Consider the following 403842-nt stretch of genomic DNA (forward strand, 5'->3'; position numbering starts at 1 on the left):
TCCCTCACGCTGCTGTGGGATACCTAAAATCACCTTTATTCACAATCACAGTTATCCAATTGTCACAGAATGAATTTTTCTGCTAGAACACAAACTATTGTAAAATAAAACAAGGAAACGGAGCTGACACCAGCACACATTGGAACCGACACCAATTCAACAGAAATTAAAGTTTTTTGTTTTGTTACTACTTCTGCTCGGAGCAAGCCCAACTCTGCTGCTCCCTGGGCCGGATCCTGCTTCAACTGTGCCATTAGCCAAACTCCAGGCGGAAGAGGAGCAGCCCCTGATGGCATGTCTGCTCAGCCCACCAAAGCCCCAGGCCGTGTGACTGTGTTTCCAAGCCTGTGGTTCAGCACTCACACTGCAGCAGTAAGCTGAGTTTACATGTACTAGCCCCAGGTCTCACAGCCATGGACAGACCACCTGACTTGACAAAGTGACAGGGTTTGGCCCAGGTCATAGCAGTACTGAGGCACTGACCTGCTCTCCTAGCAGAGAGCTGGGTGCTCCCTAGGGGGACCAGGTCTCTCGTTTTCAACCAGCACACCCAGTCGAAAAGGGACCCTGGCAGCTCCAGTCAGCACCAACCATCCGTTAAAAGCCCAGTCTGCGGCACAAAGGCAGACTAGTTCATACCAGTCCTGACTGGCACTGCGCTGTGCCCTGGAAGTATCCAGTAGGACGAGTCTGGCACCTGGGCGGGGGCACAAGGCGACTCTGCAGGCTGCCCCTGCCTCAAACACTGGTGGTGGTGGTGGTGGTGGAGGTCGGTGCCTGTGGGTGAGCGTGGCACGTGGAGTCGCCTGCTTCCAGGGCATGCAGCGGCCGGTGCCAGGACAGGCATGCAGCCTGCATTAGCATGCCCTCTCCCCACGACCAGGAGCTGCCTGAGGTAAGCCCATGCCCCTGCCCTTGGCCCCTGCAAAACCCTCACCCCCTTCTGCACCCCCAACTCACAGCCCCCACCTGCATGCCAAATCTCTCAGCCCCATCCTGGAGCCCGCACACTCAGTTAAAGCCCCCACCCCAGCCCACTGAGGTTGGAGGACAGCAAGGGTAGTGGGAGAGCGGGGACTGGGATGTTCAGTTTTGTGCGTCTAGGAAGTTGGCAATCCTAGTGCTTCCTGAGCTGAGTCGGACTGATTTGTGTGGGAGCAGAAGGGCCCTTGAGCTCACACCCGAGTCTGCATCCAGGCTCCGTGTAGCCCTCTCCTAACTCCCCAGCCTACTTGACGAAGCTCCTGCTAATGCCTGGTGTTCGATCCACCATAAAACACACACATTTTACTACATTTAAACACACACAATTCAATCAGGGCTGCGGGTGCCCTGTGACCACTCCTCCCCATTTGTACCGTCTTTAAAAGTCACGATGTAGCCATGAACCAGCCCAGGCGGGGCAGACTGACTGGAGATGATGCTGACTGCATTGGCTTTATATATATATATATATATATATATATATATATATATATATATATATATATATGTGCTCATTTCCCTCCCATGCCCGCTTCCTTACGCTCTTAGCTCTGCCCTGCAATGCCGTAACAAGAGCAAGGCGAGCGAGGCACTTGCCTCAGGCGCGCAAAGTGGAGGGGCACAGCTCTACCGCGATCAGCGGTGGAAGAATGAATGAATGAAGTGGCACCCACAATCCGGCGGTGGATCCGTCTCTCCGAGATGGACGCAGGGACCCGCTGCCCAAGGGCCTGGAGCCAACCCTTGCCTCGGGTGCAAAAATTCCTTGTTAGGGCTCTGCTGCACTGGTCCGGGGCCTGCAAGGTTAGGGACAACTGCTGGTATACGCGCTGGAGCTGTCTCTCTGCTCTTGGTGTTTGGGCAGGTCAGTGATTATTGTCATCGAAAGCCACCAAGTGTTTGCACGTAGTCAGATGGGGAAAGCCCATATTGTAGCTGAGATGAGTTTGGTGTCCACTCGTGCAATGCTCACGCAGGGGCAGGGCCTGTCTGACCCAAAGGGCTGGTTCGCGTGCGTACAGTGGGAGAGCCTTGCCCCTGTCATTTACTGCTGCAGCACTGGGGGCATTTCAGGTGCTGTAAGAGTTAAAATGTAGGAACCACATCCGCTGTATGTCAAAGGTGGGGCTCTGCTGGGATTCCCACAAGTGGGGTTAGGCACGACACCATCCCTGTTAAATGTGATGCTTAAAAATACATTCGCCAGCTAAACCAATCTCTGGGGAGACAGGGGCTTTCCACGCACAGTAGCAGCAACCCGCTAACTTTTATTAAGAAAATCCGCATAGCTCTGCCTCTACACTGAGTTGCTCCTTTCCGCAGCCGGCTGTCGGTGAGGATGCTGCAGTAGTGGCAGGGGAATTAACTCCAGTGCCATAATTCTACTTATATATTAAAATCTACAATATAGAAACAAATACAGTATTTGTGGCTATTGGCCAAAATCTACTGGCACAAGAGGATTGTTTGCTGCACACCAGGAGAGCGGCTGATACACCTGCATCAGCTGAGTATGTGTGTGTGGGGAGCTATCCAGCTGGGGGCGGGGGCGGGGGAGGTGATGCTTACATTGCTACAGTACTTCATTGTGAAAATAATTAGGTATTAATTTCATGATGCTTCTGCTAGGAGTTTTTTTTTTTCCCTTCTCCATGCACATCCCAGCTTCCCCACCAGCCAGCTGGTGATATATTACAAAGAAAAGTAATGTTGAAAAGCGAAAACCAACCCAGTTTTACGTAACACCCCCTCCCCAGCTCATCACCAACATGTCTCCCCATTTGCTCCTGACAGGTGTCTGAGCCTGTGGTTGCCTTTGCCCAGTTCCCGGGAGCAGGTGAGTTTTGCCCACGTTAGGCATGCAGGAGTGGGCATGCTGTCTCCTGTGAAGAACGTGCCTGCTTTGTAATGCAACAGAGGCCACAGAGAGCTCTCATGCCTCGCTGTAAGGATCATGTCTTGGACCAGCGCTCAGCCAGTAATAGGCAGTTTAGCAAGAGTGGAGGAGCTGGGCCCTGGTACTTAGGGCAGACAGATGCTATTTGTTCAGCTGCTACACTTTCAGTTACTTACAAATGTGAGGGCCCTTTTGTAGTCTGGCTCTACCTCAGCCACAGGCTTCCTCCTGTGAGCAGAGCTGAAAAGTATGTTGCACTCATGAAAAGGAGGCCATGTGGGCAGTCACGCTATTGGAGCAGCAGCACTTTGATCATGTTTTGTAGCAAATCTGCATCATGTGTTACTGAGCAGAGCTACTTCCCTGTGTATAACAAAGCCTCTCCATTTCAGTGCTTCTTGGGGAGGGAAACGGACCATGCCCTGAAATGCACATGGGGCCTGATGTGCCAATAATTTAACTCCTCTTGCTCCCAGGGTTCCCAGGTCACAGTGTCTACTAGAACTGTCGGTGAGTTTGCTTTGAGAGGCCAGCACCTAAAGCAAAAGGCCTGGGCCTGCACTGGCCACGCTCTCATTGCAGTCAAGGGGCAGCGCAGAGGTACATGAGCTACAGCCGTGGTCCAAGGTGACTGAGCCCATGATCTGTCAATGCTAGACTAGGGCTAAGATGTGTGTTCGGGGGCCATTAACACTAGAGAAGAGTATAAATGAGCCACATCTTGCTTGTCTTCTCTGCTGTGCAGCCCTCTGGAAAGCAGCAGGCCTGCTCCTTCGAATACTTCCCACCAGGCTGAGGCCTTGCTTGATCTCCCATTGAAGTCAATGGGCGCTAGCTGAGGTCAAGCCCCTCATCCAAGGTTTTCATTAGTGCTGCATTCAAGTTTGTTCAGAGGAGCCTGGTTGCCTGATGGGGCTTGTCGTGTTCTGAAAACGAGGCCGCTTTACGGTGTCCCCAGTTAGACACAAAATCACTAGGCCTTGAGTTTGCCAGTAGGCTGAGCCTCGTGAACTCAATGGGCACCCAGGCGGGGCTGCTCGGCCCCAGAGGGATGGGGCGTGCCTTGCTCGTGTTACAGCTGTGGACCAGGGAGGACTGACAGATCTAAACTGAGATGATTGCAGCCTGAGTGAGCCCAGCAGCCGCCCAGTACTACGCTGTCCTAGAATGAGTGCTCAGAAGGACTCACAGATAGACACATACAACGGGTGGGATGCAGAGAATCTGGCCACTGATGGGGCAGCAGCAGGAGCAGCAGCAAACCAATTCTCTCCCTTCCCCCCCGGCCACCTCCGGCCCTTGAGTGAGCAGAAGCTCCTTCGTTAAAACAAAGAAACAAAATCCATTTTAAGCCACTTTCTTCCTTTTTTGCTTGTTGATGACTAAGTGCGTTGACCGCCCTGTCACATCAGTGTGGCCAAGAGCGTGTAATCACCAACCAAGTTTCCTTCCTTTAAAGCAGAGAGAGACATTTAACACTCTACCATAAAAACAGAGCTGGGGGGGCGGGGGTGTTGTTTGTAGACATTCTTCCTCAGTGTTTTTTGCAAGTGCTGACTGAGGGCTCGGGGGAGAGGCCTTTGGCTTGTGACAGGAAGGGCAGGGAGAACTCAGGAGCAAGCATCGGTGCAGTGAGGTTATAGTCATGCAGTGCCACAATGAGCCAGGCTGCTGGGGCACTGCTGCTGAAAACGTAACCCTGTCACCTAGCTGGATGGCAACACGCAGAGCCGTGCCCACACCAGAGTCTTTCACAGGAACCACATGCTGCACACTCATCCACTGCCCCCAATGCATTTCTGCACTACCAAAAATTCATAGGCCCACTCCCCCAACCCCACCAAGCACTCAGCACATCGATTTCCAGCCACCGCTCATAGGAGAGCATCGAGCAAGCAGGGCTCCTGGGTGTTGTTCTGCTACTAACAAAAGGGTTTGGCTTTATAATTTATCTCCTGCCAAACTCGCCCTTTCACACCCTTTGCTGTCAGCACTCCTGCTGGACACTCAGCACTTCTGAACGGTCCATGCAGCCCTGCCCTTTTAAGAGGCTTTTGTGAAATGGCGTCAGTTGCCCCCAAACAACCGCCTTTCTTCTCTCTATTACTGCCACTCACCAGCTGCCTACTGTCGCTGTCCACTGGGCAGAAGGTGTGCCTCACTGCACCTTTCCTGCTGGCCGAGCGGCGGGGACATCCCTGGGCATGGTGTGGAACAGGAAGAATGGCTCCAGCTATTTTCTTGAGATTAAAATGTAAAACCCGTTGGAAAGCGTGGTTCAGCTTGACTTCCCTGATGTGCTGGAGTTCAGACCTCGTTGGGGGCAGGGGAAGTGGAAGAGCCGTCACCAGCAGAACCCTCCCCTCCCTGCCTCCAGCCTCCTTGGGGTGGTTCAGATGTTGAATTTCACAAATGATGAGTGAAGACAGAGACCCCCTTGCTCCTCTCACGTCTGCCCCCCCCTTGCAGTCCCCCCCAACCCATGCTGCTGTTCTAAGTGCTGCGATAAGTTTTGATGATATCCTTGATGGCCCGTCTGCAAATCGGGCAGCAGGCGTTGGCCATCTTCTTGAGTTTCAGCCCACACGGGTAGCAGAGACACATGTGTCCGCAGGAGTAAATGACGGTATCTACCATGTTCTCGTAGCAGATGGTGCACTCATCCCCCCAGACCCCTGAGCCAGATGGGGAGATGGGTGACTCCGGCATGCTGACCGGGGAGTTTGGTGCTGTGCCTGAAATGCAAGGAACATGGTCGCTCTTTACTCTGTCATGAGTGTCTCAGGGTTAGGGAGAGAGGAGTGACGCGGTCAGAGCAGACTCCTGGTGCACCTAGTACTGCAGGGAGCACCCTGCACAGGCAGGGAGTAGAATGGGTGATTTAACAGGTCTCCTTCAATAGCTTTTGCAGCTAACCATGTCCAATAGCTGAGGCCTCAGCAGAAGGTGAGAAAAGGCCATAATGCACCTGACTCAGTGCACAATGCTGCACCACTGGGGAAGGGAGAATTCCTCTGGACTCTGCCCTAGCACATGAAAAATCCCACACTCCGGATTGGCATCTTTCTGCCAACAAATCTGCAGTGCAGCTACAGAAATGCTGACAGAAGAGGGCTTTGGGCAGTATAGCTAATGGCATGTGGGAAGGTGGCATTCATATGCTGGCAGAAAACCACTTTTATTGGCGTATGTTGCGTCCACACGAGGTGGTTATGCCACCATAGATGCTGTAGTGTAGACACAGCCTAAGAAATCTGTTTCTTCTAATAACAGGTCACAGAGTCTCCATGATGGGACGGAGGGTGGTCATGTGTTAAGGACACAAGCCTAAGAGGCAGGAGTCTTGTGTTTTATTCTCGGTTCTGCCACTGATGCACGGCACGGCCTTGGGCAAGTCACTCCCCCTCTTTGCACCTTCTTTTCCTCATCCGGCAAATGGGCACCATAACTCTAAACCTAGCTCACCTGAGCTGTGGTGAGAGGCCCAATCTATGTTTGGAAAGGGGGCAGAGCTCCTGGCAAGGAAGGGGCTATAGAGATTCTGAGGGGGAGTAACACTGCTTTTGTCATGGGATTGGTAGTAGAGCTGTGCAGTTTGCCTAGAGTTTAGGCCAATACACTGCAACGAAACAGCTGCTCAGTGCACCGAGGGCCAACAGGGGAAACGGGCTGTCTGATCACACGGCCAGCTGGCCCACAGAGGGAGCACTGCAGTGTCCGAACACTGTACAAACATTCACAACGGAGGGCACATTGGGTTGGCTGCTGTTTAACGGTTGGAAGGGAGGGAGGGCAGAGCTATGGTGGCAGCAGCTCTGAGATTGGTGCATTGTTTGGTGACATGAGCAGGGGACTGAGGCCTTGGGCAAGTAACAGATTGTGAGTTCTCTGGGCAGGGATGTGCCTCGATGGCATGGGGCACTACCCTCCTACAAACTGCAACCTCTCGGTCCAACAGGAATTCTGCTTCCCTCCCTCACTGAGAGAGTGTGAGGCTGGATGGAAACTTCTGACCTCCTCTGGGATTCATGGTAACAAGGCTTGGTGCAGAATAGCAATGTAAACAGCCTCCAGGAATCTCCCCCAGGGCAGCTGCATTTCACAGGCGAGTGTACACAGTCTAGAAAGGTGGTTGTCCTCCTTTGAGATTTTTGATGATGAAAGAGGCTACAAAATTATTGCTGTCCAGTATCAAGGCATCTGGGCAGCTTCCATGTAAAAACATTCCCCTAGGGACTTCACACATCTCTGGCTCTTCTCCCTTACTCACTTCGGGAGCTGATAGATGCATAGATGGATGCCGCTCCATGCATTTAGCGCACCAATGGGCATTGAACGGGGGACCTGGAAGGGTGGCAGTGCAGAACATGCCAGGGAACCGTGACTGTGGGCGGGGCAAACTCACCGCTGATGGAGCTGCAGAGCAGACCAGAGCCACACGTACTCAGGATTGGATCAGAAACCCCGCTGCAGAGAACCGTGGGGGAATTTGGGGCTGAAATGGGAGAGCTCGGTGTAGATGGGCCCAGTCGCTCGGCCAATATAGTGGAACCTGGACAATAAAACAAGCACACACATGGTTTTTAAAAAAGCTTGTCCCCATGTGATTATTCCAGACACTAGGCCCTGCCCCGCACAGGGCTACCTGCCCGGGGCTGGGCATGCGTTGCTCTGTCTGAGCCATGTTAAGTGCCATCACAGTGACAGCTGGGGGTGGAATCCTGGCCTTACTGAAGTCAATGGGTGTTTTGCCATTGATGTCAGTGGGACCAGACCTTAACCCTTAGTTTCCATTCCTAACAAACCCATCCTAAGCCAGGCACAAGACATCGCCTCGCCCCCTTCCCCCCCCCGATGCTATCAGCTGGCCTAAAAGAGGTCTGAACACACCCCCCCCACACACAGACACACACACATAAGCTGGAGCCCTTTGAGCCAATGTAAAAGGTTCTGCAGTTTTAAATGTCGCTTTTCATTAAATGTCACCCACAGCATCACCCTCCCATGCCCCAGCAGCGTCACATCCAGGGATGAGGCTGGGGCCAGCAGGAGAGGCTGCACTTGGCCGGCCAGGCTGGAGTGGAGCCCAAGAAGCGATCCCCTTGGTAATGAGTGCTGTACACCCCCAGAGCTTGGCACCACCAAGCTCACACCACGGCACTCGAGATCTGCCTTCCCAAGGGCCTGGCAGGCAGAAAAGCGCAAGTTCTGATCCCTGTCCTGCGCCATGTGCTGTGTGGCCTGAGCTGAATCATATCACCATCCTTATCTATAAAAAAGGCAACTCCTTTGCAGCTGTTTGGAAGCCTCTGTTGGTCTCAGGTAAGCCCCTGCCTGGACCTGGCCAGCTGGTGCTCAAAGGCAACAGACAGCAAATTAACGCAGGCACTCAAACTGGGAAATGAGAAAACAGGACAGGAAAGATTTGTACTAATTGGTCCTGCCTGGGCAGCTGACCCCTAAGAAACCCTGTAGATAGGAGCCTGCCAAGCAGCCAAAGGGGAAACCTGCTTGGGGCAAAGCGACCCAGACACTAGGTGCTGCAATAAGCAGATGCAACTCCCCTGACTGCGTGACAGGCCTGAGTGTGAGCCCTTCTTATGTTTGGGACGCGCTCGTCACAGGGCCCTGTCTGTGGAATCCTCTCTTAGTACATACCTACACGCCTGCTCCCAGCCACCCGAGGCAGAAGGAACTTGGCCCACAGTTTCCAGCTGCTTGCTGGGGAAGCAGCCAGCTCTGCGGGGAGCCCCAGAGACAGCATTACAAACATGCCGGCTCAGCCTGCTTCTTGTCCTGTTGCTATGATAATAATCAGCTGAAATGTCTCCCCAGAGGCAAATACAGACAATCACAGATGGTGACAAGGGTTCCCCCCGCCCCTTCCCCTCCCCTGGGGAAGGTGGATGGGGTCTGCTGGGGAACCATACTACCAATGGCTGAGGGAGGATGGCTAACGGGGATCAGAGCAGCCACAAAGGAGCAACTGGTTTGTCTGGCATTCCAAGGTGTTCAGTCTCTTGTGGAAGAGACACCAGGGATAGTTCCCGACCTGAATTTAAATACCCACAGACGCTTAGCTTCCTTCCCGTTACCATATATGGAGCTGAGACAGCAGGGTCTACAGCACAGTTCAATGAGTTGGTGGCTGCTTTCAAGTGAAAAAGCACCAGGAGGCCTGTGGGCAGCATCTTGCTTCAATTTCCTTGAGGGGGGCCGGGTGAGGCTACCTGCACTTGGTAGTCAAAGCAGGCTAGAAACACTTCCTAGAGTCCAGCAGGTTGAGCCACCCAAAAGCCTCCTGTAGACAACTGACATTTAATCAAATGTCGGCCCTCAGCCAGGTATCTGACCCATATTTAATGTATCCAAGGTGCACTGCATGAGAAGGGCATTGGATGGGAGGCACAGAAAGTAAACTAGCCTGTTCTGCCTCTGTTTCCCTATCGACACCACCAAAGAGCACGTGAAATGAAGGCCTGGCCCACCTGGCTAACTGCGTGTGGCATTACTTGTCTCACCTCTACCGCTGTTAAATGCCTTTCCTACTTGTTACATTCCTGCTCTGGCAGAGTGCACGTGCCGCTGGTAAACAGCCAGCTAGGCACTACACCCAGCACACAGCACTGGGTCGCTGACGAACAGGGACAGTAAATTCTGTTCCTGCGCTGACACAGACTTGCTATGTGACCTCAGACAAGTCACCTAGGGAGGCTTAGGCCCAGAGGCGATATGCGAAATGGAGATAAGAGAGGCAGTATATGCCTTAATTCATCAGTGTGGTTAAAATGCACAGAGTTCCTCAGAGGGCAGCTACCATGCGAGGGCAGCTACTAAGCTGTCTTTGGAAAAGTCAGGCACCTTCTTCTACACCGAAGTGAGCAGTGCCAGAATTCCTCTTCCGCTGTCAGCTGAACGGCTCCTGAAATACGCTAGGACACCATGGTACAGCCCTCTTTCCCAGTCACTTTACTGTGCACAGCAAGTCTTTGCGACAGATCATAAAAAGCAAGGGCCTCTCTCCTCTGCATGGATGCTGAAGATCTCATGGCCATGGCCCTTTTCATAAGAGAAGGCCTTCCCCTCTTTCGGCAGTGTGCTGTACACCAGATGGCTGTGGGCCCCACTTTCAGAGGTGGTTGCATGTCAGTAATGCTGTTTGGATGCAGTCTTGGTGGTGACCAGCAGTAAGAACAGCACAACGCTTTAAGCTGCGTAAGTACTGAAAGTCTGTCTCTCCTTTACACAACTGCCTCCTCGCTTGGAGATGTTACTGAGGCTAAACCTCTGCACATACACCCCCTATCGTAACGCAGCATTTCATACTGCCAAAAAGGTGTGTTTAATACATCCTAACAAGCTACCCGGTGTCATAACGTTTTATTAGCTGTATTGCTGTGTGCTGTTAAACAGCTGCTGCGTTGCGCCCCACAAGTAGCTGTGTTTCAGCAATCCCTATGTATTTTATTATATGAATGATATTACTTAGCACGTATCGTGTACATCACATCTTCAAAGCTCTGGAGAAATTTTAACTGAATTCTTCTCAGAGCATGGTGAGGTCGGCAGATCCGGCTGGGATATTCAAAGGGATTTGGGTGCCTAACTCTGTTAGGTTCCTTTGAAAATTCCTGCTGCTATCCTGTGAGTGTCTCAGTTTCCTTGGAGACAAGTGACTTTCTGACTTGAGTGAGCTTTATCACTGGGAGCTAGATTTGGGTCTCTGGCCAGGACGGAGCCTGTCAAGTCATCGCTGGCCATGAGGGCTGGGCATGTCCTATTACATCAAGCTGTCATAAACAGATAGCTAAGGGTTAATGTCTCTTTCACCTGAAAAAAAGTAACCTGAAACACCTGATCAGAGGACCAATCAGGAAACCAGACTTCTTCAGGTCTGGGTGGAGGGAAGTTTGTGTCTGAGTTCTTTGTCTTCTGCCTGTACTCCCTCTCGGCTATGGGAAGGATTTCTCTATTTCCTGCTTTCTAATCTTCTGTTTCCAAGTTGTAAGTACAAATATAGTAAGGCAGTAAGGTTTCTATTGTTTTTCTTTTGTATTTACATGGGTGTGGTGGCTGAAGTGTTTTGAATTTTATTCTTTTTGAATAAGGCTGTTTATTCATATTTCTTTTAAGCAATGGACCCTGTATTTGTCACCTTAATACAGAGAGACCATTTTTTATGTATTTTTCTTTCTTTTTACATAAAGCTTTCTTTTTAAGACCTGTTGGAGTTTTTCTTTAGTGGGGAACTCCAGGGAATTGAGTCTGTGCTCACCAGGGAATTGGTGGGAGGAAGAAGTCAGGGGGAAATCTGTGTGTGTTAGATTTACTAGCCTGACTTTGCATTCCCTCTGGGTGAGGGGGGAAGAGAGATTAGCTCTTGGTACTTCTGTTTTCCAAGGCTGGAAACTGGGAGGGTGGAATCCCTCTGTTTAGATTCACGGAGCTTGCTTCTGTGTGTCTCTCCAGGAACACCTGGAGGGGGGAAGGGAAATGGTTTATTTCCCTTTGTTGTGAGACTCAAGGGATTTGGGTCTTGGGGTCCCCAGGGAAGGTTTGGGGGGACCAGAGTGCCCCAAAACACTCTAATTTTTTGGGTGGTGGCAGCTTTACCAGGTCCAAGCTGGTAACTAAGCTTGGAGGTTTTCATGCTAACCCCCATATTTTGGACGCTAAGGTCCAAATCTGGGACTAGGTTATGACACAAGCATTCTATGCTGCCTGTAAGAGAATTTTCATCATCTTGCTCCAAACCATACGGGGCCACCATGTAGATTATAAAACTCAACATCTGTGTGTTTTTATTTTACATTGGGATGGTTAACACAGGCAGCCGACGGCTCTTGGGACTATTACCTGGCACGGTTCACTGCTCTTCTCAGAGTGCACAACAAAACCAGCAGGGGACTTGTTCCTTATGCCCCTGGCATTTTGCCCTTATGGTATCAGAGAACACCAACCCATGCCCTCGGTCCAGCACTGTCACATAGCTACTGCTGAGGCAGGGCGTGGGAGCCTACAGTAACCTAATATTGCCAGTCTCAGCCTGCATGTGACCAAATGTTTCTATCGATAATTGCTGCCTTCTCCTGGAACATTCTCTGTGCCCTGGTGTGCGCGGGGGGGGGGGGGGGATGCTTCACACATATTTCATTACCTTTTGGGAACATTTCGGCTCCTTCATGTTGATTCTGCAATGTGCCAAGGCAGGACTGTCAGGGAGCTGACACTATTATGAGAAATGCTGAAGGACCCAAAAGGTCCCTTTCTGGGAACAACGCAGCTCCCGGACTGCAGACTGTCAGCTTAGATGCTCCCATGTTCCAGACCTGCTGTGATTCCCAGCCCTGTCATTCAGCTCTGCAACCAACCTTCCTCCCTTTATCCTGTTTTCATCTGCCACAGACAGCACAGTTGGGTGACTCTTCCTCCCATCTGATAGGAGGAGGCACATAGAAAAGCCACCTCAGAAGCTGCAGTTCTAACCGGCTCAGTCAGCGTCTGCACAGTGTTCTCTGTGCTGCTTCACAGAACTGACAAGGCTGCTAGGTCTGCAGGGACCTAGGGCATCAGCCTTGTTCTGAAGTGCACATGACATGGGTACGTTGGTGTAGATCATGGCCTCCCTCCACTCTGTCTGCTCCCTTCTCGGAAATATACAAGAATGCCAGCCTGGTGCTGAGAGATGCTCAGCACCCACATCTTCCATTTAAGTCAGTGGGAGTGGCAGGTGTTCAGTATTTCTCAGCCCCCTGGAGAACCTATTCCTCAGGCTTGGAAAGAATGAATCATCTGTGTGTGTCCATGACACAAACTTAACACTCTGGAGTCGCTGGAAGTATCAGGTTGTCACCAGCATAGCTGGCATTATGCCGCCCTTGCCGAGGCGGGGGGGGGGGTGATCAGATTATTCTGTTCACGGTGGGTGGGAGGTGCAGGGAGGAAGGGGGGCAAGTGCTGATCTGTGGGCCAGCTGGCAGGCAGGAGGCACTGGGGAGGTGGAGAGGAACTGATGGGGGGGCTGATGGTGGGTGCTTAGCACCCACCATTTTTTCCCCATGGGTGCTCCAGCCACGGGGCACCCACGGAGTTGGCGCCTATGCTCAGATGAAAGGCAGAACTGGAGCCTGGAGGGCTGGCTACTCAAGGATGTGAAGGAGCTGCATAGAGCCTATGTTCACAGACGCCAGCAATGGACCGTCTCCAGTCTGATGGATGATCTAGCAGTAAACGGAGCTAATGGATAACACATACTGTAAACAAGCCCAGCGGGGCATAGATCAGTCACTATACACACAACAAAGGGGAACATTCACTAGCCAGAGACGTTTACAAAACAAAACACTGCTTCTCATCCAATCAACCTGGATGACGTTCCCATCATCAGGCTCAGGTCAGGTTTTGTTCCTAACAACAGCTGACAGCTCACCTCATTAAACTGAAAACAAACACAGGCAGCTGAATGCTCTTTTCCTGGGCTGGTCAGAGGTGCCTCTAATGTTACAGACCATGTATGAAATGAAGAAGATCCTGGTCGACAGCCATTGGCACATTAGAACTCTCCACAATCAGACTAAAGCTAGTCTCTGCTGGAGACAAAGCAATGAACACCCAGGGAACTAAGGGCCACCCCCCCACACCCGTATCTCACCACCTTCTGTTCCAAATGCAAGGCTCTTTGCTTTGACCTTGCCTTCTCCAACATAAATATATAGCAACCGGTCTATTAAAATAGCCCTACCAAAACAAGCCACTCCATTGTGCCTGTTTCTGCCCCCGTGGGAGAAGAAGCCACACATGACAGCTGCTAGTCACGTTGATTAACACACTGCTGGAAGGCGCTCAGATATGCCAGTGTCGAGTGTGGTATAAGAACCACTACAGGACACAATAGAATTACAGTAACTGGCTCTGATTAATTCTAAACACACACGTATATTCAAGCCCAAACCCTGCCATCATGTGTGTGAACATGGAACTCTACAGGACCAGCTGTGTACATCTGAGGGCAGGATCTAGGCCTTTAAAATATCAACAACTCTAAATATTGGAACATTCTTCTCCTCCTGAGATGACTAACATGATGGCTTGCAGGGCCTCATCCGATATACACTGAACTCGCTGAAAAGATGCCCATTGACTTCAGTGGGCTTTGGATCAGGCCCATATACCAGTAGGTTTATTCAGGGCCACTCAGAGGGAGTTGGGGGACAAGTGGGGCAATTTGCCCCAGGCCCAGGGGCCTGCAGAGGCCCCCACGAGAATTTTTCGGGGCCCCTGGAGCGGAGTCCTACACTCGCTCTGGGGGCCCCGGAAAACTGTCACGGGGCCTGGGCCCCCAGAGCTTCTTCTGCTCCCGGTCTTCGCCGGCGGGGGTCCTTCCGCTCCGTGGTGGAAGGACCCCCTGCCACCGAATTACCGCTGAAGTGGGCCCCACCGCCAAAGTGCAGCTGGGTCTTTGGCGGTAATTCGGCGGTGGGGGGACCTTCAATTCCGGGACCCGCTGCTGAAGTGCCTCGAAGACCCGTAGCGGGAGCCCCCTGCCGCTGAATTACCGCAGAAGACCCGGCTGCACTTCGGTGGCGGGGGGCCCCCGCTTCGGTGGTAATTCAGCGGCAGGGGGCCACCGCCGCGGGTCTTTGGGGCACTTCCTCGGCAGGTCCCGGAGCGGAAGGATCCCCCGCCACCAACTTACTGCCAAAGCAGGGGCCCCCCACCACCGAAGACCCCAGGCCCCAGAATCCTCTGAGCGGCTCTGGGTTTATTGGCACCATTTTCAAACCACTAGTATCAGATAAAGGCCAGTGCTGATTGAACAACAGGTAATAACTATCCTCTGCATTTCTGCAATATCTCCATGAGAGGCTCACAAAGCTCTTAACTTTTAAATGAATGAATCCTCCCAGCACCCCTGAGAAGGAAGAGAGTCTAACTGTTAACTGCATTACTAAACCCATTTTGCAGAGAATACTTAAGCTTGACCAAGATGCACCAGCTGTGGGCAACACGGATGCTTTGGCTTTTGATCCAAGTGACAAGGCGTTCATCAAAGGGAACCCCAAGTGCTGAGTTCACTCTCAGCAGAGATCAGTCACAGCCTCTGTTTTTCCCAGTATTAAGCAGCCTTTTCTTTGCTCAGACTCTCTTTCGACTGCAGCTGTCGAAGGGGGTCTCCAAGCTCCTTTAGGGAAGGTGCACTGTTTGAGGAGAGGACGGCTCCTAAATTGGGAAACAGTGTAGCAAAGACAATACAATATGTACAGACTCTCAGGGCTGGAAGGGACCTCAGGAGGTCATCTAGTCCAGCTCCCAGCAGGACCTATCCCCAGACAGATTTGCCCCAGATCCCTAAATGGCCCCCTCAAAGACTGAACTCACAACCCTGGGTTTAGCAGGCCAATGCTCAAACCACTGAGCTATCTAACAGTACCCAGATCCTATGGTGATGGACTCCTAGAAATGTGGGCAATAACATTGCATGGGAAGTCTAGTCTTGAACACATCAAATTCCTATATTCACTGGTTTTGCAATGTGAATCACTCAGATGTCCTAGCAATGGCATTGGCCAAGTAATTAAATGGTAATGAATGCTCAAGGCAAGATTACAAAAGTGATTCATTTAAAACTCCCCCCCCCCAGCCCTTGCCCCCTGGCACCTTGCCAAAAGATTCTCCTTTAGGACTAAAATTTGCTGGACTGGATCTCAGCTGAACGATGGGGCAATTTTGAAAGTTTAAGGGAGATCCCTTGTGAGATTGAGGGGGGAAAAATACACTTGCCCCATTGTAAAGAAATAATTATTTCTATGCTTGCTTTCCACAGTTAACTCAAAAATGGGCAAACACTGAGATTTGCTGTTGTGTTTATCGCTGACCATGCCCCTGAGAAGGACTGAGAAAAAACAGCTGGATACCAATAGTGATGTGTCATGCAAACATTTCTTTCAAAGCTGTTCAGTGGGTGCTTAATCAGATGTGAGTAGAGATGCTATGGGATGGTTGTGGGTTAGCCCAGGGGGCGGTGGAGTAACTGCCATGAATCTAGAGCCTTTATAATACACTTCTCACCATGGTACCTAACCCTGGAATGGCTGACACAGAGGGCCATGGCCATTTCCCAGCCCAAGGCCAGGATGATGGCAACAGAGTGAGCTCTAGGGTGGCTTGATCAAAAGCCCTTCAGACTCAATGGACAGATACCCAGTCACCGCATGGGATTGGGACCAGGCCTGTGATGCCTAACATGCTACCACTGTGTAGGAGGATGGTTTTAGTGTATGTGCAATGTGCCTCAGGCAGCACGGGACCAGGATTCATCACCAAATTTGATCCGCTGGTTGGATCATTGGCTTCCCCGGTTTGGGCTGGGTACCGACAGGGAGTGCCATATAGGGTGACCAGATTTCCTGATTTTATAGGGACAGTCCCAATACTGGGGGCTTTGTCTTACATAGGTGCCAATTACCCCCCATCCTGATTTTTCACCCTTGCTATCTGGTCACCCTAGTGCCATGTGAATGGTGATCCATGGACAGTGAGGGAAGATTACTCAGCACTTGTACAGGGAAAGGGATGTAAATCATTACTGACTCACTATCTCCTTTCCCTGATCACTAGCTACAGCATTATACACCCTTGTGTACCTTCAAGGCCTAACCTACAAGCCTCAAATGCACAAGACTCCCTCCATGTCAGCGGGGTCTGCTCACAGAAACGGACTCCACATGCTTAGAACTAACACGGCTTTGAAGAGAAAATAAGTTGGAAAGAAACATTTATGTCGTAGGCTGGTGCTTTCCCTTTTAAATAGGAACAACCCCCCGCCCGCCCGCTTTGCTGAAAGACGAATAGTAGTGAACATGGGCCCATCCGTGCTTTGTGGCAGGATCGAACGCTGTAAATGCTTTGAGGCAGCACACAACGCCCCTGGCAAACACTAGCTCGGGTGGTTGATTGGGTTTCAGTTGTTTGCATTACCTGCCAATGCTTTTATGAGTGTTAGTCAAGCATCATAAATATAACATGCACCCAAACGGTACAACCTGCAGGGCTGTATTTATCAGGGATGTTCCTAGTCTGCAAACTCAAACTTAGCTCTTCTTTCTCCGTATATTAGCAGCAAACCACCATCTCAATTCAGCCTTATGCTGTCATTATTTATGGGTTGTTTTTTTTTAATGGGCTCATACTACCAGGGACTGGACTGGCCTGTTAAGTTTAGACCTTCCCCAAACAATGTAGTCAATGAATATTCCACCCTGGGTGCCACTTTCTCATCATCTGTGGTAGAAGTAGAAGCGCATGAAGGAACCGCAACCTTATATGACCTATAGCTATGTCTCCACTGTGCATGTCATTGGCACTTTGACTGCCCTTCCCCCACATGTGTAACACTTTGGCTGCGTAAAGAGACTATCCAGTAAAGACTGGTTAACTACCTTATCGTAACTGGTTCTTCTAGAGGTGCCTACAGTGGGGGACTACACACCACAAATAGGAGCCAGAGCCAGAAAAACTCAAAGGAGAACTGATGCTTGACTACAATTTTAAACTAGGATTTTCAAAGGTGCATAAAAGAGTTTGTTGCCTAACCTGCATCGTAGTCCAATGGAAGTTGGGCACCTAACTAGCTTAGAGAACTTTAGAAATCCCACCCTTCACTTTCACTTGTTAGGAGCCAGATTTTTCTAAAAAAAGCTCAGCAGCTCCCCTAAAAATACATACACACACATACACTCTCTCTCTCTCTCTCTCTCTCGAAAACTTGGCCATTTATTTTAGTGCCTAAATAAGAGCTGAGTTCTTTTACAAATCTGGTCCCAGTTGTAGGTGTTTTCTGGAAAAATCTGTTCCTAGGAAGGGTTTGTCCCAGCATATGTGGGTATCTGCACCATTTCAGGGTTATGCCATTCATGATGCTAAAAGCGAAGCCCCACAAACCTATGCACGTGCTTAATCATACATATAGCAAGTAGTTCCGTTGGAGGCCTTGGGGGATCTCCTTGTTCTGCATGGTAAAGCCCAGTTGATACCAGACATCACACCCCCGGAGGCAGCCCTGCAACAGACTTGGGAGGACCAATGGCCTGTACAATGGGCAACCACAGAGTGGAGGCTGAGCACACTTGCGAATGGCCCAGAGCGCTAGTCATCTCCAGACTAAGAAGAGAACCCTCTCAGGAGCTAATTGCAGGCGGGGGGGACCCAGAGCACAGGCACACAGGGAGAGAGACAGGGAGGTGTTGATGGAGAAAGCAAGGGCAAGGTTCCCCGCCAAAAGAACAATATAAATCTGTAACATTTTGGGGCTGGGGGGCAGGAATCAGTTCAGCTCTCTCCTTACTGATCTCCACTGTCTTCCATGGCACAGGTGGACATAGGGCTTCAGCAAAGCTAATCATCTATGGGCCACGTCATAATGGACCTGCAGTGACTTCACCCCCGCGACCCCCCACCATGCTTCCGATGGAGGAAGATTATAGCCACAGCTTAAAGCGATACCAGGTGAATACTGGGTTACGAAGGGGAACACAACAGAAAGTTCACCTCCTATGGAAGAATTCAGAGCCAAAAAACCTGAGCTTCCAAGAGTTGGGGTTTTGGGATTGTCTTGCTTGAAAACCCTGAAAATCATGTGTCTTGCTCTGTTATGACAATGACTATTAACTTCAGAGCTCTCAAGACTAATCTTATATTAAATACCACCTTTCTGTGGCAGTGTTGGGTCTAAACTTTTGGTGAACTTTGGGGAGCCAAAACACACCCAGACTGGCCGTCTCTGCATAATCCTTTCTGAACCCTTTATCGAACAAAGCACTGACCTGCAAACTACTCATGACACCCCCTTTATTAAGTAGCCATTAGCCTTTATCTCTATGCATTTACTTGTTAAACTTGCTTTTCCTGTAAAATATTGATTGATTATGCATGACCATTATCTTTTGTTAATCACTTTGTTTACTTCTGTGTATAAATATTGATGCTCACCCCTAATAAAGGGGCCACACTTAATCTAAAGCTTTGAGAGCTAAGGATAGTGCGAGCCCGTTGATCAACGCATTGGTGTCTGGTCTCTGACAGAATTGTGTGCCCCATACCAACTCCGCACGAACTCGGGTGCTGGAGAGGTGAGTGAGGACTTGCTTTATTACCTAACAATTTGGGGGCTCGTCCGGGATTACTTCTGGTGCGGTACCTCTGTCCAGTGGTCAGACCACTCATATATGAATTGGCAAGGCGCCACAGGAGATTTCTCCCAGCCAATTCAATATTGAGGGGTCGTGTACTGGACAGCAGGGTAAACGCCAGTTGGAGGGCTCCTGTCAGACACCATGGGTCAAGGGACTAGCGTGCCTCTTGAGAGTCCGTTGGGGATTGTAAATAAGTTATGGAACGAAGGGAAACTCCCAGTACAGACAGGAATGTCTAGGAAGAAGTTGTACACACTATGTGTAAGGAATTGGACTGGGTATACCGCGGTATTGGCCGACCCAGAGATGAGGTGGCCTTCGTATGGCTCTTTCGAACAGGCTGCCTTAAGAGGAGTAAAGAGCCAGATCGAAAAAGACCATCCGGGACAGTTATGTTACTGGTTTTGTTGGGACACAGCAGCAGAGCTGTGGAAATCTTTAAAAATTATGGCAGTCAGGTACTCTCCCGAGAGTGAACCCCCTCCAGGTTATTTCGATGAAGGGTGTAGACCACGGCGTGTTTTGACTCGTCAGCTGGTCCCCTCTGCACCTGCCCCTATTCCTCCGCAGGGGAACTCTCTCCTTGTAGCAGAGGGGAATCTGCAGGATACCAGATTGGAATTTCTGCAGAAGGATGAGGAGGAAATGGAGGGGCAAACCTCGGGAGGAGTGGTTACTAGGCTAATGTCCAAGCAGGTACGGCAGGGTGCATGCCCCCCCCCCCCCCGAGGATAGCCCAGAGGATGTCCCCGTCAAATCTCTTGCGAGTAATAAAAGTATAGTTAGAGAGATGCCTTTACAGGTGCACGATCAACCTTATATGGGCAATGATGGACGGTTACAACATGCTAATATTGTGGAATATAAAGGATGGCTAGAATGGGACTTGAAAGAGTGGGGACAGTTGTCAGGGTCTTTTGGGGAAAATCCCCGAAAGATCATAGAACTTCTAGAAAGATTGTTTTTAAGTTATAATCCTACTTATACGGATGTGGATCAGTTGTTAAGTAGAGTTTTGACCGGAGAGGAACGTAGTAGATTGTGGATGGCAGAAAGGACATGGGGAGATAGCAATGCAGCTAATCATACTTGGATGGATAGGCGGGATCTGGCCGCTGGCTGGAATCCCCTAGACTGGACTCAGCCAAGGCTGACTCAGCTGCGAACAGATCGAGAGCGATTGTTAGAGAGACTCAAGGAAATGGCTCGCCGCTCGCCTAATCAGGCTAAGTTCATGCAGATTCGGCAGGAATCTGATGAGCCGCCCAGAAAGTTCTGGTCGAGGCTATTGGAGGGGGCCCGAATGTTCACTCAGATGGATCCTGAGAGAGAAGCAGACCACCCTACTCTTATTTCATTTTTTGTGAATCAGTCGGTGCCCCCTGTAAGGGATTACTTCTTAAAGTTTCGCCCTGGTTGGGGAGGTGAGTCAGTCACTTCAGTGTTGGACGTAGCTGATTTTGCCTGGGAGAAAGAAAGGGAAAGTAGTAAAAAGAAAGAGAAAAAGGAAGAATATAAGCTGATGGCTTTAGCTTTTCACGGCGGTGTTCAAGGCAAAGGCCGTGGCCGTGGCAGGGGATTCCAGGGTGCTCGGGGAAGAGGGTCCTGGCGACCCCAGCCATCAGGAAATTGTTTTCAGTGCGGACAGCCCGGTCACTTTAAACGTGAATGCCCCTGGGGACGCCCAGAGGGTCTGGTTGCATCCGCAGATGCTTACACAAGTGAGGAATACACCCCTGCACCACCAGCTCAGCCCATTCCCCAGGCCTGGATCAACTACGGGAAACAGCAGCAGCCGCAGCAAACTCAGCCTCCTCAATGACGGTACCCCGGGGGCGAAGGCAAACAATGTGATGGTCTTATTTCCTTAATGTCTTTAGCCGGCTCCTTTCTCACTTTCTCCCCTCCCAGCAAAGAGCCTCGTTTAACCCTTTCAGTCCAGGGACTGCCTGTCTCTTTCCTCATTGATACTGGGGCTACTTTCTCTCTTTTAAATCATGCCCCCTCTCCCTGGCTATCCTCTGAGGTTAAAACTGCGACTGGGGTGGAGGGCAACCCACAGTCTCTGGAACTCACTTTGCCTTTGAATGTTGTTTATGCTGATAAATGTTTTCCTCACCGTTTTCTTTTTTCCCCAGCTTGTCCGATCCCTTTGATGGGCCGGGATTTACTCTGTAAGCTTGAGGCTACTTTAACCTGCACTCCTGAAGGGGTAGGATTATTGATGACAGTGTTAGGAGATTCGGCCCCTACTCAGGGTAATTGGGAAACACCCCCCTCTCTCTCCCCTGACCTCACTGACTTGCCTTCAACCCTCTGGGGAATTTCTGACACTGATGTTGGCCTGCTCCTTTCAGCAGAGCCCGTAAGGATTCAGGTGAAGCCTTCCTTAACCCCCCCGTCAGTCCCTCAATACCCCCTGTCGCTGGAAGCCCGGGAGGGCATCCGCCCCATTATCGAGGGATTCATTGCACAAAAGCTAGTCCGCCCTCAGCGCACTCCCTGTAACACCCCTATACTGCCTGTCAAAAAGCCTCCTAAAAAGGACGGAGACCCTGTTCGTTGGCGCTTTGTACAGGATCTACGAGTTGTTAATCAGTATGTGGTCCCTCTTCATGCAGTAGTTCCTGACCCAGCTACTATCATCAGCCAAATCCCCTGGGATGCTGAGTGGTTCACTGTTATTGACTTAAAATCAGCTTTTTTCAGCATTCCTGTGCACCCAGACTCTCAGTATCTCTTTGGTTTCACCTGGGAGGGACAAAGTTATGTCTGGCAACGACTTCCTCAAGGCTACAGAGACAGCCCCACGATTTTCAGCCAGTGCCTCCGCCACGACTTGGAAGGTTTCACCAGTCCGCAGGGATCCACACTGGTCCTATACGTAGATGACATCCTATTAGGTAATCGCGAAGAAGCTGCCCTCCGCATCGATGGTAAGGCACTTTTATTATACCTACACACCAGAGGCCACAAGGTAGACCCTAAAAAGATTCAGTGGGTCTCACAGAAGGTCCGATATCTGGGCTTCATGTTAACCCCAGAGGGAAGACAGATGGACCCAGCCCGCATAAAGACTATTCAAAACTGCCCTCTACCGAACACCAAGAAACAACTTCGAGGTTTCTTAGGATTAATTGGCTTCTGTCGCCCCTGGTTGCCGTCCTGCGGGGAGTTAAGCAAACCGCTCCACCGACTCACTGCTAACCTTGCTCCTGACCCTTTGCAGTGGTCCCCGGACACTATTCAAGCCTTTCAGTTACTGAAGGACAGTGTGGCCTCCTCCATGTCTCTCCGCCCCCCCAATTACAGCAAACCCTTTCACCTTTTTGTCCACGAGAGGGGCGGAATTGCTAGTGGTGTCCTTACCCAGCTGAGCGGGCCCCACCATTTCCCGCTTGCTTTTTACTCTCAGCAAATCGACCCTGTCGCTCAGGGAACCCCATCCTGCACCCGGACTCTGGCAGCAGCTGCCCTGCTGATCACAAAGGCAAAGAGCCTAACCCTGGGTCATTTTACCACGGTTTGGACCTCTCATGCCTTGTCAGCCCTTCTGCGTAGGGGCACAACCCAAGTCTTTTCGGCCCATCGTCAGCAACAGCTAGAGGCCGAACTCTTAGAAGACACTAACCTAATTTTTGAAAGGTGTGGACCCCTTAATCCAGCTACCTTGCTTCCTGACCTGCCAGTCCTCCAGGATCAGCACGACTGTGTGGAAATAGTTTACAGCATCTTACAGATAAGAGACAACCTGTTTGACGTGCCACTGGACAACCCCGATTGCATCCTCTTCTCGGACGGAAGCTCCTTCTATGTTGATGGCAAGCGTTTCACTGGTTATGCTGTCACCTCTGAATGGGACATTCAAGAGGCCGCCTCACTGCCAGGCAACTGGGGAGCCCAAGCCGCTGAACTCTATGCCCTGGCCCGAGCTTGCCAGTTGGCCGCTGGTAAGACCGTTACCATTTTTACTGATAGCAAATATGCTTTTGGAGTTGTGCATTGTCATATCCACCTCTGGAAGTTTCGAGGTTTCCAGACAGCTGCCGGTAAACCCATTCAGCACCTCCCCCTCATCCACAAGCTTTTGGACGCCCTCCAAAAACCCTCTGTCCTGGCTGTAGTTCACTGCCGGGCCCATACTAAAGATAGTAGCCCCGTTACCCGTGGGAATGCCCTGGCTGACGCCTCCGCCAAGAAGGCTGCCACCTTACCTTTAGCCATGCCCACATTGGCTATTGCAACCTCCTCCTTTACTCCACCGCACCCCGTACCAGTACCCGCTGCTGAACTACAATCGTGGGAAAGCCTCGGGGCCACTCTGGTCAAAGGGACCTGGCTTATGCCAGATGGCCGAGCCTGCCTCCCTCGCTCCACATACCCCGTGGCAGTTCGCTGGCACCATGATAAAGGGGGTCACTACGGCACGCACGCCCTCGTGGACACTATCGCTCGCTTTTGGTATGCTCCAGGCATTCAACCCTATTGCCTATCAATAGTGAAAGCATGCAGCACATGTCAGCGTAATGGACCTGCTCCGCCTCTTAACAAAATTAAGGGTGGAAGACCTCCGCCTGCTGCTCCATTTCAACATCTTCAAATTGACTTTGCAGATATGCCAAAGGCTTTTGGGAAAAAGCACCTCCTTGTTTTGGTTTGCCCTCTGACTTCCTGGGTCGAAGCTTTTCCTACTGCTAATTGTACTGCTGCCACAGTGGCGAAGATTCTCCTTAGAGATATTGTACCCCGTTTTGGCATCCCTCTTGTGCTCGACTCAGATCGCGGACCTCACTTTACTGGTCATGTCCTTGGCCGGTTAGAACAAGGACTGGGCATTTCACACTCCTTTCATACACCCTACCACCCCCAGTCTAGCGGGAAAGTTGAGCGTATGAATAGGGAACTTAAGTTTACATTGGCTAAATACTGTCAGGAAACAGGATTAAAGTGGCCTCAGGTACTTCCCTTGGTCCTGTTTCACCTTCGTACTCGCCCAACCCGCGCATTGGGATTATCCCCCTTTGAACTGCTCTATGGACACCCCCCTTTCAAAGGCGGGGCGCTACCACGTGCTGATGTTTCACTATTGGGAGGGGATCATATGACCGCGTGTCAGTTTCTCTCCCTACAGGCTCGCCTTCGTACCCTTTGGAAAGCCTCGCAGTTTTCCCAGACCGTGCCGCTGGAGGAACAAATCCACCCGTTCCAACCAGGGGACTTCGTCTGGGCCAAAAAGTTCGTTCGTGACGACACCCTCCAGCCAAGGTTTACTGGACCCCACCAGGTTCTTTTGACAACCCAGACTGCAGTGTTCCTGGAAGGACGCAAATCTTGGATCCACCACTCCCACGTCAAGCCAGCCGTAGTGGACCACAGTGACGGACCAGCAGCTCTTGTCACCACTGAGGACACTGCCTTCGACCAGTGGACCAGCTTACCTCTCTCAGACATTAGACTTAAATTGACTCGAAAAAAATGAGAGGACCCTTTATTCTGACAACTGTATGGTTTTTTTTATGCTTTTTTAGTTTATTTTCTGCTTATGAAGATAATGCTTTTATTAGATATTCCCACGAGGTTAAAACTCGTATTTTAGGAAATAGAAGTGATTGCTGGGTATGTACTCAATTTCCAGTAAATGCAGCACAAGGACTCCCCTTCACACCCATTCCCCTAACCACTGCTAATATGACTTGGATGCCACCGACTAGAATAAAAGATCCAGTCCAACCCAATCTTACATGGGACAAAACAGGAGTGCCAATTAACAAATATCTCAGGGTAACCAATCAAACAGGATCACTGTGTTTTGTTAAAGAAAAAGGGTCAACTTTTGTGGGAACAAGTAAATGCAACATATATTTTAATGGCACCGCCTTTAGTAAAAATCTTGGCTTCAAGCCTTGCGCATCCCACTTATCCCATATGTGGATCCCTCACCCCGATCCAACCTTTTCAACTTTTTCATGGAGGGGCAGGTTTTCAGAGTCAGTTTTTAAAAAGCCCTGCTCAGATCTCGAGGGTGTCCAACTAATTGTTAAAGGATACACAATTGCCTTCTACAACTGCTCAAGCAGTACTACACTGCCCTTTGAAGACAACACTACCAAATTGTGCCTCTGCAGTTCACACAACGACCCCTCTGCGTTACCAGGGGAACAGTGGTACAACGGGTGGTGGGTTACCTCCTACTTTGAGAAATGGAATACCCAAAACGCATTATATGGAACATACTGGGTGTGCGGGCCCAAGGCTTATTATTTTCTCTCCCCTGATTGGGCAGGGTCATGTTATTTGGCATGGCTAGCACCGCCTTCTCGCATCTCCCTCACTCCCCCTCATTTTCCCCACGTTCGTAACATCCGTGAAACTGACAGAGATATTAATCTCCGTGATGGTTTGTCCTGGCAGCGGTGGGCTGGTCACACTAGCTTGAAGGGTGCTATCATCCGCCTACAGGGACTATTAGAATCTTTGACAAATGAAACTGCAACCCTATTTGAAAATCAGGCCGGGGAAATGTCCCAGCTGCGCCAGTTAGCTTTGCAAAACAGAATGGCTTTAGATATGATGTTAGCAGCCCAGGGAGGAACTTGCGCCCTCATAAATGAAGAATGCTGTGTTTTTGTAAATGACACCTACTCTGACACTTTTCAACGTACCAAACACCTAAGGGAAATGGCTAAAAACTACTCCTCTGGCCAGCCACCTTATGATTGGTGGGGAGCCTTATGGAATTGGCTGCCCGGACTTGGGTGGGTTAAAAACCTCTTGGTGGGTGTTGTTGGGGCCATAGTAGTCCTTATAATACTGTGTTGCTGTATTCAGTGTGTCCCCTCCCTCATAAACTCATGTAAGTCAGTTTATTCTTTTCCCACTTCAGCTAAAAGCCTTACTCTCTTCGAATTGGCCCAGGCTGAAATTGCCAAGCGGCCCTTGAGATCTTGAAATAGGGTGTAGCTTTTTGATTAATAGTTATCTCAAAGCTACAAATGGAGGAATGTTGGGTCTAAACTTTTGGTGAACTTTGGGGAGCCAAAACACACCCAGACTGGCCGTCTCTGCATAATCCTTTCTGAACCCTTTATCGAACAAAGCACTGACCTGCAAACTACTCATGACACCCCCTTTATTAAGTAGCCATTAGCCTTTATCTCTATGCATTTACTTGTTAAACTTGCTTTTCCTGTAAAATATTGATTGATTATGCATGACCATTATCTTTTGTTAATCACTTTGTTTACTTCTGTGTATAAATATTGATGCTCACCCCTAATAAAGGGGCCACACTTAATCTAAAGCTTTGAGAGCTAAGGATAGTGTGAGCCCGTTGATCAATGCATTGGTGTCTGGTCTCTGACAGAATTGTGTGCCCCATACCAACTCCGCACGAACTCGGGTGCTGGAGAGGTGAGTGAGGACTTGCTTTATTACCTAACAGCAGAAAGTCCAGCCCTATCCTCATTGCCGTAGGAGTGTCATATAAAGGCCGTTTGGCTCAAACACGCCAGTATTGTGAAGGTGGATGCTCTTTTCTGAACAAGAAAGAAACAGCCATCAGGTCCAATGCTTGAAAGTTCAGCACTCATCCAGCAGAGATTGCCGGTACTGAGATGGCAGCTGGGGGTGGGGAAAGAACCATCTAATTGCACTGAAAACTTTCCCCTCTTCCTCACCGCTCCTCTGAGTTTCTATCGCGTATTTCGTTGGGAGAAAAGAAAAACTGGGTGTTATCAGGCGTTTAGTCTATTCTGTCACTCTTGCAAGTAGCCAGAATCATTAACTCATGCCAGTGCTAGTCCAAGATTTATGCAGACTTGATCTTTCATGACAGATGAGCTATAATTCCAAGAGGATGGTAAATTATCCCATATGCAGTTTATTCAATGCAGACAAGCAAAGGCGTGGTGAGATAAGGGAGATCCATATATCACTGATTATGAACAGCTCATTGAATCCAGGGATATTTTATTATCCTGATGGTGATAAAGACTTAATTGCCATTGTCATGGAGGAATGAGTGCAAGGGGGAAGCATTTACAGCGTTATATGATTTCTGCGCAGGCTGAGTCCCACAGCTGTCACTCGAAGTTCTGTTTGTTTTACTCAGTTGTAATCTATGGGAAGTAGATATGCTCCAAATAACACTCATCTAAACTCTCATCCTGAGAGGTGCTGAGTGCCTATAATTCCCACCAGCTTCAGTGACAGCTGCAGAAGGGTCAACAACACACAGGATCTGGCTGTGAACAAAGGGGAGTACGACAGAGTGGAACCCCAGCTCCAAAACTTCACGTAACTTGCTACAGCAGATCGTGCCAAGTCCTTGTCCTGTGTTTAACCCACACAGCCAAATTCCACACACCAGGAAACGCGCTCATTTTATTTGGCTCCTGGAAATAGACATCATGCCACCATGAGCTGTAGGCAGATCAGAACTCAGTCATCCATGCCAGCCAGGAGTGTGTCTGCAGTTCGCCCAGGGGGGATCTGAGAGGCAGGACTCCTCTGTTCTTTCCACTGACATGGCAACTCAATTATACTCTACATGTGTCAGCTGAGGGTCTCAGACAGAGGCCTCTCATTATGCCCACTAGCTTTTTAAAAGTAAATGGGGAAACTGAGGCACAGAGCAGTGACGTGAGTTATCTAAGATCACACAGGCAGTCTGAGGCAGAGGCAAAGAGAGAAGCTAACTCCAAAATCCCTTCCACATCTAAAGCCTTCCTATAGCTCAGCTCCTTCCTCTGTATAAAGGACATGAATTGATAATGCAGCTATGCCTCCAAGGCCGTTGGGTGGGTTAATTAGAGTTTGTAAAGAGTCTGGAGATCTTTGGCTGAAAGGTGCTGTGGATGTGTACAGAGACATGGTGTTCCCTGGCACATCACCAGCACTGATGCGAGAGAAAGAAAATGATGAGGCAAGCCCCACGCTGTAGCGCTAAGGTTCTGCTCCAAAGCATGTTTGCTAAAAAGCCGACTACCCAGTTTTGTATGATCTGTGTGAGGACAGCTTCTCATTATGTTAATTTCACTTTTAAATAAAGGGAAAATGGAAAGTACACAGAAGATGCAATATTATTGAGAATCTCTTACAAATTAGCATTAGTAATGCCTGCCTAATTCGCTGAGAAAAATAAAACCCAGCCTGACGGAAGGGTTTAGCCAACCTGGGCATTTGACACACATTAATTTCTTTCCAAGACGTGTTGACCATTTTAAAAATTTTAGACATATACCAGAAACCCCCCAAAATGCTTCCAAATGGATTCTGCTAAAGCAATAAAGTGCCGTTTGCCCTGCGGTTCACCAGAACTTCAGGCAGTTAATGCCATAGAATGCAGGGCTGTTAAATCCGTATCTCTTTAATGAGGCCATTTTCCATAGACAAAATCAAAAACATGGGCCATAAAACTCTGGGGCACTCCCTAAGTGAATGCTTGTTAAAGGAAGAGGCCCATTATATGCATTTTGTGCAATAATGTTATGCATTTAGCAGTAGGGTATTTTGTAGTATATTTATTTTAACCCATTGATTACTGGCAGTTTCCAAATGGCCAGAGTGATACAAGACTCCCATGGTTCAGATTCCAAAGGTAGAGCCCAGGGTAACGTACTGGCTGTGTCTATGATCATGTTGCCCTCTGGTGGCTAGATCACAGGACCTACTGCCTCACAGATCTCCTTTATCTCACACGTCAGAGACTCGTTTGTTTGGTGCTGAAGATACAGGATTCTAGTCCTAGTTCCCCACCTAGATGTGTGATTTATCCAGCAACTGTACACACTATATGCAGCACAGAGACGCATAGGCAACTAATGCACACACAAATCCTCGTTTAGACACAACTGAGCTGTGTGTAAGCTGCAGCAAATACAGGTGAATTAAACAGACGCTTGCGCACATATTAGCGGATATTTGGGGAGATGTTTTCTTGAACAAGTGCTGTGTTGTGAGTTGTTTCTGGGGTCCAAGATGAGGAAAGACAGTGGCGGCAGCAGACCAGCAGCAGTGATACAAGGACCATTTGCTCAGAAAGGCTGGCTAACCATAGCAGGACTGTAGGGGATACTGGCTCAGCTTTGCAGCCCCCTGCAGAGGCAGAGGGGCATCAGGTCAGCCAGCTGCCCTGAAGACCCCAGGAAAGGGAGGGGACAACCTCCCTCTGCCAGAAACTTTGGGAGGGTAGATGCAGAAGATGCATCAAGAAAACAGTGGATATGGAGGTCCTGGTGAGGAAAGGAGGAGTCTCAGCTAGGGAGTGAGTTCAGTCTCCATAAACCCAGCTGTGCCTTGTGGACCACTACCGGTCTATGAAAAGCTGCTCGGTCACATGGTGCTGGCTTGTCCACCTTGTTTCCAGCTGAAACAGAACCAAAGTGACAGAAAACTAAACGAAAAGCAAAACGGGACAGTGCACGTAGCTTTATAAACCAGCACAAGGCAATTGCCATGTGTAAGCAACTGCCACAGCTACCTGCGAGATCTTACTTGATTTCACTTGGGAGATGGATGTGGCTGCATGGAACACACTCTCGATTAAGATGTGGACCACATGCAGATAAGCTTAGGGACCCCAAGCCATGACTTATTCAGTCTCTGGCTTCTCTTCTGACACTGCCGATAAGGGTCCCAGTTAGTGCCAATCATGATTACATTTGTGCGATGGAATACAACCAGCCAACTAATAACTGGCCTGAATCTCCCTTCCTACTGAGCATTCGTCAGAAGGTAACAATCCTTAGCCACTAATGGTCTACATCAGATTTAAATTAATGACCTAAAGACTCTGTATGCCATTATTCCTGTCATTCAGTGCCTCACACTGCCTCTTTTACCCATATATTAATGAAGTGCCTGCTTGTTTGTTTTTTAATTACCTACAAGGCAACTTTGATCTCTGTGCAAAGTTCACTTCTCCAGGGAAGCTCAAAAACAATTCGTTGCATGGAAGCAATTCATTCTGAGATACAGCAAAGTTAAAAAAAATAATGTACCACCACTTGGCTTCCCAATGAGTTTCTACAGAGACTTACTGCAGCTTATGCTCCTCCAGACATGAGTCATAACTTCCAAAACCTTCTGAGGTCAATCAATTTTACTTTCTAAAATTAATTACAGTGTAAAAGGCAGCCCAGTATATTCAGTCCGGTTCACTTCAGGCTTTCAGGGCTCTCAATAAACCTTTGCCTGATCCAAGACACTTACTAGCAAAAGCTGGGAACAGTAAATCACTGTTGTGATATGCTGGTCGTGTCCACTTTACAAGAACATTAAACCTGAAACAATGAAGTTGCTAAGTTCCAGTTGTTTTGGTTGCACCATGGGCTGCTTCTTCCTCTTTTAATGTTCTCTCACAATTGAAGCACAGTGTCCTTTCTCTGTTATGAATCTTTCCTGGGTTGGGGTGAGGGTAGAAAGGGGAACATACAACATTAGGTTCCATATATGGTATGCAAAGCCTGTGTTTCATTTCTACTTGGCTACTCAGTCTCCTAGAGATCAGTAACATTCTAGTCCTCTGTTTTGTGAACGACTTCCTTATACACGACAGAGTCACAGAATTTAAGGTCACACTGGACTATTGTGATAGGCTAGTTTAGCTGCCTGCACAACATAATCCAGAGAATTTCATCCAGAAAATTCATGCACCAAGAGCAGTAATTTGTGGTTGAACTGGAGCAAATCTTGGAGGAAGAATCCACCACACCCCTGAAAATCTGCTCCAATGGCTAATTACCCTCACTGTAATTACCCTTATTTCAAGTCTGAATTTGTCTAGCTTCAGTTTCCAGGCACTGGGTTGTCTTATGACTTTGTCTACTACTTTAGAGAGCTTGTACTGCCAGATATCACTTCCCCATGTGGGTACTTTTACATTGTGATCCAGTTGCCTTCTACAGCTTTGCTTTGAACTCTGAGCTCCTTACCTCTTTCATTGCACACGTCTGCAGCCTCTCACCCAACTGCGATGGTGCTTGGAGTTTTATTTATTTTCTCCTTGGCTGAAAGATTAATTAATCTTAATTTCCTGGTTTATTACTTCCCTTAGGATGAATTTAGTTCTAGTGAATTGTACTGGATTGATAAAGACTGAAGACAACACCCCTGTTTATTGTACCAGTCTCAGGCCTTGATCTTATAATGAGCTCTGTGCAGGTGCAGTGGTTTCCTCATGTGGAATTGTTTCTATGATACTACAGCACTTCTCAATCCTTAGCCCAGGAAATAACTCTGGTATCTCGGATACTGGTGGGACAGCTGCTGTTGGTAAATGTTGACTTTGTGATGGCAATTACAGTCATCAGATGACAATGACTTTCATTTGTCATCATCCTGAGTCACAGCCAAATGGCTGATCTAGAGGTGGAAAGGTCAGTATCTAATAATCAGTCTCCTGAGCCATCCAATCCTCTAATTCACCTTTCTTAATTCTTCTAATTGTGCAGTGGCGCTGCCAGTGGCCAGGAATAATTTTATCTGTATTGCAGAAAAAGCAGAAAGGCTGGAGAGGAGAATGAAACACTCTGACTTTAAATTCCCGGCTTTTGGAGTTAATGTCACAGCTCTTTGTTCCTTTAATTCAGTGTGGTGGTGCTTTACTTATTTTAATAAGGGCTTGAGTGATACCCCTAGGAAGAGATTTACGTCTGCTTTATAATATTTGCTGCACTAGAATAAGCAACCATAATGGTGCTTTTTGCACTATTTGTGCCTTCATTTCTTGTTGTCGTAATAGAGTTTTTGCATGTTTCCCATTGACTGCCAGAGAAGATGGATATAAATGACATTTCTTACACTTCAGATTCACTATGGCATCATAGAAGCTAGAGACAGGAATACTCTATTAGCTCACTAGCTCATCCTCCGGCCTGGACATGATCGATTCATATGACTGATCCTGTAACTAGAGCATCATGAAGTGACTAGTATTGGTGAGAGTCTGATAACTGCTCTGTATAAACAGCCCAACTGCGTTAAAAACACTGACATTTTACAACAATCCAACCTAAGGCTGCAAAGTTACATTTATGGTTTAGGCATGTCTTATAATGTAGGCAGTGCAAATGTCATAACATTGTACTGGATGATGCTAGTTACCGTCTAGCCAGCATTACAATAGATGTACCAGCAGAGGGATCCTTATCCTTCCTTTGGGGACATTAGATTAATGCCAACACTTACACTCCCATTTAAAAAAATTCTAGCTTGTCCTCTTATAACCGCGTTCAGGAGACAGTTACCGTGTGTGCTCATGATACTGCCAGCAAAATGGGTGGTCTGGTATCAAAGTAAACTGTGGTATGGTGGAAGCCTGATGGTTCTAGTCTTCCCTGTCCCTACCAGGCCAGATGGGACCTTCCTTCTCAAGTATAGCATCATTTAATCCTCTTTATTCCCCACCCAGGTCTCTTTGGCTTGATCTACCATTATAAGAATGATGTGCTAGCTAGGAAAAAAAAAAAAGCTAGCCAGGGTCTTTGTACAGCACGCACAGGAACTGTAATCAGATTGTATCCCAGTGGCTATTAGAAGATGAATAGTGGTTAAGGCAATAAACAGTAGTGTCACATTTGTTATGCTTGAGCATTTTAATTACAGCAGGATGTTAGTAATAAAAACTTATGCCTAGGATTCATAAGTCAAATAGATCACTTAAGGTATTTCTTCTCCTATTGCTAATAAGTCACTATAATCAAACCATATCATGAAAGAAAGTCTTGAAGACAAGAAGGCAAGTTCACCCCAAATCATGGTTAAAGGGGATTATGTCCATTCCCTAAGAGGAGAGTTTAGCCACTAGCTCTTCCAAAAATAATTTGTTTTTTCTGTTTGATGGAGGGATTGTTTTTGTAGTGGGCCTTTAAAAAAGCAAGGGCCATATTTTCAAATTAAGTAATTTTCATAGAATCATAGAATATTAGGGTTGGAAGAGACCTCACGAGGCCATCTAGTCCAACGCCCTGCTCAAAGCAGAACCAACACCAACTAAATCATCTAAATTACACTGACGAATTCCATTAATTAGCTATATGCATGTGCAGTCCGGTCACTGTATATCCAAAGTAGGCATCTAATTGCAAGCCTAACTTTTTAAAAAATATCTGTTCCTAAAAGTGAAGTAATGCACTGCAGAAAGATTAGATTTCTTATTCTGAAAACTATCGTGCTGATACTAGGACTCAGATACCCCAGCGAGGAGCACATTCTAAATGCATGATTCACTTGAGATGCAGATATAAACTTGCAAGATCACCGCTATCTAGTCAACCTATCCTAGATTATGATAATCATATTTTCCCTTAAAATACACCTTGAAAGAGTGAAGAGAGATGCAACTTCCCATAGGGACTTAAAGGCACATTGCAGGTCTGCAGTCTGCCAGGGTGCCTAAATTCATATCTGAGCAGGAGGCCTGACAGGAGATTGGAGTGGAAGAGAATGGACAGGAAAAGAAAGTAGGAGACGGTCGGACTGGCTCTGAGGTTTGGTCTATACTACAGAGTTAAGTTGATGTAAGGCAGCTTACGTCGACCTAATTATGTCATTATACACACTGCTGCCTTGCTCCCACCAATGTAAGTGCCCCACTACACTGACATAACAACTCCACCTCCACGAGAGGTGTAGGGCTTGTGTCGGTGTAGGTCGGATGAGGCAGTGTCCGTGTAGACTTTGCACATACTTACATCGACTGTTGGATTTCCTGTCAATTTCACAGCTCTGTGCTGGAGCCCGGGAATGTTATGAACTAGTCATGGTAGTGAACCAGTAGCCAGGCTACCCAGGCTGCAAGTAGCGCACAGCGGGAGTAGCATCTTTCAACCATTCAGCTTCAAATGGGGATGTGAAAAATTCTTTGGCTGACATCATATACCAGAAGTTTGGAAGAAATTCATCCAAATGACTTTTCAAAACCAAATGCCTGCACAGCCTTAAACTGCTGCTTCTCCCTCCATAGCAAAAGTGGCATAATTAGAGGATTTTAATTAACACCTATTTGTAAATCCTTTACGGAGCATTTAAATATTCAGCGTATTGCCATTGTTTTTGTCTAAACTTCTAACCTATGGCTCCAGCACTAAAAGATAGCCTCCCTTTAGCTAAGGCTGAGACTCGAGTGTTTTCCTAGGTTATGTCTACACTTTAAATGCTGCAGCTGTGACACTGTCGCACTTCACCGTAGACGATCCCTACAGTGATGGGAGGGGTTAATCCACCTCCCTGACAGGCAGTAGAATTCTTCTGTCAACGTAGCACTGTCTACACAGCAGGTTAGGTTAGCATAGCTCTATCTCTTAAGGTGTGGATTTTTCAGACCTCTGAGAGTGTAGCTACGCTGATGTACGTTTTCATTGTAGACTAGCCCCTAACTAAATATCTTGAATGTACTGTTAGCAAATGAACCCCTTGTTGTTTACATACAGGATATAAACTACCATGGCCACCCGGGGGGGGGGAGGGGAGGCAAGTGGGGCAATTTGCCCCGGGCCCCACAGGGGCCCCCACAAGAGTTTTTCGGGGGCCCTGAAGCGGAGTCCTTCACTCACTCTGGGTCTTCGTCAGCAATTTGGTGGCCAGGGCCCCCTGCCACCAAAGACCCCAGGCCCTCTGAATCCTCTGGGCAGCCCTGTAAACTACAAAGGAACTACTCTCTGAGGGCCAAATCTTCCTCCCACAGACCTCACTGCAAGTTTTGTCACTGACATCAGGAGTACCAGGACTTGGTCCACATTCAAGGCTAAGATAAAGAAGACAACTTGCAGCAGCAAAAATGCTTGTGCTGGCACACAGCAGATATCTGCACACACAAATGTAAGTGTGTACAAACAAAGGTGATTTTTTGCATGCAGACTTCCACTTCTATGCTTTCAAAATATTTCCTTCAGGGTTTGTTCTACACTTTCTGCCTAGAAACATTCCAGTTAAAGGTATCAGAGGGCTACCATGTTAGTCTGGATCTGTGAAAAGTGACAAAGAGTCCTGTGGCACCTTATAGACTAACAGAAGTACTGGAGCATAAGCTTTCATGGGTGAATATGAGGATTCATTTGTTTGTATTTGCAAAGAGCTTGGAGATCTTTATGTGAAAGGTGCTATATAAATGCAAAGTACAGTATTCTAACTCAATATTCTTAGGTGTAGGTTCACAATACTACAGAGCCCTTTGGGGGGTTTTTGGAGGGAAAGGGGGTTTGCTATAAAACTTTGTGTGCATGTGGCCTAAAGTAAGCTGATGGCCTTCTAATCTTTAAATTCAATTCCCCTCCCCCACAAATCAGACCTCCTCAATATTTTTCACGTGAAATTTTAAAATAGACAAACATACCCAATACTCGAATTTGCATAACTGCTCCATGTAAACCAAAGAACATCCAGAGGGGCTGGGAACAGTCCACGCAGACCTGCATGCCGGCGCTGGCACCATTATGACTCAAATGCAGTTCACCTTCCGAATTCACCATAAACCCCAAGATATCTCCACTCTGGAGGGGCACCAAGACTCTACAGACTGCCCAGAATTCCTTCCTGTCAACCAATGACTCTGGGTTATAAGGAAGGTCACTGGGCCTCAGAGTACTAGGGTCACAAGAGGTCACTCCATATGACAGTGTGCCGGAGCGGGAGGCATTGGATTTGTTAATTTTGACAAAAATTGTTTCATTGATTCTAAGGGGTCTGCTGGTAAAAACCAAAGTCCTCTCTTCCCGGGCATGTTCCAGCCGGGCCACAGTTTGGTCGTCCAGGATTTTGATATGGGCTCCCCTGAGCTGGTGGAAGCGGAGGTCACTTTCGAGCTGGGATGGGAAGAGATGGGAATGCTGAGAATTAAGGGAGTTCTGAGGGATGGGACACATGGTGGCCAGCACATGAAAGTTCTCTTCCTGGAGGTTGAGGTCGCAGAGGCTCACGGAGAGCCGGGTGTCCTCTGTCTCCCTGCGCAGTGAGGGCCGGCGAATTGCAGTGAAAGATCTCGGACGCAGGCAGTCGGGAGGAATAATTTCACTGTCTGTGAAACCAAATGAGAGAGAGAAGGATCACTCAAGAAATTATACAAATATCCAGGATTTTAGGACTCACTGTTGGTTTGATTGATAAGTTGAAGGGAGAAGCAGAGAGCTTTCTGCCTCCAATAAATTTTCCTTAAAAAAAAACAAAAAACAGAGGAGCATAAAATAAAATATTTTTGCAGTTGTATGCTAGTCCTGTGCTTTCCCCATAGCACCGGCCACCGTAATCACTATATAACTCAACGCAGATAGACTCAATCATCAGAAAAAACTGACAGAGGGGAACTCCTTGGGGAGGGGAAGCAGAGATATATCATGAATTTATTGATCGATAGCTATAAAGGATGAGCTTTTATGCCTTGTCCATGTCTATAATCACTTCTCACAAGGGCCACGAAATGAGTAACTAAGTAGATATTTGGATTTTAAACAAAATGCTAGTCTTGTAAATTTCAGTCCTATTTGTTATTTGTTACCACTTAAAATTTAATTAATATTTCTAGCGATAATTAATCGCCAGCCTACCCATGTTTGCAGAAAGACAGCACAGACGCAAATAATATCACAGCTTAGGAATTTTCTATAAATACAGCACAATCGCTCATTATCTCCACAACAAATAATTAAAAATCAAACCAGCAGATAAATAACAAAGACAGAAGATGCATACGCCATTCAAATGCAACAGAGAAAAAATAATTACACATTATCCTGTCCGTTATGTCTCACTTGATGCTTCTAAAGCTGATCATCAATTTAATTCCTCTGCTAAACAATGTAACCAGTTGGTTTTAATACTTAAATTACTTCTATTTGGCACAATCTGAGCCATGTTGCTACCTGTCAATGGTAAAGAACAATAAATGGAGGGAAAATGTTGAATCAACATAGTTTACAAACCTAAACCCTGCTCCTGCCACCCAGGCTTAACTTTAGGAACTATGAGTAACTCCTTTCAGGAACTATTCAGTGTGTGTAAAGTTAAGCATGTGTCTAAATCTGTGCAGGATTGAGGCCTTATTATACCAGTTGTGGGCCATACCTGGGAACCCTTCTCCACTTCAATTGGAGCTTTGCCTGATTGTGGCTATAAACCAAGGTCCAAATTATGTGGGCTCAGGATGGTCCACTCTGCGAGAAAAGCTGCTGAAGGATTTTTTATTGACTCAGCCAGAATTCCTCCTTGGGCTCTGCAGGAGCACACACAGGGAGCAGCTCCACCATCATTTGAAAGGGTGCAGCATGAACATCTCCATTCCCCATGCATAGCCACGGCCCTCTCATCACAACCCCTTCTAGAAGGCTATCATCACCAGCGGCATTAGCTTGGAATAGCGGCTGCGCTCCTCAGTCCAACAGGGACAACGCACTGTGCCAGGTAGCAGGTGGGAGGCAAAGGAAGACTCCATGTACCCATCCTCCAACACTGCATACCCACACATTGCTTCTGGCCCCAAGCAAGGGCCTCAAGATTTAGCCCCAAAATAGCCCAGCACTGACATGCAAGGATGAAACAGAGCAACTGCAAAGCAGAATGCAACAACCGCAGACTCTTAATTTAGGACAGGAAGCAAACCTGGTACTACGTGAAGTCAGAGAAAGAACGTAGGTGAGGAGACAGCAATGAACATTTGATTAGTCAGCATCTCAGAGTTAACATTCTCTTAAGAACATAAGAACGGCCATACTGGGTCAGACCAAAGGTCCATCTAGCCCAGTATCCTGTTTTCTGACCGTGACCAATGCCAGGTGCCCCAGATGGAATGAACAGAACAGGCAATCATCAAGTGATCCATCCTGTCACCCATTCCCAGTTTCTGGCAAACAGAGGCTAAGGACACCATCCCTGCCCATCCTGGCTAATAGTCATTGATGGGCCTATCCTCCATGAATTTATCTAGTTCTTTTTTGAACCCTGTTATAGTCTTGGCCTTCACAACATCCTCTAGCAAAGAGTTCCACAGATTGACTGTGCTTACAAAATTTTTCCCTCAGATTATTTATTTTATGACAGCACGTGGCCATGGCCTTGAGTCCTCTGGAAAATGGTACCCCTGTTAGGATGGCACCCCCTAGCACCTCTCCAGAATACTGGTTCAGTACTCTCACCAAGGAGAAACGTCATCTCTATTGAATCACTGAGAGCACATCTTGCAACACAGGGGTTCTCACCAGTGGTCTCTTATACCATTTCAACTCCGCTTATTTTGGGAGAGCTAAGAAGATCACTCCCACAGTTTGCTGGGGTGCAGTGTAACCCCTTTGGTTTGCTTAAGCTGAATTGCTCCAGTCTCCTCTTTAATAATCTGCAATTTCCAGAGAATGTTGGAATATTCAAAATTAAAAACAGACTATCTGTTTGTATCACATAATTGATCCTCCTCGTCCTAGGAACAACTCCGAACCCCATCAGTTAATGCAGGAAAAGGAGAAGAACAGGAACTGGTGTTACCCTGGATAATTTAGATAGCAATTGCACTAATGCTTTCTATTATATTGGCTAGTGTTTATGTCATCACTGCCCCTGCTGGATAGAATCAGACTTCTGTCCCTCTTCCAGGCTGGAAACCCACAAAGGAAAAAAAATGAATACTGGCAGCTGACGCAGATTCTTCTGTGTAGGTGAACTGGTGGAGACCTTTGTGCATAGAAACAGAAGGTCCTTTAAATTTCATTCCCCTTAACCACACATGTGCAGCGTAGCTGACAACTCTGATGTGTGGGTAGCTTGCAGTCAAGGTTTCAAAAAGCTTATTTTCCACAAGGATGCTTCACATTTCCCTTCAGCTGCTGGACAAAAAAATTGAATAGAGGTTTAGGGAGAAAGACTGTCTTGTGGCTGAGACACTGGACAGAGCGAGCAGACTTACATTCTATTCTGAACTGTTACTAACTTGTTTTTTGGCAAGGAATTCAACCTCGCAGTGGGTGGTTTTCCCCACATAATGTGGCTCATCCATATAATGGCAATAATATTTCTCAACCCCACAGGGTGACCTGTGAGGCTTAATTGTAAAGATTGTTGGACGAAAGGTTTATAGGAGAACAGAGTATTATTAATGCATAGAAGGGATTTGTGAACATCTAGGAGGGGGATCTTTTAGGGTTGCCAGCCTGATCCCACTGATCTGATTTTTGATCAATCGAAAATGATGCAGCAGAATTTTAAAATCCCTCATAAAGAAAGTAAAATATTGAGATTCATCCTGCATGAATGTACGCAGTGTGTTGACATGAAGCATGGAACACCACTTATGCAGAAGAATATGTGAGCAGTGGAGTTATGAACAAATAATTCCATCTGATCATTATAGTGAAATCTCAAACAAAAGAGAGGACATTGGGTGGTCGGTCGTCAGCAGAATCCCACACTGGCATTGTTTTCATGCCTTGCTCAGAGAGGAATAGCTCAGTGGTTTGAGATTTGGCCTGCTAAACCCAGGGTTATAAGTTCAATTCTCAAGTGGGGCCACTTAGGGATCTGGAGCAAAAATCAGTACTTTGTCTTGCTAGCAAAGACAGGGGGCTGCATGCAATTACCCCCCTCAGGGTCCCTTCCAGCTCTATGAGATAGGTATATCTCCATATATTATTGGGGTGGGGGGAGAGATAGCTCAGTGGTTTGAACATTAGCCTCCTAAACCCAGGGTTGTGAGTTCAGTCCTTGAGAGGGCCATTACAGGGATCTGGGGCAAAAATCTGTCTGGAGATGGGCCCTGTTTTGAGGAAGGGATTGGACTAGATGACCTCCTGAGGTCCTTTCTAACCCAGATGTTCTAGTCCAGCTCCATTTCTCACTTTGGTAGTATAGAACAAGCTGCTAATAAGACACTGGTCCATGATCCAGCCTTGTTTCTCTGCTACAGCCAATCTCCAGCATGAATGTTAAGAATATTTAAGACAGACCATGTATTAGTTTCAAATGTATTGTGTGTGTGTCTGTGTACATGCAGTGTGTGTCAGAATAAAATTGCACAATTAGCCCACATGGTGAAATTCTGGAATGTGAGATAGAGACACCGCTAGTTTTCACCTCAGTATATTGCCCCAATCAGTATGAAATTTCTCATTTCTGACAATGTCTTATTCTCACCCCACATATCAGGGTGGTAGCCATGTTAGTCTGTATCCACAACAACAAGAAGTCCAGTGGCACCTTGAAGATTAATAGATTTATTTGGGCATAAGCTTTCATGGGTAAAAAGCTCACTTCTTCAGATCCTCAAAAGACCCCAAAGAGTTTGGCCAACTGTGCAACTTTATTTAGGGATCCTTGGGTTTTACTATGTTATTGATGTCAGTGTAAGTTTTGCCTGAGCAAGGATTGAGGTGACAAAATGAGCAAGGAATTCAGGGTTTGACCCCTACACTGAATTACGATGATGGATTTCTCAGTTACATATCTAACAGATATCACTGTTGTTGCTATAGTAATAAGTGACTGCAGTGTTCTACATGGAAAGGATTTTCCACCATGCACTCTTTTTTTCTGGGAGAGAATCTGGGGCACTCTAGGTGTTTTGGGTGGTTTTTTTCAAAATCTGTGGGCCATACAAATCCCTTTTTCTCTTTTTTTAGAGGATAAGGGTAAATTATCTGACTGATAAGGGAGCAGAGGATATGAGAGAGAAAAAGTTTTTAGATTGCTTTCACTTCTCTGCTGCAAGTTTTTCCCTTTAGGGGTTTCAGAGACTACAGCCTCACATAAAACACCAACTGTTTAGCATGTGATAGCCTCCCTAGGCAAGGGGCTTCAAAGGATTCCTGCATCCAATGCAGATGGTTTGGAAGAAAAATCCCCCAGGTTCTCGGTAGCCCCTAGCTTAATTTAATAAAGCTTTAAACCAAGGAGTTGGCTGGGGGAAGTGGAGGGGTTATCAGAATCCTCATCCGAGGCTCTGCACTGCCTACATCTCTGCCTTGGTTTCCGTCTGTATCTCCTCCTCCTCCTCCATGCTCTGCCAGCTCCTGATTTTTCATGCTGTCTGCTGTGGCCTGAAAGAGGCTCCCTGGTCAACCATGATCCCCCCAATGACACTCCTCCACCAAGTCCCCCCTAAGAATGGTTTTCTTTGAGCCAGCTTCCCACCACTACTCATCCCTTCATCTACCACCAAACATCCCTCCTCAAAGCGATTGGGGGAATGTGGTATCTCAGCTACCTCTGCATGCTGACTGCTGGCAAATGTTGACTTCTTAAGGACACCTCCTATATATGCATATACAGGCGGAGGCACATACAACCATGGAGAAAATTATAATCTACAGCACTAACTAATAACCCGACAGGTACAAGACCAAAAAGGCACATATTATTGTCATCATTTATAACATAATGACTTTGTTATATCCATTCACTCTCTCCATTGTTGATACGTTGTCTATTGTCTACCAAAGAGGTTGATCCTCCAAAGTGAGGGGCACCTGCAGCTGCCACTGACTTCCTGCAGCACCCAGGAACCAATTCACAACTCACGGCATCAAGTGCTTCAGGGATCTTCTCCTTTTGACTTATCTGCAAAGCAGTGTGTGCACGTATGGTGCTAGAAATAATACATAATACCAATAAATGACCTGCCAATGTGTATTACATGATGTGTATATACTGCAAGAATGATCTAAAGAGGGTCTAATATGAACAAAGGAAATTCAAGTATTAGGACTGGAACAAAATGGTCTCTAAGACATTGGGAATCAAACTCAAGACCTTTGATAAAAGAATACATTGCATCATAAAATGAAACTGCTTAATAGGAAACAGGAGTGTAGAGATTGCAAGGCAACAAGGAGAAATTTCATTGTATCTGGACACCACTCCTGGTTTTCTGTTGATTAAGTAAAAGGATCAACTCTGAACTTACTTGAATCAGAGTGATTCACAGAAAAGAAGTTAAAAAAAAAAAGGAGGGTGTCAAAATTCCCTCTTGCACGTCTCTTCGTTCTTTCTGTTCTTCTTGCTCTCCCTTCTCCCACCAACTTCATTTCTTCTCCTCTTCTCCCTCCCCCTCACCCGCATTCATTTGGTAATTCTGTCCTACTAATATTTTCACTGAACATTATATCTCCTTGTGGAGTTTTTGCAGCTAAAACCCTGAGAACTGCAGAACCCCCAAAATGCTCACTGACGTCAACGGGAATTGCAAGTCCTGAGTCTGACACCTATTGATTGAAATGTCATATACCTTTTTAAAATCAGCCTCCACAAAAGGGGTTTTACAATTCTACTTGTGCCTTTATGTGGGGACTCCACTCACAGTCAAGAAAACGGACCAGAGCTCCTTCTCAAACTCTCAGGCAGTAGCCCTTGGGGAAGATGGGCATGATTCCAACACTAACAATGGGGCACTCCTTCCTCCAAGGTCTTTAACAGGAGTTGTGTGGCTAAGAGGCCGTTTGGCACCGCTTTGAAAATTTAGGGGGAAGTGTCTGAAATACAAAGCAGATGTGCCAGGCTGTAAAACAACATGGCTGTTAGAGATGAGCCTAAGTGGTTTGGCAAAAAGCAACCCATCTTTTGGATGAGAAGTAAAACTGTGTAACAGGCCACTTTGCAGTCAATCAAGATCCAACATCCTCATAAGAGTAGGATAGCAAGCCCAGCTTTCTCACTAAAAGTCCCAACTCAGATCTCTGCCTTTGCTAAACTCTCCTTGCAGTTGTTCAGTGATATTCTTTGCTTCCCATCCTAAATTAGTTGTGTAGTTGCATAGTGCACAGTATTATACAGTTGCCCCTTTTCAGCCCAGCGGTGGCTGCATTTCAGTGGTAGGTGGAATGATTGCTGTGCATAGTATATAACTCAATTTGTAAAGTACTTTGATGGGACCGAGGATGGAAGATGCTGTATATATGCACATTCATTATATCTAGAGCTGGGCAAAATTTTTCAGATGAAACTTTTGTTTTGCCAAAAGATGCAGAGTTGGGTTGACCAAAACATTTTGCAGATTCGTGTTCAATTTGCCAAATTGTTTCAGCCAAAAAAAAAAAATGGAAAAAGTCTAAAATTTCTATTTTAATGTTTTCTAAATTAAGTGTTTTGATTTTATTTTAAATTATTTTTGTTTTGAGTTTTACTTTCTTTTTAAAGGTAAATACCATTGAAAAAGAAATGTTTTTGTTTGACCTGAAACAAAATATTTTGTCGGCATTGTCATTTGCCCATTGTATCCCCAAAGTTAGAATCTACGTTCAGATTTTTCCAGAGTTACAGGATGTTTGGTTCAGGCCCATATCTGGTTTTGTGATATGTTTCTTAGAACTTTTTATTCTACTTGGGAAAACCAAGAAAATGGAAAAACAAACTCACTCTTATTGAAAATAAACCCAAGTGGAAAATTCAAGAGGCAAACAAGAGAGAAATGAAAGGAAGGGAAGACGGAGACATTGCTTGCAGTGGTTAAGAGACAAAGCCAAGCTCACAAAGAATGGTAGGAGTGCTTTTACTTTTTGGCAATGTACCAAAATAGACACATTTTCTAAAAAAAATAAACTTATTTGCTGTCAGAAAACTTGTATTCTCCATGTGAGGTCTGAGGAGCAGACAACTGCCTTTCTGTGCTATCACCGTAACCCTGTGGAAACCTAGAGTCACAAAATGCACATGATCAGACTGTGATGCTTTGCCTAGTTTTGTTTTATTTTTTCTGTTACCTTTAAATCTTGAAGTTATAAGTCCTGGGGGCACTCCACTCTGTTTACTTCTCATAAACACTCAGGCGCCGGAATGCATCTTCTCAATTCATACAAAGAAGCCACTTTGGGAGCCTTATTGTAGATGTGGGAGGCAATTAGATAAAATCCCACACAGGAATGACTCATACTTAAAACTTTCTCTGCTATATACAGAGAAACTCAACTCATCTCAATATATTTCCCCCTAAGATCTGGCTGAAATGTCAAACTACCTAACTAACTTCTGACCCACTACCCTTCCTACTGCACCAGACAAAAGAGACAAAAAACCCAAAGTCTGTAATTAAATAAAGATCTAGTTAGAGTCACATTGTTTATGACTTTATTTTAAAAGTCTTAATTTGCCATTTTAAATAAAGCATGCTCGTTCTATCTTCCCTGCGGGAATACACAACAGATTACAGTCAATGGACAAATTCCTTCCTGATGTAGCTCCATCAGCTTGAAACGTAAGATAATTTTCCTTGTCTTCAAGAGCAGGTAGAATTTAGCTCCTGCCTCAACAGTAGCAGAGCTCAGGGGCTCAGTGGTAGGGACTATGCACTCATCCCTTCCCCAAATGGCCTACCACCTAAATAGCAAGGACTAATAGAGGTGAGAGAAAGGAAGCATGACTATTACAGGCTCAGACATGCCAACTCTCACAAACTGATTGTGAGAGTCACGATTTCTAAGCCTCACTCAGAAATTGTGTCAGCCAGCCAGGGCGCAGCAGGGGCTCCTGCTGCCAGCAACCCTGGGGCAGTCGGGCCAGGCTCCAACTGTCCATCCTGGGGTGGCTGGACTCCCGCTAGGGTGACCAGATGTCCTGATTTTATAGGGACAGTCCCGATTTTTGGGTCTTTTTCTTATATAGGCTCCTATTACCCCCCATCCCCTGTCCTGATTTTTCACACTTGCTGTCTGGTCACCTTAACTCCCGCAGTCAGCCGCAAGTGCCGGCCAGGCTCTCTCTGTCAGCCTGGGAAGTGGGAGAGAGGACCCCACTGTAGCCCCTCCCAGGCCTGGGAAGGATGAAGAACCCTAAAGAGCAGAGGTGAGGTTGTAGGGGGTGCTAAGCATCTATTCATTTTTTCCATGGGTGCTTAGAATGAAAAACTGCAAACTAACATCACGAACACAGCACATGCCTCACTTCACCACTCAGCACCCTGCTTCTGCTGCTCCTCTACCCACATCTAAGTGTTGCCTCTTTAGAACACAAGCTTTTCCCGGTGGGAGCCCTTCCTCATTTAGTTCTGAGCGTGTTCTCATTTTGGTCTGCACGCCAGCTCACATACTTGTGGCAATATATAAATGAATAGCAGGAATAATTAACAATGACATCAGCCTGATAAGTCACCCAGCAGGTTAAGACTGTCACCAAACAGACTATTCTGTGGGTTCTGATTTGCATTTGATCTTTGGAGAGATGTGGTTTCTGGGCACCCATTGTCACCTTGCAGTGCGTCATGTTATGCCCTTTAGGGGGCTCCAAAGGCCAAAAGCCTGAGCAATTCTTCGTACTCATAAATCATGGTGACACCAAGTTGACATCATTGTGTACTTAGTGGAGGGTAAACACATTTGCAAAGTGCTTTTATGGGGTTCATGCACAAGTTACTAGTTACATTTGGATTTTATATCCTATTCATTTCAATCTGGAAGCCAAACGAACTCCTGGGAGGCTGTTTCATGCTATGAGGAACTGTTACAGACACACCATTGGCTGGCCCTGAATTAGCAGATAGGACGTAGGATCTGGACGTTTCAGACATACAGTAGAACCTCAGAGTTACAAACACCTCTGAAATGTTCTGCACAAAACATTATGGTGGTTCTTTCCAAAGTTTCCAACTGAACATTGACTTAATACAGCTTTGAAACTTTACTATGCAGATTAAAAATGCGGTTTTTAACCACCTTAATTTAAATGAAACAAGCACAGAAACAGTTTCCTTGCCATATCACAGTTTTTTAAAACTTTCCCTTTATTTCTTTAGTAGTTTATGTTTAACACAGTACTGTACTGTATTTGCCTTTTTTTTTTTTTTTTTTTTTTGTCTCTGCTGCTGCCTGATTGCATACTTCCAGTTCCAAATGAGATCTGTGGTCAGGGGTGAAAGTAAGATAAATTACTTACTTGTATGGGGCCCCCAGATGGGGCGGTGCTTTGGGTCAGCCTCCCCGAGCCAGCCCTTCCACTTTGCCTGGCTCGTGCCGCCTGGAGCTCTGGTGGCAATTTAAAGGGCCCAGGGCTCCAGCTGCTGCTGCGGTAGCTGTGGCAATGGCTGGAAGCCCCAGGTCCTTTTAAATCACCAGGCCCCGGGGCAGCTGCAAAAGTGGGGAGGTAAAAAGGGGCAGCGACAGCAGCGCTTTAACATCGGCTGCGTACGGGCCGGTACTGTTGGCCACTTCTTACTGGTACGCTGTGCTGACCCACTTTCACCTCTGTCTGTGGTTGACCGGTCAGTTTGTAAATCTGGTATTCGTAACTCTTAGGTTCTACAGTATTTCAAAGAAGACTGTGAGTTCTGTAAGTAGCGTCCCAGGCAGGTGTCTGCTTTGTCGCCAATTACACATATTTCATGACAGATAGTCGTATTCGTCAAGCAAACAACAGATGTGTGAATCAAATGACTGAATCAGTTCCCCTTCTGACCAACAAGATCCAAATTAGCATTTTAGAGAGACTCACTGTGTCTCTCCAATACTGACTCAAGTATCAAAGAGAACTTCTACTGTAACTGAGCATGTCAGAAGCCAAAGTTCAAGCCAAGAGTTGGAGAGAGAGCACAAAGTAAGAAGAGACGCAGTTTCACTGCAGGCGATGCGGCTGGATTGTCAGAAAGAATCATTTAGATTGTGACAAATCTACACAAGATATTAAAACTAGGTTGCAAAAGAACCAATGCCAAAGTATTCTGGGGCCGAATTTTGTGAGGGGTCGAGCATCCTCAGCTCCCACTGAAGTCAGTCTGAGCAGGGGTGCCGGAACAGGGGGAGACCAGGGGGCCCTGGCCCCATCACTTTTAAAGGTGGGAGGGCTATGGGTGAGCGATGTGGGGGAGACAGGAGAGAAGCAAGCAGGGGGCGGGTCTTGGAGGGAAGAGGCAGTGCAGGAGCGGGGCCTCAGGGGGAATGGGTGGCATGGGGGTGGGGTTTCGGGGAAAGGGGCGATGCCAGGGTGGAGCCTTAGGGAGCAGGGGCAGTGCAAGGGGCGGGCCCATGGTTGGAGCACTGGCGGCCCCCCAACACTTTTAGGGAGCTTCCACCACCCCTGAGTCAGACTAAACAGTGCTCAGTACAGTGAGGGTTTGGGGTCTTTCTGTTATACATTTAAACTAGGTATGTGTAAATTGGTATGGATAAAATTAATTTCTTTGGCCTAATTTCAAACCATCCAACATATCACAGAATTGAAAGTTAGACTCAGACTCAAAAATTATTGGGCTGGCATGTTCCAGTTTGAACAGATGGCGGCAAAAGGAAAGAAGGGGCAGAGAGCTATTAGCTATTCTCAGCAGGTAGCTGTTCAGAAAGCACTGTGTTTAATTTATTGTTCAACTGTGGTGGATTTTTCTGCCACTCTAGCACCAAATTTTGCCCCTTCCACAAGAGCTGTGGACTTCCCCGTACACAATTTTGCTTAGACACAAAGTGTTTGTTTTCCTGCCAGGTGAGTGTGAATAGGCACTCCTTTGGGTTTTATTCAGAACAAATACACTTCTATGCATATTAATATGTTTCACTTCCTTTGAATGCTCTGCAGAATGCAGATTTCCCATCAGGAGGTTGTGAATGCTCTATCAATACTACAGATAAAAATGCTACACAGCAAAGCAGAAAAATCAGAAAACAGGAACCAGATCCTAAAAGAGGGGACAGAAACCAGACTCATCTACTGCCAGAATCTGAGATGAAGCATCCAGAAAGAAGAAATGCAGAACAGTGAAGATAATAGAATTACAGACATTGTTAGTCAGACCCAGCTCAATTAGAAATTCCTATCTAGCTTGGTAATTGGATTGATCAACTGCATAATTTTTTTTCAAGAGTCTAAATAGTGAAAGGAAACACATTCATGCTTAAATAAGAAAGGAATCCAAAGCACAGAGGGTGAGTGTTTACTGATTAATAGTAGTTTCTGGGACAAATATTGTGTAATGAAGTGCCCTGAGCCATCTTGTTCATCACACACACACACAGACGGACACAGGGACACACATAAATTGGAAAAATTGGAAAGAGTCCAGCAGAGGGCAACAAAAATAATTAGGGGGCTGGAGCACATGATTTATGAGGAGAGGCTGAGGGAACTGGGATTGTTTAGTCTGCAGAAGAGAAGAATGAGGGGGGATTTGATAGCTGCTTTCAACTACCTGAAAGGGGGTTCCAAAGAGGATGGATCTAGACTGTTCTCGGTGGTACCAGATGACAGAACAAGGAGTAATGGTCTCAAGTTGCAGTGGGGGAGGTTTAGGTTGGATATTAGGAAACACTGTTTCACTAGCAGAATGGTGAAGCACTGCAATGGGTTATCTAGGGAGGTGGTGGAATCTCCTTCCTTAGAGGTTTTTAAGGCCCAGCTTGACGAAGCCCTGGCTGGGATGATTTAGTTGGGAATTGGTCCTGCTTTGAGCAGGGGGTTGGACTAGATGACCTCCTGAGGTCCCTTCCAACCCTGATATTCTATGATTCTATGAAAAAGCATTCTGTACATCATCTGTAAGCATTTCAACTTGATCTGCCAGTACAAAATGGCACAAAACACAGTTAGTAAACAGGAATACTTTGGGGAACATGCCAGTAAGTTTGAACAAGACACTCAAAGCTTCCATGCTAATTTTCTAATTTGGAATTTGTTTATTTTGCAACCAAAGCCAATGCTCAGAGCAACTCGTGAGTTTTCATGCTTTCTCGGTAGCACAAACACACTTTGGCCCCTAGGCAGGAAGGCATCCCCATTTAAAAATGCTACTTAAGCATCTACGTCAGTTCCACTGAAGTCAACGGGACTCAAATCTGTGCTTAAAGTTAAGTGTATGCTTAACTACTGTCCTGAACAAGGATGAACGTTAGCATGTTCTTAACTGCTTTTCTGAACTGTAGCCCTTAATAGCCCATTTGACTCTTTTCAAATGCTCAGAGATCAGAGGGAATATGGCCTGATGCCTAATATTCAGAGGTGGAGGTCAAATGACTCGGGCCCTATTCCTGAAACTGGAACTGATTGCTTGAGGAGATCAACTCAATTTCTGTGGCCTTGGCTACACTGGCGCTTTACAGCGCTGCAACATTCGCGCTCAGGGGTGTGAAAAAACACCCCCCTGAGCGCTGCAAGATACAGCGCTGTAAAGCGCCAGTGTAAACAGTGCCACAGCGCTGGGAGCACGTCTCCCAGCGCTGCAAGCTACACCCGTAGAGGATGTGGTTTACGTGCAGCGCTGGGAGAGCTCTGTCCCAGCGCTGGCGCTCCGACCACACTCACACTTCAAAGCGCTGCCGCGGTAGCGCTTTGAAATTTCAAGTGTAGCCATACCCTAAGTGTCTCACTTTCCTCATCTGGATAATAATACCCACTCCATGGGTGAGCTTGTGGTGAAGGTTAATTAATTAAATGTTTAGCAAGTGTTTTAAAATCTCTGCATGAAAGACACTATATTGTTCATAGGCACCGACTCCATGGGGGCTCCAGGGCTGGAGGGGAGCCTCCCCCTCCCTCCCAGTGCCTCCCACCCGCCACAATCAGCTGTTCAGCAGTGTTCAGGAGATGTGGCAGAAAGGGAAGAGCAGGGGCAGGGAGCAGAACAGGGTGGAGCGGGAAGAGGCAGGGTGCAGGTTTAGGGGAAGGGGGTGGATTGAGGGTGAAGCCTGGGGCAAAGCGAAGATTGAGCACCCTCTGGGAACCGGGGAAGTGGGTACCTCTGATATTGTTTACATAATTCCAGAAGTGTCTCAGTGCTTTACAGACAAGTAAAAAGAAAAGGGGCAAAATGTTGGTTTGTTACATCCATGTAAATCCAGAAGAACTCGATTGAAGTTAATGTAGTCGCTCTAGATTTGCACTTGTGTAAATCAGGAGTTCTCAAGCTTTTTCTTTCTGAGGCTCCTTCAACATGCTATAAAAACTCCAGGGCCCAGCAGGGGTGGGGCTCCAGGCCAGGGGGTGGGACCCTTGGGCATAGGTGTTGTGATAAATGAAGGGAGGGGTAGTTCCCTTTTATAGATCCAGCCAACCAGTTAGCTATAAAATCTCTCTTAGTAGCTGTCCTCTACTTGCTTTACCTGTAAAGGGTTAAAAGTCACTGCTATGCATAAGTAAAATGAAGTGATTGGGCACCTGGCCAAAAGAGCCAATGGGAAGGCTAGAACTTTTAAAAATTGAAACAAGACGCCTCTTTTGTCTGTCTGTGGTTGTTCTCGGAGAGAGGCAGACAGGGCTGGAACTATGCTGTAAGAACCATGGAGCCAGGTATGAAAAAATATCGGTATCATACCTAGAAACTATTCATTTGAAACCCTAGATATGTAAGTAGCTCAGGAAAACAGAATCCGGTTTATCTCCTTTTATCTCCTGGACATCTCCCAACCATCTCCCCCAAATTCCTAGTTTAAAGCTCTCTTAATCAGGCTCACCGAACTGATTAAGAGAGCTTTAAACTAGGAATTTCGGGGAGATGGTTGGGAGATGTCCAGGAGATCTCCACGCCGGAATTTAACCTTGAGAGGGAAGTAAACAAAGTAAGAGGGGATACAGTCGTGGACAGAAGAATTGGCATAAGGAGGAAGGGTAGTGTAGATAGCAGACTAACAGGTGATGCTGGTGGCAGAATGTCTGTGCCTAACAGGGTAAAGAATGTCAGTGAAGCCAAACGGCAAAAATTAAGATGTCTGTACACTAATGCGAGGAGCCTAGGGAACAAAATGGAGGAACTAGAGCTACTGGTGCAGGAAGTGAAACCGGATATTATAGGGATAACAGAAACATGGTGGAATAGTAGTCATGACTGGAGTACAGGTATTGAAGGCTATGTGCTGTTTAGGAAAGACAGAAATAAAGGCAAAGGTGGTGGAGTAGCATTGTACATCAATGAGGAGGTTAACTGTAAAGAAATAAGAAGTGATGGAATGGACAAGACAGAGTCTGTCTGGGCAAAAATCACACTGGGAAAGAAAGCTACTAGCTCCTCCCCTGAGATAGTGCTTGGGGTGTGCTACAGACCGCCGGGATCTGATTTGGATATGGATAGAGACCTCTTTAATGTTTTTAAGGAAGTAAACACTAATGGGAAATGTGTGATCATGGGAGACTTTAACTTCCCAGATATAGACTGGAAGATAAGTGCTAGCAAGAATAATAGGGCTCAGATTTTTCTGGATGTGATAGCAGATGGATTTCTTCACCAAGTAACTGAAGAACCAACAAGAGGGGATGCCATTTTAGATTTGGTTTTGGTGAGTAGTGAGGACCTCATAGAAGAAATGGTTGTAGGGAACAACCTTGGTTCGAGTGATCATGAGCTAATTCAGTTCAAACTAGATGGAAGGATAAACAAAAATAGATCTGGGACTAGGGTTTTTGACTTCTCGAGGGCTAACTTTAAAGAATTAAGGAAATTAGTTAGAGAAGTGGATTGGACTGAAGAACTTGTGGATCTAAATGCGGAGGAGGCCTGGAATTACTTTAAGTCGCAGCTGCAGAAACTATCGGAAGCCTGCATCCCAAGAAAGGGGAAAAAAACCACAGGCAGGAGTTGTAGACCAAGCTGGATGAGCAAGCATCTCAGAGAGGTGATTAAGAAGAAGCAGAAAGCCTACAAGGAGTGGAAGAAGGGTGGGATTAGCAAGGAAAGCTACCTTAGTGAGGTCAGAACATGTAGGGATAAAGTGAGAAAGGCTAAAAGCCAAGTAGAGTTGGACCTTGCAAAGGGAATTAAAACCAACAGTAAAAGGTTCTATAGCCATATAAATAAGAAGAAAACAAAGAAAGAAGAAGTGGGACCACTAAACACTGAGGATGGAAAGGAGATTAAGGATAACCTAGGCATGGCCCAATATCTAAATAAGTACTTTGCCTCAGTCTTTAATAAGGCTAATGAGGAGCTTAGGGATAATGGAAAGATGACAAACGGGAATGAGGATATGGAGGTGGATATTACCACATCTGAGGTAGAAGCCAAACTTGAACAGCTTAATGGGACAAAATCGGAGGGCCCAGACAATCTTCATCCGAGAATATTAAAGGAACTGGAGCATGAAATTGCAAGCCCGTTAGCGAGAATTTTTAATGAATCGGTAAACTCAGGGGCTGTACCATACGACTGGAGAATTGCTAACATAGTTCCTATCTTTAAGAAAGGGAGAAAGAGTGATCCGAGTAACTATAGGCCTGTTAGTTTGACATCTTTAGTATGTAAGGTCTTGGAAAAAATTTTGAAGGAGAAAGTGGTTAAGGACATTGAGGTCAATGGTAACTGGGACAAATTACAACATGGTTTTACTAAAGGTAGATCGTGCCAAACTAACCTGATCTCCTTCTTTGAGAAGGTGACAGATTATTTAGACAAAGGAAATGCAGTAGACCTAATTTACCTCGATTTCAGTAAGGCATTTGACATGGTTCCACATGGGGAATTATTAGTCAAATTGGAAAAGATGGGGATCAATATGAAAATTGAAAGGTGGATAAGGAACTGGTTAAAGGGGAGACTACAACGGGTCGTACTGAAGGGTGAACTGTCAGGCTGGAAGGAGGTTACTAGTGGAGTTCCTCAAGGATCGGTTTTAGGACCAATCTTATTTAACCTTTTTATTACTGATCTTGGCACAAAAAGCGGGAATGTGCTAATAAAGTTTGCGGATGACACGAAGCTGGGGGGTATTGCTAACACGGAGAATGACCGGGATATCATACAGGAAGATCTGGATGACCTTGCAAACTGGAGTAATAGTAATAGGATGAAATTTAATAGTGAACAGTGCAAGGTCATGCACTTAGGGATTAATAATAAGAATTTTAGATATACATTGGGGACACATCAGTTGGAAGCAACAGAGGAGGAGAATGACCTTGGAGTATTGGTTGATCACAGGATGACTATTAGCCGCCAATGTGATATGGCCATTAAAAAAGCTAATGCAGTTTTAGGATGCATTAGGCGAGGTATTTCCAGCGAAGATAAGGAGGTGTTAGTACCGTTATACAAGGCGCTGGTGAGACCTCACCTGGAATACTGTGTGCAGTTCTAGTCTCCCATGTTTAAGAAGGATGAATTCAAACTGGAACAGGTTCAGAGACGGGCTACTAGGATGATCCAAGGAATGGAAAACTTGTTACATGAAAGGAGACTCAGAGAGCTTGGCTTGTTTAGTCTAGCCAAAAGAAGGCTGAGGGGGGATATGCTTGTTCTTTATAAATATATCAGAGGGATTAATATTAGGGAGGGAGAGGAATTATTTAAGCTTAGTATCAATGTAGACACAAGAACGAATGGGTATAAACTGGACAATAGGAAGTTTAGACTTGAAATTAGACGAAGGTTTCTAACCATTAGAGGAGTGAAGTTCTGGAACAGCCTTCCAAGGGGAGTAGTGGGGGCAGAAGACATATCTGGCTTTAAGACTAAGCTTGATAAGTTTATGGAAGGGATGGTATGATGGGATAGCTTAATTTTGGCAATTGAACTTTGATTACCATCAGATAAGTATGCCCAGTGGTCAGTGATGGCATGTGGGATGGGATGGGATCTGAGTTACTGCAGAGAATTCTTTCCTGAGTGCTGGCTGGTGAGTCTTGCCCACATGCTCAGGGTTTAGCTGATCGCCATATTTGGGGTCGGGAAGGAATTTTCCTCTGGGGCAGATTGGCAGAGGCCCTGGAGGTTTTTCGCCTTCTTCTGCAGCGTGGGGCATGGGTCACTTGCTGGTGGATTCTCTGCAGCTTGAGGTCTTCAAACCACAATTTGAAGACTTCAATAACTCGGACATAGGTTAGGGGTTTGTTATAGAAGTGGACGGGTAGGGTTCTGTGGCCTGCTTTGTGCAGGAGGTCAGACTAGATGATCACATTGGTCCCTTCTGACCCTAAAGTCTATGAGTCTATTTCTTTATGGCTTGTGGACTCCTATGTGCTAACCCGAAATGCTTTTGTTTTGCTTGTAACCTTTAAGCTGGACCTTAAGAAAGCTATTTTGGTGCTTAATCCTTGTATTTGCTCTTTTAAAATCTAGCAGTAGCCTGAGTTTCCAAATGTATTTTCTTCCTTTTTTTTAAAAAATAAAATTTACCTTTCTTAAGAACAGGATTGAAGTTCTGTGTCCTAAGAGGCTTGTGCACATGTGGTTTAATTAGCTGCTGGAAACAGCTGATTTCCTTTGTTTTCTTTCTCAGCTCTTCCCGGGGTGGGGTGGGGGGGAAGAGGTGAAAGGACTTGAGGGTACCCCACAGGAAGGAATTCCCAAGTGCGCCTTTCTGGGCTCTCAAAGGGGTTTTGCACTTGGGTGGTAGCAGCAACTACCCATCCAAGGTCAGAGAGAAGCTGTAACCTTGGGAGTTTAATACAAGCCTGGAGTGGCCAGTATTAATATTTAGAATCTTTGCAGGCCCCCACCTTCTGCATTCAAAGTGCCAGAGTGGGGAATCAACCACGACAGGTGTAATTTGACCTCTATTATGGGGGGGGGAGAGGACAAAGGCCAGCGGGGCTCAGGACAGCTCCGCACAGTGGGGTCGAGGGAGGGAGCAACACCTCAGCAGGCCACCCACATGTCTGGGGCTGTGTGCCGGTGGCTGGTCCGCGAGGGCTCTGCTGGCCCTGGCGCCGGGTCCCTGCCCTGGCAGCTCTGACCGGCTACGTGAGCAGTCAAAGGGGGCAACCCCGGGCATCAGCAGCAGATGGGAGAATGCCACGGCTGCCCACTCCATGGCACCACCAGCCAGAGGAGCAGCTGCCCTGCACTGCCTGGCTCCAGCTTCCCGCCTAGGACCTGGCCAGACAGTGGAGCCTGAGAGAGGAGTGGGAGAGAGGAGGAGATGGAGGTGGAGTTGCCCCCAGGACTGCCCCAATTTGGGTAAGGCACTGCAGTTGGGAGGGGCAACACCCTCGTGCCCCCTCAACTCTGCCTATGGGCTCAGGGCTTCTTCCTGTGTCGGGACTTCAGGCTCATGCCGCTCCCGGTTTCAGCCTGGGGGGAACTTGGGGCTTCAGCCCTGCGATGCTCCTTGCTTCAGCCCTGTCAGGGAGCACCGGGGCTTGGGGCTTCAGCCCAGCGGGGTGGTGTGCCAGGGCTCAGGGCGCTGGGTTTCAGTGGCAGAGCCCCACGGCCCCCCTGAAAGGGATCCTGGAACCTCAGTTGAGAACCATAGGTGTAAATGATACCAGAATCGGGCCCATGGATGCTGCCCTTATGACCTTACACTGTAAGATTTTGTCTGTAGTAAGGAAAAAGAGGTACGTTCCTACCTCACGTTAGTTAAACTAGTGAAGACAAAGGAGTTATAACATTAACACGAGTTAACACGTCAATGTAAACCCTAGGTCTTTACCTTGGCCAACTAACATGTGAGAAAAATACATCTACAGTCTCACAGGTTTCTAGTTTGTTTTGCACTCATTTAAAAGAATGGTTCAACTATTTTATGTATTACATACAGTAGGTTTATACTCTGGAGTAACCTGAATCTGCAAGAAGCATTCACACAATGATGTGATAAACCCAGTAATAAATCTAGTTCTCTTTTGCTGGCCCTTCATAGCTTGTTTTTAAATAGCACAAGTATGGCTTTAGGTCACAGTTCAGGAAAGAAGCTGACCATGTGCTTCAGTCTACTCCTTTCAGGATAGCACTACAGCACACATACATCTACTTGTAAGTGCTTACACCCCACTGAAGTCAATGGGACATAAGCATAGGTTTACATGCTGTCTTGAATCAGGATGTGTTCCTGAATCAGGGCCACAAAGAGGAAGGAAAATGGGCTGTTGTGAAGACGTAAAACTGGATTCCACAGCTAAAAGGAGCTTTGATGTCAACATGTGCTTTTCAGTTCTCTCCTCCATATCTTCGCGGTGAAGTGAACAGCTGCAAAGAAGATCTCCTAAAATAGTAGCTCAAAATTGTATGCTGTGTAGTTGTAGCCATGTTGGTCCCAGGATATTAGAGACGCAAGTTGGGTGAGGTAATATCTTTTATTGGACCAACTTCGGTTGTTGAGAGAGACTTGTCTCTCTAGCTCTAAACTGGTAATTTTAGCTGTCATGGCTGGATGAAATTGGAAGGGAACCAAAGGAGAAGTCTATGATCATTTCAATCGCACACCTTGTCATAAAAAATTCATCTATTCAATGAATTCCTTATACATTCTGTGATAAATGTCTGCAAAGTTCTGTTGGGGTCTAGCTAAGAACTTCTCTTCTGCATGATATTTTGAACTAAGGAGACTAAGGTAAACTCTAGCAGTAAGATTTATTGGCTTGATAGCTTAGAAGCAAACAAATTCTGCTCCCAGTTACACCAGGGTAAGCCTGGAGTAATTCCACTGACTTCTATGGAGTTATTCCAGATTTACACTAGTACAGGAGCTGGCTGGCCTAAAGAGATGAAGACAGAAAGCCAGCAGGGCAGGCATTTCTAAGGTTGTATACCATATATGTATGTATGTATGTATATCATATATATACACATACACACATTTACACACACACATATAAGGCAGGGGCCTATGAAGGACACTAGGTCACATTCTGCTTTCAGTTATTTTGGTATAACCTTGCTGAAGTTCACGGGTAGGACCCTAGCAAATTCACAGTCCGGTTTGGTCACTTTCACAGTAATAAGATTTTTAAAATAATAATTTTCATGATTTCAGCTATTTAAATCTGAAATTTCAAGGTATTGTAATTGTAGGGGTCTTGAACCTAAAAGGAGTGGGGGGGGGGTGTCCACCAGGTTATTATGGGGGGGTTGCGGAAATGCTGCCCTTACTTCTGTGCTGCTGCTGGCGGCGGTGCTGCCTTCAGAGCTGAGTAGCTGGAGAGCGGCAGCTGCTGGCTGGTAGCCCAGCTCTGAAGGCCGAGCCGCTGCCAGCAGCAGCACAGAAGTAAGGATGACCCGGTATGGTATTGCCACCCTTACTTCTGCACTGCTGCCTGCAGAGCTGGGCCCTCAGTCAGCAGCCACCACTCTCGGGCTGCCCAGTTCTGAAGGCAGAAGTAAGGATGGCAATACAGCAACCCCCCTAAAATAACCTTGTGACCTCACCCCCCCCCGCAACTCCCTTTTGGGTCTGGACACCCAATATGAGAAACACTGGTCTCCCCCATGAAATCTGTATAGCACAGAGTAAAAGCTAGGGTTGCCAACTGTGACTGAAGCTATTCCAGGAGATTCCCCCTTCCCCCCCAACATGACGTAATGTCATTTTCTGAAAATATCCTATTAAAATCTCCCAGATTGCTTTCCCCCCTGCCCCTCAAGAGTCACCAGGAGACTCGAGGCCAGTCCTGGAGGGTTGGCAACCCTAGTAAAACCACACAAAAGACCAGACTTCTCAGGAGGGAGACCAGATTTCATGGTCCATTACGTGTTTTTTATGGCTGTGTGTGTGTTAGCTGATGCTAACTGCAAATGTTCCTGTAACAGACACAAGATTCTCCATTGCACTCAGCTATCCCCGGACAATATGTCCATAAGGGAAGACAGGACAAACAGGGCTGGATAAAAACAGAACTTACCCAAACTGCACTAAGCCTTTTCTGAGCTAACCCTCAGAAGTGTCTGACAATAAGCTCCACTGCCGCAGAGATACCTGTCCTGCCTGCGCTTTCTGCTGCTGCTGTTCAGAAGCAGATCCATAAAGATGTCAGGTGCACATGGGCAGAAAAGCCACTAGCCAGTTATGAAGCCCTCAAGAGGGGGAGGAATAGCTCAGTGGTTTGAGCATTGGCCCCCTAAACCCAAGGTTGTGAATCCAATCCTTGAGGGGGCCACTTAGGGTTCTGAGACAAAATCAGTACTTGGCCCTGCTAGTGAAGGCAGGGGGCTGGACTCAATGACCTTTCAAGATCCCTTCCAGCTCTATGAGATAGGTATATCTCCATATATTATACTTTGATGTCCCTTTGATCCAGGGCTCAAAAGGTGCTACCAAGTCTGCCCATACCTGGAACCCCTCTTTCCCACACCCCACACTAAATCTTTCAGTCCTACAGTTCCAGACTCTGTCAAATGTTCTAAGTTAGATCTACAGAGAAGTTCAAAGAGAAATCTGCTCTCCCAGGTTCTAGCCAGCTCTGCTTTTCTTCCCTTCTCTTCCTCTTTCAGCTGCATCTGATGTTTTAAATATAGTCTTCACAGGAGCTGGGTCAATGTACATTGTTTTTTTTTTTAATAGTTTTGCTGTAGTGGTCTAAAGATTTGTCAATTTCAGCCATGCCACTATGATTAATGAAGCATGAGAATCAAGTCTGGCCAGTAGGGTACTGTGCAGGGGAGCAGCTGCTGCCTTTGATGGAGCATGCAGCGTTGCCAGGCACTACTGTATATTATGTCAATGTTTGTTATACCAGGCTGAGGCACTCTGAAGAATCCACCTGCCAAGCCACCTCAGACTACTGCAGCACAATTACCATGCCACCATGCGCTATCTTAAAATGGTCAGTTACACAATTCTTCCTGTCGTGGAAGGAGCTAGGCGAGACATCTGACACGGACACTGAGGGTATGTCCACCGCTGTTGGAACAATTTGTATAGCAGGGGTGCGGAAAGCACCTGAACCAGACTGTAAACTCTGTATATGATGGAAACCACTTCAAGTCAGGGGTGCTACCACACCTCGATAACCCCTAATTCCAGCACCTCTTAGTATGTTTACACTGCAGATGGGAACATGCTTGAGCAGACAGACATGCACTGTCACTGCTCCAGCTAGCGCACTAAAAACAGCATCATGGGTGCTCTGGCATGGACCCAGGGCATCAGGCAGTTTGTACTCAAGTGGTTAGCCTGTCTGCTGCCTGTGCTGCAACGTTCACACTGCTATTTTTAGTGCACTAGCTGGAGCGGAGCTAGCACATGTCTGACTACCCAGGCTGGGAGGCACTCTCCCACAGGCAGGGTAGATATAGCCTGACTAATATGCTGTTACAGAGATAGACTGGGTGACGTAATGTCTTTTATTGAACCAGTTTCTGTGGGTAGAAGCATCCAAGCTTACTCAGAGCAGTTATTAATTCTGTGGGCATCTGAGAGGGGGATCTGCAAGTGAGATGCAGTCATATTAAAAGGCATTCAACACAGTTATTTCTCGTTGCTCATCGCTACCTTCTCTCTGTGATTGATTTGTTTTTCTATAGGCCTTTCTGAGCTTTTAAAAAGCTAAGTGAAGCACTTCAGGCAGAAGTGACAAAACATACACACCTTAGCGGACACTTTACTCCCCCAATTTACATTGTAGGGAGGCCCTTCCACGGCTACTCTACCCATGAAGATTTCTATGCTGTGCTCAATGGCTAAAGGCTAATGATAGGCTGAACCAAAAATCCAGATCAGAATATTTCCAGACTGTGGGATATTTAAAATCTGGATCTGAAGCAGTTTGAGCCCATCTCTCCTGAAGACAGACACTGACATCCTGTACTAGCTTGGATCCCAACCTTGCTGCTTGAAGGCTGACTCCAGTGCCCCCAGGGAACCCCAGTTACTGCACAGAGGTCCAACTGTCCAGAATCCATTACAGGATCAGGGCTTTTGTCTTTGCTTGATATTGTTTCCACATTTGTCCATATGTTTTTATCACCCGAGTCCCTTCGCTCTCACTTCCATTTTCAGCAGGACTCGTTTTCTTTCCCTTTCTTCATTGCTCTCTCCCCACAGGCTCTTGTTAAATTTCAGTGCTCTGAATCCCCATCAATTTTTCCTTCTCATCAGCATCCTTCCCTCAGGTAATACCATGCTCTGCCTTTAATACATTTTCACTATGACTTAACCTTTCCGTTTACTTCCTCCCTTTCCTTCTTTTTGACTCAAGCTCTGAATTTCCTGCTCGCCTTCCGAGTCCAATAATAACTCTGTAACCTGTTTTCTCGGTTACTCTCCAACTAGAAACAAGTATAAATGGTCATGTTCTTCTTTAGCTGGATGCTGCCCCGGCTCCTCTATACAATATTCTATTGGATTCCTACAATGCTTGTTTATCCCTTTCCTCCCTCTATTTCTGTTGCTTTGGTCACTACTCTGATCTGATTGGGGAGGAGAGAGCAGATCACTCCCCTGCTTTTTGGGGCTTGTAAAGGGGGCAGAGATGGGGATTCAACTCAGAATGTTGTGAACGATCTTGTTCTTGGAGAACAGGAGGCTGGTGGGATGCCAGCAGAATTGAATACTGCCAATAACATAACACCAGGTGCAGCAACTCACCAGCCTAACTCTTGTAAGAGCTGGAAGAAAGAGAGCTGGGCTTGAACAGAACAGCTGCAAAAACATCACAATTGGTCCTGTATAAAAACAACAAATCCTCTTCCACAAAGTGACAATCAGGTCCCACTTTGACACAGAACTTCCCCTTGTTTCACAGCACATAGCGTCACTGCCCGACGGCCTCCAGCTGCAATTGTAGCCTCCATATAACCAACCCAGCCTTTTGAACATTCATTCACATTTCCATTCATTCTCACCACGCACAGGACTGGGCCAGGAGGTAAAGTGGATGATAAACAGGTGGCTCCAATGCAGATGAAAGCTGGGTTGGAGGTAAAAGCAGATGCTATGCACAAAGTCTGTCATTACTCTCCTGTATTAACATCTAACCAAGAAACAAACAGAAGGATGCAACTGAATGCATTTCCGTTTTGCAGCCCCTGAGAACACTCACAACAGCAGCTTCCCATTCATTTCATATCAGTGGAAAAAAAACCAGGAACCCAGATGACTTATTATCAGGAGAGGAAAAGCTTGTAGATGACCACAGAGAAGAACATCCACGTCACACACATTCTGTTCCAATTCCAGTTGGAGCTGCATTACCAGCTCTTCGTGTGCTCTGTCTTTCTTATCGACAAATAGCACAGACAGCTGTTGCCATAGCTACGTACTTATGTCCTGGCATCAATCCCTGTGCACAGAATTATTATTTATGAAGTGCCTAAGCTGAGCCTTGCGCTTGACAGTTAAAAATGACAGGTCCCAGCCCAGAGGAGCTTACAGTCTAAATTAGACATAACATAGCAAGAGGTTACAGTAAACAAAGGATAGGGTAAGGAGGGTAAGCAGTGAGCAATCATGAGATGTTACATGTGGATCTTGTTTTTACTTTTTCTGTGTAACAAATCTGCAGCCGTATTACAGCTGTCACTACACCGAACACCCTAGCTATTTGGTATGTCATGGCACTGATGGAGATGGAACCCGCGTCCTCCTGCATCAAAAGCACAGTCCTCTGCCACTTGATCTAAATAATAATCTCCACTAACTATTAGGACTATAAGGCCTATGAACAGTAGTTGACAGGCTCTGATTTTATCCACGAGGTGGCAGTGGTTTGCATATATACCAGTCTGTTCTTTGTACTATGGAATAAAGGCGGCCGGGGTGGGGTGGAAGGGGCTAACTATTGTTTCATCATACAGTCTGATCTACTACCTCTGGTAGGTGCTTAAAACATTCAGTTCTGGGTTTTAAGTGAGTGAGAGATTAGGCGTATTGACAAGGCCAGCTGCCAGAGTGAACCAGGAGCAAACCTGTCAGAACATCAGCAATATTTACTGTAAAGAGAGCACCAAGGGATTAAGGCTACAGTGAAATTTACAGTCAACCTGTCTTCCCTGTCCTATGTCCAAACCATTAAAACCAGCTTGCTCAGTATCGAAGGTGCCAGTTTGACAGCACAGGAAACTGACGTTCTGTATAGCCACGAGAGGTAGACAGTGGGCAAAGACAGAGCAGACTTGACCACTGCCACCATGCCTCATGCTGAGCTGGAGGCATTCCACCTCTGAGAGTCAGGGTATGGCTACATTTGGAATTTCAGAGCGCTGCCGCGGCAGCGCTTTGAAGTGTGAGTGTAGTCGGAGCGGCAGCGCTGGGAGAGAGCTCTCCCAGTGCTGCATGTAAACCACGACCTTTACGGGTGTAGCGTGCAGCGCTGGGAGCCGCGCTCCCAGCGCTGCCGCCCTGATTACACTGAGGCTTTACAGCGCTGTATCTTGCAGCGCTCAGGGGGGTGTTTTTTCACACCCCTGAGCGCGAAAGTTGCAGCGCTGTAAAGTGTGAGTGTAGCCATGGCGTAAGAGGAATGGGTTTATCTCCATAGTCTGTTCAGTCTGTAGCTTCTCTGTTGCAGCTGCAATCAAGCATGCCAGTTAGGCGTTCGCATCATAAAAACTCACCTGGCTGCTCAGAAATGAGCAGAAATCTCCAACTCTGAAACCTAAAGATCAATAATGTAAACATCAACATTGTTGACTGCTGCATTTCACTGATCATTCCAGCCGAGGAAGAATCCTGCTAATATGCTACATGCATTCTTACCTCCCCACACCTTCCCAAGTGCTTAAGAGCCACTTGTCTCCTCCACAGTTGCTGAAGTTTCCAGCTTCCCCAATGCAATGATGCATTTTTTGCAGAAAAGTCTGCAGCTCTTTGAAAGTTCAAATGTAAGGACAAGGTAAAATCTGACTTTAACATCAACTCAAATAACAGAACGGCTGCTGTACTGGCTGTACTTGTTTTCACATCTACTTAATTAAAAAACACCGTCTTTCATTTCACACACACACACACACAGAGTTCATCTGGAGCTCCTAGAGAATCTCCAGTCCATTGCACCAGAGTGATGCAAAATCCAGAAGCCCTAATGCAGACTTGAGTTCTAGGTGGCTGCAGAGTACATGGCATCTAACCATATGAAATATCACAGACATCTAAAGTGGAACTTGAGTCAAATAAAATAAAACAGCTCGTGCTCCTACCTCCATGCTGCCACAGAATCATAGAACCACAGGGTTAGAAGGGACTACAAGGGTCATCTAGTCTAACCCCTGCCAAGATGCAGGATTTGTTGTGTCTAAACCATCCATGACAGATGGCTCCAGCCTTCTTTTGAAAACCTCCAGTGAAGGAGCTTCCACAACCTCCCGAGACAGCCTGTTCCATTGTCCTACTGTTCTTACAGTTAGGAAGTGTCTGTTCACATGTTAACACTGAGAGAGGACACCAAAGACTGTTGATAAGATACTTGAGCCTTGAAGTCTACACTTAGCAGGACATGGTGATCATCAAACACCACCCCCTTTCTTCTGAAAGTTCTTCACTCCCCAAGCACCTAGTGTCATGAGGTGAGGAGTAGCCACTAGAAGCAAGAAGTCTGACTTGACCCTACTCAGAGACCCATGGTCTTACAATACTCTCCACAGTGCATTTGAAATTAGCCATCAAAAGTAACTTCAGAATCTATTTCTTCCCATTTCCAAGCCCTCAGGGAAACCTTCCCCTCCCCAGAAATCTGACATTTCTTAATCCGAACTCATTTTCCAGGTCAGTGATCTCATTTCTCAGCACTTTCTGGTCTTTTCACATTGGCATTTCAAATGCTAGCTCTATCTGCCTCTCCCAGTCAGTCCTGCCAATCCCTTCTATATTACAAACAATTGTAGCCAGAATCAGACACATGCATGCACAGTATGTGGTGTCATAACCATATGAAACTTCACAGACATCTAAAGTGGAACCTGAGTCAAAGAGGATAAAACAGCTTGTTCCCCCAACTCGAGTGAGAGGCCTAGAAGGGACTGCAAGAGTCATCGGTCCTATATTGTCTCACGGAAACCAAGTTCTTCTAGTATTGTACCCGTCAATATGGTGCCAAAGCATCTGCTAATGGGCATATCTCCTGGTCACGGAAATCTAGGGGAAGAAAATGATTATTTAGCAGACAGACACAAAAGAGTGAGTGGTGACTACTGGCTGGGCTGAGTCCCTAGCAGTGGTCCTGCAGGCTTGTGACTGGAGACTTAGGCTCCTTCTCCTGACCTCAACAACAAGCTTGATGTGTGCCTGCTGCTGCTTATTTCCTATTCATCTGGACCAGATCTGACCTGCAATGGAACTTGCAGAGCTAGATTTGAAACAGACCAAGCTCTAGTTTAACTTGAAGAATATTTCTGCTCATTGCAGTTTAGTATCAGCCTCAGATTTCTGAAGTGCACATGGAGTACATTCTGTGGGGCTTTCCATTGAAAATGGAGAGCCTGGCACAGGAATGGGAAATGACTAAAAATGCACTACTGCACATGCCTAAGCAGCCCACAGCTTCTGCTGATATTTGCAGGCTCTTCTGTCCCCTCCTCCCCCAATGCTGAAAATAGATCAAAAGCCGAATGAAGCATCTATAATATTCTGTTTCTCCTCCCGCTGCCTGAAGGCACTGCAACCTTTTCCAAAATCATAGAAAGCATCTTGCATTTACTTAAATGGCACTAATTTCCATATGGGCAAACGCCTTGTAAATCAAGAGCCGGGTAGCTTCAGCACCCTACATTTTAATGGTGAGGGGAATCCAGGAGAAGCAATGCTACTGTCCGATTCTGCTGTCCAATGCAGGGTTCCCCCTGCCCACCTGCTCCATTGCATTTACACAACACAGATACTGCTCAGTACAAATACTTCACTAACCCTGGCATGGAGAAAGCTTCTTGGGCTAGTCCATCTCACAGAGGGATGAATCTTGAGCACCCTCATCTTTCATTTAAAGTGCTATCTGGGGTCACGCAGCAGCTGGAGGTGCTTGGTAATTGTAGAATTACTCCCAGAGCTATGTCAAGTGCAGTGGTGACACAGCTGTTTCTTTAAACCCAGCATTTATACCCTCCATGCTGTATGGTCTTGATCTAGCAAGGTGCTGAGTGCTTTCACTTCCCACTGATTTGAATGGGAGTCAACTGTTCTCTACACCTGGCCAAAGTGACCCAGATAGGAACCTGCAACACCCGCAAGTTGCTAATCTCATTGTTAAAAGAGCTGAAATACTGTTTGTTTTCTTTCTCGTGTTCTGGAGGAGTCAATAAATCCTCAGCCACAGCATAAACACGCAGCCATCCGCCCTTGATTTCTAAAAATGTAGTATTTGTATTACACTAAGAAATTATGTACAGTCTCCATAAACATCCTCCCAGCATAGCCCATCTGGCAGCTGAGAGAGGGACTTGGAATTCACTCATTTACTTACACTGTAAACCACTTTGTAATAAATAAATAAGCTCTTAATATCGTACCCACAAAAAGAGGCCTGGCCTGCAGAGTACCATATTTAGGGCTGCTTTCGGAACTGCCTGGAGCTACAGTTCTGAAAAACTTGAGAATTTTTATTGTGGTCAAATAAATCTTTAGCTGAAAGTCCTTATTTTGGAATCATCTTCACATTTTTTAACCTTTCTGTATATCTGAAATTTTGTTCTGCCTGATTTTGGGGTAAGTCAGATGAAGCCAACTGGATTACACATGATTTTACACTGAAGTAACAATAAAATGTGAGGGGCTGAGCAATGGGAATCCTGAATAATCAGCGCTACACAGATTCAGGCCTTTAAGGATAAAGTGACAAATTGAGCCCCTGGACAGGAGAGACTTTGATGTAGCCCCAGAAGTAGTACAACACAGACAACAACAGCACAACCTGCCCTTACCAGGCTTCCTGGCAAAAGACCTAACCGCTGACCTCTATGCAATGAGACAGCACTCGGTCTCTGGGCCTATCTGATCCTTAATGTGCATGTGTGTGCAGTCTCCCCCGAAGAGTGACAATTAAGGCTGGTGAGTTTGGGCCAGGTGGCAATTTGTCTACAAAGAACTACAGACACGCATAGGTCTCAAGGAGTGTCTACACGGCGACACTCAGGAAAGGTGAATCAGTTAAAGGTGTGAACTCAATGTGGTTAAATTAAACCACGTTAACCTTCCCAGGGTGCGGCCTTTGATGTGCTGTAACTTAACCCTCCTCCAAGGTGTATTAAGTTACAGTGATTTAAGACCATTTTACTCCGGAATGGGAGCTCCCATACTGGGAGATTTAACATGGTTGAACTCCTGTGCATTGACTTCACACCTTTAGGCTACGCTACCAGCAGGGGTGAGATTCTCCTGCTTGCATACACACACGCTAGCTCTCGTCAAGTTAGCATGAGCACGAGTAGCAGTGTAGCTGTAGTAGCATGGTAGCAGCAGTGGAAGCACAGCTGAGCTGTGCCGATTACACACATATCGGTTTGGGTCAGGTTTGTTCTCCGCACAGCGTTGCCGCTTCCAGTGCTACCGTGGCGACACTGCTCTTTATATTCGCTCTAGCGTGACAAGAGCTAATGTGAATCCGTGTATACGGGCAGGGGAATCACACTGCAGCTCACGGCATAGACGGAGTCTCATTGAAGTTGCCTTAACTTTCCCGAGTGTCCCCATGGAGACATGCCCTTAGTGTGAAAGAGGCTCAAAGCAGCCCAGAACATCACAGTGTGAAGACCAGGAGTAAGAGCTGAATCAAACATTCGGAATTGTTTAGGTTATGTTATTAATTGTCTGGCAGATTAAGGAACTGATCCTTCTTCCACAGAAGCTGATGGGATTTTTTCTATTGACTAATGAGAGCAGCTGTAATATCCAGACCTTAATTAGGGCAGGGTTTTTTACTGGAACCCATTGGTTTGACCGGAAAAAGCCTCATTATTGCCCTAGATGTAAGCAGATGCAACTTTGTTGAGGACAATGGAGTTACACCAGTTCATCCCAGTGGTGAATTTCATTCATAAGAATGTTACTATTCAGACAGCATCTCCAAGGGGACCTGCACTGGGGAAAGGAAATGCATCAGGATGAGAAGGGGGTGATGATAGAGAGCTGTCACTCTGTGCATCATGTTCCAAATAAACCAGTCACCTTAGTCTAAATTAATGCTGCCCCCTAATGCATTAACATATGTTCTGCCCATGCACTCTGCTCAGATGGGGGATTATTGCAATGGAAGTAGACTCAGGGAAGGAGAGGTTGAGGAGGTCAGGCAGCACAGCAAAGAGCAGGCCACTCTGCTGTGCTCGTGCTGCCTTCCAAGTGTTACTGAAGAATGTCTGGCCTCTACTTTGCTCTCATGACCCAGCTACCACCTGCCATGTCATGTGCACAATGAAAGAATGATTGGCCAGACAGCTTCTAAAGCAAGCACTCCACACGCTCCATCTGCTTCTGTGGAAGGATGACCCAGATTATTCATGTACTGGATACTGAGGATATTTAAGCTGATGCAGACATGATTTTAAATGTCGGTAAAATCCATGATAGCATCTCTCAGGGAAATCATGAAGAATGGCGGATCTGAGGCAATCTTCTGTAAGGTCAGGTCAAATTTGGTCTCAAATTTGTTTTGTAAATAATAATAAATCACCACCACCATCACCATCCTTTACAAGACCTAAGGCAAAATGGAAAAGCTTGAATGGACATTCAAAAATACCCACAATGGATTTTTTTTTAAAGAAGTGATAACATTTCCTTGCAACATTAGCACACAAGAACCCGAGAGTGAGGCTGACTAACAGACAGGACTAATCTATTTTCACTGTCCAAGCCGAGAAAAATAAAATAAGGCTCTTCCTCATTATACTTTGACCTGCAAAAATTCATCAAAAAAATCAGAGACAAAACGAAAAAAACCAACCACCCAGGTAATTATTTATGGAAAGATAAAACACCAAAAATAACTATTAGGCACAATCAATCTCTCCCCCAGCTCCATCCTGTGCAGAGCAAGCATCCTGCTTGTTCGACTGATGACTGACCCTTTCTGAAACTGAAGAATGGCAAAAGCGAAGTTTCACTTAACATGTAAATTATTCAGGGCAGGGACTCTTCTTGTTATATATTTGTACAGCACCTAGCACAATGGGACCTTGACTGGGAGCATCTGGGCACAACAGCAAGACAAACAGTCTCTCATCAGTCTTTCTTATTCTGCACCTAAGTGTAATTATTGCAATACTTGAGGATACACAGATTGTGCTTCCTGTTAATGGTTTAGGAAATCAAAGAGTGTGTTTTGGGTTTTTTTAATTAAACATGTAGCCAGTTGCTTTTAAGAACAATGGGCTAAATTCATCAATGCTGTAACACCAGTGATTTTAATGCATTTAAACCAAGGATGAACTTTAGCCCTACAGTTTTAAATGCCACATGCATGGATGGCATGAACAAATGTTACCCGTTAAAAGGGAATCGCTCCGCTACTCACACTGCATATTCAGAATTGTGTTACTCAAAATCAGGCCTTGGGAAATGTGAAAGGTTACAGAAATCCATCTCTGCTGTCACCGGAAAGTGAGGTTTCTATCTGAAAAACTGAATGTCCTCTCAGAGCAGGGGTGGGAAAACTACGGCCCGGGGGCTGCATCCGGCCCTTCAAACATTTTAATCCGGCCCTTGAGCTCCTGCCGGGGAAGGGTCAGGGCCTTGCTCCACGCAGCTCCTGGAAGCAGTGGCATGTCCCGGCTCCGGCTCCTATGCATAGGGGCAGCATGCAGAGCCGGTTGGCTGTGCCTCCGAGCAGGAGCCAGAGGGGAGACATGCCACAGCTTCTGGGAGTTTCTTAAGGTAAGCGCCGCCTGGAGCCTGCACCCCTGACCCCCTTCTGCACCCCAACCCCTTGCCTCAGCCCTGATCCCCCTCCCACTTCCAAACCCCTCAGTCCCACTCTCATGCCACCCCAGAGCCTGCACCCCCAGCCAGAGCCCTCATCCCCCCCACCTACACCTCAACCCCCTGCCCCAGCCCAGAGCCCCCTCCCACATCCTGAACTCATTTCTGGCCCCAGCCCAGAGCCTGCACCTCCAGCCGGAGCCCTCATCCCCTCCCGTACCCCAACCCCCAGTTTCATGAATATTCATGGCCCACCATACAATTTCCATACCCAGATGTGGCCCTTGGGCCAAAAAGTTTGCCCACCCCTGCATTAGAGTTTTGTAAGGCACTTAGGTTCTGGGATTACAAAGTTCTATTGTCAAAATACTTCAGGATAACATGTAAGTAGGAAGGAAAAAACATGGCCATCGCAGCATTATGGGACAAGGAGGTGCTGTAGGAATCCTGGGTGGGATGGACACCTCCGCCAGGAAATGGGTTGTCAGGTTTGCTAAAACAGAATCAATTCACACAGCAGATTAGAAAATATTAATGACCACAAGTGCTGATAAACAACAGGACTTAGTGCAGAAATGTAACTTGTTTTGATTGGCCGGCATATATATGATGAATTATTTATACAGACTTTCTAACGTGAGCCCGGTGATCATTTTGTGAGCTAACTGCTTTCAACGGGATCACCGCTGCCGTTGTTCCCCAACTGGAGCAATGGAAAACAAAGTGCCACCTAAGAAACCAACAATAGTTAAATGAACCAGACTAGAAGAGGTGCAGAGAAGGGCTAGTATGATGATCAGAGGAATAGAGAGCCTACCTTAAGAGGGGGGACTTAAAACAATAAGGAGCTTTGCTTGTTTTAACAAAAAAAAGGGCTGAGGGGAGATATGATTGATTTCTATAAATACATCAGAGGGATAAACACCGGGAAGGGAGAGAAGTTAAGGCTCTGTGGGGAAGGCACATGTCCAGTCCAGTTTCAGATAGGAACTATGAGAAGACAGATCATGCCCGGCCTACATGGAATTGTCAAAAAATGTTTCAGCCAAACCAATAAGTCTCTACTAAGCATACAAGAACTGAGATTTATCAGAGGCTTAGACCATGTCCCTCGTTGGAAAAATTCTCAGTTGGATGGCAAAAGGCAAATCACTGACACTTCAGTGCAGTTAATTGTGAGGTGCTTTTGAGACAACTGTGGGACCTCACAGGGCTATAAGGAAATGTTGTAAAGTGCTTCTGCTAAATACTTCTGAAGGAATCCCGGGGGGGGGGGTTGTACTGGGCGACTGCTCTTCCTCCCGACGGGGCTCTCCGCTTGAAGTCCTACGATGCTCGAACTCATCACTCACTTGTTCAACAGTTATGTGAGACTGCTTGACAGATCATGAAGCTTAATGGGCTTCAGAGACTCAGCATGCTGACAACATGCAGATTTAAGCCTCTTTTTATCAGAAACAGATGGAGCTGTCCCCTTGCTCTCCCAAAGCCTGTCAGAGATACTGCTGGGAGCTTGGTGAAAGCCATTGGCTTAAGCTCAATCCACTTAAAATAAAGGTGATGCTGATTGGCAGGAGGAGCCATTTTTTAGAACCTGGCATTATCTGTAACTGCTCCCTTAATGGACCACATCACCCCATCTATAATAGCGTAGAAGTGATTCACAATGTAGACCCACTGCTTCTCCCAGACAACATCAATGGTCAGAAATGCCCTTCTGCTTTGATCAGCCAAGACACTGCATCTTTCTCCTCAGATGCAGACCTTGCTCCATGCTGTGTGCGTAGATGATGCAACACGCTGTATCTGGCAGTTTCTGCATTCACATCAGTTCTCAGCAGCTGCTTGTACTCTGAACAGGGAAACCAGCAAGGCCATATTATTACTGAATTGTACATTGGCTGCCAAGCAACCTCCTGGTGGAATGTAAAGGTGCTATTACTAGCTTCAAAGCCCTAGGTTGCCCAAGTTCTAGATATCTCTGAGACTGCTGCTTCTTCCTGTTCTACCACACCACTTGTATTCAGCTGAAGTGCTTCAGCAAATGTCTTAAGGGGAAGTCTCGAGGGAGCCAGAGGTGGCACAGGGCATTCTCAGCAACAGGCCTTCCATCTCTGGAATTTGCTCCTACTGCAACTACATCCAAGTCTGCATTTGTGCACGCCTAGGACATGCTGAAAGATTCAGCTCTTTGTCTAGGTTAACCAAAGGCTCTGCTACGCTGGCTAGGCTTTTCCCCATCTAGGTCTCCATGTTGGCACATGCAATGAAGCAAGTGGCACAGTGCGTTTGCCTCCTCTGCCAATACAAGTGTGTGTGGGGGGGTAGGCTGGGGTCGTGAAGGGAGAGCCACAGGAGGCCCTGTGTCCTGGTGTGCACAGAGCCCCAGATTACTTTAATCCAACCATCACAGAGCTTTAGTTATCTTGGTGTTAGGCTGTGCAGTCTTGCAACCTTACTACCACAAGTCATAACGAGCCAGGAAATAAGCTGCTGAGCTATTCAACACTCTACCTCGGGGGTGAGCAAACTTTTTGGCATGAGGGCCACATCTGGGTGGGGAAATTGCTTGCAGGGCCATGAATGTAGAGCTGGGGCAGCGGGTTGGGGTGCGGGGAATGGGAGAGAGTGCGGTGTGCAAGAAAGGACTCAGGGCAAGGGGTTGGGGCAGAGGAGGGGTGCGGGGTATACGAGGAGGCTCAGGGAAGGGGATTGGGATGCAGGAGAGGGTGCACAGTGCAGAAGGGGCTCAGGACAGTGGTGCAAAGAAGGGTGCGGAGTGCGGGAGGGGCTCAGGGCAGGAGGTTAGGGTGCAGGAGCGGTTCAGGGTGGCAGGGGGCTTAGGACAGGGAGTCAGGGTGCAGGAGGGGTTCAGGATCTGGCCTGGAGCAGCTCTGGGATGACAGCGGCGCACACCGGGGCCAGGGCAGGCTCCCTGCCTGCCTGCCCTGGCCCCGGCCCCATACCGCTCTGGCAAGCAGCCAGTGCCACGTCCCTGTAACCCAGGGGAGGGGAGGCAGAAAGCTCCGTGTGCTGCCCTTGCCTGTGGGTACCTCCCCCGAAGCTCCCATTGGCCAGGAAAAGGGAACCACGGCCAATGGGAACTTTGGGGGAGGTACCCACAGGAAAGGGCATTGCACGGAGCCCTCTGCCTGCCCCCCAGAGGCCGCAGGGACGTGGTGCCGGCTGCTTCTTGGAGTGACGCAGGGCCCACGGCGCCACGGGGGTGGCAATCCCGCGGGTTGGATCCAAAGCCCGGAGGGGCCGGATCTGGCTCACGGGCCGTAGTTTGCCAACCCCTGCTCTACCTACACTACACTCCTCAGTTTCCCTCATTAACCACAACTGCTTCCTTTCCAGCACCACCGACTTCTAAGTATCTCTACCTCCACTCCGAACAACCAATGCAGCAATGCACTTACAACTGGAACCAACTGCGTGCTGCCTGGGACAAGGGCTGTGCCTCTGTTTTGTAAGGAGCCACGTATATTTATGACACTATAGAAATAATCAATGGGAATGAAAAGAACATTTTCAGCCAACCCAACTATTTTTAGCCCATTTCAGTGAGAAATGTCATCACACTCTTACTAAAAAGATCACACTTCTCTACGACAAAACAATTTTATAGTCATTCAAGGCACTGTCTACTCTTTCACCTAGTAAGCTCCAAGGGGCTAGGACCTTATTTCTCTTGGATTGTGTACAATGCTGCTCACTCTGTTCAGGCTTAAACAATCCAGGGCAATTTTTCACAGACATTTTACTTGCCAGGACCCCACTTTAACCTGTAAAATAATCTGGTGGTGAAGTTGCCCTGTGCAGCTGTCTCACGCTTTAATAAAAAACCCGTGACTGAGGAAATCCAAGCCAGTTGCTCTTGTAATACCCTCCCACGATGTAGGAACAAAAAGGAAGAAGCACTTTCACACCCTTCATAGTCTGACATCTTATCTGCATAAGGAGTTCTTCCAGAATAGCTGTTCCTGATTAATTATTCCTGATTAACTCCAAGTGTAGATCTTAATCCACTTAATGGATTAGGCTAATTTGGAAGAAGGCACTTTTATTCCATAAAAAGGGCATCCACACATAGAGTTAATCAGAAATAATTAATCTGCTTTAAATTCACACCCTATCTTATTCCGGATTAGCCTTCACATGTAGATAAGCCCTAATATGCAACATACTGGGTGTTGAAACCCTGCTGAAATGTTGTCGCTTATCCCAAACCTTGCTGCATACACTAATCTGTCAGTATGTCACTTACCATGCTGGAGACTGAACCCATCCCATAGAATTAGCCTTCCCGGTCATTTCTGTAGTAATTGACAATACAAACTGTACCTACAAAGTAGCTTTGTTTTCTGTAATTCTGGGTGCTTAAATGACAGCCGAAAAATTAGAAGGTATTTCATTTTTTTAATTATTTGCCAAATTTTTCCCTACCTCCTTGAACACAGTAAACATTACACTTTGTATCTGTTGTACAATACAAGGGAAAACACAAGAAGGCCAAGAGGACATTTCTATGACAGGCAAAGATTTCTAACTTTTCCCTGTTTTAGGCTCACAAAGAATTGACTTGCTCATTATAAAGTTCCAAATCAGAGAGAAGGATTTCCCCTTGGAGGTGCAGTCCAATTAAGGTCTGCCTAAACTTCTGTTTTGTCTAAGAGCGTTCACTAGATTAATGATGGATGAGAACATCAATAATATTTGCTGTAGATGCAATATGCTGTCATAAGATCAAAGTCTAAGCTAATTTTTTCTTTGTTCCCCGGCTGGATCTGTCTGTGAAAAATGGCTGGGATCAATTTCAGCTTCAGGTGCCCTTTCTAAATTTCCAAGATGGAGGGAGACAGATTGCTTTTCACATGCATTGGCACATAAACCCCTTAGGTTGAAAACAGTGAGGGAGGAAATGATTTAAAACCCATCTCCACCTCATGATGTCAGCTCTCCTCTAGACACGTGTGTTATTCCAATTTACAGCTGTTTGAAAAATCATTACAAACATTTTAATGAAACTTTTTTTCTCCTGTTTTTTCAGGCAAATTTCAAAATTTTGGAAGCTTCCAATCACTCCACAGCCTTTGCTGGTAATAGGAGCTGCACCTATTCACATGGAGAACTTTCTACAGGATGCTGTTATTTTCACTTAGAAAGACAGGGGAGTGGCTTCCAGTCCTATACCACCATTGAGATTTCCTAAGAGGTTCAGTAAGAGGCAGATTACTCAGTGACTAAAATGGCAATTATGATTTTCCCAGAAAAAAAGCCAGTACTGTACCATGCAACCCCTCTGAAACAATCAGCACGTGGAAGAACCACTCCACCCACCCTACTGAACTTCCCACAGACCTCAAACCAAACCTGAACTGAACATTTTCTGAGGGTTGAAAAGATAAAATTACAAAACATCTTAGATTAAAATGATTTTTCCTCCATCATTCTCCACAATCAGCCTAGAAGGACCAAAATATGGAGACAAAGCCTACTCTTGTGATATTTCCAGCCCATATTCACAGACCCACGAGGTTAGGCACAAGTTACAGTAGTTCATCCACACCCCAGACAAGCAACCACATTGCTAATCCAACCTTCTGAGGTGCAGCAGTCAATTGCCTGAATTCTACCAAGGAAACTTCTAAGCACCTCACAAGAAGATCTTCCAGTTACATGTGCCTGCATAATGAAAGGCAAATCAATAGGCAGAAAGTGAGAGTGATTTGAACCTATCTATTAGACCGTTATTGTGTGTATAAAACAGAAAACTATGTGGCTTCAGTGATCAAAGCTGTTTCTTCAACTGGCATATGAAGAAAGAAATCAGAAAATACAAAGAAAAAATGCAAGTGCATGGCCAAGCACAGAGAACATTAGCCAGCTCGGCTCCTCCATCCCACAGTGAAACTTGGCTTTATGCTGTTCTGGAATTATTCTTAGTTCAGCACTAATCATTTTACAAACATATTTAAGGTGCAACTAAACTAGTTTTCCCTTAATGTTTTGCAGCAGAGGTGCCCATACTTAGCCCACAAATATATAATGAATTAACTTTCATATCCGTCATCCCTACTCTTCTGGTGCTTTTGAAAAGTTTGTATGTATGCCTCAGAGAAAATGCTTTGATGGTAATATGAGGTTTGTTAAGCAATGGGTAGAATCTCAGCTGGTTCTATTTGGTTAAGCACTCAAAAGTGTGAATGCTTATCTTACCTATACAAGCCCTGAGCTATAAAAACTGGGCTAGATACTCCAGAAATGGAGGCCGCCTCATGAGATTTCTGCTATTCCCCCTTCCCAGCTAATCCAGAAACACTTGGGGGGGTGGGGAGGGAGAGAAATCGATCTAAGTTACGCAACTTCAGCTACATGAATAACGTAGCTGAAGTCAACATACTTAGATCTACTTACTGCGGTGTCTTCACTACGGTGAGTTGACTGCTGCCGCTCCCCCGTTGACTCTGCCTTCATCTTTCACTGAGTTGGAGTAACAGGAGTCGACGGGAGAGCGCTCAGGGATCAATTTATTACGCCTATCCTGGACACGATAAATCGATCCCTGCTGGATCGATCGCTGCCGACTGATCCGGCTGGTAGTGAAGACATACCCTCACAGCATTTTGTCTGTTCTGCTGCTGGACTTGGCCAATTCCAAAAAGGGCAAAGTGTCAGTGAAAGTGACTGAGTTATTTACGTTAACAGAAATTTTTCATCTCCTTGGAAGTTTCAATTCAGGCTTGGTTTGAGAACTGGACAAAGATTGTGGCTGGCTCTTATTTTATCCAAAATAGTTCCTCCCCTACGAATCCTGATGATTCAGTCACTATTTTGTAGACAGCAACTGATTAACTGTTAAAAATTTCAAAACCTCTGGGCACCTAAGTGGAAACGTACTTGAAGTCTGAGCTAGCACTTACGATGCGATTAAGTCATTAGAAATGGGCCCAAACCAAAATACTAGCTCTGAAAACCCTGTAAACTTTGGGGAAGTTTAGATTCAGTTCTGGATCTGAGCTTTGTAGCTTTAGCTGATCACTATAGGTAATAATTTACCTCCAACTACTTATAAGTGAAATGAATGGATGCTCTTTAAAGGCACTGTATATACCTTCTCAGCGTCTGGCCAGACTACCTATTATTCATATTAAACAGCGTCTTTTCTGACAGCAGTGCTTCTTGTTTAACATTATACTGTTTCCCTGTCAGTGTGTCATGTCACGCACTGTGCCATAATACAGGAGGAAATCATGTCCCTGGGCATCGCTTGATGTGCGCCTTAGATATTCTCTACATCCTGGATCGTATAAGGTCTACCCATTCAGGCGGCAAATATCCAAACAAACCGAATGTGACAAATGGCGTGAAGGCAACTCAGATAACTGCATGTTATTTCTGCTGCCTGCACACCAAAAGCCACCAACCACTGTCAGATACAGATATGCAAAATGTCATATTTCCCCATGTAATATGTGCCTCATTAAACTGTTTCACACCCCTTTGCACCAGCAGGCAGATATATAACAGAGAGGTCAAAGAACATTCAGTGTAGTTGGTATTTCATCACAGTGTGCTCTGGACAGTCTGGCATTGCTGGCACTAGAAAATAGGCAATGAGCTTTGGACTGCTGGGAGGACAATGATAAAATGAATGGCTTGGTGGTAGCAATTATACATGGGCCTGCACGGGGGTGATGGGGAGTTGCAGTGTTCCAAGATGGATGGAAGATGGGAAAGCTGCAGCATCAGCATTGCTTGGATGGTGAAGGATGCTCCCCGTTTCAACATCTAGCCAACTCTGAAAATTGGTACATAGAGAGGACAGGTCCCTGCCGGGAAAGCCTGATGACCATGAAGGATGAGAGGATTAGGGGAGAGAAAGTGCCCATATCAATAATAGCATGGCACAGATGCAAGGCTCTCTGACTAAGATTTTGCTGGAAGAGACTCACACTGGATTTCAGCACTGAAGGTAATGCTTGGCAGGAGAGCCTGCTCAAACAAGTAGAATGGACATGCACGGCACGTGGCCACACATGCTGTAATTCAGAAACACTGAAGCCAGAAACTACAATTGTTTTACATCTGAGCACGTGAATCATTACTGAGGAAGAAAAATAAAATCTGGGTATTTCAGCAACACACCAGGGAAGGATATTAGAGCAGAAATTCTGTTCTGTGCAATTAATATGCATTGAGGGGGCAAGGCTGTGGGGAATAAAATCCTCCTTTTCCCTGCATTGTGGGGCTGCCTGGATCATTCCTGTGAGCAGGCAGGGTATTAAATTGTAAAACCCTCCCTCTGAGCCGCTCAGCAGACAGAGAGTTTTGTTTAAATAAAAAAATAATAAAACACTATGAAAGAAGAAATCATATTCTGAGCACAACAAAAGTTATTCACACTTCATTGGACACCACTGCATCCGACATCAGCTCTGGGTGCTAATTTTATTTGTACAGAGAATAAATGTTATAATTGGCTAAACAAGGCCTCCTCAGAGGCAGCAGACCAGGGCAGTATCAATACAGCAGGCACGGCTGGCTGCAGAGAGATCATGCAGGGGGACACCACAGAAGATATGTTACAGCTCAATGGGCTTGATGCAGGAATGACTGGGTGAATTTCTATGGACTGTGTTAGTCACAGATTTTAAGGACAGAAAGGACCATTATGATAGTCCAGTCTGACCTCCTACATATCAGACCATAGAACCTCACAGAGGAATTTCAAATGCAGACTAGATGGCTACAGTGGTCCCCTCTGGTTTAAAAACAAATAGTCTATGAATCCATGAACCTGCATGTGGCGGGCAAGAGGAGGAAATGGACATGACCAATGATAGTGTGGCTTCTCTGCCCTAAACATGTGCTTACTGGCTGCACAGCATGATCCCAGCCCAGTATCTCCAGAAGGTACTCCATGCCCTGACCTTGGCCTGGGTGAGGGGAAGAATTCTCTCCCTGTATGGGTTCCAGGAACAAAGCATATTTACTCAAGCTTTACACATGGGACCAGGACTTGTTCCATAAGACCCATGGCAATAAATAAGAGTAACAGTGCTTTGCATCCAGGGGTCTCAAGGGCCTTTACAAATGTCAATTAATTAATGACCACCCACTTTTGTTTCTATATTCTGGTGACAGGACCTAGAAATAGCCGAATACAGACAATATATCAAAATCCCTAGGAGCTGAACTTTTAGGTTTCTAACGGGAACATTCTCTATTTTGTTACGTGCCTGGATTGTGCCCAATCTTTTGCAAGCAAATTAATGGTATGGTCTTGTTGGATACAAGCAGCAGATTACTGGTGCAACAAACTACCAGTAATGCTTAGCACTCTAAATCTCTGCATCTAATCTCAGCCTTCCCAGGATGGGATATTATGCAATTATATGCCTTAAATAAAGGAACAACCCATGCATAGAGCTCTTGTGTGATTATTTCTGGGGTACAGTATATTACAAATGGCTTTTTTCTGGAGAACTGTGTTCTGGATAGCAGTGAACTTTTATCCTTCACTTTGGGGTTGGGTTTTTTGTATGTATCTGATGAACTGACATTCCTCATTTGTCACCTCTGTGCTTAGATTGTTTAATTCCGCAACTAAAAATGAGAAATTGAAAAACATATTAGATTGACAGTATTGCAGATGATGTGAACACACTGCCTCTCCAAGCCATTCTAAACTCAACATTATTATACACCAAACAGGCCCTTTGAGTCTGGTAAGTATACAGTGTTGAACCTACTCAACTGGGATACGTTTGTATTTATATGCTGTAGATTTGTGGTGCATATTTTAAACATCTGAAAGTTATTACTCTAGTCAGGTTCTTAACAGAGACTTGCAGTTGTGTAGCCCCCTTGATTCCTGGCTGACAAGGGGATAAATGGTTGAATTTATTGTTAAACATAGGCCGTTTTAAGTGGATGGCTTTCAACAATCATGGTGAACATGAGAGTACATTGCAAAAAGCCAGATTTCCAAATCATGCAAACTTGTCAGAGGGTCATTGCTGTAAACCTGACAGCATCTGAACTTTTCTGGAAGGGACCTTGAGAGGTCATCTCATCCAAACCCTTGCACTCATGGCAGGACTAGATATTGTCTTAGACCATCCCTGATAGGTGTTTGTCTCTTAAAAATCTCCAATGATGGAGACTCCACAACCTTCCTAGGCAATTTATTCCAGTGCTTAACCACCCTGACAGTTGGGAAGTTTTTCCTAATGTCCAACCTAAACCACCCTTGCCGCAATTTAAGCCCATTGCTTCATATCCTATACTCAGAAGTTAACGAGAACAATTTTCTCTTTCCTCCTTGTAATAACTTTTTATGTACTTGAAAACTGTTATCATGCCCTCTCTCAGTCTTCTATTCTCCAGACTAAACCTACCCAATTTTTTCAGTCTTCCCTCAGAGGTCATGTTTTCTAGACCTTTATTCATTTTTGTTGCTCTTCTCCGGACTTTGTCCACATCTTTCCTGAAATGTGGTGCACAGAACTGGATACATTATGCCAGTTGAGGCCTAATCAGCGCAGAGTAGAATGGAAGAATTACTTCTCGTGTCTTACTTACAACTCTCCTGCTAATACATCCCAGAATGATGTTTGCTTTTTTTTTGGCAATAGTGTTACACTATTCACTCATATTTAGCCTGTGGTCCACTATGACTCCCAGATCCCTTTCCACAGTACTCTTTCCTAGGCAGTCATTCCCCATTTCGTATGTGTGCTACTGATTGTTCCTTCCTAAGTAGAGTACTTTGCATTTGTCCTTATTGAATTTCATCCTATTTACTTCAGACCATTTCTCCAGTTTGTCCAGACCATTTTGAATTTTAACCCTATCCTCCAAAGCACTTGCAACCCCTCCCAGCTTGGTATTGTCCATAAACTTTATAAGTTTACTCTCTATGCCATTATCTAAGGGCTAGTCTACACTGGTAATGTTAAACATGGATTGTATAGTTGTGGCACAGCGCTTCTCTCCCAGTGCTCTAAAACACCCACCTCCACGAGGAGCATAGCTCCCAGCGCGGTCTACACTGGCGCTTTACAACGCTGTAACTTGCTGCGCTCAGGGGGTATGTTTTTTTCACATCCCTGAGTGAGAAAGTTGCAGAACTATAACGTGCCAGTGTAGACAAACCCTTAAATCATTGATGAAGATATTGAAAAGAACCAGACCCAGAACTGATCCCTGCAGGACCCCATCCGATATGCCCTTCCAACATCAAGTTTCACATTTCTGATTTAAAAAATGACACCTGTGCCATTCATTGAAAGATGCTACCATAAAAAAAAAACTCTGTATCTCTAGCACTTCCATCTAACTGCAATCATTTAAATTAAGAGAAACAAATTTATAAGAAAAAAAATGTAGCAATTTTTATCTACTCACTGAACTCAGCGGTGAACCTTAATCAGTTTTTTAAAATGCTTTTGAATTGCAAGTGATTTATGTGTACCTAAATTGAATTAGGTTATGGATATTGTTATTTTAGATCTGTTTTTAATGAAGAGTTTGCTGATTTGTTCTGAATTATAAATACTTTTAAAGATGATTATATTGTAACATATCAAATCAGAGCATTACATTTGTTTCATCTGCAAAGGATTTGTTTTCCATCATTTTAATACATTATGGATGTCTTACTGCTTGACTACATTCAGCCCATGCTTACACTTTCCACTGCAGACAAATCTGACAGATTCTGGGACCAGAGAGAGGTCTTTTTGCTCCCACAATATTTTACTTCTCAACCTGCCAAAGATCAAATGTGACACGTATTGAGTCCAAATTCTGCAGTCCTTATTCAGGCAAAAGTCCCAGTAGGTATAAAGCTGACTGGATCTCTCCCATGCGCAGGAGGAAGGGGAAGGAAGACAGACTTTACCTAGTTTCCAGTGAGAAGGGTTTTTCTTCCCTGCACCATATGATAGGCTCACAGTTAATATCCTCAGTCTTCAGAGATCTCATTTCCCATGTGTATAAATTCCTATATCAAAAGTGAGAGAACCTCAAATCTGGTTGGGGCACAGAACTCAAACTGGGGCTAGAATGAATGACTGTTTCACATAAATGAAGGATTGGGGAAGTGGGATTGTTGATGGGTGAACCACATAAAGTCTGGACGTTCAATTCAGATAAACCCCCAGATGTCTGTATGTTTACCCAAGGATGATTCAAACTATCCTAATCTCTAATGTCCATCAAGTTCTGTTAGAAATTTCATCAGAACTGGGTTCTCTTATTGGATTTTTAGTCACTCCTGCTGCCAGCTGGGCAGGAGATACCACCAGAAGAACTTTTGGCATTAACGACAGTCACATATGTAACACTGTATACCGAAACAGTACTTTATAAAACAGACTGTTGCCTGCCTCCTGGAGCTCACAATCTGAGTCAAATCAGACAAAGACAAGACACTACACCTCAGCTGATAACTTCCCCCTACTCACGGTAATAGCAGAGCAGTTCACAATCATTAGTAGATTTTATCTTCAGAACATCCTGGAGTGTTTGAACATGAGTGTCCCCATTTGACAGGTGGGGGGTAGATTAAGTGACTTGCCCCAGGTACAGAGGGAGTCTGACTAAGATAGGAACTGAACCAATGTCTTGAGTTCCAGTTCAGTGCCTGGTCCACTACTCTATTTGGCTATAGGTGCGTGGTGCTCCATTATCTCTATCTACTTCATAAGGGATACGGCGGGATAGGATAGAAAATAATTATTAAAATTTATATTATTAGTACTTACATTCTCAGATCAGTGGCTTCGGACGGGGTCCCAAATGACAAACGTGCAGAGATCTGTATGACACTTTCTATTCAACTTCTTAATGGTAACTGCTGGTGGGGCAGGATCTTCATATGCGAAGGTGTGGGGTAAGCACGTGCTCACACGTCTCATGCAAAACATGCTGTAGCGCTATGGCATAATTATCAATATTATAATATGTGCTTCTGAAAACATTATTTAATATTGTCGACTTTTATTGACTGATAATTATTCTTGGTGGAATTCCAGTGCAATTTTTAAATTATACTATTATTTCTCTCTTTCTTTCCTGGAAACTCGCCATGCACTGGCAGCCAATGGCTCGTGGACCGGCACCGGCCCATGGACCACCACTGAGTAGCACTGCCCTAGATTATGGCAACTTCCTTCCCTTTGGGCTGTGCCCAATCCTTCTATTTGGTGCAGGCTTACAGGAACTATGTGCTCAGGCTGTTCCCCAGTCATGAGCTCAGACAGCCTGCAAGTTGCTTTATTTTTCCGTGCCTCGGTTTCCCCATCAGTAAAACGGGGATAAATATACTAACCTCCTTTGTAAGATGCTTTACTATCTACTGATAGAAAGTGCTATATAAGAACTAGGATTCATAACTGTGTTCTTGCAGCAGCAACAAACGCCTCTCCACTGATCTGTGAAGAAGGAGGTGTGGGGGAACAGGCTGAAAAACCCATTTTCTCTAAAAGCTAGGTTGCCACAAGGGAGTGCCCTGTGTCTGGTGTGTACTGCTGTATGGTTTCATTAGAAATATTCTCTTCACTTCTTTGCTCTGTTTTTCATTTTGAAACTTCAACAACTTTTTTTGTGGAATTTATTATAATGGGCAGTAAGGGTAATGGTCTCCCTTCTGCAGGAAAATGCCAAACTATTTATCCTAAATTTACGCTGAAGCAAATTATGGGGCATGAAACTGGGACCAATCCTGCCAGCCTTGCATATGCAAATCTCTCAAAGTCAACAGGACTATTAGATGCACCACGAATGGAATAGGACTGTTGCAGGCTCTCTCCCATTGAGCAACCAATGTGATCACTGGCTTCAGGGCATGATATTTTAGCCTCTATATTTATTTAAGATAGTTTGTACAAGGAGCATCCCATATGCAACATATTTTCCTATGCGTTTTTCAGTCTAGTTTTAGATAAATCAAGAGATGGGCGAATGACATGAGAGATGAAACTCTAGGGAGATCTGCTTATTTGAAAGCATCATGCCAGAAAGCCTTACAATGAGCAGAGACAGCATATTTTGCCAGACATGATCAATATGATGCAACAGGTTTGGAAATCCATTAATATTACGTTCTCAAATCTCAACATTAAAACTCATTAAAACCATTACGTTCCTTTCCCATCTGCAACCCAAGATTGCTTAATATCCACAGAATTAACTCCTGCCAGCTCTTGCTTTTGGATTCATCTCAGTGCTACGTTGCTGGCTGGGACTCAGCTGCAGATTCATGGGGGACTGGATTTTTATATATTTTAAAGATATTCCTGTGTGAAACCCCCATTTTCATCTGAACCACTGGCTGTTAAAAAAGACAGCCATCTCAAACAAAAATCACAGCAACCTGTATTGCTTGACTCTTTTCCTCATCAGAGATTCAGAGAAGGGATATTAAATCTGTGGGCAACAATGCAATCCAGCTTCCTGAGAAAACAACCACTCAGGGAAGTCTGACTCATGCTTATTTGTAATCAAGGACTCTGACTGAGATTACCTTCCGCCCCCCAGGGAATCAAATCAGTTTTTCATGGATGTGTCAAGCTGAATTCATTCTCATCATAAAACGGGAAAAGATTTAACATCTCAACATCAGAGCAGCATTTTTAAAATGGCAGCAGGACACGGAGGCTGCATGAAGGGAGCAAACATGATTATGGGGCTGGAAAGACTGACAACAGTCAAGGAAGATTAAAAAACTAAATATACCATAAAAATAACAGCATGGTTAAATAGCTGCCAATGGGGATGAGCTGTGGAGACATCAACAATTAGGGGCTTTTGGAACCTGAAGTGGTGGGGGAGAGAATTAGGGATTGTGGAACAAATACTAGATGGAAGTCTGTATGCTAAAATGACCAATGAAATATGCAGTGTTGCAGCCAAGACAAGGTGGATGAGGTGATATCTGTTATTGGCTCAATTTCTGTTGGTGAGAGAGAGAAGATTTTAAGCTCATACAATACTGACATTTAAATTATCATGTTTAGAAACAGAGTTCAGATTTAGCAGCCCACTGAAACTTGGAGACAGTCTGGAAAGTTAATCGTGATTCACTAACGGTGTGAATTTAATCATAGAATCATAGGGACCTTGAGAAGTCACCTAGTCCATCCCCTGAACTCATGGCAGGACTACGTATTATTTAGACCATCCGTGACAGGTGTTTGTCCAACCTGCTCTTAAAAATCTGCAACGATGGGAATTCCACAACCTCCCAAAACAAATTAGTTCACTGCATTAATCCCATGTGGGAACACTTATTCAGAACCAAAGGGATCTTGATTTGGTTTATCACTTGGTGTAACTGAATTAATTTTTAAACTAAACCAAATGAAGACCACTTTGACTCTGAATAAGAATGTCCACACAGCATTTAACTAAAGCACTTTAAATTTACTATTTTAGTTAATTCCAATTAATTTACTTTGAGTGTTCTTGTGTGGACAACTCCTCAGGAAGACAGCACTGCACTGCTTTGCACTCAGTTCACGTTTTCAAGGTTTGTTCTGCAGCCAAGAGCACTAGAAAGAGATTTTTTTAAATGAAAACTTGTGATCTAGAGTACAAACAATTCTGCAACAACCAGTATATTTGCAGCAAATTCCATAATCACAGAGTTGTGGAGTACATGGGGGCCCCCCCAATACAACTGTTAAATCTGCCCTTTCCTTTCATCAAGTCTTTTAATCCTGTTTATGTTCCTGATCTAAAATGCTCCGTTTGATATTATTCAGCCTTAGCATTAGCAATAAACCTCTAGAAGAAATTAGCTGCATGATAAAAGGAACCTTTGAATGATGCATGTTTAAGACAAACAAGTGTTATTTCATTTACGACAGACACCAACTTTACTTTCAGTTTAGGAAGCATATTGGACTCAAACATTTCCTGCTGTCAGTTTTCTCCTGTTTTTCTGTGATCTCTTGGCTAGTCATGGAGTCAGGATGATGTACCTGACTTGCTAAAATAGCCTGCTTATGCACAGGAGTTACGTCAAATATCTGAGGGTACCAATTCAACAGGTCTTACCTCTTGAGTGGATTGCTTCTGAGTGCAAATGGAACAGTGCTGCTGCTCCAGGGAGAAGGGATATGCGTCCAAAACTAGGCAGGGACCATCTCAAATTACAAACCTAATCTGAACTCAGCAAACTATCTGGGCAATAAATACATTGTTCAATGGATTGTCCATACTGTTCAATGGATTGTTTTATCTCCTCGCTCCTGGTTCCTCCTCCACTCCTCAGGGACTGAGGGCTGGTCTACTTTACAAAGTTAGGTCAGCTTAACTACAGCTCTCAAGGCTGTGAAAAATGTCATGCTCCGCGCCGTGTAATTAAGACCACCTAACCCCCAGTCTAGACCATGGTTAGATTGATGGAAGATTTATTCCACTAACCTAGTTACCACCTCTTGGAGAGGTTGATTTACCACAGTGACGGAAATAACATTTCTATTGCTGTAGTAAGTACCTATACTCCAGCAGTCCAGCTTCAGTGTGCCACTGTAGTGTTTTTAGTGTAGACGTACCCTGAGTCACTGCCATTGTTTTCTCTGTTTCTGTCAGCAGGTCTTGGACACCGAAACTTACAGCTCCCACCTGCTCTTCTGTATTTGTGGCTTCCTTCTCAAGCCTTCCCCATCAAACAGTCTCACCATCTGTTGCCAAGAGAAAATGTACACCAGTGGAAGGACAACTTCTTCTCCTTCTCACAAGGCTCCTCCAGCTCCACTCTAGGGCTCCCTCACGTCTAGCCAACATGCTGAAACACACAACCCTCTAAGCATCTGCAATGAGTTCCAGTCTCCCTCCATATCGATTTTCCACTCAGTTTCCTCCTCCTCTCCTTCAAGCATTTACACAGCTTTAGACCTGTCTACTTGTGTCTTCTAATAGCCCACTACTAGCCTGTTCATGCCGTATACTGCTAATTCTGCTGGTCTTGGGGCTTCCTTGGTCTCATCCCACAAAAAATTCTTCACAATTTCTCATGCCAGCCTAAGTCTGGAACATCCTCCTTGATAGTCTATGCACTATACAACCTCACCCTCCTTCAAATTTACTTCTAAAGAGCCATTGTTTTTAAAGCCAGAAAGGACAATTATGCTTATCTAATCTGACCCTCTGCATAACACAGGTCATTGAATCTGTCCCAGTGATTCTGCATTGAGCTCAATAGCCAGTAGCTGAACTAGACATTGATTTGACAAGGTAATTAAGCACGTATCCCTCTTTAAGCATGCAAGTCAATGGGACTATCCAAGCAAATAGCTAACGTTAGCATACGGGTAGTCCCATAATTTCACAGGCATAAAGACAGGTATATGCTTAAGCACTGAAACGAGGCCCTACAGGATACCTTTTAGAAAGACATCTCATCTTGTTTTAGCATTTTTCAAGTGATGGAGAATTTACTACATCCCTGGGTAACCTGTTCCAGTTGCCAATTACCCTCACTTGAAAACATGCATCTTTCTTCCATTTTGAATATTTCTGACTTCATCTTCCAGCCACTGGATTTTGTTATGCACCTATCTGCTAAATTAAAGAGTTCGTTACTGTCAGCTTTCTTCTCCTTGTGTAGGTTAGTTAAATTGTAAGCTCTTTGGGGGCAGGGACTGTGTGTGTTCTGTATTTGTACAATGCCTAGCATAACTGGGCTCTGATCTGTAATGGAGTTCCCATACTCACTACCATAATACAAATAATAAATAATATAACAACACTACGACTACTTATGGATTGATCAAGTCACCTCTTAACCTTCTCTTTAATAAGCTAAATGGATTGAGTTGATGAGTGTCTCCCTGTAATGCATGTTTTCCGGGACTTGACTCATTCTTGTAGCTCCTCCATGACCACTCTCCAATTCTTCAGCATTCTTCCTCACTGCTTCCTACCACCGCACTGAACTCTGCCCCCATATTAGGGTCATTTCCTTCTGTCAGAGCTGTGCTAGTACTGAGTCAAGATCTAGCGCTCATATAATGTCAATAACAACAACAAGATTTCTCATAAGGAAGGCAACATCAAGGCCAGCCACATGCACAGACATATACTCAAGTTAATGGAGATATTTGGCTAGATGCAGCCAGAACAGAACAGGTGTGGAATCAGGAACAGAAAGAGACAGGGATTTTTTACTTGCAAACATGTTTTCACTGCAAACATTCTGGGTTAACAAAACCAGTTCACCTGACATATGTGAACAGACCTTGCAGGATGCCTGCCTGCCTGCCTGCAGCTGCAGCTGCTGCTAATGGGTGACAGAAAAAGTGTGTGAAATGAGAAGGAAAATATAACTCCATCAGATAGGGGTCGAAACCTAATTAGCTCTGGAAATGCATTTATCATACCATCCTTCTCCTGGTTCCGATAAGCACTGTAGGCATATCCCACAAGGTGCTGGGTGCTCTTAGCTTCCCCAGACTGCCAAGAAGTTGAAAGTGCACAGTTGTAAAATGAACCTGAAGGATTCAGGCAAGGCCTTGTATTACAAGTACTACAGTCTGTGTTGACATAATGCAGACATGAGGGAAGGATTATTTTATTCCAAAGGCTCTTCTATTAAAGGAAAGTAGGACATTTAATAATTTATTTTTTGAAGATACTTAACTGTTCTTAAAGGGAAGGGACCATTAGGTGCATAATATGAGGTCTTCACCTTCTTCTGAAACTTCAGGTGCTGGCCATTGTCAAGAGGTAGGATATTGGATTTCATGGGCCAACAATCTGTTCTGATCTGCCAAATCCTATATTCTTAGTTACAGCCTCAAAATTTACTAGCTTTTTATTTTCCCTCCTCTTTTTTTAAACAAACCCTGTCAAGAATAGAAATGCCTCATTTTTAAATGTATCTGAGACCCAAATAAAAACCGGAATTATGATGGTACATGAGAAGCAGAAATTGAAAATGACTATAAGCAAAAATTAAACAAACCAGTTTAGGTTCACTGCTCAAGATGGAGTGAAATGCAAAATAAATAAAATACAATACAAAATGAAGAGCATGAAGATAAAATGTAAACCTGATATTCTTCTTGTTTTAATAATCTGGAGATGTTATTAGTAACGAAACCATCTCCGAGGAAATGTGTTTTAAACTGAGAGTTATGTTAATAATGTCCTTTTAATAATTTCCATAACTATGCGCAGCACCACTTACAAAGTACATGTTGATACTCAGCATATTATTTTTATTGTATGTCACAAAATAAATGGGGAAAATGTAAGCTCGGCAGAAGAGCACATTAGGAACAAAATGGAAGAGTTTGGGCCTGAATCTCCCAATCATCACTGGGAGTTGGAGGCTCTCAGAACCTCACAGGAGGAGCTCAGCACCCACCAGCATCAGTTGGGATGTACTCTAGGTTAAACAAACAGTTGATCTGAAAAGACCTTGGAGAACAATGATTGTTGGTGCTGATAGGTGTTAGAGAAGATGGGAAATGAGCAGGAAAAACACCAACTTTTTTGGAGCAGAAACTATAGGCCTAGATCTGGGATTGGTCCTGCTTTGAGCAGGGGGTTGGACTAGATGACCTCCTGAGGTCCCTTCCAACCCTGATATTCTATATTCTATTATATTCTGATCTCACTGAGATCAGCGTAAATCAGGAATTAGCGGGGTTATATTGGTGTGAAACTAGTGCAATCAACAGTAGGATCATCAGGCCCCAGGTCTTATTTGTGAAGTGATATGCACACCTATCCTGCTATATAAGAACACAAGAATGGCCATACTGGGCCAGACCAATGGTTCTTCTAGCCCAGTATGTCTTTTGACAGTGGACAATGCCAGGTGCCCCAGAGGGAATGAACAGAACAGAGCAATTACCAAGAGATCCGTCTCCCCCATCATCCAGCCTCAGCTTCTGGCAGACAGGTTTAGAGACACCCAGAGCATGGAGCTGCACCCCGGATCATCTTGGCTAATAGCCATTGATGGACTTACCCTCCATGAAGTCATTTAATTCTTTCTTGAACTCATTTATACTTTTGGCCTTCACAACATCCCCTGGCAATAAGTTCCACAGGTCAACTGTGCGTTCGTGTGAAGAAAGACTTCCTTATGTTTGTTGTAAACCTGCTGCCTATTAATTTCATCAGGTGAGCCCATATTCTTGTGTTATGTGAAGGGGTAAAAAAACCTCTTCTCATTCACTTTCTCCACACCATTCATGATTTTATAGACCTCTATGATATCCCCCCCTTAGTCATGTCTTTTCTAAGCTTAACATTCCATCTTTTTAAATCTTTCCCCATGTGGTAGCTGTTCCATACCCCTACATTTCTGTTGTTCTTCTCTGTACCTTTTCCAATTCTAATATATGTTTGAGATGGGGTGACCAAAATACGATGGGGAACTATAGAAAACTGGCAAAATATCATGACTCAAAGTAATCAGTGAATTGGAGATGGATGGGAAGAAAAAGAGAATCTTGATGATGCCATCTGAAAGTTTCTAATATACCTGGAGGCAGGACTTGAAATTTTATGTCCGTAAAAGCTAGGTCTTGCTTTCAAAGTCAATGGCAAAATTTCTATTGAATTCAATGGGGGCACAATTAGGTCCAAAGACAGAATATAGTAAGTGAAGGCCCTGATAAAGGCCCAGTATGAGGCCTGAGGCCTGAATTAAAGTAATGGTCAAGACTTTGCTAACATAAAGCAAAGTGAAGCTGTGAGCCAGAGGCAGGCCCTGCTCACAGAAGCTGGCAAGGAAAGGGCTGATGCTGCAAGAAGATACATACCTAAAAGGTACTGGACACTAGAGATCAGAACATTCACATACTTGCACATTCCACACAGATAACAAGGAACAGGCCGACCCATCCCAATGACGGGCAAAAGGGTAAAATGATGGATAGAGTTGTTTTGATCGAACCAACATGTACAAGGTGAGAGGCGGCACCTTACTACATAGAGGGGTTGTACCTTGCTACGTAGAAGGGTTGTACCTCAATACGTCAGGAGTGATGTGTAACTTGTTTGTACCTGTGTATAAGAATGCATCCTTGGGGTGATGTCTTTGTCCGGCCTCGAGGGCAGTGGAAAGTCCCGCCACTAACTGAGCCGAGTCCATTGACCGTGGGTACATATTTGTAGTATGCTCGGTAGACTAAGTAATCTGCGGAGAACTACTACTGTATCCAATGCAGCAATAAACCTGGCTGACGTGCCTTCGTACCTTACTAGACTCTGTGGTCATTGGGGGTTCTCTTCGGGTCTGCTGTGTCAGCTATCTGTGCAGAGCTGGGGCAGCACATAGAGGGAACACACACACGCAGCCGAGTGATGCCAACAAGGAGAGAGCAGAGCACCACACCGGTAACATCTGACAACACACTTCTGACAACACAGGAGACATCAAACTAAGGCCTGGTCTACACACCAGGTTGCACCTGTTCAGTTTTTCAACTATCTAGACGAGTCCTAAGTCTCACAATAGTGTTTACACAGAAACCCAGAATAGAATGAGCTGTACTTCTCAGAAATCACAAAGGAGCCACTTATGAGTGATGGACAGAGTGAATATTTTGGGTTGTAAAATCCAAACTGATTCATTCATTTAGAGTAAGCAAAGAAAAAAGTAATTCTAGCCTATGCTTTGGTTTAAGGCCTCGTCACAGCACAGTTTGAAATACTAGGTTTGCCATCCTCATTACAATACTGTAGTAGGATTCAAGCACTATTTTCCCTGAGTGATGCAGACAAGAATTTTTTTTTCTTCTGAAAAACATGCCATAACCTGGCAACTACTGTATTGTTAGCATGGTTTCAACGCAGCTGGATAGGACTTCAGTATCTCAGAAAGCAGCACAACATACTAAGTGCAGAGTCCAGGCAGGATGCCACCACATTCCTCTCACTTTATAGAGACTGAAAATGTTTGTTTTCAACTCAAACCTGTTTCCACTGAAGTCAAGGGGAGTTTTGCCACGGACATTAGTATGTGCAGGTCCTTAACGAAATGTTTTTGGTCTTCAGCTGACAGAGAGCAGTGCAAGCTGCACTTTCATCCCCTCGTAACCAGTTGTGGCCCTGCATGCATTGCACACTCCTGGGAAGTGGCTTCTCTTCTCACTCACAAGGTTAACATATCATTGATATATGGGAGGGAAACGTGCCTTGGTGGTTCCTTGAACCACAACTGGCTCAGCGTGTTTGAATAGCCTTTTTAGGCTAGGCCAAGAGGAAGTCAGTGGGAGTTGCAGGTGCTCAGAATCGAGCCAAACAGCAGCGTTGACTGAATACAAACTCAGGGTCAGATTCTGCTCTCATTTGTACCACTGTAAATCCAAAGTGATTCGACTGAAGTCAGAAAGTCACCCTGAATTTACATTGGTATATTTGAAAGCAGACCCAGACCTCGGAACCAGGCCTCGAGTAAAGGTTTCCAGACTTGGTCAAATGACAATGGATTAGCTTGTAAAGTTTGGAGGAACAAAATGGATGCAGTTTGAGACAGCGCCTCCTTTTTCAATGTTATGGCTGGTGTAGTAGAAAAAGCCAACATTCATGTTTTCAGTAGGTATAAAGAATTTTACAGTACAAATACACAGAGGTGATAAACACATTTACTTTGTACTAATATAAAAAGTATACTCAGCAGCTGTAATACCAATTAGGTGCTGAAATGACGACATACCGTCTAAGGTCAGCAGACATATACTGTATAAAGTGCCTGTTTAGTTTTTTTGGAACCTGCCTTGTTTAGCTGTCATCTGTCATACAGGCTTAGGGAACCAGAACCTCCACAACTGGGGCAGCTGGAATTGCAGGATTAAAACAATACATATTTATGCTTGCCCTCGTATTTCTCTCACTCTGTAGCCAAAACTCATCTCACTTTTAATTGTATATATTGTGGTAATTTTTCTTTGGGATCTTTTGGTTTGTTTTTGGCAAGCTTCATTTTGAACTGAACAGGAGTAAATTCTTGGCTTTGGACAAGTTACAATCATAGAAGTGTAGGGCTGGAACGGACCTCAAGAGGTCATCCAGTCAATGCCCCTGAGCTGAAGCAGGATTAAGTACATTTAGGACAGTGGTCCCCAAACTTTTTACCTCACCTCCCCTTACCCCTGCCCATGCCCCCCGAGACAGGACCGAGAGCAGGGCCATGGTTCCAGGATAGGGGAATGCAGACAGGGACAAAAGGGCCGAATCTGGAGCCATCGCTGGGGACATGGGTGGGGCCCAGGGGCCACAGTCAGGTCACCCGGCACAGGGCTCATGGACGAATCCCTGGGCACGGAGCCCCAGGAGTGGAGCCTGCAGCCATGGCCGTAAGCGGAGCCCCGGGCACAAGGCCAGCAACCTCCATAAGAGGCAGAAGCTACGTCGGCAGGAGAGCATCTCCCACCACCACAGCACAGTGTGGTCACCACTTTAAGTCGATGTATCTTATTTCACCCAGGGGGTGTCATTTTCACACTACTGAGTGACGTAAGTTACATAGACTTAAGTGGTAGTGTAAACCAGCCCTTAGGTCAGTGGTCCCCAACCTTTTTCGTCTGGCAGGCGCCAGATGAAGGACTGTGGCGGCAGTTGATCACCCGCCAAAATGCCGCCAAAATTTGGCGGTGCCACCTCTGGATGATGTCTCTTGAATGACGCGGGCACATTTAGATGTCCCCATGGGTGCCATGGCATCCGTGGGCACTGTGTTGGGGACCCCTGCCTTAGATCATCCCTGACAGGCATGTGTATAATATGCTCTTAAAAACTTCCAAGGATGGAGATTCCACAAGATGGGTTTAATTATCCTAATATCTAACTTAAATCTCCCTTGCTGCAGAGGTTAAACTTCTTTGCTAAATAGTGCGTGGCCTATTAAGGTAGATAGCAAACATTAATTCCTATACAGGAATATTCACTTTCAACCCTTTTATACAGACTTCCACATTGTATGTGGAATTACAATAGGAATCATGTAGTCCAAAAGGAAATAGACTAAATTGTACATTACATAATTCTCAGTTAGGAAGATGCATATTTCTCCTTAACAGTGGTAGAAATCTTATCCTAATATCCAGCATCACTCTTGTGGTTCAATTCAAAACACCAAGTTCTCGGCTAAAGAAAGTAACTCTTGGTAATCTCTCTTTAGTAGCCAGTATTTGCTAGATACATGTCCCCTTCCAGCATCATATTCCAGCTCTTGTTTTCTAAGTCTTATCTACACCAGAAATGTGTTCTTCTTTAACTACACCAATATAGTTAAAGCAGTATAACCGCCCCAAATGGACACAGTTATTCCAGTATAAAAAGGTGCATACTAGTATAATATTTCCTTGTACTTTGAGACAAAGTTAAAAATCTTATTTAAAAAAGACAACATTATTTCTCATGTAAGACATAACTCCTCAGATTTTCTGAGCTGAGAGAGTTTTAAAACGTTGAATTTATTTTTCCATCAGTCACGCTGCTTGGTTAATTTCTGCATTTCTCTCAATTCCGACAGGTAAAACGGACCAGTCAGTTTCACTTTTATCCACAGTCAGCTTCTCTTTCAGGTTCCCAGATATCACCACCACGCAATATTTGTGTTGAACGCATTACAGGGGAATGCTCATTTACTAAAAACTCTGTCTACAATTCATTATGTGCCAGATCCTGTCACACTTTCTCACATTTAACACCACCTTAGCTTACCCCAGCAGTAGTTCCATTGAAAGCAATGGGAATATTTGCTAAGTGAAAAGGGCAGAATATGGCCCTAAATAAAGACAATCTCTGTAATCTCTACACCACTCAGTCATTCAGCACCTTACCCTACATCCATTAAAGTCAGTAGTGTTGGTCCATTGGAGACCTCAGTGTATTCTGCATCTGAAATATTCTAACGTATCCAACTGAATGGCAAACCTTAGAATCTCTCAATAGCAGAGCTCCAATGCGAGCAGTACACACAGAAGACATGCAGGATCAGGCACTTGGATTGTCAACTCCTTGGAGCAGAGACCAGAGTTATCGTTCTTTAAGTATTGCACAGTGCTAGGCTGACAAGTCATCATCCTGCTCTCATCTTTTTTCTAGCCACATACCACTCAGAGAATATCTTCTGGTCAAACACTCGGTGCAATTTATTTACTGTGTTCTTCCTACCACCCTTACAAACCTGTGCAGCTCTGTGTTTCCACTAGCATGGACTCCTTAGATCTCCCCTGGCTCCAACTCTCAAAAGCTCACCAGCCTGTCTCTTCCCCCTTAAGCACTTCCTTCTTGTGCCTTTTCTACTTTCTGGGCTAATGGGTTAATCAGCCTCGTAGCTCTCTCCCACCCATCCCCAATCTATCAATTTGGCATGTGATCAGAGTGCTGGTACAGTGGCTGATGCCCAGCACTCTGTCACACAGCCACAAAGATGGTCCTCAGTAAAAATGGCTGCATTCAAAACTAATGGAAACAAACTCCAGGCATTCACAGAGCCAGTAAAAAGCAGCAGCACAAGCGGGCTCTGGCCTGTTTGAAGCAACAGCCTCCAGGGGTCATATATCATATGCAGACAGAGAGAGAGCAGATAAGTTTTAGGATACTGAAGGCACTGGCCCTCAGGTGAAATTCTGGACACCGATCACAGACAAATGAACATCCCTCCAGAGGCCTTCATGCAAAGTGGGTTTGATTAAAACAGGAACAGATGAGTTTTTATTAAACTGGGGTCACATTTTAAACCATGTTAGAGAACTTCCTGGAGCTGTCATAGAGACAACTGCATACAGACAATAAAACTTTATGAGCAATTTAAATTCTCCATCTCCTTAGCAGATACAGAACAATACTGACAATTGATTGTTTGCAGGTGGCGTATATTTTCCTTTCATTAGCTAGGACTCTAGTTAAACACATATTATTCTTTTATATGAGATTGCCACAATCTTCAGGGAAGTTAAATTATTCCTGGCTCTTTTTTTAACATAATACGCTATAAAAATATACTGCATCTATGTTCGATTAGCCAAAAAGCTCGTTTATTGTGAGCTAACATAGGAAGAGCAACGATTTGCCTATGTTAGGATATTAACAGAAACGGATTCCTGGGGGTGCTGAAGAAAGAAAATGTGTTTTACATACACTCACACCGCCTGTATATGTTAGTGATACCCATGTGATAAAATTGCAGACCCATGTAATGAATTTCATTTATCATGCAACTTTAACCATGTCACCTGCATTCCACCCATTAATCCATCTCACTCAGGATTTATTCTAACATCCCAAATCCTGGAGCAATTTGCTACAACTGGAATTAATTTGTTTAAAAGTTAGCCTGCAATTGAAAAAAAATTTTTTTCTTCTTCTCTTACAAAATGACTAATTCCCCTCCATAAATTTACACCGGCCTGATGCCCACAATGGGCAACTTTCCATCACAGACCAGTTCAAAACCTTGTGAACATACAGAAGTAGAAAGTGCAAAATAGGATTGTAAGCAGGTTCCTCCTCCAGCCCCAGGCATTTTGGCTGGTAAACCCTCCTGGTAATTAAACACCACACATGCACTATCAGCCACCTTCACAAGCATCTTCATTAATTTTATTTCTTGCTTCCACTCATACAATGTAGCAGCAGATAGACAGGGCCTTCTCCCCGCTCCCTGGCTCAGACTTTTATACTGCTTGCATTCTTCTCCTAGCCAGCTGGTGAGCTAATTACCTCATTAACTCCTCAAATTCCCTACAGGTGCAGCTGATTCCCACTAACTCTTCAAATCCAATCAGACTGCCTCACTCCTGCCTACTCTCACTATACCGAGTGCCCTGTGTTATTGAAGTGACCAGGGTGCTAATGCCCCTCTGTTTATAGCTGCTAACAAAACCTTGTTACAAGGATCGTTTCTCCTTTCTAGTGCTGTGATTCCCAAATAATGGGACACACAGCACTTGCTGCTAGCTATAGATAATGCTAGAAGAATACATATACAATCACACTTTTATATAAGTGCATATGTCAGTACACATATCTAAATAGAGTAATATAAAGAAAATGGGTTTGAAGCAGTTAGGATTGCTACAGACATAACATACCTGACTCAAACGCACAAGACCAAGGAAACGAAAAGTTAAGTGACCTTTTCTCTTTCATCCACAGACACACACTTTACCATGACCCTAGCTACCATATACTGCAGCCTTAATGCTGTCTGCCTCAGTACTCTCTGTACCACACACCTTTACCAAACTACCATCTCCTAGCAGTGTTAGTTGTAGATGTTTGTCGTGGTGTGATGTGCTTGGAGAGGACATTCTGGTAGAGGGAATGATGGGAGGCTGGCAGCCCTAGAGGGACACAGTTGGTAGTAATGCCTGCTCTACAAACCTGTTGTGTGAGCTCCAGCAAGTCATTTCACCTCTCTGTGCTTCCGTTAACCTGCCACCTCTCAGCTGTCTTGTCTATTTAGATGTGTGACCCTTTCGAGCAGGGACTGTCTCACTGCGTGTGTGTACAGGGCCTAACATGCTGGAGACCCAATTTTGGCTGGGCCACTACTGTAATATAAATAAATAACAACATTACACAATATTACTATGGGTCATCTTAATTATCACTTCAAAAAAGATTTTTTCTCCTGCTGACGTTAGCTCATCTCAACTGATTAGACTCTTCCTGTTGGTATGCATACTTCCACCTTTTCATGTTCTCTGTATGTATAATTATCTCCTGTCTGCGTGTTCCATTCTGTGCATCTGAAGAAGTGAGCTGTAGCTCACGAAAGCTCATGCTGAAATAAATTTGTTAGTCTCTAAGGTGCCACAAGTACTTCTGTTCTTTTTGCCGATACAGACTAACACGGCTGCTACTCTGAAACAACATTACATTGTAACTCTCTGGGAGTGGAAGCAAATGTTGTGTTTTCCACTGCAAAGCTGGGACCTTGCACTGATGCAGGACTGATTTGTTCCTAACCAGAGCATTGGGCAAGTGCAATTTTGCAGGTTAAATTCCATCCTGGGGGGGTGGGGGAAGCAATATTTATCTGGCAAATTGATGATAAATAAAAAGGCATCTGACTGAAAATGAAAGTCAGTCAGTCATTCAGATATGGTGGTGGTGGCACGATGTGAAAACAGACCAGTGCTGCTCAGATGTTAAAAGCTAGTCTTGGCAAAGTTAGATTATCCCTGGGAAAGGTGCTCTCAAGTACATCCTGGTTTGGCTGGGCTGGAAACACTGTTGGTCAAATCCTTTCCCCTGTACAGGGAATTCTGCCATGCCTGGGGTGGAATGGAATCCTCTTTCTCAGGCCACATAGCAACAGAACAGCAGTTATTGCACTCCCAGGGCTATGCTTCTGGTCGTTTACCTGCATCATCTGTAATTCTATTGCAGTTCTAGAACAGTCAGCTGTTATTTAGTAGCAACTTAGCTTTATGCCCATGTGCAAAACCAAAATGTATTACAATAAAACAGAAAACGAAATCCAAAATTATAAAATGTTAAAATACATATAAAGAAGGATTAAAAAGAATATAAACTATTAAACATATATCACCACTGCACCACTGGCTTTTCCTTATATTACTGGCTGGCCACGCAAATAGGGCAACTGCTCAGCTCACAGATACGTTGTCAGTTCCCAACAAATATTCTGTTTTTTGAGAGGTCGTAGAAAAAGGCATCTGGGATGAAAATATGTAGAGCCATATTGACCTTAACTGGCAATATAAATTCCAACATAACAAATTATGGGGTAGGTCTTCCATCTGCCCTGAGGCAAACTGACAAAGGCATTCCACAGAAAATATTATTTTTGCAAAAAAGTAATGGATTTGGGATCAGGAAGGAATTTCCTCCAGGTCAGATTGGCAGATACCCTGAGGGGTTTTCACCTTCCTCTGAAGCATGAGGCATGGGTCACTTGCAGGTTTAAACTAGTGTAAATGGTGAACTCTCTGTAAGTCTTGTAGTGTAAATGGTGAACTCTTGAAGTCTTTAAACCATGGTTTGAGGACTTCAGTAATTCAGCCAGAGGTTAGGGGTCTGTTACAGGAGTGGGTGGGTGAGACTCTGTTGCCTGCAATGTGCAGGAGGTCAGACTAGATGATCATGATGGTCCCTTCTGACCTTAAAGTCTACAAGTATCTTACAGGCCAATTTCTTCCCTTTAATGTACATACCTGGCTTCCACTAACTCCAGTGGGACCTCTGTGAGACACTGGCAGCGGGATTTGCCCTTCTATTTGTGGCTAGGTCATATTAAAGATAGACCTGAGTCTCAAAATCAAAAGCTCCATATCTCAGTTCCCTTGAACTTTGGAGAAGTTTGGCCTGTAGTATGTGTTTAGATGCCTGTATTAAAATAAGCATGTAAGATCTGCAGTGGGTATACAGAGACGGTAGTTGTAAGACTTTAGGTGCTGCATGCGTTCTTGTGCTGCACAGTGGGGAATCAAGACTCAGACGCTTCAGCACAGTTGTTGGGATTAAAGCCCGCTGAAGTCTGCTGCAGCATGCTATAAATATATTTGAGCACTGAGCCAACTGTATAAACTCGGAAGCAGCCTGTTTCATTTGAAGGGTTTGTGTCAGCAAAAGCCTGAATTAGAATCTTGGAGGCACATGCACAGCAAAGCTGGCCCCACCAGGGATGGATCACTGGTTGGCAAAGGCAAGGCCCATCTTCAGTTGAATGTTGCTGCCACTTAGCTTTCAGTACTGAGGGCATTCAAAAGCAAAAAGAGACAGTGAAAAGGGTAAGGCAGAATACAGGGGAAACACAGAATGCGAGATCATCATTCTGGGTATTTTGAAAACAGATGTCTAGCTTGGAGTGAGGGATGTGGCTGACCTTAGCAAGCATCCACTCCGGGATGGCATCTTGGGGGACAAAATCTTAAGTGAATAGCTTGTGAGATTTTGGTGCCACTTCTAAACTATCTTGTATCAGAACCCTCAGCCCCAAAACTAAAGCTGACAACTTTATGCATCTCCAGATCCAATCACCGCTTTCTTGGCCCAACTTCAGTTCATATGACTCAGGTACACAAGCAGATTCACAAATGATAAATCCTTCTACTCTTGAGGCAAAGTGAAGTGCTGCCTAGAGATTCCTTAGTGCATCCTGCTTGTGCAGTCTGAGGGTTTGGGAGGGGGGGTTTATTTGTAAGGAGATGGTGCACATAGTTTGATCCTAGAGCTATGAGTTTCTTTAGGTTTGTCTACATGGTGGGATAATGCGGGTGTAGACAATTCAAGTCCACTTGGGAACTTTTAGTGCACACCAACAGGGTCTACTACACAGACCAATCAAGGTGTAACACATTAGCGCACTTTAGCAATCCCCATAAAGCGCACTACCCCACTGTGTAAACAAGCCCTTTGCATCTTGAATTCAGTATTAGCTTCCATACTGTAGTACATCACTACAGCCAGTATTGCCACCCTGATTTAGTAACAACAAGTAATGCAGGAAGCAGGCAGAGCTGTCAGAAACAGGGCTAACTAAACACTGTGAGGGTGTCTTCACTAGCAGCAAGGGCATGTTCTTACCACATATTAGCGAACACAAGGTAACTAACACAAGGTAAAATCCCAGTGGAGGCAGTTTGTAGTTTTCCACAAGTTAGCAGGGCAAACCCTAGGCTTCTTCATAGGCTTCTCAACCTGCTAACTTGTGTTAAAACTACAAACGCCCTGTCTTCGTTCGAATTTTACCTCATGTTAGTTACCACAGGTTAGTTAACACAGATAAAGAACACAACGCTTTTCCTAAAGAAAACAAAGCCTAAGCAGCCAGTGTTATATGCTGAGGCGCTAGCGTCTGTTTCTCTGCTAAGCCCTTTGGCCTTCATTGCTGAGTCTTTGGTTCCTCACTAATCTAGCTCCCTCTGGAAACAAAACCCTTGGAGGTATTTCCATTCTGTTCAGAAAAGACCCTCAAAGCTGGGATGTCCAGAGCTCTTCGGTCTGCAAACTTGGAGCCTGATCACCTCCTGTGAGGGGGCCAAACTTCCACAATTCCCACCAGATTCATTCAGAGATGAGGTTGCTCGGCACCTCTCATACCACACCCCAACCATGTTTCCAATCTTTTGGGTCCAGAGGATGGATCCAGTTCCTTTGAGCTAATATTTTGAAAACGATGTTTTCCACTACATAACAGCTGCTTATCCCAGAATATGTGGCTGGAGCATAAGCTATAAGTCTCCCACTTAACCCACCCAGAGAATCATGGTAATGCCATCAGAGAAGGAATTACACAGTAGCAATAAAATGCATTTTCCCATCCCACCACTGGGAAAGCAAATAAGATAGAGGATGTTTTATAAGGTACATTCCACACTGCAGCACGTGCACCGATGCAGTTTCATTCGTGCAAGTTCTCTTGGCAGAAATTCCTTTATTTACTGACAGTTGCTAGTGATTTATTGTTTCCCACCTTCCCACTCCTATAATAAATGTTTGCTTAGCTTTAAACACACTAATTATTATGGGTTTAGATTGTAAGATGTACCCTGATGGAATTTACCAACCTTTTACTTTCTCAGCAGCAGACTTGGTACAGTGAGTGGGATTTTTTTTTAATCTACTGGACAGACAGTACCTGGCTAATTTATCATTGGGATTTGTCCAGCCTCATTTTTTAGCTGTAGAACATAGGTACATAGACTCTAAGCACTCAAGTCAAGAAATAGCACTTTCAGAAAGGCACCTACCTAATAGCTGCACCCCACGGGTGAGTCCATACACGTCAATCAAAGCCCACAGGGGTTCCGTGATCCTCACCCCACTGAAGAACAACATCGCAGCAGAGTCATTGACCCGATAAAACACCCGGCCCTTTTTGTCCACCCAGAATGCTATGATGTTTCCTTCATTTGCAAACTCTTCTGGCAGGGCCTTGGCCCAGAATCCACTCTGGGAAACCAAATCCGGGCAAGCGTACTTTGGCAATGTGTCAGGATTAATCCGGGAGGGATCTTTGGAAGTAAATCCGAGTCGGAGAGCCCCACTCCAGCAACACTGCTTCTTTGTTATCTGCAAAGATAACAGCAATAAGAACATTTTGTATTCCAAAAGCACTTTACAGGCTACACGCTCCATGCTGTGCCATGCTGAAAGTCTCCTGCATGGTTCTGAGCGCGCTCAGCTCCCACTGGATTGGGTCCTATATGTTCTAGAATAATTTCATCCACCACTAAAAATGTTGCCACCTCTGGGGTAGGACATGGCATCTGCATAACAGCACACAGCAACACTGCAGAAGAGGTTGACATAACGTAAAACAGACTGTATCAAGTTAAAACTAAAGAGGGAATATAATTAGCCCTGGTGCGCAAACTAAATTCCATTTCTGGGGTAATTACATTCTGCTTAGCAAACCTACTCTTGGCAGAAGTACCAAAAAAATCTTTTCTGGAGAGAGGATTTTACATCTCATATGAAAGATGGTACCTCCAGCAGCCCGTAGCACTGTGCCAGGGCACTGGTTCTTTCTTGACTCAGGGTGCCAAGTGCTGCCTACTGAAAAACCATCACTACTTCCGACCGCACTTTAAGGCTTTCCTAAGAGGTCGCCCAGCTATGTAAAAAACGATCTGGCACCTGCTTTGCTTCTCAGATGGGATGACATCACCACTCTATGGTAGCTGATTTGGATGCAGTAAAATGCAATAAAGCATATTTAATCACATTAAATATGTAAAATGGAAATGACAGAAGTCCATTCGTCACTGAAAAACTGGGATTATTTATTGTAGCAATTTCACTGCAAATCCTAAATCCTCCTGGGACCTAGATAAATATGGCCTCATTGTACAACTTGCTCTGCAGTCTCTTGCCAATATTTTATAATAATCACATGCTCCACAAGTAAATACTCATATGGCGATATGGGAAGTATGTCCCCTTGTATTCATCAGCCCCTACAAACAAATAGTTGCCAATACAGGCGGACTATAGGTAGTATCAGGATTAAAATCTAGTGTAAACCCTGCCAAACATTTGCATAGCTGGACACCCAAACACACTAATTTTTGCTTTAAAAAAACTGCAATGATTAATGATGGGCCAAATCCTCTTCTCAGCAAACACTCCTATTTGACAGGCTGGGAAGGTCCACAGGACGTGGGATGGGGAGGGAACAGGCATCTGCCATGCCTAAACTGTAAAGCAGTAGCTAAGTTGCTCCATGACTGCTACTGCAGTCTGGGGCTGCTGCTTCCTACATCCCACCTCCACAGATCCACTGACTCTGGCCCCAGCCACACTCATTGCCTGGGATTCCACCTCCAAGAAGCTCCATCAGAACACAGATCCACATCACACTGGACATCTCCACTTGCCGGCACTCTGGCCAGCTGAACAACTCTGGATTCATTGCCTAGTGGGCTCCTTAGAAGACTTAGAGGAGCAGAGAAGGGTGTAGGATTGATTCTGAAATGACATCTGGCAAACAGGGTAAAATCCCACAGTCCCTCACTCAGTCCTGTAGTGGGAGTTTTGCCTGAACATGAGCTGTGGGATTGGATGCATAGAAAAGAAGGTAGTGAGAATCTGACATAGAAAACACAAAAGCTTAGAGATGACTGTTTGGTAAAAGAAAGGAAAAAAAGACTGCTGAAAATGGACTCAGCAGAAAACAGACACAGAAAGGCAAAGGCATTCTTCAGATTTATGTCAATCCCCAAGGCACTTTTTCTGCTTATGCTTGTTGATTATTCATGTGCAAAATTCCCATTAGTTTCAGTGGAAGCTCTGCTCGTAAATTCCTAGTGCACAGATGAAAGTCCTGCCCGCCAATGTTTCATGTGTGTTATGGAAGATAAAACCCTAATACACATGGTCAAATACAAACACCGAGCTTCCTCAGTAGGGACAGGAGAACTGCTTCAGAACATAGAAATAACCCATAATCTTGGCCTAAAATGCAAACCTTTGGTGAGGTTTTTCAAAAACAAAATAGTTAACTCTCATCTCCCATCCCAACCATCTCATAATTCGTCAGGGTCACTTGTCTCTGCATTTCCCAGCTTCCGGCCAAAAATGCCATGTAACTAGATCAGTCCTGCTGCATTTCAAACCTGCATGGAAGCAGGAAGAAGCAAACAGAAAATGAATAGAAGCCTGTGTGAGGGATTTTTCCACTCAAGGGCCTGAGCCAGAGAGGTTTTGAGTGCTCTCATTACCTATTGAATTCAATGGGAGTGACTGTGAACAATCAATTGAGATAACCCACTACCTTCAGACCAGCCGAGGAAGCTTGGCACCTCTCAGGAAGCACTCAGCTCCAAGTTCAGGCTCCACATTTGCAGACCCAAAAGCTTTGCATATTTCAGAGATAGACTCAGACTTTTAAGGTCTATCTGAACTGAAAGGAAGAACCTCCGAGCCTTTGGCTGTGCCCTAAAGGTGGTTCAGCCCCTAAAGAGCCATAGCTAAACCCCTTCAGCTCTCAATACAAGGCAGAGCATGTGATCTACAAGTCAGGCTGCATGTGGTTTGTCTGAAGGCTTTGGTGCAAAGGGATGTCTGGCCAGGAGAAGTGGTGCCCTCCAGGAGAAGCCCTTAGCAGCAATCTGTGCCACCTTTCAGTGCACATGCCACCAAGGAGATTAATCAGTCTGATCCCAGTGAGGAAGTGGGATTTCTGGAACCTCATCTTCTCTGATCTTGACAGATGCAGTCTTGTCCTGCTCATGTCCCCATTGCTGCAAAGATCATTCTCCTGGCCCATCACTCTGACCATGTGACCCTTCTCTTTGCATCCCTGTCGTGGCTCCCCTTTCTGTATCACATCAAACACAAGCTGCTTGTCTTCACTTTCCAGGCCCTTCATGACCTATCCCCATCCTACTTATCTCTCATGAGCCACTGAGATGTCCACTCCTGCCTCTGACCAGCCCATGGTGCCAGTCTCCATTGCCTACTAGTTACATTTTCAAGCAAGCATCTTTGTGCTTTCTCATATGCTGCTCCTCAGTGCTGGGAGGAGCTCCCTGAAAACATTGGCAAAGCGACCATATTCCCCTCTGTGAAATCCCTCCTTAAAACTCTCCTTTGCTGTGATGCCTACAAAAAAATAAACCTAGACTAGGGCTAGGCTGCTTGTACGCTGACCGGCATTATCTCATTATTTCCTTGTATTGCTCCGTCTAGCTATATCTTTGGGTTCTTTGGGGCAGGGACTGCCTTTTTGTTCTGTATCTGTACAGCACCTAGCAAAGTAGGGTCCTGGTCTGTGACTAGGGTTCCTAGACACAATGATAATACAAATAATTCATAATAATACCAATAAAGCACCAGGATGGCACAGGCACAAGGTCTGTCAGACCAAGAGCCTACGACTCTGTGTTCCAGGAAAGGGATGGAAAACACAGGAACAAAAGAACGGTTATAGTGGGTCAGACCAAAGATCCATCTAGCCCAGTATCTTGTCTTCCAACAGGGGCCAATGCCAGGTGCCCCAGAAGGAATGAACAAAACAGGGACTCATCGAGTAATCCATCCTCTGTCGTCCATTCCCAGCTTCTGGCAAACAGAGGCTAGGGATGCCATCCTCGCCCATCCTGGCTAATAGCTATTGATGGACCTATCCTTCATGAACTTATCTAGTTCTTTTTTGAACCTTGTTATAATCTTCACAACATCCTGTGGCAAAGAGTTTCACAGGTTTACTGTGCATTGTGTGAAGAGGTCTGGTACTAGAACTAAGATGCCCCAATGGGCAAACTATCTCAGTATCGATATACATCCACTACAATGAGCCATACTTCCCTCCCATCTACGCTTCTCTGGGAACTATTTTATATACAGGTTCTGCTCTAACTCACTAATATTTTACAGCTAGTCTTTCCTGCTAGCACTTGAGGCTGTTACAATGGCAACGAGGGAGGAGTCATTTACTCACCTTTAACCTGACCTGCTCGTAGATCACGATAGGCCTGTTGCTGAAGGTAATGGCGTTGCAGAAGCTGGCCTGCCGCTTCACTGCCTTCTGTGCCGTGTCCATGATGATCTGAGACCCCTTGGTGTGGGGATGGAAAAGCAGCGGGCTGATCGACAAAGCTCCACACTGCGTGATGGGCAAACAATGCTTCTGCTTGTGGTGGCATCGGTGAGAAGAAGCCGGAAAGGGTCCACCTAGAGAGTCTGAGACAGCATTTAAAAAAAGTGACATTTTAAATCTGATCTGAGAAATAATGGGAATCTCTCAGAGACAAATCACAAGGCTACGTTAGAGGGAACTGCAGTGTGAGATAAGAGCTAATCTAAATACCTACACTGTAAATCACTAAAAAGTCTTTCTACAGAGTCTTGAACATAATAAAAGTCTATAACCATACAGACGGCTGCCCTCTAGACAGTCTGATGATGCAGAGCATGACACGGGGAAGGCAGCGCAGCACTGGAGTGCATGGAAACTTTCAGGGACACATTTTCAGAAACAGAGGTCAAAACTCAGTTCCAAAAATGTACCTGCAAATGTGAACATGCAACTGCAAGCCATTCAGGTGAATCCATGCACAGATGGCTGGTAGTCCCCACTTCCTGACTGCTTCCCTGCCCAGCCACCATCAAGATGCACCTAAACCTGACCTGTCCCACCACCCCGAACTTCCAACTGCAGCCCCACCAGTCCCTCCCCGCCATTTGCTCCCAAGATGCTGTTGTATCCAGCCTCCTCCTGCACCTTGCTCGCTGTCTCTCTCCCCACTCACACGCTGCAATGCCATGTTCCAGCAACCTCCTACTGCCAACCCAGCTGGTCTCCTGCACCAACCAACATCCTTCCTCCCTCCTCTTCCTCCCCAATGCTTCACCAGCTGCAACCTTAGGTGAGATCCCATTTTTACACTGTCATTCAGGAATGAGGAGCTAATGGTTATGGTGGAGCACGGAAGCTAAGAGGTGCATGAAGCAGGATAGGGATTATGTGCATATCTAGCCAAGGATCCAAACAGACAGTTTATAAATTAATTGGCCCGGTCACTGCAATAGCTTTATTGGTTCATGAATGGATTCATCTTTGTTTCTTCATAACATACAAAGCATGCAGCAGTTTGAACACAAAACAATTATTATATCAAGAACAAGTCATCGGCTTCCTTCTCCACATGCACGATACTGTGTATATGTACACTGATTGAAGGGTCCATAGAAATAAGATACAGAATGTCAACCAAAATAAATTGATTATTTGACGGTACATGAGAATCACAACCAAAGCACTGTTAACTCGTGTGTTAACAATGCCATCCTGCTGTGTCAGTTTGTTTCATAAATTACACACAACTAAATACCAATAGTAAATTCTGTAACCTTCAGACTGTATGGGCTACATGGAAGTAAGCATCAAATATGAAATGAAACTCCTTGGGTAGTTTAATTGGTCACAATGGTGTCTTTTAGAAGTACCACAGAGTCATAAAAAGTACTGTTGGCAAAACTATACTTCTGCATCATCTCTAGACAGTAACAGATCATCAGAACTGGACCCCGCTCTTTCCAGACATTGTGGTAGTTCAAATCTGTGTCCAGACTTGGTTTCTTACATCTGTTATTGTACTGAGTCTGAACCAAATCCCCAAACTTTGAAAAGTTTCGATTCTAATCAGAACTGTAACTCAGTCCCTTTGCTAATCTAGATGCGGATCCAAATTGCTCTTAATTCACCCTTTCATCATTTTCTCACTACTACCTATAGATGTGGCAGAAATGCCAACATCTAGGCAGGCCCTCTCAGAGGTCCAGAGAGGCCCGGGCCACTTCTAGCTTTTGAGTCCCCAAGTCATAACAAAAAAAAAATGATGACACATTGTCTAATCTTGCGCCATCAGAACCGATATATTTTTATTAATATTTATGAACATTTGTAACTCTTGAATATGACAAAATCTATATCAGCTAACAAAAAAAATTATGTCTTTTACCAAATCACATCTCTTACTTGCTTAAATTTGCAGCTCTGAGCTGAGAGAGTGTGTCACATTTTGGTCCGATAGGGATGTGCATAAAAACAAGTTGCAAAACTTATCAAATGCAAAAAAATTAACAAGTGTCTAAATCTGAGGCCCCCTTTGAGCTTGAAGCCCAGGCCAAATGGCCTTCTTGGTCCCTCCTCTGATTGGTCTTGCATCTAGGACTTGTAAAACTAGACCAGACATATACAGGAGAAGAAAATGACTGTAGGTAATAATCCTGCTTTAGCAGGGAGAGGGACTGGGGGACGTACAACACACACAGCACTTTCAACACAAAACACTCATTATACTGAGAGTAAGTCATCTGCCTCTTTTTTCCTCACACAGCCTGGCGTGTGGGCATGGGGGTGGGGCAAGGCTGTTCACAGAAATCCGATAAAGAATATCACTAGAAAATACTTGATTATTTGATCCAATGGATTGGGAGCAGGTGGCTTGCAGAAGCAACAGTTTGCGTGCGGAGTGTGTGGGAAATGGCAGCTGGAAAAGTATGGGGAAAGCACAAGGTGGAGCAGCCAACGAGAGAGAGAGAGAGAGAGAGAGAGATTTGTATTTTCTGTAGGAAGACTGGTCAGTTACAACATGACTGATGGAGCGCATGTAGTCCAGTACGCTGCTCTGACACTGCCAGGTGATTCAGAGGAAGGTGCAGAAAACCCTGCAGTAGGCAGTATATGGAATAAGCTGTGGAGGTTTCTTCCTAAACCCATATGTAGTTAAAGGCCCTGAAGCATGAGGATTTACACCGCTTCCAAAACTCTTAGATTTAAAAAAAATAACTCTGGTTATATTTATCCATATAAATGTCCAATCTTTTTTTTTAATTCTACTACATTCTTGGCCTCAAAGATATCTTGTGGCAATGAGTTCCTAAGGCTTAAATGTGTATTCTGTGAAAAAATATTTCCTTTTATCAGTTTTAAATCTGCTTTCTTTCAATCTCATTGAACACCGCCCTTGTTCTTGTATTATGTATTGTCATGCTGAAAGGGCATAATGAGTGGGGTCCCACAGGGATCGGTTCTGGGTCCAGTTCTGTTCAATATCTTCATCAGTGATTTAAATAATAGCAGAAAGTATGCTTATAAAGTTTGCGGACAATACCAAGCTAGGAGGGGTTGCAAGTGCTTTGGAGGATAGGATTAAAATTCAAAATGATCCGGACAAACTGGAGAAACAGTCTGAAGTAAATAGGATGAAATTCAATAAGGACAAATGCAAAGTACTCCACTTAGGAAGGAACAATCAGCTGCACACATACAAAATGGGGAATGACTGCCTAGGAAAGAGTACTGCGAAAGGGATCTGGGATCACAGTGGACCACAAGCTAAATATGAGCGAACAGTGTAACACTGTTGCAAAAAAAAAGCACACATAATTCTGGGATGTATTAGCAGGAGTGTTGTAAGCAAGACACAAGAAGTAATTCTTCTGCTCTACTCTGCACTTATTAGCCTCAACTGGAGTATTGTGTCCAGTTCTGGGCACCACATTTCAGGAAGGATGTGGACAAATTGAAGAAAGTCCAGAGAAGAGCAACAAAAATGATTAAAGGTCTAGAAAACATGACCTATGAGGGAAGATTGAAAAAACTGGGTTTATTTAGTCTGGAGAAGAGAAGACTGAGAGGGGACATGATAACAGTTTTCAAGTACATAAAAGGTTGTTACAAGGAGGAGGATGAGAAATTGTTCTTCTTAACCTCTGAGGATAGGATAAGAAGCAATGGGCTTAAATTGCAGCAAGGGAGATTTAGGTTGGATATTAGGAAAAACTTCCTAACTGTCAGGATGTGTAAGCACTGGAATAAATTGCCTAGGGAGGTTGTGGAATCTCCATCATTGGGGATTTTTAACAGCAGGTTGGACAAACACCTGTCAGGGATAGTCTAGATAATACTTAGTCCTGCTTTAAGTGCAGGGGGCTGGAACAGATGACCTCTCAAGGTCCCTTCCAGTTTTATGATTCTATGAGATAAGGTAAATTGGGTACATCAGTTCACCCTATCTATACTATTCAGTATTCTATATACCTTTATTGTGTCTGCTCATTGTCCTCCTTTCTAAAGTAAACAACCCCAGTCATTTCAATCTCCCTTCAGATGGAAGTTTTTCCAGGCCTTTTTCTCATTGTTCATCCCTTAGTTGTCTTTCTATTTCTGCTATATCCTCCTTAACAACAGAGGCCCAGATCCCATGGATGGGAGTTAGGCACCTAAATATTTTTGAGGGTCTGGGCCAGGGTGACTAGAACTGAACACAGTATTCCAGGTGAGGAATTCCATCTCTGACTTCTATGACTCCTCTAGAAGATGCATAGTCTTTTTGCCATTTGTGCAATGAGCCATGTGTTCCTGGTTCTTTTGAGAGAATATAGTAGATTACTTGGTTTCTGGCTAATTTAAAGTCAATTAAGTTAACTTTATTGGTAAAATTACAGATTCCTAAAAGCTAGACTCATCTTGGGGAAAGCTGCATTGACAAAGCTGCATCAAACTGAAATTTTTCCCCACAGAAGTTCACATGAACATTTTTGCTACTCCATTCTGAGACATATCAAATTTCTGTTTCATTTGCTGTAAAATTTCTAAATTAAAAACAGCAAATATCAGATGTTTACCAGATGAACTGATGTTTGCCTTAAAGAAATACCGAATGGTTGTTATTTTGCTCAGGAGTGAGAATTTCCCCATTTTTACCCAAAGTTCCTGGTTTTGGTGGAAAACCCTACAAAATGTCAATTGCTTTTTCCACAAAAATAGATCATTTTTGAGAATTTACAGTAAGACATGAAAACATCTGGTTTTGACCATTTCTAGTTTTGTCTGGAATTTTCACACACCTCTGTGTGTTGGTTTCCAAAAGATACATGTGTGTGAAAGAGAAGAGAGTGACAGGAAATAATGTCTTCAATTCAAGCTGCCTTTTCTGGCTGGCTGAAGTGATCCCACCTAACTTCACTGTGTGACCCTGAAATAAATCATTAGTAGTTGATTACACTCAAAGGTCTCATTGGCTTCAGACAGTATGGTAAAAGGCAGAGTATAAGAACCTAAATAAAACATCAGGATCTGTCTCGTAAAAGTCAAGGACAAGACAAAGAAGGAGTGATAGGGAGAGCTGTGTGTACCGTAGAAAAGAGTGAGGGCTGACGTGATCACAGGCTATAAATACCTTCAAGAGTAATATACAATAATGAAAGGGAATTATTCACCACCTTGGAAGATGGCAGGAAAGGAGCAATGGCAGAAAGCTAGGGAAGGAAGTGTTTAGGTTAGCTGTTAAGAAATAATTCTAGACAATGCGAGGAATTTCGCAGTGGAACAGATTTCCAGGAGTGAAGTCATTTTCACTGTTGTGATTCAAACAGAAGAGAGGATAAGATAGCGAGAACGAGGCAATGCATAATCCTGATAAATGAAAGGAGGTCAGGTTAGGTGAACCAAGTATTCTTTTCTGGCCCTACAGACCAGCATGATTCGTTATGATCCAGCCATAATTGCCAACAAGTTTAACAGTCAAACACAAGGACATAAAAAGGATTTGGAAACATTTTACTAGACTTGCCTTGCAAAGCCAAAAGCTTTAACCTTATTGCCATGATTATAAGAACGGCTGTAGCTCTGCAGGACATCATGCCCTTTTAAAACATGGAAATGGAATGACCAAAACTGCTCACAGTTTTCTAAACAGGTTCCAATAACAATGCTGCATATGTCCAATGCATCTGTTGTAGGAGCATTACACAGCCCTAGGGAGCTGTGCGATTCTGCAGGAACAATATTAGAAAAACGTTTATTTACAGTGACAACTTGGCACTGCAGAGAGCAAACAAGAACGAAGCCGTCTTAGAACAATGCCTGAAAGGCTCATAATGTGACCTTTGCATTTCAAACAGACACTCAGTGCAACCCACAAGATCACAAACCTCAGGAATAGGGAAAATTGACTTGGTAGTAGAATCCACGCGCAACAGGTTATCAATACAAATAGAGAAGACGATTCCCTTCTCCCATACCTTATTTAAGAACAAAATCTTTGGGTCCTTACTCAGGGAAGACTCCAATTCAGTGGAAGTTTGCTTAAGTAAGGACCTCAGGAAATGGTCCTTAATAAAAAAAGCGCGCCCAGCTATTAATATAGTTAGTGCCTTGCAGTAATGATAGTGACGGGCCAGATACTAAGGTCCTTCCTCAGTTCTTCCCAGGGCAAAACTTCCATTCCAAAACTGAGTTAGTGCAACAGGCACCGTCTTGGCCAAGACCACAGACCTTCAGAGCTATAACCATGAGTATCTACAGCTTGACCTAACGGAGGTGGCCTCTGTAATTGGAGGCTGCAGCAAACACATCCCTCTACGGATCGGGCACAGAGGAGGACGTGCAGCACACACCATCAAGGGGGCTATACTAGCATGTCAGGATTTGGCCGAATACACTAAATAGAAACCCTTTGTTAAATGCACTGATAACACTGAGACCTGTCCACAGTCTGAACGTCTCCATATTCCCAGATTAAAAATCACTATCATATTCTGCATGCTGATTGCAAACGCTACTGCTCACATGATGTAGAATACAGTAACTTTAGATCCCCGCCCCCCCGGTTCAACTGTGTGATGTGGAATTAAGTTAAATTTGTAAGGCCAGATTCTCAGCTGACCCAAACAGGCATAGCTCTGTTGACAACAGTGGAGTCACACCATCTGAGAATATGGCTCATTGAGCTCTGCTCCCACAAGTGATATGTTATCTAAGGAAGACGGGAACAGTTGCTCAGAAACAAACTTTGCAACAAAAGGTAGATTTGAGAGAAGGTGTAAATTTGAGAGCTTGCTCAAGGACAATGCAAGGTTCTTACTGCACAGTGTGATTTGTAAACCAGCAAGGTTTTTTTTTTACTCCCAAGTGACAAGATGGTGTTATGATGACACATTATAATTATAAAAACAGCCTGTATCCCCCAGGTCCTCCACAAATGTCACAAGTCAACAGGTCCTGTGAGTCACACAAAAACAAAATCACAACTGTACTAAGACACCACACCAGGCATTTGTATCTGCTAAATTGCTACAAATACAGCAAAATGTCATTAACTTGAGCAGGTTTCCTCCAGGTTTACAACAGGGTTGCTGAGAACAGCATCTGCCTCACTGTGATGGATAAAAATCAGGACAGACCAAAATTGTTGCATCACACCTGACAGAGGCTGCTGAATGCAGTGCTGTTATAGCCATGTTGGTCCCAGGATATTAGAGAGACATGGTGGGTGAGGTCATATCTTTTATTGGACCAACTTGTGAGAGAGACAGCTTTCAAGCTACACAGAGTCATTTCAGAAGTTAACACAGAAACCGATTGTTCAGTTTTGTAGGAACATCCAAGGGAGGAAACCTTTGGGAGGTGGGCCTCTTGCAGACTTCTCCACACTTGTGTGTTGGAGGATGGAGTCACAGGCCACAAACCCACAGATTCTCTGGAACCTGCATTAATTCCAGGTGAAAACAAGGAGGTTTGGTCCATTTGTAAGCCCAGAACCTATGCCTGCCCTTCCTCTTGCCCACTCTCTTTGGCAACATGTCTCCAGTGGAGCCAGCAGTTCTCCCACTGTGAAAACACGCTAGAGCTATACCACGTTTCTGCCATGATCTCTGCAACACCAGTAGGGAGACAGTGAGCTGACCCCCACATCCCTACCCCCATGGATTCCCAGACCTGCAGAGGGGCCTTCATCGACTCCCGATGAACTGGCAGAGGGGGACACTGCTGCAGAAGTGGTTGACTTCCCCTTCTACTTGTGACAGATGACCCTCCGATCATGGACTTCAGAGGCACAATCAGGCCTACCATGACTTATAATTCAGATACATCTGAGCTCTTGATTTTCTCAGCTTAATAAAATGCTCTCACAAAGCTTGTTTGCATTCTTCCCCAGCAGCACCAGTGCTCTGTGAAAATTTGGCTACGAAAAAAGGGGTTGTTTATCAAAAAGGTTGCTTAAGGGTTGGTTTGTTTTTTTAAGAACATTTTTCCTATTGAAATTGTTTTGACTGACACTGTTTGTGTGATACTGTGTAGAGAACAAAAAAAAGTTATTTCAGATAGCATCCCACCGACAAGGCATTCAAGAAGAGCTTTGCAGAGATTTAGAATCAAGAGACAATTAGAGATAATGCTCCTGGGTATTAAACCTGAAAAGACATGATTGCAAGAACATCACAGTGACTACCATGCAAGAAGGAACTGGAGAAAACAATTCCGTGTCCAGCTGCAGAGGAAGAGAAAAGAGCTGAGTAACAAAGGTGAAGGTACCAAGTATCATAGGGGCAGCCACTTTAGTCTGTATCCACAAAAACAATGAGGAGTCCGGTAGCACCTTGAAGACTAACAGATTTATTTGGGCATAAGGTGAAGGTAATTTTCCTTGCAGACTAGTTACAGTGAGAAGGAACAGACCCATGCAGAAACAGAGAGGTATGAGCGTTATCTTCTCATCTGAAGAAGGCTAAAGTGTGATTTGTAATCTAGCAGGCTGCACCATGACATATACAACAGAGACAGGAAGGGAAGAAAGAGAACATGTGTAAAAAAACATGAGGGATAGGGTTGCATGAGAGAATGTCTCGCCCTGGGAGTGTGTTTATGCTGCAGAAAGAAGAGATCCCGGCCCTGGAAGAGCAAGCGTGCTGCAATCAGAAACAAGTAGCCGACGGGTGGGGGAATAGGGAGACGTAATTTCAACGGTAGAGAATCAAGATTAGTGAGATGAAGCCTCAAAGGGATCAATGAACTGCATTTCTGCTCTTTGAGATGTTACCCACATATGAACACCAAGGTACCAAAAGGATCAACGTGATTGTTAGTAAGAGCCTGGCAAGAAACTATGATCATTTCTTGTTCTAGGGCAGGGGTGGCCAACCTGAGCCTGAGAAGGAGCCAGAATTTACCAATGTACATTGCCAAAGAGCCACAGTAATATGTCAGCAGCCCCCCATCCACTCCTGGCCCCAGCACCTCCCACCCGCCAGCAGCTCCACCAATCAGCACCTCCCCCTCCCTCCCCGCACCTCCCAATCAGCTGTTTGAGGCATGCAGGAGGCTCTGGGAGGGAGAGGGAGGACCAAGAGCATGGCAGACTTAGGGGAGGGAGCACAAAGGCATGGAGAGGGGGCAGAGCCTGTGGCAGAGCCAGGGGTTGAGCAGTGAGCACCCCCCTGGCACAGTGGAAAGTTGGCACTTGTAGCTTCGGCCCCAGAGTCGATGCCTATACAAGGAGCCACATATTAACTTCTGAAGAGCCGCATGTGGCTCCGGAGCCACAGGTTGGCCACCCCTATTCTAGAGCTTCAGACAGACTTTGCCTTCAAGAATTCATGGCAAACTCCAAGATAGACACATTGCTAAACATGAACAGTAGCTCACATGCAAGGGAAACTCAAAACAGGTCTCAAACCAATTTTCCCATGTATAAACTGCCTCAGGAAAGAGACGTAGGGGAACTGTAAAAATACTACAGAGGACGACCAGGTTTTCCTACTTTGCCACTGCCAACATGTTTGTTCTTCTTGAAGGAACAAGAAACTGAGTATCTCCAATGTGAGTCTAAGTCTCCCTGTGCCTACTACACCAAGGAAAGTGTTTAAGAACAACTCTACCTCCCTTAAAGATTTACTACTCTTTTGACACTGACAGGTCATTGTCACCAGGGGTTACCACTGACCATATAATTACCAAGACAAAAACTACACATTTCATGAAGGAAAAGAACATAGTTTGGTATGTGTCAGATGGGGTCTAAATTAGCTGTTGGGGTCTAAATGAGCTGTTGCCACTCAAGAAAGAGATCTTGGAGTCATTGTGGATAGTTCTCTGAAAACACCCACTCAATGTGCAGCAGCAGTCACAAAAGCAAACAATGTTGGGAATCATTAAGAAAGGGATAGATAATAAGACAGAAAATATCATATTGCCTCTATATAAATCCATGATATACCCACATCTTGAATATTGAACGCAGATGTGGTCAGCGCATCTCATAAAAGATATATTGGAATTGGAAAAGGTTCAGAAAAGAGCAACAAAAATTATTAGGGTTATGGAATGGCTGCCATATGAGAGAGATTAATAAGACTGGAACTTTTCAATTTGGAAAAAAGACAACTAAGGGGGAATATAATAGAGGTCTATAAAGTCATGACTGGTGTGGAGAAAGTAAATAAGGATGTGTTATTTACTCCTTCTCATAACACAAGAACTAGGGGTCACCAAATGAAATTAATAGGCAGCAGGTTTAAAACAAACAAAAGGAAGTATTTTTTCATGCAACACAGTCAACCTGTGGAACTCCTTGCCAGAGGATGTTTTGAAGGCCAAAACTATAATAGGGTTAAAAAAAGAACTAGATACATTCATAGAGGATAGGCCCATCAATGGCTATTAGCCAGGATGGGCAGGGATGGTGTCCCTTGCCTCTGTTTGCCAGAAGTTGGGAATGAGCGAAAGGGGAGGGATCACTCGATCATTACCTGTTCTGTTCATTCCCTCTGGGGCACGTGGCATTGGCCACTGTCGAAAGACAGGATACTGAGCTAGATGGAATTTTGGTCTGACCCAGTATGGCCGTACGTATGTTCTTAATGCAAAATAGGCAAAGGCCAACATAGATGGGTTCAAACTGAAACACCAGATCCGAATCACCTTCAATATTAGGCTAGTTGGGGTTTTAACTTTGTGGGCTAGATCTGAACCTCCACTCAAAACGCTGAAACAGTTCAGCTCCACATTTCAATGTCACAGCTCATGTCCATTTCTAGTCAAAAGCACCGCTATACCAAACAGCGGTTCGGAATGCAAAGGGTCTCCATGGAAATGGAGGTGTCATCTCACCCAATATGTTGTGGGTGTATTTAAAGATTCAGGAACCTCTGAACATGGAATCATCCTTACCCAGAAGTTTGGGGCTAAGGAATACAGTGTGGGCCAGTGGACAGGGCATGCACAAGACTTGCATTTTACTTTACATTTGAGCAAGTCTTTTCCCCTTGCTCTGCCACCTCTTCCCCTACCATCCTTTGGCAGAGTGCTCTGTTTAGGTGGTAAGCTCTTCAAGGCAGGAACTGTTCCCCACTAAGTGTCCGTATGGAGCTCAGCACCTTGGGGCCTGATTATGGCTGGAACCTTGAGATACTATCATCATACAAATAAAAAAATATCAATTCAAAAATGACTTCCCAATAAGCAGGTTGCCAGGGTGAATTTTTCATAGGTTCAGCTGCTTTTCAATTTATCCCTGATTTTCTCTGCACCTTCCTGGAGCTTTAAAATCCCACTTCTTCCCGCCACCAACCCACAGAGGCATATTCTGCCCTGCAGGGTGAATTCCACTGAATATTATTGAGTTCCTCTATAAAAGAGGCTCTCTTCCTGCAGGGAAGGTGGAATTTCCATGCTCTGGAGGCAGTAATGGAACCCTAGTTATTCTAGTGGATATACTACTGGACTTGGATTAAGGAGGTCTGTGGAATATTCCAGCTGTGCCATTGACCTGCTGTGTGATGGCACGCACGCACGTCCAGCCCCATCTATGAGGCTGCTCCAGGTACGCTGGAACAGACTGGGCTGCCAGGGAAGAGGTATGTGTCCCCTGGCAGATTATTTTTTGCCTTTTTCTCCACAGGGGGCACAAAAAACGTGGGCCATATGACTTCTGTATCGGCGCAGAATCCCCCCAGGAACATATTTTGGTGAGTCATTTCATCTCTGTTTCTCCTCCAACCTCTTGTTTATTGTATGCTCTTTGGGTCAGGGACTGTCTTTTATTATGTGGCTGTACAGTGCCTGACACAATGAGAATCTGACCTCAGCTGGCACCTCTAGATGTTACCATAATACAAATAATAGTGACTGCAGCCAAAAGTAATAGATATTGCATGCTCTGCCACATCACGCTCTGCGGCACCAATGAATACGCAATACTGGCAAATGAGATAGTTGATCAAACTTTAAAAGCCCACACCTACTATTTTTCAATATAGTTGTTGGAGTATACTATGACGAGGCCAATAGTGGGACTGTGGTTTAAAGACTCATCTCAAAAGTTACCCTCCTCAATAACATATGTGCCCACCAGTGACTCCAGAGGGGATGTGAGTCCAAGTCCTGCAGTCCCCTGCTTGTCTAAAGGAGACCAACCTACTAACAAAGCTGCATGATCTCAAGTAGCATCTATCGTATTATGCTAGGCAAGACAGGTACACCCAAAAGAGTGGCCATGTTCTTGTGAAAGGACATGTTAACCAGATAGACTGGCAGCCACTTCTCGCTCTCCACCCGCAGCCTGAAAAATCTGAAAGCTTTAGCTAAACAAAAAGATTAAAGACTTCCCTTGTTAGCTAAGGGATCGTACTTTTCAACAGACAGCTGTTTGTTGTATAGAACAAAACGCAAATCCAGTTGCTTAAAAGAAAAAACCCTTCCCTTTATAAATGTGAAACTAATGTGTTAACTTGGCATTTTCAACAGCTGCACTGTTTGATTTTTAAGTGTCTAACTCCTATTCTTTATTTAGTGTTTATTCAGTGTCTCTTGCAGTCATTCACAGCAATTTAGTCATTAAAATGGCACAGTATTATGAAAGGAGTGATAGTCCCGCTTTCAGTTCAGCACAGTGCCCAGACTGGGGGAAACTGGGCACAAAGAAGAATATTAAAGGTACTTTTAAAACCTTTCACTGGTGAGATCTTAGAGTAATAATCCCTACAGGATCAACTGGCCTCCTTTTCTCATTCACTTAGTCCAGTTAGCATTTATTTTTTGAGTAGGGCAAGCTTATTTCCAAACCTATTAAACAGACATTCCCCTTGGGATTATACCAATTTTTGTTAACATAACATTGTTCTTTTCAGCAGTGGTTAGCTATTGTGACTAGCTGGTGAGCCAATCAATAAATTAAACCCCGATCTGAAGCTGCCATCTAGGGTGCGAAGATAGTTCAGTTTCCATTATCATTTTTGTCCCCTCTATTGAGACAGCCAACAAAGATAGCAAGTAGTACGGCAAATACTACCCTGAAACTGCTGCCCCATTCAAACATGCCACAGAACAGCCGCTACATGGCACTTTAAATTAAATGCACAAAATTACCCCGATACACATTCAGATGCCTCCACCTGTAACATCAACTACATAGTATTGATTGTGACAGACACATGTAAGAAATGATTAAACCAAACATTCTTGTAAAGATTTTGTTAAGGTAAGCAGTTCCACATAATTGCCGTGATCTATTACAATATGGCCACTCAGGTACAAGGGGTGGAAACATGGCCTTAAAAGCAACTTTAGTCATTTACATCAATGGGGCCAGGATTTCATCCACAGCGTTTGCAGTCTGAGCTTTATGTTTAAAAGTTTTCAGGGTGAAAGGAAGAAGCAACTGCAGCTGCGATGGACTTTGACTGTAATAATTTATGAATACGGTGTGTTGACTTGGTTATTAGGATGTATACTGTATCAATATATTGGTTTAGTGTAACAGCAGGCTGGAAGGAAAAAGAAGAGACTGAGATAAGCTAGCCCTTATGTGACGAACTGGTAATGTTCTTAATGTTTTCTCTGAATACTGTGTTGGTGCCTCAGTGCCCCCTATGCAGTTCTTAAGTATCTAGGTGGTGGAATAAAGGTGTGTGATTGCTGCAAAGCAAAGGGCCAGTGCACCTAAATGCCTGGCACTCTGTCTCCTAGCAACTGATGGCTTGGGCCCCTCCCCTGCAAAGGTGCCAGCTGAAGATGTTGGAGACAAAGGGATCAGGTGACCTGCTGGCCCGGGAAAGGAGCTGAGCAGAGGAGGAGGGGCTGGAGGGGGTTGTTAGTCTGGAGCTGGCTGGGGAAGAGGAGTGAAGTGCAGACGTGGGGGTCTGGCTCACTGCCCCCCAGAATGGACCCGGCTGAGGGGTCCCGTTCGCTGTACCTACAAGCTCTGTTTTAGACCGTGTTCCTGTCATCGAATAAACCTCTGTTTTACTGGTTGGCTGAGAGTCACATCTGACTGCAAAGTGGGAGTGCAGGACTCAGTGGCTTCCCCAGGACCCCGCTGGGGCAGGCTCGCTGTGGGAAGCGCACGGAGGGGCAGAGGATGCCGAATGCTCCAAGGAGAGCCCAGGAGGTGAAGCCGTGTGAGCTTCTTGCCCTGAACAAGTCTGCTCCAAGGGAGAGGAGGCTTCCCAAAGTCCTGACTGGCTTTGTGGGGAGCAGTTCCAGAGCATCGCCCGGTGACTCCGTGACACCTTAACAAACACTTGAGGGTTGTTACAGGACAATGGTAGAGTCATTGGCTCTGATGAGCCTGGCTCAACACTCTGTTGACTCAACTGGAGTGGTTTTGTCCAGAAAGCCCAGGAACTGACTAGAACATATGGACTTGGCGTGGATTAAAATGGAAACTTGCCCTCTCAGGAGGAGAAATAGCTGTTAGGGAGCTGGTCAGAGAAACCAGACTGACACAAGAACAATGCTGACAGACCCCAGTTGTTGCCAGCTGGGATCAAACCTGGGACCTTTGGAGCGTAATGCATGAGCCTCTACTGGATGAACTAAACAACACCTGTCTCTTTGGCAAGGCTGTAGCAGGCTCATCAATCTCTAGTTGGTGTAGCCACCACTAGCAGGGGACAGAGTGCCACATCAAGCAGGCATAGGTTACACAAGCGTCCACTGGAGTGTCTGAAGAAGCTAGGCCTGCCTAAGCCATGCTTTAGGTAAGGTAGACATGCATGCAGTCACAGGTGGCCATCCAAGTCAGACCTGTCGGGAAAGCACAGATGATACATTGGGTACTGCAAGTCGGGGCCTGGACTAACAGTGAAATTCCACTGCTGGAGAGATAAAGCCGTGAGGGGGTGCACTCAAGAAAGACTGGAAAAAGGAGCAGTTAGCCCTGCAACCATGATAGCATCATTTCCATGTAAATATATACAGTAACTCCTCACTTAATGTTGTAGTTATGTTCCTGAAAAATGCGACTTTAAGCAAAACGATGTTAAGCGAATCCAATTTCCCTGCAAGAATTAATGTAAATGAAGGGATTAGGTTCCAGGAAAAATTTTTTCACCAGACAAAAGACTATACACACACACACACACACATATACACTATAAGTTTTAAACAAACAATTTAATACTGGTACACAGTGATGATGATTGTGAAGCTTGGTTGAGGTGGAAGAGTCAGAGGGTGGGATATTTCCCAGGGGATGCCTTACTGCTAAATTATGAACTAGCAATTAGCTAAGCCCTCAGGGGGTTAACTCTCACACTCTACAAGGCAGCAGGGAGGGGAGACAGCATCGCAGACAGAGACACACGCTTTGTATATGAAAGAGAGATGTGCATTGCCCCTTTAAGTACACTGCCTTGTTAGTTAGACCAGCTTGCTGAGATCGCAGCTGCTGCCAGCAAGTTCCCTTCGTCCTGAGTGTCCCCTGCTCTATGGAAGATGGGGGAAGCAGGAGAGAGGGGGATACCCTGACATTAGCTCCCCCTCTTCTATCCCTCTCCCCTGCACAACAAGCAGGAGTCTCAGAGAGCAGCTCCATGGCAGAGGGCAGGAGCAACACATGCTAGCCTGCTGGGCAGCTGCTGCACAGGGAACTTAGGGAAGCTGACAGTCCACCCTGGTTCCAAGCCCCCACCCCACCAGCTTGCTTCAACAGGCTGCTCTATCTGCAAGTGGACAAAGCAGGCGGCTGCCAAACAACATTAGAAGGGAGCATTGCACAACTTTAAACAAGTATGTTCCCTAATAGCAATGTAACAACATGACTTTCATAGAACATCAAGGTTAGAAGGGACCTCAGGAGGTCATCTAGTCCAAACCCCTGCTCAATCCACAGACAGATTTTTACCCCAGTTCCCTAAACAGTCCCCCTCAAGGATTGAACTCACAACTCTGGGTTTAGCAGGCCAATGCTCAAACCACTGCACTATCCCTCCCCTTCAAGTGAGGGATTTACATGAGGAGTTACTGTACAAGACCTGGTTCTGCTTTCACTTACTCCTGATCCACACCAGTGTAATTACAGTAGTGTAAAACCAGTGTATAATCAGAATCAGGGCTGTCCTTAGGCATATGCGTTGCATAGAGCACCAGAAAATTTGAGGCACCACAGGGTCTTAGTGTCCACCCTTCGACCTCTTCCTATCCCTGTTCTAATCTGACCTTTCCTGCAGGCTCCCACCACAGCTGGCTGGGTGAGTTTTCTCCTGGAGGGGATCTAGTAGTTAAAAGTGAAAAAGCCTCCAGCCTGCCAGATCTATTAGCACAACATTGAAACTGTTAAAGAGTCATTCAAGTGGTAATGAAGCCATTTAACAGGCATTTGCCAACCCCCAGGTATATACTGTCAGTTTCTGAATTTACTGACAAAAACAGTCGTGCATGACTGTAATATTTACTCAGAACATGTCAGTCTACAGGACCTTAGTTTAAAATTTGCTTTAAAAAATATTTCATTAGTGTTGTTAGGATATAGATATTCAGGCCTGTCTGCAAAGGCCTATACATTAAGAATTTAGGTGTATTCTTATCACTCAGGCTACGTCTAGACTACCCGCCGTATAGGCGGGTTAAAATCGATTGCTCGGGGATCGATATATCATGTCTCATCTAGACACGATATATCGATCCCCGAGTGCACTTATATCGATTCCGGAACTCCACCAACCCCAACGGAGTTGCGGAATCAACAGGGGGAGCCGCGGACATCGATCCCGCGCGGTGAGGACGGGTGAGTAATCCGATCTTAGATATTCGACTTCAGCTACGTTATTCATGTAGCTGAAGTTGCATATCTCAGATAGATTTCTCCCCGTAGTGTAGACCAGCCCTTAGCTAGTTATAGAGGTATAAAAGAAAGAATCAAAATCACTGTCTGTGTAATGGCCTTCTTTTAGTGTGACGGGCTAAGGCCTTCAGCTAAGATGTAGTTAGGCAGCCATAAGCAGGGAAGTGTATGGTCACATCCTCATATTCCAAACTAGTCACATTGAAATAAAGTGCTATTGGGCTATTGGGAATACAATCCTGTCCTGATATTCCTATCACCTCCAGAGAAAGGGAAGAGCCTAGAAAATGTAAAAAGAAACTTAGTTTGATAGCATCCTGTCTGGCAAGAACTCACTTATCAATAGACACAGCTGGAAAACCCTTATGTCTGTACAGATGTAGTTGTGAAATCCTCATTTCTGTATTGTTTTGTATGTTTATTTGCATGGTCTCTGTCTGGTTCTGTAATTGTTTCTGTCTGCTGTATAATTAATTTTGTTGGGTGTAAACCAATTAAGGTGATGGGGTATAATTGGTTAAATAACCATGTTACAATATGTTAGGATTGGTTAGTTAAATTTCAGTAAAATGATTGGTTAAGGAATAGCTAAGCAAAACTCAGGTTTTGCTATATAGTCTGAAGTCAATCAGGAAGTGGGGGGGGAATGGGAACAGGGACTGGGGATGGGGGAATTGGGATCATGTTTTGCTAAAGGGGGAAATGGGAACAGGGGATGGGAACAGGAACAGAGACACAGGCAAGGCTCTGTGGTGTCAGAGCTGGGAAGGGGGACACTAAGGAAGGAAACTGGAATCGTGCTTGCTGGAAGTTCACCCCAATAAACATCAAATTGTTTGCGCCTTCGGACTTCGGGTATTGTTGCTCTCTGTTCATGCGAGAAGGACCAGGGAAGTGAGAGGATGAAGGAATAAGCCCCCTAACAAGTGTGTTGCTGAAGATTATAAAATCACATCTTTAAAAAATCGTTGCATCGATTTTTGGATGTACAATCTGAGTATCTATCTTTAGCCTTAAATGCTTGGGTCGTCAGACATATAGTGTTTTAAATAAATCCTTCAAAAGACCCCCCTTACCTAAAATACACATGCGAGCCCGGGCTGCTGTTGGGCATAGGGGCACCAGTTTAATAATACTGCATAGGGCCCCATAAATCCTAAGGACGGCCCTGATCAGAATCAGGCCTACTGGATTAGACAAAGACAGCAACTGTCACCCAGAATTGTGCAGTAGATGAGAGTTCTCCAAGGAATGATACCAGTTGAATATACAACAGGTGAGCAACTTCTCATTATTTAAAAAGCTTTTTACCCTTCATATTATGAAAGGAGGCATGGAAAATGATTGGTCACATAAAAGAAGAATATGGTCTCACTCAGTGTGAAATTAGTGTCCTGTAAACTCAGAACAAAAGGAGACATTACTGCAGACAGTATGTAGCAGCGTATGGATTTCATTACCACCGGAGGCCAGAGAAGCAAGGAGTTTATTTTACGAAGTTTAAATAATCTTGTGGCTAATAACATCTCTAGTTATGCACAATAAGATAAGGATAATCAAATCTCAGGCTTCAGGGTAGCTTAACATAGGGACAGAAAAGATTTTTTCTCCTTCTCTCCCCATGTACAGCACTAAAAAATTAGATACATTGTAGAGAGACAAGGCGGGTGAGAAAATATCTTTGATTGGAGGTAAAAGATATTACCTCACCTATCTTGTCTCTCTAATATCCAGGGACGAACATGGCTACAGTAACACTCCATACATATATAATGTGAGTTATTCTGCCTTCTTTTGAGCATCAAGTACTGGCAGAGGTAAAATACCTGACTTGACAGACCAATAGTCTCATACAGCATAAAACTGCTACAATATTCCTGAGAGAAAGGGATGCAGAACAGAAAAATACCTAGATCAAGCTGAACTGAAGCTACGCTTATTTTTCAGTTTGAAAAGGTTTAGACAAGTTTCCTTAGCTCTCATTTACCTTGACACACAACTGATTTCTGACCATTACTGAAATTCATCTACAAAGTCTCAGCTCCTGTCTTCAAAGTCCTATGGCAGGCTGAGAGAACATACTGGCAGAACAGCTGATCAAAGCGAGAAGAGACCCCAAGTGTGTTACACTTACACTAATCAGGATTAAACAAAGACTGTGAATGGCTAGCCAACTACAAAAGCAGTTTCTCCTCCCTTGGTGTTAGAAGAGGGTCTCTTCCTCCCTGATTGAACTAACCTTGTTATCTCTAGCCTGATTCTTGCCTGCATATTTATACCTGCCTATGGAAATTTCCACTACATGCATCTGACGAAGTGGGTATTCACCCATGAAAGCTCATGCTCCAATACGTCTGTTAGTCTATAAGGTGCCACAGGACTCTTCGCTGCTTTTACACTTGAAACTTCTCACTATGATATCAACAAAGGGAGAGTGGATCCTGCTGAATAGTGAAAAGCTAAGTTCAGGGCCAGGAAAAGGGAGATGAGGGGTCAGTGTCAGATCATGAAGAAACTGGAGAGCCATGGGAATGGAAGAATTGAGTCAGGGAAGAGAGAAGGAAGGATCTGCATGGGTTGGAGGATCAGGAGAGAAGGATATCCACTTCTTTAGGTGCAGGGAGGTGGGGGGAAAAAGAGGGAAAAGAGAAAAAGAAGAAACTTCTGATGATTCAGTTAGTGTTAGAAACTTCAGCCAAGTGTCTAGACTTTTCAGGGTTTATCCTAAATGTACCTCCAAATATTCCGATGTTGACATATCACTAATATCCTCATAGCACCAGAGACACTGTACACGTTCCCCAAGTCTCATTTCACAGCATGCGCGTGTATGTGCACGTCTCCAAAGAGACTTTTCCGAGTACAAACACTTCACCAATTTTTGCCCATTACTCATATTCAGAAGGCTGTTATTTCCCCTGTGGTTTTAATTGCACCGAGTATTCTTATCACTTCCTGTCCTAAAGTGTTGTGTAGCGTTCCTGTGAACTGTTAAACAGCTTCCATCCTTCACCCCAAAGGTAGCTGCATTCAGCACAGCACCCACTCTCAGAGGGTTAAGCACAGTTCAGGCTTCAAAAGTCAGTTGCATAAAAGCCAGAACCCCACTGCAAATATTTTATGGCCACGTGGTATTTCCATGGACTACAAATCAATGTAAAAGATGTTTTCCTTTCTTCAGGAGGCCTCATATAGCCTGTGTTTAAAAAATATGCATTCCCTCTGCTAAATATAAATCAGTAGGGTTTTTTTCCTTCCAAAAGATTAACTAGTCTCAGTATTTAGGGAACTAATTCTGGAATACTTGTAAATGTGCCAGTGTTCTCTTCCAGTTTAAATATAATTTAATGGAAAGTCTATCCTGGGCATAACTTCTATATACAGTGCAATAAATTGGACATAATATTAAATTTCATGGAAAACCAGAGAAAGAATAAGTATGGATCTGTTGGGGACAAACCCTTTGTAGTTGTCAGGAAGAAAAGGAAGGTGGAAGCAGCAACGGAGAAAACAAAACAGGACCATGGAACAGTCATGAAAACGAACATGTAGGACCAAATGCAGAGAGAACGTGAGTTATATGTTGGGAAGTGGGTAAGAGTCAAAGTCTAAAACGGGATGACTTACATATCGAACAGGGTCTGAAAGCAGGTGTATGTTACAGAAGCAGAGACTCTGGTCCAATTCTGATCTCAGCTCCTCCTCTAATCTCTATTTACATCTCTGTGAGATCAGAATCAGACCTCTAGACTCAACTCTGAATTGGACTCACAGTCTCTCATTTAAAAAGGTTTGTTTTGGTTTCTTTGCGGGTAAAGCTGTCCTGGTCTGAGACAAATCACTTTCCTCTGGTGCAGATAAGCCCTTGTCCACAGACACTACCTCCCTAACCTGGCTATCTTTTACACTCCTGCCCGTTTCGCTTCTCCCTACCAGTGAAACTGTAACAGTAGCCATTGGTATCAGTGGATATTGACCCCTGTTGTGGGACAGGAGTGTAATGACAATGCCACAATTCCACAGACACAGAATTTACAACTCAGTTCACCTTCTGCTGCAAAACTGTGCTCCAGATTCTCAGCTTTCTTTTTAAGATTATACCTGTAGCTCTTGTGCAGAGATACTCACAACCAGAATGAAACAATAGCTCGAAAAGGTTAGAACTGTCCCATTCATCTCAATCAGAGCCCTGTAGATTCTGCACCTGCAGAATTTGGCATCTTTCCCCCAAAGTGATTATTATTTAACAATTAGATTGCAGTAGTGCCTAACAGCCTCAACCAGGTTGGGCTTCAACCTGTTAGATGCTGTGTAAATCATAGTCGAAGACAGTCCCTGCCCCACAGAGCTTACAGACTAAAAAATGCCACGGAATTTAGTATTTTCACGGAATTTAGTATTTTCACCACATCCTTTGCCATTTTGTTGCAACAGGTGCCTAACATCTTGTTTTCTGCCTGCCTGCAGTTGCCTTTTGCGCTCCAGTAGTCTTGTGCAATAGCCCGTCATTAAGATTCAATCTTTCCCATTTAATTCAAATACATCTGTGCCAATTTTCAACCAACTGTCAGAAACCTCGTATGATTTCAGCGGTTCTTTTGCATTCCATATCCTGTATTTATTGCAGATTTTACACTGAGATACTTTATCTTCAATGGCAGCATTCAGGCCTGGCCAGAATAGAACATCTCAGGCTCTGTTCTTTGTGTAAGAACGTCTCCCTATCCAGATTAACACCATGGATTATTCTTATTATTTCAGACTTCATGCTGTGCAGTATTATGACAATCCCCTTTGTAAAGAATCCCAAGCAGCAATTTCATTTGCAGAGTCCCAGAAAGTTTTTAGGCTTGGAATTTTCCTGGTTTTTGTTTTGTTGTTTTTCCTCCCGATAATCATTCATCTAAAATTACTTTCTCAAGGTGTTGGATCATTCTGCATTTGCTAGTGTTGTTTAAAAATGCAGTACTTGAGTCAAATTTACTTCAAACATTTCTTCCTACAGCTCCTTGCTTTTGCTATTTACAGGATCTCTTGAGAGCAAGCCAGCTCTAAGCAGCTCCTTATCAGACCAGTATTTAACACTAACAGTACTTTTGCAATGTTATGATTATTTCCCAAAGTCTAAGCCATGCTCTGCACAGAGATTTCTGTAACATGGCCTCCACTGGTTAATGGGCGACTTCCTCCTCAGCAGATTTCTGCCCATAAACTTCACAACCAAATACAAGTGCCAGAATCCTTTTCAATCTCAGCTTAGCTCTGTTATGTTTTAGCCACTGCTTTGAAAACTGGATGAAACTGACAGAAGGAAATCCCCCAGCTCACATGAGCTTGCAATGACTGAGATCTTAGAATCTTTGTAAGTATTAAAATATTTCAGTAAAGGTGTGGCTGTAATATCTTTTTCACAATTCCCTTTCTCTTGCCTATCACATCTCAGTGCTGTCTTGTATTGTTCCCCAGCAGAATTCTCGGCAGAGCAGTTAAGTGACAATTTAAAGATGAATTTGTTAACATGTCTGTGACTCTCTGCAAAGGCCTCCCTTTGGTGTTTTACCATTTGTATAATTGCCTTCACTCTTCTAATGTTCAGTCAAACTCCTCTATCACCCAGCATATATCCAACACAACTATTTATTCAGCAAATTCTCTTTCCCAGGCTTCAGATTGCTACACAGGTCTCCCCATTGTAGTGTTGGTCACTTTTGCCCCAAATTAGCATATCATCAAGATTCAACAACAATTTCTGCCCAAACCAGATCCTCAGATATCCTCAGAGATCCAGGAGACATTGCTTTGGTATGCAGAAGGTGCTGAGGTAACCCTCAATGGAAGTCCCTTAAAACTGTATCTACAAAAGGGGAGTAGAAAGTGAAGAGTTTTTAACTTTCTCTATTGAGTGGGACTTCTTGCACTTTAAATTTCAGACACCATCTCCTCAGTTGTTCTCATAGTGTGGTGCTCTCAATGACTTTTTTCAAATATTCTGGATCTACAATCCTTAATTTGCTTGGTTTTATTACGTGATCAATTAAGTTGGTATCTGAAGTTGCTCAATAATATCTATTTTTACTATCTAGTCAATTCCAGCATTTACTTAAATTTCTCTGGTTTAATGGAACTTATAAAGTGCTTATATTTTTGGTTACAAGTGCTAATTAATCTTTATAACACCCCTGCAACAGTAGATTCTGCAGGGGTGAACTGAGGATCAGGGAGGTGACGTGATTTGCCCCAGGTTAGATGTCACCTTTAATATAGCCTGTGTCAACTGCAAACCTTGCCTCCTGCTCCCATGATCTAACCACTAAATTTTCATTTTGTCAGTCAGTGGCAGAGGTGGAAACAGAAACCAGAAATAAGGCTGCCAATACGTTATCAGGCCACAAGCCTTCCAGTCCAGCAGCATCCTGCCCACTCACTCAAACAGGCCTACCAAAGAAACTCCTGCCTGAACAGGGACAGCCTTCACTAGGGTGTTAGCAAGCACAGCTCATTACAATAAAGTCATTTCCCAAGCAACTGATTTAAGATCTTCCAAGTCTAAGTCAGGCTAATGAGTGACATTTCTCCCTTCAGTCAAAAACCTGGCTTAGCAATTGCATTTGCCTCACATTTAATTCCACCCCCCCCCCCCAGTAATTAGTTTCCTAATCAGTTCATTAATATGCAGAATCTTCTTTTGTCCATCAGTCACTGGGCCAAATTCAGAGTTGCTGTAACTTTCACCTTCTTCAGGCCCCTCAGCACCTAAGTTACACAATTTAGAAACCCACTGCTGATAATTTACTCCCCAACTCGAACACATCACTTCTGAATATGGTCAACCGAGTAAAAATATGAAACCACACTGCAGAAAGCAGCAAAATAGTTAAATCAATAGACCCCATTCTGGATGGCTAGTTAGCTAGGTGAACGAGCAGCTTTAGCAGCCAGTAGATGTTAGCAGTTTAAATGTAGTGTGGGGGGGAGGTTCCCTTGGTACTGCCTAACACAAAATCCAAATGGCACAAACCAATCACAGAAGAAAGATGAGCAGAAAAGTAACAGCATCCCCCAGTGGTTATACCAACAAGTGAAGTGTGAATATTATTTCCAATTTGCTGCATGAATGACTCCCACACCAGCCTGGTGGTGATATTAGTTAATGTTTTACTATAAATAGCTGCTGGAGTAGTCTATATAAGAATTTGTTTTCTCTGGCATCTGTTGCACCGGGGCTTTAAACAAGTGATCAAGGGCATTGTAATCTTATTGCCTGAAAACAAATAGCAACCGCATGACTGGAAATGGCACATTCATTTTAAGGATTTCATCAGCTTAGTAAATCCAATATTTACCTTTTGGGGGTGGGTAGGTGGAACAAATGTTCACAAAAGAAAAGAAATTTTTTTCTCAATTTCAGTGTCTCTTTTTTAATGTCAGCAGTATAGTGCTTATGACACATACAGTAGTTCTGACACCATCCAGTAAAGGGCAGCAGTGTGTATATCTGCATGCATGTGTGCGCATGCATATATAACTAGTTCATTTGAGTATCATGACATCTCATGAAACTACCATTAGTTCTCCGATTTGCATAAGAAAAATACAACTAAAACCATGAGAACTGGCAATTCTCTCACTGACTACCTCACACAGGATGACCTGTTTCTTAAGCCCTGTCAGAGAACAAAATGGCACCAAAATATTCTCATTCTGGAGGCAGCTACCCCCCAAACAAACCGTTTTCAGGAGGGATATCTAGATAGAAAACTATTAGTTTTAGTCATCATCCACTCACTAAGTTCCACCACCTGTAGACTCATACTTCTATTAATGTCATTGTGAATTGCCCGGGTGTATTTAGAGGAGAATGGATCCTAACACCTCCATGCTTTGTGACTAATGCTTTATTCATCTCATAGCCAAAGATCTGATTCAGCCAAACCCGTACCCACAAGAGAGTGTTCCATACACAAATGAGCAGTACCATTCACGTCAATTGGCTTACTTGCAGAGAGGATGAGTTATGAACAAAAGCATAAAGAGAAGAGAAAGATGGGATTTCTGATTCGCTGGGCTAGCAGGGACACACTGAAGGAATAGGTACCCTGACTGTTAGACATACCCAGGAACAGGAACAAAAACAGCTAGTTAAACTCATGCAAAAGAGCCTATTTAACATACTGGGGGCATGGTGGGCGGGGGAAGAGGAAAAAATGAAAAGTGTCATAAGGTTCAGAGCTCTGCCATAAATGCAGCTATTTATGGAGCATGGAAAGAAGCATGGTGGCGAGTGAGGGAGGAGGAGGCTTGATTTTTTATTTTTTGCCCAATGGGAGGCGATGATCTTATAGCACTGCAGGATTGTGGGGAGCTGCTGAATTGGGATGTGAGACAGCAGGAAATTTCCCTTCCCTTTGTAACATTACAAACTGGGAAATCCTGCAATCCTTATTCAGGCAAAATCACACGGTAGTCAGGGGAAGTTCTGTCTGATTACAAACTGAAGAATGACTCCAGGATTTGGTCTCATGTGCTTGTTTTTATAACGCCAGACCTACATTGGGATGCATTGGGATGGAGCACTGCATCCATGCGGTGGTATCCCTTAGACGTTGTAGCACAGCTGCTGAATCAGGATCTGCTGACATGAACCCTCATGCCCATGTAGCATTTCACTGCTTAGACCCCTCTATTCATCAGCAGATCTCAATGCAGGATGCAAGCCATGAGCTGTAATTATGATGGCTGCAGTAAAAAAAACTGGCATGTTTGACACCAAACAAGTTGTATGAATGCAAAATTATTCTGCATCTCTATTTTTCCACACTATGAACCAAATTCTCATCTCAGTTGTACTGTGCAACCCCCAGTGAAGTTAGCTAGGTTGCTTGGGCATAACTTAGAGCAGAACTCTGTCCTATACAGGGCTTCATCAGTGCGTCCTCTGAGTTTCATGGCCTTCCTTGTGTTTGACATTGTGTCCATAAAAAGTTAAGACAGTCTTGAATGTTGTCAATTAATTTCTGCTGTTCAGATTGGCATCCCAGAAAATCAAGATTAATCTCAATGGGTGCCCTGTTGGTGAGATATCCCAGGCAATTCCACAGCACTATGATGCAATATTTCAATAAAGTTGTAATAATGTGGGTTTCTCTACTCCAGTTAAATGGAAAACAGACTAGGTTGCTAATTCAACCCAGGGTTTCTTTCCTTGTTGCCAGGTTTAGTATGGTACACTAACAAGCTGAGTCAACATCATGAGGGGAAAATAAAACCAGCACTGACTACATGCTTGTAATGTTCCCCTCCAGAGTTGTGAAATCAAACAGCAGCTCTGAGCTAGTTTAGAGTAACTAGAAAATGAAAGTGCTCAAATTAGTTTCCCTTTCCAAGCTGAATGAAATACAAGGGAACTATATCAATGGTGCATTTGCAAGTGGAATTAGATTTTTTAAATGTTGTCACATTTCAATCCTGTGAAGTCTTGTCAGTAACAAAGGTACGGCGTTTTTACTAAATGTAAAGGATCCAAAGTCCCCTCTCAGATGAGTCGCTTCCATGGTGTTTGGTGGCAGTTGCATTCATGTACCCGATAGGGATGTAAATACCATGTAAAAAGTTAACCATTTAAATTATAAAAAATATTTTGTTTAAATGATTAACTGAGGAAGTGGCTGGGGCTGATCCCGCCCACCGGTGCAGCTTGAGATGGGGCCGCTCCAGCCAACCTGAGCTGCTGGGATTGGTCAGCCGGCTGGTATGGGACTGCTGGGGCCTGCGTGCCATTTTACATCCCTAGTACCAGAAGGAAGAATTTGGCTCATGATTTATGTCTTTTATTTCCCTTTAAAAAGTCACGTTTCATAAGATTGGACACTGTGCATGGTGGACTTGACACTTTTGTTCTTGTTCATTTCCTTCCAAATTAAAAACTTTACATTCATCAAAAGACCCACTGAAGGTTATACATTATGATCAAAAAGCTGCAAGCCTTCAAACTTAAAGACAGGCATCTACACACATATTCAGGCAGCTAAACAAAAGAGGCCTGATCTTCAGAGATGCTGAGCACCTACAGATTCCACTGGAGTTTGTGTGCAGAGACGGAAGCCATTTTGTTTTCAGTTGCTACAGGATGTTACTGAGGGGAAACACTGGGTTCTCTTTTGTTATATTCTTGGGGCAACAGTTTTAGGAAGAAATCATTAGAGACACAGAGAGCTGTAAACCTTGGAGCAGCCATTTATTGCTACACATAGAACTAACCAACAGCCAACCAAACAGGCTGGGCTATCCCCTAATAATCTAACTCAGTTGCCATAGCAACCCAAGATTCTATTACCATGACAACCAAATACACAACATATTCCTCCCCCCTTCATAACAATGTCCCCAAAATAAAACAAACACTAACTAGAGAAGGAGGGTAGACTGCCTCCATTTCTGGCTAAACCTCTCGGATTATTTTGCCCCGTAACTATGGGTTCACCCTAGCTAAAGATCCAGCCGACAAGGAGGCCTTCTGTCTCTAGGTGGATTACGGCGGACTTCTGATGTTGTTGCACCCGAAAGTGTCTTGGGCACGGACCTGACAATGGGCTCAGGGTTCATAGGGCAAATGGGTGAGGATGGGATATCAGCTTGTGCTGGGCAGAGGAGTATCTCTGCCGCTGGCAGTAATGGAGGGGAAAAGTCAGGAACAGGTGACTCTTGATTCGATGTCTCGCTGGAGGTGGTGAAGTCAGGCAACTCAACTGAAGATGTGTTCTTTTGTTTACAGGCACACTCAATGTGTCCCTTTTTGCCATAGTGTCGACACAACAGGTCCTTACACCAGCATTCTGATGCAGGGTGACCCAGCGTACCACAGCAGTAACATTCCTGACTCCCCGTTTTGTGGGTAGGTTCCTGTGACACCTTATGCACCGTAGGGGATGCACCGATGGATTGTGCCTCCTTTGTAGCCAGTTCCATGGAGACAGCAATATCAATAGCCTTCTGTAAGGTACGCTGAGCCTCTGTCAATAGGCGCTTCCGTATAGCTTCACTGTGCAGGCCACACACTAACCTGTCACGTAGGGCATCATTTAACATCTCCTTAAATTCACAGTATTCTGCAAGCTTTCTCAATGTTGCTACAAATTGTACAACTGTTTCATCTTCTTTTTGGTCTCTGTTGTGGAACCTGTATCTTGCAGCAATTACCAGTGGTTTTGGAGAAAAATTGGACCCCAGGATTTTCACAATGTCCCTGAGGAGGTCTTAGCCCCTACAACACTTAAGAATATTGGCACCTTCTTCGCTTCTATAATGTCATTTGCAATAACAAAAAGCTCAAAATGCTCAGTATCTACAGATCATTGCACTATAGTCTCCTCAAAAGGTTCCAGTGGCCCTGTAAGTGTAGCCATGATTTTAATTTCAGTTTCACAGTCAGAGCAAACAAGCCAGTTCTCACCCCCTTCCAGCAGCAAATAAGGTTTGTTTGGTTGGGTTTTTTTGTACCTTAACTTTTACTTCCTTCTGTTGCTGGGGCAACACAGGCATCTCATCCTCGTGGCCACATTGTTATATGCTTGGGGGCAACAGTTTTAGGAAGAAATCACTGGAGACACAGAGAGCTGTAAACCTTGGAGCAGCCATTTATTGCTACACACAGAACTAACCAACAGCCAACCAAACAGGCTGGGTTATCCCCGAATAATCTAACTCAGTTGCCATAGCAACCCAAGATTCTACTACCACGACAACCAAATACACAACATCTTTGACGGAGACTAATTTTGTTTCTTCTTGTGACTTTTCCAGATCTAATTCATTTTGTAAGAAGCCTTTGAAAATACCAGTTGTAAACAATCTTTATGTGTCTGACCATCAATCTGTGTGACTTCAGATAGAAAGTAGTAGAGAAGAGTAAGGTATTATTTGTTATTATCATTGCATTCACTTCCTACTGAAGATGGGTAGCTCACAGAAGAAGTTTGGGGTTTCAAAAAAAAGCCAAAACTCTAACTTGTCTTCTTCCTTATGCACATTTTATTTAAAGTTATTTCACTCCACAGGCTGCATCACTGATGCCTGTGCAGCCAAGCCAACATTTGGACACATGTCTACCATCCAGCCTTTACAAAGGAAAAACGCAAAAACCCTAGAAAAGTTGCCAATGAACAAAAGAGCTTTGCAGTCAGTCAGTCTTGTTAATTTTTTCAGAACTTTCATCAAGCCACAGGACATTATGCATTTACTCCAGGGTCATGTCTAAAGCCTGGTGAGCCACAGTATACAGTATATTAACTGCTTGCATTTTAAAGGAATATTGTCAAGTACTTTAAATAGTTTCGGTGGGGAGGGGTTCTGCTCCTAGAAAGGTATGGCATTTTTCCTTTTTACACTTAGGGTACGTCTACACTACGGGATTATTCTGATTTTACATAAACCGGTTTTGTAAAACAAATTGTATAAAGTCAAGTGCACACAGCCACGCTAAGCACATTAATTCGGCCGTGTGCGTCCATGTGCCGAGGCTAGTGTCAATTTCCTGAATGTTGCACTGCGGGTAGCTATCCCAAAGCTATCCTATAGTTCCCGCAGTCTCCCCCGCCCCTTGGAATTCTGGGTTGAGATCCCAGTGCCTGATGGGGCAAAAAACATTGTCGCGGGTGGCTCTGGGTACAGCCTCACCCCTCCCTCCATGAAAGCAGCAGACAACCGTTTCGCGCCTTTCTTCCTGGGTGAACTGTGCAAATGCCATAGCACAGCAAGCATGGACCCTGCTCAGCTCAAGGCAGCAATCATGGACATTGTAAACACCTCGCACATTATCTATGCTGAACCAGGACCTGCAAAACCAGGCGAGGAGGTGGCGGCTACGGCAGCGCAGCAACGAGAGTGATGAGGGCATGGACACAGAATTCTCTCAAACCGTGGGCCCCTGCGCTTTGGAGATCCTGCTGGTAATGGGGCAGGTTGTAGCCACTGAACGCTGATTTTGGGCCTGGGAAACAAGCACAGACTGGTGGGACTGCATAGTATTGCCGGTATGGGACGATTCCCAGTGGCTGCGAAACGTTCGCATGCGCAAGGGCACTTTCATGGAACTTTGTGACTTGTTTTCCCCTGCGCTGAAACGCCAGAATATCAAGATGAGAGCAGCCCTCACAGTTGAGAAGCGAGTGGCAATAGCCCTCTGGAAGCTTGCAATGCCAGACAGCTACTGGTCAGTCAGGAATCAATTTGGAGTGGGAAAATCTACTGTGGGGGCTGCTGTGATGCAAGTAGCCAAAGCAATCATTAAGCTGCTGCTATGAAAGGTAGTGACTTTGGGAAATGTGCAGGTCATAGTGGATGGCTTTGCTGCAATGGGATTCCCTAACTGTGGTGGGGCCATAGATGGAACCCATATCACTATCTTGGCACCGGAGCACCAGGGCACCAGTACATAAACTGCAAGGGGTACTTTTCAATGGTGCTGCAAGCACTGGTGGATCACAAGGGACATTTCATCAACATCCACGTGGGATCGCCAGGAAGGGTTCATGACGCTCGCGTCTTCAGGAACACTACTCTGTCTAAACAGCTCCAGCAAGGGAATTACTTCCCAGACCAGAAAATAACAGTTGGGGATGTTGAAATGCCTGTAGTTATCCTGGGTGACCCAGCCTACCCCTTGATGCCATGGCTCATGAAGCCATACACAGGCAGCCTGGACAGTCGTCAGGAGCTGTTCAACGACAGGCTGAGCAAGTGCAGGATGGTGGTAGAATGTGCATTTGGCCGTTTAAAGGCGCGCTGGTGCACATTACTGACTCGCTTAGACCTCAGCCAAACCAATGTCCCCTTTGTTATTGCTGCTTGTGGTGTGCTCCACAATCTCCGTGAGAGTAAGGGGGAGACCTTTATGGCGGGGTGGGAGGCTGAGGCAAATCACCTGGCTGCTGATTACGTACAGCCAGACACCAGGGCGATTAGAAGAGCACACCAGGAAGCGATGCGCATCAGAGAAGCTTTGAAAACGAGTTTCATCACAGGCCAGGGTACAGCCTGACTGCTGTGTTTGTTTCCCCTTGATGAACCCCTCCCCTTGATTGACTCATTCCCTGTAAGCAACCCACCCTCCCCCTTTGATTACAGCTTGCTTAAGGAAATACAGTCACTATCGTTTAAAAATCATGTATTCTTTATTGATTCATTATAAAAAGAGGGAGAGAACTGACAAGGTAGCCCGGATGTGGTTTGGGAGGAGGATAGGAAGGAAGGAAGGAAAAGGCCACTAAAAAAATTTCAAAGTAATGACAGCCTTTTGGTTGGGCTGTCCATGGGGGTGGAGTGGGAGGGTGCACGAAGCCTTCCCCCATGCGTTCTTACATGTCTGGGTGAGGAGGATATGGAACAGGGTGAGGGGTGAGGGTGGTTACACGTCCTTCCACTCATTCAGATGAGCTCCTTCATTGCGGGTCACTTCCATGATTTCCGAGAACATTTCATCTCGCGTCTTTTTTTCCGCAGCCTTATCTGAGATAGCCTTTGGGATGGAGTAGGGAGGCTTGAAAAATTTGCAGCTGCATGAGGGAGGGAAAAAAGGGAGAGAAGTATTTAAAAAGATACATTTTACAGAACAATGCTTATACTCTTTCATGGTGAACACCACTATTCACCTTACATAGCACATGTGATTCCACTACAAGGTCGCATTTTGCATCTTAATATTGAGTGCCTGGGGCTCTGGTGTTAGAGATCTCACAGACGCAGGTCCAGGCAGCAGAATTCAGCTTGCATGCGTCCATGGTAAGCCATTGTCTTTCGGCTTCTGCAGCCTTCATATACACAGTGCCCTCCTTTCCCAAATACCAAGCCAAGCCCGTTCAGTGCTCCTTCGTTCCTTTTAAGATGCAGCAGCAGAAACCACCCTCTCATCCAATTCTCTGGGATGATCGCATAACCCCTCCCCCCACCGCGTGGCTGGTATCATGGAAGATCACTGCTAAACACCCCCCTCTCCACCCCCACCATGTGGCTGGTAGCAGGGAAGATCCCTGCTAGCCAAATGCGAAAAAGTTCAGTGCCAATCACCTCCCATCCCCCTGCTTGGCTACCTGCAAGGAAAGATTTCTTTTAAGCAACAGGCAAAGAGCCCAGTAGGAATGGCCATCTCTGTCCCCTTAATTAAATTCCTGAATTTCAACTAGGTTACCGTGAACGATATCACTCTCCTGAGGATAACACAGCGAGATAAAGAACGGATGTTGCTTGAATGCCAACAAACACCGGGACCATATGCAGCTAGGCTTTGTCATGCAATGATACCAGATTACTTACTACATGCATGGCGTGGACAAGTGTCCTACCATGGAGGACGGAATAAGGCTGCCTTGCCCAGAAACCTTCTGCAAAGGCTTTTGGAGTACCTCCAGGAGAGCGTCATGGAGATGTTCCTGGAGGATTTCCACTCCATCCCCAGACATGTTAACAGACTTTTCCAATAACTGTACTGGCCGCGAATGCATCCCAAGTCCTCAGGGCAAATTAATCATTAAAAAATGCTTGCTTTTAAACCATGTTTTATATTTACAAAGGTACACTCACCAGAGGTCGCTTCCATGGCTTCATTGTCTGGGATAGTGGCTTGGGAGGGCTGGGAGGGTAATTCCGTCTGGGTGAGAAAAAGCTCCTGGCTGTTGGGGAGAATGGAGTGCTGTGTGCTCTCTGCAAGCTCATCCTCCTCTTCCTCCTCCTCATCTTCCCCATCCGCAGAATCCTCAGCCATGGCTGAGATTACCATCTCCACCTCGGAAACCACGGACAGGGGTGGGGTAGTGGTGGTGGACCCCCCTAGAATTGCATGCAGCTCAGCGTAGAAGCAGCATGTTTTCAGACCTGACCCAGACTTTCCGTTTGCTGCTTTGGTTTTCTGGTAGGCTTATCTGAGCTCCTTAACTTTCACTCTACACTGCACTGAGTCCCTGGTGTGGCCATTTTCCATCATAGCCTTGGACATTTTTTCAAATATTTTTTCATTTCGTCTTTTGGAACGGAGTTCTGTTAGCACGGAATCCTCTCCCCATACAGCGATCAGATCCAGTACCTCCCGTGCGGTCCACGCTGGAGCTCTTTTTCGCTTCTCAGGAGACTGCATTGTTACCTGTGCTGATGAGCTCTGTGTGGTCACCTGTGCTGGTGAGCTCTCCGCACTGGCCAAACAGGAAATGAAATTCAGAAGTTCGCAGGGCTTTTCCTGTCTACCTGGCCAGTGCATCCGAGTTCAGATGGCTTTCCAGAGCGGTCACAATGGTGCACTGTGGGATATCGCCCAGAGGCCAATACCGTCGATTTGCAGCCACACTAACCCTAATCCGACATGGCAATACCAATTTCAGTGCTGCTCCTCTCGTCGGGGAGGAGTACAGAAACCGGTTTAAAGAGCCCTTTATATCAATATAAAGGGCCTCGTTGTGTGGACGGGTGCAGGATTAAATCGGCTTAACACTGCTAAATTTGGTTTAAACGCGTAGTGTAGACCAGGCCTTAGTAAAAGAGCTTTGTTAGTTTGCTGCCTGAGGAGCAGTCCAAGAGCAATCAAATATTTTATATTTCTTAATGGAGCACAAGGTCTTTTTTACTACAATAAAGGTATATTCAGAATATGGAAAATGTTCCCTATAAAATTAAGTAGACTAAGGCTGAACAAAACAAAAAATCCTGGCATCTAAACAATTTACTCCTACTTATCAAGGAGAGAAATTTTAACAACTTGTAAGGCACTCAGATAAGATGGAAAAGGAAAATACTTTCATAGACAAGGTGTCTGGAAAAGCTCGTGGATCAAATATATCCCTGATATAATTCCACAGAAGTTAGGGGAGTTACACCTGGGAAAAAGTGTCCTTCTAGATTCTGGGAACGTCATGGACCATTTCAGAGCTTCATCTCTTAAAGCAAGCTCACTCTGCCACCCAACCCCCACTCCATATCTTTTCCCTACTCTATGCTTCTCTCCCATTTGGTTCTTCCAAATGTGATAAAACCTTAAAACAATCCATAAATGCCAGCATACTAAACCCCATGACAATCTGAGCATGGGTACTAGTACCATGGGTCTAATATCTAGTGATGGGTTCAGCCCTCACTGATCACAGTGCTAGGTGAGAATACTTTTCACCTATATGGTGTCTCTCATCTGAAATGTGAAGGTGCTTTACAAAGGAGAGTAAGCACAATTATCCCCATTTTTGACATGGGAAACCCAAGGCACAGAGAAGTTAAGCAATTTGCCCACGATCAAGCGAGTGAATGCCAGGTCGCCTGACTCCCAGGGAAGCACCTAGTCTGCAGACCATGCTGCTTCTGATGAGTTTTGAAGCGCTAACGACGAAAGGAAAGGAATGACATCCTCTATCATTTCCCCAAAAGTGCAGACTAGCACCAAATAATCCAAAACCAATTTATGTTACCAAAACTAATGCCAAGAAGCATCTATTTTGAATGGATTCTTGAGCGTGGTCAGCAGTTGTCGCAGACAGACCAAGGACTTCATCCACAGCGAAACAAGGAGCAGCATTTTTAGGAACTATCTTCGCAGATGTGCTTATGCTGCTCCTGCACTGTTGGCTTTGCTGGCTCAATACCTCTGGTTAGGGTTCTGTACCCTTTGAGTCACAATAATATCAGGCTGAAGTGTTGCAGAAGGGCAGGTATTCCACTCCCTATGGTGCAACTTCAGAAACAGGTAGCTACACATCAGTCCATCCACAGATTCATCTGACCAGCACTCATCATTCTGGTATTGGAGTGTCCCAGAGCACAGCCATGATAGGAGCACAAAATCACTGGATCCACAGGTTGTGGACCTGTACACAATAAATGCCGCCCGCCCTTCCACCCCAGACCTCACCAGACCTACCCAGAGCAAATTCTTGGCACTGGTGGGGCTGATCAGCAAGTTCAGAAAATGGACATCTCGACAAAGCACAAGCGATAGTCCTTAGCATAGTGCCCTACAGAATAGAATTTCCAGGCTTGGGTCACATCCCATCTCTCGAAACCCAGCCTCCACGCTCCACCGATCCTCATGTAATAACAATACGTTAGTACCAAGAAAGATCTTGTGTAAAATGGGACAAGTTACACTGGTGTAACTTGGCCTAAAAATGTTTTCCAAATCACCTCTGTGTCAATTTCCCCCCACTGATGGAAGGGTGGGGGGAAATGGTGTGCCCTGCACCCTAGAAAGGACTTGGCTTCAGGAGAGGGAGGACTGTGTTTGCAGTGCCCTGCCCTGGAGCTTCCGCCTGGAGAAACAATTTTAACTTGTGGCCAGAGTGCCATAAGAGCCCTGCTGGCCCAGCCTATCAGGACAACCCTTGTTCTTGGATGATGAGAAAAGTCAGATAAGAGCACCTGATTTACTTCCTCTATGCCAGTCATTATTTTCTATCCTTCTCTCACATTTCCTCTCTTATTTAGACATTCCCAGTCCTTGGGGGAAGTTTTCTATGCCTCTCATCATTTTCGGTTCTTCTTTCTGACCCTGTCCATTTCATTGGGCTGTCAAATGCACAAGGTAAACTAACAAATATAAATGAGAATTCCTGCTCCTCGACCTCTAAGATTCCTATAACTGACAGAGGATAGCATCCCTTTAAGAGGTACAGGGTCAAGGGAGGAAGAGTCAGTGAGGCAGAAACAGGAAGTAAGACTGCTCAAGACAGGAAGTGCTGCGGAGGAGAAGGCTCAGGCACCAGAAGGCTCTGGCTCATCCTAGGTCAGCTTCATGCAGATGAATGTGCTTTAAAAAAGAAACTGATGTTGACTGGAGGAGGATAGGAGATGAATGACAAATAGACAACAGCACTAAAGCAGATCAGCCTTAACATGAAGCACATTCACACAGGATTCTAGCCTCTGCTGGCATCTGCTTTGATCACAGCCATTTGGATAATGAGGCTTGTGTCCAGAAGGCACCCTGTGCATTTACACTACATAGGTGAGGAACGCTTTGAGACAAAAGGTCCTTCTCTGTAGCTCTACATGCTGCTGTGCAACCAATAATCTAAGATGGTTCTCTGGACCAGCAAGCCAAGGTCAATTCTCTACTTTGCCTTCACCTTTCAGGAAATACATCTTTCTTTTTTGCCTAATCTAGTTAAATTATCTATTTTTAGACGAATAGATTTCTCCCAATTCCACCTCTCAGCATATCTGGACACTCTGTAACAACACACTATTAAAAGGAAACCAGACACTCTAAATTAGGCAGCACACCAGCAGAGATCTTTTCCCCTCAGCTCCTGCCAGAGATTAGCACTGCAAATAAAGTTTGTTTAGTAAATTTGACTTTGTGCAACACATTCTCAACCAGGTGATTCGTTTGTCTCAGGGAGTACTATGTTGTGCTTAAGAATGTGGATGGCTGCCTAGAATGTCTTAGAGAATCTAGACGCTCTCCTGACAGTGCACAAACAGTTTAATCATTAAATGAATGATGGTTAAATATATCATCTGTCATTCTGAACTCCTTGTATGTTAAGTGACAGGTGCGAAATGTTAGAGGCATGAAAAGACTTCCATCTCTCCTCCGTATGGAGAAGGGTAGGACTACTTAAAGAGAGCATGCGATATAGTTATATAAAATAACGAATGGTCTCTAGAGAATGTACCATTCACTATTAAATGTCTAGACCATTCATTATTATATATACTTATATCACATCCTCTCATTTGTCTCTACTTCAGGCGTGCTATCCTCTTCAATGTCTCTGCCATATGGTAGTCTCTCCATGCCTCTAAACATCAGGTTACTGCATACAGTATTCAGAGGAGAGACTTGGTCACTTGAGAGGCTAGCTATGCCCCAAAGAAGTACTACAGTTACCACTTAACAGTATTATGTGAGAACAGCAAGAGAGAAAATAATGAAGGAGAAAGATTCTATTATCAGAGGCAACACCACCAATTTCCAACCACAGATAGAGGATGCTAGCAACAAAATTGCTATGAGAGGATAGGCTGGACAACTCTGGAGGAAGGGTCTTTAGGTTTCACCACAGAGGAACTCTTCAGATACCTTGTAGGCTGATGATAATCAGGTGGGCACAGAAAACCTCAAGAAGAAGAAGAATGCCCATCAGAAAGTAAAGAACAGAACTGGAATATGGCACATTCTTCTCTTGTCATTTTGGTATGAAGAGACTTCCTCTATAGTGCCTAGCAATGTTATAGAAATCACTTGCTCCCCAAAATGGGTGTAATTTTCAAAAGTAAATTTGAATGTCCATGAAACCCCTATAGGTAGAAGCACTGAGCACTTTATGCCATGAGATTTCCCAGCAATCACTGCAATTCTACCATCATCACCTTGGGACACCTGAATGTGACAAGTCAAAGGTTTCTGGCATGAACTGAAGTAATCTCTGGTAGCTCCATTTTTAGTAAATGTTAACATGGCATTGGCACTCTGCTCAGGGTCTTCTGCACTAGTTAGTCCAGCTCTGATCTGGATTAAATTTTTTTAAAAAGATACAACTTTTAGACCTCTGTAAGGGTCTTACTGAATGCAGGGAGAGTTTGGCAACAGCCTCCCCATGCATTGTTTCTCAGTGAGCAAGGCCTATAGAACATGGAAAATAAACTAGGCACCTTAGCAAGGCTGATCTTACTGTCAATCACTCCAAGTCTGGAAGCCATATCAGTTGTCCCATAAGCTTGGTGAGGATTTAGAGTCCATGAAAAAAATTAACTAACATAACTTTTATCTGCAGAGAGACCTCGCTGACAGGCTCTAGTGTTGTCAAGACTTAATGCTTCATTCTAATGAGACAGCATATTACACTGCGGTTGTTCTCTTTTTCTTTCAGGGTGTTTGCAAGTTAAATTAGTTATAAGTAATTGGAAAGCATAATACCTGAAGGTGGATACACTGTGTCTGATCAACTGTGAACTTGGGATAAACTGCTGATAATAATTACCAGGGGAAAATTCAGTCAACCTGTGTTAGAAAAGGTTATCAAGCTTTCGTGTTATATACAGTCAGTATACAGTATGGGGAAACAAAGCTGATGGGCCTGATTTCTGCTCTCACACTCATGTAACCCCACTGACCTCCCTGGAGTTAATCCTAATTCACACCAGCGTGAAAGCAGAATTAGTTACTACGTATAGATACAGCATCTACTCTGTGATCAGTAGTTATGAGAGTGCAAAAAGTAAAGGGCTATTCTGCAAAGCTAGAGTAAGTAAGGTTGCATAGGGGGAGCCATTTTAGAGTTAGGGAAATAGCACTCGTCCCCTTGTTAGTTGCTGAAAGACACAACATCAACACAGCTGCTTTAGCAGTGGCTGTTGTCCCATCCCCTACATGGAACAGCGAGTATCCACTGCCTTGCTTCTTGCATAGCCATTTACACTTGTTTTAAGTGAATATGAAATGCGACCACATCAGAATGCCCGTGTTTTGCACCATTTTGCACAGGTATAAATGATCACAAAAAGGAGCAGGGCAGAAGAGAAACAGACCCAGAGGCTTTGCTAAGCAGGTCCACTTTGCCAGGTATCCATTCACTATGCTGCAAAGACCTCTCCACATTGACATGTAGTGACCATGGAACACTGGTGCAGAGGGTGTCCCTATGCAACCTCTGTGCATCCTGCTCCACCTTCCTCCCACTATGGTTCCACTGCACTTGGGGCCTTACCCAGAGGTGAAAGTAAGCTGGTACGGTCTGGTACAGCGTACCAGCAAGAGCCAGTATGCTGTGCCGGACTGCATCGGCTTCTGCGGTGGAGCTTTAAAGGGCTTGGGTCGGGGAGACCCAAGCCCTTTAAACCGCGGGCAGCAGCACCGGTGGCCAGGCTGGGGCTGGCATTTAAAGAGCTCCTCCGAGCTTACCGCTGCAGCGGAAAGCCCGGAGCAGCCCTTTAAATGCCAGCCCTGGCCCACTGCCCGAACTCGGAGGAGCCCTTTAAATCCCAGCCCCAGCCCCTGCCCGCAGCTCTGGTGCCTGGGCTGGGTCCGGGATTTAAAGGGATTTAAATCCTGCCCGCAGCTCCAGCGGCCGGGCTGGGGCTGGCATTTAAAGGGCTCCTCCAAGCTCCCCACTGTGGCAGGAATCCCGGAGACCTTTAAATCCCGCCCACTGGGACCAGCATTTAAAGGGCCCAGAGCTCCACGGTGGCTGGAGCCTCAGGCCCTTTAGTTCGCCTCAGGGCCTACCAGCCACCTCTGCAGCTGGGAGCCCCCTGGGTGATTTAAAGGCCCTGGGACTCCCAGCCACAGCTGGTGCCCCGGGGCCTTTAAATCTTGAGGCCCCGCCTCTTCCGGTTGAGGCCACACACACACGCACACACACATACACCAGGACTCTGGCTTATCGGTAAGTCCTGTGAGTCACTTTCACCCCTGGCCTTATCACATCCATGGAAGAGAAAAAATTGAGACATGTACACCCACATCCACACAAATAGACACTATTTACATCGGTGAGGTACACAGCACTTTCTCCTGAAAGGAATTTACAATTTACACACCAATATATTGTTTGAACTTTGCTGCTTTCCAAGCCAACAATCAAATCGTGTGGCTCTCTGTTCTCAGTAGCCATTCCCCACCACCATCACCACCCTAATTACAATGATGCTGATTACATCTTGGGGCTTGTCTACACTGGCACTTTACAGCACTGTAACTTACTCGCTCATTCATGAGTGTGAAAAAACACTCCCCTGAGCGCAGCAAGTTTCAGTGCTGTAAAGTGCCAGTGTAGACAGTGCACCAGGGCTGGTAGTTACTCCTCTCGTGGAGATGGGTTTTTTACAGCGCTGGCTGGCCGCGACTACATAGCCACGTTAGTTGTTAGTGAAGACATGCCCTGGGGAAATGGCACACTTTATACTTCTTTTTCTTTGCTGCTGTTAAGAATTATTCTGTAACATGATTATGTGAAATGCTAGTGACATATGGGTAATTAAAAATAAAATTAAACCCCAGGAATGAGAGCATTACTGGTGATCAAAATTTATATTGGGTGAGGTTAGCTAAGCAGAACGCATATGTGCACACATGCACACACACACACATGTAACCCCATGCATCTGAATTAACCCCCTGTGTTTATCCTGAGTAGCAGAAAGCCCCCTGAAGAGATCTGTACGTTAGTCTGAAATCTCTACATGTATACGAAAAGTGACTGTCTGTCTCAGCACAGTAGCTTCCCTTGCTAAGGAAGCCCTTTTAGTCATCTTTACACTGAGAAAGAAAGACAGACTGAAATCAAAACTTCTGGGCCCCAATCCTGCAGTCTCTCTCAGGTAAAACCCCAAGGATTTGGCCCTATTGAATTAGGTCTTCAACAAACGAGCTACAGTAGCGTCCTGAATGATCAATAATATGAAACAACCATTTTTACTTCTTTCCAGAAAAGAGCATTGCAAAGGAATACAGCAGGCAATAGAGAGTCCAACCCCCAGTGTACTGCAGGGGATACGCTTACTACTATATATGTATATATGCAAAAAGAACAGGAGTACTTGTGGCACCTTAGAGACTAAGAAATTTATTTCAGCATGAGCTTTCATGAGTTACAGCTCACTTCGTCGGATGCACAGAATGGAACACGCAGACAGGAGATATTTATACATACAGAGAACTCGAAAAGGTGGAAGTATGCATACCAACAGGAAGAGTCTACTCAACTGAGATGAGCTATCATCAGCAGGAGAAAAAAAACTTTTGAAGTGATAATTAAGATGACCCATAGGAGGTGTGAGGAGAACTTAACATAGGGAAATAGATCCAATTAGTGTAATGACCCAGCCATTCCCAGTCTCTGTTTAAGCCTGAGTTAATTGTATCTAATTTGCATATTAATTCGAGTTCAGCAGTCTCTCTTTGGAGTCTGTTTTTGAAGTTTTTTTGTTGCAAAATTGCCACCTTCAAGTCTGTCACTGAGTGGTTAGAGAAGTTGAAGTGTTCTCCCACTGGTTTTTGAATGTTATGATTCCTGATGTCATATTTGTGTCCATTTATTCTTTTGCATAGAGACTGAAGCAAATACTCACCAGCAACCGCACACCATACAACATAAACACTAACCCAGGAACCTATCCTTGCAACAAAGCCCGATGCCAGCTCTGTCTACTTATCTATTCAAGTGACACCATCATAGGACCTAATCACATCAGCCAGGCCATCAGGGGCTCGTTCACCTGCACATCTACCAATGTGATATATGCCATCATGTGCCAGCAATGCCCCTCTGCAATGTACATCGGCCAAACCGGACAGTCTCTACGCAAAAGAATAAATGGACACAAATGGACTCCACTGAGAGATGACACAGGACTCCACTGAGAACCCATCAACCCCACTGTTAGGACAATCTGCAAGCACTGCTGACCTTCCACACTCTCGCTGAAGTCAGCGGAAACAGGAGTGCACTGGAACTGCATACAATGGTCATTTCAAATAAAATCACCACTCCCCCACCACAAAGGACTCCAAACATAAGCTTACCTATAGCCAGGGCCGGTGCAAGGATGTTTCGCGCCCAAGGCGAAACTTCCACTTTGTGCCTTCCCCCCCCTGCACCCCCACCCTGAGGCATCTCCCCCACCCCTGCGGCAGTTCCCCCCCTCTGCCCTGAGGCGCCCCCCTTGTGGCAGCCCCCTAAATGCCTTGAGGCGCCCCCTAAATGCCAGCGGCGACTGGGGCAGCTGAAGATCCGGCCGCTGCGGTTGCTGCCAAAGAAAATGATGCCCTTCAAATTCTAGCGCCCTAGGCGACCGCCTAGGTCACCTAAATGGTTGCACTGGCCCTGCCTATAGCTTTTAGAATAATTTAAGCAGACATAATATTTACAGATAATATTAGCGGGGAGGAGAGATGGTCTTGTGATTGCAGTACAGAGCTGGGAGGCAAGGCTGCTGGGCTCTACTCCTAGCTCTGACACAAACTGACTGCCCTGGGGCAAGTCACTTTACCTCTCCATTCCTCAGTGTCTGTCTGCAAAATGGGATAATGACAATATTCATCCACTCAGGGATATGATGAGGCTTAATTCATTGTTTGTAAAGGGACCTGAGATTATTGAATGGAGGATGCTATGCTAGTTACAGTGACAGAATGTATACATAAGTTTTCCTTTCCATTGAAAGCCCCCGCATGCAGCATCAGTGCAGCCAAAACCTTCCATAGCAAATGACCCGCCATCATCCTGTTTTTACCACTTAACAGGCTACCTAAATCACAGATGGTATCAAAAGACTTTCCTCTCTAAGTCACTCATTCAAATCCAGCCAGGGTCAGTAACAACCCAGATGAATTACTTATTGCTACCTGGCATCTGTTAAATGGCCTCTGGGACAGGAGTTTGTAGTTTCAGCCTGCTTTCCAGTGGACATGTGTTCACATCACATTAAATTAGCCCCACCATCAATAGCTCCAACCAATATCCTTGGAGGCAGTTTCAGAACAGGCACCAAGGATTTAATGGACTCTAGTCAGCTCAATCCACTACAGCTGGCTTCCAATGAGACTTAGGATGCATCTACACTGGAGCTGGAAGCTGTGATTTCCAGCTCGAGGAGACATATCCACACTAGCTCTGACTGAGCTAGTGGTGCCTAAAAATAGAAGGCAGCACCATTGACAAGAGCAGCTAACAGCCCCGAGTGCAATCCTATTCAAGACCCTAGGTATGTACCCAGGGCAGCTTGCCCCTCTCACTACCATGGCTACACTTCTATTTTTAGCATGCTAGCTCCATCAGAGCTAGAACGGGTATGTCTGCTTCAGCTGGAAATTATACCCACCAGCTCCAGTAGGCGATGTCTACTCTGTAATCAGGACATCCAATCGGAACACATGCAGGAATTTCTGAGCAACCTTGCTAAAAACAGCAGTGTAGACATGATGGCATGGGCAGCAGTATTGGCTAATCGCCCAAATATATACCAGGGTTTCTGGGCAGGACTGTACCCATGAGGGTAGCCTACACTGCTGTGGCTACATTGCTATTTTTAAAAGCTACCTCAGGTATGCCTATGCATGCTGCAATAGGGCCTCGTGACTGCAATGTAGACATACCCTGAGTCTCCTATGTCACTTAGGTGCTTTTGAAAATTTCACCTGAGTCCTCCAGCTTAGGCTCAAGGGATACTGGCAAGTGTCAGTTTGGTGGGAATGCTTCTGCCTCTGGCTCTGCTGCACCTGTTCTCTTGATCAACAAAAGATTCCAGTCCCACGGGCTGTCAATCCAGCTGTTTTCACTAGCATTACCTTATTCATTCTTAATTATCATTTTAATAAAGTAAACATTTCCAGGAACTTTTGAAATTAAAAAAACTGTAGTCAATAGAAATATGAAACTTAAGGTACGGTAGCCATAGGCAGATAAACCACAACTGCAGTTGCTCTCAAATTTCCAATTTAAAAGTGTTTTACTACATATGCTTTTTTTTAAAAAAAAATCCTTTATTGACATCACTTTTCAAATAATTTCTGGTCTCAGCTAACAGCTGTTCATCTCTTTTATCATATAGTTTGCAGCTTTTATTCTTTATTTAAAGAGACCAAATCAAGTTAATTACCCACATCTCCTAATTTTGTTTTTGTCCCCCGACAAAAGTGAAACTTTAAGAACCGGGTTCAGTATCACTGAAAGGCAGAAGTTGTGTGATCACCACAATGGTTGCGGCAAGTCAGCAGGGGAACCCAACACCTAGATGCAATCATGCAAATAATGTTTCTATCCAGGTTTCTCCAGTTCATTTAGAAAAGAATAGATTAAAGAAAAAGATGAAGTGACAAAAAATCCAGCACTGATGACAAAGCAACTATCCAGGGACTTCCTTCTTTTTATTTCTGATGACATAACAGTTATGTTATTTTGCAACTAGCATGTGGATTGTAGGGATAGCAAAGAAAGACACAAAATGGTCTGACCGAAGATTAAAAGGCAGAATGTAACTCATGAACAAATGGTAATATCTATTGAGACATCCTTACTATATATGAGAAAAAGGAATCAGTACACATTTGTTGAATATATTTACTTGTTAATTATATTGTTGTTTGACAATGGTGAGAAAAAGAAAAATTGGGATTGGAGCAGACAAATATTTATGAATGTATTCATAATACATCTCACCTCAAACTAAGAAATATTTACATTTGAGAATATGAGAATGAGAATAATGTATCTGTGTTTGTAAATATATATTTATAGAACATGTTATATTCATATTTATTACTGTATTATCATCCACATCCAAATATTCATTCAGGTAGACTCCAGACTCAGTCCAATGTCCAGAAATTAAAGAAAACATTTCAAAGCAACGAGCAAGCTCAATATTAATTGAGTACAGTATTTCTCACAAGCCAATTCTGGTGTGTGACACACACACACACACACAGAGAGTATACCATATTAACAGTCCTAAAGTTTGCTTCAGCACCGTCCTATTCAATATTCTCTAATTCCCCACCCCATTATCCTGCAAACACATACAGTATAGTGTACTTAATGGATTTAGCTTAGTTATCTAAGCTCAGTCAGTTCAAGCCAGCATCTTTGTTTTAAACCATGTCAAATTTAAAATTTAAAAATAAAATAGACCAGAAACACATAATCTCTGATTAAAAGAAAATCCCAATGATAAAGATGAACATTCTGATTCTGAAACCCTGATACCTTCTCTTAAATTAAAACCTACATTGATGCTTATTTGCCATTTTTCCCGGTCAAGGTTATCAGGGTATATACACCTACTTTCTTTTTGTCCATGTTATCTGTCAGCGCAGTAGTCAACATTATATAGACAAATATTTGTCTCGCATTCAAAGCAATAAAACAAGAGACATATGGAATTAGATAAGATAAACACTCACCCTACCCAAGGCTTCTGCTTTAAATATGATCAGCTCTCAAACAAGATTTTTAAGAAAAATAGGGGAAAAAATTGCAGAGAGAACAGTCCCAGCGTTGCACCTAGCTTACCTTTCAGAGCCATGTTCTCTCTGCTGCGGAAGGGTCAAGCAGAGGGCTAAGAATTTACATACATAATTTGCTGTATAAACACCAGTGGTGGTTAGCACCTTACCGTATAGAGTGTTTCTTGTTATCTGTCCCCCCATAGTACTGCGCAAGGTGGCTGGCTACCTTGCAGTCCCTTTCTCACTGAGCAGTGATGTAGAAGTCTGCACATTCAGTCATTATCAGCATGCACAGGCACAGACACACCGGTACTGGCTTACTGACTCCCAATAAATGCATACATAACATCCGTACACCACAGAATGCTGCTCACCCTTTCAAGCAGCCTCCACCCACTCTCAGATCCTCCCTGCCTCAGCACAAGCAGTAGGATCTGTCATGTTTATTTACATAAGGAGGAGGAGACTTGGAGTCTTCCTGAAATAGCCAGGGAGCTCAAAGCATTTTCTATAGATACAACATCACTCCCCACCCCTTCACCTCACTGCAACCTGAAGAAACACAATTACAATTAAAGCCACACTGTACAAACACTTGGGGGGGGGGCTGTTTTTCATTTTTAAACACTCCAGCCATGGATCTTGTTTCAGATAAATCTTTTAGGAAGAATGCAGAATGCTACAGTAGGTTTCTGCTGATGGAGGTGGCTGCTTGCCTACATATAAACCCAGCGGTACCCTGCTTCTAAGCAACCTCCAGAACAAAGCACTAGAGACTTTGCCAACTTAATTGCAAATATCAAAACAGATTTATTTATAAATCAAAAAAAGTTTGACCATCACAAACTCTCTTTCCCTCTCCTAATATGTGTTTTACTGTCTTCCAGCACGTAGTCCTAGCATAGATTTGTATGATAAAAAAAAAAGTTATTACCAGACATCACCACACCAGGCTCTTTGAATGGCCTCTCCTGGTTAATTATTAGTTATTTAATAGCAAGGTAGAAGTGCTTGAAATGCAGAACGGCTCACCACAGACTATAACTGTAAAAACATTACCCCCCGTAAACTCCTTTGATAGGATTGCACGCTCAGCTCAGATACAATGCTTCCTGCTCTCCAGGCCATTACCTCTGCTGATTGATTACAGCAAGCATTATTAAAAGCCCTGGGACACAGAGATCGGTTTATGGAGGTGTTCAGAGACTGGGGGTGGGGAGTGCTCTGGCCTCCTCTGGCCTCCTCTCTCCCCCTCACTGTTGACGCAAGAGCCTTCTCCTTTGTTGCTCCTCTGCAAAACACTCCCCCTGAATCTCTCCAACCCACCAATTCTCTATCTCACTGCATGGGAAAGGGAGACAGGGACCCCCTCTCCCTTCTAATCCTGGCTTTGTTTCCAGGCAGCTCCCGTAATCTTGCTGCCTCCATTCACATCTGTACAATGGGAATTAATATTCCCATTGCCACAGGGCTGTAAGGGTTATTGCTTGGCCCTTTTGAAAAATCAAGCAGTGTGTAAGACAATTCTTGCGGTGCCTTGTTAACCCCTGCCTCCAGCGTGAGAGAGTCTTGCCTGTGCCTAGCTGGGCCCCAAACACCACCAGCCTTTCAGCCACTCAAACACTCTCCTCTGGGCTATGCCAGCCCTGTCTTCACTGTGCATATTCTAATAGGCACATCCCCGTTCCCGAGTCCCTTTGAAGCATTCGCCTGTGATATCCAGCCACTGACTCTGCCTACTCACAGAAAGCCCAGATCCTCTGCTCCCAAAGGAGCAGTGTACCCCACTTTACTGATTTCACCTTAAATCACACAATACAACAAACAAAAGTTCATTTAAGAAAGGGAAGAGATTATGCTAGAAACAACAAGGAGTGATGGAAACAAATAGTTGCAATAACAAAATCGTAAAACACGAACCTGGATCTACACTTATTAACGGTAACCTTTCCTATTTAATTAAGTAAATTCCCTCCCCCCACCCAAAGTGTTACCTGTTGCAGAGCTGACTGCCTTCCCCACAGCCAGGATCCAATCTTTCATGAGAACATTCCCGCTCCCCAAGATAGCATCCCAGTGAAAGGAGACAGAGTACCTTTCCTCACCCTCTGTTATACTGAAACAGTCTTTTGTCTTTGTTCATAGACAGGGTGTCTCTCTGTCTGTTGTAATGTTCCCTTTATTTTAACTTCCAAGTGGTTTTGATTGCTTGTAATGGTCTCTGATGTTTTTCCATTGATAGTCTTGAGATAGAGCAATGCTGGACAACTGAACCTTGCATTGCATCACCGGCTAACCAGAGCAGGGTAACAACTCCCTCCTGCCTGAATGGGCAATCACTGAGACATATCTGCTGGACACTAACTTTCACTCCAAGTCCATAGAGAAGACTTTCAGTATACAGGTCTGTTGCATCTTACGCTGGGGTTATGTTCCGCAGTCAGCACATAAAGAGAAAATCACGTATAGTCAAAATTACATTGAGCGTAATGGCGGGTGGAATCGCCTGCACTACAGGCACAGTATTAAAATTGTTATTTCTCTCTCTCTTTTTTTTTTTTTTTTACCAACCGCATAAAGCTGAAATCACGCATGTTAAATGTGTGTAAGATGTGACAGACCTGTAAATCATAGAATAATAGATTATTAGGGTTGGAAGGGACCTCAGGAGATCATCTAGTCCAACTCCCTGCTCAAAGCAGGACCATCCCCAAATGGCCCCCTCAAGGATTGAACTCACAACCCTGGGTTTAGCAGGCCAATGCTCAAACCATTTTTCTCTTTTTTTTTTTTTTTTTTTGCCAACCGCATAAAGATGAAATCACACATGTTAAATGCACGTAAGATGCAACAGACCTGTAAATACATTATTCCTTAAATATTACCCATGCATTCATTGCTCAGTGATTATGAATCTTGACAAGTTACGAGCTTTCTGTAGATACCTGCATGATACATGTGGTGTCTTGAGTTTGTCTGAGATGAGAGTTGTTTGCAAAGAACTGGGGACCCTTTGGCAAGGAGCCTCTGTGTCACAACGTGTTTGTAGAATTGCTCTGTAAATGAAACATGCAGTGTGCTAATATTTCAGGCTTGCCAGAACGACTGGCACCTCACACAGCTGCTAACCAGTGGCCCGGCTGTTATCGATTAGCAAAGCTCCAACTAGTGACTGAACTCACTCTGCCCAACATCAGAGCTGAGACTCCAACTTGGACCCTTATACAGTAGTCCATGGGCAGGGGCTCGTCCCTGGGAACCAAAAGGGAGCTTTACCCTGGATGAGCCAGCAGAGTCTGTGCTACCCTCCTCCCTGCTGGAAATCACCGGCTGCAGAGCTTACAACAGCTTCTTGGCAGTAGAGTGGCCTGTGGTGCATGAGAAGCTTTTCTGTTAATTGTATTTATTTCTCCAGATGATGCTTCGTTTATAGCAGTAACAAAAGAACAGACCCACAGTAGCACTGTCTGCTGTGCTAGATGAAGTCTTTAGCTTTGGGAGCATCATAGCGTCACAGGAGTTAGAAATGGAAAATACCTCTTAGCTTTACCGAGTCCATCTCCCTGGCTATGTTCCCTCTAGCACACATCTCTCTGCCTTGTCTCAAGCAATGGGGTTTCCACCACCTCCACTGGGGTGTATGGGCTCATTATTCTGCTCCCAGAGACATTTGTAGCAGATAGGATCAGACTTTTATTCTGCAGCTTCATACATCTCAGTCTCAGGAAGGAAGGTTTTCCTGACATACAGACTAAATTTTTCCCTTTTTTAATTGTGTCATATTACTGTTAGTTATACCTGCCCCCCTTGTAACTATTATAGGGCCTGATCCTGATAGATGATGAGCATCTGTCAGGAGCATACATGCTAAGTAATTCTCCACTAGCCATTGCTAAGGCCAATTATCAATATTTAACCCTTAACCCAACCTCAATCAATCAATTCCTTCACCTCCAGGGTGCTCTCCCTGAATTCACCACAATTTGTCATATGTTTCTGGTTATGTCCTTTGCAGACATGGGTATACTACTCCAGGTGGGGTCAAACCAGACCCCTGGAGAGAGGGAGTATTACCTATCCGCCCCTTGGCCATGATGCCTCTGCACTGGAAGTTCAAAATAGCATTGACCTTTCTGTTGCAGGCATATCACATTGCAACTTATTTCTGATTTCTGGTTCACTATCACCCATGTGCCTCTTTCAGACATTGCTAATTCCTGAGTGTCTTCTTCCTACTTATTATCCGTGTTTTGCATTATTTTTCTGCAGCTGTATTAACCACATGCTTCCAAGCCAAGTCCCCATTTTGTAATTTCCTAACTTTCTAATCTTTGGGCCCCTCCTGTTATTTCTCTGTCCTTACTGATATTTGCAACTCCTCCCATTTTAGCATCATCTGCAAATATCAATAACATGCTATTTACTTCCTCTTCTAAATTACCAAAGAAGGAATTAAGACTCAATGCAGCAGAGATTACTTAAGTACTGAAGAGAACTCACCTCCTAAATCAATACTATACCATTTGTTAATAGCAGCTAGTTAATTTTCAGTTCAAGTGACAGTGATGTTATCCACGCAGATTTGAATCTATTTTGAGTGTAACATATTGAGAGACACTACTGATGCTTTACTAAAATTCAAACGTTATTTCATCTACCACTTGCCCTTCATCCATTTATGTATAATTCTCTCTCTCTCTCTAAAAAAATAAAATAAAAAAAAACAAAAAAATGCAATACAGTCTAGCAAAGTCTCTTTTTTTAATGATTCCTTGTTCTGATGGGAGCATTCACCTCACATTAGCCCTGGAGGGGTCAATATTGGCAAGAAAGGCTAATTAATCATAGGCAGCACCCAGCAGGGAGCTAGGACACAATGAGGCTTAATTGGGGGTGAAGCTCACCTGGCCAGAAATAGGTGGAGGTTTCTATCAAGCCAGAGAGCTGGTAACAGAGAAGGTGGGCTGCAGTGAGGAACCCTGCAGTCACAGAATCATAGAATATCAAGGTTGGAAGGGACCGCTGAGGGTCATCTAGTCAACCCCTTGCTCAAAGCAAGACCAATCTCCAGACAGATTTTTGCCCTGGATCCCTAAATGGCCCCCTCAAAAATTGAACTTATAACCCTAGGTTTAGCAGGCCACTGCTCAAACCACTAAGCTACCCTCCCCCCATACTCCCTGATACAAGAGGGGAGAATAGGAGCGTTTAATAGGCAGCTCTGGATGAACTCCCTTGGTGGTTGTTAGTGCCTATGTTAGTGCTGCAGCTTTAAGCAGCTTTTGCCCTGGCCTCCATGTTCAGGAAACGAGCAAGCACGCACTCTCAAGCGAGAAACATTTCCGAAAGTTACCGTTGGGGCTAGGCAAATTTTGTGGTCAGCCATTTCCAGGAAACCCCCCCCTCCCTGAGGGTGGTAACGAGGCACCTGTAAATCTCCTAATTAGGAGAAACCTGGCCAAAAAATTGGACACGTCATTACCCTTATAAATTGCCCACCATCCAAAAGTGGGCAGGGAGAGACGCAGAAAGCTGTACCTGAAACCGAGCCTGATCAACTCGAGGACTCCCTCGGCTGCGTGTTCTAAGAAGCCTACCCGTCTGCCGGTGATGATGAAACTTTTGTGGTTTGTGTGTGTGAGTAGGCTTAACTGCTGATTTTGTTACTTCTGCTATTTTTGCTAGCTAACTGAGTCTGTAATCGTGTTGTAAGCCGGAGTCTCACGGCAAGCTTTAGTTGTCTTATTGCATTTTGTTTTATTTAGACGAGTAATTGCATTTATGCTTAATAATAGCACCAATAGCACCCTTACTAACCCTTGGAAGGACCTAAAGAACTACTGGGACCTAGAGCGGTACCAGGGTCAGCTTTTGTTTGTAATTGCAGTATTTTTATTATTTGTTCTGGTATTATATTGTAAGCCCAAGTTGTAACTAGTATGAAGTTGTTCCTCATCCTCACCTGTAACCCATTCAATAAACCCTCAATTTTAACCCCACGACTCATTGTTTGCGTTATCCCCATTGCTACCTTCAGGGCACTTGTCACCCCTCCCGAGGACATCCAGTGATCGAGCCTCCGCCCTATCCCAACGCTCATTACCCGGTAGATAACGGGCACCTTGTGACCATATTGGTGGAGCGAGGGGCGAGAGTAATCAGTAATCAACAGTGGTCAGTTGTAGTGATTTCCCTACATGCCCCCTAAGGGGGGTGTACACCCCTCCTGAATTTCCCCAACACCTGCCCCCCAGTTTTGTGAACTAGTTACATGCCAAACCTGGTGGCTGAACTTTGCAACTTTGTCTTCACCCACAACTATTTCACATTTGTGGACAATATATACCTTCAAGTCAGTGGCACTGCTATGGGTACCTGCATGGCCCCATAGTATGCCAACATATTTTTGGCTGATTTAGAACAACGCTTCCTTAGCTATCGTCCCCTTACGCCCCTACTCTACTTGCGCTACATTGATGACATCTTCATCATCTGGACCCATGGAAAAGAAGCCCTTGAGGAATTCCACCATGATTTCAACAATTTCCATCTCACAATCAACCTCAGCCTGGACCAGTCCACACAAGTAGTCCATTTCCTTGACACTACTGTGCTCATAAGTGATGGTCACATAAACACCACCCTATATTGGAAACCTACTGACTGATATACTTATCTACATGCCTCCAGCATCCAGGACACACCACACGATCCATTCTCCACAGTCAAGTTCTAAGATACAACCACATTTGCTCCAATCCTCAGACAGAGACAAACACCTACAAGATCTCTATGAAGCATTCTTAAAACTACAATACCCACCTGCTGAAGTGAAAAAACGGATTGACAGAGCCAGACGAGTACCCAGAAGTCACCTACTACAAGACAGGCCCAACTTAGAAAATAACAGAATGCCACTAGCCGTTACCTTCATCCCCCAACTAAAACCTCTCCAGCGCATCCTCAAAGATCTACAACCTATCCTGAAAGATGATCCCTCACTCTCCCAGATCTTGGGAGACAGGCCAGTCCTCGCTTACAGACAGCCCCCCAACCTGAAGCAAATACTCACCAGCAACCACATACCACACAACAAAAACACTAACCCAGGAACCTACCCTTGCAACAAAGCCTGATGCCAACTCTGTCCACATACCTATTCAAGTGACACCATCATAGGACCTAATCACATCAGCCACACCATCAGGGGCTCGTTCACCTGCACATCTACCAATGTGATATATGCCATCATGTGCCAGCAATGCCCCTCTGCCATGTACATTGGCCAAACCGGACAGTCTCCATGCAGAAGAATAAATGGACACAAATCTGACATCAGGAATCATAACATTAAAACACCAGTAGGAGAACACTTCAACCTCTCTGGCCATCAGTAACAGATTTAAAGGTGGCAATTTTGCAACAGAAAAGCTTCAAAAACAGACTCCGACCGAGAAATTGCTGAACTTGAATTAATATGCAAACTAGATACAATCAATTTAGGCTTAAATAGAGACTGGGAATGGCTGAGCCATTACACACATTGAATCTATTTCCCTATGTTAAGTATCCTCACACCTTCTTGTTAAACTGCCTTAAATGGGCTATCTTGATTATCACTACAAAAGTTTTTTTTTTCTTCTGCTGACAATAGCACATCTTAATTAATTAGCCTCTTAGAGTTGGTTGGGCAACTCCCACCTTTTCGTGTTCTCTGTATGTATATATATCTCCTCACTATGAGTTCCATTCTATGTATCCAATGAAGTCCACAAAAGCTTATGTCAAATACATTTGTTAGTCTCTAAGGTGCCACAAGTCCTCCTTGTGCCTTTTGCGGATACAGACTAACAGGCTGCTACTCTGAAACATGCCAATTTGTGACTGTTTGGAAATTTGAATTGAAATTGAAACATTAATACACACTTTAAAAACATGAACAGTGTATGATAAAATACGTGTATCTGAAAGAATAATAGATTTGAAAAGTATGAACATAAACTAGCTTCCTTATACAGCTGTTGTTTTTATTACATCAGTGCATTCATTTCAGCGATGTTGGCCAACCCAATAATTTCAAATGATGATTTGTAAGCAAAGTCTAAATGAGCTCTCCCTGACATCTAATGATGAGCTGGGGGCTGGGGCAAATGGCTTCAGGACCAGATTGTATTTACATTCACACCTAATCTACCTAGGTATCCAGCAAACAGAGCTGTATTGCCCAAGTGACAGATATTGGCTGGGGTTGGGTTACAAATCACTTGAATGCGGGTGAGGGTAGGGTTGGGAATTGAATGTTGTCAAGTATCAGACGGGTAGTCGTGTTAGTCTGGATCTGTAAAAAGCAACAGAGACCTGTGGCACCTTATAGACTAGCAGACGTATTGGAGCACGTGCTTTCGTGGGTGAATACCCACTTCATCGGATGCATGTTGTTCTTATTGTATGACGAAAGGGCAGCAGAACTGTACTTAGCCTGTGCTGATTGAGGGCATCAAAAGAGAGGGTGGGGACCTGTCCCTCTCCACTGTTTAAAGACAGAGCTGATTAGGCTCCATAGATAGTCTTCTGTTCTGTTAAGTGACCACTGCAGCTGAAATCACTGATAATCAGGTCCAAATTGCTTAGTCCTGCTGTGGGGACAGTGTTCCTGTGGGGACAGTGTTTCTGTGGAAGACACAGCCCAGACTGCACTAGCAGCAAGGTTCCCCCACTGAGAGCTCAGCTGAAATCACTGAGAGCTGGGGGAAACCTCAAGAGACCAACTCGCAGAGGTCACAGTGGCAGGTGGCAGCAGAAGGTGACTGCGCAGGGTCATTGGCAACAGAGTGGTGACGTGAACAGTGGCACAACAAACAGCCGTGGCCAGAGCGAACAGTGAGCAGCTGAAGGAACAAGCAAGGTGCCTTCTTGCCCCCCACCTGGGAGGTGAACTCATGTGAAAGCACCTCCGATGCTTAAATAAGAGGCACATTAAATAAACATTTGTTTGTTGGACTATATTTTAGTGACTTTGCTCCAGAATGCTAGATTTGTGACCGGGAATGGAAACATATATATATATGTTTCCTAGTAGGCCAAGATTTTTAAAATGCAATATTTGCCAAGGTTGTTATCTCACACTGTTGCTATCTTGAGAGGTCATTATGTTGGGGAGTTTCTGGACTAAACATTTTTATTATTATAATTAATTTTTACATAAGAATGGTCATATTGGGTCAGACCAATGGTCCATATAGCCCAGTATCCTGTCTTCTGACAGTGGTCAAAGCCAGGTGCTTCAGAGGGAATGAACAGAACAGGGAATCATCAAGTGAGCCATCCCCTGTTGCCCATTCCCAGCTTCTGGCAAACAGGCTAGGACACTCAGAGCATGGTGTTGCATCCCTCTCCATCCAGGCTAATAGCCACTGATGGACCTATTCTCCAGGAATTTATCTAGTTCTTTTTTTAATCGTGTTATAGTTTTGGTCTTCACAGCATCCCCTGGCAAAGAGTTCCTGACTGGGTTGACTTTATATTGTGTGAAGAAGTATTTCCTTTTGTTTTTTTAAAACCGGCTGCCTATTAATTTCATTGGGTGACTGCTAGTTCTTGTGTTATGTGAAGGATTAAATAACATTTCCTTATTCACTTTCTTCACACCAGTCAAGATTTTATAGACCTCTATCATATCCCCCCTTAGTCGTCTCTTTTCTAAGCTGAAAATTCCCAGTCATTTTAATTTCTCCTCCTGTTTCATACCCCTAATCATTTTAGTTGTCCATCTCTGTACCTTTTCCATTTCCAATATATCTTTTTTGGGATGGGGTGACCAGATCTCCTCACAGTATTCAAGGTGTACACGTACCATGGATTTATATACAGGCAATATGATAGTTTCTGTCTTATTATCTATCCCTTTCTTAAAAAAGAAAATGTTTCAGAGTAGCAGCCATGTTAGACTGTATCCGCAAAAAGAACAGGAGTACTTGTAGCACCTTAGAGACTAACAAATTTATTTGAGCATAAGCTTTCATGGACTACATCCGATGAAGTGGGCTGGAGCCCACAAAAACTTATGCTCAAATAAATTTGTTAGTCTCTAAGGTGCCAAAAGTACTCCTGTTCTTTTTAAAAAAGCAAACAGAATGTTGGGAATCGTTGACTGCCGCTGCACATTGAGTGGATGTTTTCAGAGAACTATCCATAATGACTCCAAGATCTCTCTCTCGAGTGTTAACAGCTAATTCAGACTCCTTCATTTTGTATGTATAGTTGAGATTGTTTTCCAATGTGCATTACTTTGGATTTATCAACATTGAATTTCATCTATCATTTTTGTTGCCCAGTCACCCAGTTTTGTGAGATCCCTTTGTAACTCTTTGCAGTCTGCCTGGGACTTAACTATCTTGAATAGTTTTGTATCATCTGCAAATTTTGCCACCTCATTGTTTACCCATTTTTCCAGATCATTTATGAGTATGTTGAACAGTAATGGTCCCAGTACCGACCCCTCAGGGATATCACTCTTTATGTCTCTCCATTCTGAAAACTGATAATTTATTTCTACTCTTTGTTTCCCATCTTTTCACCAGTTACTGATCCATGAGAGGACTTCCCTCTTATCCCATGATGGCTTACTTTTCAAAAGTCAATTTAAATTAAATACATTTTAAAAAAATTATATGTTTTTAGAAATCTAGACTTGTTATGTTTTGGTGTAATTTGCATTATCCTTAGGTTAAATTTGCATTATCCTAACAAAACATTTATTTTATTCATATCTCTTTTAGATATCTCATTAGTCCTGACACCCCCCCTGTAAATTCGAACACCCTGCCTACTTTCAATTCCTGGGGAAACCACTGGTCAGTTGCCAGGCTGCTGTATTAGACCCAAACCTTGGATCCCACATGCTTTTAAGCCTCCTGAGTCCAAACAGAGACAGTGTCTGGATGCTAAGTTTGGCCTTGCAAGCACATTCCCAGTGTACAGACTACCATGCTGGTATCCCATTGTTGGGATGTGGGACCCTGTGGTCTAGTTGTCTGAGGCCCCAAGATCTGTGCTGACTATCCCCAAGTCCCCCCAGCAGCATAAGCACACCCTTTCTCTGAAACGCCACCTGCATAGGCACTCTGGTTTAGAGTTCAATCCCTTGGGGACTTTGTAACAGTTAAATTAAATAGCACAGATTTTGCAAAGGCGCTTCTGAACCACACACACTCTGCTTAGCCAAAGCACAAGAGATATACAGATCTATGGAAAAAAGAAAACATCTGCTCACAAGACCCTCCCTAATTTTCCTCACAACTCCTGAGATCCCTTTGGGGGCATAGTGTCCATCAGGGAGTTGAAGATTCTTCTGCATCTCATCTTCTTCCCAGCCTTCTCCTCTTGTTTTTTCTTGTTAGAAGGAGTCTCATTTTAACAGATTCTAAACTTTGTCTCTTCCGGTCCTTTCCCATTCTCCAACCCTCTGTGTGTGTTACCGTGGATAAGAGTTATTAGCCAGTCCAAGTCTTTGGCAGGTAGTCTCCATTGTCCTGCCTGTTGGGTCTTGGCTCTGTCCTAAGTTGGGGCTGGTTGTGTCCCCTTGGAATAGGGACAAAATAAAACAGGACTTGTATGGGTTGTTATGATTGAATCAAGTATAGGGGGTAGCCATGTTAGTCTGTATCCACAAAAACAACAAGAAGTCCAGTGGCACCTTAAAGACTAACAGATTTATTTGGGCATAAGGTTTCATGGATAAAAAACACCTCACTTCTTCAGATGCACCTGAAGAAGTGGGGATTTTTACCCATGAAAGCTTATGCCCAAATAAATCTGTTAGTTTTTAAGGTCACACCAGACTCCTCATTGTTTTTATGATTGAACTATCTACAACTAATGTCTGCCTTCCTGAAGATGTATAGAAAAAAACACCCTGGAGGTCAGTTAATTCTTTGCACCTATGTAGCAGACAGCATAATAGGAATCAAATGGACAGAGGCATACATCACACTCATAAAAAGTAATACAGTTGAGATCTCCCACATTCTTCACAGAGTGTCATCAAAGGGTAGGACAAAATTCCAAACCATATTTTATACGGTATATATAAAGCCCAGTCTTAAGCCAGGGAATACCAACTTCCATAGACACTGAGAGGGAAACTGGCCTTGAGCTGGTCATATAATCTTTAAATCATCACCCAGCACAGAGTATAATCATGATTCTTCCAAGCCTACCTGACAGTTGGATTCTTGGGGGTGACATCAAGGGAGGCAGAAAACAGTAAGCAAGTCGGGGTTTGGCACATACTCAGCCATGGGGAGCCTTGAAAAGATGGCATGGCCTGAAGAAGGATCTCCTGGCACTATACTTCTTGGCAATGAATACATAGCTGGCTGGATACTGTCCAGTAGCATCTCATTGTTTCCTTGTGCTCCCCTATCTGTGTATTGCATCCAGTTCTTGTTTTTCATCTTATACAGAGGTTGTATGCTCTTTATGGAAGGCATTATTGTAATGCAAATAATAAATAGCAATAATACTCCTCAGATAACAACCTGAGGCTCCCCAATAGTTTCCTAGAACATTGCTACCAATTACCTGGTGGCAACAGATGTAGATCAGACCCATATCTAGTATTGCAGGAATCCTGGTTTATACCTATAGCCCAAAGGCTTTTGAGTACAACAGGACCTGGATTTTGTTTGTTCAGCAGTTGATGGGTGAATTTGGCCATTACAGACATAAACCAGCAGAATTACCCTCAATGAACAAGGATATAAAAAATGCAAATGTTGAGAGAATCCTCTGTGCATTGGAGGTGGCGTGGATCCTCTGAGCATCTGTGCAAAGGGAGGGGGTAACTGGATTGAAGGTAACCTCTTGATCCCTGCTGAACAAGTAGATCCCCTGGATTCCCTCACACACCTACTTTTCTCAGAGAGGTGCCATCACTGTCACTAGAACAATCTGTACTTTAGCATATGGTCAGGAAGGTGACTAATGGCGTATCTACATGGGGGGATTAAACCAGTTTGATTTGATGTGCATTACTTAACTAGCAATACATAACCTGCAGTAATAGCGTGCACATGGGACAGCTGTGCCTTCTTTCAATTCGTATCCTGTACACACGGCAGCATCTTGCTGTGTTCTAAGCATGTGACATTCTTGGGGGTATCCCATGGTACTTTGCTTCGATGCTGAGCTGCGTGCATTCTGGGATTTCTCTTGCTGTGCATTGTGGGACACGTAGCAGGGGCCAGGTGGATTAAAAATTCTAAAAATCCCAGGTTTCCGCTGTCTCTGCTCCATTCTTCCTCGCTGCACAGGCTAGCACCATTTTCAAATTGGACCCAACAATGCTGACAACTGAGGATCATTCTGGATTCTTACGCTTAATTTGATGACTAATTGCTATGGCCTTGCCCAAGGCCCTTAACCTTTGTGCCTCAGTTTCCCCATATGTAATATAGGGATAACAATAGTGACCAGACAAAGGTGTTATGGAAATTGGTAATGTTTGTACAACAGTTTGGCGATATAAAGAGCTAGTAAATACTAGCTATTATTGCCACGTCCCATTTCTGGCTCCACACAATTTAAAAGTCCAAAACCAAGGAAATTCAGATTTCAGGCTGGAGCTCTTCAATAAAGTGTAACCATTCATGCCTAGGAACTTCAGCACTATAATTGCTACTCAGCTGTAGTGGTACCTACTTGTATTCACAACAGAGTGTGTTAAGAATGGGAAACCTTTACTCTAAATATCCTGTTGCCAGTTGCACTTGGTATAAGTCAGTTTCATTGGTTTGTGTGATAGAAATGGGTTGTGTCACAGCTGCAAACATTTGTCTCTCAATAGAACAGTGGAGACAATAATAGGGTTTTTTATTTTAATAAAAATAGATCGGTTGGGGAAAAGGATGCTGCCCTGCAGAAAAAAACAGGCTTTTACACAGTACATGTTCAAAACCACCAGGGAAGTCTGACAGTACGATAATATATATACTGCATTTAGAAAACTCTCCTACTTCTTTTCTAAAGCCATCAAATGCATCTTTGACACAACACCTTCAGCTAGTGGCAAATGTGCCCACAGACACACATCTGTGTGAGCACATGGCACCTGTGCTGTGCAATGGCTCCCAGCTCACTTCTGGGTGATGTTCAGATTGCTGGTAAATTAGCCCTACGTGGCCTGGGATAGGTCCATCTGTGAGTCTGCCTGTCTCCCTATGCCCCACGGTGACAGCTATGAGCAGCTAGAATAATCCTGCTCCATGTCCTCAGGGCTGAACTCTGATGCAGTGCAATCAATCTGGACTTTTCAGCAGCAAGGGATTTAGCATCGGTGGGTGGTGGCTGCTTTTAAACAGAGAGGGATTTAGGGCTCAGTCCTGCCAGGTGCTGAGTGCCCTCAAGGTAAGGTGAGTTGAGAGCACTTAGGTCTTTCTGACTATGTAGGTATTTGCACCCTGCTCAGCACCATGGCATCCTGGAGGCTCATGCGCTTAATGTCAGTGAGTGAGCAAATAAGAGGAGGAGTTATTGTTTCTGTGGACATTGTCTGGTCTTGATGGAATATAACAGTGGTCCCCAACCTTTTTCATCTGGCGGGCACCAGACGACGAGCCACAGAGGACTGTGGCGGCACATGGGCATCCGCCAAAATTCCGCCAAGAAGCAGCAAAATCAATAAGCATTGCTGCCGAAATGCCGCCGACAAGCAGTGTCATCCAGAGGCGTCGCTGCCGAAATACCGCTGAAAATCAAAAACTGGCGGCATTTCGGTGGTGACGCCTCTGGATGATGCAACTTGTCAGCAGCATTTCGGCAGATGCTCGTCCACCGGCCAGTACGTGGGCGTACTTAGACGCCATGGCGCCCATGGGCACTGTGTTGGGGACCCCTGGAATATAACATAAGCAAGTGAGGCACAGACTACTGCTGGAAGCCAATTTAACTTTAACACAGCCAGTGGTATATCATTTCCACCCATATCCTTACCGCTGTCACAACTGCTAGGTCAACAGAACTTACACCCCTCATGAGCAGCAATTGCTAGGCACAGTGGGGTACGCTCTGAACAGCAGACCAAATCTACTGTCAGTTACATCCGTGCAATCCCTGCTTATAGGCAGTTGTAATGAACAAGTGTGTAACAGCGCAGAAGATGAGCCAGAGTTTTAGGCGTCATTCTGAAGTTTTAGCAGTGCTTTATCATATCTTTCAGCATGCGATTGTCTACAGTGTTGGAGAAAGGGCAAAACAGAGTGGTAGTAAAAAAAAGAAGGCATAGAGATAAGCAGGTAAAAGGACTTGCTAGGCAAGAAGTGGATTTAACCCCAGTCTGAGGTACACAAGCTTAGGTCCATCAGAATGCAGCAGCTATTAAGTTTCCCCACTAGATACATTTTTTATTTTTTTTTAAAGACTGATATTCAAGGTCATCCAGCATGTGCAGTGATCAGGAAAGGAAATTAATGTTGTAAAAGCACAAAGAGGCCCTTACTCCTGGAATATCATTGCATTATCTAAGTCCAATATGCTTCACAAAACCCTGTGGGTACAACACAAGATAGCAAATTCCAAAGAGATGAAAAAAATTGGCATCAGATGTACATTTGTAATGCAGCATTATTCTGGGCTAAGCAAAGTTTCTGGAATAGAAGTTTTTAGTCATTATGAGAGACCTGGGCAGAATATGGGTGCATATTACACTGCTTTTGCAGAAAGTCCCCATTCTGGAGCTAATTTGTCCCAAGGAAAAACCAAGTGTTTCCACTTCTGCTGTTTACACACCACATTTATTCCAGTACAGCAAACTTTGCTGGTCTTCTCTGCCATCTCAGAATGTGCTTTTTCAAACACCACATTAAAAAAAAAAAAAGACACTTGAGAGCTAAGTGTAATAAAAAGTAGTGTTGGAGGGACCTGAAAATAAACTGATTTCTATCAAATCTTCTAATGAAATTCACTTCTTAGCTGATAATATGCATAAGAAATTTCACTTCAAATGGGACTTTCCAGAAAGTCATAAGGGCCACAAGACAAAACTGTCTAACTTCCACAATGAAATGAGATCATCGTAGCTTTGAGGAGTTTGCTTACTGTCAGTAGAATTGGCCCCCAAAATAAAACATTGCATACACTACGATACAGCATTGCATGATATATCTTTAATTATATGATCGCATACTATTTTTTCTCTCACAGGACCCCTGCTTCATTCAATGAATGGCTAATACTGAACACAAAACTATTAACTTACTCCTAGGCATTTCTATGGTGCTCTCATCATAGTATCCACGTGCTTCACAAACATTATCTTCACAACACTCCTGTAAGATGAGGTGGTATTATAACCCCATTTTACAAATGAGGACTGGAGGAACAGGTACTAACTTCTCCAGCAAATGAAACAGGGGTCAAACAGGGCAACCCCTACCACCAATTCTCAGAGCCTGAGGCAACGGACTCAGACTCATGGGATTCAGACTGTAGGGCTAAAAATAGCTGTGTAGACATTTGGGCTTGGGCAACTGACCCAGGCTTTGAGCCTTTTATTGCAACACAGACATACCCACAGACAACAACCTAATTCACTACACGACCCTGCTTCATTCTGAGCACCATCCATCCAGTGCACTGAATGAGACAGGGTCCTCTGGAAACAAGTAGTAGGTGATCATATAATCAAATGTACATGCACAAAGGGGTGAATTAAAGTTACACTGGCAACCTTAATTTTTTTCCCTAACTTTTGAGTGCTTGACTTTGCAGCCTTAATAATGTCCTTTTTAACAATATATGTGTAACTTAACTTTTGTAAATGAGCTGACAGATACTGACTGAAAAGGGAAGGTCTGTATGCTTTACTTTCTTTGTGCTAAATGGGTCCCACCTACATGCACAAATGTTTGTAACCAAACAAAAGCACCACCGGTTTGTGATGTAAATATTCACAGAAGGAAAGAATCTCTTTTATACACCCTGACCATGTCCTTACCCTATTGCGAGTCCTTCAGAGAGAGGGAAAGGACAGACAGTTCCAAAAGAAAGTGCTTGTAAGCTGAGGAAATGGGTCAGCTGGCCAAGAAACAAAAACAGGTCTTTCACAAGCATGCTTTCCTCCCCAAAGCTTTCTCTTTGCACTCTAAGATGTGCAGGTGACTACAAAAGAGAAAACTTTATTATAAACAGAAAGAAGGCTAGGTTGAAGGCTGGGCTCTAACAACTTGGTGCTGAGATCTTCCTGCTTCAGAATCTTCTATCAGGATGCTGCCTTTTAAGAACCCGCTGCCTTCCTCCAAAAGCCTGACTGATTCTTTGGTGTTCAGCCCAGCTTTATTACCTCACTCTGAACCCCCTTTGGAACCCGGAGCAGGGAGTTATCCCTGTGTCAGCTGCATCTCAGGTAGGGACTGTGCACCATGTCACACAGCCCACTGTCACAAACACACAGAACTCCCATCGCCACTTAGCCCTGGAAATGAAATTTTATTTTCAAAGCTTAGCATTACTGTGCTGCTTGTGCAAGCTTCCTTAGAGGAGGTTCAGTGGATTTCTACATGTGCATAAAATTACCCAGGTACATAAGTGTTTACATGATTGGGGACTACACGCATTTTTAGTGCACCCATCACTACAGTACCTAGATACCAGGCATAGCATCGAGGTACCTTCTTCTGACCTGCCACATCAAACTCAAACTTCTCACACTCACCTTCATGAGCCTGGACAACACTGCCCCGGCCGTCATCCTTCATTCCACTGCCTCCCATTCCTCCCACCTAAAGGCCTGTTTCACATCTCTCCCTCCATTCTTTGCCCCTGCAACCTATTCTGTGCTGTCCCCCACACTTGGAGAGAAGAAAGCAGATAAAACTGAAGACACTGTGATGAAGAATCAGTGGCTCTTTCGGCTAGAATACCCATGTGTATTTTAACTTGGGCAAAAACACTGAAGTCCCCTTCATTAAGCACCATGTGGAAATGTGAAATCTCCTAGGACTTCACTGCATCCTAGAAAATCAATCCAAACAGAGAGGATGGGGGGAAAAATAACTGGCATTCCCCCAAACATGCAGTTGAACTGAAATGTTTTTATTTTGTACTGTGCTTATATTGTAGTACTAAGTACTTGATTATTTTTTTAAAGGACGACTCAGAATAAATTATTTTGCCTCAGGCTTGCAAATATATACTAGAGGGTTATTGGTGCCTATGTGGCTCAGCTATTCGGGCTACATGCATACCAAATAAATAGGCCAATTTCTTCATCAGATGAAATGCACAAAGCTTCAGGAATACAGAAGAGGATTCAGACGGATACACGTTATCAAAATGCCAGAGATCTCTGCACAGATAAATTGGCGTTTATAACAAATGCACATTAAGACCTCAATCCTTCAATCTAAGTATTATGTGCAGCAACTCACTTCCACGTGAAACTCCACTAACTTCTGTGGGGCTCAGTGCAGGCACAAGATGGAAACGATTGCAGGACTGGGACCTATGCTGCCCCTTTTCCCCCCTCCTACCATGCTTTATTTTATATTTTATCACTTCTTCCTTTGTCCTTATTGCTTCCCTCCCAAGCCAACATTTGTTACTGGTGGGAACCAGGGCAATGTATCTGTTATTTAAGGGATGCTCAAGATTAAACCAAATCACAGTTGAGACAAAAATTCATTTCCAGTGTTACCATCTCTATGCTGAATTATTAAAACAAAGGATATTTTAAAATCTAATTTTCTTTCATTTGTGCTGTTTGTTTACTTTTTTGTCTCAACTGGACGTTTAGCTAGGCAGTCAGTTTCATACTTATGGAGAAGTGTTATGACTGCTAAAACCCCGTTGGTTTCATCTAAAAATGTAAGAGGGTTCTATAGGAAAAAACGTATAGAATTCCATAGGAAAATGTATCTTTTCTATAGTTTTTATATTATTTTATAGCAGAAATATAACTATTAAATTATTTGAGTTTTTTTGTTGAAAATACATATTCCTAACCATCACAATATGTCCACTTCCCCCTCTTCCCCTACCCCAAAAATTAAAAGGTAAAATTATGCCCACCCTCTGTACTCAAAAATTAATGTTCGTTATTTCTACACACAATCAGACTTTAAAAAGTTGAAGTTCTATGAAGTTATACATGAACAGTGAAAAGGAGTACAGGATAAATTCAAAGACTTGATAGAAGGATTATTTTCCTATCAAATTCTACAGGATTTTTCCATTGGGTACTCTAGGACAGATCCTCAGTTGGTGTCATTTAGCATGGACTTCAATGAATCTACAAGTGACCCAAGCCGAAAAACCTGCATTCTGTATCTAGTCACTTTAACTACCTGATTCTAGAGATGGAAACGACCGCTTAAGCTAACATTACTCCAAGTTGGTGACTCTGCCTGCCATAGTGAAGGAGAATATTTGTCAAGGTCTCTTTAAGAATGGATATCAGTGCTATTTGCCACTATTTCCACTCCCGTTAGAAGCAAAAGCAGAAGCTAGTTCACTTCTCCTTTTGCCTCTTAATATTTCAGGGCCAGTACAATAGCTTTGTTAGTAGCACTGCACCACTTCCCATGGGAGATCTGCATGTTTATCTGATAAGACCTCACCCAGCCTTCACTTGCAAAAGAAAAATTCTATGCTATTGCCAGCCCAGGCTCACTTCCCCATGTCTCAGTAAGACCAGAGTCTACCTACACCACTCACACACAAGGGAGTTCTACTGATATTCCGTAGACCACCCTGGGCCTGAAGAGGATCTCACCCACACTAGTGAGAGGCCAGAGCATTTCCACTGAAGTCTATGGAGTTAGGTTGGTGTAAAAAAGATGAGAGTAAGGCTCTTTGTTTCTTAATAAGGGACCGCTTGGCAGTATAAATCTCCTTCACTCTTCTAAATTAACCTGGGAACATTAATGGCCATGAAAAGATTACTATTACTGCATGTTTAATGCTAACAGAACATGCCTGTAAATTATGTGGACATAGTATTATTGCACATGATGTACCTTTAAACAATTGGGATTCTATTTAAAGACAAGGAGTACTTGTGGCACCTTAGAGACTAACAAATTTATTTGAGCATAAGCTTTCGTGGGCTACAGCCCACTTCTTTGGATGCATAGAACGGAACATATAATGAGGAGATATAGATACACATACAGAGAGCATGAAAAGGTGGGAGTTGTCTTACCAACTCTGAGAGGCCAATTAAGTAAGAGAAAAAAAACTTTTGAAGTGATAATCAAGTATTCTCACACTTCTTATCAAACTGTCTGTACTGGGCTAGCTTGATTATCACTTCAAAAGTTTTTTTTCTCTTACTTAATTGGCCTCTCAGAGTTGGTAAGACAACTCCCACCTTTTCATGCTCTCTGTATGTGTATCTATATCTCCTCAATATATGTTCCGTTCTATGCATCCAAAGAAGTGGGCTGTAGCCCACGAAAGCTTATGCTCAAATAAATTTGTTAGTCTCTAAGGTGCCACAAGTACTCCTGTTCTTTTTGCGGATACAGACTAACATGGCTATAACTCTGAAACCTATTCAAAGACACACAATCTATAACTTATCTGTCTTCACAGAAATCTGAATTGGCACAGGAGATCTTCACGTACGTAATCATAGAATAACAGGGCTGGGAGAGACCCCAGAAGGTCATCTAGTCCAACCCCCTGGTCAAAGCAGGACCAGCACCAACTAAATCATCCCAGCCAGGGCTTCGTCAAGCTGGTCCTTAAAAACATCTAGGGATGGTGTGATAAATGAAAGGGGGGGTGGGAATCTCCTTTATATGGACACGCAGCCAGTCAGTTCTCGATAAATCCCTCTTGGTGGTTGTTCTCTACTTGCTTTACCTGTAAAGGGTTAAAAAGTCTCCCTGCATAGGTAAAAGGAAGGGAGTCGGCACCTGACCAAAAGGGCCAATGGGAAGGCTAGAACTTTTTAAAACTGGAGGGGTGGGACTTCCCCTTCGTCTGTCTGTGTTGTTCTCCGTGAGCGCAGAGACAGGGCTGGAACTATGCTGTAAAAAGCTTTGGGTCAGGTATGAAAAATCATCAGATCACACCTAGAAACTACTCATTTGAAACCCCAGATATGTAAGTAGATCAGGAAATGTCTAGGAAGATGCAATTAGGTCTCTCTCTTATTTCCTTATGGCTTGTGGACTCCTTTGTGCTAACCCCAGGTGCTCTTGATTTGCTTGTAATCTTTAAGATGGACCTCAAGAGAGCTATCTTGATGCTTAATCTTTGTAATTTTTTTTTTAATCTAGCAAAAAGCCTAAATTCCAAACGTATTTTCTTTCTTTTTGTTTTTTATAAAATGTACCTTTTTTTAAGAACAGGATTGGATTTGTGTGTCCTAAGAGGTTTGTGCACGTTGTTTAATTAGCTGGTGGCAATAGCTGATTTCCTTTGTTTTCTTTCTCAGCTTCCCAGGGGTGGGGAGGGGGAAGGTGAAAGGACTTGAGGGTATCCCACAGGAAGGAATTTCCAAGTGCGCCTTCCTGGGCTCTCAAAGGGGTTTTTTACTTGAGTGGTGGCAGCATCTACCCATCCAAGGTCAGAGAAAAGCTGTAACCTTGGGAGTTTAATACAAGCCTGGAGTGGCCAGTATTAACATTTAGAATCTTTGCAGGCCCCCATCTTCTGCACTCAAAGTGCCAGAGTGGGGAATCAGCCTTGACAGAAGGTGATTCCACCACCTCCCTAGGTAACCCATTCCAGTGCTTCACCACCCTCCTAGTGAAATAGTTTTTCCTAATATCCAACCTAAACCACCCCCACTGCAACTTGAGACCATTGCTCCTTGTTCTGTCATCTGCCACCACTGAGAATAGCAGAGCTCCATTGTCTTTGGAACCCCCCTTCAGGTAGTTGAAGGCTGCTATCAAATCCTCCCTCACTCTTCTCTTCTGCAGACCAAATAAACCCAGTTCCTTCAAACTGTCCTCATAATGCACTAGACCTCCATGAGAGAGCAGCAAAGAATCCTGTGGCACCTTATAGACTAACAGACATTTTGGAGCATGAGCTTTCATGGGTGAATACCCACTTCGTCGGATGCATATAGTGGAAATTTCCAGGAGCAGGTATATATATGCAAGCAAGCTAGAGATAACGAGGTTAGTTCAATCAGGGAGGATGAGGCCCTGTTCTAGCAGTTGAGGTGTGAAAAACAAGGGAGGAGAAACTGGTTTTGTAGCTGGAAAGCCATTCACAGCCTTTGTTTAATCCTGAGCTGATGGTGTCAAATTTGCAGATGAACTGAAGCTCAGCAGTTTCTCGTTGAAGTCTGGTCCTGAAGTTTTTTTGCTGCAGGATGGCCACCTTAAGCTCTGCTATAGTGTGGCCAGGGAGGTTGAAGTGTTCTCCTACAGGTTTGGTACATGAATTTAAATTTGTCTGTGTGGGTTACGTAAAGTGTGATGGGAAGTACAAAAGTGGGGGAGGGGGTTATAAGACAGGGAAAGGGAAACTGTGTGTCCATGAGCCAGCATAGCAATACAGGGCCCAACCCTACCGTCACTGAAGTCAGTGAGAGTTTTGCCACTGAAATAAAATGGGAGCAAGATCAGTCATTCTATCAGACCTGCGCAAACAGATATAGGTCTAACATATGCACCGGGAACATCATGTACACAAGGTGCTGGATTATTTTAAATTCCCACTGTTACAGCGTGTCATTGCTAATATTTTTTTCTTGCAGCTTGTAAAGGCCACCATATGCTGGGTCACCTCTGAGAACAAATTTTGCAATCACAATGGGCTGCTATTTGGCTAGAGTCAGACTCATTCTACAAAGTCACTGAATAAGAAAAATACAAAGAGAAAAAATAAAGATGCAAGGCAGCAACTAGGCTATTCAGTCAGGAGTAGGGAAGACCTTTGGTCAACTTTTGACATATATTATTTATAATACAAGTATCCATCAATAAACCAAAGCTTTTGCTCTTAGAATTAGATATAAAATATCCCTGTGACAGATTAGTTAATGTGTCCATAAGTCATATGTGATACAGAGTAGTATTAATGTTAGGAATGAATTATATAAACCCTGCAGGGCAGAATCTTAGCCAGTATAAATCAGTGTGATTTCACCTAAGGCAATGGAATAATGCTGATTTACACATGCTGACGATCTGACCATTTATCTCTAAAAAAGGTGAATGAGCTTGAAAAGCACGGCATTTAGAGACAGCCCTCCAGGTGGGAGGAGGCATAACTGGGGTAATAAGGCAAAAATCAGGAATTGCGACCGTTCAATCCAAAGCAATGGATATTCCTCTACTGGATTTGGCATGCAGCCAATGGTCATAGCCAGAGAAACAAAGAGGAAGGACAGCTATGATATGACAACAAGATACAAAGAAACCTGTATAACAGGGCATAGAATCGGGTAAGAAGGGGAATGACAAAAGACATTAGGGGCCAGGATTTGAAAAGTACTTTGCTCCTACCTACTCATCAAAATAATGGCTGGATTTTCAAAAGAGCTCAGCATCTTGAGTGACTTGATCTTTTATCAAAAATAATAAATTAAATAAAGACTGGGAGTGGATGGGTCATTACACAAATTAAAAGCTATTTCCCCGTGTTATTTTCCCCCTACTGTTACTCACACCTTCTTGTCAACTGTTTGAAATAGGCCATTCTGATTATCACTACAAAAGTTTTTTTCTCCTGCTAATAATAGCCCACCTTAACTGATTAGTCTCGTTAGAGTTGGTACAGCAAAACCCATTTTTTCATGTTCTCTGTGTATATATATATTTTCCTGCTGTATCCTCCACTCCATGCATCCGATGAAGTGGGTTTTATCCCACGAAAGCTCATGCTCAAATAAATTTGTTAGTCTCTAAGGTGCCACAAGTACTCTTTATTTTTTCTGCTGATACAGACTAACATAGCTACCACTCTGAAACTTGATCTTTTATAAAACTTTACAGAGAATGTGAACAGTACAAAGTCTTATTATAGCAAAATAACACACCATGCCTCTAAGGCATGCAGGAACCATCCAGAAAAATCAGTATACGTTTTCACTCCTCAGCCATGAGGCCGAGAAGCGATGAATTAATATCTCAGAACCTTGGCAAGGATTAGGAGATCCATCTAAGTAGCCTCACTCCCTACAAGGGCTGGCTAGGGGAGGGAATTCACAGTAGACAGTTCTTCACTGGCAATTAGTGCAACACTTAATGGGAAACTTCAAGATCACTTCCCCCAGCTAGTTAGGTAAATATTGGGGACTGGGCTTGAAAAGAAGAGAATTAAATAAATCCCATATAATAAAGAACTAATTCTAAAGGGATTGGATGAACCAGGGGAATAGGAAATGGGTATGAGGATGCAGAATAACTGGGATAAAAACAAATTTCTATTCTTTTGGGTTTTGTAACTGACTTGTTGGTATGTTTTCACCTCAAAGTCACTGGTCCAAGTTGGGAACAACCAAAAGATGTTCTCAGCTAATAGCAGTTTTGTGGTCCACGTGGAATAAGATATGGTGAACTTGGTGGAGACCCTGGTCAAAAAGTGTCCACATGGCAAACAAGCACCATCGCAATTAGCACTAATTGGCTCTCTTATTGAAATCTCAGCAGAGAGGCCAAAGACAGAATGGGCCATGGACACTGAACTACCTGATTGCCCCTACAGGTTATCCCTCCAGGATGGAATTCAGACACACCTCCACATCAGCATGAGAAATCTTGAATTGCTGCCTCTACTTCTGTGCCTATTGTGTTGATAAACTGTTTCCCAAGAGCTCGAGTGGATACTCCTTCATGAGTCAAAAACGACAACTTATCTTTGAGTAAAATATAAAGAGATGGAATCAAGCCATAACATTTGGATCCAGATCTGAAATTTCAGGGTATTCAACCTGGGATCTGGGCTCAGGCCCCATTTTTGGAAGTGTGTTATAGAGAAACCCCGCAATTTACAGTCCTAAGGCTCACAAAAATTTATTCCTTTATTAAATTAAATTTATTAATTTTTTTTTGCGTGCATTGTCCCTCAAACCTCAGCCATCAGCTCCATACCAACAAGTCAGTTACAAAACCCAAAAGAATAGAAATTTGTTTTTATCCCAGTTATTCTGCATCCTCTTATTTTTCTGCTTGGGAGTCTGATATAAAGCATTCTATTAAAAGAGACAAAAAGTCTATTCATGCAGTAATTAGAATGATTTCCCCCCAGCCATGTGTGAAAAATTACACAGTAATACTATAACAGCAGTGTAAACAGGCTGCATATACAATAGAAATTGAAACAATATGGATTTATGTGTGTCTTTGACTTTTAAACAAACACAAAGAGCTATGGAAAGGCACCAGCGAGAGCTAGAAAGCACCAACCTCTGACAAAAAGAACCTCAGGAGAGATCAATGGCACTGAGTGAAATATGGAGAACGAGGCTAGAAAAAGCTTAGATCATGCAAAGATGCATCTGAAGCAAAAGCCTGATCCAAAGTCCATTGAAGTAAATGGAAAAGTTCCCACATGGGTTTTGGATTAGGCCCAAAACAAGGTATTGGGTATCAGGGCAAGAGGCATAAATCCAGGGACCAGAGTGCTATGTTAAGCAACTGGGAACTCCTCGCTCTACAGAACATCTGAATGCTGCACTGACAAGAAATACAAAAGCAAATCACAGTTTAATGGACTATTTCTGGTGACAGTCTGATCCTGCCATTGGCCAAGTTACCATTCTTTATTCCTTGCCCCAGAGGGTATGCCTGCTGTGTTTTGGAGCCCGCAGGAACGTGCCTCCTAGCCTGAACTGACAGACTCAGGCTAGCAGGGCTTGTGCTAGTGCTCTTAAATTAACTTCATAGACAGCACTTGGGCCTGGTCTACACTAATGCTGTAAATTGATCTAAGTTACGCTAGTTAAGTTATGTAAGTAACGTAACTTCAATCGACGTATCTTGGATGGACTTACAGCGGTGTCCATGCTACTCTATGTTGACAGGAGACGCACTCCTGCAAACTTAGCTTCCGTCTCACGGGGAGGTGGAGTACAGACATCGATCAGGGAGCACTCTCCCATCGACTAAGCACATCTTTGCCGCTAAATCAATGCTGCTGCATCAATCACAGCAGTGCCAATGTAGCCGCATAGTGAGAACATAAAAACGGCCACAGTGGATCAGACCAAAGGTACTAGCCCAGTATCCTGCCTTCCAACAGTGGATAATGCCAGGTGCCTCAGAGGGAATGAACAGAACAGGGAATCAACAAGTGAGCCATCCCCTGTCGCTCATTCCCAGCTTCTGGCAAACAGAGGTTAGGGACATCATCCCTGTCCACCCTGGTTAACAGCCATTGATGGGCCTATCCTCCATGAACTTATCTAGTTCTTTTTTGAACCCTATTATAGTCTTGGCCTTCACAACATCCTCTGGCAAGGAGATCCACAGGTTGACTGTGCATTGTGGGAAAAAATATTTCCTTTCGTTTGTTTTAAACCTGCTGCCTATTCATTTGATTTGGTGACCCCTAGTTCCTGTGTTATAAGAAGGGGTAAATAACACTTCCTGATTTAGTGTAGCTATGGCCTTTGAAGCTGTGGCTCAGGCTCCAAAATGCTGTGTAGACGTATCCTCAAAGGGCACGCTAGGAAATCTTACATGCTTTAGCTCATCATATGTTTTTCACACTGTTTGCTTAGAGTATATTTCTCCACTGGAATGAATTTCCTAGGGCAATTTCTAATTATGTAAACAGGATTTATAGCATCTTTTGACTTTCTTTATTTTAAACAAACTGGATTATAGGGTTTCTTAAAGCTAGGAATAGAGGTTGAAGTCCTCTCGTTAGCCACAATACCAAAAGGACCTGGGCAAACACTTTTTCAGTATCCTCAAATATTCATGCAAACACTATCAGAGAATTCAATCCAGCAATACGGATACCCTTTTATTCACCACTGATGAATAATTTGGAAGGGCCAGGCTATACTAATAGGAATGTCTGAAGAAAGCACAAGTTCGACTTGAGAAACTTAAAAAATTTCTGCTTCCTGCTAGGATGATTGTAAGAATACCATGGGACTTTAATGACCTGTCACATAGCTTGGAGAGAGCAAATAGTGAGGGAGGGAGTGAAGGGTCATACCTAACAGTTCAGGAGCAACTCATTGTCCATCTGGAGTGTTCACTAAACAATTGTGCATAGTGAACACACGTGCATAAAAATCAGCATTTTCATAGAAAAAAATTGAATTCATTGTTTAGAGAAAACAGTTCAACCAACTACAGCTTCAGTCACGCTCTCTTGTGGTTAACCGCCAGTCCATCCTCTATGTGACAGCCAGTCATTGGCTTTTCGGCTGAGACTCCCAGGAGGAATGGGAATTGTGAGGGTGCTTTTTCCCTTCTGTGATGTGAAAATGGAATTTGACTGAAAACAAAAACTCATTTCCCAGACATCACCAAAACAGCTGTTTTAACACAACACATCAGCAAGTCTTGTCCTTCGTGTCCTAAAGAGACTCTGGAGGAGGAAAATGACTAACTGTCAATTCAATAATAACCATTATAAAATGCAAATTAACCACTGATGAGTATATATTACAGAGGATACAGGTCTGTTACATGTTTTAGATGTAGTACAGGACTGGATTCTTTGGATTTACAACAGTGTAAAACTGATGCAACTCCATTGGCTTCTGTGGCTGTTTTTTTAGTACTAAATGTCCTGTTTGAAACCCCATGAGGCAGAGATATACCACACACCGCCAATTTCCAAATCCACATTTCTAAGGTTTTGGGTCTTTTTTTTCCCTCCATCAAGCAAGTAGAGAACTTAGTGATACTATTAACAAGTAGATTTGCCCTGGTCTCATGGAAATACTTATTCCCAGCATAGCCTACAGAAGTCTCCTCCTGGGTACCCTTCTTTCTACTGCCACAGAGAAGGTGGGCATGTCACCAGCAGCTAGTATATGAAGGCAGAAACCTCTGTGACAGAAGAAATGGCAAGGCCAGGAGCTACTGGTGAGGGTTAGGGCTCCTGTACTCTCAGGGTATGTCTACACTACGGGATTATTCCGATTTTACATAAACTGGTTTTGTAAAACAGATTGTATAAAGTCAAGTGCATGCGACCACACTAAGCACATTAATTCGACGGTGTGCGTCTATGTACGGAGGCTAGCCTCGATTTCCAGAGCGTTGCACTGTGGGTAGCTATCCCGTAGCTATCCCATAGTTCCCGCAATCTCCCCCACCCATTGGAATTCTGGGTTGAGATCCCAGTGCATGATGGTGCAAAAACAGTGTCACGGGTGATTCTGGGTAAATATCGTCACTCAATCCTTCCCCTGTGAAAGCAATGGCAGACAATCATTTTGCGCCCTTTTTCCCTGGATTGCCCTGACAGACGCCATAGCATGGCAACCATGGAGCCCATTTTGCCTTTTGTCACTGTCACCGTATGTGTACTGGATGCTGCTGACAGAGGCGGTATTGCAGTGCTACACAGCAGCATTCATTTGCCTTTGCAAGGTAGCAGAGATGGTTACCATCCCTATTCCACTGTCTGCCATGTCATTGTAAATTGGCGATGAGATGACGGTTATCAGTCATTCTGTACCATTTGCTGCTGTCATGGGTGCTCCTGGCTGGTCTCGCTGAGGTTGGCCGGGGGCGCAAAGACATAAATGGGAATGACTCCCTGGGTCATTCCCTCCTTTATGTTTTGTCTAAAAATAGAGTCAGTCCTGCCTAGAATATGGGGCAAGTCTACTAGAGAACCAGAGAGCACAGCCACTCCGTGTCAGAGCCCCAGAGATCCCGCAGAAATGATGAGCTGCATGCCATTCTAGGGGGTGTCCCTGCAACAATCCCACCCGTTGCTTCCCTCCTCCCTCAACCCTCCTGGGCTACCGTGGCAGTGTCCCCCCATTTGTGTGACAAAGTAATAAAGAATGCAGGAATAAGAAACACTGACTTTTTAGTGAGATAAAATGAGGGGGAGGAAGCCTCCAGCTGCTATGATAGTCCAGGCAGGACATTAAATGGCGTGGGGGAGAGGAGCCCAGCCTCCCGCTGCTATGATAGTCCAGGCAGTACAGAATCTTTTCTTTAGACATGAAAGGGGGGCAGGGGCTGATGGAGCTCAGCCTCCAGTTGCTATGATGAAGACGGTTACCAGCCATTCTGTACCATCTGCCGGGAATGAATGGGAGTCATTCCCATTTTTACCCAGGCGCCCCCGGCCGACCTCACTGAGGCCAGCCAGGAGCACTCATGGGCTGCTGCTGCTGATGGATAGCAGTCATATTGTACCATCTGCCATCGGGAAGAGGATGCTGGTATTCAGCGCTGCAGCACCCCGTCTACCAGCAGCACGCAGTAGACATAGGGTAACATTGAAAAAAGGCGAGAAACTTTTTTTTTCCCTTTTCTTTCGGGGGCAGGGGGAAAGGGTGTAAATTGATGACATATACCCTGATTTTGACCCTTCAGGCATTGGGAGCTCAGGCAAGAATGCAAATGCTTTTCGGAGACTGCGGGGACTGTGGGATAGCTGGAGTCCTCAGTACCCCCTCCCTCCCTCCATGAGCGACTATTTGATTCTCTGGCTTTCCGTTACGCTTGTCACACAACACTGTGCTGTGGCCTCTGTCTATCAAAACCTGGAGATTTTTTCAAATGCTTTCTCATTTTGTCTTCTGTAACGGCGCCCTGATAGAACAGATTTGTCTCCCCATACAGCGATCAGATCCAGTATCTCCTGTACAGTCCATGTTGGAGCTCTTTTTGGATTTGGGACTGCATCGCCACCCGTGCTGATCAGAGCTCCACACTGGGCAAACAGGAAATGAAATTCAAAAGTTCGCGGGGCTTTTCCTGTCTACCTGGCCAGTGCATCCGAGTTCAGATTGCTTTCCAAAGCGGTCACAATGGTGCACTGCGGGATACCGTGCAGAGGCCAATACCGTCGATTTGTGGCCACACTAACCCTAATCCGACATGGCAATACCGATTTCAGTGCTACTCCTTTCATCGAGGAGGGGTACAGAAATCGGTTTAAAGAGCCCTTTATATTGATATAAAAGGCCTTGTTGTGTGGACGGGTGCAGGGTTAAATCGGTTTAACGCTGCTAAATTTGGTTTAAATGCGTAGTGTAGACCAGGCCTCAAGAAGGCAGCCTCTTCTTGTACACTGAAGCACTTTGGTGCTGCATACAATATGAAGTTTGTAATCTAGCCCTTATCACTCATACCACTGCAAGTATTGGCTACTGGGAGATGGAAGGTTTGGGATCATTATTGTAAAATCTTTGGGTTTGTTTTTACAGTAAATAAGATTAGTGACGGATCTGAATGAGATCGCTTTCTGTACTGTACCAGCATACACTGATAAACCAAATAGCCCCAGCACCTCCATCCTAGCATCCTAATGGGGGGAAGGAGCAATGAGGATTGGTGGGAATGGAACTAGGACATAATGAGAGACCTACCCTAAATCTTTGCCCCGTTTTTGAACCAAACTGGAAATAGAAACTTTTTTAAATTCTGAAGTCTTCAGATCGGAGTACTCAGCCCTGTCTTCACATACTTTGCACAGGTGGGGCCAGATGTGCACGTGCCATAAGTACAAGAATGTCTGGTGTGGCTCATTAGATGTGAAAGGTCCACAACACTGTATGACTTAGACCTGGTCTATACTAAAGGTCAACGTAGCAACGGTGCTCAGGGACGTGAAAAATTCAAATGTCTGGGAGCCAGAGCCATGCCAACCTAACTCCTGGTGTAGATGTGGCTAGGTTGACAGAAAAATTATTATTTTGACATGGCTACAGGGACTCGGAGAGGATTACTTACAGAAATGGAAAAGCCACTTCCATCGCTGCAGGAAGCTTACATTATGGCGCTACGGCACCATAGCTGTTTTGCTATAATGCCCGTAGCATAGGCATGGCCTTAGAGACCACAGTGATCAGCACCTCAGAAATGAACACACAGCTACAAGCTAAAGGTAATAAAGGACAGAAATGCTGAGTTATAATACTTTGCATGCATCTCTTTTCAGTTTTACCCCAAATCTTGGTCCCTTCTTCAACTTTAGAAAACAACCCAGTCTCCCCTTGAAGGCTAGAGACCAAATTTATCCCTGAGGCCTCAATGAATATATCCACCTACTCCAGAGCTGAATTTGATCCCATGAATGAGAGAAGATCTTGCTTTTCCTCATCGCCTTGAGAGCCTCATCAAGTATTTTTAAAGTTAGGCATATGACCTTTTGCAATTCTTTATGATCAATAAGGAAGGCCTCAATGGTCTTGATTTTGAAAAAGTTTTGTTTGAGATTTTTTTTCCTGCTTGCTTTAAACCTCCAAAATATCAATATTACTTCTGGTCTTCCTTGCTGGATGTTCCGCAGCATGCATTATGAGCTTTCATGCCTTAACTGAAAGATCTGAAGTGTTGAACTTTTAACAAAAACACCCTTTCTTCAAAATACCAGTTAGTCATTGGTGTTTATATAGGTATGAACAAAAAAGTTTTAACCGAGCTGTTCAAACATCCCATCCCCTCTCAAGTCACTCAGCTTTCACTCTCCTAACTCTTATGAGATTCTAAACTACCTTCCTTCTCCAGATACCATACAGCCTTCCATGGTACATAAGAACTGAATGTGAAGTGATCGGAGCTCTGAGACAGTACAGAAAATCCTCTGTCTAGAGGCCTGCATTGTGTGCCTTGGTCACATGCTCTGGGTCTAACTGATCTCCAGATTTGGGGTCAGGAAGGAATTTTCCCTCCATTCAGATTGGCAGGGACCTTGGGGATATTTTGTCTTCTCTAGAAGCATAGGACATGGATCAGCTCCAAGGATCATCAGGGCATGTCTCACCTAATCAATTCCCTGCCATCGCAAGGGCCTCGGACACTGGTGGCTCCTCAGTCTCTCTTGTTCTGCGCCTGTGGCATGCAACAGTTTAGCCTCCTGAGGACTAAAATGCTGTAATGAAGCTATTGGGCTCCATATAGAGGTATTTGCATGGAATTTAATGAGCTATGATATGCAGGACGTCAGACTATGTGATCTAATGGTTCTTTCTGGTCTTAAACTCTATGTGACTATATAAAAGTAGAAATAAAAAAACTAAAAATAAAACCTTTCAGATCTTTATCCATCATAAAGCAGTAAAAATAAAAGAGCAGAAACCAATATTTTTTTTTTTTTTGCAGGTCACCTTTAACACAACGTACAGGGACCTCTTGGAGGAAAAAAAATATTAAAAAAACCACAAAAAAACCCCAACATGGTTTACACCTAGACAATAAAGTTCCTGAAAGGTATGTTACAATCTAGTTTCAATAACAGGCTACACAGATGGTCTTCAACTAACCATTCCAGTGGACATACAGTTGGCTTCTTAATTTCAGAGGTAGACAAAAAGATATTCATGCTGCTGTCACATACACAGAAAGGTGGCGAGAAAGATTTGCTTTCAAAAGTCCAGTCATTCGTAGCCTGACTGGTTGGATCATTCCTCCAGTGTCTGTATGTGTCAAAGATCTTAACTGTCTAGTTGTGAGAATGTTATAAAGCACACTTTTACTTTGGTGCCATACCATAAAAACAAGAATTCCACATCTAATCAGACTGCTGTCCCTCTACGTCTAGTGATGAATCACTAATATTTTAACTAGGGGAGCCCTAAAAAAAATGCTCCCCTAAGCCTATTATAGACTGTATCTACCAGGATTGCATGGAGGGGGAGGAGGGACCAAAGAGACTATTTCTTTCTGCCAGCTACATCAAGATCCTTCCCAACAACCATCCCCAAAGCAGGATGCAACACCAATGGGAAAACAAACATAATTATGTCAACACACTGGAAATATATATACTCATTTCCTAAAGAACATATTAAAGGTACTGGTAGGATAGAAAGTAGGAGCAGGAAGGGGTCAGATTCCACTTTCAGTTTCACCAGCACAATTCCAGAGTCAGACTACAGATGTCGGTGGGCTCTGCTTCTGTCAATGACCTGATGATCTTGCACAAGTCTCTGTGTTTAGTTGCCCTATCTGCAAGATGGAGATGAAGACACTCCCCTATTTTGGAAACATGTTAGAGCTCTTCACATGAAAGGTGCCATCAAGAGAATAGATGGTTCTGTCAGAGTACTGAATAGATGACCTATAAGACTGCAGAGCAATAGTTAGAATCAGAACTGTTCAATTATGTGTCATAGGCCCTACACTGCTGGCAGCTAAAGAGGATTTCTCCTTTAGATGAAATCAAAGGGGCCTGTGCTTTTAGAGACCGTTCATAGCTCTACCACAGCTGTTTCCATGAAGTTTGGAAAGCCTGAGCTGTGCAGCATAATTCAAAAGCAGAGTTTCTTGGAGAGCACTGATTGATTACAATATTATCGACCTCTTGGGCTAAAGTGTCCTATTATTTTCCCCGCTATCTTAAAATTAAGACATCAACCAGGTTGCCAGAGAATTCTGTTTTTAACCAGATCCTTGTAGCATTCTCGGAAACATGATCTAACTGCAGTGTCTAAAACAAAATGAAATCCTCATTTCTGCCATAAGTAAAAGTGTTCTGCAAACTGAAATTGGACACAAGCCTTTAACTACAGGCAAAATATCACAAGGGTTACAAAAAGGGCCCCATGAATGTGAAACAGAGATAGTGAACAAATACTGGAAAAAGCTTTTAAAAAGAAAAAGAAATCCATGCCAAATGGAAACACACTGAGTATAATTTATAATGAACAACACGTAAAAAGCCATCCAACTCACAGGGCTCTTCGTGAAGCGTTCCAACTCACAGGGCTCTCAAATGAGAATAAACAGTCATCTTCCAGTAGGGACGTGCACAGATAAGCTAAGTATCTGCTAATAGAATGAACTTCCAGTGACCTTTCCTGAATGAGCTGGTGACACCCGAAATGTCACCACTATGTTAGCACACCACACTGAAAGGGCCAGCAATGAAATATTGCAAGGTTCAATATGGCTAATTCAATACACATTATCATCATGCAAGTAACATTGCAGCCCTCTATCGAGAAATTATTGTTAGTGTTTAATACTTGAAAACAAATTTTAAAACCCACAGCAACGTTAACCACATTGCCACCCGCGACCGCTGACGATGCAGTGAGGTCATTGATTTGGCTGTCAAAAATGGAAAAACGCCATCAGCCATTTAAAAGTTGTTTTTTTAAAAAGAATATTTGGGGCTGGATTCTGCCCTCAGAGGCACTCATGCAATCCCATCCACTCCAGTGGGTTGTACAGGTGCCACTGAGAGGCCAATGGGACCCTTTTAAAACATGAAAATATATTGTAAATATAACAGCCCTGTGGAGGGACTAATCAGACTTGCAAAAGTGAAACTATGCATATATTGGACATTTTCACACAGGCACAAAGGGCCCTTTACAAACAACTCTGCCATTGACTCCAACGGGAGTAAAATCAAGTGCAGACACCAGCTCAGATACCATGGTGATAGGCCGAATACAATAATCTAGAATAGCCATGGAATATTTTATCAGTTTCCTATATCTCAGGCACAGAATAGGTAGGTTTAGCCCATGTAGTGCAGTGATTACCCCGCTCTTGCCATGAAGGGCTTAAAACAGCCCTGGGAGAGGGCTGTGGCAGAGAAAGCAGCTAATAGGCTGACTGGGGAAGCAGCCGCAGCTGGGTCATGCTCCAATCAGGCCTCAGCTGGCCCTATAAGAGGCTGGGTGCCAGGGGCTCAGTAGACTCCCTCTAGCTTCTGAGAGGGAGGGACCTGAGCAGAGTACCTGAGTGAAGCAGGGCTGGGGAAAGGCAGGGGAGCTCCAGCCTGGAAAGCCTCAGGCTGCTGCCTAGCAGAAGGCCAATGGGTACTGGGGGTTGCAGAGGGCAGCGTGGGGTAGGGAAAGGCAGCAGGTCCAAACCCAACCTTGCTGGTGATGAGTAGGCTGATACTGCAGTCTGCCCCAGGGTATGGGGGTGAGACAATGACTGGCAGTAGCCATATGGTGAGGTGGGGAGAGTGGGTGGAGGTTCCCTCAGGAGGGGAGACCCTGAGACTGAGGGGTGTATGGCCAGGGGGCAGCACCCCAGATAATGGGGCACTGGGTCTAGGAGGGACATGAGAGCAAGTGGCCAGCAGGACACTGGCCTGCAGAGGGTGTTCTGGAGGCTGGGTGAGCTAATTCCCAGAGACAACCAGCAGGAGGCGCCGCAGGGGTGAGTCCCGCATTGCTACAGCCCAGCATACAGTTTTTACTGCTTAACCAGGTAGCCTGCTGAAAACAACAGTTAAATTTATTACATTATTTCAACACTGGGTCATCTTTTTGACAACATAAAGCTTTTGGGTTAGGAATTCTAATGTGGCACGTTATAATTTTGGAGAGCTGAGCCAAACATTAATGAGCCTGAACAAGAACCCTGTGTGGTGGGTATTATCTCTGTTACACAAATGAGGAACCAGAAACTGATCCTGTGTGGTGCTCAGCCCAATCAACTTCCATTGAAGTCAGTGGGAATTGATAGCACTCAGAACTTTACAAAACGTGACCCTAAATCAGGGGTGGGCAAATTATGGCCCGTGGGCTGGATCCGGCCCACCAGCCATTTTAGGGTTTGCCCTGCTCTGGCACTCTAGCTGGGGGGCAGGGTCGGGGGCTGCTCCACAAGGCTCCCGCAGGAGCAGCATAGCCCCCCCCCCATACCGGCTCCTACGCATAGGGGCAGCCAGAGGGTTCCACTCCGCACACTTGCCCCATCCCAAGCACAGCCCCTGCAGCTCCCATTAGCCTGTGGATGGGGCAGCACACTGTCGAGCCACCTGGCTGTGCCTCCATGTAGGAGCCAGTCAGGAGACAAGTTGCTGCTTCTGGGGGCTACTTGAGGTAAGCACCATCCAGAGCCTGCACCCCTGAGCCTCCCCCTGCACCCCAATCCCCAGCCCTGATCCCCCTCTTGGCCTCCAAACCCCTCAATCCCAGCCTGAAGCACCCTCCTGCATCCCAAACCTCTCATCTCCAACCCCACCCGAGCCTGAACCCCCAGCCAGAGCCCTCACCCCCTCCTGCACTCGAGCCCCAATTTTGTGAGCATTCATGGCCCACCATACAATTTCTACACCCAGATGTGGCCCTCCGGCCAAAAAGTTTGCCCACCCCTGCCCTGGCAGAGCCAGAATTAGAACCAAGTGACTCCGAGCACCTAGTCCTTAGCTCAATCCATTAGTACATGGTACCTCTCCAGAGGCAAATCCTGATGGGCAAAAAAAAATTGAGCAAGGGCATCTGCCCATCACTATCAGTAAGCACAGCAGTGAAACTTGGCCACCTCAGCTGGTGTCTGGAGCTTCTCTTGCCAGGTACTCAAACTTAGACTTTCTGCATTTTCATCCAAAAATGTTGCCTTTTTAAACAAATTGGCTGGGTTATTGTGGAGATGTTAACAGAATGTCAAACTGCTAAATGTCAAAAGGACTTTCCATACACTAGGAAGAAAAATGGTTAGGAACCACAACTATGTAATTAACAAATCTTAAAATCTGCATGTCTGGATAACGAGCATGATTTAGCATCAGATGCCAAATAGGCAACTATAGGGTCAGATTCCCGTCTAGTTTACACTAGTGTAAATCCACAGCATCTCCACTGCAGCCAATGGAGTTACTCTGGATCTGCACCACTAACTTAGTTCAAGATCTGTCCCTTACAGGTTAAATCAATTGAAAAGGTAAATATATTTTTTTCTTGTCTCTGTAATGTAAAATAAGCTAAATGTAAAATCCATAACACACAGAAAGCACTTTAAAAACCTGTCTTTGTGCTGTCATTCAGGGTCTGTTTCTGACCTCACTCCCCGGTCGATGCTGTTTTAAAGCCAGACAGTCCTAGTTGTGCAGAGTACTGTTCCTGTCCTGGAGGGAGCAAGCATCAGATGTGGGTTCATCCAGTGAGAAAGAGGAGGTGGACATGGACACAAGAGGACACTGATGAGGGCGGTGCTTCTGTGTGGAGTGACGCAGGTAGGGATGGGCTGACAAGGGTGTGCCAACTCTGGGGTGGCTGGACCATGCAGACATGCCAGTTCAGGCAGAGGTGGGGTCATACAGGCAGGGGTGAAGGATGTCCTGTATTCTGGGGATGTGCCAATGAGCACCATACCATCAGCCCTTGCACACACTTACTGGGTGCTTCTGAGGATTGAGCCCATAGACTTCAGTGGTGTTATTCCTGATTGAGAGCCCGATTCTAATGTCAAGCTGCTGTAAGAATTCAGACTTTCCTAGGGATTTAGAGCCTGATTGCCTAGGCTGCCTAAATGGTAGCACCGGCCCTGTATACAATAAAGATATCGAAGAAACTACAAGTAGCTAGGGAAGCGGAGGACAGCTAAGCCACGCTCCACTGTTCCAACGACCGACACAGGCGGTAAGAAGGAACTGAGGAGTGGTTGGGTTGGCAGGGGTATATATCCCACGCCATGGTGGCGCCACTCCAGGGGGCAACCCAGCCGACCCACCGAGTGTTGCTAGGGTAAAAAAATCTTCCGACAAACGTGCACGCAGCGTGCGCACACCTAACTGGAATGGATATGAGCAAGCACTCGAAGAAGAACCTCTGTTTTTGAACGTGCTTTAAGGTTCCAAAGAATTCCAGTTAATCACAGAATTAATCTTTGCAGTGCCCACAAAAAGCACAGGGCCTTGCAGCTGATCCTGGGTCCAAGCTGCTGCAGTGGTCATGTGACTTTGGCTAAGGGCAAAAATCGTTCTGGAGGGCAAAAGTCCCACTCAGGTCTTTCAGATCATCCAAAGACTGCAGGATTAAAGTCCATTCAAAAGCAGTAGAAATGGGTGTGGACATTTTCATTCCCCCAGTGTAACTGTGTGTCCAGAGATGGACAGTACTTGCTTTAATGGTTTCCTATTTTTCCCCTCTCTTTCCTCCATCCAGCATATCTGTTTGGGAAGAGCCTTCCCTCAGGAAGGAAGGGACAACTTCTATTCCCTTTTCCCCTGGCAGAAGCAGCCTTTGATGGTCAGGGATCCCACTAGTTACAACCCTTGGGGAGAAGGGGTAGTGGGGATTTTTACTGTTTTGGAGATGAAGTGTTGGGGCCCATCTAAGCAACAGCAACCTTGTGGACTGTGGGAGAGGAACGCTTCAGGAGGGACACTTTTCCCACCCCTCTTCAAACCAGAGTGAAGGTTAAGATTCACTTCACTGAATGCCTAGAAGACCAGCAGCATTTGGTCTTCTGATAGTTGTCAGCTACTGAGCTGCTGTTGCTGAATATATATGTACAGTGTGTAAAATTCAAAACATGACAAATCACAAATGAATTTCCAGGTTTGGCCAGCAGTTTGCTTACTCTCCTGGGAGTTTAAAGGGATCCATACAGCCTTCTTAAGTGAGTCAGAACAGCATGTAAAAAACTCCAGCCTCTGCCATGAAAGCTTAGTCCAGTTTACTTGATGTTGAATAACTCGAGCAGAAAAACTGTCCTTGAAGGCATTTTATGCAGTTCAGGCTTTCATTGTGGAAGCTGCCATTTAAAGAAAATGTACAAAAGAAAGCTCAGACCCAAGAATTCCTATCCAAGTGCTGGGAGTGAGGTGTGACTGGCCCAAGCTGTTAGAATTCAGATCCGGGGCTGAACTTCCCCTGTGTTTTGAGGGTTTTTTAATTTTATTTGGTCTGGATATTTGGTTTCTGCCCATCTGTAGAAAGGAGCCCGTTTACTACAAATAAAAACAAATGTGGTGTGGTTTTAGAGTGTCTTCCTTGTAAGGTGCTGAATGCATGTTGCAAAAGGTAATGAACTAAGCTCCCAATGCTCCTGTGAAGCAGTACTGACATGCTAGAATCTCAGTTCGAGCAGCACTTGTTAAGTGAACTTCTCGATGTTTCCCATAGTCCTGGGTTATGCGGTGAATGTTTTTGACATGGGTCTAGTTTTGATGCTGGCTCCTGCTCTGACAACCAAACACATTTTGGAGCTTAATAAATGAAGCATAATGCTAATAGTACAATAATTGTGTGGAGAATTGTCTGCCATCTCATCTTAGAAATAGTTCCTTCTGGTCAGGATTAAAGTATCCCTGCTTGCACAGCCATCCATCCATCGATGGCATGGATAAGCAGAGGATGGTGTCAACCTCAATAGCTCTGACTTAAAGGCAAAACTTGGAAAACCACCCCAAACACACAACAAAGAGTTGTAGCAGGCCAGAGACACAAGATCAGATTTACCATATGAGCTCATCTAAACACAAAGTTGAATGTAATGGATCAATCCCAAAAGTCCTTACTCTGTTTTTATCACCTCGAAACTCCTATTGAAACCAATGGGAATTTTGCCTGAATAAGGACAAATGAGGCAGGGCTTCAGCATTTGGTCTAGTGGGAGTCAGCTCTTCTCTGGAATTAGCTCAAAGAAAATTATTCCCTTTGAACAGCACTGACACCCACTTAAACCTGCCCAGGAGTAAGGCATCAAACATCAGCTGTGGGAAACTGGCAGGCAACAGGTTTTTAAAAATACAGCCAAGTTCAAACTTTTTCAGAAAAGGTGTCTTTGAAGATTTGTTTTTCTCAAGATTCTCTCATTCCTATTTCCAGCATTTACGCCTCATTTCTTTGTTCCAGCACCTCGCAGCTTAGAATGATGTCACTGTATGTGATGCACTGGCATAAACGTTTGAATAGAGAACTTGATTTTCCCATCCAGCAATGCATTGCTCTTAACATGATTCCTTGCACCACAGATAAGGAGAACAAATCCTTCCCTTTGACAGAGTTTCTCAGGGCTGCTGCTACCTGTTCTTTCTTGTCACCAAAAGAGAAGCCCTCTTGGACTGGATGAAGCCTAGATCTGACGGACAAAGATTCATAGGAAGCTAAGAATTGCTTTGCTGGGTTACGCCAGGGACCATCTAAATGAGTATCCTGGCTCCCAGAGGGATTCAAGGACAGAAGCAAGGCAGGCACCTGCCCTTACTCAGGGTTTCAGTTGGGCGTGGGTAACTTTACTTTCAACTAGAAGCGGCAGAGGAGTCTCACTGGCAGGGGCAGCTCCAGGCACCAACACGCCAAGCGCGTGCTTGGGGCAGCAAGCCATGGGGGGCGCTCTGCCAGTCGCCATGAGGGCGGCAGGCAGGCTGCCTTCGGCACCGAGCCTGCGGAGTGTCTGCTGGTCCCGCGGCTTTGGCGGACCTCTCGCAGGCATGCCACCGAATCCGTGGGACCAGGGACCTCCTGCAGGCAAGCCGCCAAAGGCAGCCTGCCTGCCGTGCTTGGGGCGGCAAAATACCTAGAGCCGCCCCTGCTCACTGGCAGATGCTGCTCCAAGGATATACTGAATCAGTTTACTTCTTGGCTGCACTGGCCACATATCCTCACTGGACAACACCACCCATTCTGGGGCCATTGGGGCAGGATCAGCCTGTCACCCTGGCAAATGTTTAACCTCAGGTGCCCTGTGGCTCGGTTTACCATGGCAAAAGCCTGAGGGAACGACTCTGGTTCAGTGTAGATGTAAGCAGAGTCAGGATGAGCTCTACCCTGACATCTGGTGGTGAATTATGGGGAGTGTGGAAAGAATTTCAAGGAGTGTGGAAAGGAATTTCAGGTATTTGCATTGGCACACCCACCTCACCTAGCATAGCCCACGGCAGCCTGGGATGGTTCTTTTGACAGCTATGGGACCCCCAATTTCTTTGTTATTGGGGCAGGAACAATAAAGTGTTGTCACCCTGATTATGTGAATGAGGAACGATGAGACTGCTTTATGACAGAGATGACTCAACCTCACTTAAGTAGTACTTGCTAGACAAGGGACATGGGTTCCAAAACCCAGTGAATTGAGAGAGGCTGGGGACTGGTGTGTGTACCTGATGGTATGGGCCTGGAACACCAATTGCACATCCTCCTCTCTCCACTGTTAAAGAGTAAAGCTAATTTTGATTCCATTAGGAGTCCATCCAGAGGCTGGTGATCTGAATTCACATTGGGCCAATGGTGCACCAGCACTGGGGCTCCCCTGCTACAAGCTGAAAATCACTAAAAGAGCTGAGCTGACATCACTGAGTGCTGTGTTAGCTAGTGGGGGAGCCTGAAGATCTATCACTAAGCGGCTGGCAGAGCGGAGCAGTTTGCAGCATGTTGGAGCAGCCCATGGAACAGTGAGCGGTGTGGAGCGGTTTGCAGGGATGGCTGGAGTGGCTCATGGGTTGGCTGGAGGAACGGTACAGCTGGTGTAGTGGAGCTGGTCGTGGTGAAGGCTGAAGCAGAACTCCACGGAGAGGCGGAGCAGTTGGCCCTGGCCCACGTAAGGTGCCCTGTAACACCCTGTGTGGGGTCCCCCCATTTCCACCCAGGCTGGGGGGGTAAAACTCTGCTGATAAACTTTTGAACTCTGGGGTGGCACTGACCAGAGACTTTCGGGTTGTTGGACTTTGGGGTGATTGGACTTAAGACCCTAAGGTGGAAAGGACACTGCCAAACGTATTTGGAGGTGAGTTTTTTGCTTATGGTTTGTGTTACAATCTTGTTTGTGGTGTTTCTCCAATGTGATGCCGCATTGTTTCCCTCCTTTATTAAAAGGATTGTGCTACACTCAGACTCCGTGCTTGCGAGATGGGAAGTATTGCCTCCTAGAGGATCCCGGGGGGTGTGGTATGTAAGTGTCCCAGGTCACTGGGTGGGGGCTCGAGCCAGTTATGCATTGTGTTATTGAAACGGAGCCCCTGGATACTGAACCCGGCCCCTGTTGCTGCCAACTCAGAGGGGCAGAAGGGTTACATACAGAAGTACCTCTGAGGTGTGTGAGCTCCGATACCCACGTTCTCCAAGCTGTTTTGTGGCTGAGGACGACAATGCCCTTTCACTTTGTCCTCTTTGGACTACTTTGCTCACATAGGGCAAGAAGGGAAAATTACAGTGAATGTACAAAGGCAGGAAATTAAGAGGGGCAGTCAAAGTGATTTAAGTGTTTGCTCTGTAACTGTAAATCATCAGACAGGAGAAAAGCATTAATGAGTGTGAAATACAATAGAACCCCGTTTAGCCAACTTTCCGTTATCCAGCTCTCTGTATTAACCAAACAACCAGCGCACACAAGTCCAGAAGCAGGAGATCTCTCCTGCGGCCGCTAGACAGCGCTGCCGCCTCACATGTTCCCATTCTCCAGATTATCCAAATTTTTGATTGTACAATCTGCCCTCGGTCCCAATTAGATCGGATAAACTGGGTTCTGCTGTACTAGTTTTCAAAAGGTGGCGGTATCACCTGCCCAACAAAAGAAGGCCCATCAACACCAGATGAACCACTGTGGAATATGAGAGGACAAAAGAATTATGTTGGTTGCAAATTCCTCCCAAGAGCTGACTTTGAAGCAGAGCGGAGGAAGGAACAAAAAGCCCTAATAAGGAGGAACTTTTGCGCTACTTGGACTGTGCTCCTCCTGCATCCTCCGGCCCCACGTTCACCACCACCCATACCTCCCACCTGCTCTCCTGAGGCTGCAGGTGAGCTTCTCTCCCTGCTTTCCTGCCCCCCATGCCTTCTGCTCCTGCAATCTCCCCCCACAGAGCAGGTTGCCCAAGTGCCTGACCCTGGGGCCCCCTGTTGTTGGTAGGCCCCGTGCCAGGGAACGGTATGTTTCGCAGTAAATCTGTCCCTGTGGTTTTAAGAACATTTTCACAGCAGATTTGACAAAACACAATGAAAGTAATAATGTGAGTTTTCTAAGGACAGATACAGCGCTCGACCCAAGGTTTAAGAATCTGAAATGCCTTTCAAAATCTGAGAGGGACAAGGTGTGGAGCATGCTTTCAGAAGTCTTAAAAGAACAACACTCCGATGCAGAAACTACAGAACTCGAACAGCTAAAAAGAAAATCAACCTTCTGCTGGTGGCGTCTGACTCAGATGATGAAAATGAACATGCGTCAGTCTGCACTGCTTTGGATTGTTATCGAGCAGAACCCATCATCAGCATGGACACGTCTTCTGGAAAGGTGATTGAAGCATGAAGAGACATATGAATATTTAGTGCATCTGGCACATAAATATCTTGCGATGCCAGCTACAACAGTGCCATGAGAACACCTGTTCTCACTTTCAGGTGACTTTGTAAACAAACGTGGGCAGCATTATCTCCTGCAAATCGTATCAAACTTGCTTGTCTAAGAGATTAGGCTGAAGTAGGACTGAGTGGACTTGTAGGTTCTACAGTTTTACATTGTTTTATTTCTGAATGCAGTTATTTTTTGTACATAATGCTACATTTTTAAGTTCAGCTTTCATTATAAAGAGATTGCACTACAGTACTTGTATAAGATTAATTGAAATATACTATTTCTTTTGTTTTTACAGCACAAATATTTGTAATAAAAAATATAAAGTGAGCACTGCACACTTTGTATTCTGTGTTGTAACTGAAATCAATATATTTGAAAATGTAGAAAACATCCAAAAATATTTAAATAATGATATTCTATTAATGTTTTTAATCGCACGATTAATCACGATTAATTTTTTTGTAACTGCTTGACAGCCCTACTTATTTCTTTTTCATAATTAATAAATCTTTAGATAGTTTATTATAAGTTTGGCTTTGGTATGAGATCTAAGGTGCAACTGACCTGGGGTAAATGACTGGTCCTTTAGGACTGGGAGAAACCTGAATATTGTGATTTTGGTGTAAGGGACCATCCAGCACAAAGGCAAGCTTGCCTAGCTGACAAGATCGATCAGAGTACCCGATGATTGTCTGACTCCATGGCTAGGCTGTTATAGTGCCTGAAGGGTTTACACTTGATACATGGTTGGTGAAATCTAAGTACAGAACTCACCATCAATTTGGGGTTTGTGCCCTGCTTCTTAACAGTCAGCCCTGAGGTTGGTACTCACGCTTTTGAGCCACTGCAGGAGAGCTCGACACTAATAATTTGAATATTTGAGGGAAATTCCAGGATGAAAGGCAGAATATAAATTAAAGTTATAATAATTATTACTACTACTATAAATGCTTCAAAGTTACTCTGATGTGAAAGGAAGCATTGTCCTCTGTAGTTTTATGGCTACCTGGATTTGGTTAGTAGTCTTCATGCCTAAATGGCAAGATTCACTGACAATTTTTTATCTAATGCAGACAATATAAGCTCAGTGTGCCGGCACTTTGTGTGTGCAGTCAGGCTACATAAATAAATGTCTGAAGATATCAGCTTTGAAGATCATTTGGGAGCTTAGGGGGAGAAAGCCTTCTTGCAGTAGAGACCCTAAAGACGGAAAACTGCTTCTTAGAAATAATGCTAGTGTTGCAAATGTCTATTTTTGAAACTGGAAAATTTCAACTGTATCTGAGCTGGCAGTTTCTCAACAAGACAATATTAAAAGCACAATAGCAAATTATCCTGATGCAAAGGAAAGATAGGAGGAAGAAGACACCAATAATGGCTCCATCAGGAGCTCTTTATTTACTGGAAAATCAAAAAGGAATCCTACAAAAAGTGGAAGCATGAACAAGGTGCTCAGGATGAACACAAAGAATAGCTCAGGCACGTAGCGACAAAATCATAAAGTCTGAGGCACAAAAGGCAACAAGAAGAGGTTCTATATATATATCCAGAGCAAGAGAAATATGAAGGAAATGGTAGGTCCACTACTTAGTGGGGGAGGAGCGCTAATAATGGATAACATCAAGAAGGCTGAGGTGTTTCAGCTGGAGTATTGTGTCCAGTTTTGAGTACCACACTAAGAAAGACGGACAAATTGGAGAGAGTCTGGAGGAGAGAAACAAAAATGATCAAAGATTTAGAAAAATTGACCTGTGAAAAAAGGTTAAAAAACTAGGTATGTTTAGTCTTGAGAAAAGATGACTGAGGAGCCCTAATAACAGTTTTCAAATAGTTAAGGGCTGTTATAAAGAGAACTGTGATCAATTATTCTCCATGTCCACTGAAGGTAGCACAAGAAATAATGGGCTTAATCTGCAGCAAGGGATATTTAGGTTAGATATTAGGAAAACCTTTCCAACTATGAGGGAAGTTAAGTATTAGAATAGCCTACGTTTTAAGAGCAGGTTAGACAAATACCTGTCAGGGAGGGTCTAGGTATAATAGGTCCTGCCTCGGCACAGGGAGCTGGACTAGATGACCTCTCAAGATCCCTTCCAGCCTTACATTTCTAGGATTCTACATTCTGCCTGCCTAGAGCTCTCTCTACAGACTCTCCCTAACCCACCACTGAAATGCTACCTTCTCTGTGGTGAACCATGACAGTCATTCTGTTTCAGCCACCTCTCAAGTATTTAGGACAGAAAAGCAAGGATAAAACCTTCAATTGAAACTACAGGAGGAATTTTAGTTATCTAGTAGCAGCTGAGTTGGAAAATAACCAGGGCACCAAAACTAACAGTCCTACTCTTGTGGAAAATGTCATGGAGTTTTCAGTGATAAAAGCATTACAGCCAACATGGAGAAATTCTATATTAGACTTGACCTTTACAGATAAAGAAGAATTCATCTTAGAACTAAAAATCAGTGGTTGCTTAAGCGCAAGTGACCATGACTTGATTACATTTGTTGTTACATGCAGACAGAATAAAGGAGCCAATACTTTAAAGGAACCAATTTCCCATAGCTGAACACAATAAGTCAAATCGGCTGGGAGAAAGACTTTAAACACAAAGCTGTGAATAATAATTGAGAACAGTTTAAGACAGTTGTCTCCAACGTTTTTACTCACGAGATCACTTTTTGAATTTAAGTCCAACCCAGGATCTACCCTGCCTCTTCCCCGAGGCCCCACCCCGCTCACTCCATCCCCCCTCCCTCCGTTGCTCGCTCTCCCCCACCCTCACTCACTTTCACCAGGCTGGGGCAGGGGGTTGGGGTGCGGGAGGGGGTGAGGGGTGCAAGCTCTGGGAGGGAGTTTGGGTGCAGGAGGGAGCTCAGGGCTGGAGGAGGGTTGGGGTGCAGGCTCCTGCCAGGCAGCACTTACCTCAGGTGCTCCCAGTCGGTGGCGCAGTGGACTAAGGCAGGCTCCCTGCCTGTCCTGGCCTCACAAAGCTCCCGGAAGCAGCCAGCAAGTTCCTGCGACCCCTGGGGGGGGCATGTGGTTCTGCGTGCTGCCTCTCCCTGTAGGCACCGCCCCTGCAGTTCCCACTGGCCGCAGTTCCCAGTTCCATGGGAGTTGCGGGGGCAGTGCCTGCAAGTAAGAGCAGCAAGTGATGAACCCCTGCTGCCCCTGCCCAGGGGTTGCAGGGATGTGCTGGCCACTTCCGGGAGCTACACAGAGCCGGGGCAGGCAAGGAGCCTGCCTTAGCCCTGCTGTGCCGCTGGACTTTTAGCAGCTGGAGATCGCGATCGACTGTTAGAGGCTCCAGGATCAACCAGCTGATTGCGATTTACCAGTTGGAGACCACTGGTTTGAAAACATTTTAGTAGATGTTGTAATAACCTTAGTCCCAGATTTGGACCTTAGCGTCCAAAATATGGGGGTTAGCATGAAAACCTCCAAGCTTAGTTACCAGCTTGGACCTGGTACCTGCTGCCACCACCCAAAAAATTAGAGTGTTTTGGGGCACTCTGGTCCCTCTGAAAAACCTTCCCTGGGGACCCCAAGACCCAAATCCCTTGAGTCTCACAACCAAGGGAAATAATCCTTTTTCCCTTCCCCCCTCCAGGTGCTCCTGGAGAGATACACAGACACAAGCTCTGTGAACCCAAACAGAGTGAATCTCCCTCTCTGTTCCCAATCCTGGAAACAAAAAGTACTTTCCTATTCCCCCAGAGGGAATTTAAAAATCAGGCTAGCAATCCAACACACAGGTCTCCCCGATTCCTTCCTCCCACCAATTCCCTGGTGAGTACAGACTCAATTTCCCTGAAGTAAAGAAAAACTCCAACAGGTCTTAAAAGAAAGCTTTATATAAAAAGAAAGAAAAATAAGTACAAATGTTCTCTCTGTATTAGATGATACAACACAGGGTCAATTGCTTAAAAGAATATTGAATAAACAGCCTTATTCAAAAAGAATACAAATCAAAGCACTCCAGCACTTATATTCATGCAAATACCAAAGAAAAGAAAACCATAGAACTTACTATCTGATCTCTTTGTCCGTACACTTAGAAACAGAAGACTAGAAAGTAGAGCTACTTCTCCAAAGCTCAGAGAAAGCAGGCAGGCAGAAAACAAAGACTCAGACACACAATTCCCTCCACCCAAAGTTGAAAAAATCCGGTTTCCTGATTGGTCCTCTGGTCAGGTGCTTCAGGTGAAAGAGACATTAACCCTTAGCTATCTGTTTATGACACGCCCCCCAAATTGCAGACAGTGGGGAAGCTCACTGGCGGCGATTTCCTTCTAGAACTTGAAAATAAACAGATTAATACAACACATACACCTTTACCTATACTCCTAAGTATATAACTAATAAATACTGAGAATGAAAGCTACACTGGTCAAAAAACTAACTTGGCTTAGAGGGAAAGTCAAGTGGTATGAATAAAGCAATCTACAGCAAATGGAGAAAAGGGGAAGATGATAGCAACAAATATAAATTAGAAGCTAAGAACTGTAAAAAAAATGGTAAGGGAAACAAAAGGACAAGGAGAACACTATAGGCAGCAGAACTAAGGACTGTTAGAAAGAGTTTCTTATATATTAGGAGCTAGAGCTGACTGAAACTCAGGCGGATTGATTTGCAAGAAACTTCTGCAATTTGCTTTAGTTCTGAATTGGAATGAAAGCATTACCAACATTTCTCACAAATCGAAGATCCTCTGAAAATTTTGTTTTGGAAATACTGAAATACGGTTGCTCCCAGAAAGAAATATGTCAAACTATCATTCTTACCAGTTTCACCACTGCTATTTACTGAAGAACAGTTTTAAAATCAACAGATCAAAATATCTTGTATCCAAGAGTATTAAAAGAGACGTCCCAGGAGCAATCTGGACCACTAATGCTGATTTTCAATAAGTCTTGGAGTACTGGGGAAGTTCCAGAGGTCTGGAAGAAAGCTAATGTTGTGCCAATATTTAAAGGAATAAATAGGATGACCCAGGTAATTAGATCTGCCAGCCCAACATCAATCCCAGGCAAAATAATGGAGCACTGATACAGGACTCGATTAATAAAAAACTAAAAGCAGGTAATATAATCAGTGCCAATCAGCACAGGTTTATAGAACGTTGATCTTGTCAAACTACTTTGATGTCTTTTGATGAGATTATAACTTTGGTTGATAAAGATAATAGTATTTATGTAACATAGTTAAACATTTATAAGTCATTTGACTTGGTACCACACAATGGTTTGATTAAAAAACTAGAACAAAGCAAAAATCAACATGGCACATATTTAAAATGGATTAAAACTGGCTAACTGATAGGTATCAAAATGCAATTGTAAATGGGGACTCATCACTGAGGGACAGTGACCCTAGCCTCTGTTTGCCAGAAGCTGGGAATGAGCGACAGGGAATGGATCACTTGATGTTTACCTATTCGGTTCATTCCTTCGGGGGAGGCGGGGAGAGGGTGAGGAGGGGCACCTGGTACTGGCCACGGTCGGAAGACAGGATACTGAGCTAGATGGACTTTTGGTTTGACCTACTATGGCTGTTCTTATGAGTGGGTGTGTTTCTAGTTGGGCCTGACCGGAATCAGTTTTTAGGCCTCATGCTATTTAACATTTTTATCAATTACCTGGAAGAAAATATAAAATCATCACTGATAACATTTTCAGGGCCATGAACAAAAAGGGGAAAAAAAAAGTGTTTTAAACTTTGGCAAGTTGACATTCTACCAGTAAGATTGTCAGAAGTAAAAAAAGCCAAAAAGATAACAAAGAAAGAGCCAGCAGCTGTGAAAGTAAAGTCGTGGAAGGCTTATATGAAGGAGACTGAGAAAGAAATAAACAAACTGGCAAAGACCCATGATAAGAGTACTAAAGACATTGATAAGAACAAAATCATTAAAGATGAAAAGGGGAAATATGGTAATCAATGGGAAGAGTGGAGGAATTACTTTGAAAGGCTCATGGAAAAAGAGAATCCAAGAGAGCCATGCTGTAGGATAAAACCAAGCCTGGGTCTGGTGGCACCAGTCCTAGAAGAAGTAATTGCAAAAGCACTGAGCAACATGAAAAATAAAAAAGCTCTCGGCTGCAATGACATACCAGCAGATGTATGGAAGTGCCTGGGGCAGCTAGCATGAACATACAGACAGAACTGTTTAATTTCATCATGGAGAAAAATACTGGTACTAATGTGCTCTAAGAGACACTCAACACTGCGGTAACTACTGCTGCATTAAACTCATGAGCCACATGATGGAGATCTGAGAAAAAGTGTTTGATAAGAGACCACAAAGAGATGCAAAGGTCAGCGATGATCCCTTTGGATTCATGCCAGGCAAGTTAACAATGGATGCTATCTCTGCATTAAGATTGCTTGTGGAAAAATATAGCGAAAAGAAAAACCCTGAACACAGTATTAATTGATCTGGAGAAAGCTCATGACCATGTTCTGAGAGACATCATCTGGTGGTGTATGAGACTGAAACAGACTCCTTTAGACTATGTCAGGCTTGTCCAGGACATGTATAAGGATGTCGTTACCACAGTCAAAAGGCCACGTACAGAAACTGAACAGTTTCTGATAAGAGGCAGAGTACACCAAGGCTCAGCACTAAGCCCCTTTTTGCTCACACTGGTGCTCAATGAACTTACAGAAACCAACTAGAGTGGTCCCCTGGATGGCATGCTTTTTGCAGAGGACATAGTGCTCATGAGGGAGAGCAAAGAGGAAATGGGAAAACATTTGGAAGGATATAAGTGCATTCTTGAACGAAATGGCATGAAAGTCAGCAGAAATAAAACAGAGTATGTGGTCTGTAGAGTTGATGATACTTCACAGGAAGACAATGAGATTAAGTCTGGAGGGTGGGGGAGGGGCAACAGTACAGAAAAATCAAGTACCTGGATTTGATAGTACAGGATACTGGTGAACTCAATGGCAAATTTATAAGCTGAACAGGAAAGGCCTGGACTAAATGGAGAGGAGTGAGTGGAGTGATCTGTGATAGGAGAATGCCTAACAAACTGAAAAATAAGATCTACAAAACAATAATTAGACCTCTACTTTTGTATGGATCCGAATGAGGAAGAGACAGGAAATGGAAATGTTAAGATGAATGCTTGGAGTTACAAGGCTATTCAAAACAAATGAATTAGCAGAAGTGTGAAGGTGGTATCAATTACAGAAAAGCGGAGGGAATCCAGGCTTAGGTTGTTTGGGCATGTGCAAATAAGGTGTTAAACTTACAAGAAATGGAGCTTAAAAGACAAGCTGGAAGACCCAAAACTAGATGGATGGATATCATAGAAAAGGATATGATTAGTTAGAGTTCCTAAGGAACTGCTTCAAGACAGACTGGAATGGAGAAGAACTCAAAGAGACAAACTCACATAGATGGCCATTTGTGGTGAGAACAACAGTCATCTAGCACAGCATCCTGTCTTCCAACAGTGGCTGGTGCCAGATGCTTCAGATGGAATGAACAGAACCGGGGAATTATCATGTGATCCATCCTCTGTCACCCAACTCCCAGTTTTTGGCAATCAGAGCCAGTTTAGGGACACCTACAGCATGGGGTTGCGCTGGTGACCACCTTAGCTAATAGCTATTGATGGCTTTATCCTACATGAATTTACCTAATTTTTTTTAACCCAGTTATACTTTAGACCTTCACAACATGCACTGGCAATTGTGTGAAGGTGTATTTCCTTATGGTTTTTTTAAAGCTGTTGATCTTGTCTCATCTCCTCTTTAAAATTTGATTTAGTGAATGTAGTGCTGACAAGATGTGCCATGTTAACAGAGTAACAACTACACCTCTACCCCAATATAACGCTGTCCTCGGGAGCCAAAAAATCTTACCGCATTATAGGTGAAACCACATTATATCGAACTTGCTTTCCTGCCCCCCCAGAGCACTGCTTTAATGTGTTATATCCAAATTTGTGTTATATCAGGGTAGAGGTGTACTGTTAACAAAGATGTTCAGAGTACAGGTAATATCTAAGGCTACGTCTACACTAACACTTATGTCGGCAAAAAACTTTTGTTGCTCAGGAGTGGCGGGCGGGTGGGAAATCCTGAGCGACATAAATTTTGCCAGCGTAAGTGCTTGTGTGTGCAGTGCTATGTCGGCAGAAGATGCTCTCCTGTTGACATAGCTACAGCCGCTCATTGAGTTGGTTTTATTATGTTGACAAGAGAGCTCTTTCCCATTGGCATAACACAGCTACACGAGTGATCTTACAGTGACACAGATGTATTCCTACAGCTGTGCCGCTGTAAGCTTGCTGATACAGACATGGCCTAAACAACACCTATCACCAGGGTATCGAAAGACAGTACAACCTTCTCTAAAGGCACCCAGCCAACATGCCCTAACCCTGAACTAGAGACCCCACTTCTGGGATGAAAGTTAGATAAGCTTCTATGCTTTTTCAAATTATTGTCCATGGCACTAAGTCTAAGACACCTGTACAAGTTAGCGTTAGGGATTCTTGGGATGAGGACACGTGCACTAGGAACTGGGCTGAGAAACACAAACCTCATTTCATATAGATCATCAGAACTCCATACCTCATGACAACAAAGTCTGGTTTAACACAACTGGCTATACCTTAGCTTCTTCAGTTTATTCTGGGAAAAGGTCAGCAATGAGAACAAGTGGCTTCTTGTGTCAGATTTGCCATGAAAACATTCATGTCTGCACGTTAGCCCCAAAGGACAACAACATCCAGAATAAGAAAACCAACAGCAGTGTGTAAAGTCATTGCCTGCTGAAGCAGTAAGAATCACAAAACTGGGAAAGGGGAGAAGAGCAGAATGTAAAACTACAAAAGATCAGTGACTGCCAATGGAAGAGAGAAAACTGCAGTAGAAGATCTGGATTAAGAATAAGGTTGTGAAAATCAATATAAGTATTTCAACCATCTGCAGCCCACTATTGTAAGTAAGCAAATGTTAAGAGGATTAAATTAACAATTCATGATACTTAGAAGGTGTTATCCCTCACTAATTTATGGCCCAAATCTGCAATAGCTACTCAGGTGAGAAAGCAAATAGCACACACCTACAATGTCCAAAAGTCCCTTCTGATCATAAATAAGGATTAGTACCTATTTTAACTGCAATATACTAGAATATAAAAATAAAACTTTTTGACAGAAAATAGTGGGGTTTACTAGTTCATCCATGCAGAGGATTTAAAGCAGTCACTATGTTTCTGGATAGGTTAAAAGAACAATCACCACGACCCAGAAATCTAGTTGCTTTTAAAAATAAAATAATAAATAATAATAATAATTAAAAAAATGAGTAAGGCAGTTTCAGGTGCTACACCAGTGGTGGGCAAACTTTTTGGTCCAAGGGCCACATTGGGGTTGTGAAACTGTATGGAGGGCTGGGTAGGGAAGGCTGTATCCCCGCAAACAGCCTGGCCCCTGCCCTCTATCCTCTCCCTCCTGCTTCCTGCCCCCTGACTGCCCCCCTCAGAACCCCCAACCCATCCAACCTCCCCTGCTACCTGTCCCCTGACTACCCTGACCCCTATCCACACCCCCACTCCCTGACAGCCCCCCGGGATTCCCACGCCTATCCAACCGCCCCCTACTCCCTATCCCCTGACCATCCCCCTCCACCAGAACCTCCGCTCCATCCAACCACCTCCTGCTCCCTGTCCCCTGACTGCCCCCTAGTACCCTCTGCCCCTTATCCAACCTCCCCACTCCCTCCCCTTACCATGCTGCTCAGCACAGCAGGAGCTCGCAGCCCCACCGGAGCCAGTCATGCACTGCCCAGCGGAGCGGTGGGCCAGAGTGCTGGCAGCGCGGCGCACTGAGGCTGCAGGGGAGGGGCCAGGGGCTAGCCTCCCTGGCTGGGAGCTCGGGGGCCAGGCAGGACAGTCCCACAGGCTGGATGTGGCTCGTGGGCCATCGTTTGTCCACCTCTATGCTACCCCTAACCTTGTAAAACCAAAAAATAGACTAGAGACCTCTATCGCATTTTGCTATTTTCAAGATGTCTCTTTCTCTCTCCTGTTACTGTGTGAAAGAACCATAAATAGGTCTTCATGGTTCCCATATGCAAATGGACATTTAGACACCTAACTGACCTTCTGCATGCAAATACTTGATTTGTGCATGCAGTCCCAGTAATTGCACACATTAGCTCCACAATTATACAAGACTTTCTGTTCTGTTTACTGTAGTTTGAAAAGGAAAAAGGAGAATATGATTCAAATTCAGCTTTGATTTAAATGGTGATATAAAAAGGTACACTTTGGGCATAAGTTGATCAGTAGGCAGGGAAGACAAATGCAATTTAGAATTCACTGGTATTTTGTGGGGCCCCGAGTCAGACCTGGTATAAACATCTACAGCTCCCACTGACGTTAATGGGAACTGGATTTGCTTACATAATAGCTAAATTTGACACACACCCCCAAAGATGGTGCTGGCATGTTAAAGTTTTGGGGGGAGCTGTTTAGTCCAACACCCTCCTGGTAATGATTTTTCCTGTACACCATCTCTTTCCATGACCTTGGTGTGTAAGTTACACTCACGTTACACGGCCACTGAATGTCGAGTTGGTGTCAGTTATTGGATACTGCATAACCACTTACACTTTATATGTCACAATTCTCCAGCTGCTGTAGACAGGCAGCTTCGACTTCAGTCCATGGAAGTTACTTGTACGCAGATGCTGGAGAATGAAGTCCCCATTATGAGACTTACACCACCGTTTATGTTACCCCGACTTTGGCCTAGAGATGTTATGGGAGATGCAACTTCTCAGTCCGGGCTGCATTTGCTGACAAACAGTAATTCACTGAGTTCCATTTGATGGGGAAAGGATTTCCAAAGGCAATTCCTGGTCTAACTGATATCAGTGACAGGACTCCCACTCAGAGCTGGCTCCAGGCACCAGCCGAGCAAGCTCGTGCTTGGGGCAGCATTCCGCCCGACCCTAGGGTGGCACGGATGCCCCTTTTTTTTCGGTTTGTTGCTCTGGCCACCCTGTAGGGGGCAGTGGTGCAGAGGACGGGAGCACCCTGTTGGGAGCGGGCTGCGCACTCTGTCTGCCCCAGCCAGTGCCAGGTCTGCAGCAAGCCCAGTAACTCGCGTCCTTCCCTCCCTGCTGACCTTCAGTTCACCTGCAGGCGGGAGCGGCGTGGAGCCCTCCCAGCAGGCGGTGCAGTGGGAGGGGCCGAGTGGCTAGCGCCCCGGCTGAAGGAAGCCCTGACCACCCCCATTTTCTCTCTCCCCCCTGCTCCTTCCTCCTCCCCCTGCTACCCGGGGCACGTCTGCAGCGCAGGGAGTCCTGCTAGCCAGTGCAGCCGGGGGAGTGGCACCAAAAGTTTGCACCCTGGCTCCAGCCGCCCTGCACAGTTTTTTGGTTTTGTTTTTGCTTCGCAGATCCAGCCGCTCCGCATGCTTTTTTTGTTTTGTTCTGCTTGGGACGTCAAAAAAGCCAGAGCTGGCCCTGCTCCCACTGACTTCTATGGGATCAGGATTGGGCCCTTACCATATCGCTGGCCTAAAGCACTGTGCAGGAGCCTGACCAGAACAGTGAACAAGAAGCTGTTTTTAAAGGTAAATGCAATTAAAAGGTCTTGGAAAAGCTCCTCGGTATAAGTGTATCATCAGAGTGATTGGAGTTCTCCAAGGGACGGTGGGCTGTGGTAATTCTTCAGCAATACGACAGCTATTGGACTTGGCACTGCTGTAACCAGGCAGGAGAACTGCATGTCACAGAGTTGTGGAAATGCTTACCAAAGGCTTTCCCTGGAAAGTGCCAATAGCTAACTGCGGCAATGGGGGGTTGGCCGGGGAGAGACATCTAAGAAGCCAGTAGGGATTGAGAAAGGAGAGAAACCAGTAAGGGCAGCCAGAAGGGACTAGGGCAGAGGTGGGCAAACTATGGTCCGCGAGACCATCCTGCCCAGCTCTTGAGCTCCTGACCAGGGAGGCTAGCCCCCAGCCCCTCCCCCACAGCCTCAGTGCCCCCATGCTGCCAGCGCTCTGGCCCACCGCCCCTGCCAGGCAGTGCGTGGCTGGCTCTGCAGCGCTGTGAGCTCCTGCTACTCTGAGCAGCATGGTAAGGGGGCAGGGAGTGGTTGGATAAGGAGCAGAGGGTCCTAGCGGGCAGTCAGAGGACAGGGGGCGTTGGATGGGCCAGAGGTTCGCGGGAGGTAGTCAGGGGACAGAGAGTAGGAGGTGGTTGGATAGTCGTGGGAGTCCCGGGGGGGGGAGCTGTCAGGGAGCGGGGGTGTGGATAGGGGTCAGGGCAGTCAGGGGACGGGGGGGTGGACAGAGGGTGGAGTCCTGGGGGGGGTGGTTAGGAGTGGATGGGTCAGGAGTTCTGAGGGGGGCAGTCAGGAGCCAGGAGGGACAGGGGCCATGCTGTTTGGGGGGCTCTGAGTTCCCTACCCGGCCCTCCATATAGTTTCACAACCCCGATGTGGCCCTCGGGCCAAAAAGTTTGCCCACGCCTGGACTAGGGAAAGAGGATGGCCAAGAGGGGCTGGGGACAGAAGAGCCAGAAACAGTAGCCAGCTGGGACTGGGAGAGGCAGGGGGACAGTAAGAACAGCCAGCAGGGATTTGGAAAAGAGCAGAGCCAGCCGGGAATTGGAAGCCAACAAGAGTGGCCAGAAAAAACAGCCAGTCGCTAGGGAAGGAGGGCAGCCAGCCTACTAACATGGGCTTTTCTGTGAGCACAACTCCATTTTTATTTTTCACAACTTCTCAACCCAGCTGCCACCAGGCTGCTTGTCTTTGATATTCATTAATCTCCCCAGAGCAGGCACTGAGCTTTCCTGCTACCCTCTCAAGGGTATAGCGTTTGATTGCCGTTCTGAACTGGCAGTGGCTTTTGTCAGCGTAGATGGCCAATGAAACACTTATGTGCAGCAGACTCCAGCACTACCCAGTGGATTGTTTGAGCTAGTCAGATACTTGTGTAAGGGACAGATGGCCCAGTGGCTGTTCCTTGTGTAGGAAGCAGAGCCCCCAGAGTCAGATCCATGTGACAGATGGAGCGGCTGTGTTCGGCTTAACTACAAAATACTGAAAAACAAATTCCTAATCCTCTCCCTCACAAGCCCACTGTTCTGCTTTTGCAGATTAACTCCCCATCAGAGGTGTACTGTGCACAACCTGGGAACCCGGAGGAACTGTACCTTTGCTTCACTTGCAATTCCCAGGTACACACTGGACACTCCAGCTCCATCATATGCTGTTTTTTTCACATGAAGGCAACAATTATCCAGTTGTCAATAGGAACACCTCCCGCCCAAATGCACAGCACATGTCCTTATTGATCCTCTCTTGGGTTACACAAGGGCTTTAGAAAACAACTTAGCACAGCAGCTGTATTAACCTATGTTAATACCCTCCATACAGAGTTCTCCCCTGACAGTGTTGCTAATTGCTATACACCACGCTGCTTCCCAAATATATATAAAATTCACATAAGGTTTTCCCTCCTGGCTCAAGATTTCCAAAAAGTTCACACACAATTGCAGCAAGTTTGATTACTATTTAATTATTCACAGTGCGCCTGTCATTATGTTATCAGGGCATCTGACAATAAAACAAACAACTGGTGTCAACAACTAGCACAAATGAAACCCACCCAAGCCATGGAACAAATATCCTCTGGCTACAGGTCACTGACTATCTTTAGGAACCTAAAATTCATGTAGCCCTATTTTCAAATGTGCTGAACACCTGCAGCTGCCATTTACTTCAAGGGGAGTTGTATGTAATCAGAATGCTTGAAAACCAGGGCATTTTGATTTAGGTGTCTAAATATGGCATTGTCTGCAACGCTTTAGGTGTCTACATTTGAAAATTTTAGCCAGAGTGAATGAACATATCTCACACTATATCCAAAAATCTCTGGACTTCAATGGGCCCTGAGTCTGATCTCACTTACTCAGGTATCGATGAGGAGTAACTCCAATGAAATCAATGGCATTGCAAGTGAGATCAGAAACAGGAACACAGGAAGGAGTGAATTTCAGAGCAGAGAACTCTCCAGTGAGAACATCCCTCTGCCTGCACCCTGCAGCTCCACCTGAGAATAGACAGTAGGTGCTCAGAGACAACGGTGAGGAGGGTAATGATATAAAAGCCTATATAGACTTGAAAAATAAAAACCATACCAACCCGATGAAGTTAACATTTTAGAGCATGGTGAGATGGGAAAATATGAAATTGCAAAATCCCAGGAAGGGCTCAAGTGTCCTGTGTACTGAGCACCTCCTGCAAGGTGCTTATTTCAACGACAGGTAGCAAGAGGTTCTCGGTGCCTTACTAGAACAAAGATAAGTGGACTGGGAGTTACTGCCAGCCTGCCCCACCTAGCATCCAGCTCACAACTTCTGCTGCTTCAACTCTCGCACTTCCTCTACTCCAAGTTCTCAAATGTTGAGTTACAGGGTTCTTGTCACAATCAATTTATTGTTAAAAATAACAATTGTGGTTTTCCCCAATTGAAATATAAGAGTAGAGAAAGCGCCAGGCTGACTATTCCCCACTGTAGGTTGAATTTTCATGTTGATGTCTCCGTCCGTGCCCTGTGCTGAAAGGCAATTACACATGAAAAAATGCCTTTGTGGGCATAAAACAGGTAATTCCAGGCACAAATAGGCAACTTGTCAGCACAAATAAGTATTGAGGCATACAAATGCAAATTTTGAGAATGCAAAAGCCTCTTTACATACAAGCTCTCCCCTGCCCTGCTCACACCGCTTATTTATCTAACAGGAAGTAGCAGCTATTCAGCAGAGATACAAAAATGAGTATTGTTTCTCTACATCAGTAGCCGGAAGCCAGGCAGCGGGGGACCTGAAGAACGTTCTAGGCTGAAGCCCTACAGTGGAGAAGAGAAACAGTAGTTTTATGGATTATACTAAAAGCTCCTTTTTCAGTATTAGAAGTGACACTTTCTATGATTCTTTACCAGCATCACATGACATTGTGTTATATCACTGTGCTGCTAGAAGCATTTATTTACCCAAGAGGAGGTGTAAAACCAAGATATTTGAGCACCTCTGGTCATTAAAAGCAGCAAAGAATCCTGTGGCACCTTATAGACTAACAGACGTTTTGGAGCATGAGCTTTCGTGGGGGAAAAACCCATAAAAGCCACTCTTGACCAGTAGAATTAAAACTTGCACCACCTGTATTAGGATTTCTTCCAACTGCAACTACCAGAGAAGGATCATAGACACAAGCTGGCCTTTTAGTCCATACAGCAAAAGGTGTCTGTATTTACCATTACTGGGGGCGAAACACACAAAGCAATGGATCCGCGCTCAAACAAGTGACTTCAAAGCATGCTGGAAGTCGGCCTCAGAGCCCAAAGCCTGCATTAGAACCAAAAGGACAAAGTGATAGAGAGCAATTTGGATTTTATTGCTACCGCCAGTTGGGGGCAGTTGAATCTAATGGTTCTGGCTACAGTGCATGGATATAAAAAAAAAAGTGACCAACTGACAAGAAGTTTATCCTAACAATCTGAATAACCATGTAAATGAGAAGAGGCTGGCCACTTCGGAAAGGTGAGAGCGTGTGTAATTAAAGCACGGATGAGAGGCTTTAAAAAGCAGCTTCCTTATAGTTGCCCAGACAGTTCTGAGAACTCTTGACTTTAGCCCAGCCTTCTTCCATCATGAACCCAAATGGTTAAAAGAACTCCGTCTGCTGAAGAACTCACAGAGTTTGGCAGACTCCAAGGAAGACGCCCGTGGAGAATTCAGGCTTCTACAAATCCCACTGTAAACCCTTCAAGAAGAAATCCTGGAGCAAAGACAGCCTGAACCCTAGTGAGGGCAGGAGTATTGAGAGGTGGCTGTCTAGTTGTTAGATCAGTGGACAGGGTGTTATTTCTTCTGAGTTCTCATCCTGGTTCTGCCAATGACTCTCTGTGCAAATTGGGGTAAGTCCCTTTGAAGTCAATGAGACTTAACCATAGGCTTAAAGTTAAATATTTGCTTAAATGCTTTGTTGAAAAGGGATGGAGTGCTGAATCGGGACCAATGTTTGTAAAGTTCCCTCAGCAGAAGTTCAAGTTCTAAAAAAGGCTATATGCAAACGAAAGCATTTGTTCAGTGGCAATCCACCTCTCTACTGCCTTAGAATCATCGTTCATACTTAAAAGCAGCCTGTGAAAAATTCTATAGGGCATAGAAGCAAGTAATTTAGATGATGCTTAAACTTCTGCTTATGGAAATATAGTAAGATGACCCTGTGAAATGATAAACACCTGCCAACAGGAGCAAATATAAGTGTCAGGATTATAAACAAAGTTAGTAAAAACAGCTGCACTAAATACAAAGTCTGGGGATACTACAGGAGCTCTTGGGAGGATTGCAAAATGCTAGGCTGGGCTCTCAACTTGTCAGTGTTTTATTTCCATACAAATGGAAATTATAGATTTCTTCAATGCACAAGGGTTTTTAAACTGGCTGCCTGAGAATAATCAGACAAACACAATTCTAACAGCATTTAGCATCTTTCATGCAAACCACTAGAGTGAAATACAGTTAATAATAAAACAAACAAAAAATAGGAAGGAGATATTTAAAGGCATGTAGGGGGTGCAAGAGAGTTCGAGTCATACAGGAAAGACTGTTCCATGCAGCAGGAACTGCAGAGGAGAAGGCTCTCATGCCAACAGCGGAGAGATTTTGTGAAGGTGAGGAGGCTGGTGCTAGATGAGCAAAGCAGTGTGAAAAGAATTCACCCTTAGGGACCCTAAACTTATAAAACACCTTTAGAAAAGAAATACACATATTTAAAACTTTGTTGCACTGTGGTCAAAGAGAAATAGTAGCAGACCCCCAGGAAAAAGGAATCTGCCACAGTTCCAGGGCCACCCGGGGGGAGGGGGCAAGTGGGGCAATTTGCCCCAAGCCCTGGGCCCTCAGAGGCCCCGTGAGCCCTGGCCTGGCGGCAGTCTGGGTCCTCGGTGGTGTTTCAGCAGCGGGGGGGGCCTTCAGTGTTGCTGAAGACGCGGAGCGACTGAAGGGCCCCCTGCCGCCAAAATGCTGCCAAAGAGCCAGACTGCCGCCAGGTGAGTACAAGCGCTGCAGCTTCCTCACTTTGCCTGAGGCCCCCTGAATCCTCTGGGCAGCGCTGCACAGTTCAAACCAAAGCCAACTCATCAAAACCTAACTCCCTGCACATTACTGCAGATGTTCTGTGAACCCACATCACCCTCCCTCTCTGGAGTGGAATGAAGTCATTTCATCCTGGATAAAACTGCAAACACTAAAAGTTTACAAGTTCACACTCATCCGTAAATTACTGACAATTTCCAAAGGTTGGTAATGGATAAAGATGGTATATCAAGGACTAATCAAAGTACAAAAACCTCAAAAGGAGACACAGACTTGAACATTGTGAACTTTTAGAAACACGGTTGCAAAATCTAAACACAACTCACCAATTTCTCACTGCAACCTCATAACCTAATAAAACTATAACACAGTAATGCAACACTTCATCAGAAAGAACGATGTAGTTAAATCCTCTTTCGATGAAGTCTGCAAGCCAAATTCTGCTGTCACTTACATCCTCTCTGTTACCTCACTGGGCCGCTCTATAATTGGGGGTGCCCCTCACTAACAAGACATTGTCAGTAAGGGTGTTGCACAGTTGTAATGAACAGAATTTCTTTCCTTACACTTTTTAAAAAAAATTTAAACAAGTACATTATAGATAAAATTTTCCAACCCACACACTTGATCTGAATTGTCCAATAGCACTCATCTCTCTCCACGTGAGTATTTTGGGGCAATTCCTGTTCCCTATTCTACAGGTTCGAGAGCCCCATAGGCCAGGGGTGGCCAAACTTACTGACCCTCCGAGCCGCATACGACAATCTTCAGAAGTTTGAGAGCTAGGGTGCACCTGCTGGGACTCAGGGCTTCAACCCGCTCCTGCTGAAGCCCCGACCCCCTGTAGGTCTGCCATGTGGGGCTGAAGCCCCAAGCCCCCCACCCTCACCCCCACCCACACACTGGACAGAAGCCCTGAGACACCCTGCCCTGACTAGGCAGAAGCCCCTATGTCACCACCTTGCTGCAAGGCAGAGATCCTGAGCTCCCCCACAGCAGTCTGATAGGTGGAGAATGGGGGACAACGTGCAGGGCTCCGAGAGCAGCACTTTAATGGTAGAAGAGCTGCATGTGGCTCACGAGCCATAGTTTGGCCACCCCTGCAATAGGCCATGGAAACTGTGCAGTTCCATTGTATGGGGTGGAGGCACCCCTGTGGGGCATCGATCCCAGTTCTGTATCAGTACCCTAAAGCAACTGGAGAGATGCAGAGCGTGGCAGGGCTCAGGACAAGCTATGGGTGGGACGGGACGGGTGGATCCACTACTTTCCAGACTCTATGAACAGGGGCACAGTCAAGACAGGATCTACTGCGGACTTCACTGAGACAGCATATGACCCTACGTGCCTATAAAAGAGTACTGCGCTGGTGGTGACACTGGTGAAGAGAAACTCATCCTGTAAGGGCCAGGTTTTCCCCTTTAGAAGGAGAGCCAAACGTCGCCATGTTTGGAATTTTGCCCTGTACACAGAGATTTGTCAGAAGCAGAAATGCAACACAAGCACCAGGATACATCAAAACACCACAAGACCTTCATTTTGACTGGACACAAAATACCAGCTCAAAAACTTCCTTGAGCAAAGTGGAAATTTGGATCCGGGGCCACATACATATTTTGTGATTCCCGTATAAGCAGAGTTCGGCTCCACACAACTTCACATTTCACTTGCATTTCTTCTTTCTGAACCACGTTCTGATCTCAATTACTCTGACACAACCACAGGCATAACAGAGGACTGAATTTGATCCAATTTATTTCCAAAAATTTAACCATCACCACCCCACTTAATTTGATACTTATTTCATGGATCAACCCTGCTTTATATCTCATGAACAATAAGATCCGCTGAGCCTTACTCAGTCTAACACGCGTTCCATGGTATCTACATTAAAACAGTGACTGTTATTCCAAATAAGGGAACTTGTTGCAAACTTCTCTGAAGCTGCCTTGTTCTGGCTGGTTTATGTTAGGGAGACAAGACTAAACAGACCTTCACATTTTCAGTATTAACCACTAAAAATGAAAAATTGGTTGTTTGTTTCCAGAGTGCAGATGTAGGAAAATTCTATACAGTCAGCGGCCCCTTTTGGAACCCAAAGTACAACGCACCCAACATTAGTTATCTACTTCTTAAGAGTCACTGGGTCAGATTCAGCTGGGAATAAACAAGTACATCTCCCATGGAAGGACCCCAATGGAGTTCCTCCTGAATTACACCACAGTTTTACATTACATTCTAGCTGCTTTTCTTGCTATCCCCGCCCACCCCACACACACACCCCTCCCATTTCCATTGGTGCATTAGTCACATTAGTTAGACTGGCCCATGGAATATCACATCAGGACAAGTTTTGCTACTTTGCCAATCAATTGACATCCCATGCCCACTGCTGCAACCACTGAAGTCAGATTTCAATATGAGCAAGACCAGCTCACACCCCCGTGTACAACTTAAGCTGTTGTTTATGTCACCTCTGACTTTGGCCCACTGTTTACCCTTGTGCTCCTACAGGAGCTTTTCTTAAATGCCACCCCCTCCTATTTCTGAGAGTCCCTCAATTAATCCTTAATTTGTTACCACCCCTTCTAAACACCCAGATGCTGTTGGCTCAACCCTGACTGACAGCATCACCATGTTTGTCTCTGTGGCAATGCAATATGAAAAACAGATGCAAATACTGTCTGGGATGCATCACTGGAACCCCCTTTGTTTTCAATTGACAGCAGAATTTTCATACTGTACCTGTGGTTTCAAAGGATCTACAGATAGTTCAAGCAGTTCAGTGAACAAACTCATCCATATGCGGACCCCTACGCTCTCAGTTCACAGGAGTTACTCTTATACCAGTGTAAGTTAATCAATTGTGTTCCACAAGAATCAGATCTCTACATTCAGAATCAAATTTAGGTAAAACGTATTTTAAAATCTCACCCTTCTCAGTGCCAACCCCCTTCATAACACAGCATCGTTGGCAGTCTGCTCAGGAGAGGCACGAAGATTGAAATAGAAGTGCAGTGGTACTGCATTTTAGGATGTGCATCCGCTACTCTGTATGGCCCCAATAACTAGACAAACATGGAGTGTTTCAGAGCAGGACTGGAAATACATTGGCAGAGCTGTGTGGGGAAAATTGGATCGAGTCTGTCCTGCATAGCCATACTAAAATTCACCAGCTTGGCAAAGAAAAATTAAAAATGGACTGGGTCCAATCCTGTGTACACAGCGTGCACCCCAGCACACAGAGTGTTTAGAGTGCCAATAGAGCCCAACTGGTTATTGTATTGTTCTGTGTATTCAAAGTCAAAACTTTTCAAAGAAGTGCACAATTGTGCCTAACTTCTGTCTGTATCTACCACAACAGCACATGTGAATAGGTTATTTGCAAACACAAATGGCCAGTTAGATGCATTAACTTGCCATTTTTACATGCAAATACCTCATTCATACATGCAGTTATGGTAATTAGGGTTAGGGTTAGGCACTGGCAAATTAGGGGTGCAATCACTTGCACATTTTGAAAACCAGGTCCTTAAACATTCAAATTAAAAACAGAAATGCAGACAACATAGATGTATCTTTCCTGATACCCACATAAACCCCAGCAAAGTAAAAGAATGGTGTTCCAAATTGTCCAGTCAGGGGATACAAAAGGAGAAGCTGAGTTTAAACAGCAGCTGACTTCTTCTCATAAGACTTTCCATGCAGTTTCTAGCTCGGTGCATTCACATGTTCCTGCAAATTTTTCCATATTTAATCACTGCTCCTAATTTGGTTAGGAAGTGTGCAGGCTATTTTTGAAAGAAAAATATATTTGCTCTAGCTAGCATTTTGTTTGATGAAAACCTTGACTGCCATGAAAACACAGGTCACCGTTAAAAAAAAGAGGTGAGACACAATGAGAAGTGCATAAACATAAAGGCACAGTGCTTAAGGCAGGGGTAGTCTAATTTTTGTCAAGGTCCACATTTCTTGAGCAAGGCCTAACCCACGTCCAGATTCCAGAGAAAACAATAAAAAATATGATAATAAAAACTAAATAAAAAGATATCAGGGTCTGTTCAAAAGCATCTGGTGGACTGGATTTGGCCCATAGTCCACTTGTTGACTACTCCTGGCTTAAGATATGGTGGCTGAGCGTTTCAGGCAGTTGACTACAATCCTGAAGGTTGTGGATTTAAGTCTTGCTCAGTCTCACACATGAAAGCCATCTCTAGTTCAACCAGCTGCAAAACAGGTACCTGATCCATCAGGTTAGGGCAGTCAATGGTGATTGCATGTAATGTTGACCACATCATTCCCTTGTGTACCAGTAGCTGTGAAACAGGTGCCTTAACTGCATCAGTCCACTGAGTCATTGGCTTGCGGGAACTCTGACTTTGATAAACATCAAAAGATAGGAGAAATGAGATTATTTATCCATGTCTTTCATGAATACTTAATTTCCATTTTGAATTATATTTTTTCTCAGCAAGATCTAATCTAAAATGGTGAAAGTTCTAACTAGATTTTTCCTTTTACCAGAATTAAACATGACAGGTCAAATTCTACTCTAAATGATGCCAGTGTAAATCCAGAGTAGCAGCAAAGATTTAATGGTATTATCACCAATTTACACGAGCACTGCTGAAAGCAGGATCTGGTCCAGTAAGTAAGGGGACACCAGTGGTCCTTCAAAATGATGTCCAGAATCAGATCACACTTAAAATGTTCTTATGCTGTAGCATGATATCCATAAAGTAAATGAAGAATTAATCCAAATAATATCAGGTTGACCCAATCTAGTCAAGGATCATATACTAGGATAATTTGACTCAACCAAAATATGCTTACACTATAGATGTATGTTCCCTAAAACATGAAATTAATATGTCATGTGAATTTCATGCTCCTCTAACCTTAGGTTGATTATCACAAATTAAATTTTGTGCTCCTCAGTCAAGGCAGTTAAAAATATATTAAAGGTATCATATTCTAACTTGTTATTAACAGCTTTACAGAGGCCTTCACTCAGAAGAAGCAGGAGCTCTCTCACCTCCAATGCATTTCCCACAGGATAGGCAGAGTCCCAGCACTTTGTCATTTACAGTCAAAACTGGGTCTTACTGTTTCACCTAAACCAGGAAAAAATATGCAAAGTATGATATGGAAGTTTAAAGCAAATTGTGTTGAGGGGGAGATAGAAAAAAGACTGGAAGCGTATTGTTAGTAGGAAAGTATAATAGATCCTGCTGTGTAGCCATTTATCATGGAATCAGAGAAATGTAGAGCTAGAAGAAAGTTCAAGAGATCATCTAGTCCACCTCCCTGCAGTGAGGCAGGATTAACTATACTGAGACAATCCCTGACAGACAGATATTTGTCTCGCCTGGTCTTAAAACCTCCAATAATGGGGATTCTGCACTTTCCCCAAGTAAACAGTTCCAGGTCTTAACTATCCTTATAGTTAGAAAGTTTTCCCTAACAGCCAACCTAAATCTCCCTTGCTGCAAACTAAGGGCTTGCCTACATGACGAGACGCAGACTGTCACTGCGTCCACGTGGTGAGTTACTGTATGGCCATAATCTTTACTGAATGCCATCTTATTGATTTCAGACAAATTCTCCGGTGTATCAAGATAATTTTGAATTCTAATCCTGTCTTCCAAAGTGCTTACAATCATTTTGTGGTCACCCACAGAATTTATAAGAACTCTCTCCACACCATCATCCAAGTCATTAATGAAAATATTGACTAGTACTGGCAGGGCCATCCCTAGCCATTTTGGTGCCCTACCCAGCCCCCTCATGGGGGGGAGCTATATGGGGCTCCAGGCCTCTGCGGGGGAAGAGGGGGAGCGCTGGCTCCAGGTCTCCACAGGGGGGAAGGGGACTTGGGGGAAACTGCCCCCCGGCCCCAGCCCGCTCCGCTCCCCGAGCTCCCAGCCTTGGGAGGCAGAGGGGGAACCACCCCCCAGCAGTCATCAATGGCACGGCTGGGAGCCAGGGCAGCAGAGCAGGCTGGGGCCAGGTGGCTCCACTTACTACATGGTGAGTGCAGGCCAGAGCCCTGCAGCAGTCCTCAGGGGAGTGGGGGCGGGGCTGGGGCTGAGCAGTGGTGGGAAGAGGAGGGGTGGGAGCGGAGCAGGGGCTTTGGTGGGGGCAGTGCTCAGGTGAAGCAGGGGTGGGAAGAGGCAGAGTGGGGGTGGGGGCCATGGGGAAGAGGTGGATCAGGGGCTGGAGCAGCACGCAGCTGAGCAGGGCACCAGGAAATGTGGTGCCCCAAATTTCCTAGTGCCCTACGCAGCTGCGTACTTTGCATATGGGTAGGGATGGCCCTGAGTACTGGACCCAGAACGGACCCCTGTGGGACCCCTCTTCATACACCCTCCCAGCCTGACGGCAAACATTGATATCTACTCTTTGAGAAGTTCTTCAGCCAATGATACACCCACCTTATAGTAATTTCATCTAAACCACATTTCCTTAGTTTGCTTATGTGATGAGAGACTGCAAAAAGCTTTATTAAAGTCCAGCTATATCACATCTACTGCTTCCCCTCTACCCACTTGGCTGGTTACCCTGTCAAAGAAGGAAATTAGATTGATCTGACGTAATTTTTTCTTGACTTACCTTATTATCCTCTAGTCTAGATACTTAAAAATTAATTATTTAATAATTTGTTCCAGTATACTTCCAAGTATCATGTTAGACTGACCAGTTTAGAATTCATCTAGTTCTAATATTCCATTCCCCCAATTCAGATCTGCCCTACGGAATTACGGGCTCTTTTCTGCTTTCACTCCCCACCCTCAATCCATAGGAACAGAGCCAGGAGTGTCAGATCTATAGGGTTAGAGCCGGGGTGTCAAACATATGGCTTGGATCTGGCCTGCGCAACAGTTACATCTGGCTTACAGACTTCCCATGAATCTCTGGGCTTGTCTGTGCGACCCCAGAGTCCACACGAAGGAGCACACGGTGTGTTGCACTCCAACTCCCCCATGTAGACCCTGCTAGTGTGCACTAATATAGTCCTATTTCACAAATGACTATATCAACACACCATTTAGTGCTCACCAGCAGGATCCACATGGGGGAGTTGGAGCATAACACACTGATGTGCTCCAACACACTGGTGCACTGGCAGGAACAGTGTCTGTTTGATGGGGTACTCTGCCCCTTAAGGACAGTGGAGCCTAATGGTCAGCCCTTCCCAGCATGTGGCACCTACATGGCCCCTTAGGAGTTTGAAATGTCCAGTTATATACACACTAGTACCTGGGAGATACTGGGAGAGAGGAAGCAGTTCCGAGAGTAAGACGTGTTTGGAAGGAAATACCATTACTCTTTCTTAAAAGGCCAGGAGCCTTGGGAGAGAGGATGGCCCAAGCTCCCCTCTTGTCCAACCAACTGGGGAGGAGCTGGGAGAAGGGGACCTGCCTCCTTCCTCACAGCACAGCACATACCAGGAGACATCAGCAGGGCAAGGTTGGCCTGCTGAACACCCCAAAGCCTGAGGGATAACTAAAGAAAAGGGGCCAGCCGAGGGAAAAGCTGGCCAAGGCCAAGGCCTGATGCAGAGAGGAGAGCGGCAGGTCTCCTGCTCAAGAAGGGCCAGAGAATCTGGTTAACAGAACCCAACTCCAGAGAGGGGAACCGGGGAGAGTCCTGTTTAAGGAGAGAGCAAGGTACTAACTCCAAACAGAACAGCTGAGGGCTTCGGCTTGAGGAAGGCCAGAAAGGAGTAGCCCAGAGAGGGAACTAGGAAGGATTCTCCTGGTTACAGACACAGGATAGAGGAGTCTCTTGAAGGAAAGAGACAGAAGTTTCTAGTGGGATTGAGCCTGAGATGACACATGTCCCTGTGTATATCAGAGTTATTAATAAAAGGGGTGCTCTTTGTTAAAAAGGTCTGTCTGGTCTTCCATATAACCCGGGTGATGGGAAGAAAGGCAGGGCCCACCTGCAGTGCCACACCTGGCCAAAAGGTGGCACACCAGAGAGGCCTCTATGCTATTGTACCCACATACCTCCTGGGTGTGGTGTTCTGTCCTATCTAGTGGCACCAAGACAACTTAGAGAGAGAGATTAATAAGTCTGCTCTACAGCCTTAGCTAACAGCCAGTTAGCTTTTAGCTCATGCGATAGAGGCTCATACACTAAGCTCCAGAGGCCCCAGGTTCGATCTTGCGCACCAATGACCACAGTCTGTGTGTTTTTACAGTGCCTGTCACAATGGACCCCATGGAACAGCTGGTACTACTGCAAGGTATGGTTACTGGATATTTAAAGGACCACCTGTTGCCATTCAAAGCCAGATAAAATGCATTAGCATCTGGATTTTTGTGTAGCAACAGTGACAGTTAGTGGTCACAGTGGGAACATATGCTTTGAGTCGTCCTATGGGACCCACACCATCCATTTCTTCTATTTAATAGTTAATTGATATAAAAAGCATAGAACTGATGGATCACATCCCTATCATCACTCTACTTGTATATTGCACCCCATACCCCACAAACACCACCTACATTTGAACACCAAAGGATTTAAGCACATAAGAGTTCCTCATTCCACCCCCATCTCATCAACGTGTCCCTACGCTACTCTGAAAAGACCATTTATAGCGTACTGCAAATGCACAGAGCACTTCTGCATACAGAGAGGAGTATGAGGCACACTCATTCATACTGACACATTCCAGTATATTCAGAAACCTGTTTTTCTGAGAGAAAAATCATTGTTTGAAATGGTCCATTATTCTTCCCCTTGTATCAGAGAGGAAACAGGCTGCACATTTTACCTCTGATTCACAAAATAAATTCTTCCCAGTCCCCTTTTAGTGACTCATGGAAGTGACTCACTCATACGCCTCCAGGTAGTTTTATTCCTTCACCATTAAAGATAATATGTCCCTGGAAAAATACCCTCTTCCTCTATTCAGGTAAAACAGCGACATGTGCATGTTACCCAGAGAATGAAGCAGTGTTCCTCAGAGACCCTGGCCCAGGTTCACACCTGGCACAACTCCCCTGTAGTCCGCTAAGTTGCATGAAGGCCGGAATTGAACCACAGCTCTAAATTTCACTCTTTTCCCCACTAGAGGTTGCTAAAATAAAAGCCAAATAAGAACTCCGCTCCATTCCCTGTGCAGTCCTGGAGCTCACCTTCAGAAAGACAGGACTGTGGAGATGTAATCCAGAGGGTGAGGAAGGAGGAAATTCACCAGGACATTGTGATTGCTCTGAAGGCTGTTTAAAGGGAAGAGCTAAAAAGGGTTTGTGATGATTCGGATTAAATGGGGAGTGGGCAGGAGAGATCAGCTGATTCCTGCCCCCACAACCATGGACAATAGAGGAGGTGGAATTTAGCTGGCTTGCATCTTCATAATCATGTGGGGAGGAAAGGAGGAAAAGAGCAGCTAATGCCCATCCCCAGGACCATATGAAGTGAACTGAAGCAAAAGAGCCTCTGGAATCTGCCTCTGAATGCCCAAATAAATGTGTTAGTCTCTAAGGCCTGGCCTACACTACGCATTTAAACCGAATTTAGCAGCGTTAAACCAATTTAACTCTGCACCCGTCCACACAACGCGGCCCTTTATATCTGTAAGCAGAGTCAGGATAAGCTCTACCTTGACATCTGGTGGAAAGAATTTCAGAGAGTGTATTTGCATAGGCACGCCTACCCTATCCCAGACTGCTGAGCGGTGGGACTGCTTGGTGACAAATGACTCACCCTCAGTTGGGTGGTACTTGCTAGACAAGGGACATGGGTTCCAAAACCCAGTGAACTGAGAGAGGCTGGGGACAGGTATCTGTGCCTGGTGGTGCAGTCTCCTTGTGGAGCCAGAAGCACTAGTTGCACCCCCTCCTCTCTCCACTGTGGAATGTCAGAGTTGAATTTTTTATTCCCTCAAGAATCTAAATACAGGTTACTGAGCTGAACGCACTTTGGGCTAATGGTGCACTAGCACTGGGGCTCCCCCATGAAGACCTGAGATCTCTAAGAGTTAAAATCACTAAAGAGCTAAAATTACTGAGTTGAGAGCACTGAGTACTGTGCTAACTAGTGGGGTAGCCTGAGCTGGTGGAGTGGAGCAGTTGCGGGGACAGCTGGAGCAGATCACGGGACAGCTGGTGGCAGCAGAGTGGCTGGCAGAGCGGAGTAGCTGTGGGACGGGTGGAGCGGCCCACAGAGTGAGCGGAGCCAAGCAGTTTGCAGAAAGAACTGGAGCAGCTCATGGAGCAGAGCAGCTGGTGGAGCGGAGCAGTTTCTGAGGACGGCTGGAGGAGCAGAGTGGAGCAGCTGGTAAAGCGGAGCAGTTCGTGGAGAAGGCGGAAGCAGAACCCACGGAGAGGCAGGGCAGTTGGCCCCGGACCACGTAAGGTGCCCCTTTCTACCCAGGCTGGGGGGAGGGACCTCTACAGATAAACTCTCGAACTCTGGGGTGGCATTGACCAGAGACTTTTGGGTTGTTGGACTTTGGGGTGATTGGACTTAAAACCCTAAGGGGAAAAAAGACAGTGCCAAACGTACTTGGAGGTGGGTTTTTGTTTATGGTTTGTGTTATAACCCTGTTTGTGGTGTTTCTCCAATGGGATGCCGCATTGATTCCTTCCTTTATTAAAAAAGATTTTGCTACACTCAGACTCCGTGCTTGTGAGAGGGGAAGTATTGCCTCCTAGAGGCGCCCGGGGGGTGTGGTATGTGAGTGTCCCAGGTCACTGGGTGGGGGCTCGAGCCGGTTATGCATTGTGTTACTGAAACGGAACCCCTGGATACTGAACCCGGCCCTTGTTGCTGCCAACTCAGAGGGGCAGAAGGGTTACATATCAATATAAAGGGCTCTTTAAACCGGTTTCTGTACTCCTCCCCGATGAGAAGAGTAGCGCTGAAATCGGTATTGCCATGTCGGATTAGGGTTAGTGTGGTCGCAAATCAACGGTATTGGCCTCCGGGTGGTATCCCACAGTGCACCATTGTGACTGCTCTGGAAAGCCATCTGAACTCGGATGCACTGGCCAAGTAGACAGGGAAAGCCCTGCAAACTTTTGAATTTCATTTCCTGTTTGGCCAGTGTGGAGAGCTCACCAGCACAGTTAACAATGCAGTCTCCTGAGAATCCAAAAAGAGCTCCAGCGTGGACTGCACGGGAAGAACTGGATCTGATCCCTGTATGGGGAGAGGATTCCGTGCTAACAGAACTCCGTTCCAAAAGACAAAATGAAAAAACATTTGAAAAAATTTCCAAGGCCATGATGCAGAGAGGCCACATCAGGGACGCAGTACAGTGCTGTGTAAAAGTTAAGGAGCTCAGACAAGCCTACCAGAAAACCAAAGAAGCAAATGGAAGGTCCGGGGCAGGGCCGAAAACATGCCCCACCCCTGTCCGTGGATTCCAAGGTGGGGGTGGTAATCTCAGCCATGGCTGAGGATTCTGCAGACGGGGAAGAGGAGGAGAAGGAGGAAGAGGAGGACGAGCTTGCAGAGAGCACACAGCACTCCGTTCTCCCCAACAGCCAGGAGCTTTTTCTCACCCTGACGGAATTACCCTTCAAGCCCTCCCAAGCCACTAGCCCAGACAATGAAGCCATGGAAGGGACCTCTGGTGAGTGTACCTTTGTAAATATAAAACATGGTTTAAAAGCAAGCATTTTTTAATGATTAATTTGCCCTGAGGACTTGGGATGCATTCGCAGCCAGTACAGTTATTGGAAAAGTCTGTTAACATGTCTGGGGATGGAGCGGAAATCCTCCAGGGACATCTCCATGAAACTCTCCTGAAGGTACTCCAAAAGCCCTTGCAGAAGGTTTCTGGGCAGGACAGCCTTATCCCGTCCTCCATGGTAGGACACTTGACCACGCCGTGCATGTAGCAAGTAATCTGGTATCATTGCATGACAAAGCCTAGCTGCGTATGGTCCCGGTGTTTGCTGGCATTCAAGCAACATCCGTTCTTTATCTCGCTGTGTTATCCTCAGGAGAATATCATCGTTCATGGTAACCTGGCTGAAATTCAGGAATTTAATTAAGGGGACAGAGATGGCCATTCCTACTGGGCTGTTTGCCTGTTCCTTAAAAGAAATCCTTCCTTGCAGGTAGCCAAGCAGGGGCAGAGGGGGTGTGATTGGTGCTGAGCTTTTTCGTGTTTGGCTAGCAGGGGTCTTTCCTGTTACCAGCCACGCGGTGGGAGGGGAAGGGGGGTGTTTAGCAGTGATCTTCTATGATACCAGCCATGCGGGGGGTGGGGGGGAGGAGTAAAGCGATCATCCCAGAGAATTGGATGGGGGGGTGGTTTCTGATATATGAAGGCTGCAGAAGCCGAAAGACAATGGCTTACCATGGATGCATGCAAGCTGAATTCTGCTGCCCCGACCTGCATCTGTGAGATCTCTAACACTAGAGCCACAAGAACTCAATATTAAGATGCAAAATGCGACCTTGTAGCGATATCACATGTGCTATGTAAGGTGAATAGTGTTGTTCACCATGAAAAAGTATAAGCATTGTTCTGTAAAATGTATCTTTTTAAATACTTCTCTTCCTTTTTTTCCTCCCTCATGCAGCTGCAAATTTTTCAAGCCTCCTTACTCCATCCCGAAGGCTATCTCAGATAAGGCGGCGGAAAAAAAAAGACGCGAGACGAAATGTTCTCAGAAATCATGGAAGTGACCCGCAATGAAAGAGCTCATCTGAATGAGTGGAAGGACGTGGTAGCAAATTACAGGAAAGATGCCAGTGAACGTGAGGACAGGAGGGACGCTCGAGATGAGAGGTGGCGGCAGGAAGATCAGAGGAGGCATGACGCAACGCTGGAGCTGCTGCGTGATCAAACTGACACGCTCCAGTGTCTGGTGGAGCTTCAGGAACAGCCGCAGGATCACAGAGTGCCGCTGCAGCCCCTGTATAACCACCCTCACCATGTTCCATATCCTACTCACCCAGACGTGTAAGAACGCGTGGGGGGAGGCTCCGTGCACCCGCCCACTTCACCCCCATGGACAGCCCAACCAAAAGGTTGTCATTACTTTGAAATATTTTTAGTGGCCTTTTCCTTCTCTCCTATCCTCCTCCGAAAACACACCTGTGCTACCTTGTCAGTTCTCTCCCTCTTTTTATAATGAATCAATAAAGAATACATGATTTTTGAACGATAGTGACTTTATTTCCTTAAGCAAGCTGTCAGGGCCGTAGCAACAAAGAACGTGGCCCCCTCCGAACATATGTCCAGGGCCCCTTACAATGCAGAAACTGGAATGCGGTATTTATTTTATACAATATACAGGGTTCATATTATGTATACATAGGCCTACAGTGTACATGTATTCCGTATTTACGCAAAGCTCTTCTTTCGAGCCTTGTTCTCCACAAATTGGTTAATCAATGCGTCATATCCAGAGATCTGGCAATCTTGTTTTCGATTGAGATAACTGCAAGCGCAGAAAGCCTGTCATCTGTCATGGTTGAGCGCAGGATATTCTTGATCAGTTTCATTCTGCTGAAGCTCCTTTCAGCACCAGCGACAGTAACTGGTGTGGTCAGAAGAATTCTGATGCAAATGCAAAGATTTGGTTATATCTCCTGAAGGCTGTTCTTGTATATGTACGTTAAAAAATTGTTTGCCGTGACAAGTCCTCTCTCTTTCTCGATGACATAGATAAAATGATTCAATTCCATTATGAGTTCGTTGGCATCAATGTCTCCCATTTTTCTTTCAAAATTTTTGCTGTGATTCTCCAGTTCATTTTCTCTGTGACACTGCTTCAGGCTGTTAGCGTTGTACAGAAATCCAAACAACTTATACCACTCCATGAGTTGGTCAAATCGCGACGAAACAGAAGATATGGCCTGATCAGTGAGAACAAGAAAGAACTGCGATTTGAACTTTTCTTCGGCAGAAAGACGACTCGAATCATCAGCACATTCGTAATCAAACATTCTCTTCTTACGTCGCACCCTGGTTTCTGGAAACACCTGCTCAATACCTATATGCTCTGCTATTTCACATGCATTTGTGACCACAGAGTTATATCCTGTATTTCGATAGTCTTCCAAAAACTTCATTGTAGCACCGACTTCTGCCTGCAGTACGTCAATTGACACATCGGGTGACTGAATTAATTTGCTGGTTTTATTGACGTGAAATAGTATATGGTACCACGTGTACACAGTCAGAACAAAAGGCCACGTAGTAACATGGTCTAAAAGCGCACCGGCTTCTGTTGCTGTATTGCCATCTTTCTTTTCGAGCGCATATTCTTGCAAAGATGACAAAGCATTGCACAATTCTTCAAGGTGATAACGCAATGGCTTCACAGCATCAATTCTCGACTCCCAACGAGTGTCCGATAACCCCTTAACAGATATTGGCATAGGTTCTTGAAGTATATCCCAACGTGAAGGTGAAGAAGAAAAGATAACATATATTCTGTTAATCAGACCGAAAAAGTCAACGGCATATTTCGATGACTGTGCCGCGTCTGAGATCACAAGATTCCAAGTGTGAGCTCCACATGGTACATACAAGGCACGGTCATTTATTTCCAGCATGCGGGCTTGAACTCCTTTATTCTTTCCTCTCATATTTGCGCCGTTATCATAAGCTTGGCCTCTCATGTCAGCAACGTCTATTCCTAAGTTGTTTGCCTTTTCAAGAAAAGCTTCCAATAAGCCCTCACCAGTTGTATCATGAACATTAAGAAAACCAACAGACGCTTCACGAATATTGACACCATCTTCACCGTTGCATTCAACAAAGCGTAACACCACAGACATCTGTTCTTCATGTGACACATCGGGAGTACAGTTCAAAATAACTGAATAATATTTTGCTTTTTTAAGCTGCGCTATGTTGGCCTCTTGAATGTTACTGGCAACAAGTTGAAACAGCTCGTTTTGGATCTGTGGCCTGAGGTACTGAATATGTGTCTCTGCCTCCTTAATCCTCTGTAAAAGTTCGCTGAGGACAGTATCATACTTTGCAAGCAATTCAAACAGTCCCAAAAATTTGCCATTCGAAGGATTGCCGAGCTTTTCATTACTTCCTCGAAATGCTAAATTTCTTTCGGACAAGAAAATAACGACATCAACCATGCATTTGACAACATTTCTCCAGAAATCTCTTTCTTTCAGAAAAGCCTGCAATTCGAGTTGGTCAATAGATATACGGTTTACTATGCCTGACCGAAGGTCAAACCATTTCACCATACAGTCTTGATGACCTTTGCCTATTTCATGCTGCTGAAGTCTTTTTGACAGTGCTTTCCAAGCAGATGTTCCACGACGTAGCGATATGTCGCCAGTGCCAAATAATTTACAACAAAAACAAAAAATGGCATCTTTCTGAACTGAGTACATTAACCATGAACATCTTATTTTCTGGCCATTTGCCATGGTTCGATAGAAATGAGTACTTGTGACCCTCCGTCTTTCCTCGTTAAATGGAAATTCGTAACTTTCATTCTGCTGCGGTGGGCCACGTGTAACAATGTCACACACTTGCCTGTCCAATATTATAGATGGCCAATCTTCTGGATCATCAGTCAGTGGTTCAGATTCAGATACTTCTTTCCCGGCAGCAGGTGGAATATCTGTCACAGTTTGTTTGGTAGAACAACTGGCTTCACCTTTGACCTCATTTGAAGCACTTCTGGATACTTCTGGATACAATTCGTCGCTGCTAGCGCTGTCTGTTTCATGTGCCTGTACCTGTACATTGGATTGCAGTGCAAAATAAGTTGACAATTTGGAATTTTCTCAAGTTCCTTCTTGGCATCTTTTGCTGCCTTTCATTTACTAGCTCCACTCTTATACATTCTCTTAGACATCACAAAGCATGCTTCTGCATTGGAAACGATAAAAAACTAAACAACTAAATTAATAACATTTATCCGCCGACCGCCATTATGAACGCAAATACACATTCTTTGAATGGGTCCAACTAAAATTCGAAACTGACCGACAGACAACTGATGTAGCCAATAGCATTATGATGTATCATAATGACTTCACGGTTTTGTCAGTAAAACCGACATGGATTGTGCAATAGCGTCAATAAATGTCACTTACCTAGTTATACCTTACATTTTTTTTGCCACTTTTAGGGGCCCCCTTCCTTGCGGGGCCCCCTCCGGTCGGAGGGTACGGAGGGCGCTCGCTATGCCTCTGCAAGCTGTAATCGAAGGGGGAGGGTGGGTTGCTTTCAGGGAATGAGTCAATCAAGGGCGGGTGGTCATCAAGCGGAAACAAACACAGCAGTCACAACGTACCCAGGCCTGTGATGAAACTCGTTTTCAAAGCTTCTCTGATGTGCACCGCTTCCTGGTGTGTTCTTCTAATCGCCCTGGTGTCTGGCTGTACGTAATCAGCGGACAGGTGATTTGCCTCAGCCTCCCACCTCGCCATAAAGGTCTCCCCTTTACTCTCACAGAGATTGTGGAGCACGCAGCAAGCAGCAATAACAAAGGGGACATTGGTTTGGCTGAGGTCTGAGCGAGTCAGTAATGTGCGCCAGCGTGCCTTTAAACAGCCAAATGCACATTCTACCACCATTCTGCACTTGCTCAGCCTGTAGTTGAACAACTCCTGACGACTGTCCAGGCTGCCTGTGTATGGCTTCATGAGCCATGGCATCAAGGGGTAGGCTGGATCACCCAGGATAACTACAGGCATTTCAACATCCCCAAGTGTTATTTTCTGGTCTGGGAAGTAATTCCCTTGCTGGAGCCGTTTAAACAGAGTAGTGTCCCTGAAGACGCGAGCATCATGAACCCTTCCCAGCCATCCCACGTGGATGTTGGTGAAACGTCCCTTGTGATCCACCAGTGCTTGCAGCACCATTGAAAAGTACCCCTTGCGGTTTATGTGCTGGGTGCCCTGGTGCCAAGATAGGGATATGGGTTCCATCTATCGCCCCACCACAGTTAGGGAATCCCATTGCAGCAAAACCATCCACTATGACCTGCACATTTCCCAGAGTCACTAACTTTTGTGGCAGCAGCTTAATGATTGCTTTGGCTACTTGCATCACAGCAGCCCCCACAGTAGATTTTCCCACTCCAAATTGATTCCCAACTGACCGGTAGCTGTCTGGCGTTGCAAGCTTCCAGAGGGCTATTGCTACTCGCTTCTCAACTGTGAGCGTTGCTCTCATCTTGGTATGCTGGCGTTTCAGGGCAGGGGAAAGCAAGTCACAAAGTTCCGTGAAAGTGCCCTTACGCATGCAAAAGTTTCGCAGCCACTGGGAATCGTCCCAAACCTGCAAAACTATGCGGTCCCACCAGTCTGTGCTTGTTTCCCAGGCCCAAAATCGGCGTTCAATGGCTACAACCTGCCCCATTACCATCAGGAACTTCAAAGCGCAGGGGCCCACGGTTTGAGAGAATTCTGTGTCTATGTCCTCATCACTCTCATTGCCGCGCTGCCGTAGCCTCCGCCTCCTCGCCTGGCTTTGCAGGTTCTGGTTCAGCATAAGCTGCACAATAATACATGAGGTGTTTACAACGTCCATGATTGCTGTCTTGAGCTGAGCAGGGTCCATGCTTGCTGTGCTATGGCGTTTGCACAGTTCACCCAGGAAAAAAGGCGCGAAACGGTTGTCTGCTGCTTTCACGGAGGGAGGGGTGAGGCTGTACCCAGAACCACCAGCGACAATGTTTTTTGCCCCATCAGGCACTGGGATCTCAACCCAGAATTCCAAGGGGCAGGGGAGACTGCGGGAACTGTGGGATAGCTATGAGATAACTACTCACAGTGCAACGCTCCGAAAATCGACACTAGCCTCGGTACATGGACACACACGGCCGAATTAATGTGCTTAGTGTGGCCGCGTGCACTTGACTTTATACAATCTGTTTTAAAAAACCAGTTTCTGTAAAATCGGAATAATCTCATAGTGTAGACATACCCTAAGATGCCACAAGGACTCCTTGTTGTTTTTGCTGATACAGACTAACACGGCTACCCCTCATAAACCTGCCTCTAACACGGCTACCCCTCTGAAACCTGCCTCTAGCACGGCTACCCCTCTGAAACATGCCGCTGAATATTAGCAAATAAGAGTTTCCCAAGGTCCATCCAATACGGGGGGCCTAGGTTGTGAGATGGATTAGAGGGAGGACTGAGGAAAGAAAGGAAGTATTGCAGGGAGGGAGCAGGTGGGGAACTTGGGGAAGGGGGTGACTGTATAAAAAGATTTCAGAACAATACAGGAGGGGCAAAATCAGAGTGTGCGTAGGTTTTTTTTTTTTGTCTTTTAATTAAAACTATAAAGACATGAGAGATTGACAGCAGGCATCACACTAGCATCCAGTTGATATTTGTGACTGGGGGGATGGCAAGCTCAGAAGGCTGATGTTTTCAGCAGAACGGCAGCAGATCACGGAATAATCTCAGAAACATGGAGATGCCAACTACTTTCCAGAGGGTTCAGAAACCAGCTGGCAAAAATACCACAAATCCAATTGGTGATGACAATACATTGCTGCTTTTCAGCAGCCTGTCTGAAATAAGTTGGTGTACTCAGCATGGTTCACAGTGGACCAGCCTGGGACTGAACACCTCTACAGATGGTCTTTTCAGATCAGCGTAGGGGCACACTGCTGGAATCCTGTGGAGTGAAGAAGTCTGCACTGTTACTCTATTCATTCTGCTGAAAAAAATGGATTCCAGTCCTCATGGCTACACTCCCAAGTTTAACCTTCGGTGAGGATTAAGGGAAGTCAGAGATGGATAAAACCTACCAGATCACTTAGTCCTTGTATCTGTCAGTGCCAATCTAGTTTTAAAAAGTTGTACAATCTGGAGCTTCTGCCACTTTCTTAGGGAGGCTATTCTCCAGCCTAATGCATGTGGCAGAAAGTTTTCCTGATAATCTAATTTTTTCCTCTTAATTTCACCCCATTAAGCATAGTTTGCTGAAATATAACTAGGAGAAATCATTCCTCTTTTCTATATCTATGCACATCAAATCTGCCTAATCTTACATGCCCACTGGCCAAGTTATCCATATTTAGCTCTTTTAACCTTTATTCCTCAAATTGCTCTGATAATTGCATATTGCTCTTCTCTGAACCCCTTCCGTCTTATCAATATCTTTCCACAGATGACGTGCCCAGAATTGAATGCAATAGTCTGGGAGCAATCAATTACACAAATACAGTAAATCATTTTACAGAGAAATGAAAGGTGAGGTCAAGCTAATGGGAGAAGTTCATTTAATTTCAATGGTGTTTGCAGCCATGTGTTTCAGGCCCCTGAAGTTTCTAGCCATTATGTAATGATTGCAGATGAAATGTAAGAGAACAGGGTGTAAATAGTACAGTTAGCATAAAGATAAAACTTTTGACATCAGCACATGCATCCAGGCTTTATATCCCCTTCTCCATAATTTCACACAGAACTCCCATTAACATTAATCCTTCGTGAAGAGAGAGGAGAGGATCTACCTCTTGCTGTACAGCATGCCCTCAAGGGATGTTTCTATTTAACATTTATCATCCTTAGTTAAGGAAAGGGGGAAACCCAAACATCAATTATGCTGCCATTAACAGAGACATGCTGAGCAGAGGAGCTGGAGCACTCAGTTCCCATGGGAGAGGAGAGAGGCGCATGACAATCAGAATTACACTCGCTAGCTTAACAGTAGCTACACCAATTCTGAACATACTCAGTCATGCAATTTGTTGGGCTATGTGATGTGGAGCAGCTCTGCTGTGATCTTGTGTTTATATAACAGTGACAGATCCTAGTCGTTGGTGGGCAGGATCAAACCGGGACCTCTGAAGCTAAATGCATGAGCCTCAAGCCACGTGGCTCTTACCTAAGGCTGTAGCAGACTCATTAATCTCTAAGTGGTCTCAGTGCCACTAGAGGGGGACAGCACGACACCCAGGAGGTGCGTGGGTTACACTGACACACCGGAATAATTAGAAACGGGCCTGAGTCACAACACTAGACGCTTCTGTCATCTTTCGTCCAAGGATCTCAAAGCACTTAATAAACATCAACTGAAAAAACACCTAATACCCCTGTGAGGTAGGCATGAGTTATAATCATTTCCAGAGAGACCAACTGAACAACAGAAAGATTAAATGATTTGCCCAAGTTCACAGAAGTTAGTGTCACAGTCAGGAGTGGAATCCAGGAGTCCACACACACAGGTCCCAGTTCCCAGCTGTAAATCACACTTGCTCTTATTATACAACAAATCCCTTTTGTACTGTAGGGCTATTCCTGAGTCAGTCATTAAAATGCGTAATAGACAACCTATCAACAGTGCCGAAGAGTTAGTGAATGTAATGCTAGAATGAGTGAGTATTTACCAAATAATATTACTAGCGGGCACACAGATCCAGATAACGCAAGAGCCTACGTATAGCATCTCCAGCACCACACACTGGTTCAGTATTGACCCAGAAAAGAAGAGCACTCCCTACTTAATCATTACCTGAGTTTTCTTTGGGAATTCCTATTGATCAGGCCCATCCTACATGGCTTATCAACAGAGACAGGCCCAAACCAGAACTCAAATCCAATCACCTCTGGGACTTTATGAAAATTCAGACCTAGAGCCAAACTTTGCACCTCAGGCCCATCTATACACTGAGCCTGGATGAGATTCCAGCACAAGAGGCAGTATATAGCAGCAGGCATCAAGAAACAAGCCCAAAACAATCTTGTAACAGAGAACAAGCTTATTTAGAGACTTAGTGAGGTATACCCACTATCGGCATAAAAAAACATCAGCCCAGTTACAGAACTTGGTAAAGAGTGGGGTGAATAAGTAAACCTGAAATGTTATTGAAGTTGAACGCGAATAGCTTCCCTCTTCCGCAGTAGCTCTGAATAGTAAGGCTGAGATTTGTATGAGTTAAGATTTAATGAAGGAGAAAAACATGAAAGTCTGTGATGCTGGTTTCATTATTAGCATTGAAATTCCAAATTCCAAAGGGGCTGCCAGACAGTATTATTCTTAATATACTTAAACACAGATTCAAAGGAAGCTGCCAAATATGGTTACGTTTTGTGCTCCCTTGTTTCTACTACTTTCTAAGAAAGCTGGAAATAACATTCCATTCCCTGCCCAATTGGTTATTTTTATGTATTTAATTTTGCCTTTAAAAAAAGAAAAATCACAGGGACCCTGAAGTTCTGGGCATCTGGTACTGCTACTCAGATACAGGAGAGAGAGACAGAAAGGTTGACAGGCAAATAACGCAGATCTACAGAAGAGCCACAAGTGGGTCTTAACCACGATGGCAGTTTCTTCAGGGCAGGCACCGCATCCTCCTACAGGACCCTGATCCTGAATGGTTACTGCAATACAAACTACAACAATACTGGTTATTGCTGTTTAAGGGCCTGATTTCACTCTCATTCAAGTAACTGAGGGCTTGTCTACACTTACAACACTTAGTGAAGACACTAACTACGTTGATGGGAGAGCGTCTCCCAGTGGCGTGCCTGCTCCACCTCCCCAAGAGGTAGTAGCTACGTTAACAGGAGAAACCCTCCCATCAACACAGTGCCTTCTATGCTGGGAATTCAGTCACTATAACTGCACCACACAGGGGCATGGATTTTCTACACCCTCAAGTGATGTAGTTAAACCAACATACCTTTGTAGGGTTGAGCCAGGGCTCAGAGTATTGCCTTTGATTATAACATGAGCTGGTTTACATCCTAAATTGTCCTCCTCATAGACTCATAGACTTTAAGGGCAGAAGGGACCATTATGATCATCTAGAGGAGATGGAGGGGGGAAAGTCAGCTGATCTGAAAACTAGGAGACCCACATTTGGGACTAAAACTACTCTCCAGATTACTGTCATGGCACCTGACAAAGAGAAGGAAGGATGCTAGGTAGCTGCTGCATTCTTCTTCTCTCAGTCCCTTCACAATGAAACACGCATGTCCATCTCAGCAGCTACCTTGGCTGCAGCCAGTATAGGAGATCAGAACCAACATTGCAAAAATCTCCTTGTCAATGGAGGGTAATTTGTTCTACAGCTTACAGCACATCTTACAGGAGCCCAGCTTCCATAGCTTCTGTTCCCAGCTTTACCACAGTGTTGTTATCACAAGGTATGCTCACCACTCACAGTGCCTGCTATTGGCCATTCTGGGAATTTGCTCTGACAGCTGGCACTCTCCCTCTGGTGACATCTTCCCCGTCTTGTCTCAGCCTGCAGCCCAGCTCTTCGTGGGTTGGCCCTCTGACCAGGTCACTAAGGTCCTCCCTTTCTAGGGAATTCACAAACTTTCCAGACCTGCTGCCTGGCTGTTGTCTGCCATGTCCTGGCTGCCCCCCTAGTGGCTGGCAGGAGAAACCAAGCCTGTCCTCTACACTAGGTTTCAGTCCAGGAACCCTCAGCTCAGCAGTCCTGGGCTTTCCTCTCCTAGCCCTCACTGCTCCTTCCCTGGACTGCTTCCTACCACTGGTTCCCCTTCTCTCTCTGGGTCTACCAGTTCCAAAACCCTGCTCCCTCTTCCCACGATGTGACTGCAGCCAACACACTCTGCAGTCTCACCTTCCCAGGGAGTGACTGCCCTGTCCCAGCAGCAGCACAGATGATCCAGTTCTTAATCAACCAGTTCCCAGTGCCTAGGGAGTTAATTGGCCAGTCTGGTCGCCTTAATCCCTTCCAGTCCCGTGTGGGGTGGGCACCCCATCACAGTTGTCATGTGACTTTCAGCAAGCCACTTGACTTCTCTGTGCCTCATAGTGCGCATGTTTTGAGAGCTAGGGAGGAAAGGTGCAAAGTGCCATGATGACTAATTTTGATCAGAACAACTGAGTCAGTTGGCCCATGCCTATTAACGCTACCCTACAATAAAATAATTCAATTCTTTTACTGTTGTGCGGTATGCCAGGAAGAGAAGAGAAAGACAGAACACTGAAGCTTCTGTTCAGGTGGGAGATGACGGCAAGCCCTTTCATGCAATGCACAATGCTTAGCAAGTTTACCATATATCCCTGACTTCCTTCAGTCATCGACAAAGAACACATACAAGCCCTGCTGCTGTCCAAGGTGGTGGATGTCTCTGAATATTAACCAACCCCATTAACATCAGTAAGGCAGAAGCTGACTTTTCTTGTTCACCATTCCCTGATAACTGCAGAGAAACAATTATTAAACTAAAAGTGTGGAGAAGAGCCAGTTCCTTTCCACACACTGAGAGAAATTCACCCCAGTGGAGAGGTCCAGCATGAGGACTAGCCGCTACTTAAGAGGGCTTAAATAGTACCTAGGCTGGTCCCTTGCACAGATGAATATAACCCAGCGAAACCATTTTACAAGCCCAGCAAAAGCCAGAGACAAACTTTCCATGTTGACACACTTTTATTTTCAATACTGATATTATCATTACATTAGTCAAACGAGAGCTGAACTGTCAGGTCTGGGTGGGGTTTTTTTTTATTTATGATTATTTACAGCAAGGTTTATCTTCCAGATTTGTAATATTAAATTCCTGTCTGTATCAGAGAATTGCTTTACTACCTGGGACGTGCAGTATTAAAAAAAGAGGAGTCATTCTGCTGCTTGCCTTTGCTTATCACTGTTCAGAAGGCTCATTACGTGCCTCCAGCATTCCCACTGCTGGTACAAAGTGTAGAATTCATACTTAGTCCTTGGGGGCCAATCCTGAAAATTTCCGAGTATTCTCAACTCGCAATGAAGTCTACCGGAGCTAAGGGCACTGAGCCCATGGCTGGATCAGGCCCTATAATTTTAAAATAAGCCATTCTTTTGAATCTAAATGATCAAGTACCTTTAACATCAGGCATAAAACAACAAAAATGCTTCATTTTTCCTGCAGACATTTTATTTTATGCAACAGCTCACACACTAGTCCTTTGAAATGATTCAGAAGAGAACACTTCAGTTTTCTTTGCAGAATACTAATTTGGTCTATATAAGTTCCTTGACTGAAACTTACAGAGGCAGCACAATCAAGCCAGTGTAGTGGGACTCACTGATGATGATGAACCCAATGTACTGTATCTTGCAAGTGGGCCTTTCTTCCATGAAATAAATTGTATGCCATGGCCTCTGTGTAAGGCAGGACATCATTTCCTGGGGTGGAAATAAACTGATGGAAGCAGTGCAACAAGGCTGCCTTTTTGATTTTTATCTGCTAGATTCAGGTTATATAATCAGGATCTCAGTTCACAGCTGCATGGCTATCGCAATACAGGGAAATTACAGAGTTCTGAAAACTCCAAGGCTCATATTCTGATCTCAGTGACACCAATTCAAATCTGGGCTAACTCCATGGATTTACATGAATTGTTCCACATTTATACTGGTGCAGTTGAGACCAGAATGTGGCCCCAAATGCACCAGAATGAAATGAATCAAACCAACAGACTGTTGAATCATAGTCTGATTTCTATAATATGTCAAATGCAGCTTCAGTCTTTAAAATGAGTACCTCAATGAAATTTAATTTTATCAAAATCAAGATTAGCGACTAAATTTTTCTGTTACATTAGTATAAATCTGGAGTAAATCCAGTTGCCCCAGTGTAAGGACTTGTCTATACTTAAAACACTGCAGCTGCACCACTGTAACACTTCAATAAAGATGCGTAAGTACTCCACCTCCCTGAGAGGCAGTAGCCAGGTCACCAGGAGAATGCTCCCGCCAGCGTAGCACTGTCTACACAAGGGATTAGGTTGGTTTACCTGCATTGCTCAGGGGTGTGGATTGTTCACATCCCTGAGCAACATAGTTATACCAACCTAATTTCCTTGTGTATACCAAGGCTACGCAGGGTGACCAGACGGCAAGTATGAAAAATCGGGATGGGGGTGGGGGGTAATAGGCATCTATAAAACACTAAGCCCCAAATATCGGAGCTGTCCCTATAAAATCAGGACATCTGGTCACCCTAGACCTACGTCAGCAATTTGAATCCAGATGAGAGCAGCAGCAATCTAGAACCGGCATCCATCCAATAACTAGTTGGTGGCCTCTGCACTAATTGAGTGGATGGTCTCAGCCTAACTGCAATTTGAGATCACAGAAAAAAATCCCCACTGTATATGGCTGGTTTGTCAGCAGTCTCAGCAAGATAGGCCATGGAGAGTGAAAAACCATCTCATCCCTGGAGGAGAACCCACCCATCCACAGGTCAGGAGTCAGAAATATTGAGCCAGGTTCTATTATCGCTGTATCTCTGTAAATCCAGACTGACCTCACTGACTTCAAATGAGTTACTCTGGATTCACACTGGGATAAGATTACAAATTAGACGCTGGGGTTCTCCATGATTCCCTGCTGTCTTGGGCCCTCTCAGAGTACCACACCTAGATACCAAGGATCCTGCCCTGAACCCCTTCAGAAGAGATACAGAGGAATCTTCTTTCTTGGCCAGTCTAGCAATAGTTATTGTATCAGTTCATTTTTGTGCCCAAGCACCAGGAATCCCGATGTTAGATGCTAGTTAATCAATTTCTAGGGCAGTCAATTCAGCACCTTCTCACCCCCTTCATCCCAAAAAGGCTTAAACTCTCTTAAAAGAGCAACATTTACCAACATAAATATGGCCAACACTTTAGACCTCCCTTACTAGTATTTCCAGTACTTTTTTCCCCCAAGAAAGAGATCTTGGAGTCATTGTGGTATTCTCTGAAAATATCCACACAATGTGCAGCAGCAGTCAAAAAAGTGAACAGAACGTTAGGAACCATTAGGAAAGAGATAGATAACACTGGTCTACAATTTTTGAGAAGTCGTCTGCTTCAGAGATAAAATGTGATATTTATTATGTATTTTGATGTGCTGAATTCAAATATGACAAAACAACTGATTGGCTACTGTTTCTAAGATATTTAAGTTTTTACATTTTATGTCTATGTATATTGTGTAGACAGTAGAGTTTTAATCATAAATTGCAAACCTAGGTCTTTTCATGTATTTATGGTTGCTTTACATGATAATATTTCACCTGTCCTGTTTATGTAACACTTTAAAAATCAGCAAAAGGGTCATATAAATAAAATTTATTATGAAACAAAAGGCAAAAAACTATTATGTACATAGTTTAGTCCTATTCAGTGTCTACTCGGCGCTTCTTGGCTTGTCTCTTGTGTTCATTAAATGGAGCATCTCTTGTCACTGTTCAGCAACAGTCTGCAAGCATTGATGGGCTCCATTTGCCCTGATAGCCTGCCAGGAGATTCCAATGCTGTAGTCTGGAGCCCAACAGCTCTGCCTTACTCTTGGGTAGTTCCAAATCCCTGACAAGGTCATTCAGTTCACCTTGTGTTATGAGGTGTGTTTCAGAGGAGGAGGATGGGAGAAAATGTGGGTCCTGTGACATTGATGGTTCAGGACCAGAAGTTTCATCCTCTTCCTCTTCCTCGTCTGACTCAAGTGAGAATGATTCTGGCGCATCAGGAACCGGCAGTCCTCCTCCGTGGGGTACTGGACGTATAGCTGATGGAATGTTTGGATAATGCACAGTCCACTTTTTCTTCTTTGACACACCTTTCCCAACTGGAGGCACCATGCAGAAGTAACAATTGCTGGTATGATCTGTTGGCTCTCTCCAAATCATTGGCACTGCAAAAGGCATAGATTTCCTTTTCCTGTTCAATCACTGGTGAAGATTTGTTGCACAAGTGTTGCAGCACATGTGTGGGGCCCACCTCTTGTCCTGATCTCCAATTTTGCAGCCAAAATAAAGGTGATAGGCTTTCTTAACCATAGTGGTTATACTGTGCTTTTGTGATGCAAAAGTCACTTCACCACAAACATAGCAGAAGTTATCTGCACTGTTCACACAAGTACGAGGCATCTCTGCTCACTTTGGCTAAACAGAAATGTGTCCTTTTGCAAAATCAAACACTGACAAATAAGAGAGCACAACTCTGTATGATTTCTAGAGCTGATATAGGGCAATTTGTTCAGCAGAGTGATGTAAGCTTCCTTATGATTGCATCATCCATGACTTCTAGGAATAACATGATGCAATTCATATCATGTATGATGCAATACCAGCTTCAGATTGCATCATTCATTGTCGTGCCTAAAAAGCAAGTACTGTCCAAACCGAGTCATAGATTTATTCATAGATCCAGTCAAAGATGTATTTTAGTCATTTCTGGTTTAAACTGAGATCCCTTCCCTTTATAACTCACTTATCCTCTGCCATTCCCAAGTCAAGGGTCGTATATACTGACCCAATACCATATCTTGAAAACTAGAGCCAATCAACAATTTTAAGCATTATTTTCATTCTCAGTGACCCAGAATTAGTAAAGTTGGACTACATTTATTTCAGAAGCATTTTGGCTGTAGAGCAGTGTAATAAGACAGCAAATAACATATGCCACTATATAAATCCCTGGTATGCCCACACCTTGAATAACTCATGCAGCTCTGGTCTCCCCATCCCAAAAAAGACATATTAGAATTGGAAAAGGTAGAGAGAAGGGCAACAAAAATGATTGAGGAATGGAACAGCTTCCACACAAGGAGAAATTAAAAAGACTGGAACTTTTTAGCTTGGAAAAGAGACAACTAAGGGGAGATATGACAGAGGTCTATATAATGAACAGTGCGGAGAAAGTGAATAGGGAAGCGTAATTTACTCCTTGACAGAACCCAAGAACCTGGAATCACCTAACAAAATTAATAGGCAGGGGGTCAACCTGTGGAACTCATTGCCAGGAGATGTTGTGAAGGCCAAAAGTATAACAGGGTTAAAAAAAATAAGATACATTCATGGAGGCTACAATAGCTATTAGCAACTGTATTTTGGGATCCCATGACTCTAGCTTCTCTCGGGGTATAGAACAGTACAGGGAGGGGCACCAGTCTTTATATTTTAATCTAATGAAACCCCAGAAAGTGCTTCCATAAACCCACTTCAGAAAGAGCTTTGGTTTTATGCCCACATCCTTAGAATAGGGGAGAAGCAGGATTTCAGTCCTTGCCTGTTGTAGGCCTCTTATGTCATGCACAAAGAACACAGACCCACTGCCTTTCCCCAGGAAGCTGAAGGCCCAAGGGCCCTGATCTCTCACACACACATTTTATTGTGACTCCCCCAAACAGCCATAAATATATGGAGAGCCAAAGATCCAAATGAATTAGTGCTGACATGAAGCACGTAGGCCACGAGATAGAAGTGACATAAAGGTGGATGCATTCCAAGAGGATTATTTTCTGCTGAGATTGCCTTGAAAAGAGACTCTATTGGCATTTGCCTGAACTCTGCACAAACAAAGCAGGAAAGAGTTGCAATGACTGGGACTATATTTTGTCATTCACTTAAAATCCAGGACATTATGTGCTGTACATACCACAAGTGCGTCAACTTGCCAGGATAAAATTAGGGAGATGGGCCCAAGCCATTAAATATGCATCTGGATCTTAAACACCCCAGAGTTCAGGGGCATTTGGATCAAGGATTCTGGTTCAGCCCATTATAAAGTCAGGGGTGTTGGAAAAAATCCTGACCCAACTTCGGATTTTGAACCCCTCCAAAGTTGTCTCAGATATGGGTACAAGTCAGACTCTTCATCAGATAAGTGCGCCTCACTTCCTAACTTTTGCAAGTCAATCTATTTTGATGACCCTCGGGCCTGGTTTCCTCCCACTCCTCTTTTGCTCTGTCCCCTCTATAGAATTGCCAACATCAGGCATTCAAAAATTGTGAGTCAGGCCCCAAAATCACGAGATTACTTTAAAATAATGTATTTGGGTTTCTTTATATTTGCCTTCTGGTTTCTTCACTTTGAGACTATACTCATCGTATTTTCAAGCTTTTCTTTGCAACCAGGAAGTCAAGAAGCTTACTTTAAAAAAAAATAAATAAAGCTGAGATTCTCATGGAATCTCTTAATTCTAACAGCTGGGACTTTCAGAAAAACACCAATTATCACAATGGCAACATTGCAAACTCCACACTTTGATTTACAGCATCTCTATGCCTAGAACAGCCTTCCTGTCACCGAGCACCAAGCAACCCCTTTTCCCACCTTCAAACCCTTCCTTGAAATCCATTTCTTTCAGCTTCATCTCCCACAATGATGCACCATAGCCACAGGACCTTCACAATGCACAGCAGTGGCTCATCAAGTGGGGAGACCACAGTATATCATTAGAGGCACAGTCCCGCTTGGGGAGCCCAGCCACAGAGGAGAATGGGGGCGAGAGGAGCTACAGCTCCCATAATAAGACACTGAGGTAGAATTTCTGAATCAAAATTTTCCATTTTTGGCCAATGTTTTTTGGGTTTTGGCCAAAAAGTTTGGATTTTCAGTTTTGTTTTTTTTACTGAAAAAGTTGAAATTTTCCGTGGGGAGAATAAAAACCATTTTCTGGTCAGTTTTTCTGATGCTGCAGTGTCTCCAGTCCAGAAGCAAGCACTGGAAATCTCCTGAGAAAGCCTGTTCTTGTAAGGATCGCAGCCCAATGTGACAGACCGACAAGATTTAGGTGAGCATCCAAACTGAACTTCAGAACCTCTTGAGCTTCAGCCATCAATAAGGGAAACTGTGCTCCTGAAGTCTCAACTTCCCTCTCTTTATGATCTGATTGATATGCAGAAACAAGCCTGATCCTGCTAACTACCAAAAAGAAAATCTACAGTAAACCATTGTAGATAAAGTATTAAGACTCATAACAGACCCTAGAGCATCATACCCAGCAGAGATGTTTTGGATAGCCATTGGAATTAATCTGCTCTCCAGTGGGCCATATATGCTGCTATAGCGTCTGTTAAGGAAATTGTTGCTGCTCACTTCGAATCCTGCCTCAATATCCTATGCCCAGACCCAAATCTACTTGAGAGATGCTCCACTAGCAATTTACAGAACAGAAATGGCTTAACAGGGAAGGGGACAAATTCTGCTCTTAAATACACCTGGGAAAATTCATTGAATTCTCCTTTAGTGGCTATAACTGCCACGCCTCCAGCCTTTACTCCTTCCTCACTCCTTAACATACACTGACCTCTTCCATAAGGCCTATAATAAACACAACACAGACTAAATCCAACCATCTGTCATTTGCTGTTGCTCCCTGCCCCCATACTTAGTTTACAGACCATAAGCTTTGGGGGCATGGACACTGTCTTTATACAGAATCATAGAAGTTTAGGGTTGGAAGAGACCTCAGGAGATCATCTAGTCCAACACCCTGCTCAAAGCAGGACCAACACCAACTAAATCATCCCAGCCAGGGCTTTGTCAAGCCAGGCCTTAAAAACCTCTAAGGATGGAGATTCTACCACCTCTCTAGGTAACCCATTCCAGTGCTTCACCACCCTCCTAGTGAAATAGTGATTCCTAATATCCTAGCTAGATCTCCCCCACTGCAACTTGAGACCATTTCTCCTTGTTTGGTCATCTGCCACCACTGAGAACAGCCTAGCTCCATTCTCTTTGTAACCTCCCCTTCAGGTAGTTGAAAGCAGCTATCAAATCCCCCCACATTCTTCTCTTCTGCAGACTAAAGAACCCCAGTTCCCTCAGCCTCTCCTCGTAAGTCATGTGCCCTAGCCACCTAATCATTTTTGTTGCCCTCCGCTGGTCTCTCTCCAATTTGTCCACATCCCTTCTGTAGTGGGGGGACCAAAACTGGATGCAATACTCCAGGTGTGGCCTCACCAGTGCTGAATAGAGGGGAATAATCACCTCCCTCGATCTGCTGGCAATGCTCCTACTAATACAGCCCAATATGCCATTGGCCTTCTTGGCAACAAGGACACACTGCTGACTCATATCCAGCTTCTTGTCCACTGTAATCCCCAGGTCCTTTTCTACAGAACTGCCGGTTAGCCAGTTGGTCCTCAGCCTGTAGCAGAGCATTGGGATTCTTCCTTCCTAAGTGCAGGACTCTGCACTTGTCCTTGTTGAACCTCATCAGACTTCTTTTGGCCCAATCCTCCAATTTGTCTAGGTCACTCTGGACCCTACCCCTACCCTCCAGTGAATCTACCTCTCCCCACATCTTAGCATCATCTGAGAACCTGCTGAGGGTGCAATTAATTCCAGTTCCTTAATAAAGATGTTGAACAAAACCGGCCCCAGGACTGACCCCGGGGCACTCCATTTGACACCAGCTACCAACTAGACATTGAGCCGTTGATCACTACCCATTGAGCCCGACAATCTAGCCAGCTTTCTATCCACCTTATAGTCCCTTCATCCAATCCATACTTTAACTTTCTGGCAAGAACACTGTGGGAGACAGTATCAAAAGCTTCATATCACATCCACCGCTTTCCTCATATCCACAGAGCCAGTTATCTCATCATAGAAGGCAATCAGGTTGGTCAGACATGACTTGCCCTTGGTGAATCCATATTGACTGTTCCTGATGACCTTCCTCTCCTCCAGGTGCTTCAAAATGGATTTGTTGAGGACCTGCACCATGCTTTTGTGGGGTCTGAAGTGAGGCTGACCACTCTGTAGTTCCCCAGGCTCTCCTTCTTCCCTTTTTTAAAATATGGGCACTATATTTGCTTTTTTCCAATTGTTTGGGACTTCCCTGATTGCCATGAATTTTCAGAGATAATGGCCAACAGCTCTACAATCACATCAGCCAACTCCCTCAGCACCCTCGGCTGCATTAGATCTGGCCCCATGGACTTGTGCATGTTCAGCTTTTCTAAACAGTCCTTAACCTGTTCTCTTACCACTGAGGGCTGCTCACCTCCTCCTCTTACTGTGTTGCCCAATGCGGCAGTCTGGGAACTGGCCTAGTCTGCGAAGGCCGAGGCAGGGCTTCCCGGGGGGGAGGGGGGACGAGTGGGGCAATTTGCCCCAGGACCCGAGCCCTGCAGGGGCCCCCACGAGAATATAGTATTCTATAGTATTGCAACTTTTTTTTTTATGGAAGGGCCCCCTGAAATTGCTTTGCCCGAGGTCCCCTGAATCCTCTGGGCAGCCCTGTGCCAAGGCAAAAATAGCATTGAGTACTTCAGCTTCTTCCACATCATCTGTCACTATGTTGTCTCCCCCTCTCAGTAAGGGTCCCACACTTTCCCTGACCTCCTCCTTGCTGCTAACATACTTGTAGAAAGCCTTCCTGTTACCCTTCACATCCCTTGCTAGCTGCAACTCCAATTGTTCAATTGTGATATATATTATCAGAGAGAGCCTACCACTCTGCATCCTCCCTGCAGGGAGTTTTGGTTATGCCCATCTCTGGGATGCACCAGCTCTGAGGCTGTATTTAAACCATCTCTGTATTTAAACCATCCAAGAAAGAGCACCTCAGAGCCACAGCTCAGACTCCATTTGGGATTTTTAAAACAAAAAAAGGACTACAAGAATGAGAGGAACGAAGGTTTTTCAAAACATCTTTCCTGTCTCCTTTGGCCATCCTGCTAATTATGATGTCTGGGGCTATAAAAAGATACTGTACAGGAGTCTGGCTCTCATTATGATCTCCTTTCATGTTTATTACCATCGCTAATCTAATGGCACTTAGGAAGTGTAACCAAGGAAACTATTTGCATCCCGCATCATGTTGCTAAAGCAACACAGATAAATTAGATGCAGAGCTCTCGGCCTTTACGTACCATATTTGCATTGTTATAAAAATGAAACTGTCACAGCCTTGCACTATATTAGGACTGTTCATTCATCCAAACACCTGAAAATAGCCTAAGAACAATAGTCATGGCTTTTCCACCATTATATCTAGCATATCTATACTATAGATATATATATTTCTAACACACCCATCACTGTGGCATATGATATAGGAATACTATAATTGATATATATGATATCGTTAGTTTATAAGACAGCTTTTGCCAATTGGTTTGATATATTTGTATACTTCTTCATGTTTTAACTATTTATAATTATGATAGGATTTAATTGTGCAGCATAATCAAAGGCAATTTATAAATAATAATTACTACTGTTAATATTTGATGACACAGGGACATTGGTGATGGGATAGAGAGTCTTTCACCTCTAGCTCAACAGTTCAAATTCATCTCAGGTCTTCTCATAGCTAAAAGTAATTATTCAATGGTTTCTCTTGGTGCCCGGGAATTTTAAAAAAAATATGAAATTATGTCTCGCCTGGGTAAATCATGACTAAACAGGGGATGATGAAGCACTCTGCAAAAATTTAAAAACATATAAAACACAAGAGGGTTTGTATAAAATGATAAGTGGAGTAATAGAATAAATTAAACAAAGATCATTCAAACAGAGCATCAGGGGAAAAAAACCCATTCTCACCAAGATATATATTAGGCATGGTTTCCCAAGGGAAGTAACAGCATTCCCAATGGTTGGAACACTTAGCTCTAGACTGCAAAATACTAAAAATTAATATGCAAATCAGTTTCTCATACAAAAATGAAAATATTTCAGACATTTCAGTGTAAAAACTGCCCTTTCACAACAGCAGTCACAAAGCGACTTTTGGGGCACACTAAATGGGCTGGAATGAAACTGAAAATGTATTTTTGTGAAATCTGAGAAAAATTTAAGTTGCTCTTTTTGCATAGCCCTAGGTCAATAGATTTACACCAGCTGAGGATCTGGGCTCTAGCATGTTGCCACAGATCAGCTCAGATAAAGTGCGTTCTCAATGATACTGAGAATCAATCCCCAAAACCGCCATTATCTACACAAGAGTTACCCTGGATTTATACAAGTGTAACGGAGATAACATATTGCCCCCTACTGCATTAAACATGACCATGCAAACCTTAACTCTTCCATCATTCAGCAATACCCCACTACACACCACTAACACACACACCCCTCTTTACTCTGCCTACTCCACAGTTGCTGAAATGTACAGGCTCTTTACTCTCTTCCACAACTCACTGCAGCCCCCCTTCCCATTCGAAAAGATGTCTACCTCTTCTTTCTTCCCCCCCCCCACCCCCCTAATTGGCTGCCAGCTGGCTGGAGAACCACACCAGAGAGCTAATTAACAGGTTCTGAGAGTATCACCAGGAGCACGACTTTAGCAGGAGCTCTATGAATATACACTTGTGTAAGAAAATCTTTTCTTCCACTCCTGGAAGGTGATGTTTGAAAATTTTTCATGGACTAAGAGTTCAAGATGATTTTCAAATTTCTAGGTAAAGAGAACTTTCTTGGTCCTCCAGAGAGCTTAGTAAACCATTCCATTCAGTCACCAGTTCCCCCGAATATCTCCTTTGCATATGGCAATGAGATCCCATCATTTCCCTGGAAAATTATTTTTTTTCCCCATTCTGTTTTTTCTAAAATATCAATGTCTGTGTGGGCTTCCCCTGCCTGATACAAAGTCAAAGCCTGTACTGGTAAACATCCCCAAGCCATGACTTCAGCCCACCCTCCATCAAATCAGATTCAGCATCTTATTATTTACCATATTGAGAGAGAGAGAGAGAGAGAGAGACTTCTAATTGTAGACGTGAGAGTGATTGTCCATGTGAATTCATGAAGGAGTGACATAAGCATTCCAAAATGTTGCAAATCCTGGCCTGATGTACAGACAGAATCCCCCCCACTTTGCTCACTCTCTTTTTTCCCCTCCAGTGGCAAATCAATTAATATACTGTCTATTTCACTCCATTGGCAGGCACTTCCAGATCTGCTTGGCCAAGCCTCCCGTCTAGGACACTGGGTGCTACAACTGGCCACCAGCTAGGGTGACCAGATAGCAAGGGTGAAAAATAGGGACAGAGGTGGGGGGGGGGTGCTTACATAAGAGAAAGCCCCAAATATCAGGACTGTCCCTATAAATTCAGGATATCTGGTCACCCTATCAGCAGCAGGTCAGGAAGACTGTGAAGGAGCTTCTGGAGTAGTGGCAAGGAGGATTGAACAGCATGTTGCTTTCAAGAGAGCCACAGAGGAGAGGGACATGGTCCATGAGGAGAGACTGCTCCAGAGGTTTCTGGATGAACAGAGGAAGAACAGGAAGCAGGGCGGGTTACCTAAGTTCCCTCTAAGCTGCGCAGCCACGCAGTAGCCTACAAAGGGCCATGCAAGTGCGCGGCCACAGGGTCCTGGAGAGGAGAAAGTTGGAGCACCTCTCCCCCAGAGCTGCTGCCGACAGGGAGCAGCACAAGCTGCAACTGGCACGTTTCCCCGCCAGTTGCAGTTATCGCCACGTTAGGATGGTCTTCTTTGCTTACCCAGCGGAATTTGGTACCCCAATGGTCCAAGTGTAGCCAATTCTGAGGAAGGGGGGTTCCAAAGCCGCTGTCGGCAGGGAGAGCTGCAGTAAGATATGGCTGGCGGGAGTTCTCTCTCCCTGCCTCAGCCTGCACCCCAAACCCCTCATCCCCAGCTTCACCCCAGAGCCCGTATCCCCAGCCAGAGCCCTCACCCCCCTGCACCTCAAGTCCACACTCTGCCCTAGCCCTGAGCCCCCTCTCACATCCCAAGCCCCTCTTCTCCAGCCCCACCCCCAGCCAGAACCCTCACCCCCTCCCACACAAACACACCCCAACCCTGAGCCCCCTACCACAGTCCTAACCCCTTGGCCCCACCCCCACCAGACATCACCTCCATATTGGCACACAACAAAATTCATTCCCCACATGAATATAAAAAATTAGCATGAACGTGGCTGGTTACTCATAGAGAGAATGATGGATACGTGGGCCAGCAGGTTAGTTCATCCAGCTCCACAACCATGGCACAGCTCCAGTACCAATGCATGTGCCAATTGTAATGGATGTAGCTGCTCAGATCTGTGCAGACATTACAGTGGAATGGTGTTCCTGGTTGTTTTTCTGCATAGTGGGAGGGTGGCGTGTGTGTCTGGGCTGACAGGAGAAGTTGCAGACAGGGTTTCTGTTCCAAAATATTGATGGTTGTATATGTTAGAGAGAGAGATCCTCTGAGCTCTGTCCAGGAGATGGATCCCATCTCCAAGAAGCAGTGAGATGTCAGAGCTTGTAAAGTGTCTGTGTCATACAGTACACATTTTTCATTCAGCCATGAACCCCCAACTTCCCAACTAATGTTCTTCCAATGTTTATTAATAGCTTTCATAGTGTTCCTGTAGCAGTTATTCAGACACAGCCAAGTCAGAGAAAACGATCTCAGCTCCTGGACACAAATCTCTGATGCAGTCCAAATCTGCTTTCATGCATTGTATGAAGTACATACCAGGAATAAGGCCCAGAGCATTTCCACTTTAGCGAATCACCACAACGTCCGGTAGATCACAAACATCTTGTCAGTGCTTAGATGCTGCCGAGTAGGCAAACATGATGTCAGCGCAGACCCCCACCTCTGCCCCAATCAGCCCAAAGTCAGAGATGCCCATATCATGCCTGTCTCCTTGCTCTCCTGCAAACTTCTGCATGGAGTAGATGGAGAAATGACCTAGTTGCTGGCCATTCTAGCAGTGCACGTTTCTTTTCTCACATTGGTCAAGGTACCTGCACTGTTAATCCTAAACCTCTATGCTCTGTGTCTTTGGAAACATCACTTCAATCTGCAACAAAAACAGGAAGTAGCCACTATCTCCCCCCACTTCAACTCCTCCAGAGGGAAATACTGATTCTCAAACAACCAATCCAAGACCTGCCTACCTACTATCCATCCTCATTTCCTGCACCCTCTATGGCTGCAAGCCCTGTCCCTGTTGTCCTGGTATAACAATAGATCAGACTGCTGACTGTTCTGCTGTATTCACAGTAAACCTCTTCATAAAATAAAGACACGTTGTATTATAACAGAGACAACTAGTAGCAAGCAACATGAGTTATTCAGTCTTTATTGCACAGGTGTACAAAGATCAGACTAGAAACATCAATGGCAGGGTACTGATCGAGGCAATGGCGCTGGCATAGTCCCTCCAGCTACCCTGGCAAGCATGAAGTGGCTACAAATCTGTTTTTTCCTTTATTGGAGCATGCACACTGTAACCTTTCCAGACTGAACATCTCTGCAAGCAAAGATGTGAACATTTTCTTCAATGTCATTCAAAATTTTGGGTCCCTCAAAGGTAGTGAGAGTGGCATGTACCACCTTGGGTACAGATTGACAGGCTGAAGCCATTTTGACCTGCATCACAGCTGTAGTATGATCTCCAGCTCTGTGCAACAAAAAACATCTAGAAGCTTTTTGGAAAATGGCTATTTTTATCCAGGGTTCTATATCTGGAACCCCTAATTACCCCAATTTTGAGTCATTAACCCAACTCTGCACTCATATGAGGCACAGCAAACTTCAAGAAAATCCGTGAACGCATGCAAATTTTAGAGCACTTAGGGCAGGTCTAGACTACATCCTCATTTCGGCATAATCACGGTGCTTAGGAGGGTAAAAAAATCCAGAGCACTTGCTCCGGCATTATCTGGTTTTCAGCCACTAACTGTGTAGCCTGTGCAACGGCAACAGACCCTGGTGGTCAGTGGGCGGGATTGAACTTGAAACCTCTGGAGCTTAGCGCATGACCCTCTACACAGCATGAGCTAAAAGAGTATCACTCTTCCGCTCTCTCTAAGTGCTCTCAGTGCCACTAGATGGGACAGAACACCACACCCAGAAGGTGTGTGGGTTACACCTGCTCCATCTGGTTGTTTGCCTGAAGGCAGCCACCTGTTCATGTGATGCCAGCCCCCATGAGGCAGGAGGAGCTCCATCGGATCCAGGCCTGGCAGAGCCTCTCTTTCCCTATGCATCCAAAGAAGTGAGCTGTAGCTCACGAAAGCTCATGCTGAAATAAATGTGTTAGTCTCTAAGGTGCCACGAGTACTCCTGTTCTCTTTCCCAAGGGTTAGTGGTCCGAGGAAGCTGTCAGGACTGGGACGTGGGCAGTGTGACCTACTGGGTGGAGCTGGGGCGGTCATGGCTAGTGGTAAGAGACAGAGTCCAAGCCAGGGGTCAGAGCCAGAAAACAGGGATCAACAAGAGTCAGATGCAGGGCAGCAGCCAGTCAGGATGTGTCTGAGTAACTCAAGACAATTTCCTGGGCCTTCTTCTGGCTTAAATAGTTTGGTCCAGCCAATCAGTGGGGCTGGTCATCATCCCACAGTCAGGATCCTAGGAGGACTCAGTTGTGCTAGACCATCACTTCCAGGAGTCCTGATCAGGCAGTGAGGGCTGCCTAGGAACCTTAGGGCCCAGGCTCAAGACCCGTGGGTCATTTCAGGCTTGTTTCTCTAGAACCCCTGGCCCAAAGAACACCCAGTTTGGGTCACTGTCCCTAATCTGTACCCTCCTGAGGCACACAAAATTTCAAAGGAATCCAACTAAGCACCTTGATTTTATAAGACTTAGAAAGGTCAGCCTTTACACAGAAGTCGTGACACTACCTTAACTACAGTGATGCTGCCACACCGCTTTAATACTATCTCGCCAGCACTAACAGCTAGCTAGAGTTCTACATCACAATTTAATATGTGTACTCCAAAGAGAACTTAAATTAGAATGTGTTACAAGCATATTAGACAACCTCACGCAAGGACACGAAAATACTGGCACCCTTTAATGAACTCAGTCAACCAGCAGAACCACATGAAAGCATCCTCTGCCAGAGATGTTTCAGCAAACAGTCTGTAATGCAGCTTGGGTGCTTTTTATGAACAGATTTTATTTCAACTTAGCAATGCTCCTGCAGGGCATTCCTTGGAGCACTGCAAACAGTATCAAGGCCCTAACCTAACCAGAGCTCCACCACTGCAACAGAGCCCAATCTTTGTTGCCAAGCACCAGTCAAAAGAACATGGTAACTTTCATTGCTGGTGGGGAATGGCTTTGAAAGAGTTCACCATTGCAAAAGGATTGCAACCGCTAGCCCTGCCGATGGTCTCGTTTGTGCGTCTCAGAAACAGCCACAGGAGGGACTGCTGCAAAATGGGGCATAGTGGGCCCCACCGCACTCCCCCAGCAGTCCCCTTGACCCAGAACTGTGCAAGGGTGGTTCCCCCCTACCTGACACACACACACACTGTGGTGCCTCCCCACCCCCATGTGGCCCTGAAGGAGAACAGCAAAGAGGGGCCAACCAGAGGCTCCATCCTGTGGGGGCAGAAGCAGCCAAAGCTGAGACCTCTGAACCCCCTGACATTCAGAGAACTCTGAGCTGTGCTGATCAGCTTCACTCCACACCTGCCCCTCCTACCCTCTTCTCCCCTGTCCTTCCCCATCACCTCCTTCCCTTCCCCTTCCATTCAGTTGATCCCTTCCTAGCCCCCCCCAAAAAATAATCATGGTACTGACATGCTGCTTGCCTCCAACACATTGTTCACTCTACCTGTGTATTATATGCCCCTTCCCCCATCCCGTGTCTGTCTTGGCTGCTTAGGTTCTAAGCATTTTGGGGCAGGGACCATCTGCTATTCTGTGCTTGTACAGCACCTAGCACAGTGGGGCCACACTCTGGGCAGGCCTTAGACACTAGCCTAATAAATATGATTAATAATAATAAATCAGAATCTGAGAAGAAAAGTAGCTTCTGCTAATCTCATGCTCCAGTTCAGGAAAGCACTTTTAAGCATGTGCTTACCTTTCAGCATATTATTAAGCGTCACTGACTTCAACAGGATTTAAGCATATGCTTAAGGGACCGAATTCTGCATGGTGCTGGGCACCACCAACTCCCACTTAAGTCAGTGGATCATGAGTGGGCTTCGAACCACACAGAATCAGGCTCTAGGTGCTTTGCTGAATAAGGATAGCATGACAGTTAAAACACTTGCTTAGCGCTCTGCTGAACTTGGCCCACAAAGGCAAAAGAATGTGGACTAGAGGGTGCAGGAGGGCACAGAGACACAAGCCTGGATTCTGGACCTGGTTTTCCAAATTGGTGAAATCTATAGAATTACACTGGCGTAACACAATGCACAGTTAACCTGTGGAACTCATTGCTATAGGATGTTGTAAAAGTCAAAAGCATAACTGGATTCAAAAAAGAATTAGATAAGTTCATGGAAGATAGGCCCAATGCCTATTAACCAAGATGGTCAGGAATGCAACTCTGTGTTCAGAGTGACCCTAAAGCTCTGACTGCCAAAAGCCAGGAATGGAACATGGGGGTGATCACACCAAAACTGCCCTGTCTTGTACATGATCTCTGAAGCTCTGGGACTGATCACTTTCAGAGACAGGATATTAGACTAGATGGACCATTAGTCTGATCCAGTAGGTTCTTAAAACTATATGATGGACCGGAGAATCAGATCTTTTATTCCCAGTTCTACCATTGAGTCACTGTGAAACCGAGGGGAAAAAAATCACTTAAACTCACTACATCTCAGTCTCACCTCGCACCATTAAAATTGGGGGACAATATAACTTCCCTCTTAGGGAAAGTTTATTAATTTTTGTAAAGTCCTTTTAGATTTTCATGAAGGAGCTATAGGAATGAAAACATTTTAGTCTATTATAAAGAACTGGCAAGTGTTTTTGTGCATCACTGCCCTCTGCTAGACAAAATCAGAACTGCCCAATTGTGTTTCATTGGCCCTGTACTACTAACACCAGTCATAGATCCTCCTTTAGCTCAACTGCTTTTGGAGCAGGAGAGTCTGAGGACATCCTAGGAATGTCAGTGAAACTCCAGTTTGTCATGGCATCAGCAAAGTGAGAATCACTGACATCCTAGGTGGCCACAGTTTTCTTACAGTAGGCATACTTCTGGGGGCACAGCAAGGCTTAACTAATAAAAAGATTCACAAAGTGCTTCGAAAGTCTCAGATGACAGGTGCTATTGCTGTGTATGCCCCCCCCCCCCCCCACACACACAAAAAGTGGTGAGGTCATTTTCTATTTGCCTCTACACAAGGAAAACTTGTCCTAGAGTTTGATCCCCTTGCTAATTCCCAGTGCTCCTTTAGACTGGAAGGGGAAGGAATGATAGAGGCAGGTCTACACTACAAATTTACATTGGTGCAGCCAGGGCTGGCTCTAGGCACCAGCAAACCAAGAACGTGCTTGGGGCAGCACATTTCCAGGGGTGACATTCCGGCCATCCCCTTCCCAGGAGTTGAGGCTTTTGGGTGTTGCAAGGAAAAGAGCACCATCCCGTGGGCTAACTCAAGATTCACAGGGTTTACTGTACAATTGTCCACTAGCAAAGAGAAGCTGGGCACATGGAAAGCTAGGAGGAGTTCAGGTGCTGGGAACAGAGTCCGGGGTTGGACCAGACAAACTTCTGCATGATCTAGTTCTCTTTAAGATCTTGCCATCCTTACTAATGGGAGTGACCCCACTGGCTCCAGAGGAACAATTTGTGGGATAAATAAATAAATAAATAAATTCAGGCTAAGAAGGATTTTGCAGGGCCACACTCAAAATCCCAATGGAGCTGAAATCAAGAACCTCTCCAAGCGGAGACCTCACTGTTTCCAATCAGGTTTGCCTCTCTGGGCTTGAATCCATGCAGGGTTTAGATGGAAATCGGTACAGTTTCCAAGCTAACCAGTTTGCATCAAACTCAGAAGCCCTCAATCCTGAATTTCAGGGGTGTGCAAGGAGCCAGCACATCTGGAAAGAGGAGAGCACGTAGGGGCTAACACAGACGTGTCAGCCAATGCAGGGTCCCTTCACTGGGATGTCTTGTAACTGCAATGGTTTATAATGTAAGAACGCAGTAAGGCACCTGAGGGAAGAGATCAAATAGCTAGTTTATGGATCTCCAGAGTGAAGTTCAGCCTGACAGCTAGATCCCACGTGCATCGCCGCTGTCCTCTAAGCGAATATGGCCTGGACCTTGGCAAGGCTAACACAGAGTTCAGGATATTTCACACTCGTGTGTCTGACTGGAGAGAGAGATTCCAGACTGGGCGCTCCTAGGGAAACCTAGGGGGACCTGTCTGTACAAATAGGTAGCGTACACAGGGGGGTCAGGCTGATGCAGCCAGCCCCATTTCTGCCCCACCATCACCGCTGGAGCCCAATTCCCCCAATCGCTCTGTACGGCTGCAGCAGGCTGCCCTAGCCAAAGGCACCTGATCTGACAGAGCAGTGTCAAAAGAAGACATGACTAAAGAAACAATGAATGGTCAGAGGGATGGGGCATAAGGACACTTTTCCAGGAGAGGCAATCTCTCTCTGTCTCTGTATTTCTGCAGCACCCCATTGCTTTCACCCAGGTGGCTTTGGGAGAAACAATGACTCATTTGAACGTAACTGTCAGACTCAAACACACTCCTAACGAAGGCAACATCAGACCGCCATCCCAGGCTAATTCCATGCTACTCTGGAAACGAGGAGGCAAGTCAATGCCAGGCTAACTCCTCCCATGTGTTCTTTCTTCCCAGTGTTTGCTTGTCTGAGAACCAAGTGCTTTCCCAAACTGCTGTCCGTGACGCTGGCTTGCAACCACGGACTCACACGTGCTCCCACCTGAACACAGCCCCTCTGCCAAGCAGCAGCCCGGAGAGACAGGCAGGTGCTACCCTTGTCACAGGAATGACGTGTGGCACTGGACTGCCTGACAATTGGCGTCTCTCCCTCTCCTGTGCAGGCCCAGCCACACGGATACAAGAACTGCCAGGGCCATGTGCTTTGCAGGGCTGCATGTAAAGGCACAGGGCTGGAGCCTACCCCCGCAGGGAACTCAATGGGAGTTTTGCCCCCAGAACAGTTGGGGAGTGAGGACTCCACCATCCTATTTCCAGCCTTGCTCCTTCCCAGAGCTCACGACGGACAGTGAGACCCCGCACAACACAAGCCCCAGGAGAGCTCCCCCGTGTCAGGGTGTAGCTGACTGTGGGGCGGCACAACAGATGTATAGATCCTGTCCAAACATTCTTATAAACTTCTGGGGAAGGAATCGACAGCAGATTAGCGGGGATCCGGATCCGGATCAGTTCAGTACCAGGGAAGAGTCCTTGCTGACAATGTTCCTCCAGAGCTGGCACCTTTCTGCTCATGGAGGGGATCTAAGCTCAGAAATGGGCCTGTGGTTTCGCTCAGTGCATCAGTGTCCACTAGGCTGTTGCACTTCGCAGCCACATCTTCATTGCGGGTGCTAGATCAGGGGAGAGAGAGGAAACCGACCCCGCTAATACAGGGCTTTGTCCTCCCCTGTGCATCCAGCAGGGCAGAGTCTAGGGAAGGCAGGTTGTGTGATTAGATGTGGTCTATGGGGGTTTTAAGAGCGGGTAACTTGGTCCTGCAAACAATCGCCCTGTTCACTGCTACAGAAGTGGTGTGCAAAGCAACCGCAGCTCACCAAGCGGGGATTTCACTGTGTGAAAGAGCTCATTGGATGTCAAAGGAGAGAAAACTCAGTCTCAGTCTGGGGCAGGCTGCTGTTTATGCCTGTTGGGACTCCCTTGGTCAGCCAGTTGTGCTCAGGAATCCAGTCTGACAGTGTCATGCAGGGATCAACAAGGATCTGTGCTGACTTCTCCCTCATGAGAGCAGGATCGGGGCCTCGGGTGGTGGAGATATTCCCGGACCCCTGTCACTCTTTCTAGGTGTAGTTAAGAAATACATTTGGGGGCAGCTCCTCAGATGGTGGGAACGGTCAGAGCTGAAGTCAGTGTCAATTCACACCATCTGAGGACCAGCTGCTGCTTTCTTTTGGTCTTTTTGCACAGTGATCAGAGCCGCAAAGGAGGAGGGGGTTCCCAAACCCAAGCGCCTTTAAGTGCAGCCCTGCTAGCAAAAGAGCATCCAGTAACTCGTACGGATTATTGTCTGGTTGCAGTAAAACAACAAACAAAAAAACATCCCCAGCGTTAAGTGTAATTCACAGCTGCTTGGATGCAAACCCCGCTAGCGCTGGGGAAGAGGAGAGAGATTTAGGAGCTGAACTGTCCAGGTGAGGTTTTTTCATGGCTCTGGGACAGACTGAGTGGCACCCCCAGACCCCATTGTCCTAATCCCCCCACCCCCGCTTCCCTAGACATGTGAGGCATTTGCTACAGGAGCAGGTCACTGGAAGGAGGGTGGTGATGGGAAAGCAGGGACTGGGGGGTCAGGGGACATTCTTTTCCATTAAGGTGAAAGGGAAAGACACCAGGAGTCTTTTACTGAAATGGGAGAGAAGCAGGGAAAAGAAACACTCCTGGTTTTTAGAGTTTAAGGAGTGAAACTCTCTGATCTCGCTTCAAGTCTGGGTGGGAAGTGAAGCTGGAGGGGCATGCACTGAAAGAAGAGCAAATGCAAAAAAGAGATTTTCCTTTAATAAGACAAGTTGCCCACAATAAACCAAGTAATGAATACAAGCCCCATCTTTCTTTTGAATCTAAGCCCATGTCCAGACTAACCCGCGGCATCGGCGGGTTAAAATCGATTGCTCGGGGATCGATATATCGCGTCTAATCTGGACGCGATGTATCGATCCCCGAGCGCGCTTACATCGATTCCGGAACTCCATCAACCCGAACGGAGTTCCGGAATCGACACGGAGAGCCGCGGACATCGATGCCGTGCGTCCAGACAGGTGAGTACCTCGATTTTAGAAATTCGACTTCAGCTATGTTATTCACGTAGCTGAAGTTGCATATCTAAAATCGATTTTAATACCCTAGTCTGGACGTGGCCTAAGATATGCCCTTGGAATGAGGTTAAAGAGCCATCATCAGCCATTGCTGAGCAGAGTGGAAAACAACATAAATCAGGTGCTGTGCAAACATGTGTAAAAGCCAAAAAATGGGGGGAGGTGGCAAAAAACCTAGAGCCGGCCCTGGGTGCAGCTGCGCCACTACAGTGCATCTGGTTTGAGACACCAAAAGAAGTTATAAAAACAGCAAAGCTGGCTGCATGGCAATATAACAAAGCACATGAATAAAATGTGAAACTAAATTGGATATTAAAAGAAACGTGGAAGCTAAATTCTTTATCAATGGTTTGTTAGCTTCACCTTAATTAGGTTCTATTTAATTACTTTAAAATTAAATAACTAAAACAAAACCCAAACAATACATTAAATGAATGTAAAAAATAATTGTGCATATACTTATTTTGGAATCTGAATATTTTGATTTTCTGTAAATGTAATATGAGCAATAACCTACAAACCAAATAATTTGTACTTTAAAGTGTTTCTCAGATGGATGATCACTATGACAAGGTGACATGAAAACATATTGATAAACAGTTTTTTGTTAAGATTTTTATAAACAGGACAGGAGAAATACTAAAAACCAGACGTTAACAAATCGGGTCCTCAGGGATCTCCAACCATCCAGATTTTTGTTTTATCCAGCAAATAGTTGTTTTTATTAAAATCCACTGTTTTGCATTGCACATAGAATTCTCACGTGCCCTAGATTTTAGTATGAATCAGGACATTTAAGTGTTTCATATGTAATATTAAGTAGTGTACATTTCAAAAAATAAACTATTAAGTGCTGGTTGGATTAAAAATGTGGACTATTGGATGTCACCAAGGAGGAAAGATGAGTCCCTGTCTTAAGGAACAACCTAACACCACCTGGAAAGTCTCACTCTCTGGCCTTGAATCTCACTGTTTGGAGCTGTAAATCTCACTCTTAAAGACAGACAACCCTTGGCATCTCTGGTTCCATTGTTGGAGCTGATCATGGTATCCAGGAAGTTGATACATTGTATACAACTAAGGAAGAGGTGTCAGACAAGTTACCATGGTGCAATTACCTCATCTGCTAGGCAGGAGAGGAGAGCTATGATGTTTAGTCACCAGCCACCCCCTTCTTTTCCCAAGGGAAACAAGATCAAAGGTTTAAAAAAAATAATAAAAAAAGTTTTCAAGCCAGCATTGCAGAGACAATTGCCAGTGATGTCACCCTGACTCCCAACTAACAGAGAACAGAATTCATCAGTTCCATTCACCTGCCCTACTGCTTTAATCATTCACACTCAGTTCTGATTCCCCTGGCAGCATATTTTTAGATATTCTCTAAAACAAGTCCTGTGTCCAGGAGCCTATGTGGAGATCAGGGAGCCTTCATAGACAGGGTTTTAGAAAAACAAATGTAAGCAATGACAGCACTGCAGCTGCCGAGGGATGATCGACACAGGAGGAGAGGACGCCGAACAGGTTATGGGGCTACAAAGAGACATCTCCATGTAACTGACAGTGAACATACACCCAAAGACCACCCTCTAACCTGTTTATTAATAGACAGTCCTGTGCAATAATCCTGGCATTCACCTATGTTTTGTTCATGCCACTGATGAGTCAGCAAGAGAATAAAAACTGCCATTGGGCAGCCAGTTTGGGGGTACACTGAGGTACAGCACCACTGAAGGTCTTAATCAGAGATTTAATTCTATCCCCTGGAAGGGTTCTCATTACATAACATCTCTGATTTTCCAGGTCATACCCTGGTGCACGCTCCTGAAGAGTTAAAGTTCAGAGTCTCTCATCCTTCATGCTGTTCAGTGCAGATCTCTGGAGGCTGGGACCTCGGAGTTCAGAAACAACTTGTCCCTCTCTGGGAGCCAGGGCCTCTCAGGCAGAGCAAACCAATCCTCTGAAAATCCTACCTCCTTAACAAGGCCCAGCTGTCGGCACCTCTCCCTGCAGGATTCTCAGCTGTACATCCCTTTTGGGGGAAGGGAGGAAAGCTCCCCACCATACAAGGAAGTTTATTAAACCCTTCCATTTCTTGAAAGGGCAGGTTTCTGCACCTAGGCCTGGAAAAGCAGCTAAGTAACATACTTCCCGATTTGCTACCATTTAGGCCAAACCAAAGTGAATAAAGGCAAAGGAATACATGCTTTTGTTGGATGATGCCAAGATTAGTAACGAAAGAAGGATCCCTTCCCCTCTATGTTGGAATGAATCCAGCCAACACTGGTAGCGACTGGAAATCAATGATTAGCAGATGTCTGTTAGGTGCCTTACATGAAAGTGACCCGTTGCCAGTGGATAGGTGTCTAAATACCATAAAAACATCCCCACCAGCATGACTTTAAGTCACCTAATAAGACTGTGTAGTTATAGCTCTGCTGGATCTACAAATGGAACCACCAAATCCAACTCACTGTTTTTCAGTTTCTAGAAACTGTATATTTAATTTTATTAAATGTTTGCATTCTGGGTTATTTCCTTACTCCCAAACCAGAGCATGTGGTGGAAGGAGGAATAAATACATGCTTATACATTTAGTAAGTTATAAATGCCTAGACAGATACAATTAGATTAGACTCAAGGATTACACACGTTACATATGTGATGGCTGGAGCATCTGTTAACACCCACTGGAGTCAATGGGAATTTGGGTGATAGAGGCCCTCCACTGGATCAGCAATGCATACAGAAGGCCAAATTCTGCTCTGACAATACTTAAAGTCAGTGGAGTTGCACAGTGGTTAGAGGTCTGATCCGAAGCCCAGTGGAACCACTGGGAATCTTTCCATTAACTTCAGTGAGTTTGGATCAGGTTCTAGATGGGTGCAGACCTGGCCCATCTGTTATTTCTCAGGAAATTGGTTCTCTCCACAGTCAAGTATTTAAAGTATTTAGTTAACATAACCCTTGCTCTGTATGTGGTAATATATACGTGGCATACTGAAGTTCTTGCCACAAGCAGAAAAATGCTGTTAGACTACAAATTAGCATTAAGTTCCTCATCCTCTTTCCCACATGGCCCTAAGCTGTATCATAAATCTTCTGTGTTTTATCTGAACTCTCCTCCACTGACATTCTCTATTTTTGAACAACACTAGCTCCATATGAATTACAAGCGGCACAGCAATAATGCTTTAGTGCAGGCTAGAAAAGCAGTGGGAAAAATAGCTAAAAGCTACATTGAATTGTTTTCCTACTTGTGATCTTCTGTCATATTCTCGGTTGGAAGATTAGATAACGAGCCTATTTTAAACAGCATTACTGGGTATGTATCATGAACCCTTTATCATTAGATGCTAGTGAATATGAAATTTTAATTCTGTATGCCACTTTCTTGTGTCACAGCAGCATTTGCCATGCAGCTTTTTCTCTTAGCACATTTATTAATAATGGATTAGGTATTAGCATTTCCAAATCTCGAGCCTACCTTTAATCCCTTTTGCCATCCTGTATTTTTAATTTCTTCTAGGGGGTTTCATGCTGATAAAAGGTGCTGGGCTGCCAACTGGAGACTGACATCCTCTGCTCACCTATTTTGCTGTAAGGTCAGTCTCATCGATTCATAGATTATAAGACCAGGAGGGACCATTGTAACTATCTGGCCTAATCTCCTGTATAACAAAGGCCATAGGGCTTCCCTGAATTAACTGTCCAATCAATGGTCCAGTTGATCCTTCGCCTCCGTTGAGACTGCCAATGAGTGCTAGAAGTGACCTGGGATAACTGTCCAATAGAGAATGGAGTAAAAGCACTAACTCATTTTATATAGACCATTGGACATCTGACAGTAACAACATCCCACACCAACTAATGCTGGCCAGATTGGAACCAGAAGTATAAGGTTCTTCTCATCTCATCCCCCACCTACAATAGGATTTTATAATAGAAGCTGTTGCAGCCTTGAATATGGAGAGCTTTCGACTGCTTTATAATTCAACCTTACCACTGCTGAGTATTATTAAACAGCTACATTCAATGAGGCATAGAGAGGGGACAGGAATGTAGGAATTGCCATCCAAGGTGAGCCCAGCAGTCCATCAAGTCCACTATCCCGTCTCTGGCTCTGGCCAGTACCAGATGCTTCAAAGGAAGGTTTATGAATTGACAGTTACAGAAAACTTCTCTTATGGGTAGGTTATTCTTCCCAACCCTATTGGTTAGAAGTTACCTTATGCCCTCAACCACGAGGGCTTATATCCCTTCCAAACTTGAGGAGAGATGTCTTTTGTTAAATCCTACTGCTTGTAACTGTAGATTATCAATAGGCACTTAAATGTCCAATTAAGTTCTGAATCCAGCTAAGCACTTGGCCTCAATATCTGTGGCAAGGAATTCCATAAGTGGACTATGCCGGGGTAGTCTATTTTTTTGTCGAAGTCCAAATTTCTTAGCCAAGGTACAGTCAAGGTCCAGACTCCAGAGAAATTAAACAAATAAGTAAATAAAAGATTTCAGGATCTGTTCAAAAGTGTCTGGTGATCTGGATTTGGCCTGCATCCACCTATTGACTACCCCTGGACTATGCATTCCATAGAAAAAACATTTCCACTTATGGTTTTAATTTATCTGCCTTTCAAATTCACTGACTTGTCTCTCATCCTTATATTCTGAAAAAGGGTGAATAGAAGCACCCAAATCACCTTCTCTGCCCCATTCATTATTATGTATACTTGCATCATGTCCTGTCTTATTCAGCACCTTTTTTAAAGGGACAGTCCCAATCTTTCAGCCTCTTTTCCTATATGGAATTCTCCTCATGAGTATAATTTTCATCGCCTGTCTCAGATCTATTTCTACTATATCCACTTTAGATCAGGTGATTATAATGGCATCATGATATTTCCATATTAATTTACCATACTACACTTTAAATAGCCTGTGACACAACTGATCACAAAAGGCATTAAGAAAATGTGGTGCTATCAGCCAGTTCTTCCTTATCCACTACTTTGCTGACACATTCAAAGAGTTCTAATAGCCTATCAGTCCAAGTGACTTGTCTAAGGTAACACAAATCAGGGAACAGAACCCAGTTGTTCTGACTCCCAAGGCTCTGCTATAACCACTAATCAACACCCCTTCCCCAAACTTCTGCATCCTTAAACTTAAATTTAATATTCTTAAAGTCAAAAGCCCTCTTCGTGGAAGAGGGGGGAAAAAAACAAAGTGACATTGTAGAATACATACAAAAAAAAATGGCACCAGCTGCTCAAATAACAGAAATCCAGATTAATACAAATACAATTAATGATAAGTTAAACAGATATGATTTAAGGAGATTGGAATTGATCTTCTGAGGAACAGCATTGGAATCTGGATTGTAAATAGACTCTGGTTCTACAGTTGCTTGGCTTAAGTGGCAAAAGTTAAGACTCTAATACTAATCTTTATATTACAGGGTATGGGTGAGCATCAGAGCATGCAAAACAAGCACATCTCCACTTGAGTAGCAATTAAAGGGAAATCAAGCAGAGCTTATGCCTAGCACAGGATAAAAGATGATCAGTGAGGTTTTTTAATTGTATGTTGACATATGGGAACTCAGTGTAAATTAGAAAGGGTCAAGCATAATATGATTAGGTTTCTTCTGACAAGGTCAGAATATGAGTTACAGCTTTAAAGCGAGGGTGTTGTGAAGAAAATATATTATTTTCAGGATATTTGTAGAGAGGAAAAGCAGGATGGTATCTTGAGAGCTTGTGACTGGGAAAATCTGAGTCCTATCCCTGATTTGTACCACAGACCTGCTCTGCGACCTCAGGCAAGTCACTTAACCTCTCTCTGCCTGTTCCTCCACCTATAAAATGGAGATATACCTATCTTTACAAAGTGCATTGAGAACCTTGGATGAAATGCAGTATAGGCCAATTTTTGAAAAAAAGCTCAGCACCCACAATTGGGGCTAGATTTCCAGATGAACTCTCTTTCCTTATAGGAATCTAGAAAAGAGCCAAATTTGCAGGTGCTCAGCGTCCAGCAGCTCCCACTATCATGCTTCCAGTTTTGCAAAGCCACTCAGCACCCAACATGCATTGCTTTTTAAAATAACTGGCTGCTTAATTTCATGCCTAAATAGGAGCTAAACTCTGACAATCTAGCCCTGACTGTTGGTGTTGAACACTTAAAATTCTAGCCTTGTAGCGCAAAATATTCACTTGCCTGACACCTATGAGTGAGCACTTAACCTTAAAAAAAAAAATTTGTCCATCATATTTATAGGTGCTAGTTACACACAAGTTCAGCAGCTATAGGAAAATATACCGATGAGAACACTTTGTATTTGGGTTGCAACCTGCCATTGAAGAAAGTTAGTGAATTTAGTCTCCCAAGCCATCTGTGACAGAGCAACTACTATCCCCATTCCACAGACAGAGGTGAAGCAACTTGCCAAAGGGCAACCCACAGCAATGTGAGAAATAGAACCCAGGTCTCCTGACTTATAGCCCTGTGCTTTAACCACTAGACCAACTGTCCTCCCTTAATAATACTCACCCCACAGGACATTACTTATGCTTGTGACACACTTTGACAACATAAAGCACTATATAAGTGCCAAGAATGATTAATGCCCAGACTATTGTATTTATTTTGGGGCAGAAGTGGTTATATCTTCTGGCAATACAGAGTTGGTTAGGTCTCTTTATTGGAATGCATACAGTGGCTAATAACCTTAAAGCAGGGGAGAGCAGAAGTGATTGAAATCAGCAAGAAATTCATTTGTGATCCATATTATTAGAGAAAACCAAAATAGGTTCACACCTGGGAAGATTACTGCACCAAACATGGGAGTGACCTTGAAGTCTTTACTTTGCTCATTCTGAGCCATGTCACTCAGGAAAGCATGACTGTAAGAATTGTTCCAGACCTGCTTAGCACAGGATTCTATTTCAAGCTAGTAACTACAAGATTAATTAACTCACAATATAGACACATGGGCTAAATTAGAGTCCATGGGTTGCTGGGTTTCTGTTGGTTAGAAACACTTGGGCACAGCCAAAAGGTGATGCTTTATAATAACTGTTACATCTTGCAGCGGTGGGATTTAATTCAACATAGTAAGACTATATCTAGAAAACACACCAGGCTAACAGCTGTCTAAAACATGGTTGGACTGCTGCAGAGATTTAAGAGCCTACCTCTTGTTGAAAACATTATTAGGTGCCTAAACACCTTTGAGGATCTGGGCCTAAGTTCTTTAGAACTTCTACCTGTCAAAGAAAATTTCAACTTTTGCTAAGGAAATCCCAGAAGGTGCTATGGGTTTCTTCAGTTTACAGCACAGAGCTGAATACCTAGACAATGTTGGGGTAAAATTAATCTTAGAACCACCATGTGTGGAAAGCCACTATGTCATGGGAGCCTCCACTCACCACTAGGGAGTGCCTCCTTCTGGCTGCTCTGGGGATTAGCTCTTCTGGCCCAACACCCTCTTCTTACAGTGTCTCAGTCCATTGTCTCACTCTGCAGCCTTGCTTTTGCTCCTCAGGAGCAGGCCTCAGGTCCCACAGGGGCCCCCATGAGAATATAGTATTGCAACTTTTTTTTTAAATGGAAGGGGCCCCCAAAATTGCTTTGCCCTAGGCCCCCTGAATCCTCTCGGCAGCCCTGCTCAGGAGCCACCATGCAGCATCTTCATGGTTTAGCCCTCCAGTCAACTCACAAGAGTTCTCTCCTTCCAGGGTGCTCTCATAGTCTTCTGCACATTCCAGACAGTCTTTAATTCCGCTGCCCTGGTGAGGCCACTCCCTCAGTGGCTAGAGCAAACAGACTGACAGTCTTCAAGGTGACTACCCAGATTATGCCACTCACTCAGTGATTGGCAGGGGAACCCAGGTCTGCCCTCTACACTCGGTTCCAGTCCAAGGGCCCTACCTCCAGCAGCCAATGTCTGTGCTAGCACAGTCCTTCCTACCTTGCCTATCCCAGGCTCACACTTATCACCCTTCTAGCTAAACCCCTGTCTCCTGGGTCTGCTAGACAAACCCTTCCTCTTGGGTTCAAATCCCTTTCTTGCCCTTATTCCAGAGAGTACCTGTAGCCTCCTTTCTGCTACTAGGTCCTTGATTTTATAGAAACCCTGCCTATTCCTTCACAGATGAGCTTCCCTTAATTAAGGCTCTCTTCTCAGCCTAAATATCCCCCAGCTTGCACCTAATAGGTTAATTGGCCCATCTGGCCTACATTAACCTCTTCAGGTGTGTGTGGAGCACACCCTATCAAGGGACAGGTATTCTGGGCCCTTCCCTCTTCCAGCTAGCTCAGAAATAGATTTAGTATTTCAGGGATACCTGTAATCATATGTGGGTACCCAGTTTAGCCTGTCTCAAAGTTACAGGGATCTCAGCAAACACTATGAAGTGATGCATTCTAAATGAAACTATGCACTATTAAAAACAACCTCGCAGCACTGTACAGTTTGTGCTCATTACACTCTAACAGTAGCAGGTAAGAGCACCACCTGCCAGATTTAAAAGCTTCCAGGCTTCTGAATGTGAAACCTCCCCAGATGTGGAGCCATCAGCATAAGCTTTCCAAGATGAGCAGTAATCTAGGAAGCAAAATATTGGGACAAACCTTTGACCATCTAGGTATTTCACGGTTGCCCACTGTGGTCACCCAGGTCACGCAGTGAAGACAGAACTCACATTGCCCTCTCCAAAAGCACACTTAAGCTAAAGATCACTCCCCTCTGGCTGTTAGGACTATAAGGCCCAGGAACCATGGTGAAGTAGTTCTGATTCCAAGAAGTAAGAACATGTTGGACATTCGCATTATGAAGTTCATCACAATCTAGATTGCTTCCCAAGTAAACTTGGTGGTTTTTACAGACCTAGAACATTCTAGATGTAACCTCAAGTGTTGACATGATAACTCACCTTCTTCTATATAACTGGGTGGAGACATTCTAAAGAGGGAACTGATAGGTTCCCACTGACAGAGTTCTGCTGGAGAGTGGATGTCATCAGGTTAGGTTCTATCATCACACCCATCACTATGGTATCTGGGTTTCCTGTTGCCACTGGCTTGGAGAGGATTTGAATGGTGATCTCAGAGATGCCTTAACCTGCACCAAAGTCCAAACTGGCCCCCTAGCAGCTCCCAGGATTAGGAAGGAGCATTGCCTACCCCTGTGGTCTCAGACAATGACTCTGGGCCTAGGATGAGCATTTATGTCCTTCTGTGAGTAAATGAGACTCGGTTTTGGTGGCTCTAGAGAGAGGAAGAGAAGAATGCCACCCTCTCACTATCTCCCTCTCCCAGGTTCAATACATTCCAGTGAGAGGATAAAGGGACTGCAAGCTGCTAGACAAAAACATTAAAAATGCCAAGAACACTGAGATCCATGCAAGAGCATTGCAAAGGAAATAAATATTTCCTTTATCGGAAGGAAGCCAGCTGCCAGGCAGAGAGAATTGAGCATAATGTTATATACCTACCTAGCAGGGCTAAGCCAAGTGATTTTGGAAAAGTGTAACACTAATTAGGGGCAAAATTATCTGTGTTATAACTGACCCAGGGTAGGTGATTGAAGCCTGGTAACAAAGGCCAGTTGTTCTTTACAAGCACTCCTGTGACATCATTCAATCCCCTCTGACGCGCTCTGTGGGGTTGGGGCTCTGTGAGAATTTGGAGTTGGGAGCAGTGCCAGCAGCGGTCTCTCTCTCTGCTGCACCTTCCTCCACTGGGCCCTTGGACTTCCATACCAAACTTCTTCTGGAGTTAATTCTACTTAAAGCAGCATCGGTTCCTGCTGGCCCCTCTGCATTTGCTACTGTGCAGACATGGGAGGGCTAGTCCAAGGTGCTGCCATTACGAGAGGCTCCAACTGTCCATGCAGACACATTTGCCAGTGTGGACTGAGGCTTCCCTTACTCAGTTATTGCCAACACGTGCTGGGAGGCCACCCCAAGTCCTTCGTCACCTTCCCCGGCCTCTCCCTCCTTGAGGGGACAATCCCTTGGGAACTCCAATAGGACTACCTGTAATAATGTAGAAAGTGAGAGTGTGTCTGTGTGCATGCATTATCACCCTCTAGCAATGGGACATACAGGAGGCTAAAAATACCAACTAAATGAGTTTTCCTGTGATAGCAAGCTGTGTTTTGGAAACTAAAGAGCCTGAGTTCTAATCCAGGCTCCCCAAATCTGAGTGATTTACTAATTATCTTTACTGTAGAACCATGTGACATCTTCATCAATCTCACGGTTTTCTGGCCTCATGCCATGTGTGCGTTTGGGACAGTCGAGCCTTTTGCTGTCTCCGATCAAAGTGACTTTCAAAAGCAGCCATTCTTGCTCCTGTGTGGTAACAGCATCACCTGATGTTAAGGCCGCATGTGACTTTCTGAAAAAACTTGGACAAGCTGAACCTATACCAATTTCATTGTCGGGCTTAAAAAGGGAAATGTCAGCAAAGTGGTGTAATTAGAGAGCTGGATAATTACAGGCAGTTTAGGGGCTGGAAGTTAGAACTCAAGAGCTTAGGAAAAATCTAATGCCTGGGGGAAGGTCATACAAACCTAATGACATTTTTTAAAAATACCCACGACTCAAGAAGAATGACTGGAGAGAGAAAAACCAATGTCCAAGGGCAGAAATAGAGGGACAAGTGAACCATCAAAGCTGCAGGTCAAGGAGGCTAGCTACTGAATGGAAAGGTCATGTGACACATTCACCTCCATTCTGGTGCTGGTTCCAATTTGTTGACTCCATGTGGCTCGAAGAAGCGTTATCCAGAAGAGGGTCTGATCCTGACAGCAATGGGAGTGGAAGGCTCTCAGTGCCTTGCAAGATCAAGCCCCTAAATCCTGCCCTGTGCTGTCCCAGGTGTGCTAAGAGGTGGAGAAGGAGTCACAAAAATCTCTGTTCCTTTCCCACATCACAGCATCCTAACATAGATACAGCAGGATGCACCTTTCCTAAACATTCTTTGGAGCTCTAAAAGTGGCACCAGTCATGGCCTCTCCCCACAGCATGCTCTGGGTATCTGGTCACTTCCTACAGCCCTAGTCCTAACTTCCACCAGCCACTAACAGCCTGTGTTTTCCATTTAGTTTTATCTAGAGATCCCACAACATGGAGCTGACAGCAGGATATTCATTTCTGTCAACGGCCTACAATTACCGAGACACTTACACTGGCCAGATTATTATCTTTATTCTTCTCTTCTTCTGAGACCCATACAAATATCTGTGAGGGATAGGAAAGTTTCTACACCATAGATACATGTCAATGGATATATACTGGTCTGGCTTGCAATAGCCTCTGTAGTTATGTAAGCTAGGATAAAATAACTAGTGCTAGCGAGCTTCACACTTCAGGAGAAGGAATAAATCTACTCCTTCCTTAGTACAGTGTTGCACAATTAGTTGTGTTCTAAGGGTTTTAAAAGGCAGCGTTCTCCAGTGGCTAGAAGCCAGGGTTTGGAATTCCTGAGTTATAATCACAAGCTCGTTACTTATTCTCTGTGTGACCTTTGGCAAGTCACTGCACTTCTCTGTTTCAATATCCCCTTGTGTAAAATGTGAGTAAGAACAACACCTGCATTACAAGGGTGCCATGAAGGTGAAATAATGTTTCATACAGTGCTCTGTAGAGGTAAAGCAATATCATTTTATAAACTCTGAGTAGTCCCACTAAAGCAACTGGACCTCCTCACGTGAGTAAGGACGACCTGTAGGAGTTAGAATCTTAGGCCTTGTCTGCACCTACAGTGCTGCAGGAACACAGCTGCACCAGTGCAGCTGCGCTGCTCCAGAGCATTTAGTGAAGACGCTCTAAGCCAACAGCAGACAGCTCTCCCATCAGCATAATAAAACCACCTCCACACACGGCGGTAGCTATTACTCCTGAGGGCATTCTGCGCCAAAAAATTAAAAACTCTGCACAATGTTTTAAAATTCTGCAATTTTATTTGTTAAATAAATGTGGAGGCTCCAGCATGGCACTGGGGAGCACAGATCACTGGCTGCACAGAGGTGGGAGATCACCGTCCAGCGTCCCCCTGTTCCCCAGGACACAGACTCAGGGGTTTTGCTGCACCCAACCCTGACATAACGCAAGGACTGAGCTGGACCCAGAAACGCCCCAGGGCCCTGCCCTTCTGTACCAGGTGCACCAGGTGTGGACAGGCAGGTTCAGCAAGAGAGGATCCAAGTGTGGAGGAGGTTAGTATGGGGGGATCCAGGTGTGCGTTGGGAAGGTTCTGTGTGAGGCAATCTGGGCGCAGGCAGCTCAGTGGGGGATCTGGGTGCAAGGGGGATCTGATTGCACAGGGGGTTCTGGGTGCAATGGCAATGGGACTCTGCAGGGGGGTCCAGGTGGAGGTGGTTGGAGCTCAGCCGGAAGGGTCGGAGGAGGACAGAGCTCAGCAGGGGACTCTGGGTGTGGCACGGGGGGGGGGGGCAGCTGCTAAGGGAGTGGGGCTCAGTGAGGTGGGGATCGGGATACAGGTGGCTCGTTGGGCTGGTCTAGGTGCAGAGGGAGTGGGGCTCATCGGGGGGATTCTGCGTGCAGAGGGGTGACACTCGGTGGGAGGGTCTGGGAATGCGGGAGTCCGGATGAATGGGGATTGGACGGATAGGGGAGCAACTTCCTATACAGGGATCCCTCCCCCTGCAGATGAGGAGCAATGGGTGCAGAAAGTGGCGGGAAGGGAGTATGCAGAGCTTCCTGCAGCCAGGGGAAATCTGAGGGTGGGTCTGACCTGGCCCCATATGCCAAGCAGGGGAAGAGGAAGTCCTGTCCTCCCTAGCAGCTGAGTCCGGAACAGGGTAGAAGCCACCAGCTGGGTCTTTCCCAGTCCTGCCCCCTGCCCCATAGTGATTTACCACTCTGTCGGCTGCCCAAGGCACCCAAAACATACTACTGGAGAGGACCGCATGACCACTCTTGTGGCTTTCCTTTGCTTCCCCGTCAGAAAGTCATTTTCTGTGGGGAAGCAAAGAAATCTGACGGGACCTAAATTCTGTGCATGCGCAGTGGCACAGAATTCCCCCAGGAGTATAGCTATGTTGGCGGGAGAAGCTCTCCCGCCAACATGGAGCTGTCCACACCAGCGCTTATGTTGGTGTAACTTGTGTCACTCAGGGGGGTGGTTTATTAACCCCTCTGAGCAACATAAATTCTGCTGACATAAGCTGTAGTGTAGACATAGCCTAAATATCAACCTTAAACTCTTCAGGGCAGGGAACATCTTTAATACTTTGTGTATGTACAGAACCTAGCACACTAGGGCTCCGATACTGCTTGGTGCCTCTGGATGCTGCTGCAATATAAATAATAATCATCTGGAATTAGACACTGCTGGAAACAGTAAACTGAACTACCAGGATGACTGGTATGTCCCAATAAGACTCAGTGGCTGGAAGAACAGATTTATGATGAGGTACAGGAATGCTACTTTGTATTTATAGAGTGCTATTGATCTGTAGATCTCAAAGCTCTCCACAAAGGTTGCTTAGCACTAGAAGCCTCATTTTACAAATGGGCATAGTGTGATAAAGTGACTTGCCTGTGGTCGCTCAAGGAGCCTATGGCAGAGGTGGGAATAAAACCCAGGTCCCTTGATTCATAGTCCAGTGCCCTAACTGCTGGCCAAGGCTGTCCCACAAAAAGGATTTAATGCCATCTTGGATTTAGGCACTAAACAGTAGCTCTAACCAACAGGATGCACAGCCTGCAAATGAGAGGAGGAAGAGTTCAATATGTCTAGCCTGGCTAAGCAACAAAGGGGACATGATAACTGTCTACAGATATTTGAAAAGTACAAACAGCAAGGAGGGTGACCAATGAGGGTGATGACTAGGAATAAGGGCATGAAATTAAGAGAAAACTGAATACGTATATCAGACAAAACTTCCAGCCAATGAGATATATTAGACTATAGAATAAATGCCTCCAAGAAGTAGTGGAGGCCCATCTTTCGGCATATTGCAAGCTAATCTGGCCCTAGTACTAATAAACATACATTAGGCACAAGAATGGATCGGCTGTCTAAGAGGTCAGTTCCATCTGCGGAATCTATGAGAGTAGATGCAGCTGGAGTTTCTCCTCTCGGCTTTCTTTCAAACAGCCACACAAACCTGGTTGGTAGTTAACAGGAACCATATGAGAGACGAGCAGAGAATGACTCTCATGGACAGTAATAGCTTCTTGTTGTCCATCTGGCTGTGTCAAGTGCAAACTGTCACCAGATGAGCATAATCCGTTGTCCTCCACTAGGGAAGTACAATGGCTATATTATCTCTTATAAATCCTTGGAGTATGGACCATTCCTGGGTTACAAGTGGAGAGCATGCTGGAATGCTGTAGTTGAGCCCACTTCTAGTTTTCCACCACCCCATCCATGTCCAGAGGAAAATGGTCCTCCTATTGCTGTCTGTGGTTTTAGGATCTCATCATCCAAGGCAAGGTGATCTGGTCAGGTCCTGGATGCCCTCATCTTCCACTGACTTCAAAGGAAGTGCTCAGTACCTTGCAGGTTCACATCATTATCCACGGGGAAGGGAAGGGAAAAAGAAAAGTGGCTCAAGCATAGAGGTAGGAGCACATTTTAGGATCTATGGCTGATCTAATACAATTCCTTGAGCTTCTAAAGCATCTTCCACCTGATGCTCTCCAACGCTTTGATGAACAGAAATGAACTAAGCCACATAATATCCCCATGCGGCAGGCATTATTATCCCTATTTTACAGATGGCGGAAGCAGACCAAACATATCACAGAGAGATGAAGTGACTTGCTCAATGTCACTCAGGCAGGCAGTGGCAGAGATGGGAACAGAATGCAAGTTTCCTGACCCCAGGCCTGTGCTTTAACCACTAGATCACATCTCCCACATTGAAAGCTTCTATGAACATGCCTGCTCACTGCTCCCAACTATTTTAGGAGTGACATCATCAGTGCAGAAGAGGGCACTAGTTAAGCTCTTCGGGTTGGGGACCATCATGTTTTTGCATGTGTATTCATTCAGTGCCTGATATAATGGGGCGCTGAGCTTGCTGAGGTCTCTAGGCAATACTGTGATATAAATGTTAATCAATAATAATAAAATATACTCCTGGTGTGATGCACAGTCCTGGCATCCATAATTCCAAAGCAGAGGCACTTGCAGAGTGGTTTCCATATAATAACAATCAGCTCATGCAGGGCGGCAGGGAGGGAGCAAGACAGGTGTGATTTTAAAGTGTGGTTCTGCTCTGAAAGGTGACCAGGCTGCAGGTGCAGCCTGACAAACACGCACCTCAAATGCACTCAGTTTACAAGCAAAAGGATGATTATTCTAGCTGCCCTGGACTGTAAATTAAACCTGACATCTGAGACTCAAGCTGAGTTTTTTCCTCATAGTGCACCATCACCAGTAGCAAAGGTTCTGCAGGCCAAATCAGGCCTCAGGGACACCAGTGCAGCCCTCAATGACAACTGTAGAACCTCACGGTCTTCAACAGGTTTGCTCAGGACAAACTGTCTGGAAATTTAGCAAACCATTCTATGGGTGATCCACAAAAAGTAATAGACTCTTGCTCATTCTCTCATAGCCATGTTTGATTTGGCGAGCTAATAGGAATAAAAAGTAGTCAAAACTGACTTTTGTCTCTGAAGTCAGTAGATCTGACTCTGAGCACATGCAGAGAGCAGATCCGTTGAGTGTCGAGGTGCCATCTTTACAGAGCACAACAGCACTTTTAAGGTCCAAAACTCTTAACTTGAGATCCCTGAACCACCAGGCACAGCTCCATACAGTCATATAGTTGTCTCTCCTTTGGCAAGAGTAAGCCAAACTTTATCACTGGCAACAGGGTAACGGGAGGTCACCTGCATAAAAGAGCAGGAGGCTCTATGTCGTTTCCAAAGCATTTAGCTCTTTCTGTCCCTCACAAACTCAAATGTTCAGTCCAAGGTGGGGGGAGTGGGAGAGGGGGAAGAAGTGTACCTTCAATTAAAATACATTTCCCAAAGCGTTAAATGGCAGAGATGTAACAAAACAGTGTGACATTCATACTTTTTGCTGCTATGCCTCCAAACCATTTTACAGCAACCTGTCAGATCTGATCAGACTTGTTTATTCTGCATGTAAATGTAGGACCTGAGGCCGTCTTGTTTCAGAAGACAGAAAAAAAGCACATATTGTCCCTGGCAGTTGCTTGGTTTTTATAACAACGGCAATGCCTTGTTAACTCTTTATTCAAATCAAAGTGATTTTTACTGCTCTGTTACATTACAAAGTGTGAACAATTTTGCTTGTTGCATTGGCATGGATGGCAGCTCAATTAAAATGGAAAATAAATAAAACAAACAAAACATGCTGTGAAAGAAACAAATCAAGTGATTTATAAATAGCATCTTGGAAATCTCACATAAGCTAATGATAACGGATTAGAAGGCAGTGTCCCTTCTGGCTACAGTTTACAAATTCTTATCTGCTTAAGGTTGCTCTAGAAAGATTTCCAGCTGACCACATTACTCTTAAAGATAAACCCTTCCTGGCAGTTTACAATTGCATACCAACTATTACAGCATTGTGGGTGCTTTCACGTTTGCCTTGATAGGGGATGATTGGTCATTCTTTAGAGTTCAATGGCCCCTGCTTGCCAGTCTAATTTTAAATACAGCAATTGTCTGCACTGAATTTCTGATCAATTCATCAGTCCATGATAGGACTGTAAACATTCTTGGACATCTTCTAGCAAACCCATTCAAAAAGCCTTGACAATAGCTCTCAGTTCATGCAACAATTGTTCCAAATTATCCACTGGGGGGGGTTGGGGGAGAGAGGAGGGGAAGAATCCTAAGTTCTCAGAGGTATCAGAAAATTCTCCTATTTAATAAATATAAGTATCATCATTATTAATCCATAGCACCTTTCAACTGTGGAGGTCAAACTCAGTAGAAAGGTGGGTAAACACTAGTTTCCCCATTTTACAGACTGAAAGCAAATTCTTTAGCACATTGCCTGAGGGGAAGAAGCAACAAGTTTTAATGATTGAGAGAATGGCTATGGAAATTGCATCTTTCTTCCAGCATCCATTCTGTATGAGTGAGTCTCTGACATATTCCTTTGACTTCATTCAGTGCCTTGGGATGTGAAAATATGGACACTCAGGGGCCAATTCATGATTCTGCCCTAACTTATGCCCTCTTGGGGGTAGCATGAGGGGAAAGACAGTGAAGAATTAATGCTACTGACCCCAAATCCTGACCACCTTACTCCTGCAAGTCATCCCATTGGATGTGGCCCTGGAAGCGCACCGATGTAGCTCAGAAATGGAATTTTAACATGATGAGTAGGGCGAGGAAGAATAATAATCCTGGCTCAAACCAGAATAGAAGCCCCAGGTATCCTGTTGTTCTCCAAAATGGGGTGATGGTCCATCCCCCCAAGAATGACATTTCTGGGGTAACTAGAAAGACAGCATGTGTCTCAAATATGCTGCCCCTTGCTTTCTTTAAGCCATCCCTCATGCATTATTCCCACTGCAGAGAATTAAAAAGACATAGACAAGGCCATCCCTGTCTGAATGAAGGGAAGGTGTGGAGAGGCATGGTGATATAAATGGCAAATTGGGCTGAATTGTTCGAGTATCAATCCTATGCCTTTAGTCACTGAGGTGAGAAAGCTGATTGCCTTGAGTGTCTAACCTTCTGTGAAGTTCATTGGCACCCAGATGGTCTCAGCTACACGTGTCCCTCCCCTCCCCACCCAGCTTGAGCTTCCTGGACCTAAGCCCTAGGGGAGAGTTTGTCAAATAGGTGCATACTAAGACAGGCATGTCAGGGGAGCGATCCTACCTCCTGAGCCTCTTTAGGACATAACGTGAGATTCACTAAAATAGGAGGAAATGGGTTTAAAGACAGTAGCTCAGAAACTAACAATCCATGCCACCTCTTGCTCCACAGCCAGCCCCAACCCACCAGGCTAGCACCCTCCCTAGGCGCAGTCACACAGGATGGGGTACCCCTACCTTTGAGGTGCTGGTGGTGGACCCTGTGGAATCTGCTCTGGTTGCCTCTGGGCAGTGCAGGGATGCTGGAGAAGCTGTTACCCATGGCATCAAAGGCAGAAGAGAGCAAGCCAACAGCTGGAAGGCCTGTGTGTGGTGGGGTCTCCCTTCCTGGGGCCCTGCTGCCGGGTGGGTGCCTTGGGGAACCTGCAGCTCCGCTCTGCCTGAGCTTTTCTCTCCCTCTGCTGCGGCTTCTCCTTTCCCTTGCTGTCACTTCAGAGCTGAAATCCCCGTTTGTCTTCTCCTCCTCCTCATCGATGGGGATTACTTGGTTCCCGGGCTGCGGGGAGGGGGTGCCGGAGGAGGGAGCGGCTGCCGGCTTGGCTCCAATGGGGGTGGGGGGGCTCTGATCTTCCTTAGGAGACTCAGGTTCTAATCCCCCTCCCTACGGCTCAGCCTCCGAGTCCTCCCCTGCTTCTCTCTTTGTGTCTCTGCTTCTCTCCCCCGCCCCCGCTTCGCCCCACGGATCGCACCTGGCCGCTGCAGTCCCGCCTCCCGCTCCCCTCCCGCCCCCCAGCCGCAGCCCCAGCCCCAGCCTCTCCTCCTCCGCCCCTAGCGAGCCGCTGCCGGGGCATCTTCCCCGAGCCCCTGCATGCTCCCCGCGGCCTGCGGGGGCGGCGGGCTGGGCGGGGGCGCCAGTCTCCCTCTCAGCCCCCCACCCCCAGCCGGTTGTTATGGTGACAGCTGTCTGTTCATACATGTCGCTAAGGGACCAGGGTCACGTGGGCCGGCCAGATGTGCCACCTCTGGAGCGGCGCGAGCTAGACAGCTGGGGCGCTCCCGGCCGCGCTTAGGCTGCTGCCCCCCTCCCCCGCCCAGCGGCGCTTCCCCGGGGCCGCCCGGCAGGTGTAGCCCCATTGCCAACAGGTGCCGGGGCGGGGCTGCTCCGCGGGAGCGGGCAGGGACTTGAGAGAGAGAGTGAGTGGGTGGTGTGTACACACACACTGAACTTACACTGCCTGGGGTGTGTACATACCCAAAGATAGATCAGATCAGGGAGAGAGTGTGTGTGTGTGTGTGTGTGAACACTCAAAGGCAGGGAGTTCAAAGAGAGAAAATGTGGGGGTGTTCGTGTGTATGTACACCCAACAGCAGGAAGTTCAGAGAGAAGGGGGTAGGGGATGGGGTGTATACCCAAGGGCAGAGAGTTCAGGGTGTCTGCATATGTATCCGCACAGGAGCAGGTGAGGTATGTGTGTACACACACAAGGGCAGGGAATTCAGAGAACGCGTGTGTGTGTGTGTGTGTGTGTTCAGAGAGTAAGTATGTGTAGTCACAAGGACAGGAGTTGTGTATGTATCTCGGAGGTACATACACCTCCATACAACCAGGAGCGGCACCAGGGTTTTTGGTGCCCTAGCCGGGGGTCCTTCCACGCTCCCGGTCATTGGCGGCAATTCTGCGGTGGGGGGGGGTCCTTCTGCACTGCTGGTCTTCAGGGCACTTCGGCGGTGGGTCCCGGAGCGAGTGAAGGACCCCTCCACTGCCAAATTGCCGCCAAGGGTGGGAAAATGCCACCCTCTCAAATCCTGGCGCCCTAGGTGACCGCCTAGGTCGCCTAAATGAAAGCGCCGGCCCTGCATACAACTAGGTGAGTTCAGAGTGTGTGTGTGTGTGTATGCACTACAGCAGATGAATTCAGAGGGGGGGTGCAGTTGCCCATAACAAGAGGCAAGTTCAGAAGGTTTGCGTACAGCATATACATTGTATACACACAATGTTTGTACATTCAGAGAATGTGTGGGGTCTATGTTAAGTGCCATGCACACCTATGACACTTTATAAGCAATAAAAATAACTAATGTACAGATGCGTATGTATATTTGTGCTTCTGTAAATCTGTGGAGGTGAATGTGTGAAAGTTGGGCCACGGATGTATATGTACAGTAATTAGGTGTCTCTGTGAGCATGCATGTTCTCAGGGCTAGTGCCCACACTTTCCAGTTGGTGTCCCATTCAATTTATGATCATCTTTAAACCTTTTGAGAACAAAGCAGAATGCACAGTATGTAAAAGAATATGATGGAAACAGACCTGCGCTGTGCAGAGAGATCATCACATTTTGTCGTTTTCAATAAATAACAAATCTGCTACCAGCAGGAAAGCAGCTGAAGTTTCAGGTGGCTGCACTGATTTTTAGAGTAGTGCTGAGCATTTTATACAGCAATTGATGTCTTTCAAACAGGATTTTAGGAAAAGAAGGATGGTCTTATTAATGCACTGCACTGGAACACAGGAGATTTGAGCTCTAATCCTAATTTTGCCACAGAATTTCTATGTGACTTGCCCTATCTATAAAATGGAGATAATAATGTTACCCTACTTCACAGAAAGGCTGTAGGATAAATCAGCAGTGTCTGTGATATTACAGTGATGAGCACAGTGGGCAGGCCTCTGCAAATCTTAATCCATCTTCACAAATGGGGAAACAAGTGATTTGCCAAGGCCACCAACAAGTTGATGACAGAGCTAGAAACAAAACCTGTGAGTTCCTGGCTTCTAACCCCTTGTTCAAGCCACAAGACCAGACTGTGTTTGATATAGAGATGTAAATATCATTTAAAAAGTTAACCGTTTAAATTATTAAAATTATATAATTTAAATGGCTAACCAATTAAAAGGAGACGGGCTGGAGTTGCTCTGGCTGGCAAGGCAGGGACTGGGGTCAGCTGGCCATGGGACTAGGGCTGGGGTCTGGCATGGCCGGGACCGGCACAGCTGGGGCCCAGCCGGCATGGCTGGAGCCAGTGCGGTGGGGCTGGGGGCTGTCCGGAGGGGCTGAGGCTGGCACTGCGGGACCAGAGTCCAGCCGGCATGGCCGGGTCCAGTCTCTGGCCAGCATGGCAGGGCTGAGCTCCGGCTGCCAGGGCCAGGGCCAGCCAGTGTGTCCGGGGCCAGGGTCTGTCCGGCGCGGCGGGGCTGGGGTCCAGCCAGCACAGTGCGGATGGGGGTTAACAGTCAAAGTGGGTTAACCGCTAAGCCTAATGCTTACCAGTTATCTGGTTAACATTTTATATCCCTAGTTTGAAAAGGCTAGAGGTACTCCTGATATGCTTTCTGAAGTATGTTCTTATTTTTTCCACTGGAGTAATAAGAATGTCAGGTCAAGGAAAACCAAAGGCAGGTACATTACAGGACCATAACCCAAGGCAAGTCAAACTCATAGACTTCACTATTGGTGTATGGCAAACCTGTCATGATGCTGCATTGTCTACATCAGGTCCCAAACTGGATGTGGAATATATGTAACCAGTGCATTAAAACATGCTGGGCCAAATTCGCGCCTGAATAATTAATAAAATAGATAGAAGGGAAAGGATCTGAAACAGCTATTATGTCAAATGGGAAACATTTAGTCTGACTAATGAAGAAAGGATTGAAGTTTGGGTCACAGACAGATTCTCCCTTGAGTTCAAGATCTGCTCAGTGCAGAAGGGGTGTCATCAGGGAGTCAGCTATGGTTCCGGGGCTCAGTGGGCCATTCTGTACCAGCCCCTGCCTTGGTATGAATTAGAGCAGCCATGGGGATGCTCTAACTCATGCTAATGTCATATGAGCTCCAAGGAATCATATGCTACCTGAGGACAAATCTACACTATGGCACTACATTGCTGCAGCTGTAGCACATCTGGTGAAGACACACTATGCTGATGGGAGTGCGCTCTCCCGTCGGCATAATTACTCTACCTCTGTGAGTGGAAGCTATGTCAGCAGGAGAGCATCACCCACCGACATAGTGCTGGTGTAGACAGCACTTAGGTCAGTGTAACTTACGTCACTCAGGGGGTGGCTTTTTCACACCCTTGAGCAACGTAAGTTGCATTGATTTAAGCGGTAGCGTAGACCAGCCCTCAGAGCAGACCTCCACCACACCCACTCCTTCCTCCAGCATATCTCCTTCACTGGGGTGTGGGGTGATTGGCATTGGATCAGCCTCACTGGGTATAGGCCACTGGGGAACTTCTCAGCTGGCCCATTATGGCCAGAATCCAAACAGCACAAAGGAGTTGGCTCAAAGTGTATTTAACTGCAAACCAAAACTTGCTCTACAGTCCTCACGGTTTATCTGTCAATATATATACACACATTCATATATGTATGTATGTATGTATGTATGTATGTATGTATGTATGTATGTATGTAACCCCTTTGGGATTTAGAGAGCATGATACCTTTAAAACCTTGTTCTGAGGCAGAGGAAGTCCTGGCTGTTCCAGGGGGTGGAGACAGAGGAAGAGCTACAGGATAGGTGTGTCTGTAGCTCCAGACAAAAGGGGTACCAGGAGCACACCCTCAGGTACTGAAGTAGCTAAGAACCAGCCCAAAGCCTGGGAGGAGCAGAGCCACAGATCAGTGATGCCCCAGGTCAGGAGCCAGGAGGAACACTGTGCTGGGGAGGAATCACCCAAGAAGGACAAACTGGAGCTGGATCTAGTATCGCTGTCACCCAGAGCTGTATGGGGCCCTAAGTACCAGGGCTTGTGACCTTGCGTTGGGAATAAGGAGGGAGGCTGCAGGTGGCTAAGTGGGGAGGTTGTCACTCTGTGTGGGTTTGCAGACAGCAGCAAAAGAAAGCACTGGAGGGGTTTCTTGGGGAAAGTTGACTGGCACCAAAGAGGAGCAGGAGCACCTAAGACCAACTGCTGGGCTGGAACTTTGCTCAGAATGCCTGAACTCTGAATGAAGATGCATTGCTCAGTGTCAGCCCTTTCACACTGTGGTACCACTGGGCCTGTGGGGCCTTGTGTTGATGTAACCCTGTTTTACCGCTCCTCCTACTGTCCCCATGGTGTTTTTCTCCATTCATCCCACTGTACATAAGTATCTCCCTGTCTGATATTCATTGTACTATTCCAGTGCGTGTGTGTTCACTCCAGGGGGATTGGAAGGCAGTTTCTCTACTGCGTTCCTGTATGTGTCTTTTCTTTGTCGGAGCCACCTGCAGAGTGGATTCCATCTTGGCCATAATAATTATATATGTATACACACATACACATTCATCACCTTCAGACTGGATTACTGTAACTCACTCTATAGAGAGCTGAAAATGATGTATTTCAGAGACTCCGTCTCCGGCTGAAGTAAAATGTAACTGCCTGTCTAATGCATGTGAGCATGTCACCCATGTGCTCAGATCCTTTCACTAGTTCCCTGTTTGTTTTCCTTGTTAATTCAATACTTTGGTCCTGCTTTTCAAAGCTCTAGGGGTCATCACCTAGCTACATCAGATACAATGTATCCATCCATTACCTCCCAAGACAGAGCTGCTTACACACACACACACACACACACACACACACACACACACTCTCTCTCTTCCCCCCTCCCTCCCCTTCTCCCCCCAGGAGGAGGGGAGGAGAGAGAATCTCTTTAACCAGGGAAGGGGAAGAGCAGAAAACTCCATGAAATCCACTAGGGACCTCAGCATGCAGATTTAAGTTACCTGTGACGTGCTTAGAAGCTATGGTGAGTGATGTTATAGAAAACCTATATGGTATGACCATATTTTTGTTTTGTGTTTGTACAGCGCCTAGTACAATGGGGCACTGGGCCATGAATAGGGTGTCTAGGTGCTCCTGCACAATTAAACAGTATGTTAAAAAAAAATACAAAAAAACCCAACTATCTTGAATACCCATAATTGATTTAGATGCTTCCTTACTTCTACATACAGGCCCACATGGAGAACCTCAATAACCTCTCTACAATGTATTTACATATGTCCCCACTGCATATATAACACCCAGGTGCAGTATCACATAGTGTAAGCACAAGCTAAGATCAGATTTGACAGCAAAGGTGTGCAGCCAGGCCCAGGTATCCTCCCCAGCCTGATCCATTGCTGTGAAACCTCCCACCCAGCTCCAAGCCAGTAGGCAGGAGATAACACTGACAGGCATTCCTGCAATCCTAAGCCTTAGCAGCACCTTGTCGCAAGGGAAAACCTGGATGACTGTGCTCCAACTGCAGATGTGGTTCAACGTCATGTCACTATACCAGTATAAAACGGTACAGCAGATGCAGGTCTGCTGTAATTTAATGTCATTAAAAGAGTTGTAGGTTCTGAAGTTGCCTCCTCCTTTCTCCTCTCAATCCTTTACTCATTTTTCTTCCTTTCCACTTTTTCTCTTTCTTATGAGCATTACAGCATGATGGAGTTAAGATCAGAGACAGGAGTAATGCACCAGCCCGAGATGGGGAACACAATCAAGGAGCAGGCTATAGTTATTACACCTCTACCGATATGACACTAATTCAGATATAACGTGATAAAACAGCCAGAAGCAGCGCCAGGGTTTCTGGCGCCCTAGGCAGAATTCTAGGGGGCAGCATTTTGTGTGCTCCCCATGGGGCACGTGGGAGCTTCCAGTTCCACTCCCATCGCACCACCGAAGAAGGACCCTCTGCTGAAATGCTGCTGTCGCCTGCGGCAGTCATTGAGCTTCTCAATTGCCTGCCGCTGTTTTCCGCGGCACGTCGGCAGAAGGTCCTTCTTCGGCAGCGCAATGGGAGCAGAACCGGAAGCTCCCATGGGCCCCATGGGGAGCGCCCAAAATGCCGCCCTCCGAATCCTGAGCCTTAAGTGACCGCCTAATGGAAGCGCCGGCCCTGAAAGCAGCGCTCCGGGGAGGCAGGGCTGCGCACTCTGGCAGATCAAAGCAAGTTCGATATAACGCGGTTTCACATATAACTCAGTAAGATTTTTTGGCTCCCGAGGACAGCGTTATATCGGGGTAGAGGTGTATTACAGCACCAGAACTGTAGCAAACACTCTTGTTAAGGCTGCAGAATAGTTTTGTTTTCAAACCCCCTCCCCCATTTTCACATACTTGTAAGTGTCTGAAACCTTCCCCTTTTTGGGTGAACTTTATCCTTGGCTTCCATCCAAAAGATTAATTTGTTTTTCCCCTCTTGGGGAAGTGTGACTAAAGGCCATTCACAATCCTTCTTGATTTATGGTGCATAAAACACATACATGAAATATCCCACTGTAAAGTTTATTGCCACACTTTGTTCACCAGGTCATTCAAAAACCTGCTGCACCCTGAAACACATCAGGTTAATAGCCCTCAGTGAGGAGAAGGTCTTGGACCTAGGTTAATAAAAAGTGAAGTTAAACAAAATGTCTTTTTAAAAGAGATGTTCTAGCTCAAGCAGAAGTTATGGGCTTGATGCAGGAATCATTGGGTGAGTTTCTGTGGCCTGTGTTATGACCATTCAGACTATAAAATCATAAATGGGCCCTTCTAGCCTTGAAATATATGAAAATTATTAACTTTGCAGTCAGTGGAGTTACACTGAGGATGAATTTGAACCATTGGCTGTATAATTCCACACCAGCCCAGTTCATAGAAATTGCATTATGAATCAAGTTTACATCATATTTATTGACTTCCCTTTTTATCTTCTCTCTAGAAAACAAAGAAGTGGCTATAAGGATCACAGCGCTTGTCTAGATGAACACTTAGTTCACGGCAAGTGGGGGTGTAAATCAAAGTTCCCTCTAATTTTTCACATCCATGTGCAGAATGAATTTTGTTATGGGCACAAATATAGATGTGCCCCTCATTAACATGCACTAAAAGTTCCCTAGTGCACTTCAATCTACTCTGCTTCAGAAACAGGAGTAGGCCATTGTGAACTGGGGAACTTTTCATGTGAGATAGCAAGGTCCATAGACCACACGTACAGTTAATACACAGTATATTAGTGCACTGTAGATTTACACCCCAGCTTGCCCCGCACTAACTGTTTATCTAGACAAGCCCAAAGTGTCTCATTCATTTAAAGCCTCTCAAATTTGGGGTGAAATTCACCCCATGTAGAGGGCCAACATAAAGCCCCTACCCTGTCTTTATTTAAATCCCTCTTAAAGATCCACTTCTGGTGAGCTCCTTACAGGGAATCTAGTTGACTGGTTCAACAATTCCATATTTGTTTCTCCCTTCTCCTAACCTCTGTCTGTTGTTCATCTCTGTCCTTAGGCTGAATTGCACAAGGTGTGGGTAGGGACTCTCTTTTCTCTGAATGTCTGGAAAACCCCTAGCACATTGTGAGTTCTACCGTATAAATAAATAATAATGCTGCACTTATCTGAAATGGAAAATTCTCTTTTACTTAGATAGAGAAGATCCTGAGAAACAAAAGCTACCAATTGTTAGACCTGCAGGCACTTGCATAATCCATATACTAGCACAGGGAGCAGTTCAATGCAGTCATTCATTAAATGAAAGGCACTCATGCATAAATCATATCATATATACTGCTTATGATGCACTGTTACCTCCGCTTCTAGGAATCTATGGTAACTTTACTACACTGTGGGCCCAATACCACAGGGTGCTTGACTGCCCTCCACTTCCCTACTGCAATCAAAGGAAGTGGAGGGCAGTCCTCACAAGATTACAAACTAAATGGTTTGCTCTTTGGTAAATGGTACTGGCTGGTATTGCAATCACCAAACTATACCACAGACAGCTGGTGTAAAAAATATGTCCACAGTCATCACTATGCCCCAGTAGAGACCCAATGGAAGGAGCATTTCATTTCTAATGCACAATGCAGTTAGATCAGTAATGCGGACTGAAAACAAGAGGCCATTTAGCTCTCCTTCCTCCCCCCTCTCGATCCCCTTCCTCTGAACTTTGCTTCTATTCTTTATCTTACTAACTTTTCCTTTAACTAGCTGGATTTTTATCAACAAATTTGTAAATTGTGTAATATGTAATTGATTTATATTTTAACCTTTTATATACATATACTTAAATGTTTCAAGTATAGCTAAGGTTAGGCAGCAAATAGTTAATGCATTAAAGTTAACAAAAAATGCCGTTTAGCTCTCTCTCAGCATCAGACTCAGCCCCTACGAAAGAGATTTCCCTCTCACCAAAACTGGTCAAATGGGAGGAAATGCAAAGCAACAAATCAAGGCTTTGCTGAGAACACTGCTTCTCAGTACACTAGCTCGAGAAGTTTTTGCATCTTCTGTGGACACAGGTGGCATAATGAATAGTGGGGAGGGACCTCAATGATTCTTGCTTCCCTAGACATCCTAGATCAGTCATTTGCTTGGGAATTTGATGAACAAGGTGAGAAATACAATGTCAGATAGCACGGGCCTGTTAGATGCATGACAACCAGTTGAATGTTTGCCATGTTGTGCCCAGGATAGTAGGGAGACAAGGTGGGCGAGGGAATCTCTTTTATTGGACTTATTTCTGTTGGTGAAAGAGACAAGCTTGCCTGATGAAGAGCTATTACTGGTCCAATAAAAGGATATTCCCTCACCCACCTTGTCTACCTAGTTGAATGACTGACTGGGAAGACATCACAGAGCAATCTAGGGGTACCAACTTTGATGGTCTCTCCCCCTGTGGAACAATGAATTACTACAGAGAGGAGTGGCTGGGGGAAGGGGCTGGAGTGTCTCAGCCTGAGACATGACTAAAAGGCAGACAGACTGTATTTGTTACTTCTTTGAGAGTTTAGAGCCATCTGTGTGCAAAAGGTGATACAACCATGCATAACCTGGTCCAGTTCGTTGTGAGTGGACCCAACTGCTGGTTCCAGGTATTTCTAAGCATCTGGTACTGGACAGAATCTGGTCACTGCTCCTACCCCTGGGTTTAAAGGGCATACTCCCAAGCACAGACCCCTTGTTTGAGCCGTTCCTTGGGAGGTAGATCTCTGCAGTTCAGCTACCCCGCAACCTGGAATCAGTTCCAAGTCCCACAGTCACTTGCACATGCTCCCTCAGATTTCCACATAGGCAATAGTTGCTCTGAGATTCTAATTTACCTCCTCCTGGGACAATGTAGCAGGAAAGCAAGGAAGACTAGCAAAATAATTTCTTAACCAGAGTCACTTTACTCTTAAAAGTACTAGAATTACAGATCTTTGCAAATCAACAAAATCTCTGAGATCTCTGAGGATCTCACTCCAGAATCCCTCCTGTCTCTTTCCAGCCTGTTCTTTTTGTATAAGGTAGTGATACAACGATGGAGTAGTCAGACAACAGCTAATGGCTCATCAACACCCATCAAGGAAAGAACTCACTGTTCCAGAGACTGTATGCACTGGAAACATCTCAGAGAAAGCATGTATGCAATGGAGACTGCTTGACCAATGGGGAACTGACTGACCCCCATATCATTGCATAGATCTTTCCAGCAAGCTGGAAGAAACTATAAAAGAGGGAAAGAGACATCATCACTTGGCCTGTCTTCCCGCCCCTCCCCCTCAATACCTGGAGGAACATCTGGAGGACAAAGACTTTGAACTTGGAGATGGTGGTCCCTGGCTGGAAAAGAGTCCCAACCTGTATATTGAGGATCTGTAATCTGCTTGTACCCTCTGTCGGGTGAGACACCATTTGATTCAAATACTGTTTAGTTTGCAGAACTTAGATTGCGAATTTATTTTTGTTTTTAAGTAATCAATTCTGATTGCTAAGGCTACCACTTACAATCACTTAAAATCTATTTTTCTGTAGTTAATAAACCTGTTTCATAGTTTACCTAGAAGAGTGCTTTGGTTGAAGGCTTGGGAAACCTCAGCTCAGTTTACAAAGGCTAATGTGTGTCCTCTCAACAATGAGGGAGGGGCAAACTGGATAATGAACTTACCCTGACCAGGCTTCTGACCAGTGCAAGACAGTATAGCTTTGGGGTGCAAGACTGGGGAGCTGTGGGGAACTGGCTGGAGTCTCCCTATTGCTGATTCATGAGTGGCTGGGAGATCATCCATGTAATGTAGTTGGGTGTGTCCTGGCCTGTGGATGTCTGTGTATGTGCAGTGCCTATCAGAGAATTGTAACTTGACAACATCTTCACAGTGTGAAAGGGATACCACAGGTTGGTGGGACAGAGAGCTCATAAGTCCCACAGTCCAGATTGCACCTCAGGAACCACATCACAGAGATACTATCCCCATTTTACAGATGGAGAAACTGAGGCAGAGAGCTGTTTAAAATAACATGGCATAGGCCATAAGCTAAATCGGGGCAGAGCCAAGATTAGAACAAGGGAATTCCTGCCTTCTCTACCAGTGTTCAGTCCACTAGCCCCTGCTGAATTCAAGAGCCTAGAAATTTAATTCCTTCCCTGATAAACCTGATCAAGATTGTCAATAGAAGTCAGGGGCTTGCTTTATGCATACCGGTTAAATCCCTGGAAGCAGAATTTAATAGAAGGGAGAATACACACAGAGTATAGATTTCCAACCTGGGAAGGGGAAAAGAGAGAGAGAGAGAGAGAGAGAGAGAGACAGCCAGACAGACAGACAGAGACAGAGACAGAGAGGGAGACAGAGACAGAGAGAGAACACACTAGCCCCAGTGCTAGACATTCATTGGATCTAATGGCTAGCCTGAGCATTAAGTGCTCCTAAGTCCTAAACCGAATGCCCAAATGATAGAAGTCCCATTTAATGGGTACCAAAACCACCAATCTTATTCCTGAACATCTTACATTTGATGCAACAAAGCTTAGGGATCCCCCAGAATTTATGTTAAACCCTTTCCCCTGTCTCTTCCCAAAATGCCAAAAATGACATTGAGAACAACCAGGTTTAAGAATAAAGCTTTTGTCTATGGTTGACTGAACATGGAAGAAAATAACAGTTGTGATGTTCTTGCTTGGAGTCATAACAATATAGACACAGGGTTAACTGGCTTCTTGCTTCACACAGCAAAATGTGCTTTAATGCAGCCCATGGCTTAGAAGCCACATTAGATTGCAAATTTTCCTGCAGTGACATCAGAACTTTTAGCAGGATGAAACTTGCATTGCAGCATCACAGCATGCACCTTAAACATCAGAAGAGTGTGCTGCTGCCAGATGTCACACTGTTGAAATGTATGCAGGCCTTAATGTCAAAGTGAAATGACACAAATTCAGAATCACAAATCTGGATTGGAGAATCATAGAGTATCAGGTTTAGAAGGGACCTCAGCAGATCATCTAAGTCCAACCCCCTGTGTAAAGCAGGACCACTCCCCAAATGGTTTCTGCAAGGACTGAACTCACAACCCTAAGTTTAGCAAGCCAATGTTCAAACCACTGAGCTATCCCTCCCCCCAAGTGAATACAGTAGATGAAATTTTACCCAATGATTTCTGCATCATACATCCCTTGGGGCTGATCTAAAGTCTCTCTCAGAAAGATATCCAAGGTTGATTTAAAGACGTCAAGTGATGTAGAATCCACCACATCTCTAGATAGCAATTGCTCTAATAGCAATCACCTTCACGGTTAAAAATATCCATCTTACTTCCAGCCGTAATTTGTCTAAACTTCAGCTTCTAGGAATTGGATCTTGTTATGCCTTCCTCTGTTAGATTAAAGAGACCTCTGCTCAGAAACCTACTCCCCACGTAAGCATTTATACACCAAGATTGAGGCAGTTATGTGTGGACTAATCACTAAAGGGGAGGCAACATGCATTTTTTAAGCATGTCACATAGCCTGCAGGTATGTCTACACTGGAGCGCTGGTGTAATTTCCAGCTTGAAGACATATACCCACACTAGCACCAATCAAGCTAGCACGCTAAAAATAAAGTACCAGAGGGGTAGCTGTGTTAGTCTGGATCTGTAAAAGCAGCAAAGAGTCCTGTGGCACCTTCTAGACTAACAGACGTATCAGAGCATGAGCTTTTGTGGGTGAATGCAGCCGATGAAGTGGGTATTCACCCATGAAAGCTCATGTTCCAATACGTCTGTTAGTCTAGAAGGTGCCACAGGACTCTTTGCTGCTTTTACTAAAAAAAAAAATGTAGCCACAGCAATGAGAATCCCAGAAGGGGGAGCTGTTCCATGTATAATCCTGTCTGAGACCTTAGGTACGTACTTGAGTGGCTAGCCCACCCAGTATTCATGCTGCTGTGGCTACATGTTATTTTGTGTGTACTAACTTGATCAGCGCTAGCATGGGTATATATCTTCAAGCTGGAAATTATGCCTTCAGCACCAGTGTAGACACAGTATCAGTCTCTCAGCTCCTCTGATCCAAGACAGACATTTACCAAGAGGATTTTGGCAAAGCATAGCAGATAAAGGCAAATATCTGCCAGAATACACCCTGGCCAGGGACTCCCATGATGCACTGCAGTGGCTAGCCACAGAACTGTGTTGGGGCTGACAGAGCTCCCTGCTGCTATAACCACTGGCCTGTGTGGAGGGGTGATGGTAGGGCTGGTGGAGGAAAAAAAAAATAGTTTTGATGGAAAATTGAGGGTTTGACTAAGTTTTTTTTTCCCCACAAAAAAGTGTCTGCTTTATGCAAAAAATTTCAGCTTTGCAGTGGAAACAAAAGGTGTGTTATGAAAATTCCACTACGGAGCCTCATGCAAGCTGTAGTTCAGACACCTCATGCCTTCGTTCTCCTACATGGGATGGGCTTCCAGCCAAACTACATCTCCCATGATGCATTATGGCCAGGAACTCCAATAATGCTCTGTAATGGCCCATCAAGAGGGCTATAGTAGTGCATCATGGGAGATGTAGTCTGTCCAGGGAGTCACCCAGAGATATGACTGGGGGATTGAGACACCCAGAGTACAACTCCCACAAGGCACCACAGCAAGATTTCTGAAATCAAAGCTTTCAGTTTTCAATTGTTCAACAAAAAGTGTCTAATTTTCCATGGGAAATTTTGATGAAAAATTGATTTGTGTTTGTTATCACTGAAATTTTCCAAAGGGGGAAAAACCCCACAACAATGAACTCTAGGTAATGGGGAAATTACCTACCCTTTGCAGATTTTGAGCCCTGTTCATTAAAAAAGATATTTAATATAATGCCTCAGGAAAATCTTTAGAAAAATGTATTCAAATCGACTTTGGTAAGAGCACTGTCAAATAGACAGCAAACAAGCAATGCATAGAGATAAGGGTGGGGACCAAAAGCACAGATCATTTTTAAAGAGAAGTTTATATAACAAACACTATGTATGAGCTTGAAAGAGAAAATGGTTCATTCATGAAAGCAACTGATGACACCAAAGAAACTCCTGCCCACTGCTGCTTGGGAGAGTCATAGACTATAACATAGGGAGTGTCTTCACCTATACAGCAGCATGACAGGAGTCTCAGATGTGCAAGATTAGGATACTAGTTACAACCCCATCTGGTACATCACAGCCCCAGGTCTGCCATCTTTGAGGCCGATAAGACCTCCCATCATGGTATAATTCCCCACTCTGAACTTAGTGTCCATAAGATGGGTACCAGCATGAATTCCTCTAAGCTCAATTACCAGCTCAGTACCCATAGCACTGCCACCAACCAGGAATTCCAGTGCCTGGTACACTCTGGTCCCCCAAAAAACCTTGCCCGGGGACCCCCAAGACCCAGACCCTCTGGATCTTGACACAAGGAAAGTAAACCCTTTCCCTCACCATTGCCTCTCCCAGGCTTCCCCTCCCTGGGTTACCCTGGAAGATCACTGTGATTCAAACTCCTTGAATCTTAAAACAGAGAGGAAAATCCACCTTCCCCCCCTCCTTCTCTCTCCCCATCCCAGACTCTTCCTGAGAGAGAAAGTAATCCTAACAGAGAGAAATTAACCTCTCTCTCCCCCTTCCCTCCTTTCTCCCCACCAATTCCCTGGTGGATCCAGACCCAGTCCCCTGGGGTCTCACCAGAATAAAAAAAAACAATCAGGTTCTTAAACAAGAAAAGTTTTTAATTAAAGAAAGAAAAACAGTAAAAAAATTATCTTTGTAAATTTAAGATGGAAAATGTTACAGGGTCTTTCAGCTATGGACACTGGGAACACCCTCCCAGCCTAAGTATACAAGTACAAATTAAAATCCTTTCAGCAAAATACACATTTGAACTCCTCCCAGCCAAATACACATTTGCAAATAAAGAAAACAAACATAAGCCTAACTCGCTTTATCTACCTAGTACTTACTATTCTGGACATATAAGAGACTGTATCAAAGAGATTGGAGAGAAACCTGGTTGCACATCTGATCCCTCTGAGCCCCCAGAGTGAACAACAACCAAACACTAACAGCACACACACAAACTTCCCTCCCTCAAGATTTGAAAGTATCCTGTCCCCTGATTGGTCCTCTGGTCAGGTGACAGCCAGGCTCACTGATCTTGTTAACCCTTTCCAGGCAAAAGAGATATGAAGTACTCCTGTTCTATTAACTCTTACTTATCTGTTTATGACACCTCCTCTATACCATTCATTATTTCATATGCCAATTTAGGGGATCTGAACTGGTGACCTAGACATAACAGAATTAATCTCTTTCCCAGTTCTGAGATCCATGCAGTTGCCCAGCAAGTTCTCCCACTAGACCCATTTCCCAAATGTGTCACAAATAATCTTTTTTGCTTTTTGAGTTGGATGGTGGACACCAGTCAGAAACTCAAATGCCAAGTTTAATACAATGAAAACCCCACTGGATTCTCAGAGACAACACAGAGCTTATTTGTAATGAGAAGCACTTCTTATCAGGCAGATTCCAGGAACTGCTGTGCTAAGCAAAACAGGTGCAACTTCCCCTCAGCCTTCCCTGCCCCCACCAAGAGAGCGGCTCCTGTCCCAGTTCTGAAGATTGACCCTACTGGCAAATGTCAGTTTCCATTCCGGTTTAAACAGCCAAGGATAGCTAGTGTGCATTTCAGAACAAGTACATTGTAATCTTGAGATGCAAAATTAAGCCAGGGAGGAATAGAGGAGAGAGCGCAAGTCCCCAACAGGAGCTTATTTGAATAATCTAGCTGACAGATCTGTTCTTTTCTGGTGTGCACATCAGATGTCACCACATTCTGAAAGCAGATACTGTCACTGGGTTCGAATAAATATGAACATTTAAAAATAAATGCTACCACTAGTAATAAATCGCTCCAGTTCTGACTGCACTGCTCTTCTCTTATAAATGTTTATGCTGTCACTAAAATCCTGTAGGTGGCATTATAGCCTTGACATGGACAGTTACCTGTCATCTCTTTATACAAAGGAAGATACAGATTTTCTTATGTCTGCTAATATTTACTGATCAGTATGTTAATTGACTTGGTACTGCATGGCATTTTGATTAGAAAATTACAGTGATATAAAAATTAACCTGGCACACATTAAATAGATTAGAGACTGGCTAACTAAGAGGTCACAAAATGCAACTGTAAACTGAGAAGTCATCATTGAGCAGGTCTGTTTCCAGTGGAGTCCTATAGGGATAGATTCTTAGCCCTATGCTATTTTATGTTTTTAATCAATGACCTGGAAGAAAACATAAATCGTCACTGATAGAGTTTGCAAATGACAAGAATTGGGGAAGTGGTAAATAATGAAAAGGACAGGTCACTGATTCAGATTGACCCGGATCACTTGGTGATCACTTGGGCAAAAGCAAGCGTTTTAATCTGGCCAAGTCTAAATATCTAGGAACGAAGAATGCAGGCCATTCTTACACAGTGGGGAACTTTGTCCTAGGAAGTAGTGACTCTGAAAAAGATTTGGGGGCTGTGGTGGATCATCAGCTTTTGGTCACAATGTGACACTGTGACCAAAAGGGCTAATGCAATCCTTGGATGCAAGAACGGGGAATCACGAGCAGGAGCAGACAAGTTATTTTACCTCTGTGCTTAGCCCTGATGTAACCGAACACTATGTCTAGTTCTGGTGCCCACAGTTCAGGAAGAATGTTAATAAACTGAAGAGGGTTCAGCAAAGAGCCATGAGAATGAGTAAAGAATTAGAAAACTTGTCTTATAGTGATAAACTAAAGAGACTCAGCTCCTTGGAGTCTAACAAAGAGAAGGTTAAGGGGTGACTTGATTATTGTTTATAAGTATCTACATGGGGAACAAATATTAGATAATGGGCTCTTCAATCAAGCAGAGAAAGCCATAACATGATCCCATGTTGAAGTGAAAGCTAGACAAATTCAGACGGAAATTTGGCATATTTTTTTAATGTGGATAATTGACCATTGGAACAACTTACAGGGTCATGGTGGATTCTCCATCCCTGACTATTTTTAAATCAAGATTGAATGTTTTTCTAAAAGATCTGCTCTAGGAATTATTTCTGGGATGTTCTATGGCCTGTTTTTTACAAGTCAGACTAGATGATCACAATGGTCCATTCTAGCCTTAGAATCTATGAATATGTCATATACCTAATACCATGTTTGCTGAAAGATTATGCCTCAGATACGTATTTAGCACCTCCTGAATTCAGTGAACTGTGTTCCTGGTCCTAAGAATTTTAGGGCTCAGATTTTCAAGGTGCCTAAGGGATATTGGCACCAAATTCCCATTAAAAATCTTTATTGAAAAGTTTCATGTGCGGGAGCATCCACCACATCCTTTGGTGAATTGTCCCAATAGTTAATTACCCTCCCTGTTAAAAATTTGTCTCATGCTTTGAGTTTAAATTTGTCAAGCTTAAAATTCCAGTAACTGGATCTTGTTATGCCTTTGTTTAATCTAACAGCCTACGTAGGTACTTAGAGACTGATCAAATCACTCAAACCTTCTTTTCAATAAGCTAAGTGGATCAAGCACCTTGGTGTTTTCCAGTATAATTCTTGTGGCTCTTTGTTGAATGTTGAAAACCTGGAGAGGGTTCACTTACAACAAAATCCAGAAGAAACAGGTGGCTTTGGATGGTTCTCAGTGCACATTTTTGCATGGCTCAAGAGATGATAAGCTTTGTTTGTGTCCTTTGCTAACTATCAAACAATGATGACAGCAGCCACCCGTTCCAGAAGCCTGATAATTTGAAATAATCCAAAACATCACCACATTGCACTTGTATGATTAAAATGTCCCACTAAGCCAGACAGGCCAGTAAGCAAAGGCTGAAAGCCAGCAAAGATCACAGCGAACTCATCTCTACACTATGACTGCAATGAACAGTAGTGGAGCCAATTTGTAGGCATTTTGTGGCCACTGTCTGTTGTTTGGTTCTCTCAAAAATTAACTTCAATCATCAAGCAATGATTTACATTTAAGTTTATAAATGAGCAAGGGTAGTTCTTGGCAATGAATACTGGAAGCACATTATGGGAGACAGAGGAAGAACAAGCTATAAAAGCAGGGTTGAGTGAGCCAGAAAACCATGCTTAGAAGAACTGACTCAGAAGCTGAAGATGCTAACTCACCATCAGCTGTAAATAACAAGCCTGCACAAGAATCGCTAAGGGAACCCATCACCAATGGTATGCTGTGGGAAGGTTTCACTACTGTAGAAAGGTCAATAGAGACCCAGACCTAGCCCACCTGCCAACCACATTGTTCTTTTGATCAAAACCCTTCAACCCCATGTACACATTATACTTGTCTGCAGAGGGGCCAACACGAAGAGTGAAATCTCAGATCCATTGAAGTCCATAGGAGTTCTGCCATGGGCTTCAATGAGACCAGACTCTCACCCAAGGTTTGTGCCCCATAGGGCTTAAATGGGACTTGAGTGTTGCCCAGACCTTGTGCTGGCCTTCTGCACAGGAGTGAGTCTCACAAAACAAGAGGTAGGGAGCACAGGATGGTCCACAACACTCATCACAGCAGTAGGTACAGGACAAGAGGCTGCCATTTGCCTTTGAAGCTGATGGGACAGCAGTTGGCATGAAGCACAAGTGTAATGGGGGAAACGCACCACTCCTCAGAGTGCCCCCTCAGGCCAGGACACAGCATGGTAGGGGTTCTTCTACTCTAGCCATCCCTAGTGTCTGCCATTGTGGTACTGGAACAGCCTGAAGCTTCTGTGCCTCTGGCATAGTAATCTTTCTTGTTTAGTCTCCTCTCAGGCTAACAAACAAAAGATTTCTCTGCCCTTCTGGGGCTACACTTCAACCTGCCTTCTGGGCTATCATTAAGTTCTCTGCTCTTTTAGCAGAGCCCCACCTCCCAGGGCTTCCTCCCTGGAGGCTCTTTTGCTGAGCAGATTCCCACTGCCTCCCCTCCCCTTCCTGCAGGCAGTATCTCAGGGCCTCCCACAGAAGCCCAACCTACTTGATTTCCTGTCATTCCAAGTGTTCTTTCAACCCTTTTTATGAGGGCCAGGTGTTTATCTGGTTTACACTTGGCCCCATAGTTCTGCTCCCTCAGGCTGAGAGACAGCTAATCATGGCACAGATGGGGCTGGCCCCATTTCATGTTAACACTTAGTTCTTACACAACATACTCAGTCCAAAGATCTCATAGTGTTGTATAATGCATGTTGTGTTGCCAGCATACATAGCCCTGCAGACCCGGAAGGCTGTGCCGTATGGCACAGGCTCACTGCTCCAATGGGCAAGAAATCTTACTCAATTAAGCCTCCTCTGTGAGTCAATTCCATTTCAGGCTGTGGATTAGGCAGTCACACCGCCTTGTGAAGCTTCTGGGTGTGATAGCCACCTACCATTCAGGTTAAATGAGGGAAGAGTTAAATGTCCTTTTGTTTAGTAAAAGCAGCAGAGAATCCTGTGGCACCTTATAGACTAACAGACGTTTTGGAGCATGACCCACTTCGTCAGATGCACTTCACCCATGAAAGCTCATGCTCCAAAATATCTGTTAGTCTATAAGGTGTCACAGCATTCTCTGCTGCTTTTACAGATCCAGACTAACATGGCTACCCCTCTGATACTTTTGTTTAGTGATAGCTGAAACAATGGAAAAACTTCCACCTGCGGATTTGACTGCATGCAAACCTGGGCAGGTCTGGGCTATGCAGTCCAAGGAGTTTTCCAGGCACCTGATAACAAATGCTGGGGATTGATATGATTGCATGTGTGTGGGCATGTGAGAGAAATGCAGGGGAAAAACACTACATAAGCTGCCAGAGAAGGCAACAAGAAAGCTAGAGAAGAATTTGGAGCATGACTCTGAGAAAAAGCACTAAGAGGGAGTGCTTTTGGGCAAAGTGCTGTCAGAAGAGGCTTGGAACTATTAAGCAAATAAATCATCATGTTGTTAAATCTCCATTTCCCTGAAAACAGTAGGAATCAATGGACCGTCATTGTAATGAAGTAGAATTGCATCCAAGAACTGCATTCCTGACTTCATCATCACCATCATCAATTTTTTGCTTCTAATGAAAACAACCCACTAAACCCCAAGATTTCGCTAACCACTCAGGTCAAGAGGTGTAACAGTGTTATTATTTTACAAAGGAGGCACAGAAAGCTTAAAAGATCCATACACAGTGAAACAGTGGAAGATCTACAACTAGAACCCAAGTGTCTTGACTCCCAGATTCCCTGCTCTGATCATTAAATCATGCTTCTTCCCTGAAACTTTTCACATCCGCCTGGTTCTGAATCTGTTGCATGGTTTCATAAGGGGAGGGCGCTGCCTTGTATTTGGTTTAAGAGTCTCAGAAAATGCATTTGCGATTCAAAAACTCCTACAGCAAGACACAGCCCTTGTATTATATGATAATAGCGAGCCCCTGCAGACAGTTTGACTATTTGATATGCTGCTCAATCTAGATTGAAATTCTAATCTCAGAAACCCACCCATGCATATCCAGCAAGGAATTTTTCATGATACCCAATGAAGTGCTTGTCCTTATCTAAATTGGAATCTAGCCCTTAGGCTTCTAAATGATTGTTTTTATTTTTGACTTCACAAAACAATATTCTACAGAGCCCTTAATACTCAGCTTTGCACCACCCCTGGTAGAAAGAGGCTGTTATAAACAAAGGAGAAAGCCAGTTTTAATTGGGATCATAGAATATCACGGTTGGAAGGGACCTCTGGAGATCATCTAGTCTAACCTGCTACTCAAAGCAAGGCAAATTCCTATATATGTTCCCCCTGTTTCCTAAATGGCCCCCTCAAGGATTAAACTCACAACCCTGGGTTTAAGCAGGCCAATGCTAAAACCACTGAGCTATCCTTCCCCCTTTATTTACTTAAAGATGGGAAGTGGCTCAAGGGAAGGGGCTTCCTGATACAAGAAGGGGCTCCAGTTGTGAAAAGTCTTGAAGAAGGGACAGGTGCTGTTAATTGTTTAGAGGGCAGCGTCATGCTCCGTGCTGTACAAGACCCAGAAGCCACTGCTTGCCATAAGGAGCGTGCAGTCTAAACAGACAAAACAATTCAGATGCATTGGGGAACCTGGAGAAAGGTTCGTTCCCAGAATGCTTCTACAAATGACTGAAGGAGCAGAGTATCGGGTAGCCGTGTTAGCAGGGCCGGCGCTACCATTTAGGCAGCCTAGGCAATCGCTTAGGGCACCAGAATAAATGGTTGGCCCCGTTTTGCCGGAGGGGGCGGCAGGCGGCTCCGGTGGAGCTGCCTCAGTGGTGCCTGCGGAGGGTCCGGTGCTCCGCGGCTCCGGTAGAGCTGCCGCAGTCGTGCCTGCAGACGGTTAGCTGCTCGCGCGGCTCTGGTGGACCGCCCACAGGCATCACTGCGGTAGCTCCACTGGAGCCACAGAGCACCAGACCCTCCGCAGGCACCACTGCAGCAGCTCCAGCGGAGCCGCAGGACCAGCGCGTGGGGCGGCGAAATTGCCATCCGCCTAGGGCGCTCAAACCCCTAGCACCGGTCCTGCGTGTTAGTTGTAACCACAAGAACAACAAGGAGTCTGGTGGCACCTTAAAGACTAACAGATTTATTTGGACATAAGCTTCTGGAGGGTAAAAAAAACCCACTTCTTCAGATTCATGGAGTCAGAAGGAGCAGAGAAAACAGATGGTTATAAAGTCATAGAGGGAGGGAAGTGAGCTGTTTTGACTGCCCATGGGCTCTAGAGATAGACAGGAGATACAAAGTCGAGAAGGTGACAGAGGATGGAGTGAAGAGGAGAGAGGGCACTGGTCCGTTTAGTGCAGGCATAGCCCAGCACATCTGTTACGGGGCTTCACCTCTTTATGGATGGCGATTCTGGGGTGTGTAGCCTGGGAGAACTGACGAGGGATGTAGTTATGGTCTAAATGACCAGGTGTGCAAGGCAGGAAACAAACAGCAGTGCAGCCTGTTGCTTGTTCATCTGCTTTAATTGTAGACTAAGCAAGTTCTTGCTAACTTTCAGCTGGTTATTTGACTTCTGTTCTCAGACACACAAGTCTCATCCAGCTGCTCCATTGCCTACTTATAAATGCCACTGGTGGTCTTCATTACTATTGCATATTGTTCTGCACAACAAGATCTCTACACATGGATGTCACGACTGTTGTCAGTAAACTGCAGGACAGTTCACTTTTGTACAGTCGTGCTCTGTAAGGACAGTTTTGGCTGCATCTTGTAGGTGGGGAGAGGCTGGAGAAAGAAGACAAGGGAGGCAATAACAAAAGACTAACCTCAAAATTCATGCTGCCTGCTATTACAGGCACGCTATTCAGCTGACTCCAAAGTCCTGAGAACTACTTCACCATCACTGGCAGTAAATTTGACATTAAACTTTGGAGAAGGACAATCTACCAGCCAGATTCAACCATGGTGATAAAACTGAACGAGTTAATTGACCAATTGCTTTGTGGTCCCACTGGACCTTACCATCCGTGACAGACATGAAGCTGCTATGTAACAGTGTTATGAATACAGAGAAATAACCATTTTATTAACAGTGTTAGAGACCTGGTCAGCAAGAGAAATTAGGGTTATCTGGGGGTTCTTAGATCAAAAGAACACTGAAGAGTTAAAAAGACTTTATTGGGAGGTAAAAGGGTGTCATCTGTGAGCAGCAGTCTGAGCAGACTGACTTAGAGAAAGAAAGACAGAATCCCTCTGCAAAGTCAAAGTAGCAAGGCCTTCCAGATCAGAGAATGGCAAACCTTAGGGGAAAAGCTCAATATATGTACAGTCTGGCTTATTGGTTTAAGCTATATGTTTTCTTCCAAATGCTTTTATTCTAAATAAATGATACTTTGCTTTAAAGGAGGCTGTTTGGATGCTGTCATTGCCCCAGAGGGAAAAGAACTGCAGGGTCTGGACAGAAACCAGAGCAGCTGAGGTGATCACAGTTGGTACACAGCGGGACTGCAATCCAGGGCCCATCACATGATTTCATTCCAAGAGATAGTCGAGGGCTGGAGGCCTGAGATAGAGAGGAGGTGCACTCAGATGGATGGGGAGATGTCAGAGGTGCAGTTAGCCCAGTAACTGTGACATCAGTCATATGTGATAGCTATTTGCTTTGGAAGGACAGGTGTGTTTAGATTGAGATGGCTCTGGCATGGGATGAGGGCTTGCATGCAATGTTACACAGGGCTTGCCTACTCATAAAAATTGACTATTTTAAATTATACCAGTTTAAGCATTACAACCCCACTACTGTGGATGCAGGTATACCAGTATAAAGGTGTTTATAAAAGCTTACTCCTGTAAGGGAAAGGTAATAAGCTATAGATGTAAAAGCACCTTTATACCAATATAACTGCGTCTACCCTGGAGTTGTACATTGGTAATCTGGTACACCACACCCCTAACAAACAGATTTAAAAAAAGGGGAAGTAAAAACCTGTGTACTCCCAAAGCCTTAAATCTTGGGATGAAAGGTGCTAGAGAATTGCAGCATGCTTCTTCCCTGCCACTTTCATTCCATGAAAATGTTGGATTTCAAAGTTTCAGGTTCAGAGACAGCCTTCTAGACTGGGACCCTGGGGGTGAGAAGGAGATGAGAGACGCAGAAGACGGTAGTTTTTAAAACATCTTGACCTTTCCAGACTTTGCTTGTTTATCTTGGCCATGCATAGATGAACAGCAGAGCTGGTCAAAATGATTCTTCACAAGTCACCAGTCACAGTTATAAATCATCAAGAAGAATAATTGCTACCCATGAACAGACAAGATTCCCCTTGTAGAGATTTTGGGAAGAATATTATTTGTCTGGGAGGACAGATATACACTAATCAGATAACTTTAATATGTGCACAGAACTTTGAAGATGTGCAGTACCACATAAATATTAATAAATACAGAGGGAGGCTAATGATGTGGGAGCGTGGGTTATACAACAGAGATAAAACCAGGAGCTAGATGGCAGAACACCGTTGTGGAGAAGACCCTACTTCTTCTAGAAGATGAATTGCTGCTACTGTGAAAAAGTCATTATTAATGGTTCAAAGGTATGTTTTTGGGTCAGCTGAGAGGCCATGGTTTGGGGAGTGTGCAAAGAGGCGCTCATGTATTGAACACACTCATGTATCGTTCATGCTCTAGTCGAATCTACGCAACCATCACTAAGAAAAATGGAATCTCCATGTAATTGGGAAAGCAATTGAGAGAAAATTTTGCAAGGGACAGAAGTGAAAACAGATAACAGAAGCATTTTTCTTACATACAGTGACAAATATGAGGGAAGAGGTCCACCGGATGGGTGTCACAAGACCACGGTTCTACTCTTGGCTGACAAACAAACTGGCCCTGATCCAGTGCCCACTGAATGATTCCTATTTTAAAGGGAAGCTGATTCAGGCCCTAGGACACACTGGCCATTTCCCTCAGTGCCGCAGTTTGTCAATCTGTCTGATGGGGATAAATTCTTATCCCTCATTTGTACAGCACTATGAGCACAAAGTAGTTGTACTAATCAATACAAAGATAAAATAGTGATGGAGTAGCTTCACTGCTATTGCTATTCAAGCTAGATCAAAGCTAGTTTGAGTGTGTCTACACATGCTGCAGTCACACCTCCCAACTGCAATGCTGACATACCCTAAAGGACTCTGAGATGCTACACTGCCCCCAGACAAAGCAGACTCAGCCATGAACAGAGCTAGAGAGTACAGGCTAACAGTGATTCTTCTCTAAGTGCTTTTGCATCAGTGTAACTCAACTGATTTCAGGGTTGCGCCTGATTTTCACTAAGTTAGAAGTGACTCAGGCCCTAAGTTTTTACACCAGAAGAAAGTCTGGCTAACTGCCATGGGACAAATTCACCTCCAGTGTAACTCAATTGGTTTCAGTTGAGTTATACCAGGGATTCATTTGCCCCAGTGAGACTTCACTATGTCACTCAGTTTCCCAATGTGGTGCAGTCCAAAAGGTACAGTCCAAAAGGCATTTTCCCTATTGTGGGAGTAGACTTCCATCACTAAGCTCAGGGATGGCCAAGTGGCCCAATAAGATTCTCCTCTCTGCATGAATCCTTCACAAGCCTTCCAAAGACATACATGATCATAGGCGGCGGGTTATATGGGCTCGAGGTGCCCTGGCTCCAGGAATATTCAGGGCCAGGTGCCCTGATCCAGCAATATTTGGAGCTGGGTCTCTCCCCCGGCCCTGCCTGGACCGGGCCCCGGCTTCCGCCTTCCACCCCTCCCCCGGCGTTCCCCCTCCGCCACGTCCCTGCGGGCTCATGCTACCAGAGGTTGGCTCCCAGCAGAACTGCTGTCTGCTGCCCCAGGGTCCTAGCACCTGCAATCCGCTAATGGCAAGGCAGGCTGCCCTTACCCTGCCCTAGCCCTGAGCCTCTCCAACACCCCAAACCCTCATCCCCCCGCACCCTGATCCTCATCCCCAGCCAGAGCCCTCATCCCCCCGCACCCTGATCCTCATCCCCAGCCAGAGCCCTCATTCCTCTGCACCCTAATCCTCATCCCCAGCCAGAGCCCTCATCCCCCCGCACCCTAATCCTCATCCTCAGCCAGAGCCCTCGTCCCCCCGCACCCTAATCCTCATCCTCAGCCAGAGCCCTCGTCCCCCCGCACCCTGATCCTCATCCCCAGCCAGAGCCCTCATCCCCCTGCACCCTGAGCCTCTGCCACAGCTCTGAGCCCCCCTGCATCATGAACCCCTCATCCTCAGCCCCAACCCTCATTCCCCTGCAGCCTGATCCTCTGCCCCAGCATGCACCACCTCCCCCTTCCTACACCCCTACCCCCAGCCGAGCCTGCACCCAAACTCCGTCCGAAAGCCTGCATCCCTCGCCCCCTGCTGCACACCCACTCCCTGCCCCAGCCCAGAACCTGCACCCAGCACCCAAACTCCCTCCCAGAGCCTGCACCCCTCACCCCTTCCTACACCTCACCCCAGAGCCTGCACCCCTCACCCCTTCCTACACCCCCACCACCAGCCCAGAGCCTGCACCCGAACTCCGTCCCAAAGCCTGCAGCCCTCACCCCCTCCTGCACACCCACCCCGTGCCCCAGCCCAGAGCCTGCACCCAGCACCCAAACTGCTTCCCAAAGCCTGCACCCCTCCTGCACCCTAATCCCCAGCCCAGGACCTGCACCCCAGACCTCCCCCCTGAAACCCCGCTCAGGGCCTTAGGCAGGTGAAGGCGGAGTTTGAGTGGGCGGAGTTGGGGGGCGGGTTCTGGGCACCACCAAAATTTCTACAAACTTGCCTCCCATGTACATGACACAAGCTCTTATGTGAAACCCTTATGCTTGAGAAGATTCCTTGGCTGCAGTGGATATTGGAAGGGAGCCAGCAGAAAAGCTTGTCAAGTATCAGAGGGGTAGCCGTGTTAGTCTGGATCTGTAAAAGCAGCAAAGAATCCTGTGGCACCTTATAGACTAACAGACGTTGTGGAGCATGAGCTTTCGTGGGTGACATGCATCTGACGAAGTGGGTATTCACCCACGAAAGCTCATGCTCCACAACGTCTGTTAGTCTATAAGGTGCCACAGGATTCTTTGCTGCTTTAGCAGAAAACCTTGATTCCCTGCCAGATCATTAAAAGGATTCCCTTAATTTCTAAGCAATGTGGTCTTCTCCACTGACTAGGAAAAGTTTCCGCCCACATCCACTAAAAGGCGGATGGTGCGGATTTCAACCAAGGGCATTCCTGAGACATGAGCAGATTCCCCTCTGTTAGAAAAGGCGTTTCAGAAGAGAAATGGAGCCATTAAGAGAAGATGGATGTCAGAGATATTTAGAGCTTTTCTCTCTCTCTCTAATGATGGCTGCTGCTGACAGTCTCCTCTCATCAATGCCCCATGTCTGTCTGGATGAGTATATGAGTGAGACTGTTTCCAAGTGACTATTTAGCTGAAGGCTGGAGTGACTAAGAAGGATTGTCAGATGATGTGACTAAAGGATTCTGATAAGGAAGTGCAGTATTTTTCTCTGCAGAGAAATGATGTACATGAGCTAAGTCTGTATCTCCTGTTTGTCACTGGATGACAGTACTCATAGCACTGGGGCCAAAAGAGGAAAGTCAAGATGTGTAGAGAGAACCCAGACTGGAGCCGCATTCCCCACTCTCTTGTGAAAGCATCTACGTCTTTGCAAAGTGAGTGTCAAACCCCACCAAATGAGACCCCCTTCTCTCATGAGTGCCACTGCTAACATTATACTCCCCTCTGCCTGCATGCCATACAGATATAAATAACCACAAAAGCAGTGGAAAAAATCAGGTCTCTGTAATGCAATGCTAAAGAGCATAGATGGAAGATGAACTTCAACATTGCATGGAAAGAAATCGGTATTTTCTGTGGCAAGGAGACATTTCTAGAATTTAAGGCAGGATGGCTAAATATATGCCTAACTGTGTTTGAAGAAACAGCTTTCAGGTTTGGTGGCTTACTCCATGTTAGGAGTGGACAAACACACTATGTCATGTGTTATTGCTTTGCTCAGTAACCAATGCAATCTCTCCAGGTGTTTTTACTGCATAATCAACCATCAGCTTTTAAATTACAGCAATCTTGGGCCAGAGAGTTCCCAAAGTACTTTATACATTAGCTTAGAACCCTGTTAGGTGTTTTTCCCTTGGTGTAGACTTATAAATCAATAAATATAGACACAAAAATATGTTAGATGAGCCCTTCCACAGCTGAACAGTTCACCTTCAGAACTAAAGTTCCCTCAAAAGTCAGGTACGTTTCAGACCCATGGTTTTCATTTCAGCCTATAATCATATTATATTAGTACAGGAGAATTTTAGGTAAATTGGATGTATTTGGCCAAACTAGAATATGCTCAATAATCCAGACTAGCACCTCACCTGAAATTACTAAGGGTCTGATTTTCAGAGGTGCTGTGCACCCACAGTTCCTAATGACTTCAACTGCAGTGGTAGGTGGTACTCAGCACATCTGACAAATCAGGCCCTCTCTGGCTATTCTGCCTCTTAGAAAGGTTTAGCAAACACACACATTTCAGTTCTTAACTGAAATGGACAAGAAACTTTGCATCCAGCCTTCTGCTATTGCAGGGACAGCAGCACTATTCAGTGCTGAAGTGTTAAATAACATGTGAAGCAAGGAAAGTCATGGGGGCTTTAAATCTGAGTTTTAAATAAGATTTGCAGTGACTAGTGACTGTGACTGGCTTGACTAAATCTGCATCAGCTCTGGCTCTTGTTAGCATCCTAAAACTTCTAGTTATATTAAAACACAGAGAAGAGGAGTCTGGCTGGCTGGGGAAGAGACGATCTGTTGCTCAAGACTGCCACCCATGTCAGTAGCAATCAAGAATTATTGCCATCTGAAGGCTGTTTGGTTACTTATTGTCATATTTGGGGTGGTACAGAGAGGCCTTCCCTTTCCTGATGTCTTTCCCATCACACTCAGTGGTAAGATTTTAAGAAGGCTGAAGCCTGGGTTTCTTTTTGCAGATACAATGTGCACCAATCTTTTATGCCCACGTACGTGTGTGTGTGTGTATAAACCTAGTTACAGGCACAAATACTCAGAGGATCTTTGCTGGCAATCTGGGAGTTAGAATGACAAGTAATCAAACAACTGAACTGTGGGTGCAAAAAATAATTAATTAAATACATAAAAAGAAAAAAAAAAAAGAGTGGGGAGCAGGGGAACTATACCTGCAAAAAAAGAGGACGCTTTGCAGAAAATACGTCCTTCTGTGTCCACACATAATAAGGCCAAATATCACTGTGTTGCACCAGGAAAATGCATTTGCACATTTATTTAGCTTGCTTTGCTCTGCTCCCCATCCTGTCACACTGGGGTAGAGCACATCTAGTCATGATTGCCCTCTAAGTTGGACTGACCTTGGTTGTGTTTGGTTTTTTTCCTTTGGCATCCTATCATCTGTTTGTCTTCTGGAGTGTCATCACCATTGTAATCTTTTACGACTGTCACCAATCCCATACCCTGCTTTCACATCCTACTCTCCTAATTTCATCTGTCTTAAAATCATTTCATTTTACACCTGCCATCTTTTGAAGAACTCATCTCTACTTCCTCCAGCCTTCTGATGTCTATTTCATTGAAGCCAGCTTCTTCCAGACCATGGAGTAATACTGTTAGTACACTGGTTTGATAAATTTTCACTTTGGTACCAAGCATAATGTTTTCATCAGTCCGTAATTTTTTCAGCTTCCATACAGCACTAGTGATTAAGGCCCATCTCCTTTTAACCACATCCTTAATGGAAGCGTTGGAACTATCGAGCTTCCTCGGTACCCATAAGATTCTACTTATCCTACAACTTCACTGCTGCTACATTTCAAAACACTTTATATATTGTCCCTTTTCCAAGATGCAACCACTTCATCTTTTTGGAGGTTATTGTAAATCCAAGTTGATTACACCAATTTTCCAAGGCAGTGAAAAATATCATAATTACTTCTAACATGTCTGCGAGTTGTACAATATCATCTGCATAAACTAAGGAGCTTGTCTCTATTTCCCTCTAGAGTTATTCTTCAAGAAACAATGTTTCCAATCAGGATAATATTTTCTTTCTCATGACCTGTAACTGAGACACAGCATGATGAATTTTCCTTAAACTTTGCAGAAACATCCTCTGAGTAAACGTGGCAATATTCAGGCCAAAAGAATTTTCCAAACCAGCAGCAGAGAGATGCCAAGAGAGCTTTATATTGGCAGCTGGCTGCACTGTTGAGAAACCACAAGCTCCTTATATCAAGTACACAAGCACAAATGCACAATGACAATATTTTCCCTTCCTATGCAGTTATCCACCCTCAAAGCATTTTACAAATGTTACTTAGCTCAGCCTCCCAACATTGTGATATTGGGAAGTATCATTACACACATCCACACCTAGATATCATAGTGACTGGCATGCTATCAATATGAATATGGACAGGTTTTATAGGTAGGGAGAGGCACCTAGAGGTTGTTCCTTGCCCAAGATCACACAGGAAGCTTATGGCAAAGCAACCGTGCAGCTAGCCCTGTGGGTGCTAACCAATTAATTGCAGTAGAAAGCAGCTCAGCTCTCCGGACACTCAGGGTATGCCTACATTGCAGTCACAGGGTGTGTTTGCAGCTCATCTAGACATACCTGAGCTAGCTTAAAGGCTCTAACTAGCTTGAGTACCGGAACAGAAAAGCTGTGGCAGCATGGGCTTTGGTATGGGTTGCACACACTCACACAGAACCCTCTGTTGCCACAGCTTCACTGCTCCCAATACCTGAACTGGGTAGATTCAAGCTAACCTGAATATGTCTACATAAGCTGAAATCACACCCTGTGATTGCAGTGTAAACACTGCCTCAGGGTATGTCTACACTGTGAAATTAGGTCAATTTTATAGAAGTCGATTTTTAGAAATCAAATTATACAGTTGGTTGTATATGTCCACACTAAGCGCATTAAGTTGGTGGAGTGCGTCCTCACTACCATGCCTATCGTCAACTTACGGAGTGGTGCACTATGGGTAGCTATCCCACAGTTCCTGCAGTCTCTGCTGCCCATTGGAATTCTGGGTTAAGCTCCCAATGCCTGATATGACAAAAAACATTGTTGCAGGTGGTTTGGGGTACATTTCGTCAGTTGCCTGTCCCTCCGTGAAAGCAACGGCAGACAATAGTTTTGCACCAGACACCAGGTGATTAGAAGAGCACAGCAAGGCGCGCTGTGCATCAGAGAAGCTTTGGAAACCAGTTTCATGACTGGCCAGGCTTCCGTGTGACAATTGTGTGTGTTTCTCCTCGATATAAACCCAGCCCCTTTGTTGATTTTAATTCCCTGTAAGCCAACCACCCTTCCCCCTTTGAAATAAAGTACCTATTATTTTGAAACCATGCATTCTTTCTTTATTAATTAAAAAAAATGAGATAACGGACAAGGTAGCCCAGGTTGGGTGGGGGAGGAGGGATGGACAAGGCCACATTGCTTACTGTAGCCACACTAAAAATCAAATTGTTTGAATGACAGTCTTCTGTTGCTTTGGCCATCCTCTGCAGTAGAGTGGCTGGGTGCTCCCCCGTGTTCTCGGGCATCTGGGTGAGGAGGCTATGGAACATGGGGATGAGGGTAGGCAGTTATACCGTGGATGCAGTGGGGGTCTGTGCTCTTGTTGCCTTTTCTACAGCTCCAACAGACGCTTCATCGTCATGTCCATTTGCTCCCCCAACAGACGTTTCATCATGTCCTTTCCTGGCTCAGCCACTGAATGCCTCCATGCATTAAGCTGTGCCCTATCAAAGCGCTCGGAAAACATGTCAACACAAGTGCGCTTTTTTCGCCTTCTAATCTGCGATAACCTCAGGGACAGAGATAAGGGGGTCAGGGCCGGCTTTAGGCCTATTCCACCAATTCCCCCGAATTGGGCCCCGCATCTAAGAGGGCCCCGCACCCAGTGAGAATCCCTTCCCTGGCTAGAGGCGCCTTTTACATTTCTACTCACCTGGCAGCACTTTAGGTCTTCAGCGGCACTTTGGCAGGTCCTTCACTTGCTCTGGGTCTTCGGCAGCAGGTCTTTCAGTGCCACCAAAGACCTGGAGCGAGTGAGGGACCCACCGCCGAAGTGCCGCCGAAGACTAGGAGCACTGCCTGGTGAGTACAAGCCCCATGTGTTTTTTTTACATGTGTGTGGGGTTTTTTGTTTTTTTGTTGTTTTTTTTAGCCATCCCTGCCGGGGCCCCGTCAAAACTGTTCGAATTGGGCCCTGCACTTCCTAAAACCGGCCCTGAAGGAGATTCTGGGGGGAATGCATGGTCACCTGTGCTGCTGAGTTTGCCATGCTGACCAAACAGGAAATTAAATTCAAAAGTTCCTGGAGCTCTTTCTGTGTACCTGGCTAGTGCATCGGAATTCAAAGTGCTGACCAGAGCAGTCACAGTGGAGCACTCTGGGACAGCTCCTGGAGGCCAATACCGTCAATTTGCATCCTCACTATCCCAAATTTGACCCAGCAAAAGTCAATTTTAGCGCTACTCCCCTCGCCGGGGAGGAGTACAGAAGTCGATTTTAAGAGCCCTTTAGGTCAATGGAACAGAGTTGGTTGCGTGGACGCATTCATTTTTAAATCGACCTAATGCGGCTAAATTCGACCTAACCCCATAGTGTAGACCAGGCCTCAGTCTTGTTCCTTAACCACAAAGCCATGTTTCCCCAGCCATCGTCCCTAACATGGCCCAGTATATATGCATATGGTGTTCCCAGTGACACTAGTACAAATGTGGAGTAATTCCACTGGCTTCTGGATTTACAGCAGTGTAAACAAAAGCAAATCAGCATCACTGAGATCTCCCTGCTCCCCTCACAGCTGGTTCCTGTGTTGCAGCTGCCTAGAACAGGAGAGGACATGGGCAGATCAGAAAGCGTTCTCCCTGTGGTAGGGTTTGAAACTGAGAGGACAATCTGTTATTTTGTGTGCTAGTGAGGGAAATGAGTGTGTATCTGTCAGGGCCAGCTCTAGGTTTTCTGCCACCCCAAGCAAAAAAATGTTTGGCTGCCCCCCATCTCAGCCCTGGATTCTCACTCCCCCCCCACCTGCACCCCCTGTCGCCCCAGTGCTGGGATCTCCACCCCACCCCCTACCTCCCCAGCGCTGGGCTCCCCGCTACCAGTGCTGACTCCGCCCACTCCCTCCTTGCCTCCAGCTGGTCCGACGCTGGCAGGGTTGGGGTAAGCAGCAGGGCTTCTGGGCCGTGCCTCAGCCCAGGGTCCCTCCAGCCAGGGCTCCCGCCTCCAGGACTGGCCGGGATCTGGGAAGGCAGAGCTGGGGGACCGCCCTGGCAGGAGGGTGAGGAGTCGGGGCACGGTAGCCCCAGAGGAAGCAGAGCCCCGGAGAGCGAGAAGTGGGCCCAGCGCGGCAGTGCCCCACCCTCTATGACCCCACAGCTGCTGCTGCTTCTGGCCGCCCTGCCGCAGTCCCCGGGCGGCTCGGGCCACTTCGCCTAGCCCTGGCTGTGGCGCTGGGGGGCAGCCACCCTGTGGCACCTGCAGGTGGCGCCATGTGTCCCGCGGGGTGGCCCCCAGCCCGAGTGTCCGCTGCTCGGAGCCTGCCAGGCCCAGCCACAAAGTGAGGGCGCTGCTCCCCCATGGCGCGAACGCAGCAGCCCCAGGATACCACTGCACACAACGTGCTGCTGCTGCCGCCATGGCTGGCTCTAGGCTTTTGCCACCCAAAAACAAAACAGAACAAAAAAAAGATGGCCGGAATGCCACCCCTGAAAATGTGTCGCCCCAGGCATGTGCTTGGTTTGCTGGTGCCTAGAACCGGCCTTGGTGTCCGTTCATTAATACAGCAGGTGGCACAAGCTTTCAGGAGGCTGAACCTCATACAAACTGCCACACACATTAATATGAGGCCTACTCTCTCAGTACTCAATGTCTAAAGCAATGATAAGGAGATCAGAAAACATCTATATCTCCCTGTGCCTCTGAATCTGGGTGCACATGCATCTCTGCCTGGTTTGGCTTCTTTCTCTCACTCCAGAATCAAGCAGCTCCTTCTCCAGACAGCTCACACTTCATTCGAGGCTTTCTACTAATGTGGGGAGCAATAATCTGATACACTTTTTTGTGGTCCATTTGATGGCTACTCTTCCGTGTTATACGACACTCATTTAAATTTAATGTAGCACTGAAGCTGCATTCCCATTGTTAGAGTTAATGAGCCAAGTTATTAGAAAGAAGATACATGAGAGCTAAATTTGTTGCAGCAATCTAAAAGATGTATTGGGTCTGGTTCTGGTTCCACTTTCTCACCTGATTTACCCTGATTTACGTAACTCCACTGAAGTTGGGGTTAAAACAGTGATAAGAACCAGGCCCACTGAGCATACTGGCCAATAGCAGCAGGGTATATTGATGGCGGAAACATCCCATCCCACCCCCAATACCTGTTTATTCCTTAATGGTTCATTTTGTGATGGTTTCACCCTCTTGTGGCTGGAGGCTTGAATGAATAATTGCAATCATGAGAAAGAAACATATCCTGTGACCAACAACAGGCTACAACAACACTGCAAACAACATAAATGCTACCATGGCTGCCATGCACATGGTCCATTTGCAGTATATAGGTTTACCACAAGAAATTCTGGAACTAAGGCACATGTAAACGCCTTCTCTTTATGCGGTTATGTCACCCTTCCCACAAGACAAATGACTAGATGTTAGAGACAGGGAGAGGGTATCAGAAGGGGATAATTCCAGGAGAAGCGAGTGTTCAGAGTGGTTCCCCATCTTGAATGATGGGAGAACTTCAGGAAATTACCATTTAGAAATCTTCTGGAATGGGTTTGCCCTGGCTCATACATGTATATATGTTACAGGCAGAGCTGGCAGAACTTCTCATTATTAAAGTTGCCCAACACTTGCGATTCTGAGACCCTGTAAATGCAATGCCACCTCTGGAGTGCCCTCCTGTGGTCCGGGCTGGCTCTGCAGTGCCCAGCCTCAGCTTCCTCTCTCTGCTGGGGTTCCTTAAAAACTCCACTCAGTCCATATCATTTTAAAGTATTCCCTGTCTGGAGACCAGAAGGGAATCAATTTTTTTAGTCCTACACACATTAGTCCTCCAGGCCCCAAACTTCCCCCTAGTCAAGGGATCCACAGCCCTCCTTCCTGGAGCTAGGTAGTACTTCATACCAGATTCAGCCAGGTGTCCCCTTCTGCCACCAGTCCCACAGTTCAAATAGTTCTCTCTCCTTGAATCAAGATTTCCCAGCCCTCCTTCCCAGATCTAGTTTCACTTCCAAACAGTCCCTTTACTCCTTCCAGAAACCAGCCTTGCTATCTGCAGTACTCACCTGCAGCTGCTTCCTCAGGCCAGCTACATCCTCCCAGGCTTCTGCCCTACCTGGCTGGAATATTACTAGCTTTCCCTTAAGCACCTCATTGTGTCTCAAGGCTCTCCTTCAAATAGGTAGGCCTGCCCTGAGTTAGTCACATGACCTTCCTGTCACATGACCAAAATCATTTTCCCACCTGGGGAGGTGAGCTGATCTTATCATAGGTGGGGCTGAGGTCTATCTCCCCTTAAGGGGCCAGCCACCCCATGACAAACTCTATTTTCAGTTGCTTATACCTTTCGCAAACTTTAACTACTTTAAGCTGAAATTTTCTGCGATGGATGTCTGCCTGAAGATTTTGGGGAAATTTCAGTCAAAACTGGTCAGCCATTTCTGAGAACAAGGCTAGAGAAAAATACGTTGTTTTCCTCCATGTTAAAAATTCTTTGCTGTCTGTTCTTTGAGAAGTTCTAGCACTCCCATGCTACAGAGCAGGGACTTGATATTCGGTTGGATGGTGGCCTTTTGGTCAAGGATGTGCCTTATGCCATCCCTGTGAAAATCTGCCCAAAGTTGGCCAAGATATAAGCCTTTCTGGAAAAAAACCCCAAACAGTTTGCACATGCTCATGTCAGTGGGGGGATGATCCTGCTATTGTGGGGAACTTTCCTGGCTTATACACTATCCTGGTGGAATGGGATACCCAGAGGCCTGCCTGACCTCGAGGACTCCCCTTCCACTCTCCTGTCTGGCAGAGTTCTCGTAATCCCAACAAGGCTGGGCCAGGATTCCTGGGGGGCTCAACCCCCAACCTTGGGACAGGGGCAAGGGTGTCCCCACGCCGAGGTGTTCTCTCCGCTCTGGACGCTGGGCTGGGGGCATCTCCCTGCGCTGGACCCGCTGCCCAGGCTCCCCCTCGCTCTCCGGCTCCGAACTGCTCCAGCCCCAGCTCCACTCTGCCTCCAGCGCAGCTCCCTGGGCTGCCCCTCTGGCCAGCCCAGCTCAGACTCCTGCTGTCTCCTTAGCTGGGCCTCGCTCTGTCCCAGGCCACAGCAACCGCTCACATGGAGGATGGGACCCGTGGGGTCTTGACTCCCTCATTGGCCTGCCTGCCCTGTCAATCAGGCTGACCTGGAGTGCTGGCCTGTCCCCATTGGCCCTGGGGACTGTTAGTCACAGGGTCCTGATTTCTTTTCTTTCCCTTTTTGGCACTGGGAGATAGCCAGCCAAAAACCCCCACTACATTTCAGTAACAGGCCAACATTTTCATCATTTTGCTCTCCTCCAAGACTCACTTTATAAGGTCAGCCTTGCTCCCAAAGGCAAGACAGATTGCTGCTTGTGCGTTATGGACAGGGTTCTCTCAAGCACCTCTCTCTCTCTCTCTCTCACACACACACGCACACCCACACACACCTTCTTTTTAGGTCTGACATTTTAATCACATAAATGATTAAAGAATTGTTTCCCTCCTCCTTGTTCTGATGCTTTGATTCTGTTTGGTACTGAATCAAAGAGTGTGTGATCATCCCAACAGGATACACACATGCACAGGTGTGGTAAGGAATAATAGCTTCTGGGTCCTCATTGGTAGCTAACAATGACCTCCATCACATCCTGCTCTGCCACATCAAATAGCTCCCCTCACATGAGTCACAGGCAACATTTCTGTAGAGTTACAAAGTCTAAATGATAGAAACAATGGTGAGGAACACAGAGCAGATTCCTGTGGGGGGACTGCCAGGTCCAGACTTGGTGGACTCACTACAGTTCCCCATAGATCTAAACAGATATTCTGACAGATAGGTTTCCTCCCCTCACTTTTACTGTACATAAGAGTTAGTTGGATGAATTAATTTTGCCTAATTTTGAAAATTAGTTTAACATTTTAATCATGTTTAATAGATATGTTACACATCCTGAGATGTTCTCTCCTTCTCTCGTGACAAACCGTGAAATGTTCAGTTTTTGCCACAAAGCACCAATACCCTCTCCCAGTTCTAAGTACTACTAAGATGTCAAACAGAGGTGCTGAGCAGATGTAGACATTAGAGGTCAGACGGGAACCTTTTCCAAGAACCCTAGCCCCCTGGCCAAACATCCAGTCTGAGTACTATATTCTGCCTACCCAAAATTCCTTTTGCAGTTTGGATTAGATACAGGATTTTTGCCACTCAGTCACCTAAATTTTTTTTCATGTTGGTAGGCAGTAGTCAACAGTTGCTGTGTTCTCCCCAGAAGTGTCTGCATTTTACGGCAGAATGAAGTGATTTGTCTGAAGAAGTAACTGCTCTACATACAGTTCACAAAGCACTTTTAAATCCAAGACATTATAGAAATGCACATTATGAAATAATAATCCCAGCCACTATTATAGTGGTTTGAAAATGGGAAAGGCCCACACAACCTGCAGAGTTCAGTAAGGGCGGGGCTGAGGCTGTCCCTGAATGTCCTTATAACAGCAGCATGGAGGAGGATGTTGCTGATCAGCTACAAGTTTTTATTGCTGGTGACTGCAATTAACAAGCAATTTCCTTTCAGCAGCAAAGGAAAACATAAATATTATGGTTGTGTGCATATGTCTTTGATTAAAGTGTGTATGTTGATGCAAATAGGGAATAGCACTCAGTGTCCTGGCGGGAGGGGGATAGCATTGCAATCTTTGGTGTCACCAAACTGCACACTTACTTGTCTACACATAGGGGGGCAATCTCACCCTTTTAAAAAACAGATTAGACCAGTAAAGGAGCTAACTACACACTTCCTGGAACAGGAAACTCATGCCTGCTGACTCAGCATTTGAAATTGGCTGATCTTATGGGGTGAGAAGAAATTGTTGGTACCTCTGTTGAATGCAGCTTGATTGGCTTTGGTTACTTTGCTAGCTAGGCAGAGCTTTGCTTTCCCAGGCAAATGTTCTAATGTGGTGTTTGGAACGCCTGCAGAAGCATGAGCTGTAACTAAGAAGGGTGAACACTTAGCTATCTGGAATGAAAGTCAGGAAGGGAAAATGTAGACTGAATAGCAAGAAGAAAAACCTACTTGCTACCAAGACCTCCTGGGCTGTAAAACAGCCCAAGGGAACAGATGGAATCTTCATCACTAGAAATATTTAAAATGAGATGGACAAAACAGTAGAAAATGTACAATAATCATGCATTGGCCCCAGGGAGAGTTTAATTGACTAAGACTGCTAGTGGTTTTACATTGCTAAGGGCTGGGATTCTGGCATTGTATCACACAATGAATTTTTCAAATTAAGGACAACCTTTCACTCCCTGATTCACGCTGGCCAGCTGTTGCTAGAAGTGTTAGGATTTTCAATACACAGAGAACATCCAGATACTTTCAGTATAAATGATGTGTTTTAGGTTAAAGGAAAGACAGCAAAACAAGAAAGAACAGAAGTACAGGCTCCAGGCGAGAGCAGTATGCATGTTCCCTCTGTAACATGCTACATCTACTCTCCTACACAAAATGGCAACAGCCACTGCAGACACCCTAGAAATGTAAAAGATGCAATACAGAGAAAATAAGGCTATAACAGGTGTAGCTAGCTACACCACATTTGGCTCTGCAACTGTGCCCTAACAAGTCTGGATTCGTTGCGCATGAAGCATTCCCATTGACATTAATTGAAGCTTAAGGCTGGTTTCAAGAGCAGAAAATAGCTTGAAGACCCACACTGCAGCCTAAACATCCACAGTATTACTTCAAGAGCAGCATTGTGTAAAGCATCCAATACAGGGAGATACAGGCATAACATTAACAAAACAAAACATATTAAAAGGGCACTGGGTTATTTCAGAATTAAAGGGGATGGACGCCCAATTGCTGTTCCGTTCCTTATTTCTAATTGAAGATGAGGGCCTGGAAATAATTAAATACAGTGTTAAAATAGAAATCAGACCTTCCAGAGTACTGTTTACTTTCCAGAGACCAGGGGCAGGTTGTATTAAAATTCCAAGCATCAACACTTGTAGCTTTGAGCGTTGCTGGCCCAGCACAATGAAGTCATGTTGCACTAGACTAGTGGATGTGATCATAACTCTCTCGGGTATGCTACTTTCTCTCAGGGGAAGAAAGTCTCCTTCATTCCAAGAGGTTGAGGCCTGTCTCTTCGGTCTCAAAAGGTTCCTACGTTTGATTCATGATAAAGACCATGTGTGGGCTGTATATATATGGTTTGTTATCCGAACATTTCCATGGTAAACTTATGTGCACATATTGCAATAGTATTAGTCAATAGTATTACCATAGCATCAAGGAGTCCTAGTCATGGAGTGGGACCCCATTGTGCGAGGTGCTGTACAAAGACAGAACAAAAAGATAGTCCCTGCCCCAAAGAGCTTACACTCAGAGTAGAAGACTAAAGACAACAGGTGGATACAGACAGACAGACAGGGGAGTACAAGGAACAGTGTTGCTCAGCATGTATCAGAGCGCCAGTAGCAATACGATATGGTGTTGCAGACAGAGCAATGAAAACTATGGGGCCCTTCATTGTTGCCCACATGCCATGCCATGCAATCAAACCACTGGTTGATATTACAGGCCTGGGATCCAGGGCCGGTGCAAGGAAGTTTCGTGCCCTAGGCGAAACGTCCACCTTGTGCCCCCCTCAGCCCTGTGGCAGCTCCGCCCTGAGGTGCCCGCCCGTGGCAGCTCCCCCCCAGCCCTGAGGCATCCCACCCCCACGGCAGCTCTCCCCCTTTGCCCTGAGGCACTCCCCTGCCACCCAAACCCCTGGGCTGCCGGCGGTGTGCTGATCGAGGGGAACCCCTGGGATGCCTGCCGAGGCAGCGCGCTGACCCAGGGGAACCTCTGGGCTGTCTCTTGGCGGCGGCGCTGACCCAGGGGAACCCCTGGGCTGCCTCTTGGTGGCGGCACGCTGACCCAGGGGAACCCTTGGGCTGCCTGCCGGCGGCTCAGAGTCCCTCTCCCTCCCAACGCAGCGGCCATGAAATGCTTTAAAAAAAATTGGGGGCGCTGCTTTTTGGCGCCCTAGGCAACCGCCTAGTTGGCCTAAATGGTAGCACCAGCCATGCTGGGATCAAAGTTCCCTCCATGGATCTGAAAACAATGAATCCACACAACATCCCTGTTGGGAAGGTTAATACCATTATGCTTAGCTATGGGGAGTCTGAGGCAGAGATTAAGTGACTTGCCTGAGATCACATAGCAAGTCCCATGTGCAGCACTGGGAATTGAACCTGTCTCCTACACCCCTGCTCTCTAGCAGCTAGGTCCCAGCTTAAGAGCTAATGCACAGAAGCCACCCATGCTAATGCAGAGAAACAGGGAGGAGGCATGTAGACAAATAAGCTCATTTGAATCGCTAGCTTAATCACCAGCGATGACTCATTTGAAAACACCTCATCGATAAGGGAAAGAATAGCTCCTAGGCATCTGAAGACAACTCTTTCTACAGGGGAGAGCTAGTGTTCCATGACCTGGGGATGTGTATCTTATCCTACATCCAGGCTGCTGCTGTGTGGCACATATTAAAGTGCTGTGGATGAAAGAGGGGGAGAAAAATAACACACAGAGGCTGTATCCATCTACTTAGAAAGTAGAACGACCAGCCACTGCATCCTGCCATGAAAGGGAAGTATCTGGCTAAAGGCTGAATTGGAAAGACTGTGTCCAGGAGCCGTCACACAAGATTCTACCCTGGAAGGGAAAGAGGCACAAGAGAGGCAGCTGCATTGATCTGGTCCCATTTAGATGGACATGGGAATCCTAAACAGGTGCTTTTGTGTGTCACCGTAAGCAGCGTTGCTTTCCTGTTTCTATCTCTTTGCCCATCCAAATGCACTAAGCTGCCTTTCCAACCCTAACTGAAACAAGATGGATTAGAATGCACGTAGCCAGAAAACCCAAGAAAAGGGCCGCAGAGCTGTGCCCATCTGCCCCCAGCAAGCACCTCATCAATCTGAAATCAACCAGGGCTTTCTCCCCAGCCAACACAGCACCATGGATCGGTTCCGGATGATCTTCCAATACTTCCAGTCCAATTCTGAGTCGGTGATGAATGGGATCTGTGGGCTGCTAGCCCTGGCTAGCGTGAAGATGTATACTTCCTTTGACTTTAACTGCCCCTGCCTGCCCAAGTACAACATGGCTTACGGTTTGGGGATCATGTGTCTGCCCCCAATGGCCCTCTTTCTCTGTGGTCTCATTCTCAACAGACAGTCTCTGGTGATGCTGGAGGAGTGGAAAAGACCAACTGGGGGCAGAAAGAAGGATCTGGCCATCATCAGGTGAGGGATTCCCATTGTAAGTCGTTTTGCCCCTTTGCCTCTCCTCCAGCCCTCTTGTTTGTTACATCTTTATCTCCCCGATACTTAGCTATGTTCTAAACAGAGCTCCATAGCAGTTCCCTCTTAAACACCTTGAATGCCGACTGCTCATTAGTGAGCTCGGCACTGGTGATTTACAACAGAGCGTGTGAGTCCAGGAGCACAGCGATTCTATGAATACCTTCAAGGTAAGCACAATATAAATGAAGGCAGAGAATAATTCTGAGTCCCGGAAAAAGAATACAATACTAATGTCTAGTTCTTATACAGCACCTTTCAACAGAGCTCAAAGTGCTTCACAATCTTTAATGTATTTATAGCACAAGCAGGAGTGGCCTGAAGCTAAGGAAGGCAAAATTCAGGCTACGCAATAGAGAAGTTCTCTGCTGGCTGCCCCTAGCACCCCCCACCTTTACTTCCCTGGCTTAAACGGAAAAAATGACACACAGGGTCAGATTCTGACCTCAGTTACTCCATATGCACACCGACGTAACTCTGCTGACTGCAATGGAGTTACTCCTGATTTACACTGGTGTAAGAGAGAGGAGAATCAGGCTCAGGAAGCTTAATCCAATTAGTGAAGCGTGCACAAGGGATAAATGATTAAAGGATGTCAGTCCAATGGCCTTACACACTCAGCTGCAGCTCAGTGTTGGTAACTCCATGGATTCATAATACAGATACAGAACCGCAGGTTTTGGCACAACTGGGGTCTGAGTCACTAGAAAACGGCAATGTTACATTCCTGAAGCCTTTATGGGGGGTTACTACCAGGGGAAGTTTCCCCACCTTCTGTACCTCAGAGAGTCTCACAAACTATTGTCTTGCACGAGAAGCATTTTTCCTCACCCAGTTTCCAGCAAGTCCAGTTTTAGATGCTATCCAAAAATGAGGCTAACATATCTAAGCCCAGACTGTGGTACCTTGACTCAAACTGAGTAGCACCTTACTCCATGAAATCAACGGGACAACTCATGGAGCACAGCGCAAGGTGGCAAACCCTGGCTTCCACCCCAGCCCCAGAAATACGCACGGTGTTTTAAAGAGATATAGAAGAAATTAACATGGAAGAGCTTATACCATAAGGCAGAGGTGGACAGACTACAGCCCGTGGGCCACATCTGGCCCGCGGGACCCGTCCTGCCCGGCCCTTGAGCTCCCGGCCAGGGAGGCTAGCCCCTGGCCCCTCCCCAACAGCGCTCTGGGTGGCATGGCTGTGAGCTCCTGCTGGGCAGCGCAGCAGAGTGGCTGGCTCCCGCCGGGCAGCTGCCAGTCCTGCTGCTCTGAGCAGCATGATAAGGGGGTGTGAAGCAGGGGGTGGTTGGATGGGGTGGAAGTTCTGGTGGGAGGTCAGGGGACAGGGAACAGGGGGGGTTGGATAGGCGTGGGAGTCCTGGGGGGCCTGTCAGGGGGCAGGGGTGTGGATAGGGGTTGTGGCAATCAGGGGAAAGGGAGCAGGGGAGTTGGATAGGGGGTGGAGTCCCAGGGGGCGACTGGAGGCGGAGGATCCCAGGAGGGGGCAGTTAGGGGACAAGGAGCAGGGGGCTTGGACGGGTTGGGTGTTCTGAGGGGGGCAGTCAGGGGTGGGAAGTGGGAGGGGGCAGATAGAGGGCAGGGGCCAGGCTGTCTACGGAGGCACAGCCTTCCCTACCCAGCCCTCCGTACAGTTTCAGAACCTCGATGTGGCCCTCAGGCCAAAAAGTTTGCCCACCCCTGCCATAAGGGCTCAAGACTGCAAATACTCCCTACCAGGCATAGTACTTCCCTCTGTGAGCAATGTTCCCACTATGGGACTAACCACAGCAGTGAGCATTTGCAGGATCAAGCAAAGACAGTAGACAAGCAAAGACAATATTTTCTGTAGTCTTTACAGAAAGTAAAGACAACAGGAAATGGATGTGGGGGGTGGTCTTGGGGGAAGTTACTGCAAGACAATTGTATGGTCATTTCAATTAATTGTGCATGGTTTTTTATTGTTTTGTTTAAAAAAATGTTTAGGGGGTGTTTATAAACTAAAGCAAGAACGACTAGTAATTTTTTTGCGGGAGGTTGACATGATGGAGGCAAGGAAGGGGTGAAACAGCAGAGATGATATTTTGGGGAGGGGCTGAATGGGGGGTAGGGGCGGCTCCAGGCACCAGCACACGAAGTGTGTGCCTGGGGTGGCAAGCCACGGGGGTCACTCTGCTGATCGCCGCGAGGGCAGCAGGCAGGTTGCCTTCGGCAGCATGCCTGCGGAGGGTCCGCTGGTCCCGCGGCTTTGGTGAACCTCTCGCAGGTGTGCCGCCAAATCCGCAGGACCGGTGACTTTCCGCAGGCAAGCCACTGAAGGCAGGCTGCCTGCCATGCTTGGGGCGGCAAAATACCTAGAGCCGCCCCTGATGGGGGGGGGAAGAGAAAGAGGGAAGAGAGGAGGGAAAGGACGGGAGGAAAGAGTTGACAGAGAATCATGCACGGAATACGCAAGAGTATCCTTAATCAGACACAATCCTTGTTTGTTTCTTGGTGAAACCTTAAATAACAGATCCTTGCAGCACCCATGCATAATCTTAATACTTTGGTCAGTATGCAAAGAGCATTTAGGCAATAGAATAGATTCCCAAAGAACAGGGCCGGCTCTACAGTTTTCGCCGCCCCAAGCAGCGCGCTGAATTGCCGCCACAGGCGGCAGGGGCAGTCTGTGTGCCCTTAGGGCAGCAGGCGCGTTTCCACGGCGGCGGCGGCAATTCGGCGGCAGCTTCTATGTTTAGCTGAAGCCACTGTGGACAGCTAAACATAGAAGCTGCTGCCAAATTGCCGCCACCGTGGAAATGCGCCTGCCGCCCTAAGGGCACACGGACTGCCCCCGCCGTCTGCGGCGGCAATTCGGTGCACTGCTTGGGGGCAAACCAACAGGGACTGCCGCCCCTTGCAGGTTGCCGCCCCAAGCACCAGCTTGGAATGCTGGTGCCTGGAGCCAGCCCTGCCAAAGAAGGGTCAAGACAACATCACTGCAGAGATTCAAGAACAGAGACGACATTAGCTGGAAAAATGCTGGCAAAAGCCAAGCTGGGCTAAATGGTATTCCTTGGCCAATACTATTGCAATCTGTGCCAATTCAGTTCTGTGGATAAGTAGAAGGCTTCATCTCCAGGGACATCAGGCTGACACCAGTTCATATTTCCCTCTCCTGCACACAGGTACATGTGCTCCTCCATCATGCAGCGAGCCATGATTGCTCCCGTCATCTGGATCATCGTCACCCTCCTCGATGGGAAATGCTTCGTCTGTGCTTTCAGCGGCTCCATCGACCCTGAAAAGTTTGTGGGGTTTGCCAACATCACCCCTACCCAGACGCAGCTCTTGCTCTCCAAAGTGCCCTGCAAAGATGACGAGCTGATGAAGAACAACCCTGCCCGGAAGGCGATCTCCAGGTACCTGAAATGCTGGTCACAAGTAAGTCAGAGGGTTTTCTGGGAGCCTTTCAAAGGGTCTGTAGAACAGGTCAAAGAACCACGAGCCTGCTCCTACTCCTCTGGAGTCAGGTAGAGTTTTGGCATTGACTAAAGTGGGAGCCAGACCAAGCTCCATTTCTCTGACATTCAGAAATACCATCTTGATGATAATTTCCGCAGGAGTCCCCCCATGTTGGGTAGTAGAAAAAAGCATTGGCCCCTGGATTCTTGGGGGCATTGGTGGTTTAGAAATGTGAATACAAATGAGGATGCTCATACCAAAAATAGTGATACGCTCTTCTTCTAAAGCCCTTTTCAGAATCAAGGAAGTTACAACTCTTTTACAAACTTTAAATCTCACAACTCCCTTATGAGGAAAGAGACCCAGAGAGGTGAAGTGACTTACCCAAGGTCCATATAGTGAGTCTATGGCAGAGCTAAGAACAGACCCTACGCAGCCCCAGGCCTCTGCGGAACGGGAGCAGGGGGGACTGGCCCCAAGCCTCCACGGGGGGGCAGGCCTCCACAGAGGAGTGGGGCTGGCTGGGGGGGCAGGGATAAACCACCCCCCAGCACTCACCAGTGGGGCAGCTGGGGCGGGGTCACTGCACTTCCCGCCGCTAAGTGCAGGCACGGCCCTGCTGCAGTCCTCAAAGGAGTGGGGGTGGAAAAGGCAGGGCGGGGCGGAACAGGGGCCCTGGGGAAGAACCAGAGCAGGGGCTGGAGCAGCACCCAGCTGCGCAGGGCACCAGGTGCCCCAAATTTCCTAGTGCCCTATGCAGCTGCATACTCTGTGTATGGGTAAGGATGGCCCTGCTGGTAACCCTGTAAAAGGCAGGCACAGCATCAGGTCTGCAGGGACTAACCTTGACAAAGGTCTGTCAGACCTGGCCTATGCCCACTCCCACCCCTTTCCAGCCCTCGCCTGACTAGGAACTCCGGCTGTGCTCAACTGTAGATTAGCGATGGGTGGATAAAATGCCCTATGCCCATTAGGCCATTCACAGGGCTCTAGATGGGCTCAGTATAAACTCTTTGAAGTGTAGTTGGCTGGATTTTGTGGCTAGAATTGGGTTGCCAATTTTGGCTGGACATATTCCTGGCGATTTCATCACATGACATAATATTGAATTAAAGGTTAATCTTTAATTCCTGGAGACACCAGGACAATCCTGGAGGGTTGGCAACCCCAGGCTAGAACCTAAACTAGAACCCAGACATCTTCCCACTTCCCCACTCCTGCTTAAAATCTCAGTTTGAGCTAAGGGTTATACAGGCAAACAGCAAGTATATTACCCTAATGTCAGTGTCACCCCCGGTGCCTTTCATCCTGCCTCATTGCTTCTTTCCTTATCGCCCAGGGCCTTGGCTGGAGTGTTTTGCTGATCCTTATCGTGGTAGCCTTCCTTGCCCGGTCGCTCAGACCCTGCTTTAATCAGGCTGCCTTCCTGCAGACACGCTACTGGAGCAACTACATTGACATCGAGCAAAAGATCTTCGACGAAACCTGCTGCGAGCACGCCCGGGACTTCGCCCACAAGTGCATCCTCCACTTCTTTGAAAGCATGCAGCAGGAAATCAAACTGCGGCGTTTCAATGCGCCCATGGAGAAGGTCGACAGGGGAGAAGGGGAAGAAGATCACCTGCGGGGAATCACAGACCAGGAACAGATGAATGAGCTCCTGAAATCATGGTACTACAGCAAGCCCCCCCTGGATGTGAGCCAGGCAACCCAGCGGCAGCAGTCTGTGGGCAGGGAAAGACTGTCCATGCCCTGGGCAGATAGCCTGAGTAACAGGGGGAATGCACCACAAAAGGCCAAAACCTCCAGACAAACCGATGTTTAAAAGGGTCCCTGTCACACCGAGAAAGCACCAAAATGAGTCTTCCTTAAAAGCGAAGTCAGTCCCACGTAGCAACAGTGGAGGATGAGGTGACTGATAGACTAGACAGACATGCATACACAAGTGTGCAAACTGGCCCAAGCTTGAAACCTTGCAGCCCAAAAGGCAAATGTTTCAGTACGTTATAAGCAACACAAGACAAGGTTAAAATGGAAACACCTTTGTAGCCTTATGGCAATCGCCTGTGTAGTCCATGATTTCTCATGGAATCAGCTGGGGAACCCACCCTTTGCTGTCAAGCTCTACTCTACAAAGCTTTTATAACCCATGCACACTCAGCATAGTGCTCTGCCCCGTCTCATGGTGGCTGGACCACATAAAGAGGCTGACCTGCTACACCACTGGCTATTAGAGATGAATCTTTCAGCTCAGGCAGTATAGGCTCTTGCTTTAAGATCCAGAGGTTCCAGGGTTGTACCCCTCTGCTGATTCACCCAGAGTCACTGTTTTACACTTTCATTGTAATAAAAAATTTCTAAAACCTGATGGTTGTGAGAAAAAAAGCTTCCAGATAAAAGTTTAATCAGTGTAGTAACATCTGCCTGAGTCTGCAGACAGCCTCCTCAAACAATAGCTTTGAGAGGTGTGAGTTGTTCCCACATATGTCACTGGAGAGTGTTAACTTTTAAAACCTAATTAGGAAAGTTAACAGTGCTGACACAAAATTATTTCACTGCTCAGTTTTTAAGAGACAATTAACACAGTTACCCAAAACCCCCTAATGTCCTCCCATATTCCGAAAGCTCTAAATGCCCCAAAGCCAGTTGTCACAAGATGTTGGCAGGGTCTGATTTCTCCCTGACCAGCCTGTTTCCCCCTTGAGTCCCTGTTAGAGGTCACTCTCCAGTTTCATGCTTTAAGGGATGGAGACAGTGGTGCTGGGGTCATCGCAAGGGAATCTCTGCAGCTACGCTGGGTGTCTGGAGCTGGAATGAGGACACCTGGGAATCTCACGCAGGAGATTCCTTCATAAACCCTGCTCCATTGCCAACATACAGAACTCTCCCTTTGCTAGAGCAGCTAATTGTGCATCATAACCCAAGTGCTTACAAACACTTGTTAAAGTGCCCAGAGCCATGTACCAGCAAGTCTGAATAGAAATCACAAAGGAATACAATCAATTAAACTCACGTATTGCCAAGGAAGGTTTTGCCAAACTGCCAAATCTATGGCCTGATCCCACTGAATTCAGCCAAAACAGCCTTTGACTTCAGTGCATGCAAAAGACTGCTCAAGAGAGTAAGGGGGGCAGAATCAAGTCTGACAGTAATGTGTCTGCCCCTTCTGTAGTGCAGTGTGTTTCTAGCGTCTCTTTGTAATTTCTTTGGTGGCTTGTAATAAAAAAATGTACCTCTAATTATGGCCTTTTCTTCTTTCACAAATTCCTACAGCCCCAGCCTCCCCGATCTTAGAATCCCTTCTCAATGCCCCATCAGGGCCGCCCCGGGGGGGGGGGGCACAAGTGGGGCAATTTGCTCCAGGGGCCCCGCAAGCCCTGGCCCAGAGGCAGTCCAGGTCTTTGGCAGCATTTCGGCGGCGGGACGCCCTTCAGTGCTGCCAAAGATGCGGAGCGACTGAAGGGCCTTCTGCCGCCAAAATGCCGCCGAAGACCCAGACCGCCGCCAGGTGAGTACAAGCGCCACAACTCTTCCGCTTTGCTCCAGGCCCCCTGAATCCTCTGGGCGGCCCTGTGCCCCACTCCTTCCAAGCTGGCCCAACTGTTTTGCTTTACTTCCTTGTTTGTGCAGCAGCATCATTGCTAATACCAGTGAATTTCTAGGGAAGCATGCATGTTAATTACCTGCTCCTTCACAGCAGAAGGGAGGGAGGAGAAAGGGCCCAGTGTAGAGTTTTATTTTGGGGCCTACAATCACTCAGCACTATACTAAATGGAAGGGAAGGATGCATTCCTCAGTCTCCTACTCATCAAGGAGGGGCTATGGAGGGAAAAACAGCAAACCCGTGCCTGCAGTGTATATGATCACAATACAGCCTGTGCCATGTTACACTGTAGTAAATGAGATATGTCCTATATCTGACCAGCCAGACTCTCTTCAGATGATCATGCCTGGGATGGCAGAAGAGCTGAAGATAACAATGGTCCCAAACAGAACAAAATACAAGACCTACTTCGGACCTCATCTTCCTGTAGGACACTCCCTTCTAGTTTTGCCTGCTCTCAGAGGAGAACAAGGAAGAAGAAAGGAAAAGAAGAGAGAAAGAGATTAAGAACCCACTGACCTTACCAGACCCTGGATGGGAGGAGAGATGCAAGAAAAGGGTCCATCGGACCCTGAAGTCTTCAGAGGTAGAATTCCCCCTGGAAATGGCTGAGGTATCACATCCTAAGTGATTAGTCTCAGGAAAACTCTTTATGGAACATCTTTGAATAGGCTCTTATAGCTTCAGCAAATCTGCATACACCACAGGGACGATCAGAGCACGTGGCATCACAACATTCCCCTCCTCCTCCCCATCCCCAGTATGGTCTTTTTCTTATTTTAATAACAAAACCACCTGAATTGCTGACCATTCACTGAACCAACCACCCCTGACTGCAAAGCTGGCTGGAGAACATCACCGAGGCCTCATTATTAATATCTGCATATGTCGGTGTAGTGGAGTCAGCAGTCCCTTCCATAACTGTATGATCCAGGCCAGAATTTAGGGAGATCCCGAGTGGTAACACAAGGCAACACTAGCACCAGTCAGTCAATCTGGAAGCTAGAGAGAACCACAGGGTTTATCCATCCAGCAGCCCCATTAAAGAATCCCCTTTCTATTCATCACCTGCCAAGTTCTGCCTCTTCTCTATCATTTGGAACACTGCAATAAAGGTGCCCATCCCTGTAGCTTTCCCCACCTTTAAAATGGGAGCAGTAATTATGTAGCTCGCAGGTGTGTTGGGAGGAGTAATTCAGTAATCCCTGCAGATGAGCAATACAAGACCCTCAGACCAAGGTCCTGTGGAAAGACAGAATACCATGATCATTGAAAAACACATTTCCCCAGTCCCTGACCTTTTGAAATACACATTTCAACACTTCTGTTTGTTTGTTCTCTCACATCAACCTTTTAAAGGCCAAATATTCTTGGAATATATTTTTTAAACAAAACAATTATTTATAAACAGGGCTGCCTCTACTAATCCACTCCCTGGCTCCCAGCTGGGCTCAGGATCAGCTAATAATAAACTAGTCCTCATTTGGGATAGAGATTTCCCATCATAATGAGACATCTCTCTGGGTCCCTTTTGTAAATAACTGATGTATACATTTTCATTTCAACACAGAGGGGTGTATTGAACAGACCAAATTTCCCTCATGTTGTGTTGGGGTTAGGGGGAGTTTCTAATTTTCTTTTAATAGAGAGAAAGAGCAAGAAATCAGAGACTGAGCATCTGACATGTCATGTTCACGACTCTCTAGTCAAATTGGTTACCGTATTTCCCTAAGTGGGCTCAGACCAGTAGATTGGCTCAGTTTACCAAGCTACTTTGCATGCTGATTTTCATGGTCTCGTGTTTTAAACTATTCTAGAATGACAGAAAGATATAAATGCAAATGGGAGGAAAGGATTTTATGGTGGTTTATAGAAAGGGCAGAGTCAATCACTGATTTTTCAACTCAGTGACCAACCTGAAAAATCGGAAAAAAATAATCATTTTGGGTCAACCTGAAAAAAATGTTATTCATTTTGTTTCATTTTCGGGTGTCTTTTACCCCTTTTAAAAATAAATTGAGCTGAATTTCAAAACAAAAATGGTCTGAAACAAAACATTACATTTTGAAACTGTCAAAACAAAATGTTTAGATGTTTTGGGAATATCCATTTTTTTGGGTTGAAAATACTGTACTCACTGAATTTAACCTGAGTTTGCAAATAGTTTTGGTTAACTTGAAACTGTATTTTTTGGTGAATAAATTGAAAAATTTTGCCCAGCTCTATTTATGTACAAGACTGGGAGTCGGGAGACCTGGATTGTCATCTCCTCTCTATGTGACTCAGCTTCTTCACCTGTAAAAGGGGGCCTGGAGTTAAAGTCTCACTACCCCCCAAGTGTGTTGTGATGCTTAATTCATTGATGTGGGCAAAGTGCTCTGGGATCCTCAGATGGCAAGAGCTGGAAAAATGCAAGGTTGTTACAAAGGGAATTTCCTCCAGTTCTTGACCCTTGGGCTTCTGTTCATACTGGAACCATTTGAAGGTTTTCACGTCCACCCTTTCTAGATCCCGTATTGTCACGTTAACGATCAGGACACCTTGAGAAGTAGACTTGACATAGCTTTAATAAACAGATAGTCTAGTACATTGTGTAAGAATAATGATACTTAACAGGTGCTAAAGGGATCCTCCTTCACTGCTGATGGCCACTGGCTCTCTTTCAAGCACCAGATCAAGTCAAATGTCTCATCCTCACCTTCAAAGCCATGCACGACTCCCATTCCACCTCAGAACTTGCCTCCTTTGCTCCAACAAGAATAGCTTCACTGCTCCCTTACTTTCCTTCTCATCCTCCTGTCAAATCAAGACAGTGAACTTGCTGCATTGTTGGTGTCTCCTATTTGTTCTTCTTGCACATTCCAACAAGCAGGTTTTTTTGTTCACAGAAAGTGTCGCAAATGCTCACGTGGCTGTTCATTCCTCCAGCCATCTTGAAAGCTCTTTGTGAGTCAAGGAATCATCCAAGCACAGAACAGAAAAAAAGTCATGTGAGCTAGCGGACCACCAACCACAAGAGGTAAAATTCACCCCCGTGAAGAGGGTGAACATGAGGGCTCAGCATTACTGAAGTCCCACTGAAGCCTAAAGACAGGCCCAGGGACTGCGAGTTGTGCATCATTCGGGATTTACGCTGGTCCTCTGCAGTGCACAGGGATGAATTGCTCCCTCCACGCACTACATGAAGCAACTGTCATGGGAAATGTTTCACAAGCCATCTATAGACTGAAAATACAGCTGCATAAAACATTTACCCTGGGACTGTAAATGAAAGACAAACTGATTAAAAACGAACCAGTGGTTGTGGTGTGGATAATTTTCAGGTGTGGAATAAGTTCTTCCCTGTGAACGGTTCACCCAGCTCCAGGAAGTTGTTGTGCCAAATTCATTAGCAAACTGGGGTCCTGGAAGGATGATACCAACTTTGTCTTAAACTCCAAAGCGGTCAGCTGGCAGGATCTCTGAACAAAAGCCCTAGGCTATAGCACAAAGCCCCAAGAGAAGAAAGATCAAGACACTGGCTCATAGAGGGCTTTATTCTGAATCCTGCTGAGCAGCCATTGACTTCAAAGTGTCACAGGTGCTCAGTAGTCAGATCCTCCACCCACTTTTAATGTAAGGCAAAGCTTTCCTGGCGTGATCAAACAGCCCTCTGCAAATATTGGGAGGTTTTTACTAGTTGTTCATTCAGGCTTTGATGTGAACTGCCCTTCATGTCACCAGAAAAGTCCTCCACCAGGTGAGCAGAGGAGCCAGGGAGCTCTTAACCAGCACTGGAATTTGCTTTGCAAAGTTTCTTTATCACAAGCTGCCTCACCTATATTCATGCAGCCAAAACTCCATTCCTGTTTGATGAGACCATGCAATTAGCTACAGAGCAGGAGTCAAAGAGAGAATTAAGGATTCCTGGTGAATCAGTAAAATGATTGATTAAGGTATGGCTAAGCAGAACTCAAGTTTTGCTATATAGTCTGCAGTCAATCAGGAAGTAAGGGGAGAATGGGAACAGGAACTGGGGGTGGGGGAATTGGGATCATGTTTTGCTAAGGGGGGGAATGGGAACAGGAACAGGGACACAGGCAAGGCTCTGTGGTGTCAGAGCTGGGAAGGGGGACACTAAGGAAGGAAGCTGGAATCGTGCTTGCTGGAAGCTCACCCCAATAAACATCTAATTGTTTGCGCCTTCGGACTTCGGGTATTGTTGCTCTCTGTTCATGTGAGAATGACCAGGGAAGTGAGAGGGTGAAGAAATAAGCTCCCTAACATCCCATTGCAAGTCTGGTTGAAAGTGAGAATGCTCTTCTGTGGAGCAGAGGGGAGAATAGGACAACAGATCTATACTGTATCCATGTATCACACCCTAGAGCATGGGCAAATTTACCCCGCCTCACTATACAATTGCCTTAACCTTCCAACCCCACCCAGAACACAAGAGAGTGCGGCATCATCACTAGTTCCCAAAGAAAGGGGGAAGGTAAGCGGATAAAGCTATGAACCACTCCAATTGTTTTGCTAGCCTCAATACAATTCCCCTGGCAGAGAGAGATGTGCCAGACAACCTGATTTTTGCATTAGTGCCCTCTCGTCCTTGTGGGAGACAATCCTAAGGAACTGGATCATGTGTTTTCACCTGCTTACCAATTATCCGTGGGAGGAGCATTCAGCTACTCTGTAGCATTTGCAAACAAGTTCACAGAGTCCAGCCAACTCCCTTTCCTGCTGAGAACCTAGATTGCTGTCTGGACTAAATATAACAAAGCTCCCCCAACAAATACAAGGGCTCAATGACCAAAGAACTGGAGAAATGAGGACACTGAGAAGAACAGAGAAGGCAAATTTATCAAGCCATGAACTAGCCAAGATTCATGGACAATACGCTCTTTGAAGAGGGGAAAATAAACAAGGGATTTTTGCAAACAACGTTTATTTAATAAGCTAAAGAAAGGGGTGAGTTTGTTTGCTTTAAATATTGTGGAGGGGGAAGGGGGGATTTTTCCAGGTAATTGAAAAATTCAACATGAAGGAAGTAAGAGATCATTGCAGATGAGCCACAGGTCTTGAAGGAAGGGAGTAAAGACTCCCAAGGAGAAAGAAATAAGCAAAGAGGAATAAGACCTCGGTCTTGGTTAGGAAAGGAGGGATGGATAAGTTCCGAATGATCTTCCAGTTCCTCCAGTCCAATCAGGAATCTTTTATGAATGGCATCTGTGGGATCATGGCCCTGGCCAGTGCCCAGATGTACTCCGCCTTCGATTTCAACTGCCCTTGCCTGCCGAGTTACAACCTGGTGTATGGCCTGGGCATCCTGTTTGTGCCCCCCTGGGTCTTGTTCCTCCTGGGTTTTGTGATGAACAACAATGTGTCCGTGCTGGCAGAGGAGTGGAAGAGGCCCACGGGCATGAGGCAGAAGGACCCGGCTGTCCTGCGCTACATGTTCTGCTCCATGGCCCAGCGGGCCATGATCGCACCTGCTGTCTGGATCTCCGTGACACTGCTGGATGGGAAGTGCTTCATGTGCGCATTCAGCACCTCGGTGCCAGTGGAGAAGCTGGGGAACGGGAGCTACTTTGGCCTGTCGGAGAAGGAGATGAGGAGGATACTGGCCCGCATCCCCTGCGAAGAGATCTACAACGGGCAGGAGCTTGTGGCCCGGGAGGTGGCGGTGAGATACCTGCGCTGCATCTCACAGGTAAGAACCGGGGGACTTATGCTACATGGACTTGGTCCTACCTGGATGGGAGACTTTCGAGAAGAAACCCACGCTTGCCACAGGAAGTCGTGTTGGTACCTCAGCAGGGGATGTTCTTTCTATGGGGTCCACAGCGTGTGTCTGAGCATGGTTCCAGTGGGTGCTGTCTTTTGGATGGCATGTAAATCTGAGGCCTTGGCTCATCATAATCATTAACTATCCCAGGTCAGGTTTTTTTGGAAGACTAGGGTCAGTGTCAGCCTCAGAGTCCCTCTTGCCTAATTCCAATGTGGGTAGTTAGATTGTGCCTTTCTAAATCCCTCCTGATGTTTCAGTTGGATTCAGCTTTCACAGTCACTGCCTGTCCTAAATTCTTGCGTAGTGTTGCTGTGCACCATTAAATGGACAGCCATGTTCCATTCCAGAACTGGCTGCATTTCCATGGCAGGCAAGTGATCTATACAAATCCACGGCTAAATTCAGCCCATGGCATACTTGGGGCAATTCCCCCTAAAGTCAATAAGAGTTATACCTGGCTACACGAGAGCTGAATTTGGCCAACTGCCTATTCTGACCAAAGGACCTTACTGCTACAAGATATTTTTTTATCAAAGGAGTCTGGGACCACATGGCATGGTTGTCAGAGAGCAGAAATGCAGGACATTGGCCTTCAGTCAACTGTGAACCAGGGAAAGGAAGATTTTTTTCGAAGGGTAGCAATTTCTGATGAGACATTTCTCCCACACAAGCTGGCCTGGGGAGTGAGGACCCAAGTGGTGGGTTCTGATCTCAGGTCCCCCAATGTGGAAGTATTTGAGATAGCCACTGGGTTGCTGGAATCATGATAATTTGGTCACACTTTATATAGTGGTTCCATTTATAAAGGGTTAATAAATGATTAATAGCTGTTTTAATAAATGGCTAATCAGTAGATTGCTAGAGTCAAACAAGTCACAGGTTGCTTATTAGCATGGCTTATCTGACCATTTATAATGATCTGCATATAAACAGTTTCAATTCTTTCTAAATGGAACCTTGATATTAAGTGACTGATCACTCCTAGTACAGCTTCCACCTGAGGATCTCAGAACACTTTGCCCATCCGAGTCTCAGCCCCACAGCAGGTAAGTACCATTATCCCCATTTTAAATACAGAAATTGAGGCACATAGAGGGGAAGTGACTTGGCCAAGACTACAAGGCAGAATCAGTGGCAGAGACAAGAACAGAACCAGGTCTCCAGACTGACTGGCAAACACTCTCCACCAGCTGGTGCCTCATTGCAAAAGAAACAGTACCTGAATATAGAACCGATGCACAAGCCCAACTTGGGAAGGCTGCGTTAGGCAAGTCCAGTTTGCCTTTCCTGGCACTGACAACTGGGGTCCAACAGCTTGGCAGTGCACAAGAAAACCTGGTCCTAATGCAGGCCAGAGGTCATCCCTCTCTATTGCCATCACTGGAATTTATGTATTAGACTGTAGAGAGCCTGTCTGCTCCTGCTCATTGAGCCTGGATATTACTGAGGCTAACAGCTTAGCAAAAAGAGACAGTTGTCTGGATAAGGGCAGAATCTGCAGTTACACAGGTTGGATAACCAATTATAAGGACTATTGATCCTCACACTTCAGGACACGCCTTTAAATGGCACCGTATGAGCAGGTGTAGTAAGGACATATATGGCAATTTTCAGAGACAGGGCATTGGACTAGATGCACCATTTGGGCTGGTACAATTGATGATAATTGTCATGCAATGCAGAAGCAATAAAATGCAGCTGGAGAAGTAAAGGCACATGCTTGTAGGTGTGGAAATAACTCTAATCTAAACCGAGGTACTGGGACAAGGTACAAATGGTCTCCTCATTTGCAATGTAAACATCCCCAAATGCCAAGTGACCCAGTGCTAAGCCAGCCGCATCAACAAAGCACTTTCCTGCTGCTGCTCTCAGCTTATTTGTTCCTCATGGTTTAGAAAAGATGCAAATACCTTTGAACTTTTCATCGGGAAATGTAAAGTCCACCCCGCAGTCTAAGCAAGATGATTTGCCTTGTTACTGGGGTTTAAGTTCTGCCTGCTCCACTTCATTTTATGTCTTAAATCTTTAGAGCAGCGATTCTCAAACTTTAGCAACCCGAGGATCCCCATTTAGATTTAAAAATTTTCACGGACTCCCAAGCCCCCTGCTCAGCTCCAGGCTCCGTCCCCACTCCACCCCTTCCCCCAAGACCCCACCCCACTTCTTTCCGCCCTCTCCCCCAAATGCACCCGATACCCTCTAATCCCCCTCCCTCCCAGCACCTCCTGCACGCTGCTGAACAGCTGTTCCACAGCATGCAGGAGGCGCTGTGAGGGAGGGGGAGGAGTTGGTCAGCAGGGCTGGGAGTCCTGGATATGACTTGCAGACCTCCTGGAGTTGGGTCCGCAGACCCAAGTTTGAAAAACCCTGCCTTAAAGCCGTTATTATTCCCCTGCTAAGAGACCAGCCCCTGGCAGATGATCCCTTTTCAGGTAATGCTGTAATAAATTCATGTCAACTTCCAACTTAACAGTTAAAGCAGCAAAGAATCCTGTGGCACCTTATAGACTAACAGACATTTTGGAGCATGAGCTTTCGTGGGTGAATACCCACTTCGTCACTTAACAGTTGTTACTATATTGCTATGCCACACGCTGGGGGTAGAACTCCTGCTTTCAAAAGAACAAGCTCCTACTACTAGTGCAGAAGGAGAATCTCCATTAGCTGCTAGCAGTATAGAGCCTATCACACACACACACACCTTTCTGATTTCACCAGTAGGAGGCAGTGGTACATATGCGTCCATATTGCGGTGATATAATGTATGGTTCAGTTCCTGTCTATAGTGTCAGTATAAATGCTGAGTGGTAGTACATTTCATAAAAGGGTATTTCCTGGTATGTAAAGGACTCCATTAGAAGGTGGACATGGTGTCAGTCTATCCTTGCATTCAGACTGGTTTTGTAGCCATTCAGAGACCAATATAATGCTCTGAGCAACTCCCGCTTGCTTTTCCTTGTGGGTAGAATCAGCAGCCAAGGCAGTGATAGTCACACGACCTGCAGTCTGGCACTCTTCCCATGCTATATGAATTGCAGACCTAAACAACATGGCGGCTGCATGCTCCCTTTGAAACCGTTCGTGTGTCATGTTAAAGATCCAGGTCCCAGTGCCTCCCTAGTAGAGTCTGTCATGTTAGAACAGGGCAGCGCAAACCCAGGACATTAAATACAAAAAACTCTGGTGGAAGTGTAGGAAGGGATTAATCTTTAAAGACTACGGCCTTTTAATCCCATCTCTCTGGTACAGGTCCTCCATCACCACAGCATCCAAGCGTGGATTGCCTGAGCCAAACAGCAGCATCCTGCATGAGGCATCATCCACATTATCAGGAGGCAAACTGAGGCACAGAGAGATTAAGTATCTTGCACAAGGGGATTCTGTGGCAGAGCCGTGAATTGACCCTTGCCCAAGGAATAGAGCAACAAAGCCTGGTCTAGCATCTAAATGACAAGAGCATCCCTCCTCCAACATGTTTATTGACCTGTAGAGTCTGGAAAATACCAGCATTCTAACACAAGAGAAAAAAAACCTGTAGGACTTGAGATATGAGAGACTTTTGCTTAGAAATGCATTGCTGTACCCTATAGTGTTTTGATATTAGAGCAGGTGAGGGGCCTAAAATTACCTACTAAGCTTTTCTCCATCCCAGTCCTAAGAACTGCAGCATTTAACCCTTCATAGCATGAGAAGGAAGGGAGAGCTCCCTGGCCTCCCTCAGTCCCAGCGAGACCCCCTCAGCAGCATAGCAGTTTCACATCTGTGCTGCTAGCCGATACATTTTCATTGACATCTCTGGCAGAGGCTCTAGGGTAGAAACGGGGATCCGCAGCACAGCAGGGAGGGTCAGCTCTCATTCCAACTCACCTGTTACCTTTCCCTTCCTATCACAGGCACCCTAAATAGAGGCAGACAGACACACACACTCAGTCCTAAGGGTACCCTTTTCCCCTTCAGATACTTCCAGTCCAGGAACGTTACAGATTTAGTTATTGAAGACAACTGGGGGAAAAAGGGTAAAGCCATTATCTAGAGAAGGTTGGCAGAGCTCAGCATCTGGTGAACCTTTCAAACAACAACATTTCCCCCCACAGTTATGACCATGCTGGCCATATCAGCCCCTCACTTACCTTAAACACTGTCCCACTCACAGTTCTGTTTTCCCTGTGGGCAAATAAAGCAATTCCTGTTGGTTACGGACTTTGCAGTATGTTTAAAAAAAACCCAGAGTCTTCATTAGAGAGGGGCCCTCCATTAGAGGGATGCCTGGTGGCATCTGAACAACCCTGCAAGGTCAAGGACATGGTTTTGGTTGAGCCCAGACCCACCCTTGGTCTTTCTTGTTGTGACTAGTTTGCTTTCCCACCCTTTATCCCTGCAGGCTCTGGGCTGGTCCTTCGTGCTGCTGATGACCGTGCTGGCTTTCCTTGTCAGGGCCCTCCGGCCCTGCTTCACTCAAGCAGCCTTCCTGAAGAGCAAGTATTGGTCCCACTACATAGACATTGAGCGCAAGCTGTTCGACGAGACCTGCACAGAGCATGCCAAGACCTTCGCCAAGGTCTGCATCCAGCAGTTCTTTGAGGCCATGAACATGCACATGGGCCTGGGGCACACCCACTCCCCAGAGGCGGCTCCCTCAGAAGTAGGGGAAGAGAAAGAGAAGCTACTGGGTATTACAGACCAGGGGACTATGAACAAGCTCCTGAAGAGCTGGCACAAATGCAAGCCGCCTCTGTGCCTCCATCAAGAGGTGTTACAGAACGGGAATGGCTGGGTGGAGGAAAATCAGCATCGCAATCACATCAGTCTGCCCAAGAGGGAGATTGTCACCTACTATAGTAAAGTGTGAGGATGGGCTACAGGAACAGAGATCAGGCGTGGCCTTAGAGAGGGCCACCTAGGGCTCCCTTTCCAAGGGGTCCCCCAGTAACATTGGGACCATTATGGTCACTCCAGAGAGGCCAGTTCAGAGCACCTCTTCCCCATCTACCTGTCCATACTCCATGCAGCTGAGCAGAAACAAAAAGACACCCATTTGGAGGAGCAGGAGCTGCAGACAAGGGATGGGGTGGGCTGTTGAGCTGAGGAGGGAGAAGGGAAAATGAGCACCAGATGCCACCTCCAAACAGGCTGGCATGACAATCAGGTTTGCAAGAAGGCCCAATGGCAGTGCAATTTCCCTCTAGCACGCCTTGAATACTCCAGCCTACAGTTCATAGGGGGTTTGCCTCTGAGCTGAGCAATAGAGAATGCCCGCCCCCAGCATTTAGTTCTGCAGCCAGTAATTTCAATTTAGAGTCTAACTCCACCATGACAATGATTTCTTCTTACAAAGGGCACCTACTGAGGGCTTGTCTATACTGGGAGTTTAAACTGGGCTGAATGGAGTTAATGCAGTTTGAAAACGCTTGCATGAGCACGATGCAATTCATTGTAGTGCACCGACTACACATTTATCACAGGACTCTGTAGTCCTCTTTCAAAGTGAACTAATTTTGCTGCGAAGCCAGTTAGTCCAGTCTATTGTTTAAGTACACTCAATGCCGACAGGCATTGCTTTGGCAGTTCTCCAACGGCGAGCAACCATTACTGACCTGTCTGCTTACCAGCATAGCCTCCCTAGCTTGGGGGCTGAGTTGACTGGACAGCTCCTCCTGTGTACGACCTGGTGTGCAACCAGATTTTGTCCATTCACTCCTGGATTCCAGTTTACCACAATAGCTGCAATAACACTCCAGAAACCCAACAACACACCTCCAGCAGCCACTTGGAATCGTGCCGAGACCCTGGATCTCATCACCCTCTGCAGAAGACGAGGCACGTTGCAGTCAGCCACCAGACAAAGACCTTCTTGTGAACACTGCTAGTCAGACGTCTGTGAGGGGCCATGACTGGGATGCCAAACAGTGCCAAAGAAATAGCAAACAGCTCAAGAACACCAACATTAAAACGAGGAACCAACAGGGACAAAATATACAATGAGGGACATGTAACCTGTCCAGTTCTTGAAGAGCTGGATAGGATTTTACATAACCACACGATCCTGGCCACTTTCTTCCCCATCTTCCCTCCCTCCAAGCATAAGCAGCGAGACTCATAGGAGGAGGAGCCCGGGGAAGAGATCTCCCTGAAAATCCAGGATCTCTTCAGGACTCAGGATCCAGATACCGCCCAGGTAGAAGGCAAGCCTGATTCCCACCCTGCAGCAACCAACCCCAATTCCTAGACAGCAATCCAAACTGGGACTGATCCTAAGCAGGAAACCTCGGCATGTAAGTCTTTTTAGAATAGTTATGTTCTAATTTATTATTATTATGCTACACTGCGTTGCTAGCTTCTGTTCCAGGTGCCCCATGGCCATAGCCATTGTAGGCAGATGTGAGCTAAAAGCCTCTCTGAGGCCAAGGTCCCTGCATCCTTCCTTTCCCTCCATCTGCCCACGTTGTCCATTCCCCCCACTCCCATATACCTTTCCAAAATGGCAGCTACTCCAGCAGGGCAATTGGCCTCCATCTCATGCTAAAGCCCTGACCGCCAACTGTTTTCAGACTAACACCATGGCAGGCACATGCCCACGTACCCATTTTCCTTTTCCCTTACCTCGGCTGTCCTGCCTGGCAAACACTCTCCCCTTCCAACCTTGTGGTGCACCTCAAAATGGCAGCAGCCAGCATGGTACAGCCACAGCCTCTCTCCCACCCCAGATTGGAAGAAGGAGGGGAGGGATATCTCAGTGGTTTGAGCATTGGCCTGCTAAACCCAGGGTTGTGAGCTCAATCCTTGAGGGGTCCACTTAGGGATCTAGGGCAAAAATCAGTACTTGGTCCTGCTAGTGAAGGCAGGGGGCTGGACTTGATGACCTTTCAAGGTCCCTTCCAGTTCTAGAAGATGGGTATATCTCCAATTAAAAACATTCTTTTGTGAGAAATGCAGAAGTTTAGTGAGCCAGTAGCTACAGAAAAGGAAACTTGGTTAGTGTTCTCACGTTACATGAGGTCGACAGGAACACTATATTCCCATAAAGCTAAAAAGGGCACAGCTCCCCCTGTAAACACCCTGTGACATGCATTCTTACCAACCGGTAACAGCGAATGTTCAGGCAGCCACTGCAGAGCACTGTCACTTTCTGGCTGCACTTTCAACATCTCTGCGGGGGAGAGAAAGCAAATGATAAGGCTGAGAAATAGCTCCATTTTTGTTGGGAAATTATGAAAAGCAGCGACCTGATCATTCCTTCCCCTGGCCCCTGTATAGCTCACAACTCCCTTCCACTCCTACAACACTTGAGGGGGAGGGGGGTTATCTTGGTGAATAACTTCACAGTATATCTCGCTGGTGTGCTCATGGTGGTTTTGAATAAGGCCATTCTCTGCCTCCTCGTCACCTGTCTCAGTGTAACATCATAAGCACCTCCAAGGCAACAGCAAAACAGCCTTGAGCAGGAAACACAATTCCCTCTCCCCCAACCAGAAACAAATTCCCAACCCCCCTTCCTCCCCGCCTCCATGCATAGGTGCTGGGACTAGGGGTGCTGGGGGTGCAGCAGCACCCCCTGGTTTGAAGTGATTTTCATCATATTCAGGGTTTACAGTTTGGTTCAATAGCTTTCAGTGCCCTCACTATAAAAATTGTTCGAGCACCTGTAACTCCTCAGCACTACAGCAAAGCTGAACGGCATACACTGCACAGACCAAAATCCCAAAGCACATGCCGCTTACCAGCCCTGAGGTTCCCCAAGTGTGGGAAGGATCTCAGAGAGGTGAAGCCAGAAATGCATGCAAGAAAATTCTGTCGCAGCCTCCTTAGAACATGAATAATAACTGCTGGTCTTCTATGTATTTTTAATGCTCCCTGACAGCTGCAGCACCTGCACTGGCCAGCCCCTCCAGAACAGGGCCCTTCTCAACAGCTGAGTGGCTGGCAAAGCTGAGAGGCAGAAAACGGAAACCTGCGATGAAAGTTTGCAGACATCAGCGTCCCCAGAGAACTGAAGCACACAGGGAGGTGGAGGCTGCATCTAAAGACTGAGGGAGATCGGTGCAGTAGAGAAGGACAGCGTGAGAGTTGCCGGGGAAAGCCTTGCCATGGCCAAAGCCAGTATGAAAAAAAGACAGGGAGATGCCAAAATGCCCTGTTGCAGCAGCACGTCACTATCAACCAATACTCAGCCATGTTCTGCAGCCCTGAACAACACAGGGTACCTGGAACAACAACTCCTCCGCGCTGTACCTCAGCAGCACTGCTCCCTGAGCCATTTGCCTCCCAGATAGGGTGACCAGAGAGCAAGTGTGAAAAATCGTGATGTGGTGGGGGGGGGGTGGTAATTGGCACCTATATAAGACAAAGCCCCAAATATCAGGACTGTCCCTATAAAATCGGGACATCTGGTCACCCTACTCCCAGACCTGAGCTCAGGGCCCCTGGAACCCCTGCTTTTTTGAGCCCTCTATCGTCCCTAGTAACTTTGAGCCTCAGCCCTCAACACCTGAAGTCCCATGGACCAGAAGAGGCAGAGCCAGGACGTATACTGGGTCCTTGTGTCATACCCTGCCCTGTTGTACTTTGCTGTTTTGTTTCACTGCTGGTTTATAGTTAGATAGATGGTTTTGTAATACATTGTTTCAGAATTAAAAGCCATTGTTTCATTTTCAAGCGAAGGTTCACTTCTGTTTCTTTATTTTATAAAAGCCTTCAAAATTTCATTCATAAGGCGCCACATTTGCAACAGAAAATAATTAAGCTTGCACTAATTCATCGAGTTTTACAACCACACCAGACATCACCACAACATTGCACTTCCACTGCCCATAAACAACGCTGAACTGCACAAAAAACATCTAACCCCCACTGTCCCTGCGTCCCGCTGACAAGATTGTCCCACCTGTTTGCATGTTGCATTGGATGCCTTGCTGGCTGCTCAAACCACTGAGTGAGTCTCTGCCCCTCAGCTTCCCACCCATCGCTGAGGCTGGCTCAATTACTCATAAATATTGGGGCAAAATTTTTGCAGATACATAATCTTGGCAGGGAGGGGGACCAGGGTTGGTTTTTGTTTTTGGGGTTTTTTTTGGTTTGGATGCTACATCCAACAGAGTCCACAAACAGCGCCACCTTCCTTTCAAACAGCCAAACGCACACTCGGCTGCCATTCTCCAGCTGCTGAGGCAGGAGTTAAGCAATTCCTCCCTGTCCAAGCAGCCTGTGAATGGCTTCATTAAACAGAGAAACAGAGGCAAAGCTGGGTCTGCCATGATAAACAGACCGACCGTCCACACCATGAATATCCAGAGTGATCCTCGGGGCAAACAGTCCTTCCTCCATTAAGGCAAAGGGAGCTCAGTTTTGAAAGATTCTAGCATCAGGAATCCTTCCAGACCAGCCTGTAAACCCACCACGATGGTAGCACATGCTTGGAGAACCAGGGAGAAAATAATAATGCCATAAGTCCCATCAGTTGTCCCAATTCAGTTCAGGAACCCCATGTGTGTAAAGCCATCAAAAACTTCCTGAGCACCAACAAGCTTTATAACCTGGTGCAACCGTACCAGGCATCACACACTTGCACAACAAAAGCCCCAACAGTCAAGCTCTGTACTGGTTGGCTACGACTGGGGGGATTCTGAATGGACAATGGTGACCTGCTTGTCCACAGGTCTAGGGTGCCACATGTTGGTATGCTGCCGCTGTGGGGCTAACTCAGCACACAGTTCCAAAAAGGCCGCCTTCCCCCGTCCTGCAATTCTCTCGCCACAGCTGTTCATCCCAGCTCTGCAGGACAATTCGTTCCCTCCAGTTGACACTGGTTTCCCAGGCCCAGAAGCAGCACTGCTGCTGTGAAGCTGCTCCAGGAACCAGCCCTCTGTCACGGTAGTTCTCCACCTTTTTTCATTTGCAGACACATAAAAAATTTCAAGTGGAGGTGTGGACCCCTTCAGAAATCTTAGACAGTCTGTGGACCCCCAAGTGTCCACAGACCGACCGCACGTTGAAAATCACTGCTGTATCAGCGGCTTGGTGTCTTCCTCTTCTGGGTCCTGGTTTCACCGCCATTGAAGGAGCTGCTGCACCATCACCTGCTTGGTGGTGAAGCAGGCAGAGTCCAGTACCAATTCCTCAGGCTTTGAGCGCTGACATACAGCCCAAGGAGTGTGTGTGTATTTGAGGCTGCCAGCATAATGGCATGAAGCATGGCAGGGTCACTGCTGACAGACAGCAGCATGGCCAGCCTACCCAGAAAGGAAGTGTGGAAGGAGACAGACGAATCATGAGATTTTTAAAATATATGAACTAGTCTGGCTTTCCTATGCATCCCACAATGCATAGCAAGTCAAATCCCAGAATGCACATTGCTCAGAAGCGAAACCTAGGAGCATGGCATACCTTCGGAGAATGCTGCAAACTGAGGATGTGACAAACGGCCACCATGTGTACACAATGATGCATGCTGCCATCCTGTGTACACACCATTACTGCAGCTTGTGTACTGTGAATTACCCAACCAGGGCCGGCTTTAGGCCGATTCCCCCAAATCGGGCCCTGTGCCTAAGAGGGTCCTGCGCCCTAAAGAAGGGTGCCTAACTTAGGTGCCTTTTTAATTTTTTTTACTCACCTGGTGGCAGGAGCGGCGCCAGGGTTTTTGGCGCCCTAGGCGCAGGGCTGGCTCTAGCCATTTAGCCGCCCCAAGCACAGCAGCACGCCGCGGGAGGCGCTCTGCCGCTCGCCGGTCCCGCGGCTCCGGTGGACCTCCTGTAGGCGTTCCTGCGGAGGGTCCGCTGGTCCCGCAGCTCCGGTGGACCTGCCGCATGCTCCACCGGAGCTGCGGGACCAGCGGACCCTCCTCAGGCACGCCTGCGGGAAGTCCACCTGAGCAGCCTGCCGCCCTCCCAAATCCTGGTGCCCTAGACAAACGCATAGGTCACCTAAATGGAAGCGCCAGCCCTGCCCGGCGGCGGTCTGGGTCTTCAGCGGCATTTTGGCAGCGAGGGGGCCCTTCACTCGCTCCAGGTCTTCAGCGGCGGGGGGTCCTTCACTCACTCCAGGTCTTCTGAGGCATTTTGGCAGCAGGGGGTCCTTCACTTGCTCTGGGTCTTCGGCGGCAGGGGTGTCCTTCAGTGCCACAGAAGACCCGGAGCAAGTGAAGGACCCCCTGCCGCCGAAGTATTCGAATTGGGCCCTGCAGTTCCTAAAGCTGGCCCTGTACGCAACATGCAACAAAAAGCTGCAGCTTAACACACTCATGTAGACAAGCCCTTAGGCTATGTCTGCACTACAGTCCCTACCGCAGATTAAATTTATGTTCGGTCAAGGCGAGTGAGTGACAAAAGTTTTACTCACTGAAGTGCCAGTGTAGACATAGCCCCAGAAGTGCTGGAACAATGTGTATAGTGGAGGAGCTGAGAACCATTGAACCAAACTGTAAACCCTGAATATCATGGGGGGTGCTGCTCCCCTAGTTCCAGCACCTCCCATAGCCTTAGTTTCCAAGTACACAAAACTGCTGGAGAACCAGTTTCATAGACACTAGAGGGCACCATATGCCAGTGGAAACCCTTGTTTGGGTAGCCAGAAATAGCAAGCAGGGAGCAGGTTTTGTCCCTTGCTAAGGCTCAGGCTATAGGACATGGGCAAGACTTCCTTCCGTTTTATCGTAGCTATTTCAGGGCTAAGAGCAGCAAGAATCAGCTGAAGGATTTTGTGGGGCAGGCTGAAAGAATCTCTCATGCACTGACTAGGCGCTATTGTAAACAACCTGATGGAAATACAAGCTGCTCTGGAAAAGCACCTCTCTTGTTTTGAATCACAAGCCAGGGGAAAGCATCTAGTCTTCCCTACTAATCTCTTTAGATACTATTCAGACTGACCTCATGGGCCGCAGGAGGTTTTAAAATAACCCTGACCAAAGCACCGCTGGATAGTGCAGTGTGCTCACTAATGTGCACCACTGCCCTCTACTGACTGGAACAAAAAGATTGCTCGATTGTGTGTCATAAGCCTTACATTGCTAAGAGCTTGTGGAGATTCTCCTTTAAGTCTAGTGATCTGGATCTGTTTTTTCAGCAGGAAAACCTCTGCTATAGCTATGAAGCTCTGGGTGGCCATGGCATAGAACATAGTGACAGCCAGGAAACCCTTGTTGGTCATTCATTATTATTTTAATTTTTGTTTACAATCTGATTTACCTTGAATTTTCACCTAGACTCCTCTCAGTCTTAAAAACTTCACACAGACTAGGTGTTTATTCTAGAAGGAGCCACTGTCAAGTCAATAGTTTAGGATCAAAATTTCAGGCTGTGTTTTTTTTTGTTTTCTTTTTTAAAAAGAGAGATTTACAAACTCCGCTGTGAATAAGGCCAGGTCCACACTACAGCGTTAAATCGATTTAAACAGCGTTAAATCAATTTAACGCTATACCCGTCCACACTACAAGGCACTTAAAATTGATTTTAAGGGGTCTTAAAATCGATTTCTGTACTCCAGCTAAACGAAAGGAGTAACCCTAAAATCGATATTACTAAATCGATTTAGGGTTAGTGTGGACGGAAATCGAAGTTATTGGTCCCATTCTTTTACTGAGCTACCCAGAGTGCACCGCTCCGGAAATCGATGGTAGCCTGGGACCATGGACGCACACCACTGAAGTAATGTGCCCTAGTGTGGACGCGTAAAATCGATTTTATAAAATCTGTTTTATAAAATCGATTTTATTAATTTCGATTTTACTCTGTAGTGTGGACGTGGCCTAAGAGTTGGGGGTTATTTTTGTTCAATGTCATGAAGACAGATACATATAAGTAACCCCCTACAGAGCTGCAACTGCACACACAAGAAGCAGAGTGAAATGTAGACAGCAAAACCTATGACAAATAGCACCTCGGGGCTCCAGTTTTTAAAGCTACCTAAGGGCTTTGTCTTGTGTCTTTATATAACACTAAGAATAGGAGGAAGCCACATGACACAGCTGGATTCCAAATAACCATGTCTACTAACTTGTATCGGTGGGTTCTGCAATAGAAGCCAACTAGAAGGTTCCCAAATTATTTAAAGGGATACAACCCAATTCCTACGCACTGCAATTTGGCTACCCAATTCCCAAACAAATTGATTGAAATTAGGCATTCAAATCCTCTACATGGCTTTGAAAAGCTCAGCCTTGATTGCCAGAATTCGCACCCTGATAACTGTGGTTTTCCTAGTAATGTATGAAAGGAAAGTATTTGGGGAATATTTTTACCTCAGTCATGTCCCTTAAACCACATATCAAATTATCAATAGTCTGTTTCTCTTTCTCCTGCACCTGCTCTTTTTAAAGAATCTAGTTTTGGCCCAGCAGGAGCCAAGGTGATTGCAGTTAATGTAAAGCTTAATTACTGGTTTTGGGTTGTTGTCCCTCCCTGCCCCCTGAAGTCAATAGCAGTGAAATTCTAAAATCAAGCCAGAAAGACTATTAACAAAGTTGTATCCAAGTTCATGGTTAATCAGGCTGACTCTGGGGAGAAAGGAGCACATCACAGATTTAGCGTTAATATTAACACTCAGCTCTTTAATCAAGGCCCCTATCCAGAAACTAATAGGAACAAAGCTTGACTTACAACACAAAGGAGATTAAAAAAAGATAAACACTGTTTCCAGTTTTATTTTTTTCAGTTCGGCACAGTTATGATCCACCAAAAAGGTGCCTACCAACTAGTCTCAGAGCTATTAACATGCAGACTCCTGGGCCAATCCATTAAGAGACCAAAGAGCAGGCTTCCATTTGCAGAGAGAAACTCTGCCTTTTCCATTTACACTTCAGGATCAGAGCCTGACACCAAATCCCCTTTGTAACAAGAGCCCCTTTACAGCAGGCAAAGAGATCGAAGATGCAGCAGGGGGCACCTGACCCTACAGCCCAGAGCACATAAGAACATAAGAACGGCCGTACCGGGTCAGACCAAAGGTCCATCTAGCCCAGTATCTGTCTATCGACAGTGGCCAAAGCCAGGTGCCCCAGAGGGAGTGAACCCAACAGGCAATGATCAAGTGATCTCTCTCCTGCCATCCATCTCCATCCTCTGACGGACAGAGGCTAGGGACACCATTCCTTAGCCCATCCTGGCTAATAGCCATTTATGGACTAGAGAGCAGCATTTGAGTTACCAGGTGAGGCATTTCAAATTCTTGGATCAAGGCATCATTTTTAATTGCTTTTGGGAGGAGACCCCAACCTCCTCTCACCCCAGACTTCAGGCACCCCCTATTTCAGCAACCTTCCCACAAGCTAAGGAGTCATAAAAGTGTGAGCTCTCAGTGATATCCCGTGAAGACAAAGGCAAACAGATCCCCAGTTACCAGGTTCCTCACAGCTTCCTAATCATTCTCCTAAGGCTCAGGCACACACAACCTAACCAGCTGCAACCTCATCCTCCAGAGGATCTTGTCCCTCCCAAGGCCTTTGAAGTTGAGACAAGCCTCAGACTTCACAGATGAGTCATCTGACAAGGATCTGCTCTGCTCTGCTCTGCTCAGCTTCAGCTATTTCTGTGCATTTCCTGCAGTCCGTTGATCGAAGAAGCCCAGGGCACGCTCCCTCTTAAGGGGCAATGCACAACACCCTGCAGTGATTGGCTACATCGTTAATATAATTATAACATAAGCATTATTAATAAATAACGAGATTCAATGTGGATGAGTGCATCTGAGGAAATGAATCGGATGCCCAGACATGCAGGGGGAGGGACAAGCCTGGGAAGCAGTGATGGCCAGAAAAGGGAGCAAGTGATAGGGGATAGCAAATTAGGCATGAGTTTACAATGGGATGTAGTAGCAGCAAGAGCCCAGTGAAATTTGGGCTGGCACATACAGAGACATTGTGTAATGCAGCAGGGGCTACATCTGGAAGAGTGAATTAATTGCTGGCCACCGCATCACCAGAACAATACCGATAAACTGGAGGGAGTTCAACAAAATGCAGGTACGATTATAAGGGAGCTGAGGGCACCAGGGCTGGATCAAGGCCCAGGTATCACAGGCCCATGCCAAAGGCCCCAGCTCCTGATGAGATCAAAATCTCAGATTTCATTTTAAAAGAATTGTGTTTCTAACCCTCATGTAACTTGAGTTTGCATAGAGCCTGAAACAATAGCTCCAAGAGGCGTATGCTGCCCTATTCATCTTAACTCTGAAACCTGCTACTACACCAGAAGGGGCAGGGCCACAGCCTAGGGGCGGGCCATATGGGGCCTCAGCATGGGATGTCCCTAAAGTGCTGGATTGCCTTATTTTACCACTAGGAGAGACTGATATATAAAATGAGATTAAGGCTCAGACTGTGACTAAGTGCCTAGGTTGTAGGGGGAGGCCACGAGGAGCCTTCCCACCCACCACTGCACTGTGAGTGGAAAGTGTAGGTCAAGTGCCAGGTTCACTCCAATGGTGGCACCAGCCATTCCAGCAGGGGAAGGGATGAAGAGAGGGCAGGAGAGTGGCCTCCCCCACTCCTCACTGGCCAGCAGCGCTGAGGAAGGTGCACTCCGCATCCTTTCAGGGGAGAAGTGGCTGCTTAAAATGCCTCTTGAGGGTCTCTTGGGCTCCCTTTGGGCTGTGCTTTGAAGGCCTAACCCAGCTCTGGAAGTGCGATATCTCTGTCACTTGGCTGAGGGGGATGGGGCACATCGGGAGGGTGGAAACAGCCAGGACAGGGGTTAGGGTGGCACAAGAGAATGTGATTGGGAGTGATGGGGTGGGGTTAAGGAGGCTGAATAGCAGCAAACCCTTCCTGCAGAGAGATCTACCGGTTGGCCCCGGGGCGTGGCAGAAGCTCCGTTGCATGGGACTGTGAAACGTATGTTGAGCAAAGCCCTGGAAGGGGACAGTCCTGGCCCTGCCCCTGGGTGAGGGGCTGGGTCTTCTAACAGGCCTATCCCGTCCCCAATTTCTGTGGGGAGTCAGGCCCCAATGCAGAAGGGAGGGGCTGCTTCCTGTGAGAGTCGGATCCTGTCAACTGCTGACCCGGTCAAACCCAATATCATTGTCATTGGTAGTGCTGTGGCAGCTAAGATCAGGTCCCCAGGGCACCAGGTACTGAGCAGAGAGATGCAGTTCTGCCAACCTCGAAAGATCAGAAATCATGAGGCAGGCCCCCACAAAATCACAAGATCGGCCCCAACTATCATGAGATTGGCTGACAAAATCATGAGAGGTTTTTCCCCCTCAAAAGACAAGACGGTGTTTTTTAAGTTTGTCTGTTTATTGCTGCACTCCCCTGTCCAGCCCCAGCATGTGCAGGTCACACTCAGTGTCGCCCTCTCTGCTGAATGTATCTGCTGAGTGATTTTGGTCCCATCTGCCTGTCCCTTGCCCTGCAATTTATTCTGCTCCTGCTCAGCTTCTCTCATCAGTGCAACCCCCTAGCCTCCTCTCTGCTCCTAGGGCTCTTCACTCCCTTCTCCGAGGCCTGGAGGGGGCTGCAGCATGGTTCCCCTTCTCCCTTCCAGGCTGTGGGGCAGCTCCGGGAGCTCTTCACCCCCTCTGCCCCCTCCCAGGCCAGGTGCTGCAGGGAACAGGTGCAGAAGAACCGTCTCCCATTGCTCACAGGAGGGAAGGAGGAGCAGAACTCTTTACCTCTCCCCTCCCTGCCTAGGAGAACAGTTTTGGGGTGCTAAGGGCAAAGAAAGCTCTTCCTACAGCAGCTCGGATTGATTGCTCAGCCCCAGGAGGTGCAGCAAGTTGGGGGCTCAGCCAATCAGAGGCAGATTTCCCCCAGGCAGGGCTACATTGCCCAGAGGGTTGGAGCATCTCTGGTCATTGCAAAGCGGGCGCTGGCCTGGGCTGAAATCCCATCCCTGAGAGAGCTGGCCACATGGGTGACAGGCTGTGCCCCAAAGAGCTTAAGTCCTAAGTACAAAGAGTGGGAGGGGAAACAGAGGTACAGGGAAGGGGTGTGACTGGCCTAAGAGGACACAGCAAGCGTGGCCGAGCCAGGATTAAACCAGTAATAAGCAGAGACAGGCCCGCACCAGAAGTCCAGATCCAAACTCTTCTGAACTCTGGGGAGGGGCAGAATCAAACCCAAACCCAGCTTCAGATTTCCCACTGGGTGGTTTCTGTAGCAGGAACCCCAAATCCATTCCAGATGCCCTGAAATGGAAAATGCCCATATGGGCCTCTCTCCTGCAATAACACGGGGCCTGGGAAGAGTTTTGTTCCGTTCCGTTCCAGGGGCTAGAGGCTGTGCAGAAATCAACACGGGCGTTGCTGTGAGTTTCTCTCTGCTAACCCGTCCTCTGGGGGCCTGGGTTTTGTTCCAGGGCACAGCATCCATGAAGCATGAAGGGAAAGAGGGCTGCAGCAGGCAAACAGGAGCAGGGAGCCGGCCAGCTGTGGCGGGGGGGGGGGGGGGGCGGGGAGGAGGAAGGGAGATGGCCCGGCCTCCTTCTCTGCCTTCATTTCATGGCTCTGGAAAGGAAGTAGAAAGCGGAAAAGCAGAGTCAGGAATGAATGTGCTGCCCCAGCCTCTGGCCACACCCCGCTCTGCCTGGGTAGGAGAGAGGGTGCCTGGACTCGCAGCCAAAGAGCCACTATTTCCTCACCCACTGTGCTTCCAAAAGAACTCTCGGCCACAGGCACTTCACTGCCACTAAGACAGTTAGTCCCCATTCATGTCCCTGACTGTCCCTTTGCATTAGAAACAGGCCAAGCTGCACTGCTGCATCCAAATGACCCCATTGTTTGGATCAGTGTCCAGGTTGCCACGCTGCTGGGGTGTGGCACAGGATCTAGCCATCTCCGACCCTGGGGGAGGATCGGGTCTGCCAGCCTCTGCTTCTAATTAACCCTAAACCAAACACCTCTTGATTTCCAATCCAGTTTAGAGTGTCCAAGCAGCAAGAGCAGAGACAGCCCCCTGCACAAAGAGCCCTCCCCTTGCTCCACAGAAATCAATGGGGTTACTCATGGCAGCAACTCATGGGGGTTGTAGGAATTTGCTCCAGACCTGCAGCACCCCTGTTATTACATTCCTAGGGGGGACACACACACGCCAGCCCTGCCAGTGCACATCTCCTAGCTGCAGCACCCCCTGCTACTCCAGTCCTGAGGGTGCCCACAGACATAGCTCCTCCAATGCATCTCAGTCCTGACCTGCAGCCCCCTTGCATCCACCTTTCAGATGCAGGCAGCCATTTGTAGTGGACTGTGTGAGGCTCCAGAGCTGCTGGCTCTGGCATTCTCCTTACTATGCCAGGGAACCCCAGTTAGAGCATCCTCGAGCAGATCTTTCACAGGGCTCAGAGCAAGCAGTCTTCTTGGGGGCAGGGTGACAAGAGCTCCAGACACGCCCTAGACAGCTGCACGCCACATTTCCCTCCGCTGCCATGCGATCGCACTCTGGTTTGGGGGCGGATTATGCATTTTTTCCACCAACTAGTTTTTGTGCCTTTTTTTTTTTTTTCTTTTAAAGGCACAATGTTTTCTTAGAAACAGACAGAAAGTAACTGGCTGGTTGCTGCCTGTACAAGCCCCACCCTGATGAGAGGCTGAGACTTTCCCCTCCCATCACAAAACATCTAATGACAGAGGACCCCTTGGCACATGGAAAGGAAGTTGCTGAAAATAAACGCTATTTGGAACTGTTTTAACTTCTTGCCCTGGCACTTTCTGAACTGGATTCCCACTCTCCCTACACTTGGACTGTAGCCGAGAAGGCTCTGAAAACGGATTTAACAACCCCTTAAGTAAGTGGCTTAGTTTTCTTCTTGTCTTTACATTTGTTCCGGGGGTAGCACTGAAATTAGAGGCTGCTTACAAATAAGCACAAACACCACCCTCACTGGGCATGACATCCATCAGCGAGAGGAGACTTCTCCCCGAGGACAGAGCATTCCTGTTTGTCACCCAAACTTAGTTTTCCTTGGCCTGTTGCTAGCTCCAGCCTTTGAAAGGACGGGCTGCATGGTTTTGGTTTTGCGCAATTGTTCTGTGCTCCCCTGAATAACAGTCCTGGATTTGTATCATTCCATTCCAGGTTTAGAGTCTTTGAGGAACACTGCACAACACAAACTTTATGGCAGTCGAGATCATGAGTCCGATTCTTCACCCAGATTCTCTAGTGTAAGTCTGTTGATCAGTGAGTTTGACTGGTGTGGAACTGGGGTACTGCAGTAGGGAATTAGGGCCCTAGTTTTTCGTGTTTAAACCCATAGTGATTTTACAGAATAACTGTAATAGACTCACGAATGGATAGAAATAATAGAGAGCACTGGACTGAACTCTGGACTCACCCCCCGTGCTAACCCATGGACTTGAATAGGGCTACACAGGGTAAGGAGGGTGGTAACTGACCCATCGTCAACTAGTGATCTCAGGCACCAGGTTGGACTAGCTCCCTGCCATAATCTCATTAGGCTCAGCTCAGTCTTCCAGGGGCTTGTACACTAAGTACCAGATGCGTGTGGGTCTTTCACAGGAGACCTTAAAAACTGGGATCCCTTTATCTGATTGGCCTGAACACGAAAGATCCCCTGCTACTTTTCAGAGAAGCTGGGGTTTCCATGGCATCAATTTTACATTTGCCATCAACGTGCAGGATGTGGGGCTGGCCCCTTCACAAAAGTCGTAGCTAGGGATCTATCCAGGTGGCACTTGATCATGCCCCTTTGGGGTCTGCCATAATTAGGAGGAGGATGGCTTTCCACAGCCAGACCCCAGAAGGCTGTGTGCCATTCAGGAGATGCAGAAGGCTATGCTGTAGGTATTGATACGAACTCCAGGGCATGTTCACCAGCCTCTCAGATGGGCCTTTGTCAAAGCTCTAGCCTCAGTGAGGTGAATCATCTCCCACCTGAAACTTTGGCGCTCGATGGGTTTGGCCAAGGTTCGTGTCAGTTAAACTTGGCATGCGACACGAAGTCCAAGGGATTGTGGAACCCAGCCTGATGACCCAGAACTGCTGCCTTTTCACACAGCTCCCCACCCATTTCCCCCTGCAGAGGTGGCTGCACTTTAGTGCTGCTGGGCTATATGAGAAGCAGTGTTGCCTAGTGGATAAAGCACTGGACCAGGGACTCAGGAGACTTGGGCTCTATTCCTGGCTCTGCCGCTGATTGCTGGGTGACCTTAGGTAAGTCACTTTGCCTCCCTATGCCTCAGTGTCACCATTTGTAAAATGGGGGTAATGATACTTACCTCCTTTGTAAAGCTCTTTTCAATCTACTGATGATAAGAGCTAGGTGATAACATTATATGTATTCCAGGCTCCCATCCTACAAGCCCACTGAAATCAAGAGGTTTCCTTGTCTGAGAGCTGCAAGATGGGGCCCATAACTAGCAAAGTGCTTTGGGATCCCCAGAAATGATAGGTGCAATGCTATTCTGGTGTAAGGAGCCCAGAGATGAAACCACACAAGCTGCTTGGGAGTGTCCTGCGGGATTTCACTCGGCTCAGCACGAAGGCTGGTGCCTTGTCTCAGAATCTAAGCTGGGCCCTATTGCACAGCAGCCAGGAGGTGAGAGAAGGAAGCAGGTGGTAACTAAGCCTCGGTTAGTGGGTGAGTGTAGGGCTGATGCCAGCTGCATCGATACAAACCCTATGTACAGATGTGCTCTCCTAGGGGCGATACATTGCACCCCCATGGATTGACTGTTTGGTGAAGACAGACAGAGCCCTGGGAAACTCGCTGCTTCGTTATCGTTCCATTCTCCGAATGCCAGAACAACCCGCTCTGGTTTCTGGGTAGTGCAGCTCAACGGGCCTTTCCTGTACAAATGAATACTGTCATCGGACCTGCCAGCAGAGGGCCGTCCATTGCTCTCTATGCACATGACCACATCACACAGGAAATCTGAGCTGCACTAAGGGCTTATCTTCGCTGCATCAGTTAGCTCAAATTACTGCACTCCAGTGAGCCTAGTGAGAGAGACCACACTGCAAACCAATGCTGGAGCTCCCCAGAGTGACTGGACTGGCAGCACAGAGTAACTGGATTAGCTGCAGATGAGTTGCTGTAAGCGGAGCTGTTGCATCCCCATTATTAGCTTGAGCATCAGCAAGTTACAACAATGGAGCTTCAACCCATCCCCTCTAGCAGGCAAGCTAGCTCCCGTTTAACCATCACTTCTCTTGGAGCTAGAGATTGGTGTGTGTGGATGCAGGTCAAGTTAGGGGTAATTTTCAAGTATAACTGGAGCTAGCTATGCTGTGAAGACACACCCTAAGACATTGAGGGTGTCTATGCTACACGGTAAGCCCAGGTTTAATAGAACTCAAGTTAGCAGACTTGGGTTTGTTAGCCTAGGGCTTGAGCGTCTACACTCATTGGTAACCCCAGGTTAGGAATTGTTGAACCCTGGGTCCCAGCCTGGGGGTCCAGCATCTGCACTGTATTATGTGGACCCAATGCACAACCCATATCCCAGAGTTCCTTCCACTCTTCCACAATGGGGCCACTCTAGCCCTTTGTTCATAGTGCAGTGTGGGAAAACTTGACTGTCCTCCAAACTTGACTGTCCAGGGACAAAGAAAGACAGCACATGGGATTGTGAGGTACTTTCAGTGGATTCCCAGAGCATGTGTCCAGTGGAGCCATCTCTACTGCGCAAAGGAACAGGATTTGAACCCTGGGTCCTGGTTTGACCAAGGCTCAGACCCTCCGATCCCTTAGGGTCCTGAGACCCTGAGTCCGATTAGTATGAAGAAGGAAAGGAGGTTAGCCTTGAGCTTGAGTTTGAACTCTGGCCTTACATCGCAGTGTGGACATACCCTGAAACTTTTATGCAGTTTAAAACACCCAGGGAGGCACCTTTCCTTGTATCCATTCTAGGAATAAGGACTCGTGTTAGTCACAAGACACCCATGCATTCATCATCAACAGTACTGGTCACTGGCAACTAATAGTTCAATCCAAACCTACCATACTACGCATAAATATCTGGGATTACCATCAGACCCTGCCCTTCTGCAGAGCCTTTGGCCCGAGGATTTCCAAACTGCTGTTACTAATACTCATTCATTAGGCCCGGGGAGACAGAACACTCAAATCAGAACCTGCAAATGCTGAGACAGTAAACCTGACCTAGGAGGAAAACCTCAGTCCTACTGAACTCCCAGAGAAGTGAGTGTGATTTGCCCCAGAGTTACACAACAAAACAGTGGCAGAGGTGGGAACACAATCTAGGAGTCCCAACTCCAAACCTCTGCTCTAATAATTAAATAACACTGCCTTTCTTTGTTGCAGATTTACAGGAACTTCTAGTATGGAATGGTAAAGCTCATGCCAGTCTGCTAAGGAAGGTAAGAAAGGCTTGACTGGGCTCTCATAGGGTGGGAGAGAAGAGGCAGCCAGTCAGAGAGACAGAATCAGAGGCAACAGATTTTTTTTTTTTTTAGTAATCATCTCTGGCAGATACTGTTTTGAGGAATTCAATGGGAAATGGAAAAGTCTGAGGTTTTCCTTCTAGCTCAAATTTCCTCCCTCAGCAATCCCTTCTGCTCCTTGTTTTTCACTGTCATCTGAAAAATCATTCCATAATGTTCATGGATAGAAAAGTGGCTGTTAACTCTGAACCCTAACGATGAAACTTAAAGTGTCAATATTATTAACTATTTCACTGCGAATCATTGTAGACAGAATGTGTCACTGCTCTGAGATTGAGGGTGGGGTTTGGGTACTAATATTCCCACTCCAAACCTGAGTAAGAGCGCAGAGCTGTGAACTTTGGAGTGTGTATGAAGGAGTGAATTCAGAGAAGGAGGATGGCCCACTGGTTAGGGCACTTGCCTAACACTTGGGAGAACCAGGGTCAAGTCCCTGCTCTGCCACAGAATATTGGTGTGAGCTTGGGCAAGTCACTTAGCTCTCTATGCTTCATATATTAAAGATTCAAGTGTCAGAGGGGTAGCCGTGTTAGTCTGGATCTGTAAAAGCAGCAAAGAGTCCTGTGGCACCTTATAGACTAACAGACGTATTGGAGCATGAGCTTTCGTGGGTGAATACCCACTTCGTCAGATGCATGTCACTCATGAAAGCTGATGCTCCAATACATCTGTTAGTCTATAAGGTGCCACAGGACTCTTTGCTGCTTTTATATTAAAGATTGAAAGCTGTTCAGTTACTATGGTGATAGGGGCCACATAAGTACCGTACCATACACTCAACTGTGTCTAACAATCTTGCTGAAGCATAATTTAAATTTGATTGTGGTTCTGCAGGATCCTCAGGTACTTTGGCTAGCTAGTGGGGGTGGGGCCGAAGTGGGCATATGGACTTCTCCAAATGAACTGGTCTTTCTGGGGTAGCTCTCATTTCACAGGTGCTGTCTAAGGCTCTGGTCACCTTTAAAAACATGCCAGACTGTGACTGTTCATCAGAAATGGCCTACAAAGGAGCAGCTCACCAGAGGTTGTTCCTCTCTCTCCCTTTCTCAGGGCCAGAGGCCAAAGCGGAGAGTGTAGCAAAGTAGGGGCCAGCTACCAACCCCTGGAGTCGCTCCACTCCCATTAACAAAGTGATCCCTACCTGCGTCTGATGCCAGGGAGCAGAGAAACTGGCTGATGTGGAGCCAGGTCCTTCCCACCAGCCAGACCACCTTCCTACTTCTCTAGACTCCCACTGTGACCCCTACTCCAGCTGGGTATGACAGCACCCAATTACAAGTTCCCCCAGAGTTGCCAGGCGAGGTCTCTGGGAAGCGGGGCAGCCATCGGGGAGAAGGGTGGGGGTGCAGCGCCCTATTGCTGCCTCTCGAATATTGGCTCTATAATTCACATTTCCCAGTGCTGTTGTTGTTGCAGCCAGCGTAAGGTGAGAGGACCCAGGCTGCTGTAGGCATCTCCTATTGGATGCTCCATCCAAGATGGCTGCCCTCATCACTGAAAACTTCCGCTTCCTTTCTCTGTTCTTCAAAAGCAAAGACGTGATGATCTTCAATGGCCTGGTGGCCCTGGGCACGGTGGGCAGCCAGGAACTCTTCTCTGTGGTCGCCTTCCACTGCCCCTGTTCTCCGGCCAGGAACTATATCTATGGACTGGCTGCCATTGGAGTCCCAGCCCTGGCCCTGTTCCTCATCGGCGTCATCTGGAACAATCACACCTGGAATTTGGTGGCCGAGTGCCACAAGAGGGGGGCCAAGAACTTCTCGGCCGCAGCCACCTTCCTGCTCTTTGGCTCCATCATAGGGCGGGCTGCCGTGGCCCCTGTCACCTGGTCGGTCATCTCACTGCTTCGTGGAGAAGCCTATGTCTGTGCCCTCAGTGAATTTGTGGACCCTGCCTCCCTAGATAAATTTCCATCCAGATATGGACCGGAGACCCTGGCCAGGTTCCCTTGTAACGACATTCCAAGGAACTTGACAAGTTTTAAGGAAGAAGTGATAAGAAGACTAAGATACGAGTCCCAGGTATTCATTTACTTGTATGTCTGGGTGTGGAAGGAGTATTGACAAGGGGTTAGAGGAGACCGGGAGCCAGGTCTCCTGTATACTATTTCTGGCTCAGGATGAGTGTGTTGTGTTGGAGTTAGAGGAGGAGACTGGGAGCCAAGGTTCTGAGACAGAAATTGAAATCCTGGCCCCACTGAAGTCAAAGCAAGTTTTGCTATTTACTTAATTGAAGCCAGGATATTACACAGTGTTGTCTAGTGGTTAGAGGAAACTTGGGCTGTATTCCTGACTCTTGAGAAAGTTACTTCCCCTCTGTGCCCCATTATCCTCCTCTCTCTGAGGGAAATAATATTCACATTCCCCTCTGTGGCTTAACCAATGTCCAATAAATTCTCATTGAAACTGCAGCATTGGGAAGCCAAGATAAGGAAAATGGTGAAAGCGGCCCTGAAACCCCCAGCGCTGCTCTGAGCTGTGACAGGGCAGGATGCCACTCCTGTCTCTGTTCAAGCAACAAACCGCTCAGAGCTCCGTTTTACAATATCGCACACTCCTTAACTCACTCGGCCAAGGATTGGGGAGACAAAAGGTGTCTTCCCCATCGGAAGTGGGAGTGAGGGGGCAGCAGCATCAGGGCACACTCAGGCTCCACCTCCTCCTTCCTGTGCCTTTTCTACTTTCCGGACTGAGTTAATTAGCCCTGTACCTTTCTCCAGCCCATCCCGTCTATCAGTTAGGCACAGCTTTGCGCCTCAGGTTTACTCTGGGGTGATTTAATTGATGTCTCCCTGATCAGAGTGCTGGTAGAGCTGCTGTTGCCCAGCACTCTGTCACAGAAGCCTGTGTCCTATGCCTGCGAGCACCATGTGTTCAGACATCTGGAGTGATTTACAGCTAATCTGAGGTGTGAGTTGTCCCAAGACCAGGCTTAGCTACCAGAAACCGGTACAGTTTTTACATTAATAATCTGCTTTGAGGGAAAATTTGCTTTTAAGACACATGTTCATGGCTTTGTGAGGACCTACCCAAAAAAAAAAAAAGCAGCATTTGCTAGGTGCAAGAGGACATTATGCAGACACTGGGAGATCAGTTATCAGAACCAACTCCACATCAGCTGACCCAGGGCTTTGCAGTACCATGTTGGATCTGAATTAGACAGACTAGTCTGTTCACTCTGCAGTGATCTGCCTGTCGCCCAGTCAGGAGCAGAAGTGATGGGGTGTCCCTGAATTAGAATAGAACAGGGGTTCTCAAACTGGGGGTCAGCACCCCTCAGGGGGTCGTGAGGTTATTACAGGGGCGGTCATGAGCTGTCCGCCTCCACCCCAAACCCTGCTTTGCCTCCTCCATTTATAATGGTGTTAAATATATAAAAAAGTGTTTTTAATTTATAAGTGGGGATCGCACTCCGAGGCTTGCTATGTGAAAGGGATCGCCAGTACAAAAGTCTGAGAACTACTGGAATAGAATGAGTTGCCCACGTCACGGTGCATTGGCCAAGCTGTAAGGGATTTCAAGTCTGACGTAGATGGGGAAGGTGCAGATCAGGACTGAGGTTCATCAGCTGAGCTGTCTTGGCTCCAGTCTGGAAGAGCAGCCGCTCAGGGCTGAAGGGCATCGGCAGAGGATTGCTGGGAATCTCACACAGCATCTGCCTATGCTCTAGTCAGCGCTATCAGTGTTGCATCACGTTCACAGAGACAAGAACAAAGAATCCAAGCGCTGGTGTCCTCCTGAGCCAGCATGAACTGGGGCAAACCCCAGTATGAAACAGGGCAGGTTCTTTAATCAGAGATTGGACTGATGAGCTGTTCTGATGTAGTCCCCTCTGTCTCTTTCTCAGCTCTTTGGCTGGCTGCTCATTGGGGTCATTGCAGTCTTGGTTTTCCTCACCAAGTGCCTGAAGCACTGTTGCTCGCCGCTCAGCTACCGGCAAGAGGGCTACTGGTCCCAGTACCGCTCTAGCGAGGCCAAGCTCTTTGAGCGCACTGCCGAAGTCCACTCCAAGATCCTGGCTGCCAACAACGTCAAGCAGTTCTTCGGCTTCGTGGCTCTGAACAAGGAGGAGAAGGAGCTAGTGGAGGAGTTCCCAGTGGAGGGTGTCCAGCCAAGCCCGCAGTGGAATGCCATCACCGGGGTCTATATCTACCGGGAAAATAAGGGCTTCCCACTCTACAGCCGGCTCCATAAGTGGGCCAAAGGGGTGGAGGGGAATGGGCCAGGGCCTGATGGTCAGGAAATGGTCTTCCTAGCCACATAAGAGAACCAGCAGCCCAGGGGGATGACAGAACCAGTTCCCCACACCATCTTTATTATATGGAGATGTGCCTGTCTCTCAGAACCGGAAGGGACCTTGAAAGGTCATCAAGTCCAGTCCCCTGCCTTCAAAGCAGGACCAAGTACTGTCCCTGACACATTCCTCCCTGATCCCTAAATGGCCCTCACAACCCTGGGTTTAGCAGGCCAATGCTCAAACCACTGAGCTATCCCTTCCCCCTCTCCCCCCCAGACATTCCCATCAGACTTTGCTTCACTGTATGTTCAAATACGCAAATATGGCACAGTAGCACGGTTAGTTGATCTGCTGCTAATTCTCCTCCAAACAGCTGTTCCTCCTGGGCACAGCAAGGGAGGAAGGATGAACAGCTTCAGGGTAAAGACCAACCACATTGTGCCAGGAACCTGTCTCTAAGACACAACCATGCAATGCTGCTCCCACACACAGGACATGGCACCTAAAGCAGGTATTTGCACCCTGTTGCCAGACTATCAGTGCTGCAGCCCTACTGTTCTGAGGCACAGACCGAGCCCCCGGGACCTGTGTACACAAAGACATGTTAAAGATGGGAAACCAGCTACAATACACTGCCAGGGTTTCCCTATCTCAGCTATGAATGTGGCAGCCTCTTTGCTCTCCTTCATTTCAGGGTCAGGAAAAGACAACCTAGCACAACTGCCTATTTTATTATTAAGACTTTATCTTATAATTCTATAGCATAAACAAATTCCCAGAGGACATGATGGGCAATTGCATCTGGGGTGGAACACAACAGCAGTCCATCAATGCACAGAAAAACTCTACAGTCTAAGGGTTTGTCTACATGAAGGAAGGGACGGGGTAGTATGCCCTAACTTGGATTGGAGCACACTGAAATGACCTGTATTCACACAGTGCAGACCCTGAAAGCACAGTAGCTCCATAGTTAAAGGGTATAAAGTTCATCGGGCACTGAGTTAATACAAACCCATGTTCGTGTACGCACATTTCTCATTCACACTATTTTAGCTGTCCTAAGTGCCACCCCACACTGAATGTCCCCAGGATTGAACTGTCAGTTTCCCTGTGTATCCTCCCCCTCCACTTCTCTGGGATCAAGTTGACCTGATGCCAGCTAGTAGGCCACTGATATTGCACAGGGAAATTTAATGAAGTGGAATGTAATTATCCAGTTGGAAACTGGCCAGGACACCAAAGATCCTTTTTCATGAGCACATATGGTCAACTTGGTTTTATGTATCTGGAAGACAGCACAGTCAGCAGATCTGCATCCTGCTGAGCTGGCCTGGGACAGGTTGAGTCATCACTACCACTTCCTGCAGCACCTTGGGCTTCTCATCCAAGCACTGACCAGCTTTGCCTCTGCTTAGGGTCTGAGACATGGCAAGCTCATAACCAGACTTAGTTACAGTGCACACTCGTCACGCTTAATTGTATCAGTTAAGCATCTTTCTCCTACTGGAAGGAGACCAGAAACCAGACAGCCAAAAGACTGCATTATGAGCATGTCTTGTGCCTGTAGAAACTGATTTGCACTGATTGGAATCGGTGGGATTCAGCCATGGGAAGCAGTGACCACTCCTCCCTTCTTTCATTGGGCTTTTTAAACGGTTTCCACTGCCTTAAATGGCTCCTGAACGAGATCCTCACGGCTTCTCTCTTAAGAACCAAGCTCCACTCTGAGAAACGGAGAGAGGGGAGGTTTAAATGTACGACTGTCATTGCACTATTGTGTTGTCCACTGGTTGGAGAATTGATTTGTGTTTATAGCACTGCACAATTCACCTGTCTCTAACTGCATGTTGAATTAGTTACACGCAATTGTGTCTGTTTCAATGGTTGGCAGCATATTGGAGTTGGCTTTTCTTATTTATAATGCTGCTTTATATATGCACCTCATTTTTATGCACTTTTGCTATGCCTTTCATGGTACTGTCAACCCCAAGTGTACAAATAGCATGAGTCAGGCACTTCAAACTCATGCAACTCGATTAAAAATTGAGTTTTTTTAATAAATAAAATAGGAATTCTTTTTCTTTGCTTTCTGATTTCTGAACATTTTAGGTGCAGCTGGGCCAAAGAAAAGCTTCAGAATGTGAACATGAGGGCCAGAAACTTACTTTGTTTTTTTAAATTAAAGTTCCGATTCTGGCACGTTCACACAACTCCAGGAGCGGCGGTTTAAGCAGACCACCAACTATCAGGCCGACTCTAGGTTTTTTGTTGCCCTAAGCTCCAGAAGCGCAACTGTCCAAGCCAAAAAAGTCTGTGGAGCATAGGAAAAATTGCTCCCACTGGCAGCTCCACGCCCCGCGTCCTCCCCCCCACACACACACCAGCTCGCCTTCACTCTGCCTCCACCTCCCCTGAGCTGGCTGTTGTGTCCTGCTTCTCCACCCTCCTCCAGCAATTGCGCCACCATACAGCTGATTAGTGCTAGCCTGGGAGGGAGGGGTGAGGAGGAGGAATGTGGTGTGCTTGGGGAAGAGGCAGGGCCAGGGCAGGGATTTGGGGAGGAATCCAAAAGGCAGTGAGGAGGTGGGGCTGGGGGCAGGGCCATGGCAGGAATTTGGGGACAGAAGGGCAGAGTCAGGGCAGGGCTGGGGTGCAGTTGGGGCAGGGGACAGAAGCCCCCTCTGCCTGTGCACCAGAGGGCAAAATATCAAGACAATTCGTGGTACAATATAGGGACAATCCTGATAAAAATCGGGATGTCTGGTCACCCTATGCCCCAAGCACATGCTTGCTTTACTGGTGCCTAGAGCCGGTCCTGCCAACTATCAGGAGAGTTGGTGATATTGTTGCACTGATTCGGGTGCAGGTTTTACAGGGGATTGATGCAGTGGGTGAAGGGAAGACTGGACTCTGCTCTGTCACTGTGCTCTCTTGTGAGAGAAAGAGCAGGAGCATGGCTAGCACTTGGAAACAGGCACTGGGGGACATCTCATGGACTGCAAGTGCTAATACACACAGGTTGTAATTGCTATACATCATGTGCTGGCAGAAAGAGAAGTGATGGCAGCCCCTTTGCGAAGGTGTTTGAGTTGAGTTTTTTAATTCTCCTTCAGGGTGCAGACATTCTATGCAGCTCTCCGAGGAGATCTACAACAGACGACAACCAGGATGCTTATAAAAGCATGACAAATAGAAAGAAGTCAGGATTTAGCATAATGAGTAACTGCTATTCATGCCCATCAGCTGAGTCAGGAACTCAGGCTATCACAAGCAATAATCCCACCACTCCAGCAGCTTCTAGCCATGGGCTCTGCTGGTTATCAACGAGGAATTCAGCATGGATTTTGTAATGAAGGAGAGAGCCCAAAACTGAGTTAGGAACAGCCTGTTCCTCTCTCGGGAGAGGTCCATAAACTGGGCAAAAATTTAAAAAAACAGGCACTGTAGCTAAGATTCATTTCCTCTGCCTCTGTAATGGCTGAAAAGAGCAAACACAAATTTGCTTTGAAGATCACATATTAAACTTAGATTGAACTAATTACAACCCACACCCTTCTTACTAAAGGTTAAACAAAAGCATCACAAAGTTAGCTTGCAATAATTTTATAACATTTTGAAGGGCCCATAATCCCACACCTCAGATTACGCCCCCCCCCCCCGACGCCACAGAACCAACCTAAGATGATGCTCAACCTGGGCTGATGTTGATCAGTGACAGCCTTCTGACGCTCATTCCTTCTCTACACAAAAAGGAGGGGATAAAAGGTGGGCAGAAGGCACGTAGAAACAGAACATAAGAACGGCCATACTGGGACAGACCAATAGTCCAATTAGCCCAGTGTCCTGTTTTCTGACAGTGGCCAGCACCAGATGATTCAGAAGGAATGAACAAAACAGAGCAATTATGGAGTGATCCATCCCATTGTCCAGTCCCAGCACCTGGCAGTCAGAAGTTTAGGGATACCCAGAGCATGGAATTGCAATCTTGATCATCTTGGCTAAAAGCCATTGATGGACCTAGCCTCCATATCTAACTCTTTTTTTAACCTAGTGTCACAAAGTTCCTCCTCTGCCTTGGTGAGTCCTGTGCTTATTGGCAGATTTGCTCACCTCAGTGATCTTCCCCACAGTCTCAGTCAACTTCTCCTATGTCTGATCAGGAGTGGGGAGGTTTGGGGGGAACCCGGGCCTGCCCTCTGCTCCGGGTTCCAGCCCAGGGCCCTGAGGATTGCAGCTGTCTATAGTGCCTCCTGTAACAGCTGCATGACAGCTACAACTCCCTGGGCTACCTCCCCATGGCCTCCTCCAAACACCTTCTTTATCCTCACCACAGGATCTTCCTCTTGGTGTCTGATAACACTTGTACTCCTTAGTCCTCCAGCACAGCACAGCACAGCACAGCACAGCACACCCTACCCTCTCACTCTCAGCTCCTTGCACCTTTTCCTCCCAGCTCCTCACACGCACTTCCTCTCCTCTGGCTCCCCCTCACCTGACTGGAGTGAGCTCCTTTTTAAACCCAGGTGCCCTGATTAGCCTGCCTTGATTGGCTGCAGGTGTTCTAATCAGCCTGTCTGCCTTAATTGGTTCTAGCAGGTTCCTGATTACTCTAGTGCAACCCCTGCTCTGGTCCCTGGTCACTCAGAGAACAGAAAACTACTCATCCAGTGATCAGTATATTTGCCCTCTACCAGACTCTTGTACCCTACTGGCCTGGGTCTGTCACACTAGTTATACTTTTGGCCTTCACAACATCCCCTGGCAACAGGGTGATAGGGCATTGTGTGAAGAGGTACTTCCTTATGGTTGTTTTAAGCCTGCTGCCTATTAATTTCATTGAGTGACCCTGGCTCTTGTGTTATGTGAAGGGGTAAACAACACTTCCTTATTTACTTTCTCCACACCAGTCGTGATTATCTAGACCTTTATCATATCCCCCTTTGTCATCTCATTACCAAGCAGAACAATCCCAGTCTTTATCATCTCTCCTCATATGGAAGCTGTCCCATACCCCTAATCATTTTGTTGCCCTTCTCTGTACTTTTAAAAATTCTAATATATCTTTTTTAAGATAGGGCGACCAGATCTGCATTCAGTATTCAAGGTGTGGACGTACCATGGATTTATACAGAGGCATTATGATATTTTCTGTCTTACTCTCTCTCTCTTTCCTAATGTTCCTAACATTCTCTTAGCCTTTTCGACGGCGGCTGCACATTGAGATGTTTTCAGCAAACTATCCACAATGACTCCAAGAGCACTGTCTTGAGTGGCAACAGCTAATTTTGACCTCATCATTTTGTATGTATAATTGGGATTATATTTTCCAATAAGCATTACTTTGCATTTATCAACGTTGAATTTCATCTGCCATTGTGATCCCAGTTTTGTGAGATCGCATTGTAACTCTTCACAGTCAGCTTTGGACTTAATTATCTTAAGTGATTATGTATCACCTCCAAACTTTGCCACCTCACTGTTTACCCCTTTTTCCAGATCATTTATGAATATGTTGAACAGCACTGGTCCCAGTACAGATCCTAGGGGGACACCGCTATTTACCACTCTCCATTGAGAAAACTGACCATTTATTTGTACCCTTTGCTTCCTGTCTTAACTAGTTACTAACCCATGAGAGGATCTTACCTCTTACCTCATGACTGCTTAGGTTGCTTAAGAGCCTTTGGACCGTACCCAGATTTGGACAGGAACAACAAGAGATCCTGGCGGTGGACTATTCTCCAGTAAAGGGGAGAGGTTACATTTTCTTTCATGAAGAAGGGTGCGACATTTGGCATTAGGCTCTTCAAGTAGATGTACAACCTCAGCTGGAGCAACACAAAAGAACCAGTGGCTCCCTGATACTAGTAGCTTCTAACAATATTGTTCATCTTAGGGAGTTAAGTGGATTTAAAAAGAGGAGCGCACAGGGAGGTTTTGCTCAAAACTTGCTGGAACATGTCCTAGACAAATATTAATTAACAAAAGAACTGGTAGGAACCTAATGTTGCTTGGGAAGTCACAACTTCCTTTGCAGCAGGCAATAGGGGTGCATGGAGATATGTTTCTTTGTGTTATGATCTAGTCTTTGGCCCTTTTGGTGAAAAATGTTCTCTAAGAGTTACCATTTGCATGGAGCCTCTTGGACTCCACAGGATGGTCCAGGATGATTGCTAAGTCATAGAATATCAGGGTTGGAAGGGACCTCAGGAGGTAGCTAGTCCAACCCCCTGCTCAAAGCTGGACCAATTCCCAACTAAATGATCCCAGCCAGGGCTTTTCAAGCCTGACCTTAAAAACCTCTACGGAAGGAGATTCCACCACTTCCCTAGGTAACCCATTCCAGTGCTTCACCACTCTCTGAGTGAAAAAGTTTTTCCTAATATCCAACCTAAACCTCCCCCACTGCAACTTGAGACCATTACTCCTTGTTCTGTCATCTGCCACCACTGAGAACAGTCTAGATCCATCCTCTTTGGAACCCCCTTTCAGGTAGTTGAAAGCAGCTATCAAATCCCCCCTCATCCTTCTCTTCTGCAGACTAAACAATCCCAGTTCCCTCAGCCTCTCCTCATAAGTAGTCATGTGCTCCAGCCCCCTAATCATTTTTGTTGCTCTCCGCAGGACTCTTTCCAATTTTTCCACATCCTTCTTGTAGTGTGGGGCCCAAAACTGGACACAATACTCCAGATGAGGCCTCACCAATGTCAAATAGAGGGGAATGATCACATCCCTCGATCTGCTAACAATGCCCCTACTTATACAGCCCAAAATGCCATTAGCCTTCTTGGCAACAAGGGCACACTCTTGACTCATATCCAGCTTCTTGTCCACTGTAACCCCTAGGTCCTTTTCTGCAGAACTGCTTCCTAGCCATTCGGTCCCTAATCTGTAACAGTGCACGGGATTCTTTCTTCCTCAGTGCAGGACTCTGCACTTGTCCTTGTTGAACCTCATCAGGTTTCTTTTGGCCCAGTCCTCTAATTTGTCTAGTCCCTCTGTATCCTATCCCTACTCTCCAGCGTATCTACTACTCCTCCCAGTTTAGTGTCATTTGCAAACTTGCTGAGTGCCGTGCACACCATCCTCCAGATCGTTAATGAAGATATTGAACAAAACCGGTCCCAGGACCGACCCTTGGGGCACTCCGCTTGAAACTGGCTGCCAACTAGACATGGAGCCGTTGATCACTACCCGCTGAGCCCGACGATCTAGCCAGCTTTCTATCCACCTTATAGTCCAATCATCCAGCCCATACTACTTTAACTTGCTGGCAAGAATACTGTGGGAGACCATGTCAAAAGCTTTGCTGAAGTCAAGGAATAACACATCCACTGCTCTCCCCTCATTCACAGAGCACGTTATCTCCTCATAGAAGGCAATTAGGTTAGTCAGGCAAGACTTGCCCTTGGTGAATCCATGCTGACTGTTCCTGATCACTTTACTCTCCTCTAAGTGCTTCAGAATTGATTCCTTGAGGACCTGCACCATGATTTTTCCAGGGACTGAGGTAAGGCTGACTGGTCTCTAGTTCCCCGGATCTTCCTCCTTCCCTTTTTTAAAGATGGGCACTACATTAGCCTCTTTCCAGTCATCCAGGACCTCTCTCATTCACCATGAGTTTTCAAAGATAATGGCCAATGGCTCTGCAATCACATCCGCCAACTCCTTTAGCACCCTCGGATGCAGCACATCCGGCCCCATGGACTTGTGCTCGTCCAGTTTTTCTAAATAGTCCTGAACCACTTCTTTCTCCACAGAGGGCTGGTCACCTCCTCCCCATACTGTGCTGCCCAGTGCAGCAGTCTGGGAGCTGACCTTGTTTGTGACAACAGAGGCAAAAAAAAGCAGCGAGTACATTAGCTTATTCCGTATCCTCTGTCACTAGGTTGCCTCCCTCATTCAGTAAGGGGCCCACACTTTCCTTGACTTTCTTCTTGTTGCTAACATACCTAAAGAAACCCTTCTTGTTACTCTTAACATCTCTTGCTAGCTGCAACTCCAAGTGTGATTTGGCCTTCCTGATTTCAGTCCTGCATGCCTGAGCAATAGTTTTACACTCCTCCCTGGTCATTTGTCCAAGCTTCCACTTCTTGTAAGATTCTTTTTTGTATTTAAGATCAGCAAGGATTATACTCTTCAGCCAACCTGGTCGCCTTGTTTGAACAGTGTGAATTGGGAGAGCTTTGTTCCAGGTGGGCCTTGAGTGGGCCTGACTGCTATAAAAATGCGGTCAGCAGCAAACCAGCTGAGCGGCAAACAGCAGAGGCTAACAGAGGGAGTTTGCCTGGGATCTGTCTGTGAGGAGGTATGCCCCCACCACCAATTCTGGGATTGAGGAGATGAGGGGTCAATTCCTTGTTTTGCCACAGACCTCCTGTGCGACCTTGGGCCAGTCACTCCATCTGTGTCACAACTCCCCAGCTATACAAGGGGGTAACAGCACTGCCCTACCTCAGTGAGAGGATGTCAGGATAAATTCATTAAAGACTGAGGGCTCGGATACTGTGCTGATGGTAGCCATATAAGGACCTTAGATAGGCCGTCCTATTCCAAGTATGAAAGGGTTAAAATGGGATTGGTTATTTTTCAGCAAGTAACACTTGGTTTCTTCTCTCAGTTTAATGACCTCTTAGACAGCTGCTGCTGAGGCAGTCTCCTTTCTAATTACTGTCCATCACAAGCCATGTTTGTTACCCTAGAGTTGCTCATGAGCACCGGATCAAGTTTAATAGGATGGCCGTAGGCTTTTAGAGGAATCATTCAGGCAAGTGGTTGTGTTAAATTGCTGGCAGCACAAAGGCACTGGAGACAAATCATGAAAGACACCATAACAGGTGGAATGTGAGAATATTCTGAGCGATGCTGGGAAGAGTTTTTTTTTTGGGGGGGTGGGGGGAAATAGGAAAGAGAAGGAAGCTTATGCCAGATCATTGCATTTAATGGATGGGGAGTCACTAATTTTCCCATTTCGACACGAAAGCAGTACAGAGGACAGCGGTTTCTACCAGTTATAAAACAATCAGCACTTAACTAGATTCAAAATCATCCACATGTTAAAAAGTCTGTTGTACAGTGGGGCAAGATGAAAAGCTCCTGTAAATGTTTACTTCTTTCGGCCTCAGTTTGGTCCTGGACAATCCAGCCCGGCTGCTGATACTCTCAGGAAACGCACTAGTTATGGACACAGGCAGCCCACTACAGTGGATCTCCATTTCCAGCACCACATACATGGAGTCTGCAACATGATTTGAGTCTCTCTGCTCTGGGAGTTAGCTCTCGGCAAGAGAGCTCTTGGACTCTACGTACTCCAGCGCTGCTACTTTCACAGCCTGGATGGTTTCCGACGTGCCGTATTTCTTCTCATAATCCAGGTAGCGCTTGAAGAAAAACTTCATCCTCTTTGCTGCCAGGCTCAGGTGAATGACCCGCTCGAAAATATCCCTGCAAGAATCAAAAACCCATTCAGAACATGGATCAGCACTGGATCCGCAAGCCTGATGTCCTGCCCATTGTTCAAAGGCAGGATAGGTCATACTTCAGGGGAAGGCAAAGGAAACGCAGTACATGCACTCAGCCTGTTGTAGAATGAACAGTCAGAGCCCTGTGAATCAGCAGGCTTCATAACCCTCTTCCTCTCTGCTTGCACGGTTACTGGTCAGATTATACAGCCGTTTCTCTAAAATCCAGGCACAGTATTTGACTAAGCTCAGGAATGGTCCCAGATTGCCTACACACTGTGCAAAGCAGGATTTCCTTTTGCTAGCTCCAAGCTCATGACAACAAGTAGTCCTTCTCATCCCCAGGGTAGACTTGGCAGAATTCAATTTTTATTTTTTTAATAATTTCAACGGATAATATTGTTTATGCAATTTTCCCCATTTTTATGAATCTTTTTACAGTTGTGCACAGTTATGGGCTTTAAGCATTTTTTTTTTAAATATTTTATCAAGTTAAATGTTCACAGTTGTGGGTAATTATGGGGAGAAATCAGACAAGGGGCGAGGTCAGAGTAATTATTTAATGACAGTAGATGTTGAGATTCAAAAAGTTAAAGCTTTATAACTGTTAAAGCACAAATTGTCAACATCATGTCAAAATATATGAAGTAATTACCGTATATACTTGTTCATAAGCCAAATATTATTGGTAAAAACATGACACATCAAAGAGCGGGGAACAACTTATAAATGGGTCTACACCAAACTTTGACGACTTTAAACTCTACAGAATCATTGAACTGAATATCTAATACATTGTCGTTTTGTTTACCTGAAGCATCTGCAGGCATGGAGCCCCTCAGCTCCCTGTGGCTCCGTTCCCAGCCAATGGGAGCTGCAGGAAATGGCCAGAAGCTCCAAGTAAACTAAACATTCTGACCCGCCAGTGGCTTACCCTGACAGGCCGGGAGCCAATGTTTTCCACCCCCTGAAATATAGGGTCGGCTTATGAAAGGGTTGTGCAATTTTTGCTATTTTTACCTATCCATTTTGAGGGGCTGGCTTATAAACGAACGAGCTAATGAAAGAGTATATACAGTAGCCTTAAATGAAACTCTAATAAGTTTTGAAGCAGCATTTTTCTTACTCTATCTGGAAATTTTGATCATCATCCAGGGAAATAATTTTTCATTGGTTTGTGTGTGTGGTGAAGCTGATGTTTATCAATATCTACCAATAAAAATCTAATCCCTCGAAGACTAACTAAGGGACCATGTAAAATGGAGGGGCTGATCAGCTTTCGCTATCACTTTGCATACGAAGGAGCAATCTCATATCCTTGCTAAGGGGCAACCCAGCCTGGAGGCTGGGAGATCAATATGCTCTTCTGTGAGCCACATGCATCTGGAGAAGAAAGAACAGCAGCTTTAAATAAAGAGATTAACTAGGCTCTTGCTCCTCAGCCAGTCGTGGCCTCTTGCTCTCAGCCTCGTAGACATATGGAATCAGTTACTGGAGAAGCATGGATTAAAAAGAGGTCAAGAGACACGCAGAAGGACTTCCTCACATGCTGTGTAGATCTTGCTGAGGTCCTGAAGATTTAAATCACATTTGCTAGTTTGTGGATTCGGCATTGCTGTGAAAGCTCCATCCAAGTCTGCCTACTGGGCCCCTGAAGGTCTCCTCCTTTCCAACACAGATGAGCCCACAGCCATTTGCCTTCCCCATGTAACACAGATTTGCTGTTGCTCTGGGATCCTCCATACTGCCCAGTACTGCAGGGTATCCACACTCCTTGCACGGGGGCATTTTAAGTCTCTCAGTCTCTCTCTCTCTCTGTCTCTCTCTCTCTCACACACACACACCAGCTGCCTTGCGTCTCAAGCACTCACCGTACTTCCTTCTGGCTGCCGTGTTTGATCATCATGTCTATGTAGATGGACCAGATGTCTGTGCGTTTTGGGTAGCTGCTCAGCGTGCTCTCAAAAATGGCCTTGGCATGTTTGGGGTCCCCAAAGTGGAACTCCAGCTGAGCAAACTTGGAAATCACATCCACATCTATAATGAAAAGACACCCCTCAGGGCACTGCACACACCAGCAAGGGTGCCTGCCCCTCTCCATCCCCTCCTACCCATCCCTCAAACACATACAGACAACTGCCAAATAGCCAAGCAAGAGGCTGGCACAGCTCCAAGGACAATGCTATCTGCAGCCAATCCTTTATCTCTGCTAAGAAAGAGGTTTTGGTGGGATGGGGATCTGCATCCCCAGAGTCGACTGCAGCTCACTTCCCATGTCAGCATTTTATTCCACTCTCTCCTGGAGGGGATGTATTAGGCACTAGTCTCACGAGTTTTAACACTCCAGGGCTCCCTGGAACCATAGTTCAAATCCCAGCAGGGCCTACTTACAACCCTTCCCCCATCAGAAGCAGAACACACATGCAGAGCAGCTGACTTTGAGTGGGGATTTTCAGACCTTAAAAAATGAGGTCCTCTCTACTCTGCGCGAGCCAACCCCACGGCTTAGTGTGTTCCAGGACGGTTGGCTTTGGCATCCTGGCCAAAAGTCTCCCCTCCCCATCGCTGCCAGGCATCAGGAGATTGCAGACCTATTTGCTTCTTCCCAGCTGTTAGCATGGCAAGATACCAAAGATCAACCAAGCCCCCTGAGAAACGGGAACCCAACGAATGGGAAAGATGACACACGGAGTGCGAGAGAAGCCAGCCTTGGGACACTTACGTTCTTTATCTGGCAGGCCCTTGAGGGCGCGTTCCAGGAGCCTGTGCGTGGCCTGCACCCGGCCCTGTTTCAGGAGGAAGGTGGCATATTTCAACCACACGGATTTCTCCTGGCGGAAACGCTTCAGCATCGTGTTGTACAGGTCATCAGCTTGCTGGAAAGATACCAGAGAGGGACGGAGAAGTCAGTCTAACATCGGGTTGGATCACGCAACCTCATACTAGAGCCTGGCACTTCTGGAGAGCTTTCCAGCCATGATCTTTAAGACCTGGTCTACATTTAAAATAAGGTCGACACACCCACATCAGGCAGGAGTGTGAAAAATCCACCCCCACTCCGCCCCCACGAGTGCCACAGCTACACCATCCTAACTCCCAGTGTAGACGCAGCTATGTCAGCAGAAGAATGCTTCTGTCGACATAGCTACCACTGCTCGGTTGCTTCATGTTCTTTCACCAATGGAAAAACCCCTTGTATTGCTGTAGGCTGCATCTACGCTTCTGGGTTATGCCGGCATAGTAACGGTTGCCTAGATCTGCCGTGTACAGTCTCCAGCATGTTTTACAGAGGCGGGGGAGTATCATTAGCTCCGCCCTTTTTAAAACACAGATGGGGAAACTGGAATTCAGAGCAGTGGAGCAGCTTCCTCCAGTTCATACAGCAACTCACTGCCAAGCTAAAAACAGCGCCCAAGTCTCCCAACTCCCAGGCCTGTGCCTGGCTCAGCTGATCATGCTCCCTCCCTACAAGGGTGGATTGTTACTCTGTCTGCAGCTTCTGACCACGCAGAAAACAGTATCCCTGGAGCAGAGTGAATGCACTGGGCCTTTCATCTCTGCATGCTGGGAATGAGATACAGGTTTAGAGCTTAAGTGACAATGAGTTTGGTGTTTCCCCCGGGTCTGTAGGGTCAGTTTGGCATGCCTATCTGTCACTGCCAGGCCAAGCCAAGCCCAGGATCAGAACTGCAGGAGCAGTTGCAAGGTCAGGACTGGGATGCATTGGCACAGCTGCGTGGGAAACTTGCCTAGCACCTGCATTATATCCAGCTCGAATCAGCATGACTGGTCCCTCACCCTTTCAGGAGAGCCAAATTCAGAAGGCCTAGAGGAAATCAAATCTTGGTAACAGACAGATCATCTTATTATGCACCACAGGAAACAGATTAACAGGCAGATGCTATGTGGGGAAGATCTATCTAAGAAAAACCGATGCTAAGTTCCCCTGCTGCTCCCAACAGCGCACGTAGGCCTGCACCATAACTCTCCGGCAGGCTGGCAGTCAGATACATACAACTGGGGAGCAAACGCCGAGTTCGGCCAGGCACTTTCTAAGAAAGAAAAAAAAAAAAAGGCTCGTCTCCTGCCCTGGTGGTGAGCAGCAAGGATCCTGCTCCTCAGCACATCAGGAGTACAGAAACCCACCTGGTATTTCTCAGAGCTGGTATAGATGTCAGCCAGGTGCTGGAAGACTTTCAGGGGCTCATTGTATTGAACAGCCCTCTCAAAGACCTTCATCAGTGTCTCCTCCGTGCCATACATGTTCTCTAGGTTCAGCAGAGCTACCCAGACGTTCAGCTTCTCCTGCTCCTCCCTGAAAGCAAAACAGGACAAGAACTTGGTCAGAGGAACTCAAAACCCTTTACAAACATTAGCTGAGCCCCAACACACATGTAAGGTTGGCTAAGGGATTGCATCACTGCACCACTGAAATGCAGCCCTCTCTGGGGCGGACAGTGGTAGTTGTTTTATGGTGCACAGTAATAACTACACTGTCAGAGAGAAAGAACTGTTTAGCCAATTGAAACTGCCTGGAGAATATAAAGGAGGCAGAATGTATTTACTCATGCTGAAGTAAGCCCACAGGACCAAGGATAACACCCCTCACTCAGGAAGAGAGCCAGATAGAAGTATTAGGTCTCATCTACAAGAGAACCACAGCACCGTGTTGGGGCACTGGCTCAGTACTGATTAAGAAGGAAGACTGGGCATCTATGGAATCATCAATTGCTCTTTCTGCAGCACCCATTTGTCCCCTTACGTCTCCCATCCTAGCAATGCCCAGGCTGGGCCCTGCTTAGCTTTGAGCTCTAACTGGATCACAACACACGATGGGCTGGGCTGCAGACCCACGTAGTGTCACTGCAGCGGTTCAGCCTGGGTCCTCCCTCGAACAAGGCAAGCAGAGAACTGCAGCCCCAAGTACTATGGGGCTACTGGGGCTATTCCCCACCCAGGCTGCTGGTGTCCCTACATTCCATTTCTAGAAGCAGGTTCGATGCCCGTGCACATGTACATCAAGTTGCTGCCCCTCTCATGCCGGGGGTGGGGGAAGCGTTCTACCTGAAGGAGATGGTTTTGAGTGCTCTTTCTGCCACCACCCTGGCCTTCTCCATCTCCGCGGCTTGGAGGTGGAAGGCCATGTACTGCAGCCACAGGATAGAGCTGCTGGGATTGCTCAGCACCAAGCGGTCAAAGTCGTCTGCGGTCTGGGGCTGCCGATTGGGGTCCATCAGGGCGGCTTCGACCTTGGAGAGCTCCTTCTCCACCCTCTGCTTCTCTTGTTCCTTCTCCTTCTTCGTCTGCTTCTTCCTCTGAAGCGGGCAAGGAAAGGGGTGAGAACAAGAGGCGGTGTCACTTTGGAATACCTCAGGCACCATCTAGCACTACAAGGGAATGATGTACGCAAGATGGTCACACACCAAGGCATCCTGGGGGGCATCTATTCAACAGACTGGGCCAATTTTTTAGAGAGGGAATTGAAACCTGGAGAGTTTTGAAACCCCACCCAGAGGCTGCGTCTCAGAAGAGCAGAGTCCCAAAGGGGAAGGGGGATTCGTTTCCCTTAATAAAGCACATCCAGGGACTGAGCTAATTCCCTAACTTTGCACCTCTGACTGCAGAGTTTACACTTTAACTCCACTTGCAAGTGAGTTCATCTGACATTTTTGTCCACAGCACAAGCCCAGTGGTTGCTGATGACCAGTGCAATTGCCACCGCGTAGCTGTCTGCTCTGGAGAGGCCAGGGACTGGAAGGACCGGGGTGATACAGGTCAAGACTGAGGTGCATTGGCAGAACATCAAGGGCTGGGTGTGGCTCAGGACTGGAAGGACGGGGGTTGAGGTGCATGGGTAGCAGGAAACTCAGCTCGCACAGCACCTGCCTGTGCTATACCTCAAAGATCGTCACCTTCCTCTCTCTTTGGAGATGGTTAGGTTTATCCACACACCTTAAAAGACCATAATAAGATCTGATTGGTGAAGACAGTCCCTTGGGTTAACACAGCCTTTGCCATCTGACAAGGCTCGGCACATTACCGATATGAAGACACTAAGTGACGAGAAGGCAAGTTACAGCAGCTCCCACCCAGGCAGTGCTGTCCAGGACACTGTACCGTGGACTGTGCGTTGTCCTCTTCCTCGCTGTCTGAGCTCTCCTCTTTCGGATTTAATATTGGTACCTCCAAGGCATTTAAACCCTCGTCCCAAGTGAAGCCACTAGAAATCTGCAGTCTTGGAACCTCCGCACATTTTGTCTCCTGCTTGAACAGACGATACCACTTGTTTTATATTCCAGGCTTCTCTTGGGAGCAGGTACAGCTGCTGCCTGCACCCCACCTTGCTCTAGCCTGTGCATTGTCCACCAAAGTGGCACCTGAAATTCTGCCCCCCTCCAGCCCCTGTGAGAGTGACTTAGCCATAATGAACTGGGTCCATGGAGGGATAAGCAGTGAGAAAACCAGGCTCACTGAAGAATTTCAGTAGTCTTCTGGAGCAATGAGAATAGATTGTTCACATTTATATAGACACTTTCATCCTGAAACTGCCCCTCAACTATGTTTTATAGAGATAAACATCACTTCATTTACTACTGGAATGCAAGCACCTCTGGGGTGGAGCATGATGGCTGTTTGACAGCATGGCAGAGTAAAACAGGAACTAAACATAGTGTCTCTAGTTGTAACTGCAGTTAGCCCCCAGATTGGATTTGGCCAGGCCAGTGGAGCTAACACCCCTATTCCTGTGGGAGATGATAAAATATCCAAGTGGCCAGAAAGGCAAGAGAGACTAGGAGAATCATCCACATCTCTCCGGCTTATCCTTGACGATCTCCCTTCCCAGCACTGACCAGACCAGACCTTGCTCAGATCAGACCAGATCCCCTGTAATCTTTATTACCCAGTTTAAAGCTCCCTGCATCACCCTAAGGTGATGGCTTTTTGTGGGAAGAATGGAAAGCTACCAGACTCCAGTTCTGGATTTCAGGGCTCTGGTTCCAGTACACGGCGCTGCCTCCCTACAGGCTATTAGTAACCAAACTCTTAAAGAGCCACGTGCCTGCTAATTGTTGAGGCAGGTCCTTTTACGCACAGGGAGGAGGAGCCCAGCTCTCTTATCGGTGTGTAAAGAGACCCAGCAACCACACGCAGAGCAGGTCAAAGCCAAAGCTCCGATACAGCCTGTTGCCTTCATGCTGCTTATTAGCCTGGTAGAAACTGACATCTCAATGGGCCTGACAACCATGTACCCTGTAGCAGCCCCCATCGCAGTCAGCTGCCAGTCACCCCGAACACCCCTTTGCTTGTTCATATTCTCCTCTTCAGGGCTCTGGCTCTTCCTCTGTAGACCCTCACCTTGCAGTTCCTTTTATTCTCCTCCTCATCCTCCTCTTCCTCCTCCCGGCAAAAGACCTCAATGCCACTGTCATCCTCGTCCGTCAGGCGAGCTCGCTTTTTCCTCGGCTTCACTTCCTGCAGTGAAGGCTGGGGGAAGGGTGAGCCACTGGAAAGAGACTTTAACAGGATTCTATTTTAAAGATCAAACACTGGCTACAGACAGAGAAAGAAGAGGCCTTGGAATAACGGTCACCGCCTTCCCAATCACCCAGAGACACAAGGTACAACACGAGTCACAAAAGAAAAAAGTCGTGAGTGTGGCAGGCCTCAATCCACGGGGCAGATGGTCAAGCCAACTATTATGGGCTGAATTCTGGCAGGTGCTGTGCAGAGGTGCCTGCCAGAAAACTCAAGATACATGAACATAAGGCAGGGGATCAGTTATTTTCTTCCCCAAAACACACACGCTTAGGGGTGGTGGCCAAGGAGAGCTGTCTAGAGGTGTGTATGCAATCCCCACTCCCAGCGTGGCACTCCATCCCCTTCCAGCGGTGGTCGGGCTACAAACAGACATTGATGAGCCTGCTACATCACCGGCTATCAGAGGTGGATCCTATAGCTCAGGCTGTTGAAGCTCAAGCTTTAAGATCCAGAGGTCCCAGGTTCAAGCCCTCTTTGTAAGCAGTCAGACATCCCCATTCATACAAAGTAATGTTGCAATTCATGCAGCCTGATTTGGGTTCTGTCTGTGGCAGAGAAGAGTTATAGACCACAGTTATTTTTTCTATTCTGTAAAAACTTCATGTTAGTTTCCATTAAAATTAGCTGAATCTTTATCTCCCATAATTTCCTACTTTGAGGATAAAGCAGATGGAAGCAAGAGAAATGCATTTCTGCCCCCCTACTCAGCACAACCACCCACCCCAATCTGGGGGACAATCCCCCTATGGGCATGTACCTGTTCGCCTTCCGAGACTCTTCTTTTCCGTTTTGCCTTCACCTTCTTGAACTCTGCTCTCTTCTCCTTCCCCTCGTCTGCGTCATAGCGCGGCAGGCCCACCGACTTGGGCAGGACGCTTGGTTTCCCAGTGTCCTCAGGGAGGAGAGAGAGCTCAACATGGCTCTCTGTATTATTTACACTGTGGCACGTTTCCACGGGGGGAGAGAACAGAAAACCAGGAATATTCCAATTGCTGGGAATGCTGCCCGAGCTTTATGAATATAGGACTGGAAGGGACTTCCTGAGTCCAGGGCCGGCTCTAACCATTTCGCAGCCCCAAGCACGGCGGCACACCGCGGGGGGCACTCTGCCGCTCGCCGGTCCCGCGGCTCCGGTGGACCTCCCACCGGCGTGCCTGCGGATGCTCCACCGGAGCCGCAGGACCAGTGGACCCTCCGCAGGGACGCCTGCAGGAGGTCCACCAGAGCTGCCTGCCGCCCTCCCAGCAACCGGCAGAGCGCCCCCTGCGGCATGCCGCCCCAAGCACGCGCTTGGCGTGCTGGGGCCTGGAGCTGGCCCTGCCTGGGTCACTGAGTTCAGTCCCTTACTACTGCAGGTAACAGGGGCCCATCTCCACCTCCATCCTCTTCCCTGCAGAAATCGCATGGACTCCACCGGCTGTGCTCTCACTGACACTTCATTTCAATTCCCCCTCACCGATATAACCACAGTCCCACATGCTCCCGCCTAGTTACAGTATTTGCTGACTTTTTAGCCCACTCAGCAGGACCAGAGGGGAACAGAGATCTCCCTATTCTGAGGCCCCTGACTGGAACCAGCTAGCCCCGTTCCTCCCTCCCTGCACTTCCTTCCTCGGCCTCCTTTACCAGCTCTGGGCTAATGAGGCCAAATGAATGTTTAGTCCACACAGCACATCAGATAATTACCCCCAATCAGCTTCTCCTGAGCCCTAAATAGCATCTAAGTGATCAGAGCACAGGCTCACCTCCTCACTCTCTGCTGTCACGTAATCCAGTTCATAAACTAAAACCAGTTCGGTTGTCTGCCCCCGTTTCTCCGAGGGGGAGCCTGCTCCAGAACCTCACTTCTCTAATGGTTTGGAATTTGCTTCTAATTTCCAGCCTAAGATGTATTCACAGCCAGTTTATTTCCCTTTATTATAGGGCCAGCATTGTCCTTTAGCCTCGACAGCTCTTCTCCCTCTGCAGTGTTTAGCCCCCATCCCCCGGACATATTTACAGAGAGGAGTCAGAGCCCTTCTCAGCCTTCGTTTCACCAGGGCTTGTCTGGAGAGAGAGTTAGTGATCAGCAAGCTGGGGTGCAATCCACAGTGCACTAGCCTGCTGCGCACTAAGTGACCATGTGGACCCTGCTACCGTGCACAAAAAAGGTCCCACGTGTGCACTGATCTACTCCCATGCCAGCTTGCCACGTATTAACTCACCAGCTAGAGGAGCCCTTAGCTAAACAAATCAAGCTCTCCTAGTCTCCTCTAGTAAGACAGGCTCTCCATTCTCCTGACCATCGGGGAAAGGGGGGCACAGAAGCTCATCCGCCCTCGGAACTCGATCTTCCCTCCCTCCACGCTGCCCCAGCCCTAGCCCAGCAGGGGATCGAGCTTCCCTGCCTCTGCAGCCCTGGGGCCGGAGAAGTTCTATGCCTCCCAATGATTATTGGGGGTGCCCATTTGCCCCCCCTCGCACATGCCCCTTGTCACCTGTTCTTCTGCCCCTTCCCATTGTCCCCTTAATCTGCCAGTTCATTGGGAGACCTCCCACCTACCTGAGGACCTTGGCAGTGAGGAACTTCCCTTCCGGCATGTACTGCTCATACATGGATTGTTTCGGTACAAAGAAGGGGACGACTTTGTGGAATTGGATTCGGCCCACAACTGAGCTGGACAAACTGAGAAGAAAGAGTCAGAATCACACGTTGGCAGCTTCACCATAATAGCAGCTATATTATGGGGCCTGGGACACGTCACCAAACCACCATCACTACAGGCGGCCTCCAACCCTGGCGAGACAAAGAAGCAGAAGAGCAGGGAGTATGGCAGGGCAGCCTGGAGGGACACTCCCAGAGCCAGACGGGCAGGACGGGAGCAGCTGGAGATGTTTCAGGTTCGGACTGAGGGACACTGTGGGCACAGTTATAGGATGCTGGTACAGCACCTGCCTGCCATATGACCAGCTCCATATTAGATAGTACGACATTTTTCACATAAACTTCACAAGCTTACAAAAAACACCAATGATTCTGATGTACAGAATGAAATTCACTTGAGAAAGTGGCATTCTGTTGCCAGAGACGTTGCAGAAGTTTGAATTCTGGAACTGTAAACACAAAACAAGCATGCACACACAGACCTCGGGCCTACCCGGCCCACTGTACTTCTCTCGCCACATGTTACTCACCCACAGAACACACCCGACTGCTTGACAGATCTGACATAGCCTCTAACCAACTGGCCTTCCCGAACATCCTCAATACGTTGCACTTCAGGATCTTCCACTTTGTTTTTGCTCTTTGGATTTGTCCTAGAAGAAAGAGGGAGAAGAAGGAAAATCCTCACTGCAACTAAATAGTCTGTACTCTGCTGGGCCCTGAAAAATCAACCCAAACTGCTGGAGACTGGAAAGCAATGATCCCTTTATGGTGTGTGAAGGACCAAGAACACCCTTGTTTCTCCTCCTGTTTATTGACATGCACAGTCTGTATCTTCTTCCAGCTACAGGGTGTACACAGCACTATACAGCGATCCATGTCACTGTACTGTGGCTTACCCCTTGGCCTGGTATACTTTTAAGATACTGCCAGAAGAAGAGGCAAAGGTACTGATTGAGGTTGTATGAAAATTTGGGGTTTGTGTCCTCCTGCCCCAGAGAGGTTTTAACCCAGCCTCCCATCATGTGCATTCATGCGTCCGGCAACCTGATCTGTGGACACAACCAGGTACTTTGATGCCATCATTTGTGTTTGCAATGCACGACTGGCAGAAAGCGAGACAGACTTAAAAAGAAGCAAGCTCTTAATCTGCTGTTTCTTCTAAAAAGTAAAATGTCCACCTGCAGTTTTGAGGTTAAATGTTTATGCTGCCAATCCCGCTATGGGAAACTAATTTTTTTTTTAAACTAGGTCTAAGTAAGTTCACTGGAGGAAAGGGAAATACACAGAACACATGTACAAATGCAGCTGTGTGGACAGAGCTAGAGGAGCAAGGAAACTCAATCAGGCCTAAAATGCTCATAAATAAAATGTGTGAATGTCAGAACCAGACATCCTCACATTCTCCGCTACACAGGAAATCCTCTATGCAGAGTGAACACGCAGCGTCCAAAGCAATCTTCATCCCTTATGAAGTCTGGGCTATCAGGCTAATTGTGCAATCTGAACACATGCATTGGGCTGGCCTAGTAAATATGGGTTTCAGGGTGGGTAAAAAAATGAATACGAAGTTTCACTGCACTTTTTACCACTCTCAATGCAAAGGCACCTACCTGGATTGCCGGAGAGATATTTCTATTTTGTTGTCTTCATTGGACAGGACACAACACCTGGAGATGTGGGAAAGGCATGAAAACAGGAAACTTTTGAACAGATTAAAAAAAGTCACACAGATGAAGAAGAGAAATTCTTCATATAGCAGCATGAAATGTAGCCGGTGCACTAAGAACCCAGTGCTCTGAAGCACTTGCAGTCTACTGCAGGCCAGTGAGATACAACAATTTAGGAGATCAGCTGAGGTGGTTTTGTGAAAGAAAACAATCTAGTGACCTGCACCATAGTATCTGAGCATCTCACAATCCTGAATGCTCACAACAGCCCTGTGAGGAAGGGAAGTCAGGTTAAAGGTGGGGAAACTCGGTCACAGAGACACCGTGGCCCAGATTTAGACATTTAGGAGTGTAAATCCCATGGGATTTTGGCACCTAAGTGCTTACATTCTTTTGGAAAACAAGATAGGCACAGCAACACTGAGCACAGCAGCACCTAAATACCTTTTAATATCTGGGTGTAAGTAATGTTCCCTCTAATTTTTCTCATGCACATGCAGAATGAATTTTGTTATGTGCACCAATATGGAGGTGATGTGTGGCAGGGGCAGGGCCGAAGGGATTGGAATGTGGGAGGGGGCTCAGGGCTGGGGCAGAGGGTTGGGGGGCAGGGCGAGGGCTCTGGCTTGGGGCATGGGCTTTGAAGTGGGGCCAGGGATGAGGTTGGGGGTGAGTCTGGGGTGCAGGCTGCCCTGGGGCCACAGTAGGGAGAACGAAAGAGAGAGGGCTCCCCTCAGCCCTCTCTCCCTGCAGCAGCATGTGGGCTAACAGACGGGAGAGGCGCCTCTCCCTGGCTGCAGCAGCTCCGGGGCTGGGGGAGAGGTGCCTCTCCCTGCTGAAGCCTTGAGCACCTTTGCAGCCCTAGAGAGGCTGCTGCGCGGCAGTGCAGCTTAGAGGGAACACAGGGTATAAGTGATTTGTCCAAGATCCCTGGGAATTAAATGCAGGTCTCCCAAGTCCCAAATTAGCACTCTAAGCACTGCAACACCCTTCTTTAAGAAATGGGGTCTGAAAAGGGGACTGAAGGAAGTGGGCACACAGGAAGCGGGTGGCTGCCCCAAGCAGATACAAACATAAGGTTACAACCTTCTCCCCTTGAGGAGCCAAAGAGCTATATGCCCTCTAACTCTCTACAATTTGCCCCAGAAGGGGTAACACTCCAGCTGGAATGCAAGGAAAACCCCTCAGTGCTGCTACCAACCAACCCACTGGGGATCTCGTCACTGCTGAAGGAGTCGTCCTGCCCCCCAACCACTTGAGGAGGCAACAAGAGACTTCAGGAGAAGAGGAGAATCTCTGACCTAACGAGCTTCCCAATGCTGAAGTTCTTCAGCGGCTGCTCAGCATACGAATCGCTCAGATGAAAGATACTGGCTTTGCCGGTCTTTCCAAAGGGAAGTGCAACGGTCAGGCCGACGTGTGGTGTCACCTTCATTACGGTGCCCAGGGTGACGGTTCCTTCTGCCAGCGAGTGGACTCCTGCCAAGAGCACGGGGATTTCAGAAGGGTTATTTCAGCCAGACCCCACAAAAGGGTGAAGATATTCCAAGCTTGAACACTTGGGGTAAGGGAGTCAAGTGGATAGAAAGGAGGTATGGCATCATTTTCCCAGCCACCTACCATCCCCAGTCTTTTGGCCCCGTGGGGCCTGCACAGCTCTCTCAGTTCACAATCCCTTTTGTAACAATGTGGCCATGTTCAACCACTCACAACCCTTCCTTCAGATATGACCCTGGACTCATTATACCCAGACCCATAGTAATTGGTGAACAGCTTGTGTGCCACCTGGTGTCTGATGGAGATCAGTCAGAAGCCAAGTTGCTTCAGAAGAAAGCAGAGACAAGGACCCTGCCTGACACACCTCAAAGGAGAACTGCTGCTTTAGTCTAAAGGCTGGAACCTCTACGTACAGGCTGAGCCTGAAAACCAGAATACCTTGAACTCTGGATCCAGATTCAGGGGGTTAGTTCTGCCCAGGATAAAGACAAAGTTTGGCTCTGGCTTGCAGCGTTCTGATCCTACGGATTCGGTCCAGGACCATTTCTAGTTGCCGAGCAGATGGAGGAACTCTAACAGGAAGAGTACTGCAAATAACAAGGTTTTACCATACCTGTAAGTGACAGGAAGAGGTTGGTCTCAGAGGCATCTGTGCCAGTAACTGTTGCAGACAAAGCTTGACCATTCTTGAAGCTCTTTTCTGGATGCTTTAAGACCTGAGGGGAGAGAGTCCTTTGCTCATTACCAGGGACTTCAGCCACTCATCTTGATTTTAACCAAGGTAATCTCAGGACATTTCGAGAGCTACACTTGGCACATAGACATCTTCTGCACGTCTATTAAACCCTGATAAAGAAATGTCACTGTGACGCTGGATAAATCTAGCAGTAAACACAGCATTTCTAACTGCTCATGTTTTAGGGAGGCAGCCTGGCCCCATGGAAAAAAAAACAAAACACTGGACTGGGATTCAGAAGACGCTGGGTCTATTCCCAACCCTGCCACTGGCTTGCTGGGTGACCTGGAGCTAGTCATGTGCCATCCTGTGGCTCAGTTTCCCAGTCTGTAAAATGGGGATAATGATGCCAACATGCTTTGAGATCAACTGCTGAAAAGCACTATGTAAGAGCTAGCTATTATTGTATTAGTTATCTTGGTGCCAATATTAAAAAAAAGCAACTCTAAAGAGACAGAGGTTGCACAGTGAGTTAGTCTACAAGGTGGCGGGGTGGAGAAGAGAGAGAGAGAGAAGGGTAAAAGGACTTGCTTGGCAAGGAACCGATTTCCAAATATTTTTATTAAGAGGCAAACAGATCTGATTTGTTCTGCTAACGATCTGGCATTTGATTGGGAACCTCTGCAGTTCCCCTTTGAAAAGAAAAACAACTAATGATGTTCACAATCTAACCAAGTCAACAATACTCCTTATGGAGTAACTATCCAGCAGAAAGAGGAAGTGTGTGCCCAGCCCCAGCTATGCCACAGGATCAGGAAGCAAAAGAGGATCCAAAAGGTCGGAGGCCGCTTGAGACATTTTTGTGTTTGGGTACTTGCAGCCTCATGTGTGCAAAACCTTTGTGCATTTGATTCTCTGGCGAGGACTTACCTTGGGGTTAAGGGAAAGCAGCAACTGGGGAACTCTTCCTCGAACCTCAGGGGTGATGTCCACCTCCAGCCACATCTTTATGGCGTTGTACTGAGAGGGAACCAACCAGCCACAGAAGAGAATGTTAGACTTACAAGAAGATTCATGGATTCGTTGGAGAGAGAAAAATTCACAGATCAAGGCCAGAAGGGTCCAATTACAATCATCTAGCCAGGTGTCCTGCATACCACAAGCCAGAAAACCTCCCTCAACATTTCCAGCCCTGATCCCAATCGCTTACTGATTAGGACTCAGAGATAGGAGAGGTGCTTCTTTGTGCTCTCAGAGGAGAGGAAGGAGTCTCCCCGAAGAGGGGAAATCAGCGTCTGGAATTCTCTGCAGACAGAGATACTGACAGAATCCACCATACCAGAGAGGTCTTTTGGGTGGGAGGGAACCATGAATTGGCCCCAATGATATCTTGCTACTACAGGGTCTGCTGCTACACTTCAGTGACTCTCACACAAAAGCTCAGGTGTTCTAGCATCTGGCATATTTGGAATTGGGGGAGCTTTCCCCCTAAATGACCTTCTGCTGGAGCACTCGGGAGGCGAGGGGGGAGGGGGAGACATTGCACTGGGGACTAACTGGCTGTGATGCCAGCCCGTCTCCTCTGCTTCTTCCTATTTCCTTCTGTTGTCAAAGACTAGAGCTGGATTTTGGATGCACCGATCCAGCATTTTACTGGCACGTCTACAGGCTGGAACCAGGCCCTACGTTGGTCCTTTCCCAGCATTTATTTTGGAAGCCTCCAAATCTCACCTTCTTCACAAAGCAGGTCACCATCTGCCCAGCTTTGTAGGGCCTGAGCCGCTCACTGGGATTGTCTCCTTTGGGGCTCAGAGCTGTGCCGCCATCCCCCTTCAGATCACTGTTTGCAAAGGGTAGAGACAGGAGCAGATGGAAAAAAAAATTAAAGTCCCAAGGTCCCAGCTCCAGGCAGTGCATGGACATGTTGTGAATCCACGAGACTGTTTACAATGATGAAATATCCCCTGGGCAGCATCCCTGTAAAGGTCATCCCCACTCCCTTTCCCCCCAGCTTTCTTCCCTTATTCTGCACAGTGCAGGAACTCCCACAATTTAAAGCAAGTCCTCCCAATGCAGAGAGAAGCATTAGGGTGTGGTCTGACCCATGTCCCATGCCAGGCAGCTCAAGGGTGTGTTAAAGGAGCAGTAGGAGCTTTAACTCGTAGTGGCCAGAAGAGAGTTGGAAAGAAGAGAGCGATATGCTTATGTGTCCTGTTGTGTCTCAGATTCCTGGCTCCTGACCTGTTCCTCGTATTCTCCATAGGTTGGAGGGCAAGAGAGCCTCTGCAGAGCAGAGCTCTGTGGCACGCAGGGGCTGTGGATCCCAAATGCTGCCACCCTTCCCCCTTCCCCAAAGGACCAGCAGTTCCTCAGCAACAGCTGACAGGGTGGAATTTGGCACTTGGCACTTTCCATCTTCACGGCACTTTACAAACATTAACCCAGGTGGGCAGGAGGCTAATACAGAATCTGCGGCTCTTACCTGGGTCGAATGCTGAGCTCTGGAATGGACTGAGTGAAGTGTGGATGGGTGATGGGCAAATACCTGCAACACAGGAAACCATTCAATTCCATCTCTCTCCCCGGCCTGTTACCAGCACAGCACAAGGCCAAGCACTCTTAAAACTAAGCTTCCGAGTTCTGGCGCTCAGCCCTTTCCTCACGCCCATCTACTCCAAAATGAGACACTGCTAGGGCACCATCCCCGGTGCTGGCTCTGTAACAGAGCCACTGCCGGACTGGTCCTGGCGGCAAACCCTGGGCAGATTAGCTCTGTTTCCCAAAGTAGAATTATCCTCCTTCTCGGCCTACATTTGAGGAGCCTCCTTCCTCACAGTGGGATGCTGAAATGAGATCTGTGAGATGACCAGCTGTGCTAGGCACTCAGACCAGGTTTTTGGATAAACCTAAGTGAATAAGGTGCCTAAATTCGACTGAAATTAAATTGGAGTTTCAAGTTTTGTTACCTCTGAAATCAGGCCCTTAACTTTCACTCGGGACTAGCTCCTGCTCCATTGGAAGTCAACGGGAGCTTTGACTAAGGCAGACCCCAGACTCTCTACCTGTGATCTAAGCCAGGGATAAAATGCCCATCTGCAGTGATACAAGTATAAATGTGCTAGCCCACCACAGTACTGAACCCCCCGCACGTTGGGGCATGGAACATGACAGGGGAAGATTCCCTTAGGGCCTCATCACCTTCAGCAGGCACAGCTGGGATAGGAAATGCCTGGACGATACAGAGGAAGAGACCTGGCTAATCTGAACTAAATTACTACTCCACCGCCTGCTTCCCCTGGAAGTGACATAGAAGTTTTTTTTCTACCTGTAAGTCTTCACATCTCGGCCTCCAATGACCCGGGCAGTCACCTTCTGCCCAGCTTTCAGCCTGGATGTTGGAAAGGAGCCTATGGGGACTTCATCCAGGATCTGGGACGTGTGGATGGAGCCCATTAGTTTGTCATCAATGGCAACTGTCACATAGGTAGGTCTGACAGACTTCACAGTTCCCTTGACCACATCTCCTAAGCACAGGGAGTGTTTCACTGCAGTCAAACCCTCTTCTCCTGTCTCCGACTCTTTCCAGGACCTTATAAAAGCCCTTTTCTTTGCTGGGCCTTGCACTGCTAACAGGACACCATGGTCACCCGTCAGCACGGTTTTTAATGTTACAGAGACAGTTTGTCCCACCTTCAGCTTCTCCGAGTCAAAACGGAATGTGTCATTGAAGTGAGAAGCCACAGGAATGGCAGTCAGCTGACCTGTCTCCACCAATGAGGCAATGGCAAACTCTTCTGCTACATGCTGCACGACAGCAGGGTGCTGGGAGTTTTCCATTAACTGTCAAGCAGAGACGGATGGTGACTTATCTGCAGGAACTCTGGATTCCAAGCTAAGACATTTGTGCCCTTTCTCCCCGCCCACCGCCACTTGTGCGAAACATTTCCCACTTGAGCATTATTTAAAATCCATTACCCAGGTAAATGCATACCTGGCACAGGAACAGAAACACATGAGACCTAATAAGAGAACACAAGCTAGACGTACCCGTTTGGCTTTTGGATTCAACAGCGCTTCTCGAAGGGAGACGTGAACTGCTGATTTGAGAGCATCAACATGGAGAACTAAGACTCTTGCTTTTTGACCAGCGACCAAACTCTTGTCTATAAAAACAAGAAGATTAACTGCTGATAGCCCCAAAGGATTTCTACCAGTCATGACTCTGGGGTGTGACAAAGCCGAGGGGCAGCACGCTCAAGGACAATCTGAGCTACTAATGCTAGCATGCTAATAGTAAAACTGTTTCACAGTCCAGAGGAGGTTACTGAGACAGGGAAGGATCCATTCACAATACAGTTACTACTAGCAGCCAGATGTGCAGCAGCTCGTGTTTAAAAAAAAAAGGGACCGATCCATGCTTTTTCTCCATGCCACCAATGTTGGGGGAGCATTATCCTTTCACTGGGAAAAAAAACAAAAATGACAGCCAACCTAACAGCAGGATCAAGTCAGTTTTACAATAAATAATAATCATACCTAGTTTGTATACAGGACTTTTCATCAGGAGATATCAAAGTCCTTTACAAAGGAGGTCAGTACCATTACCCACATTTTAGGGAGGGGGAAACTGAGGCACAGAGCAGGGAGGTGACTTGTCCAAAGTCACCCAGCAGGCCAGTGGCATAGTTGGGAATAAAACTCAGGTCTCAAATCCCAGGCCAGTGCTCCTTCCACTAGGTAACAGTGCCTGTTGTATGTATGGTTATAATTATTTTGAATTTGAACAAAATAAATACCCAGATTAAAAGGTTGTAACTAAACACAAATGGGTCTATTAAAAGGCAACAAATGCAGGCTTCAGTAAAATTTGTAAAAGTACTTGTATGGAAACTTTGCATATGGCCTACGTGTGTACATGCACACACACTTCATATATGTTAGTAATGATAAAACAAAGGTAAAAACAGTTCTGAATGCCTACGATAATTTTCAGTTCTGTTTAAAAACTTTTCTGAGCTATTATTTGAATTAAAATAGATTTGAAATTGCAGTTTTGCTTAATAAAAGTTACTTGCATCAAGAGAAAAATTATGCCATAACTGAGCATATTCCAGATCCTAAAGGAGGAAGGGAAAAAACTAAAAACTATTCATTAATACTTTATCCTTCTGCAGGACCTTTCATCTGAGGATCTCAAAGCACTAATTAAGTCTCACAGAAACCCTGTGAGGTAGGGGAGCACTATCCCCATTTTACTGATAGGGACAACGGGACAGGTTGATTAAACCCCAGACAGGTTTAATCAACCTGCCCCAAATCATGCTCTGGATCAGTGGCAGAGCTAGAAATAGAAACTCAGGAGCCCTCACCTGCACTATCCCATTCTCACTAATAAGTAACATCCCTCACTGTTTAATCAGCAATTTATTTCATTCCAGACAAAGCAGCTTGAGAGAACTGTGTATCCCACCCAGTGATGACGAAACCGAAAGAAATAAAACCGGAAAAGAAATTCCTAACCTCCAACATGATAGCGAGTGGCTATTACGGTCAGCCCAGCAACACAGCTGCGGCTAAAGAATGCTGAGCCATCACACCTCACTTCCTGAACGACCAGCTCAAGCTTCTGCCCAGGCATCAATCCACAGAGGTTTTGGGCCACCTTGGAATGATCTAAACCGACAGTGTGGGAAAAGGTAGAAGGTTATTTTATTTCCACTGTATCTTTTGCAGAAGCAAAGAAGCAGGATTCACTTTTGCTTAGTATGAGTTTTTATGCCCTTCTTTAAAAAGGGATAGAATTAGATAGTTTAGACTCCCAACACACAAAGAAATAGGATTAAAACTTAATCTCAATAGAAACACTTATGAAAAGCTAAAAATTCAAAGCCACACTGACAATCACTAGAGATATTTACTGTCCCAGGACTGTTAACCTATAACTGAATGAGGCCTTCCTGGAGGCATGGCATATAGCATTCATGCAGCCCAATTCAGGTCTTATCCAATTATCAGCTAATTCCCTCTTCGTGTATTTCCAGTCTATTATGGTCTGTATGTGAGATCTGTATTTCCTACGGTGCCTATCACCTTGGTATCTAAGCACTAGTGCATTTATTTAGTGTCTCTTTTCTAAACAAATCAGTTCTATACCCTCACAAATGTTCCTGCTTTTAGTACGTGCATCTGTATGCGGAGAGGCATCTACGCACAGGTGACCAGGGTTCTCATGGCATTCAGGTCTGGGCGGTAGGTGGTTGGTAGGCACACGGGCACTGCACAGCAGCCATTCAGAGATACAGAAGTTTCCTCTGTCTACTTGGGCTGTGGGGCAGCCAGCAAATACTTTTCCCCAGCAAACGAACAAGCTGGCTCACCACAAACGCCTTCCCTGTTAGGTAGATTTCACCTTTGCTGCCTTCTTTTTTTTTAAATGTGGTTTTCCTTACTGTATCCTTGACCACAGTATCGAAGTACTGATCGATAAATCAGATCTGCATGGAAAGGTCCAGTGACCTTCTCAGAGGATTCTGCTCTTCACCCACCTCCCTGGAACTAGCAGGCCCCAAGTTTTGTCCCATTGTGTCTCCCTGGCTCTTTCTATTCTATTTCAGCATAAGGCTAATAATATCATAGCTCTTAATCCTCTGTTCTTAATCACTCAGGCCCTCAACCTGCTCCCACTGAAATCAACAGCAAAACTCCCACAGACTTACAATGGGAGCGCAGCCTGGTTCTTGGTTTGCTACTTGTGTCCACTCCTGACAAGAGTTCCAGAAAGTTTTGTTCCTGTTTGTAGCCTTTCAAGGCCTGGACTCATTCTATATACCCTCCTCTCTTTACAAACCGGGCTCACGAGTTAAGCCATTGCTTGCTTTGATCTTTCTCTTATATGGAAGGCAAAGGGGTAGTTTATGCCTTGCATTATTTCTCTAGTGCCAAGTGTCATGACGTGATCACCTGAATGGCTTTCGCGGCTCTGTTCCCAAACTTACTTCTTCTGCGCATAATGTCCCTGACCTCCTTCATCTCCTCAAAGCACTGGCTCAGGAAGGAGAAGCTCTCAGCAGCGTGGTCTTCCGAGCTGACCTCAGACAGCTTCAGACACAAGAGGATACGCTGCTTCTCCTCGTCCATGCTCGTCACGTTGGCAACCACAGTCTGTCCCACCACAAAATGGTCTTTGGTGTCCGTCACAAACTTGTCACTCATGTCCTGTTTGGAAAAGAGGTCAGCAGAGGCAGCTGCTTAGCAATCCTATTAAACTATAGCACCTTTCATGATAGAGTGCTTTAGAGTATTTTTACAAACATCCATTAAGCTTCAACCCCTCTCTGATGTTGGCAGATACTATCTCCCAAGTACAGAGAGATTAAGTGACTGGCACAAGGTCACAGAGCAGATCAGCGGCAGGCTTGGGAAAAGAACTGAAGAGTCGCAATTCCCAATCTCCTCCATGAGGTGCTAGCCACCCCACTGTAGCAGTTGTGTTTTGCATTGCAGTCCCAGATATGCCAGCAGACAAGTGGTGGGGGAGATGTGGCGTGACTCAGAAAGAGGACTCTTTTCAGCGCTTGTAGCATCCCCATGCCTTCATGCTCTTTCCTGTCCCTTCCCTTCCATATCACGGAGACACCTAGAACTCTATAAATACAACCCCAGCAGTTTTTACTCCCAGTGGGCTGGGCAGCGTGAGTGCAGGAGACCTGCAGTCTATCTGCCCTCTAGCTCTGCTCAGAGCCACATTTCTTGGGCCTGCAAACATGGTGCTTTACGAGGGACAGTCACAACCAGCTTACCGCTTTGGGGGCCAGTCCAGCTAGACCAAATGGGAACTCCACAAACACTCCATAGGACATAATGTTCCTCACATAACCAGCCAGCTGCATCCCAGGTTGGATTTCAGAGAAACTCCTCACCACTTGCTCCTCCTGTACTGCAGAGATCATTGCAGGCTTTCTGCACAGGGTCTGAACAACTAGTCAAGGAACAAGGCCTTCTAATCAGGGGAAGAGGGGAGAGGAAAAAAGTTCAGGAGCCTACTAAATCCCTTGGTATCACCAGAGGCTGTTACCAGAGCTATTGCAGGTTGTACAATACAGGCTCTTAAAATCACAGCATTCCGTTTACCACCTTGCTTTCCCTCCACTGATAATTTTGGAGCCAATCTCACAAATTGTGACAGTTGGAGATTAATCCATTACTCCATTTGGAATCTGGAATTCCCTGATTACAATCCGTACAATTAGTTGGTTTTCAGTGCTAGCTGTTTACTAAAGTCATGTCACAACTGACATTTATGCATGCAAGCTGGGGAGAAAAACAAGTCAGTCATCATAATGTTGTGATTTTAAAGCCTGATACCTCACAATCTACTAGGGCTAGAAACATGTCCTATCGCTGATGGGATTCCCAGCAGCATACAAGATTCAATTCAAGGATGGGTAGTTCGCAAGATACCAGCCCTTCAAATCATCCTTGGTTACCGATGATACCAGCCCCACACCTTAAACTAGTGTAATTCCACTTCCTTGTGTACAGTCTAGATTTGAAACAGATTGTTCCATCAAGGTGTGTGTTTAATGGCCAGAGCCTTCATGAAGAGTCAAGGATACAATGTGTCCTCCCTTGTCACTTAGGCACATAACCCTGCGGAGTATGTCACCCTCTTCTAGCCAGTGGTGCAGGAGTTTACAGTTAACCACGTGGTCAGACAGGTGCATTGTGGGAAGGTGGGCGGAAACATTGTCCGATAAGATGGAAACCTCCAAGCCATTATCCTTCTTCTTCAGGACTTTCACGTCAACCATCTGAACAGAGAACAGGAGACATGTAACATGAGACTGTAAACAGCTCTGAGGTCCCTCCAGCTATGCACAAGGAACTGTCTCATTCCAACAGCAGAGAACTTCAGAAGCATCTGACACATTTAATATAAAACAAACAAACAATCTCAACAAATCGCAGAAGTCTAAGTCTGGAAAATTCATTTGATCAGATGGGAGATGGCGGGGGCGGGGGAAATCATTTAAACAAAACAGAACATCCCCATGCTTGCAGTAGTAACACTTGTATTTATGTGTCAGCAGTGTCCTTCATTCCAAGGGGATACTGAAGCACTTAAAAACTATTGTCTTTATGGCAAATATTTACCCAACACTGAAATGCAGCCACCTCTGGAGCAAAACATAGCAGGTGTTAGCACACTGCAGCATTACAGTTTGAGAAATGACCTGACCACCACATCCAACAGGAATTACTTCAGGGCAGTCCTATGACCGGTGTTATAGAGGAGGTCAGACTAGATGATCACAGGCGTTCCCTCTGACCGTATAATCTATGCACTGAAACTGCTGAAGTTAATACTCTACTCTTGGGATAATTTCATGGGGCTCTTTTGCCCTCCCTCTTCTAAAACGCATCAGACCCTCCCTAGCATCCTAACGGGATACCAACTTCACAATAGGAGATGCAAAGATGCTAGTTCCTCATTTGCCTGCTGTCCGAAACAGCCTTTCTGCATCTACCAGCCTCTTTTCACCTCTCGTTCCTCCCTGGCTTGCACCTCAGCCTGTCTCTTTAAGTGCCTTGTGACTGACCAGTCCAATGTATTCACATAAGTATTTTCTCTAACATACACTCCTGCATGAGTCATGGTCTCATTTACTTTAGTCTAAAAACTTATTTGGGGATGACACTTGTACAAAAGATAAATACAAAACCCAGCTGTCACCATCTAGTGAGAACCTTTAGACAGGTTTTACAAGTAAAATAATTCAAAGTTGCACTGAATCCTTTCCTTAGTAACCAGACAGGAGAGGGAAGAGGAAGAGGAGAGCAGGGGCATTTACAATCAATACCTGTCCAGTTTCGTAAGCCACTTGCCGATTCTTCTTCGGAATTTGTTCTCCTTCGGCCTCAGAGACAGGTCTACTCATCAAATTGAATGACAGCAACAGCTTCTCCTGCTCAGGCTCACATTTTAAGACTAAGACTTTGACAACCTATTGTAAAGAGATTTAAAAAAAAAAAAAAAAAAAAAAAAAAAGAAGACAGTGAGTTTTGTGCAGATCCACCCCTCCACTCTTACATCCAGTGTATGGCAGTACAGTGCATAAGGCAGCGAAATACATACTCAGCAACTCTTCCCCTTGCACCCAAGGCTATCAACCAACATTAGTGAATTCAGATTCACAAAACCCGTGTGAGGCAAGTGTAATTCTCACTTCACAGGTGGGAAACTGAGGTACAGAGTCATTAAAATGACTTGCCCAAGACAGAGCTGGGAATAGAACCCAGGTATCCTGACTCCCACCACCAGACCATCCTGCCCTTTCTGCAGCTGCTATAGATTCCTGAATTAAAAAAGAACAAAAGGATCCAGGAACACTCTGAGCAGGTCACACGCCTCACAGGGATGGCAGACTGGATGTACAGACTGGAATTAAAAGTGCCTGGACATTGGTAAAGTCACCAGGCACAGCGTGGGTTGGATTTTTAAAATATAGACTTAAAAGATTGTTTTCCTGATCCTGAAAACAAAAGTTTTCAGTCTTCTGAAAACAAGGGCCTCAGCATAGACCTCAACCCCTCCGCTGAGCAATCCGACAAGTCATCTCTCCTGGGGCTAGGTTTCTTTGCCACCCAAGCTGTGCAGACCACGTCACACAGCTCTGTGCCTGCTGCACTCTCGGAAGCAGGCAAGGCATGGAAATCTACAAGAACGCAGCTCTGCAAAGTTCTTGAGGGGAAGGAATCTCTTACAGCCCAGCATTTAATTGCATACAGGCAAGAGGAATCACCTGCTCCACAGGAGCGTTTTCAGAATTCCAGATCCTTTCGATTCCTTCCTGTGTTGTCTGTGTGTGTTAAATGATTTCCCAAGACAGGAAGAGTTTCCAGTAAAGGCCTTTGATTTGAGTCCTTTAAGCCTTAGGACACAGGTGAGTTTGTAGGTATGGACATCCAGCTCCTAAGAGTTAACGGGATGCAACAGGGCAGGGGACAGAAAACTGGGACCCTATCCTGGAGCGAGAGGCCTCCTCTCCCCTCAGGAACCCCTTCCTCCCTGTTATCAGATCGTCCTTACAACTATGCAGTGGTGTGACAGTGTCACACAACCGTCAAGGAATCGCCTACTTCAGGGACTCAAAGCCAGTGGCACGCAGATGATTCCGTGTAGCAGGCTAGACTTTTCGATAGCCTGTCTAACCCTAGCACAGCAGAGGGCCCAACACCTCCCACACTGCAAACCACAGCACCAGGCAGATCTCATCTGAGGTGTGTCTGCCTTGCCAATATCCTTTTACAACTGTCTAGGTGCTCTGGATTCTCACCTGAACCTCCCATCCACAATCAACCAGCTTGCGGCCTCTTTCTAATCTGTCAGTGCGATGTTACAAATGCCTCCATTGCATTTATCAATGGGTGTGCACGTGCGCATGTGTATTTGTTACCTGGCCTTTGTAGAAGACTTTCTCTGGGGAAGGTATGGGCTCTGAGCTCAGCTCGTTCTTGGGAACCAGACCTTTAACGTCATTGTAGAACTTCACAATGCAGCCGAATTCCCTAGCGCACACAATGAAGCCGTGAGTGATCAGGCCGGGCTTTGCAGCCTCGTAACTAGTGAGGACTGGAAATTTTGACATGACCAGAGTTTTCTTCAGAGTTAGGATCAGCTTCTTTTCTTCAGGATTGGATATTAACACCTAGGAGAGTGCGGGGGGGGGAGAGGTTAGAGTGACTGCAGAAATGCTTTTCAATCAGGGAAAAGGCACCAAATTCTTGGTTCATATTCACTATGTACAAGAATCCCATATATGTCTACAAGTCTGCACTAGCTTCAGACATCCAGACGCAACAGCGCTTTGAGATCCTCGGAGGAAAGGCAAAGTGCTTTATAAACATTAATGCTGACAATATCTCAGAAGCTAATCCTGCTAAAGCAGGTGTCGTCACGTGATTTGGTGGCCAAGTTCCTGGTGGTTTTCCCTTGGATTGAATTCTCTCTATTCAAAGGTCATCAAGCTAGAACAGGAGCAACACTGGCCCCCAAATGAGATGCAGGATACTCTGTCAGTATCAGTGAGTCTAACGGAAAACCAGGAAGGTGCATTAAAAGTGTGCATGGAAACGGGTGGGAGTAAAGCCCATAAAATCCGAGCTTCTCTTCAGAGAAGACAGAATCTATTTCAGTACGTCACTGCCCGAGAGATGACACCATTACTTCTGAGAAGTAGCACAGGGAAATGCAGCAGTTTCCTATTCAATATGCAGATTCCTACAAGGAATCACCTTAAGGATTTTAAATGGTCACAGCCTCTGACGTTGCTAAAAATTGTTGAGGTTTTGGGAAATTAAGTGATTACATGTAGCACGTACGGTGCTCGGTTCATCCAAGGCTCTCAGAGCATTTTAACAAGACAGGAATCTAGTGATACTTGGTCTGTCTTGTTAAAATGGTGTTGACAAGTTAAGGCCTAAACATTTTCAAGTGTCCACTAATTGGGAGGACAATCTGAGCCCCCTAGGGAACGACTTTCAGAGCTGCTGCATATCTGCAGCACACATCACTTCACGTGGGTGCTCAGAAGCTCTCAAAATCAGACCCCAGCTGTTTGTAGCTGGGCACCAAACACCCTGAGACCATCCAAAGGAGCGGCGGCTTGAAAGCGTGGCCATAATTTGGTCAGGTCGCACACTGAGTCACATTGCCCAACACTCAGTCTAGTGGCCAATAGGGAGGGATAACTGAGAAAAGGCAACAGCTTCTCTTTCCGAAATACCAGCAACCTCACGCCCCCGGACTCATTATAAACCAACAATAAGTGCATCAGAGAGTCACCCGCTCTCAGTGAAAATCAGATCAGTCTCTAAATGCTCAGGCATCAATCTGGTGGAAGAGTACAACTTAAGACAGCCCAAGCCCTCGGCTGGCCTCTGACAGGGGAATCTCACCCGGCACTTGACTTCACCTCCCACGCTGTACTTTTTCTCGGGTTGTTTCAGGAGCACGTCCGCCAGATGCAGGTGAGGCACCAGCCCTCTGATGTGATCCGTCACCTTCACCTGCATCCCGAAGGGTTTCAGAGCCAACACTTTGCCCTAAAGTCCGGAGAAGAGAGCAGGATTGGTAGTTTTCAGTGTAGGTTGTGGTGTACAGTAACGCCTCGCTTTAAGTCGTCCCAGTTAACATTGTTACGTTGCTGATAAATTAGGGAACATGCTCATTTAAAGTTGTGCAATGTTGTTTGGCAGCCGCCTGCTTTGTCCACTGCTTGCAGGAAGAGCAGCCCGTCACAGCTAGCCGATGGGAGCTTGGAACCAGGGTGGGCTGGCACCACTCCATCAGCTCTCAGCTCCCCTAAGTTTCCTGTGCAGCAGCCGCCCAGCAGGCTATCAATTGCCGGCAGTTCAGCTGTCCCTCCCCCTACTGCCGGGTGCTGCTCCTGCCCTCTGCTTTGGAGCTGCTCCCGGGAGCCTCCTACTTGCTGTGCCGGGGGGGGGGGGGGGGGGGCTGGGCTAATGTCAGGGTGTCCCCCTCCCCTTCTTCTGCCCCACGCTTACCCCTTTTCCACAGAGTGGTGGAGGCGAGGGGAGGACACAAAAGGGCTCAGGAGGGAGGGAGCACGCTGGAGGCAGCTGCTGTCTCAACTTGAAAAGGCAATGTACTTAGAGTGGAGTCAGTGTACTTAAAAGGGGCAATGCCCATCTCTCTCTCGCGCTCTCTCTCACACACATGGGGTGTGTCTCTGTCTCTCTCTGCCATGCTGTCTCCCTCCATTCATGCTGCCTTGTAGAGTGTGAGGCTACATTAACAACGTGTTAACCCTTGAGGGCTCAGCTGCTCTAGTTCAACATTTAGCAGGAAGGCATTCCCTTGGAAATATCCCACCCTCTTCCGCCCTCTGACTTCACCTCCTCAACCAAGCTTCACAATCATCATTGCTATATACAGTACTAAATTGTTTGTTTAAAACTTAGCCTGTGTGTGTGAGTGTGTGTATACATCTGTGTGTGTATAGACAGACAGACCGACCTACCCCGACATAACGCAGTCCTCAGGAGCCAAAAAAAAAAAAAATCTCACCATATTATAGGTGAGACCATGTTATATCGGGGTAGGGAGAGGAACCACTCCTCGCCCCAGCTCACCTCCGCTCTGACTCCTCCCTGAGCACGCCACCGCCGGTCCACTTCTCCCTCCCTCCCTTCGAGGCTTGCCGCGCCAATCAGCTGTTTGGCCCGGCAAGCTGGAAGGGAGAGTAGGGGGGAGAAAGCAGAGCGGCGGCAGTGTGCTCGGGGAGGAGGCAGAGATGAGCTGGAGCAGGGAGTGGTTCCTCTGCCCCCCCCCCCATTACTTGCTGCAGCCCCCCCAGGAACTCTCCCACCCCAGCTCACCTCTGCCTCCTCTCACGAGCGCACCGCAGCTCCGCTTCTCCCTCCTCCCTCCCACGCTTGCCGCGCCAATCAGCTGTTTGGCGCGGCAAGCCTGGGAGGGAGGAGAAGCGGAGCTGAGCGGCGTGCTTGTGGGAGGAGGAGGCAGAGCGGAGGTGAACTGGGGCGGGAGCGGTTCCTCTGCACACCCCCCTTACTTGCTGATTGGCACAGCAAGCCTGGGAGGGAGGAGAAGCGGAGCTGCAGCGCCCTCATGGGAGGGGCGCCGGGGAGGGCAGCAAGTAACGGGTGGGCACAAAGGAACTGCTTGCAGTAACACGAATTCGGATATAACGAGGTAAAGCAGCCCCGTCCCCTGGAGTGCTGCTTGACTGCCTTATATCCAAATTCACATTATATCGGAATGCATTATATTGGGGTACGGGTGTATACATACATACACACACATATATGTAGGTCTTTTGTCTGGTGAAAAAAAACTTCCCTGGAACCTAATCCCCTCATTTACATTAATTCTTATGGGGAAATTGGATTCGCTTAACATCACTTCGTTTAAAGTTGCATTTTTCAGGAACATGACTACAACGTTAAGCAAGGAGTTACTGCACATGGGCAACAGGCTACCCACTAAACCCCCAAAAATACACACGACCCACCCCAAAAATCGATCTAATGTATTAACCACACGGAGGCCAACAGTTTTACATAAGGGAAGCTGCACTGCTTCTTGCACCCGCAATGCCAGTGATGTGCTCTCCATGGGCCACATGCTGGTTCTGCTGAAGTCAATGGTAAAATTCCCACTGACGTCAAATAGACCTGGATCTGACCCTATATTATATATCTCCAACATACGATTGGGTATACAAGGCTTTAGAAAGATCATTCTACCCTCACCAAGGCAATGCGGACGAACACCTGGACTGAAATGTCGGTTAGGTAACTACAGTCGGGAGAACTTGCAAGTTATTTTTACTGGTGCTGTATTTGCATTCTCCCTTTCCAGGACTGGTCTGAAACAAATAGGTGTGAACTGGCATTAACTAGGCATGGAAAATATGCATTACCTAAGGCGAGGCAGCAAGTACCAACACTCTACAATGCCAAACGTGCACCGTTCTCTCAGGATCTTACCTCCACCACACGCCCGGGACAGATGTCTTGGTATCTCAGAAACGGAGCAGCAATAATTCGACTAGGAGAAGATACAGCAAGGGTTGCTGCATGAGTCATCTTTAACGTGAAGGAAAACCCAGAGGTGGTAAGAACAAGACGACCCCTCCCCTTCCGTTCCCCCTGGGGTCTGTCAGAATCCGCCTGGCATCTATTTATCACATCAGTGCTCTGTCCCCCTACAGTCCTATGTCAGAGTCACGGTGACCTTCCCTCCGTTAAGGTGGGCCCAGCCACCCGACTAAGTTTTGTCCCAGTTTATGACACAAAGGATCATGGCCAGAAGCCAAAACCCTGCATGCAGGGAACCCACCAGCTCTCAGAGGGCAACACCTTTACTAGACAGGAAGGACAGCCCGGTGGCTAGAATGCAAGCCTGAGACCTGCTCTGTTGCAGCTTTTCTGTGTGACCTTGGGCAAGTCACTTAGTCCCTCTGGACCTCAGTTCCCATCTGTGCAATGGGGAGAAGAGCCTGGCCCTGCCCCACAGGGATTGTTGGGAGGAGAAATGTGTTCAAGGTTGTGACATCTCAGATATCCATTAATGGGCATCAGATGAGTGCCACAGACAGATAATGAGTGGAAACTCCAATGGGTGGGTTCCAGTCAAACAAAGCAGCACAGTATTTTCCACTTGTTATCAGTCCCTTCTCTCCCCTTAGCCCCCACAAACAATTCTGGAACAGCACAGGAAACTTACTGCTTCAAGGACAACAGGGCGAGCTCATCCATATGGCTGTAGTCAATGATTCGACATCTGTGCTTGCTGCCCACCTTAAATGCCCCGGGTTTGAAGGATTTTTTGGTGTCCGAAAGATGTTTCAGCTACAAAAACAAAGGGCGATTTATCACCATTTGGAAATAGAGATGGTATTGACTTGGGAGAACGAAACCTAGACTGACTTGAAGAGGAGAAAACAGACCAGTAAGTCTTAGCAAGTTTCACATGGGTGTTTTTACTCAGATAAGATGCAATGTTTACATCCCTCTGGAAGTATTAGTTGGGAGGATGGGGAGGAAGACACAGACAAACCCATTATTTTGGGGAGCAGCTTGTACAATAGTTGCCAGGCAGATGAAGTTGTATTTTACTGTGTATATACACTAAATGGCCTTCAAAAAATTATGCTAGCAGAATGTTGCCACTAAGAGCATGAGAAAGAGGAAAAGGCCACCAGGCCAGGGCTTGACCTGAGCGCGAGGCCAGTCTGGTACTTTATGAAGGCTGGGCAAACTGTACAGTAACCTCATTTCTAAGGGCCACCCTGAGCTCTTATGGGGTTCCAGTCACTGCAAGACCAGGGGCTGCCCAAAGGATTTCAAGCCCAGTCCTGCAAGTTACCAAGTGCCCTCCACTGGGGTGAAGGATGCCCAACCCCTTGCAGGCCTTCCTTATTTACTTTCTCCACACCCGTCATGATTGTGTAGACCTCTATCATATCTTCCCTTAGTCTCTTTTTCAAGATGACAAGTTCCAATCTTATTAGTCTCTCCTCATATGGAAGCCGTTCCATACCCCTAATCATTTTTGTTGCCCTTTTCTCAACCTTTCAATTCCAATACATTTTTTGAGATGGGGCGACCACATTTGCAAGCAGTATTCAATATATGAGCGTACCATGGATATAGAGACAATATGATATTTTCTGTCTGATTATCTATCCCTCTCAATGATCCCCAACATTCTGTTCGCTTTTTTGAACGCTGCTGCACATTGAGTGGATGCTTTCAGAGAACTATCCACAATGACTCCAAGATCGCTTTCTTGAGTGGTAACAGTTAATTTAGACTGTCATTGTATATGTACAGCTGGAATTATGTTTTTCCAATGTGCATTACTTTGCATTTATCAATATTGAATTTCGTCTGCCTTTTTGTTGCCCAGTCACCCAGTTTTGAGAGATCCTTTTATAGCTCTTTGCAGTCTGCCTGGGACTTAACTATCTTAAGCAATTTTGTATCATCTGCACTTTTTGCCACCTCACTGGTTACCTGTTTTTCCAAAATCATTTATTAATATATTGAATAGGACTGGTCCCAGAACAGACCCCTGGGGGCCACCTCTATTTACCTCTCTCCATTCTGAAAACTGACCATTTATTCCTACCTTTTGTTTCCTATCTTTTAACCAGTTACCAATCCATGAGAGGCCCTTCCCTCTTATCCCATGACAGCTTACTTTACTTAAGAGCTTTGGTGAGGGACCTTGTCAAAGGCTTTTTGAAAATCTAAATACATTATTTCCACTGTAACTGCCTTCTCCACATGCTTGTTGGCCCCCTCAAAGAATTCTAGTAGAATATGGAGTATACTCAGTTTCATTTCCTGGTTCTCATGCACTAGCAACACAGTGCAATGTCTGGGTTGCAAATGCTGCGGGACAACCATTAATTTACAACCGTTTCCACTTACGTTTTAAAATACCATTCCCCAGATGTCTCTGGTTTGGTTGGCGATTTCATGCCAGCATGTGGCAACCCCTTCCACAGTGTAACTCGGCCACAGGGCATTCATTACTTACACATGCAAAAGCCAGCGTGCCATCATCCAGTTCAAAGATGACGCCAGTGTTTGCGTGGAAGCTTTTCACCACTGACTCTTCCACCACCATGCCAATTCGACTGCTGGCGAGCTGGCTAAGCCCCGTTCCAGGCTGAAGGAAGACCTGCCGCAGCGTAAGCCGTACTGCTTTGGAGGTGGGATGGACAGAGAGGATGCAGGCCTTCACCTGTTGCAGGGGAGAGAGGATGGCAGGATGGTAAGGCAGGCTGTCAACTGGAAGAGCCAAGAGCCATTTTCAACCCTGCACTCTCACATCACACCTGGCTTCTGATCACTTCACGGAGGCATTGCCGAGGTAGAGCAAGGACAATGGAACGTGCGGTGTTGTTATTCAGCTGTAACGTCTTTATGGGCTGGGCATTTTTTCTTTACTTATCTGATTAAATTGTGTGAGCTAGTTTGGTGCGGACAAAGGGAGGGGAGAGTGACTGCGGGCAATCAGCCCCCGGCACAAGCCATTCCTCATATTCCATGAGCCTCTCAGCTGCTAAAACTGTAAAGGGACACTTTCCCCAGGACTCTCCAGAGGCTACATTCAGAACTGAAAGACATAGGCTGCTTCCCTTCTCCTTACCAGGGGTGTAGAAAGAAGGTCTGTGCCAACAAAATTGCTGACATGACCGATTCCACAGAAAATAAAACCTTTATCAAAAAATGGTTAGAGAAGGAAAGAAGACAGGCAGACCACACAGCTTTCTGATTCCTACGGCCGCTTCAGCATCCACTTACCGTCTGACTTTCTGAATAACTCCCCGCTTTCTTCGGATCCAGGTGCATGAAGTCCACAATCCCAGTGAAGGAGGAGAGGAAACTCAGAGAGATGCCATTAGGGGTCACCTAAACCAAGAAAGAGAAATTCTTCTGTAGGGCATAAAATTAAATCACTAAATCAATGCCCTACCATTGCAGGGGCCTCAGGGATTGGTGCATTCAGTCCCTCCTGTTTTCTGCCTGTGACACAGAACAGTAGAGTGTCTCGAGGGCTGTAACACCTTTGTCTAATTCTGGTGGTTTGCTAGGCCTGGGGGTGACTGGGTGGTGTTGGTGATCTGTGATATACAGGAGGTCAGACTAGAGGATCTGATGGTTCTCACCTGGCCTTAAACTCTATGACACTAAATCTGTGTGAAAAGTTCTCATCCAGATCAAGATGTGGATGGCACTTTACTTCCTCCACTAATAAGCATCTTGTCAGTACTTAATAATACACACGCTGAAAAAGACAGTTAATTGCTTGAGAGTTGGCTTTTTGCCACCACTAGAAAAGAATACTTTTTAAGTTTTCTAATTGTACATTTGATCTGAAGTCCAGAATCAACCTGTGCTGGTTTGCAAGCAGGTGTTTTTCCCACCTTGCACTCCCAAGTCCCAAATTTCCATTTAAAAAACCAACCAACCACTAAGATCCCAGCTGCTGCAGAAAAAGGAAAAAAAAAAAAGATCCCAGTGTAAACAAATACAGTGAAGTCTGCCCGAGTCTGTAGGCAGCCTGAAACAGGAGTTCAGCAGTGTCAGCTTCACCCATTCACATGATCGGCTGTTAAGTTTGAAGTCTAATGCTGAAACTTTCAGTGCCAGCTATTTCACCAATGATCAAAGAAGGACCATCAAAAGATCTGCATAATGTACTGAAAGTGGTGTCAAGTGGGCAGAGCTGTGGAGAGCGCCACTGTCCTTTTTTTCCCAAATTCAGCTTCTAAATGAACATATGGAAATGCTGATATGAAAAGGAGGAAAGTTTCTCTTGTTTCCACAGCCACAACAGAAAGGTCCAAAGGATGCCAAGCAAGGAGAGTTGAAAGGTTAATGCTTTACTCATCGTGCCAGCAAGTTGCCACTTATATTTAGGGCTTTTAGACACCGTAGTGTTGTTACAGAAGGAAAAGGGACTCAAAAACGGCTCCTGGTTACTGCCCTTGCGCTTTTTGAGCCAGATGTGCTCACTGCCTGACACAACAGAAGATTTTACTCCTACAGAGTAACTGCTCTTCCACAGAGCTACAAGACTAAGAGCAGGAGACAAGCAAACTGGATTTGACTCTGCCTCGCACTTCCCCACCACCACCAGCCAGGCACAGATACAGGCGTCTTTACACCTGATAACTGGGCACAGAGCAGAGCTCCATTTCGGAGATTGGGCGGGTGGTTTGCAAGCAGGTGTTTTTCCCAGGTGACAGGCAGAAATCACTTATTTGGATTTGTAAATTCACTAAATTCCAGCTGAGTTTTGCTGGGGCAGAATACATAGGAAGATGTCCACCACAGCTGCGATCATAACTCCACCTCAACAACCCTTCAGAAAAAGCTGAGTTTTACCTTCTGCACTTGGGCTTTCACCACCAGCCCTGGCAGTAAGTTACTGAGCGCCCAGTTCTGTTCTTCTGTTGCAATGGCCGCAGCAACCTCCGACCGAGTGATGGACAGACGGACAATTCTTCCATTGTTTTTCACTTCTTCAATGAGACAGTTCAGGTACTGGCCTATTTTCAGCTCAGCCCCTACAAAGACAGGGCACATACCAAAAAACCCCCATCATCTTCCTGTCTGTCATAGCCCCCTACTTCCCCTTCTGAAACCCTTCGCTAGCTCCCCCCCTCCAGCCTAACACAAGCCTCTTTTCCAGACCCTCTCTCCTGAGCCACTCATCTCTTATCACAGTGCCCGACCCTGCTAAGCTGCCCTCAATGCCAATTTCAGCCATACTTGCCCAGGCCCCCCTGTGCATGGAACAGCCTCCCTGAAAAGACCTGTAAGGTCACTACCCTCTGCTCTTTCAAAATCGCTGCTCTAGATCCACTTCTGCTGCAACACCTATCAGAAAATCAGTAGCGTTTAAATGGCTGGCAGTCAGGGAAACGCAATGCTTTATTTATGCAATTACAAAGCAGTTTTTTAAAAATAGTAAGTATCTATGCGCATAAAGACTGAACTTATCCAATTTTCTCCCCATGCCTCACCCTCTGTATATTGCTTGTTTTCTTAGACTGTTAGCTCTTTGCTGTAAGGCCCCTGCCTACTGTTATGTTTGTAGTGCCTAGCACAATCAGGCCCTGGTCCGAACAGGCCTCTGGGTGCTAATGTAATATAGTTAAATTGGGATGAGAATGACTTTTTCCATGCTCACCTGGAGAACACATGCATCACAAGGAGTAGCAATGCAAGCTCCTCCCGCCTCCTGGCACCAGATCTAGGGTGCGGAGACCAATTCCCTTTTGCCCATGGCCTTTGTGGATGACAGGCCACAAATCTATTTCCTGTAGCCACCAGATCATACATACTTCAGGTCTCTGCCAGCCTGAGCCAAAAGAGAGCCGTCTGACCAAAGCAGCAGAGAAAGGTGCTCTCTCAGAGCTTTTCTGTTCTAGTGCATTTAGGGACTTTTAGCAATACAGCTCTGTCGCTCATGCACAAGTACCAGGAAACTGCCACTTGGTCAGTTGATTTCAGATGGGTGTGGATTTAGTGCTATGGGAAGGGGCAATCTAGACAATCCTGGACACCAATCAATCCTCAGGACAGGCAAAGTGCAGGCGGCTGCAGCACACGCTTCTCCTACACCATCCTGCCAATGTGCCTCAACCAGGACCTACAGGACTACTTCTCAGGGTGGGGGAAATGAAAGGGGAGAGGTAGTGCCCATCTCCATTTGAACTTGGGTCTCTCTGCAATAGTATCCAAAACGCAGAATGACTAGTGGCAGTCAGGATGAAGGTGTTTACAAGGAGGACACCAGTAGATCACGAAATGGACTGACAACCAACAGCTCATTGTTCAATGGCCTGTGCCCAACCGTATGTCAGCAGAGACTTCTGATCTCCCCTGACTTGAGCTATGTTTGAGCCAGGAAGCTAGAGGTGAAAGGCTCCAGTCCCATCCTCGCTCCTCTGAACCAGCCAGTTCTCCATCTCCTGCTGGATGCCTTACCTTTGTTGGCTGATTTGATGTAACTCTGGGACTTCTGACGAGGCAGAAATGCCTTAGCACCACTGACTCCAATATCTATGAGGTAGCCGTGATCTTCCACACTAGATACCAAGCCAGAGAGCAACTGCAGGGAGGGAAACATTACAATTCAACAATATAAAGGAACAGTTAGATCGGCAAGGAGAACAATTCTGTCAACAGGCTGCTTGCACTCAGATTTCCTTCTCTCTTGGGGTCAGAATGCTGGAATTCCCCCCACTGTGTTGGACACATTAGACCATGGCTCCTCTGACAATGCGGTCTCAGCTGTCCTCTCATCCAACCAAGACATGTATCTAGGGGATTCTTGGCTTCCTGAAGCTCTGGTAACATCAGGACATTGAAAAGAAACAGGCACTCACACTGCTGGTGAAATTGTGAGCTTAGTTAATTATTCTCTTGCACCCAACACCTCTGTGAGGTGGTCAGATAAGTATTATCCCCATTTTACTGATGGAGAAGCTGAGGCAGCAGAAGTTAAGTGACTTGCCCAAGAGCCAGCAAGCCAGTGGCAAAAGAACAGATCTAGAGTCACAGTTCAGGCCTGCGTTCTACCCACTACACCACACTTCCTACCAACATGAATTTCACCAGAAAAGGCACAGATCCTTGCTTTAATTGCATGCAGTGACAAAACTGAATTCATGCAAGGAGACGTGAGGCCAAGGGGGAAGCAATCTCCAAAGTGCAGGGAGGCTGCGGTGCACCCAGAACACCTACCATGCCTGATCTAAGAGCTGTGGTGTTCAGTGCCTTGTTGACATCTTTGGGGTTAATTGACAGCTTGACACTCTGGTGTCCATCCATGGTTTTCCCCATGCTGGTCACAGTGCATCTGACCAGCATTCCAGGAGGGTACAGGTCTGAGAGCGAGTTCAAATCCTAAACAGCAAGACAGTTAAAGATCACGAAAACCATAAAATCATTAACATTAAATAATGCAGAAGACCAGAACTTGTTACTGAAGAGGCTTTTGAAACCCAAACCCAAGAGGAAAGCTCTATTCTCAGCAGCAGCTAAATGCCACAAAGACTGGGGGCCCTGGGTACAGTGGGCTTGTGCCCCTGCCTGGAGTTTCAAGCCTGACTCAGGGAACACGCACAATAAAAGATGTATGTAATGTTACAAGGCTGAGGTCAAAGGATTCAACACAGCTACCAGGCTGAACACCAGGAGGTGCTACAGGTCAGGATTAAGATTCAGCACCAGAGCTGATTTTGGTCCCAGTCTCAGGTCTCCCATTAGCAAAGAGGTAAAAGGTAACAAAAGAGCAAGGGGATATTAGCATCTTGCCATTCCCAAAATTCAATTATAAACAGGCACGGACGGCAGTGGGAAGGGGAAATATAAACGTGCACATGGACTATTCCCTTCCTTTCTTTGGAACATCTGTGTCATCAGGGAATTACATAGGCTGCTTGGAAGAGACATAGGTATTGGAGAGACTATCTGCCACAGCACGAGCTGGTAATACACAGCACAGAATATCACAGAAGCCATCTTTTGAGGGGCTGCATAGTGTCTGGCGAAGAGGACAGAGTCCTCTGCATCTCTGCTGGAAAGTAGATGATTCTCTCAAACATATCCCCAGCTTCATCCTTCAAGTCCCCTGCCCAAGAGCTCTGGGAACCCCTTAAGTAGGGAGGGGTGTACAGTGATGGCTGCTGTTGAGCAGCACATTAAACATGCTGCCTTCAGCATTCACAGGCCCTGTTGGCCAAGGAAGCAAGAGAGCAGGACAAGGAAGGGATCAGAATCTCCTGTACACCAGTGGAAACTGGGTTCTCCCGCTGGGTCTCTGCTTGCAAGACCCCGTTTATTTTACCCAGTCCCAGGACACACACTATAGCTCAGGACTCTCCTCACCTCCAGAAGCTCTCCTGTGGCCACTTGCTCATTCAGCATTTTGCTGTATGCATCACAAATGTGCGTCACTTGCACAAATCCAGTGAGTCCATTAGGCAAACTGACCACTAACTCGAAGTCATTAGACTCCTTCACGCAGCCGAGCAGCAGCATCCCCTCACTCAAGGCCTGGAAGAAAGAAAAAGTAGCAGTTGGTGGATCTCAGTAAGCCACAGAGTTACCGTGTCTAATGAGACTGAAAAAATAAACTACTGAAAGTCAAGAAAAACTCAGCACCTTTTACCACCCAGACTCAGGACACAAATCACTACCAGCACCACTCTGCGAGTTACCAAGCCACCGCTGACATACTGCAATTAGGAGCAGCCCTCTTAAAAGGTCAGTGGAAAGCAGCAAAAACCTAGAAACAGGACTACAGCCCCTCCTACGGTCAGTGCTGGGAGCAGGAATGACTGATGGGGACACGAGCTTTCCAGACTAGAGAAACCTGTCACACTCTTGCAGTAGCATGTCCTACAGAACATTCTATGGAGCAGTCATGAAGGAAGCTGTATGTTCCACCTTCCAAACTGAATACAGAGGGCTTGTCTACACTACCACTTAAGTTGATGAACCTAACATTGCTCAGGGGTGTGAAAAAAACCACCCCCCTCAGCAACATAAGCTACATCAACTTAAAGCTCTCCCACCTAGAGCTTCTGCTTCTTGTTGAGGTGGAGTAATTACGTTGATGGGAGAGCACTCTCCCATCAACATAGGCGATGCATTACATGCTGCGCCGATGTACTGCGGTAGTGAAGACAAGCCCAGAGATTGTCAGACTGGATCAGACCCAAGCTCCACCTAGTCCAGTATCCCATCCCAGACAGTGGTCAGAACCAGATGCTTCAGAGGAAGACATAAGAATCACCAGAGTTGTGGGCAGACACAGGATGACCAGTCTGCCACACAGGTCTTGTCCTAATGCCTGAAGCACAAAGTTTAATATTGCTTCCAAAATTTTTGTCATCATTAATTATAACAATTCTGGATATTCTTGAGATCCATATACAGTAGAATCTCAGAGTTACGAACACCCAACACCAGTTATGAACTGACTGGTCAACCACAGACCTCATTTGGAACCAGAAGTATGAAATCAGGCAACAGCAGAGACAAAAAAGGAACAAATTAAGTACAGTTCTGTGTTAAATATAAACTTCTAAAAAATAAATGGAAAGTTTAAAAAAAGATTTGACCAGGTAAGGAAACCTTTTCTGTACTCGTTTTATTTAAATTAAAATGGTTAAAAGCAGCATTTTTCTTTTGCATAGTAAAGTTTCAAAACTCTGTTAAGTCAATGTTCATTTGCAAACTTTTGAAAGACCCACCATAACGTTTTCTTCAGAGTTACAAACATTTCAGAATTACGAACAACCTCCACCTGAAGTGTTCACAGCTCTGAGGTTCTACTGTAAATATCTAATCACTTGTTAAGTTCTTGGCTCCCATGACTTTCTGTGGAAACGAGTTCCACAGTTTAATCACATGTTGTTTAAAAAAGTGTTTTCTTTCAGAGGTTTTGAATTTCCTATCTTCAATTAACTTGAGCGTCCCCTTGTTCTTGTGACAGGAGACAGTGAGAACAGACACTCCTGATCTACCTTCTTGAGACCACTTTGTATTTTACATTTTCGTCTTATTCAACCCCTTTCTAAGGTACGACTTACAGCAAAGGAAGTGGAGTGATAGAGAAAACAGGTCATCAAGGGTTAAACATGTGCCTGTGGGGAGGATGGAATAGCAGCCACAGAACTGAGAGCTGGACAATAGCCCCTGTTCAGAATCAAGAAGCGTGCATCAAATGGAGGGGGAAAAGAAATTTGACTATGGCCAATCTGATAGCAAGGAAACCAAGAGAGATACAGACTCAGCAGGCCTCAGAAGCATTCAGCTCAGTAATTCAGTTCTCTGTGGAGATGATTTTGATTGTATACAGCCTTTGTTAATTATCAGAGCTTTACTGCAGTTAGCATCACTTTTTGCAGCAGTTAATTCTGCATCCTGGGACAGTTCTAAGTGATAATACTCTGCCTTCATTGCAGAAGACTCGGAGGAGATGTACCATTTCTTACATGTCACTGAACTCCTTCTTGCCAGCGAAGCAGAGGTTGTGAAAAGGAGTCCAGCCCTCCCTTAACTAAAGATTGGCGGTTCTGAGACAGGCCTAGGAATAAGGAACCTCATAGCTGCACTGGACCCAATGGACGTCAAAATACACAAATCACAGAAGAATAGAAATGTAGAACTGGAAAGGACCCTGATAATTCACATAGTACAGCCCTTCATACAAAGGCAGAACTAAGTATTATCTTCTAGACCATCCCTGGCAGGTATTTCTCTAACGCCTCCTTAAAAACCTCCAGCGAAGGAGGTTCCACAGCCTCCCTAGGTAATTTGTTCCAGTGCTTAACTACCCTTTTGGTCAGGAAGTTTTCCCTAATATCTAACCTAAATCTCCCTTGTTGCAGTTTAAGACCATTACTTCTTGTGGATAAAGAGAACACGTTATCACCCTCCTCTTTATAACAACCTTTTAGCTGCTTGAAGACTTATCTGAACGCTCATTCACAAACCTCAACTGTGAGAAGTTCAAAATCCTTGGCATTAGCTTTAATGGCTTCCTTTTTCTCTTTCTTGAGCTTTTTCCCCTTTCCTTGATCTTCTTGTATTCTCTTCCTTTTCTGGGATCCTTCTTCATATTGAGTCTAAGGCAGATTTTAAAAGGGGGGAGGGGGAGACGACAAGAGAATTAGAAGAGAGAACTGTTGTGCTCCACAAAAGAGGAGCAAAATTATCAGCCATCCCAGATTAGAGGGAAATGCTAGAGTTAAGGGTGAGAAGGAAATTTCTATTGCAAACCCTTATGTTCAGTCATATATAGGTCTCTCAACATTTCTCCCTTTGGGCTGAAACTTAACATATTTGGTTAAAGCATGAATACATTTGACCAGTTTGAGCAAAACCGTTCAACAACTTTTGAGTTAAAACAAGCAGAAAGAGACATTTTCTCTCCTTCCTCCGGTGGGTAGAAAACCACCACCACCACCTTTGAGCCTTCATTTGCAGAGAAAACTCAAGAGCCACTCAGGGCATGTCTACATTTAAAACACTGCATCGGAACAGCTGGATCAGTGCAGATGTAGCATTTTAATGAAAACATTCTACACCAACAGGAGAGAGCTCTCCCGTTGGCACAGTTAATCCAGCTCCCCAAGAGGCTCTCTCACCAACACAGCACTCTCCACAGGAGATTAGGTCAGTATAATTATGTTGCTCAGGGGTGTGGATTTTTCATACTCCTGAGCAACGTAGTTATATCGATATAGATCTGTAGTGTAGACCACAACCAAACCTTAAAACCTCAAACTTAGCATGGACATAGGCCCTGATTCGTCAGAGCACTTAAGGAAGGAGGTTCTTAACTTTCTGCACAGGAGCAGTCTCATGAAGTCAATGGGACTACTACACTTAAAAGTTAAAAACATGTTTTAAGTGTTTTGTTGGATCGGTGCCAGAGCCCTCAGTGAGGCAGCTCTGTAGTGCTAAGTCTGAAACAATTTGGTTAGAAATAGCAAAGTAATTGATATATTAAAATGGGATGTGTGTGAGGGGGAGGCAGAAGAGGATGTCATGCATCCTGTTGTTTTAGGAACAGAAACAAGAGAAACATATTAGATCGAATTAACCCTGGCACAGCACCACTGAATTCTATGTCCTCACACCAGATTTGGATTTGGTCCACCACATCTCTCTAGATGCTCTTACCTCTAACAGCAGATCAGTCGCTACTGAGATATTTCAAAGTTAAACCCTGATCAATTACGTTTGATTAATGGTTTGCCATCACATTTACCCAGGGACAGACACCTGTCAAAAGTCATGACAATCCTGGATTCCACAATGAAGACCAGTCACAAGTACTAAAATTAATGTTGGGGCTCAGTCCTGCAGCCCTCACTCAGACAAAGCTGTCATGATCAGAATGAATCTTAGACTAT

General features: G+C 45.8%; 5 protein-coding genes across 7 annotated transcripts; 3 read left to right on the forward strand and 2 right to left on the reverse strand.

Moving 5' to 3' along the window:
* Positions 1–1485: 1485 nt before the first annotated feature.
* NEURL1 (neuralized E3 ubiquitin protein ligase 1) lies at positions 1486–272270 on the reverse strand. 2 transcript variants are annotated; one of them, XM_050958122.1, is made up of 6 exons: positions 271794–272270; positions 104332–104573; positions 100139–100460; positions 35405–36085; positions 7287–7433; positions 1486–5616 (listed from the first exon to the last, which is right to left on the reverse strand). In XM_050958122.1, exons 1-6 carry the CDS (start codon positions 271876–271878, stop codon positions 5375–5377), a joined length of 1719 nt encoding a protein of 572 aa, XP_050814079.1. In that variant the 5' UTR covers positions 271879–272270; the 3' UTR covers positions 1486–5374. The 2 variants fall into 2 exon arrangements, with proteins under 2 accessions (XP_050814079.1, XP_050814080.1); XM_050958123.1 differs by lacking the exon at positions 271794–272270 and adding an exon at positions 149327–149522.
* Positions 272271–312509: 40239 nt separating this feature from the next.
* CALHM3 (calcium homeostasis modulator 3) lies at positions 312510–319523 on the forward strand. Its single transcript, XM_050958197.1, has 3 exons — positions 312510–312904; positions 316123–316378; positions 317739–319523. The coding sequence occupies exons 1-3, from the start codon at positions 312618–312620 to the stop codon at positions 318222–318224; spliced, it is 1029 nt and encodes a 342-aa protein (XP_050814154.1). The 5' UTR covers positions 312510–312617; the 3' UTR covers positions 318225–319523.
* A 5620-nt stretch (positions 319524–325143) lies between these two features.
* Positions 325144–330634, forward strand: CALHM1 (calcium homeostasis modulator 1). Its single transcript, XM_050958198.1, has 2 exons — positions 325144–325692; positions 330152–330634. The coding sequence occupies exons 1-2, from the start codon at positions 325144–325146 to the stop codon at positions 330617–330619; spliced, it is 1017 nt and encodes a 338-aa protein (XP_050814155.1). The 3' UTR covers positions 330620–330634.
* A 13276-nt stretch (positions 330635–343910) lies between these two features.
* CALHM2 (calcium homeostasis modulator family member 2) lies at positions 343911–356195 on the forward strand. The gene is made up of 4 exons (XM_050958207.1): positions 343911–344480; positions 347979–348034; positions 349518–350139; positions 351965–356195. The coding sequence occupies exons 3-4, from the start codon at positions 349597–349599 to the stop codon at positions 352379–352381; spliced, it is 960 nt and encodes a 319-aa protein (XP_050814164.1). The 5' UTR covers positions 343911–344480; positions 347979–348034; positions 349518–349596; the 3' UTR covers positions 352382–356195.
* A 5079-nt stretch (positions 356196–361274) lies between these two features.
* Positions 361275–402554, reverse strand: PDCD11 (programmed cell death 11). Of its 2 annotated transcripts, none has more exons than XM_050957956.1 (34): positions 402418–402554; positions 399803–399970; positions 398657–398818; positions 397898–398021; positions 396290–396471; positions 394703–394810; positions 393933–394139; positions 392112–392236; positions 391373–391433; positions 388799–388945; positions 387298–387549; positions 385702–385845; positions 384457–384651; positions 383641–383811; positions 382837–383056; positions 381362–381514; positions 379889–380004; positions 379167–379681; positions 378324–378386; positions 377573–377681; positions 376772–376861; positions 375779–375881; positions 374970–375147; positions 373612–373668; positions 372529–372651; positions 371897–372019; positions 370112–370292; positions 369172–369330; positions 367933–368076; positions 366880–367130; positions 365962–366130; positions 364538–364691; positions 363687–363852; positions 361275–361798 (listed from the first exon to the last, which is right to left on the reverse strand). In XM_050957956.1, the coding sequence occupies exons 2-34, from the start codon at positions 399953–399955 to the stop codon at positions 361627–361629; spliced, it is 5277 nt and encodes a 1758-aa protein (XP_050813913.1). In that variant the 5' UTR covers positions 399956–399970; positions 402418–402554; the 3' UTR covers positions 361275–361626. The 2 variants fall into 2 exon arrangements, with proteins under 2 accessions (XP_050813913.1, XP_050813912.1); XM_050957955.1 differs by having other exon boundaries at positions 367933–368079.
* Positions 402555–403842: the final 1288 nt, after the last annotated feature.

This window comes from Gopherus flavomarginatus, chromosome 6 (genome assembly GCF_025201925.1).
Source record: "Gopherus flavomarginatus isolate rGopFla2 chromosome 6, rGopFla2.mat.asm, whole genome shotgun sequence".
Lineage (NCBI taxonomy): Eukaryota > Metazoa > Chordata > Testudines > Testudinidae > Gopherus > Gopherus flavomarginatus.

What these genes read in the sequence shown, in the direction of transcription:
- CALHM3 (XM_050958197.1), top strand. Translation starts at nt 312,618, where the DNA reads ATGGATCGGTTCCGGATGATCTTCCAATACTTCCAGTCCAATTCTGAG. An exon ending in AAGGATCTGGCCATCATCAG is followed by an intron (nt 312,905 to 316,122) that starts GTGAGGGATTCC and finishes TCCTGCACACAG; the next exon opens with GTACATGTGCTCCTCCATCA. An exon ending in ACCTGAAATGCTGGTCACAA is followed by an intron (nt 316,379 to 317,738) that starts GTAAGTCAGAGG and finishes CTTATCGCCCAG; the next exon opens with GGCCTTGGCTGGAGTGTTTT.
- PDCD11 (XM_050957955.1), bottom strand. Translation starts at nt 399,955, where the DNA reads ATGCTGCTGCTCGGCTGCGTGAAGGAGTCTAATGACTTCGAGTTAGTG. An exon ending in CATCAAATCAGCCAACAAAG is followed by an intron (nt 396,472 to 397,897) that starts GTAAGGCATCCA and finishes CTGTCTTTGTAG; the next exon opens with GGGCTGAGCTGAAAATAGGC. An exon ending in GAGTCTCGGAAGGCGAACAG is followed by an intron (nt 369,331 to 370,111) that starts GTACATGCCCAT and finishes ATCCTGTTAAAG; the next exon opens with TCTCTTTCCAGTGGCTCACC.
- CALHM1 (XM_050958198.1), top strand. Translation starts at nt 325,144, where the DNA reads ATGGATAAGTTCCGAATGATCTTCCAGTTCCTCCAGTCCAATCAGGAA. An exon ending in ACCTGCGCTGCATCTCACAG is followed by an intron (nt 325,693 to 330,151) that starts GTAAGAACCGGG and finishes TTATCCCTGCAG; the next exon opens with GCTCTGGGCTGGTCCTTCGT.
- NEURL1 (XM_050958122.1), bottom strand. Translation starts at nt 271,878, where the DNA reads ATGGGTAACAGCTTCTCCAGCATCCCTGCACTGCCCAGAGGCAACCAG. An exon ending in CCACCACCAGCACCTCAAAG is followed by an intron (nt 104,574 to 271,793) that starts GTAGGGGTACCC and finishes ATGCTGTCTCAG; the next exon opens with ACTCTCTAGGTGGACCCTTT. An exon ending in CCGTGGGGTGCAGCTATTAG is followed by an intron (nt 36,086 to 100,138) that starts GTAGGTGCCTTT and finishes TTGGTTTCACAG; the next exon opens with ACAGTGAAATTATTCCTCCC.
- CALHM2 (XM_050958207.1), top strand. Translation starts at nt 349,597, where the DNA reads ATGGCTGCCCTCATCACTGAAAACTTCCGCTTCCTTTCTCTGTTCTTC. An exon ending in GACTAAGATACGAGTCCCAG is followed by an intron (nt 350,140 to 351,964) that starts GTATTCATTTAC and finishes TCTCTTTCTCAG; the next exon opens with CTCTTTGGCTGGCTGCTCAT.